The sequence below is a fragment of the Rhyacophila brunnea genome, unplaced genomic scaffold (genome assembly GCF_057557595.1).
Source record: "Rhyacophila brunnea isolate RB1 unplaced genomic scaffold, BYU_Rbru_1.0 scaffold_2, whole genome shotgun sequence".
NCBI classification, from domain to species: Eukaryota; Metazoa; Arthropoda; class Insecta; order Trichoptera; family Rhyacophilidae; genus Rhyacophila; species Rhyacophila brunnea.
Window position 1 is genome coordinate 15,733,149 of NW_028232859.1, and position 566,753 is coordinate 16,299,901.

The 566,753-nt window shown below is 33.0% G+C and overlaps 2 protein-coding genes across 9 annotated transcripts; both read left to right on the top strand.

The window, feature by feature from the left end:
- The first annotated feature begins 122,044 nt into the window (after positions 1–122,044).
- Positions 122,045–409,857, top strand: raskol (Ras GTPase-activating protein raskol). Of its 8 annotated transcripts, none has more exons than XM_085947501.1 (18): positions 122,045–123,137; positions 141,637–141,731; positions 168,438–168,627; positions 386,317–386,524; positions 387,209–387,397; positions 387,836–387,982; positions 390,304–390,449; positions 391,111–391,353; positions 397,467–397,675; positions 399,719–399,942; positions 400,113–400,225; positions 400,351–400,517; positions 401,299–401,445; positions 401,575–401,693; positions 401,870–404,303; positions 404,613–404,714; positions 408,078–408,214; positions 408,431–409,851. In XM_085947501.1, the coding sequence occupies exons 1-18, from the start codon at positions 122,249–122,251 to the stop codon at positions 409,593–409,595; spliced, it is 6,924 nt and encodes a 2,307-aa protein (XP_085803627.1). In that variant the 5' UTR covers positions 122,045–122,248; the 3' UTR covers positions 409,596–409,851. The 8 variants fall into 8 exon arrangements, with proteins under 8 accessions (XP_085803627.1, XP_085803629.1, XP_085803631.1 ...); XM_085947505.1 differs by lacking the exons at positions 122,045–123,137; positions 141,637–141,731; positions 168,438–168,627 and adding exons at positions 203,455–203,504; positions 225,950–226,193; positions 314,678–314,791; XM_085947504.1 differs by lacking the exons at positions 122,045–123,137; positions 141,637–141,731; positions 168,438–168,627 and adding exons at positions 203,512–203,644; positions 225,950–226,193; positions 314,678–314,791.
- On the top strand, positions 355,767–358,772 carry LOC147071947 (uncharacterized). The gene is made up of 2 exons (XM_085946334.1): positions 355,767–357,120; positions 357,237–358,772. Exons 1-2 carry the CDS (start codon positions 356,368–356,370, stop codon positions 358,770–358,772), a joined length of 2,289 nt encoding a protein of 762 aa, XP_085802460.1. The 5' UTR covers positions 355,767–356,367.
- Positions 409,858–566,753: the final 156,896 nt, after the last annotated feature.

The following is a 566,753-nucleotide window of genomic DNA, read 5'->3' on the forward strand; positions in this document are numbered from 1 at the left end:
ATGAAGCTCCGAAAAAGAAGAAAGAAATACCGAAGAAGACGAAGAAAAACACAGGAAGAAAGAAGAATAATCGCCGATGAGCAACCACCTACGGAAGAGAAGATTGGAAGATCCATGTCGCGAAACATGGAAGCTGTGTCAGTCGGCGGACGCTGCCGAATGAAGAGTGCTCCAAGCTCACTCTTATATGAATTAATTTTTGAAATTGCAAAAATTTTAAAAAATTGATATACAACACTTGGACTTGAAGACAGCAGCCTCGCCCGGTCCTCATCAAGAACCGGGAAACTCACATCGCCACCCGAATGGATTGTACGGAGGAACAACACTTGACCTTGGAGGCTGCTGCATCCCCCGGCCCTCATCAAGGACCGGAGACTAACATCACCACGTCGAATCACGCGAATCCTTGCCAGCGACCTAATAATAGAGATGAAGGGGATGAGGCTAACTGCCGGAGTGCCCCATAAAACACCAAAGGAAGATCAAAAGTCAAGTCAAAGCTCATCATTCATGACTTAGGTTTATTAAGACTTACGTGTCTTTTTGTCCATACATTTTTACAATTATTAGAGATACGTCATCATATCGCCAATTAGTCTTTAATGTATTTTCTATCCTACTTACTTCTAGTGGTGTATGCTGACATTCTCACATTTCACGCGAATCACTAGTTAAAATATGCTACAGATTATGATCTGGTCGTGTGATATTTTAATTCGTGGCAAGCAATTAGACGACATAATATTTATTTGCCAAAACTACCGGATCAATATATTCACAAAAAAACATAAATATTCATACCGATTGTAATTTCTGTCGATCATATCTTTACCGAAACAGGAATTTATCCAACGAATTTAATTGATAGTTAATATTTATTACCTTATCTGTAACGCATGAGTGAAAATATATGAATAATTACAAGATAAAAAGAACTTTTTATGTACAACGTTTTTAAATTTTCTGTTGAATTATTATGCTCAATATGCTCAAACTTGTACTTGATATGAAGTAAATAAAAAACAAACAAATATAGAATACTGAAATGTCATTTTGACATTTCATTTTGATTTCCATAGTAACGCACGTATATATTAATAATTTAGTTGCTAGGACCACCCCCTTAGATAATAGTCTTTTACTATTTACGGATTTTTCTGGAATAACTTTCCATACAAAACAGAATTAACTGAAAATGAATTCAATTCTGCTTAAAGATGGCTAAAAGTATTAAAATAATGCATTGGCATCGTGTTATGATATACTCTAAGTTTCAAATGTCTAGCTAGTCGGGAAGTTAGTTAAAAATCGATTGCAAGATTTGTACTGGACAAAAAACCACCGGACAAATAAGAATACGAGCTAATAAAAACGATGTAAAATGTGTAAAAGAGAGACCTGTATATTATAAAATATTCGCGTATATACGAAAATTCTAAATTTGAAAAATAGGAGGAATCGTTTATTTTAAGAGGTCTTGAGAGAAAACAAATGATACTCGATATTTAGTTTGACAGATGATGTACACAGTGCAGTAATAGCGATAGGTAGCGATAGTAATGATAATTAGAGTATCGATAAATTTATGTGTTATCCAAGAGGTGTAAGGGTAGGTAGTTATACTCGGAGTAGGGTGCTGTTACCTTCTGTAACCTTAGGTAACATACACAATCAATCAAAAATATAAACATTATGGATGAGGAAAAACCACCAGCTAAGCGTCACCACTTGACAAAAGAACGTCTTTAGTGACGACGTGCTCGGCAAAGTCAGGAGACTACAAAGACTCCGCCAGGCCGATGCAGCAGTTCATAGACAAATAATTGAGCTGAACACCAGTAGAAAGACAATAACACTGAACATACACGTAAACGTATGAAATAAAGGGAGACAGGGAAAAGAATGTCGATAGGTGGTACTGCCACATGGTAATATGTGCTAGTTTGAAAATAATAATGTTGATTAAATGAGAGAATTTTATTGGGAGACGTGTTTTCATACAAATACCATGTAACCATAGATATTAATTGACGAGCGCATGATTTATTTTGGAAATGATCGGTAAAATATTAAAGAAATACGGCATTACTTTCTATATATTTCTCCAATCTTATAACAGGTTATTACTGAATCTATTATAGAAAACTGTCGTATTTTAAACTTTTAAAGTGAATTTGCTATGCTGTTCAATGTTGATGATTTGATGTGCCGGATTTTTTTCGATCAAATACATGGCGGGTTTAAACGGCCATATTATTTAAGTTGAAAACTGCGAACCGTTTAAAAGTAAAATAAAATGATTTTGTACTGCCAGTTAGAGTTATAATTGTATGGCAGCTTAGTTTCGTAGCTAGCTTTGTATTATATTTTATTTATGATGGAGAGTCATGACGTTTAAATTGCATACTAAAAAAAAATCGTCAGCTGGGTCACTAAATTAGTAGGTGTGTTCTAGTAATTGAGATGGAATTCACTTAATTGAATTCCATTGCAATCAGTTAAATCTAAAAGATAACTTAATTTACGATAGCTATCGTAATTTTAATTATCCTGTAGAATTAAATACAACTTATTTTATTCTATCAATTAATTATTAGAGACATTCACTAAATAATAACCATGAACATATTATTACATTCGCCGGCTTTATATATTAATGTGGTCATTGATCAGTTTCTTGTCCGGTTGCTTTAGAGAACATTATTATGTGAGTTTTTTTTTACAATATGTAGTGAAAAAATCAATACAATTTATTATCCTCTGCCGTTAGAGCTGATTTCGTTGATTTTTACAATTTATTATTACTATCTAACGTCCTTTCTTATGTTTTCAAGAGTCTCACCAAATTTTAGTCTAGAATAATTAAGAAAATTATTGGAATACCTATTACAAAATTCTTACCAGTTTGATTATTGCGTAACGCTATAGCCTTTATCCAGGGGCTCCGGATTTGATCACGGTGAGGTCACAATGTATTTATGTGATTTTCTCAAAGCTTGGATGTTTGCGATTGTTTCACTTATATTACTGAATATTGATTACACTACTGTTTCACTATACTACTGTCATTGGGCCTCATGGCCTGTTGTATGTAATAATAATTATTGAAACGTTTATTTATTTTTACCAACTTTACATAAAAATTGATTTGAGAACTGGGCTTATCTGTGTATTAAATGAGAACTGAATTTTAAATGTCAAACAAAAATTTTGCCTATTTAGTCGCTATATAAACGTTAATTTTTTTTCTGATAATATGTAAATTATGTATAATAGTAAATATTTATCTCGTGGAATTACTTTTCATAACAGTGAAGGTGTATACAAATTTTGTTTTTAATCGAAAGCTATACTTTACTATCGACCTAGTCTTGATAATGGTACGACAACCGAAAAATAAAATGATAGTATGAATAAACAAAAATGCAGGTATATAAATAAGTGGTGTAAAGTTCTACTCAGCTATTCGACATGTTGTAAACACTTTGTTGTTATCAATGATTTAATTTAATTTAATTTATCATATTCAAAATTATTATATTTCTATCCAATATATATTTTGTGATTTTATATGAACAAATATTGATTTTATTTTATTTTTCTTTATTAATAAATTATGTGCAATTTTTCGAAACCACTGGTATCACATTTTCATGAAAGTAAGGCTTAGTTCAGTTGAGTTTTACGATCCAAATAATATACAGCTCCTAACATTATTAATTATTGTTATTAGTTGACAATAGATTCTTTAATGACAATTAAAAACAATATTAAAAACATATTGTTCATACAATAAACTTTTCATAGTTTCAACTTTCATAAATGCACGATTTTAGTTACTTAAACCGTTATTTATATACATATTAGAAAATGACTTAATGATAATAATATTTTAAGGAGATCAATCTTCGTGTTATTAAATATAAAAGTCGGTCTGATTAATGTATTGAGTCCAATACACTGATCGTTTCAATAAATAAGCCGGATTCCATGATTGAAAAGCGATTTATTGATAAAATGTAATGTATACCTATCTACGTCTAGCTAGATTATTATATTAATATAACTTAACATCTATCGTTGAATGATCTCATATGACATAATATAAAGCTATAACGTCTATAATTATGATTCCTAGAATATTTAACCATTTCGGTGGTTATTATTCTATTACATACGAGTATATTCAACGGGTTCACTAATGAGTTGGCCGTTATTTTTGTACCTTACGTAATATGCGAATATATCAGTAACATGAAGACAACAAAGATAATAAGATTCCCACACTTCGTAATAAATTTACGCTAGAATATTTTGTTATTACTAATAATATAATTAATAACTTGCCGCCATTAATAATTTTATTACAAACTTGAAGTTCAAAGACTTTTTTTCACAAATCACGAATTTTCGATGGCCACTAGGCTTGTCGATGTTTATTAGCATAACAGCCTTGTGAAGAGCTTTGTAAGTTGAAATTGATTATTAAATCATTCGTAGAATTGAATTTGCCATAAATATTATTAGTAATAGGAAAACAATATGGCTCATCTTTATTTAATCTGAAATCATTTTTGAATACTTTAATTTATTGTTATTATCAAAACCCTGGAGTTAATCTTTTTACATTAGTTTCAGAGTTGACTCAATGATATAAATATATAATTAAAATTCCTGAAATATGTAATTTTAACCATAAGTTATGTCAAAAGAAAGGGTAAATAATTATGGCAGCTCTGCGTATTAAAAGTTGTGCAAATTTGATCTTCGATACCTATATTTAAATTAATTTGATTGATAATTCATTACCTACCTACCTACTGAATTGATGAAATTATGCATATTTTGGATTGTCTCATAATTTAGAATAAGTTAAAAATATTTAAATGACTCAAGAGAAATCGACAAAATAATTAATTTCCATAGATATATTCGTAAAAATGAAATATGTAAAGCGAAAATTTCGCACGATCGGTGTTGCCAAAAATTAAAAAGAAAAGGACGTTCCTAAAATGAAACATATTTTCACGTTTGGTTTTGCATAATAAATGATTAATTTTAATCCACATTTGGAAAAATGGACTTCAAACGTGATTGCAATAACAAATTACACTTTTCTGTTGCATAATACTACGGTGTTTCTGCATACGTACACCGTGTTCAATGGTACAGAGAATAGCGTTTTTTCAATCACATAATATTAAAAAAAAACACATGAATACATGCCGGAGATACATAATATAGCGATCAATCAGCCTTATAAACATACTTATAAGTTGGCAAAATAGTCGACAATATGTTATTATAAAACATGTTTTACTTAATGTGTTGCCAAGTTGTAATGATTGCCCGCTAATTAGATCGATTTTTGTAACTTTCACACCTTCTGTCGTTATTTGATTTTGAAAATATCTAGACTCAATGTGTTCATAATAAATGTTCATCTCAAACAGGAAGTAATTTTCCTTAACCGGTGTGGGAACAACTTCTATGGTGTTACCAGATTGTAAACATATTCTTATGTTCGATTGAATGCCAGATTCACAATAAATAATATAAATATGTATATTGGAGTTTTCATATTGTTATTTTATTTGTGATACATACACACATACACATTACAGGGACAGAACAGATCTAGCAAATAAATTTCAGAGTAAGAATACAACAGTGTTATGTTTGCTACAAATTAATCTAGAATGCGAAATTAAATTCAGTTTCAAAAATCATTAGCTTTAATAAGGTTTTTCATATTATTTTACCACGTTTTTCTTAGCTCGTATTCTTGTTTGTCCGGTGGTTGTTTATCCAGTACAAACCTTGCAATCAATTTTTAACTAACTTCCCGACTAGCTAGACATTTGAAACTTTTAGAATATATCAGAACACGATGCCAATGCATTCTTTTAATACTTTTAGCCATCTTTAAGCAAAATTGAATTCATTTTTAGTTAATTCTGTTTTGTCTGAAAAGTTATTTCGGGAGAAATCCGTAATCCAATCCACTATTATTAGGTGCTAAGGGGGTGGTCCTAGCAACTAAATTATTAATATATACGTGCGTTACTATGAAAATCAAAATGACATTTCAGTATTCTATATTTGTTTGTTTGTTGCAAAATAGCAAAACAATGATTTGTTGTCAATTGCCTTATTTGTCCTAAATTATTAATACATAGAATTGGCAGGTTTATATGATTCAACAGAAAATTTAAAAACGTGGTAGGTATATAAAAAGTTCTTTCTATCTTGTAATTATTTTTTATATAAGTACAGTAATTATTTTCTTAATAATTATTTTTGTATCTTTGCATGACATTTCGATAAAGGGATTCAATTTAATAAAATTTTGTACAAATTATAATTGCCAACAACGAATTAATAAAAAGTGTAACATATATTTTTTTTAAATAAAGCCGAAATGGAGGTGGATGTGAAATGGGGGAATTTCATAAATCTGCCGATAAACGTATTATCTATTCAATTATCATAGGCAAAATGTTTGTGTTTTGAGACCTGGCACCATTCACCTGATCAATAAGTGTGTCGCGTGATGCTGGTTCATTCATTTGAAACCAGTTTGCCGGCTTCATGTTTCTAACACTCTGCAGACCGTTCCCATACTAGTACAACAACCTGTTGTTCGCTGGATACCTTATGGCTGTAATATGCTTTATCTACAGCCTTCTCATGATAATTACACGGTGTAAAATTTGTATCGTAGTAAATTTTCCGTGGTCAGTTATTTCCTACACGATATAGTGAAAGGTGGAGTTCGGCGCTCGTAATTGGGTACTTTCTGGGCGTTTGTGTTGTGGTACACACCCCGATTCCTGACATTTAGATACTCTGTATTTTTATTTTCACCATTTTGAAATTCACAACGTCATGCTTTTATATTATACTGAAGCTTCCTTATAAGTAATTAGTACCTACTGTGATCAACATAATAGTGCATCGATGAAATATGTGAACTGACGTGTTATTATAATTTGATATTAATTTGACTAAACATAACTCATTAGATTTTTAAACTTCATTATTCGTTTATTCAGTTATCGTTAGCACAAACACAGTCCACTCTAAACCAACCGCCTCGCACTACTCTCGGTCTTAATCGAGTGTATCACGTGCCCCTACGTTTGGATGTGAAGTATTAGCAGTTTTTTTACGCCTGTAAAGAAGTAGATAGACAGTACTGAGGTCGCAACCCTTCAAGTGTCCTTTGTCTGAGTTTATAGTTACTTATTCTAATAAAAAGTATTCACGCTAGGGAGAAGCACAGCGAACTAAGAAAAAATCGGTGTATGTACTTATGTACGCGCGTTAGAAGTTATACTTCTTTGGCGTAACAAAACAAAAATAAAACTTGTGATAAACTAGATTCTTTGACTAGCTCTTAATTATCTTGTTAAATTACACACTCGAGAAAAAGGACGGCTTATTGGAACGCCGTTGGTTTATTTCTATACACTTTAACTTATATAACTAAATTATATAATGAGTTCTCGTTGTTGTTACCAACTGTCTGACGTTTAATCGTTTGTTTACGTAAGGAATTGCAAATGGCTGACAATAATAAATTCGCTGCCTAGGCAACGGAACAATTCGAAACTACAATATTATACTGTATAATCGTCACGATTTCAGTATCATACTGTGGCGTAAATGTAGCACGCACCGAACAATCGGTGGTTCGAATCCAATCGAGTGCGTTTTTTTTTCGTGTGAAAAAAATAAATTATGTGTTACATATCACACGCCAAAAATACACTCTGATCTGATTTCCCAAACGCGCCAAAAGAAGCATAACTTCAATAAATGATTTTAATTGATAAAAATATATATATTATACAAAAAACAAAGCTGAAGGAATACTACTGAACAAGACTATGTGAAGAGATCTTCACGTCCGCAGTAAACAGAGTTTAAACTTTTGAAGTTGGCCTTTCTGGCGACGAAGTCGGACAGCCCGATCAATCGAACAGCTGGTTGCACCGACTTGAGAATGTCTTCCGTTTCCGTGATCATTTCCAAACTTTTCCAGACGATATGGTTTACATCCTGCAATTCTTCACCGCATGGACATGTTTATCCGTGACAGAATCCACGACCTACGCTTTCAAAAGTATACATTTATACCACTCGTCTATTGCAGGTATCATAAAATGTTAAGATCGCTTCATATTAACTACGTACGGGATTGAGGCAGAAGAGATGTTAATTAACTAACACTTACAATGAACACATATTCTTATTTTCTTCATCGTGACTGAATATTATGACTTGGATGATTAGGTCGTTGGATAGTCTTGGGCAAGGTTTGGCCACATCACTTCGAATTCAGCGGCTCACTGAGTCTGTCACGGTATAAAACCCATGACACTATTAACCAGGAGAAACACAGAACAGATTAATAAATATAAATGTAAAAGCCATCGCCATGCACCAAAGCTCTGAAGCAGGGTAATTTATGGCCTGACCGCCATAAAATCCAAGTAAAGATAACCGCGTCGACTGTTGCCAAAGATTGAAAGGACGTTACACTAACGTTACAAATTAAATTGCATATTATTAACTATTCTTTATCACGTGTTTGAAATTATTTCATATTTTTCCACACTCGGGATATTTAGCCTGTTATACCACACCCAATAGGGTAAGTCAGTTCGCATTAATGTTGTGTTGTCTGAGGAGAAAGCTGTCCCCCGACCCCACCAAACTTGACCCTAACCAAATTCCATGATTTTTTCAGGCTATCTTCCTGCGGGCAATACGACTAAAGAATTAGAGAGTTCAAACCGTAGAGTTGAGTTTGCTGGTGATGGACTCGTTTGTATGGGTAATGTAAATTGTACGCATTACATTTTGCCGTAGCAGAGTTCACCGTGAGCTGTCTTACCGTAAAGAGATGAAAAAATTACGCGTTGTTCGTGAAAATTTATTAAATTTAATAGGAGCATTAATTTGATTTTGATTGATAACAAATATCTAATAATATAACGCTGTCATTATTACCAGATATATGATAGGTGCGCGACTTGATACTTACGAGCGCCTAACAGAATATTATATATGTATGTACATTATACGAAATAATTTTAATTCTTTTTAAATAACCTTTTTCCTATCTTTCCCTTGTATTCTGATGGATTTTATTACGTACGTATGTATTTAGATATAAAATTGATTTCTACTCAGCCATCCATTTCCGATACAACATCTCATGGTGAAATATGATACGGCAAACTACATACGTATAATTTTCAGGATACGCGCTTGCATATCCACAAGCTTCCGGTTCGAACACCACATTTGAATTTACCGCCTAAGTCGTGGAGGCATGCCTGTATACAAATCTAAATTGAAAATATTACGGTGATACTGACAAATTCTCGTAGCTTATATTACATTAATTCAATAAAGCCGTAAGTGATACTTAATAATATGTAATTTCAGCATTTCTTGTAAAGTAATCAATGTTGAAATTAGTTGAAAATAATATAATCACATACATGATTAATAGTTAAATGTTGTTACACTTACAGCGCTTTGGTTTGGTAATTAATCTTATTCTAATCGCATTGTATAAAAACATGTAATATGTAGTTAACACATAATACTAATGACGTTACAGAACCAAAATTAAATTTTACCTATAAACTATAGATAATTGCATATTTTAAATTATCTTACTGAGCATTCATGAAAATACCACATCAGGTTTACCAAACGCTCGTGAGTGCTGTTGACTGGTAATTATGTAAAACACAACATCTACCAATCATATTCTCCAGGTTAATTTGAATTACCGTAGACAAGCAAGACATTTTAATACATATCGCTTATCTTTTTATGTGGCTGGTGAATTGTCTTTTTTTTAAACTTCTTATTATTTTTATCATTACAACAGGCTAAGAGGCCCAATTGCAGTAGTGTAGTGAAACAGTATTGTAGTTAGTAATATAACTATATAAGTAAAACAATCACAAACTCCCAGACATTGGAGAACATCACATGAATATATTGTGACCTCACGGGAATCGAACCCAGCAGACTAGGAGGGTCATCTGATGTATGATTGTACGATGCTATAGTTCAGTGTTTTCCAAACTGAAAAAGATTGTAGGAGCCGATTGAATTTTAAAAATTGGAAAAGTAATGTCAAAAAAAAATTGTATTGCGAATACTTAACTAAAAGTCGTTAACATAAATAACATATCGAAAAAAATCTTTACATCTGAATCTTGTCAAATAATAATAATCCAGTTCAGTTTATACGCGTGGTTGGCTCGTTTGTTCATGAACTCGAGTGTTTGTGAGGCGGTCATACTTCTGTATCCCAAAGATTCGGCTGGGTCATCGATTCTCGATACTCTTGATATATTATGGCTAGATGCCACATCTCACGCCACTCTCTCTTCAAAATATTAGAACTATTTATCTTTGAATTTCTGTTTCTCCAAACAATACACATATTATTTTACTATCATATATTTTTGTTACACAATAATATTCTGTGCGAAAAAAAACAGAAAAGGCATTCAAATTGAAACATAATGAATATTACGACACAGAATTTCGCTAAAAGGTTACATCTACAAAAAAAATGGCTCCAATAATTTTAATTAACTCCAATCAATTTCCCTGTCAAGAAGGCATTGACATTAAACATATATTTTTGTTTCATTGAATAATACATATTCGCAAGTAATTCTGATTTATTTTTGGAATGTGATTTGTAACGCTTGCATTGAATTTTTTAACCGCAAGAATGCAAAAGTGACAATAATTGCACAAATACTCAAAGACAAAATGAAGCTAACGAATAGTGATAACGAATAGTAGTAGAATATGATGTAATGTAAAAAGGTATAAGATAAACAATCACCATTTCACTAGCACCATGTATTCAGCATGTACGATTCTCTGAATTAGCTTAAATTATTTACACGGAAAACTATTTCGCAGTATTTCTGTATAAAAACACCCATTTGATTTATTTATTTTAATCTTTAATCTGAGTTTACCGACGACACTATACCAGCCGAACTTCTAAAAAAAATATTTTTCGACCATGTCTGATCCTAATAAGATCATATATGGGCCGCCACATAGAGGAGGTTTGTATTAACAAATTTTGTTTTTACGAAAAGTGGATGTCAACCACTTGCTCAACCTATTAGGTCCATACTCTGATTCAAACACAAATTGAAAAACAATATGTGTATTTGTCAGACCCAGGATTCGAACCTGGGACCCACGACACTATAGGGCAAAGATGGCGAGCCTTTTTACGTACGCGTGCCAAAATTTTCCAAATAATATTTTTCTACTATCTGACGTGCCAAGCAGTTTTTTTATGGCGAAACTATTTTTTAGTCTTCTAAAAAATAGTTTTTAAGAGTTCTATTAAAAAGGTTTAAAAATTACAATTGAGTTATCGATATTCTGTCTTTCACCGTATTTCTAGCCGAAGGCATATCTTTTATTCTTTAAATATTTTTTCCCTTGTTTTCTAATCACTCAAAGAGATCGTCGAAGCATTAAACAACTCTTCTTTCATATTATATTCTCCAACACTGAGCGGGTTTAAATTTTTAGAGATTATGTTTGAGGTAAAATAACGAGCAGTTATTATATTATTTGAGTGACTGCCGATAATTAATTTCATAAGGTTTGTTGATTGTATATTTTTATTTTTAATTCCCCGATCCTAAGGACCGACCTATGTAATCGTATATTTATATTAAACGTAAGTAAGTACTTACTGAAGTATATATTTATTTGTAAAACTTTTTTATAAAATAAAAATATTTTTTAAATATACCTATATATGAAATAGTAATATTTCTTTTCTCTTCAAAATGAAACATTCGCGTGCCATAGGTTCGCCATCCCTGCTATAGGGCATAGGCCAACGCTTAAGCCGCCCGGCCATCGTGGGAAATTACTTGGAATCAAATTCTATTGAAGTGATTGTATATTATATTTATATTATCATTGTATATACGATAGGTTTAGAGACGTCAAATGAAATTTGTCTTCCACTGTCCCACGAAGATTCAATTCTTTCGTTGGACCTGTCAGCGTACCCGTAACAACCGATGCATCTTTCTGTATTTACGGGAAGACCGTAAAGTTATTTCCGTCAGCCACTGCACACGGAACACTGACGATCTGGTACTGAGCCAATATACTCAATCTAAATGACTAACTACTTGTTACTGTACCTACTGACATTATTACATCAATTTATTAGTTGTATCGCCTACATACTTGCGTATTCTCGGATTTGTGAATATTACTTTTCGAATGAAATGTCGCTGAGCATTCGCATGAATGAAACAATGACTTGTCGGCTTGAATAAATTAAGTTAATTTACTTTCCGCAACAGATCATAGCTATTTAAAATCTATTAGCGGCTACATAATATTATTATAATGATGTGGTATAGTGAGCTCATATAGGTAGACTATAAGAAGGAAAGATAACTAAACCCAGTGGTAAATAATTGCATTGGAATCAAAGGGATTCGACTAGATTCTACAACCAATAATAATGTATTGTTTTAGACTTTCACGGTTGTTTGTTATCGTATTACGTTTTTGGGTTATCACTGTGTGTTTCTATTTCCGTCTTGTAATATGTTGAAGTATTACTGTCAGCCTAGGTTTATGAATGGCCGTTGCGATGAGTCTGAAACTACGAAACGTCGAGAAAAGAAGGAGGAAAAACACACAGCGACAACTCAAAAACCTAATACCATACAACCAGCTGAACAAACATGCTATGGTTGAGATTTTAAAGCGCGAAAGCGCGGGTAGTTGTATAACTATGTACATTAACTATGTCATCTCCTATCAGTGTTGCCATATTTTGAAAGTGGAATTATAGTACAGTGACTTCAAAATTATAGTATTTCGGCAAAAAATATAGTACGCGTTGAATGACTAATAATTTTCTGCATACGTGGGGTAATTGACGTCTTGTTTTTTTTAGACAAAATTCAAATGTTAAGTCAGTGGTTTCCAAACTTTAGGTTACTACTACTACCTTTTAAAAAATCTAATCTAGACGCCTCCCCCCCTTATTTCATGTAATAATACAGACACCTTTTTAAATAGTCAATAATGTACCTACTTAAGAATACAAAAATGAAAAAAAAATAAACAAGGTTTTACTACTTATATTACATTATTTTTTGACGAATATGCTCGATTATTAGCAATTTCAATAGTAATCAATCCAAATTCATCTTCGTTCATTGACAAATGGATTCTATCATGGACCCCACATCCTGAAGCGGACCCCCCGGGTCAGGATTTTTCAACCACATATTCAAAATATTTAATAGCTCTGAAATAAAGAAGCGCCGCAGGCGACTTTTTTTGCTATTAATAAAATAATGTGAAAAGTGCATTAGCAAACTAACCAAGAAAGTGCATTAGCAAACTAACCAAGAAAAGAAAGAAAGATAGATTTTTATTTGCTTTAATATATCTGGCGTAGAAATCATTTAAAAGTGGACACATGCCGAACTTTTTTTTTTGTCATTTTGATTTCGCATCGATTATGCATTTGCAAACTGCAAACCTGTGGCTAACGTCACTTTCTTTTAGACATGGGGATTATTTTTTTTGCTTCTCACGGATTATTTTGACGTTGTTTTTCTTCTATTGGCAACCTTTTTTCCGATTTCTCAAAATTATAGTATTTTGGGCGTACTATACCTGTTTTATATCGTACATAGTACGCAGACGAAAATTATAGTACAAATACTATAATTATAGTACGGTTGGCAACACTGTCTCCTATCGAAGGTCGGTAACCATCAGGGCGATCTTCGCTGCATCGTTGTTTCCCGGAACAGTTTCGTGAACCTAAGTTCTAACAATTAAAAACAATAGTTGATACTGAATTTGCAACTGTACTCTCATTTTAACAATTTAGTGCTCGAGAATATAATTTTGCGAACTGGAGCGGTCGATAATTTTGTAAATGATGTGTACCTACTCGATGTTTTTGTTACGTATATATCTACCTTAGACGGAAAAACTCTACTGACGATTTGGTGAGGAAAAACTTGTCTCATGTATATGAATAATATACTGTAGTCAAATTTTCCATGAGATGGAGCGCTAGTCTCGAGAATTTTATGAACCGGAGCTGCTGCGCCGTCCGCTCCGTTCCAATACGAGCCTTGATTTACCTTTAAATCGATTACTAATTGTGGTACTAATATAATTTTTTTTATAAATATAAGTACGTGCCAAGTTAGTTTGTAGGAACTTACTGTTATCAAACAATTTTGGATATTAAGTTACCTAATCGTATCAGTCGGAATACAGGTATTGTATTATATATTTACATTATTGAATTAGAATCACCGGCCATTTTATTGAGAATTAACTTGTTTTCTGGCAAATATATAAAAGTCGATAAGGTAGATTATTAATATTACTCAATCGCTGTTTCAACGGCGTGTAGTACACGCATACATTAATAAATTGTAAACTACTGACTTCTAGTAATAATTTGGAAAAAATAGTCAATTAAAATTGCAATAACTACAATTAAAATGTATATTTTTTTAGTTGCGTTTTTTTTATCGTCAACTCACGAATATACCATTAAATCCGATCATAGTTGTTATTAAAATAAATGCATACAATTTCTCTGTTTGCTTTGAAAAGCAAGATAATTTAGTTTTTTTTTTCGATTCGACTTTCTCTCTAGCGGTTTATTAATAATTGAAGATTTGTAGGGTTCTTTGTTAGCTATCTATTAATATTTCACCAATAACAAATCCATTGTTAATAATATAATTTTAAAGATTATGTAATATAATATATTATAATCAATCCTTTTTGAAGTTATACTTATTTTGGGGTGTTTGGTAGAGCGCGCGCACACCGTTACGAGAGTGCGCGACAGTATGAAGTTAGCTGCGTATCAGTCAGCTGTATACAAGCGCAAGTTTGATAGTAGAATTGTTCCGTTGCCTAGGCAACGAATTTATTATTGTCGGCCATTTGCCATTCCTTACGTAAATAAACGATTAAACGTCATAGTCACAGTTGTTACTTTAAAAATAAAAACAACGAGAAATAATTTTACAATTTAGTAATATAAGTTAAAGTGTACAGCAATAAACCAACGGCGCTCCAATAAGCGGCCTTTTTTCTTAGATATGTAATTTAACAAGATAATTAAGAGCTAGTCGAGGAATCTAGGTTATCACAAGTTTTGTTTTTGTTTTTTTACGCCAAAGAAGTATAACTTCTAACGCGCGTACATAACGCACCGTGAGTGTAAAACAAAGGCATCTGCAAAAGACATATTTTGGATATATTAGGGTTTGAAGAGAAAGAGAAGAGTTAAGAGAAATAGAGTTTCTAAAAAAAACCATAATATTTGGTTTATATCTACATTATATTGCATGTTCTTTCAGTTACTTCACTTTTACACTATCAAGTTCACGACTTTTGCAGTTGTTTTGCATTTAATCTCGAAATTGAAAAATTTGCAGATGCCTTGGTTTTACACTCACGGTGCGATAAGTACACACACCGATTTACCATTATCAATCACACACCGCATAACCGTTATCAATTGTTTACGATTTTTTCCGCATCTTTATAATATTTCTATTTCGAAAAAAAATAATATTAATTATTATTCGTCGAGAGGTTTTCATATTCTGTCCCTTTCTATTGTCTTTGGCGCGTGAAAATTTTTGTCTATCATTCACGACCTACACAGACGCGTATTCGTTAGCCGTTACCTAATCCTTTTTATTTACGTATTCATTTCGATAAAATGTTTTTTATTATAATAATTATTGTATGTTGTTTTTTCACAATTGAATACGTACGAAGTTGTATTCAACTGTAAATTCAATTTACGTAGATATAAGCATAATTATCAGCATCACCTAACAAAGCAATATTAAATAATTTCATATAAGTATGTATTTGTTTTTATTTTCCATTAACTATTTTTATATTAGGTATTTCATAGTACCTCACGTATAATATGTTCGTTTAATTTGAAAATCTTAATAAGTACTTAATTAATTTTAATTTCGACATGGTTTTATGGCTACTGTATCTACATCTACATTTGTGTGCAATAATAATTATGTTTTGTAATCTGTGGTTTTAGAGATTCATTATAATATTATTATTATTAATTAATGACTTGGTCACGAATATTGTGCAATAATCAATAATTTCCGCAAGCATAATTGAAAATTAAGTAGGCTCGTTTTTAATAAATTTAGTTTGCGCAATGATAGGTAACTACGAAAGATTATTATATTTGTTTTTATCATCTTTCGTAATTCATATTATTTCGAAAATATTTTCTGCTTCTGATATGTTATATTGTAATTTTTTTTAAAACAATCTTTGGCATATTTTTAATTAGACAATCCTTCATTATAATTTATTATTTTTGCGGCCTTGATATTCACGTGATTTGAATAACGTGAAAAGGAAAGTAAATCTAAGCAAACACGCACTGGCTTGGCGGAATTTGACGTTTGAGAATTATTTAATCCGGCTCTGATGAAGAGGAATTCCTGAACCATTCATTCGAAACTCCTACATAACAATTTCATTTCAAAACGAATTATTTGTGATTTATTTATTTATTTTTAGGTTAGGCTGTGCGGTTTGGTTCACGTCCATTCGACACTTTCACGGCTTTTTACAAAATAATCTTAAATTTTAAACTGGAAATATTACCTACCCATCGAGTAAACGATTGATTTGACTATTATAAATAAATTATTAATTGATCTCTGACCGTTTATTTTAAGCCATACAAAAGAGTTTTCTAAACATTTTATTTTATAATTTTTTCACATGACCATAATTAATTACTTTATAGTAAGTATAATATAGCTACTAGTTACCAAGATATTTAAATACTACCTACTGGTTATTTTCAATTTTATTACTGAATATTTATTTCAAATCTAATTTCAGTAGGTATTGTCATAATATTGATATAAATACACAGGATTCGTGTAAATACACATTTTTATTGATTATAAAAATCGATGATTTTTAAAATAAATATTAAAAAATTAAAACTATGAATTAGTTAACAATCAACAGTCCAAGCACCAGACAAAACTTAATAAACTAAATTTTACAATAATAATAATTATGTAATTATAAGATGGGATCATTGAATAACGAATTCACATTATTTTTTTAAATTGTAAGTTTATCTTTGACTTTAAATAAATAATATCTTTATTTTTTATGTTTTTAGATAACTACGTAGATTTTAATTAAAACACCTTAATGTAAATTATCAAAAAAAATGTCTCAAATTGCAAGCTTCGTTTTTTTTCCCAATTTAAAATTTTTTGAATAAATTAACAGTTTTTTTAATTTCTAGTTATGGAAAGTTTGCCGAAGTAATATGATCGGTATTTTGGGTTTAATATAATAAATATTATTATCCCATTTAAAATTTCATCAGGGAAAGCTAGCCACATATCTTTAGAATATTGAATGACATTTTACCTACTTGCGACAAAAGTGTAGGTAGGTACTAACACTCGCCTCAGTTCACACGGTCCGTGAAGTAACAACGTAGCAACGCCTCGTGTAAACGCACTTTTAAATCTCAAGGCCCTTCTCAAAAAGGTCAAAGGTGAATAATATGCATTAGACATTATCGTTATTTAGCTGATGTCAAAATTAATGGCCTCTTTGTTTCCGTCTTACAGAAACAGTTCTCTGAAAAATAGAAAAAATACCCAAGTTGTAATGTTATTATTTTGATGTCACAATAAACTGTATATCAACACGAATATTTGAAATACCGTGTTTGGATAAAATACACACGTACTGTCACCGTCTAAATCTCTCTGGCTCCGGAACAATTTTTTTTTTTTTTTTAATTTCGGTAAGTATATACGTAGAACCAGATAAACTAAATAAATAAGGTAATCATTATTTCAATGACATATGGGAAATCTATTAATTCTTAGTAAAATTGTATCGTAATTACTTAATTAATAACTGACATCACAAATTCTCATAAAGAGAATTACTTAAAGAGAACCTACACATATTTACCAATTTTTGTTATTATATGCTACACAGAATTTCAAAACATGCATTATCGGTTTTCCTTAAGATGCGTTCGCTTCAACAGAAACATCAAAATACATAAACAGATACGTAGGTAAGTTTTCATATTAAAGTTTTTTTTTTTAATATTATGTTTAACAGTTTATAATGACTTATTGGACATAATTACTAAATTTCGCAAGAATACCTCAAAAAATATAAATAATAAGACATGAAACAGATATGTTGATCTGAAAGTTAATTGAATGAAATAAAACTGTTTACAAAATTTATATATTTTTGACTAAAATATGCCAGGTGTTTATCACTAGACTCAAAGTGCGGAGTGTCTAGGTATACGGACTGTAGTCCGTAGTTTAAGCGACGTGTGGGCGGGGTAAATGCGGAAAACAGTGGCATATTATGCTAGATTTTGTTAACTGCGACCCTTCCCGCGGTTAAAAATAAAAAAATAATTATTATGAATATTTATTTAGAAATGTCCCTACCATACTATTTTTCCGTGTGCGCGCCTGCTAAAAGTTGATTGGTATAAGTAGTTTCTTTTGAATCAATATATTATTGTATCATTGTATCAATCCTCCAATCCATTCAAGTAGTTTCCCCTCGATGGTCTCCTGCCTTACCACTCTTGTGAATAGTGACTATCTTCAAATAGTGTTTGTTGTGTGTATTTGGTAATGAAATTAATGATTGCTTGTTGGAAATTGGAAATTGCTTACATCCGTATTATTAATGTATGTCAGAATCTTGAGCCTTGATTGCTTTTAGTGTATGTCATATAACATTATGGACATTTTAACCAATCAATATGTTCAATAAAATAATTATTATGGAAGTATGTAGCACAAAAAAGTGTTCCACGACACTTCTAAATTGTGAAGGTCGCAAACAATTCGGTCACACATATCTGGTTTGATTTTTTCGTCATTCAGATCACTATTTTAACATTCATAATAATTTATTGACAAAGCTCGTTTGGCATTTTCGATTTTAAAGTACACAAAGATACAGCTATATCAAAAGTTATTATTTCGATTTACTACTTTGGAAATATATTCTGTCAAAGATGTACGAGATGTACGTAAAAATATCTAAATTATTGATAATTATGACGTGCCTCTGTAAAATAAAATAAAAAGATTTTCCCTTGTCCTCTTATAAAGTTGGTACCTAATCCCATCATTATTTTGTTATCACTGCTAAAGAAAGTTTCGTAAAAGTATTATTTCCACAATTAATAACTAATAATTTGTAAAATGTTCTCCATTATTTTAAGGAACCACCACAATATTATACATATTAAACTTAATATTTGTTTTGGTCATCTGTGATCGACCGTAAAATAATGTTTTTAAAATTGGAATTACGTAGAACATCCATAGGTAACTCAGATTTATTTTTTGGAAGAAGAAAGAGACATGCAAACACAATGAAATTGTATGTCTAATATCCTTTCATTTAGCAATCGATTGAATTAATTGACCACGTCCGATCCTAAGAAGATCATATTATAGGCCTCCACACGGTGGAGGTTTGTATTAACACATTTTTTGTTTTTACAAGATATGGATGTTAGCCACTTGCTCAATCTATAAGGTCTAATAAATACTCTGAATCCAAACAGACATTGAAAAACAATATGTGTATTTGCCAGACCCAAGATTCGAACCTGGGACCCACGACATTATAAACCGACGCGTTAGGAGCTCGGCCATCGTGGGCGTCATTTACCAATCAAGGATAAATCAATAAATTCAATTAATAGTAAAACAAACACCACTAACATGGGTAGGTACCTAACCAATTATTTAATAAACTATTTCTTTTATTCAACGAATAAGACACAAAATTTGAGAAATTAATGTAACATTCTATATAGGTATTGAACATCCTACATTAGGTAGAATTTGATAAGCATTTCATGTAACAACTACTAGTTAAAATTGTCATAATTATGCGGGTGTTCATTAATTTATGTACTTTCTCATAATCAACAAATCATTCAAATCTATGGAATGGTATCCTTCGTAAACCGTTTGTACTCTCTTCTCTAAAACATGGCTTACAACACATCCTCGAAAAACACTGTTAAATATGCTTATTAAAGAGTCTTATAGCCTGTAATATTTTAAATATGCTGATAAACTCGACGAGTTTTCAATTTTTCCACTATATACCTATGTCCCTAGACGTACTAATACTGCTATGGAATTCATACGGTTATCAACAGGGAACTCAGAAATAATGGGAACTGAAATACCTGACGGGTGTGAAGAAGCAGGCGAGCGATTTCGAGTGTGGAATAATACGGGATAAACTTAAACACGTGTCAAGAATACGTCATACGTCGAATACTGACAACTGCTCTCGGTTTCTGCACTGATACTCATTTAATATTGGTGTATTGAAGGTTTCAACTATTGCACGTCTATAATGCGTGGTTAATTTTTGTAGGGCACTCGCACATTCAAAACCCTGCTTCAAAATGTACTGTATTTGGATATATCCCATCGGAATTCTATTTATTAATCTGTTCTGTGGTTATCAAAGAGACAATGGCCATTTTTTCCTAAGAATAGTCTATGTAAAAAGAATGATAAAAATATTTCTACTCTGAGGTTAAATTGGAATTTTTGAAAACAACATTTAAAGTAATGGTTTAAGACGAATAATAGATAAGATAACATTATAATCATCATAATGAGGAAGCATTTTAGAGCTCAGCGATGCATCATGAATTCCATTCTCTTGCATAACATCTCCCACATTTTTCGTACAATAACTATACTACTCGTATCTCTGACTGGTTTCTCTGGGAAAGCACTTTCGTGTGACTTTCGATCCAGCTGATCTTCCGAGTCGCAGAGCTTGCAGCAGTTTCTATCGTCACATTCCCCGGTATTAATTACCGCTTGGTGTTATTTCTGTGTCTCGATTTCTCACCACTATCAGTTTACAAATACGAGTATCTCATTCATCGACACGCTGGTATGACTTCCATTCAAAAGATTTTAATACAACTATTATAAAAGATGCAATGCGTTGTCTCGTCTAAATTTTAGATAGTTGCATTCGTCACAGTGGGATGTAAATAACACAGTAATGTAATATGCAGGTATACGATTACCCAAACTATTATATTCAAGTATGTATCTATTCATATTAGTTGCAACATTCCCTTTTAATTATGAACGGAAAATTCATAATGCTTAATGTTAAATGACAATGTACGAGTAGTTACATGGCAAAAGAACGTACCTACACACAAAAAGAGCCGTAGTTATATAGTAAGCAACTTAAGCAAATATCTAGTGCAGTGGTTTCCAAACTTTGTGTTACTACGCCTCCGTATCTATAGTCTAAGACGCCTCCCTTTAAAAAAAATCTTATCTTGGCGCCCCCCCCCCCTTTATTTCATTAAATAATACAGGCACATTTTTACATAGTCGAAAATGTATCTACTAATACGAAAAATGAAAGAAAAACTTAATTAAAAAAAATAAACAAGGTTTTACTATATATTATATTCATTTTTAAATTATTTTGTTTTTCATGCGATGGATGTACTTGTTTAGTAGCACAAAGTGCTCTTTTTCTACTAAATGTGCTCGATATTTGGATATCATTGCGCTTAATGCAGAAAATCCCGTTTCGCGTAAAAATACGATGTAACGAATGGTAGCAGTACCTACTTGCATTGGTTTTCTTGACAAAGTATTATAATTATTCTTCACTTCGATTCAACCAAAATTGAACTATGGTTTAAATGCATCAATGAATTATCGCATCAAGTTTCATCATTTCGTTCATTGACAAATGGATTCTATATCCACGCGAACTTTGTAAAATCGAGATCTTGTTCATAAATAATGTGAAAAGTGCATTAGCAAAGTATCCAAGTGTTCGGTAAATAGATTTTTGTTTGTTTAAATATCATTTAAAAGTGGAAACATGACGACTTGAAACTTATTTTTTTTTATAATTTTGTTTTCTATAGCTCCTTTTTTTATGAATGCTTTCACTTTGTCTTTTTAAATCAGTGAATGCATTACTGGTCCTGCATTCATTTATTCACTCAATTTTTAAAAAAATTTAACCAAATAGACAAGACTTGTGACAATCAACTTAACTTAAACAAATGTTCCTCTTCAATAATATGATTTGACCCTTTTCCACGGGATAGCTAGCGCACTTCACAATAGTATAGTAATAGTAGTGAGGTACTTATAATAAAATTAGTCTCCATATTTTCAGACAGGTTTGCAAACAACCTAACTTTTTTAGGACTGTATTTTATGTAGCTTATAGCTAGCGGCCGTTTTATGAACTATGCACTTGCAAACTGCAGACCTGTGGCTAAATTTGTGTTTAACTTTTCGCGCCTCCCTTAGCAACAGTTCGCGCCTCCCAGTTTGGAAATCGCTGATCTAGTGCGATATTTGCGCAAATATTTTTTCGAAAACTATAAGTGCAAATAATGTGTCTTATTTCAAGCAAAACTTTTTAAGTTAACTATGTCAGTATGTCGCGAAATCCTAATTGGTTTTTAAGTGTGTCGCTAATATTCAGTAATAATTAGTTATAAACTTAATGCAGCGTCTGTAATAATTGATTAATGATTATTGATTACATAAAAAAAGCTATATACTGTAAACTGGCATTAAATATAATATACCTTTCAGTCTATTTATCATCTTTATCAACAATATGACTAATGATATGTCACATCTGTTTATTTGTCGTCATGTTGTACAGTGATACTATGTTGTATAGTTCAGCAATGATATGTAAATTCCTCAGTAAATGTAGATTGATGACTTACTTAATGTCGAATGGTGTTGAGAGGCAATTTAAATAGACCATATTATATTTTTTTATTTGTTGCACAATTGTTTCGGAACGGAGATGCGTTATAAAGTGAAATATACCTCCATCACACCTTGGCCTACCGCAATAATTATTTTAGTGGAAGAGTCTACAATTAATAATATGTGTATCCTTTTTTAGTTTTGGTATTAATAGTTTTTTCCAACAATCAAGATAGGTAAACAGTTAGTTCATTTTCTCAAACTATTAGTCTATATCAGTGAATCTCAACCAGGGTTCAACCAGCCATGTCAGAGGTTTCGCTAGAACTGTCAATAAATTTCGAAAAAATACAACTTTAAACCTTTCTGGTATGTAATAGACTTCAAAAAGTTTAAAGTGAGCTATTTTTAAATAATACAGAATTTTGAATTTCGTATCCGTTTATCTAACGGTTAATATCCGAATTTTAGTAGCAGTAAGGAATTAATGATTGAGAATAATAATTGAGGTATATAATTGTTAGTATTGAACGTCATCGAAATTAGAATATCATTTATTTTCTTTCGCTGCATCGCCACGAGAAAATAATAACATTTGGCAATGAAAAAAATATAGTTATACAATTTGAATGGGACTTATTGAGTGTGCTTGGGTATGCCGAAGTATGTCTCTGCCTACGACTTCAAACGCCTAGTATTCCTAGTATATATTGAGTCTTAATACCTATCGACCAAGTACTCCTGAGATTTTACAAAATATATCAAAGGTTCAGCCGAGCAAAATATTTTGGGCATCACTGGTACAGGATTGGCGAACCCTTTTACGTAGGCGGCGTGCCAAAATTTCCAAAATATTATTTTTTGACTGTCTGACGTGCCGAGCAGTTTTTTTATAGGAAAAAAATTAAAAATATAGTTTCTTTTAAAAAACGTTCAACAATTACTTAGTTTGGTTCTTTAACGCACAAATTGACGCCAGAATTGCTCCGATCAGATGAGGCATTCACTCACTACAGTGGTCTCAAGCATTATAAAACGATTGTTAATCGATCAAAATCAGAGGTTCATGGCGTGGCTTCCCCCGCCGCCTGAAGAGGTCAGTGCGGTAATATTATATGTGTAGCATAAAACTCACAGTCCTACTTATGCAATTTAAATAAAACGTAATAGGTACTCATTCTTGAAGAGTAAGTATCTGCCTGCTATTTTTTATACAATGCAATCTGTTATTTATGCATGAATTTCGTCGTTTCCGTTTGCGCATCGATTGGTAAATATTATTAAAAACCGAAGAAAATACGCTTAGCCATGTCGTCATTATTTTTTAATATTATACGAGTATAATATAATATATTTATTTGTAAAACTTAGTTGTAAAAAAGAATATTTTTTATTTTATTTTTTTCCTCTTCAAATTTCAAACATTCGCGTTCAAAAATGTTTGACAAAAAAGCAATCTAGAATGGTAAAGCGTCGTGTTAGTCATTGAACTGGTAATCAGTTGTTTGATCCACAATTTCCTGAATAACCGTGTAGTTTTAGAAACTTTTCTGGACTTACCACCACTTTTCTTACTTATTTTTTTTTATTATTTTATTTATTAAGGAAACAAACAGTTACATATTGATTACAAAAATTTTAAATATAATAATGAAAAGTTATTGCAACCTGCAAAGTTTCCATGTATAAATTATAATATAGTTAAGCATAACAAGATAGAGAGTAATAATAACATAAATATAAAGAAATTGCATGAGAAAAATGAGGAAGAATAATGAATAATTTAATTATACACAAAAAGTAACATTTAAAAAAAATATATATATACTTATATATATATATATATATAAGTAAGTATATATATCTATTTATACCAAATTTTGGAGATAGCGCGTTTAAATGAAACAGGTGAATTATTAAATGGATCAACGGTGGAGAAATATGTATTGTAATTTGAACAAGAGCGCCGAATAAAAGAGTTTTGTGCATAATTAGAATCGCTACGACTGACATGGTATTAAGATATTTTTAGCGCTCCTCCACTTATAGATAAACTCCATCTCAATCTCAACTATTCATAAAATTGTAACTGTAATTTTTGAATTTCACCAAAATATCTAGTCGCGTGAAACCGTAGCTGAAATCGTATAACCTATTCATTAAAATAAAATAACAAAATATGAAATTGCGCATAAACACAAGCGACTGCATAATATCACTATTGTGTAATCAAATCAGAAAAATTAAAAATGGTAACTAATGAAAATATTGCTTTAATTTGATCAGCGATTATCTTCTTCGAGACGTATATCCTACCCATTCCCATTTGTGGTTCCACCCCAAATTCATCATGTATCCTAATAATAGTATTATATACGAAACTCCTCGAGTGATAATGTCGTACAGCTGTAGGACACAGTGCCATCCCATGACGTTTGACTTTGACATCACGTTTTAGTAGGCCAACCTGCCACACCTGTAATATGTATTCTGCTCAAAACTGACTCACCTATGCAAATATATACTTCGTCGTCGCGTTAACTGAATAACAATGAAAAACGATTGCGTAGGCTGTAGAGATTTTAAGCTACGAAGGTAATCCTAATCACTAATCAGTAACTAATCGCTTCCTTAAAAATTATCGTAACATTTGTAATAATATTGTGTGACTAGGTACGTAAAGATAATCCAATTATTGAGATACTCTCAAGGACGAAACCTGTCTTCTTATAAATATAATTCTGTAAATAAATACAAGAAATAAAAAAAGATACGTAATGTGGCATTATTTTATTACACAATGTATTTCTATCGAGTAATAAAAGTGACAAAATTAATAATAAGATTACGTAAAGGTAAACCATAATTTCCAACCCAAATGAAGCATATCCATCTGCTCGATGGCTGTGTATTTTGACAGATTGTTACGATGATTAGTTGTTGCTTATTCATTCAACTTGACTAGGGTTATCAAATAGGTAAAAAAAACGAAAAAGGAGAACAATATAAGCACTTATTGTGAATTTGTACTTAATTGAAATATATAATATTTATGTATATTTTGACGTGTAACATTTTTTGTCACGCCGGATATTACAATTTTCAAATAGGTATCTCGATGACATTTTTTCAAAACAAATGAATGTAGTGTTACTGGCAATAGTTCCTAATTAAATTGTACGTGCATATAGTTGACGGTGCTTTATTAAACTGAATGCTTCACCTACCAGAGATACCTAGCGGATAAATAAAGAAATTGCAATTTGAGTAAAATTTTTGACAATTCACATTTTAAAGTGTTTTAATTAATCAAAACGTATCTAAAAACATTAAAAATATATTTTTTTAATTTAAACTAAAGATAAACTTATAATTATGATTACCTATGTAGTATTTACTATGGGTATTATTAACATTCAACTTATTATATCTCAACACAGTGAAAATATTAATTTTGATAAATGGATAGTTTTAATGTTAGTTTTAAAAAAAATCATCGGTTTTATAAAAAAGTATGTAACTTGAAATCATTTTTATATCAAATCAAGTTTCAATACCATACCAAATTTTTACATATACAGAATTTCAAGTTATAAACATTTTTATTTTCTAGAAACATAAAAAATAAAGTCATCCAAATAGCCAGAATATTTTCTAAATCTTTTTCATGCTTTGCAAAATGTTCTCAACTATTTTAAGTATACCACCGCAAAATATAATATTCCCGTATAATTTAATTAATAACTGTTTTTTTCAGCGCGCTTTCAACGCTATTTTGATTTGTTTTGTTCATCGGTCATGTCTAATTTAACTTCAATTGAAACTGCGCTGAAGACCCGTGCGCATTTCAGTATTCAACATTTGATAAATGTATAATTATGTATTAGATATTTGTTTCACACAAATTTGCAAACAAATTGTTTGTATTATTTTGTTAAGTACATCATTCGATATCGTCAATCAACGCCAATAGCGCTACGACTCAATTCGCTCAAATTAGAGTGTGTCCGATTTAACAGTACTTGTTTTCCAACCGTTCTACTGATTTTCCGCTTCTCTGGTGACCCTTATTCGCTTATTTAGGTTAAGAAAAAAGTATGATTCAGTGACTGAAGAAAATCTTTTCTAGTATATGAAAGCGAAACGGGAAAAATGACTAGTGAAAATAATGATTACATTAGTTGCAAATCATTCACATTACATATTATTAATATGTAGCAAACTTTACGGCATTACTTGCGCAAAAACTCTAATATTTAAAAACAGTTTTATATTCATTCAAACGGTGAGATCCATAATTTATAAAATGTGATTGGTCAGAACCATTTGGAATACGAAATATAGCTGACCTGTACCAAAACAATAGGTAGCCAATTACACCGAATATTCATTATTTATAACAGGCGTGTCCAACCCTCGGCCCCAGCCCAAAAAACCTAGTTTATTTATCTTATAAATCGTACTTTTGATTAAACTGTCGACGACATTCTGGACGGATATTTTAATGTCCAGCGGAGAAGCCGTACTGATTTTTTTTTTAAATAAGAGGTAAAGAAAGCTTAGGCTTGGATTTTAGATGGACTTTTTTAGAAGCCACACAAGATTTTTTTTTATTTAATGTGACCCGGCGAATTTAAAAGGATGGACACTGATACTCTATCTATAATATCATGGATCTCAAAGCTTTTGACTTCACCGAGGCACATTAATTGAAGAGAGATTCTCTTATAAATAGATAACTACGTTTACAAACAATGGTGTCATTTCTCAAAACACCTACTTACAGAATATTAATTTTACAATTGGTAGGTAGGTACCAATTTAAACACACTATTGTGGAATCAGCATCTGATATTGCCATCATCATCATCATCATCAGCCTGAATCTATCCACTGCTGGATGAAGGCCTCTTCAAGCTGCTTCCACTTCTCTCGGTCCTGTGCATTACGTTGCCACGTACTTCCGCAGAACTTTATCATTTCATCGATCCAGCAGCCTCTAGGTCTACCTTGCGGACGTTTTGTACTTCTTGGATACCACTGGATGAGTAGATTAAATTTGTCCAACGATTGTCTCTTTTTCGAGTTATGTGTCCAGCCCATCTCCATTTAAGGCTTTTAATAAACTCTATTACATCGCAAACCCTTGTCTGCTTCCTTATCCACTCATGAGTGGATCTGATATTGTAAAACCTAGGAACTAAATTCTCATAGCTAGACTTCCGATAATAATTATAGTCCAAACTTCTTCATTGAATTATTTCGTATTAACTCATCGTCATTGAGTTAATACAAAATTAAATAATGAAACTTACTTCAACCCGTCACGTTTTAGCCTCGTAGCATAGAGCAGTCACGAAGACATGTCATTTCCATGGGTCAACCTTGCAGCGCGCGAATCGCACTTGTGACGTCCGTTAATTCTTGCGGACCAAAAGAGGACCCGTGTTTATATTCGCATATGGATGACAATTGCTAGCAAACCTTCAAATTAAATAGTAACTCTGATAATATAAACTAGTATAAAATTACATCAATGTTCCCTTGTGGCAAGTCCGAAATCAGCGCCTTTCTATGTACTGTAGGATGTAATATGGGAAAAAGTAATGCCGATGTGTAAGAAAGAAGAAAGAATGATTATGCCAATGACATTAATATGGACGAATCATCTGGAAAAGAAAATGACACTCACTTTATTGTCGGGTCTGCCGAATGGCATAATCTGTTCTAACGCCATCACAATAAAGGTGATATTGCTATAAATTCCTGTTAGGTCTGCCGAATGGTTCGGTTCGAACGGGTTCGCTCAAATGAACATTGACATTAGAAACACTGCTCTAACGCCATTACAATAAAGGTCATATTGCGTGATATCGCATAATGGAAATTGCGTAACGTCTACCTATACATGCGAATGCGCGAGTTTACTTGCTAGCTACTGTATTGAGTGCGTCGTCCATTAATAATGTCATTGGATTATACGGTTAAAGCAAGGATTAATTATAACTCTCTATATATCGGGACTCGACGTATCGGGGCGTGAGATGGATATAAGTACAATATAAAAGATGTTAAATAAGCAAGCCTCTGTGTGTATATTAGTAATTAGGGCGCCAAATGTGATCTAAATATGTACATGATTAAATACTGTGGATTTAAAGAAAACACTGTAATTTAGAGAGTTAACAATTGTTTATTAAAAGCTAAAATACATATTAATTTTGTTAAAATAAATGGAAAAGTAGAGACATGGTATTTACTAATCAATGGAGATTCATGGTCAATGTTCGCAAAGACGGAAAAATTATATATATGTGTATATATTATATACTTATATGGATACTCAGCTTTACGTTCTTTGATATTTACTGATTTTATAAAGATTCCAAATGAAGCTTCTGCATGTCATGCTGAATTTAAAATTGGATGCCGTCCGAGAGGCAACCTTTAAGGTGAACTGTTTATCAAATAGATTCGTCCATCTGTGCAGTGACCGAGTCAAAGGAATCTAAAGCCATTCTCTTCTGCCGCAGCGTTCCAATTGGTGTAAAAGATGAAATCAATCTTGTATCCTATTCTAGTTGCTCATCCTTATACCTAATTTTGATCAGGTATATTTTCGAAAGATCGCCTGCGCCACATTTTTTCTTGGCGTTCGTTAATTTTTTAAAAAGAAATATACGTGCTTGATTATACATTTTTAGTTTTCAATTAGTGTTTATCGGTTATTTAGCCATTTTTGTTTGATTAATTATCTTTTATGTTTCACTGTTTTTATGGAATATTATTCTATTAACTTTATTTGGCAACACTGACTATCCTGTGAGTGTATGCTGCGTATTATGTTGATTGAAACTTCTTAAAAGTGGTTAATCCTTCCATTTTACATAACATAGAAATATGTCGCCAAAGATTACTATTTATTATAACAAGAGTGCTTTTATAATTATATAAGTCATCTTCAGTTTGGCCAACATGCATAGTACCTATTTATTTTTCTATAGCTACCAATAAAACCACACTAGCAACTTATATTTGACATCTGATAGCAGCTGATATCGCCATTAAATAGTATGTAAAAAAAAAACATTTTTATATATCTAGTTGTTCAAACACTTTGATCTGGTTATTTTTTCAAGCTAAAAGCGAACTCTGAATATTTTTTAAAAAATGCCGTGACGCAAAAAGGATTGGGAATCACTGCTTTAAACATTTTAAAAAACCCAAAATCTTTATCTCACATTCCAATATCCGTGATGCACAATAATAGACAAAGAGAAGTTATATTGATTTGGTGTTATAAAAATAATTGTGTATAACGCCACTGGCTACGCGAATAAAATTATGAATACAAAATAACGTCACCAAATGACATTATCAAGTCATTCCTCTAAAACATCGTTTCCACAGAAAATGTTGTTCTCAGAATATCTATACATGTATTAGTTCGCATTATTTTTAATAAATATAGATACTGTATAAAACAAATACTTCGGGTTTAAACTTTTTGACATTAAAAATGCTGGATAAACTATAATAAAATAAAAATCCTCATTGTCGAGATCCTTTGATCAGGTATTCGAATCCCACTATTTTTGGGTAAGATTCGTATATTAACATGTGTTGTTTTATGCTCCCAAGCAAAATTTATATTTGGACTCATAGAATAAGCCCAAGGGTTCAGAGAATTGCGAAAACTCCATCAAATTCATTCAAAGCATGAATAATATTGTACATTTTTATACTATTAATAAATTGAAGAACGATTTACTATATTGTGTAACTTATATTTTGTGGTATTGATATGTGCCATTTTAAGATAATAAGCTACATAATACATACATAATATACCTGCTTAATAACTTAATGTATATATATATATATATATATATATATATATAACTTGGAAAACTCTCAGAAATATAACAAAAAAAATCTTAAAACAAGCGGAACACTCGTATTTCCCTTGTATCGAATATAAATGTATTTGTTTTAGAATTGACTCATATTTATCTTATAGATAGTTTTACATTGAGTAGGTACCTATTTACGTTCCAACAATATTGTTTAATACTGCATTATTTAACGTTTAACATATCATTATAGTACGTAATGATATTATATAAGTATCATTTTCGTATGAATCGTGCCAATCATCCTTTTATTTTTGAGAGTACACGAAACGTAGATCGGATTATCTGGAACTGAAAATGTCATGGTGATAGATATAAAAATAAACGATCTAAATAATATGTTGTAAAAACTTCACATCAAATCACATTATCGTGATAAACATGATAAAATTATCGCGATATGGCCTCAAATTTTGAAATGTAAATGTCGAATTCTGTAACGATTTTTGTCGGGAAATATTTGCGTTATTTTTGTGTTGTCAAATAAGATAGATGGTGTATCGAAAAATCGGCCCACGCATCGTCGATTTCAATAATAATTAGCGATGCAAATAAATGTTTAAGATAATTATTATAAATTTGATTTTAATTGTTGTTTGCCTTGCGATTTATTCTGCCGTTAGAATTAGCGTGTTTGTATTTTATGAGAAATGTTTCAAATTATTTATCTGCTGACAAGGCACGCCAAAAAAGTCCTATGTTCCTAATAGATAATTTTATAATTATATACGTATTATAATGACGTATATATTTAATATTATCATATCACCATGGATTCACGGAAGTTGTCACCTTGAACGATTGTCACCAACTCCAACTTGATATAGATACTTTTTATTCGATTGAACATGCGTAACAAGTGTAACAACCTGGACTTCAATAAAAAAATGTAATATTTTATCGTTTACTAGAGCCTCACGAGTATCGTTTTTCCAATATTCTCTCGCGAATTTCATCTGTAAGAGATCTTACTCTTGGCATTACGTTTGACAGTAAACTGGCGTTTAGTGGCGATATAGTTACCATTAGTTGTTAAAAAACGCTACAAATTTTGGGCTTCGTATTGCGTAGTGCTCGAGTCTTTTAGGATGTTACTGTGTTAAAAGCCATTTATATTTTCTTAGTTCAGCGCCGGTTTGAGAGTGAGTTTATTATTTGGCCCCCGCATCAGTTGAAGTACGGCCTTATGGTGGAGACGGTTAAAAAAAATACTTGCGGTTGTATGGATACTATCCATGACTTTATCTTAGGTACTCTAAAATACTGTAGTCTAAACCCAAACGCCAGGAGGTATCTACATCTGTCCAAGAATTATACGTCGTGTATATGTATATCATTCTTAGTAGTATTGACCTGTATGTTTCTGATAACTATTTTATAAATCGGAATCACCAGTTGTTCTCCCAAGGTGCATAACTTACTTACCATTGGTAATGCCAATTGGTAGGGCAATAACTTTGCTCAACCAAATTTCTTCGAATATCGATATATTCCAGTTGCATGAGGACGAGTTTAGGTGGACGTCGTTTTATAGTCTAAGGGTCATTCGGTGTACATTCATATTGTTTTTCACTCTTCTTATAACCATGTCTACTGTTTAAATATTGTGTGTTGCGAACTCCTTATATTAGTAATTTCTCATGTATCCCATGATATCTAAAATAAATTTGAAATTGAATTTGAAATCCCTATCCCGGATTTCAATGTAGGTATGTATGTGTGTTCAAGTGTACGGTACAAATTTGTTCTATGATTTTTTTCTAATAGCAATGATTGATTAGTATTAGCGGTATTTTCACGATATTGGTGCAAACTTACGAAGCCAATAATTAAGTCTGTATCCAACTGTTAATTACTAAAACAATGCCGGTGGTCAGTGATCATTGATCATATACAAACCGAGTGGTTTCAAAGATACCGCTTTGAACTTTCAACTTCGACTCCACAATAATTAGGTAGGTACATGACGCCCCCGTATGCGAGTATAATTTGTATTAATCCAACAATGTGATTGTCCTTCGTGGGTTACATTAACCCATTAATGCATAAATTAAACGGTACATTAATGTGGAATTATTACTTTTTAAAAGGCCTGTTGCGCGGCGGCACTGGGCCGGCAGAGACGGCACGCCGGGGTAGGTAACGATGGATAAAAATATATAATAATATTATTTAGATCATTTCTATTCATTGGGTATCTGCATTTGTGGAAATTGGAGAATTCGGTGAGATTAAAAAAGATGTTAGACACAACCTTCTTTTGTGAAGATATATGAAAATAAAGCTGAAACATGCATTTCCACAAAAGAAAAATAATCCATAAATAATTGTACTTAAGTAAATAACCAAATAAAAACCTTAAGATTAACCATCATTATTTTGTCATTTATAAGAAATGCTGCCAACGGAGAGAAAATTAATTTTCTATTCATATTAATTCAAGTGCCATTCAAAATCATTCTGAAATGATTGGAAGCAAAGTTCATAAGATTCTCTCTTGCCAGTATTTCCTGATCTTCAAAAACTGTAAAAGTAAAATTCATGCCATATTAATATGGCAACGGTATTTTAAAAAAAAACTGTGAATCGTCTAACATGTTTTATGTATAGAGAAGTTCTTAGCTTACAAGTCAATCACTGAATTAATTGCATTTCAGTTTCGGACCGTTCCCACTCCTTCGTGGTGCGTGCGAAATAAGAGGAATAAGAAGAAGAGCTTTAGAAAGTATTTGATTTTTTTTCGACCATGTCCGATCCTAATAGGATCATATGGGCCTCCACAAAATGGAGGTTTGTATTGACAGATATTGTTTTTACGAGAAATGGATGTCAGCCACTTGCTCAACCTATTAGTACCATACTCTGACTCATACACAAATTGAAAAACAATAGTGTACTTGTCAGACCCAAGACCTGAGACCCACGACACAATAGGGCATCGCTTAAGCCGCGCGGCCATCGTGGGTGATTAGATATTATAAATACTATACTATTCAATTATTATTAAGCGATAGTTGAATATACTATTAAGATCATTAATGGCACCGCGGTAGCATTCGCTTTTAGGTACTATGTAGTTTTCGAACATACCTACTTATCACTACGATTTTTTTGATAGAAAAAAACAAATTAATATGACCACATAAGTATTATGCGCACGCAACTGCTATCATGCTACTTAATATTGCTATCATCACTCTTCATGAAACCTTCAAATAATGAAGTTGAATTAAAGCCCAGTCCAACGTATACTACAGTTGACAGCTGCTGTTCACTGTTTACCGCATTTATGGGTACGGTGAGCAGACGATGGTGTCATGAAAACCATGACGTCATTTAAAAATGACGTATTCCTTAATGCACAAAGGTTTTTATTCACTGCAGATGAAGATGACACAAACAATATGTTTATTTTTGGTTCAGATTTGTTTTCGAACCAAGCATGCAAAACCAATTAAATTGGATAAGTATATAAAAATAATACTTAAATCAATGGAGCTCAGTTTTAATATTATACAGGTTAGATACCATTAGATTCATCAACGGTATGCAAAAATCGTTCTCAATATCTTCTAACAATGGCTATTAAAAAGAAAAGAGTTAATAAATATTAATTGCCAGAGATTTTTTTGATCGATGGCTAATTTTGACGCCATTATTAAGGCTAACAAATCCTGATAACTAATTACCTATGTGCCAACCGAAATACATATCGATTGAAAATCCAATCTGTATTGTCTCGTTGTTAAATAGAATAATTCTAACTGATTTAATTATGTAAACATTTACGTCCATCGAGTGCTTTTTTATATTGCAATTAAACAGCGAAAAATAAATCGTTGGCATGTGAATTTAAAAAAAAACACTTTCCTAAACAGGTATAAAAAATATTAAATTGTTCAACAACGATGAAATTATTCTCAACACGTTTTGATTATGCTCAGCTAATCATATTCTCAGTGAATAAGAATGTGATAATGTTGTTTTTTTTTTAAACTTACTAAGTGAAAGTTTCTATATTATATAAGCAGAAATTCTTTAATTATTATATTATATTCTGTAATAAATTAGTCCTTGTAATAATTTATGTTCTATATTTGGATATGAATGAATTGTGGGTGTAATACTTTGTGTGTTTCTCTGTTCTTATCAATAAATACAAACATGTATAATGTATTTTCATTTCAGTGTTGTAAACAGTAGAGTTTATATTATTTTTGTCAATTGTATAAGTATAGTTTTTCTATATTAACTAACTAACTCCGATGAGGTAAATTATCACGATATCATGAAAGTGTGAAAGTTTTTGATTGTTTTGAATTTAAAATCAATTATGTCCCGTTTCCACCCTCGGTCGATGGTATTAATGTGTTTTTTTACGTAACAGTATTTTAAAGCTTTGACGATTGCCTTTGCTTCTTCGCTTTCAACTCAAACCGATTCCCGAGAACTTTGGGCAATCCGAGTTAATAATAAATTATATACTCAAGCTTTTAATTAATCTAAACAAAACTTTTCGAAATATTAAGTGCCTATAAATCAATGAAAATGAAAAAAATGCAAACCTATTATTGTTTGACTTTCTCAATACATTTTTGTATAAATTATATAGAAAGTATTATATTTTTTATTTTTTTTACCCTGATAAACATTTGCGTTTCTTTGTTATTTAATTAATGAGTGTTCGATTCAGTAGATGTGTATTTATGATGATTTTCTCTAATTTCTCCTATAGCTTCTGTCTTTCTTCACCCATAATAGAGTTTTTATCAGTCTGTTAATACATAAATACGTCGTAGAATTCAATATCCTTAATTTAGAAGCAATGTTTTACACTATTAACGCATGTGTAATGAAAAATACAATTAATTAATTGAACTTACGTGGTAGTGACTAAAGTGATATAACTTCATGAAAACGGGTTTGAAACAGAGTTGTTTTTTTTAATTCTAGGTACTTTAATTGAGTAATTTTCGTTAAAAGTTGTTTCGGGCTATAAACCCATCCTCGAAACGGTCGACCATAACTTGAATTGAAGTTAAAGCCGAGGATGTTCGTAGTTTATAACTGTTGTCAAATTAATGTAAATGTAACTGACTCAATTAAAGTAGAATTCTGTAGCTTCGGGGTAAAAGTGCCTGAGTCAGTTTGGTTGCAGTTGAGATACATAATCGATTTTGAAATAAATGACAGTTTTCAAATACTCTTGTTAGAAGTTAAATTGGTGTTTAATTTATTTTACATTATTGATGTATCATTTTGATGTTGTGTTATATTTAATGTTTTGAATTACTGAATTTACTAACAATAATGATTTTCTGCTAATTAAAATATCTATTTAGTTTGCTTACATGTGACAAAATCTATGATACACAACTACTTAAGAACTTTTACCCTGCAACCACAGAATTAATACAAATAACCTTATTTCAAAACAATTATAAAGATACCATTGCCGGGTGCTATGCAGAATCGATGTTAATTATCGATACATTTTTGTGTGATCTCAATTAAAAAGGGGACAAATCGAAAACATGAAATAACGATGTAGTTCTGTATGATATTAAAAAAAAGAGAAATAATTCAGCACATTATGGTTTTTCTCCAGATATTCATATATTATGGAAGGAGAAAATTAATATTAATTTTGACCCATGTGTTTGCTTTATTTTAATAAATATTAAAAAGTAGCGCTTAGTATGTATTATCATGTCAATTCAGTGACGTCCCATGGGGGTAGGCAGATTGAGCGTTGCTTGGGGGCGGCAGTTACTCGAAGGGCGGCAAATCGAGGAGAATTATTTGGTATATATAGACATACCTAAAATTATTTTGTTTACATGCCTACAATAATAGCATTGTAAAAATGGTGTGGAAATAATAAATCTGTGTTTTGCTAAATTTAATGGAACAAACCTAATGTGTGTAAAATATAAACCACATTGAATAATCTCAGACTCTGATGGTTTGGGTATATTTATTCGCTTTTTATGTCTAAATTTAATTTTGTATGTTTTATTTTGTACCTATATATTATTATGTAGTTAGTGTTGTATCCATACAATAGATTTATTAGATATTAGAGTGATGAAAGGACGATAAAAAATACTGTATAAAAATGGGACGGCATTTTGGCCCTGCCTAGGGGCGGCATTTTATCTAGGGACGTCACTGTGTCAATTTCACGTTTTTTGACTCTCTCTCTAATCTAGCAAACCACCACGATATCAATAATAGTTATAATATTGTATGTATCTCATCATGTTATTGATTCGTGATTCCAAAATCATGTACTGTAGTTGAAACATTTAAAGCTAGAAACGGATTCATGGCGGATTTTACAATAACACCTAGCGATCACACCAAACTTTTGTACATTGGTTGTTGGTTGTTTTATTTTTATCAACGGAGAGAACAATGCGAGACATGCAATGCCACTGGGTTAGTTAATAAGATAAATATGTAACTGTTGAAATTATCCAGTATTTTGTACAATGAGTGAAAATTATGGTCATTTACTTGATTAAATGAAACGTATACTCATTTTCCATATATCTATTACTTAGTCGTATTATATAATCATCATTACATTTTGTAAATATGTATAATATAATTCCAGACGAAGGTCTCGTAATGTATGCTTTTTCACGAGCTGATTAAATATTTCAGCCATGACATGTAACATGCAACCAAAGATTTTTTTAATCATGTCTCTTTGTTCTGAATTTTAATAAAGGAAGTTTCCATTGAAAAATAGTATCTAATGATAATAAATAAAATACATTTTTGTTCCCGGACGCCAGAGATGATTTTCGTAATGAATGACTCATCTTAGTCAAGGATCAAATCAAATTTATTTATTTTACATAATATAATGAACATAACAAATTTTAAATTCAAAGCGTTCACGATATGACATAAAATAAGTGTTAATAATTTAAAAAAATAAAAATACAGAGAAGTGTGAGTTAATAATACAATAAGTAATAAAATAAGAAATAAAATAACAAAAATAACAAAATAAAAGGAAATAACAGGATTACCAGAAATCTTATTTTGAATAATAAGATGAAGAAGTTCTTGAATTTCTGAGAATATCGCATTATACCTATGGCCCAAGTATCCTAGGTTCCTTTTTAAAAATCTTTGATTATTTTGTTGAGCTTTTCTCCCGTATAAATATAGAGCTTTTATCATCCCCTACATGTTTCTTCGAATAGTACCGCGGCGCCCCTGGGAGTTGCTTGTGGCGTAAAGTTTGAATACCACTGAAATAAACAATATTCATAAACATAATGTACAACATAGCATCCAGTGTCCATTGCGATAATAATTATTTCAAAGTAGAATGTCCATTATGTTTAATTATTTGTCGCGGAAGGTTAATTGGCGAGGCGTGGCCGTATTTAGAGAGTTAATAAAGTTGTGGACAATCTTTTCACTGTATTATTTTACATTTGCCATTGCTTTGAGTCTGTTGGCAAACGTAGACTACAATAATTATTGTACGAATGCATGTTCACCTACTGCTCTATATGCATCAAGTTGGAATAATATCAATGCGCCTGTATCTGGACCCGTACGTGCGCGTTTGTCCCATATATCTGACAAAAATCATGTATATATATTTTTATTATTTTTGTGTCGATACAAACCAGAACCTAATGAGTTGGGCGAATATCCAACAAACCGTTTCTCGTAAAAAAAAAAGTCTGTGAATATTATATATTGTAACTTTCATTTGCTTATTTCAAAAAAAAAAACTCACAAAAAACTATTACAGTAAAGCAATTAATTAAGTTATTATTATTAAGTCAATTTGTGGTAAATATTGTTTAAAAGGGTTTTGGATCCCGACATCAACTATTATACTATTATTTTTGCTGGTTTACACTTCACAATAACATTAATAATAATTTTAAACCAGCGATATTTATTTATAAATATAGGTTCTTAACACAATCAACACAAAAAAAAAACGTTAATTATATCCAATGACCAAGTACTCCAAACGCGCCAGTCGCGGTGTTAGCACTAAATTAGTTAAAATCTATATAGAGTACCTATGTATATTTTAAATTACGTCTTTTTGCGTGTTTTAGTGTCTCACTTTAATAATAATTAATTAATTGTACTGACGTTTACGTGGTAGAGCTAGAGCTCCATTAGAAAGGTTTTGAAAAAAAGTTTGTTTTGTTACAAAAAAAACATTGTTTCAAACCCGTTATAAGAATTGTTCATGTGTTTTTCCTTGAAAGATTGGGCGGTAGTTTTTTGGGAAGTTGTACGGGGGCGGCTGAATCCCTCGGGGCGTGCCTGCTCCTGGATATAAATAACAATGTATATACACGAACAATAGGATCTTGGTATATTCTATGTAATGTATCCTTAGTCTCTAGGTTATATTATTCTGTTGGAAGGATTGATGATAAGAATGTAATTAACTAAATCCATTATTTTCCTGTGCTCTTGGACGATTAGGGTTGGCAGTATTCAGAGGGAGAAATCTCAAAGGAGCTTAGATTACAAACAATAATATTAATTTAATATTTCAATCCAACCAGTCGGTGAAATAAGTTTAATTTAAAAGATATCTTAATTCGGATCTCGACTATGCGACCCGAACAGACGAGTTAATCCAGAAATGACAGTGCTATATACTTAAATGATCCGTAATTTTCTGCTGACGCAAAATATGATAGAATCTAACAAATCATTATAATATTATCTCAAATAATCATTTTTGGTGTATTACGTGTAAACAAATCGCACCTTATCGTTATTGTCGCGGTGGGACAACTATTAATTATTGTTCTAATGTTTGTTTGTTAAGGCAATGAAACAATACAATTACGGCTTATCAATATTTCGACGCAAACTTTTGATATTTCGTTTGACATTGATTATAAAAAACTTCTATATATTTGATAACTTAAGGTGATTCATTAGTGAAACGGCAAATAATTTTCAACCATAGGCGCGACGAAATTTTGCACTCGCTCCCATTCGGAGAGAGAATGTAGAGCTGGAAACACGTCATTTTGCTTCGTGATGGCGACGGCCGTAATAATTCTTAAATCGTGTAAAGATGACTTAAAACGTTACCCATTTACTTTAAAAAGAAAACATGTCAATGAATATATTATTATTGTTACTGATAAAACAATAAACAGAACATTAAATGGACACATGTTGGATTTATAAGATAAATTATATTTGGTTTGACATGCATCATTTGCACCCGCGACCCGCAATCCGCGCATCGCCTAGCGACGATCTTTTTAGACCGTGTCTCAACTGAGGTATGGCCTTACATATTTAATTACTATTCACAGAAATACAGGTACCTACCTATACGCGAAAAAGTGTATCGAAACGTCTAAAGTTCGAGGCGATTGCTTACTCCAGCAATTAGTCCGAATCCGCAGCGAACTGAGAATGAATCCTTGTCTGAACTGTTTAGCAGTTCATCAGTGGATTAAAACTAAAATACTTACGTGTATATAGATATATATATAATAGTTAGATATTGAAATTCAATTGATTAGACGTTTTGACATACCGCCTTTTATTCTTGGATGGTTGACACTAAATATTGCTATATATTTGCAAATAAAAATAAGTTATTATTATGATACAATAGTAGCTATGCCTTATGTATTGAATTTTAGTTGAGTTTCTGAAACATAGCCTTGGTAATTCACAGAAATTTTAAATATATAAAAAACAATTCTTATTGTATTGTGTGTCAATAGTGTATAATATAAATAATAATGTTTACTAATTGACGAGATAATAAAAATTGTAACTACTTTTTAATTACTTGGACTATTTGCTATTAACAAATGGTTGCCTATCACTTGATCATACCGGTGAAACTTTACCTTACTTTACCGAGACCTGTCATTAGAATTTAAATAAACGTCCAGTCAACTTTCAACATCAGTTTTTTTATTACTAAAAAAATGTGTTTACTTAGTAGGTATTACAGCATTATATAAGTATACCTATTTATATTTCTATTTGTTCAAATATCTAAACTGTACTTTCTCTATATTAGTTTTAACTAATGAATACTACATCTTTAAGGTAAACGACCCAGGTGATACACATCTGGATCATGCATTTACCTTTACGTACAGTATTCTGCTAACCGTAAGTATAGGCTACATATAAATACACAGCTTATTGCCTTATTGTATGTACCTAGTTGAAAAATAAGCCTGCACAATGGGTATTCCCTTTCATGTATTTTACTTATTCTGCTATCGTATCTATTTAAAATTTAATATTATATCATATTATAAGGTAACGTCCATTAGTAAGCCAATAACTTAAAACCACGATGTCATGGTTGATGTATATTGTTCAAAATTTGAAAAAGGTCATTTCTACCTCCCGGTAATTATAACGATATTGCATTTTTTATGGTAACATTATATGATACGACTCCATGGAAGTGAATTTAAACTCCCTACAATAGAATATAATTCGTCCCTTTGTCCTTTTATTGTTCACACTCCGTACAAAACGTCATACAGTTAGGGTAGTCTTCCAGAATATAAATCAATACGCCTTTAAACAAGGTGGGTGCAAAATATTTGCACAATCTGATGGAATTTATCGAAGTTATACTTCTTTAAGCGCGTTTGGAAAATCAATTTTTGGCGTGTGACATGTAACACATAATTTATTTTTTCACACGAAAAAAACACACTCGATTGGATTTTAACCACCGATTGTTCGGTTATCAGCCGAACGCACTACCTTTACGCCACAGTATGATACTGCAATCGTGACGATTATACAGTATAATATTATAGTTTAGAATTGTTCCGTTCCCTAGGCAGCGAATTTATTATTGTCGGCCATTTGCAATTCCTTACGTAAACAAACTATCAAACGTCATAGTGGCAGTTGTTACTTTAAAAATAAAAACAACGATAAATAATTATATAATTTAGCAATATAAGTTAAAGTGTATAGAAATAAACCAACGGCGTTCCAATAAGCGGTTCTTTTTGTTGGGTGTGTAATTTAACAAGATAATTAAGAGCTAGTCGAAGAATCTAGTTTATCACAAGTTTTGTTTTTGTTTTGTTACGCCAAAGAAGTATCACTTCTAACGCGCGTATATAAGTACACACACACCGATTTTTTTTATTATATCAATGACTATTATGTAATTACTTTCATCCGTTTTCTTTATTATTTCGCTATCTTATCGGCATTTTAAAAATGGAATGATTTTATGAACGCATTGAAGAAAAATATGTGTCTTATATCTTAAACTTAAAACATTGTTCTGTAAAACAAGTTCTGGCATCAACAAAAGATTTTTTTATTGCTTTTTTCCGATATTTAATGAGCGAATCTAGTCGTTTTAATGATGTTACCAACTCCAGTGTGTACACGACTTAATATTAAAATTATAAAATTGAAAGTACCTATAACGCATAAACATCGGAACCGTAGAGACACCAAGTATTTGGTGATCTGAATTATAGTTTACAATAATTATTTACAATAATTAATTATTACAAATTAAAACTCAATGGCGACGACTTACCGGAAAGGCTAACATGCGCAAAGGGGCTTTCTAACATGTCATAAAATATGAATAAATAATTACTTATGAATTCAGATAAATACATACATTGAACCAATCGTCCGTCTTGGCAAATTAATTGAATGCAATTTGACTTGACTAGGTTAATTTCTATCGTAGGGGGTTTTGAAGCCTGCAGCCTCTTTATCGCCACTGAGAGGTCCAAAATCTGTATAGTAATTAGTACCTATAACTTGAATAACGATTATAGGTCACTTTATATGTATATAAATTAATTAGTTGATCAAACCTCTCGCGGTGACAACAGTAACGTCCCTAGATAAAATGCCGCCCCTAGGCACCGTCAAAATGCCGCCCCATTTTTTATACAGTATTTTTCATCATCCTTTACTACTCCAGTATCTAAGAAATGTGTTTTATGGATACATTACTAACAAAATAAACACCACTAAATCTAATTTAAATGCCATCTCTACTTCAATAGACAATATTGCGAGTCCACGGTTTCAGATACATTTAAAAATACACGTGACAACTTTCAAAACTCGCAAGTGCCTGGCAAACATATTTGGATAAATTGTCGTTGCTGGTAATCAAGAATGTGATGTCCAAGGACAACAGAAGTAAACTAGACATCGCGAGCCCGACAAAAAAGTTCAGTCATGTTAATTAATACATTTTGTTTCCAACAAGTGAGCTGAATTTTTTAATGGAAAGATATTTTTTTATTACTAAGTTTGGGTAGGTACCCCTTTTATATAGGTATACCAAATGATTCCCCCCGATTTGCCGCCCTTCGAGTAACTGCCGCCCCCAAGCGACGCTCAATTTGCCTACCCCCACGGGACGTCACTGGGTGACAATAATATATTATTACTATGTCACTCTTGACAAATGTTTTATTAGCGAACGTTAAACGAGCATTTAAACTGCACCCAAATACAGAGCATAGATTGATTGAAAACGAGATAACTTTTAGTATGTATGCTGTTAGCATTAACTGGGAGAGTTGTATTACGAATTGTACACTATGAAAAAATAACACGTGTTCCACATATACTGTTTTCGAAATTGGCAACTATACCGTAGAAATTTTGCATAAAAATACTACATCTCTTTATTTAACTTAATCAGAGGCCTCATCGTTCATTTTCGACGCCCAATTCATCATTTGAGCTTCGGAATCACGTGAGGAGAGTTTACGAACACCGTGCTTATTTTTATCCCCATCATAATCTGACATGATGGCTACTGGCGCCATATTCGCTCTCTTCCCGCCATTCTTGGAAATTCCCCGCCAATTCTGGACCCGGTGTTGCCAGAAGAGGAGATATTATGTTAATACAATGCTTTTATTAGGTAATTTGTATAAATGTCTAAAAGGTGAACGAATTTGGTTACCTAGGCTCGATAGTAAAAATCGAAAATAAAGTGCTCAATGGATTCAAATATAGGGTAATCATAAAAAAAGATGCTTCCATGGTCAACTCAAACAAAATATCCAACGTATTGCTGATGCGTAAGGCACTGGCTTTTCATCGGTGGGCTCTGGGCTCGATTTCCGGTGAGGTCACAATACATTTATGTAATTTTCTCAAAGCCTGGGTGTTTACGAGATTGTTTCTTTTCTACTATTGCAATACTGTGTTACAATAGTACTGTCATTGGGCCGCATGGGCGAATTGTACATACTGTGTGTATTGAGCTGGATATCATGAAGTTTATAAAAAAAACCCCAAAAGACTCCGCTCGGCAAGATACATAACAAGAATAATCGATGTCGAAAGTCAGAAGGACGACGACGCGCTGGTGACTGGTGACTAGCGGGTGATTAAACACTATAGAAAGGCCATCAGTGGGTCTATTCTATGCTTATCGACCGCTAAAGTGATAAAGTGAAAAATATTATCAAACTTAGGGTAGGTTTGTATCAAAATATTAGCACTTATTGTAACAATTACACGAAGCCGGTTTTTATTGTTGCAATAAGTGCTATATTTTAACAGCACCTATCTTGCTGCTGTTAAAATATCGCACTTATTGCAACAATAAAAACCGGCTTCGTGTAATTGTTACAATAAGTGCTAATATTTTGATACAAACCTACCCTTAGTTTTATACTATTTATCAATTTAGTGTTCGATAAGTATAGAATAGACCCACAGATACTATTAGCATGTTAATTAAATGTGGTAATTAAATAGTAATTAACTGGTCCGCAGTGAATGGACTCTTATTGGAGACGGCGATGGACTATTGTGGAACCATGGAGCTGTAGTGGTAAAAATAATATGTAGCAAACTTAACTACTAAATTTATAATATTAAACACTGTTTAATCACTTTGATTTAATTTTATATGTTTAGTACTACCTAGGTAGTATATATACCTATATATATTATACTTTTAACTACCTATGCGTTACATTATTTGGATTGTGGAGTTAATGATCCCTATTTATTTAGTTTCTGTGATTATTACTTATTAATTTCTTTTTGGTTAAAAAACGTGTTCTACAATAAAAATTATAAAAAATAAAAATAGTGATTTATTAGTTAAGGTGAGATACTTATATAATATTTAGGTTCACAGAGTTTATTGTAGGTGAATAAAATGAACCCATTGTTTTGTTATTAAAATGTACCTATATGCAATAATGATTGAGAGTTGAAAAGAATTCGCAGATGTTAAACCAATCTATAAGTAGGAATCAATTTATACAACAGAATAGGTGTTCAAAATAGTGGCGGAAATATTAGACCGTTCCGGCTCATTGATAACGCCACGCCATAAGAGTGTATTAAAATATCTAAATAATAAATCGGCACATTTCCCTTCCTGGCAACACACAGCCAATAGCCGCCGGAGGGAAAACAATCTGGCAACCCTCTCCAGTTACCATAGCAACCCCTTTCCTCCGCGACTACAGAGGGAGACAGCAACAACTTTCATTCGAATCTTCTCGCTCTGCTTTCACAAAGCGATTCAAATTTCGACGATTCGTACGGCAGGGGTGTACCAACTAAATCCTTTTATGTGCGCCTCTTCTAATACGGTATTGATTTTTTATTTGCATACAAAGGTCATTGTGTATGCATTTAGCAATGAGTTGATGCAACAACATTATTATATTTTTTAACAGAATGAAGAACCATCTTTTTTGATGAGTCATTTTCTGCGTTGTTGACAATAATACACGATACCTGTGAGGATTACTAAACATCGTGTGTCTACAATTAATAGACGTTTAGGAAGGTCTTCTATAGTGACGAAATCTAAATATAGAGAAGTGAATGATTAAATTAATTGCAATCAAATTCATTTCGAATTGCAGATTTTTTTACCGAAAGCTTCACATTACATTTGACAGGCCTTCAATCAACTAAAAAAGGCGTTTGCCTTGCATTCTTATTACAATCGTAAAACAAGTTGTTTTTCGGTACAAATTAACCATTATTGTTTAGAATATTTATATGAATAATCACAAAATATTATAAATATCAGTTATCATCATGTGTACAGTAGGTACATAAATAACAAAACACTCAAAAAGGACGCCATCTTGTTTATACCGATATGTTTCAATGCTGCCTAGGCATAAAACATTTTTTTTTCTATTATTTTCTATATTCCTTTTTATTCAACCACACTATAAAAATGGTAAAAAAGTAGTAAAAAGAAAGTAGTTACCGTACCATAAATTGAATAAAATAAAGATAGTGCTCATACTAATAGTTTACAGAACCAGCAACGATCCCTGACCTATGTTGGCCTAATTTAAACCTTCATTTACATTATGTAGTATGTACCTACTGGGTATCATTTTTTATTAAGGGGGGACATGCTCGTCGAAGGTCAAAATTGAGTTTTTATTGTATTTTCAAACCACGATCCTGGACACTCCTTAAACGTTGTAGATAATCTATTTATATAATTTTGAAGCCTTATTATCCTTTATAGTTATTTTAAACATTTGATGACTGCATAAAGTATTTTTGTTACATAAAATAGTATTCTTTTAAACCTCTCGCTCTAATGTTTTGGAATATAGTCATATTTCGGTACATAACTGTGCAGTGGTGTTACGATTTTTTACATTTATTAATTTTTAGACGCATTTATAAAACCATTAGTATAATTTATTACGAGATATTTTTTGTAAAATATTCACGATAAAAAATTATATTGATAATCTATGTGATCCCAAATTTGACAAGAATTAGGCATTTTATTATTCAAAAAATCGGCAAGATTAACACATTTGAAGATGATTCTAAAGATACTTATTATAAGCTATGTCTTTGACCATTCAAGTGTGATAAACATCATACGAATTATGATTGCTTTATAATAATTATTGACCTAAGAATAAGGTAGTGTTTTTTTGAAATACGCCATTTCTTTTGGCATTCCCCAGTGTTTATGCTACAACATACGGCCGTAGCCATAAATTGACAAACTATAATTGAAGTAGGGAGTAAAATGATATTGACGCACGTGTTTGAACATGTACCGTTTAAAAAAAAAATAAAAAAAAAATCGGTTAGGTACATGTTCAAATACGCGCGTTAACATAATTTTACTCTCTAGTTTAATTATAGTTTGTCAATTTATGGCTACGGCCGTATGTTGTAGCTTAACCACTGGGGAATGCCAAAAGAAATGGCGTATTTCAAAAAAACACTACCTTATTCTTAGGTCAATAATTATTATAAAGCAATCATTATTCATAAGATGTTTATCACACTTGAATGGTCGAAGACATTGCTTATAATAAGTATCTTTAGAATCATCTTCAAATGTGTTGATCTTGCCGATTTTTTGAATAATAAAATGCCTAATTCTTGTCAAATTTGGGATCACAGAGATTATCAATATAATTATTTATCGTGAATATTTTACAAAAATTATCTCGTAATAAATTATACCAATGGTTTTATAAATGCGTCTAAAAATTAATAAATGTAAAAAATCTTAACACCACTGTACAGTTATGTACCGAAATATGACTATATTCCAAAACATTAGAGCGAGAGGTTAAAAAGAATACTATTTTATGTAACAAAAATACTTTATGCAGTCATCAAATGTTTAAAATAACTATAAAGGATAATAAGGCTTCAATATTATATAAATAGATTATCTACAACGTTTAAGGAGTGTCCAGGATCATGGTTTGAAAATACAATAAAAACTCAATTTTGACCTTCGACGAGCATGTCCCCCCTTAACTGTTAAGCCGTTATGCAATCAGTATTATGCAGTCTATTACCACAGACAATCTGAATTTTCAGTACGCTGATTGTAAAGTTGGCCAACCTGATTAATGTTATGTTTGTTTTTAATTTTTTTTAAGGTGAAGTAATTTATTTGTTTGTTAGGTTATCATTTCCCCGATCGCGTGGGAGAAAACCCAACAAATAAATAATAGAATTAAAATAAACGCTTGCAATTGTGCAAAATTTTTCAGCTAACTTGATAATGATGTGCCTTTATCGTTTACAGATTGGGCCACGGCGTCTGATCATTTCGATAGATTGATGCATACACGCACCGTGCATAGGTCCTAGAAGAATAAAATTCATATTATTAACTATTTATATCACAACACGTCTTGGCGACTCAAGAAAGTTTTTTAATCGGGTTAAATTAGTGGCAATAAAAAATATTTTAATACAGTATACAACCGGCTTGTTTTGACGTATTGTTATATCTTAATCCTACTGAAACAAAATGATGTACGTACTCCGACTTTTACGATTGTTCGTCTAAATATACATTATTATTATTTGTCTTGATTTGTCTATCTGTCTGTCTGTAACGCATGAGATAAAACATTTTTAATATTTAAGAGAGAGCGAGACAGTGAAAAGACATATTAAAAGGAATAAGGTGTGAGAAAACACATAATTCTAAATTTGAAAAACAAACTGACACAAAGAAAGGAATCTTCAATATAATTTCGAATGGCAAACTAAGCCACGTCTAAGAATGTTGACAGGTGGCACAGCTACCTGGGATTTTTTTCTAGTTCTAAATAATGATAGTTCGTTATAGAAATAAACAAGGTATTTTTTATTTCGGTTCGGTTTCGGCAACTGAAAGTAACACTACTCTTTAAATTCTCTTATAAAAAACATTTTTTTTAAATATTTTTTGTTCATTAACAACAAAGCGATGTTTCAGGATTTATATTAATAATATTTGCACATTTAATAATTTATGAAATTAACCCATAGTTATAATTGTTTTGGTAATACTGACATGCTTGCGGCTTTTGACAATTGCGGCAATAAACGAAAGTTCTCTTCAAATGTATCTGTAAGTGCTCGGCCGTAGTGAATTGGCGGGCGCGACGCGGCGGCGTCTTGCGAAACTCAAACGTATAACCGTGCGTATTATGCCCCAAAAAAGACACTGTCTTCGAACATTTTACACACGGTTATACGTTTGAGTTTCGCAAGACGCCGCCGCGCCGCCCCCGCGCGACCACTACGTTCTTGCACTCAAACGAAATGACTCGCAGCTAATTAACATAAGTCTTGTTAATTAACATAAACCCTGTTTCAGTTTCACTTGTATATCAATCACTATTTGGGCACTGTTTACATAGAAAATATTTTCTCAATATCTTTGGGCAAAACCTACATTCAAAATATTTGGTAAATTTTCGAGTTTCACTTAAGCATTATAAGATATCATAGCAATTTTGCTGTAGATATTTTAATATTAAATAATAGTTTACTAACGGAAATTTCCCCAAGAAATTACAGTTATCAATTAATTTTACCGTAAGATCAAAATCAAACGATTTTCGTTTTTGACAGAATTAATATAAAATTATGTAATAATAAGTAATTAATGACGATGGAGATGACCTCCAACGTCGAAAATACCTACAACTTTTTAACCTTATCTAAAAGCTCCTAGGGTATCATAGTTTTATGGCAACACTCTATTCTACACTATCAATCTTAGCTATCAATCCATTTAGTGGTCCGTTATGGCCGTTGCACTGAAAGCAAAAGTGTTGTTTTGACTTTACGGCCGGCCATAAAGATAAAATTGGTCTGGAGGGCGTTTTTATGCTACTAAATTGTCTAATATTGAACTATCAAAAAGTAATCTGGACTAAAGCGGCACATTTTACAGTAATTTAATATAATACACACATTTCGTGATTCCGTTACTGTACCCGTGGACGGACAGATTCCGAAAATTTAAAAGAAAAAATCGCTTACTGACTGCAACGTCGAAGAAAATACAAAACAATAATTATTATAATATTATATCGATTCATCTCAAAATAATAACGATTAAGAATACGGATTATTTGAGTGCCTCTTTTAAAAAATATATACTTTGAGTTTACAGTTAATTGAATGAGATGCACTGGTTTTCTTTTTATCTATTCCCAAATACATAATGCAACAACCATAATTTAAAAAGAATAATGGTTAAAAAAACTTATACTCACTTAAAATTTAACAATTATTATTCATTTATGATTACTTGCTACATTAACACTGTGGGTGATGTATTTCCGTCAACGTATTTATAATGAAATATAACTGAAACATAATTATTATTGTATTGGTTCTTATCAAATTTTCAAAAACCGAAAGAGGTAAAATAATGACCATAAACTAAATATCATCTTATTTATCTCATACATTTTTAGCTATAGCCATAACTATTCAAGCAGGTACGTAAAAACTATTCCACCCGAAATGTTAAATATTAATAAAATGTGTCTTACCACCGCCATCTTTAGATTAATATTTACTAATTAATCTTTGAGTAAAGTATACTTTTAAATATTTCATAACAAGATTTTGTTTGGATTGCCTATAACCCAGAGGGATTAATATGACCTGTTCGTATTACAATAATAATTATATTTGATGAAAATAACAGAACATTTTTATTGTGGTTGAATTTCTACACATAAAAAAATTAATATCATACATTAGGAACATAAAAAGATGGTGGCTTGTTTTGACGTTTTGTTATATTGTGCAAGTGACATACTAATATTTGAGTTTTTGTTTGTAAATAATGATGAATCATTGTAAAAAAAAATCTTAAAACCAGGCGTTTTTATATCGGGAAAATATATCTCAACGCATAAAAGTGTGTATTTTAGAAATCTACACTAACATTGTAAAACTAATTTAATTTTAGTAACATAATTTTAGACATAAAAGGTGGTTTTCTTCAATTATAACAATATGACTGTTTTTAATCTTACTGTGGGAAAAAAGATTCCACCTAGCCTGTTTCTTTTTCTTGAAGAAAATATTCCGGCGTTATGAAAGGTCGCTAAATATCAGTGGCGAAGGGTGGAGGTAGTCTGTTAAGATCGGACATAAATAGTGCACATTAAACTTTGTCAGTTATACGTAAGTATTTGTTTTTATTGAACTAAGACTACAATTTACATATCGACTGCCTCATGTAATAACACACCAATTCGAAATAGTGTGTTTTATGTTTTTTGAGCTATTGTTGCATAGAAAAAAATACCACACCAGCCAATTTTTTTTTGGATTTTTTTCTCGAAAAACACCCAAAATACTGTTTAAAATAATACTCGTAAGTAGAGTTATGATTATATAACATTTTTTGTAAAATCTTAAATTACATGTAATAATAATCCACTTGTAGTTGGTGTGTTATTACTCGGAAAAAATATACATGCTCCCTACACAAATCATTTTAGTGTATCATTTAACTATGATTTCACCGTGGAATATGACACTAATTCAACTTTCACCTTCAAATCTCGCCTTTATCAACATATAACAACACTGTATTGAAAAATCATTATCCTTTGTAATGAATCGCACCTACTTTCATTATCACAAATTGCTTTTGTGACAGTAAAATTGTATTATTTTTGTTATTGTGTACAAATGACTAATTTTAATATTATTATTAATACTATCGGCCTATGGTAGGTACTATTGGAATTTGAATTTAAATTCTAATGGATTTAAATTATGAACTATTCCATTTAATTAATATGTCGCCAACTAGATCTCGGCGAATATTACAATAAGCTCAAGAGACTAATAAAATAAAGGATGGAAACAATAAAAAAATAAATCTCCTATTTCAGACAACACATTTTTAGGTTATAATTATAAATGATTCAACCTTAAATATTCTGTCTGTACTATTGGCTCCTACAGGATTTTCAATGTTTATAATATTCTGTGTTTCGTAATATAAACTATAACGTCTTCCTATTATTAGTAAGCATCGTATAAATGCATATTTGCACCATTAGTTTCCAATTTACAACCTACAATAATTATTCTTCTTGTATTGATTCCATGACGACTTGTGATAAGTAAATAAGGTAATACTTGCCTATTTTTGCACACTTTTATGATAAATATGGTAGTAAAAAAAGTCTAAAAGGTTTATTGCATGTTTGGGTGAAAATTGGATAGTCCAGGTTGATTTTATCCCCATCTGAAGACTCCGAATAGTCCTAGTGATCCTGGATTGTCGGGTTTTAGTTGTTCTTCCAGTGTGCTATTATGACGCAAAAATTTGGAGGAGATTTGGGAATGATTGATGATTTGATCGAAGAAATTACAAAATCTCCAGCAGATCTTACACAGAATGAAATATATCGCTCTATTTTAGAGCATAATAAATAACAGTATACTTCTGTCAGTACTTTGCCACCTTGAAACATAAATGCACTTGTAGACATCACGTCATCAGACATGACGTTGTACCAGTGGCGAAGGGTGGAGGTAGGCTGTTAAGATCCGCCATAAATAGTGCACATTAAACTTTTTCAGACATACATATTTGTTATCATTGAAATAAGACTACAATTAACAGATAGTGTAGGTTAGATTTTAAAATTCAATTAAACCCTGAGAAACCAAGCCATAATAGATAATAGTCAAAAAATACATGTCTATCTATAAAATATCTAAAATTATGCAATTAAATCATACATAACTTTGAGTATTTTATAGATAGAATAATATTTTTTATTTATTATAGTTTGGTTTACGCAGGGCTTAATGAATCAAAAAAATGAAGCAAAAATATGTGTAATATGTAGTTTTAATCCAACGAAAACAAATAACTATGAATGAAAAATTGTACACAATTTTGTCGCATTGCCCAAATTAGACCAAATCTATTATGGTTTCGTTTAGGCAGGGTTTAATTGATTTTTAAAAACTAACTAATACCATCTGTAAATTGTAGTCTTAGTTCAATAAAAACAAATACATATGACTAACAAAGTTTAGTGTGCACTATTTATAGCGAATCTTAACAGCTTACCTCCACCCTTCGCCACTGCGTTGTACCTACTTAGTGCATCTGTACAAAGTATTTTCACTATAAATTGACACACTTGAATCGAGAAAAAGAAGAGAGCTGTAATTTAAGACTTGTGTAAAAGGAAGAAAGCCAAAAAAGCATTCAATTCAGGTGAAGAATATGTGAATGAATATAAGAATATTTGAATACCATGGAAGCACTATGTAAAAATTCTTGCCAATTCAAATATGTGCCCAAAAATGAGTGAATCCGAACGTCAAGTTAGTTTTGATTCATTTTGTATTATTGGCAATCATGAGAAACAATGGGATTACATCTTACGATATGACAAGTCAGTGCGAAAGAAAACCCAAAAACTACCAGCTTCTTTAAGACGTTTAAAAGCACTTATTTATGGTTTGTCATGCAATAACGAAATAATAAAAGTATGTAAAACTATGTTTTTACAAACACTTTGAATTTCAAATATGTGGGTGGTGAGTGCTTTTAAAAAAAGGAAGAGTCAGAATTGCTATTGTATAGTCAAAGCAGGTACAACAACCGTTCTCATGCATTCAAGGAAGCAAAAAAAAATAGTATAATTGAACATGTTAATAATATATTTCATAAGAAAAGAATCCCACTATGTTAGAAAAAATAGCCAAAAAGAATATTAAGACGAAAATTTGAATATGGTGAAAATGTTTCCCCAATATAGCATATGATTTGGATCAAAATAATATCAATTTCCAATTGCCACTGAACGCCAATATAAAGGCATATTTTTCTCGTATTTCTTCGTCTGAACAGGAATGGAAACAATAATTGAGTAAATTAAATATTTAATAAAAAATAAAGTGATTATCAGCAACATTTATTATTTACAGAACGTTCGAGAGAGATGAAATAGGGTGATATAAATCGTGCAAAAGAAAATCACATTACAACTGTTACAGCATGTTTTCATTTACAAAAGTTTTAACTGTGTCACAAAGTGAAGTATGAGTCTTTCATTATAAGAGAAAATAATATGCCATCTATAATCTCACTGTTCATGATAGGATGGCTATTAATTGTTACCTTTGGCATCTACAAACAGCTAAGTGAGGTGCGATAGAAATAAGTAGCTGCATAGAAGTATAGAAGTCTTATAAGTACTATTTTTACATATTTTAAATCTAATTTTAAGAATACAATTGTATATTATATGATAGTTTTCCTATACTTAATTTAAAAAAAGTTTAATTTACATAACGTTTATAATGCTGCAACGTAATTTACGTAAAATATATAGGTAACCAACTATCCTATCATTTCCTAATTTATACTACCAATCATTATTATGTTGAGTGGAATATTCATTAAGTAACTTTGCAATTATTTTACTATAATATTATGTTCTGTAAAACAATTTCCTCAAACTGACTGAATGGTTAAAATACAGTTTATTGCAATAAAATATTGTTTAATTAAAAAATCTCTTCATATTCCATCAGAATATCTAAACATATTTTTGGTTTAATCAAATATCATCGAGAGAGAAAACACTAAGAGCACATAGTATGTCATTCCCCGTAAAAGTCAAAACAAAAATCTCTCTAAGTCGAGATATTTAAGATTATCTTTCAGAATCAGCATGAAAAAAAACACCATCTCAAGTTACGTGGTACTTTTTTTATGAAAAAAAAAATTATTACGTGGAAAAACACACCAAGTATAGATATATACACCCTCTAAAAATATATAAACGGGAAAAATCACACCAAATCTAGATGTAATATTTTAGTTGTCAAACTTAACGTGGAAAAACACATTTAGGGTATTATTTCCCAAATTATTGTCTTGCAAAAGTTGATTGTATGCTTAAATGATACTCTATTTAAAGATATAAATTATAATTTAAATAATATTTGCACATAATAAACGGCTTTTGCTACACATTTTTTTGAATGGTTTTTTTGCTCTCCTGAAAAGTTGATAATTTAGAGTTAGTGTGTTATTCCATGAGGTAGTCGATATTATGGTGTTGCTTAGTTTTTAAAAATCAATTAAACCCTCCCTAAACCAAACCATAATAGTTTTGGTATATTTTGGACGATATGAGAAAATTGTACACACTTTTTTATTCATACTTACTGGTTTTCGTTGGAGTAAGACTAGGTACATATTACACATATTGTTAGTTTACCTTACAACGTTTTTCTTAGCTCGTATTCTTATTTGTCCGGTGGTTCTTTGTCCGATACAAATCTTGCAATCGATTTTTAACTAATTTCCCGACTAGCTAGACATTTAAAACTTTTAGAATATATCAGAACACGATGCCAATGCATTTTTTAATACTTTAAGCCATCTTTAAGCAGAATTGATTTCATTTTCAGTTAATTCTGTTTTCTATGGAAAGTTATTTCAGAAAAATCCGTAAAAAGTAAAAGACTATTATTGGTTGTTAAGGGGGTGGTCCTAGCAACTAAATTATTAATATATACGAGCGTTACTATGGAAATCAATATGACATGTCAAAATGACATTTCAGTATTATTTCTATCAAGTACAAATTTTTTGATCGTTTAAGCTAGTCAAGTCAAGTTTATATGATTCAATAGAAAATTGAAAAACGTTGTAAGTATATAAAAAGCTCTTTTTATTTTGTAATTATTTTAAAATTCATTTAGTCCTGCCTAAATCAAACTATAATAGATAAAAAATATTATTCTGTCTATAAAATATTCAAAGTTATGTATGATTCAATTGCATAATTTTAGATATTTTATAGATAGGCGAATATTTTTTGACTTTTATCTAGTATGGCTTGGTTTCGCAGTGTTTAATTGTATTTTAAAAACAAACCAACACCATAATGTAAATTGTAGTCTAATTACAATGAAAACAAATATGTATGACTGATAGAGTTTAATGTGCACTATTTATGGCGGATCTTAACAGCCTACCTCCACCCTTCGCCGCTGCTAAATATAATAATATACCATCTACACCAGACACCGGTGGTCCCCAACCTTTTGGATCTCGCGGACCACTAAACTCAAAATCTTGAATCCCACGGACCACTATTAAATAAAAATTCGATATGTCAATATAATGATAAAAGAATTGTAATAAATAAACTTTTCTTAATAATAAATTTAATAAATTTTTTTTTCGCCCTAAATGGATCTATTATCCACGTATTTCAGTGTCTGGGATCCTATTCCTTTGGATAATAACCACAGAAAGAGTCAGTGAGCGACTGTAAGTGCTGCCGAACAAGAGTTATTACCTGTCGGTTGACATCTTCCGGTTTCACATAATCATCAAAATTAGGGAACATTTGCAGATCTTCTTCAGCTAACCGCGTTTGTCACAGCAATATCTTCCTTTTTTGCCTCAAAAATATTATAAGAATATACCTACTGAAACTTTTTAATAAATACGAAAATTGCAAATATATTCAAATTACTCTGCGGACCACCAAAATTCTCTCACGGACCACCGGTTGGGGACCGCTGATCTACACCACATGAATCAGGATATATTCAGTGAATCTATTGATTCTAACATTATCAGCTGCTGTTAAAAAGCCAGAAGATTAAGTAGTTACAGAGAATCATTTCATAGGTATGAATCGAATATAACCGAAGTGAAAAGATGTGCCTATACATATTTCATATTAAATTGACTTATTTTATTAATGCAGAATAAAAAGAACTGTTCTAATACTATTCTATATTTTTGATAATAGTTGAACACACAAGATCCTTGCTATCACAGTCGTACAATTTGACGAATACAGAAATCCGTATGCGTGAACAGGATAAGTTACGCGTTATTCTAATTAAATATACCTACTTATGTAGGTGGCAGTATGCCTACAAAAGGTCAATTGGCCAACTTTGGGCAAGCAATTTTTATTGGTGTTCTGCTCTACTTCTTGGATCCAGGGCGCATAATCTTAATGAAATTCTTCAGGTCATTACACTTTCGAGATACGACTGATTGTGGGTCGTCAATCGATCTAAAATCATCATTAGTCAAAATTATCCACATGCAAAAGAGAAAGAATTCAATTTTTTTTTAGATATTAAATATGGATTTTTTTAAAACTAGATAGGTATATTACAGTGTGTTAGATATCTTAGTAGACGTAATATATTGGAGATCGTTTGTTATAAATTCTCTCAATTTATATCAAGGGGTATAACAGTTTGTCGATACACATAATATTATTATGTAGGTAAGTACTTGATTTCAAGAAGTTTCAAAATATAATATGACAAACAGTCTAAATTATCAATGAAATAATATACTTCTATATTTTTAGTAATAAATCTAGCTTACACGGATCGCGCCACGACACGTGGTTTTCGATTAAATTGAAAGAAATACCATACCTACAACATAATATATAATTTTTTTTGATCATTATCATCATCATTCGCTTTACTTATAATCCGTTATAGATCTTAGTCGCCTTCCAAAAAAGGTTTAGTTATTTTCAAAACCGACTTCTTTAATTTATAACAAAAGGTTTTTAAAAGCAATTGCTAAATTTTATTGATACTATTAGTACTAACACATTCATAATATAATATGTTCTACAAATTCATGATAAATACAATCACAACAAATAATTAACTAACAAAATTAAGTATTTGTTATTTCTTTAATGTCTATCAGTCTTTCTGATAAACTATTTTTTTTATTCAACGAATAATTCACAATATTTAGGAATGTAACATTCTTTTAGTGAAAAAATTAGAAAGCGTTTCAGAGAGTATGATAAAGAAAAACTATTAGTTAAATTTGTCGCAATTAGATAAGATACCTATAGCATAGCGGTTAGTGGACATGGGCGCGTATCCCGAGGGACGTAGGTTCGAATCCTGCTGGGATTATGATTGTTTCTAGTAATATATTTCTCAGAAGTGTTTTCAGTACGAACGGTAACTCTGTTTGCTGAAAGCCAGGCGGGATCAGCGGCAATTTTCATAGCCGATTTCGGCAAAATTCATGAATTATTGAAGAAAGATAACTTAACCTAATAAATAATCCAGTATATCGGCTATTTTCAAAATTTGTTTGCCGCTGGCTTCCACTAAACAGATACGAACCGTGTTTTCAAATTATGTCTTTCCACTAAGAAATAACAATGGATACAATAATAATATGGATTGCATTTATGTACAAAATAAATTAATAAGTAAACAATAAGTCTTAACATTGAGGGACCGAGGGAGGGAGGGAAGTTAACCACGGACGAGTGGGCGAATATAAGTTCCAAAAGATGTGGGTAATAGGTCCGAATCCAATATTTACATGTTGTTTTGTCAATTTGTATTTCAATCCCGAGCATAGACCGAATAGGAAGACAATTTTTTAAACTCGTCAATTATTCCTTATCTAGCCGAACCTAATAAGAAGTATTAGGGTTTATGGCTTTAATTTAGGACACACATAATTGTCTTGAGTACGTGGATAATATTGTATCGTTAATAGATTATCATTATCACACATCAAATTTTGTAATTAAACTAATATTATGTCACACATTCGTGCTAGTTATTAGAGACCTTGGTATTTAGAAAACTTGTGGGTATGAAAAATTGCCAGAAATAAATGATCGCGGTGGGAAATGGGATTTAATCCAACTGGCAGCATATTATTAAATTTGCAAAGTTGCATTTTTTAATACCGTTATCCGTATAATAATGTTGCCAGGCAGTCTGCGAGAAACGGCTGTGGTCTTGTCTGTTTCTTAAACATTGAGTCCCTAACTATACTAATTTTTCTATAATCTAAGCTATACTCACTAGACCGCGATGGCCGAGCGGTGACGATTATGCTTATAAAGTCGTTAGACTCGGGTTGGAATCCCGGGTCTGGAAAATGGTTTTTTTTTCAATAACCACTTTTGTTTGTTAATAATTCCACTGTTTGAGTATTGTTTTAATGCAAGACTAACATCCCGAGTATTTAATTTAATATTATTGTGCTATTAATAGCCACATGGTTGTTTTATATCATTTACTACTTCATTGCTCGTCAGCTTATGGTATCATGTATCCCTAATTCAAATCCTGGGTCTGGAAAATATACCTATTATTTTTTAATTTGTGTTTGGAGTCAAAGTATGGACCTAATAGGTTGAGCAAGTGACTAACATTAATTTCTCGTAAAAACAAAAATCTGTTAATAAAAACCTCCACTCTGTGAAGGCCATAACAATATGATCCTAGTAGGATAGGACATGGTTAAAAGAATGGAAAGAAGAAGAAATATCTACGGTACTAAATAACATAGGTACTAAATATATGTTATTCTTTCAATTACATACCAAGATAGAATTATGTTTTAAATAATATAATTAAAAATTGTATAAATGGTTTTTTTTTAACTATTTTTTTCTTCTGTTTCAGGTAAGCGATCGATATTTTGATACAAACGTCAATACTGACATAATAATTATACAGTAAGGTAAGTATTTCGGAATCAAAATATTACAAATAATGTATTGATAGCATTGATAAATGATACTTTTTCTAGGTACTGCAATAAAATAAAAGTGTTTCTGTCAATAACATTGTAACGACAGGCACCATTTTATGTTTCAATAAGATATTTTTTCGTAAAAAAAATACTGTTCTAACTAAGAACACTCATTTGACATTTTAGTTTTCATTTTATTAAATCATTTTATATACTTACCTGACAATCTGTAATTGTAAATTCCTTAAGGGGGGACATGCTCGTCGAAGGTCAAAATTGAGTTTTTATTGTATATTCAAACCATGATCCTGGACACTCCTTAAACGTTGTAGATGATCTATTTATATAATTTTGAAGCCTTATTATCCTTTATAGTTATTTTAAACATTTGATGACTGCATGAAGTATTTTTGTTACATAAAATAGTATTCTTTTAAACCTCTCGCTCTAATGTTTTAGAATATAGTCATATTTCGGTACAAAACTGTGCAGTGGTGTTAAGATTTTTTACATTTATTAATTTTTAAACGCATTTATAAAACCATTAGCATAATTTATTACGAGATAATTTTTGTAAAATATTCACGATAAAAAATTATATTGATAATCTCTGTGATCCCAAATTTGACAAGAATTAGGCATTTTATTATTCAAAAAATCGGCAAGATTAACACATTTCAAGATGATTCTAAAGATATTTATTATAAGCTATGTCTTTGACCATTCAAGTGTGATAAACATCTTATGAATAATGATTGCTTTATAATAATTATTGACCTAAGAATAAGGTAGTGTTTTTTTGAAATACGCCATTTCTTTTGTCATTCCCTAGTGGTTAAGCTACAACATACGGCCGTAGCCATAAATTGACAAACTATAATTGAAGTAGGGAGTAAAATGATATTGACGCGCGTGTTTGAACATGTACCGTTTAAAAAAAAATAAAAAAAAATTCGGTTAGGTACATGTTCAAACACGCGCGTTAACATAATTTTACTCCTTACTTTAATTATAGTTTGTCGTTTTATGGCTACGGCCGTATGTTGTAGCTTAATTACTAGGGAATGACAAAAGAAATGGCGTATTTCAAAAAAACACTACCTTATTCTTAGGTCAATAATTCTTATAAAGCAATCATTATTCATAAGATTTTTATCACACTTGAATAGTCAAAGACATAGCTTATAATAAATATCTTTAGAATCATCTTCAAATGTGTTAATCTTGCCGATTTTTTGAATAATAAAATGCCTAATTCTTGTCAAATTTGGGATCACAGAGATTATCAAAATAATTTTTTATCGTGAATATTTTACAAAAATTATCTCGTAATAAATTATACTAATGGTTTTATAAATGCGTTTAAAAATTAATAAATGTAAAAAATCTTAACACCACTGCACAGTTTTGTACCGAAATATGACTATATTCTAAAACATTAGAGCGAGAGGTTTAAAAGAATACTATTTTATGTAACAAAAATATTTCATGCAGTCATCAAATGTTTAAAATAACTATAAAGGATAATAAGGCTTCAAAATTATATAAATAGATTATCTACAACGTTTAAGGAGTGTCCAGGATCATGGTTTGAAAATACAATAAAAACTCAATTTTGACCTTCGACGAGCATGTCCCCCCTTAACTACTGTTATTTTTATAAATATCAAAATATACAGGTACAATTAACGAATAAATAAACAAATTATTTTCATAAACTTGCTTTATCAATGAAGGAAATGCCTTTGAATATTATTTACAATTCGGTTTGAAAAACTCATTCAATTGTTTCTACATTCAATAGATTTTTATCTTTAATCTATGCATTTATAAACCGTTTACCAATACAATGAAATATTTTTATGATGTTTTCGATTTGAACATTTTTACTGAGCTCCATTTGACCTAATAAATTTCCTTATCTTTCGTTTAGTTAGTAGGTATAACAATTTTTTTATTCTCGTAAACTGTTTGCTCTTATGGGTACTTGCTTATTTGATTATACAGTTTAAAAATATTTGCTTGCTCTGTCTAGTAGAAGTAGACAGTAAAGTAACTACAACTGATAGTGCGCACTATGTATTTTAAATGCACGAATCTTAACCGTCTCAAATTTTCATGTAAGTATAGATCATTATGAATAGTGTTTAAATTATTGTATGTAAGTATGTCAATATTTAAATTACGCCTTTTTCTTCTCTAACCGTCTTATAATCACTGTTGGGTGTATGCCTTTATACCTTCCCTCCTGATTTTTTAAGGTATTTACCACATACTTTAGAACAGTGATTTCCAAACTTTATGTTACTACGCCTCCCTTTTAAAAAAATCTAATCTTGGCTCCACCCATCCCTTTATTTCATTAAATAATACAGACACCCTTTTAAATAGTTAAACATGTAAGTACTAATACAAAAAATGAAAAAAAACTTAATTACTTATAAAAATAAACAAGGTTTTACTATATTATATTAATTTTTAAATTAATTTGTTTTTCATGTGGTTGATGTGCTTGTTTATTAGCAAAAAGTGCTCTTTTTCTACTAAACGGGAATATGATGTTACGAATGGTAGCAGCACTTTCTTTACAACTTGCATTGCTTTTCTTGACAAAGTGTTATAAATTATTCTTCACTTCCATTCAACCACAATTAAACGGGTTTTTGTTTCAATAAATTATCGCGTGATAATTCTATCAATTTTTCCTTTTCAATAGTAGTCAATCCAAATTTATCATCGTTCATTGACAAATGGATTCTATATCCACGCGAACTTGTAAAATCTAGATGTCATAAATAAATATTGTGAAAAGTGCATTAGTAAACTATCGAAGTGCTCAGTAAATAGATTTTTGTTTGCTTCAATATATCTGGCACACAAATCATTTAAAACTGGAAACATGACGAACTTATTTTTTTGTAATTTTGATTTCCAAAGCTCCAATTTTCTATAAGAATGCATTAGTGGTCCTTGCATTGATTTATCCACTCATTATTTTTTAATTTTCAATCAAATAAACAAGTTTAACAACAAATTTATCATTCACTCAAATTTCAATATTATGATCTGTCTCTTTTATATCATTTTTTCACGAGATAACCAGCGCGATTCACAATAGTAAGAGAGGTATAATAAAATTAGTCTCCATATCTTCAGACAGGTTTGCAAACAACCTTTTATAGGACTGTCTTTTTAAGTAATTTATAACTAGCGGCCGTTTTATAAACTATACACTTGCAAACTGCAAACCTGTGGCTACTCGTACATTTATGTTAAACTTTTCGCGCCTCCCTTTGCCACACTCCGCGCCTCCCAGTTTGGAAATCGCTGCTTTAGAAGGTTATTTTCTAACATGCCCAAGTTCAAATTTACTTTATAATAGAAAGTAAAAAGTTGAAAAATACGACGCTTTAACGCCTCATTATATTTTCTGCCCCCGTGGGTTTCGAAACATTTGGACAATGCAGAATATCCTCACTGAAAACAATAGCGGAGGTTGGGCGTCATTCAGAGGTGGAACTAGTGAGTGTCGTTCGAGTGAGTATTTGAGGTACTGGATTGACATATAAGTCCAAAGAGGTAAAGCAACCGCAGTCTTGGGTACATTAGAGCCGCAGTGGGGAGGTGTTCTACCTGTGAAGCGGTCCCCCAGCGTCTTATCTATCACTTATTTAATATATTGTTATATATATATATATATCATATCTGTGGAATTTATGCATTAAAATATCAATAAAATGTATTTGCAAGTGTTGCCAGTTGAAATATATAGTAGAGATAATGTAGAACTGATACAGTAATAATTAATTATGAATAATTGAAAAATGGGAAATGCTCGTCAACGTGTAGGCAACCCTGACCGCACACTTTTCCCGGCGTCGTCGGCGTCTCCCGCCAAAAATAGTCGACGCCTCTCTGTCTTCCCCTCTCCGTGCGTCGCCCGGAGGTTAAAGTATCCAGAGTATCCCCGCATCCATTCTCTTCTCTCCGCCGCCGGGCCAGAGGCGATTTTTTTCTTATTTCCGTGCGCTGCACTTTTGATGTGTTTACTTTCGCCGTAATGTACTGGCCGGATGGATGACTCCTCGCTCACTTGCTTCACTTGCATGGTAAAAAATATTTTGTTTTTATTTTATTTTTATTTGGCTACCCATGTACGTACACCTACCTACTTGCCGTTTTGGTGTTACGCAAAAGAAAAAGCTCGCATGAGCGCTTAACGGTTGCTTTTTTATTTTCTGTATTTTTAAATTTAAAAAAAACATTGTATATACGTTCTTTTTCCCGTAATTCTCTCTAATGTAATTCTTCGTATACCTCAAAGGTATAATGCCATATTAAAAATGCATTTTATACCAGTCTATTTGTAAAAAGATATTTGGTAGTTATTAAGGCAGACTCATCTCATAAATGTAATGTATTATAAATTATATCTAACAAGTAGAAGCTTTTTTGTTTCTAATTTTTATTATTAATTTTAATACTTACATAGTACCACGTTTATTTTCCGATCTACGCGTAGTTCTGTTCAAGGGCTCACGTCCGTGTAAAGGTAGAGAATGAAGAATTTTGGTTACCTATTATATATATTTATTTTATATTAATTGAGAATTAAACCTGAATAATCTGTAGACGTTGTACGCAATATTTTATTTATATGTCATTAACACTCATTATGATACCCTGTCGTTTCTCATCCTAGACAATATAATTTCATGTTAACATAAATAATAATTGTAAAAGAATATTTTTCTAAACGTTGTCATTTTAAATTGAGAATAAAGCAATATTTCGGTGCTTATAATAGATTTTAATATTATTCTTTTATCAAGATGTGGATTATACTTACTGTTAAACACAATTATAAATAAATATTTATAGTAAAATAAATTCAGTATTTAGAATTAACCCGTATTTTTTAATAATAGTGTGTAACATTATTTTGCATTCTGTGTATGATGGATATCTCAAATGGTTTGGTTGTCATCAAAGGCAACAAAGTCCCATACTGGAGTATCTCATACTGGAATATCTCAAATGGTTTGGTTGTCATCAAAGGCAACAAAGTCCCATACTGGAGTATCTCATACTGGAGTATCTCAAATGGTTTGGTTGTCATCAAAGGCAACAAAGTCCCTACTGGAGTATGTTGCCTTCGCTTATCGTAATGTGCGTACATCTGATGAATCTTTAAAAAACGGTCTCTTTATATTATAATATTTATGTAAGTTGGGTACCTATTTCGCAGTGATTTAAAGTTGCCATAATTAAGTAAGCAACTAACTCACTATTCATTATTCTTAGTAAATGGTTAATATTATCAATAGTTATATAATCGCAACATATTAAAATAAATATGTTGGATATAAGGCATGAACAAAGACGAACAATAAGTGCGAGTGAGGAAACATTTGGCACGCTTATATCTCCACAGCATGCGTTAGAATAAGATAGGATTTCTACGGCCGAATTAAATATTTGTTATATTTGTTATATGTGTCGCCTGTAAATATTGATTTGAATGACTACATTCATTTAAAAACTGCGAACACGTGTTTAACTAGGTATGTCGTGTTTAAATTTGGTAGCCGTACTGAGAAGTAACATGATGGTATAATGTTTCATAGTTACGTTAATAACAACATTGAGGTTCTAACTGTGCGTTATAACCAGAAACACGGCTTCATTTTGCCGAACAATACCCACTCTCTTTATATTATTACTCTGAGGTTGGATACATGTAGCAGTGCCTATTGTAAATCAATCATTACTGACCCCAACCGGTCATTTACGAAAGCTCTCCCCTTCTGTTCCAATTTCAAAAAAATACCACCTTCTTTCCCAATTCCGCATTTCTAATAAACTATTAATAGTGCTTACTGACATAAGATCACATTCAACTCCCGTGATTTCTTTTAAATTGTAATAGTCTTTGATCTCCCCCCATGAATCTTGCATCACATTCCGTTTCCCTGCGCTTCATTACAATATATTTTAAGCGCTATTAATTATTTATTTCAACAGACTGTCACTGGCTGTAGACAAGCTTAAAACCATGTCAAAGATTTTTTTATAATTATTCTCCAGTCGTATATGTCAATATGTGGGTATGCAATTTTCGTCACTATTGACTAATATAATTAATTCTTTATGCCAATAGACAACGTACGAATTGATTACAATAGAGTCATGAATAAATCTATTTATGCACGCTAATGCGAATATAAAAAAACAACACAGCGCACAAATATTTTTACTAAGAAAACTGACGCATCATCAGATCAGCTGTCGATGCGAATAATATTTACAATTATGCAAAAAACTATTGTAATAGAATTTTATGTAAATACAATATTGTTTTTTTATAACTTTTCTTGTGTCAATGGATTACGCTGATTGACGTTTATTCATTCAAGAATGCTAAACATGGATTCCTCGTTTCTGTGTCCCTCACTTTTGATAATAGTTACACTTTTTAAATGCTTTAGTTATATCTACCGTCCACGTAATTGAAGGTATTGAGAGGACCGCAGCGTCCTACACTTGGTTGTAGACCATCGTGTAGCCGACCTCCAATATTTCCGCTGACGATGATCCTTTGCAAATTATCGTTTTACCTTCTAGCTATTTTATAGGGGGGGGGCTGACAGGGCTCTAGCCTAGGGGCCCGGGCTCAGGAAAGGCCCGGCGTGATGAGTCGACCAGATGAGTGAGATAAACACAGACCACAAATTTGCTCTAATAGTAAAAAAAAGTCGCCTGCGGCGCTATTTTACTTCACTGATTATTAATAATTAAAATATTTGATTGTACGATGCAATTGTTAACTGTGTGCCGATACTCGACAACTACATAATTCAAACGGATGTAGGTACATATTAATAATACAAAAAATCGCTAAAAAAATACACCTTAATTTTACCGCGTACACCATGGAAAACGCTAATGTAGTGCGTCACACTGCCTTTACCCTTAGTGATAGGTAGGGGGGCCCGCTTCAGGATGTGGGGGGCATGATAAAAGTAGTATCAAACACTCTGGAGACATATTTCAAAGATATTTCACGTCCTTCGTTTTTATTTCTTCGTGAACGAAAATATTCATCTGCATGGAATTCTTAGTAGTCACATCTCAATGACATCAATCGTACGTATTATTTCTTTCTTTCTTTCGACCATGCCCGATCCTAATAGGATCATATGGGTCTCTACAGAGTGAAGGTTTGTTTTTAACAGATTTTATTTTTACGAGAAATGGATGTCAGCTACTCGATCAACCTATTAGGTCCTAACTTGACTCATACACACATTGAAAAACAATATGTATACATGGCAGACCCAGGATTCGAACCTGGGACCCTCGACACTATAGAATGGCGCTTAAGACACGCGGCCATCGTATTATAGTATTTGGATAACTACTGTAGAAAAAAACAACACTGGTATTATTGTTTTGATTTCATCGGTATTGGTGGTATAAATCTATCAAAACGGCTGTGTCGATTGTAATTTTTTATTTTTAATAGATGAGACGAAAATGCAAATAAAATATGACAAAAAACGGATATTCTCCGAAAACGTTATTTATGTTTCGAAGCAAAAAGCAACCTTTGTACTAACATACCAGTTACATACATTATTCTTTTTAAAGATAAGTGTCTTCCGTTATTTGTATTGCAATGATAAGAACTAATACTGTCAATTATTTTTTTAAGTATAAATAATTATTGGCTGATTTTCAAATTTAACGACTAACGTAGGTACCTATAAAATCATCAACATTTCAAAACCATGTTAGTATTTTTCCCTTCTTTCAAATCATACATTGTATAGTATATAGTACTACAAGCCAAAATGTATTAGCAACCCGCCATTTAAATTCAAATTAATTTATTTTTCATATAATGAAAATTACAAATTATAAATTCAAAGCGTTCACGACATGACATAAAGTAAGTGTAAGAACTTTCAATTAAACATACGGAGTAATGTGAGTAAATCATACAATAATAAAATAAGAACTAGATTGACAGACCATATCTTAAAAAATTATAAAACAACGTTCACCTAAATTCACACTCACGTAAGTGGAATATATCAATATCCGAAGCGATTTTATTAAACATAGTTATTGCCCTCCCAATTGGCATTACTAATGGTTGGTTAGTTCTGGACATTGGGAGAACAATCAAAAGTTGCCCCCGATTCCTAAGATAATTAATTATCAGAGACACACAAGCCAATACCACTATAATAAGTTGGCAGAGTTTTCATTTACGCATATTTGTATGTCATCTTCAATTTTACGAACGTTTTTATCTGAGATGCCTAAGCGCCATTCATAATGGTTTGAAAAATAACAATAGACTATAATCCATTGCATTTTAATCGCAGGGCGCTTTTAACCTTTTATCTGGAATTGATATTTCCATATAATGAACTCTTATGCTATAATACTGTTTTCTTAATAAATGTTAAAAACTATATACCAATTTCTTTTACCATTTTATTATTACTTAATGTGATAATAAAGTGGTCAAAGCATGTTAAATATATAAGACATTGTGTCTCATGCATGTCCATAATAATGATGGAACGATACAGTACTCCACTGAACACGCTATTTTTTGATACATGTACCTCAGTGTTGCCAACCGTACTATAATTATAGTACAATACTATAATTTTGAATTCGCGAAAAATGGAAAATACTATAATTTTACGCAAATATGCCAAAAATACTATAATTTTAAAGGATTCAAGAAAAAAAATGTTCCTGTACCTACTATAGTTTTTTTTAATACTATAATTTTTCCCCTTTTGTACTATAATCAAAATAGAAAAAGATGACAACACTGATGTGTACCTACTGTATAGTGCGAATGTAGCTATACTCATGTTAGTGAATAATCCAGTCGCCAGAGGGCAAGAGTGTCACCCTCCTGTCGTCACCAAGTGGAGCCGAGTGAAGTGAAGTTTGCAACTCTCCTAACAACCCCGATAATCACCAAAGGGGACGCCCTGATTACGAGGGATGACAATATCTCGCCCCTTGCAAATGAGCCATTTGAAAAATGTCCCTTGATAACTGGATGCTAGTCTGCAACTCTACAGTATTCGTACAAATTGTATCTAGTAGAATTGATGCTTGAATAAAAAAATTAATCAAATTAAAAAATAAAACAAACTAGAGTAACCACACCAAAAAATACGTAATTACTATGCTAAGTATAATATATTTTCTTGATTATGTATAAATTAATAAAGGGAGCAACTTGGATTTTGTAAATTGACTGCCTACTCGATGAGTGTATTTCTCGACTCATCTGTCTTATAAAATGAGTAATGGTATAATACACTAAGAGCCAAATGCAGAGATTTCACCGTTAAATTAACTTAACCAATATGATTGGCGCCGCCATCATATAGTGGCAGACTTAACAAACGCTTTTTTTCTGTCAAACTAGTCTGACATATCGTACACAGAAATCAAGCAAATATAACAATGATCTCGTTTATCCGTGCGCAAGATAAAATGAACAAGAATTTCAACTGAAACTCCATCTAAATACACACATTATACGCATTACACCACAATCTAGGACTAGTGCTTGGTTGCATTGATGGTATCATCCAGTGACGTCCCGTGGGGGTAGGCAGATTGAGTGTCGCTTGGGGGCGGCAGTTACCCAAAGGGCGGCAAATCAAGGAGAATCATTAGATATATATAGAAATAGCTACCTAAACTTTGTAATAACGGAAATATCTTTCCATTAAAAAAATCAACTCACTGGTTGGAAACGTTTTAACAGGACTTTTTTTTGTCGGGTTCGTGATGCCTAGTTTACTTCCGTTGTCATTGGATGTCACGTTCTTTGTGAACAGCAATGACACGTGCATACCTAATTTAAAATGTATCCAAATAGGTACCTATGTCATTCGCGAGTTTTGGAAGTTGTCAGGTGTATTTTTAAATGTACCTACCTATCTGAAACCGTAGACTCCGCAATATTGTCTATTAAAGCAGAGATGCTATTTAAATTAGATTTAGTGGTATATTTCTTGTTAGTAATGTATCCATATAACACATTTCTTAGATATTGGAGTCATGAAAGGATGATAAAAAGTACTGTACATATTTAAAAAAAAAATGGCGGCATTTTGGCGCTGCCTGGGGGCGGCATTTTGTCTAGGGACGTCACTGGTATCATCACTAACTAAACAGCCGACTCCGGCCGCCTAACGTTTAATAGTAGTTCAGTTTGGCTATAAATATGACCCTCGAAGGGATAAAAATATTACCTTAGTAATATAATATATTATATTTAACAGAAAAGAAAAGTGAATCTCACATGATATGACTATAGTTATTGTATTGCTTTCCTGTACGCCAATAATTGATAATACATAGTTAGTGACATGTAATAGGTATGTATGTTATCAAATTCACAGTAAAAACATTTATTTAAATTTAGTTACAAATCAATAAAATTTCACAGAAAATAGATACTAGATACATATAGCAATTTTGTGTTAGTAATACGTTAGATAATACTGTTAATAATGGCCTCAACCACCGCCATCTTTAGATTAATGAAGCCTGAGCATAACTTTTTGCACAGGCAACGAGTGGTCCACTTTCCAGCTGTCAAAATCAGATCCCAGATTGCTTGACATATTGATTCGCCCTTTCTCGTTTCAAATTGAATTATAAAAAATTCTCAAATCAAATATATTATGAACTATCAGTGTTATTTATAAATAATATACATTCCTGTTATTCATCAGCTGTCAAAGTCAGACTAGTCCGTCACAAAAAAACCGGTGGTAATATCGATTTCCAAAAAATATGTCGTATATATGCATTTCATTTGTAGAAGGTGTGTTAATGCTAGTGTATTATTTATCATGTATCTCATCTATCCAAATCAAACCATTCCCTGTGTGAACACGACAGACGCGTCAGTATGAGCACTCTATAGAGCAATGACAGGTCATCCATAGACAACAACGGGAGGGGCGGAAAAAATAGGACCAGTCGTTGTGAATGTATCGGCTTTCTACTTGAGTCGGCAATTCCTCGACGTATTCCTAGAGAGTGACAAAAATACCTTCAACATGCATAATACACTATTATTTTTGTTATAAATACCCTCCAGGAATTCGAGGAATTTGTGTGTTTATTTCTTTTGTATTTCTCGTGTGTTATAATGTAAATGGCCGGAAACTATTTACGCCATAGATTCTGAAAATTGTTCCTAAAATATTGCCACCAATATATTATTATTAATCCAGGGGTACTAAACACAAAATTGTGTAATACACCATAATAAATGAGCGCGTTATACGTAGAATAGAAATTAAGATGATCCTTGTAATATATGCAGTTGTCAATCCAGTGACGTCCCTAGACAAAATGCCGCCCCTAAGCAGCGCCAATATGCCGCCCCATTTTTATACAGTATTTTTTACCATCATTTCATGACTAATTTAAATGCCATATCTACTTCAGTAGATAATATTGCGGGTCCACAGTTTCAGATAAGTTTAAAAATACAACATTCAAAACTCGCGAATGACTGGCAAAAATATTTGGATAAATTTATTAGGTTATTATGTACCTACCTATAATTAAAATATAATTCGCAAATCTGCACGTGTCATTGCTGGTCATCAAGGACGTGACGTCCAAAAACAACGGAAGTAAACTAGAAATCGCAAACTCGACAAAAAAATTACATTCCTATTAAACCTTTCATGTTAATTAATACATTTTGCTTCCTACCAGTGAGCTCATTTTTTTAATGAAAAGATATTCCCGTTATTACTAAGTTTAGGTACCTATTTCTATATTATATACCTAATGATTCTCCTCGATTTGCCGCCCTTCGAGCAACTGCCGCCCCCAAGCGAAGCTCAATCTGCCTACCCCCACGGGACGTCACTGTGTCAATCTAATAAGTGACAAATCAAACGAAATTATGTAACAACTCCTATATTGTTTTAATGCTTATAAAGTTAATATGACATGATAAATTTAAGTGATAATATGACACAATATTTTAAATTATACTTTGTTTACAAAGTACCAGTCCAAGACGTCCACAGCATGACATGAAACATATTAAGAAAAATAACCAAGACAATGAAAACAGTTGAGATAATTGGTAAGTACCTACATAATATAAATATGTAAAAATGTACAAAACGTATGAGGTATTCACCTAATCTAACCGTCGCGCAAGTAGAATATATCGATTTCTGAAGCAAGGTTGAAGACAGTTATCGCCCTTCCAATCTTTTTCGCCAATGGCAGGTTAGTTCTGCACCTTGAAGCTGTTCCCGTTTTCTCATGTAGTTCTCGGGCACACACAATGATATGTCATTGGGCACACACAGTTTAACCCTTTATAGGGCAAAGCATTTTTTTCTTCATTTCAAACCGACCTCTATCATTTTGCATCAGATATTTAATATCTTAAAACAATTTTAATATAAAAATAAAAAATATCTATCAGAAATTTGGAAAAACTATAATATATGGTGGTTTTTTTATCAACCAGTGCCCATTCAGGTGTTTTTTTTTTTTTGATTTTTTGATATATTTTTTTCAAATAAAACAAATAAATAATGGTTCTACATATTATTTATTTAATCATAAGAAAAGTTACAATTCATTTTTTATTTTTTTACACCCATTTACCTAATACTTTTCAAAACATAGTATGCAAAACGGTACGTTAAAAAATAATATATGCGTTTTGGCTCTCTAACCGTACTACAATAAGCACATCGACAGCTCTTTTTCTTAAATTTACTCATGAACTGAAAAAAAAATAAAACATATTATCCTAACAGTACCTACCGACCTACAACATTACCATATTACGAAATGACCGAGAAAAATGGAGTATGCTGGGGGAGGCCTACATCCAGCAGTGGATAGACCCCAGCTGATGATGATGTTACTTCTACAGTCAAATATAATACAATACAAGCCCATGAAAGTTGCGATATTGATACTAATTTAGTACTTTAGCATTCAATTGATGTCACAACTAACAAAAAAACACCTTTTCTTCGAGGATATTTTGAAAACTTTTCCGATCCCAAATATTTTGAGTAAAACTAAAATACATTTATGATAGTATACTATATTCACAATAAAATATAACTATACACAGCTGCCTAAGCCGTTTTTTTATTTTTAAAATAATTCTAGAGGTCAGCCATGCGAATTGCAAATTTGAGGTTATGTACTTCCCGCTTGGCAATAGAATGACGAAACAAGTACTCTGTCAAAATATATTTGTAAAAAATATAATGTAAATCGATAAATAAATGCATATTTAATACTTATGTACATACTTTTTTTCACAAAATATAATATAAATGGGAACAAAATGACTTGCAAAGTCAAGTGTCACTCGCGAATTCGTCGAGTCGCGACCGCAAACGCGCAATGGCTGATACATCGACCAATCGATGAAATAGTGTTTTGCGAGCGATTGACGTACACTTCATATTAGATGGTTTATTTCATAACCAGAGAACGTTCTCGACAACGTCTTGACGCACTAAGGTTGATATTTCCATATTTAGTGTATGACTTATAGCTCATAAATGAGGTGGTTGATAAATAAACCGTTTTCGACCTTTGCCCTATAAAGGGTTAACACTCGGTGGCGATTTTAGGTACACTAATAATCTAGATACTGACAGGTTTGAGAACCCTTTACAAAAAATGTATCTAAGTAACAAACCGTCATTAAACATGATATATCGATAGTTATGCTGCCAGGATTTAAAAAAAATCTTCGATCGCTTTTTTAGGCTCCTATTGTGAAAAATACGGGTAGGTATTTATAAGATGTAGTGTACTTTATACGAAGCAACCGTCAACACTACCGATAATTACCACTTACTCCTGTTTCACACACAGCGAGTTTTATCGCCACCCAATAAAAATCCGGGCATATATTTTCCGCCAAGCGGGGTTGCAGTGAAGCGTGGAACTGTAGGTATAGCCGCTTTCAGATTACACTTACTTCTAACAAGACGCGGAAAAAATCCCCTTTGGTGTAATGTGAAAGCTGTCATACATTTCCACGCCCGACTATAACCGCTTGGCGGAAAATAATCGCAGCGTGTGAAATTGGAGTTACACTGACGTGATTCAAGAGGTCAGTCACTCTTATTAAATTTATTAAATTACTCCTGTGTGCTCTCAAAATATGTTGTCCATATCTGTCTAAAAGCGCACATTTTTCCCCCCGCGTATAAATCTGTACTTCTAAAATACATCTCTATTTGCAAAGGGCCGGCTTTGTGTGCGCACTTGCACACTAAATATCTTTTGGTACACATACAACTTACCAACAAAGTAGGATACATTGAACACTTTGCAGAGAGTGCTTTTTGGGGTGGGATATGTTTGCTTGCTATTCCACGTAGATATTAATGGCAATCTATCAGTGGCGTACTGAACATCGCAGATAGGCTAACATCCTTTCTCATTTTAGTAAGCTTCGTTCAGACACATGCTATGTGACAGGATTGGCAAAAATACTATGAAAAAAATATTATTATCTAGATTTTTTTTTTTAATATATTCTCAACTCGATATCAAGTTTAATAACATCAAACAAAGTATTTTAAATATTTATCAATGCGAAATAATTTGAATTCTCTCGTCTCGGGAATTCTCCAGAAATAATGGGAAAAATTGATTCTCGTCTCATGATTTTTTTTTATCTAGATGTTTTGAGATTCTCATTTCTAAAAAAAAATATCAATGAGATTTTTTTAACTACAAATAGGTATATTTCAGTTTCAAAAGTTTCAGTCGCGGCCGAAATATACTATTGATTCTCCGGTTATAATATACATTCTTGTAATAAGCATTTGGATTCTTGTTTTTTGCCGAAATACCTATAAAATTCTCTCGACTTTGATTCTTGACGGAATTAGTGTTAAATTCGCGGGGGGGTTGCGTTTTGCTGAAAGAGCTAAATAAAGCTCTTGACTTTCATTCTGGACTCAAAAGATATTCACAAAAACATACTTGCGTAATACATGAAATAAAAAATTTAAAAAAATACTGCAAATTAATATGGCTGTTCGCCCATGATAACCACATGTCGCAGTAACTCCCCCCCCCCCCCCCGTAGACCGCGCAACACACACTCCACCGTATGCCCTCTACGCCTACAATCGCTGCGGTGGAAAGGTGAACAGGCGTGCAGGGGGTCGAACGCAACGATTCTGATGAGGATCCTATACGCCTGTCCATCTTTCCGCCAAAGTGGAAATTGAAGTCAATAGGCCCATCAAACCACAAGAGACCTTACATTTGAATGTGAAGCTACAGTTATTTATGACTGGGAATGTCTCAGGACTAGTTACCGGACTCAGGTCATAACGGACACGGACTCAAGTTTTCTCTGACTGAGATTAAAAATACTTGGAGAAAAGTATGCCCATGTGTTTAGAGGAGCATAAAGAATAGACAAAAATTAAATACACAATAAAAAATAAAACAAACGTGAAATGATCTTCACATAATATTATGTAATACCTATATCACCGCAAATTTTTTAAATGACCACGTAGGACGGCTTGATGGGTCCAACAGCGGACTGTGCAGATTTTAATAGCTCTTTCTTTTCTTCCAGATAAAAAGACTAAATCGAGGGTTCCACGTGTTTCCATTTACATAGGTCCTGTGTGCCGAGAAGGGGTGAAGCCGAACCATCTTGAAGACTGAATGATGCTACACAGAAGATGATGATCAATTAATACTTCATTCCGATGTCTGAATCGAGATCTTTAAAATAAGATAGCTCAATCGTATCATAATTATTAGTAATGCGCTGTAAAAACGGAGCTATATATTTTGTACTATAGCACTGCGATTTTGTAAATAGTACCAATATCACAATGTAATAGTAACATTACGTAAATAGTAGTCAATAAAAAGATGTGTAGATTGTATCATATTTATGATGGCCATTTAATATAAGCCCTAAATCCAAACTGATCCCAGATTTCTAACAGAATAATATTATTTGTTTGCATTATGCCGAATAGGGAATAATATTAGTCAATGGGGAAGAAGATAGACCTTTTTGATATTACCAATACGCGAATCCGGTAAATATACCTTTGTTTACTTAGGTTCTGGTGTGCGTGCCTATAGATTCAAATAAATCTGATAAAGATCTTGATAAGAAATAAATTACAGGTGCTATTGTTCCACAACTCCCAAAGGGCAAATGAGTTTCTTCCTTATCTTTCGTCGTAGGAGTAGTGATGATTATTTTTAACGATAAGAAAAGTTTAAAGTTCAGACGTCCACATAATTCAATTAACTTGAAAAGATTTCAGATTCGAAATGATTCCATAATTTTACATTAATGTTAGGTATCTACTATTATATTATATTTATTTTGTTAGAACTATTTATTCTCATTGAATCAGTCATTTAAATAGAATAGTATTTTATTACCACGTTTTTATTAGCTCGTATTCTTGTTTGTCAGGTACAGATTTTTCTTGTGTGTCCAGTATTTTTTTTTTCTTGTCTGTCCAAGATTTGTATTGGATGATTGAAGATTTTTAACTAACTTCCCGACTAGCTAGACATTTGAAACTGTTAGAATATATCATAACACGACGACAATAATACTTTAAGCCATTTTTAAGCAGAATTCAATTCATTTTCATTTATTTCTGTTTTGTATGGAAAGTTATTATTGTTGGTTGCTAAGGGGGTCTTAGCAACTAAATTATTAATATATACCAAATATACCTACGTGCGTTACCATGAAAATCAATATGAAATGTCAAAATGACATTTCAGTATTCTATATTTATTCAGTATTTCTATCAAGTACAATAAAAAGTTTTTATTAATACATAGAATTGTCAAGTTTATATGATTCAACAGAAAATTTAAAAACGTGGTGTATAAAAAGTTCTTTTTATCTTCTAATTATTTAGATATATGCTAATGTAAGCAGATATCTACTATATCGATACCAAATGGTTATTTAATGGAGTACACACATAAGTTTAGTGATTACCAATGTTGTTATACTTTTGCTACCATTGGCAAATGAGCCCACTACTAGGTACCTATAACTTATATTCTGAGATATAAATATTATTAAAATACCTTTTTTTGTCTAACGCTAATGACGTGTTTTCTTGTATTATATTTTCTGTACTTAAAACTTATAAACCTGTGTGAAATTAAAAGGTACCATCCCATAGTGTCTAAATTAATCAACACCATACGGTTTGTAAGTCAAAGATAGAAAGTAAATACATCCAAAAACTGCGCTACGTATAGGGTGGGTTAATGGGTACAGTGATACATTTATATACTGGCCGACACGTCACGAGCTGGGTGTAGGTACCTAGGTATATATTATGTGAAAGAACGGGGTTATTTTTAGTTCACCAAGTGGCTGTTGTGACGTGTCGGTCAGAATATAAATGTCGCACTATATATAGTTAGCAATTATCAGATTCATGATATTCAATAAACTGAATTAACACGTCGATAAACTATTTATTGTGTGGCGTTACTATAATGATGTGAAACAATCTTCTTTATTCGGTAGATCTATAGTATTGAGTAAATGACTTTGACAACTATTTAGGGCTATACTGAGATGTAAGTTTTGACATGCAATAAATTTAATATTCCGCGAGGGGTGCGAATCCGTAGCAAGTACCGCGTGTGCGATTTTTGCAATTTTATCCAATTATTTCCAACACCCTTGCAGATTAAAACCTGCCTCACATAATTATTTTCGGGGGTCTATTCGCGTTATTATGATATTGTGTGGCCTCCAGCCGGCAAGGGCGGCGGTTTGACTTTATTCCGTGCTGAGGCATCCCTGTGGGGTGCGCCTGACCCGCTGGGAATCCCCCGGCATACAACTGGGGCATAACTCGCGGGGCACCAATTTATTATTCTGGAGAGAGATTTAAATCAACGCGAAATTTTCGCTCCCCCAATTTACTAAAAAAGGTTTTCCTTAGTTTTATCAGCACAGAGCTTTTTAGATTATTTATAGAGAAGTAATCATGAGATCTCATTAATGCTCTATATACAAACATGCATGCCATGGACGAGTTGAATGTTTGTGATCTTTTTGGGGGATGTTTGGAATGTGAGTAAGGGAAGGGCAGTTTTCATTATTTCCCAATGATTCTTTTTAACATGTAGGCGTATTCCATACCATTTATACGATGTATCGTTAACTGTTCTAGCCGAAGTTGACGGTGAACGAACGTGCGGCCAATGTATAATTTATAACAATATCAAAATTTTATATATTTCACGTAAAAAAACTCTACTGTGGACGATTTTTTACGAAAACTGGAAAGGTCCTTTCTTCATTTTTGCATAGGGGCCAATATTTTTAGCTACGCCACTGTACAAGATATTGTCTATTATGAGAGTTGTGTAGTTAGTTGATAATACCTAATATTTTTTTCATATATCCTTACAACACATTAATCCCAGGAAATGTAAGTAAATTCTGTTGGCTTTAATAACGTAATATATCAATAAACTATAACAATATTAACTGTCATAGTGTATTTACAACTAATGTGATTATTTATATTTGACGTTAACTTTAGATAAACTGGGCACCTTTAACGAATGCCAAAAGCTTTTATCGTTTGTTGATACTACATTTTCAGATATTGATATAAGAAGTTGTGTAAATTTTGACTGTTTTATTTGTAATGCATAGGTAGTATAATATATTTTCCGTGATTTAAAAGGGAAATAATTTAGAAGCAATTAGTTCTCAGAATCCACATCACAAATCGACCGTCAGCTTCCATTGGATGAAACCAGTTTTTACTGGATGTGAATAATATGTAGTGTAATAGAATGATAATGATTGGTTATGTAAGAATTTTCATTTGCATACATCTTTATTATACATAAATACCTAGATACTTACAGCAATCAAATAATAATTTGACTTACTTCAGTAACGACTGTAAGTTGGTGAATGAGAAAAAACTACATCTCGAAAATATGACCTCTAACGGTGGCCAGCGCAAACAGCCACTGGGCAACCTATTAAGTCATTCAGGCCAAAATGTATTATTAAAGTATTTCTAAATTTTAATAATACACTACAAGTGAGTAAGCGTGTACTTACTAACAATGAAATGTAATAAACGTAAAGGCATTCACACGAATTCGTTTAAATTTTTGGGTTTGAACAAATTGTGTTAAATAGTGATGCATGAGTTTGTTCGGGAATTGAACTCCATGCTCCATTAACGTATGTTATAAAAAAAAACAGATTCTCGTCTTTGGGTACGTGTATGTTTTTTTCCATAGATACGTTATGTACATTTTCATTCTAATATAATGTCTTGGCTCCAGTGGAATGCATTGTTATCAAGAACAGAGAGATACCTGTAAAATATTGTTTTTTAACGCAGCTACAGTAAGTACCTAGCTTTCAATAATAATCAGTGTCTTCTGACGATTTTTTTCAGAAAGGATATAATATTGTAAATTTAATAACGTAGGTACTAAAATAACATTGGCACTTAATACTCGTTCAAAATATATTGAAAATGGAATTTCCTTTTGGTGCATGTACCTACAAATGCTACCTGTAATAAGTGCACATCAAACTTTTTCAGTCAAACGTATTTGTTTACGTTGCATTAAAACTACAATGTGTAGATAGTATTTGTTAGTTTTTAAAATTCAATTAAGCCCCGCCTAATACAAGCCATAGTAGATAATAATCAAAAAATATTCGTTTATCTATAAAATATCTAAAATTATGCCATTAAACCATATATTATTTTATATATTGTGTAGATAGAAGAATATTTTTTTATTGATTATGATTTGGGTGGGCAGGGCTTGAGCCCCACGTAGGTCAAAATGGAGATTTTATAGTATTTTCAGAGCATAATCCTGGACATTTCTTAAACGTTGTTGATAATCTGTTTATATAATTTTGAAGCCTTATTATCCTTAAATTAATTATTTTAAACATTTGATGACTGCATAAAGTATTTTATTATATAAAATAGTATTCTTTTGAACCTCTCGATCTAATGTTTTAGAATATAGTCATATTTCAGTACATCCATGTGCAGTGGTGTTAAGATTTTTTAAATTTATTAATTTTTAAACGCATTTATAAGACCATTAGTAAAATTTATGTTGACATTTTTATAGTTAAATATTTACGATAAAATTTATATTTATAATCTCTGTGATCCCAAATTTGACAAGAATTAGGCATTTTATTATTCAAAAAATGGGCAAGATTACCACATTTGAAGATAATTAATTCTACAGATACTGATTATAAGCTATGTCTTTGACCATTCAAATGTGATAAAACATCCTACGAATAATGATTGTTTTATAATAATTATTGACCTAAGAATAAGGTACCTAGTATTTTTTTTGAAAGACGCCATTTATATTGACATTTCCCAGTGGTTAGGCTACAACATACGGCCGTAGCCATAAATTGACAAACTATAACTGAGGTAGGGAGTAAGATCATGTTAACGCGCGTGTTTGAATATGTACCGAATCAAAAAAAAATCGTTTTTTTCGGTTAGGTACATGTTCAAACACGCGTTGCAGGGTCACATCTTATTATTACATTATATTTTATGGTCATATTTATTATTAAAATTCAGTTTATTAAGTTTTCAATTTTTTAACGTTTCTATTTTTGACTAATCCATAGTTTTAATATTTTTTATATTTATTTTAAAAAACATCGATTTTTATAAAAAAAAATATAAATGTGTATAACTTGAGATCACGTATTTCCTAATTCCTGATGATTGTGGTTTTCGTGAGCAGTTCCTATTCTGCATACGATTCTCATGCAGTTGTCCCTGAACTCAGCTGAGCGTATTGCAAGATGAACACGTATTGAGGATCCACTCAGATTCTTTTGATCGATTCAGCGTGCGGGTGTTCTTCCTCTTTCTCTTTTGCCGTTCAAGCTGCCATTCATAACCATTATCTTCAAGCAATCACCGGACCAGGAGTCACACCCAGTTACCACACAACTGAAGAGTTCGTCACAGACACTAGTCAATACAAAAACTAGTCATACGACTGAAATAAAACACTAAACGACTCGATCAAAGCGGCATTATACTATCTACCTAATAGGGGCACTGTTTTGAATCAATAATGAAAAGAGGCCCTGCCTAGTTAACTATTTATTTACACAACAATAGGTAATTTATTGATTTGGATTTCCTCAATTTTCAACAATTCCCACGCTATGCTAATGACCACACTGGGAATACATTCTAAACAAACAACTTTATCACTGCTGTCATATTGATTTATTTCTCTTCGATGTGGTATAATCTAGTAATTATTTATAATAGGTACTTTTATGAGAGTGTTATTTTTTTGTTACAGTTATTATATTATCCAAAGAGAATGATATGTTTTCCGTTTTGTCTGTTTATAACTGTTACCGGAGACATCTTGCACCAGAACACGAAGCGTGCCATGTACCTATATACAAATAAATATTGTTTACTTCAATGATAAACTTACAATAATAAAAAACTCTCCGTTTGTTGAAGGCTTTATCGTCTGTCTTCTTTATTGTAAATGAAATATACCTACATCGCCAATAGAAATATAAAATTATGACATAGGTACACAATTTTTATTCTGTTATTACGAATACAATTATTATAATAACATTATTGTGAATATCAGAATTCTCTACATTATAACGAATCATTTTAATCAAATTCACTCTCTTTCTTAGCTTTTAGCGTAAATTTTGATCAAACATTTTAAATGTTTAAAACTATAATAGGTACTTATACTAAAGATATTAAATACCTATATTGATAAATTTACAGACACAAATAAAATTATTTGAGCCCCATTTGATGACCTGGTTATTCTATAACAACTTGTTTTAATTTCAATCAGCTTCGTACTGGTGTATATAATTAATATTGACAATGTTACCTATGGTATGGCTATGACATTCAAATTTAAAATATTTAGAATCAAATATCGTAGGTACTGTAGGTACATAATATAACTATAGTTTATTGTAATATTGTTAGCACAACTACTTTGATAACTTACTGTCTTACTCTTAAACATATTTTTTGGTATTAACTATTTCTATAAATAAAATTCTAAAAATTGTTTTAGGTAACGTATAACTTGCTATCGTGTAGTAAATAAACAAAGTAACTCGATGTTTTCTGAAATAAGTAACATACGAACATTGCCATCTAGTTATATACTGATAGAGATATTTTCATACGATATCCAATCATAGATGGCAGTGTGCTCAACTTGAAGAACATAATAATATTACGATAAAAATTACAACAGAAAATAGAATATAAATTATTATATCGAAGTATTATTTCATTTTCACAGAACGCTACTAATAATTATTTATTTGTAATGCTTATAATATTATACCCAGTAGGAGTAGAACAAAAAAAATCTCCGTTACAAATGTATAGTAGGGACATCTATTAATTAGTAGTTATATTATTATATAGTACACTTCTCGATTAAATGTTATTCTATTCAACCCGAGATGGCAGTGCGTAAAACACTTTATTTTATTTTATAAATACTTTCTAACTACTAAAAAGTTCGTTTATGTTTATACGAAATACTATTTATTATCTATTTCTGAGAATTTACATTTTAAAATAATATTTAAATTAATCAGTTAATCATTAAAATATAAAAATGTATATTTAGTCAAATACAAATCTTAGTAACTATTGCATATTATTTTTTTATGGTCATATTTATAATTAAAATTTAGCTTATTAATTTCTCTCTTTAGTAAAGTATCAAAAAGACTTTCACTGTGTTTCATGTTTAATTAATACATTCACTACTGACCAGTTAATTACTTTTTAATTACCACATTTAAATATCATGATAATTATATCTAATGGCCAACTACAGCAAACGCGCCAGTCGCGGTGTTAGCACTAAATGAGTTAACTCATTTAGTTTTATTTATTAATTTTTTAAAAACATCGATTTTACCAATGTATTAATCAAAGTTTTCAAATTCCCGCGCGCAAAATTTGAAAAATTAACAATTATCTCCACGGCCATAAATGAGCAGTATAATAATTTTCCGCCACCTACTCTTTCTTCTAAACGCTTCATCATTTTGCACGTCTGGCAGTTAGTAGTGGGTTACAAACAAGTTACGACGTTTATGCCAATCTTTTTTTCACCCTGCGATCTTTCTAACCTATTAATGTCACACAGTTCACACGCAACGCGGGGCTTTGCTCTTTTAACCCGCCATCTTTCGATTACAGATATTATACTAGACAAAGCTAGGAAAATATTTCTCAGTTAACTGTGAAAAGTGTTGTTATACTTAATTATATTATTCATAATATAGTAATAATAATACAGTAGCAGTAGCCTCGAACTAAAATTCAATCATTATTAGTCTTAGTTCATGTTCGCTCCTCAGTTGGAGCATATGGACACAGTGACGTTCCATGGAGGCAGGCAGGTCATGAGTTGCATAGGGGTGTCACATTAAAAAGGCGGCGAATGAAGGAACGAATACAAATATTACAATTTTTGAGAGCAGTGGCGGATTTCCATGACCTAGACGTCGCTGTCGCTTCATAAGTCTCGACATCTTAGTTTAAAAAATTATGAAAACCTAACTATTATATTGTAATACAATTTACTGTAATGGCGGTTGACCGCATACGTAACATTTTACTTAGGTTCATAAAACGAACACTGTTTGTGAGTAGGTTTCGTGGAAATGCTGTAATGGTATGGATGTTAATTTAAAGATTTTTTGGTGCATTAGTCTGTTTAAGATAACCTAACCTAACGATTTTGAAGACAATTTGGAACAAAAAATGAAAAGGGCCGGTATACTAAGTCTGTTGAAGGACGTCACTTTGCCTAGGGAGTCACAATATGAACATCACGCGGCGCCTCCAAGAAACTAGGAAACCCTGTCGTTTACCAGTTTTCTCGCGCCTTCCCAGGACATACCAGTAGGTATATCGTTACTCTGACGTTTATTATACTCGGTGGGTGGTATTCTGCGACCTTCCAGAACGCGGGAATCCACTTGTCTTAAAGCACTAAACTTGTAGGCCAGGTTAACACTCTCTCTCGAGGTTCCCGTAGCATATGACCGAGCCGAGTGAACATCTTTTCTTCACTTTCAATGTGACGAGAGGCTGCATGGTCCACTTTCTCATACTTCAGTATCCACAGCCAGTATCGGTTCTCGAAGCTAAGTATAAGTTGCTCTGCGCCTTCATAATGTGCCATTACTCGTTGACATAAAGTAGCACCGTAACGATGGAATCGTTGTACAGGTGACAATTGGCTTTATTCGAGTATAGCCGTGTGTCTCAGACAATCCGCATCGAGTTGAATGTTAGTCCAATCATTCCTATTAATCTCCCATGATGTGCACCGTCATATTATACTTCAGCTGTTGACACTCGCGATGTTTTCCCATCGTCAATTCGGGGGAAATAAATTCGGATCGAGGCAGGTGCTATTGCAGAAATCGCTCACCAGGCACCAATAGCGAGGGCTGTGCGGATGGTCAATGCACTCCCTAGAGATGTAGACATTTTTATCGATGCATTATGTATTTTTTTTAAATTTCTTTTATTGTTTAATTTGTATTTTTCTTAAATTACTTATTGTTTTTTTTATATGTTATTTCTTTTGCTATGAAATTATTTTTTACTTTGTTTTTTTCTTTACTAAGTCGATTTACCTGTAATTTTTATTCTAAATGTCATGTCTTGAATTAATAATTTTTTGTGTTCAATGTGTCTTTTTTAAATAAATAAAAAAGGAGGTATAGACTTTGAACCGGAATGCGATTTTGTTAATTCACTTGTGATTTTTTTGCAACTAAAAAAGATCTCAAACGGACTTGGCCGGTAATATTTCTCTACACTGTCAAGAAATCAGTAAACCAATTTCTAATTTTCGTAAAAATATATTCTTGAATACGATAATTCATTAATCTCGAGAATCGAAGAAAGTCAAGAAATCATAAGCTTTACGTGTGATAGTTTTGATCAATGCCTTATGACTTATGGCCTGTTTCCTTATGGTGGTAAATTGATTTCACATTTTTACAATAGAATCAGTTCCATTTGTTAAATTAAAACTATCTTAAATTGAAATACTTAACAAAAGTATAAAAATAGTAAAAATCACTACTATCATCTAAATTTATTTTTAGTATTGATTAAAAATTTGTATTCATTGGCTGTATTATCGTTTGAAATTAAATTATTCTTCTTAGAGGTGAGCGAACAATTATTATTAGTTATCAGTAGGCCAGCAGAACAAGTTTTAGAACAGCTGCTTCATGGAAGTTGAAATAGAAAAATGCGGCCAATGCAATAAGAAGAGGACACTATTCTTCAAAACAACACAATAAACGATATTAAATTAACCAGGGGACTCTCAAAGTGTGTAATTTTATTAATCACTAACAATTTTCTGACACAGGAAAGGTGTATGGAAAGGTATGGTCCCGATATTTAAGCTCGATGTGATATAAATAAAAAGGATTTCAAGTTATATACACATTTATATTTTTATAAAAATCGATGTTGTTTGAAATAAATATAAAAAAATATTAAAACTATGAATTAGTCAAAAATCTGTACGAGGAAAATTTTTAAAATCAATAAATATGACCATACTTTATAATGAATTGATAACATAACTGTGTACATAAATGTGTAACAGATTCACATTTTTTTTACAATTTTAAGTTACATATTTATTAATATACTCGTACTATATAATAATATAGTTGAAATTGTAAATTATCAAAAAAATGTCTCAAATTGTAAGCTTCGTATTTTCCGCTTGGTGCCTGGTAGGTAAAAGCCTCCCCTAATCTTTAATATTATTAAAATTTAACAGTGGCACCTGTGAATAAAAATTATAACTACTTTGTCAGCACACTTTCTCCACTGTAGAGAACTGCAAGTTTTTCAATAAAACTTCATTCAAACAAAAACATAATATACAGATTAATACAGTTTGCTACTGAAAGGTAACAACATGCGATTGGGTTAACCATTTGTAACCTGCTTGTATCATTTGTTTTTAGTTAATTTCTACTAATGCAAAGCCCGACAAATAAATTATTAATACATAATTAAATAGTTGGAAGGCTGCGTGGATAGTGCATCAATTAAATGCACATGAGTTTGTAATCTTGACATTAATTATTGTTGTTAAATTAAACAAAGTATCTGATGCATTTTTTCGAACTTCCGCGAGTAATTTTACTCATTGTCTTTATGTCTGGAAAGATCAAAGCTCCACTTTCTGGCTTCGCTTGGGAGCAATAATTCTTTTGTTTTTGTGCGTGTCTGCGCTCAGTCAACTAACTTCTCGAGTTACTACTAATTTAAGACAGTATACTACAGCTTCTACGATTAATACAGTAGTAATTATTTACTTACGCGCTTTTTTTATCTTCGTATGGCATTTAAAGGAATCCATCACTGATAATATTGTAGTTTTTGTGTTACTAACAGGTCTGCATCTTGCTAAAATGGTACAGTTTAAGGCCCGTTTCAGACGGGACTCCGGTGTCGCGCTCGTATTAATATAGGAGGCCTTTGTATTCGAATAAAGGGGTCTTTGTATTATGCTTATATTAATTTTTATTATCAACCGGACACGCGTTGACTCATTAGCTCTGGAGCGTTCCCAGAGCTAATGAGTCAACGCGTGTCCGGTACACTTTTCCGTCGGCCGCTACATTCTCAAGCCGCCGATACACTTGTTTTTATTACCACAGCCAGTTTTATGTTCTAATTTAACACCCGAAATTATGCGTCGACTCTTTAGCTCTGGGGCATTCATTAACATAATACAAAGGCCCCTTTATTCGAATACAAAGGCCTCCTATATTATATCGAGCGCGACACCGGTGTCCCGTCTGAAACGGGCCTAAGAGAAGATCAAAGGGTCAGACGATCTCTTCTACAAGTATGTTTTAAATCCAGACAAAATCATAAAGTCTATAACATAATTTACTTAATTCATTTGAGACAGTGTAACTAGATTAAGTAGGTAATATAATTGATCTTTGTCCAAGGTATTGTGGGCAAAATTTAAATTTTTCGTCAAAATATTAATTCAAATTGCTATAAAGTATATGTGGCGGGTCGATCAGATAAGTGAGATAAACACACATGGCAACTTTGGTCAAAAGGTAAAAAAAGTCGGTGGTCTAAACTCTAAAGGGGCTATTTTACTTAATTTTAAACTATTTGGCTGTGTAATGGAATGTTATATGATAGGTATGATGATTAATATAATTAAATGATAATTCACGTATAGAATTTTATGATATAATTATTTTTATTGTATTCTCTGACTAATAAATATGGCGAAGGGTCGCATGTTACTTGGCTACCACAAAAAGGGGTCGCTATCAGTGTTGCTAATATTATGCCGTGTACCAATGACTCAATAATTCGAGTGAATTTATTTAAAAATTTAAAGAATCGATAAAGATACACGGAACTCCCTTAATTTTACCTTTTGGAACCCTGGGGTTCCGTTTAATAATATTTAGGGAACACTACCATAGAACGTCACACTGCCATTAACCTTAGCGATGTGCCCGCAAGGTATCCTGGCCTGGGGGCCCGCTTCAAGATGTGGGGTCCATGGTACACTTATTTGATGCGAGTTAAAACACGAATACTGTATCGATAGATGGCAAACATACGTGTCTGTCGCCGTCTTCACAATGGTGAGCACTACTTGACCACTAAAATTCGCCTGATAGGCCATTATTGTGAAGGAGCCAGCATATGATGACATATTATAACATTTATTTATTTCACTTACGTTTGAAATACATATGTTTCGATTAAAATAAATTATCCAGATTGAATATTACGATCACTGCACAGAAGTTTCTTCGAGCACGACAGATCACTAAAGAAGTCACTCTATTTTATGCTAATTAAAAAGTGCTGATTGCGTACGTAATCTAAAGTGGGTCATTGGGTAAATGCAACGTATATAAAATAATATGTCTTATTTCTTTTTCATAAAACGATGTTCAAACATTATTTCATTAGACAATATTTGTAAAATTGTGTAACATAAGTGGCAAGAAGTAATTGTTATAAAAATATTATTATTATGTAACCATGTCACAACTTATGAACCTCTGTTACAATACCACCTATACCGTTTTTAATTATTTCCATTTCTTTATTATGACTGATGCACTTGTAATGCACCATATCATTCATTCCATACAATTAAAATACAACACGCTACCTACCCTTTTTCAATCTGTTCTTTTTTTTAAATTTCGAATGCTCTTGCGGTCATAATATAAATAGCCCATCCCAAATAGATAATTAAAAAACGAGCCCATCATAAAAACATATTTTGTCTATGCTCTGTTCGTAGATGGAATACAATAATCCGAAAGTAATAAATACATCACATACCGCATTTAATCCCGTGTAATTAGGTACTTATATTGTACAACTTTACACACTAATGTAGGTAGTTTTGCTCTTTAGGTCAGTGAATGTTTGCTCTTGTGAGATAAGTACCATAAATACCCACAGCAAAGCCAGATGAGCGACCATAACTGACCTCTTCATTGATTTAGTGTACCTACCTACATAAGTTTTTATTATTATTACATTTCATTTTACAGGAAATTTACTTAATTACTTTGTTAATAATAAATTATATATCTTCAATATATTATTAAAAAGTGGAAAATTAAATTCTCCCATTTCGACGCAAAAAAATCTTGCCCTACTCCACCCCTGTCTAAAGTAATTAACATTAAGTTTCCAGAAAAGATTTGTTTTATGTAAAAAATCTTATGAATCTATAATTATTATGTAAATCCGAAACTATTTAAATAAATATATATATCCTCGGAACGATTTAGATTTAGATGTAAGAAATCGGCAGTTTAAAAGATTATAAATTGTAGCTAGACTATAAGCACATTTTTTTAATATACTTAGGTATATATGTACCCACATACTAATAAAATTTGCTCCAGCGACTCTTCCTGTGACCATGAGTTTTTATCAGAATTTAGAGGATTTGAGAGGCAAATAATGGAATCTTAAGAAGGTTAAGAATGAAGGAATCGTGTGTCGTTACATTAATTTCACAATTAAATAGTAAGTGAATTTAATTAATATTTAATAATTCACGAATTGGGACACAATATTTAATTTTTCACGAAACGTACCGATGATTTCGGCGATGTGGCGAACCGGGACTGCGTTCCGGAGCGCTCCGGTTCATTTCGAGCGCTGTCTCTACACCCTTTCGAGCACTGTCGAACTATGGAACGCAAAACGCCGTTCAGCGCATCTATTCTATACACAAGACTACTTTCAGCCGCTACGGCAGCTATCTAGGGTAGGTTTGTATCAAAATATTAGCACTTATTATAACAATTACAAAACTGTCTATCTCGCTCTAAAATGTACCACAGCAAAAAATGTGCTGTTAAAACATAACACTTATTATAACAATTAAAACTAACTTATTGTAATTAATTGTTACAATAAGTACTAATACTTCGATACAAATCTACCCTCGATAGCTGCGGTAGCGGCCGAACGCAGTCTTGTGTATATAATAGATGCGCAGAGAGTGTCTAGGAATAACTTCGGAATACCCTAGTTTTACACTATAAATACAATTCAATTAGGTATTGAAAAAGTGCTTTTTTTAAACTGGTAAATTTAACTTTGAACTATAATGCATCTAGTCAATTAAATCCAGTCTTTTTTTATTTTTTACTGACTATTTTGCCCCTATTATTAAATCACTTTCAAAGCTTTCGTTGTACAACCAGTTAAACGTATCATAATGGCCATTATATTTTTATACGCTATGTGTCTACAAAAAAATAGGCTCGCTCCATTCTGGAATCCGGAGCAATATGCCCGGGGCCAGAATTATGGCCATGAGGTGAAATTGGTCCAAACGCGAACTCGTTCTTCGTACTTGGTAAATTATTATAATACTCTGACTGCCGGACCGAATAAGGTAGTGTAGTAATAGTTTTCGAGAGAGAGGAGACGATCGGAGAATAATTTGAAATGTATTCACAAGTCACAAGCTTTTTTGTTACTGTCAGATTCAAACTGAAAGAAAAATTATTAGAGGCCTACATACGATGTTAAAATAAGATTTAAATCGGCACACTTAAAATTCGCTGGTTGAAAGGTTAAAACGCACTACTTATTTTTTTGAGTTAATTGATTGTTTAATTAGAATCTTTATAACCATCGACCACCTCTGATTAAAAGTGTAGTTTTGATTCGCTACATTGAACATTGTTAAACACTGCTACATTGATCAACTCTTTCTAGTAGTTATCTTATACTCCCTCATATTTAGCAAATTAATTAATGTTGCCAATAGTGGAGTTAACCAGACTGACTGGCAATACTTCATATTTTTAAGGCTATACTTCAGTTGAGGCATGGTCTAAAAAGATCGTGGCTAGGCGATGCGCGGATTGTGCAAATGACGCGTGCCGAACGAAATATAATCTTTCATAAAAATCCAACATGCGTCCATTTAATGCTATGTTTATTGTTATATTACTAATAATAATAGTATATTCATTGACGTGTTTTCTTTTTTAAGTACATAAGTTTTTTAGTCATCTTTACACGATTTAAGAATATTTTCATCCGACGCCATGACAAAACAAATCGACGTGCGGACACCTCGACTGTCGGTCTCCGATTGGCGACTACTGTTGAAAATTGTTTGTCGTTTCACTGAAGTACGCTCTTAACCGGCCACGGTGGACGGTGGATACGACGTCAAGCTTTGTCAACTTAACGTAATAGCATCGACAGTGAGACCCTCTGGGAGCGCCATCACTGGCCCCATATGAATATTGAAAGGAAAATTTTACTCAAGTTTACCCAACCTTCGGTTGAATTAATTCCACTAAGGAGAAATTATTTAACCGTCATACGATGAGCGAGAATAAAACCTCTTCTAATCTATACTTTACCGACGTTATGGTATAAATCAAAATTTGAATCCTGCAAACTCCAGTGCACATGATTCACAACCAGGACCATGGGAAATTCTTCCTTGGACTCTTCCTATACAACTACGAAGAGCGTTTCTAAGTAGCCTTAAATTCTGTAGAGTGTAGGTAGACAATAGTAATATTCTGCTCTGGACCACCTTTCTCCGTATTGATATGTATTCTACCAGTGGTTACTGATACAAATAGTTATCCTATTACTTTTTTCACATGTTCGATTCACTCAATTGGTACGGTTTATACATACTTACTCTATTTTTTTACCTAGCATACTACTCAGAACTACCAGTTAAGTTTAAATTGTAGATAGTAATAAAATAATTTATATCGATATTGTGATTATGAGCAGTGGCGGCTCGACGACTTTCTAGGTGGCGGGGTTTAGCCATTAATTATTAAATATACATATCTACCTACTTTCTCATATTATACATTATGTACCAAGCTACTTGTTAAATAATATGATTAGATTAGACTCAGATGAGTCGTTATTTAATCACATCTAAAAATCGGGCTTAAAAATAATAATTTAATTAATAATAATTATTATTATTTATAGACATATCATTATCAGTTTTGAACAACGACATACAGCGAGCGTTTTTACTCACCTAGGGGTTATTTGATTCGCTCCGCATTATGCGTATACTAACGCAAATGCATTGCTAATGCACTGAGTGACCCCCCTCCCCGGTCAGCAAAAAATAAACGCCATAACTTTCTTAATTTGTACATAGGTGTCACCGTGAAATAGGGCGAATTTAATTTAATTAATTATTTTAATAAGTGTTATTACATAATTTACAATCATTGCTTTATTTATTTGCATAATAATTATAAATATCTCTATACAATTGGGAGGGATTAGATGGATAAAATAAATTAAATAGTTCATTTAATAAGTAGGTATATTATGACACTGATAAAACTATTGGACGTGTATTTTTGACATTATAACGATGTGGGGATGGTCCCTACCAACCCTTAAGGTAGAGCCGCCGTGATTATGAGTTATGACAGTAGTATACCAATATTATCTAAACCAAAGAAAATTATCAACGTGAACGTCAGTTGTTTTTTTATCGAGATAGAAGGACAGAACTGATACATAATATTTAGTTGACTTCATCGATTTTTGGACCCGGCCCATACGGACTGCAAGTGACCACAAGAACGCTGCATGCGGTGGTTGGGTGTGGCTGGGATGCAACGCAACTGCATACATAACACTTGACCGCAGATGGCCTTGTTTTGTGAATGCTTACGGGTCCGTATGTGGCGATTATCATGTGTCTACCATGTTAATGTAGTGTGTTTGGTTTGCTTTTTCATATTCTTCTTCTTCTTCGTAGTCGTTATACCTCAATGTTAAGAGTCGCGACTTCCACTGATGTAAATAATTCCAACAACTTCTTGTTCTCCACAGTTCTGACGACCATTTGGTTGAGAGATCCACGTTGCGTTCTTTACATGGTTACTTCAACGAGTCAGAATCCTTCTACACCCTCTTCGCCTTTCAACTTTGCCGTAGACTATCAGCCTCTCCAGATTATTAATATAGCCGAAGAAACCGTGTACTTATAGTATTCTTAATGTGCATCTCATTCGGTATAGAAGCGTTCGTGCACTTCGCCGTTCATAGATTTCGTAGCATCTTATACCAGCACCACATTTCAAAGGCGTCCAGTCATTTTCAATCTTTCTTACGTTCAATGATTATATTTTCACACCGTAATGGAATGTCATATATTATAATATACAATGCGGAATTCTGATTGGATATTTATAAATTGAATATATAAACGACATACGTCGGACGATACGCCAATTCCTCGCTCCATTGATGCAACATTTTAATGACAAATAGCACTACCAATCCAAAACTATGTATTTTAATCAAAAAGCTCAATAAAAAGACCAAAATTCCTCCGGTTTGCGGCGATCCGTTTCATTGGCGTAGTAACGGTTCGTATGAACGGCTTGTCCGTGTCCGCGACCAGCTGGCCGTCAGAACCCCGCTCTCCCCTCTGAACAAAACACTGCCGCTTCTGCCATCGCTGTGTCTCTTCGCGACATCGCTTACTTTTGAAAGGTTTCAGTGCGTGTCTATGATTTTAATTGTGGGTCAATTTCAAAGTGCACAATTTATTATATTACTATTAATAATATAATTGTATACACAATTTTTCAAAAGACTATGTAACGATTGTTCATAAAAAATATTGAGTAAACAATTTTAATAACACCTAGTACAAAAGTAATAGTAAAACAATGCTCTGTGATATAGTGACTAACAAAGCAGTAGGATGTGTTGCCTCGGATATAGATATAGTAGGAACTCCACTTGCGTGAGAGTGAATTTATGTGGACATCATTTATAAATTCATAAGATATTGTTGAAATCACTCATTGAACTTTCTTTTTTGTACTTTTATATTTGTCATTTTTAGCTATTTTTCGTCATACTTTTACTAATACATAAGTATAGTATCCTCCACGCCATTGTACACACTACACAGTGACAATATTTGTGTGTATACGCACTGCATATTAGTGTATTAGTAAATGCCCACCGCCTGATTGGATGATTTCATCAAATAGTTCAAAATAATTTAAAAAAAATCTATTCCAAATTGCAAGATTACGTGGAGGGTGGTCCACATGGTACGTACTTATTATCTCAATGTTACTTCTTTTTCTTATTATTTTTCATGTCAAGAGTTCGTCTCGAATCTCGTAATTTATAATGATATATCAAGTAGGTATGTACTTCAATGATTGATTTTGAAACTTAAGATAATCATTTTTTATTAACTCGATGTCTTATTTCCAACCAACCATACGTGTTAGTGCAGTAACCGTTATATTATATACCTACGTACATACATACCCATTAACTACTCCACACGAGTGTTTTTATACGGACCGCATTTTCACAATTAAACTATAAGATTGTTTTCGTAAACATTCACATGTAATGTTATTTTATCGAGAATACAATATCGTTCACGCACGCAGTTTTATACTAATACTTTATAACCTTTTCAAACAATATTTAAATATTATCTTCTCAACGCACATCGTCCCATTGTAGCAAGTACCCCCCATTTCTCGCAGCCGTCCATACTGTTTTCGTATTGCCGAGAACACGAAATAATTTTTCCCGCATCCAGTTTTGCTTTAGCCGGCTGCATGGGATGTAGACAGTAGATAAAACAGTGTGTTGCTAGTCGCGAGTGCGTTTGACCCTGAATGATTTCGATTCGAATTCAAATTTCAAAATAAGAATGTTCGTTTTGACAGTTAGTAAAACTGGAATTTGTTTGTTTTTTTTTCTGTTATTTGTGGCTATATGATGTGGATTTATTTCGGATAAGGGTGGAAAATGAGTTTTAAAACTCATTCATAATATACAATATTATTATTTTTAATTCCCTACCGTCCTATTAATTATCCGAATGTGTAGTTTATGTTCTTGTTATATCATTTGTGAAAGTGTGAATAGGTTTTGTGAAAACAAAAATAGAATTTAAACCACCATAGAGGCTTCTCTTATAGTAGTTTCCACAGGTTTGTCATTTCCACAGGGGTGTAAATACCTATTGAAATGTGTAATTTATCAGTAGCTATTTTATTTTCTGTCACATTATCGACAAAATAATATGGCTTATATTTACTATCTACATAGATTTTATTTAAAACTTATTTTACTTTACATGCGTTTTAAAACTATGAAGATTTATCTTGTTCAATACAAATCTCAATATTATTGCAATACAATAAAAATGCATATATTCCTTATCCTAGTAGGTAATAACATTATTATTGAGTATAAAAATATAATCAGTATATAATATTTATATTATGATTCGTCATCTTCACTTCGTCACTTCATTTAAATTCAATCTACGTTTTTAATACAATATTCATTTATTATTAATTTTATTTGGTAGATAAGTACCTACTTACTTAAAAGGTTTTGAGTTATTTATAATGAATCTTAATATTATTATCTTGGATACCTATTACAATAATATTTTTTAGAATTAGAATTAGAATTAGAATACATACAAATTAGATATTAGAATTCGTACCGCTCTATCTATATTATTTTATTATAATATTATGTAGGTATAATATTTCAAACATGAATAATAATTTATGGTTTCTATCATTCTCGTATAACGTAACAGACTAATCAATCAACATTGGCAATGTAAATGTGTTGTAATGATTTATAATAATACTGTGTGAGATTTTTTTTACAAATGTATATTCGTGCATACAAAAAATATGTATATTTTCCAGCTTGATTTGCTTTTCAAAGACATTCTATTTTCAAATGACAAATCACTATCGGCGAATCAATGATGTACGTCGATACCAAGTATCATTAAATTTTGATATCTGTACGGACTTTTTTTTTCTTACTTGCTGCATGGCAATAATCGTGTATCAACCAGTGGGGGTCCAGCCGGATGAAAGTCACCAACTAACGTTATCCGAAACTTCGTACAATTTTGCTCTTATTTATGTTAATAGTGTAACACAAGATAAGATGAAATATCAAATACCTACATATCATTATCGGGATAAAAAAATCTGACATATTATGTTCAGGGGTCGGATTGCAGTGTCTCAGTCAGGTCGTGAATTTATTCATATCGAACTCTGGTGACTTAATATTCAATATTTACTTCTTTCTTATAGTATGTATAGAATATAGATAAACCAGGGTAACCATAGGCGATTCGCGGGAATATTGAAATTGCAGCAATACCTGTTTCTGTGCCAGTAAACAATACTACTACAACTTACTGCAAGGCTCATTAACCATGCCCATGGTGCCACTATATACTGATTTACCTATAACTTTGTTATATCCATGGTCACATGATTTGCACATCAATTGCCTTCATTTACTGTTGACATAGAGGACATCTGTATAGGTACTAGTATGTACTACTCCGAACGATTGATTGCTTGAATTGATTGAACGAGTTGATGTAGGCCACCATAAAACTATTAAACATAAATATACGTCATATTGATATATATAAAACCTTTTCATAACCACACAATATTTATAAGATCGATACGTAGGTATACTTACTATAATTATTATAAGTAATATTTGTATTATGCCCACGGTGGCCGCGCGGCTTAAGCGTTGGACTATTACGCCGTGGGTCCCAGGTTCGAATCCTGGGTCTGGCAAGTACACACATTGTTTTTCAATTTGTGTGTGAGTCAGAGTATGGACCTAATAGGTTGAGCAAATGGCTGACATCCATTTCTCGTAAAAAACACAATCTGTTAATACAAACCTCTACTCTGTGGAGGCCCATATGATCCTATTAGGATCGGACATGGTCGGAAAAATTAAAGTAGGGCACACCCAAGCAACGTTCCCTCTAATTTTTCTATTGTGTGTGCGGATAATCAACGCATCTGAGCAGTGGCGTAACTAGGGTTGGTATCACCCCTTAGTGAAACATCGACGTAAAATTTCACTTGCGTGCTCGCGTTAGTCGCACTTGACCTTCGTTTTCCGAGAAATGAGTCGAAGAATTGTGCATGTGATGGTTTCGTGCATTCGAGCAAAACTTCAATCTGGCAAAGGGAACTTTCTTTTACAATATTTTATGTGAGTACTGTGCGGGGGGTGAAAACATGTGTGCGGACACATTTTTGTAGGTGTGCGCCCGCACACGCGCACACCTTACAGGGAACATTGCACCCAAGGTGTCGTCGGAAGAGTTATGGTTATTGTGAATCAGTCAATATCAGAGGCAAAGACTCCATAGTAGGTGATTATTTAAAGCCTATATTCACGTAAATAAATGTCAGGTTATTTCTCAAGGAATTGTGATATTTTTTCGTATGGACTTTACGTCAAGTAACCTCAGTCAGTCTATCGAATTGTATGAAATATGGTAGACTCCTATCGCAGAGTCTAAAACCTTCGCGCATAATAGTGTTGTCATAACTGCACTTTGTCCAAAATAATTAATAATTAGATAATTTAAAAAAAACTCCAATGCCGTTTAATCACATATTAATAAATAAAAAGAAATTGTAGGTACGAGGGTGGGTCAATAAGTCCTTAGAAAAGCCGACAAGTGGCGCGACTAGTACTGTAAGCGGTTTGTTTTCATGCAGCGGCACTACCGATTCAGTATGCTGCGAAGTTTCAATCAGATTGGTCGGGTTGTTGTGTGTTTTTCGTACATTTAAAAAAAAAATTGCTTGTGGAAAATGGAAAAATGGAAAATGGAGAAAATTGAGTTTAGAGCTGTTATTAAACATTTTAATATAAATAATATTTAAATAAAAAATGAGTTGGATTTAGTTCACGGCATATCTGCTCCTTCACTTGCAACTATTTATAACTGGTTAAATGAATTTAAACGTGGTCGTACATCAACAAAGGATGAACCACGCTCAGGACGTCCTGTAGAGGTGACTACACCAGAAATGATCAATAAAATCCACGATATGGTGTTAAGTGACCGAAGATTAAAGTTGAGTGAGATAATTGAGGTTACAGGGATCTCAAAAGGTAGCGTCATTTCTATTTTACATGACCAATTGGGCATGAAAAAAATTTCTGCAAGATGGGTGCCGCGTTTGCTCACAGTCGACAATAAACGCAATAGGGTGGTGGCCTCTAAAGCCCTGTTGTCGCTCATGCAACGCAATCCGGATGAATTTTTTCGTCGCTTTGTGACTGTAGATGAAACATGGATACACCACTATACTCCCGAGACGAAAGAACAGTCAAAGCAGTGGATTGCGAAGACAAAATATGTCCAAAGAAGGCGAAAACCGTAAAATCAGCTGGTAAGGTTATGGCTACTGTATTTTGGGATGCACGTGAAATTATTTTCGTTGTCTATTTGGAAAAAGGAAAAACAATAACAGGGGATTATTATGCATCTTTATTGGACCAGCTAAAAAACGAAATTGAAGAAAAATGGCCTCATTTAAACAGGAAAAAAATCCTCTTTCATCAGGACAATGCCCGTGTTCACACATGTTTACGATCAATGGCTAAAATTGAAGAATTGAAGTTCGAATTGGTCGACCACCCACCGTATTCGCCAGACTAAGCCCCCAGTGACTTTTTCCTTTTCCCAAACTTAAAAAAATGGCTAAGTGGACAACGTTTTTTTTCAAATGAAGAAGTCATCGATCGGACAAATGCTTATTTTGAGGACCTTCCGAAAACTTATTTTTCTGACGGTTTAAAAAAAATTGAGAAACGTCTAACCAAGTGTATTGAGCTCCAAGGAGATTATGTTGAGAAATAAAAAAAAAATACAAAAATAAAAACTGTTTTAATGCTTTTTTCTAAGGAATTATTAACCCACCCTCGTATCTAATTATTTTTGAAGTGTATAAATGTTTTGAAAATACGTAATTTAAACTCATCGCTCAATTTTATGTCGTTAGTGAGTTTTTGAAGTTTCATTGAATTGGTGTGTACCTATTCATTAGTAGTAATATCGAATTATCTTTATATTTCTCGTAAGTATACTTGACAAGTGTACTCTTTTTCTCAGATCTCCACAGCCTACCTCTTTCCAAAAGTCACCCTTCGCAACTGGCCAATATATAATATAATTATGATAATAAGGGTGATTGATCACTATTATCTATCTATATCGAAGTAGTTTTTAAACTTATCCTGTCTTGCCAGCGACTCACCGAATAGACTTCGATAACGTCCTGATATTTTTAATATAGCAGCAATCAAGTCACAGGGCAATCATACAAAAAATATTGTAGAATTACTGCCTACTCTATTGCAAACGCATAGTAATAATAAATTATTGTGTATGATGAGATTACTGTTCAATCCCAACATTAAACCGCAAATCTGACATGAAATTCGAATCAGTAACGTGCACAAATTGTGTATAAAATTATTTTAAGTAAGATTTATTATTATGTTATTCTTGAAACTAACTTAAGACGGTACTTCAGTGAAACGGAAAATAATTTTCAACTATAGGTGCGAGCTGTAAACACGTCTATTTGTTTCGTGATGGCGACGGGGGTATTAATTCCTAAATCGTGTAAAGATGACTAAAAAACGTTACCCATTTAAGTACTTGAAAAAGAAAACATGTCAATGAATATATTATTATTGTTACTAATAGAACAATAAACAGAACATTACATGGACGTATGTTGGATTTATATGACAAATTATATTTCGTTAGGCACGCGTCATTTGCACAATCGGCGCATCGCCTAGCCACGATCTTTTTAGACCATGCCTCAATATTATTAGCCTTAATATTATTAGGTACTTACACGTTTTATTATGTTGTGTAAAAAACCTTTTTTAGGTACTTTAGGTCAATTACTGTTATAAATATTACATCTTGGTTTACACATCCTGTTTGAATATAGGTATACTGATGGGGTGTTATAATCAATATTATTATATGCCTTTATTTTCAAAATAACAACTAAGTTTTGCAATATAAGATGTCAATGATCTTACATAGATTTGATTGTTTGGATTTATGCTATAAACTGACATTAAATACCTACGAATTGTATGCATAATAAAGTAACTTCCTACTTATCTATTTACCCCCTAAAAGCGTGTCAAATCACGGCTTTCGTTTCAGTTATCTTACAAAAATCCTTAACAATGTATCATATTATTATATATAATATAATTATGTGATATTTTGATAGCGTGATATATTTTTCTCTAGCAAGCATGTATGTTGATATAATTTGCATGTACTTTCATCTAAATCTCTATTCAGATTATATTTATAATCGTACGTAGAAGCTGTAGATAACTACTTTTATTATGATTTTAAATGAAAACAAATCGCACCCGGGGAATAATAGTGGCACAAGTCCAAATTGTCATTTTTTAGTTAAGTATGCAGAAATGTTCCAAGATATCATTTCTATCCACACAAATAGCGGCATAATTCTTAAAAATATAATGGTGGCCTTAAAAGCACTTTCGTCATTATCATATTATAACATTTTACTTGAATTCAAGCAGAAATAGTGGCACGATGATCATTGTGCCATTGTTATTGCGGATAACATTCAAAATGAGATGACTCAGTGTGCCAACTTAACGCTATTATAAAGTAAATTTAAAAAAAACTGATTTAACACACCAAAATAAAATATTCAAACAGCTCTCCTGCAAAAACATGTTTTTCGAGTTGTGCCACTATTATTCCCCAGGTGCGAAATATATTAATTTGAGTAGGTACATCAAACTTCACTTAAAATGTATGAATCTAATAAGATTCCAATACGACGATTATTTTGTTGCTTGTACTCCGGGGCTCTATGATGAAAATCCAAAAAAAAAAATTTTACATATATTATCTATTTATTTATTCCTACATTTTATTAATACAAGTGAATATCATTTGATCTTATTTTATGTGAGGTAATCAGACAAAGAGGCGTATCAGTGTAGTAAAAAGTGCAAAAAGGTTATAAATATAGGTTACCTACATAATTTAGAAGTCAAATATTTTTGACTAAGCTTGACTTAACAATTAATAGTAAGTCGGTACTAGATTCTTATACCAAATAGTTTAGTTTTTAACGATAACTATTTCGGTTTTAATACCTATTAGTACATATTATACATTTCAATTGGCATTGGAAGTACCTAGACGCGTTAATCCATTTTAGCAGAATTGCCGTTTTAAAGTTGATTCCAAACTTTAAAAGCAAGTTCCTATCTAATTGACCTATTCTACAATAAATAAAATAATAGTTAGGTAATGTGGGCTTTTCTTGTTTTCAGCACCTCACTGAATAAATTCAAATTTGAAATTTGGAATGCACGTTCGAAATACCGTTTGACAGCTCGGTTACACACAACACAACACAGGGTTGCCCGTTGCGTCGTCTTGTTTCGCTCGCTGTCAGCGACTGCCAAAACGTGTTTCAAATTCCGAAAGCACTAAGCGATTTTGAAACGCTGTTTGTCATTTTTTAATAGCCATAGACTACCTTTTGAATAAATAAATTACAATTTATTATACATATGCATTATCCTACAAATCTGTCTGTTAGTAGTTTGTCTCTACTGTAACACTTTCCCTTATAGAAATTAATGTATCGTTCTTTTCTTTCTTGCAGCAATGTTGAAAGGACAGTTTTTTCAACAGTAATGTAATGCAATAGTTATTGCTTGTCATTTTTTATGTATTTTTTACATTTTTACTACATATAGAAAATAATCTCTTCGTATTTCACTAATAATTATTTTTGTATTCTACAACCAACCGTAGTAAACTGGTGCGTTGTTATAGGTACGGGAGTCCAGAATTTTAATTTACTGATTGGGTATCCTTACTTTCTGGACCCACATTATGGGTTATTATTTTTAATGTTGTGCTTCCTTTCCCCCCTCCCTTAACCCCACTCACTAGATAGTGTTGAGCAATTCATTGGTGTTTAGACATCCTCACAAAAATTGTTTTATATACCTCTTGAAGAACTAATAATGGTTAGTAACTAAAGAACGATCGAGTCGTTCTATATTGACATTGACAAACGCTTTCATTGTTGTAACACTTGTAACGCATTACATAAATACGTTAGATTAGATTGAGTTACTTCCAAAGTTACGAATACGTTGCATATTGAGCGGTACTTTTCCGGTATTTGTAATATCAATAGTGTGATCTCGTGGTTGAAAGTAAATCAAAACAAACCGCACGATTGAAAACGGTTGTTTTTTTTTAAATTTATAAACATGCATATTAATTATTAAAACAATAATTTATTAAAGTATTATTTATAATGGATGTTATTTAGATGCGGATTTAAAATCTAAAAGCTTCTTACATTCAAATTATGTAATATAATGAATAAAGAAGTACACAGTACGTTGTACCTATATAGTATATACCTTTGGGAAATATATAAGTTTAAAAAAAATAAAGTCACCATTTCCACTCAGCACAGTTTGGAAGAAGGTTTCTTAACATTTTTTTTTTTTTGAGATCTTATTGTCAGTTATCCGTTCCATTATAATGAGTAATGTAATGACACAGACGTCAATTAAAAATATGACATATGATTTTACCCACCCGATTCGAACCCGTTTCTCACCTATCAAATAAGTCCAGAGTGTTAATACCGCTACACGGTGGGCAAGAACATATTATTATCTACCGACTCTATAATATCGTGATAGTGAGAAAGCGTTTAAATGAAATTGGCCTAAACGCAAATTCTGACCTAAGACAACACTACATTCTAATAAAACATTATTATACTAGGATGATAATAAATAGTGACCAATATTTTGACGTAAGAAAACTCTACATTAATCACAAGATATACCTACCTAAGTCATTCACGAATGGAAATCGAATAGCACCAGTAAATTTAAGCTCGAAAGCAAAAGCTTTCTTGACTCCCTCATAATTCAGCATTAATTTCTGCCCCATTGTTCCCAGTTCAATAACTAATAAGTATTCTTCTGCGACAAAAAGCAAGGTATCTGTTGCCAGCCGCAAATATGAGTCTGTCATTAATGAAATAATTTGTTTGTTTGCCTTTACAATAATTATTCCCTGTTGTGGCATATGTTTTTTCACGCATAAGAATGTCCGGATGTGATGTCGCCTGCCGATTGTGGCGCTTTGTGTGTGCAATATTGAAATTCTGCACATCGCGGAGACAGCTTCACGTACCTTCGCCTACCTGCCTCGGCATATTATATTATGATGTTCGCGTATTCTTTCATACGTGGAAACTTGCTTTCGAAACGAACGCGCTGCATTATGAATTAAAAGTTAGTTGTGCTTAGTGTCCGAATAATTATTTTATTATATTACACAACACGTCAAGTTTCATATAGGTTTTTATTGTCTATAATGTCATGTAGTGCTAAATAAATGCCGGGTCGCTGATTTTTAAAATTCTAACCATCCCTGACCTCTTTTTCAAAATTACTTCAACGGTTAGGTACCGAAATTTTCGTAAGAGAATAGCAGCGGTTATCAATAAAATAAAAAAAAAAATGACACGATCCAAAAGAGCGTAGGTATTTCATATTATTAAGAAATACATTTTACCATAATCACTTCTATTATTTAAAGCCTAAATTAATTTTAATTGCCTATTAACATATTAAAATAATAACTTCATTATTTAATATTCTACAAAATAATATAATTTCCCATTGAAATCTGTCTTTAGCTGTATTGTAAATTGATTGCACCCTTGCCTAACCAACCAACATGACACAAATTATAATACGTAACCAGCTATGGCACTAATAGACCAATACAATCAACCAAAATCTCCAAGTAATTTCGAACATGTCACGCATACAACACGTACATACTATGATTACACACGTATTGTAAAAAAAAATACTATCACGTGATTCGAGGCTGTAGGTGTTTAAGCCTAACGGGCACTCTGGTGTCAGAGATGTCATTTTTATAACATTTATTTAAGCCCGCTGGACCCGATGCTAAATTGAAATAGTTTTATTTAATATCTATTATAGTACCTGTTGTAATCAGTCAGTAATTCAGGTAAATATTGCTATCCTTGGACTTTTTTCGGTTATGTATCACTGCCTACCTACCTTCAACAGGCACCCAGGGCACCCTTCACCACTGCCGTATATATCAACCTTCTGTTAATATAAGCATCCCTGTACATATCTATAGATATTAATGTTAAATATTTTTTACATCAGCTGTGGAAGAGTGGACTTACGACCATGTAACTAAGACTAAACGAATCTGCATAATTATTATCAACCATATTGCATTTTGACATGTCTTGCGTTGTTCAAATACAGACATATTTTCCTCACTCGTCGTAAATTTGATTTGCATAAAACGATTTTGCTTTTCAACAAAAAAAAACCTGCAGTCTCCCATCTGACAGTAAACTTACTATGTGTTGTACTGATATTTTTTATTATTATTTACCTTTCAAAACTGTTTTGTGTTTTTCTTTTTGACAACGGTTTCACGGCGGACATCCGACGCTTTCCATTTTTGAAATGTGCGTTTTTCATTACTGAAGTGGTAATTTCCTCTTTTCACTTTTATTGTCGCCAGTTTTATGATGTCCTTTCTATAATCTAATATATAAAAATTAATATTTGTGTGTTTGTTTGTTCGTATTTAATGCGCAGCTATACCGTTCATCCGATTGCGATAAAACTTTGTAAACTTATTGCTTGCACTTGCGGGAAGAGTATAGGCTATACTAATATATATAAAAATAAATATCTGTCTGTATGTCTGTCTGTCTGTGTGTCTGTCCCGTATGCGTTCCTATACCATTCATCCGAATGCAATGAAATTTTGGTAAGTGGTTGTATGCACACCCATGAAGGTTTCTGAATTAGAAAAATCCTAATCTTCTTCTTCTTCTTCATTCTATTTTTTTTTATTCGTATGGTTCCTATACCATTCATTCGATTGCAATGAAATTTTGGTAAGTGGTTGTATGCACATCCATAAAGGTTTTTGAATTAGAAAAATTATCATCTTCTTCTTCTTCTTCATTCTATCTTCTTTTATTCGTATGGTTCCTATACCATTCATCCGATTGCGATGAAACCTTCGTCAGTTGTTGTGTTAACACCCGCAAAAGTTTCTGAAATAGTACAACTATCTTCTTCTTCTTCTTCTTCTTCATTTTATCTTCTTTTATTCGTATGGTCCCTATACCATTCATCCGATTGCAATAAAACCTTCGTCAATTGTTGTGTTAACACCCGCAAAGGTTTCTGAAATAGTACAACCATCTTCTTCTTCTTCTTCTTCTTCTTCATTTTATCTTCTTTTATTCGTATGGTCCCTATACCATTCATCCGATTGCAATAAAACTTTCGTCAGTTGTTGTGGTAACACCCGCAATGGCTTTTGAATTAGTACAGCCATCTTCTTCTTCTTCTTTTTCTTCTATTCTATATTCTTCTATTCGTAAGCGTTCCTATTCCATTCATCCGATTGCAAAATATATAAAAATTAATATTTGTGTGTTTGTTTGTTCGTATTTAATGCGCAGCCATACCGTTCATCCGATTGCGATAAAACTTTGTAAACTTATTGCTTGCACTAGCGGGAAGAGTATAGGCTATACTAATATATATAAAAATAAATATCTGTCTGTATGTCTGTCTGTCTGTGTGTCTGTCCCGTATGCGTTCCTATACCATTCATCCGAATGCAATGAAATTTTGGTAAGTGGTTGTATGCACACCCATGAAGGTTTCTGAATTAGAAAAATTCTAATCTTCTTCTTCTTCTTCATTCTATTTTTTTTTATTCGTATGGTTCCTATACCATTCATCCGATTGCAATGAAATTTTGGTAAGTGGTTGTATGCACATCCATAAAGGTTTTTGAATTAGAAAAATTATCATCTTCTTCTTCTTCTTCATTCTATCTTCTTTTATTCGTATGGTTCCTATACCATTCATCCGATTGCGATGAAACCTTCGTCAGTTGTTGTGTTAACACCCGCAAAGGTTTCTGAAATAGTACAACTATCTTCTTCTTCTTCTTCATTTTATCTTCTTTTATTCGTATGGTCCCTATACCATTCATCCGATTGCAATAAAACCTCCTTCAATTGTTGTGTTAACACCCGCAAAGGTTTCTGAAATAGTACAACCATCTTCTTCTTCTTCATTCTATCTTCTTTTATTCGTATGGTCCCTATACCATTTATCCAATTGCGATGAAACCTTCGTCAGTTATTGTGGTAACACCCGCAATGGTTTTTGAATTAGTACAACTATCTTCTTCTTCTTCCTTGGTTCCTATACCATTCATCCGATTGCAATGAAATTTTGGTAAGTGGTTGTATGCACATCCATGAGGTTTCTGAATTAGAAAAATCATCATCTTCTTCCTCTTCTTCATTCTATCTTCTTCTATTCGTATGCGTTCTTATACCATTCATCCAATTGCGATGAAAATTTGACCAGTTATTGTGCGCAAGCCCGCGAAGGTTTCTGAATTAGTACAACTATCTTATTCTATTCGTATGCATTCCTATACCATTCATCCGATTGCAATGAAACTTTGGTGAGTTGTCGTGCGCACGCCTGCGAAGGTTTCTAAATTAGTAAAACCATCATCTTCTTCTTCTATTCGAATGCGTACCTACACCATTCATCAGATTGCAATGAAACTTTGGTGAGTTGTCGTGCGCATGCCCACAAAGATTTCTGAATTAGAAAATCATCTTCTACTTCTATTCTTATGCGTTCCTATACCATTCATCCGATTGCAATGACATTTTGATCAAGTGTTGTGCCCTTGCCCACAAAGGTTTCTGAATTAGTACAATCATCTTTATCTTCTTCTATTTGTATGCGTTCTTATGCCATTCATCCGATTGTGATGAAATTTTGACCAGTTGTTGTGCGCACGCCCGCAAAGGTGTTTGAATTAGTACAACCATCTTCTTCTTCTTCTATTCGTATGTGTTCCTATACCATTAATCCGATTGCAATGAAACTTTGGTGAGTTGTCATGCGCATGCCCACGAAGATTTCTGATTTAGAAAATCATCTTCTTCTAATATTCGTATGCGTTCCTATACCATTCATCCGATTGCGATGAAACTTTTGTCAGTTGTTGTGCGCACACTTGCAAAGGTTTCTAAATTATTATTATATAAAATACAAAGCTTGTTGTTTATTTGTTCCATCCAATTTTGATTTTTTTTTACTACATATTAATAACATTAAAAACGTTTTCATATTTTGGATTCGATTTTAATTTAGTGTTCTTATGTTTGATCTTTACTCCTATTAGAATTATTTTCATATTGCCATATTGTATTACACAGATATTTTAATATTAAAAAAATAATTAACTCTTATTATTTTTCAAATATCTAAGAAAAATATAACCGCGACGTGACCCTGTGCGAAGCCGGGTACTTCAGCTAGTAATATATATTTTTTAAATGTTTTCATTACTCTTGGGAGATGACATAAAACATATATAATTATATAGATACATATTATGCACCTATGTAGAAAATATTTCTTCAATAATTAAAATATAACTACAATGTTGTTTTATGCACAATTAATAAAGTTGCGACATTTGAATGTGAAAGCATATATCCAATAATTGAGATTAGGAATATGTACCCACTATATGTTTTTTAAGACATGCACAAGATTGTAGCATTATTTTATTAAAATATCCTTTTTTATTTATGTCGAATCATGCAAATTGGTTAGGTCACTATATCAAAGCTCAAATCTATATAAATGAAAACTATTTGAAGTTATTCACATTTGTATTTTCTGTACATTTACAATTTAAACAAAATAAATATGAATATTTAAAAATCTCCCATCAGCGTTCAAAATAACTGTATTAATATACATACGTCGCAATGAAAAAAATATCCATAAAGGTATTTGTGATAATGAGATGAGTTTATTCATTCCAGCGAACGCACATTTATCAATTAATTAAAACAAAAATCTTTCTAATATTTATTTAAATACGTACAATGAAAATGGTTAGTAAAATGTATTAGATTGCAGTTTCATATTCTGGGTCAATATTTCAATAGAGTACCTATAGATCTCCTGAGGGGGGGGGCTAACCTAAATTTCTCGTAAAAACAAAAATCTGTTAATAATACAATCTCCAGAGAGCCATATCATGATCCTCGTAGGACGTTGATGTAAATGTAATGTAAAATTTCATATTCTGTCATTAGATTCATTAGGACCAACCCTTATCGTAACAATTTATTTTGTCCTATTAGTAACAATTGCCCTAATGATTTGTAATTTGCTATTTTCTAGTCAGGAAATGAAACGATCGACCCAGGATTTCCTGTTGCACAATACTTAAGTACCTAATTGCGTGTATTTATTTATCTTTGCATTCTTTACTTTACAGGATATTCCTAACAACGGTAACTTCTCTTCCATTGCTATTAAATAAACAGAGTCGTTTGTTTATTGAAATAGATTTTAAATAAACAAGGTTTATCCCTTTCACGTTATCTTCTTCGCCCCGCTTTTTTGGCTAGCTTCCTTAAATAACTATTGTAGGGTAAAATTCATTCAAAATAATATGTTGAGCAAAAAAATCCTAACACTAGTCAGGAACTGGTTGTTTGACAAGATATTTACATGCTATTTGACAGGTTTGCAAGATTAACGGGCATATTGTTACAGCTCTTTGTTCAACATTAGAAATAAAGCTAACATTGTAATATAATATATTTTATTTCTTACTTCAATTTCTGTAAAAAAAAAAACGCAATATGTGTGATGCATCTGTACGTAAGCCAGGTCGCACATCTAAACTCATCTCGACTTCAACATGTCGAATATGTCGATGTGATTTTGTTTGTACTTATTCCCAAAATACACTTTTTCAGACGATTTTCAATGTGCGACTTGGCATACTCTTTCATAACTTAGCATATTATATACCTACTAAGCAATATGTGACAAATTGGACAAAAGTCTGCATTCCTATGTTTTGATCTTCTAAGCATTTATCATTCTATCCCCAGGACGACAATATACAATATTAAAGCATTGTAGGTATTATAAATAATATTACAATACTATAATAACATATTGTAGGCATGAATAATGCAACTAATTAAATATATTGCGTACAATTATTTTGATTGTGATGAGTAGTGATCACAGAACATTATTTTTCTGATTTCTTTGGCTGTGATCATTGAAAGAGTGAGAATAGAGAGAAAAAGTCGTTTAGTTAGGTCGTTAGCAGCTCTGTTTGTATAAAATTAATTTTAAATTTGTCAACTCTATCTGTCTGAACAACATAATATTTTGTCTTCTATGGCTGACTTTCGTGTTGCTAGCAATAACACGAAACACATGTTGTCCATTATTATCATTATTATTTTATTAATATCATAATACCTACTATCTAAGCTCAATGGCACCACTAAAAGGGTTAATTTTAACAGGTGAGCAATGTCTAAATTATTTACCAATGACAATGCATTTTTAAAAGATACTCGTGAATATTACATCAATGATAATACGCTGTGTTTTTTTTAGAGAATGAATACCAAAGATTATTTAAATTCACGTATTATTATCCTTTAGAATTTTTAATTGGATCGGATTTTCGCCGCCAATCTATCATCATTGGCGAGTTTTAATCTTCTCCAGATACTTTCTCCCTCCCAAACGATCGAGCGATTTACAATTCCTTTGATCAAGCATCATCAAAATGTTCTTGGCGCAGTCCAGAAATCTCGCAATGATCGCCTAGGTCTCTTTTACTATCAAGTAATGCGTATATTATAGTCCGCCTTGTCGATAGCTCCTTTGCCAACTTCTACTTGAACATAATGAATGAAGATCTTATAAGTAGGTTTCCTTGATTATGACATGCGTTGAAAATAGATGGGGTACATTTTATCATAATATAATACTATACCTACACAGGCTATACCTACCATGATTGATAATGTTTTTGCGCCCCCCATGAACACACTAAAATTGTTATAACGTTCCGTTCAAATCCCTTTTGTATTTTCAATTATAATGTATATTTGGACCCTGCGGGTGGATTGAACGAATACCTAATATTAACGACCTACTATCGTAAAGTATCTCATATCTTTTAAATAAATCTTATATTGCAACATCTCAATGTATTATAATATTATCGTAATATTTTATTAATAAGATCATTTCGTTGTTCACCTCTCGTATAATTTGATTCATCGTATCTATATTGCATGTAAGTATACCTTCTAAATATAACATAAGTATCTGCATAAAATTGTAATTATTTTTTCACTGCACAATATGTTACATCTCTGTAACATACAGCTACACAGATGCTATTTTGATGGCAATCATCAAAACAAATATGGCGACAATCACAACATGAAAAAGCAAAATAATATATTGTACATACTTACACAATATATCTAATCAACATGCATCGTCTCCGCACCAATATAATCAAATGAATATAATATTATATCAGTGGCGAATGGTGCAGGTAGGCTTCGACGTAAATAGTGCACTCTAACTTTTTCCGTTTATCTTTTTTTTTCATTGAACTAAGAATACAAATTTCATATTTTATTCAAAATTCTATTATACCCTGCCCAACCAAACCATAGTAGATAAAAATATTTTTCTATAATATATATAAAATATCTAAAATTATTTTATAGATTGCATATTAAAATATGTATTATTTATATAATATCTATTGTGTTTTACTTTAGGCAGGGCTTAATGAAATTTTAAAAGCTATATAATACCATCTAAAATTTGTATTCTTATTTCAATGAAATCAAATACCTACGTATGACTGACAAAGCTTAGTGTAAGTACCTACTCTATTTATGTCGGCTCTAAACAGCCACCCTTCGCCGCTGATATATATAAGTATACCTATGTGTAGGTAATATGCTGATTTTATGCTACGTGAACAGCTGATTGCTGCATAATTCATAGTTTTTCGTCTAATTTAACTAATGTTCATTAATAAAAAAAACTTTTTCGACCTTCTTTCAAAACTTGGTGATCGCTTTCTGAAAAAATACCGAATATGCTGATAACTCCGATGCTCCAACACCATCGTCCATTTATTTTAACTATGAAGCTTATCATTTTATATTGTGTGCGATATTTCGTTATATCGGACGCTTACAAAATGTGCCTATTCATATAGGTATTAATCATCATTTTGTATTGTATAATCAATATCCCAATCACTTACACAAAAGCTGTCAATGATTAAAATTCAATAAAATTATCAAAATATATTATAATATTGTATATTAATTAACCTATGCACTGACTTTTAAGTATCTACTGAAAAAAATATCAACTTGTATTTTGCGTATTCGGCTAATATCACGTCAAAAAAATTAGCTTCATAAGAGAGCTTCTTAAAAATGAGTAGCTTTTAATTAATCTTTAGATGCATTTTTGGAAAAATAAAACTAAATTGAATACATCCATATTCTATAAAACGCTAATACTAACTAACTGTTTTTTTTATTATTTATTAAAACTGAATACTTAAGTAAAACAACTCCCTAAGCCAAATTAACGTCTTAAGTTGAAATCAGGTAGGTATATGTTACGTATATTTTTAATAGATTACAATTTAATGATAACTTACGTCGTTTTACCGAAAATTTGCGCGAACAACATAATTTTCGACCTGTCAACACCTCTGATTTATTTTTCCACGAGACATTTTCGTGTTTTGAAGACAGAAAAGTTAAACTTTATAATATAATTGTCTGCCTCGTTAATTAATCGTGTATTAAATTTATATAACAACTAATTCTCGTCGTAATCGTTAATTGATGGAACTAAAAACTTGTACAGTTTTAATATCTGGCTCTTGCATCGATACATTTGGGAGTCACCGCTTCAGATGGATCACTAATAAATAAATTACTGACCATCTAAAATGGATTCAACATGAGCAATCGTTTAAGCATCAAAGCAACCGGTATTAAACAGTTACGCTGCTTCGTACTTAACTCACCTAATCGAACGGTATTTTCTGATAAATAATTAATACCAAATTTGGAAGCCGTGAAATATTTTTGATTGGTTATTGTGTAATTGTAAAGTAAACTGTTTCAGAAATATTTTCATTCCGTGTGAAATAAATAATATAATACTTAATTATATTGATACGTATAACTAACATATTACAGTTTGATATTCTTTATCTAAACCCATAAATTAATTTAACCCATACTTACCATGAATAAAACGTAAATTAGTTAAATATTAAGTAAATATGTATAAAAAGTATATTTTATCTTCTTCTAAGAGTCTTCAACTATGATTAAACTGTTCCTACGTCTTTATAACTAATATAGCAGGACCTTAGTCCAGAGTACTCCAGGGCAGTTAGTTCCATATTATAATATTATAATGATTATAACGATGTTGCCTAATTATAGAAAGTGATAAATATTATTTTTCTTTTGACTTTGTTCGGTTAGGTACTCTCGTTAGTCGGTTGATGTAAATATTTATATATGAATAAGTACAGAAAAATCATAATATGTAGTATGATTAGTATGTATAAATATATTTCTTATACAATATATATCATAATATAATTATTATCCGTGGTTCCTAGTTTCAACACAAGAGAAGAAAGTTATAATATATTATAAATAAATGAAAAATATATAATGCTCTTACTAGAGTTCAAAGAAAATGCGTTTATTTTGATTGCTTACCCTTTGTTTAAAATATATATTTTTACGGTTCACTTCAACGCTTTTGTTTTCGAGCATAATGCATGCGTACAGAGGCGTATAACCAATGGCACGCGTGTCATTGTGTAAATGTAAAATAACACAATAATTATTTACGGCCATTCTACGATCGGTAAGAAGATCGTCTCGTGAAGTCTAGTCCAGACCAAGAATCGCATAACAAAACAAAAATACAATGTCATTTGTACCACAACATATTAAATCTATCTAAATATTCGGAAACAATATTTTAATATTTGATACTGCTTTCGAACAGTTTGTATACAATGTTCACTTGTTCACCAAACCGAATTGACAAGCTTCGTCGAAAATATGTTTTTTTTTTATAAATGTTTGCCTGCAATATAATATGTTGTCATTTTTAGGGAATTGTTTTCATTGACGAGTTTACTATATTTGTCGTGAAAGGTTCGGTATCACACCCATTGGTACATTTTGCTAATATACGTATTTTTATGTCAGAGTATTGTCGCTGCTCAGTTGGTGCTAAACGAATGTTGAAGGCGCGCCGCGGCGCAGAGGTTTGCGATGAAATTGTGTATGCGGCGAACCCGTTTCGAATCCCAGCTGGAGTTCGTTTTGTAAACAGTCAGAGGCGAACTAATAAAAATTAAAAACTGTCAAACGGGTATCGCTGAAAATCTTGCTTGAAAAGGGAGGCGTGTACCATCATTCTTAGATATATTGAATGTCACGAATTATGGTGACCTTCTTCTTATTTTGTGCTTTATCATCATCGGAGATGATTTTGGTAATATTTTCTATTCTCAAATCAGTATCTGAAATTTGAGCTAAGGCGTTCTTCTCTTACCATGGCCTCGCTTACCGAAAAGTTTCCCTTGATTAATAAGATGCAGAACCGAAATGTCACGTCATATGCCCAAAGTATGGTGCGTGGACCAACCTCTTTTATGGTCGATAAACGCCAAACGGCTATATTTAATTACAAATAAAAGCAATTGCTGAAATACGAAAAGACTGTCTCGAGGTACTTCGCAATGTACATATTCACATATCTACACCTTTCCTCTTGACTAAATTTCTTTGGATCATTATAAATCAGTGACGGTCTGTGGTTCCGTGTTGCTGTCATATATGTAAAATATTTCTCATTGTTTTGCCAGTTTACAGTTCAGGGAACTGCACTAAAAATAATTATGGAGCTTATTAAGCTACGAAATGTGACTTTTTCGTCTACTACGTATACAGTAGTTAATGTTTAATTGATTATCTGGGGAATACTGTATTCACATGTACATAACTGTCCAGCTTTACTGTCGGCGGACGTCACCTTGTAATTATAGAAATCGATGAGCAATAGAATGAATTTATGAGAATAAAGCAATGAAACCAGACAGATTATGGCATGTTTATTTTTACAATAGCCGATTGTTTACCTGTGCAATAATTACATTGCATTTTGTATCCCTCAACTGCACTTTTATGCTAAATTTAAATAGTTATATATTCAAAGGTCGAATTAATGAATTAATTGTTGAATCACTATCATTAAATAACATCCAACTGCATTGATATAAAAGTATGATTCCTTGTATATATTTTAAATTGTCACGGCCGTTTCACTGAATAATATTTTCAACGAATTATTGAACTTGAAATAGTTAAATCATGCTGAAAGTCAAACGTAAACACAGCCACCTGCAAATCGACAAATCGCAACCGAACAAAATTAATTGTTTTCTGTTGAATCCAATCAAATCGACAGATCTATTTTTTCGCTCGATATGAATATAAATCCATTTAATTTGATGCCAAGGCTATATAAATAATACTTTCGATTGAAAGGTTCTAAGGTTTTTTGTTTTTGTTTGCGTAAGATAAGCAAGCTGTATTATATTCAATGCATTGTTGTAATATATACTTCCATTTTGTGATTAATGATACAAAAAGGAATGTATTAATTTATTATTGTTATAAAGAGATATTATTGTTACTGAATTTAAATGATTATTTTTGTATTATTGAGGTAGTGTGTAAACAGGTAGATATATGAATTCAAATTATTTGGAGTATTAATAATTTAAAACTGTGATTGTTGTTATGACATTCAGTTCAGATACATAGTAAACTGTGTATTATTCTAATGATATTAACCGTGGTTATAATATACGTGATACATTGCTATTGATGAATATAATATGTAACATCATTCATATAATATTAAATGAAAACTATGTGACATAAAAATGAAAACACTTTTTTAATAAAGTAATAACAAAATAAACGCCATAAGTACATAAAATAAAGATAATATATAAATAACATTAATTTTGTTCCGCGTTGCAAAAACGTTGCGCTACGTCGCTACGACGTATCGGTATAGTACGTTTGTTTCACTCGCACTCGTAATACTCATTATGACAACATCCTGACACGTGGCACATGTCAAAACGAGGGTTACCTGTATTATTGTCCCTCTAGCAACACTATCTCCGTTTACATGTGAATACTGCGGCGTTTGAAACTCACTAAGGAATTTGTGAATATTTTTTTATTTTACCACCAGACGTCGCCAGTTGCTTTAATTTAAATCCGTGATTACAGTCAAAAATCCACAGGACCTGTTTAAATTTTATCGATGTTTGCTCGCGTACAATTGAAATATTTTAATTCCCAATTTTGCTCAATTTAAATATAAAAAAATAATTCATCAACGTTGATGATTTAAATGACCGTAATTAAATTACATCTTTACAAATAATCATTTACTTTCGAGTCTTCGCCACTAACATACAATGATATTAATAACGTGAAAACAATCTGGGCCAAAGTTGAAATGATTGATAAAGTTTTACGAATTCAAACCTATTGATTGTTTTAATATTCAATTTCATTTTAATCACGCATGATCAAGCATATGGTGTACCTATATAGATATAGAACCAATTTTCTGTTGTATTCCATTTCTTTAGGCTATCTTAGCGGACATTAATGTTAATTATTATCGTATTATAAATCTAAACAAATTAAATGATGATCAATAATAATTAATCTCCGTGATTCAGCACTGCGCTAGTATATTGCACGACAGTAGTACCGAACGAATATTGAAGCCTGCGTTGCATACACTTTTTATGACTTTTTTTGTCGGTTTCACACACAAATCCAACTCCACCATCCACGTATGCTTTTAGTATGTTCCCCCATACTCGAACATAAAATATTCAATTCGCCCGTGAGTCGATTACAGAATGTTTGATGCGTTTTAAATTGATAATTTCATTATTTTGAAGTAAGCCGAAATTTAAAGTTTAGTTGTTATCTAAGCTTTATTACAGTAAGTTAAGTTAACTATGTTAATTCACTATACAACTTACATGATTTTGCTCTAGATCACGTGGAAAATTATTCTACATAGTAGGTATATAAAAAAGATGTTGAAGAAACCAATATTCTACTTTTCAAGAAGTTTTATTCAACATCTTTGTTGGATACTTACTCATATTTGAATTTAAAGAATAACACAAAGTCATCACTAGCCACATGTATAATGTTTGAGGCTTTCACGGTTGTTTTTTATCGTAGTATATTCTTGGGTTTTCACCGTTACGATAAAAAACGCCCGAAACGTCGAGTAAAGAAGGAAGAAGGAGACACGGTGAAAACCCAAGAATATACTACGACTAGCCACATGCTTTCCCACTATCATCCGCCACGTTACCACATCATTTCAGGCGTATGTCGTGGCGCAAAGAACAATAGGCGCCCTTCAAAGTTGTACTGGGAGCGTCCCAGGAAGAACTTTTCAATGTATTATGATTGACATTCACTGCACTCAGCCGGGGTGTACCCATTACTGCACAGAGGTCTCTCAGACTTTGTGTTTTGTTACGTATTTCCAATGAATTTAATCATGACTGATGATCGCGACCCGAATCGCTTAATCTTCCACATGACTCAGCCTAATTTCCCTCTGCACTCTTAATATGATCTGACCGTCTGGGAATCGCTCTTTACCGTCTTCTTCAATCCACAATCTGGCCATATATCACAAGCTTTTCTAAGTTATCGTCTTTACCGCGGGATACATGGCCAAAATAAATTGAAGACTGCGGAACAGGTAGCTGGTACACCAATTAAAGCTTGTCAGCATTACGTGTACCCACCTATAACGTATAACATCTAGATTTCATCCAATTCGTTACTTACGTTAGGTACATTAAATATATGTACATGATTCGAAGACAATCAATATTGTTAACATTTAATATTAAGAGGACTCCTTCATACATTATATTATGGATTATGAATTACTAAAATATTATTTATTTTTATTTTTAAATAACAAAATTTAAAAAAAAATTCACGTGGGTTAATAAAAGTCAATGTATTTTTGACGTAAAAACCAAGTGTATAGAATTCGAATAAAATGTTTGTTCGAAAAGAACTGTTATTCCACATTCAAATCATAGATGTTGTTTAGTACACATTTTAAGTACATCATTGTATTTGCCTACAAAAGTTTAAACTTAAATTGGTATGCACATAAAAATAACATTGCGTTGATTCGAATAATTGAAATATATTTCATGCTCTGATGAGTACTGAATACCTACACAACGTATTCGCTTACCTGGTTGAAGCAATGGTTTGATTACCCTTGGAGACAACAAGTATTAAAATCGATGTTAGTATAATTGACAACGAATAGTGGAAGGAACTAAAAATTACAAAAAATTGACTACTATAAGGCCGGTTTCAGACGAGACACCGGTGTCGCGCTCGTATATAATAAGGAGGCTTTTGTATTCGAATAAAAGGGCCTATGTATTATGTTTATGAACGCCCCGAGCTAATGAGCGTGTCCGGTACACTTTTCCGTCGGTCGCTACATTCTCAAGCCGCCGATGCACATGTTTTTATGACCGCAGCCAGTTTTCTGTTCTAATTTATATCGCGAAATTATGCTTTGACTCATTAGCTCTGGGCGTTCATAAACATAATACAAAGGCCCCTTTATTCGAATACAAAGGCTTTTTATTATATATGAGCGCGACACCGGTGTCCCGTCTGAAACGGGGGTAATAGTAATAAAATTTTAAATCTATACTACGAGTATTATGTATATTTTTTTAAATGATGAATAATTTGCTTTGAAAATTGTACCCAAGGGAGAATTTTTATGAGGTAGGTTTTTATATACTTAGTTCGTTTATCCTCATCCCATGGCATATGTGCAATAAGTAATGACGTTTAAGATTACCGATTTCCAGGGGTATTATGAATCATTCATTTTAACTTAATTTATACAGTCTATAAGTATATTCGACTTTGGAAAGGAAAAAGGTCGTAATCCACACAAATCAAATTTTACGAGAGGCACAAAAACGTTTTTGTTATTGTTTTCGGTCAAAGTTAAAATACAAACTAGACATTCAAGTACTTACATGATAATTAATAGTTTGGTTTTTATATCCATAATCTTACATTAATTATTGATTTTATTTAAAAAAAAAACTATTTACATGTTAAAATTTATTTTGAGAATCGTCCCATCAACGACATTTGTATCAGGTTATGATCTTTAGATGGACAAATTGGTGTATAAAACCAGTTTTTTTTTAATAATACGCTGCAGGCATTTATAGTTATAGCTAAAATAAAGGTAAATTAACGTGGTTTGAAATTCACTTCCGTCGCGATGTAACAAGATGGGTCAAAAAACTCATCAGACATCGGCTCAGAATAAAATCTCAACTGACACAAATTCGAGATTAATAAAAAAAGAGTATATTTTTACGATTGAAAAACTCGTAGTATTACCGTTTTCAATTATTTGTATGCATTTAAACTGTCTTGGAGTGATGATTTGTTTAGCAATTAGCAGGCAAAGCAGTATAACAACAGTTATTACGATATTCCACTGACTGACTGCCTTAGTTGTAAGATTTAATTTTTAATTGCCGACATTGATGTAAGACCTTGAGATGGGTCGATTAGTGACATTGGATACGTAATTTTGGAAATCTCTTCAACATTTCACAGATAATAATATGTAAGTATATTATAAAATGACTAAAGTATACCTAATAATGTGACAGCTTTCGATGTCAATACAAAATTCCAATTATATTGGACGATCAAATATAAACAATCTCTAAAATTTGAAATTAGAATCAGAAATCAAAAGCACGTTTTTTAGTATATGTACGTAATAAACAATTTTAGTACGTACGATCATAGAAGTTTTTGTTTACACTAAATTTATTTGGAATTGTCATACTATATAAATGCGGAATTTCTCGACTAATCAGTGTAGGTACTTTGCAAATATTTTCTCACTCTATAATTATTGTTGAAGGGATGGCGAATAATTCTGTGACTTGTGCATGAATATTTCCCAAATAGTACACCAGTTGAGGAAACAGTTAACAATAATTATGTACCTACTTATTCACTTGTGCACTAATTGTAGAACTAGGTCCATCAGTGCGCAACTATTGGTACATTTACAAGTATGTACCTACACCCGTCATAGGATCGTATCTACTATTTGTAATCAGTAATCACAATCAGTAATCACAATCCATAGAATGTCGTTTTATCATCAAAACTTAAACTTAATAATTACAAGATAAAAAGAACTTTTTATATACCTACCACGTTTTTAAATTTTCTGTTGAATCATATAAACTTGACAATTCTATGTATTAATAAAAACTTTTTATTGTACTTGATAGAAATACTGAATAAATATCGAATATTGAAATATCATTTTGACATTTCATATTGATTTCCATAGTAACGCACGTATATATTAATAATTTAGTTGCTAGGACCCCCTTAGCAACCAACAATAATAACTTTCCATACAAAACAGAATTAACTGAAAATGAATTAATTCTGCTTAAAAATGGCTAAAAGTATTAAAATAATGCATTGTCGTCGTGTTCTGATATACTCTAAAAGTTTCAAATGTCTAGCTAGTCGGGAAGTTATTTAAACATCTTCAATTGTCCAATGCAAATCTTGGACAAACAAGAAAAAAAATATATTGGACACACAAGAAAAAATCTGTATCGGACAAACAAGAATACGAGCTAATAAAAACGTGGTAATAAAATAAGCCTGAAGGAATATAATACAGGCACTTTCCTTGTATTTCTGTTTTTATTTCATGTTTTTTTTTTAAATTTATTAATAATTGCTGACTTAGAAATAATATTTATGATTCTTTGTAATTATTCCACTATTGCCCATATGCGTGTTAGTGCATTCGATTGATTATTTGGTTGAACTCAAGATACAATGCATTTTTTTTTGCATATTAGATTCAGTAGGTACCTTCTTAGCTATTTTTTTTTATTAGACTTTTAAATGATACATAAGTGTACAAAATCTTTCTTTTTTCTAATTACTTACATTTATTTAAACTCATCTATTAAAATTATTTATAAATTCTTCTAATAGCTATAAACAAATACAATATAATAATATGCCCTTATTCTGAACAACACCCAATTGTACTTTGACCCTTTTATAACAATCATTGAATGTATTTATTGAAATCAATTAAATAAAGGCTGTAAATCAATAATAAATCCGTCTTAATGTACGTACGTCACGGCATTTATTACATTATTTATAAAATTCAATGACAACCATATAGGGGCAAAATAAAATAAAATATAATGCCAACATGACTTATACTAATTTTAATATATGTAATTGAGTATCTACGTTTCTGGGATACCTACCTAATTATTATAATATTATACGTATGTGCAAAATATACTTATCTACATCAAGTTAATTAAACAGCTTCTAGATTGTATGTTAAAATCTATTAAATACCCGTATCATAAACACCACAACCGAGTGTGGGTCTTGATCGCCACCAGGAAACTCCTCGCTATCACTGCCGCAAGCTCCCTCCACCGCATTAGCTTCAAGGATGCTGTATTTCTTTACCTTCCTTGCCACGTGTAAACTTCCTCCCATACGTCTGCGAAAGCCCTTTCCGGTATCTAACCTAAAAGATTTATTCAGTTTTTGAAGTTATACTTCTTTAGGCGCATTTGGAAAATCAGATCAGATTGTATTTTGGGCGTGTGACATGTAACACATAATTTATTTTTTCACACAAAAATAAATGCACTCGATTGGATTCGAACCACCGATTGTTCGGTTATCAGCCGAACGCACTACCATTACGCCACAGTATTATATTCTAATCATGACGATTATACAGTGTAATATTATAGTTTAGAATTGTTCCGTTGCCTAGGCAGCGAATTTATTATTGTCGACCATTTGTAATTGCTTACGTAAACAAACTATTAAACGTCATAAGTGGCAGTTGTTACTTAAAAAATAAAAACAACTATAAATAATTATATAATTTAGTAATATAAGTTAAAGTGTATAGAAATAAACCAACGGCGTTCCAATAAGCGGTCCTTTTTCTTGAGTGTGTAATTTAATAAGATAACTAAGAGCCAGTCGAAGAATCTAGCCTATCATAAGTTTTGTTTTTGTTTTGTTACGCCAAAGAAGTATAACTTCTAACGCGCGTACATAAGTACACACACCGATTTTTTTTTGGCTGGCTTTCATTCCGACCCTTTGGTCAATATAGCAATTATGTATTTTATAACTTTGTTTTAGTTTTTTTTGGGAAGAGTCTTGATTTGAAGTGTCTTTGTAAACCGAAGTAGAGCTCTAATTTCCTTCTTTTTTTGACAATGTCCGATCCTTAAGATATATGGGATATGGGCCTCCACAGAGTGGAGTCTAATTTAATTTGGTACCTACCTACCTATTTTCTTCTGTATTTCCCTTATATTCGGGTGGTTTTTATTATGTATTTTATTAAGTGTTGTATTTAAACATGAATTTAATCTCAATACTAAACGGCCATATACTTCTTATACAACACATCACGGTGAACTGAATTGTGATACGACCTACTGCATATGTACCAATTTCCGGAAACGTGCCCGTGAGTGGTAAGAGGCTTGATGGAGCCTCACTTGTGCAGTTGTGCTTTCTTCACCAGTAATCGTTTCTTTGGCAGCCTTTTCCAGTGCGATAAATACGTCTTTCAAGGGTGTTTTCGATCTTGCCACTAATATTGTTTTTGTAACGAATTCAGAATATATCAACTTAATAATACACATTATACTTAATTGGAAGTAACTTGCAAGCCAAAAAATACCTGGGCAAAAAGCATTTATATTTTAATTTTGATACTTATCTAGGTTATTTGTTTGATTATAGTTGTGTAAAAAAGTTTACTTATAAGGTAGGTAGATACTAAACATAATACCTATACTTATAAAACTTATAACTGTCTAAGCCGAACAAGTTGCTGCATTCGATCATTCTTTTCGAGTCTAATGTTTGTCGTAATATTATCAACATTGCGATTTCCGTTCTACTTTAACTCTCTACAAATTATTTATTTACAAATACATTACTTGTTCAGATATTGCACATTTTGTATGTGGATTTATCGCGATTTTACATCTCTCACATTGGGTGATACAATTAATACAGTTGCTAATAGCATGTTTTTATATTCCCCGCAAACAAATTACATTTATTTTGTTTATTAAGTTTATGAAATTGTCATTTAAAAAAATAATTTCAACAATTAATATGATGCACCTAGATAGATACTCATAATTAATTGTTGGATTATCGCGTGGTAGATTTTTTTTTGTTGAAATGGTTTCAGTAGTTTTACTGCAAAATATTTAAGACGAAAAAAAGGAAATGCACAGTTATTCTATAAGTAGATATCTACGTAGGTTTTTTCCCAATAATTATGTATAATATATATTAAAGAAGATGTATACAATAATCACAGCATTGCTTTTTAAAGATAATGAATGAATGCATGCTCGGAAGTCCGAATTAGGAAATGAATGAATTCTTTTTCGTAAAATAAAAACGTAAAACGAAAATTGACATATAGTACCTTCATATTAAGTAACTTTTCAATGACAATTGAATAAGAATTTTTTAAACTTAGTCACCGATTGAAAAGAATAAGATAGGAGAATGTACGTATTTGTTGTTATGTATTATGAAATCACATCGAATTTAGTCCATTTTTCAATTATCAACAGATGCCTGTTACAAGTTCGTGTCGCAGTCGATTTAATGATTGTATTTTAATCTCAAATTAATTGTACAGATTATAGTTGATAATCATAATATAGTAACTTTGCATAGCCCACCTGGCGGAGAAAGCATTTAATATGCCCGTACTTATATCCAAATAAATCCACATCACGTGTTACAAAATACTTAATTCATGTTAAACAGGAAACCGAGTGTGTGTCAGTATATTTTTAAAACCAGTTGGATAGGTACTATAACTGTACTGAACAAAAAAATATAAAGTGATCACAGCTCAAGTCAAATTGTGTGTAATGCGAATTAATTGAAGCGTCCATTCGTGTGTGTTGTGATTTTATTTATTTGATGAGTTCTTCAAATCGAAACGAATATGCCAGCTGACTGTGGGAAAAATAAATACTGTGCCCTATCTTGTGAAATTAAAATAATCAACGAAAAAGTGAATACCTAAATAAAAATAACAGTGTTCAACAATGCTTGCACGATGCCGAATTGGCGGCAAAATCTTCTCTCAGCCGGAGAGAGCTTGTCTTTGACAGACGAAGGAAACAAACAAAAGCTTGTACAGCACAGTAATAGTCTATCTAGATTAACGAGCACAATCATATCTACAAATAGTTCAGAATCAAAATCTAATACAGGCTCAAGAAAATCACGCAACTTGACGATATCAAGCGAAATCAAATTGCATTATGCAAGTGGTGATAAAAAATTTGGTTCCTACGACAGTAAGTCTGCATATTTTTGCAGAGAGGCAGACTTGTCTGCGGATTTCTCTTCATTCTTAACTGATTCGTCAAGTTTTGCTGATTACGAAGACCGCAGAGGTTCCGTATCAAATCTGCGAGATCCTATCGATGATGTAATCAATAACGAAGAAGAGCTGCATATTGATAGAGTGCCATTCACGCAAAGCGTATTTTATGTGACCACTAAGTCAGAATATGACGCAATTAATTCTGCACCGTTGCAGGAAGTTTATTTCGTCGACACGGCGACTGTCGATGGATCCGATTGCGTTTCAACGTCCAGCTGCGACAGTTTTGAACGGTGTGAATTCGACTGTCGAGACTTCGAACCGTTTTCTGACACGTGCTGCTGCGATCCAAACTCTGAAGGTGGTTGCACGAGGAGTCCGAAACTTTTAGACAGTCCAGATTATTGCACTTCTCCGATTCGCGTGGGGAACGAAGATGACAGGGCATCCAACAGAAGTGATATGGATGGGCTGGACCTCGCGCTGTTTGAACCTGCGCAGGTCGAACGGGAAGATGAGACGAATGGAGAAGTGGAAGAAAGTGAAGCGGAAAATAATAGTGCCAACGTTGTCTATGGAATGCTGCACATCTGTATGGCTGAATCAGTAAACAATGGTAAATACATCTTCATTTACAATTCTTTTTTTTTCAGATTTGATTAGAATTTCTAAAACTTGTAAATTAATATTGTATCACTCTAGGTACATATTACGTTCTTTATATCTCACTGTTTTATTTATTAGCTACTTATCTAAATGTATAAAAGAAATTTCCGCTGTTAGAATTTCTTATTCTAAATGGTAGCATTGACAGTACTAATAGATACCTACATCATTTGACCATAAATCTGAATATAATATGCATTTAACATTTAAATAATATTGTCGCATTCCTACCCTAATTTAGAATCCCGATAAACGGACGTCTACTTTAGACAGATATCTTTACGTTTAAAGTACTGTTTAATTAATAGCGAAGTCAACATTCAATTTGGCATAATATTCAAAGCTGGAGTACCTAACATTACATTGTATATTTGCATACAATCTAAGAACTCCATCACAATAGGTGCTTTGTAAAATGAAAATCTGAAGGTAGTTTTAATTTGCGAACTTGTGGTAAATAATATTAATACGTAGTTGTAGTTACATATTAGTACCTACATAGGTAATATGTGCGTTATTATTTGCAGGGCTGACATTGACACCACGTACATGTTTAAAAAAATGCATTATGTTTAAGTATCTACCGTCAACTGCTGCAACTTTGCCCTCGTACCTATATCAATTATTATTCCCAAGTGAACCTTTTTTATTTTCAAAACACTGGTGTGGAATGTTGGAACTATTTTCATATCCAAGCCAAGTACCTAACCTTAAATGCTGTTGATAACTGAAGTTATAAAATTACGAGTGTCGCACAAACTTACATGTAAATCAACAACTTTACTACTGTACAGATTTTTTTTAAAGTTAGAATAGCCGCCTTTCTGTTTTATGTGTATAATCACTTTTAGAACTACTTAATATTTACTTATTTACAAAGGCAAAGCCGGGCAGTGTTCTGCTACGTGGCTTAGTTGCATAGCTTTTTACAATTCATTGATTTTCAATCTTCTTGATTGGTGGAACCCTTGGAACATTTTGTAAAATGTGGATGACACTAATTAATTAAAATCTCTAGAAGGGTAAATTACACAACAGATGTTGCAGTGCTATACCTAAGCAACGTGCAACTCATAAACAGAGTAAAATTACAGCCCCTTACTATCTGTAGCTTCAAATTTTATGTAATTCTATTATCTTTTACATTTTATTATTTTTGTCAACTCCACGGAATTTATTCTCACTAATGTACATGTTAAATATTTCTTCATTCTATTATTTACCATTCTCGTGGAACCCTTGGCACCACTCGCGGAACCTCAGACTTCCACCGAACCCCGTCTGGGAATTACTGGTCTACGCAAACTTTGTTAAAATTAATTTATAAAGTAAAACTAGAAGGAATATTTTCAAATATGTGTATTAGCGGAAACGTCAATTTACCCAAATTTCCGTAGTGAACATATAAAATATGTGTAGGTACATTGATATAATGTAAAACCACAGACCCAATACTAAACTTCATAAAAGCTCATTGTCAATATTGCCATTTCGAACGTCCTTGATTTTATCGCAGTGAATTAGCTCCCCCGTGCATCAACTCTTCCATGTAATTAAGGCCGATTAAAAGTTGAAAACAACTTGAATAAATTTAATAATAATGATAACAATATTATTATTATTTTATTATGCATCGGCCCTGTTTATATGCTTTTTTACAATCACGTAATCGTTGCGTCCACGCTCCACCGGCTTCTCTGATGCTCCATTATAATTTGCATTGTGGCGGGAAAATGATGGGACGGTAGCCATGTTGGAATGCCAGCAACAACAACTGCCTGTATTGTCTATGATCCGTGTACATACTTTTTGCATGCAGCCTGTACTATTATTACGGCTACCAAGATTGTATTTACAAGCCAGTGATGTAACAACACGTACGAGAATGTTTTGCGGATAATCCATCTCAGATAAGTATTAATGTACCCAGCGGAGTTATTTATTTCGTATTATACACGATTTGTAAGAGTATCAGTACACTTCCTAGATGCAACATAATGCTATTATTTAAATAATCGGTCCGCATTAGTTTCTCGCGTGGTCGCCTGTTTAGTGTATTTTATAATGATTAGAATTACACCAATTTAATATTGGCAAAGGAGTGAAGACAGAAATAATTGTCGATAACAACAACCAACAACCCACATTGAATTTTGCGATATGAACAGTATTCGCATAGAAACATGATAATATTTTGAAGTATTATTATATTCGTGCGTTCATCATGACTAGGGGGCGGTCCTAACAAGTTGTACCGTCGAAGATATTTTGTAAGAACTTTTATTAACCTACCTACCTAATAACTAATAGATAAAGTCACGATCTTTGAGCCTTGGCTATTTGGCTCTTTGCAAATCATGAAGTACTTATATTTCTCAAACCCAACGTAACTCGGTGAAAACACTTGTCTACACCACATGTTTTATTGTAAGAAAAGTCAATTGATGTAACTTTTTGCAATCCATATTTTCTACATTAATCCTAAGGAACAAATGTATTAAGAATCTATTTTGAACGAAACTTTGACAAATATTTGATAATATAAAATATTCCAAATAAGTAGGTACGAATATTACATTAAATTTGCATCACAGAGGTAGTATCGGATGTATGATTTTGCAGAAAATTAGTTGTTTAACAGATTTTGTATGTAATCTATAATATCTGTCAGAATCAATTGACAGCTTGAGCATATTCATTATTGAAATCTGAACTGAAATTCCTAAAGTCAAAACCACGAAAGTCCATGGACAACAACCGATGGAAAAATGTTAAGTTCGGTGTTTTTGAAAGTACTGTCCAACAAGAAGATCAAGGCAATAACCGGAAGTCGCTAGTGCGATTAAAAGTAGGAGGAGCTTGTTAGTTCAGAGTTTTAACACGTGGACAACTCGTCGCTAACCGGAAGGCGCTTCAATCGAAGTGCGGTTAAAAATGGGAGAAGCTTGTTAGTTTACAGTTTTAACACGTAGCCAAGAAGATCTTGTTGGATAGTAAGTACCTACATATTCTTTTTGGACATACTTCCTTCATACACTGGCTTGTGTAGTAGGTATGTACTAAAACGAACACGAATCCAATAATAGTAAGCTATATTCTGCTGTACAGTAAAAATTAAATTAGAATTCATGGAAATATTTAATTTATCTCGTTTCGTGTGATATCATCGCAAATGTAAGATAGTTCATTTTAAATTTAGAAATTATGATTGTCTGATTCATAAAACGGTTAACGTAGCTCAAACATTCGAAATTCGAAGTTTGAATCATGCAGCGCATTAGTCAGTTGTGTTGTTGAATTATTGCAATCGTTCAGAAGTACATAGTCATACGTCATATAATATTGCTAAGGAAAATGTCCACTATAAAATAATGTGATCTCTTACAATGCAGACATTGTATTGTATGCTGCAAAACATAGGGGCTGTTCTCCTGATCATTGGGTTGTAGGTTGTTTCAAAATTAAAACGTCACAATTATAAATACTTATCACAATATTTATATTATACGATACACCGGAATTTCAATTGACACGCACTACTTCGGAGGGATACTTCCGCATATATATATGCAAATGAAAAAACCTAATTCTAGTTAACCGCACTAATTTGCTAAGGCCGCTGCTCGCAAGCCACATGACATGTAGCCGTTTGGAACACGCGTGTGGTTCTTAAAAAACATTGAATCTGAAAATTCAACTACGATATTTTTAAATTGTCAAAATACCACTGACAAAACAATGAGCATTAACTTTTATTATTCCATTACAACTATTTTAAGTCTAGTTTTTGTTACGAATACTCTCAATGCCAATGTCAGCCAGTTGGTCTCAATTTGATAATGATACGAACATTATTGAAATGCAATTACTGTACATAACGAGGAATGAGTTATAAAGTCTCAAATTTGTATGTTATACCTATGTAAATCTAAAGAAAATACAATATAATTTTACAGTGTATGTGGACTGCTATAATGTATCTACAGAAAGCAGACATAGCAATACAATTATTATCAACGTACAGGTGTTTTTCCTCTTCTTCATTTATCGATTACAATGCTAATCATGTAAATAATATATAGATAAATGAGCTATATGGCTCGGGGGGTTTTTTTTATTTTTAAAATCGTTGTTTTTTTCATATTTGGCTATTCTGTGCTAAAAGTTTGTCGTTACCTGGGTAAGGCGAATGACTAAGTAATTAAAAACTAAATTACCAATTTAACCCCTAAACTAAGCATATGTAGGTACTATTATAATATCAACAGGCTTGTCACGGGCAATAAATTGTGGTTGACCATTCACCCAACTCATACGGTCTATGGGTGTAATACCTACTTTTCTATAATTTATTGTATATAGGTACTTATTCACAAATATTTTCATTTTGGATTGTGTTTAGTATATTTAATTTAATAATACGCCAGCTCTTTATTTACTACATCTATTGCCGGCACATATTTACCGTGAATTTTTTAGTAAACACTATATATCGCCGCCTTGTATCGAAATAATGTCTTCTTTTTTTAGTACACACCACTATAATAATCATGCCGAATAGCTTATTATTTTTAATCATTGAAATATTCAAAATATCGATCTCATTTATTGGTCCCGCTCAATACCTATACACCGCAGCCAATCAGAGCGTGGAATTGTCGTCATGGAATTAAGAACATTATGGCGCTCGACAACATCCGAACATCAATGGCGGATATAGAGTTGTTTTTCATTTTTTTTTTAAATATATTAAATCATTGTTGACAGTTATTTGACCGTCTTGTGATTGTTGATCAATTTCAATAATACATTAAGTAAGAACTCACAGGTTGCTGATCAAATAAAATTAAGTTGATAATAATATCTATCTCATATTGATTTTGTTTTCCAGTCTACGTTTGTTTTGCTAATAATTGTTTTTATTTTGTGAAGGTCACATGAAATTGTATCCGCTTAAAATGGAAACTGTACGATCTAACTGCAGCAATCAAATATATATAGTTTAATGCACCAATATATTTTTTAATTCAAGCAAAGCGTTAATAGCTCCAATAGCAACAGATTCGCTTAACATATAAATTCTTCTTCTTCTCGGACTCTTACGCGGACGAGACGGCTGCCGTGTCCCCATTAAGCGGCCTTTAGATGCAATTAGCATGTTATTTAAATGTGATGATCAAAAATTAATTAAAATGTAGGTACGCAGTGATTGTGTAAGTAAATGTCTTATTTCAGTGAAGAATACTTGACCAAATATACAAATATTATAATTATTAAAACTCTCACCTCACTTATTAATTTTCATTTGTGATTTCGCTTTACATCGAGATCAGTTTTCACTTGTTAATACTATGTATATCTGTATTTTTTTAAGATTTTTTAAGAAAATAGCAATTAAATAAAACGATTCGAATGAGGTTTGAAGTTGCACACATGAAGATGTCCGTGCAAAAATGATTCTGTGCCCACATTTATGTTTGACTCACCTACACCATAGCGATATAAAAGCTCATGGGTTGAAAACCACTCTATTCCAATGCGCTGACAAAATGACATTAATATGGACGAAGTATCTGGAAAAATAATGACACTCACTTTTTTGTCGGGTCTGCCGAATGGCATAATCTATTCTAACGCCATTACAATAAAGGTGATATTGCTATAAATTCCCGATGCTTTTTTTCGGGTCTGCCGAATGGCATAATTCATATTTTAATATCAATATCGTTCGCTCAAATGAACATTGATACTAGAAATACTGTTCTAACGCCATTACAATAAATGTGATATTGCTATAAATTCCCGATGCGTGATATCGCATAATGGAAATTGCGAAATTTTGTCACGTAACGTTTGCCTATACATGTGCGAATATCGCTATGCGCGAATTTACTTGCTAGCTACTGTACTGAGTGCGTTGTCCATTAATAATGTCATTGCGCTGACACCTCATTGGATGTATACCTAATACCAGAATAGACCGACCAATGGACAGCCCAGATTACCTTACAAAATGTCAAAAACTATCTACACATAATATTCCCTTTTTGCTACAAGACTATCCTATAGGTATGGTTAACCATTGATGCATAGAGTTCGAGATCAACTTCATATCCTCCTTCCGTCGATCTAACTATTCAATCGCCCTGTAAATTAATTACATGTGCTTTTCTTTGTCAAAAGTTAGATAGGTACCTACCGGATTATTGTAAATTATTTTACTGCAATTTTATGCGTGTATACCGTCTTTACAATGTATTAACATTAACAATCAAAAGCTGGTTTCAAGATTGCATCAAATATAATATATATTTTTTAGAATCATTGGTTAATCTATATGAAATTTATCAACCCTTGTGCAGGGTCTGATTGTGACTTCACAATCTGCCCAAACACGATTTTATGATTGATAATTATGAACTTAGCTATATTTATCAATAGTGTGAGCAGTGACGTCCCGTGGGGGTAGGCAGATTGAGCGTCGCTTGGGGTGGCAGTTACTCGAATGGCGGCAAATTGAGGAAAATCATTTGGAATGTATAGAAATAGCTATCTAAACTTAGTAATAACGAAAATATCTTTCCATTAAAAAACCAGCTCACTGGTTTTGTCGGGTTCGCGATGTCTGGTTTACTTCCGTTGCTCTTCGGCGTCCTTGTTGACGTGCACGACACGTGCAGATTTGCGAATAATTAATCTGACATTTTGTTAGTAATGTATCCATACAACACATTTCTAAGATATTGGACTCATGAAAGGATGATAAAAATAATGATAAAAAAGAGGCGGCATTTTGGCGTTGCCCAGGGGCGACATTTTATCTAGGGACGTCACGAGTGTGAGTGATTACATATTATTTTAGCTTCATTTCACATTGCGTAAAAATATAAATTCCGTCCAAATATTCGCAGTATTAACAAATTATTTGTTGCGTAAAGATATAATGATTATCATTGCATAACCATTGTTTTCTTCTCGATAAAAAACTATAACTTTTTATAAACCATTATTTTGACGAGCGACGTCGGTCGGTATGGTCATTTCCGTGATATTTTATTTTGGCCGAAATTCAACTTCCGCCATTTTTTCCCATTCATTCACCTGGCAATGTCACGATTATTGAGTTATAATAAAGCTCAATCATTATTTTATTGCCATCAAAAAGTCATTATATAATAAAAAGAATAATATTATCAAAAGTCAAAACATTTTACTATAATATCTATAAATTTTCACGGGCCTTGTATCCAATGTGTAAGGCAATGGCTTCTGATACTGAGGGTCCCGCGTTCGATCTCGGCGAGGTCATAACGCATTTATGTGATTTTCTCACACCTGTGTGTTAGTGTGACATGTTTCACTACTGTAATTGTCTGGTATTTGTATTGTAGTGAAAAACAGGTTTTCATATTGAAGATCGAGACTAAAACACCATTTGAAAAAAGAACCATATACAAAAGGCAAAAAACGTTACGTATCAAAAAAATTTTAAGCTCTATAGGTATTATTGGGGATACTCGATTATTTTTTATGTGCGTAATGAATGTTGAATTCTAAATTCGAATATTGACCGAGAAAGGACAAAATGGCACTTTAGGCTTTATTGTTTATAATATGATGTAACTTTTCAGCAACTTAACATAATAATATAATACCCACATCTTATAAAAGTCACAAAGTTTTTTTTTATGTAGGTATCCCTATTTCATGATTTGTTTATGAATGTGTATTGTGTTGCCACGTGAAAGTGAATCAATTAAACCTTGACGTGAGATAAAAATGTTGATAGAACTATAAAATGGGCGAATAACAATTAACTTCAAAAATATATCTCATAAAAACCTTATAAAAAGTTTTTTTAAATCCGGGATAAAATATTATTTCAGAAAAAACGTCGACATAGATATGTAGATAATATATTATTATGTACGCTTAATCTTATGGTACGTTTACATCTGACACTTATACCGTTATACTTATTTTATGTGTCGGACATAAAATTTCATTTACTGTTTACACCTGCATGGATCTGACATAAAATTCTGGTATACTTCTCGTTGAAATAAAGTCTCGACACTTTATTCAATGGCAACATTGGAATAAATATATGCGGTGTTTACATATGATATTGTAATTTATTCGGACACTTATTTTGTATACTTCTCAAAAACGTTATGTCAGTTGTCAATATGGGAATGTTAAAAAAGAAAGCAGCGAGTGTTATTATTTTAAGTCTTTTGGCAACAAAAAGGAGGGAAAAATGGTTTAGATGGGTGCGGGAATGGATTCAGCGACGAGAAGAACTAGGTGCCTTCCGTTTAATGTCAGAGTTTAAAATCGAAGATCCAACTCAATTTGTGAACTTTAGTTAGCAAGATTGGACCTTTTGCCAAAAAACAAGACACACAATTCAGAAATGCGTAGAAGAACGATTAACAGTAACATTGCGATATCTAGCACTTGATCGTCATTGCATATTCAATATAATATTATCGTACCTAATACGAGTGCAGGTGTGGGCCAAAATGAATTAGGTAATATCATTTGAAGCGCATTTTTTCTTCACAGAGTGCATCAGAATTAATCGTATGTGCCGAGAACAAGCGATATTTTATTTTCGAACAAAATCCATAGAACACGGCACATCCGATTTATTTCTCATTGTCTATGATTTTTGACAGATCGCTACAGTACATTTATTAACGTAAACGTTGGGCATACATTCATGGTGTACCTATGATTATTGATTGTCCGTTGTTTTAGAAATATACATATGCAATTCACTAGGTACCTGTCAAACTACCTACGAATATTGTGTCAGGTACTTGACATAAAAGTAGACGGTGGTCCAACTTCGGTGATATATCGCTCCAAGTTCGAACTTGTCGAATACCCGGTGTTTACATTTGCGTATTGTAGATTGAATAAGTGGTATGTGAGAGTCGACACACGCAAAATAAGTGGCATATACAAATATACTTACTGTTTACACTTAAGGGCCCGCTGAAGAGCCCGCCGTTCAAATATAATTTAGTATAAAAAGGACCTCGGCGTCGTAACTACGTCAATTTAAATCGATCTTTTCGCAAAAATCACTAATCATCGGAGATTTTATTTCAAGAAATATTATTATTATTACTGATAATTTCTGCCGCGCGGAGAATTATTATTATTTTATGAACACCTGCTAGATGAAGCCGATCAGAAAACAGGGCTGTCAAAATAATATTAAGCATTCATATTTTTTAAATGTTAATTTCATCATGGTTTTTAATCAAACCTGTGCAAGTACGTACTGATAACTTGGGTGGATTTTGTAGCAAACATACTATTGATATATATACGGGTATATTATTATTATAACCCAATTCAAATTGAACATAGGTTGATACTCAAATACTATTATAGTATGTTTATGATTTCGAGAAAATAATACGATGGTATAATTAATCCATATCAATTATTTGAAAACATTACATTCGCACTTTGCACAAAATTACAAACACAATCGAAGTTTGCCGCACACGTACAGACCACGTGATATTTGTTTACGCAAAATCGTCGCTTTTCAAAATGGCGAATTTGATTACCAGATTTTACTGCGATGAATCAGTATGTTCCTTTTTGTCTTTTTTTATTCGTAGGTTTGTTTACTATGTACACCGAGAAATTTCCATTTATAAACTCGGAAACGATTTTTACAGAAGAGTTTTGGAATATAATGCAACCAAAACTGGAAAAAATTCTATCATGGGTGTTGACTTCCTGAATTAGCTAACCCCAGGTCCATGCCACTACGTGAACCACACTGGATATTAAGCCATTTCCACACTGGCAACAAGTTGCTGGCAACCTCATTAAATTTTACGATACTTACCATAATTGCTTAAGAAATTTTACAATAATTATCGTAAAATCTAACGAGGTTGCCAGCAAATTAACTTGTTGCCAGTGTGGACCCGGCATTAGATGCACAAAACTTAAATAATATATATTATAAATAAAAATTTAAAATTATAAATATATATTATGATTTATGTCTTCGACAGCCCTGATGAAATGAATGTGAAATATGAGTCGGATCAGTCACAGAGCAAATTTATTAACACAAACAACTTTGACACGACCTTTTTATATTAACTAGTAGACCAGATATTATGGACCACATGTTAAAAAATCATATTTTCAATTCTCAAGGCCAATTCTGTAGAACGTCCTCTTAAGTGAATATGGTGTCATACATAAATATGACGATATTAGTGTCAAATGTAAACGTACCATTAGTGGGTAAAGAACCTCCAGTTATGCAGAAAGCAACGGTTCATTGCAAGACGCAGAAACTACATGTTGAAGTACGACAGTTGGCAGTAGAATGTACCACTACTGGCCTACCGGCGATGCGTTTTTATCATTATGTCACATACCGTTGAACTGTTGCAAAAAAACTCTTGACGGATAACGATAATTTATTCTTAGATCCCAGGCTTTTCATCGTGGCTATCTACGGTACTGTGTAATGTCGGCAGGTATTTTTTATCATGCACTTTACTGATGTAGTAATTTAGTTTATTGCGTAATGTGTCTGACCCTCTGTCACCGTGATGTCGTCAAAATAGGATGATAAAACTGATAAGACAGTAAATATCCAAATACCCTAAATAATAATAATATTGCGAACTTACTGACAACTTTAGAAGGCAGCAATCAACTAGTCTCACTAAACTTCTCAATTCATATGACTGCTGTACGTTGAGAATAGGGAATCCAATCCCGAGCCAAAATTCTGATCCCGGGATTTCGGGATTACAATTTAACAATCCCGGGATTGGCATTTTTTTCCATTGTTATTATAAAATTTTTACATTTACAAATAACATTGATAAAATCGGTCAAAAATAAATCTAGTATAATTTATACTATTTAAGACATTTATTGTTAATATTGTATACGTTCAATCTTGGAAATACACAAGTTTAATGGAGTAAATAATATTGTAATATAAATAATATTGTAATATAAATAATAATGTGAATTTAATATGAGATTGCTGTTTCTGATAGTAAAGACATAATGAATGGATTAGCGAGATTTAAAATAGTAAAGCAAATAATCATGGCGTACTTATGGCCTTTCCGCTTCATAAATCTAATTAGTCAGCCAAATATGAAACTGCCGTAAAACGTATGATAGCATGGTGGAATTACTTTTTTAAAAGTGCGAAGTATTGTTTTTTTCCAATCTTTCTCATTTTTAATAATTTATGTGAAAAAATAAAATGAATCGGCAACCTACACATGGGTATAAATCAAACTTCATTCAAACTCAGTTTATTTCTAATGTATTTAATTTTTATTAAAAGTATTTTTTCTGTTATATTTTCGCCTTTATTTTATTTTCCATAAAAATTGATAAAAAAATCAATCCCGAAATCTCGAGATTATGTTTATCAATCCCGGGATTCATAGGTATCGAAAATAGCTCGGGATCCCGGGATCCCGGGATTGGAATCCCTAGTTGAGAAAAATCATTGGAGAGTGTAGAACGTTTTAGGGTGATTATTTTGTAAATAGAATATTGATTTTGACTATCCTTTATCCAAGTAAGTTGATTAATTATAATTATGATATGCCATTGCTGTCTGTATCTCTTATTCAAAATCAATAGTGAATATTTTAAAAAATATTCCTCTTCGTTCTAAATACTTCACGTGAGTCTTGATATCCATCCAGGCTCTGATTCTATCGAGGTCTCCCCACTTTTTTCTAATTTTATTGTGGACTTCCAGAACAAAAAAATATAGTATGCGATCGTCCGGCTTTCCCTTTCTCGTCTGGTTTCATTCGTGAACATAAGTTTTTTTTGTCATTCCACTGTAGAATGGCCAAAAATGGAACTACGAACTACCATAGGACGCCATTTTGAAAATTTCTTTCGAATGTCAGATTTTGTCCAGTTACGAGTCTTGATTGGGTAGTTTTCGATAGTGGCTCCCCCATCCCATTATTCAGATAAGTTTGTAGGTCTGTACTCATATATTATGAACTAGTCACTAGTCATTTGACGATTTGTTCGGGGCGAAGCCCTTTGTTCAGTGTCTGATTAGTGATTACTGATTAGCATCAGTTACAAAACATACATCATATTTCGCAAATTGGTTAAGTATATATTATATTGATTTACCATAATATAGTATAGGTTTTACAAGTATACAATTTCTGACATTTCATTGCCAATGGTCGGTCGACTGGTATTCGTCGCTATGTGGTGTCGGCTGATTAATATGGGGTGGTTTTCAGCCAGTTTTTATATCGATATGTTTCAGTTAAACCCAAACTCAATGTGGAATCTAATAGATTTTTATCTGTAAGGGTACATATGAAATGAAAATACAATAGAAAAAATCACTGCCACGAAGAACAGTTATTCTCATATAGATTCGTAATAATTAATATTTGAATTTAAATGTATTAATGATCTCGATTGATAAAGTTAACTTGTATACGCACTTAAAAGAAAATAAAATAATGATCAATAAAATGACATAAAACGTTACGAGCTGCATGTGGGACCGGTTATTTTTATAGAGAAAGTGGCGTTATGATACCCACTCGGCCGTATTGTGGGGCCATCGTTTCATGATAATATTCAGAATAATTCTTAAAAAAACTTTTACTTGTCAAAATTTCATTGGATAATTAAAACAAATACTGAACTTTCAAAGTGAAAATTGTAAAGTACAATCGGTAGTAACCCGAGAAGATAATATTATCTATAATGCTGTCGTATACCTAGAGTGGCTGTATTAAATTTAGTCCTGGCGTCCGGGAGTTTTTGAACATGAGTATTCAGCAATCTTCGGCGTCATACATCTCCGCCCAATAATGTTTTTGATAAAATAGACAGTTGGTGGACGAAAGCTCTTATGTTTCCAAAATCGCCTGAATGCCACGACTAATCGTCAGTACATAAATGAATTTAAATTTGAAAATCCTTGTTGAAGTCTTAAATCTATTCTACTAACTTAACAAATTAAATATTGGGATTTCATAATATGTAAGTTAGTGTCCATCAAGATAATCTGTTTTCTCAGTAAAATATTTTAATCCAATAATTTCACATACATAATATAGAAAGTGAATTACGCATTTGAGTACATATGGAGCATCATTATTCGTGGCGCAATAGCCCTGACCTCCTCAAGTCATCTTCCCCAGTCCAGTATATCCCTCTCCAATCCGGGACTCTAATCGCTCGTAAATCCTGGACACCTCCACCCAGGACCCCAATTTCTGAATAAACCACTATGAAGCACAAGTGACCAGTTGCGCAAACATTATGCAAACCTACTTCACTGTAGCATACTAAAAGTCAACCGCCACCGTCGACTGCGGGTGATATTGAGCGGTTCACATTAAAAACTTTTCCGATTAGTCGGCCCAGGTTCATTCGTTAAACAAGATTAGCCCATTTTCGTCGAGAAATTTTGATTGTTTGAATTACACTGGGTTCCCCAAATTCCTCCCATACTTCCTCCAATTTACTCCAAAAATCGCTTTCGGGATCGTTCGTCCGAAAATTAGAAGACCATTTTGAGAGTTGTTGTTGATGACCCAACATTTTTATCAATGTGTGAAGACTGACCCTAGCAGTTTTGTTCTGGATTTTTGTGTTCCGAGATAGCACTTTGGATTTCAGATGTCATAAATCAATATTATTTTGTTAATGAATGTGAATACTTCAGTGACCTAAGATTCCATTTGTCATATAAGTATAGAAATAAATGCATTATAAATGATGCCTAATTTCACATTTTCTCTGCATTCATAAAACAGTTTATAGTAATTGTATTGAAATTGAAGATAATATCCAGTCAGATAAAAACATTATTTTCTAACACATTAAAATAAAATAACTAAATAAATAATATCGCTTTCGAGAAACTGTGCAGTGCGCATAATAAATGGAATAAGCAGGTGACAAGTAACTTCTTGACTCGGTCAGTCGAGTTATTATGGCTGTAATAATATTTACTGGACTGTAAACCGGAGAGTGCGTTGAACGATGAAAAGAAGAAGTAACTCACTTGCTCGCAGCCGACTGCTAATGCCACTTTCCCTACGGCATGAGACCGTTGCTTTATTTACCTCTAAATATAAATAAAATTTCGCATCATATCGAGAAAACGAAACCAGAGTCAATAATATGACTTCAAATGAAAGTAGTGAAATCTGAAGACGCAATTTTATAAGCATGTTTGTGATTAAAAATATTATGTAATCTTTATTTTCGTTTTTTGGAAAGAGAAGTTGTATGTAATCAAATTATTTTTTATTCATGTCTATTTTTGGAACTATAACGCTTGGCGGGTTTTGGCCTCCTTTAAAAATGTCCTCCATCCTGAGCCATCCAGCGCCTAACTTGGTTGCCAACAACCAAAGATGTTGAAGAAAATCGTCTTCTATAAAGATGTAACCTACACATAACATGTACCTAAGTGAAGCAAAAAACGAACCCTGGTTTTATAATTTTATATAAACTGTGAAGAAATAGAGGCGCAGTTCGTTGAGGTTGCATAGATGATACCTACTTATGACAAACTTCAGCGATTTTGAACATAATATATCTGAAAACATCAATTTCTATACTAAGAAATTTAAATGACTATTTATGTTACATTAAAAAATGTTTAAATGTGGCATTGCCACTTTGTATTTTTTCTAGTGTTTAGTTTTCCACGACGGCCGAGCGGTTATCGCGTCGGTTTATGTCATGGGCTCTGGGTTCGAATCGTGGGTCTAACAAATTCACATGTTATTTTTCAATGTGTTTTCGGACTAGGTGATGACTGATGACTATGGACCTAATAAGTTGCCCAAGTGGCTTACAGTAATTTCTCGTACAAACAAAAATGTGTCGATACAACCTTTACTCTGTCGAGGCCCATATTCTTATACCGTGTCCACACTGGCAACAAGTTACTGGCAACCTCGTTAGATTTTACGATAAATATGATGATTGTCGTAAAATTTCTCAAGCAATTATAATAATTACCGTAAATTTAATGAGGTTGCCAGCAACTTGTTGCCAGTGTGGACACAGCATTACGATCAGACATGTTAAAAAAATATCATTATATCAAGCGTCCTAAGATACCGCTAATTACCATCACATCAGTAGGTACATAAGCATTTTACCACGTTTTTATCAGCTCGTATTCTTGTTTGTCCGATGGTTGTTTGTCCAGTACAAATCTCGCAATCGATTTTTAACTAACTTCCCGACTAGCTAGACATTTGAAACTTTTAGAATATATCAGAACATGATGCCAATGCATTCTTTTAATACTTTTAGCCATCTTTAAGCATAATTGAATTAATTTTAGGGTTAATTCTGTTTTGTATGGAAAGTTATTTCAGAAAAATCCGTAAAAAGTAAAAGATTATTATTGGTTGCTAAGGGGGTGGTCCTAGCAACTAAATTATTAATATATATTTACGTGCGTTACTATGGAAATCAATATCACAATAAGTTTGAGCATATTGAGCATAATAATTCAACAGAAAATTTAAAAACTTTGTATATAAAAAGTTCTTTTTATCTTGTAATTATTTACATGTAATTTTAAATCAGCATTTGTGGTAGGTACTGTGTCAATGTTAGTCAAAATCAAGTCAACATCGAGTTAATAATGCAGTTTAGTTTATTTAGGGCATTTAGGCCATGTAGGCCATGTTCTATGGCGTGTCAAATATTGTAGATATGTACATGGAAAATAATATTAACTAGATAATAATATAATGGTCGACGATTTGCTTTATCGCATAATATAGAAATGTTGATCAGTTGATCACAAAATGTCTGAATCAAGACATTTTAATTGATAGTTACTGTTGAATGACGATGACATAACTTTAATTAATAAGCTACTGTAGTATGTAAATATAAAACACTCTTCGCTTCCCACAATTAATTCATAAAAATGTCCTCGTCATGAGTTCACTGATGATGCAATAAAATAAAATATGTACCTATTAACAGTGGATACTACTTAAAATGTAATTTTGGTTCGTTTGTATGACGCAAACCTACTTTAGGGCCAGTCACTTCAATTAAAAGTCTGCTTCCTCTTAATTAATGTGCAATTGAAAGTGATTAAACTTTGTGACCCTTTGTCATCTGACGAGTCGTCCCTAAATATGCGATCTTGTTTATGTGTTCTAAAGCTGTCAAATTTAACAATGTTGTCGGTGAAGAAAATGAGGAAAATAGCCGAAGCTACTTATTGGTTATTTCACAGTTTCATTGACAATATAATTACTTCCATCGTAGTTTTACATACCAAAATTCATATAAAACGAAGTTATTCAAGTATACTAATTACGAAAATGATATTCAAATTAAGTTTTTATGCTTTTCTATAATGTTTGGTTTTAGAAATAAATATTAATAATATTCGATTCGATCATATGTATATTGTAAGACGTTTTATAAAGTAGAAAATTATTTTAGAGATAGACAGTTTTATACGCAATGTTATTTCAATGTTCTAACTAATTTCAGCACCACGTATGCTGTATAGTCTAAACTCAAATCGTCAGTAAAATCTTACTTCTAGTTTCGTTCAATAGGTATATTAAATATTTTGTTGTAAATATTTCGTGTAAACTGTAAACCAATGAAAAAAATTATAATAATAAATATTAATCTAAAGTTTTCTTGTCTGTTTTTGATGTATTTTATTGTTTTTCTGTTGGTATTCGATTGTTCACTGTTTTATCGTTGACATGCGATTTTAAAAAAAAGTCAATTAAGAAGGTAACCTATCTACCAAGTTTGTTTTGCATGTCACATGTAAAATAATTCAACACACGAAGGGGGTGACGTTTCTCCATGATTGGACGTCTGAATCTTCAATTAGCACCAATTAAAAAACAGACGACAGTTCTGCTGGTTGTCATTGTAGAGATAAAATTTAATTAGCCAACAACCGCCAGCATTATTGGGAAAAAACAAGTAGACAGCTGTACACCCCATTACTATCTTGAAGTTGTATGTCTGAGCAATCTAAACATGTTTTTCTTTCAGGTGTTGTTTGATCTAGAAGTTTATTAGAAAACTGTTACATAAATATTTACAATATTCGTATGACATGTACAATGCACAGTGGCTTAAGCGATGGTGCCCATAGAACGCGTCGAGCGGGCGAAGTCGGCGTATTAAGTGTTTATTCATAACCATAATCACACGTCTCTCGCCACGCATTACCCTTCACCTATGTAATAAGCGGCCCAAGCAGCACAAAATAATTATTTTCACAGTGTCTCTCATAACAAAGCAATAAAAATATTATATTATTTCGGGCATAAAGCCCATTGACGCAGCGAGTGCGGCGCTCGCGCAAAATTTCTACAAGTGGCGCGTAAATCATCAAAAATACAACGTAATCAAATACGCCAGCGCCCACTAGACTTGACGATGCCTTGCGCCCCGCTTGCCGCGTGAGTCACCGTTTTTCGCTTCTCGGCGATACGATTTAATGAAAATACAAAGAAGTCCATTCATTGAACACGGCTACCAAAATTACGCTGCTCGAGGCGTCGTCGATCGACGGGCGAAAAGCAATTATTTAATAACAGGGAACTCTTTGTTCCGTGTCCTATATTTCGCTGGTTGAATAATGTCGTCGTAAATATTTATTACAAGCCCCGAAATAATATAATATTTTTATTGCTTTGTTATGTGAGACGCTGTAAAAATAATTATTTTGTGCTGCTTGGGCCGCTTATCACATAGGTGAAGGGTAATGCGCGGCGAGAGACGTGTGATTATGGTTATGAATAAACACTTAATACGCCGACTTCGCCCGCTCGACGCGTTCTATGGGCACCATCGCTTATGCCTAACACTAAACAATTATGACACAAACGAAAATAATCGCAATTATTAAGTATAACATTTGCCAATGACTACCGGAACAAAGATTGATAATGATAACGCAAGATAGATGTATCAACAAAAATTCTGTAAGAGATAATTTACAACAAAAATCTATTTATAGTTTTCTTTTCATTATTAACCTCTTCACAATAATAATATGACAAACGCTTGCCTTATTCGTTGTTCTGTAGTGCAAAATGGGTTATCCTTATCAATAACTGTTGGTCAGTTAAGAAAATTAAAGTCGAATGTTACAATAAGTGTCTCTTAACAATGATGAAGATGATATACATTTGACCCTTGGCCTAGGATAACTTGGTGACGTCAAGCTGGACGATTTCCATCTAGGCACCGGTACAGATGAATAGAATTCGTGAAAAATACATTAAATAATTAGATAAAGTCATCAAGAATATGCATTCGATGCCAATTGCCTAGTGGTTGCAGCAACCATCCAACTGTTTTATCTTCAATGCTACCAAAATATTTACCCATCTTTTTTATTTCAACAGATGAATTGGGCCCTGCAGCAGACTGGCAACCGCACTTTTGTGTGCTGCTTCAGGACAGGGGGACCCTGGCAGCATACCGTAGCGAGGACATGGCCGTGAGTAACTGATCCATTTATTATCCATTATTTTGACTCATCAATAATAAAATTGTCAACCTTTTGTGTATCAATATTCTTAGGTTATTTTATCTATTCACAAAATATCTTCGTTCAATATATTCGTTCGTATACAATATTAAACGATTATTTTGTTCATAATGTATTTAACTAATGTAATAAAAAACGCGGCTGATTTTGTTTTAACGTCACTCCAATGTATTCGTATTTTTTATTCAAATAGCTTTTTTAATTCCTAACCAACCTTTGAAGTAGATAATAATACACAATTTGATACCGATATATCTACAATGTATAAAACAATTTTTGTTCTATCCAATTGTATTCACTGTAAAATACAGATAGTGTCTTCAGAAGATTTTCTTTCTTTATTTATTTGTTAACCTTATGTTGAGCGTATGCAATACGAACTCCACTCGGCACCTCCAATGATCCCTGTTGCTCGCCAGCCTTTTTCCATCAAGTATGTCATTGTAGCATCCAGTAACAAAATGAAGATCAAGTTATAGCTATATTCACGTTGCACCTGGCCGAATCAAGCTCAGTGTCACATCGTCACCTTCGTGTTTTAAAAAGTTACACCAGAATCCGCCGCAAGTGTATTATATTGTGTCTAGGTGGTGACTGGCTAATGTCAAGTGGGAATGGACGCCAGGACAATTTGACGCCGCACCGTTGTAGACATGTAAACAGAACGTAGACGATTTTAATCAGTTTCTATCTACTACTTAGTAGTTTTAATTCATTTTACTCTTAACATAATGTTTTTTTTATTGCGGATTGAGAATAACCATGGCTTTATATAAAAATTAAAAACTCTTTTTTCGTTGGAACTTAAACATATGCACGATTAAATCATTATTTACGTGTGCATATTTAAATTCTCATCAACTATTAAATCATAATATAATAATTTAAATATTAAATTAAAAGACCTATAAGTACCTAACGTCTATTTATTTTAGAATTGAGTGGCGTCCAGTTGTCCCGGCGCCAAATCATCTTATACCCTGTCAAGTACCACCTGTCAAGTACCACCCGTCAAATTGCTACCATTGAACCGGTGTTATTTTGGCTCTGACAGCACAACTACTGGAAGTTCCATTCGATCCATAATATTGAGTCAAATATTAGCTCCACAAATTCCCATGCGGTTAGCAAGTAATCTTTGCGAAGTTTCATCCCTCGTAATGTACGAATTATCTATTTACAGTACCTTATATCTCGCTAAGAGCTTGCTGGAGAACGTCATTGTATTTCTAAATAAATATATTGATGTTCTATTTTGTAATACTACACATTCCAAATGATCTTAAAACCCCTTCATTTAGTGTTGTATGTATGTACGTTGGTTGTATGTATGTCATCCTTCATTTAGTGTTGTATGTAACCAATATTGCCACTCTTTATGAATATTTAATTATTGTCTCTGCCACAGGGGTATATACATGAGGTCAACGAGAGCCACATTCTAGATTTTCATATATATAAAGAGCCACACCATACTCACGTCCTCACGTAGTATTAAATACAGAAATTCTAATTTATTGCATTTCCACACAATTCTTAATTGCTATATAAAGTATAAAAATACATACATAGAAAATAAAAAATGAGAAAGAAAACACAAAATAATCTTGGTTCAAAATTTATTTAATAAAAATTAACTATAATAAAAAGTTTATTTATCATTTTTAACTAAATCTCTAAAATTTGGTAAGTATAAAAATTGTTACAGCTGTTTGCAGCTCGTTTGTTGTTGTGAGCTGTGAACGATGTTTTGATTATACACACTTCATAGAGGAGTATAACAGATTCAGAACTACATGTTGTACCGAAAATGGTAAATAATCGGCAAGCAGCTTTCTTTATATTAGGATATTTGAGTTCTGGTACAAGTTTCCAAAATTCATTATGGTACTTGACTTGTGCTGCATTAGTAATGCCTGATCTTCTGTCAATTCTAGTGACTCAAATTCCGCAGCTCCTCATTCAGCAAGTATTAATAATTCAGAAATCGGAAAGCCATTTTAAAAAATATCAAAAATAAATAGGTTTACAAAATTTGAAAATGTAGGTTTCAAACATTTAAAATCTTCAAACCTATGTTTGAAGTCTATTTTAATTATTTTAATTTTATATACCTATATTTTTATCAAGAGATATTGGGAACCGCACTTTACCCAACGAAGAGCCGCATTTGCCCACGTCTGGTCTATGCTATAAATATCTATGTTTTTTCAGTACATACCTACTTTAAAATCACTTATTATATCAGTTATCTAAACATTTATTTTTACATACTTAAGTAAGTACATTTTTTCGCTGGAACTGTATGCTATGAATAATCATAGCAGAAAAGGCCTTTCGAGAGTGTGCCTTCGCGGGAGGTTGAACCATGTCCACTAGATTCGGTAGCTGTGCATTTTGGCATATCGTTGATGAAAATAATAATTTATTATTATTATTATCGTACAGAAGCAGATGCTCACTTTCATTTTACAGCTGTTTTCGATTTAATCTTCGGCCACGAGTTTCTTTCATTGCCTAAAAATTGTAAATATTAAATGCTCTAATTATTATTATAACAATTTTCCTATGAAATAGTACATTTCAACAAGCATGAGAATGCCGGCGAATAATATTTTGTTATACTTCTATCACGAACACATGATATATTATGTGCACAATGCCATGTAGGTATTCTTCAATATATTTATTCCATTAATTCAATACGTACCCAAGATCACACGAAGTGTAAGTTTAAATAAGTTATAGGTATTTATATTACATAGTTAATAAAGCGACAAGTCTACCGAATGAGTTGAACAGACCATATTGTATAAAATTGTAAAATAACTTCTAAATTAATCCTCACGTAAGTGGAATGTATCCAGAGGAATTAAGTACCGATTATTGGCGCTTCGCATAGAAGAAAATAATCAAAATTTATTCCCCTTCTAAAGTGGCAACCTATTTAATAATTATTATTTATTTATTAAATGTACATACGTGAGAGTGTCAGTAAATTCTCTTCTGAATATATCGATAGTTTTCTGTAACAACTTATCCATTCAACCTTTGTGTTAATATTTTTAACCATGAATATAATATCAGAGTCTACTCTTGCTGATGTATTTATAATAATATACTAATATTAGAACACAAAGTTTTATAAATATGTATTATACAAATAAAAAATAACATCGATGAGGATCAACATTACACATTGGATCTTAAAATAATGATCGATGAAAAATGGCCTAATATTCTATATCACAACAAAGTACAAACTGGTTGAGCTTACCGCAAGGATAATATTCGTGGGCTCGAATCATGTTTTATTTTTTTGCCAATCGGTGTGATTATGTGTCTATTTGGTTCCGAGATTCAATAGATTGAGCGAAATACTAATTATCATTCTTCTCTCTTCGGATCGTGATCCATATGATTTGGCCGTCAGACAGCTTTCTCTACGGCTTTGCTCCATCCCTCTCGGTATTCAGTCAATCTAAAAATTGCGGCATTCTTGATTTTGTATGACTATCTGGAAGGACCACTTCCTTATCCTCTACGAACTTCGACTTGACGCAATATTACGACTTTCTGCAGATCGCTATCCTCCTTGCAAGTTTACCTAGGAGGAGAGTCTGTCCCGAATAATATGGAGTTTGCTAAATCGTTGGTTCGTTTGACCACCGACAACCTCTCATCATCCACCTCCAACACCACATTTTAAAAGCATCTAGCCTCTGCCTTTCTCATGCATTTACCGTCAAATTCTCGAAGGCATACCTATAATATACAAATTGAGAAGACAAAAGATCTTACTATACGCAATTTTGTCTTCCAAATTGGTTTCAGTTTCTACATAGCATGTTTGCCATTGCTATTTTGCTCTTTTTGATATCAGTCTCGCATTCACCTTTGGGCATGGACCCGAGATAACAATATATTCCCTGATCATATCTACTTGCACACTGTGTTGCATCTTGATAGATGGATGGCTCCGAAATGGCGATATTCAATACAGAATTATTAATAGTCTGTTCAAAACCGTGTTTGAAATTGCGTTTGAATCCATCCGCGATCGTTTGCTTAGCGCACTATATTTCCCGAATTTGATGAATGGTCGATTGCTGTTTTCTAATTTAAACATAACATGGATATGGAAATTATTGTACACAAAATTTACGATCTTAATGTCAGAATACTTAAAACTTAATTAATATGCATATCTAATTCAATGCACTTGTATTATATTCCTTTCATAGTAAATGCTGTATTATAATTAAGTGAATAATGTCGAAAATAGAAGATAAACCATACACCTGTGAAATAATATTTTGTATTCCTACCTTTTTACTTTTACATTGCAATAAAAACAGCATTGTCAAATTTCGCATATTAAATTTCGCTCAATATTGAAATATAATACGAGTGTGTGATTAACAAACATATTAAATTGTGTCAGTAGCGGTACTTCAAATTCTGCCTTCCCTCCCAAAAAATATAAAAAAACTTTTCTGAACAAATTCATTTTATGTAATATTTTTCGTGTGATTAAACATATAGGTACACTAATAAGATGAAATTGCGAGTTGTTTATACTGTACGGAACAAATTTATAAGAATACTGTTATAAATTTTATTGTAACATAGGTCTTGGAGTTCCATCTGAATCATTGAACCTTCGTACGTGGCAGAGTGTTGTCCCCGATATAGTAGCAATTGTTGGAACATAATCATAAAATAATCACAATTATATTATTAGAAAAATTTTCTGCAAATTGTTCAAGACGAGTAAATATTTTTTTGAACACTATACTATATTATTATGTAGATGTTAATTATTACGTTTCATGTGTTTGGTGGTAATTTGTAATCTTTTTTCGTTTTATTGCAATATCACTCAGAATTTCAATAAAGGGTATCGATGGACATTTCCACGGCTATTGACCCCCACCCTTCGCGCAACGTGGTTCCACCACTGTATTCTAGATTGCTCGGTAGATAGTATCAGTATGAATAGTATTTTATTAAACAATATTGTTACAAATGTCATGCAATTACTTGATTCTACTACGTAATTCATATATTTAAACTTGTGTTGTGTTCTTTCATGCTGCTTATAAAGGAGCTTCCATGGCTGTTTGGATGGCAAAGGGTAAGTCATTTTGATGCTTTCCAAAGTTTTATGTGTTTTATTTTCATAAAGTAATCAACTAGCCATGCTGCTATAATTAGTTAAAAATTAGTAATTAACGATTTTATCTTATTAAATACTTAAGTTGATTCATTTATTAAACGATTAATCAGGTACATACAACATACATAACTTTTATCAGTATGGCTTCTGAAACAACAGTCTCTCCTATATTGGCTATATGCACAATATATACCTAGTTTCGATACTGGATATAGATTTATTGTACTTGCGAATATGTTCACATGGACAAGAATCGGAGGAGAGTCCCCTAATTAGCTAATGTTACACAAAAACATTCTACTCTATCGATTTAATGATGTCAACGATTACAACCCTCTACAATATTATGGGAATATAGCTAGTTCTTAAAATTATACAGTACATCTCATCCATATCCCTTGTTCATTTATTTCAAAACATCCCTTGCTATAATATTTTACAATATAACATAATAATGTGGGAATTTGGCTAGTCATAAATTTACTTATTGATTCATGTCTTATATCCAATGACATATTAATTATATGACAAATATGTCATTGCTTATATCTAAGAATATTTTATAACAGTACTAACTGACAGGACTAACTAGACCTAGAGCGTCAAAGTTGTTCGACATGTAGGTGTCATGTTAAGTAGACATGAAATATCTACTAATAGGTATAAAATAATAATGGATACTAAATAATAGACCTAAAACAAAGTTGTCGACTTTCATTTTAAAAGAATTTTTTGGGGAAAGAGCTTATTCTAAGCTACTAAGTACTGTTCCTAATTTAAAAAAATCCCTTACACGCCATCAATAATTATTATCACATTTTTGTTGGTTTTTTATGGCTAGTCACTTATGCGTAAATTAGTATAGTGTACAGCCTATCTAATATTATGTATATGCAAAATCCTGTCTCCTTGAATTGTCATTGAAAAGTAGGTAGTATGAGAATATGGGTGGGGTATCAAATTACCCAGTTGTGAAACGTATACCCATATTAGATGGGTTGCATGTACAAGTGGCAGACTTACCAACTAGGTATATTGTTACAAAAATTTGCCCTACAGAGACTTTAAAGGTTGCTTACTATCTTCCTTATTAAATTTATGATAATCGTGAGGAGGGGTTTTTATAAATCTTCTGATGACATCACGCGGCTGAAACAGCGACGAGACGGGAGCGCCGCGGGCTATGACCTCATGATGGAATGGAAACTGCAGTACGTGTGCCGTCTGGAATCCGAGCCCTGCCATGTTATGTTTTATAACAAATTTGCATCATTTCCAAGGAATAAACATACCTACCAGCAAGATTATTATTTATACTGCACAGAGTACGTGGTAACTATGGTTGCCAGCATTTTTTTTTAGAAAATTCCGTGACATTTTTCCTAAATTTCGGTTATAATGAAAATCGATGAAGTTCTTCCAGTAAAAAAAATCCGCGATATATAACGGATTGTATCCAGATTAAAAATCAAGAGCTTTCTTTAAGTTCTTTCAAACAAAAATAACTAGGATATTTAAGGGATTGGATCTAGGGTCCAGAGCTTTTTTTGTTCAGCTTTTCCGGCCGACCTTTTACGAGAGGGTTTATTTTTTTCTCGTGATAAGAATTTCAGTTTATTAGTTGGTTATATATTTATTTTGTATCTATGTTCCTGGACCAGGGTTTCAATTCCGAGATGATTCCAGCCAAACCGGGACAGTTGGCATCCTTAGCGGGAGCATAATAATTATACAAACATTCATAATGCAATTATTGCATTATGAATGTTTTGGATCAGAATGTATGAAATACATACAATATTTTTCAATAAATATCTAGCTAGTTCGAGATGTGATCCCTTGAGTCCGATGCATAAATTGTCACGAATCGTTATTAGCTATTTAACCGTGTAAGACTGTTCATCGAAAGGCGAAAATATGTCAATAAAACATTTTCACGTTAGGCTAGTGACGTTTGCAATTTGCATCCCGCCTGGTAATCTGAACAAGCTGAAGCCTCACTTTTAACTATAAATTAAATAATAAGTTTTCAATGTCGTTTACTTGTTTCCGACAAAAGAGAATTATATCGAGTATCGATTCAATACTCAAATACGTAACAATAGAAATAATAAAAATACATTTTATTATTTTATTTTGAATTATCATTATGACATCTATAACATAAACAAATGAACCATTTTTAAATGTACATTGAAAATTGTATTGCCATATTAATAAAAAAATATACCTAGATGTAAAAACTAAATTTTACTAGGTATACTGGATAATGCATTAATTGACTATAATTTTGTTTAAATTTTATTTTGATTTGTAATTATTTAATTTATATTATGCCATTTGCATATTTTTACCATTGTAGAAAATTTAAAAACATTTCATTTCAAACAATCAAAATTTATTTTCCACGCGATTTGACGTCACGAATTAAGAATTTAGTAACTGTAACTATATTTTGTTCTATACATTTTATATTGACGTTAATTTCATTTAATCTTTAATGTCACATTCTGTGCATTGATATCGCCTTTTTATGACGGCACCTCTCTGGATTCATTACCAGACAGTTCTCATTCCTAAAGTCAATTCGCCACGCATTTCGGATTTACGATACACCACATGCACAAAATTCACTGCCCCCATTTGAACATTGTTTTCCATATTCAATATCTACCTTACTGACATGAGGATAAAACGTGCTGCTCTCAACTCAATACTCTTCTCCTGTATACGCGTTATACATAAGAGAAAAATACTATTTAGACGTGTTCTAAATACTCAAAAACTCTTTCCCGCACTCGCATTATGCAAATGAAATATTATAAACCATTGTAATTTCTATTGTGTTATTTAATCAGTTTTGCCAAAAAATGTTCTTCCTGTAGCAACATCACCAAAAACATTCCACCCTTTCTCTCCCGTGATTCTACACTTATTCATCCGGAGCCAAAAGGGCGATTCGTTAGTATGTAGGATACAATTAATAATGAATAATGATACTACGATCAGCTGTTATAATATATAACTTTTAGTATGTCATAAAATAACAATAAGGCAATAACAGTTCACACCGGCTTGAGCGAAGGGCTTGTTAAAACATTTGCTCAAATTTCGAACCGGTTGCTACTGGTTTCCAACATTTTTCGTGATACAACCTTCTTTTATAGTTGGCATGCAACCTATGACCTGTGGTATTTTTAATAAATTTAAAAAAATAATCATTAAATAAAACTTTACACGTCGTTTTATCTTTGCATGTGAATTAGCAATCATCACAATATTTTCTTTAATGTTAAAATGTTATTGTGTTAATGTGGCTTATCAATGGTGGGGATACAAAGTTTTTGATAATTCTACAATATTTAAGCGTTTTGGGCTATGCACACATCCTCAGATTAAAAAGAAGATAATTTGAAGGAAAAGATACTCATATTATTTGAAATTGTCCATCAACGATAAAATAGGGTAAAAAAAAACCCACTGCTTAACGGCCCACGTTCTCGTCGTAGGTCAAAATTGAGTTTTTATTGTATTTTCAAACCATGATCGTGGACACTCCTTAAACGTTGTAGATAATCTATTTATATAATTTTGAAGCCTTATTATCCTTTATAGTTATTTTAAACATTTGATGACTGCATAAAGTATTTTTGTTACATAAAATAGTATTCCTTTAAACCTCTCGCTCTAATGTTTTAGAATATAGTCATATTTCGGTACATAACTGTGCAGTGGTGTTAAGATTTTTTACATTTATTAATTTTTAAACGCATTTATAAAACCATCAGTATAATTTATTACGAGATAATTTTTGTAAAATATTCACGATAAAAAATTATATTGATAATCTCTGTGATCCCAAATTTGACAAGAATTAGGCATTTTATTATTCAAAAAATTGGCAAGATTAACACATTTGAAGATGGTTCTAAAGATATTTATTATAAGCTATGTCTTTGACCATTCAAGTGTGATAAACATCTTATGAATAATGATTGCTTTATAATAATTATTGACCTAAGAATAAGGTAGTGTTTTTTTGAAATACGCCATTTCTTTTGGCATTCCCCAGTGATTAAGCTACAACATACGGCCGTAGCCATAAATTGACAAACTATAATTGAAGTAGGGAGTAAAATGATATTGACGCGCGTGTTTGAACATAGAGTTCCACACAGAGACCTAAATAATGTTCCGTTTAGAGTTTAGACCAAACATTACGTTCGTTATCGTGACCTATCGGCTGGAAACCCGTCTCTTACGCACTAGGCAGGCACTGGTGAATAAGTGAGTCTTACTAAATAATTAGGTTGTACTAATATTTTTATTCAGTATCTATTGGACTCGTATATGTATGTACAATCAACAATATACGACATTGTGAACACGTAATGATTGATAGTATGGAATTAGGCATGCAAAATTATTCGACTTCTTTAATAACCGGATAGTTCGGTGTTTCGAGATATATTACCCCTTCAATCGGTTTACAATATTATTTATTTGTTTTTTCAGCACAATATACTGGCATAACCGTAATTGAGCAATGTATTAACAACAAATCGTGTATTACCTGGCAAGATACTTACAAACAATACAAGTAAACAGATGAAAAAGAAAATGCTTAAGCAGTTGATTGCGATAATGGTTTTTTTTTACCTAATATTTTTTACCACATTTTCATAAAATAATCCGTTTTTTATTAAGTAGCTAAGTATATCAATATTATAATTTAGTAACTTAATTTTTGTCCTAAACGACCAGCAAAATATGCCAGGTAATCGATTGACAGAAAAATAAAACCGATGCGCTGCTTAACTGGTTACCCGATAATCGGATTGCCATATCTACACGGTATAACCGAGAGCAATTGGAGCCCAGTGCATTGTTTTATCTTCAATCATTGTGATGATATTGATTCAGCTGCTCGAAGACTAATATAAGAATTTGACCTCATGATCTTTGATAAACCTATTCCATCTCCTTATTAAACCAATTGAATATGTTCGAACCAATTGAATGTGACAAACTATTATATTTTGTTATGGAATTATTTCCTCTTGGTCAAAATTACGCTCAGTTGCAAGATTCTAGATATATTACGTGTAGATATTGTTAATAATTAAAATAGTTATTTTACCTTCATAACTCATATGAAATAGATTTTTTTAATCTATTAGGTTAGTACTTGCAGAAAAACTTTGTGTACATGTGTGTGTTATAATCAGAGCTATCGGTGTAACTTCAACCAAACCCGTCGTTCCAAATTTTTGGATACCTACCCAAACCGGAAACGGAACCCCTTAAAAATTACGGTTCCATTTCACTATTATTTGTTGTCATATTCACTCATGTAGGAGTCAGTTATTCAAGAAAACACTAATTAATAATATGCTATATTATATTCCAACGTATTTTTACTAATGTGGCTGAAAACGTACAAATTATAGTGTCCATATCAGTGGCAAAGGGTAGAGGTAGGCTTTTAAGATTCAACTTAAATAGTGCACGTTAAACTTCGTCAGTCATACTAATTTGTTTTCAACTAATAATACAATTTGCAGTGGTGCTGGTAAGTTTTTATAATTCAATTAAACCCTGCCTAACCAATCTATGCTAGTTTAGGTATGCTATGGGCAATCCGATAAAAATAATGCACACTTTTTTAGTCTTACTTAGTTGTTTTCGTTGAATTAAGAATACATAATATTACAGATGGTATTAGTTAGTTTTTTTTTTAAATTCAAGCCCTGGCTAAACCAAACCACACCTAATCAATAAAAAAATATTCTACAGATTGTAGTCTTAGTTCAATGAAAACAAATACGTTTGAAGACAAAGTTTATTGTTCACTATTTATGTCGAATCTTATCAGCTTACCTCCACCCTTCGCCACTGGTCCATATGCTCCACCGTGTACATAGGCACATACTTATTGAGTTTTTATTTGAAATAAAATAACCACAAATAACTATATTATTGTAATATATTATATAGGTTTTTAAAGAACCGCAACCAAAGCCTGGAAACGGGGTTTCGGTTTTTGATTTGATGTAACCAAACCTCACTAGATTTTTCCGGAACCGAATCTTTGGGGATTCCAACAGCTCTGGTTCTAATCCGATAGCTGAATTAAATTGATATGGATTAACGCATATTCTAGGAACGGACTTGAAAGTAGGTTATTGTCACCGACAGGTTTTTCCGCCCCTGTGGGGGGCGCTCCCATAAGGAGTAGTGCCACCCAGCCGCTCGGTCTGACCCTGGTAGTCAATGCGCCACCGATGAAATGATGAGGACCCTTGGCAAAGCTGAACAAAATATGTCACATGTTAAGTCCCGCAGTTTGCTCTGACAGGCCCCACGGCTTCTCAGAGTGAACTGTGGATGGTTAAGTCGGTCGCCACTGACCATGTAAATATAGGTAATAGGTAATATAGTATAAGGTTGAATTTTGTTTGTCGAATATAATAGGGTAAAGGGTAATTAAATTAAATATGATTTGTTTGTAATGTTAATGTATAGTGTAAATTGTAATATAATATTCATATATAATGTAAGGGATTAAAAGGTAATAAAGGGGGACTTATGGATGGGCGTTGAGGGTATGTAATATAATATAGTTAAGATGTACGTAGTGATAAGGGCATATAGATCGATGTCGCTACGCGCCGCACGTACACGGCACGGTAATTGTTAACATATGCTCATAGGCCTGTTGCGAAGGCTCCCATTTGCACGTATGTGCAATCACAAAGCATAGCAACACCTAGGCAATCATCGATCCGATTATAATCACGATCCCGCGTAATTAATTTACATATCAATTCCGTTCATTAATATCCGCGGTCATTCCGCGCGCGGCGTTTCCGAATCGGTATTCTGGCAGCTTTCCTGCTCTCACATACGACGGCGTCTCTGTCGTATGTGTAGAAACCGATTTCGCGATACAAATTTGCTCGCTTTGCAGTGACAGAGCCCCTCTCGCTCGCGTGTATGACGGCATCACGCTCACGCGCGACGGGAGAATCGGATCAATGATTTTGGTCGATCAAGGAGACCACGTACTGGAATAAAGTGCGGGAAATCTTTGATCGGCTAGGTATGAGTATGTACTAAGCAATTATTACTGCCTATATGTTTGGTTGACGGAATGACATCCGTCAACTAGTCGTAAGTATGTGCCCGTGGCGACACCGAGCTATATTAGTTGTTAACGTGAGAAAGATTGCGCGACCAATACGTTTATATATTAGGATCGAGTAACTTCCCCGCGTGATATTGTTTCATATTAAGCTTTTATTTTTTAGTTAAATTACCAATCTACCGAGTTCATATTCTTAGACCAACGTCAAGTAGGTATTCAGGCCGTCGGGGCGCCTCAAAGTTGAGCCCCCCAACGGTAGTTGGCCGAAGGACTGGTATGCGCTGTCGAAGGCCTGGTGCCGCAAATATGCCAAGTTAACCACTGGCATATGACGCCTTATCATCCAGGCTAACTTTGTAGTACTCTTGTTTTTGGGTGAGAGGTACCTTCGCGCCGCTAGGGCCCGTAAAGCCGGCCGCCGCGGGAACGCCCCTCCCTCAGCCATGAAGAGCGCCACCACGCGGGGGGTGTGCTGTATCGATAGGTAATTCAACCACGAATCCGTCGATGCCTCGCACGCCTTCGTAGGTGCGTTTTTCGTGGGGCTGGCCCAGAAACACTGCGGTACTGCTTCATCAATTACACGATCTCAGTACTCCTAGGTACTCGAAGGACGTACGTGACGAGTGAGCGACGCCGCCCGCCGACGAGCGTCGACTCGCGCCCATAATTTTTCTTAGTCGGCCCTTACGTAGATGTCGCGGGTAATTAGTCATTGTACAATTTCCGCCACTCTCGTAAGGAAACCGTTAATTAATTTTGTCACCCGAAAAACGTTGAGCTAAGGGATGAAATCGGCCAGATTTGCTTATAAACCCCCTATTTTTAATTTCATCAGTCAGTCTTCGCTCACATTCACGACCCTGAACCTGCGAAGGTCAGCGGCGGAATTTTGTTCACACTTTTCATATACAAGTCGCCAGGACTTGTGAGGAGGTACTCGCCTAGGTCCGATACCTACTGGCAGATACCTACCTCCATACCTACTGTCACTTTGACAGATAGTGGTGAAGTGTCAACCAGCGACTTAGTCGTTTTATTCGCGAGTTTATCGTTCATTACCGGAACCGGTCCCCAACCTTTTGTCGCGGTGCCCCGTGTTCGCGCAATCTCGATTACAGATAAAGATAAATTAATTCTTAAATAATTGAGTAATAAATGTGCTAGTTTGTACAATTAATATTATATAATAAATAAGACTTTTCTTTTCTTTTAATAATTTTTGTGGTTTCGGACTTATATAATTTGAACTTTGAACCTTTGGTGATCGTGAGACCTAATAAAATTGTTTAATATAGTGTAAAGTTCTTTTACTGGACTAGACATAGTGCCTACCTGTTCTTCCTACAATTTGAATGTACCTCCACTCCAGGCCCGGAGCTAGCCGAGGATTCGGAGGCCTACATTATGTATACACAGATGAGGTCGTTAGTAAGTATATATTTATTTTATTTCAAATAAGATAAGATCAAGTTTGGGATTTATTTTTCTGATGATGAGTAAACTGTCAATGTCTACATCCGAAATCTCTATGTTTAGTTAGTTTTTCACCATCATGAATCTATTTTATTTTATGTCAATGATTGCTGATATTGCGAGTTGAAGAAGAAGCATCAAATATACATCAGCTTTTTACTTCATTATGTGTTACATCAGTCGAAAACGGAAGTCGGTTTCACAGTTAACACCTAAGTGCATAATATATTCAAATTTGTCAGTACATACTACGTGGATACTCTTGAGTAACTAATAATAATAATATATCCTGCGTATAGACGTGGAATCGAACCTGTGATCCAGTTGATAAGGAAGTGTCGACTTAACATCTCGCCCACGCGTTACAAGTCTATTCAAATAATAACATTATTCCACGACTTCCAACAGTGGCTGGTCGAAGCGTTTTATAATGAGAGGGTTGCCAACGTTTTAATTTTTGTTTTGAATGTAATGATAGTAAGTATGTTAATTTAAAATTTTACACTGAACATTGTGTGTATTATTATATTGTGTGTGTTTTTTTAATTACTGTTTATCACACTTTCCCATTCTCTTATAATTTAAGGAAGCTACGTGAAGTCGAGCCATCAATTTGATTGTGTCCAGTTAAAACGTAAAGTACTAATCTAAATATAATAAAATCTATAACACTTGATATTTAAATGAATATACAAGTTACAAAATTGGGTCCTTTCTTTATCGATCACCCGTCTTTCTTTTAATTGTGGAAATTACATAAGAATACTGTTCTTGTCTGTGGGGGATACTATGTCATAAAACTCTATGCGGTGGTATAGCACTGAAAATGTCTTTTATTAGTTAGTAGTCTGACATTTTTTACATCACAAGTAAGTATCCTATTCTACTAACGTGTCTGCAGTTGTCCGCCAAAATGTTAATATAACAATACAATAAATATGTGGTATGTCGTTAAAAATGAAGTATAGTTACATAGATTATAATAATGGTGATTATTGCAGAATTATTTCGGCAGATCTTTTTATTTACATATTCTACAAAACGTGTATAGTTTATTATTGAGATGTTGAATGCCAGTGTGTACCTATCATGTATATAAGTGTTTCGAACAAACTGAAATTTTATTTGCCTACTTTTAGTACAGCTAACATAATTAATATAAAGATATTCAAGTTAAATTTGTGACGTTACCGGCTCAGGGAGTCCATGGTGCATCTTAGCACTGTCAACACGCATACTTACAAGTGATACAAAGTTGTCATGCATTGTAACTCATACTTTGATAAATAAACACCTTATATAAGTAATATAATCAACCCAAATAAAAAAATCTCAAATAACAATGCCACATGTTTATCCGAAGAGCGAATCGAGAACCGAAGCTGGGTCATGTAAGTCAAAGAGTCTCCAAATGAGCCATTTTAAATTTCGAAGTGATAAAAAATCCATTTCGTAATATTTTCCACGTTTTTCAATGTACGTCACTGGAAAACAGTAGAGTTTTTACTAGCCTAGGTACATTATATTGTAATGTGTACATATCTACATGCATTAGTGATTGTCACACGTGTGGACCAGAATAAATTAGAGGGTGTGCATAATAAATATTTACATAACAGTCTATTTCATATCGTAGAGTCGCTCAATAACTCTATTATTAATTTAATATGTTTAAAATCAAAAGTAAACATAGCACATAATAATGTATGGCTTCTCTGATCTGAAAAATACAGTCTGTTTTACAAAATATTATATATTAATATATTATTAATTATATTAATAATAAAAAATGATTAAAAAAACATTATTCCCAACTTTATAAATGAATGACTAATTTAGGGACTGTAAAGTATTGTAGTATAAGTCACGTATATGTAAAAAAAATAATATAGGAGCAGTTTTCACATTACTTCATAGAAAATTATTCCGGAAAAACGATTCAACCGTGTAATACCTTTGTAAGTGTTTAATGGTGTAATATTTTCATCCAGAACACAACACAAGTACATATACGTAAATCATTTTTTTTGCATATGAATAAATGCATCATATTCTGTTGAAAACAGTTATATAGATGTTATCATCACATATTTAATACTGAAGCCGGTTTCCTCTCGTGTACTTGGATCCATTTAATTCTCAGCCCCTTGATATTATTTTAAATGAAACTAACTAACTTGTACCTACCTTGTGATTATTAAATATTAGATATTTTCAAAATGGTTGAAACATTTCATAAAAAATCAGTAATTTATCACCTGGGTGATAAACATCTCACCTACACGAATATCGTTTATCCGTAAGTCATGACATTCCTAGCTGTATTTTGAAATTTGAATGGATACTTGGTTTGAAAGGCACACTTTTAAATTGAGTGTTGCGGCAACCGAAAATAATTTTCCCTTCCCAACGAAAATTTAAACAATGTTTATTTGTTTCACCACACAAACAGTCGTCATGGTAACAGCAACGACAACAAACAGCAGGATCCGGATTTGACTACCGCCACAGACAATATACATTAATTCGTTCATTGCATACTTGACAAATAACTATTGTTCTCTTTTTAAATTCCATAATTAAAACTAATAAATTTCCAATAAACACAATAGGTTTCTTATATTTCTCAATAGATGACAATAATTTCTAAAACTTCGCTTGTTTTTTACAATGACCGGGGAAATGGTTCTAAAACTGCGCTTAGAATGCTTAGGTGTATTGTATGTATGTATTTTAAAATATATGAAAACGTATAATATATATTGGGATAAATTAATGTAGTTTATGTATATTTACTAGTATACTTAGCAGGTGCTGAAAATCCTTACAGGATATTAGGGTCCCAAATGATTTTTTTTGACAACATATCTACACAATTTAAAAACATATATGATTTTATTATATATATACTACTGTCGTTTTATTCAACAAATCACACATTATTTAATGAACTTTTTAAATATCTACTAGACTCTATTGACATTGTTGAGCAATGGTATTGCGTATATGGATTTAATTCATGGCAATATAGAAAGACTATTCCCCAGATCAATTATTTAACATCTCAGGTTCCGAAACCTTTGTGAAATGGGAGGACTAAACAAAGAATACAATTTCTTCTCTTTCGAGACTCAATATCCTTGACTTGGCAGTGAAAGAAGTATTCAATCATCCATGCGACCGAAGATTTCTCAGACGTCAGGAAGGACAAAATAGTTATTTCTATCACTATAATTGAATTAGCTTTTATGTTTTTGGTAATATGATAATATTGTGATATTATTGATGAGCTTTTTAAAAACTATTTTAGTGACAGACAGTTTGAGTAACTCTGGTAAAACTATTGCTTTTTTTCCACCATTGTGATGTTACTGTAATATATCCATTATTATGGTTCATTTCTCATTTACTTCTAGTCTCTCATTTTCCTTCTTTTGTATCGAACTGAAAGCGATGTCAGCTTTCGCATTTCTGACAGGCATCATCAGTTCAGTTCAGCTCACTTGGGGCATAATGATGTCAAATTATTGCATAACTTGGTGTGGGCTAAAATTTACAAGTTAGTGTTTTTAGTTTGAACTAATGTGGGTGTTGCGCTGATGCTCCGACGGTGATATTAGAATATTAGTCAGTATAATACTTACTGGGTGGTTATAAAAAATATTCATCTAACCGAGTTACGCGCGCGCTTTTAGTGGAGGTTTTGTCCCATATTATGTTGATATTTGCGATATATTATATAGTTCGGCGCCTGCTTAATTATACTAAACTAGACAATCAATCACTACAACAAAATTAAAGGCATTTTTACCGTGTTCGATCCTAAAAAGATTATAATAAGGGTTTCCACTAAGTGGAGGTTGTATTGGCAGATTTTTGTTTCTTCGAGAACAGAATGTTAGCCACTTGCTCAACCTATTCGATCGATTCTGTGGGTTCAAATCATGGCCCCATATGGGGGGGGGGGCTGACTGAGCTCTAATCTAGGGGCCCAGGTTCAGGGGGGCGGCATGGCAGTTCGACCAAATAAATAAGATAAGCACACTAAATTTGTTATAATATGTTAATAAAGACATTAAGATTTTAAAACATGTAATTACGTGATACAATTTTTTATATTGTGTGTCGATACTCGATAACTATTCATAATTCAAATAAGTAGATGTATTCAGCATCACAAAAAATCACTAAAAATACACTTAACTTTACCTCGAACACTATTTGGAAAACACTAATCTAGGGCATCACATTGCCGTTAACCTTAGTGATAGGTAGAGAAGCCCGCTAAAGATCCTAACCTGGGGTCCCGATTCAGTATGTGGGAGCCATGGTCCAAATACACATTAAAAAACAACAAAAAATGTTATTTTTGTCATATGCAGAAACCACGATAATAATTGCTAATTTATATCAGTGCGTACTTGCTATAAATTTATTTTTCAACGAAAACCTTCTTAACTCCTGTGACCATCCGTCCGATGACCGTCCATTATTTTATAGGACAGTCCTTATTTGAACGCGATGTCATTTAAATTTTATTTATTTTGACAAACACACCTATAGTGGGTAAACTACTAATCTAAAATCGGAGGGATTTTTTTAATAAAGGCTAAAAATCGCAGAGGAAAAAAATCGTATCGTATCCACAATTAACATCAACAATATATGGTCAGATTCATTTGTAGTCTTCAAATACATGCTTTAATAGTTATTTACCACAGCCATTCTGTGAATATTTAGATGAACAATCACAGTTTACAATTCAATTTTTTATTTACAATACAATGCTGCCAATTCAGAAATTATTTTTTTATAGTTACCAATTTAATTCAATTTAAAATCATTTTTAAAATCGTTATCAACTATTTTCCAGAACACATAAAACAAGTCCATGTTTGGTTCTCGCACGCAAAAACGTTTCAGCGCATGGGTAAATCACTCTACGTATGGCAAAATCGACTTACAGTTGGATTGGTATAATTGATATAACGATTGCTAGCCTTGGAACATGCATTGTAAACAAAACATACATACTAATAAACACGCGAATCGCTCATGGTTCCATTGTAGAATGATTTACCTATATATTATTGTATTGTTATTAATTGGTCTGATATAAAAGCTATTTGTTAAAAAAAAAACTAATCGGTGAAAATGGATTGTCGATTCTATTGTCATACAAATATACTTTATTATGTTATTTTTTCAGTAGATTACGTATTTTGTGATCACACTGTACATGTACACAGTGTAGCAATATTGTCTGCCGCCATAATTTGAATGAGAGGCATCATCAGGCAGCATGATGGATGACTTTTTACCATGCCGTGCCCACAAGTTGATACATTTTTTGTCCACCTTCTTCCGAAAACGAAGAGAAATGAATGATTTTAGGCTTGACCGGTTCAACGACCGCCTGAAAGCTTATCTGGTAATTATAATTAGAAATTAATTGCGCACACGATTTCTTTGTTACAAAAGAATTTTCACATTTTAATGCGTTATCTGAGGCTAATGGTAATGGATAACGAATGACTTTGGGCGTAACTACCTCTTATATTATATTTTTCAAATTACCTCATTGGCACCTGCTACAATTAACTACATTACTAGATACTAGTAAAGGTATTTATTAGATTAGATTAAAACTTATTAATAATAATACATACTATTTTTGTATAGTCCTACAAGCTAATATTTAGCAATAATTCTCCGCAAATAAAATTTAATAAATCTACTAACCTGGTAAGTTGTTATTATCTCTCGTTTGTGCAATCTATTCACGTGCCGCATTAAACGTCGAAAATTTTTAAAAAATGGGGTAGGTATCTTTCAAAGCTAAGCATGCACGATATGTTGATTCTATGGGAAAGTTGTAAACATACAATATCATTATGATGTTCTGTCTTTTCTCATCATACAACACATTTCATGATAAGATAAAATATATTAATACCATAAAGACATCGTTTTTTTTAAGTTATACTTCTTTAGGCGCGTTTGGGAAATCAGATCAGAGTGTATTTTTGACGTGTGACACAGAATTAATTTTATCACATGAAAAAAACGCACTCAATTGGATTCGAACCACCGATTGTTAGGTTATCACCCGAACGCACTACCTTTACGCCACAGGATGATGCTGCAATCGTTACGATTATACAGTATAATATTATAGTTTAGAATTGTTCCGTTGCCTAGGCAGCGAATTTATTATTGTCGGCCATTTGCAATTCCTTACGTAAACAAAAAACGTCAGAGGGATATTTGGTACTTTGAAAATAAAAACAACGAGAAACCATTATATAATTTAGTAATATAAAGTTTAAGTGTATATAAATAAACCAACGGCGTTCCAATAAGCGGTCCTTTTTCTTGAGTGTGTAATTTAACAAGATAATTAAGAGCTAGTCGAAGAATCTAGGTTGTCACAAGTTTTGTTTTTGTTTTGTTACGCCAAAGAAGTATAACTTCTAACGCGCGTACTTAAGTACACACACCGATTTTTTTAATAGGAAATAAAACATTATTTTTGTGTATGAGACGTCCGTAATTATTTACCATTTTTTTAAATTAGCCAACATGTCCATTATCAATTAAACGAAATGTAAATAAGTATATTTAAAAAAAACCCTGTTCGTTGCTAAGCTTACCATATTTTTATACAAGAAAATTGCCCCAGGTTTTCACCCAGATGTTAAAGAAAGCCTTCTTATATTTAGTAGTTCAATGTCTTTGTAATCTTCCTAGTTCCATCCTTTTTGTAGGTATCATTTTTACATATAAGAAAACGTATAATAGTCGTTCTACAATTTTCTTGAGAGCATACATTTTTAATCTCGTATATTTTATTGCGTTTCATTGTTAAGTACACACATTATAGCTTATAATAATATTGTTGATTAATATATAATATGATCAACAAAGTGGGAGGACGAGTTTTGATGATACCTATATAATAAGAGTTTTTTTATTATTTTTATATAAGAATCGAATAACATGTAATATAAGTGAGAATATTTTAAATCATCATTGTTTTCATAATATTTTATTTCATTGCTCTGCACAGAGCTGGCCGACGTTACGATACGTCTAATTTTAACTGTATTTGAATTTGAATAAATTTAGATGTCCCGGTGGTGTTCTCTTCAGGCGATAACAAAATGTAAAACGCTCTTCCTTTATCACTATATAGTGACCATTCGTCCTTTATTTTAGGGTTTCGTTATGTCCTTCAAACGCATTTTAATTTTTAAAAAAATCATAGATACCTACTTGTTATCATTTTTATCGTAATTTTTAAAAACGGAAACGTTGTACCCAAATAAATACCTCGCATTGATGGAAAAAGAGAAAAATCCTATTACGTTTAATTGTTGACTTTTTGATTTATTCGATTGGCACGTCTGACAAACGGAAAAAGTTCTAGAATCGGATTATGAAGGGTAAAATTTCGAATACTGGTCAGATTACTGATATTCTTTTGTAGCGCCGAGAAAGAATATCTATATATTCTCGAAGCTCTTAGAATCTACTCGATATTCTTTTACGGCGCCGTAAAATGTAAGTTGTACGTATGCAGTTCATCGCGGGACACTTATTCGTGCGCCGCAGTACGTGAAACATGAGTTCGTATAACATTTTATCAAATGATGAGTTCTTCGTTGAACATTTCACCGTGGATACAATTTTACGTATTCTACAACATGTGGCGCTAGTTTGCTGTTCCAATTAGATTCAATACGAATTTTATGAGATGTCTTTATTGGTTTTAAATAATTTAATGTTGAAACTACATAAATAATATACCTATACGATGTAACTAGGTTGACATAAAAAAATAGCTGTGATATTAAAAATAAATTCAATATCTAAAATGTCAATAAAACAATTGACTAAGAAAGTCATATAAGTTTGCTCATTAATTCGATAGATATTGATATTTTATAAATGTGGAAAAACGGACGTACTTACTACTTACTATAAATAAAAGAAAAATAAAAACAAATTTAATAATATTCAGTTGTAATTGTGTTATTATTTCTTTCAATTTGAATGGTTACCGATAAAAGAGGAATTATCCACGATATTCCAGCCTTCATATAGGAATAAGAAAGGTAATGTTAACATAACGAATTGACGGAGTCATAATTTATTTCAATAAGTACATTGTTTACATAAAATATATAAAAGAACGTACTCACTATATAGCGCTACCTACTAAATATTTTCCTTATTGTGGTCAACGCCCCCTGATAACGCGCGCGTTGCCCACTCCTCAGCTCCGGCACTGCGCGAGTATGTAGATGACAATGAAATTGCTTACAAATTGATTGTAATAAATTTTATTCGCGGTCGCGATACTGTGTTATGCAAAAGAATCTGCACGACGCAAGTTCATGGTTACTTCGAGACAATGACTTGTCAATTCACCTCACTCTACTTACTTACCTACTTACTTGTCGACTCAGATTTTTATATAAATAAATCAACATAATATGTAACACATTTTATTATCTCTATTAATTGACTTGACGTTATTAACACGTAGGTAGTTGTTCACAGAGTAGAAACATATGAGATCGTTTATATTAAAAACATTTCCATTTTTAGTTCAAGTGACATAGTAGGTATCATACGAAAGTAGTTATGAATGTCAACTGCTAGTAATATCAATATCATTCAATTGATAAAAATATCAACAGCCAAAATTTTTAATGATCTTTTATAGATCTTTGAACACTATATTGCATCGCTTGCATACATAGTATGATGAAGAAAAGACAAAGCAAGTATGTACTTATTTCAGTTTCCCGTAAATGTAACTTCTCTCTTCATTATTGAGGGTTGTGATTTCCACCGACTGGAACGGCTCCGATTCCCTCCAAGTATTCCTCCATTATTTTCTGCTCTTCACTGACCACTTGTCACTTGGACAGGAAAGATTACGTGTGTCCCATTCGTCACTCCATGTTAATTATATTAGTTGATTAGTTGTTAGATTGTTAGTGGTTTTTTAATCATATAGGTATATTATGTATTAAAAGTATTTTTTATTTGATTGCCTATATAAGTATTTGCTCAAATGAAGACTGCCTAATATAGGCCCATCCATAGCCCCCCACAAGGGTGGGTTGACAGAGCTCTTACCAGAGGGTCCAGCGTGGCGGGTCGACGAGCTAAGTGCGAAAAACACACATCGTGAATTTTCTCCGATAGTAAAAAAAAAAGTCGCCTGCGTGCTATTTTACTTCAGGTATGATGTTTTAAAATATGTGGTTGATGTGATGATAATGATAACTCACGCGTAGAATTTTATTTTATAATTATTTTTAGTGTGTTTTCTGGTTGATAACATCACAAACACGCCCTACAAACCAAACCCGCCACGCACCACACTCGGTCTTAATCGAGCGTATCACGAGGCGTTTGATGTGAAGCAAGTGTTCAATTTTTTACGCCTGGTAATGTCCTAGGAGCAGTTACCCGACACTGAGGTCGCCACGCTCTAAAGTAAGCTTTGACTGAGTTTACTGATTTTACTGTAGTGCGAAGTGCCAGGGAGAGAAAAGGCATAAGGCGATGGGGGGTCGCATATTAATCGGCTACCTCAAAAGGGGATCGCAATCAGTGTTTTATATTATGATACTGAGTGCCGACTACTCAATAATTTAAGTGGATTTCTTTAAGAATACAAAAAAAACGCTAAAAATACACGGAATACACTTAGTTATACCTCATAGAATCTTTGCGACATACCATTTGGAAAAAAATGCCCTTAAATTTAGCAATAATTAAGGTGGCCTGCCAAAGATCCCAGCCTGGAGGTCCGCTTCTGGATATGGGACCATGGGTCCATCGTTCATGAAGCAGTTATCTTTTGTATGAATAAATTTGATTATTATCAATTTAATCCATAGGTACTCATTTCAAAACCTTTACGAATCGAAGACGAATCATATAGCTAGGCAAAACAGTGATGTTATAGCAGTCGAATTCTTTGACTGCTAATCCACGAAGGCGTGTCTAGAATTAGATTCCAATGATTGAAGTCGTGAGAAACACCTTTCATATCACAACAATGATAGATAGATTCGATTGAATACAAGTTTTCGGTGGTATGTAGTAGGTAGGGACTTCTATATACCTACTTCAAATTCTGTCAAATGCCAGTGCCTCTCGCCGTGTACACGGGTATTTCGTTAGATATTTGAAGAAGAGAATGTATAGAAAAGTATGTTGAACTCTCGTGGAATGGAAACCTTGAACCACTCCTAGTAAAATCAGACTATCATACAGTATAGAGTTATAAATAAAATATAGGGTTGTATGAGGTCTGATTTGCTCATTGCTAAATAAAATAATTTATTCTGGACTAATAAAAATACCCGCAATTAATAATTCTTACATGGCTCACTTGAAATTATAAATTATTTATAACAGTTGATTTTAATTTTTTTGTTGTGTAACGGGACAAATTTGTTAATGTATATTTTCATTGCTATTAATTGTATGGCCTACTTTCATTAATGTGTTGATACTTACTTAATTCAAATTTAAATAGAGCCAGTATACATACAATTTTCTAGCCGCTGTCGTAAAAGAGCTCATTTTTTAACGTCCATTGGTCCCAGATCTAAACTTTTCTTACAACCAAAACCTAGTATATTATTTTAAATAAGGACGGTATAAAACATGATATATATCCACGTATCTGTCATTTTAACCAGTCTAGAAAACAAGTCTTCCTATCCTCCATACTACACTGAAAAGACTGTTGGTGATTATGTGATATTTAATCGAAAACATTTCAGTTTGAAAATACTTTGACTCTACTTCAAAGCCATGCTTATTGGACCTCAAGGCATGAATTTTCTTCGTGCCATTTGAACCTGCATCGTTCATATACCATCAGCACGCATCAAGAGAACTTCACAAAGACATGGTGAATAAATGAGTGGTGATAGATACATATCTTATAACTTATATCTAATATAGTAATAGATCTTGGAGGGCATGTTTACATCATCTCGTTGCACGGTTGGCTTGGCCCATACAATCGACTATTACAAATTTAATATTCCGAGATAAATTTGATTGAATTAAGCATATGGAAAATACATAGTATTGACTGCTGGCAATGCTAGCATTGTATTTTCACCACACTGATCTAAATATTCAAATAGTGTGGCACTATATTAAATAATATGGATTTTTCTGAGAAGTGCTAATAGGGACATTTAGCGACAGAACATGAAATAATTTACATTTTAAATGTTTTCACTAATTAATACGTACCTACTGTCGCACTAGGGCTGTAACTTTACGGTGAATGGCAGAATACTCGATTTCGATTAGAAGGTACGTAATTAATAATGGGTACTTCATGTACGGTCGAATCCGATCAAACGCACTTATTTCGGTAGAGGAAGAGGTGGTATCGTGGCCCCCCAGTTTGTTTTTTCTTCATAAAATACGAGTTTTTATTCTAACTGCTCTAAACTTTTGCTTGAAGTGAAGATAAACTATTAAGTTTGTATCTGCTAAAACATGGAACCAAAAAGAAAACAATTGAATTATATTAAACATGTATTTCTAAAAAACCAAATTTTCCTATTTTTGAAAAATGTGAGGGTAATATGGCCCCCATCGAAATCTACAAGATATTTTTGTCGATGACAGTATGGACTAGTAACTAAGCATTAAATATTACAGATTCAATCAAACAATTTGTAATCTTCTCATTTTTAATTAGGTATTTAAACAAAAATCACACATATTCATTTTTTTCGCGCGATGTGCATTCGCTGTGTGGCCTATAAGTGACAACTAAGACATTGAATCCAAATTTAACCATGTCGGTCCGTGGAATAAGTTTCCCTGCAAAACATGCATATCGCATCTGCATTTTCAAGAGGCTCACCAGGAGTTTCTATCTCGGATATATCCGAGGCAGAGCTCGGAGGCCTCTCGACTGATAGATACATATTCTTAATAATCCATTTCTTTTATTCAATGAATAATTAACAAGATTTTGAAAATGTAACATTCCATATATTGAACATACATAATTTGAAAACACCTCAGATATAATTATACCCACTAGAAAAATTCATATTTGAAAAAAAATACGAAACTCGACGGGTTTGAACCCGTATAACCATTGGTGTCGCGCCAATCTGTGCATTACCCAATTATGCTACGAACCTCCTATCCATCATACATGAAATGTTTATCAAATTGCGTTATTATTGACTATCGGTTTTGTGTATTAAATCAAGGAATATTAATTACCTTAATTACTAACTGACGTCCGGCTCTCTACAAATATTCGACAAAGCATAATTATTTCTATTATAATTATGCACGGTTATGGAATCGATTTCTAACTCATTGCAAAGGGCTCGAGATTACAACACATACTCTCACCACGAAAAAAAACAAGCCTTATGAAGTTATATTCGTAATAGAACGCTTATTCGTGTTAGTATGGTCGAAATACAAAATACAACCGCCTCCTTCTCAGTTATACGAATAAAAGGAGCGATTTTTCAACAAAAAACAAACCGGGTCTTTAATCAATCAATCACGATTACAATAATACGACGGTTCACGCGTATTATCGATATATTATTAATTATTACGATGGTAACGGTACTTAAAAGCATTAAAAAGGTAAACTCATCGTAAATATCTCATCGTTATAGATATAGATAAGGGTATTTTCTTTCCCCGTTCCTTCCTTTCAAATGATATTTCACTTATGTACCTATTGAATAAAAGTGACGTATCCTTCCGTAATTACCATTGTAGAGGCTTGCAATTAAATATTATATTTCCATGCTTTTCACAGATGGGCTCAACTCTTCCGAGGGTCCGCGTGGACTCTGGTGGCGCCCAAAACGGTGGTCCACGCACCGGAAGGGGTGCTGGAGGTCCCCGAGGCGCCCTCAGATGCTGGGCAGCACCTTCAATTGCTGAGGAGACGCTAACAGAGACTCAGCAGGATGACACCACGTCGCTTCAGGACCTTAGCGTTATGGGTGAGTCATTAAACTAGTATAAATACTCACATCATTTTACCAATTACATTCTTTTCAGAAACTTCGAAGTATGAAGGAACTTCCTAGTAAAAGATTCCTGTTTTTCTCAACTTATCGAACATTTACCATTATAATGAGATGGATACTAATAATGATTATTAATTTAACGTGATAATAGTAATTAGCCTATTACAGACATGGTGAACCTATGGCACGCGTATGTTTTATTTTGAAGTGGAAAAGAATACTTTTTTTTTTACAAAAATGTTTTATTATTCACAAAGTTTGTTGGTCATTCACTGTTACGCTTTCATTACATAACACTTCAAAGGACGGTCTTAAATCTTTTGAAGACGTGATGAAACTAAGCAACTAAGATTGTAACTTTATTGCTGCGCATGCTTAAACAAAAGTGATGGGAAATAATATGATATGAAAGAAGCGTGGTTAAAATGCTCCCACAATCTCTTTGAAAATTAGAAAACATTGAAAAAAATATTCAAAGAATAAATGATATACGAGGGTGGGTCAATAATTCCTTAGAAAAAAGCATTAAAACAGTTTTTATTTTTGTATTTTTTTTTTATTTCTCAACATAATCTCCTTGGAGCTCAATACACTTGGTTAGACGTTTCTCAATTTTTTTTAAACCGTCAGAAAAATAAGTTTTCGGAAGGTCCTCAAAATAAGCATTTGTCCGATCGATGACTTCTTCATTTGAAAAAAAACGTTGTCCACTTAGCCATTTTTTTAAGTTTGGGAAAAGGAAAAAGTCACTGGGGGCTAAATCTGGCGAATACGGTGGATGGTCGACCAATTCGAACTTCAATTCTTCAATTTTAGCCATTGATCGTAAACATGTGTGAACACGGGCATTGTCCTGATGAAAGAGGATTTTTTTCCTGTTTAAATGAGGCCGTTTTTCTTCAATTTTGTTTTTTAGCTGGTCCAATAAAGATGCATAATAATCCCCTGTTATTGTTTTTCCTTTTTCCAAATTGTCAACGAAAATAATTTCACGTGCATCCCAAAATACAGTAGCCATAACCTTACCAGCTGATTTTACGGTTTTCGCCTTCTTTGGACATGGTTTGCCTTCGCAATCCACTGCTTTGACTGTTCTTTCGTCTCGGGAGTATAGTGGTGTATCCATGTTTCATCTACAGTCACAAAGCGATGAAAAAATTCATCCGGATTGCGTTGCATGAGCGACAACAGGGCTTTAGAGGCCACCACCCTATTGCGTTTATTGTCGACTGTGAGCAAACGCGGCACCCATCTTGCAGAAATATTTTTCATGCCCAATTTGTCATGTAAAATAGAAATGACGCTACCTTTTGAGATCCCTGTAACCTCAATTATCTCACTCAACTTTAATCTTCGGTCACTTAACACCATATCGTGGATTTTATTGATCATTTCTGGTGTAGTCACCTCTACAGGGCGTCCTGAGCGTGGTTCATCCTTTGTTGATGTACGACCACGTTTAAATTCATTTAACCAGTTATAAATAGTTGCAAGTGAAGGAGCAGATATGCCGTGAACTAAATCCAACTCATTTTTTATTTCCTTTGCTGTTAACCCTTTTATATTAAAATGTTTAATAACAGATCTAAACTCAATTTTCTCCATTTTCCATTTTTCCATTTTCCACAAGCAAATTTTTTTTTTAAATGTACGAGAAACACACAACAACCCGACCAATCTGATTGAAACTTCGCAGCATACTGAATCGGTAGTGCCGCTGCATGAAAACAAACCGCTTACAGTACTAGTCGCGCCACCTGTCGGCTTTTCTAAGGACTTATTGACCCACCCTCGTACCTTCGGTTAGAAACCCGATGTAAGATAGAATCTCAAGAGTTTATTTGTAATTTTTAAAGTATTTAATGGAATTCTTAAAAGCTATTTTTTTTCATTTTTCCCCCATGATAAACTGCTCGGCACGTCACAGACAGTCGAAAAATAGTATTTGGGAATTTTTGGCGCATGTACGTAAAAAGGTTCGCCAATCCTGGCCTAGGAGAACTATTGAATGCAGACGAAAAACTATGATACAGGTAATAATAAATCCACGATTGGTTCTACAATTTATTTGTTTATTTATGGTTGCGTTATTCAAGGTTGGATAAAACGAAAAATTCATTGTCGTAGGTACCTAACTCTGTCAGTCGATTGGCTGTAAACTGTTCCAAATTCTTAAGGTGACACTCCAAACCATATTATCTAATAAATAAATAAATTTATGGTGAAAAAAAAAATACACAATTACTGTTGTGTAGTGTAATTTATTGTGACTATATGCGCGGATAATCGAGTAGGTTAAAAGCAAAAGGATTTCATTCAATTTTTAACACCTCTATGACATGTTCAAATTAGACTAAATAACAATATTATTTTTAACTTAATCCATCGTCATGGTACCTCAGACTCTATTAATACAATATAACTTATAGTTTAATGAACCTACCTAGAAATCTCTCAGAACTATGTAATTATTTGTATGCGCATATTATCTAAATCTCAATGTGTAAGTGATGGAGAGAAGGTCCTTTCCTTTTAACCTACTCAATTATTAGGTACATACCTACGTAATATATAAACACCGTCAAACGCACCAATAGAAATTCTCGTCAGCTGATTACAGAACTAACTCACATTTAAAATATTTCAGAAGGGAGTTCTTTGAAACAACTTACTTCAATTATTTATTACATATGTAGGTAGATAAATGTATGCAGTATATTTTATATTAGATACATCATATTTTAGTAGGAATATTGATGAAAGTAATTATACATAAATGTGTCTATATAAATAATAAATAACTTAAATATTATGATGTTTCAAAAAACACTTCTGTAAAATATTTCAAATGTGAGTTAGAATAGCTCTGCATTCAGCTGACGTTCTGTAAAACTGTTTTGCCCTGCTCGTAGTAACATCAGCCATTAGGTTCAGTTTACAGTATACATATTATTTAAATTTATTTAATTCATGCATAGACATGCATTCAATAAATTTTAAACGGAACTTGTCCACTTTTATATGCAAATTAATGATATTATAATCATATAATCCGACATTAGATTGCAGTGAGCCTTCTCTATGGACCATACATTCTGAGTGGAAGAATGTGGATGAATGGAAGAATGAATGCACCATTTCCGTTATGCGATGATTTTGTACATATTCTTTCTGACAGTCGCTGCTCTAAGCAGAGATGGAGTTCTGAGCTCAAATCAGTCGCTGAAATTCTTGAACCAGAAAGTTCTTCTACCAAGGACTCGGTTATCAGAATCATTCTTTCGAATGGTGCAGTTGATATTTCTCGGGCTACCACATCATGTGGCCAAAGTATGCCAACTTCATAGATTTTTGCTTATCTGATAAATCAAGATATGACCAGTAATATTCTACTTAGTAGCCTAATAGTAGATTAAACGTTGGCAAAATATTCTGAATATAGGTATCTACTTAAGTAGGTACATCTAGGATATTGTTTTATGAATAAATTCATTCAGGACTAAATAGTTGTCGTTCCCTTTAGTTTACCTATACTTTATTCGTTTATCGAAATAACGAAAATAATAATATATTTATGTTCCCTACTCATAAACTACATTTTTTAAACATAATTTCATGATATTTAAATTTTCAAATATACTTATATATTATATCTGTGTATATTTGCAGATTTTCATTGCGTCACGGAAAATACTGTGTATAGGTACTATATATTCTTTAGTTACCAAAATGGTATGAAATACCTACTAGAACTAGGGATACCATTTTCAGAACTTTTTGTGCAGCTATTAATATGCGTGTAAACACACACTTAACTTACCAATCTTTGAATAATATTATGAAAAGCTAACCTACGTGGTTATAGGTCGACCCGTGGGATTAAAATTCAACCTACAGTTATTTACGATAAAATGTCTTTAGAAGTCAATATACAGTTTCAATACCAATATAACATATTATTATTATTTAAGTATTTATTTATTATCTGAGTCTTTAATGCCTTCGACCAACTTGCGTGCTTTTATCGCAGGCCAACTGTTCGTTATTCAGATGAGACACGAGACAAAAACTATGATTTACGTCATTTACGATTTGTCACACTTCCATACAAGAATAAATTAATAAATGTTTTTCATACTGGATAGCGCCTAGTCACAATATGTATTTATTTATTATTGCTGGTACCTATTGCAATGATTGCTGTAACAGAAATCTGTTGTATCTCTTTGTAACCACACTAATAACTACGAATACTTAATAACAGGTGGCAGTGTAGTTAATCGTATCGCTTTCATATAATCATTTTTTTATTAAAAGTATTTAGATAATGTATTTATAAGACAATGTTTTTATGCCTATAATAATTAACATTTTAAATCACTAAGCAATATTTTATTTTTAATTTAACAAACTTAAATGCTACAACGTCAACGACAACTTTGTGTGTAGTATATCTACTCGATAATAGATGACAGTGTACGCCATTAGTAGAATAAGTAAATTTCATTTTTCAATTAAAAAAAAAAAAGTAAAGTTTGGTAAATTTATAAAATATCTAAATGAGGTAATACATACTATGTACATAAAGTTGGTTTAGAAGTTTCTTTTATCTTTTACAGCACTTAGTATTTTGCAATTATTGTTGTAGAATTTCAAGTTATACACATTTATATTTTTATAAAAATCGATGTTATTTGAAATAAATATTAAAACTATGAATTAGTCAAAAATCTCTTCATTGCATTATAGAAAACTTAATAAACTAAATTTTGACCATAAAATATGATAAATAATAATAAATATGATAGATAATAAAACATTTTTTTTTAATTGTAACTAAGTTTATCATTGACTTAAAATAAAAAAATATTTTTCTTTTTAATGTTTTCAGATACATATTTATTAATTATTACATTTGAAATTGTAAATTATCAAAAATGTCTCAAATTGCAAGCTTCGTATTTTTCCGCTAGGTGCCTCTGGTAGGTAAAGACATCGCCAGGGTTTCAAAACTTGCACACAATGCATGCCCATTTTTACTCACTTTTCATATTATTCGCAGAACAACATTGCCTACCTATATGGAACAATAAAGTAATAATAATCTATTCGTATATTTACGGATTTATCAGCTGTTTGTTATGTCGGTGACTTCGTCCGTCACGCTAGGCTACCCAAGATGGCCGCTTCAATAAACACAGACAGGATCGCACTCATGAATAATAATATAACAATAATTTGTTCACAATTCGCACATTCAAATTATTTGCCTCTAAATTCGTGACCACGCATTTCAATAATTATAACTATGGTGAATATATTGTGAATATAGCTGATATCAGCCAACAGTGACGTAATAAGGCAAATTGCCGCCCTTAAGCAGACAAAATGCCATTCTCTTTTATTTTTAGTTCCAAATTGTCAGCATTTTTTTTTACTTAAAAACTTTAAAAATCTGAAATTTACATACATACATGCACACAACGTACTAAGAATTTCCACGAAACCTACTCCCAAACAGCGTGGTTTCAGGTACGTGGAGGTCTGTGGCATTGACAAGTTTGGCTTACAATACAACAATAGTTAATATGTTGTCAGAATTTTTAATGCTTATTTTTTTTAACTATGGTGTCGATACTTTCTAATTAAGCGACCGCATAGCCCGCTTCATGGAAAACAGCCACTGCTCTCAAAAGTTGTGTAATATTTGTATTCGTTCCTCTATTCGCCGGCCCTATGCAACGCATGACATGCCTATCCCCACGGGACGCTATTGTCAGTCAACTTGAAACTAGCTTTGTTGAAAATGTAAATTTACATGATGTCATTGATTATTTTATATTGCTGTCTAACCCAATATTTACTGTTTACATTAGTTGTTTTTGCGGTAGGTACTCTTAAGGAATTTACGATATTGTTTAAAAAATCTAAGATAGTATTATAATAATTATCCATTCTTCATGTGGGTCTATTCTATACTTATCGACCGCTTAAGTGATAAAGTGATAGATATTGTCAAGCTTAGGGTAGGTTTGTATCAAAGTATTAGCACTTATTGTAACAATTACAATAAAAATTACAATAAGTTGGTTCTAATTGTTGCAATAAGTGCTATATTTTAACAGCACCTCTCTTGCTGCTGTTAAAATACACTTTGATACAAACCTACACTAAGTTTGATAATATCTATCACTTTATTTATCACTTTAGCGGTCGATAAGTATAGAATAGACCCGCGAAACTGGAATAAGCAAAATGCGCCACATGTAGTGCGAAGATTTAACTGGATGTACGTGGTAGAACTCCATTATAATGGTTTTAAAAACTAAGTTGTTTGCTGATCATACGATATTTAATTTATTTATGTTGACAGCTATAATAAAACACATCATCAATTATTTCTTCTTCGAATTTCTTATTCTTTTTGTAAAAAAAACGTTTAAAAGTCGAAGAAAAATCACTTTTATGTGAAAACTATCCAAAAAAGTTATCAATATGTCGGAACCATCTATTTGAGTACCTATGAAGAATAGCATTTTCAGTTTTAGTCTAGTCTAAAACTGATATTATTCATAAGAAGAGTTTGAACATTATTCTTATCACAACTAAAGCAAGAAAAGAAACTACCTCCAATAGCAAATATTGTAACCTTCAAATACGATCACTATTTCGATAGTTTGGGTTGGACTGACCAAAGGTGAAACGTCATGATAATTAGTAACACTTTATACCTATATCAATATTACTAATTTTGCAATTGAAAATTGCCTTATGACTACGAATACTTCTTCATTTTATCGGGTCATTCTGTATTTATAATAATCTTCTCAATACCACATTTTCTTTGTGAATGACCAACTTTTGTTAGTTCTTTTTCTTGCCGCAGTACATCAATTGCCACTTAAGAAATGACAATGACTTTTTGCCATAAAATTAGACGCAAATTTCGTCAACAATGTAATACTTACCTGATTTGTTATTTTAAGTCCGCCACTGATCATGTCACAGCACCGCGATTTCCTAACTCTCGTCTCGTGTGGCACCAGACGAGATGACGTAATTGTGACGTCACGCTCGAGGCATGCCGACCGCGCACAGAATAACCATAGAAAATTTTATTATGATACACCTATATGTGTATGGTGACAATGAATAGCGCCGCTGTCTGACCACTCGCTATTTTCTCGAATGCTATTATCACTCCGGTAGTACGTCATAATGATGTCATATGACGTCATCTCGACCGGGAAGCTTGCACTCGCAAGTTCTAACATAGAGCCCCGAAGCGTATTCATTAGTAGTCTGCAACAACAATGGCGTCAAATTTGGTCATTTCTATACGCCATGTCATGCTTACATATATGGTGGAAAACAATCTAAGTAATAGCCAACTAAATACGCGCACGATTTACACGAAAATAAACACATTTGCATAATTTTAAATTGTAACCGATTTTCTACCAGTTCAGACGTGTGAACAGACATCGTCCTACTCCAAGGCTGCGTTTTAATGCTCGTAACAGAGAATGATTTTAATGGAATTAATGATCAACAAATAAAGTTTATCAAAAAAGGAAAAATGCCTGCTTATTAAGTGTGGCCAGTCATAAGCGAAACGTCGAAGTTATGGTAATGCATAGTATAGAGTGCATTCTGATTTTTGAATAAACCAATTATTCTTCACAAACTTCCTAAACCAAGATAAATTCTTTTTTGTTTTACAAAGCTCTCTCTATAATATATTAAAGATATAATAATACGAGGACAGTGTGCTCAAGATTACGTGTATCTACTCAGTCGCTCTTCTTACATTATAACTCCACCCAATATCTTAATCACATATTATGAATATGCCACTATTATGAAACGGGGGGATCAACTTCATAATATAAACACCATTTATATTATTTATCTAAACTGACTTTATTAGAAGGTAATTAATATAATATAAATATAGCAGAGTCTGTTCTAAAATTTAGACAATAACTTGTTAATTGTGTTTAATACAGTGATTGAATGCAGTCGACGCATCCTTCTTTAAGATTGAATTTAAACTAAATTGAGAAGCTATTTTGATTCTATTAAAGCAAATAGTATTAATATTACGCATGGCATTCCTAGACATTGATAAGAAAAGTGGATACATATACAATAATATACGTTAGAATGAAGATGGAAACAATGAGCGTTAAAGATGCATTGTATTCCAGTCGATTAGATTGATAAGAACAATGGTGCGATAAAACAAAATATTTATCAAATGCATGCTCAGCTATTCATTACCCATGCTTATTAATACGTCTTGATAAGCATAGGCACAAAGTTGCGGGGCGAAAACACCGAGTCTAGGAAGATTTAGCGCCGAGACAACTGGACGCCATGCAATTCGAAAATAAATAAACGTTAGGTAAGTACTTATAGGTACTTTTAAAAAATATATTTAATATTATTATTTATATTTAAATTATTATATTATGATTTAATAGTTGGTGAAAATTTAGATATGCACACGTAAATAATGATTTAATCGTGCATATGTTTAAGTTCCAGCGAAAAAAGAGTTTTTTTATTTTTATGTAAAACCTTAGGCATGGTAATTCTCAATCCGCAATAAAAAACATTATGTTTAGAGTAAAATGAATTAAAACTACTAAGTAGTAGATAGATTCGTCGGCGTCCAATTGTCCTGGCGTCCAGTTGTCCCATTCCCTAAAACACCACCTCCCATAACACATGAATGTATACAAGTATTACAAAGGGTTGTGACAAAATACCTTCGACTGACTCGTTGATAATAATGACGTTTGCAAACGAATGGGAAAAAACTGAGAAGTTCTAATTGTAAATCTGCAGAACCAGGGTCACACTATAAGAGGACAAATGTAAGTACAGTGTTTCTCAGGTCATAGATTATCTAATTGAAGTCAACGGAAGACATGCCAGAGGAAGACGCCGAATTTTGTGAATACGACTGCAGTTCCACCGAACTGTGCCGAGAAGCAGATTCGAAGCTCCAATAGAATATGACACAAGAGAAGATTACATAAAATTTTACTTCTTCAAACTCTCTTCAAACGATCTCACAGTGCAATGTTTTTTAGTATGATGATTTGATTCGTTCATTCCCATAGGTTTATGTTTATATCATGCATACAAACAGACAATACGATATATGCAACATGGTAATCTTACTCATGCATGGTAAGCGAAATTCGAGCCCCGCCTGCCGTGAAGCAGAAATGTGTATTTTGCACTTTGAATAAAATAAAGGTCATTACATAAATTTTATGCTAAAAATAATGCCTCCATTGGGTCTATTCTATACTTATCGAACACTAAATTGATAAATAGTATCAAACTTGGGTAGGTTTGTATCAAAATATTAGCACTTATTGTAACAATTACACGAAGCCGGTTTTTATTGTTGCAATAAGTGCGATATTTTAACAGCAGCAAGATAGGTGCTGTTAAAATATAGCACTTATTGCAACAATAAAAACCGGCTTCGTGTAATTGTTACAATAAGTGCTAATATTTTGATACAAACCTACCCTAAGTTTGATAATATTTTTCACTTTATCACTTTAGCGGTCGATAAGCATAGAATAGACCCACAGGTCCATATTTTCTGAAGTGTTGAAGTTTTAGATTTGAAACGCGTTATCCAACCGGGCACTTAGATCGTAGGCAGAGTATTCCAACAATAACACCGATGCTTTCAAGAAGTTCATCTCAGCTTTCGGGCAGGTGGTCTATTTCCTTTTCAACTATTTTTAGAACACGATAGGATTCATCTCCTCGACATTTGACCACTAATAGCTACGGAGCGCTGTGAAGTTTGACATAATATTTCCTGTACACGAGTATTGTCTGTTCGTGTTGCGCCACTAAATTCTAAAGGAATTTATAATTAAACGAAATGTCTTAACTGTAACTATAAGTAACTGTAAGCGAATCAAGCTTGACTTATAAGTAGGTGCGTACTTATTGACAAACCGAATATTAAAAAATATCATATAGGTATGTAGTTTAAACATTAACTAAGTAATATTACTGGCTGCACACACGACATAAGAATTTTCAAATTATTCTTCTTAATATGACATATCCGCTAAGTGAAGAAAATGGACACCACGTGACGCCTCCAGTAATCTCCGACGCATGCTTATATCTTATGTATGGTATTAAGCATTCTTTTGGATGCCGGAATCCGGTCGACTTGAAAAAGGGCAAGTCAAGTTAGCAGGTTGAGGTTATCTTGAAGATGGGCCGGATCCAACTTTATTATCTCTTCTCATTCTTTCCTAATGTGCTAAGATTCACTACCGTAAAGCAGGATCGTCAGAATGAAAACGTTGTACATGTGGCAATTGGTTATTCCATCTACCTATGATTTACGATGAATAATCACATACATACTTGTGCACACTGTATTATTCTTCTTCATTCCATCCGGTTATGTGTCTTCCACATTCAACCCAGTCTAGCGGCTCTTCTAATGTCATCCACCCATCTTATTCTTCTTCAAATACTTACATATTCCGTTCGAGGCCTCCTCCATTCTAGAAACTTTCTTCCCCATTTCGTCTACTGGCGTGTAAATGGACGAAATGGATGGTCTTCATTTCTGATCACGCTGTGCTACTCTTAATTTGTGTGGGGACTATGCTGACTATCTAGTTATATTTCTACGTTTCGTATGTCTTCACTGAAGGGACATATTGGTCGAACACTCTAGCTCTGAGGCATCGGGATGGATTAGAATATTCATCATTTCACTACAACCCTTGGTGGGTATTGACCCTCCTTCAAAAACTTCCTCCATCCTGGACAATCCAGCGCCGACACTCTCCAGTCACTTTGGCCGAACATTTGTGGCACAGTCCAGCCATCTCAATTTCGGCCGTCCAGTTTTTCTCTTGCCATCGGGGGTTGCATACACAGCATAGGACCAGATTATTATCGAGATTAAAAGAACAGGATTTATTTCCTTATCTTCCAAAAAATAGATTTTTTTATAGTGTTAAATTATCAAAATTAAATTAGCTCACTCTCTTGTCTCTACCACGTTAACAAATTCTGGATAAATTAACATTTGTAAATTATAATTCGTGTGCATCCTCTTTCACTTCTGAATTAACGACTCTTGTAATTCTGTGCGTAAGCGATTGACCTCTCATCTGGGGTCTGATTCCTGGTAAGTTTACAATACTTTTATGCAATTTTCTCATAGCTTCTGTGTTTATGTGATTGCTTCACAACTACTACTCCAATACTATTTCACTATTTTACTGTCATCGGTCATCGTGGCCTGTTGTAGTGTAAAACAAGTTAAAAATAATAAAGAAGAAAGAATAAAAAGGATGTATCAGAGGCAATTAATATAATATTACACACAAAACAATCGTTCATTAATATGTAGGTATGGGTATTTGTTTTACACAAGGATTTAAAACTTTTCAAATAGTTCGAGTGAATGCTTTTTTTACTCCATTGTCTGCATAACTGAGGGTTAAAGCAAATTGTAAATACTTACCTCCAGATAAACGGTGGAGTCGATCGCTAATGGCCTCGTCTTTGATGGACACGCTTGACCTACCAAAAACAATTGACTTGTACTAAACTCGAAGTCTTGTACCAGTCGACGAGACATGATGATATTATAATACCTACGCGTACGTGGTCTTGAAACGTTACGTTAGTTATGTACATATGTATGTCCGCTGAGTAATGCAGTTGCCCTTTATTTTATGCGACAGTGTAGTTGAGAATAAAATAGCCTTCGTGTATTTGTACGTTACGTATGCTCCAGTGGGGACTGCTCCTTACCAAACAATTATAATATATAGTTCACATAAAAAATGAACACCAACGAGCATCATACTTTCCATATAAGTACCATAATAGTGCAAATTAATTAATTATTATTTTAAATTATCACGTTAACGTGAAATATATACATAATATAAATTTATTAAGCTATTGACAGTCCAATGTTTCTGTATAAAATTATTTTATGAATATGTAATATTGTAAAATAATATATTTTACTTATATTGAAAGTGGACAGTTCCATCTATCGAACAATTATTAAATCAGTAACCGATTATTTCACAATTTTGTAAGGGAAACTGAATAATTTTATGAGGCATTTAAAATAAATACGACTTACGACGTATCTATGAACTGATGACACTATTTTAATTAGCTCTACACCATGTTGTAGGTAAGCCTGGACAATAATGAGGAATATTGGAAATGAGGCTTAGAACCCCTTCCCGTAAAAACAAAAGTGTTAAGAAATCAAAAGAAAGCGCATTGAAACTCAGAATACTCAATAGAGTATAGACCAATGCAACGAAAAAGAGATTAATGGACGATTTAGACGCATTGTCCCATCGTACAATGTTACGTCCGTGAAAGTGGGACGATTCCATAGGTAAAGCCATGTCTCAAGAACGGAATACACCCACCTACATGCTCCTCTTCAACAGACCAGAAGGGAAAAGAGGGTCGGAAGATCTAGAGTGTAGGAATTGGATTATGTAGAGAGACGCAGACATGACGGTGGGTGGTGAAAGTTTGCGACAAACGGTAGGAAGTTTCAAGCCAAGACCCACCTTTGGTTGTAATGCCGATGACGATGATAATAATATATTATATAATGGTCAAGTACGAAGCTTAGATCGATTGAAAACTAGGTAACTTTTAGTATAACGTTTGCATTGCTTATTATGAAAAAACAAAACTAAGTAAGTTGTCTTCTGCGTTTACGATTCTTGGAATTGGTAAAGTATTCCGTAGCATTTTTATATAGTTATCACTAGATCTTTTTATTTAATTTAACCTGAGGTATCTTAGCTTTTCTTTCCCTAAGTATTATATGTATTATGTTGTTTCCTATTCAGAAAAAAATAATACATTTGAATCGCGAAATTCCAAAATGATCTATTCCTAATTGCCTCACAAAAGTTTTATTTCACAAAAAACTTCCTCCATCGATACCCGTCAGACGTAAGCTCCTAAAGCGAGGGCTTAGGTACGATGTAAATCCCTCACCATCGCCAACGTCGCTATCCGGACAATGAAGAGTGACAGTTCTTGAAGAGGGATGCGATCAATCACGTGCCAGCAATCGCCGGGCACATCCAGGTCTTGGGATGGGATGGGACTCTCAATCCATCGATTTCACTTCTCGCCCTTAAGCGTTATTAAAGTGAGCGCTTCCGCTGTTGACAATAGGTACATCTTCGATATGTGTTTCAAATAATATTCTTTAGTAAGATATAATGACGCCGTAAATATCAATTGCTCTGACGATTTTGTTGTTTCTAGGGTCAGAATGTTGATAATTTTATTTAGTCGTCTAAAATGATAATATTTAACTACGGCGGTGCTCTAATACCAATAGGGTTGAAGATTAAGAATTTCATACTTTATATATTTTACATTATAAAATATATTACAACGTTGTTCTTAGGTCGTATTCTTATTTGTCCGGTGGCTGTTTGTCCAGTACAAATCTTGCTATCGATTTTAACTAACGTTCCGACTAGCTAGACATTTGAAACTTTTAGAATATATCAGAACACGATGCCAATGCATTTTTTAATACTTTTAGCCATCTTTAAATATAATTGAATTCATTTTCAGTTTATTCTGTTTTGTATGAAAAGTTATTTCGATACCATTATTGGTTGCTAGGGAGTACTAGCAACTAAATTATTTAATAATATATACGTGCGTTACTATGGAAATCAATATGTAATGACATTTCATTATTCAGTTTTTCTATCAAGTACAATTTATTTTGATCGTTTAAGCTAGTCAAGTCAAGTTTATATGATTCCACAGAAAATTTAAAAACGTTGTAGGTATTTAATCTTGTAATTATTTTTTTATAATTCCATGTGATTTTCCATGTGTATGTACTTTGAAATTAGTATTTTCAAACACGCGTAGAAAAATACGTGGTAGGTAGGTACATATGCATTATTATAAACTTTCACTTCACATTACAAAATTGATAATTTAGTACCTAATTATTTAAGTATTTCGATGTCTGATTAGGTTGTTATATATCACATTTTTAAGGAAATTAACTTTTTAATGACATTTTGTTTTATTTACTGAACTCTGTTTAACCTATTAGTCAGAATATAAAAATTATGAACGGATTTGTCGATAATGTCGACATTAAGTTATTTTATTATATGCAGAATACAGTTTTTAATATATATAATATATATTGGTTGTGCTATTATTTCAATGTGAACTTTCAAATTGCTTTCCTGAGAATTTTACATAATATATGACAACCTGGAAATCAGGCAGCGATTTATATACTATTAAAGAATGCACATTGAGATTATAATATATACAGTCATCATAAAACATGGATAGCATAAAAAATACAAATTGTGAGTCAATTACGAACTTCAATGTAAAATTTTACCAAAAGAACAATATTAGGTAAGTATTAATTAAATTGACTGTATTGTGTGCGTGTAAACAAAAAGAATCACACGAAAAATTACAATATCCAAGAATATTTTACGGATCGAAATATGGATTTATTCTATATTTTGATGTTTAAAATAATAATAATTTACGCGATCATTATGTGTATTTATCATACAATTAAAAAATCATACGACAGAAATATCTTTCATACAAAGTTTATGAATTTCTCAGGTTCAAGTCCTAACATACCCCACCCCAGATTCTTCATTTTCGACCCATGAGAACAACCATAAATCCCAGAACCGACCTTATCAAAGTTTCATAGTAGTCGAATTTTCGTTTTGCGTTATGGACGGGTTTATAACTTTATGCCATAAATTATAGGTATGACCAACAGGTCGGCCGTAAAGTCATTTTTGACGTCGCGCTTATGAATACTTACTCAAAAATTTAAAACTTAACGGATGACTTCGATACAAATTCATAAATAAATCGAAGAATTTGTGCAGTACATAATAATTATGCTTTCCATGTAATCAAATATCAATTAGAAATAGATTACGGGTAAAATTTCGTATTTTTTCCAATGAGTATATATATATATTATATATAATTTATATTGCTAGTATATATTATATACTAGACATATAAATTATAATGCTACGATTTGATTTAATCTTGAAAGTTCGAAAAAGATTTTGGAAATATGTTAGTACGGAAAAATGTAACAAATAAAATGTTGTGAATATATTATCATCCATCACATTTATACGTATTAGCCTTTTCATTTTTTAAATTAGCGAATATGTATTATCGTTCCCTGCTTACTGATTGCCATACAAAATATTCCATGTAGGACCTACTCCCTATCTATCATCTATCTATCAGATCCCTCCATGAACCTAAATGATAGAACTTTATAACAACACAGACTTCTCATCAATAAACTTTTGGTTATAAAATATCATTTTTCTATGTATGTTGATTCCAAATATATTTACTTTTTTAGCATTTGTGTCTAAGTAGGTATATAATTATTAAAGATTTTTGCAAATTACACGAATTCCGCATTTTTTTTTGTAAAATTCCTATCGCAACAGCAAACAAGTTGATCACCCCTACCGTAAGTAAATACTGACCGGTCATTAATAATTAATTATTCATGATATTGAAGTTGAAAACAACCTTTACTTTATATATCAACCTTACAAATTTAACGTAACTCGATTAACAGAATGTTGTGAATGAATGAAGTTTTTGTTATGTACATAAGTTAGCGGGACCCAACATAGTTAGTTAGCAATGAAACTAACAAAAACTTTCCGGTATTAATTATCGAATAAACTAAACTTGCTGTCCGAAACCACATCAAAGTTTCCACATTGTAAACTATAAAGGAAAGCCCTTTATATTCTCGAAACAATACGCTGTAGGTGCCTACCGATAAGTTTGTTAACGGCTTTGATAAAAAAACGAATTTGACGGACGCATTATCTTAAGCAGACGATCTGTTGAACTGAGTTTCTTAACTCATGTGTCGTGAAATAGCACACAAATATATAAACATCGTCAAATATTTACAAATCTCCAGCTATAAAAGTATTTCCCTAGTAATCTATAAAAAATCCATGTAATTTCGCGGAGTATGAGGAAAATCATAGATATATTATATTTAATGAAATCCAGACCATAAACACCACCGGTACGTGAACAGTGCTTTCCATTTACGTCAGAATGCAAAATAACATGGACGTTTATAATTTCAGAACATTTTAAAAAACCGCACATAATTTTGTATGCAATTTTCATTAGCTCATTTGCATAGTACTATGGTAAAGTTTAAGATTTAATCAAGACAACAACAATGCTTTGTTCATTACATCAAAATAATATAAAACAAATTGGACATATTATAATATCATCATCACCCGGGGTCGATCCACTAGCTTCTACCACTTTTCTCTGTTCTTTGCAGCCATGTACATCCACCGAACGTTATGAGTTCGTTCATCCAGCTGGTTTTATGAAGTTCCTGAGGACGATTAGTGTCCCTTGGATAATCACTATGATGGCATTTGTCCAGCGGTCATTCACTCGACATATTCAGCCCATTTCCATTTGCTTAGCGGCTTTTATCACATCGCGTACTCTTGTCTGCCTCGTTACCTATCGTTATTGTGTGGTCTTTTAGCGTTTTACCCAACATGCACCTTTCCATGTCTCGTTACGCTGCTCGAATTTTTTTGATTTATCTTAAATACTTTCTTCACATAATTTCAATGTATTCATTATAGGCATTCAACATTAAGTTTGTAGTCATTATAAAGTAGGTATTATGACATTTTTTTATATTACTTATTATTTGTTTCTTTATTAAACACCACAGCATACCGCACAGTGGCAAAACTTCCAGGCTTGAAGATTTCACATACCTTTTAGGTAAACTATCTAAATATATTATGACCTCATCGGGAATCGAACACGGAGCTCCCGGTTAACCAACAGTGATGTTTAATCTTAAACATCATAAACGATTGTAACTTTTCATTTTGGCCTTTTGACCTTGTTCTTTCATTTAATATTTTACAATTAATTCCACAATCTTACAATGTTACTTATAATGTATGGAGTTTACTTATTTTCTTCAAATTTAAATCTGACATTTGTCAATTAAATTCAGTTATGACGCGGTGCCCAAATGTGAAACGATTGAGAGTATTATTCTTACTGAAAGGGACGTACTATCTCACTTCTTCCTGAATTATTTCTGGCTTCTTAAGTCTCGATTCCAGGAACTGTTTCGAGGAAACACAACTCGGTGGCAAATATTCCAGACAACTCAACGAAAGTCTCCAGCAGGACTTAAACACCTATTAATAACAGTGTCATAATATCAACTTACCCACCACCAAACACGATGATGCGATGTTAGATCTATATCTAAATGGATACAAGGGGACAGACGGCAATTGCAGTTAACATGCTCTGTCTGCTCATTGCAGTCTGTCATACTACCCGTATTTTATTAAGGGGTGTATAATATTTTCCAAATTTTTACGTATGCAGTTTACCGTAACACAGTTCATCGTGAGATTCTATCAGAAATAGATGACCGTATAAAATATTGAAATCAATACCTCGCCTAAATAAACCACTTAAAAATACGTTATAAAACCCACTGGAGTACAAGGAAAGACAAAACAAATAGGTAGGTCTTAAGTAAATTAGAAATGCAATCATATCGTATAATTTATATAAAATTCTGGTAGGTTCTCGTATCAAGTCGTACCTATCAAATATCTGATTATAATGACAGCGCTATTATCAAACATTGGATGCCAATCACTATCAAATTAATATTTTTTTCTGAATCTAATAAAACTGGAGCACATCTGCAATGCTCCACGAACAACGGATTTTTTTAAAATCTCAATGGTATACGGGAATTTCTTTCCGGTAAGACAGCTCACGTCTTATTAATCTTGTCTATGATTATATAGAACATAATATTATATATCTACTACATAATGAGGATGTATTGTGAATTGTGACGATTGGTTAGATGTTTCTTCATATTTAGGCGGGAAGAGGAAGAACACAATAGATTTGAAGCGGTATACGGTTGACTTGCGTCTTCGTAAAAATAACGTGATTGCGCAGTTTTACCGATAATGTACAATTATTGTAAGTATGGACATACTATTTATTGCACGCCACGATGGCCGTGTGGCTTATAGCACCGTGGGTCTCAGGTTTGAATCCCTTGGGTCTGGCAAGTACACATTGTTTTTCAATGTGTATATGAGTCAGAATATGGACATAATAGGTTGAACAAGTGGCTGACATCAATTTCTCGTAAAAACAAAATCTGCTAATACAAAACCTCCATTCTGTGTTGGCCCATATGATCTTATTAGGATCGAACATGGTCGAAAAAAAATCTAAAACAAACTGTAACAATATGCGACCCTGAAAGGAAAATTTGTAAATGGCAGCTCAGAAAAGCTATAAAAAGGTCTCGAATCTTATCCTGGAGGTAAATTAATATTGAATGACTATGTATTATGCACTAAAAATACATGTCTCAAAAAGGGTTCTAGCATCCCATAAGTTTTGGAAACACTGATTTACCCAATTATCCCTATCTAAATATTAATATTTCCAACTCCATTTAAAATTTAAGGACGTATAGTATTCTGATCAAGTTTTAATGTTGGTAATAAAAATGGAAAGAAACCCGAACTTGTTTTGCATACTGTATATTCGTAGTTCATTGTTACAGCATTAATAATTCTAGAAATTCCCAGTCAAATATTAATGATTATTATTTACTTTTCCACTAGAAAATCAAATTAAAATATTCGTAATGGTTACACTGAACATGAGACAGCTTAAAAAGTCAATATTGTTTCATTTTGATTGTTTCGAAACAAAGCAATAATGTTTAACAATCAACCGTTTACAAATACAGGTGTATAGAATCAAACATTTTGTACTCTACGCTTTACAGCGAAGAGAAAATAACATACCTTTCATTTTTTTTAAGAAATTGCCCCACGCAACACAGCCTACATAAGATTTTTTAAAGCTAGAATTTTTTTAAGCTAGAATTTTTTTAAATGATAACGATAAATGTGCAACACTATTTAATCGGTTTGTACATACCTATAAGATAATATTATGACTTGTACATATTGTCACTTTGGTTTACAATGTTTACACTTACACGAACCGTTTCAATGATTCGGTGATAGTCGTGAACATAACATGGTTACATTTAATTTGTACGTATTAAATTTCGTCGTTCACCATGAGCGTCCTACCGGAAAGAAGTGGCCGTTGAGCATTGAGATAAAAAAAATGACGCGTTGGTCGTGACGCATTGATTAGATTCAATAAGAACATTGATATGCTATTGATTGGTGTTAAATATTTAATAGCACCGCTGTCGTTATTATTATCAGAAATTTGATAGCTACGAGCGCCTATTAGGTTAGCAATAACCTACTTTTGAATCAATTTTATATAAAACTAATATCATTGTATTTCTAATTTACTTACCTACATATTTTCTTCTGTCTTTCCCTTGTATTCCGGTGGTTTTTATTACTTATGTTTGAGTGTTTTATTTAGACATGATTTCAATACTATTTGGCCATTTATTTCCTATACAACATCTCACGGTGAACTATGATACGGCCAACTGCATACGTCTAAATTAAAAAAAAAAACACTATAACACGACTGTTATATACAAGATAAGTACCAATTTGGTCGTCTCAACAATTATTGTTGGGACGACCAAATTAATACTTGTATGTTGCTTGAGTTAAAAATTACTTTAAAAATTAATTTAAAAAATACCTCGGTGTGGTTACATACTATTAATTAATGTATGATAATAATTGATAATAAAATATACGCCCGCGATAAACGAGTGGTAGCATGTCCGCTTAAATCATGAGTAAAGGCCGGATCTTTCAAGTTTTTAACCGTCAACCCATAAAAAAACACATTAAAATGGTGGACGAATCCAATATCCTAAGGAGACTTTTGCCCAAATGATTCTTAGTATGGATTTCTACAATTTGTCAGTTGTTTTTTCTGGCAGCTCAGGTGCGATGGTAATTATTGTAATTAAGATAATCGTCTTGCCAATATTATAACGCGACTTGCGGCTACGACAAACGAATTCAAATTCGCAAAATGCAATTAAAAAGATCGCATTACAAAATTGATGGTTTGTTTTATTGCAGGTAAGTAATGGTAAACCATTTTTATAAAATGCGTGTAGAATATGTTTTTTCATAATTAAATATCGAATAGCTTTTGCGTACCTACCACTAATATAAATACAAATATTGGAAGATTTTGTCCGCTGACCCGTTTTATGTTCTAAATGTATCATATTGATACCTATTAGTATTACCAAGCAACAATACCGTACCTACATATCGATAAAAAAGTCACATACTTACTTGTTTATTTCTTTAGATATTTAAGTATTTTGAGGATGCTCTGCCCAAACTGGTCTATTTGATTATAAACTATTGACATTGAAGAATTTCATCAAATCGATCGTAAGAAATTTCATCTTCAAAATACCAGTGGCGTACATCTGAAGATGCGAGACATCCCTGAAAATATTCGTTTGAACCTACTATTATAATATTATGTATTGCGTAAGCCGTAATTGCATTCTTCTAAAGGTTTTGCAATATAATATTGCTTCAGATTTTCACTTAGTCATTGTATTACGTTAATATTTATTGTTGTTTAATTTAATAAAACGCATTTTTTTGTAGTACTTATTCCACTTTTAATCAATAAATTAGGACCGGTTTCGTTCGCATCAGAGGGACATTTTCAACTGAACAAGGGAAGATTCAGTTGAAAATGTCCCTCTGAGGCGGACGAAACCGGTCCTAATTTATAGATTAAAAGTGGAATAAGTACTACAAAAAAAATGGAGCCATTGTCGAAAACTACCCAATCAAGACTCGTAACTGGACAAAATCTGACATTCGAATGAAATTTTCAAAATGGCGTCCTATGGTAGTTCGTAGTTCCATTTTTGGCCATTCTACAGGTAAGTTTGTAGGTGTGTAACGTTAAAAAAAGTCCCGCCGTCCCATGTAATACTTCAGATTTTCACTTAGTGATTGTATTACGTTGATATTTATTGTTGCTTAATTAAATAAACGCATTTTTTTGTAGTAATTATTCCACTTTTAATCAATAAATTAGGACCGGTTTCGTTCGCATCAGAGGGACATTTTCAACCGAACAAGGGAAGATTCAGTTGAAAATGTCCCTCTGAGGCGGATGAAACCGGTCCTAATTTATTGATTAAAAGTGGAATAAGTACTACAAAAAAAATGGAGCCATTGTCGAAAACTACCCAATCAAGACTAGTAACTGGACAAAATCTGACATTCGAATGAAATTTTCAAAATGGCGTCCTATGGTAATTCGTAGTTCCATTTTTGGCCATTCTACAGGTAAGTTTGTAGGTGTGTAACATTAAAAAAAGTCCCGCCGTCCCATTTAATACATTGTACGCTAAAGGCGCGCCGATTAGGTGGCCATTCGACATAATTAGCATTATATTTAAATGTTGTTATTAAAAAGAAATTATCTGATATATGATTATATTATGTATTTGATTTAAATACTTACATATTATAAAGTGTAAAGAACTATTCATCACATAAAACGACTGGTACCTAGATACATATTTCATTAAAACACTTTATAATATGTACTTTCGTACTTTTTCCACATTTATTCCATAATGTTGATATTCAACCGATTTTATCCTAATGGACATTTTCAATTGAATAACAGTACAAAATATAGGTAGGTACATATTATTGCATAAAAAGTCAATTAAGTATAGAGGACGTGGGAGTCGATTGTTTACTTGAACTAACTTGTTGGTGATATTTGTCCTTATTTATTAAATGACTGGTTTATATACATTAAGAAATAGCGTAACTTCAAAACTGTGAAAAATTTGCTGTGTTTAAAATTCACCTGCCGTAGGTGTATGTATCAAAAAAGGTTCCCGACCAATGACAAAAACTTGAAGACGATTTTATTGCTTTTGTCGCATGATACGTACAAGAAACCCACAACTTAAAAATGAATTATTTTCCATACGATAGTATGTATCATCATCAGCTGTAGTATATACCAATATTGCATATAAATTTATGTTTACATTTTAGATATAATAGTGCAACCATCTATAATACCGTGGATTTACAAGAATAAAATTACAAAGCGGCAGGTTTACATAGGTCGTAAGTGCATTTGCTAGTCACGCCGCCTTCGCTATCGAGGCTTGATAATTATATAATATATACTTACACAATATTATATATGTGACATATTATAATATTTAGGAATATTATATTTCATCCATTGTTGTTATTTTTAAGTTGATAAGTCAAAAGAATAATATCAACTAAGATTTAATAACAATAAACAAAAATGCAAAATGTACAAAGTGTTTAAAAGTACCTTATACACCTTCTAGAGGAAAGTGGTATAATGGTCCCTATATCTAACGGGTACGAGTGGCAAAAATATTAATCAATAAATTCTAATTGATTTATGTTTTGTACTAGGTATTCTATTAGTCATTATTTACGACCCGGCTTATGCCTTCTGGCTTATGGCCTTCTGGCTTCTTCGTGCACTATGCGCACTCACCGATCGTAAATGCACATTGACATAATAAAAGATTGTTAAAACCTTCTTACCTATTAGTAAAGGATCAAGTAAAAAACAAATTTTGATTATCTGAAGTGTTTGTGAAAAACCCGTAATGAATATATTACATACTATTAATACATTCAATAGGTAAGCCCGTTAAATCGTCATTTCCCGTGTAAACAATGGAACCAGCTAATGTGAAATATCACGAAATATACCTACTCACTAAATAAAAACAAATAAACAATTTTAAGCTATAATCCATTATCGTCAAAACTGAAGTGATCTCGGATTTTAAGAAAATACGTAGATCAGTTAACAAACGCGCAGGTTAAGTTTTTTTTGTTTTTTCTACCATATTACTATAACATCAAATTATAGTTTCATGTGTGAACTCCCAGATTGGATAAATCAATGAACTATTAGAACCAAGGTCAACTTGTTAAGGCAAATGGTAGGCACTGCAACTGTGTTATACCTATTTATATCTAATATTTTCTTGATAAAATAATTTATTATCAATGGTATTAGGTACTATATATACACAATGTATCAATGTCGACTAATTATGATTGTATCATTTTGATAACTTCCGAAATAAATAATTATATCGGGTTTATATATTTCATTGAAATAATACTATGATATATAATTTATAGTATTAGGGAGTAGCAATTAACAGAAAACGCATGTACTTACATATTTTGCATGATGAATATAAAGTTTTTGAAAATGGCCTATAAAATGTCAAAAAAAACATTACAACATCAGTACCTATATATTAAAATTGAATATCTCAATATGTCCAACCACTTGCTTGAAACACAAAAGTACGATTTGAAGTATCTTTCGTACGAAACTTTTTCTAAAGGGTTTCATTAACCACATAGGTCCGATATTCCCCATTTTACCCATCCATCAATCCATATAATATAATAATATGTTTTCATATTATATATTTTCGTAGTATCAACATAATATACGAAATCATTCAGATTTGGTACGATTTTAATAATACACTAGCTGTCAGGTCCTTCTCATTATGGGAGCAAGTGTGATTTGTTATTTGATAGTGAAAATAAAAGTAGTTTAGTAGAAATTTTAAACTTTGATTACAATAATAGGTATGTATATAAAAAGTGGAATATTATTAAATATTATAGATATTACTATTAACAACTAATTTTTCCACTCTATACGTAAGCGCTTCATTAATTTCTCTAAATAGTATAGTATATCTACCTACTAATAGCAGCGTTTCTATATAATTAAGTATCGATAAAGTCTCTTGCACATATTATCAATATCATTTATTTCATATTTCATTGTACCTACTACATCGTACAACTTATTTTTCTGAAAAACATAGGTTCCATAAATTATTAACGCATTTTTTAATTAAAAAATGTTGTAATATTCGAGTCCGTCCCAAAAAAAAAGGACTCCAGATGTCCGGTGTCTAATCATGAGTCTCGTTTCGAACCCCGAGTTCAATAAATTGACATGTTTTTTTTTTTCAACAGATTAACTCAATTAGTGTTGACACCGCGACCGGCGCGTTTGCATTAGTTGGCCATTGTTGACCATTAACATGATATTTAAATATTACACCCACGGTGGCCGCACGGCTTAAGCGTTCGACTATCACGACGTGGGTCCCAGGTTCGAATCCTGGGTCTGACAAAGTACACATTGTTTTTTTAATTTGTGTGTGAGTCAGGGTATGGACCTAATAGGTTGAGCAAGTGGCTGACATCCATTTCTCGTAAAAAAATATATTAATTAACAGGTCAGCAGTGATTGTGATAATTAAGCAATTGGCTAACATCCATTTCTCGTTGAAAAAAATATGTTCGCAACCGAAGCGGCCAAGAATAAAATTGTAGGCACAATAGAATAAATAGATAAATTCGTATTTTTTCAAAATTGTTTTTTTTTAATATATTGGATTTGGCAATATCTCAGGTGTCGCGCTCATTGTGTGTGTGGCCAAAACACGCAAATAAAACAAAGGAATGAGAGAAGTAATAATATAATTAAGCGTTTCATAACAACATTACCGTGGGACTATTTTACTCACTTAGTATGTAGGTATTTATCGGAGAATTCAATTATTCATAATCTTGACTGCGAATTCAGCTGTCTCTAACCGTGCAGGTTGATTATGGTACGAGCATGAATAAATCAATCACAAAACATGACTTAACTGTTCTGCCCATTGTCATTAACTAATAAGTCAATGATTCTGTGCCAATAAGCTTGCGAGTCCCTCTAAGTTTAATACTACCATTTTTATTAAAATAAAAATAAAAATTTTGACCATGTCCGATCCTAATAAGATCATATGGGCCTCCACACAGTGGAGGTTTGTATTAACGGGTTTTGTTTTTACGAGAAATGGATGTCAGCCACTTGCTCAACCTATTAGGTCCATACTCTGACTCATACACAAATTGAAAAACAATATGTGTAGGTACTTGCTAGACCCAGGATTCGAACCTGGGACCCACGGCGTTATAAGCCGACGTGGATCCCATAATCTTATCAACGGTCTGGTGTGGGTCTAAGAAGGTACAATTCTCGAGTGTGGAGAAAGATAGGATAAATTTAAACACGTGTATTATAGTTACATCTCTATCGTAATATGCATTAAAGTTTGTCACAAAACGAAACGCGTATTCATTATCGGTAGTCTTTGAGGACATTCAAATGGTTTTGTATGCCCGCATTTCATAGCCTGGCCGTCATTAAGTCATAAATCAAAAGTGGTTTTAAAGTCTCAGTCTATGGTGACTGGCTTTCGCGTGTTTATCTTATTAATTTGTTTTTGGAAATCGATGATTTAGAAGATATACCAACATTTCCGGAGCATTTCACATATTCTAGGATGTACCTATCGCATGATGCCACCGGATAATATCTGAATGTCGTTTGAATGGTGTATTCCTATTGAATGTGCTTCGTATTTCATGCGTTTTATAACCTCACTATTCCATAAAACAAATCTTTGTTCAAATTCTTTGTCTATATTGATGAGCTGCCTCAGTTCTATCTTATTTATGTGGTTTTAACCGAGAGCAGCAACAGGTGAGTAGTATCGCCTGTCGCTGTCACGTGTCTCGATCGTGGGATTCGAATGGCTGTCTAAGCTACTTTTGTATTTATTCATAAAACATAATATATCACTGTAATTACGTAAAACCTATACATATACTCACACTATGTAGGTATGTAATTTAATTATGTATTTATCACTGACAAAACGGAGTCGAAATTTTGTTATCTTATAACCTAAACATAATAAATATTTTTTTTGAAGATGTCTGATCCTATCAACATCATAATATCTAACCCTAAATACAAGAAATCGGCAAATCTGGATAAGAATTTAAAAAAAAACTTGATCCGTTAATCTAAAATTAACTGAATATCTTGGGATTGGTTAAATAAAATGTTGGTGCCTATTAGGAACCGGTTACCTACATAGTAATAGTTTGAAATGAAGTACAAAACACACGGATACCATAATATTATGGTGCCGGTTACGCCCCAAGGTGAAGACACTCGTGCATAAAATTATTGGGGACAACTCGTTGTTTTTAAGAAGTTTTGGAGAAACTCGGAACGACTTATTGATTTGGAAATAACTAACTATTTATCCAAAATGATACGCGAAAATTTCTATGCAGTGACCCCAAAACTGTGGACTTTTCAGTCTGCAGACCAGATTCGTTGGATTTCAAACTTGTTTGATATTTAATTCGCCGAATTGCCAAAATTCGTCCGTCAACCACTATATTTAGTTCGAACCATTCGGACTGAAAAACACCTGTAATTTTATTGTACTATTGAATTTATAAAATTTGTATTGTTTTCACTCCCATTTTATGTATATATCTACATGTAAATAACACATAAAATCGAGGATTATCGAAAGACATTGCGATATGTTTAACTATCGCAACTGTCAAATCTAGACTTTTTTACTCGTTCGTGGAGCGTCCATTGGTCAGTAGCAGAGCATAGACCAGGGATGGCAAACCTATGGCACGCGAATGTTTCATTTTGAAAAGAAAAAAACTACTCTTTTATATATCATACCTATTAAAACGTGTTTTTTTATAAAAAAAAAGTTTTACAAATACATCAATAGGTATATACTTACTTAAGTAGACCTACTTATATAATATTAAAAAATAATGACGACATATCCATGCGTATTTTCTTCGGTTTTTCATATTATAGTATTTACCAACCGATGCACAAACGGAAACCACGAAAATCATGCATAAATAATGACAAATCGCATTGTATAAAAAATAGCAGGCAAATCCTTTTCAAGATAATCATTACAAATATACAATTATTATTGCATATATCGGTCCTTAGGATCGGGCAATTTAAAAATATTCAATCAACAAACCTTACGAAATTAATTATCGGCAGTCATTCAAATATAATAACTGCTTGTTATTTTGACTCAAACATAATCTCTAAAAATGGAAAACCGTTCAGTGATGGAGAATATAATATGAAATAAGAGTGGTTCAAATGCTTCCATGACCTCTGAGAATTTTGAAAACAAGATAAAAATATTCAAATAATAAAAGATATGCCTTCGGCTATAAATACGCTGAAAGATACAATATCAAGAACTCAATTGTAATTTTATACCTTTTTAATGGAATTCATAAAAACTATTTTTTAGAAAACTTTTTTTTTCGCCATGAAAAACTGCTTGGCACGTCAGACAGTCGAAAAATATTATTTGGGAAATTTTGGCACGCGTTCTTAAAAAGGTTCGCCATCCCTGGCATAGACAAATCGGAAGGCATATTAATTATTCTCGACTTTTGGCTCGCCTGCATTAAATTAGATGACAGTCAATTCAAAGTTTTCGCTTGAGCTTAAAAATTCTCAGCGGGCGCAAATTTAAGCAAAAAATCTGCAGCTACGTATTTCAACCAAACGACGTTTGGTTGAACGCACTTCAGTAACAAATTATTCGTGAGTAAGTACCCCAATCTTTAATTGATGAATCAACATACAATAACCAAGTGTTGAAAGGTTAATGAATGATCTTAAATTAACCCTAGCTAATGTTCATAATTCCGTTCATTCGAGCAAAGACACAAATTGAGAATGACAAATGAATTTTGAATTACGAATTACAACTTCTGTATTCGACAATATTCTGATATTTAGTCTTAATTACGATATGTAGGTACTCATACCTATTATGAATACGTTTTGGCAACCTATACCTACTACTTCTATAATAATCAGCAGTGGCGGATTAAGGTAATAATTGGTAGGTAAAAAGTGGTACTTGCACATGAATTGTTATTCTCTTACGCACTACCGGAAAAAATATTTAGGTACTTACTTACCTACTTAACTTTACGTTTGAATGATTTGCTGACATTTTTTTTCTCCGTTGATTTATAGTAAATATTATTTCATATTATAAAAGACGGATGATTTAAAATTCTTAACACAACTGGCCATTTAAATTTAAATAAAGTCGCATGTCGGAATGCCTTCTTAACACATTCAATAATTATTTGTCGACTGACAATGACCACGAGTCTTCCAATCTCAAAACCATTAAACTCAACCAGTCACATCAATGTTCTTAAGCTTTTATAATATTAAGTATAGTCAGCGTCGGGTTCTTTAAATCTTTTAATCGGTGCAAGTAATCATTTCAGATACCTATTATTAAAAAAATTGTGGATCAAAATTTAGTTATTTTCATTATAATTTTCTTTCACCTCTTCCCATGTCAGCCAGGCAGCACTTAGACTGTAGGACGAGAGAGGACCTTCCGTGATGACGGAATCCGAGGATCGCACTGTCGGACGGCATCCGAGGCACGTATCTCCTATAATTTTCGGGCTAATATCCGTTAGAAAAGACTGACGCCTACCGCAACCGAGTTATTTTTTAGATTTTATTATGTTTTTAACTAATGTAATACCGTCTCTGAGCAGAAATGAGCCCAAGATGATATCGAGACTAAAATCAGGCCACAAATTGGGCAAAAGATTTGAAGTCCTAGCAATTCGCAGCTCTGTGATGAATGTGACGTTCAGGAGGACATTTCACTATGGTGCAAACCACAAGTTTTTAACGACACAGAGTAGAGCCGCTACTTGCATATGCCCGTGAGACCATCGAGAAGCTCAAACCTGCCCTGGCATTGGGGAAGTCATAAGAGCTCGATATGATTGTAATTTTCATAATTTGAGAGAGGGCCTGAACAAATGATCCATACTCGAATGAGGTGAGGCAATATGGCAGCGGGTCGCAGTCAAAGCCTCGGTGAAACTATTGAAAAACGGTTGTTAATTTAATTTAACTAGGTACTTATACCCTCTTTTTATGACGGCACCATTCTGGATACTTATCCTGCCTGCGCTCGTAAAAATCAATAGAACAAATTTTATACCTACATATTTATAATAATTCATTGTGTCTCGATAAATCAATTCACTTTCAACGGTATTGCTCCTGAAACAACCCCCAAACAAAAACGTTCCACATCTCTTTCCTGCGAATTCCCCGTATTCGTCCTGAGCCAAAGGGCGGTTTGTTAGTACTTACACAATATATGTGCAGACCTGATAAAATTTTTCTGTTTTAGGTATCTATATTTACTTTTGTGTATAAAAATAATATAATCAATTACATTTTTCCAGTAGAAACATAAATAATAGGAATGGGACAACTGGACGCCAGGACAATTGGACGCCGTACTGTCGTAGACACGTATACAGAACGTAGACGAGGAATTTTAATCAGTTTCTATCTACTAATTAGTAGTTTTAATTCATTTTACTCATAATAATCTAAACATAAATAATAATATTAAATATATTTTTTAAAAGTACCTATACGTACATAACGTCTATTTATTTTCGAATTGCGTGGCGTCCAGTTGTCCCGGTGCCAAATCGTCCTAGACCCTAAATAATTTACTCACTATTTTCGTATTCAATAAGCTGTTTCAAAATTAAACTCCCCATTGGTATCTTCAAATGGAGGTTAGTTCCACTTAATTAAAGTCATTTTATTATAATGTCGACTTCTCAACAGCATTTTGACACTAAATAGAAAGAGATGAGATAGAAACCTACGGAATACGTTTTTCATTTTACGAGGCAATTTATTGTATTTTTTATATGATATTAATTGGACAGAGAAAGTTTTTTTAAGTAATTTAAATGAAGCGACTCGTATTTTTTGCCATCTACTTACTGATCATGACGAGAAGTAAGTACCTAACATTGATTGCTATTAAACAGCTGTAAATAAGCACTTTACGATTTACAATTCTGTAGAATTTAGATTATTATAATGGTTATAACGTTGCTACGGTAAAAGGTAATACGATGGACAAATTACTTTCCAACGGCTCTACAGTTGCAACTTGCAATCAATTTCAAAACGAACCTTTACCTATTCATCATCCATATTAATTATTCGTCAATTATTATAAGTAATAAAAAATCACTGCGCATCATAGTATAGATACTCTCCATATGGAACGCAATTCCACAGGTGTCTTGTTATTTAACAGTGGCGAAGGGTGACTTTTGAGAAGAGGTAAGCTGTGGAGATCAGAAAAAATAGCACACTTGTCAGGTATACTTACGGGAAATAAGAATAAATACGATATTACTACTGATGAATTGGTACACATTAATGACAACGACACAGTACATCGATGAAATTTCAATAGCTTGCTCACCATCATCATCAGGGGCGCGACAACCCGGTGTGGGTCTTAACCTCCTCCAACAGCATCTTCCACCTGTCCCTATCCTGTGTGGCCGCTTTCCAATTCGGTATCCTCAGCATACGGCAGTCACTGGCAGCTCCATCCAACCAGCGAATCTTTGGCCTGCCTCTTCTTCTACGCCCTATTGGATTGCTGACGATATAAAATTGAGCTATGGGTTTAAATTTTAAATTATGTATTTTTATAAACATTTAGTTATACCCATCAAAAATCATTTATTTTATTTTTAAAAACAATCTATATTTATATATGATTAAATTATCTTATTATTAATTATTTCCGACAATAATATTATGCCCAGAGGTTTTAGGCTTCGCCTCTCTAGCCCACTGTGCTGCATACATTACTGTAGACGGGGCTGAGGTCCGTGAAGTAAAGTCCATGCAAAAAAATCTGACATTCATCGCACAATAATACAATGCATACATAGTTGAAGAGAGATGGTGCTGTTGAATTTTTTTAACATTTGACAGACTTGGTTCTGTATACATATATATTTACAATATTACATTACTACATATACGACAGAATTGTCTGATTTCGTTGGCAAATAAAGTTATTTTTGTAGAATATAAAATAATCATTTTTTTATTTAAATACCTGTGTTAATATACAATTAAAAATATTTTTTCTTAATAAGAAGGTAAGCTTTAAATAATAACCTAGTATGGTGTCTTCACCACTGCTATCTAATGGTGGTATTTTTCGAGGAAGCAGTGTGCAGTAGGTACATACATCATGTAAAATCAAACACAGACTAAAATCTCTAATAGATTATCAAATTGTATAACTAAATTACAAACATTACTAATTAATTCGTGTCTACAATCTTTGTGGAATGAATGGATTACGTGTGCAATGAAATTGTCTGTTTTGGTTAAGTTAGCGAATAATTATTTATTATTAGCAACACTGATTAGTTTTTGTTTTTTTTATTTGTTTTACTATAATACATCCTGGTGACACGGAGAATAATATGTATGTAAAAAGATATAAGGAAAAGTAAAATATAAATTTGGGCGAATTGACAGTTGTGATTGTGAAAATGGTCAATATGATAACAATGATAAAATAAATATGTAACTAAAACGACGATAATAGTTGAGGTATGCACCAATAATTTATTCAGTATTCAATAATCTCTTGATATCGAATTCCTGATTGCCTCAGTAACTATCAATTACTTAAGGGCCCGCTGAAGAGCCCGCCGTTCAAATATAATTTAGTATAAAAAGGACCTCGGCGTCGTAACTACGTCAATTTAAATCGATCTTTTCGCAAAAATCACTAATCATCGGAGATTTTATTTCAAGAAATATTATTATTATTACTGATAATTTCTGCCGCGCGGAGAATTATTATTATTTTATGAACACCTGCGACATGAAGCCGATCAGAAAACAGGGCTGTCAAAATAATATTAAGCATTCATATTTTTTAAATGTTAATTTCATCATGGTTTTTAATCAAACCTGTGCAAGTACGTACTGATAACTTGGGTGGATTTTGTAGCAAACATACTATTGATATATATACGGGTATATTATTATTATAACCCAATTCAAATTGAACATAGGTTGATACTCAAATACTATTATAGTATGTTTATGATTTCGAGAAAATAATACGATGGTATAATTAATCCATATCAATTATTTGAAAACATTACATTCGCACTTTGCACAAAATTACAAACACATTCGAAGTTTGCCGCACACGTACAGACCACGTGATATTTGTTTACGCAAAATCGTCGCTTTTCAAAATGGCGAATTTGATTACCAGATTTTACTGCGATGAATCAGTATGTTCCTTTTTGTCTTTTTTTATTCGTAGGTTTGTTTACTATGTACACCGAGAAATTTCCATTTATAAACTCGGAAACGATTTTTACAGAAGAGTTTTGGAATATAATGCAACCAAAACTGGAAAAAATTCTATCATGGGTGTTGACTTCCTGAATAAGCTAACCCCAGGTCCATGCCACTACGTGAACCACAGTGGATATTAAGCCATTTCCACACTGGCAACAAGTTGCTGGCAACCTCATTAAATTTTACGAACTTACCATAATTGCTTAAGAAATTTTACAATAATTATCGTAAAATCTAACGAGGTTGCCAGCAAATTAACTTGTTGCCAGTGTGGACCCGGCATTAGATGCACAAAACTTAAATAATATATATTATAAATAAAAATTCAAAATTATAAATATATATTATGATTTATGTCTTCGACAGCCCTGATGAAATAAATGTGAAATATGAGTCGGATCAGTCACAGAGCAAATTTATTAACACAAACAACTTTGACACGACCTTTTTATATTAACTAGTAGACCAGATATTATGGACCACATGTTAAAAAATCATATTTTCAATTCTCAAGGCCATTTCTGTAGAACGTCCTCTTAATGCGATAACAACTCGCGAGTCATGCGTGTGGTTAGACTGTACATACAGGTTCTCAAACTTGACGATATTGCTATGGTTTATTTATACAGCGGTAATTGCTGGAGCAGGCTGCGAAATGCGAATTAATTGAATCTCGCTTTATTTAGTTGGCGAGCTTTTCTTGACTGTATCTTCTCAAATATTCCCACAACTTTCAATAAATATCACTTAAGTACTTAGTATATTTATTTATAGTTCAGCACTTAATTTCGCATTATTCACAACGTTGCCTGTAAAAGCCCTCTTACTCATGTGGATAATCATTAATTAAACAAGTCATTTTAATTGTATGTCATTTGTATCAAATTATATGTGGTATTTTTTTTACTGAATAATAAATGAAAATCTGTGACAAATAAATGAAACCAAATAATTCCGAATTTACAAATATGACGTAGTCGCTTATAATGCTAAAGCAGTGTTTATAATATGTGAGGGGTCTGGGTACAAAAACGGCAGTTTATATTTTCTAAAAAATGTTGGCAAGTCTATAAAAAGGTCTTATTTCTCTCGTATATGTATAATTTCTGAAAAAGTATTCTAAAATATTATTTGTTCTTAGTATACAAACAATATTTAAGAATAGGTACTTTTTCGATAAAAAATTATACATATAAGAAAGATATCCTACATTATTTGTATTTGATGTTTATGTATGGTGTAATATTTTTTTTACTTATCTACATTCTACATCATAACTCTTGTAAGATGACTGTTCAAATGTTTAAGTACTGCAGTTTTCATATAAATTAACTTCCTTCCAACAGATAGTATTTTACATTTGTAATATTATAGTATGTGGAAGAATGAAGAAGATTTTAATGTTTCTGAATTAAATAGTTTCAATGATTATTCAACTATTATATAATCCTCTCCAATAATTTTTCGGTATTTAATTTCTTTGGTTTATCTTCTTTGACTACGCATGAATAAATTAATTAATTGAATACTTTCTAAATAATTTTCTTTTCCTTATTTTCAGGTAAGCAATATTCTTCATATTACATAAACCAGTGTTGACTGCTGATATACATACCCTCAACTTATTCGCACGATGTCACAAGATAAATCAAAATTTCAACCGGTAAGTAAATTTAATTCACTATAGTGTTTTATCAATATCACCCTTCCTAAAATATATATTTTATATGACTGAAATGTCTTTCAACGAAGAGTCCGAGATTACGTCTTATTGTATTATGTGACTTATGATTAATTATATGATTTCGAAACATCCTAAGAAATGGAATAAAATTGGTGTAAGATAAAATGATATTTTTTGTTGAAGTACGATAACTGTGTACTTATTCTCTATATTCTATTTTTATGTTACTCCTCATTATTGAGGAACCAGACTCCATTCGTAAGGATCACATATTTACATGTTTCCAACAATCCAATAAACTAATGAATAATTTTTTTATTAAAAGTATGTTTCACAAAGTAGTTTTTGGTGCATGGCTTTTGGGACCATTATCAAGGTTTAACGACGCAAAAACCGAAATAGTATGGTAAACTGGTATTTATTTCTGGAAAATAATTGATATTTTGTTTTGTATTCTCTGTGAGATTTTTTCATCAATTTTACTTTGATGGCAATTTATAAAATATGTATTACAGACACATATTAATAAACCTACAGAACTTGCAAATTCTTATTTTAAAACTCACACTGAGAAAGGGTTCAAGAGTAGGTTATATGTTTTTATTATTTTGCGGTTTTTTCTGTAGTGATTTCATAAATCAATAAACACAAATTCAATCATAAGGAATGTTTGAGAAGTGCTCGATATGTATTTTAAAGATGGACAACGACAACATTGCCCCGCCCCCCACCGCCCCGGCGTTTAGTTTGTCTGTCGTATTTGTAGTGTCAGGACGCCTCGTCGCGACGCCGCTGGTGCTGTTCTGTAATAAATCGCATTAATTATTCAACAAAATAATAATAAATAATTCAATGTTTTTTAATTTACTTTTCTCGTGTAAAGTAATGTAAATATACATACATCAACAGTGCACCATTAATGAAAACTGTGAAAATAAATAATTTGTGAGTTGGTATTAAATTTAATGAAAAAAAATATAATACGTGTTGAAAAGTTTTATGAATGGTCTCAGTTTCTAAGCTGTGTTTAAATCCAATTATTATTACATTATCTTAGTGTTTATTGTAAATACTGTTTGTTTGTTATATCAGTACATTTTATCAACATTCTACATAATCTACATATTATTGGAGTTCTCCGAAACTTTTGGTATCATTATATTGTTATGAATTGTATGACGTTTGCGCCAGTGTTATTCATTGTTAAGTCGAGATTACGTGGTTCAATAACCGTATTGAAATTTGAAACTACCGCACTTCTGTGAATATGTAACTTCCCTTATATAACTAAATTCAGTTGTCTGTACATTTTAAAAGTTGTTTACACTTGAAAACTACTTGCACCATATTTTTCTAATGGTACAGTGACGTCGATGACAATTCTTCCTTTCTTTTAGAGGGCACTCTTTGTTTGTCGTGGTGTACGTAAATAGTTTTCTTTTAAAACCCCTATTTTATCCTTTATTTCGAAATTTGTACGTTTTTTTTATCGGATATAAGTACCTAAGTACTGTAAATTTGACACTTTGGAAAATGCTGAAATAAACTTTTCATTTACTATGTTTACCATTAACATGACGTGTTCACCGAATCAATTGGACCTTTATAGGCTCAGAAAGTAATATAAAGGTAATGTTTTTTTAATTAACTCCAGCGATAATTTTTGCCCATATTATTTTTTTACAACAGAAAAAAGCGTCAGTAGTATCATACAAAGTTTAATAAATATACCACTATACTATATCATATTTTTATCATGCTTATCTGTGCTAAGCCTTGTCTCAAAATTATGTGTTAAATGGAAATAGACTATTTATGTATTAGTATGTATGCCTTATTCATTGAATATTAGTTTTCGGGTAGGTACCTACTATGAAACATTGGTTGGTTTTACTATAGATAAATATTTAACCGTGATATGAGCATACGTACAACAGGTGGGCGGGGTTAATCGGTTGTATATTATGTATCTACCTACATTATTATACTGAGTAGGTACTATATTGTAAATGTAAATAATATAAATCGACCACTTTACCATTTCTTTCTGAAATCTGCCACGTTACACACACTTCGTTAATCATCCATTGATACATTGACTTTGATTATTCAAAGGTCAAAAAGTGAAGGAAGCTATGGATGTTGACTTAATTGAGATGTCGTACCTGTTTAATAAAATCTGTCTTCTGCAGGATCTTTAGTTGTAAAACTTTACTGATAACTACGGTGATTATCTGCCTTTACTTGACTTGAGCGCAGTATCCCCATGATTAATTTTATTTTTAAAATCAATGTTTCTCATTTAGTATAAAAATTTCACTTTCGGTAGGCAAAAACCCAGAATCTGGAGGGGAAAATTATTTGGGGAAAAGTCACTTGTGCGGAAAAAAATAAAAGAAAAATTGTGTATGTGGATGGGAAAAAATGGGAGTAAAAGATAAATAAGCTTTATTCTGGACAACTTTCGATTTTTTCAAGCAACCTTTAAATCAACATACGTGGCAAACATTACAATAATATGCTCTCGATTTACATTTACACCAATAAGTCACTTAACCTACCAGATAACTGACTACTGAACCATCACAAGTTTCAGCCTGTTATCAGCCTGAATATATTCATTGCTGGATGAGTGCCTCTCCAAGCTGATGCTACTTATCTCTGTCGTCCTGTACATTGTGTTGGCACGTGCTTCTCCAAAACTTAACTCTTTCGTTGATCCTGCAGCCTCTAGGACTAGGTATACCTTTCCGAGATTTTCTACCTCTCGGGTACCCACTGGACGTGTCTAGCTCATTGCCATTTAAGATTTTCCGGTCGGCCATAAAACGTACGATTTATTAATAATCATTCTAAATCACTGCAGTGCTATGGTCTTGAGTCAGTGAAATGACTTTTCAAGTGTGCATTTTGTGGTTACTGTTTTGATAACATTTTCAAGTGCCGAACCCAACTGGGATATTTTCTATTCATAAACGCAGTGATTTAATTTAACGACTTGGAATGATCGTTATATCATTTGAACTTATATTCTTGATAAATATTACTTATAATATGTCAGACATTACCAAGATTTTCAGTACCGCCTATTAAAACAGTATTTTAAAAACAAAGAAATAGAAGCAATATTGTAAAAGAGTAAATACAAAAAATATAAAATATATACATGGAAATACGCTGAATGAGACCCTATTTTAATAATTTATAAAACGTCCATATTGCCCGCCCAATTGGCATTACCAATGGCAGGTTAGTTCTGCACCTTAGGTACCCGCCTAACTGATTTTCTCGATTACTGAAATAGTTATCAGGGACACTACTAATAATAGTAGAGTTCGCATTTACACCGCGTATTAGTCGGAAAAGTACCTAGCGAAATATAGATATCTTGAGACTTTTAGACTACAGTATGTCAGTATACCTAAGAGAAATTCAGTTGGATAAAGCCACGGATAGTATTCATACAACTTCAAGTAAAGGAGGCTCAAGAATTTCTTCTAAACCCTCCACCATAAGATCGTACGTCAACTGATACGGTGCCCAGACAATATACCCGTTCGCAAGCGTGATTCGAACAAAGGAATTATAAAGAATTTTCAATACCGTAACGTAGAGTATAAGTTTTATAACTTTGCACTATTTTTGCACTTTTTACTACACTGAATACGCCTCTTTGCCTGATTACCTCGCGTAAAATTAGATCAAATAATGATATTCACTTGCATTAATATATGTACTTTTTATATATATTTTTTTTTAAATATATTACATCGTTTTCATTCTAGAGCCGGAGTGCAAAGGTATGAAACGTATACTCTAACATCCGAAAAGATCCGGGAAGTACGTAAGACGAAATCCAACATTTTTAGCGATTTTTTACAAATGGTAAATATAATATAGCCTGTGGCGTGGGGCTTTAGAAGATTTTCCGTCTACGACTTCACTATACTATCTTCAGATATGTATTTTCTTTAATATTGTGTGTTGATGGGATGATTGTTTTATTTAATTTAAGGTAATTCATCAGTCATCATCTCTGTCGCCTACATACTACACAGGTGATGTCCGATGAATCATCAGTCAGCGTTCACATTTTGCATAAATTTATTTTGTTATTGTGCCGACCCATTGTTTGTTTCAAATCAGGCTCACTTAGGGAGTGTGTAGGTATACTTTTGGTAAATTGCCAGCGACAGGAAATAAGGAACGTTTTGTATTTGAAATACCGTTATCGACAGAAAATGGCGTCGGTTAAATTGAATGCAGGATTGTAGAGTTTTCATATTTTAACCATTAAAATCGTCGAGTAATAATATTTGTCTGCATTTAATGTCAAATGTGTCTAATCAATCAGTAGGTTAGTTTGCGGGATAGATTTCGGTTGTGAACATGTAAAAAGCGTGTAATTTTAAAATGGAGAGCATGAATCATTCCGATTTTTAATTCCTTAGACCGCGTTAACACGGTCCAAGTAAGCTCCAAGTTGACTTGGACCGAGCGCACTCGTATGAGACATCTTCATACTAATTATTCATATCCAAGCTAGCTTGGATGAGTAGGACGCGGACCAAGTAGCTTGGATAGGAGTAATTTATATGAAGATTTCCCGTACTATTGCGCTTGGATGGCGCTCGGTCCAAGTATACTTGGATCGTACTTGGACCGTGTCAACGCGGCTTTAACCAGCTTACATGAAAGTCGTTTTGAATTAACTATGAGGAAGCTCGAGTGAGCTTTGTCGTATCACTTGATTCATATTACATCACTCACGGCCTGATGCAGGAGTAATAGAAAGAGAGTATGTGAATCCCCGTAGCATGCCACCAACATCCTGAAGCGGGTCCCTAGATCAGGAACTTTGTCGCTCCCCCTACCTATTGCTAGGGTTAAAAACAGACGCTCTACAGAAACGTTTCCTAAGTGGTATTCCAGGTAAAATTAAGGGTATTCAGTGTATCTTTAACTATTTTTTCTATTTTTCAATGAATTCATTTGAGTTATGAAGTTTTCGAATATTGACACGCAATAATTATTCAAAATTTGCATCACATATTTTAAAATGGTAATATTCTTAAAGTAAAATAGCGCCGCAGGCGTTTCTTTTACCATTATAGCAAATTTGTGATGTGTGTTTATCTCACTTATAATGTAGACGCGCCACGCGGGGCTCCCCAGAGCCCCGGGTCCCCAGGCTAGAGCCCTGTCACCCCCCCTTGTCGGGCCATGCCCCGTAGTTTCCCTTTCTCGTCGCGCAATAGGCTTTTTGTACAATAGGAGAATATTTTGACGATGAGTGCGGTGCAATGAGTCTTCAAATTAAATTGTGTAGGTACTTCTCAGTGTTGATGACAAAGTCAAGTTTTGTTGTTTAATTTGTAACGTTGTTTTAGATAAAGAACGGCAGTGTAGAGTGTGATAGATCACTGTCAGTTTTGATACTAGATAGTAGTAGAAGTCCTACTTGAAGTTGAACATGTCTAATCAATACCATTTTTAAAACAATAACGTAATTTAACAAACGAAGTGACTTCCTCGTAAGGATGATAATATTAGAATGTTCAAAATGGCCCAATTTTAAAATGAGAAAAATTTAATATCTACCAAAATCGACATTGTAAGACATTTTTTCTTATGAATAGAATTTTAAAATTTGATATTTTCCGGAAGTACTATTGAAAACAGGTATACGGTAATTTTGAAGTTTAAATCACAGTTAATTATGTTTTAACTTTATAGTAAGTGTTCACTTGCTTCCTAATCCCTGGATTGAACAGACAATAGAACTAAACCAGATTTACATTATTTCCAAGAAATAATATTTTCGGGATGAAATACTAATAAATCAATCTATAAATAGGGGAAATGTGCATATTTATTAGTATTTGTGTTCCAATGTTTTTTCTTGGATAAGAAGTTTTTGGATCATGCCATTTAGTTGATCAATATCCACATTCTAAAAATATTGCGTAAATATCTACACAAAGTATTCACCAATTTACCTGATATCGAATCACAATTTTTTTGCTATATGTTTATATCTTGATAATAATTTATAATAATAACCTGAAGCCAAAAATGTAATAATTTCCCATTAAATAAACATTAGATATATCCAAATACAGTCACCAGACAACCGCAAATTCAACGAATATTTTCGATTCAGACCAACCAACTGTTGCGCATGGGCCAGATATTTTTAAGTGAGGGCCCGCACGTCAGAATTTAATATCAGTCGTTTTCATTACTATGTACATTTAGATGACATTATATCGATACCTAATATTATTCTGTCAAAAAAGTTAATTGTATATAGGATATAATCGCTGTAGGAATACGAGTTACAATAATAAATTACTAAAATACAAACTAATGCAGTTAGAAAATTTACCCTTATTACAAGGCATGTAGGGTTAGTTTTTCAACCACTTCCATCTTCCATCCTTCTATATTTATCTGTTTTTGAAAGAATAAATCTGTGAAAATGGACTTGGATATACTCATAAATGTATGGGTCATGGTCATGGCCCCCACATCCTGAAGCGGGCCTCTACCTATCGCTAGGGTTAAAGGCAGTTTGACGCTCTACAGTGGCGCTTTCCAAATGGTGTTCAAGGTCAAATGCAATTCAGTGTATTTTAGCGATTTTTTAACACATCGAATTGTGGAGTTGCCGAGTATCAACATACAAAAACCAAGCATTGCATCGCACAACTATTTATTTTAAAATGGTAATAACCCCTAAGTAAAATAGACTTTTTTTACTATTATAGCAAATTTACTATGTGTGTTTATCTCATTTAACTGGTCGGCTCGCCACGCCGCCCCTCCCCCCCTAGGCTAGAGCCCTGTTTAGACTTGAAGGCCGCGGTACTGGCTGATTATTACACACCACAATAAAAAATAAAATAAATCATTAATTCCAACCACCAACGCTCGTAAAAATACCAATGTATACCTATCTTCCATATCCCGTTATTATTATTTAATAATATTGGTGGTTCTTTAAGTGGTTATGTTATAAACCATTTCGATGTCAGTTTCAGGGATTTATTTTATGCTTTGAGCAATATATTATGTTCACTTAGTGAGAAATACGAACGCATATGTTTAAGATTTTTATATAATTTAATACTTGTATAACTGGTTTTAACTGTTTCGAGGCCCTCTCTTACATATTTTGACGATTCGATGCGTCATTTGCGTCAAAGAAAATCGCCACTTGTGGGCGTTGCCTATATAAACTTTGAGGCAGAAAATAATCATTTCTTAACCTTACTTAGCACATAAAGACTAAAATCACCATATTTATAGCATCGTTATTCGCTATCAATCATTTTAACCGTACATTCATATATTATATACCTGATAAATGATAACATCATTCTGTTTATTTTATTATCGCGTGAACGATTCAATGTAATTATGTTGTTCCTACGAATCCTAGAAGTGTTCATAAATGTACAACATAATATATTAGGTATCTTTTAAGTGCCATCTAGGTACGTATTATTATTTATTTGATTACATTATCAATTATAATGATTTCTCCATTAAAAAGATGCTTACGAATGTGTCATATTAATGTGGTCAGTGATCGCCCCCCACGGAGAAACGCTTGTAGAGCACTGCTCATGCTACTTGTTTTTTATAGACGTACCAATTAATTATTTTAATTCTGTGACTAAAATGTGTCGCCATATTATTGTTTCGGCTTCGTACATTTCGATTCAACGTTTAAAAAAGCATTTTGTTTTTGGCGTGTGAACGAATCACTGTTTTTAATCAAATTATTCGCCATTACTGTAATTTACTAATGACAATAATTATTGTCTTTTGTTGTCAAAGTCGACAAATGTTTTTATTGTTTTTTTTATTTTACAGCTATAACTCTACGAGGATTAATGTATCTGCGTCAGCCTGTAAAACGCTTATAACAATAGAACATATAGATTGATCTACCTGCATCATAAATAGTCAGGTATTCGAATTTAGAACTAAGCTCATCTCACCATAGTATAAAAAGTATTAAAATGGTATGTCGAATGACTCGAATGTTATGATGTGGCGCCTCAGCGGACAACTTATAGTGGTGGATCTGTAGTAGTAAATAACACGTGAAAAATAAATACATGGATAAATAAAGCTACGGGATTTTCCCTGGGGTCATTATAAGATAGAGCACAAGAAGCTGTGCTCTAGATATCACAATCGAGAATCTAGGTCTTTAAACAATGCAGGCTTCCTAAAGATAAACAATCAAGAAGTTTAAAAACATCTTATTATTACAATAATATGTCACCTAATACGAAATCATACCATACTAATCGTAATCAGAATAGATCAAACCAGTCCTATTTCCCCGTCCTTTTTTCAGAATTTTAATTTATTTGTCCATTTCAGACATTTTCTAAATTTTTGATAACACTGGATGACTAGATGCGTCCAACGATTGTTTCGAACTATGTGTCCATTTAAGGTTCACGGCAGTGTTGCCATATTTTTCTATGCTGATTATAGTACAAAGGCGTAAAAATTATAGTATTTCTGAAAAATATATAGTACAGGAACATTGGAAGTATTTTGGTATATTTGGCGTAAAATTATAGTATTTTACATTTTTCGCGAAATCAAAATTGTAGTATTGTACTATAATTATAGTACGGTTGGCATCACTGGTTCACGGCAACCTTTTAACAGTCATACTCAGTCATATCTACTTTCATTTTTAGTCTCAAATGGTATGCAAATTTTTTGGCTACCATCGACCGAGGAAAAGAGCTATTTCACGAAAGATAATTTCAAACAGCGGTATTTTTATTTAAAAAAAAATCTGCTATAAGCCGTCATTGGGTATTACAATATAAAAGTATAGGATAGGTTACCAGAATTTATAACGCTTTTAAACTAAGACGTCGGGACTCGGCACTCATTAACGAATCTACCGCATTGTCGGTTTCATGGAAAACCGCCATTGCTTTCAAACGTTATGATATTCATACTCTTTCCTTCATTTTCCGCCCCTTATAATGTGCCACCTCTAAGCAAATCATGGCCTGTCCACCCTCATGGGACGTCACTGCCTACACTTGCATCTTCCCTTGTACAATCAAATTTATACCCAAGCATTAAGCCCTGCTTGCGGCTTTCATATTGTTATGTAGTACAGGTATCATGGACATGGATGTCGTTTATGTAAGATTTGGACAAATATAAATACCTCACATCTTTCAGCACCAATTTTCAAAAAAACAAAATACACTGCCTTACAATACACTACAATACAATCAAATGACAGATTACATCTTTTATGATCTGAAATTCTTGAGCGTACAAAGTTTTTATGACAGTTTATTGGACCAGAAATTCAAGCTTTTAACCGTGTTGCTTAACGTTTTATAAAGAAAATGTCTTGAAAAAATCGTAAACTGTTGTGCGTGCATTATCTTACATCTCAGTCCATAACATAACCGAAATATTTATCCTTTGAAAAGCACCGCGGTTCTGTATTATTTATTATAGGTAGGTATAAACAATAATAGTTTAAAAGAAAATAATTATGCTTTGCCACACAGATTTTGACATATTTTGACAAACTAATGGCGTAGCTCAAGGGGATATATGCTGTTGGTTTTTTCAGCTTCTTAACTCTTGCTATCGAATCTGTTTGAAACAATTATTTACTTCATGCTACAAAAAGTACAGATACTAATAATTGGCCGACAAAGATTTTAAGAGTAAGCTATAGTGAAGCGCAAAAAATCGTAACATTTCGAGATCACTTTTTGTGTGACACAAATCTAATGAATAAAACAAAATATGATTATTTTTAAAAGTAGGTAATAAATAATATATGTCCATGAATAGTAACCAAACATTTTTTCGAATTTATCAAATTAGGTAGTAGATAGTTATCAAATATTCAGATGTTTTTGTTAAAATATAACATCATATGTCAAACGAATTTGCGTCGAAACATCGAAGAAGTAGTAGCGAGAATCGTGTGTTTTTTGTATACTAAAATAATTTTAATTTTTTTTTTAAATCGTCTTCTGCGCGGTTCCAATTTTAAAAACATTATTTTGAAGTCGTTGACAATCGAAAATCACAATACCTACTGTCATTCGCATTAAGCACTGAAAAAATAGTTATTGACTAAATAATTATAGGCGTATATTGTTTATTATATTTATATTATATTGTATTCGTTCTTTAAAATAATGGGGAACATTTTGCAAACCATGAACATAAGTTATTGAAAGGATTTAGAAGACATTGTTGCATAATGCTTATTGTAGAAATAATGGGATTCGGGGCATTCGTTTTATATTGTATTATATGAGGCACGTTTCTAAATACTATAGATGCCAGCATAAAGTTCCTAATAATTAACAAGAATTTAGGTATCTTTTCTTCCACCTATTATTGTTACAATACTGAACTAGGTATATATGAAAAATAAATCATTTTTTGGTTAGGAATAAGTTCCCATAAATCTATTGCGATTTTCCAGAGCCATTTACCACGATGTTGTTATGATAATAATTAGTATCGTCGTGGATTTCTTCAGGTGGACTACACTGCGTCCAGCTTAGCGGCAGGACACTGACTCCTTGTCGCATTTATTCATTATTTTTACTGTAATTACAATAGTAAAATTATATCATATATAAATATGTTTGTACTCGAAGTAGGTATAATTTTAATGCGTATTGTCCTAGCACGAAACTTGCGATAAGAAACTACGATTAGTTACATTTAGTACTGGAAAATCTTATTAAAATACACCAAAATGATTTCGTACATGATTAGCTTGTGTGCTGTTTGAAACATACATACGCATGATAAAGACCTTACCAGATTATTGAATTGATATACCTACTGTGCATGTCGGTTACTAGTATGTATACGAATACAAAGTATTGCTTTACAAAAAAAAAACAGAATCTGTACTCTGCACCTTGATTGGTTTATAATTGTATTATTCGGCGAATCAACAAGAAGCACGACATCTTAGTGTTGATTTATTGCGGAACCCATTTTAAACTTTTTGATTGCTTTGTTCTCAATAGTTTGATTTCTTGTGGAATTTGGCAAACGCGTGCAAAAAATAATTGCAGTATTGTAGTCGGAGTCGTTTCACATAATTCACTTTATTTGACTTCGGTGTGATCGAACCGTGAGACAAACACAAAATGCATTCATTATGTTTGTAAGGACATCGTTGTTATAAATTTACTCTCTTCTAGGCATTTTTAATAACTATTTGCCAATGAAATAATTGATACCATTATTAAAAAATCTGTCTATCAATGTTTTCGTTGATACCGCCATTTTGCCATCTACCAAGCTGTCTGTCTGTTTGTGAAAATGCACTGGCATGGGTTGAGGTTCTACCGTGCCTCTCTAGTTATAACTTATAAATATTTATTGGTGCCATGCTGCGTCTGTTATTGTACTTCTAATAATATTAATAGTGAGTAATAAACGAATATATTTTGAAATCTGGGTGGTTATAATCTTGTGGAAATAATAAATGCCATATTAATGACATACATTTAATAAATTTATTATTTTATGGCAATACATGATGCATTTTTAAAAGAATTAACCATTCGACCGTTGAAGAAACAATTTATTTACAATGTCAGCTACCTACGTGCATATAATTAAATAAATATGAAAACCATAAAACGACTGACCAAAATGGAGTTACGATCGGTAATTTGTGTATTTTCTATAATTTTACCAGATTGCTTACCAAAAATATAAAACATTTTAATTTTACATTTTCGAAAAATTCCGAAAACCGGACTTTAGTATTGTTTAATGTGAATTTAAAAAGCAGTATAATATAATGTACCTATATTATTTTGATTAATTAAAACTTTGATTCCCTGTAACGTACCTACTGTATCACTTATATTTATTTGAGTAGCCTAGAGTCGTAACTCACATTCTCCAAAAACTAAATTTGGAATTAATCGCAAAAACACGAGATTACCATTTTTCGTAATCGCTAAATAGTAATAAAATATCTTGTGTAATTAATGAGTAACTTTGTCCAAGCATATATGGAAATGGATCACATTATGTCTTCTTCTTGATATAAAATTCTTCATGACAGTGTGAGAAAAAATACACATTCCTGGTTGGTTAGAAAGACCTTAGGACCAGAATATTATTTACCAAAGAATGATTTTTGCAATAATGGTTTTTATAGTCAATATTGCCAATGCATTTTTAATACTTTTAGCCATCTTTAACTAGAATTAAATTCATTTTCAGTTAATTCTATTTTGTATGAAAAGTTATTTCGGAAGAAATCCGTAATCCAATCCACTATTATTGGTTCCTAGGAAATTATTAAGGTGACGCATCAGTGAAACGCCAAATAATTTTCAACTGTACGCGCGACGAAATTTTGGACTCGCTGCCATTCAGTGAGAGAATGTTGACCCAGAACCACGTCACTTTGCTGCGTGATGGCGACGGGTCAATTCATTCTAAAATCGTGTAAAGATGACTAAAAACGTTACCCATTTACTTTAAAAAGAAAACATGTCAATGAATATATTATTATTGTTACTAATAGAACAATAAACAGAACATAAAATGGACGTATGTTGGATTTATATGACAAATAATATTACGTTTGACAGGCGTCATTTTCACCCGCCACCCGCAATCCGCGCATCGCCTAGCAACGATCTTTTTAGACCGTGCCTCAACTAATGCATGGCCTTAATATATACGTGCGTTACTATGGAAATCAATATGAGTGTCAAAATGACATTTCAGTATTATTTCTAACAAATACAATTTTTTTTTTCGTTTAATCTAGTCAAGTTTATATGATTCAACCGAAAAATTAAAAACGTTGTATATAAAAAGTTCCTTTTATCTTGTAATTATTAAAAGAATAAGTTGCATTCATCTATCAATCACTCACCAAATATCGATTTAAAGTTTTTAAGAATGCAGTATAGGTTTAACATTTTAGATTGTGCCCTGAATGTAAACTGTTGTGTGTATTTGTAAATTATATTATTCTTTCTTATGATCATGGTCAGCAATAAGGAAAGCATCAGATCGTTATTATGTACTGAAACTAGGTATTAAAGTATTAAAATGTTTTGAATTTAAGTCTTAATTTGGCATTGATTTTTACACAAATTTATTCGGTTGTTTTCTCATCAAAATGCCATTCTGATTCTTTCGATATTGTGATTAGCTTTAAAAAATTACGTAGACCTGAAATACAAATCGAAATGTTAGATACCGTTTTTATCAAAAATTCTTCACAATCATTTTAGGCCAACAAGTAAAAACATTGCATTTTTACACATTGTTTGCTTTGTCCAATTGATAAAAAAACATGGTTTATAAATAAAATCTCGATGGAAAATAATTTTCGTATAGCGCAGCCACAAAAAACGTATACAGGTAGATTGTATAAATAAATTCGCCTGTTAGAGGAATATCATTAATATGACATCTGTTAGAGGAATATCATTAATATGACATCATCATCAGCTGTATTTAGCAGTGTATGTAACTTCTGAGAAGACTAATTTGTTTTTATTATGATTATTCGTACAGAAAACACACACATGTGTTGTGTATAATCTAGATTCTAGATGTAAATAGAACACGTAGGTTCCGTTTTGACCTTCAGTGATAGCTTCAACAGTGATGTTACCACACCGAGTTGCACAATACATTATTAAATATCATGTCATTCGTAAAAATATGTTTTACAGTAGGTATGTAGCATCTCTATGTACTTATACTAAATACTGAATTAATTACGCACGTGATTATTTATGATGTCTAGGTAATTTTCTCTGCGAATCTATTCTATACACAAGGCTGATATCAGCGGCTAGCGACGGTAGTTTATCATATTTATGTATTGAAGTATTGTTATTGTTACAATAAGTTAGTCGTCTAAACTGTCTTCCAAGAGAGGTGCTGTTAAAACATAGCACTTTTTGACAGTTCAGACAGTTAACTTATTGTAACAATTATAATACCTCAATACATGATAATTACAAGATAAGAAGAACTTTTTATATACAACGTTTTTAATTTTCTGTTGAATCATATAAACTTGACTTGACTATCTTAAACGATCAAAAAAAATGTATTTGATAGAAATAATACTGAAATGTCATTTTACATTGCATATTGATTTCCACAGTAACTCACGTATATATTAATAATTAAGTTGCTAGGACCCCAGAAGCAACCAATAATATTGGATTGGATTACGGATTTCTTCCGAAATAACTTTTCATACAAAACAGAATTAACTGAAAATGAATTCAATTCCACTTAAAGATGGCTTTTGTATTACAAAATGCATTGGCATCGTGTTCTGATATATTCTAAAAGTTTCAAATGTCTAGCTAGTCGGGAAATTAGTTAAAAATCGATTGCAAGATTTGTACCGGATAAACAACCACCGGACAAATAAGAATACGAGCTAATAAGAACGTTGTAAAAATATGATAAACTATCGTCGATAGCCGCCGATAGCAGCCTTGCGTATAGAATAGATGCGCTGGTGATAACACATCTGTAGGAAATATAACTCATTTACATGGATCATAGGTGTCAATACATCTCTTTATTCTTCGTAGTCGTTATACGCAATGCTGAGAGTCGTGATTTTCGCGATAATTCACTGCCATTCCCAGTGACGTCCTGTGGGAGTAGGCTAGTAGGCAGGTCGTGCGTTGCATATGGGCGTCACATTAGGTACCTAATCAAAACAACATTTAAGTGTTGCGTTGAATTGTATTATGATTATAATACTCAGTTTATAAACTCCTTAAATTATGATGTTATTACTTATTACAATAAGTCATTACTACGCTTTCCACCCACGATGTTATTGAAATATTCTTCATAGACGAATTCAATTAATAATCAGTGTTGTGATTCTGATTTACTTTGTAGTTCTAGCTTCTTGCCTATGCACTTTTATTGAATCTTTATGTTATGAATGTTGGAATGCATTCTTTGTCAGATGCATTCTTTTGTTGTGGTGTGTCACGTTGCATCTTGAATATTTAATCGATTTTGATGTCATACTATTATTGCCGTCAGCATCATGCGTGCCACAAGTATATAAGTACAGCAATTAGTACCTACAATTCCATATTAAATAACAGAAAATTACAATGCAAAGTACCTGCCTACTTACATATTACAGTACATATAATAATATCTTATTTTACTCACTAAAGAATATACACTTTTTGTCTAAAATCTTCATTGATCACTCATTGACACTAACTAGTGAACACAAGCATAAGAGGAGTGGTTTGCCTTGTAAGTAAGGCTGTAAAAAGGTTTAATTCTCGAGTATAGAAAAATCACGTGTTAAAGTAGGTACATATTATTATTTTCCATAGTTACGTCCGTAATCTGTATTATAAAATGCATTAACGTTTGTCACGTAAACGAAACACGTATTAATTGAAGACAGATTTTGAAGACACTGAGCTCGTTTAGTATTTCCTGCGTTTTATGGCATGGCTGTCGTAAAATAATAAACTGGCGACTGGCTCTCATATTTATATATTATTAATCTATTCTGTGGCACTGACACTAGTAATATTATTAGGGTTAAAATAAGTATTAGGATATATTTACAGTTACAGCTGTACTATAATATTTTTTTTCCGATATGGATAGTAAAGTTTTGAAATTCGGAAAAGAAATAATGGAAAAATTTAATGTCTGCCGTCGAATCGGAATTGATTCTCGGCGGTAACTTTAGAAATGGTAGAGGAAAAAATTATTGAATCTGGTTACGTAGGAAAAAAAATGATTTGGTCAAAATTTAATTAAAATTATGAATTTCGTACCTTAGACAATAATCTTAGAAATCGAAACCAAAACTTTAAAGTTAAAGCATAGTAAAATAATCGAATCTACCAACAAAAAAAAACTATATTCCACATTCCACCACTGTTTACAAGTGCAGTGTGAAATGTGTATTATTTTCGTTAAAATGGTTAAATGAAATAAAAATATTGTCCATTGCATTCCGATAACGAATAGGTATCAATAATTATTATTACCTCAGCAGAGAGTATGTGCTTATTGCTTATATTTCATGTTGTAATGTTTTAATAAGTGTTTTTTGTATGCAGGTCCCGCATTTTTCAGAAACTGTTGATTTACCGGCGTTATGCGCCGATTCTCAAACTTTATCTTTATTCTGCATATTTATTCAATGTATATTATACAACGACGTCTCATGAAGGTATAAAAGTTATTCATTCATAACGGACTGTATGTTTTAAGGGGCGGAAAATTAATAAAAGAAAGTATGTTCCTTACGACTTTTCAAAGCATGTTGATTAAACGTTTTATTTTATCATATTAAATTGTCGCTTAGTTATATTGAAAATTGTTTACATTGTAAACGAGGCAGATTATAATATAATATAAATAATATTTACACTTTGGCCTATTTGATTCCGTTATTTGTAATAATAGTCTGATTACCAACTCTCGTCGACAAAAATATGCCAGACGATGCAAGAAAACAGTTAATTGACAGGAAAAAACGCTAGATTTTTATAAATAAAAAAAACACTGCAGCTCTCGTGTTTTGCACCAAAAAAATTCCTCCAAAGAAATATTTTACGTTTTTTACAAACCAAAAGTTGACAATAGAATTAAATTATTTTCTATGTAGGGTTTCCACAAACATTTATAATATCAGAGCCGTGGGTCGGAGTTCTTTTTAACAGCATTAACGCAATCCTCCTAATTTTAAAATTTATTTGAAAACACGTGGTCGGTGAATTTGATTATGAAAAAATCTAGAGTTTTTAATTTTTAAGAACACTTTAAAACTAGTTGCGATATGAAAAAAAACTCCACATTTAACGACACATGCCAAATCTAAATGATAATAAAAAAAATCTACATGACTATTGAAAAATTATAGATCTGGAAATAAAAACACCAAGTTGGCAACGCTAAAATTATGTACAAGACGCAAGTTGATATTCGCTGATAATCGTGTGACAGCGCTTTCAACTTTTCATTCAAATAATTATTGCCAGTATTGTGACCAAATTTAATTGTTGCTGAAACAATGGAGTTTGAGCGAGACGTAGACTAACAAGTAATATTAATTATTACCGATATCTCGGATTGATTATTCACCGGAAAGACATTTTTTACTACAGAGGCGGGGTCATATGAATAATATTATGGTCTTATGTGCACGACAATTTTATATGTTTGGTAATAAATAATATTTTAGATCAAGTATTAGCTAGCTACCTTATTTGATTTGTAGATTTTTTCTTTCCGTTTTTTCTGTGTGCCATATCAGGTTTTCCTGCCGTTTACGTCTCCTCAACGAGGATGTTCACTTTTCTACCAACACAAACATTTATACTCACCAAACCTGCCGCCTCGCACCGCACTCCGTATTTGCCCAACGTTTGACGTGAAACATCATCTGTGTTTTACGCCTGGGAATGTTTCATGGGCAGTTACCCAATACTAAATTAGCCACATACTCAAGTGTGCTGTCCAAGGGAGAGAGAAGCACGGAGAACTAACAAACATAAAAGATATAAATAATAAGATTAAGAAAAAAAACTAATTTAAAACTGACGAATATTTTATGTGAAGAGAACTTCACGAGCGTATTAGGACACAGGGTTTTTTTTTTTTTAAAATAAATGTAATATTGGAATTTGTGGCGACCATGTCAGATAGCCTAATGGGCCCAACAGTCATCTGGTCCTATAGAGAGAAGTCCCCTGCATTGCAATTTTCTCCAACATATGTTGAATGCATCGAATGATACCGTATTTGTCCCGTTCTCAAATCTTTTCTAATCACTATTCGTCTTTATCTTAACGATATCTAAATCCATCTCTGATGATGCGTCATGGTATTGCCACTAGCGCACGTCTTTCCTTTATTTCATTTTGTGCCCCGATCGGGAACCGACCGCGATTATCCTTCTTCCTTATTTGGCTCTCTTGCCTGTTTTCAAATCAGCATATCGTTGCTGTCTGCTAATGAAGGATGTGCGGCTTAAAACAATATTCAAAATGCAATTTCTCACTATAAAATGAATCACACATTACGTAGAAACGATTCGTCAAAAAATCTCTATCATTTAATATGCGCGATTGTGGAAACACAACTTTTAGACTAGACGAGTTAGTTAATTGGGTATTTTTATTTTTGTAAGAAAAACCTCCAGCTTATCGTTTTATAAATAATAATTAATTATTTTCCTTATTATAAAAAAAAACATTTTTATTGTGTTGTTCTTTTGAGGCATAGGCATTATCATTAGGAACACGGCACTCCAGAGTGATTCTTGTCTTTCTGAAAGAATTGTCTCTATCTGCCCCTATCTAAAATGGTCGCTTTCAAACTGTGCACCCCAAACACGCAGCGGTTATCGGTGACTGAATCTAGCCAGCTACTATTTCGCCTTCCCTTTCTTCTGTTCCCCATTGTATAGGTCGACATTACTCTCTTTGCGGGTCTAATGTCGCTATATTGCCTATCCAGCGCAATTATCCAATCATGATTGAATGATCGGCGCTGCAATCTTCATAGAGACCGTGTATTTTATCACCAATAGATCATATAGCATAGGTATTTAAATACATAATTTTTGACAATTCGTAAAACATTCGGGACCATTCATTGGTCGGCGTATTGATATCAAACGGAATGCAGTCAATGACGTGTCGACTGATTGTTATGAAGAGGTTTTCAGGCACATTAGTATGCAAGTTTGCTCAGAGTGAGGGTGGGCAATGAACGATTTTCGATTGTAAGAGCGTCTCCATGTGCGAAGGGAAGAAATTAAAACTCATTGATTTATCAGCATTGTATCGTATTCTTCAATTATTGTCGTCATTCTATTTCACCCGTAGATACGGCGGAGGCATTTTCTTTCAAAAGTGTTTAAGGCTATACTTCAGCTGGGGAACGGTCTAAAACGATCGTGACTACGCGACGCGAAGATTGTGCAAACGACGCGTGAAGAACAAAACATAATTTGTCATAAAAATTCAAGCGTCCATTTAATGTTATGTTTATTGTTCCATTACTAATAATAATAATATATTCATTGACATGTTTTCTTTTTCAAGTAATTGGGTAACGTTTTTTAGTCATCTTTACACGATTTAAGAATTAATTCCCCCTACGCCATCACAAAACAAATTGACGTGTTCACAGCTCGACTTTCGCTCTCCGATTGGCAGCGACTCCGAAATTTCGTTGCACCCATAGTTGAAAATTATTTGCCGTTTCACTGAAGCATGCTCTTAAAGCTCGTTCATTCACAGTGTAATGTCTATAAACGATTCCAATGCGGGTGTGAGTACACACGCTTTACAAGTATCTTGTAAATGTAAATTGTAAAGCGTGCTTTTAGTTAAGTGAGATACGTTGAAGACAAATTTATTTCTGATCAATTTATTATTAGATATATAAAGGTTAGTCAGATCTTTATCCATGATAATCGATATTAAATAATGTACAATTAAATACTTAAATGTCCTTGCAACATTATTATTTAGAAGATGTTTTTATTACGGATTTAATAAACAATATTTTGCTATGCCGCTCCGATGGGCGGACATTCAGTGGGTGGCCATTCATTGGCCATGACATAGAGATCCAATATTCACGCAAATGGATATTAAAATTAATAGTTTCAATGTCATGTCACATCAGTAATAATATTATTGTGCTACACATTACTGACATACTAACCAAAAAACAAATTTACATACTTATGTACTTAATCAAAAAAACTGCATTATATTTTATGTTGTAGGTATACATTTTGAAATAAAATGATGTACGTTACATAAATGTTACAAGTTTCGATTTAAATTTAAAGCTGCATATCTTGTACATAGACTAAAACAGTTGTTTGTAAACATAGAGCCTAATGCAGAAACATTTGTCTTAACTAAGATTTCCTCAGGACAAAACACTATGCACAAACATCGTCCTTAGAGCGGAATGCAGAAACATTTGTCATAACTAAAATTTCCTTAGCAGAAAACACTATGCAGAAACACTGTCCTTAGTTAAGATCATTTTTATTGAAAATAATACCATATTTAAAAATTCTCGTTAGGTAAATTAGGTAAATTATTTTATAATTGTTAAACGATGACAAAAATATGACAACTGCATTTTATAAATGCAATAACTATAAATACATAATAATATTTAATTATTTATGTTTCCGTTATAAGTCATTATACGTGATTCCACAGGCACCACAAGATTTTTTTTAAACATGGTAACACTAGCATCAAGTGTCATTCTTCATCTGGTATTTTGTATTTCTGCGGGCTGGCGTATAAAAATAAAATAATACTCTGCAAGTACGTGCCAAACGAATTAACACTATCAATATCCATATTGAGATACATTGTTAAATGAATTTCAGTGTATGGACTGTGTTATAGACATGCGAATTTATTTTGACAGCAGCTGTCAGTGGTAAATGGTAATACAGAAGGGGGCGTGTTCATAACAAAAGTAGTCTATGGTTAAGGATTCCTTAACTCTATACTCAGGATTGTCTATAGTTAAGTCATGCTTTTCGGCGACTTATCCTTAGGAACGAAATCTTAGATTGTGCATTCCGCTCATACATTGTTATAAAATTAAATATTTTTTGGACAGAACACATCGTAAAAAGTTGCGCCCTTTTCCAAACAATACTCTACAGTCTACGTGACTACACGTCGCGCTAATTCCTGTGAAAAAGAAACATTTCCCTGCAAACGTGTACACCCACACTTGCTTGTGTGTAATTTAATAATTATTATAATTAAAATGTTTTTATAGATCTGTTTGCAGTTTAGGTCTATAAATGTACTAGTATTAAATTGATATCTCAGTTATCGCTGCTATCAGTCTTGTGCACATCTTTTTTTGCAATTATGAAGTTAAATATTAGCAAATCGACAAGCCCATGATTTCAACTGAAAATTTTCATTCATATCGCCTAAATACATATTCCCATATCAATGTTTCGATTCGTTTAATATATATTTTATACTTTACATGCTTTTTGCTAGTTTCAGAATTATTTGTGACTGTAAAATAATCCTAATCTGATCAGAGTGTTTTTAATTTGATACCTATTCACCACATATTAACTATTATTATTATTTTATTTATATGACATCCATCAGATTTGTCGTATGTTAAGCAGACCCAACGCATACCATGCGCCAATTTTCTTCACAGACGAGTTCAGGTGCGCCATACAACTCAAGCACCTTTTCTACCTTCTTACGTTCACGGTTAGGGTTGGAAAATAGGGATCGGTTCTGCTTCGCTTAGGGGAGGAAAAGGAATAACTCAATCACGCAATTAAATTAATTAATTTATGCCAGTTCAAAAAACACACGTTTATTGGAGCACCAATCTACAATATTCAGAAATGATCTCGATTACGAGAGCAGCCGCATCGGAAATACTGACAGTATTAAGGCGATACATCAGTGAAACGGCAAATAATTTTCAACTATAGGCGCGACGAAATATTGGACTTGCTGCCATTCGGAGAGAGAATGTCGAGCTGGAAACACGTCAATTTGTTTCGTGATGGCGACGGGGGTATTAATTCTTAAATCGTGTAAAGATGACTAAAAACGATACCCATTACTTTAAAAAGAAAACATTAGAATGAATAAGTATATTATTATTGTTACTAATAGAACAATAAATGGACGCATTTTGGATTTATATGACAAATTATATTTCGTTTGGCATGCGTCATTTGCACCCGCGACCCGCAATCCGCGCATCGCCTAGCCACGATATTTTTAGACCGTGCCTCAACTGAGTGAGGTATAGCCTTAAGGTGACGCATCAGTGAAACGCCAAATAATTTCCAACTGTAGGCGCGACGAAATTTTGGACTCGCTGCCATTCACTGAGAGAATCTCGAGCCAGAAGCGAACAATAAACAGAACATAAAATGAACTTATGTTGGATTTATATGAAAAATAATATTTCGTTTGACAGGTGTCATTTGCACCCGCGACCCGCAGTCCGCGCATCGCCTAGCAACGATATTTTTAGACCGTGCCTCAACTAATGCATGGCCTTAATGAAAATGGTATCCACATTTTACTGACCGTACAAGACCAGTATTACTAATACTGTCTATTTATATTTTTAAAATATTACGTTTAACGTGTTTTTACTAAAGTTAAAATATGAGCTTATAACGATCGTACATGTTTAAAAGACAACGTATCCAATTTTTATCAAGTTTTATTTAATTTAATTTTGATGGCCGGCCTATTCAGTCGTAGTTTATTCAAATTAAAATCGAGTTAACTATTGATATATGAGCTAATTAATAAAGAAACGATGTTGAGGATACAAGCAAATCTAATGCCGGGTCCACACCGAAAACAAGTCGCGCGACAACTCGTTAAATTTTACGATAAGCATGATAATTATCGTAAAATTTCTTAAGCAATTATGATAATTATCGTAAAATTTAACGAGTTGTCGCGCGACTTGTTGCCGGTGTGAACCAGGCATAATGCCGTGTCCACACTGGCAACCTTGTTAGATTTTACGATAATTATGATAATTATCGTAAAATTTAATGAGGTTGCCAGAAACTTGTTGCCAGTGTGGACACAGCATGTTAATCATTCGTCTCTTTCATAATAATTGTCTCGACTACAAAATGAAATGATTTTACTATGAATTAATTACTACTTGTTTACCAACATTGATAACGCTGTTTGAACTTGTTTTACTCAATAAATTTGATAGATTATCAAACATGAACATTTTTTCAAGAACGGATGTTGTGGTCTTCGCGAGAAAACAATATTATTGTAATAATGTTTATTCACTTCCTTGCTTGACAGTATTTTATCTGTTATACTTTATTACTATTATTTATTGTGCCCTTGATATATAATGTCCATTCAACAATGAAAGACAGCCTGGCGTGCCAGTCATGGATGATTATTTTTCCTCCGGGCATGCCATCTGATTTTTAATAATAAATACATAACAGTATAAAATGTACAAAAAGTGCACTTTTCAATTTATATTGTCTATATCTTAATATATCGTAATTATATAAACATGTGCGTGATAATACAATATTTTGTGTACTATAAAAATAATTTAATTTATATTTATTTACTAAAATTATTATAAATTATTACGTGTACAAAGTTTACAGCGACATCTTTCGGGCAGTAGTGTGATAAAAGCTTTGAAAAATGGCCGCAAGGAATAGTGTGGTGTTATTGCAAAAAAAATAAAATGGCGTATAGAAAAGTGTTATACATTTTCGCGAGAAAGCGAAAAAGTAGTTGTGACACAACATTGGAGGAACTTCCTGCTTTGCTGCCAGGCGAAGTCGGAGGTGCAGGATGCAGAGCAACGCTTCCTCTGTCGAGCGATGCCAAGAGGCTTTGTAAGTAAAGATATTGAGTACCTACTATATAGTATATGTGATTGTTTTAATTTATTGCCATCTTCATTTTAGCAATGTTATCATTATCATAATATATAATAAAATATAAGATGATATATTATGCTTTAGTAATTAATGTATAGTAGCGAGAAAAAAAGTACATACCAATGTATAATTTTAAAACTACTCTATTGACGAATGGCAAAAGCTTGTGATGTTTGTTAGCTGATATCTTTACCATTATGCTTTTTCTAACGCCCGACAGAGTGTGCTACTCATAAACCATATAAGTTTCATTGAATTGAAGGTCGCATTTTCAATCAAACTGAACCATTTTCAAATTTTCAACCTAAAATTTTTGGATGCATTAGCGCGCTTCACTGTGGTTTATTATTCTCCGTTATTTTGCGATACCTTCACACTCTATTTTCCATTAACGTTTTTGCATTCATTTCGCAATTTGAGGAACCACCTGCTGAATATACCTAGGTATCGGTAACTGCTTACTCAACAAAGGAACTCGTGCCAAGAAAAATAAATCATATAACTCACTTCCTACAAAATAAAATATTGTTATACCACAACAAACTTAATCGTGCCAGAGTTACTTGCCCGTAAGAGAAAAATCAATTACTGGGCCTAGTAAGTATTATTGAATAGATTGATAGACCATGAATAAATCTGTATTGATAATACAAAAATATAATAATATACAATTGATTGCTGTTAAATTTTATATTATAATAAATACTGTGTAGAATGCATCACTTTTCGTAAATAAAAATAATAATTATGCTTTAACAAACGTTGTCGATTATTTAAAAAAAGAAACATTCACAATATTCATTAAACCCCCTTTCTCTTCATACGACATCCGTATAACTTACCAACAATAAGTGACGCTGTTTTTTTAATTTTATTAGTTGGTTATTGTCTCCAACGGCCATCAGTGAGTCGCTTGAAGTAGTAGACGTCCACCTATTCTGATAGTAATAATGACGTACATTAATGACGTATTACATTGTCAAGTTATCAATCATCATCATTCCTTGTACGTCGGTAGCAGAGTCACTGTCACTGCAATCTTGCCAAACTACTAATCGGCCTCGTAGAATGACTCGTATCGTTTGAAAAAAAATGAACGTTTTTTTCTGAAATATATAAACCATTTCATTTTCATTGATGTATTTTTTAAAGTCGGACCAGCGAAGTTGCGCAATCGGCAACTAAAAATATCTCCACGAGAAATTAATTATTCGAATGTAAATATAAATATCACTCAGTGAGTAGGCATAACGCAATCACCCATCACCCGTGTGAAAATCATCTGAAAAATAGATGTGTTTATTTTATCGCAGACCTGATAGATATAGAAACAATGATGATTTCGCTTTTCCAACGTTGTTTCGAAATCTAGATTGCTAGAAAAAAATGATGTTAGGTAGAACTCCCGAGAATGTCTTCTTCCCGATTTGTGGCTGGCCTAGCTTCAAAATTTATTTCATTAGAAAAATATCACAATTTTAAATCTAGATATGTAGTTTCGGTTAGGTAGGACCAAAGATGATACATCTTCTTACAGATGGATCCTTCCTAAAATCGCTAAAGCAGGTTCCAGTTTGAAATATTAATATAAGAAGTAAGTCAGGTAGTATGTTATCACGGTTTGTATCAAAATTAGTAGTCCCAGTGATCCTGTTTTGACACTGGGGCAACTGGACGCCAGGACAAGTGGGCGCCGCACTGTCGAGTGAAATAATAGACATTCGTTACGATTTGATATAGAAAGTAGATGATGAAGTTTATTAAGTTTATATCTACTACTTGGTTGTTTTAATCGATTTTGCTCTTAACTTAATGTTTTTTATTGCGGATTAAGAATTATTATTCCATTATATAAAAATAAAAGAACCTCCTTCTCGTTGGAACTTAAATATATGCAGAAATAAATAATTATTTACGCGTGCATATTTAAATTCTTACCAAGTATTGAATACTACAATAATAGAATAGTATTTAATAAATGTATATTTTAAAAGAACCTACCTATAATTCACGAACGTTAATTTATTTTCGAATTTCATTTCATTAGATTGCGTAGCGCCCAGTTTCCCCGGCGCCGAATTGTCCTAGACCCCTTTTTCCTATATCACTTAATTTACGTAATTTTACGCCTAATCACTCTATAAGAAGGGTTTCTTCAACACCTTTCGGTAGGATATATTTATTTTAATATGTTTCTTCATTAGTATGCTACTTTGCAACTTTTTTGTCTTGTACCACCAACGTCCAGGGTGATCTTCATTCTAATGATTGCTGCCCGGAACGATTCGACGGAGCTTCGCTGGTACCTGTTTCGAATACGGCGTCTTACTCTGCTATGTAGAAAATACCGTTGATATTGCCTTCGATAATGAACTGAAAATGCTATTACTTACTCTTTCCTCTCACAATATGGCCGAAATACGTACTGTAGTCTGCTACGGCTGTTTAATTGTAGTATAACCTCTTAAAATAATAATCTAAATAGTACATACGTTAATTTTGTTACGTTCAGTTTAAATTACCATTTTAGAAACATTTAAACATTAAATGAAATAAAAATATCGATATTAAGTATCCCTTCATTTGGTGTATAGCTGCAGAATATAAGAATAAATTTGAAATCGTTGGATAATCGGTGGCTATGCTTCTGTTAAGTAGTAAGTCTACAAATTATATAAGTAGGAATAAATTCCGTAACATTTTCAGCGAATCATAACAATAAAATTGATAATCGTTCAAAAGGTTCACACACTTATTTTTTCTCATAGCTTGCTTATCATAAGAATCCTTGTCGTTTCTGATTGTCGCCATTCATTTTTATGATTATACTCGTGGGAACCAACAATTAAACCCTCATATAGCTCCATTATTTTATATTTCATCACATTTTTTTTCATGATAATTACGTAAGACGTTGGATCTACTGTACGAAAACATTTTCTTGGCTACGCGTTATAACTGTGAACTAACAAGCTCCGCCCATTTTTAACCGCAATTCCATTATAAGCTCTTCCCATTTAGTAAACAACAGCGCCTGGAAACGTAGCCAAGAATATGTTTTAGTACAGTAATTAGTATATTCAAGTTATGCCCAACCGGTAGCTCGCACGCACTGGTGGTCTGCGAGCAACCTGAAGGCACCCGTGAAGAAAATCCGTGGATAAACGTACCGTAACATTATGATGACAAAGTTTCGTAGGAGTAATATTTACGTTCGCCTTTTTCACAGACTTTTACATCAAAATTATAGTCTGTGGGCGTATTTTTTTTAATAATTATTAAACAAAAATATGCAATGACATTAATGTGGACGAAGCATCTGGAAAAAAATGACACTCACTTTTTTGTCGGGTCTGCTGAATGTCATAATCTGTTCTAACGCCATTACAATAAAGGTGATATTGCTACAAATTCCCGATGCTTTTTGTCGGGTCTGCCGAATGGTTCGGTTCGAACGGGTTCGCTCAAATGAACATTGACAATAGAAACACTGTTTTAACGCCATTACAATAAAGGTGATATTGCTATAAATTCCCGATGCGTGATATCGCATAATGGAAATTACCTGACGTCTACCTATACATGTGCGAATGTCGCTGTTCGCGAATTTACATGCTAGCTACTGTATTGAGTCATTGATATTATGTATCTCGCACAATGATTCATATTTACGTTTCCGACTATACTGATTTTTAGCCCGATAAATGGTTTTTGTTTTAAATGATCAAATTTTCTGAGTTCCAAAAATGATTAATATCACCGGTGTTACATTATGTACACTATTTTAGCTATAATTCTTAATCAATGGCGCGGAGCGGAAAAAATGAAAAACTTTTTAGGCACCTACCTAATACTATTAATTACGTCTTGGGAAAGCTTGTTGAAAATCGAACACTTCTAAGATTCCGTACGACTAGAAGATTGAAATGACGAAATATATCGAGAAAATCCCAGACAACAGTACATCAAATAGCATAACCAATTCACTGACTTATTGTAAGTTAGTTACAGTCTGTATTGGAAGTGGAATAACTGCTTATATTCCTGCATTCGGGTAGGAAGATATAGGTGACACTACTGTAGCCTAGTACAGCGCTCGAAATGGACAGGAACGCACCGGAGCGCCGTTGTGGTTCGTGGAATTCCAAAATATACCGTTCCGGCTCGTGGATTCATTTAAAATTGCGTTGCGGTTCGTTAGATTGAGGTATTTATGTGTGAATGTATCTTTTAAAGTTTTTCTCAAAATTAAAAATTAACGAAGTTATGTCATGCCGGGCGTGCAAGGGTTAAAAATAAAATTTATGACATCCCTAAATTTCTTTCAATTTTCTTTTTTGTGTCGATACATCCGTGTCTAAATGCATTGTCTAAACACTCCAAATAATTGCATACTTACATAAAAAAAGTAACTACAGCTGCAAGCTACAAAAGAATTGTGCCTTTGCTGACATTGTTTGAAAACCTTTTGTACTTAAATAACTTAAATTCAATAAAAAATAAAGATGGCACCTACATATTTGTATAATAATTTCTAAAGTATGAAATATCTCAGTACAGTCTCGCTTTTACCTTTGACTGGTATGCATTGCGAATTTACTTACCTACTAATTTATTACTTATATTTTATTGTGAGTGATAAAACTTATTTATTTTCATCGCCATCTAATCGCCGTGTTAATTTTATACCCACGTCTATTTTTGCGGGCAAAATTTTCGGTGGTAAAATTAATATGATAAAGTTTGGTAATTTAAATCGTACAATTCCGCTAAAATCTACTTATTAGTGATAATCGCTTGTTTTTAAAACATTTTGTATTATTTAAATTTGTTCTCTTGAAATTTGGTTAAACATCTCAGCAGGCGATACCTTTCTATATATTACATATAAGTATATTTTTTGTCGTTGGTATCCAAACTGATTTAACATATAATGCTGTTGACCAGTGGCCACAAGCAGAATTTTTTCGTTTTGAAAATGATAAATATGAGTGGATATTTATAAATTTTATGAAGGTTTAATTAAGTAGTAGGTACTTCGTGTAAATCTGCTAAAAAAATAAGAATTCACTCCGATAAGCATTTAAGATCGACAATACAGTTGAAACAGGGTTTTCTGATTCAATGTCATTTCGACAATTGACTCGACGTGTTAAAAATATTTATGACGTGTCGTAAACCCTTATTTTTACAATGAGTAATAAATAAATGCACCATTATGCCATTTTCCTACAAAAGTGTTTTTGGTATGAAACTATTGAATAGCCTACCGTAATTAGTTTATTTTTAAGGGACGTTTCTATTGTGTTATAATTACATACGTTGTAACTTGCTACTAGAAATAATAGATACCTACTATGTAGAGAACTTTTAGTTAATTTTTGTTTGTAAATTTGTTTTAAAAAAAAAGATCCTCCAATAAAATTTTATTACTATCATAATAATAAATTATTGTTCTGTATTATCATTATTCATCACCGTGGCAATAATAATGACTATACTGAGACTAGGTAAGGACAAACATCACAAATTGAATCGTTTAGTATAAAATACACTCACAAATTAGGTAGGTACGTGTTCAGTGCGGACAACAAATAATTTTAGATGGTAGTCATAGATTAAATAAATACGGTGGTAAGTTCTTTAATCTGAGATGGTAAGTGTACGTATATTACAATAATGGTAACCAAAGCATCATCATTGTAACATATATGTCATGGTCTCCACAACTAGGGGCTGAAAGGGCTCTAGCCTGGGAGCCCGTGCTCAGGAGGAGCCCGGCGAGGCGAATCGACCAGATAAGTGAGATAAACACACATCACAAATTTGCTTTAATAGTAAAAAAAAAGAATTTTCTTACAATACTATTATTTATAGTTATGTGGTTATACGAAACAATTCTTAATTGTTTATCAATACTCGACATCTCCATAATTCGTATGGATGTTTTAAAATATACAATAAAACACTAAATATACAGATTATTGTTACCCCGTACATACTGCCTTTATTCTTAGCGATAAGAAGGGGGCCCCACCAAAGATCCTAGCCTGGGGGCCAGCTTCACGATGTGGGGCCTATGGTATAGGTATATACATACACTACAATATTAGTCCTTATAATGTTGAATATAGGTAGGTACCTACTGATTAATGACAATTTTATATTATTCTATAGGAATCGTGTTTAGCAACTCGAGTTGCACCTTCCGTCATGTTTTATCTTATATAATTAATGATACTTCTTCTTCTACCCTGTCATGTCTTAATATTGGGGCATAGGGCAAGCATTGGCGCCACTTCCCTCGGTCCATCGCCATGAGCCTCCCGCCACGTCAGACCTGCAGCAAATAGGTCGCTTTTGTAGCAACGTTGCAGGGTGAGGGAGAGGCGGCCACGGCGATGGAATCCTTGAGGCTGTGCCACAAGGGTACGAAGTGCCGCACTCTTTGGCGGCATCCGGAATACGTGTCCCAGCCACGTAAATCGTCTCTTCGTGATAACTTCAATCACCGAAGGCTGCTGTGCTCACGAACTCGGGTATTTGTAACGCGGTCGTACCAATGTACCCCTAAGATTCGGCGGAGACATCGATTCTCAAAGCTCAAAAGCCGATAATTAATGATACACCATTGGTAATTTAAAATGCTATAATTACGTAGTTTGGTGATGATGGCTTGAAGCTTTTCTTAGAAGTAGGTATGGCCTAAAGGCCCTTATGGTGGAGAAGGTCCAAAAGAAATCTTTGAGGATCCTTTGTTTGAAGCTGTGTGGATGCCATCCATGGCTTTATCCGATTGATTTATCTTAAGAACGCTTACACACTGTGTTCAACCAAATCGCTTCGGATATTGGTATATTCCTCCTGCGTGAGAACGAGTTTATGTGAACGATTTATAAATTCTTAGTTTGATAACTTCTTAAATAATTAAATGGCGTAGTTAGCTCTATCGGTATAAAGATATGTACTGTATAAATTTTGTATTTACTCGTCTCTGTATAGGTATTTACTATTTTTTCTAATAGTTGCTGCATCTATTTCTTTATTTTTTAACACTATTTTAATACTATTTCTTTAATTTTTTTAAAAATATTCTGTGCTCGTCTTGAATCTATAATCTGTAAAATTTGTTATATGTAAATTAATTTTTAATTTGAATCTTTATGGTAGGTATGTGGATATGTTGTTTTTTAAGTTTAATTAATTAACAAACTGAACTATCCCAAATGAGACAGTAATATAAGTTATAAGCAGGTACGAGTGGTGGTAGAAGTAACATGCCTGCTGATTATGGGTGGTAGATAAAGTAAGAGTAAAGAATAATACAATTCTTGACGGTATACTTTGTTGAGACGAGGTTCTTTCGCCTGCGGCGCTGACAATCCTTGCCCACTTGCTCAATATACATCCGCGTAAGAAGTTCAAAGTTTATTGTTGCATTTATACATCCAACGTACGTACGTATGTAAAAAAAAAAATTAAGCATACCGTTTTTTCGGAAAATTATAGAGCGTTCCTGTTCGTGAAATTTTCCATTTCGAGCACTGGCCTAGTACCTGGTGGAAAACATCAAATGAAGAGATGTAGTTTGTAGCCCTTATAGGAAAAACGTTGTCTTGGCCAATGTTGAAAATAGATTTACAGATGAAATACATATTTATTATTATATATTTGTTTATCGTTTAACAATTTTAGCAGAGAATTTGGAAAGGCTAGTCGTAAGACAACGTATGTGCTCATCTAGTAGAGGACTCTGAAAAAACAACATACAGACAAACATCATCGTTTCTTTATATAATACATAATTTATATAATTACATAAGTGTCACATGACTTACTTGGCATATCAAATATCGATTAAAACTGAAGAAAACTATATACAGTTTTGTAACATACTACCATCATAACATAACTTACTTTGAACGTAGGGTTTCACAAATCAATGTTCGCGATTTAATTCGCGAAGAAATTAAATTGTACCTACAGCTTAACCTTCCGTTCCGTTTTATATCGGAAATTTTCCTAATCTCCTCATACCGTTTACCCCGCGACGCGAACCGCTGTCATTGAAATACGCGACGCCGTCGGAGAGAATGTTCTGACAAAATCGACGCCCCTTCAAATCACGCTAAAAACGAGTGGCGGCTCGTCCATATGCACTGCGGAACTGCAGCACATTGAGAAAAATATAATATACTCACTTAAATTTATGTATGTTATATGAAAATATCAATATTATTTAAGCGTGTAATAAGCTAGCCCGCGCACCGATACATCCAATGACCAATAATATTATCATACACCGCTGTAGGTACTTGATTTTGCACAGTACCTACTTCAATCGAATGTGATCTAGTCGGCGAAGGAGGGGCGCGGGGAGCGGTGCTCGCAGCTGGAAGCCTAATCGGTACTGCCGGTCCGACAGTCCTATTTCAGTATTTTCGCCGTTTCTGCGTCACTGCGAAATATAGTTATAATGATTTATTAACATTGATAAAATTTATTTCTGCAAGAAATTTATGCAAACTTCTTTATTCTAATTATTAATATAATTAATAATTAATTATTTATATTTAATTTTGATGTTAATAGTAAAATATAATCCAAATAAACATTTATTTTTATTTTTAATCAACCGCAGCACCCCCGAATATCTTATCCACGAGCCGCCACTGCTAAAAACTAAAAATCCGCGATCCATTCAGAATATGAGTAATTTTCGAAAAGTGGATAATTGGCCGTGACTCATAATAAAAATATAGAACACATTTTAATAGCGGTACTCTTGCAACAAAGACGTGATGTCACCTTCTCGCATCGTCGAGTTCTGACAGAAACAATGTACCAACCACCTGAACAGTGGTTAGATCGGTAGATGTTGGGAAAGATGACCTTCTTGTGACTATAAGGACACCTACGATTCCGAATTAGATTCAGTAAATTAAATTACGTTTTATGTTTTTGTGATATTGTTCTAAAAACCATTTATTGTTTCTTTGTATCCATTTTCATTGCTTACAATTCGGTTGATTTGAAAAACTTATTACCCTTACTATACATATTATAATATAAATGTAAGTTAGGTACATGTGACCCCAGACGCGAACTAACTGATTTCGACGCCTTATTTCATCTAATCTAAGCTATATTTCTTCATTGTGTTATAGAATCATCGTGTATTACACAGAAAAGATATTTTTATAATATTAATTTCTGAGTTCCCTGGTGTATTGACTGCGATTTTGTAGCTCTGTATGTTTTTTTAAGGATTTAATAACCAGAAAATGCTGGGAGTACCGTAACTCCGTAGGTAGATCATCTCAATCTTGATTAGGGAATCCAATCCCGAGCCAAAATTCTGATCCCGGGATTTCGGGATTACAATTTGACAATCCCGGGATCCCGGATCCCGGTCCCGGGATTGACATTTTTTTTCCATTGTTAATATAAAATTTTTATATTTACAAATAACATTGTTAAAATCTGTCAAAAATGAATCTAGTATAATTTATACTATTTAAGACATTTATTGGTAATATTGTATACGTTCAATCTTGGAAATATATAAGTTTAATGGAGTAAATAATATTGTAATATAAATAATAATGGAATTTAATATGAGATTGCTGTTTCTGATAGTAAAGACTTAATGGATGGGTTAGCGAGATTTAAAATAGTAAAGAAAATCATGGTGTACTTATGGCCTTTCCACTTCATAAATCTAATTAGTCAGCAAAATATGAAACTGCCGTAAAACGTATGAGATCATAGTGGAATTACTTTGTTAATAGTGCTAAGAATTGTTTTTGTCCAATCTTTCTCATTTTTATTAACTTATGTGAAAAAATAAAATGAATCGGCAACTTACACATGGGTATAAATCAAAGTTCATTCAAACTCAGTTTATTTCTAATGTACTTATATTTGTTATTAAAAGTATTTTTTCTCTTATTATTTTCGTTTTTATTTTATTTTCCATAAAAATTGATAAAAAAAATCAATCCCGAATATGTTTATCAATCCCGGGATTCATATGTATCGAAAATAGCTCGGGATCCCGGGATTGGAATCCCTAATCATGATAATATAATGGTATTTATTACAAGGACTTTTTACACTCCAAAGCTTCGGATTGTGCAAACTAAGTATCCGTTTAAGGTATTTGAATTTTGAATTTTGAATTTTCTGACGACGCGAGCCTGAGTTTCGAGGAAAATCGTTACTACATAGGTACCAAAGATCTTGAATCTTCTTCCTGGGTAGTGCGCTATGTGGTTTCTCTACAGAAATCGCTGAAGCAAGTTGCAATTTGACGTAGTTTTTCCCATTTTTGTATTGAAGAGCACAATCTTGATCATGCCCCCCAGACAGGGCTCTAGCCTGGGGGGCCGGGCTTAGGAGGGGCCCTGCGAGGTAAATACACATCACAAATTTGCTTTAATAGTAAAAGAAAATCGCCTGCGGCGCTATTTTACTTCATTATTATTTAAAATTATGTGGTTGTACGATATAATTTTTAATTGTGTAAGTATCAATACTCGACATCTCCATAATTCAAATGGATGTACAATACAACACTAACTATACACATTAATTTTACCGCGTAGGTACACCATTTGGAAAACACTACTGTAGAGCGTCACACTGCCTTTACCCTTAGCGATAGGTAGGGGGGTCCGCCAAAGATCTTAGCCTGGGGGCCCGCTTCACGATGTGGGGCCCATGATCTTGATAGATTGTATTAAAAATTATTGTAATATTCCTAGAGTTCCTTTTTTGCCTCAGTCATATATTTAGGCCCTTCATAAACAAGAATGGTTTCATTAACATCTTTAGCAACTACCTAATACAATTTAGAATTTAGTAAAGAAAAAACATACTATATTATTGAAGTGAGTAAATATTAAAATGTGACCCCATTTCCGTTTCAATAGAATAATCTTTCATTTTAATAAATTAAAGGGGAAAGTAAAAAATCTGGTTTTACATTATCAATAAATAATGTTGGGTTATGCTGAGACCGCTGACGATATAAAAAAAACATTTCGGTATAAATATATGTTAATTTCCCAAGTATAAACATCAAAAGGTGTTAAGATGACTGATGATACTTATTATACAGTATCTATTGTGTGAAATGATATGTTATGATAATATTATTAGATTAGCTGTATTCAACCCCTTGTAGCATTTTTATTTTGCAAGTATAACCCATGATATTTCTATCAACATCATTGTCATTTAAAATGTATGTTTTATTTTATATTATTATAGCTAGGCTATAACGGGAGCTGAGATCTCGAATGTAGTGATCATTTATGTTAAATTTAAAACGGACTCTTTTAACATTTGGTTTCTAAAAAAAGAACGTCAAGATTATAGAAGCGTCAACCGCCAAATTAAATTTATACAATCGTCACAATGTGAATTCATTCCCGTTTAATAAAATTTTGGTATAGTAACATTTTTGAGACTTTGTGATAAAATATAATACTTACTTGAAACAATGACACGACCATTCACTAGTTCAGCGGTCCCCAACCTTTTGGATGACGCGGACCACTAAACTCAAAATCTTGAATCCCACGGACCACTACCACGTATTTTTCCACACTTGTTAAAAATTCGATATGTCAATATAATGATAAAATAATTATAATAAATGTGTCGCTACATTTCAAAATCAGCCAAGTCCACCTTTAGGTATTTTTGACTTTTTTGTGAATTGCTGAAGAACTACTGCTTTCTAACATTTTTGCATTATCAAAATGTGGAATTTATTAATTTTAAATATTGTATACTCGAAATAATATAAACTTTCACCCTTGTGACTGTGTATTTGAGAAAACAAAAAGCTGTTTTTCTCCTATTCATCTATTATGGACTTGGCTGATTTTGAAATCTAGCGACACAAATAAACTTATTAACACATATTATATTCATTACTACAAATGCAAAAAAAACATTTAAAATTTCATTTTATTAAAAAAGAATCAGTACAATTATTATATTAATATGAATTCTACGTAGACATAGAGATGCATAAAAGATTAATAATTACAGGTAACAGAAAGATAATTAGTGTGACATTTGTTGCTGCTTGTTTGGGTCGGGTTAGTACTTTACCTTTCGACAGCCATCTCACCTCGGCATGAAATGCTGAAGGCCCATTTCTTCACAAAGTGCTTCAATGATTCGAGAATTGAGCGCTTTGTGGCGAATTTCGATTATAATATTAATTACATCAGAGAGTACTCAGTGCAGTTCTGGAGATAATTTTTTCGCAGCAAGTTGCTCACGATGTATAATGCAATGAGTAAACAAGATATTATCTGGGTGTCCAACGTCTTTAATTTTTGCAACAACTCCTGAACAATGCCCAGTCATGCTTGTGGCACCACCTGTGCATACCCCACATATTTCTTCCATTTTATACTGTGTTCCAGGAAATAACCATTAATTTCAAATTGAAACAAAAAGCTCCCTATATTTTTGCCGCCAATAAAGACAACGAAAATTCCAAATATATTCAAATTTCGGAACACCAAAATTCTCTCACGGACTACCGGTTAGGCAGGGGGGTGTATCAGGCATACACCTAAGAGGTATTAAATGATTTGTATGCAGTCCAGACTGTAGAAATCTGTTGGATCGACTGCTTAACAAAATGGCGGTATGTCATGTGACTGGATATTGTAGAAATCTACTAGAACTACTGTTACAAAATGGCGGTGAAAAATGTGACCAGCTATCATAGATGTTATCCAGCTATATTGTACATTTATATTTGCCATGTGTAATAAATATTTTTTTTTATTCAACGAATAATTACAAGATTTAGAAATGTCATACTTACGTAATTTTAAAACACTTCTGAAAAATATATAACTACTAGAAAAAATCTTTTTGAAACAAATACGACACCCAGCAGGATCGTGAAGGATAAAATAATTATAATTTATGTTTATTATCTCTTCATTCTTTATTAATGTTTCTTTATAAAATAAATATATTCTTTGAACCTTGTGTTTATCAAGTGGAGAAATCTTATTTCAATTATTTCCAGTTATTTAATTATCCTCTAGATAATTTATTAATAATATTTCATATTACAGAGTTTTTATTGTGCAGCATGTTTATTAGGTATATTGTTATAATTTATAATAAATTGTGACATATTATTTAATTTGTGATATATGGATGTTAGTATTATTGTTGCAAAAAAATACAATACCTACTATTAGTGATATTATATTTATATACATATTCATATCGTTAGCATCATCATCATCAACTAGGATCAATCCACTGCTGGATGAAGGGTTCCGCAACCTCATTCTACTACTAGCGGTTAAACGAATTTGTGATAGTATACCTATTTCTATCATCCTTATCGACATCGACCTGAACCAATCCACTGTTGGATAAAGGCCTTCCTACCCTGATTCTACTCCTTTCTGTCATTTGAATTGATTCGGTTGTATAATTGATATATCGGTTGAGTGGATTTTGCGTTAAAATCAGACAAACGGATAGACAGATAGAGATTACAAGTTTATATCATGGGCCAAACATAAATATACGTCAGTAAATTTGTACCTTAATCTCGATTCAATTTACTCTGTGACCATATCGTGCTTATTGATTTAATAAGTGTTTGTCGTACTGTATATTTTTATCTTTTAACATTTTTGATGCGCCATTTTTTTTGATCTAGCCTTTCTATTTTAAATAATAATGTATAAATTATCATTTTCGTTGTGTCATCTTAACTGACTTACAAATAAATAATTATTCATCATTCGCTTAACTCCAGATCATATCCAAAATGAAAACACTCATGAATCCATGAGGTAGGTATTGCAAAAAAAAAAAAACAATGCGACTTTCAACAGATGGCACACCGATCAGGAATCAAACGTACTAACCATAAGTACTCTGCTCTGAGACATTCGCAGCAGAGAGGTTAAAATGGAATATAATACATCATAATATTTATCCTATGAAAATAAGTTTATTAGGTCGAGAGTTCTTATTTTGAATATTTATATTTTGTTTACTGGATTTTTCAAATGTCAAATGAATATGAAACAAAACACAAGCGGATTGGTGAAAAACACATTGAAATCTACTAAAACGTGTGTGAAATAAAATATTTTTCGTAATAATTGACTAGTGATAATTAATATTAGATAAAATTTATTAAATAATGTCAAAGAATAGGTGTGCAGTAAAAGGGTGTGATAATTTACCAACCACGAGTAAGAAGAGTAAATAAAACATGAAACGGTGGTGAAATTCTGTCGATCCAAAAGACTAAGGTGGGCTGGACACGTTGAGAGAATGCCTGAGCACAGGACGCTAAAAATCATGACCAAGTGGATCCCACAGCGGAAACGGTCTAGGGGCAGACCAAAGAAGAGGTGGGCTGACTGTATCGAAGAGGACTGGAGAAAGATGGGGAGGGCTGGAGACTGGAGAGGAGCAGCCAGGGAAAGGAGCGTGTGGAGGACAATTGTAGAGGAGGCCAAATCCCGCCCCGGGATGTAGTGCCGAGAAAGAAGAAGAAGGTACCTACCTATTTATACATAAGGATAAAAATTCTCATGATTTTTGATAAATTTGATATTTTAAGGGGTACTTTAAATAAACTAATGTGTTTCTCAAAAAATCGATTCTCTAGCGAGAATCATAATATAATACTCTTTAAGAGTAAATGACATTTTATCATTTTGAACCTTGAATATATAAAATAAAACTACATGAATTAATTTGTGTAAGTATTTAAATTAACATGGCATTAATCGTCTATAATGAAAATGAACCTATTTATTTTTGCAATGTTTTCCGCTCATTTATCAGTGTACATAGTTTCAATATTGCATTACAAATGGAATTATTCCAATTAAATGCTATCTCATTTAATATAAATTATATAAGCCTTCAGTAAAATTTCTTGTGATTAATTGAAAAATGTTAAACGTTACTTTGATTTAAGATTTTATTGAATTTGTCATATTACATTCTGTTTTCGATAATCTGATGATATTTTGTTGTAATATTATGTATTTATATTTTTATTGTATATGCTGTTCTGTGTATTTCAAAAAATAAAATGTCAAACATATAATATTTTTTTGTTTTTAATTCCCGCCTAAGTCCCAGTCCAAGATTCAAGCCACTTTTTAAAACAAAGACCTCCAGTTCAAGATTCGAGCCATTTTTTAAAACGATGACCTCCAGTCCAAATTAGAGAGAGATATATAGTGAATGATTTTGAACCACTTCTACACATTGATGTGGCTTATCTATAGTATATAGTATATTAGTCTATGCGGTTAGGGACCGCTACACTAGTTCACTGAAATTTTCACTTTCATAGCTATGTTATCAGTTTATCACTGTTATCATTGTGACAATGTGACCGTGGTTGTTAACCCAGTCGATGTGTCAAACATGTACATAGGATGCAGGCATATAATATTATGCTTCCGCAATAATATTATCGATGTCGAAGATCACATCTCACATCTAATTGTTATGATAGTTAAATATAAATTTTACTCTTTTTTTCATAAATTATCTGGCAATGTCAAAGTCGCTGTCAAATTGACAGTGGGTAGTTAATTTAATAGTGCTTAGTAAAATGAATAATATTCTTCCATTCTTGACCTGTATTAACCCACAAGCTAAATCTTAGTGGTAAGCTTGCTTATTATTCTGTCGTTATGTCACATGCGCTCCATTGTTACTTTATTGTATCACGTAATGTCATGTTCTGTCGATTATGTATGTCATTCTAGTTCACTGTTTCTTTGAATCTTCGTTCGTTGCGTTGAACTTTAGACCGCATTTACTGCTAGGAGAGGCTTCATCTAATACCTAACAGAGATTAGACTTAAATTGAATAAGTTGGTGCTTACCTATTTATTATAATAGAAACGTACATAATGTAATTGTAATCACTGTCATAGACTAATATACTGATCACTGTAAACAAATCAATTTAAACGATGCTTACAAATTCAAAACAGACGACATTCTTTTTTTTTAATTTTATGGCTGAAAGAAATCATTCAAACGATATTTTTGACATTTTGACAATTAAGAGATAATTCCATAGATAATCAAGTTATAATAACCATGGTATATGTTGGTATACCTCTAGAATGATGATTTGTTTTACAGTGTCCATAAAAGACGTAAAATATGCTGATGAATGCTTTATATTTCAAGTTGTATGTAGAAATTTACACTATTTTCCGGCAACAATTAATTATATTATATTATAATGTTTTTTATCTATGAAAGCCAATTAAATCGATCATATGTTCTATACTTTATATTATTCAGGGCAATGATAGTAATACTACATCAATGATTCAGGGTGTTTTCAATTATTAGAGTCTTTCTTTCAACGCCATTTTTGTCGAGAATTACGCTTTAAAAGGCTGAAAACCAGTTTATAAACGATGTTGATAGAACTACAAGGTCCCTCTGTGCATAATATGACATAGAATTGGGTATATAATCCATATAATATAATACAACAGCGTAAATTCTATCAATTTAATAGCCTCTAATAATGAGTAAAATATTCACGCGACACGGCAATTTCGTAGGCGTTGGTTGGATATTTAATCATTATTTCTGACCGTATAAATCATTTGCAAATAACACTTTAAATAAATAAATTGTTTATTTATAAAACTACTTTCAGATATCGCGACTAATCGTGGGAAGGTACTGTGTAGGAAGGACTTCATTTTAATCCTTAGTAGTTTATTACAAGTAGTTTGGTATTTGGTCAAAATCAACACCATATTATTTCGAATCGTGAATTTGTTTTGGTAGGTACCTTCCTAAATATTGGAAGTTTGATTCTTTTTTACAACCTAATTAGTTTATTCGATATTTACTTTACTGTCAATTGGTGTAATATTAATATTTTTACAAATAACCATGATGGTCAAAAACATTTTTCAATGATAATAATATTAATAATATAAAAATAGTAAAGCGTAAAAAATGTGCTCTTCAATAATAACTTCAACAACAGATCTACAAACTTTTAAGAATGGATGGGGGGGGGGGAGCCACAGTCGAAAACTACCCAATCAAGACTCGCAACTGGACAGAATCTGACATTCGAATGTTTCCAATATGGTAGTTCGTAGTTCCATTTTTGACCGTTCTTTAGATAAGTTTGTATGACTGTATACACATTTGAACTACTTATATAAAAAGTTCTTTTTATCTTGTATTTATTTATATATATTTATAATTACATACAATTTCTGGTGTGTGAATAATATTACATTATTATAAATATTTAATATTAATTAAAGCTAGTTTTGTCAATGTATAGTCATATATAGTCAATGAATAAAAAAAACAATGAATGCCTCTGAATCTCTCAAAAACAATATTATTCATTCTACGTTTATACTACGTTTATAATACGTTTCAGAATAATTTCAAATCATCGGTTTGATTATTCATTTTTTTAGATTCAACCTTGGCTCATCTTGATATTATTCATCATCATTATTTTTGCTCAATACTGTAGCTATAATAAAATAATTATAATATTATACACACTGCGATAATCTGTTTAATTTTGATCGTAAAAATTACACCTGCGTTGGTGTTGGTATATTGTGTTCACATTGAAATTCCATTTTCAAACAGCAGACTGAATTAACTTCTTCCTTTTAATAGCTTCTCGAGTATCTGGTTGTTCAACATACATACAACAATTCAACATAAAGTGAGATTGAGGATTTAAAAAATCCAAGTGGACAGGTAACCATACTTCAAAGTTAAATTTGCGCTCATCAATTCTATATACTTACCTACAATTTATGGTTTCCAACAATATATTATAATGAAATACGGTTCTCAATTAAAATTGATCCTTTAAAAAAATTTGACATTTTTCAAACTTGCTTACAATTAATGTCAATTCAGGCAGAAAGTTGCCATGAAAATAAAAACATTCTATACACAGGGGTCCATGGAGTGAAATTCAATAAAAGGAATATCGCTAAGTATAATAAAAAACATTTGATTCAAAAATACATTGAAACACAAAACCATATGTGTAAAATCACAAAAACTAAAGTATAAGTATAAATAAATAAATAATATAAATAAAAATAAAAGTACTTAATATTATAGGGAGAAAGTAGGAATTTTACCATTCCCTGAATCTTCATTCAGTGTGAATAGATATTTCTACAATATACCAGTGGCGAAGGGCGACTTTTGGAAAGAGGTAGGCTGTGGACATCTGATAGAAAGAGCACACTTGTCAGGTATACTATAATAAGACTATAGAGAAATAAGAAGACAATACGATATTTACTACTAATGAATACTTTAATAAATAACGACACACTAATTCAATGAAACTTCAAAAACTCACTGACGACATAAAAATGAGCAATGTGCTTAGATTACGTATTTTTCAACACATTTATACCCATCAAAAATCATTAGATACAATGTCTTTTTATTTTTAGAAACAATCTATACGTATTTATTAATATTCGATTAAACGCCGTAGAAATTATTTTTTTTAAATTATCCAATTATTAATGATTTTGGACAAAGTGCGCAGTCATGACAACAATATTATGCGCGAATGTTTTAGGCTCTGCGAGAGGAGCTTACCTTATTTCATACAATTCGACAGACTTGCGAAGGTTACGAGACGTAAAGTCCATACGAAAAGAATTCAGAATTATTTCACACATAATCGGACCTTTATTTACGTCAAGATATATGGCGCGCTGTGGTATATTTTTTTATACCTTTGCAGATTGTTCTGTAACTGTGTAATACTGTAATACATTCCTACATATACAACATCTCTCCTTGGCAAAATAAATTATTTTTATAGAACATAAAATAATGAAGTGATTAAGTATACAAATACCATGTATATGTCAATATGCAATTAAAAAATATTTTTCTTAAGAAGGTAGGCTTTAAATAATCGCCTAGTATGGAGTCTTCGCCACTGCAATATACCTATATAATAATATCTTTTATCAACATCTGCCCTTGTATGGTTGCGTTAGGTTTCAAAATGCAGGTACTTACCTGTGTCAAGTCATGTGAATAGACACAAGTACCCACCTTCTAATCAGGTGTATCGAAGAGCGTTCAATGAACTTCGGTTATGTTAGGTATGTTATTTCGGTGATTTGTTTATTTTTCCAACTCTAAAGTACGTAAGCTGCACCATGATATGCTATGCCATACCATATCCGGCCCCGAGTTGACTTTAGGGGTGTGATATCGAAAAAAAATCAATACTTTTGTGTCGGTGTCATTGAAGGAAAGTATTGATAATAACTAGTGTTCCTTCCAAAACCCACCTCGAGAACTTTTTTCAGAGTCACTACATCAGGCATGTCCTACTCCAAGTAGGCTGTGATGAAAACTGGCAGTGATCTACCATACTATACCATTGTTATTAATTATTCAACATGAACTAATGAATTATAATTGGTTGAGGACACAGGTGCTTCAAATTAAACAACACTGCCTTCTACCATCACAAAAAAATACTTAATTTCTCATTTGTCGTGGAAATGATAAGTTTTGGTTTTCTTTCGGGCACTCAATGCACTCGTAGTGAAACTATTTTGATAATGATCCAAGAGAAAACTGCGTGACGGTAAGGGGAAAAGTTAAAGTACATGGATTCCCTTCTTCTCTTTATCTTACTTCTGCGGCGGCATGTCGTGATTGTACGAATACGAATCGAGTGATATGAATATACGATACGATTAGATCACACGGGCTACTTCATGGTTAATTTGAAAATAATTTTAGCGTGATTCTCCCTCGAAATCTCAATAAAAGCATGTTGCAACTGAATTTATATTTTATGAATCAATTCCTATGGGCCTGCGGTGCGTGCGATCGACCCAAATCGTTCCCGCGATCGATTGTTTTGAACATGCCTGCACTACATGAAAGTACCGATACTTGGTATCCGATTCGTATCGTATCGAAGCTAAAGTATCGAAGTATCTATATATTGTTCAATAAGTATTGTTACTTTTTTGACATCCCTAGATGGCTTACGTCTTACATTCTTCTCACTAATGCTACATCCCGTACGCTTCTATCAATTGCTAAAAATAATTCTGACCGGTGAAACTAACTACCAGACAGCTGACAGGCCAAATATAAACACTATAAAAAGATAATCGGTATCTTCGTGCTATTCATATTATAAAATTCAAAACTTATGGAATCCGGAAAATTACATTCCTTAATTTAAAGTAGGTAGGTAATACGAAAATGTGTGTTGGGAGGTATACATACTATATTGAATAGTAATAATAATATACTTAATTATCATCAAATAATTAAATTAAAGACATGGTCAAATGCAGAGATATCGACGTTAAGTGAGCCCAACTACTGAGATATTCTAATAAGAAATACATGGTAGCTTGTTTATCTCACTTCCACTATGTCCCTAATTTCGGCGGCGTGACTATGCATCTGGCCACCGCCATGTATTTATTGATAACGGTACTTGCAAGCAGAGTTTGGTATTCTATAATGACTGAAGAGTATAAATAAGTTATCTATTAGTTATTGTTGTTTAGAATCGACTGTCAAATTGACAAACGTCCTAGTGTATTATGATATTATTATACACAGAAGAAGTTTTCTTACTTTGATCGTCACTTCCAATTATTAATAACACATAACCACTAAATCAGACGAACTCCAAGGTCTCCAAGATACGTTAAAATAATCTGAAAGAAATCTGAAACTAAAAATACTCCCGACAAGTGAACACGACAAACGCGTCAGTATGAGCACTCTATAAGTATAGACAATGACAGATCATCCATAGACAACGGGAGAGGCGAAAAGTAAGACCAGTCGTGTAATGTATCGGTTTCCTTCTTCAGTGGGCAATGATCTGGCCCTTCGGACAACCTTCTGTTTGTTAGTGTTGCCAAACCCCCCCCCCCCCAAATTTTCCCCAAATTACAGCCTATGATTTCTATTAACTTTGTTGATCAGTATACTTTATTTATGCTACAGTTTCTATAGAATATGACTGAAATAAGGAGACAACAAAATTGCTTTGATTTTTTAAACTTATGGACGAGGGCGGCATTAGGTAGCATAATGATAAATTGTTTGCAAATAAATCAAATGTCTTGTAAACTATGGTTTCGAATTTCATTCTAAAACTCCAAAAACGAAGTATAATTCTGTAGTAGTATTAGACAGAAGCTATCGAGATGTTAATAATCATTTTAACTGATTACGGTGACATAATATTTTTGTAAACAATGCAAATCACATGTTTTGTTCATCGTTACTGTTGGTAGCAATGTGGCGTAACATTGTTAATGTTTTTTTTAATTTAATAATAATCATATATTTTGATTCATAAAACGTAATAATATTTATTACGATTATTGCAGGACGTAATGATTCATCTCGAGAATAGCGTGTGCTGCGTTTTGAAACCATTTTTATCACAAGGCTACCGCAACCAGTAACAAATTACAATTGAGCAAATTTTAAATTCCTCGTATTTTTATTAAATTGGTTAATTCGTGTTTATTAGGAGTATGATGCCATTAGCATTGATGACAAATAATGCTGCGTTCTTTATTCGAATTTTTAAATTATGAAACCAATCCATGACTCGATTCATTGTCCCTAGATGGACACGGCAGATAACGCTCTCTTTTGTATTTTTTCCTTCTCGAATTGGTTTTCTTATGTTTTCTAGAAAACCCACGTGGAATTCAAATGTATTTTTATTCGCATTGCTGCAAAAATGTACTGACTTTTGATATACGAACTATGAAATTAATCTCGATATTATAAGAATAGAATAAAAATATAAGAATGCGTAGCAAAAACGTCGCTTCATTGTTTTGTGCTAATGGGAAAGAAAAACAATGGGACAACAGTGGGAGATCGTTGCGAAATTCCCACTCATTGAAAACCAAAAAAATGTGTTATTAGTGTTATTACAAAACACCTTTTGTGGAGGTTAATAGAGCAGTGTTATAATAATAATATCATTATAATATCTTGTAATTTGTACTTAACGTATTTACGTAAAAGTTATTTACATCACATCCATCATAAAATATTACGTCTATTTATTTTAGCCCACAACATATTTGATAATTGAAATGTTGAGGATTAAGAGCGGAATGCACAATCTAAGATTTCGTTCCTAAGGATAAGTCGCCGAAAAGCATGACTTAACTATAGACAATCCTGAGTATAGAGTTAAGGAATCCTTAACCATAGACTACTTTTGTTATGAACACGCCCCCTTCTGTATTACCATTTACCACTGACAGCTACTGTCAAAATAAATTCGCATGTCTATAACACAGTCCATACACTGAAATTCATTTAACAATGTATCTCAATATGGATATTGATAGTGTTAATTCGTTTGGCACGTACTTGCAGAGTATTATTTTATTTTTATACGCCAGCCCGCAGAAATACAAAATACCAGATGAAGAATGACACTTGATGCTAGTGTTACCATGTTTAAAAAAAATCTTGTGGTGCCTGTGGAATCACGTATAATGACTTATAACGGAAACATAAGAGTATTATAATTAAATATTATTATGTATTTATAGTTATTGCATTTATAAAATGCAGTTGTCATATTTTTGTCATCGTTTAACAATTATAAAATAATTTACCTAATTTACCTAACGAGAATTTTTAAATATGGTATTATTTTCAATAAAAATGATCTTAACTAAGGACAGTGTTTCTGCATAGTGTTTTCTGCTAAGGAAATTTTAGTTATGACAAATGTTTCTGCATTCCGCTCTAAGGGCCGTATGTATGAGATTCCCAAATTCTTTATAAGCTATTTAACCGATTTTCCATCGAATAGCTAATAACACTCTTTGTGACGTAAGCAATCTGACGTCACGCGCCATTAAAAATGGCTGCCTCAGCTAGCTGTCACTTTCAAATGTCATTTTAATTTTGCATTCATTGCAAAAAACATTTGGTTGAGGCCCTTATTCGTTTTGTAGATTCTGTAAAACATTTGCGAACTTTAAAAACAGTTCCTAGTCGTGCTGTTTACAAAATACGTATAATTTTGATCCCTAGTCTATAATCTAGATAGTAGGTAACTGATAAAATGCCTCGCTTATTTCGCCTATTTCGCTTGCAATATTTCTCATGGAGACATAAGATGGACTTACGTAAGATTACGATAAAATATCTCCGCTAAACCACCGCAAAAATATGTATCTACTGCTGTATCTGGCATTAAAATATACAATTGTAAGCATTCTGCGTTCTTCAAAATATTACGGTACCGCCTACCTACCTAGTTAATTATTGTAAGATAACTGTAATAAACGAGGCACAACTCTCAAATACACTGGAAACATCAATAGTATCATACGGTGATTGGTATAAATGATAATATTATACAGAGATCGTTACATATTATTGTCTTAAATCATTTGCATTTTCTGTCTTTTATTCTTATTCTCTTTTGAGATCTCAATAATTGAAGTGAAGTTAGTCATAATAATATTCAGTATTGCCACCAAATGTATTCAGTGCTGCCACCAAATGGAAAAGTTTACTGGCAATACAACCTTTCGTACAGTAGAATAATTATAAAATACATGTGATAAAATAGCTGATAAATTATTTAAATTTCATAATAATTATTCATGTATAATTATCAAATTTATATGGTACCGTTCGCACACTTTCAGACACATTTACAATTTCAAAATTTTGAATTATTTATCGGGGAATGAAATTTTATAATACGAACACCATGACACATGATATGTCACATTCGTGACGTCACTTAACAGCTAATTACGTTTTTACTCATGCATACAAACGTGCAGTATATAGCCTATAAGGTTTTTGGGAATCTCATGCATACGACAGTATGCCTGCACACCGATTACGACGGCCAGCCGGTGTAACTCATCCCTACGACCGGTGGGAGAGCAGTCTAGGTATGAAGAGAAAGCAGAGAATAAAGCGGGAGTACCGCTGCTGTGGGTCTATTCTATACTTATCGACCGCTAAAGTGATAAAGTGATAAATATTATCAAACTTAGGGTAGGTTTGTGTCAAAGTATTAGCACTTATTCTAACAATTACAATAAGTTGGTCGTAATTGTTACAATAAATGTTAATACTTTGATACAACCCTACCTACTCTATGTTTGATAATATTTATTACTTTATCACTTTAGCGGTCGATAACTATAGAATAGACCCACTAGAAGTAATAAGGCGAGGTAGGTATCTTGTATTCATTTGTTTAATCCTCAAACCTTCAATTATTCTTTGTTTAATAACAATATATAAATATAATATTATATTATAGCATTCATCATATTATTTAGATATAAATTTAGTATTTGTCTATTAATCCATAATCTCATTGATCTATTAATTAATTTTCTTTCATTATTTCATCTTCTATAAACAGGTGGAAATGTGACAAATAACATACATACCTCTTTATAATATTATCTCCTTATCATTCGGTGGTCATATAAAGTGAATATTACAAGAAATTTTGTAGGCCCAACCTCATAGGTAAAACAATCATTGCCTAAATAAAAGAATGGTTGAATGTAATAAACTAATAATGATGTATGCATTTAAAATATCTTTTCTCAATTTGATACTACTCACAATATTCAATAATAATATCTCTCCTGATAGAAAATCGATAGTAGGTACTAGCTAAATTGTAGTCGTTCGTCACGCATGCACTTGGATTTCATTTGTTATTGAAAACTTTTTAACAGAGCCATTAGTAAAACATCTACACTGCAGGCAGGCACTCAATGTAATTATTAGTAACTATATTTTATCCAAGTTTCACTAATTTCCATTATGCCCTTCCTTAATGGTATTGATGAAAATTGATCTAAAATAAAACTTTCTTCAAAACAAAGCCATAAACAATAAAATTGGTCTCACGTACCATTGAACGTAATGCCGGGTCCACACTGGCAACATGTCGCGGGCAACCTCGTTAAATTTTACGATAAGTATGATAATTATCGTAAAATTTAACGAGGTTGCCAGCGACATGTTGCCAATGTGGACCCGGTATAATACGTATTTATTCTACTACTATTCTACTGTTTGTTAATAATATGCAGTGGCGGCTCTAGCATATTTTAGTAAGTGGGGTCAAGTGGTGTGAAATATCTAATACATATATACCTAATCAATACCAATCAAAACGTATACGTATTATAATTTTATTAAATTTTGAATTATAACATTACTTGTATGTAAGTCATTTATGTTGTATAGTCGCTTTAGGGATTCTATACATAATTCAAAGAAAACATACCTTTTGTAGCTATTACTTCATTTTCATATGCCTCCTGTGTCCGTTATAGTCTTATAGGTAGTTACTTAAATAATTATACTCTTCTGTTTTCATTCATTCTGCACTAATTTAATTTCTGGTGTCAGGGCACTAGCCGATTTATATCGGCTATTTTAACCCAGTATATCGGCTATTTTAAAAATGTGTTTGCCGCTGTATTCCTCATAACCGAACTGTACCTACCGATGAGGTCCTAATTGTTTCACTTGTAGTTTATCTTCAAATATCAATTATACTGAACTTATATTTCAATAAATAATCCACCCATTCATCATAGTAGGTACCTACTTAATATTTTTTATCAAAATTATTTTACTAACGTGAGATGAAAATTATCTACAAATAGTACTTTACAATATTAATAAAGAGTAGGTACCTATGTATTAACAAATATAAGTTAAAACTTATTTTAGATAGATGACCGTTGATCACGACGTCTGACTGGCAAACTAAAACGACGTGTGAAAGGATATGCTCCGACCGACAAATATAATAATAATACGTCAACTCTTACTTAGGTACTCACATTTATGCAGGACAGGGTATTTTGAATCGCATCCCCGAGCTAGCACTAATACATGTACGGCTAAACCTGCATATGACGCGGTTAATGTTTCACACAGTTACGTCATAACTGACAATCGCATATAGCATCTCATAATAAAATATGTAAACATTGCTTTCATTCGAACGGGTCCATCTCCCAAGACCCTGCCTCAAAGAACTCATAAATCTGTTCTTAGAAGATCTGTGCCCCGCCAGCATCGTGGAACGTACCTGCTATGTAGGTAGACTGAGTGTGATGACAGGGTTGCGCCAAGAAACAAGAATCAAGGATGGGCAAACAAACGGTACAAATAAAATATATAATTAATTTATACTAAACAAAATCAATGTATTGTGGCAGGCACGTGTAATATGAATATGTAATTGAATATTGATTATAGAATCATGGGGGGGGACCGTCCCCTCGGTCCCGTAAGGTAGAGCCGCCCCTGATAATATGTATTTCAATCCATCCAGTCATTGTGCAGATAGATAACAATTCATACAGTAAATAGTACCTACTCTGGTTTCGAGTTAGATAAGTAGGTTTATATTTAAAAGGTAAATTGCGGCATTGTCCATTTTGTTCACGCTTATTGAACGAAGCCTTAGCAATGACATTTTTCTCATACCGGTCGTAATCTTTTTGATTTGTCTAAACCATTTTTTTATTGTGCTGAACTTTCACAAATCACAATCCGACCGATTCATAAGAATGAATTGTTATTTTAGGAAAATCCAGTAAAAAAAAATCGCAGGGATTTTGACGATATTTTTCACAACAATTAATATATTCTTATGAATTAAACAAAATGTTATGATTCTTTTAAAACATAAATATATTTCAGTAAATAATAACGTTTTTTAAATATTCTTTTCTATCTAGGGAGATTTTTATAAGCCATCACAAACAAATCGAAAACCTTGTAATTTTTTATACTGTTACCTATCCATAAACTTAGCTACCTATCTGTTGTTTCACTTTGTAACCAGATCATATTATTGCAATATTCGAAATATTAGCAATTCGTAACGCGTTTTTTATTTAAAAAATATAATCAAAAACTCTGTGCTTGCACTCAAAAAATTAATCACTCCAATGAATATTTATCCCAATAATAAAATAATGATAAAAACAAAGATTAATTTAAATTTAGTATGTACAAAAAATATATTATTTTAGAGAACTTATTTTACCATAAATTTTGCGGAGGTACCTACTATGGGTCGACAGTGAAAAAAATACGGATCGTCTCGTATTTAAAACTTCTGCACTCACTCGCGCCAACACTATAAAACAAAATCATTAAAATGACAAAGGACTGATGTTCTAGAAACAATAGATAGTTAAAAATTAAACAAGCAATAAATACTAAATTATTGTTTATTTCCGCCACCGGTGAACGTGTTTCTTATTGTTCTTCAAGGCGCTACAACACTGTCGGATCAGCATCCGCCTGCATCCAGCCAGATCTATCCAAAAACCTTCAGTTTCAGATGCCCATGGGTCTTTGAAAAACTTACTCTACACTTTTCCTACATATTGTAGGTACGAGGCCGACCAAATATTCGTTTGCCTTCCGTTTCCCGAATAATAGTTTTTTTGTACCTGTGTAACTAAAGCCTAAAACAACACCATCCATTCGTAACAAATTCAACACTCAGGGATTTCCTTAACAATATCTGTACATTTAATAATTCATGAACTTGACTGATTGAGTGTATTCAAAATTATTGTGTTAAGTTCCTGACGGATCCGCTCAATGACATTGTGATGTTTGCTATAAACGAATCTGCAATGCGACATTACTTCAGCTTAACTTTGATAATATATTATTTATGACCCGTAATACATACAGAAGATTTTTTTCAACTTGTTTGATAAATAGATTGGTACCTAGATATTTCACTTAACTATAGAAAAAATTCATATAATATATAATCTTATTTTGATTCATAAGTTTATGTCCTTGAATACTTGCGATTCATTATGTCGTCATAATTTATAATAATTTATTAGTAAAAATTAATATTAAACAATTCTAATCTATTAATTATTATTATAATATTATATTTAAATCATAAATACGTATTTAAGTAGAGAAGTCTTTTGTGTTGAAATATTATTTAAATATAAATTTAATACTAAAACAACACTAGCCATATCTTCATTGATAAGCTAATGGACTAGCTAGATATAAATAATAATTATTAATTGCCATAGTCAATAAATATTTATAAATGTGTAGGTAGGTATATATTATTAAATTATATTAATGAACATCACTAAACGGTCAATTACTTATTACAAAATATTATATTAGGTAGGTGCTTCAAACGATAATGATTTTTGTTATTCAATTCTGAATATAGGTAAACAAGATTTAAGAATGTTAAATTCTTCATTTTAGATAATATATTAATTTGACAAACCTCAGAAACATACATACGCATTAAAATAAATCCTGAAAAACGGTCGCACCGAGTGGGATTTGAACTCATATCTTGCACTGTTTGCTCTTACCCTTTGAGCTATCGATCCATATATGTTGCATGCGAATTATTACTTATATTATAACTACGCTTACATGGAGGAGCGTGGTGAGTTTGCCAAGCTTTGTCACGAAGTCATATAGCATTATTTTTCGGTCTAATTATGCGGTATCAATGTTGCCATCTTTGTCAATGCATGCTGATAACAGTACAAACGTGCAATATATTAATATAATATTTATTAAAAACTGTCGTTGGCAAAATTTTTTCATTTTGAACCTTTAGGTTACAGGTTCCTCATTGTTGCTTAAGTGTTGACCCTTGAGTAGGTACTTACCTATATCATGTATGCCATTTTTTACATTGTATGTGTATAATATACTTATACCTTCAGTTCACAGACCAGTTTTTGCAATATAAGTAGTTGAAAAAACATCATTTATCTAAATCTCAAATCCAAATCAACCAAATTCCGGAGTTTATCAATAAACTCAGGTTCACACGGGGTCTTTAGTGGTTAAAGCTTCAATAATGATATGCTGTTATTCATACTCACATTCCTATGTGCCCAGCCTTATGAATTGCATTGGGAAGCTAACAATGCGACATGTGCAGAGTGCTATAAAATAATATATTTGAACAAATTGTAAGTTGCACTCTTACTCTAATATTATTATTCACAAGGCATTTAATTAAAATTCACTTCACAATTCACAAGATTTAAGAATGTAACATTCTTTTTTGATCATATCTACTAGAAAAAATGGTTCTTGTCTGTTTTGTGGAAGCCAGCAGCATTTTTTTTTGAAAATAGCCGTTACACTGGACTAATGAATTTTGACATAACATTTAACATAAAAAAACAAATTATGTTAGGTTATCATTTTTGAATAATTCATGAATTTTGCCGAAATCGTCTATGAAAATTGCCGCTGTTCCCGCCTGGTTTCCAGTAAACAGACGAAAAGATCTTTTGGGAAAAAATGCGACTCCTAGCGGGGTTCGAAGTCGCACCCCTGGGATTCGCGCCCATGTGCCCTGACCGCTAAGCTATGTGTGTCCTATCTAATTGTGGCGAAATTAACTCTCACTGAAGCGCTTCCAAAATTACGTTTTGGCAATCGGTTTTTGTATTTGAAATGAAAGTATTAACAATTTACCTTAATTTTACTAACCGGTGTCAGGATCTCTCCAAATTTTTGTTATAAGTTATGTTATAACTTACTGTACAGTGATCGTCTGCCAATAATACGAGTATAATACGTATATACATACGTGTATTGTACAGGTGTACAGGTGTACACCCCTATAGCTGAATCGCGCATTGCTTTGAAATCAAAAAATATATTTCCAATATGGCAAGCCATTTTGAAAACAATGGCTCGCTGAATAAATAATCATCAGCCAATCGCGAATTGTTTACTTTAGAAAATTACGTGACAAGAATTTGCAATTGACAAATCAATCTCTCTCATTGTCTGGCAAGAAATATTTTATGTTTCATTTATTGTACCTCCTAACAGTCCCAACCAACAGGATACTTGGCCACTCATCGCTGAAATAAAATGTATGCTATCGTGATCATTGATCATGATCAATCTAATTTTATTGATTTAAGATTTGTAGTATTCCATTTTAGTGACTTTGTCAGTCAAAATTTACATGTGTTTGGACTCTCCTATAAATTAAAGAAAAATGAGACCGTTTATTCTCATTGATACCTATAACAAATTAATAACTACAATAAAATAACGTGAAAACATAATATAAGTAATTGCGTTTTCACGACTGTTTTCCGTAACTTGTCATATTTTATCAGACTAATATTTATAAATTTGGAATCAGGAAACATAACATCCAAAAGATGATATTGTTTGTATCAGTGACGTGCGGTCCTCAGATGCTGTAGATGCGCTGCATCCCCAGACATATTTGAAATTATTATAATAGGTATAGTAATATATTGTATTTATTGTCCAATGTAACTTACTATAGTGTTTCATCTAAATGTTTTATATTATTGCTTGAGAGTTTTACGGTTGGTAATGGTATGGCTGTCAGCACGAGTTCATATACTAACATTGTAAATCCAATGTTTTAAGATAGATAAAATAAGTAGTAGCTATCTAAACTCACCAATGTCATGCGTTTGCTATTTTGAAATTAAATATGTAAATATGTGTGTGTGCACAGTTTATCGGAATTGATAATGCCGTAAATTGCACATGTTGACAAAACCTATCAGCCAAAGATGTTGAAAAAACCACAGGGCTGATTAATAAGATACAAATGCGAAAGCCAGTCGCCATAGACTAAATTTTTGACGGCAGTTTTGGTTAATGGTGGGCTAGCCATTAAACGGAAGAAACAGAGACGACCGATGTCCTCAAAGATTAACAATGTTGAATGTACGTTGTGTTTCCCTATAAATATTGAAAATAAAATATTCTTTAGCACTTGTTTTAAGTTTATCCTATATTTCGCCACACTCCAGAATCATACATTCTTGCAACCGCATCCTGAAAGTAAACGCACGTTCCATTATTTTTATGTTCCCTGAAAAACTTCACTGCAGATTTGAAAATAATTTATTTAAACCACGAAGCGTTCCACTCAAGAATTTACTTTTATTACGGATTACCTTTGTGTTCATTTCGATCAATAGTCAGTGAACACACTATACACGTTTTATGATTATTTTAAACTTTAAAACCCTTCGCGGAACTGGCTAACCATTTTGTCGAAAGCGCGTCCGTTCGACTGTGCGGTCGTTAAAACGCTATGACCTTTTCGGAAATCACCCTATTTTCCAGAAAATTAATATTCAACCATAGTATATTTACCTGCTTATTTTCACGTCGAGCTTATTGTTATCCTACTCTAAAAACTTGCAATATTAATTGAATTGTTTATTATTGTTATAAAATGGGCTTATAGGCCATCCATGGACTGAAACCGTATGCGGTTTCGAACTGTATGCTATACTAAGCTTATCTTTTCTGGTCATGGAAATATATTTCCACAAAGTATATTATAAGCATCTGATCGTATCGGTTTATACCATACACTTACACTTACAAATTTAGTGAAAATATATTTTCATGAACAAAAATCATAAGTCTAGTATGGCACACGGATCTAAACCGCATACGGTTTCTGTCCATGGATGGCCTCTTAGTCCCCTACGTTTGTCATCATCATCAACATTGGTGCCTATTTTTATGTTTTTGTAAACGAATTACCTACATACTAGTTTGTAAATATAATCAGCATGAACCTTTCTGATTCCACCATATAATTTTTATTCTTCGTCGGGATCTCATGACTGAGTATCATGAGTCATGACCAGAATGATTTGGTCGTTTAACAGCTTAGATTCATCCTTCTCGGCATTCAGAGACTCGCAGTTATGTCCGTAGACAACACACGGCATAGGTACTTGATTTGGTCCGTTCATCTGAAGGAAGCACTTTTTCATCATCTTCGACTTTCCACCTGAGCAAATAACATGAGTTTTTTCATATTACCAACAATACTAACCTCCCTGCGAACTATATTACCAAATGAATAGAATATCCGGCGAAGGCGAACTAATGGGAGTATGTCACAAATTTAATATGGTGTTCACTGATTAAAGAATCGTTGGTTCGTTTGGTCATCCACGAAACACAGCATCCGCCTTCAGCACTGCAATATGTATGAAAAGCGTCTACCCTCATAATAATAATACAGATTCACCATTATCACTATCCACTCCTCCTTATCAATATTAGTATATAGGTGCCTCTAGGACACTGTGGAGATCTATATTATATTATATTGAGTGGTGGAAATAGTGATCTGTTCACTTGTCATTCTCTTAGACTTAGAAGGCGATTTTTTTTAAATAGCAGCAAATATAATAATATGTATAGTTTCATAACTTATAGTTTTTTCTGTGCACACAGTTTAAAATTTCAAAATATTGCCCTGTCTTTATTTCGTTCAAATGCATTTAGGTATTTTCATTGAACTTAGACCACAAATTGCATACAGTGTTGGTTCGTTTTTAAAATTCAACTAAACTCTGCGAAAACCAAGCCATAATAGATAATAGTCAAAAAAATCGTCTATCTATAAAATAACAAAAATTATGCCAATAAATGATTAAATCATACATAATTTTGGATATTTTATAGATATAAAAACATTATTCATCTATTATGGTTTGGCTTACGCTGGGAAAACTAACCAACACCATCTGTATGACCCAACGAAAACAAATAAGTATGACTGAAAAAATGTGTACTATTTTTGTCAGATCGCCCATAGCATACCAAAACTATTATGGTTTGGTTTAGGCAGAGTTTAATTGATTTAAAAAAAAACTAACCAAGACTATCTGTAAAGTGAAGTCATAGTTAAATGAAAATAAATACGTATTACTGAAAATGTTTAGAGTGCACTATTTATGTCAGATCTTAACACTTCTTAGATCTTCACAATGTATATTTTTTTATGAACGTTTTTTCTAATGGTGTTTTGTTTTCTTCTTTACAGGTAAGTTACTGATTCCATGTCCTGTATAATCGATCGCGAAGTACGAACATCACTTACATTGCTTCTGTCTAATTTTATTGATAGTCAGGTGAGTAAACATTTTTTATTGTTATTTATCGACCGACTTAAACTTTATCTGGTGATATCAGTTATAAATGCTACTATACATTTTGAATAATAATAACAACTAAGAAAATATACGCCTTTAGTAGCATAAAATATAATCCAGGAAGTTTATACTGTCAGATATAAAAAAAAATATCCTAAAAAATGCTACCTGAGTGTCCCTAGAACGAATGTCCCAGATTTGAACCATCATAATATTCTCAATTTATTTACAACTTACCTGTGATTTACACAAACAAACTGATAAGGAGAGAGGCTTGTATTGAAATGCATCACATTCCTCTACGTGGCATGTGAATGGGATTTAAAGCAGGTAGGGCCATTTGTATTAGGTGCGTGTATTGTGTAATACGTATAATATAAATTATACACTTTTATATCATAAAAAGGTAGCTCGTTTGTCTACCTTTCGGTGCAATTTTAGTCTTATTCTTTATTTTATTTAAGGCGGCGGATGGGCTTTTAAGAAGACGCAACAGATTTGATAGGTACTTACATAATATTGTAATATGTAGTTATACTTTATAAATAAAAGTAATTAAATATATATATAGTATACTTGTCATATTCATCTGGATGTATGTTGAATTGAACCATATTATGTACATACTTCTGTACCGGTCTTTACCTATATTTTTCTTTGTAGTCGTTATTCTCACTACTGAGGGTCACGACCTCCACCAACCAAAGCAGCTCCGACTCCGTCTATTATCCGCCATTCATTTTTATACTCCACAGCTCTGAGGACCATTCGTAGAGAAAGGACAGTGGAAAAGGGATCCTTCCACGTTCTCTTTCCACATTTCGCAGCTCAAGGATAATTGGAAAATTGGCGTCCTTCACCTAGTCGCTCCAGCGAGCAGCGGCGATTTTAATTGACGCAACTGATTCGTTGGGAAATTTAAAGGGGGACTTCAAACAGTCGTAGAATAATATCTATATAGATTTTACATAAACGCTCAACCGTCATCCAATAATTATTGTAAAATTAGTAACGTCCCATGAGAGTAGGTAGGCATCTAATGCGTTGCTAAGAGACATCAAATTACTGCATACATTGCAAATATTATATTCCTAAGTACATCTTTTATAGTAGATTTTATTGACGCGAAATTGTTATTTTTTATCGTGGGGGGCTCAAAATCAGTCGGTGTATCAGGGCTCTAAACGCGCCACTGCCAGGGAGCCGTAAAGCTTACACGTCCTTCAACTTTCCTGGAAACTACCAATCACTCCAAATTGTCGATGCTTCTGCGAGAAATTTGGTAAAATACACAGAGTATGCCCCTTTTATGCCCCTGCGCATATAGCGTAAACTATTCTAGATAGAGTCTGATAGAGGCATTCGCGCGCTTGACTGTCCATGGAATTGGGAGAATTTCTCGTGTGTAAAAGTAAGTTGTAATACATCTACTTGTAAAAGGTAATTCAATTTAAATATTGTACTTACCTTGATAATCAAAATAAAATTTATGTAAGATGTTGATATTTGAGTTGTAATAATCTAATAATAATATAATTACTATTTAATATTATCGTGCATTAAAAATGACGCATTAAATTGAGAAATGAACAAATATGGCATAAGAATGAAATAACATCAAAATAATGAGAGAAACTGTGGGAATTTTGTAGCAAATAAAGCATTTTTTATTACACCATATGGAGTTACATTGTTGAATTATGCAGATATGCCCATTGTATGCAGACTATTGTGACTTCGTGTGGCATTTCTCTTCACACGTGTAATTATTTTGTCTGATGATAGCTATCAAATCAAATGGTCATTATAATCATGTATTACGTATTTTTTAAAATTCATCAGTGGAATACTTTCCTGAAAATTGATTTAATTTTTTACTACCAAGCAATACTTGTATCATTATAAATACTCCTGTCATTGTAAATGATAACTCTATTTTTCTATAATCTAAATAACTCATAATATTTATAATAGGTATAATATGTACTTACATAGTTTTCATAAAATTGATTGAACCCTATAAAACTAAATAATTATTTGCACAAAATAACTCAAGAATTAAATGAATTTATTTTTATGGATGTTAGATCAGAATTTTTGCACCGACTACTTACCTATTGTTTAGTCAACGGTAAGTAGTAACATACTTATAATATTTATTAAATTATTACTTGTACAATATTTAAATTAATCATGCGTTTTCATCTGTGACTAAGCTTAGGTATTGAATATCGATAAGTTATTAGTGTTGTTCAATTAAGCTAACATAACATAATTATGTATTACTATCAAAATGCAACTCTGATGGTTTCGTATAATCAAACATATCATATTCCATGAAAGTATTTTAATATGCCAGCTGCAGAATGAAAATAAACTTTAAATCCAACATCAATATCGTTATCAATTTATTAGGATCATTTTTCTTTTTTCACTCTTATTTATAAACAAATCACAAATCAAACAAAACAAGAATAATGTTAATGTTGAACATTTATGTTTTCTCGATAGTTACTTACAGTTTAGAGCCGTCATATCGAAAGAAAAAGTACCGATATCTGATATCGATATCGTCATTTTACGTGTTTGTCTCTGTGTCTACCTGATAATGAAAATCGAGTGGGGACCGTTGGTGAAAAAAGTCCTCACCATAATAATAAATTCGTGTTCATCCCTTACCGGAGCATTATTATGTTGGTACCACTATATACCAATGGCGAAGAGTTGAGGTAGGGTGTTAAGATCCGACATAAATAGTGCACACTAAACTTTGTCAGTAAAGCGTAATTGTTTTCATTTAACAATGTGTAGACTGTAGATAGTGTTTGTTAGTTTTTAAAATTCAATTAAGACATGCCTAATCTAAGCCATAGTAGATAATAGGCAAGTAATATTGTTTATCTATCATCTAAACTGAACTAAAATTATGCCGTTAAATTAAACCATACCATAGAAATATCTAAAAGTATGTCATACTTTTAGATATTTCATAGATAGAAGAATATTTTTATTGTTTATGTTTAGGTTTTGGCGGGGCATAATGAATTTAAAAACAACTAACCGACACCATATATAATTATGTATTCTTAATTAAACTAAACAAATAAATATCACTGAAAAGTGTACACTATTTTTGTCGGATCGCCTATAGAACACCTACCTAAACTATTATGGGTTGATTTAGGCAGGGTTTAATTGAATTTTAAAAACTAACCGGCACCATCTGCAAATTGTATTCTTAGTTCAATGAAAACAAGTAAGTAGGCTGACAAAGTTTATTGTGTACTAGTTATGCCGGCCTACCTCCATTCCTCGCCATTGTTATAATATTATACCCATGAATACGCTTTGTAATATATTTAGGTCACAAAAATCATATGTTTCTGATTCAGATACAAGCTATTTTACAATAAAACGCGCGATGTTGTACGAATCGTAGTTTCCATTTTGGAAAGTGGCACTCGCGAGCATCTCTCGTGTTGCCGCCGTGTTTTTCTTTGCGTTTTTCATTTCACTGCTTTTAAAACTACCATATATGACGATTTCCCTTTTCAATTATAATACTATTTCCATTTACCTGCCGAACAGGCATATATGCTCGCACTCTTCAGTAAAAATAATTACATACATGTTATATTTTGCTCGCATCGATTTGAAATGAATTAGAATAACAATCGAGCGATGCGTTGTTATGTGGGCATTAATTAATACTAAGCGGGTCGAAAGTGTTTAATATGCAAAACAAAATAGCAGTGGATAGTATTTATATAGGAATAACTTGGTCGGAAAAAATAATTGTTAGTACATCGCATCATTGTAGGAAACGTGGTTGAATAATAATTATTGCTAATAGGTACATAGAATACTGAATACCTACTAGCGAGGAGGTTCGATAGCAGGTGCAGATAAATGCATATTATTATAGTAGCGCTTGTCCACGTGCATGGATTTACCGGCAGCAATAGTGTGTATTTTAAACTATGTATTTTAAAAATGTGGCAATAACTGTTTAGGTACAGACCTACAAACTTATCTAAAGAATGGATGGGGGAGCCACCGTCGAAAACTACCCAATCAAGACTCACAACTGGACAGAATCTGACATTCGAATGACGTTTTTAAAATGGCGTCCATATGATAGTTCGTAGTTTCATTTTTGACCGTTCTTTAGATAAGTTTGTACTCTTCTGCAACATCTTCTTGGCTACGCTTCTAGCCGCTGTTGTCGACTTAATGGGAGGAGCTTGTTAGTTTATAATGGAAAAATGGGAGGAGCATGTTAGTTCACAGTTTTAACACATATCCAAGAAGATGTTGCTGATGAGTAGGACTGTACACGTAAAAGTGTCTCTCCAATCCCATTCTTCAAGAGTAAGCGAGACATGAAAATTCAGAAACTTCCGAACTTTTTTGATTTATGCATGCAATCTTGCAACTGCAGGATAATACAGTACATTTTCTTGTTATGTCCGCGATAATACGTACTGTCAGCAGTAAATCCATGCACGTGTTAACGGGGTATAATGCACTTGGCTATTATACTACGCACTACGCAGGTTTCTGGGCACTCTTCGAATTAAATATCAATTCATTTTTCTATATATAATAATCACATCTCAATAAACATGAGATGACACAATCGACCGGTTCGAAGAAAAAAAGATGCCTCTCAACAGTTCAAATAAGTCTCACAATTACAAAATTATACCAAAATCTTAAATATTTGTTTAATATGATCAGTCAGTGCGTCAGGCGTCTACGTCACTAAACGCGCCATTGCTTACTACATAGACATCCTATAAGCAGGTGATGACCGGCAATAATAACATGTCATATTATTATGTAAGATGGGTCGTATTGAAATGCTGGTACCTTCTGAAATCACGGCAGCTTCATATAGGTAGGAGACAAATGAACCATTATCCAATTGCTATAATAAAAATGATAGATTGAAGACCGGACGCCAGTCCCTTCTCCCTACCATATCCTTAAACAAAATCTTATTCAGTAAGTACCTACCTACCGATGGACTATAAATTTATTTAAATTACAACTACTGTCAAATAATTTGGACTATAAATTAATAGATGGAGTCTTAATGGGTAGGTACTTTATTTCTGTTTTGTCATTTAAAATTATTTAGCAAACACATGTTGTATGGTTATATTAGTTATATTGGTTATATTGGTTATATATGGTTAATTTAGTAAACTCCACAAATAAGTATTATTATTTTTTTTTTAATTTAATAAAACGCAGTATCTTATCGTGCTTATTCCACTTTATTTAATATCTGGACCGGTTTCCTCCCCCTCAGAGGGACATTTTCATCTCAGAGTTTAAATCTCGGTCCAGATATTAAATAAAAGTGGAATAAGCACGACAAGAAATTGCGTTTTATTAAATCAAAAAATTAATAATACAATGCATTTCCACCATGGATTGACAGTTAACACAATTAAAGAGGGCGGCTCTCGTGGTGCAGTGCGTAATGCGCTGGCCTTCCACCCGAGAGCTCTGGGTTCGACCCGGTGAGTACACAATATTTATGTGTTTTTCTCAAAACCCGGGTGTTTGTGATTTTTCAAAATTACTAACAATCACCATGGTTATTAATAATCTGAAAAAAAAACACAATAAAAGAAATCCACAAATATTAACATCACTCCGTTTCCATTCCGATTTTCCGATTTCTACAATTGAATGCACAGCTGATGTATTTAAAATCGTGATTATTGTGATACAATATTATATATTTCACCATCTCTTCCATGTACCATCCTACACATCATTCGTCATCTATTTGTAATGTCATATCTCTTAAAATTCATTCGTATGTGTTTTTCCTTATTAAGGAGACACTGTAGAGTTGATATTTTAATATATTATGCACACATTTTAAAGGGGAACTTCCAACATTGTTTTCTGCAAAGTTTCCACATGGACTCCATTGGCCCTAGTTTATCATTAGCGCACTTTCCACGGTGATTACGTCGACCGCGTGTCGGAATAGGTTTCGTGCTCTAATTATTATCACTTTTAGCAGATATTTTTGAGCCAAAAAACAATTATGTATTCGTCTCTTCCTGGTCGACTCCCACTAGATTTTTATATTGTGACTATTTTAGAATACATATTATTATTATGTGTTGCGTATTTCATAACTAACGATTTGAAATGAATGCCTTATAATAACAGATAAAAGTGAGATAAGTCAAACATACATTCTGATAAACAACTTGTCTCGATACAAGTTAATTCGGTACTGTTCGGTTATACCGGAGGCAGCGGAAAACGCATTTTGAAAATAGCCGATAAACTGGATTATTTGTTAGGTTAACCTAACCAAACCTAACCTAACCTAACCTAACCTAACCCAACCTAACCGAACCTAAACTAACCCAAACTAACAAATAATCCAGTTTATCGGCTATTTTCAAAATGCGTTTTCCGCTGCCTCCGGTATAACCGAACAGTACCGTTAATTCATTATAATACCTTGTTGTGCGATTTTGAGAAAAATGTCATGCAAGGGCTTAAGTTAAATAATATATTATAATTGTCAATGGAAAAAACATAAATTATATGGGTAGCTACTTTCATGATTTTCACTGTCGAATATATCTTTTCTTGCATTTATTATCAGTTTGTTCATTTAAATTTCACGCTGGGTCAGCTATGTAATAATAACGTATTATTGTTTGTGATACTAATAATATAAACTTCTCACTGTACTTACATACCAAGTCATAGCGCATAACAATACTTTTCTCCTTGTATAACTCTATGAAAGTTGTTAAGTAGGAATCGTTCGTATTAAAATCTAAAATTGTATTATACAATATTTTCGTATTGTGGGGTAAAAATCTTCATAACCGGCTTTCCAAGTCATACATAAAATTTACTAATACTTTGCATCGTTAAAATACCACCATTCGTATCGTCCTTATTTCAATCAAACCCTCTTGTACCCTAATTCATAGTCATGACAGGGAATTACGTGTAGTGTATTGATGTACCTGTCATTTTTTCCTTACTATGAATTAATAAACGTTGAGCTGTCACTCCACAGTCCACAGTCCTGTCATAGGTATTGAACAATACCTATAAATTTTTGGCGGCATTTCAGTTTTGAAAAATCAATAATAGTGAGTCAATATTATAATATAACCAGTGAAGAAATTATAAATTAGATATTGATGATTGTGATCTGGAAAATCAACAGCACGCTGTCATACATACTGTGTTAACTTAACTATGTATATTTATGTCTCTCGATGTTCTCAGTCAAAAATAGCCAAGTGACTGTTCGCAACTTGTTGACAAATCCTTATACATTAAGCCGCTATTTGTCCCTGGTTAACATGTTTTCTGTGAGCTTTCCGTGTTATTTTATATGTTATTCCTGTCCGCCATTGATTCAGCGATACCGACGAAATATGTTTTCTATTTTCGGATCAAGTGTTGAGGAATTTTATGGTCGTCGGTCGTCACCAATCATTTTCGTTTTTTTTCATCCGTGTAATTTGTTACTCTAGCAAAGAACACGTTCAGATGAGAATACCAATAGAAATCCCAGCATTATCAGTTTACCTATATTGATTGTATTATGGAATGCGCAAGAGATCTTAGGTAAAAATCAAAAGCAAAGAGCTCGGATCGTAAATAACTAGAAGACTTATATTATGATTTTCGTATTTTACCACTCGATGCCAATTACATAGCATTAATAATAAAATTTTGTATGTTGTCAGTGACGCAGCAAGGGGTGGGCGAGAGGTTTTGGGCGGAAAGGTGGAGTTTCGTTAAACGTACAAACTTAAAAATTGTAAATTTTCGTATGTAGGTACTTCTCGACATTATAATTTTTAATGCATAATCATTTATTAAATACATGTAAACGGTATTTTTAGAAGAATATTTAATAAATAAGTTGTGAAAATTTTATCTATCGAAAATATTAAAGAAAATGAACAAAAAAATTGGGGATCCTTGAATTTTTTGTTCACGTTGAGAATGCCGTACATTTAAAAAAATATTAATACTATTTAATTGTGTCATTTAAAAACTAATACATATGAACTTAATATTTATATGTAATACCCATAATACCTATGTGTGTATAGGTACAAGTTTTGTATTACGTAAAGGGCGCATTTTTGTTACTGCCCCGGAGCAAAAATGCCCGGTATGTAGGTACTTAGTTGATTCGATAGCCATATAAATATTAGTATTCTGTGAGTAAGTTCCAAAAATAGTTTATAATATTATAACTAATTATGTATATCCAATCCCCACTCGTTAAAAGCGTGCTTCAGTGAAACGGCAAATAATTTTCAACAGTAGGTGGGATGAAATTTCTCACTAGTCGCCAATCGGAGACCGATAGTCGATTTGTTTTGTCATGGCCTCCGATGAACATATTCTTAAATCGTGTAAAGATGACTAAATGATGACTATTATTATTAGTAATATAACAATAAACATAACAATAAATGGACGCATGTTGGATTTTTATGACAATTATATGTCGTTCGGCACGCGTCATTTGCACAATCCGCGCATCGCCTAGCCACGATCTTTTTAGACCAAGCCTCAACTGAAATATAATAGCCTTAAACAAGATGCGGTAGCCGTAAATAGTAAATTTATTATCATTATGCTATCTTTCTGGTATCACTCTGCTTGTTAGTCACCGACCTACACAACTCGGCCAAGTTCAAACAAACTGTACAATATTGTGTTTCTGCCTGCCTACATCATAAAGATAGCCCCAACATTAGCAATTTATAATTACTGAATTCATATATTTTTTCTTCAATAACGGACCATCTCCAAGCATCCGAATCGCGAACATTGTAATAATAATATGAACAAAATTGTAACAGTGAATCTTTCGCTGATTGCGAAATATTGTTTACATTGTAGAAATTAACAATATTTAAGTATACGTATATTAATATTTTTTTGATAAGTTCTAAAAGGGTGACTAGCTAGTGCAGAACCCTTATTTACTACTATCATATAATTAGATAGTAATCTTAATAAATTAATGAAACGTCAATGGCTCAGATGGCAGTTGTAGGAGAAGAAGGGTTTTATTCAATCAACATACCTAGTGGGTAGTCATATTATTTAATATATTGTGGCATTTTGTATTTCCTTTTATGGCATGTAAATCGTCACCTGGTATTCATATCAAAATTTATCAAAAGAAGCTTGCATGATCAAGAAATTCCGTTAGTATGTTAGTGGATAATAATAATATTCAACCTCACGTTTACTTTTTTCTGAATTTACGAACACATTCATGTTTTTGATGCGATGAAGGAAAATGAGTAGAAGAACTACGCAGGTTTCCAGCTGACCGTGACAAGATGGCGTCATGCTTCGCAATTTCGTTGTTATCTCAATTTTAAATTAAATAGAGAGTGTGAATTACCAGCACGCGAGCATCGTTTTACTATTATTAACGATAATTAATTATTACTATGACTATCAGAATGATATTAATTCAATGACATACAGCTATTTTTAAGTGTTGTGAATCAAATAAACACAATATTATGATGGAATGATGAATAAAATTGATAACATCCGATCTTTGAAAGTTAAAAATTAATAAACATTATGTAATTTTAAATCATAAGTAGGTACCTACCTATGTGTGTATATTACAATACTTGAATACACCAGCCTGTTGATGAAACCTCGTATCGTATCGTATTATTTAGAATATATTACGTATAAAAATACATATATACATAGTGACTTAAAACCTGTTTTTATTATAAATATTTAATATTCAATAATATGTTGATCGACGCCATATTCCTCTTTCTCCGTGTCGGCAGTGCACCAACCAAAGATGTTGAACATTTTAAGGCACGATTGGCACGGCTTTCTTTTCATTATTATCTCTAGGTATGTCCTACAGAACAGATTAATAAATATAATTCCGATTGGCTATAACAATACACGAGTGAGTGTCCTACGAAAATGAACCACACAATATAGACGTGCAATAATAGTGTGTGTTGCAATTTCCAATGTACACTATTATTGATTGAGCGTCAGTGCATAAAACGAGATCAGTTGTCAGCACAAAATACAAACGTATTCTTAACACGTGTTTAAGTTTATCCCATATTGCTCCACACTCAAGATCGGTTCTCTGGTCTGTTCTCTTACGTCTACCAACCACGTACACGTTTTTATATAGCAATGGCGCTGGTACAATCGGGAAAATTGTCGTCTTAGAGCCTGGGTGCTTGGAATCTCAAGAACAAACACTATTTCGACACGACTTCGTTTTTATACAAATACGCCACTCTGCACACTAGGCCAATGTGGTTACTAGTAAGTTTTATTTTTATATGTAAAAATTAGTTTCAATACCTAATCCAGACCGGTGGCGGAAACACAAGGCGCAGAACCTCATAGATTGTCCATGAGGGCCGGCGGTTATTGCGTCGGCTCACAAGTCGACGGCAAAATTCACTTGTTGTTTTCCACTGTGTGCTTGGACCTACTAGATTGAGCAAGTCATCTATCATCCGTTTCTCGTAAAAAAAACTTTCCACTCTCTGGAGGTCCTTATAATATTCATAGGATCGAACACGTTTAAGGGAAATTGTGTGCACCTTCTATCGCAGCGTATCGCTTATTAGAACATTCGGAACCTGCATTGAAGTAACTCAAACGCAGATTACATTGTTTGCAACAAAATGGATGTTCCTTTCTTAATTATTGTTAAATGTCATAAAATATGCATTCCTCCTTTGATACAAAGCACGTTCCGAGATTCAAGGAATAAGAGAGGTTATTTCAGTAAAATATTTCGTTATATTTTGAAACCTTTTCTTTGTAGCTATAATTATTAAAGATTGCTGCGCATTGATATTTTTTGTCTCATTTATATTTAAAGACTGGCCTCTATGCACTTCGAGGCCTTACGGCTACGCGCTGTTATATTAAATATATGTACGCGCTACTGTTTTACAGTAAAACGTTGGTTTGTTTAAAAAAATATAAGTAGTGACAAAATATCAAAAGCACAATATTATTATGTCCCACCACCATTTAAATTTAGCACCAAGTTATTCTACTCACATATTATATAAATTTTGTAACATGAACGTCAGCGAACTTCAAAATTAAAAAAAAACAATCAAATTAATAATAAGGTACCTACGTAGCTCTGGGGCCTATAAAAAAATAATAGGCAGAAGAAAAATTATATGCACTTTTCGATGCGCGCGCACCCCTTTCGTCGCTATTTGTTTATATCAGCTATGATCACAGTATTATGTTTCAAAACAAAACTACAATGTACAATACAGGTTTTTATGTTTCTATTTTATATTGTCAAACATTAAACACAATATTATTATTTGCATTATTATAATACTATACCACAGTGTAATAGAATAACTAATAATACCTAATCATTTATAAAAAAATGAGTTTGAGTATTCTGCGCAATATGAAAAAAATGTTTTACGATTGATACATTTATCATGATAAACACGTATTATAAAACAACTTTAAAATACCTATCTAGTGATTAACGCATCTTACAAATTATCATGAATTAGGTATCACTAAGTAAACGCAGAATCTTTTAAAAAGAGTACCTAAGTTATCATTAATTTATAAGATATCCCGCGAAAAGTTTCTTTGCCGCCTTGTTTACCCAAATTTTAATACTTCAATATAAAGTTAAATTTATTATACGAAATGATTTATTTCGCGGTGGAATCCTACAGACGTGTAACACAAAAAACCATGAAAAATTAACGACTCCTGACGGAAAGTCCCGATAACTCACGACTCTGGAATACTGACAAAAACACAGCTTATGGCCCCGTGTATGACACCGCATACGCTATTTACACAACATTTAACCATGAGAAACAATGTTTTGTGTTAATTATTAAGTTCCGCCGACATAATTATGGCGAAATCAACAGCCATATTACATCGAATGAAAGAGATCGCCAAAGAAAACTTCCAAGAGACAGTAGGATATTTATTATTTAAGTATTTTTAAGTAGTATACCTAGGTACTTATTGTTTTGAGATAATATAATATTTTTATTAAAAATTTATGTCATAACAATAATAATAAATCAAAAGTGTGACCGGAGACCACCGTAATGATGTGGTGATAGTGCTGAGTACTCGCTCGTTCGTTTACCATTTTGTAGGTTATGTTGGTCATGCTTCTTTGCTTTTTTGTTTTGCTAAGTTTTCTCAGTGCTTATTTGTCACCGCGGAGTTAGGTTGTGCGCTGGTTTACGTGAATTTTATAAAGTTATCATTTTTGTTACGATGTGTTGAATCATTGTGTACGTCGTTGGTTTGTAAAATGAATGAACTACCTATTTATTGTCAGCTCTGTGTTTTTAGTATAGAAACACGATGGCCAGTGAGATAGAATTATTGAATATTGCGTTTGTTGTGAATGAATCATAGTGCGCGGGAGTTTCTTTTTGTTTACAAGTGGGCAGCCATATTTTATGTTGGTTCGTTTTTAGTTCCGTCAAATTTGACAGCTTTTTGTCACAAACATTGTATAAACATATTAGCATTTTAGTGCGTGAGCGTGCTGTGATACAATTTAAATTGCTCTATATAATAATTTAAGCTACTTATATGTAGTGATATGATGTGCTGCTTTTTAAAAATCAAATTATTGTTGAGTTTGTAGGCAGATAATCAAATCGTTGGATGGGATGTGATCACATTGGATGGGATACAGAAATTAATACCGATTACCGCCCCATACTCTGTAGGTACCTACTGAGCATCTACTGAAAATATTTTCCCTTTTGTATAACTTGTTGATAATAATTATTAGTGATAATATCAATAATAATATTATTATGGTGGTAATTCAATAGAATTTGAAATCAGTCATCTGTAGAGAATGCAGCGCACGCACTATTCCATATTTTGAGAAAATCTTTTTATATATTTCAGGATATTATTCAATCATCCAACTTAATACTTATTATTCGCTAGGTAAGTTAGTACAAATTGTTATTGTACATGAATTCATGCGTTTCTGTGGCGAACCACGAAAAAATACACAGATCTGTAAAACTTATTCGATGTACCCACCTACGTATGGCCCATCCTAGGTCTATGTGCGGTTGATTTTTCGATTGTAATTCGATTTTTATTTTGGCACTTTTCAATAAGAAACAAAATATTGTCATTTTTTACCAGGTAGGTATGCACGCACCCACTCTAGCTATAAAGAGTAAAGACTACCTACTGGTTAATAAGAAAGGATGCAAGATGCAAGCATTGTTAACAGTCAGGATTTCTGAGAAGTTAGTACCTACTCATTTTCGCACAAATCTAAGAATAAATAATGATAAACATGTTTTGGCGTGTTGCTTTTTAAAATAAACAAAAAAAAAATATTAATGTTGGTTAGTATAATTGTAATCATTACAATGTACAATGTTTTAAATTTATTTTTAACATCATAATATATTTTGTTAAAAAATTCTAATCTCTACTTGTAGTTTGATAACAACTACGAGATTTATAAAATTATTAATCCTCATAGTCCAGTCAATGAGTGCTCAAAAGATGGGCGTAGAGTGCATGGAATATGCGAGAATTTTTGACTTCAGGACTTTTTAAGGAGTACCTAGTTAGTAAGTAATCATACTAAAAGTCCCCGCCCCTGGGAGGGGGGTCGAAAGGTCCCATTTTTTGGTTTTTCGATTAGGTATATCTCGGAAATGGTGCAAGTACCTATAGTAGAACGATTTAATCGTGAATATGCGCAAATGCAATTTCATTTCTTCTAGTGCACTGTTATTGCGCAAGGCGTATGTGATTATTGCTACGGTCGCTATTGTCAACTTTAGATACTTATATGTGGCTCACTTAGGTATATGCGCTATTAACCTACGTCCTACAATATTACATCGCTTTCTCGTTTCCATCCCCTTTAACCTATGTCTTATTTCGCGCCAAAAAATATCGAACCTCCCGTCGTGGTTTTTTTTAAACATGTCCGATCCTAATAAATGGGCCTCCACTGAGTTGAGGTTTGTATTAACGCAATTCTTTTGTTTTTACTAGAAATGGATGTTAGCCACTTGCTCAACCCGTTAGATCCATACTCTGACTCGAACACAAATTTAAATACAATATGTGTATTTGCCTGACCCAGGATTCGAACCTGAGACCCACGACGTTATATATATATATAGGCCGACGCTTAAGCCGCTCGGCCATCGTGGGTGTTTATATACTTATACCTATATTATCTTCAACCCTGTCATGTATTTGTACAATAATATAAGAGTAGTACCCAATAATTATACATATATTCATTTAACATGTTTTTTTATACCTCTACATTTATAATAAAGGGCAGATGGTCACGTAACTTTGCTGCAACATTAAGTAAATTTCTTGCTATATATTGTCTCGTGGGGACACTTCTTTATTCATAAGTACTTACCGTCTATTTTATCATTTAATTATTTACTCATGAGTGCGGATGCAATCTCGAAATATTTTTATTGTGACAAGACGACACGCAAGTTGGCAAACCTGAATCTGAACGCCATGTTTGTTTTATTCACGCTCCAGTGATGAAAAACGTAAATAAGCTGCCATGTCCTTTTATCAGTTTCCGCTGCCTGTAATTAAATCCACTTGTTTAAACATGACACAGCTGATAATATGCAATCGATTGCTTGCATGATTGATGCAATGTTGGCGTTTGAACACAATTTAAAGAAATAATGGTGATTTAAGTCAAAAGAATGTAGAGTTTTCAAAGAGGATTCCTTTCATGTCATTTTTTGATCCAGCAAAAAATCTATCTGTCAATGAGAAACTAGCGGATTTACGGACATAGAGGCCTGCCGCATTGACTGATTGTGAGTTTCGACTCCCATTTCGACCCAAAAAATGGTAAATCACTTCCTTTAACCAAAATAAATTATTATAAAGAACGACAGCGGTGACACATAATATTATTAAGTACCTAGGTACTCGTTGTTTTAATTTAATACAATGCAATTTTTTGTAATACTTATTCCACTTTTAATCAATAAATTAGGACCGGTTTCGTCCGCCTCAGAGGGACATTTTCAACGGACATTTTCTTTCAGTTGAAAATGTCCCTCTGAGGCGGACGAAACCGGTCCTAATTTATTGATTAGAAGTGGACTAAGTACTACAAAAAAATGCGTTTTATTAAATTAAAACAACAATACAATGCAGTTCCACCATGAATTGACAGTTAACAAAATAAAAGAAACCTAGGTACTCAGTTGTTTTGTGTGTACACATCTGTTTGAGAGGTTATGGGGCACGTTTGAAGCTAGTTGCAGTGATTTTCTAATGCTTGGGGTAATACCCCTGTTACACGTCCATAGATTTACTGTGCACAGTAAGAAAATGTATGGGGAAACATGTATTATCCTGCAGTTGGCAAGATTGCGTGCATAAATCAAACAAGTTTGGAAGAATCCAAATTTCAACGCGCAAGTAAGATTATTTTCGATCTGCGCTTGCGCAGTAGAGCGATAGGGGCGAACATACCGGTAAAAAAACGAACTACTCATTATGAGCTTAACCGATTTTCAATACCACCTGTCAGACAACATCGCGCCTCGCTTACTCTTGAAGAATGAGATTGGAGAGACAGTCAAGACTTTTACGTGTACAACAGTTATTGTCATGGCAGTTTAAAATAAGCACAATTGCGACAGTAATTCCATGCACGTGTTCAGGCGCTTTAATATATTTAATATTTGTGAGACATGCACATTTTTTTCTAAAATGTTGTATGCTTAATTTAATAATTGTATCAATTGCGTTAACTGCGTCAAAGAAACCCGCATCTGATTAGAAAGATATAAAATTTACAGATTGCCTGGTTACCGAATTATTTTATGGAGGGAATATATAACGTTACACGTTTTTATTTGGCTATTTTTTTGTATATTTATGTATCATAGAAGGTGCTTAGTAATATTATTTCAGTGATTTCCTACATACGTGTTTGTATAATTTAAGTACCTATGTATGTTAGATACAACAATTAATTTTATTTCTCCTCGTAGTTGTAGTCAACAAGACAGTAGATGTTATTTAGTTAAATTTGGAGACACTGTGAAGTTGGTCGCACTGCCGATAGATTCAATAATGTGTCACAGAATCTTCTTTGGACCCTCGGTTTCCGCCAACTCTGTGTAGTATGGCAAAATCGCTTCGCTTACATACATGAATGTATTATTAACCCGGTCTGGCTGCTAAAAATATCCGAAAGGTAAATAAATGCTACAGTCAGTCTCTCCCATCACGTCGCTGCTCTCCTCGACAGATCAGGAGAAAAGTGCTGCATCTTATTCATCTGGCTGGCTTAAAAATGATGAATAATTGCCGTTTCGATGCTCTAAATATGAACCTCACTTTAAAATAGCCAAAGGTGAGCACTCTTACTTAGGGATCCCGAGCTATTTTCGATACCTATGAATCTCGGGATTGATAAACATAATCCCGGGATTTCGGGATTCATTTTTTTATCAATTCGTATGGAAAATAAAATAAAAGTGAAAATATAACAGAAAAAGTATTTTTAATAAAAAATAGCTACATTAGAAATAAACTGGGTTTGAATGAAGTTTGATGTATACCCATGTGTAGGTTGCCGATTCATTTTATCTTTTCACATAAATTATTAAAAATAGAAAGATTGGAAAAAAACAATGCTTCGCACTATTAACAAAGTAATTCCACCATGCTATCATACGTTTTACGGCAGTTTCGCATTTGGCTGACTTATTAGATTTATGAAGCGGAAAGGCCATAAATACGCCATGATTATTTGCTTTACTATTTTAAATCTCGCTAATCCATTCATTAAGTCTTTACTATCAGAAACAGCAATCTCCTATTAAAGTCACATTATTATTTATATTACAATATTATTTACTTCATTAAACTTGTGTATTTCCAAGATTGAACGTATACAATATTAACAATAAATGTCTTAAATAGTATAAATTATACTAGATTTATTTTTGACCGATTTTATCAATGTTATTTGTAAATATAAAAATTTTATATTAAGGCTGAGCTGAACAGGAACAAGGTCATTCATAGTTCATTCAGAGACTAATCTCAGCGTTGAAAGGACGTCATTTTAATTCAGTCTAACCTCAAAAACCTCTAACCATCGGGGATTTATTTTAAGGAACGCAATAATTATTATTTACAATTCTCGGTCGAATGAATATACATTATTACTTTTATTATTATTACCTCCAAACATAACATATGCGACGTAGCCTGGTGCCGGCCGACGGAATACAGGGCTGTCAAAAAATTTAAAGTTAAAAATAGCTTACTGTACAGATGGAATAATTACATACTTCCAAGCGTCAAACGGCATACAACATTCATCTAAAATAATTATGAAAAGACTAGCTGATTATGTTATGTTATTTTTGTATTGTTCTTATTTTTTTGCTTATCAAAATATTTCACATATTATCTGATGATGTGTATTTTGGATATATCGTAATATGTATCTGGTCTCATTAAAATTGCTATTAAGTTGATATAACATAGGAAAATCTGTAAATCATTAAAATGTTAATTTCGTTATAGTTTTTAATTAAACCGGTGCAATTACATATTAGATTTAAACACTGTTGTACTGTGTGACTTTTATAATATCAGATAAAACTGTAGGATGTCAGCAGAAGAGTAAACAAAACCCAGCTCATGGGATAACCGAATGGTAAGCAACTGTATATATTATATTATCCCGCCAAATTGCACACAATTAAAAACAATTTATCATAAAAACAAGTAAGACGTCTTCGACAGCCCTGGGTGATTGATTCGATAAAGTCGGCAGTTTTTTTTGTCTTGTTCTCTGCGATCGCTAGCTTTGAATAAAAAAAATCTATGGGTGACCACATTAATAATCATTTTTTATGAGTATAAATTATTTCTTGCATTGGCTTTTATTAATTAATAATTATTGTACCTACCAACTAAAAGTAAAGTTGCGTTACTTGTTTGTAAAAGTGTCAGACTAAATTAATTAAACTAATCGGGTAAGTAATAAAAAGTCATTAATTGAGTTAGCATTTACTTGGTAGAATTCCATTTTAAAAGAAATGAAAATATAATTAATTATATTTTCATTTCTTTTAATAAAAAGTCACTTTCTTTTATAATAAACAGACATCACTATATTAATTTTTTTTTAAATATGCATTAGAATTAAACAATATATACCTATTTTTTTTAATAGTTATGTAATAGGTCTTACATATTCAAAATAAATACTATTCATTAATAATGTTTTTTGGATAGCACATGAAATAAAAGTAGGTAGATATGTATTTCAACATCCTTCGTATGTTTAGCTCTCGGACAATTTCAGGTTAAAACGTTATTAATATATTATTATTAAGTTTATATCGTGGCTATCCATCATATTGGTTGCAATGTTTTCCACCAAACACCTGATTAACAAATTGAATTTAGTAACATTTACGTATATTAGAAGATATCATTTTTTGGTCACCCCATATTTTATACACATTGACAGTGTTATGATTTAAATTAAATAAGAGATCATTATTATTACTTTAGACCAAAGCATTGTCGGCGACCTTTGCATATTACCAGTAGAGCAACAATTCCGGACCACATGTAAAAAAATCATATTTTCAATTCTCAAGGGCAATTCTGTAGAGCGTCCCCTTAACAATGGAAAAAAATGCCAATCCCGGGACCAGTCCCGGGATCCCGGGATTGTCAAATTGTAATCCCGAAATCCCGGGATCAGAATTTTGGCTCGGGATTGGATTCCCTACTCTTACTTCAGTCGAGGTAAATAAATAATAATATTCATCAATTAAACATTTCAGTTCTTATTCGTATACCTTGGACTGTAACTGCTGTTCTTTGGCATATTCTTCTTCTTCGTTCCATTCCTGTCTCCATGAAAAGGATCACGACGCCTATCGCTATATTCAGCAACATAATCTCTGAATATTATTCTCTTATGAGTGGAAACGTTTTCGATGTTTTTTTTTAATTTCAAAAATCGTTTCGTCACCTTCCAAAGAACATAATATCTAACTACATTTTTATATTAATAAAATTAAATATACTAATAAAAACTGACTTATTTCTAAATTATTACCTAAGTTTTAAAATCTTTTAAAGGTTTTCAAATGTAGAATTAACAAAATTTCGTTTTCCAAGCATTATGAATATTGACAGCACGTTCCCTCGAAAATAAAATTCGTAATCATTGGCCACATATCACATATTATGTATACCATTATGAAACATCAATCTGTTAAAAATTAAGGCATTAGAATGTATTACTCTCCAAAAGTCTTCGGACAAAACTGATTATCTTGGAACTGTGATTTTAATCAAGTGGCCAGGCAGGTACATAATAATATAATGATATAAAGTAATTACATTGATAACTGTTTGAAGTTATTAGTAAAGTTCTCGTTACAATGAACGGTTATTTATTAGACGTTAACCAACACGCAACAGGTGCTAACTGCGTACAACACAAACAAGCTTCCGCCGCGGTTATTATTGCTAGAACCTTATTTATTTGACTACAGCAAACTGCAAATATGTATGAAAAAATATAAAGTGTATAATTACATGGAAAAACCTTGCGAATTATTGCCTTATATCACGCGAGAAATTCTCTCAGAAACACCCACGATCTATATTCTATATAATAATTGAATGCGTGAATAATTAATTACCACCCCATGATAGTTTCAGTTGGTAATTACTAATTACCACTTGACCGAAAGTAAGGCCCGTTTCAGACGGGACACCAGTGTCGCGCTCGTTATACTATAGGAGGCCTTTGCATTCGAATAAAGGGGCTTTTGTATTATGTTTATGAACGCCGCAGAGCTAATGAGTCAACGCGTGTCCGGTACACTTTTCCGTCGGCCGCCACATTCTCAAGCCGCCGATACACTTGTTTTTATTACCGCAGCCAGTTTTATGTTCTAATTATAACGCGAAATTATGCGTTGACTCATTAACTCTGGGGCGTCCATAAACATAATACATAGCCCCCTTTATTCGAATACAAAGGCCTCCTATATTATATCGAGCGCGACACTGGTGTCCCGTCTGAAACGGGCCTAATATTCAGTTCGAGGTGGCTTTGCGAATCCCCATAAATAATCGATCAAGTACGTACCTACTGTGTAATGATATTCTGCATGCATTGTAAAATTGTTTGGTAAATTTTACTTATCTACACTTCTATAGGTTCTATATTATAAATATTACATATTATATTTTTTTAGAATGTCTCACATCTGCCATTGAGTAATACTGGGTTAATATTTATTTTCTCAATATCATCTCCGAAACCAAGAGTCACCGCACGCCACCCATGTACATACGTCCTTTCGTGCCCACTCCAATTGAAATTTTCATCCATTGCCGTTTGTATTGTATGATGTGGAGCATTCCTCACACTTAATGGATATCACCGGATTAATAGGACGAGGAAATGGCCGGACATTTTGAAACTTGCCGGCCCACTCACATACGCCAAATAATTGATTGCTGAATTACCAAGAAAAAGTAAAAAAGAACAATTAATTAAATCGCTAATTAACACAAGTGAAGAATTGTTTTTTTTTTTTGCTAGATTAATTAATTATTTTCATTGTTTACAATTTCTTTTCGGATTAAATTCATAGCACTTGTATACAGACAAATGCATGACATCTGTATATCAAATAAACCCACTATTAATTTGACATTTTCATTAACATAATAATATCTAAACATGTTGACTGAATATTTATGAAAAAACGCAGTGCATTAATCACCGCCGTCATTCATAATTAATTTAGCGTCATATTTATAAACTTTATTATAGAATATATTTTTAGTTTCCTTAAGTAATACTAATTATTTTATCATGTACTTATTCACCTTTTCGTGTGTATTCATCACATTTTGTACACAAGCAATACAACACTATCATTGATGACACTGATCGATAAGAAATTATTCATCGTTCATAATTTTCTTGTAGTATTGACATATTGTATCAGATACGGAATTCGTAACAGGTGGATTATTTTTTCAGTCTATTGCCTAGGTACGCCAGTTAAACAAAAAATAGGTACATACTTACTGTCATATCGTATGTTTTCAATAATTTTAAGCTTTACTCACCCACCAGGGATTTCTATATTCAAATTAGTAATTTACTATTTACATAAATATGATTGGTTTTTGTTTCGGAAATGCATTAATTTTGCCAACGCTCAATGCAAACGCAGTCCGCCCACACGTCCTATACGAGGCCATTCTATGTCCACTTGTCTCCATTCTGATGTGGACGCGATTATTTACGCGTTATCGCAAAAAATGATTAATCGATAAATATAATATGTACATGTGTTAGTACAGGTAGCGAGCTACTTAATTATGTCAATCCGAAATATTTCCATGTCGGGACTATGTGATTTGGGTAAGAATCAAGCTATTAAAATACTAGACAGCATTCACGATTATTTGTGTATCGAGAGTAGGTACCTTTCTCTGTGTACGTAAGTACACACGTCAAACAAGTCCTAGTTTCAATATACCTGTATGAATTTTAATATTGTTTAGCCATCTACTTGTAATTCGTATTCCCAAGATGATTCCGTTGCCCACATTCGAATGGTTCCACGCAAATAACTAATAAAATTATCAATTCAATTTCTCTATGCATATTGTTTTTTTTATAACGAAAGTAACGGTAGAATTTTTGCTTATTGCCGAAAGGTTGCCAATCCAACTGGTTTTAGCGACAAATTAAGACCTAGCTGTTTTTCTGTGTATGAATAATTAAAAATTCTCGCTTTCATTTCTACATCCGATAAATTATAGCAAATGTGGATCTGAAAAAAAGTATCCTTTCTTTATATTATGCAAGCGTCGATACGATACCATCCTATGTATTGATTTGATGCATATAGGTACCAAGTATCGATAGGTACTTGCACGATATGGTATCCCCAGATGCGCCTATCTCAGAAATTATTCTATTCAATTATCTGCTGTAGTGATGTATCAATGGTTATTATCAAATTATTCGCACACATCGAAAACATTCACTCTCATTTTGTTATTTTCCGATTATCAATACCGCATAATTTGTCGATGCAAATTGTAGAGGAAATTATTATAAGCAGATGCGTACATTAAATGCATCGATTGCGCAGCATGTTAAATTCTACCCGCTAATATTTACTGTAAACTGTAATAGTCAACCTACATACTAATAAGTGGTTATGCCAATATATAACTACATAATATAGGATATTTCGATACTATGGAATGCTATAATAATTCTATTCAATGGCAAACGCTGTTATGCAATGCAGTATCATATCTGTTTTCTGCAATCTTGTAATAATAATTATCTGCGAATTAGTGTGGGCAGGTGTATAATAAATGGCGACAAATATTTTGCAATTTCTCTGCAAAATTGTCTAACCGTATGCGTCGAAGTCATCGGTAATGCTTTAGGTATTGATAATTTTACTTGCGGTTTTATATTTATGATTATTCTGAGCGTGAAAACATGAATAAATTGCGTTATGATGTTGTGTATCGTTCCTGATAATTATTGCGTCGTATCGGCGTGGGGAGTGGTTCATTTTATCTTAGATAAGTTAAGGCCTATGGGTTCATTCGTAAGAATCAAATTTGACGTAAGCGCCTCAACAATTAGCCATAAGCTTCAGCGCATATCAAAGTAAAAAAACAAAAATCGCTTCGCTCGGCGTCTCCGGGAGTAGATACGAAATCAGAGGTTTTAAAAGTGTTGAATTAATAATATTTTTTTTTCTAACATATTTTATAAACATTTTTGTGGTAGGTAGAATAAATTATAATAATAAAAATAGTAGACCTCCAAATAAAAACCTCATATTATTGATATGCTGAATTTGTGAAGTGACACCTTTTCTTGAACCTATCATATTGTAGGTTCAAATTCAGTCCAAATATTTTTCAAAAAAAAATCTAATACTTATGTATGTTTCTGAGGTGTTTCAAATTGGTATATTATTTATATATATCGGTGTGTATGAATACAAAAGTTAATCATTTTTTCATGAGCTAACATTACAAATTATAAGTTTAAAACATTCACAAGATGGCATAAAAGATGTCTGTTATTATTGCGTTTTTATTGAATTATAAAAACATGACTCATAAAAGAAAGCAATTCAATGAATATTTGTCGAGGCACAATTTTTTTTAAATTTAGTACGCAACAATCAAGATTTAAGAAACCATTATTATAATAACGTGTATTTGACGGCAGTACGTTTTGGTCGCCGCGGAGGATTTCGGAACATTAGTGTATAGAAAATTAATAATTGGTTCTTTAATTAGTGTACAGGCTTAACGGTATGTAATGTATTAGAATAACTATTATAAATTATTATTTTTTAAATTTTTTTTCTTCTCTATTGATAGCATCTAATATAATTATTATATTGAGGGTTTCTTATATCCATCAACCGTGTTAGTCTAGGATCAACGAGTTCAGGCAATATACAATTCATATAAATCTTGTCAGTTGTGATGTAAAGAGTAATATTGTTTTTATTATTCAATGAACTAGGTTCTTACCTCATTATATTTTTTACTTGTGTTAAATAATTACTAATAAATGCCTAAGGTGATTCCATTCAATTCAACTCGGCATTAAATATATTAAATTCTAATGGATTTAAGTTTTGTACTATTTCATTTGAGTCGTTTTATGCTATCCTGGTTTCGCCTTTCGACATCGTCAGGCACTATGCGCACTCATCAAATACACACTGACAACGAAAGCAGCTAATTCTCACTTAACAATAAATTAATACAATAAAGTAAGGTAAAAACTTTATCACCTACCTATTAAGTCAAAGATCACTATGAAAAATTTAACAAACAATTAATTATGAATAGTTGAATTGTGGCAGTATGAAAAAAAAGATTTTACCACAAACCATCTGAGAAATACATATATCATAAAACATATACGTGATTTTGTGCCCCAAAAGACTTTTTTTATTATTATTTTAACGATTAATAAAATTGTGACACATGTTTCAGTGGCCATTACGATGACAGCATTCGAAAACGTATTTTACTTTAAATTTTCGGTACTGTTCGGTTAAAGCGGATACAGCGGAAAACGCATTTTGATAATGCCAATAAACATACTCCTGGATACGTACGTCCCTTTGAAAATAACAAAACATGGCCACCCAGGTACATAAAAACTTTATTAAGTACATGCAAAGTTTTTCAAATCGCTTAAAGCCTAACCAAGTAGGTACATATTTATCAAAACAATTAAAGTCCACCTATATTTTATCTAAACTGCTCAAGACCAAAATATTTTTTTTTTTATAAATGGGTCACCGAACGAATACCTTCAGTACTTCCTTGTAGCCATCGTGGTTGTTAGATTCAATTATCTTACAATATCTCACATGCTGCAACCATTTCAATTACAAGATAATAAATAATATAATAAATATAATAAAACTACATTTTTTTCAGTTTGACATTCAGTGGTACTATATGATGTTTGATATTTTAGTCAACACAAATTATAGCACCTGGCATGCGTCCTGTGTTCGGAATAGAACGATACAAATAATTGCGACTTGCCAATTTGATTGTTACTGCAAAGAGAGTAGAGGTCATTTTTCCATGAGTCAAATAATATTGCTTCGGACTAAATTTTGGGAAAAAAAAGACGTCCTTACCCGTTGAAATTCCAGATCGTACTAACCATGTACTAACGTTAGAAATAAGAAATTAGAAAAACTGTATGGATTAATCGATCAAATGGTCTCTTTTTGTTAATTTTGCAAAATAATTATATTTCTAAATTGTCTGAAAACAGGATAAATACATGAAAATGTGCGACGTGTTTTGGTAATATAGCGTCACTAATTGTACCGAATTTATGGGGTTTTATTTATTTTTTTATTATAAATTATTATTTATAGTATTACGGAAATGTTATATTATAATAAAAAAATATTTTTATTGTGCAGTATATATTATTTTGTGAGAAAAAATCATTCAAAATTGGCTGATGTATACTCAAACTAAAATGGCTTTAAAATCTTTATTTTTCTGAAATTAAAAAAAGTACGTGGGTTAATCAATGAAATGTATTGTTTTACCCATTTCTCTCATACAATATATACCTGCAAAACTATTATTAAGTTCAACATTCATTGTGGCGTGACAGTCGTTTTGACCAATTTCGAAAACAGGACTTACTATTTGTCATTTATTTTAAAAAGTAAAGCGATTCGAAAAATTTTAATGACACAGAACGTTTTAGTTGAATACTATTTATTAGATTTTAAATAAATAAAGAGTTTATTGTGTATCAATTCGTTTTAAACATGCTTATCATTTCCGCGATTCCGAGAAGACAGGAAAAAACGGGTCCAATGGCCTTAATCAAGTACTATATACCAGTGGCGAAGGGTGGAGGTAGGCTGTTAAGATTCGCTATAAATAGTGCACACTAAACTTTGTTAGTCATATGTATTTGTTTTTATTGAACTAAGACTACAATTTACAGATGGTGTTAGTTAGTTTTTGAAAATCAATTAAACCCTGCCCAAACGAAACCATAATAGTTTTGGCCTAATTTGGGCGATACGACAAAATTGTGCACACTTTTTCATTCATAGTTATTTGTTTTCGTTGGATTAAAAATACATATTACACTTATTGTTGGTTCATTTTTTTTATTTCATTAAGCCCTGCCTAAACCAAACTATAATAAATAAAAAATATTATTCTATCTATAAAATATTCAAAGTTATGTATGATTTAATTGCATAATTTTAGATATTTTATAGATAGACATGTATTTTTTGACTATTATCTAATATCGCTTGGTTTCTCAGGGTTTAATTTAATTTTAAAAACTAACCAACACTTTCTGTGAATTGTAGTCTTATTTCAATGAAAAAAAATATGTATGTCTGAAAAAGTTTAATGTGCACTATTTATGGCGGATCTTAACAGCCTACCTCCACCCTTCGCCACTGCTATATACAAACAGTATAAGGTAATTCAGTCGATCGAATCAATCATATCTCTTAAGGTGACGCATCAGTGAAACGCCAAATAATTTTCAACTGTACGCGCGACGAAATTTTGGACTCGCTGCCATTCACTGAGAGAATGTTGACCCGGGAACACGTCACTTTGCTGCGTGATGGCGACGGGTCAATTAATTCTAAAATCGTGTAAAGATGACTAAAAACGTTACCCATTTACTTTAAAAAGAAAACATGTCAATGGATATATTATTATTGTTACTAACAGAACAATAAACAGAACATAAAATGGACGTATGTTGGATTTATATGACAATTAATATTTCGTTTGACAGGCGTCATTTTCACCCGCCACCCGCAATCCGCGCATCGCCTAGCGACGATCTTTTTAGACCGTGCCTCAACTAATGCATGGCCTTAACAGTTACTAGTCTTAACGTAGGCACCTATGAGAAGACTTCGAATCAGACAAACATTTTATTACTTCCAGATAATTAACACCTATCAATATTATTATCTTTTATGAGATTTACGTAACGAGGTGTTGCCAAATCACGATGTTGTTGATTGTTGATATATAAATTGAACTATAAATATGACCACCGTAGTCAGTTTTTCATTCATGCTTGACTAAATCGACAGAAGAATTTCTGTTATTAATTCTTGATAATATTTCTGTCAATGTAACGCAATCTGTGAATGATAGATTTACCCGTGCCCTTTCTGTGGAAAATCTATTACTCCTTTCGCGCCATCACAATATATCAGCCTCGCTTTGTTCGCTTCCCACACTGTATTACATTATAACCATTAAAAATCGCTAATAGCTTTGAGATATCGAATATCATGCAAATCTCAAGTTACAGCCTCTTCTCTAAGCCGAATTTAACTCAATCATTAACGGAATCATAAGGCGAGATTGTAACTGTGTGGTTGGTGATAAAGTGTGATTTAAATTCTCTTATGATCGCGTTATGGAGTGCCATGGTTCACTCCCACACGCATATAGTGAAGCGAACAAGGGACCACAAAGCAGAAATCGCATATTATGATTAATTAAAAAAATGATACCACAATATTGTGTAGTTTATAAGATACGAAAAATATTGTTATTTGGAAGATTTTTTGATCTTTTCTTTATCAATCAAACAGAATTCGATCCATATGTTGGGTCTATTATCAGATAGGTGTTATCGATTATTAATACAGCTAAACATATTATTCGTTTTCACTGTGATAGTATTGGAAATCTACGTGTAAAGCTAGTATAATCACCGGATTGAATGATTGATCGTGGCTGCAGTCGAAGTACATGGACAAGAATCGTCTAGTTAAAATTTAATAGGAGGAACCGACATGCCTTGGCAGCAATGTTGAATGCCTTTATCCATTTCAAATGATTGTAGTACATATTGCATTTATTAGTATTATTTTGTGATATTTATTAGTAGGTATTAGCCGAAATCGTTTTAGACAATCTAGTAAAGGTTTAGATGTATAGAATTTTAAAATGAAATAAAACACATACAAATCGTGGTAATGGCCATGGTATTGGCTTTTTTTGAAAAAATAATTTTATGCCATTAGTGTTTAAATTTGATTTCGGGCACATGGGCAAAGCTGGCTCGAAGAAAGCGCAATCTGGAAGTCTAATTTTCGACCACCTTTTGGAGCAGCTGGGGTCGTATATCATCAATAGCGTGGCGAATGTTGGGTTCCAAGTCTTCTATCGTCTCTGGTTTATCGGCGTAGACTAGCAATTTCACAAATCCCCACAGAAAATAATCCATCTTGGAGGCCAATTCACAGGTCCATAACGCGAAAGTATGCGCTCATCGAATGTTTCCTTCAATAAATTGATTATGGCGCGCGGTGTGTGGCATGTAGCGCTGTCTTGTTGAAACCACAGCTCTTCCGTGAAAAAGTGCGGAATCGTGGATATATAGCGCTCTCCATTAACTGTAACGTTCTAGCCGGCATCATTTTTGAAAAAATGTGGACCAATGATTACCAGCCCATAAAGCATACCGAATAGTGAGTTTTTAAGGATGTAACAGCGTCTCAATAACGGCTTGTGGATTTTCTTAACTCCAAATGCGGCAAATTTGCTTATTGACGAGCCATCCAACCAAAAATGATGCAAAAATCTGCAACAGGTGTTTTCAAAGTCTTTTATAAGTTTCATGATATGCTTGAAATTAAACCAATCTATTTTCATGGGCCTGGATTTGGTGTCTTCTGATGTGTGTACCTACGCCAGGCATGACGAGTGCATTGTAACGCCACTAACTGGGTTAGGCTTCATACACACACTGGCATTATTACATTATGATTGAAATTTAAACCGTTCGTTCATAGTTTGGTTAACGGTGTTGGAAACAGGTAGACGTAGTTTCTTTTCGTATTATTACTACGCGTGTCATACCAGCATGTTAATGTGATTCTGTTCACAAAAAAGATATTTTGATACTCAACCATGTCGCCGTGTTTGTAAAATAAAAATCATAATATTCATCCATCAGTATCACAAAGCATTTATGTGTACATACAAGAAATCCTGTTTGAGGTTTGGGTGGATAGGTTCAAATCGCATTTACATTGGACTGCATCGTCTTAAAAATTTTGTGTCTGGGTTCTATTCTAACTCTCATTAAAAATATTTTACCGAAGTGTTTTTTGAATCATCATATTATTTAAGTTATTTATTATTTATATAGACACACTTATGTATCATTATATTCTTACTAAAAGTATGATGTATACATTCATCTATACAAGTAGTACATAATTGAAGTAGGTTGTTTCAAAGAACTCCCTTCTAAAATATTTTCAAATGTGTCTTATGCCGGGTCCACATTGGCAACATGTCGCGCGACAACCTCGTTAAATTTTACGATAAGTATGATAATTATCGTAAAATTTCTTAAGCAATCATGATAATTATCGTAAAATTTAACGAGGTTGTCGCGCGACATGTTGCCAGTGTGGAGCTGGCATTAGAATGGTTCTGCATTCAGTGCACAATGAATTTAAATAATACGCAATCAATTTATTTGGTCGGACATTCTTCTGAACGGTCATATTCGATTAGAATGTGTCTTTTTATAACAGGAAAATACATAGTATTATCACTGCTATAAATAAATCCCCTGTAGGTTCTCCTTTCGGCAAGGCTGAATCTTCGCCATTCAAGTTATTATATCTGAGAGATTGGGCTCTAAAAGTGTACAGTATTATGTTAGAAGTGTACTAAACATCTTAAATATATTTATTTCTCTAATAAAATGAGGCTGAATAATTACATATTACCTATACTTACATAATTTGGTAAACTTTAGTATAATTACCTATTTATATACGATTTATTCAATTTGTTCAATTCAAACATCGAACATAAACATTCAATGCTGTGACCCTGTTCTAAACTTTTTTATTGCTTGTAAATAATTTCAGATTTTATTACATTGATAAAACGTTTCGGGTTTATGTTCTGCCTACATTATCTGACACGGGAATTTATTCACCACACGGTACTAATATTAGCTGTGATTTACAGACATCACAAATAAAATATCGAATATATGAATGTTGCCAAAACCTAACTTACATACTGTAAATAGTATGTACATAAGTAATAAGTTGACTATGTTTTAATTGAATTTTAATTTATTATTTAACATTTTTTTATTACAACTTGCCACCCAATAATCTGTATTCCGTGTACCTATTCATTAATAAACCGCAACGAAATTATTTACTCCTAGTAGTGAGTCTAGTTATTATAAAACCATACAAGTCAATCAAATATGTCTACGTGTTGAATTTGGATACTAACCAAGTACCTATCAGCTTTGATAACATTATTGATTATAATATTTTCTTAGCATTTAGGTAGCTGTTTACATTTTGTTATCGACGTTATCATGTTATGTTTTTTTTAGTAGGATAACCTGTTGCAACAAGGATGGTCATACCATACCTTCGGATGTGTATACGTACGTCAACAACTTTCCTCGCCTTCCAATGGCTTTCGATAATAATTCATATCATTACGTAATTATTATATAATTCGATTATTTACACCTTTGGATTTTTTGTTTTGAAATAACTTAAGTAGGCAATAATATGTGCCATCATTAAACTGTGTTATTTGATGATGAATTCAACTTACGGAGTTTATTTCTAATGGTTGTAATCTTCTGCTTTTATCAGTTTGTCAGTAATGCTGGGTCCACACAGGCAACATATTGTCGCGCTACAACCTCGTTAAATTTTACGGTAATTATCATACTTATCGTAAAATTTAACGAGGTTGTCGCGCGACATGTTGCCAGTGTGGACCCGGCATTAGATACCATAGATGCCTACACTAATAATGAAAGAAGGCCAAGAATGTTTTGGTTCGATAAACAACACTTGCAGCTACTGAACAGCACGGCACGCCTATTATAATAAATACAATATCAGTCTATGGCTAATTATTCAACGTTGGTTTCTTCTTGCTTTTTCACAATCTTTACATAATGTTTTTACGTGCTTATCAATACGTGGTCACGCAGGGTTTAATTAAATTTTAAAAACTAACCAAGAGCATCTGTAAATTCGAGGGCTTAGTGTCAAACAACACTATCTACAAAAGTGCAACTTTACAGGAGAGCCAAAAATCGTTATTTTAGATTCTTGTAACTCAACAAGGGAAATGTTTATTTAAAACCTAATGTTAATATTTTATAATTTATTGTGTATTGTACATTTATCTTGCTTATGATGATGTTAAAATTTATATGGATAGTTTTAAAAAAATATGAAAACAAGGGTTACTTATGTAGTTAGCGTTAAACTTTACTGACGATTTAATAAGAAATTGGAAAAGATTGACAAAACGTTGTTTGACTATCATGTAGCCATAAATGTAAAATAACGTTATCTCAAAAAAAAAAAAAACACTTCTTTGTAGATAACGTTGTCTGACTTTAAGCACTCGAATTGTAGTCTTCGTTCAATGAAAACAAATACGTAGGTATGACCGACAAAGTTTAATCTGCACTATCTATGGCGGATCTTAACAGCCTACCTCCATCCTTCGCCACTGGTGTATAGCATTGATATATAATATAATTCAGTGCCTTCAGCATCTATAGTTCATCCAAAATAGGCATTACTGTTTTGATTGTTTGATGACAAAATTTATCTTCTTTCTTTTGTTTTGACAATGTCCGATCCCAATAGGATCATATGGGCCTCCACAGAGTGGAGGTTTGTATTAACAGATTTTATTTTTACGAGAAATGGATGTCAGCCACTTGCTCAACCTATTAGGTCTTTTATTTATTTAATTTATCTAGTGCAGTACTTAATGCAGTATGCAGATACATACTGATACCTTCTAGCCACCCTGAGTAGAACAGATGCATACACGTGTTGCATGGCATTTATTTCATAAACACAGAGTTGTTAATAATTAATATGGTACACTCAGCAGGATGAAAGGTGGTTCTATCGGTGTCTGTGAATTATGGTGAAAAAAATCCACGCGCTCTAGTGAATTCGGATCAGTGCTAAGAGTTAGTTACCAATAACAAATCAACCGAAGTGCAAAAGTTCAGTCACAAATGCAATCGTTTGCAGTCGTAAGTGAAATATCAGTGACTGTCGGACTCGCCTGGTGTTCAGTCAATCTGGTGAGCTGTCGCTCTCGAGGAGCCTCGTCATGAGCGTGGAGAGACGTCTCTCCCGCAGCCTCCACGCCTGCCTCAAGGGCGAGGAGGTCGACGGCGATGCGACCGAAGATGAGGCCTTCGACGGCTCCGGCAACTTCTACCTCGAGGACCTGACTGGGTTACGATGGGAAGACCTGCTGATGGAAGCGGAGGCGGAGTGCAACGGAGAAAACGGTTTGAATTATTTAAAATTTATCTAATTTGTCATATTTGGCAAAGTATTCCACTCGCCCTTTAAAGGTTTGGTAGGTAACTAGTTAGAGCTAACTACCTAATTCATTTTTTTGCTGTATGTATTAGGTGGAGTTCTTTATGTATTTCTGTATCAAGCGGTATCTATATGCAAAGAAATATTTGTGCATGCCACCTGCTAATAAAACTTAGTCTTAATTAAGAAAAGTCGATTAGGCAAAAGCATTGATCGAAGACACTTCAGAAAGAATTGACTGAGCTATCCAAATCTCATTGCGTGACTACATTATATTGTGAGGAGTGACAAAACCTTAAAACCAATTACATCGAGAGATTCATCATCTACTTGGTGATAATTCATGATACTGATAAGTTTATCAGAGAACACAATCTTCTGGGTTTGGCTGTAAGAAGGTACAACTGTCGACTGTGGAGAAATACAGGATAGACTGAAACCAGTGCCAAAGAATATTATGTATATTATTTTCAATAACTACGTCTGTACCATACTATTATGCATTACAGTTTGTCACGTAAACTAAACGCGCATTCAATACTGGTAGTATTTGAGGATATTCAGGGGGCTTTTAATGACCAGACCGCTATTAAGTCTTTATACAAAATGGGCTTTAAAGTCTGTGTATGGCGATTGGCTTTTGCATTTCTATCTTATTAATATGTTTTGTAAAACTTACATATCACTTAGTTTCGTTACATGTTCGCTCATATGATGGGTAAATTTGTATGAAGTTTGATTATTTTACTTAAATTTAAAATGTTGATACATTAGTATTTTAGTATAAATACTTGATAAAGTCTTCCTATGTGTACGATGCGATGCACGTTGTAAAATTAATTAGATGGTGAGGTGACTGTTGGTGATTTATAAAATGATATAAATTCACAAAGATGTTGAATTGTAATGAATCGGTAGAGGAAGGGCAGATTCTTCTTACATTGCAGCCACGACGAAATCATTTTGGAACGGTGTTAGTATCATTTGAAAGTAACGATACCAACACCTAAATGATTAACCTACACTGCCACATCTCCATTCTACAATAAATATCTGAACCCTCTAAAAATGTTGCTCTGTTAAAATATAGCTAATTTCTGTCATTATGGATTACTTGTCACCGTAATCAACCCTTCCAAATATTTACAAAAATCCATGGTATCGATGAATTGGTTCGTGTCATGTAGTGATTTAGTACCGGCTTACGGTTTACCTACCTACATTATGTTTAATTGCATAAAATCCACACATATAAAAATATGAAATAGGTACCTTCTTTCGATGTATTTTCATTGTCATCATCACCTCAAAGGTAGTAAGCTCATCATTAATTATTATGCAAACCTGTAGAGGCCACTGTTTATTTATATTTCATTGTACTTTTTACTATGTGGGCTCTAGCCGGTGGATAGTAAATATGCAAATAAAAAATAACCATGCTCGCGATGAGTCACTCACCATTTAGTAGTCACCAGAGAAGCCGCATAAAAACTAGTCGAGCAAAAAAAATATCATAAATAATAATAAATTTTATTTATCTTCTCTATGACTCGGTTGGTCAAGGCCGACATCTTCATTCCGCGGAACACCGGTTCGATGAAAATATTGTGGTTTTGACAGTACATACCACTGCGCGTTCACCTGCTACGAGGTATGCGTAAGTGTAGAGATGTAAAAAGGTATCGATAAGTAAATATTTATTATTGACTGATGTACTACGCGTTCACATGCTGTGAGGTGTGTGAACATCAGAGAAGTATCGATACTGGTTGCGATACGATGCGTATAGGTACCAAGCAGCTTTTTATGTCTTGGATTTTTGAAATAATTTTTTTGAGTGCAACGATTTGATACCAGTATCAATACTTTCTTTCGATAAGATATCGACACTAACTATCTATCTCTTCTTCGTCTGATATGACATCCTTGCGTGTGCACTCTTCGCCATTTTTTTTATGGTCACGATGACCGCAGACTTTTTGCTACTGGCCATCGCATCGCAGTGTTTCTAAGACGTATATAATAAAGTAATAGTATAATAACATCACACTTATTTGAAGAATTAGCGTAATATTATGACATGACTGTATTTACAATAATTATCATTATTGTATTGAAATATTGACAGAGGATGATTTTCTACGGTAAGTCAGTTAAAAAATAAGACCACTATAAAAAGTTACTTACCACTATAAAAGGTGGTGGGAGAAGTATTAAGTATTATTTATTATAAATGAAATTATAATAATATAATTGATTATTTTATCGAGTACATCGATGTCCCAGTATTAGACAGTAACAACTCAAAAAACGTAGTTTTGAGATAATCATGTTTTAATATTTATATGTATTACAATACACAAGATTTGACAAGTTTTAAAAGGATACAATATGTCTGAATTTATCTATTCTAAATTGAAACGTATGGTCAATCGCCAGTTTTAAATGGAAAAAAATCGAAATGGATCTGTACAAAACTGGTTTTGTTTTAAAGTTTGTGAAAATTTCATATGGGTTTTTTGGCTCTCAAGGTACCTATGTAAATTTTTTTTTTCGAATTGTTTCTGTACAAAATCGACAAGAGGTCATTTTTACGAGTATTGTGGTACCAATATCGTGAAATGTCGAATTTTTGACTTGTTACAGTTCAATACTGGGTCATCGACATATTCTATCTGTCATTATTGTTGTTATTGCGAGTAAATGAGTATACGGACTTTTTAAATGTTGTATCTAACCACAAACATAAATGAATTGTTTTAATTTTGAAGACTCATTTTTCCTCAGATCGTATTGCATACATTTATTAGATACCTATACCTACATAATTAGCACCAAATATATACATTATTATAATGTATTATGTCTTGCTTATTCAGTTTTTTTTACTGTAGTACGGATTAGTTTGTAGTTACAGACTTGAGAATTATATAATAGAATAAATATCTCTTTTTAGATTATAAAGATATACAGATATCAATTCACGTGTTTGTTTTTACATTAAAATAGTTTCCTACATTTCAATAAACTAATCGCGGATAGCTATCTCGTCAATGAAATGTTTACAACAGCTGCATTGTCATTATGAGGCGGAGTGGACATCCAGGTGCCCCAATGTATCCACAAACCAGACCGCAAATATTTGGTGTATCCATTACGGTCATTATTATACACTACATATACAGAATCAATCACCGCTGTGGGAATTATAAAAACATGTTTCATGTTACCAATGTAATTATTATTTACTGATATTCCTGTGTGATGAGATGATTGATGAACTCAAAAGTACCACGCGAATCTGTGGATTTACTTTTATTAAAATTAAATGAAACTACTGTATATCCAGGCCTCAATTATCCGGATTTCACAATCATCATCAGTTTCGTATGATCACTAGAAAAAGACATTGATGAATGGTGAAATTTTCTAAGAACGACGTGAAAAAAAAATATTCCGGAAATAATAAAGATTTATCATTATGAGGTGAGTGGTGACTACCTTCATCTTCAGTTGGTCCGAATTATGGAGTTTCTACTGTAATAAGTAAAAATAAAAAGTTTGAAACAACTCTATATAAGTGGAGATATCAATTAGGGCCAGGTGTAATTGGTATTGTTTGCTACAGTGCCTGTATGTATGTATTGTTTGCATTAACCGATTAAATTTGTTGTAGGTAGTTTTCTCCCCGAACATGTATGTATTTTGAAACAGATTTGAAAATAGGTTCCAAAAATTGGGAACTCCCCCTTTGTCTGCATGATTTTAATAATAATTGAAAAAATATTTTAACTGCGTGCAATATTGCGATAAATAGTAGATATGTTTAGGTATTGTTCTCCCCTATTTTTTATCAATTACATTAGGAGTATCTCGTGTTTGAATTTATGAATGTTTTATCTAAATTATCACGCAGATAGCGATCGCATTAGGTTTCCATAGTTAATTGAGTGCAATAGTAATGTTCTTACTTCTCTTTACCTGTCCGTATTATCACCGTTTTGTATGCATACCTACATCTTTATAAGTCAATGATCCATACTCACTTGCATAGTGGGCGTGTAGATAATGTAGGTTGGTACTCGTACATACACATGCTGGCAGTTTTTATTTGTTTAGACTTTAGAGAACTCATGGATATCTTAAAGGTTTATTACCCATCCTGTCATACTTTCAGTCATACTGAGATAAACATTATCATTTGCCTCAGTACTGAATTTGATATAAGTAAGTACCTACTTACTTACATACTAGCATTTTATTGGTTTAATATAAGTACATTATTTAAAGAAAATGTATTTTCTTTACAATGATCGAGGACGTTTTTAAAAACAGATATTTTACTTGTTAGTGCTTGTTAGTGCTGAGTACTGTCTGTACTCTGTATTGTACCTATACGTAGGTAGTGAGTAGTCGGTAATGTTGGCTAGGTAGTATGCATGCAATATTTTATATGCAATGTGCCTTCCCTGCTATGTTGGCAACCAACCGGTGAGTCAGAGCGACTTACTCATGCGTGTAACAGTTTATTTTGTGCTGTCCTTACGATGTGAAATATTGCTTGGAATATTGTCTAGCTAGGACCTAGGTGCATAAAATATCACACACACTGCCTAGACCATTGATGGCGAACCTATGGCACGCAAATATTTTACAAATAAATATACATTAGGTATATAATATTAAAAAATAATAGCTGCGTATTTTCTTCGGTTTTTTAATAGTTTTACCAATCGATGCGCAAACGGAAACGATGAAATTCATGATTAAATGACGTATCACACTGTGTAAAAAATACCAGGCAGATAAATTGCATAGATCGTTTAGGTTTTATGCGTCAGACATAATATTATCGGACTGACCTTATCAGGCGGCGGGGAAGCCGTGCCGCGAAACTGTGATGTTGATCGATTTACAATCATTTCACAATGCTTGAGACCACACAGAGAGTGCCATATCTGATCGGAGCAATTCTGGCGTCAATTTGTGCTTAAAGACCCAAACCAAGTAATAGCATTGACAATTATTATTAGTTCAAAAAGATTCGATTCATTCGGACAGTCACATTGAATTGGGCTTCCAATAGGTAGGTATTAGAAGTTTCATAAAATTATATCCACCCCCAAAGGATTCAAAAATATTCTATACCACGGCTAGCTCACTGTGTGGTATGGGTGTTCATTATTTGGCGCCCCACACTCAAGACCTTAATTATAATTTTTAAGTTTTTCCTTACGAAAAACTGATTGGCACGTCGGACAGTCAAAAAATAATATTTGGGATATTGTGGGCGCACGTACTTAAAAATGTTCGCGAACCCTGGCCTAGACGCTAGGCCCTAGCGGCCTAGCATATCTACCTATTTGGGATTTTTTTAAATGTATATTTAAATAATTATTAATAATTAGTACTTAATAATTAATAATTCGTAGTTAAGATACTTATCTTATTTAGCTACTTGAAAATGATTGTCATAATTAAATTAATTCAATTTCCAAAATACGATAATCTTGAAAGGTATTGCATCGTCAGAATCATTACAATATGTATTATAAATAATTTTATTATCTCCGATGTTTATTAGATTCTTATATGTGTGGAATCAGTGGAACAAGCAAATATCACAAATTCTCTCATCGATGCATAGTATATCTATATTTTGGCAGTTTATACATCATTTTTTTATGTTTCTCGACTAGGTATTGATGTATCCAGCAATGTTTTGAATTTAATCCACACCTTACTACAGTATCGCTTACCTGTCAGTGTACACTGCACAGCGGTCTTGAAAGTATGTATCCAAAAGCTCTGTGCAATATTGTCACGTGGACGACAAGTTGTAACTATCTGCTATGCCTATAATAATAAGAGTAATAATAATAATTTGAAAGGACAACGCCCGTAGCGTTATAATGGGACGACACGGCGGCCATCGCCCATCATACTTACTCCATAAACTTCACCATGATGTGCACTGAATATTACCGCCTCTATTGCCTACTTACCGTACTCCTTGCCGCGAGAGGTAAACTATCGTCACCGTAGATTTTTCTCAAATTAAATGAAGCATACGGTTTTCGCGTTGTGTAATAATTTATAAAAAAAATCACAAATAACTATCGCTAGAACGAGAGACAATATAAAGAAATGTCGTATGGTAAAACAAAAAAGGTTCACAATCTCATCAAATATTTATTACTCATACAAATTCATTTAAAAAAGATTATCGCGTTAATTCTAATATCTTTATGTTTGTCGCTGTATTCCTAGATTTAATGGGCTAGTCGAGCCTAGTTACCGTTTTTATGATGTTGTCCATTTCAACGTGTTCATGGCTAAATCTCGCACATTGAGTAGAAGACCTTTTCAAAAATATTGTTTTCTAGTTATTACTGCAATGAAGTTGTGTTTTATTTTTGCTTTACTATTATTTTATTGTACAGAAAAAAGAGCAAGTCTTTCATGTTTATAATGTGCTACTTTAACATGAAGAAGGTACAGAAGTAATCTTCCAATTAAATGAACTTAATCAATATTATATTATGTATAATGAATGATATTAATGCACAACTTTTATAGAGTCTTTGATTTTTATCTCAATACATAATATTTGAAACAGTGATAGTCTTGTACATGTTGCACGTTGAAATTAACGGTCCCACCAAACCACACTCGACCCGCACTACTCCCGGTCTTAATCGGGCGTAACACAGGCCCCTACGTTTGGGTGGTAAACATTTTTTTAACTGCGAATGTCTCAGCAGTGACCCAAGACTGAGGTCGCCATGAACTCAAATGTGCTTTAACTGAATGTATATGATTTTAACATTTAACATTGTAGTAAATCACTAATGCTAAATTCAAAACTGTCGAACAATCTAAGTAGTGAAGTCTTCACGTTGGCAGTATCATGCCGCAGATTTTTTAAATGCAATATAATTGGCATTTGTGTGCGAAAAATAACGAAAGGAGACATAACTTTTTTGCCGCCATTCGATTTGTAGGTTTTGGAGTTTTCTATATGGTTTCATTTGACATCACTACCAGTATTCAGTATATATGTACAATTTATTATATTATAGAACTATTGTCAGATATGCGATTTCATTGCTATGTACACGTATTTTGGACCATTTAATGTTTATGGTCAACTAAAAAAAACATTACGTATTTAATTTGGCAACACGTTTGTGTGCATTGCCGCAATGGTATAGCAAACTTCCAGCATTCCTTCAATTAACGATACAACGCGAAATGGAGGTTAATTGGCCATTTAAGAATTCTTAGAACTATGTAGTGTCTTTAAATTCACCACTCAACAACATAGTAGCCATAGCTAAATTCTCAAGTATGTATGTACATATTATGTACTAATTTATCTATCTCGGGCATTGTTTTCGTGGTGGTTATTTGGAAACTTCCAATAATATAATAAGTAAAGTTCAATGTTGATAATCCTATTATTAATCAAAGACAAAATGTGTTGATTAACCAATTACATAACAGCAATATTACTCTCCTCTTGCGATGATGACTCCATATTGTTATAAATACCTACCCGTCTACAAAGTATGTTATCGGCTTGTTAACGTGTTGCCCCCACCCTATTGTACACATCCGAGCCACTACTGGCGACGGGGACGCTCTACAGAATTGCCCTTGAGAATTGAAAATATGATTTTTTTACATGTGGTCCGGAATTGTTGCTCTACTGGTAATATGCAAAGGTCGCCGACAATGCTTTGGTCTAAAGTAATAATAATGATCTCTTATTTAATTTAAATCATAACACTGTCAAAGTGTATAAAATATGGGGTGACCAAAAAATGATATCTTCTAATATACGTAAATGTTACTAAATTCAATTTGTTAATCAGGTGTTTGGTGGAAAACATTGCAACCAATATGATGGATAGCCACGATATAAACTTAATAATAATATATTAATAACGTTTTAACCTGAAATTGTCCGAGAGGATGTTGAAATACATATCTACCTACATCTTTATTTCATGTGCTATCCAAAAAACATTATTAATGAATAGTATTTATTTTGAATATGTAAGACCTATTACATAACTATTTAAAAAAAAATGGGTACATATTGTTTAATTCTAATGCATATTTTAAAAAAAAATTAATATAGTGATGTCTGTTTATTATAAAAGAAAGTGACTTTTTATTAAAAGAAATGAAAATATAATTAATTATATTTTCATTTCTTTTAAAATGGAATTCTACCAAGTAAATGCTAACTCAATTAATGACTTTTTATTACTTACCCGATTAGTTTAATTAATTTAGTCTGACACTTTTACAAACAAGTAACGCAACTTTACTTTTAGTTGGTAGGTACAATAATAATTAATTAATAAAAGCCAATGCAAGAAATAATTTATACTCATAAAAAATGGTCACCCATAGATTTTTTTTATTCAAAGCTAGCGATCGCAGAGAACAAGACAAAAAAAACTGCCGACTTTATCGAATCAATCACCCAGGGCTGTCGAAGACGTCTTACTTGTTTTTATGATAAATTGTTTTTAATTGTGTGCAATTTGGCGGGAAAATATAATATATACAGTTGCTTACCATTCGGTTATCCCATGAGCTGGGTTTTGTTTACTCTTTTGCTGACATCCTACAGTTTTATCTGACATTATAAAAGTCACACAGTACAACAGTGTTTAAATCTAATATGTAATTGCACCGGTTTAATTAAAAACTATAACGAAATTAACATTTTAATGATTTACAGATTTTCCTATGTTATATCAACTTAATAGCAATTTTAATGAGACCAGATACATATTACGATATATCCAAAATACACATCATCAGATAATGTGTGAAATATTTTGATAAGCAAAAAAATAAGAACAATACAAAAATAACATAACATAATCAGCTAGTCTTTTCATAATTATTTTAGATGAATGTTGTATGCCGTTTGACGCTTGGAAGTATGTAATTATTCCATCTGTACAGTAAGCTATTTTTAACTTTAAATTTTTTGACAGCCCTGTATTCGTTCGGCGGGCTTCAGGTTACGTCGCATACATGTTATGTTTGAAGGGAATAATAATAATGATATTCGTTCGACCGAGAATTGTAATTAATAATTATTGCGTTTCTTAAAATAAATCCCCGATGGTTAGAGGTTTTTGAGGTTAGACTGAATTAAAATGACGTCCTTTCAACGCTGAGGTTTATTTCTGACTAAACTATGAATGACCTTGTTCCTGTTCAGCTGAGTCTTAAATTTACGTGCTTTTATTTATACATACATATTTGGATTTGATGCAGTTTATTGAAGAAATGGGTTCAAATAATATATACCTACCTGTATGTTGATAGATTTTTAATACAGATCATTTCTAGAAGAGACATTATTTTTTTGTCATTGGAAGTCCATTATACGGAAAATGTTACTGATAAAAAACCTACCTACCTACCAAGAATCTAATTACTATGGTAGTTAAATTAAACATACCTATATATTTAATTCAATTAATTTATATACAAGTGATTGATATATGTACATAATATGAATATAAATAAATAATTTATGTTCAAATTAATTAAATAAAAAAATCCACACGCAATATACAAACTTAAAACGATAAAATACATTTAAGTGGGTAAGTATCTCGATTTCTCAAAAACGTCACTTCGTTAAGGGGACGCTCTACAGAATTGCCCTTGAGAATTGAAAATATGATTTTTTTACATGTGGTCCGGAATTGTTGCTCTACTGGTAATATGCAAAGGTCGCCGACAATGCTTTGGTCTAAAGTAATAATAATGATCTCTTATTTAATTTAAATCATAACACTGTCAAAGTGTATAAAATATGGGGTGACCAAAAAATGATATCTTCTAATATACGTAAATGTTACTAAATTCAATTTGTTAATCAGGTGTTTGGTGGAAAACATTGCAACCAATATGATGGATAGCCACGATATAAACTTAATAATAATATATTAATAACGTTTTAACCTGAAATTGTCCGAGAGGATGTTGAAATACATATCTACCTACATCTTTATTTCATGTGCTATCCAAAAAACATTATTAATGAATAGTATTTATTTTGAATATGTAAGACCTATTACATAACTATTTAAAAAAAAAATGGGTACATATTGTTTAATTCTAATGCATATTTAAAAAAAAAATTAATATAGTGATGTCTGTTTATTATAAAAGAAAGTGACTTTTTATTAAAAGAAATGAAAATATAATTAATTATATTTTCATTTCTTTTAAAATGGAATTCTACCAAGTAAATGCTAACTCAATTAATGACTTTTTATTACTTACCCGATTAGTTTAATTAATTTAGTCTGACACTTTTACAAACAAGTAACGCAACTTTACTTTTAGTTGGTAGGTACAATAATTATTAATTAATAAAAGCCAATGCAAGAAATAATTTATACTCATAAAAAATGGTCACCCATAGATTTTTTTTATTCAAAGCTAGCGATCGCAGAGAACAAGACAAAAAAAACTGCCGACTTTATCGAATCAATCACCCAGGGCTGTCGAAGACGTCTTACTTGTTTTTATGATAAATTGTTTTTAATTGTGTGCAATTTGGCGGGAAAATATAATATATACAGTTGCTTACCATTCGGTTATCCCATGAGCTGGGTTTTGTTTACTCTTTTGCTGACATCCTACAGTTTTATCTGATATTATAAAAGTCACACAGTACAACAGTGTTTAAATCTAATATGTAATTGCACCGGTTTAATTAAAAACTATAACGAAATTAACATTTTAATGATTTACAGATTTTCCTATGTTATATCAACTTAATAGCAATTTTAATGAGACCAGATACATATTACGATATATCCAAAATACACATCATCAGATAATGTGTGAAATATTTTGATAAGCAAAAAAATAAGAACAATACAAAAATAACATAACATAATCAGCTAGTCTTTTCATAATTATTTTAGATGAATGTTGTATGCCGTTTGACGCTTGGAAGTATGTAATTATTCCATCTGTACAGTAAGCTATTTTTAACTTAAAATTTTTTGACAGCCCTGTATTCGTTCGGCGGGCTTCAGGTTACGTCGCATACATGTTATGTTTGAAGGGAATAATAATAATGATATTCGTTCGACCGAGAATTGTAATTAATAATTATTGCGTTTCTTAAAATAAATCCCCGATGGTTAGAGGTTTTTGAGGTTAGACTGAATTAAAATGACGTCCTTTCAACGCTGAGGTTTATTTCTGACTAAACTATGAATGACCTTGTTCCTGTTCAGCTGAGTCTTAAATTTACGTGCTTTTATTTATACATACATATTTGGATTTGATGCAGTTTATTGAAGAAATGGGTTCAAATAATATATACCTACCTGTATGTTGATAGATTTTTAATACAGATCATTTCTAGAAGAGACATTATTTTTTTGTCATTGGAAGTCCATTATACGGAAAATGTTACTGATAAAAAACCTACCTACCTACCAAGAATCTAATTACTATGGTAGTTAAATTAAACATACCTATATATTTAATTCAATTAATTTATATACAAGTGATTGATATATGTACATAATATGAATATAAATAAATAATTTATGTTCAAATTAATTAAATAAAAAAATCCACACGCAATATACAAACTTAAAACGATAAAATACATTTAAGTGGGTAAGTATCTCGATTTCTCAAAAACGTCACTTCGTTAAGGGGACGCTCTACAGAATTGCCCTTGAGAATTGAAAATATGATTTTTTTACATGTGGTCCGGAATTGTTGCTCTACTGGTAATATGCAAAGGTCGCCGACAATGCTTTGGTCTAAAGTAATAATAATGATCTCTTATTTAATTTAAATCATAACACTGTCAAAGTGTATAAAATATGGGGTGACCAAAAAATGATATCTTCTAATATACGTAAATGTTACTAAATTCAATTTGTTAATCAGGTGTTTGGTGGAAAACATTGCAACCAATATGATGGATAGCCACGATATAAACTTAATAATAATATATTAATAACGTTTTAACCTGAAATTGTCCGAGAGGATGTTGAAATACATATCTACCTACATCTTTATTTCATGTGCTATCCAAAAAACATTATTAATGAATAGTATTTATTTTGAATATGTAAGACCTATTACATAACTATTTAAAAAAAAAATGGGTACATATTGTTTAATTCTAATGCATATTTAAAAAAAAAATTAATATAGTGATGTCTGTTTATTATAAAAGAAAGTGACTTTTTATTAAAAGAAATGAAAATATAATTAATTATATTTTCATTTCTTTTAAAATGGAATTCTACCAAGTAAATGCTAACTCAATTAATGACTTTTTATTACTTACCCGATTAGTTTAATTAATTTAGTCTGACACTTTTACAAACAAGTAACGCAACTTTACTTTTAGTTGGTAGGTACAATAATTATTAATTAATAAAAGCCAATGCAAGAAATAATTTATACTCATAAAAAATGGTCACCCATAGATTTTTTTTATTCAAAGCTAGCGATCGCAGAGAACAAGACAAAAAAAACTGCCGACTTTATCGAATCAATCACCCAGGGCTGTCGAAGACGTCTTACTTGTTTTTATGATAAATTGTTTTTAATTGTGTGCAATTTGGCGGGAAAATATAATATATACAGTTGCTTACCATTCGGTTATCCCATGAGCTGGGTTTTGTTTACTCTTTTGCTGACATCCTACAGTTTTATCTGATATTATAAAAGTCACACAGTACAACAGTGTTTAAATCTAATATGTAATTGCACCGGTTTAATTAAAAACTATAACGAAATTAACATTTTAATGATTTACAGATTTTCCTATGTTATATCAACTTAATAGCAATTTTAATGAGACCAGATACATATTACGATATATCCAAAATACACATCATCAGATAATGTGTGAAATATTTTGATAAGCAAAAAAATAAGAACAATACAAAAATAACATAACATAATCAGCTAGTCTTTTCATAATTATTTTAGATGAATGTTGTATGCCGTTTGACGCTTGGAAGTATGTAATTATTCCATCTGTACAGTAAGCTATTTTTAACTTAAAATTTTTTGACAGCCCTGTATTCGTTCGGCGGGCTTCAGGTTACGTCGCATACATGTTATGTTTGAAGGGAATAATAATAATGATATTCGTTCGACCGAGAATTGTAATTAATAATTATTGCGTTTCTTAAAATAAATCCCCGATGGTTAGAGGTTTTTGAGGTTAGACTGAATTAAAATGACGTCCTTTCAACGCTGAGGTTTATTTCTGACTAAACTATGAATGACCTTGTTCCTGTTCAGCTGAGTCTTAACAAATTCATAACGCGTTCCATTTTTCTTAACTATAAATCTAACCATAAAATGAATTTAAATAAATTTTACAGACACGTAGCCTAACTACTGTTCTTCGATAATTTACTAAATTACTATGATCGTGCACATTTTAGAGGAAACACTGTCGGGTTCAAAATAAATACTTAAATCTCATAAGCTTTAACAATATAAATACATACTATGTTATTTCTTACTTTCAAAACAAACAGTAGTAGGTACACTGTAGGTAGGATCAACCTGCAGAATATATTTTTTTTAAATGGCGACATTTTAGTAGACTATAATAATATAATAGTCATGCATTTACGAGAAAGTGACAATAACAAAATGTCAATATGTACGAGTAGAAAATATCGGGTAAAACGAAATACCTTTTAAAATGTCATAAAGGGGAATAATTAAGCAGTTTAACGTAAAACAGATGGGGGTGTTGGCTGCTATGGCGTTTTTAAAAAGGTCCAATTTTGTACTTACTTACTGCTCGGTAGGATAGAATAAACGATAAATTATTAATACTTAGGGAAAGATTACCATTTGGATAAGGCTTCTAAACCACTTCTATCGGCTTGTTCTCGTCTGTAGAGTATCATCGACACCCTTATATTCTGGCTTAGAGTAGGTACCCAGCATTGTAGACACGGTGATTTTTCAGTGATAAGCGGCTACACAGAACGTCTTTGGATAACATCTCTCAACCGTTTTGCTTAGAATATAACACTCGTTTTATTTTGTAAAATGTTTGACAGTTTTTCATATCATCAAAAAATAGAATTGAAACTACATGTTTGCAAACACATTATTTTTTTGGCGAACCGACAATTTTGTGTAGGAATGAGTGAGATTCAACCATCCCGATTTGGGCGAGATCGTCTCGGAACGGAAGGCCCTCTGGAATCCTGGTTGAATCACATTTCGCGACACAAAATGTTTGTTAATTATAGAAATACTACTGATCAATATCACCCCAGTCATTAAAATAATTCATTCTTTCGCATACAACTCTCACCATTTTTGCATCCGTTCTACCTACTCATAAGTTTTATGATTTTGTCGATATTGACCTCGAAGACAATATGTTATTGTTTCAGGTGACAAAATGGTAATTTCTTCTACTATTAAACTGAATGCATATAATTAACCTTGAATCTGCAAGTTTTTCGGCCTATAAATGACGTTCTGATTCTGAAGAAGCTATTTTAATTTTTTTTTTTTTACATACCGTGAACATTACAAATTACAAATTTAAAACGTTCACAACATGACATTTAAAAACAAAGAAACAGTGAGTAAAAGGTACAAAATTATAAATAAAATATTAATTATAAAGCATGGAAGCAATTTTGCCGGTATGTTACCAATTTTTCCTCGGATAGGCAGTAGTGGTGAGGCAGAAATATTGGACTCCCATGTAAAAATCATTCAGTGTAGGTACATAAAAAATCAATCCAAAATCAAATTCGAGAGGTAATTTTTTCAGCACGTCCTTCCCAAAACATTTTTTTCTGTTCGAAATCGAGAGTTTTCCTCCAATCCAATCGTCTTTTCCGCCGAGAACTTTCTTTAACTTTACTTTCAAATTTTATGTCAGATATCCGTGCAATTTATTTTTAATATACATATATACTGATATATAATATATTATATTCATTTTTGTGAACGGTATCCAAGTATAATATTATAGTGAATATACATAATTTGAAAATACCTCATATAAGTACCTACTAGAAAAAAATCTTCTTTTTTTAACACGACGCCAATTTCCTTCACGAATTACGGACATCCTATCTAATTACGACTAAATTAACTAGTAGTCATTAAATCAAACGCTTATCAAATTGAGTTATGTTTGTCTATCAGTTTTTGTGATTTTTAATCAAGGTAGGTATCAATTAAATGCCCTTCTAGTCTAGTGGGTGACTTTTCGAATTATGTGTTCAATATTATAAAGAAAGTTACATTCTCAAATGTTGAGAATTATTCGTTGAATAAAAGAAATAGTTTATTAATTATATTATTATAAAACATTAAATTTCTTTACAACTACCGGGCTGAGATTTAGGCCCCCTTGTCGGGCAGAACTCTTACGAATCTTGCGATGAAGTAGTTTTGCCACTGACTGACATATTATTAATAGGATGCGATGGTCGGTTAATTTTGAGTGAAGAAGTAAGTTTTATTACATTACATAAAATATTTCGATTCCTGCTTCGGGCTATATGTCCCGTAATTGTCTTAAAGATAGTTGACAACACTATGTAGGAAATTGATACACTTTTGCTTTCATCTTACGGATATACCTACCTAACCATTATTTTGAGCTATCTGTATTTTTGTCGAACAATTAAACTTTCTGCTACCGACAATTTAAAATGTTTATTTTAATATTCGTCACTTTAGTTAATTCAGTACAAACGACGTTTGGATCAGATTTAAAAGCTGTGTCGCACGCAATGAAATGTATGGCGCGTGTTTGTCGCGAACCGGAAGGAAGCTAGCGTCGCGATTGGTGGAGCGGGAGCTGACTCGCTTCGCGCTTTTGAGCACACTCTTCCACATCCGCCGGATGCTGTCGGCTCCGTAATAACACACATCAACTCTTCCAATGGCGAATGGAATGCTGCCAGTCATCAACATCATCAGCGCCACTTGTCAAGGGTAATATATCCAGCAGATGATACGGCACTATCACTTCAGAAGGTGATATCGTTGTCAATACAAAGCAGACCGCAGAAATTAGACAAAAAAAAATTTACCCACTGATTCACTCCACGCGTCTAATCCACAATTTTAACGTAGTCCACGGCATGGCTATTTGTAATCGTTTATAGGTCATCATATCAAATAGGCAAGTATATTTATGTAAAATATTAATTTTATCAGTTGCAGATAGTATGCTTATCGAGGCTCGGTTGCCAGGACGTTCATTAAGGGTTCTCTTTGATAATTATCCGCTAGGTGGAGCCAAGAATTTTCATACACAGCTTAAATACAAATACTACACGATAAATTCTAATGGATTTAAGTTTTGTACTATTCCATTTGAGTTAACAAAATTTAAATCCATTAGAATTTAAATTCAAATTCCATCAAGTACGTTCGGTCGATAGTATCAATACTACACGATAAGTTAAAACAATCGACAGAAACAATGAGTAGTAATCAATCCGCGTTCTTTATGACACAATGGTAATTTATTCGGGCCAATAGATATTATGTTAAATGATCCTTATTTATATTGGTTTTTCAAGATAACAGTTAAATAATCGTTTAGTAACAAGTCTTCGCCATTGTTTTCTCTACAAATTGTAAGGTGATCAATGCCTATTTTGTCTGACTAAATTGCAACCAGCAAAGTTTCCATGTATACATTATAATATAGTTAAGCCTAACAAGATAGAGCTTAAGAATAACATAAATATAAAGAAATTACATAAGAAAATTACATGAGAAAAATGAGGAAGAATAATGAATAATTAAATTATACACAAAAAAGTAACAAAAAATATATATGAATAAGTATATATATATCTATTTATACAAAATTTTGGAGATAGCGCGTTTAAATGAAACAGGTGAATTATTAAAAGGATCAACGATGGAGAAATGAAATACATATTATAATTTAAACAAGCGCGCCGAATAAATATATTTATTTAAACAAATTTATTATTTTCTATTCATTAAAATGTATTCGACACTCATTTTTGAAGATATCATAATTAAGTGTATCAATAGAGAACGTGAAATAAACTTGTTTATCGTTTGGTGATATGTATGTTGGTACCTACGACCTTTTATTCCTCGGCGTTACATCCCAGGGTGAGAGCACAAGCGCCCTCCACTGAGTCCTATCCGTTGCTAGTCCTCTCTAGTTTCCAGACATTCTAATCCTGATTCAGTCCTTATCCACACAGTCATACAAATTCTCTCATTCTTGTCCTCTCTCTAGTAAGGTTGCTTCTGGAGGACCTGGTCAGGATCGTTTGTACCACATACATTGCAGCCTAAAAAAAGATTTGGCGTTCTATTATGATGTCTAGTTAATGGTTAAGTTTTCTTATATATGCCCCATTTTCTAAAGTTGGACAAAATATTCTGCGTGTACATAGTCATATCAATTTTACCCAAAGCAATTTTAAATCTAACCGACAACGTCGAATTTTTCCGACAAATTTGTTTTTAATCTTTGCGCACGTAGGTAATATAAGCGAATAGGTTTTTGATTTTTAAAACGATTTACTATGGCTTACTTATTGTGTGTTATCCCTACAATCGCTAAATTCAGTATGGAGTTTCCACGTGACATTATCGTCAATCACGAAGCGACAAACTGTGGTGACGGTAAAAATACCGCCATTGTCATACATTTTTTGTCAATAGCGTTTATCGTAATGATACGGTCGGCTGTTGCATGGAAAGACGAATGTGTTACCTTTCATTAGGTCAGTGAAAGATAACCTGCGGTAAATGGACGACCTATTAGAAATTAGAACACAACATGTGAATATCCCACGTGGATTATACATATTTATAACGTTTTTTAGTACGTGTTTAAGAAAGAAAAGTCATTTTACCGACTCAAATGTATAAATTATCTGTTAACCGATTTAATCATGTTCTTCTACTTCGTGTCGGGTGTCTTATAATGGCTACAGGGCATCGCTCAGAAGTTAGCGGATGCAACACCATTTCCTACCAACTCCTGAAGACACATAAACCTCCCTTTATACTTACACAATATATGCTAACAGGTCATAGCGCAACGAGATCTTACCTGATGAGGTTCAACCTGGCAGAAGGCGATAGATATTCATATTATAGCACAAACTACAATACAACATTCTATATCACAGAAGCAATGTGGTGGACCTCCAGCAATAAATATGGCGAATTAAACACCTACATCACCCGACCGTAGTTCTTAATGACAATATACGATCCTATGAACATCATACTGGCCTACACGGAGAATTTTGTTTTTACGAGAAATGGGTGTTAGCCACTTGTTCAACCTATTAAGTTCCTTCTCTGACACTAAAACACATTGAAAAATAATATGTGTATTTACCAAACCCATGATTCAAACTTGGGACCCATGCCATTATACACCGACGCATCAGCTACTAATAGGTACATAACAAAATAGTCGATCACACTTCATTACATTTTTAATACAAGTAATCACCAATTATGACATGTAAATGGTTGCATGTAAATAATTGTAAGTATACATTATAGCCGTTAACAGTAAAGATTCGAATAACAGATGCCAGAGTAGCATTGAGACCTGCATTCACCGAATAGTAATTTACATGTAACCGATTCGCAGTCGTTGAGGTTTTTCATGTTCGGCACCCGAGACTGGCCACAGAAAGAGGAGCCTTACCCATTATTCGATCCTACCCACAAAGGCAAAGTTCGCTTCCTATGCAGGGACACAATAATTATTCTTCTGGATTTTTACCTGTATGAAATGGAGTTTCGCAATTTCTTCTCTCTGAAGAGCTGCAGTTGGCATTGACAAATCGAAGCGTAGTTCCAGAAAGTAGATACTCTTTGGTGACTATGCTCAGTCACCCAACCACGATTTAAGCAAAAGTATTCTAAATTCTTAAAAAATATTTTCACATCAAATTGTAGTGGAAGAAATATTTGTGTCTTTGTATTATTTATTTTTTGCCATGGAAATTTATAAAACCAATTTACATAATTAAATCGAAATTCTGCTGACAGTGTACATTTTGTACAACTGTAATCCGTAATTTAAAAAACTTTAAACAAGTTCGCAACGTTATAGGTAATACGTTGTATAATATGTGTACACTTAAGCACTCGAATGGAAATTAGTTATGGAATTTAGGGAAAAATATTAGGTCACTCCATAACTTATGTGGTACAAGTTTAATCCAAAATATGTTTTCAATTATTGTTTAAAATTTATTACCATTTTTAAAATTCATTGACGATAGATAGGTATCTCTCGATTTTGAGCTGAAAAATACATCGAGTCCCCTTGTATGTTGACTGCGGAAAAGATGGTGATCCGATGGCACCAGGTCAGGAGACCTGTTTTCTACCTCGTTATTTATATCTCGAAAAGGTTTCGATCCACTAAATTACAGAATACGCTTTACCTTTACAATAATAACTTGTGTATACAATGAATATTGTGATAGTCTGGAAAAAATGGGACGGAAGTGCTGTTTTTTTAATTTGTTTGTATAATTGAAATTGTATGCTTATATACCAATCCGAATGACTCACGGTTTTAGTTTTACTTCACCAAATTTGATTATTATCTATGGAATTAAAGGTGAGGATAAACACGTACACAAATACGTGAATGGTTAATACGTAAAAACCACTAAGTAGGTATAGTGAATCATTTTGTAATTAACATTAAATTTAAGTAATTATTTATAATGTACAGTGGCATGCCCAGATGCTAACCTAACCGATACGATCATAATATATTTTTCTATGAACTAAATTATAACATGGGTATATTATAATCGTAACTGCACTTGTAAAATACGACTCTTAACAAAAACTAAATGTGATAAATATCAAATATTCACATATTAGGTACCAAGTTAAACTTGAAGCTTGGATTTGTTATGGGTGAAGGTAAACTGTTATATTATTATTTAGACGAAAAATCAAGTAACGTCGCAAAATCAGTACAATAAGTAAACAATGCAAAAGCCGCAACATGCGACATATTTGCCATGGTTGCACTGAAATAAAAATGCTCTGTGCCAGTGTTACTTTCACGCGTATTACAAACTTTTATAGGCACAATGAATAATTATTATATAGAATATTTTGATGAAAAACAAAAATTACTTACAGGAGATACTTAGGTACCTATGTCATTATAAAAAACAACGTCAAAACAGGTCACCAATGTGTCAACATACAGGATATTAATTTATCCCATGGCTACCGATTCAACCGCACTAAACCTTATCGAATCGCCATCAAGTCTTGTCATACATTAACCTCATAAGACTCATTCTCATTATTTATTTTGTTATGACCTCTACAATCCGATGTGGATCTTGGCCGCCTCCTGATAAGGTTTCGTAACATATTCTTTTTTTAACGTGAAATGGTCGGCCCATTGTCTGGCTCCAAACACACGTTGAAAAACAAGATGTGATTTTGCCAGATGATTCGAACCCAATGACTTTACAGGTCGATACGTTACCGATCGGTCCTTCGAAGTTTTTTTTTTGTATGAGTTATGAGCGATTGTGTGTTAATGATCACTAATTAGCCGATCGATCTCGGTCCATCATACATAAGTCAGAAATGTAACCTATATAATGGACATAATTAATAGTCACTCTTTATTTCGACTAACACGATTTTCATGTTTTCATCGGTGTAACTGGTGTAAGCAAAATATTGATAACTTTACTGTTTCAAATTTTCAATGGCAAATTTGGCGTTCTGCCAACAACGATTGGAAGAATGAAAATATCAAATCTTTATAACTCTCTCGTTCGTTGGCTTTTCAAAACGACGAAGGAATTAGCTAATTTATATTTGCCAATATGAATTTGTTAAGTCTAACATATTTATACAGAAACATATAATTAGGTAGGTAGATAAATTACAGTAGTAGTGCGTTTATGCAGTGTGTATGGTCATTTTGAAATTATTATGATTTGAATTGACCCAATTGTGTAATGACGACCAATTACAAAAAAGAAAATCACACACTTTTTAGCATCTTCTATTCGATCTCAATGCCATGCCGTGTTATATTGTGTAATTATTTTTTGTTGAGTTTCTCGTGGAAATGCACAGGATTATTTGATTTGATTTGTCAAATTATGTACATACATCGCCTGCAAGTATGTTTATAACAAAATACGTTGTTTTCTTTTTCTTCTTGGAACTACAACCCAGTGAGACTCATGGCTCATCTATCATGTGCCATATTAGCATTATCAATAAGAAGTAGGTACTCACCTAATAATAATTGATGTTCATGTAAGAAGAGTGTTAAAATACACAGGTACCTACTTAATATGTGTTATTTCATTCACGAGTAGGACGTATTTAGGTATTTTTTTGTTAGATGTATGCATAGAATCACAAAGGATTTTCTTATGCAAATGGCGATCACGAAGCGTTTCTTGCCATAAATAGGTACGTATGGGTTGCATGCCGTTTGTTCTGTCATCTCTAAACGCTAAACGTATTAATTATAATTTTATTATTACAATTCTCCCATCGGAAATCAAAATATTATTAATAGCGACCGACATGTTTCTGCCTACATAAATTAAACGAACATTTCGAGTAGTATATAAGATTACTTATAAATAATTGAAGGTTAGTTAGTCATATGTACTATGTATTTCATAACATAATAATAGCAAACATAGGAAACAATATAATATTAAAGCTTGTGATTTCTAGACTATTTATTATTTCTTGAGATTCGAGAATTCTCGAAATCAAAAATGTTAAATTGTTCTCGAGAATTCGAAATTAGTATTTTGATATCTCGGAAATTCTCAAGATTCTCAATAATTTGACATTATTACAAAATTCAATCAATTAAAAAAGATTACCGACCGATGTATCTATAGTCTAAGTTAATGTATATATAGTCTTAAAAAAATCCGTTCCGATTGAAAGTCGAGACTTTTAACCGTGATATTTAAGAAATTCCGTTTTGTATGAAAGTCAAGAGATTTAATTCCGGTTACAATCGGCAGCTTACATAGATAGCCTATTGACAATTTCAATTTCTCGACAATCTCATTGATGATTTCTCGAAAATTCTCATAATTTCGAAAATGATTTTCACACCTCTACTGAATCTACACTATACACTATAATTATTATATACTTAACATAAACAATATGGTATAAAATAATATTACTTAAGTACCAACATAATAAATATTATTATCAAATATTTTTAACATGTATCGGAATAATCGCAAGATTACTTTTATAGTATAAAAGTCAAAAAGCAATAACGAATAAAACAGAAATTTTTAAGTCAATTGAAACTGTGTTCATTTTTTTTGTTACTCACTTTCTGACACACTTCTGACTGAATTTATCTAAGTGGTTTGTATACTTATGAAGGCAGTGTGAATTATGTGCCTTGCTGAAATTAGACATAATTATCCAACAGTTATTTTACGATGATTCAAAGTGGAGATAGTTGAAATGCTACTTTACCTGTAAGTGAAGGATAATTACGTCAATCTTTACGTAACATGATGAATACTCGTTCTTCCACCTTTATAATCCTTCATAAATGATGTGTAAAATACCTTACCGAGCCCTTACATTATACATTATTATTTTATATAATGTATAACTCTTAAGGGGGAGAGGCATGCCAACAGAGAAAAGTTATACACATTTATATTTTTATAAAAATCGATGTTTTTTTTTAAATAAATATAAAAAATATTAAAACGATGAATTAGTCAAAAATCTAAACGATGAAAAATTGAAAACTTAATAAACTAAATTTTAAAAATAAATATGACCATAAAATATAATGTAATAATAAGATGTGACCCTGCAACGAATTCAAATTCTATTACATTTTTTTACAATTGTAAGTTTATCTTTAAATTTAAAAATAAATAAAAAATCTTTTTAATGTTTTCAGGTACATATTAATTAATGAATACAGTTGAAATTGTGAATTATCGAAAAAAGAATTCGATTGCAAGCTTCAAATTTTTCCGCTAGGTTCTCTGTTGGCGTACCTCTCCCCCTTAACTCTACCACAACATGACTCACACAATTCGATGTTTGTTTGAAACTCTCCCAACATTTCACTAATTCAATGTTTTTTTTCTTTTGTTTACAGGTGAGTTAAAATGCCTCTCATTGCCTCAAGGCACTCGTCCCCCACGTTCTGGGGGATCTTGGGACTACCAGGGTCCTCTTACGCCTCCTTTACATTCACCTGGAAGTGATACAGGTAAGCACAGTTCAAAACTGTACAGAGTTCCAAACACTGCCATCTGTGTATAAATAGAACCTTAGTTTATTTAACATTTCATCCGTGTTTCAAACCACTAACTTGAATATACGACAGTTATTTTTATTAATCCATCCAACAGATGGCAGTGGTTCGTAGTGCATTGCACGTATTGTTTTACTTCAATTTATTATCATAATAATAAAACTATTGAGTGCTGGTATTTCTGTACTTTCGCTGGCCTTCAATATGTATAATATTATATCAATACACGTTACTATTGCTATGTTCTTCATGTACCTCTCATTTAATGAATGGCTATACAAATTATTTCATCATTCTTCATTAATTTTATGATTGCGCAGTATAATGTTTGATTAGTTTCTGCGCACTGATAAGCAAGCATGTATTTAGATTTTAGATAAGTACTGTTATTTGAAAAAAAATCATGTACAGTACTAAATAAAATAATAATAAAGCTAAACTAAACACTACCTACCTAATTGTATTTTTAAGCTAAGTGGAATTAAGTTTAATAATAATAATCCCTCCTGATTTTTCTCTTACTCGTTAGAAACCATTATACTTAATTTAACTAGTTAGGTATATTGATTTATTGTCATATTTTGTCAATCGTAACAAAAATATATACCTATTATATCTTTTTGTTCATTTCCAACCAAATCATGTAGACCAGGGGTCAGCAACATTGTTGCCACGAAGAGCGGAATACAAATTTTGAACATAGCCGGGGGCGCATAAGATATACATATTATATACTTTTCTTCAATGCATGATAACTATTGAAAATCCCAATAGAACTTAAAATCTTGATATAACCCCGAAAATCACAGATGCATTAATAATAATATGGAGTTCTATAAATTAAACACCATATTAATCAATCAATTAATATGTATTTAAGAGAAGATACACTGACACATATCGACATAAATGAACATAAAAAATAATATAAGTATAACTAATATTTCAAGCTTTAAAATAAAAAAAATACAAATACTAAAAAAGTTAAACAATAAACCAAGATTCAAATTTTCAACATTATTAATATGTATTTTAAAATGGGTGTTCGTATAATTAAATGTACATACATATATTTATATAAATGCTATCCAAAAAAATTCAATGCGACACAATATGGCACTGTAAATCTTCAGCTAACTTATATAGTCAGGTACATAATTAGAATTACCTGTCCTTAAGCAATTATTCAAGTGAGGGTCTGTGAGTCTTAAGGCTATACCTCAGTTCTAAAAATATCGTGGCTAGGCGATGCGCGGATTGCGGGTCGCGGGTGCAAATGACGCAAGCCGAACGAAATATAATTTGTCATATAAATTCAACATGCGTCCATTTAATGTTCTGTTTATTGTTCTATTAGTAACAATAATAATATATTCATTGACATGTTTTCTTTTTAAAGTACCTAAATGGGTACTAACGTTTTTAGTCATCTTTACACGATTTAAGAATTAATACCCCCGTCGCCATCACGAAACAAATTGACGTATTCACACCTCGACGTTCGGTCTCCGAGTGCCAGTGAGTCCAAAATTTCGTCGCGCCTATAGTTGAAAATTATTTGCCGTTTCACTGAAGTATCGCCTTAATTGATATTTTGATTTTAAGTATTTCATATTAGAAAACAGACTCGCAAGAATAAGTCGTATCACAGTATGAAGATACTTTTTAAGGCACATTGTCCAAAATTCTCTTATTATACTAATTCTATATACATATTATATTCTATAATATATTAACTATTCTCTTTGACAAAATTCCAAAACATTTTTTCAAATTTTAAATTTTAAATTTCAAAACTACTTCTTTTAGCTGTTCCCAATTATTATGGAGAATTTTATTTTCTATAATACACATTATCATTAATCGTTAAATTGTTGTATCTGTATTTATCTATACTCTATGTCTATATATATAGTATATATTATTATAAGTAATATTAGGTGTCTAAGTATAAAAATATAATTACGGTTTTATAACAATATATCGATCCTCTCCTTACGCGTGCATAAGTTATTAATAATTCGAATCCCTCCCGACGTTATTGTTTTATTATGGTATCGTCGGACTCCGCCCTGTGTGACCTGCCCTCCGCCATCTGGTGTCGGTGGCAGGTGGCGGCACCCCGATTAATGCTGTTATGACCCTTTCAGGGAGCAAGTTTTAATAGTCGTTTGACGTTGAAGTTCGCGGGTATCTATTGATTTGGATAGGTTCTAAAATATGTCATACTCTAAATCAGTGTTTTCCAAAGTTATCCTGGAGCGATCCAAGGGGGTCGTAGTAACTCGAAAGCTATTGACAGCACAAGAATTATTGTTCGTACACTTTACATGTTGGTAGCTAAATTCGTAGTGATTACTATATTTTTCAACAATTAAGTAAACATTGTGCAAAAGTTTTAAATTACATTTCATATTTAGTAAAACGTGGGTTTAACGCAATGACATTATTATGTGTCAACTATTAATAATTAATTAATTAAACTATAAATAATTAATCGCGATGATTTAAGAATGCTGCTGACAAAAACAGAGCTAGACATCATAAAGTGGTTAGTCTTAATTTTTATTGTGTATGGTTCTTTTTAAGAGCGTACTTCAGTGAAACGGCAAATAATTTTCAACAGTAGGTAAGACGAAATTTCTCACTAGTCGCCAATCGGAGACCGACGTCGAGGTGTCCGCACGTTGATTTATTTTGTCATGGCATCGGATGAAAATATTCTTAAATCGTGTAAAGATGACTAAAAACTTTACGAATGTACTTTAAAAAAGAAAACATGTCAATGAATATACATACTATTATTATTAGTAATATAACAATAAACATAACATTAAATGTACGCATGTTGGATTTTTATGACAAATTATATTTCGTTCGGCACGCGTCATTTGCACAATCCGCGCATCGCCTAGCCACGACCTTTTTAGACCATGCCTCAACTGAAGTATAGCCTTAAATTGGTTGATTTTAATTAACAATTATTAAACGTCTGACCGTCCCGAGTTTCGACTAGACCCCATTATACTAAATGTAGAAGTAAGGCGGCGAGGTATGCTAAGTAAGTTTGGGAATCTCCCATGTAAATAATAAAATTGTCCTTAGCTGTCTGAGATGTGATGTAGTAGTATTGTCAACTCGTTCAACAAAGTCACATTTGTCATACATAATAGGCTTATTACAATAAATGTAACATTTAAGTAATGGCCCCACCAAACAACACCTGACCCGCACCCGGTCTTAATCAGGTGTATCACAGGACCCTAGAAATAGTTACCCAAGACTGTATGACAGGTCTCATTCGCTAAAGTGTGCTGTAACTAAATTTACATGACTATGTTAAGAGTGTCCATCGGAGAGAACAGCACATATACTAAAAAATAAAAATATTACTAAATAACAAAAGCTAATACAAAACTGCCGAACAATCTAAGTAAAAAGGTCTTCTTGTTGACTATGTTGCTATCAAGTCCAATTATTAGTGGAAGTAATTCGCAACGAAAGACTGGGGATGGAGAGGAGACAATAAGGAGAAACCTTTATCCAGTTCCTAGTGCTTATTTTATACAATGCACCCAATTTAATAAAGACCAGACCGGTGTAGTACGTTCTCAATTGAGATCAGTCTATCAACTTTCCACCAAGAATTGACAGTTAACACCATTGACCTTATATTATAACCAATAGGTTCATTCAGCTTAGATTACGTAGCATTAGGATGGTGGACTGTTAAGTTGTGAAGAAGTCATCTATTTTATATTTTGTTTCGTTTCCACTTCATAAAATATTAAATGGTCGAAAAAAATTATGGATAGGTAAGGGTCCTCAGAAATGATTAATATTCTTCCTAACGTGATTTCACTCTTCTGATGCGTTATAGACACGCATTCCTTCCACGCATTAAATATATCTTTTGTTACCTGTTCAATACGATATTATTTTTTTATTCTTTCCTTTTATTTTGTCTCTTTTCTTCCACGCACCCTGCTTCCTAATCTCGTGTCATTTCAAAACGACAGACATTAATGTAGTGATGCACAACCATTGATTATTATGTATTGGAAATCTCGGTTTGCCCAAATCATAACTTGACAGGATTAGGCACTTCATTATTGCATCATTTTTTATATATTTTTTGTTTGGGTAACCTCCATCCAATATATCGTCACCGTTTTAGCAAAACCATCTATGTGTCACTTTTATCAAAAATGACTTTTAAATACCACGTCATTCCTTATTTTTTTCTCTATAGGCCAGTAAAATGATCTATGTGTTGGGTAAACTCGCTCCGAAGTTATTTCAAAAAATAAAAAACAGCTATGTGTAAGGTTCAAAAACCACGGTTCACAAAAACAACTATGTGTATATTATAGTAACATATAAGTAAGATGGTATTTTGATATCGAGAGTGTAATGTTTTTTTACAGTTTGGCTACACATTGTTTGTTTCTATGTTATATGCTATGCATTATGGTCTTGCACGACGGTTTGAAAGATGCTTTCTCAAAAAGAGAGACAGGAAATATTCAATAATTTCTGGAAGATGCCTACATGGTCAATAGGGTATAGGCGAGAATTAATTTAAAAGTTGGATAAACAACTACAAACGCCTCGATGACAGTGGCCAATTGAAAGCAACAATGACAAGTAATAAGAATCTGACTGAAGATAAATAATTGGTAGTGCAACCAAAAATCAAAACGGAGAGATTTGTGGAAAAATGTTACATTATGGTTGGATCTAATTCCAAAGTTCCCACCCATTATTGCAGAGAAAATACCTCCAGGGTGTATGTGGAATCGTGTTTCCGATCCAAAATACAAATGCATGATGAATATAAAAAATGGTCTCTGGAAAATGGTCATAAAGCAGCTGAATATACTCCAGTATATTTACCACCAAAAAATCAGTATCCACCAACCACGTAAAGATCAGTGTGCCATCACTGCCATCTGCTGTAGTTATAAAATGAAGAATGTTTCAGAAATGGAATACAATAGCCACATTATTAAAAAAAAAAAAGATGCTAGAAGACCAAAAATGAAATGAAGGAGAGTACCAGAAGTATTACTGGACGGTTAGTAATCACAATGGATCTCCAAAGTGTGCTGCTATGTCCAAAACACAGGCACAAATGTATTATAAACAAAAGCTGCAACTACACAATTTCACCATATACATTCTTCATAATGTATCTTCTAATGAATTTGTCTCATCTCATCGAAAGCAGGACAATACAATGAAATAATTCTAATATCGGATGGGTGTGGATATCAAAACCGAAATAAATTATTCGCTACTGCTCTAAGTTATATCTTTAGAGAGAAAAAACATCGAGATTCAACAGCTTTTATAATATATATAATGAATCATTGCCAATATCACAGTCGAAATACATACATCTTCAGGAATTAAAAAGTGTAATAGAGAAAGATCACCACTATTTCTACGATAACCTAACATTTAAACCTGCTAATAGAAAGTAAACGAACTTATAAATATAATATCATCTCACTATTGCATTAATAATTAATAAAATGATATTGCAATTTATCACTAACGCACTATGTATATTTCAACTATTATTTATGTAACAGTTTTTCATGAATTTATTATTATTCACATTTTGATGAATAAATTAAACTATGTGTATTTACAAAACGGTCAAAACAACTTATGTGACATCACAAACTGTATTTTTATTATTTTTGTATTAAAAATAAAAGATTTTTGTAAACAAAATAATAATCTTAGACCATTTTCTGATTATAATAAAGCATTCTTCATAATTTTAATGTTTAAATGTAACATTATTTTTTTATTCAGTTTTATCCTTCTCCTGCACAATTTGAGAAAGTGCACATAGATGGTTTTGCTAAAACGGTGACGATAGTTGAATCTAAATAATTGTAACCATGACAATATCTCAATAATTACATGTTTTCTAACTGTTTTATTAGAATCCAATCGAGAAGACTGATTTTTGCTATACAATTGAATGAATCAGCTGCTGTTTTCAGATTTTATGATTTAATATAATTAAACAATTCGTCTCCGCGTTTCTAAATTGTTGAACCGGGAAAATTAGTCTTTTGAATTATTGTCATCAGCTATACTTAAGGCTCTTCAGATGAGGCACGGTCTAAAAAAATCGTGACAAGGCGATGCGCGGATTGAGCAAATGACGCGAGCCGAACGAAATATAATTTGTCATCAAAATTCAACATGCGTCCTTTTAATGTTATGTTTATTATTATATTCGTAATAATAATAGTATATTCATTGACATGTTTTCTTTTTCAAGTACATGCGTAACGTTTTTTAGTCATCTTTACACGATTTAAGAATATATTCCTCCGACGCTATCACAAAACAAATTATCGTACTCACACCTCGACTGTCAGTCTCCGATTGGCGACGACTGCGAAATTTCGTTCCACATACTGTTGAAAATTATTTGCCGTTTCACTTATGTACGCTCTTAACATTATGTAGATTTGATTTATGTTGTAGGCCACATTTTATTTATCGACCACATTTACCACATCGTATACCTATATTTGGAATAACTCAAAATAATAAACAATACTTACAACTGCGGTGAATTTTTTAAAAACCCTAAGTTAGTCGTTCGAATAAATAAATCTAACTTATTTGGATTTACATAGTACCTATGTTATAATTTCACGATAATGCTTTTATTTAGAGCCAAAAAGCTTGCTTTTAAGCGTAAAAGTTCTAAGCTTTTTATCTCTTACTTACCTCAAAGTCTCTTGCTTACCTTTCGAAAGTCTTTCGAACGCTTTTACAGTTGAAAATAAGATTGTTAAAAAATAGCATTTGTTCAATACAGTGGTGATTTATCAATCCACATGGACTAGTGGTTCTCATTTTATTACTACGGCGATATCAATTTGTAGGATGTTCTATTGCTCACCATACAATTTCTTCCCAACACTCTGTTCAATCGCTACGCCATGGTGTACGCCTGAGAGGTTATGGAGACGTGACAAAAATCGTGTAGCTACGCTCATTTCTTACATATATAGGAACGGAAATTAAGTCATAAATCTGATGTAGACTCCGTACATAATATCTGCGATAAAGGAATAGAAGTAGAGCGCGTTGATTTTTTCTTATCGCATATAGAAAAGTCTCGAAGCAAGGAAACCTATCATTATGACCGTGAATCTGCGTATTGAATTAAGATTCTTTGGAATCGTTTAAATATTAAAATTAGTCCATTTTTAAAACCTCTGACACAAACTATTTAACACCACATTTTTATTCTCACTAGTGTTCAAATTTAAAAAATCATCCGTATACACTTGTTCATCATGACTGAATCAAAAAAGGGGGGCTGAATGTCCACATTTTCTCGGATCACGAGCCGCGAGACCACTTTAAGCCATTGAATAAATAAATCAGGGTATTTATTCCCTGCCCAATCGGAATTTGTATTGTATAATAGGTCTACCTACGTCCTCTCTTAACCGATGACGAGATGAAGTATGTTAAAGTCCTTTGATATTCCGGAATTATTGCGGTTACCTTCCTTTCACCAGTCAGTCAAAACTTAAAAGTGACAGAATCGACAACCAGTTTGTATTAAGATAGGTAAAAATAACCTCACAGATTATCCATATTTTTTTACAATGTTAGAGATCACATGCGTAGATAGCAGTACTATTATAATTACCTACTGTAGAAAGAGTGTCACCTCGCAGTTAAAATTAATTAAATAAAACATGCTTATTTGTGTATTATTCATGTATCTATATTTTATTATATATATTATGAATGTTATTATATAGTTATATTATGAAAAACAGAAAGCTGAGGTAAATACCATATTTTAGATAAGCTCTGTCGAAAAACCTCCGATAGGTATGTACCCACTATTCAAGTCACTAGTACCTATGTATGTGCATATATTGGCGCTTTTTACTACATTTTATGAGGATTCTTCAAAAATGCCGGATTTATTTAATAAGTACATCCATTCAAATGATTCTTAAAAATGTTTATTTTAACAATATTTCACACGTGCATAAGGAAAGGATAAAATCTTTATTGGTTATCTTTTTCTCTTTGTTGATTAGGTGGGTATATAAAATATCCAATCAATGATCTTGATAATCACCGGGATCAATAACTTCTTCACCAGCATAGGCTAAGTGCCTGCAATACACGGATTTAAACAGTTATGCCTCCGTTAAATCGTGATCTGGTGCCAGACTGGTCCTGAATGTTTTCCTTCGATATCGATTCCTCGAGATCTCTCGCCGCTGCCCTTTCTTGTTGCTTCTGGGAACATATAAAAAAGAATTGAAGAGAGAAACTAGGTATGTTCTCACCAACTTTCGGCTCCTGAAGTTTGACTCGTTTCCCGCGGCTGAATTAATCGACGAATTGTTATTCACGCTGCGTGTTTTTGTTGTCTTTTAACGTGCATGCTAAGTATATAATAAGCTTCGCCGGATCCATTCAGTAGGGGGTTTTTACGCAAAGTTTAACAATATTAATCCCACCCTGTCTTACCAAGGAGCAACGTGTCAATTATTTCGTTTATGAAGTAGCTTGATTTTGTGTGTGTATCATGTAAAAGTGTAAATGTGAATAAATGTGACAACATAAAAAAACGGCAACTCGGCTAGACTCGTCCATTAAATCTCGTAACAAGTGTTGTAACTGAAACTGTAAGCAATAATTTAAATGTATTTTGTGATATAATACCTAAATAGTTTGTCATTTTTTGTGTATACACGGCTTCAATATGATCTAAAATCAAATTCTGCTTATCATGAAAGTCTTCAGATATTGTCCTCGTTGATTGAAAATGTATGAATTAAATTACTTTAACTGCGGACTCGGTTAACATACATATGAGAATAATTTTGACTGAGTTGGAATCTAAACACACCTCTTTCAAGCTTTATTCATTTTTCGGTTGAGGCCTCTAACCTCTAAGCGTCTAAGCTACCGAGAAAGATACTCATCATCCAGATATCACATATAACTACGGTATTTGAGATGTTTTTCAAATTCGTGTAAATGTATTATATTGGTATGGCTTGGGACCGTGTATAATTCTCGTTAATTTCATTTCCGTGTAAAAGCTCTTTGTTCATGTTTGAGTTTGGTCAAGTTTACCTCGGGCATTTGGGTCATGGGTCGCGTGATCCTAGAATCATCTACAATCTACATTGTGGTATTCAGTTTAATCTCACCCCTCAGATATTTTAACTTAATCTGAGGTCATACCCTGAAAACGCTTACGGCTCTCTTGCTAATACACTTTACAATGCTTTGGAAAAGGTATTAGTTGGGTCTGTATACACATTCACTTAATAATGTGTTCCTCAGTTATCCGTCGTCATATTATATAACCACGCTGATAAAATATTAAATTATTATTAATCGCACTGTACCCATGTCGATGTTGGTTTTCGATTCGCCCAGTGCTTTGCCACCTGTTCCTTACTTCTTGGTCCTCCATCCTGTCGTCTTGTTATTTTTTTTTATTACGACTTCTCCCGAAGTCAGCTTCGGATTTCGTCGCCACCTGCCTCTCAGCAAACACCTGCCCGCTTTGTAGTAACTTACCTGTGTTATCATCCTTCCTGTTGACGTCCATATTTTTACCAAATGGCGGCGTAATGCCATGCAACTATAGCCATATCTAGTTAGACTACTTCCTATTATGAAAATAGCTCCACAACATACAATTGAAATAAGTCACTTTATAAATCGAAACTTACTTAATATTATTAATATTTTGACTGCGTTTGCCGTAATGTTGACATTATCGCATTTTAGCAAACCACAATAAGAAATGTAATCGTTTTTATAATTGATCGATAAACTTCATCGGCAGTTTATAGATTTAGGGTTTTCAACGGCATTCTGCTTAACTGACATCAACCTTTCAATAATTATCGGTATTAGGTACTTACTAGTGAGACTGAAAAAAATAACCTAATTTTTACTTGCCAATTTGGTTGTTCTCTTCAAAATGTATCATGTCTTTAACATTGATTTTAAGTGTACCTATTTAGTTAAAACAAAATCTACAAAGGAAGTACAACATAATATTATAATACTTACCCAAATAAGTCAATCAAAAAGAGTTTTCCATGTGGCCTGTAAATATTTTCTTTGTGGATTCACAGATTTTCCCCAATATTCAGTCGACATACTACTGACAGGCTGACATACAGCTGATTAACATTGACCAACGAAATGCCGCAAGATGTCTGTAACAATATTCATGATACGAAAAAAAAACAGTAAGTTATAGTTAGACAAATTCAAATTAATTATTACCAACGTTATAATGTTAGCAACATTTGCATTAGTTATGTTAACCGCAACATGCGTGTAAATGAGTTTTTCAACATGTTAACAATAAGGCCAACACACCTATTCAAATTATTTATTTGATTTATAATTTTGTTGTTAACTTTTGGTCGGTTTAATAAACACGCACCTTTAAAATCTGACATGCAGGTAATTTATTACTATAGTAATTATGTATTACTGCGCAGTAGCTAAGTTACAGTTATTCAACAACTAACCTATTAATCTCTCAATGTCGTGTGATACCCAAGGAAGTTATTATTACTAGACGGAATACTGAAACGATAAGGAAAGCAAGTCGCCATTGATGCTCTCTTCAACCCTTCAATTTCGACTATCGTCACTGGATTTCTAAGCCAATTTCCAACTTTACAGGAGAACAATTTGAAAAAAGGTTTTTATTAGTTTCGACACATTATTATTCACTCATCTACTCTTCCACCTACGCTGGTCTAGCTGGTAGAGCAGCCGCTTTGTATAAAATACAAAGTCTATCGATTGGGGTTCGAAACCGTGACTGGTCAATAAATTGCATGGTTTGATCCAGTGTAAGGACTAGAGAGTATGGGTAACAACTATTCCTCGTAAAAAGTCTGTTAATAATCATTCACTCTGTAAATATCAATGTGCTCCGATTAAGATCGTACGTAATGCTAGTGAACATTTTTATACTCTTCAAAAAATAGTTCTCACTTCGTCATCGACTAACTCTTGCTTATACACCTGACGCTGAAGATGACATACGAAATAATCTAACCTTCTTAACATCCTCTTCTTATCACCCTCGATATTATGTTCAAATTCGCGGATTTTAAAATAAACCAGAAAGCTCATCCCCAAGTGAATATTCTTTGTAGCACGACTATTCAAATTGACATAAATCGATTGTGGAACTAGAGTCCTTTTAACTGACAATGAAGCATTGCAACCATCTACGAATCGCCACACCCATACCACAAAGGCTGCAATTTCCGCGAAACTTATTAAAAAATCTAACTCAATATTTTTTAGTCACATTTTCCTTCGCTACTTTCCTTCAACGTCAGTATTATCGTAATGAGATCGCATTTCCGCAGCAAACGACTGATTCCCGCGGAAATATTTCTGATAAAAGAATATTTATTAACTATTAACGGGGCAGGCTTTGCAGTTTACATAAATTATTGTTTTTACACGGTCTGCTAATCGATTGGTGTGCTAATTTATCTATTGAAAAATTTAATTTCAAACACTAATGGCATGTGAGGATGTTATCAAACCGATTGAAGATTGAACCTACGCATAAAATTGAGCAAACATTGAGCATTAATAGATTATTAATCGTCGTTTTTGTATGCATAACTGAAATGTTTTAGTTTCAACGTGTTGTCTTTTCTTCATTATAATAAATGTAGGTCAAATTAAAAAAAATATCATATAGGAACATCGAATTTAAAAATGTCGTTAAATTTTTCATAATAGTCATATTTAGAGGTTTCAAAAAATAAATAATTGATACTGTTTGAAGTCTTGATACGTTTCTTTCTATACTAGGAACTTTCGATATTATATTACCAAGACTTACCAAGTATCAAAGCTTTGTCTTTCGATTTACATCACTATTCATAAGTATCTCGTCTTTCTGGAGGCGTTAATGCATAACGCGGATCAAATAATTCAGTATTGTATTTTTATGAAGCGTCCTTCGCCTGGTTTAGTTTAGTTTAGTTAGACCATTGAGTGAGATGAGGACCTCTCTATTTCTCGTCGCCATCGATGTTTCAACTGACGATGTGCCTCTCCAAATTTTAGGAGGCAAGCTTATTATGTTCATACGATAGTATTGACAAGAATCAAACTACTTGTATAAATATCACTGAGATAAATGCGTTTGCGCCAGGTGGATGAGATTTGTAATAATAGAAACTCTTCACAGTTTTATTGTTGATAATATTATATATTCAGTAAATGTACTAAAATACGCATGTATGCTTTATAAATTGTAGTAAAGTTTTGTACTTATATGATAAGGTGATACAGATAAATAATAATAGATAACGATTTAATAAATTTGATAACGAAACACACCATTTTATGTAAATGCAGCTAGTCGGTATTTTTAAGGAAAACATTGATATACCTAATCAAATATACCAAAACCTCTATCGTTTGTAAACAAACTGACCGATTAGTGGTTTTATATTAAAAACACTTACCACAATGCACTCGGTATATTAGAAATCGTTAATATTATGTGGTAGGATATCTGTAAATAGTACCTACTACCTACATACTTTACCTTCCGTGACATTTATGAATCCCAATTTTGTTTAGGTACCTAAATACCTAATAAAAGATTGCGATCCCTTCAATCACTCACTGATTTCGTGATTTTACTTAACTAAACTGCATCTATGCTGACTTGGTGTTTAAATTGTGATAAATTAATAAAATCTATGGCAATACTGAAGCTCGTTTGACGTAAATATAAATGATTAAACGCATTTTTATTTCGTAAATAAAAAATAAATCAGAACTACGGATTATTCGATAATTTTAACTGCATGTTCAATAGAACTTAAATAGAAAGATGCGATGTAATATAAGATAGTTTACACTTTCATTTCAATACGTAGATTTAATTAATACCATTGAAAATAAAAATATTACACTAAAAAAAATAAGCGTTCGTTGCACGCGTTCACCTTATTTATTACATATGCATGAAATTTAGACTAAAAAGTATTCTTAGAAGATGTTGAGATTTTTTAATACTTTCGTAGTTTTATAATAATAGTATTGTTTATTTAATTTTAAGAAAAAGTGATCTTTCGAGAAAAACCAAAGTTTTTTTAGCTTCTTCCAGGTGGATCCTTCTTTGGTGTCCTTATAAAAATCACTGAAGGAAATTTCATTTCTAATTTAGTGCCATTTTTGTATGGAGGAAGGAAAACAGCACAGTGATTCTTAAAGTTCAGAAAATCAAGTAGGTATGTAGTTGTCCCAGTGGTCCTTTTTACCATCACTTTCATTCGTTTAGGCTCCATCTCCATAAAAGACGGATTTCTTTGAGAATAATTAATGAAGTACCTATACAGTGATTTTTGGAAACCCATAGTCAATATCAATTTAATAATGCTCAATATTGTTGACGGTGATATCTCAGTAGTAAAAAGATAATATTATAAGCATTATATTATTACTAGCTAGAGGTATTCGAACCCGCGACCCTTTACGCCTCGCTAACGACCCTGACTCATCTCGATAAATTTTCTCGTCAAACAGCTACGAGGTGCCTATCGCTATCCCTTTACACATTCAATGCCGGATATTATGATGAATTATTAGTTGCCAACATACTAAAACTAAAATGTGTGCGAGATGGCTGGCTATAATACCAACCCTCCCGGTTTGTCTCTGACACAAAAAAAGTTTATATCGAAGAAGAAGAGGTTGGAATCTTGAAAGCCACTGTTCATCATATTCAGAAAGTAATAAATAAGGAATAACAGAGAAAAGCAGTACAATAAGAAGACTAGGCTCGGCGTGGCCACATGTACCGCGTGGTCAATGCTATATGAAACATGAGGCGAATTTTTAACATAATTTTATTATTATTACGTATAGGCCAGTTTGTTTTCAAACAGTTCTGCATTTGGAATGAACTATATCCCAGTACTGTATAGTTGGTTACCTTATTTCATGTACATCTTCACAAAAATCAAAGCGGAAGAAAGTCACATAAATATTTGAAAAACATCTGGGAAATAATTGGACGGTGTAGGATTTGAACTCAAATTTTTCACTGTGTGTGTGATTATACTTTCTTAAGATATCTGATAGTTTCCAAAATTCGCTAATGGTATTCGAAATGATGTATTTCAATAATAAAAATCAAACATTCTTAAATCTTCTGTTTTGAATAAAAAAAAAATGTAAGGTTCGAACGTTTATTTATCAATAATTATTATGTACATATCTTGTTGTATCTAATCGATATAATATGTACCTACGTTTTTCTCTTTTTCAGTAATGAATTTGTAACTTATAAAGTTCGCTATTATATTATGTATAAATAAATAATTTTTAATATTATGAACAATTATGTTAAAGTTGCTCCACGACTCTTCTTTGACGATGTATGTAACCTGCGAGTTAAGTTGAACTCGTCAAGACTTGGCCATTTAGCAATAATGATAGTGGGGTAATTTTATTCGAACATTTAACCAAGTTGAATATTTTCATTGTTTTTAATTAAAGCATTATTACTTATCGATACGGCCCGTAAAAGATGAGTTAACTAAAAACAAGAAGAACAAAAAATGAGCAGGCGAGAGCATTTACACTTGGGAATGATTAGTTACAGCCACTTCACCTGAAGCGTTTACGTCAATATTTTTTCCCCTTTTATATCGGGTATCGTTAGAGATAGGTCGGTACCTTCCTTATACAACCTTTTCATTGGTCGTAGTAGACTCAATTAGAAGTTTTTACGTACATACGTAACTAATTATTGTATTTGATGCTTTTATGAATCTTTTTTTTAATAATATTGTATATTATTTTCATCGATATCTCTGAATAAATAAATAAGTACTTACATGGTTTATGATGATAATCAGTAATCACTGAAGAAATTTTCAAAATAACACGTCAACGAACACGTATTACTTCGGTTTATTGAGGAGTACTATCTCGGCGTACTAAAAGCGTACTTATCTAGCGAAATGAATTAGCTACCTATATATTTTCTGATAGAAAACACACCATTATGTCTAAATGTATGCCAATCAGGCGCGGCAGCAATAATCAAAGGAGACAATACAATGGTGAGCTCCACGGTATGTACCCAACATACCTACAACGGTCTGCTATCACAAGATTAGGCAATGAGAGTAATGCCGAGCAAATAAATAGATAGAAGAAGAAGAGGTAGGCCATCATGTCGCTGCCCGCGACTGCTGTCTATTTGGAGCACCAATTATTAGAAAGCGAACATGGGGTATGGGTAGACAGTGTTGTAACTCAGGACCCACCTCTGGTTATTGCACTCCTGATGATAATGCTTCATGATCGAAACCGTATATTATATTCATTAGTAGTAAACCTTTTATAAATCTCCTGAATCTCTGCATCAGTAAGGTAAGGCGATCCATTGCATTTGTTTTGTCGGTTTTAATTCTCTGAAATTGTTTAAACGTCAGAGATACGTGTTCTAGAACTTCGTATATTATAATTTATTTTTATTGATAGATAAGGTAGATACTCTAAAATATATACTGACTCATGTTCATATATAAGTGCCTAGATTAAGAGTACAAGTAACAGTCGTAACAAGATCGTGTGGATTGTATAACTTTGGGTAACATAATATTTATATAATAATAATCTTTCCTATACAATACGAAAATAAACCGTATGACAACACTATTGATGTTAAAAATTGAAGCAGTTAGAATAGTTAGATAATACGATGAATCCATCAATTTCCATTTATTTTGAGATTGGATAAATTGCATCAAAATGTATGATGCTGTCTTTACACACGTGTGATTTAATATACATAGAAGCCTGTGCTGAATTCATATTCAAGAGTTTTCAAATTATCTATACAAGGTTATAATATAGGTACCTACTATTATTCGCTGTTTTGCGTGAAACTATCGGGAATGGCCGTGGCCAATATTGCCAAAATTTAGATTTTTATTTAGTACTAGTAGTAGTAGTTTAGTTTTGTTGAAAAATTTAATGTGTATAGTAAAACTATGTAATGTTTATATATTTACAATAGATGAATTCCTGTATCCTTACGTATTTCGTGGAACGGTATTGGTAGGTACCGCACCGCAGTCTGTTATTCTTTGACGTAATGGCCATAATAGTATGCCACAGTGGTCAACCAAAGTGTAAATTGGAAGATTATAATACTACCAAAGGTAAGGTAAAAAACCGTGGATCTCGTCTTCTAATTAACAATATTATTAAGTACAATTTTGTATGAAGAACTCGATAAACGTCTTGGTAACTTCTTAATAAATTTTTGTAGCAAAGTTAAAGGAGTTGTATACAAACATCACCTCCTCTACAGCCAAATCAGGCACAATCTCGTTGCCGTCTCTCTTCTAAGCGCTGTATTTCAGATCAACTCTCTCGTTTTGCAGCATACCTACCATGTTTTCGTGTAGCTTTGGCTCTGTTTTAGGAAACAAGTAGGACCACCACACTACACTCAAGCAGTTATGCATATTTTTTTTAAATTAATTACATCCTAGTGTCATTAATATTTTGTATTATAATAGGTTGATTGTTGATTTCTTTACAATCAATTTATGGTGGAAAACCAATACATTATTACTTATAATTAAATTTAAAATACCTACGTTGTCAAAATAATTTAATAATAAACGATCCAGACTCATGTTGATTTGTAGTTTGTACTAAAAAAATAGTTGAGATTTATGTTTAGATAAGAAGAAACCTGTGAAAGATTTTTTATTAAAATATGCTGTCTTAATTTCTGTGTAATAAATGTAAAGTTATCGATATTATTTGCACTATATTCGTGTTGGAACGAATATTCATTAGATTGTTTTTTATTAGTACAATCATAGATTTATAATAAATATTACCATTGCAATAATACGCGAGAAGAAATTTCCTGCAGATTGACAAACGGTTATTTATTACGGAATAAAAAAACAGCCGATTATCGCTTTTATATCTTCGATATTTCGACGCAAACTTTCGATTGTTTGTTTGCGATGGGCTATATAAAATAACCTATGAAGATTGTATAAATCAACAAATTTAAATAATTAATACTTATAAGTATATAAATATTCACATAAACATATCAATTAAAATAAACATGTTTTGCTTTATTCTAAAATGTTTGTTATGCAAGCAAGCGAAATCTTGCGTTTTTTGCATTTGTAATTTGATTATTTTTTTTTCATTCTAATTCTACGTTTAATTTCATTTAGTCATTCAGTCAATACCTATGTATTTTCGAACATTCCCATATTATTATGTATGTATGTATATTACTATACATACTATGAGTAATTAAAAATAATATTTGATATTATAATAATTATAATTTCGCAATCTTAATATATAAAATTTTACAATGGGAATTGGCCCTGAATTAAAAAAATAAAAATAAATCTAAATCCTCAACGAGGGTAATAATTATGTATTTTATAAAAATGCAATAGTAATAAAATCTAATATCGTCGATCGGCAATTGAAAATATTTTTCATATAGAAACACATGGTGGCCCTACATTACGACCGCTCCGAAGTCAGCGATATTAAAATAATTTCCTTCAACTTTGCCTGTTCGCCGGCCAGTCACGATTGCAACTCGACAGGCTTTGCACATGTTACGATGCGATTTGTGAGTTTTCGAACACGCGTGTGTATTATTCCAAATTTGAAAAGTTTTCTGGGGGGAAAGTTTAGTTTTGTTTGTGGTGTGTCAAGTGAATAAATTGATGATATCGATTGTTTAGGCATCGATCAAACAGTGAGAATTAGTTACCTGTGTTTGTGTATAACTTTATAATATTATTTCTTACTTTTTTTGTGACGTGCATTCTGCAGTCAAGTCAGCGTGCAATAAAATAACAGCGGAGGGGCTGATGCTTTTTTGTTTGTTTTACGTTTTGTACATGTGCAGCAAACGTTCCATTGTTTCAGTTGGTTATTGGAATTCTAATTCGAATTTGATTATTGGAAGTGGGTTGATACTAGAAATTGGGATTAAATAGCAAACTTTGTTAAGAAACGTTATGGTTTGTTTAAGTTTAAATAAATAAAGTTTTTCTAGCATGGATAAAAGATGAAATCCAATGCGATTCGCAGTGCTTTTGCATTTTTTGTTGCATTTATTTTATTGTTTGTACATTTAAATCAGTCGCAGATTAGTTTCGTAAAAAAGGCAAATGTTTAATTTCTTTAGGTACCTCTTTGTTTCTGGGTTTCCTCGGTAGGTAGTTTGTGTTAGGATACTAGGAAGATTGTTTATGGAAAAATCCACCTACTACTGCCACCGGTCATTATTGCCCTTGCTTCTCTCACCGTGTTTAGTTTTCATGAACAACCATTGTGTGGTAATTTTTAAATTATAATTAGAAAATATTAATTACGCGACGTTTTCCCTAGTATTTTAAATACAAGCCTAGTTCTTATTTCCAAAACACTTACTCCAAAAATAATATTAATTGCATTCCTACCGTTATTACCATCCACATGCAGAGTGCATGACCTGCCTACCCCCACGGGGTGGTACTACAGTATCCACAGCATAGCTTGTAAATTCGCGAACACAAATAGGTACATACCTACTATAGAAATTGATTCATTGAATTAATGTAAGTGAATAATTCCACCGAATGGACACTGCATAATATTTTATGTATAATATGGTAGATTTCGTATCCTTTTTTCAGTGAAACCTAATACAACCTATTTGTTTCCAGGTTACGACGGCCAGTTGTGTTGGCTTGTGGTTAGATTTTAGGTCTCAAGTGACCATGACTATATAAATAAACGATAGGCATTTAAATTGTATCGGTATTTACCATTACCAAAGTAGGTAGGTAGGTATCTAATTATCCTAATAATACAAAATGTATAACAACACCCCTTTGAATTTGTTTAGGTTTAGAAGCTTTATATTAGAAGAAAACGAGTATTATGTTGTAGTTTTGTTTGTGGACTTTTCCCACAGAACAGATTAATAAATATAATTCCAATAGGCAATAACACAAAAATTTCGAATCACTAATGTCGGGTTTTTTTAGAAACTCAATCTCTAATGGAAATGTCAAAACATTCTCGGTGTCCACCCGAATTCCGGAGTGGTGTACACCAGTGGCGAACCCAGAGGGGGGGGGCAAGGGGCCCTGGCAATAGACAAAAGACCGATAAACGAGAAATTAAGCTGTGAAGAAGAAAATGAGTCTATGGGACTAATTTACATTCTCCTCCTTGCCCCCCCCCAATATTAAATCCTGGGTGCGCCACTGTCTCCAATACACTACATTTTGACGCAGGGCTTTGAATGTGTGAGTGTCCTACGAAAATTAACCACACCGACGTGCAATAGTGTGTTGCAACCTTCAATTACACCAATATTCAATGCGGGCCAGTGCATAAACCGAGAGCAGTTGTCAGAACGAACGACAAGCGTATTCTTTGCACGTGTTTAAGTTAATCCCATATTCTTCCACACTCGAGAACTGTTGCCTACTACTGTACCACACCCGTTAGATATTACTGAGTTTCCTGACTTTTCCTAATCATAATAGGTACTCAGGGAATACACTGCTCTTCATTTACTTTCCATCTAAAATGCCATAACAATTGTGGTTGGTTATAGATAAAGGCTATTCCATGTGTGTGTTGTGACCATAGAACAAATTAAAATTAAAAAAAAAACTCGCCATGACTTCTTGACATATTTTCTGGATCATAGATTTATTTCTATTAACAAACATTTCGTGGTTATCCAAAATTGCATATCTTGCCAATATAATGAAATGAAGTAGATTTGTTTATCATCCCAAGGAAAACGTGTAATTCTTATGCGAAAGATAAAATATTTTTATCACATGTTGCAATTTTGAATCTCAGATTTGGTGAAAAATAAGACGCTTTTTCAACATTTACAAATTTTCTTGACGAATCCGAACACGAATGTATTAAATATAGATTAATGCCAAAAGGAAGTGTTAAAGCTTGCGGCGCGTTTGTTATGTGTGCTACGTTTGAATTTTTAAAGGGTTCCGTTATGTTACAGTACATAATATAAAAGAGGTTCCGTGCTAGAAATGAATTGGGAAACGCTGACTTAGGTACCTACATCATTATTGACCAAATAATATTTATTCAAAATCGGCAGATCTTGCGCAAATATTATTAAAATGCTAGATACTTCATATTTAGATATTATGTATTACAATATTATATTGACCATACAATACAAATAAATACCTACCGATTCAAATGTTAATTTTAAAATATTATTTTAGGAAAACGTCCTCTAATATTTAATTATTTAATATTTTGTTTATTGATTAACGGATTTTAATATTTTAAATATTATTTTCTAACATAACAAAAACATAATATTTTGTAGATGTTATCGTGCATATATTTTGCAAATCAAAACCTGTTCGCGACTAAGAGCGGAATGCACAATCTAAGATTTCGTTCCTAAGGATAAGTCGCCGAAAAGCATGACTTAACTATAGACAATCCTGAGTATAGAGTTAAGGAATCCTTAACCATAGACTACTTTTGTTATGAACACGCCCCCTTCTGTATTACCATTTACCACTGACAGCTGCTGTCAAAATAAATTCGCATGTCTATAACACAGTCCATACACTCAAATTCATTTAACAATGTATCTCAATATGGATATTGATAGTGTTAATTCGTTTGGCATGTACTTGCAGAATATTATTTTATTTTTATACGCCAGCCCGCAGAAATACAAAATACCAGATGAAGAATGACACTTGATGCTAGTGTTACCATGTTAAAAAAAATCTTGTGGTGCCTGTGGAATCACGTATAATGACTTATAACGGAAACATAAGAGTATTATAATTAAATATTAATATGTATTTATAGTTATTGCATTTATAAAATGCAGTTGTCATATTTTTGTCATCGTTTAACGATTATAAAATAATTTACCTAATTTACCTAACGAGAATTTTTAAATATGGTATTATTTTCAATAAAAATGATCTTAACTAAGGACAGTGTTTCTGCATAGTGTTTTCTGCTAAGGAAATTTTAGTTATGACAAATGTTTCTGCATTCCGCTCTAAGTAACTAATTATACATGTAAGTTTACAGAAAATAATATAAAATTCACTCACCTTCATAAAACAATCGTAATTTTTTTGTTTTGTTTGTATTAAAAACACCGTGCTGGAATGGAGATGCGTCTGGCATTCTGTTTATTTTCAGCTGGTAATTCTTAATAAGCAAGTAATCTAATAAATAAGCAAGTGCTTATCGCTTTAGCCGATGCTGGCAGGTTTTTATTTTATTTTGCAAAATACAGGAGATTCCTTGCAGCCTTGAATGTAACGATTTTCCGCGATATGATATTTTATTACAATGTTCAGCATAAAGCCACTTACTTATGCGTAGATGCGCATTATGCCGGAGCGAGAGATAAGAAAGCCATTACACTTATTCGCATAATGTATTTTAGAAAACGTGAAATTATTGTTTTTCACGTTGGGATGAATTACCGCCACAACCCTTTAGCATTGCCTACAGCCCTAGGTACAATATAAGTGGAAGGAATACGGTTTTATTTATCTCTTACATGCTTTCAGTCTGTCATTATTACATACTACTCTTGTATCGGATTCTAATTAGGCACCACTGCGTGGTTTTTCTGTATGTCTTACCCATGGAAATGTAAAAGCCATCGCCATGGACCAAAGTAATGAAGCAGGGTAGTTTATGACTGACGGCCATATTCCCAAAGATTGAAAAACTAAAATGCCATATTACGATACAGACATTAACTATTGAAAATAGCATATTCTTTAAACACGTGTTTAAGTTTATCCCATATTTTAGAGATCTATAGCCTATTATACCACACCCAGCAGGGTAAGCCAGTTCCCATTAATTTTGCGTTCCCTGATCTTATCCGACGTTTCAGATTCGTTCAAGAATCTTATTCATTCTCTAGATAGGTACATAATATTCTGTTTTACCTTCTTCTGTCATGTTTCTGCGAAAGATCCATCTATAATACTTTCTCGGTGCACGCCCTCTGACCACTGTTACAATATATGGCCTTCAATAGGTAAATTGTGATAATCACCTCGATTACACGATTTCCTCATCGCCATATTCGCGGCTTGTGGAATCATGGAGAGTATTCCCTTTAGTCATTATTATTTATTATCATCGGCTCTGATTAGTCCGGTCCGTTTGACGTCGTCGTCGTCCAAACTATGAAGTCCTGCCAACACACCAGTGGTATGGTATCGTCTTATATAATTGAGAAGGCTGTGCACAGTCGGATCTCTCGCCAAACCTATTCACTCTGACAGCTGGCTAGGAACCAAAGAAGGAAGCCTATCCCTATAGTTGTCGTCCCGTGACTTTATTCGCAAAGTCGAGTTTTAATCTTTATAATAAGGCTATACCTACTATTTTATTTCCAAATAAAATATTTGAAATTATGTTAACCCTTCACCTAAGTCTAGAAGGTGTAGTAATCATGGAATTATGTTTCTTCATAATCTGAGTAAGTAACAGATACTTATTCATGTAGTACCAACCTACCACCTGTTTACGTAGTAAGTTCCTACTTATTTACTGCAAAGCTATGAATATTAGCGTCGTGTAGGCTCATGTACGGTTAATATATTTCTACCAATATTAAACACGAAAATATTGCCAAATTGGCATATCGTATTGTTCAGTACATTACTCACATTCATTATTAACATGGAAGGACACACTTCCAGATCAGACATGCCCGCGGGGCATATCGAAATCTATTATTAAGATTAGATAAACTTGTTTATTGCAACGCAATTTTCGTTTTTTTTTTTTTTGCTCAAACGGCAGGCTTGGTGGGGGACCAAACGCTATAGTACAGAGTGCTGCGACAGCGCAACCATGGGAAGTAATAATTGAGACTGTTCACGATTGATGTTGTTTACATTTTAAGGATTGGCAAAATTTGGAGATGGTTATGTACTTACATCTATTTTATTCAATCTACACCATTGTCACCATTGTTGTGATGTTCTGACACTGTGCCTAATTCAAACCTTGGTTTTTAAGACAATATAAGACACCACAATCATCTCAGCTAGGTACTCTATTCACCGGTGGATAAAACCCATTCCTTGCTGTCTATACTCTACCCGGTCTTTAGTCACTTATCTCACTATTTCAGCGGGTTCCTTGTCGCCTTTTAGATATTTTATACCACTTGGTTCCCCCTGGAATCTGGATAATGTGCTTTACCCAATGATGATCTGTTCTTTCAGCTAGGTGGCTTACCAATCTCCATATAGAGATCTTTAGTATAATCAAATGCTTGGTATCTAGAAGGATCCTTATTTTAGATAATGCAACTTTATCGATTTATGGTGAAAAATAAACGTATTTATTATTTTTACTGTTTTGATTTGGTGATATTATATTTATATGTAGTAGAGTACAGACAACATTTTTTTACTATAACGCCACAATCAGAACTGCTAGTTCAAGTGCGTAAGGCGCTGGCCTTACATCCTATTATTAAGCATTTAAGTAGGTAGAAGTCTGTCTTCTATAAGCTGGCGTGTGGTTCCCCCCCCCCCCCCCCCGCTTCAGCATCCATCTCGTTCCCTCCCATTGAAAATTTGCAACAGTTGAACGCGATGACACAATGCTTTCCGTGTGACGTGTACGCCTGCTTAAAGAATACAGACTATGTGATTTTCTCAAAGCCGGGTGCTCGTGATTATTTCTCTTCTATTACTAAAATATATACACCAATGTTTCACTACACTACTGACTACTGTCATTGGGTCTAATGGCGTATTGTAGTGTTGAAGAGAGAGAGAAAAAAACAAAATAAATCTCATTATCTGTACACCAACATACTTTGTAGGTACATTCGAGAAGCTTATTCGGCGTTTTAACCAAAGGACTTACTTTTGTATTGTGGTGGTGACGACTAATAATGAAATATCGATAGTAATATTATTGCAGAGTATGAATAGATACTTGGCAATAATATTGGCCAATCAGCGGGTAGATCCCTCAATATGAATCGAGTCACGAAGTGGTCCTCGGTGGCTGCGGTCGTGATGCCAGCTAAACACAAAATGTTAATTCTATAAAGCGGTTGCCACAACACTACACACTTTTGCTTTTTTATCACGTTTAGAATGGCCACTACTACACTCACTTGACCGACCGAATCAGCCAATTACCCGTTACTCAATAGTAAATAATTACTATTTTTGGTACTGTTCGGTTATACCGGAGCCAGCGGAAAACGCATTTTGAAAATAGCCGACAAACTGGATTATTTGTTAGTTTGGGTTAGTTTAGGTTCGGTTAGGTTGGGTTAGGTTAGGTTAGGTTAGGTTAGGTTTGGTTAGGTTAACCTAACAAATAATACAGTTTATCGGCTATTTTCAAAATGCGTTTTCCGCTGGCTCCGGTATAACCGAACAGTACCCTATTTTTATTTCACTTACCGCTTACTTGCTTCATAGTTTTTAGTCTATTCACTTTCGCGAACTCCTGAAAAAATATAACTAAATACTAAATCGAATCTCATCGATATGTAAAAAAGAAAATTAGGTTCAAGTCTGTTTAATGGAAGCCAGGCGCTAATAGCGGCAATTTTCATAGCCGATTTCGGTAAAATCAATTGTAATAGATGAGAATATGCAGAGAGAATTTGTGATCTTATTGTATAAAACATATCCACTTGTACTTACTTATCAAAGGTGAAATCAGAAATTTTCAGTTGACAATAATTTTCCTATTATGGTTTGTGAATCTTTCTTACGTACCTATTACACAGTATGCCACTTTGAGTTTGTTTTGGGTTCATAATGGCCAAGTAAAATTATAATTTCCACGAAATGAAAATACGAATTTTTAATATCTCAATTTCATTAAAATGCGGAATGTTCTAGCTCACGTTTCTCAATATTTTTCTTCTCGTGCGTAATAGTAGGTATATTATGCGACCGCCGCCCAGTATTTGCATAAAAATGCATTGAGTGGAAAATCACCAAATAATATTTTACATGTGAATTATTAATCATAACATTTATATGCAGTTCAATTGTCGTTGTTTGTTTACCGTCAAACATTACAAGTTTTCCACCGGTAACTGACTGCTTGTCGTGGACATACTTCCAGGCTGAAATTCCTACCGAAAAAAATAAGATAACATGAAATTGATAAATGAATCATAAGAAGTAATCGATATTTTTTACTTTCACCTTTATTCTGTTGTTGACCCCCTAGGTTATTGGGATAGATTGAGAACATGTGCTCTAACTGAATACTAGCCGCATATTTACTGGTGTAAATATGTTTTTAATTAAGTGATTATCAATGAATACAATTGTATATGAACATCTGCTTTCGAATTATTTTCAGTTAAAACTAGAGTGCGTACCTTCTAACTTTGTTATATTGGTATCTTAGCAACTAGGTGCATACAATGCGTATTCTCATGTCGCTTGTAAAATATTTAGTAGGTATGTTTTTATTTCACGCGTGTTTGACAAGAGTGCAGTGAAAATGAAATAATTATTTACAACCATGAACGTTTTATCTATGAGAAAATTCAACATAATGGCTGTAATAATGCAACTTTGATTGTATTATTAATATTATACAATAATAAAAAAGAGAAGGGTATATTTGTATAGGATAACACACTGTTGTATTATTTTGGTGAAGGGAAACAATTTTATTTAAAATGAATGGTGACCGTGGAAGCTAACTATCGATTGTTTGAAAGAAGAAATGGAAAGTGTTTCCATTGAACCGTTGTTCACTTACCACTTTGTACAGCTTCACTCTATCCCATCGTATGTGTTCAAAATAATTACAGTTCATCTTCATACGTACGGAGTAGGTATTGGAAAGATTGTCGATGCAATAACACGCGAGGTGATCAAACCTCGGGTCGTCGAGTTAATATTATCATAATATACACTAACGACTACTTATGTATGTATATCGCATTAGATTTATCAAGAAAGTAGTAAATTTTAATAAATTTCACCAGATAGCTAGGCAATAAGTATATACGTACATACTTACCTTCAAATTAAATTGACGCGAAAATTCAAATTATCTAGACAGCTAATTTCTCTTTAAAAATAATATTTTACGAGGAAAACCATGTATACTGAATTAATTTTTCGTTTAGGTTTTTTTTTCACATTTGAAACAAGCTACATTATATTTTTATTTGTACGTTTTATGGGTAATAACTTTATTATTAATTGCACCTAAATTACTTTTTTTTGTATTCTTGTGCAAGACTTTGTAACGCTGACGGCAGCTAATGTCATTTCTATTTTCCTTTTTTTAGAATGTCAATCGCTGATTTCATACAATATATTTATATGGTCTAATTTTATTCAGTGATAGTGAAACCAAACGAATGTGTTACGACCGGTTTGAAGCTTAGTAAAACTCATTCTATAAACAGTGTCACTTGTATTAAAATATCATCAAAGCATCATACACAGAATACTGACATTTATATGGTTATAATAATATATTATAAATAATATATAATGAATTATATTAAATCTTCTGAATATACTTTTGGTGACTCACTGGCGAAATATAACTCAATGGCGATGCGTTTAATAAACGGTGAACCCATTTTGGGGTTGGATTAAAAAGACGATGCTCGATTCTTCGACTTGCGACGACGGCTGCGGCGGCCCTTCCGCTGCTGATGAAAATTGCGGAAGGCGAAGATCCACCTTCTACATACCACTGTCCGAAAGCCTCGAGAATTATTTGCCTCCTTCACCACCACCACATACGCCTGCACCTCATAGACTACTACTAAGAGCCAGGAAGACGGTGTCTCGATCCTCGACAAGTCCTAATAGATCAGAAGCATTTGATACATTCCCTACAAAAGCTGCTCCAAAAAACCTCAACTTATCAAAGTGTGATATTGATTATGATGAATCAAAGACTGGCCCAAGTGATTTGAACGTCAGTAAATTAAAAGTTCCAAACGAAAGCGCTTATACAAACTGTAGAGCTTCTTCTGTCAGTTCTCTTAGATCTGACCCTGTGATAAATTCTAAAACATCCATTGGTAGCCGTTCGCAAACTGATCTCCCGTCGTCGGCCATGCTCGTCAAGGTACGAGCTAAAGAGATAGAAATTTGCAAAACTCCTCTAAAGAGTGCACTAAGCTGCGGCTCGCCAACGGGAATCATCCCATTGAACGTTGCTGGAGACCGATCTATTCGCAAGAAAGAGCGCAGTTTTATCGGACTGTCTGTGTCGAAGTCAGCATCCAGAATCGACTTGATGCTCAGTACGACGAAGCTATTGAAATCATCATCGAAAAACGACGTATCATTACCTGCAACGGTTAACGTTGGCACGCCAGCGGAGAGCAAAGTTGAAAAAACAAAAGCAATGCAGGCTAATAATTCAAAAACACCGGATTACTTATCGCCCACTAAGATTATGAAAGATACAAATGCTCCAAAAAGTCCTCGATTCAGCCTTATAGGAAGATCTCACAGTGCTAAACTCTCCAGGAGTAATTCACTCCTGAAGCCATTCGTCCGCCGTGATGTGTATGATCACGGGGAACCGGTGCCGATGGTTGTAGACTTGAGTGCATCAGCAGACGCTGATAGGTTCGCCAGACTCCTAAAGGATTTCAGTGAAGGAAAGTGTGTTACTAAAGAAGGAGAGAACAATGAGCTGATTGACGCCTTGCTCAAGGGAAGTCCTGTTCCGGCAAGAAAAAGCGCTATCAGGAGCTGTCTCTCTGCAGACGACGAAGCAGTTCATTCTGGTAAATATCAGCTTATTTCACACTTTAAAATTAAATTTACTGTTCAAATTGAACCAAATATAATATAATTGAGTCTGTAAACTAAACTATGTCAATTTCACTCTGTTGAAAATGCGAAAGCTAAAACTCCAATACATATTTAACCATTTTATAAGTAGGCCAATATTCAACATTAAACTCTCTGTATGCATTGTACTTTTGTTAGTATTACAAACACAGAGTATTATCGATGCCAAGCAAAACTTTGTCTGGTGTCGCTCTTCGTCGAATCACAATATTTAAATCAATTTAGAAAAGAGTCACTAAACTTATAGCAGTCGGATGTGCTGCACTGTCGAGGAAAGCGATATGATCTAAATATTCTGCATCGTGCCTTGCTTAGTTAGTACCTACCGATACTTAGAACTTGTACAATATTCTGCCTGCAATTTCTACCTTACCACCTCCTTGATTATGTAGATGCATAAACATAAGTAGGCGTACTTAGCCTTCTCTGTGATTTCTCAGTGTACCAATGTACTCTTGAATGTATTCAATGTACCTCTAATACATAACTACGCTTTCGCAGATCTTCATTTTCGTGCGTTTATGTTTCTACTCGTATACTACGTTCGTAGATGTAATATTATTACGTTTGAATTAAGGTGTTGCTAAAACTCATCAAACCGATTCAGCTTTGCGTGATTTAGGTATTATTATATTATGTAGTACCACGTTTCTCTTGAATGATATCTAATTATATATGTAGTAACTTGGCAATTAATAAACCATACGAGATGTGACGATATCAAGATGGATTACTAAGAACTTACAATTAGCAATACATAGTGTATTTTACTTATTAGTGATGGCGGAGAGATTAGTTTACTGCAGCCGTATTTTTAAATCATAGGAATCTCTTTACCTAGTACTGTATCTTAATGAGTATAATACATACATATTATACCTATAACAATACTGCCAAGAGAATGGTATCTTATGTTGTCAATATTCTTAACAGTTCTGGATACTTACATAACATAACTAACTATCTGCGATGAACTATGTACAGTGAACTAAATAATAACTACAGTGGCGTATATCAATTTAAAAACAGTTATTCCAATTCATTTTGTAGTGCGAATCTGGCAGTGTCTTCTGACATTGGTCGCACAAAATATACCATAATATTCATGTCGTTTTTTGTCGCACGCATATCTTCGCTCCGAGCTTTGAAAATCATTCCGTCTGTTGAAATTTAATGAGGAGGTTTTTGGGAACAGCGTGTTTTGTTGCACGGGTGTATCGTTTGCTATGCCTTTGTGGCGACTATCAAATTGTCATGCACGAAGGTATCACAATATACCTATGCGCGTGTCGGATTTTTATATTCTGTCCGGAGGCGGTCTATGTCTTACCATTCTTTCGACCCACGATAGGAGTGCCTACCCATAAGTTGCTTATATTAGCTGATGTATCATCGAATAGGCCGATTAGATTTAATCAACAAAATATATTATCAACATAATACTCTTTAATATTACTTACTTATATGTACACGTGTTCGCTACATTTATATAACTATTACAATATCATCCTGAATGCTTGACAAATTTCATAGTTACGTAGGTACACAGTATCTAATCATAATTTCGTCTACACCATTTTTTAGCATTGTCAAACTTACGTAGATCATCTTTATGCCACATTTCGCGATTTTTGCTATTTCGACTTATCTTCTTTATCTCTAGTTTAGTTTACCTTACCTTTCTTACCATCCCGTTTGACAAGTCATTTCATTTGTTAACAACAATTCAGATAACGCTACTTAGATGAACTACTTATCTAGTAATTACATTTCAACTCTACGAATGGATGTATTTGTAACAATTTATGTATCTTTGGGTTTATTCACCGACAATAAATTTTACCATCACGCCATCGTATGTACTCTGATCAGTAATCACACTAATCACCATACATAAGGTCACTGTCATTTTCTCATTTGTATTTCGTTTCTTCTAGAATTGTTTGTAATGCCTGGTCCACACCGGCAACAAGTCGCGCGACAACTAGCTAAATTTTACGATTATTATCATAATTGCTTAAGAAATTTTACGATAATTATCATGCTTATCGTAAAATTTAACGAGTTGTCGCGCGACTTGTTTTCGGTGTGGCCGCACTTTTATGTTTACATTGTTTTATGAATACCATGTGTGGACTAGGAAACATTCTAAAAATATGATTCATTTGGCTCGTTACAATGGTAATTTAAGAATTGGTGTAGGAGGCATCTCCAAAATATTTCCAGCGAAACCCGCTGGTATGTATAGATAGAAAAATAAAATATAATATTCTGTTTATAACACGACCCATTCACAAGTCATCGTCCTCCCAAATACGAGACTAAACATGCACCCATAGCCAGACTGCAAAACACTTGACCAAGAAAAGTACTTCCTGTTTTGCGTACAGCTACTGCTACAGCTATACAATACGTCGTGTTGAATTCTCAATCTGAAAACATCTAATTTCCTTTATCACGTCACCACGTAATCCTTATAAATCCCGCAATGACTTATAAACAAAACGTCTCAAACACAGAATGAGACAACTTGAATAATATAACCGTGGAAGATCTTTTACATAAAATATTTTTGTCATTACGAGGCCTCTCATTACTTCTTGAGATTGATTCTGTATCATCTGTATCACACAATGTAGATATCGCATGTCATTGTCTTCGATGGACATCTGTCACACGTTTCCTCTTGACATTATAGTCGTTACCTTAATTAATTATTATTTCATAATTAAAATGACAATGTGGGTGTGTGTGGAAGTGATTAGCTCCATGCGAGAACGATAATTCGTAGCACATAAAAACAAATGTATAATTAATTAACTGGAATGCCCATGATATTTACACATTGACGATATAATTTTAATTATATAACAATAACATAGTAATAGGTAAATATTCGGCTCGACAGGTGTGAGTATCTACTAATGAGCACCAATTTGTATTCTACAAAATACACTTCCTTGTTTATTCTCTCAATGAATCGTACAACTGAAGAATCCTTTCCAAATAAGTCGTAATGAATTCCAATTGAATTTGTTTGCGCTTAGAATACATAAATTTACTAGCCAATATGAATCTATCTGTCATTTATAACACAGGCACCAATCAAAGAAGTTCACCTAGAGCGGAATGCAGAATCCAATATTTCGATCTTAAGGATAAGTTGCCGAAAAGGATGAGTTAACTATAGACTATACTGACTATAGAGTTAAGGAATTCTTAACCATAGACTACTTTTGTTATGAACACGCCCCATTCTGTATTACCATTTACCACTGACAGCTGCTGTCAAAATAAATTCGCGTGTCTATAAAACAGTCCATACACTCAAATTCATTTAACAATTTATCTCAATATGGATATTGATAGTGTTAATTTGTTTGGCATGTACATGCAGAATATTATTTTACTTTTTATACGTCAGTCCGCAGAAATATAGGATGCCAGAAAGAATGACACTTGACGCTAGTGCTACCATGTTAAAAAAAATATCTTGCGGTGCCTGTGAAATCACGTATAATGACTGATAACGGAAACAAGAGTATTATAATTAAATATTAATTATATATTTATAGTTATTCCATTAATAAAGTGCAGTTGTCATATATTTTTTAAATAATTTACTTAAACTGTAGGAAAGAGAATTTTTAAATATTGTATTATTTTCAATAGTAAAAACGAACGAAGCTTTTAAGACGAGGTGAACCATAGACAACATGATCTTAACTAAGGACATGTTTCTGCATAGTGTTTTGTGCTAATGAAATTTTATTTATGTTATGACAAATGTTTCTGCATTCCGCTCCTAGGCTTATTTGTGAAATATTTTAGTCAATATAACATATAGGTACGTACCTATACCGTATACCTGATTAATACGGTCAAAATATATTTATTAACGTCCCGTCCCCGTTTGTGTTTCACTGGATCCCGAGCCTCATCCGAAAATATCTCCGTCCGGTCAGATTCCTGCACCGCTGATAAATTTGTTTTTTTTAACTGACCGTGAATTATTTGCAGTACGTTGCAGTGCGATCTGCGACAACATTCTCCACACCGCCCATATTGTGGAATATGTAATAAACAAAACAAGAGCGAACTAATAGCGCCTATTGTTTTGGACTCACATTACTGCTTTCTAATTACCTTCTAAAATTTTCTTTATAAATTGTTAACATTATAAGATATCTAATTTCATATCTGTGTACATACGAAAAACTACACAAAAAATACTTTACATAATTTTCCTTCTGTTTTTTAGCTGTGGGCATGCATACATGTGAGTATTAATCGGATGAGCAGGAAGAGTAAAAGCTAATAATGATCAGATATATCTGTCGGGTACGAATTTGATTGTTATATTATTTATTCAATGTGTGTCCATAGACAATAATACAATTAGGTATATGGTATATGGCTGTAAATTAAATACTTATTTAGCTCCGCTATACAGATTGATATTGTTAATAACAATACTTGTAATTACATAATAGTATTATATTATTCTAACATAGGAATGGGCAGACATGTTTCATAGACATATAGGTAGTCAATAGTAGAGGGATTTTCCAACATGCTGTCTTCAAATAAAAGAATTTGTTTGAAAAAAAATGTCACTCGGGTGGTACCACACAAAAAGTATGAGACAACCATTTTTTAATTATTTTTCTATTGGAGGTTTAATTTCTTTATTCATTTTAGAGTGATATCACCATTTTTAGGTAGGTGTGTACCTATAATTAGTTGGATTGCAATAAGTTGCAATGTTATCTTTTATCTCCGAAAGATACAGAAATTAAAACTCGAACACATAACTCTCAATACTAATTATTATTAGGCATGCATATATATAATACGGTTAGTGACATACTTACTTAAATTATAAGTCAATTTCCATGTACAGAATAAATTTGCTACCTTTATAATACATTAGTACTAGGTATTCAACTTCAGTAATAATATTGTAAGTAGGTATTATCTTATCACATCAGAGATCACTACCTATTTAGTTATCAGTTATTACCGCATATTTTTCCGTCTTTTGAATTTGACTTTTCCGACTTTTCGTTTTACTCTATGCAAGTTATCTGTTTGCATTTATTCAATCTAAATTCATGCACCACATCTTTTGACAATCTTCCCATTGCTCTTGAATTTTTAAACAATTTTATTTCTAACGATTTTATTTATTAATTTGTAACTCGTATATTTCTACACTTCGCGCATTCAGCAACTAATTTGCATAAGTCGCCATTTAATTTGCAGTCGGCAGGTATTTATTCCAACATGACGCGCCTCCTTCGAATCCGGTTCTATGATGCGGTCGTATCAGTTCGCGGTATGGCGGGTAATTCAGCTCATTCACTATACTGTTTGTTTTGTATCACCGCTGATTACACCGCTGTATTTTGCAGTTTGCACTCATTCTTCGATCAAAAACACATTTTCGCTCCATTATTCTCCACTAGAAATGTTTTTATCACAATTGAAACCAAGGCTGATTGATATACATTATTATAATATAACTATAGGGAGGTACTCTTCCTATGCAATCCTACAATCAGCAATTATTGCATAATACGCGATTCTTCGAAGTTGTCCTTCGATTACCAAAGGTCCTCTAAATGTCACATTCCAGCCTCAGTCACACACAGCACTTTCAATCAGCGAACCAAACGGCTGACTACTATGACTTAATCATATTAATTTAACTCAATGTCAACAATTTCCTGTTGCATTTCATATTATCTACGAGTATATCCATTATTCACCTTGGAAATTTCATTCAACTATCGAACCATTGTCATCTTACGTGACGAAATATTACACGTTTGATTTATATTTCTCACTAAATTACTCATACTTGTAATGTAACCAGTGCGCACGCAGTAAACGAGTAACAAAAGGTCCGCTTCTAAATTCACGAGTCGCGGGTTCGAATGCTGAGTCTGGGCTCAGGAGTATTTATATTCTGTTTTTCCAGTGTCTGTTTGAATCTAGAGCTTAATATGTTGTTAAGCGACGGGTAAGGCAAATATTTATCTGTATACAAGTTATTAATAAATCTTTTCGCAGACTGCTAAGATCCAATCAGATTATAAAGAACCAATAATAAAATATAATGTAGTAATCACTGTAGTAATATCAGTAAGAATAGGTATAGCCATAAACATATGCTTTTTGAGGAATTTATGATGGATAAAACAGCAGACCAACGAAGTAATGGGGAGGTATCGCAGGAGTATAGAGTGTAGATAATCCGAAGTCGGTAGCGATAAAGGCCGAGGATCGAGAACAATAAAACTACGAAGATGGCGTGCCAATCGTGTCCATCCAGATCGATGTCACCTAGTTTCAACAACGATATCCAAGAAACAGGAAGATCCACCGACAATAATTAGTCTAAACCAATATCTTTTATGCTGATAAATAACTTTGATATAAGTTTGATTGATAAGTTTTTTTTATTATTATTTATATTATGTATTATTTAAAGCAGGCATGAATAATGATTACGTAGTGTATTATTTTTGTAGTTTGTCTTTGTTAAGGTTTGTCCATAATTATATAATATGACATCACATAGATTTGATTTTATACACATTTTCTGACAATTCGTAAAGAATTAATTAAGAGCCACTCATTAACCAGCGACCAGCGTATTGGTATTGAACGGTATGCTGCTTTATGCTATATTATGCAGATTAGTATGGAGTGGTTTTCAGCCAATGAGATTTTATATCAAGTTTGCCCAAATTCAAGGTGGGCAATGTACGATTTTCGTTTGTAAGAAGGTTTCCATGACCGCAGCCAAAAATCAAACCGTATTGTATTGGTAAGAACATTATTTTGAAATCGATAATTTTCAACGAATTTTAATATTTTAAGGCGGGTTAAAGATTTTGTGACGATGGAGAGAGGGATATCAAAAATACCGAAAAAACGTGTGACGTCACGTCGTATAAGTAGTGGTTGTAATGACAAAATAATTAACCACTGCATAGTATAGTTTTATTTCCTAGCTAATATTATCTTTGGAACGTTTGAGCCACCTTCAGGTGCTGCTTGTGCCGGAAATGGCTGGGGAAAACGTCCATAGTGTGTTTTGGAATGTATCCAGGTAACTCACCATTATTGTCCCTTCACCTGATCAATATTCACCTCGCGATGTGTTTACATTCACACCGCACCGCAAGTTGATTCTGTTTAACCCCTACTGGCTAGTTTAGTGTACACCTTTCGGGTTTCAATGTAATTTACTTAGGTACCACTGAAAGAAAAACTACTGCTTCTTTTGAGCGTAATGAAATTACAAACGAACTCATCTCGTCTTTGTACACACTTACTCATTTATTCTCACATCGCCTACTTCATAATTCAATCATATTACTTACCTACGTTGAAACGTCGTACTATCCTCGTAGGTTGTAGCTTGGTTCATCTTTTTCGTATTTTGAACCACAATCTAATAAAAACAAACCTTGAATTAAAACATGTACTTATTTTAATTTTTATTATCAGTGTTGGATCCATTAATACAGGGTATAATACCAACTATGAATAGGTACACACTTGTAGTATAATCAGATATTTCAAATTTCTAGCTTCTATAACTGTATAAAATATGCATGATTTTACTGTAGGTACTTAAAAAAATCTAGGTAGGTACTATGTAGGTATTGATAAAATAATTGCATTATAATTTAATCTTTCGTTTCTAAACAGAATCAGCTGTTCACCGTAGTTTACAAAAAGGATAGGATGGCAATTATTATTAATTTGTGAAGCTAGTTGATAGTACCTACTGAGTGCGGTGGTTATGGGTTTGTCTATACGTAGCTTAATTTACTAATTATAATAATAATAACTTTCTACTTAACATCGTTAAAACAACTGCATCTAAACGTCACAAGACATTGAAGACTCATGGCATACACCTGTTGACTGATATTATTGTTACTTAATTAGGTTTATCAATAGTTTTATTACTTACTATACTAGGCAATACTGATGTTAATTTCAAATCCCAAAAAATCAATTAAGAGGATTTGCCGAAGGTGGTAAGTAAGTATTGGTAAGAAGTGGAAGTACACATCAACTCTAAACACTCGGTGGGCTATCAAAAGCATATACCTACCTACATACATTGTATCTGTAACACCATCATTGTCTCACAAAATAAATACACGTGTAACCATTTTCTCTAGTGTTGTATTTATTATAGCACTATTAACTAATTATTCATATAGACAAAATATTGATCGTCGGTATACGTTCTGGTATATGACTTATTGCATACGGTAGGTTAGGAACACTGACTTACTAAATTTATATTAATTCGATGGGTAGGGACGGGATTAGACGCAGTTTTAATAATATTACATTTCCACAAGATCACGACACAAATAAAGAAAATATGACGACGTTACTTTGGCGCAACTCCTCCAACACCTTATGGGGATTATAAAAAACAGCGTGTGTTTCGAATTTCAGATTCCCTCATAAAATATTCACTGCCTCAATTGCTTGGCGAAAGGTCGAAAATATAAACATTTTCATATATATTACAAACGTGCCTATTACTTTTCAAAGTATATTATGAAAACGTTACTTTTTTATATTCGTTACCATCATGCACAAAGAGAAAAAAATAATATCATCGATGGGACTATTCACTATCTGAAGGTACTATTTTTATCCGCCTATCAAACTTCTTCGCCCATTCATCTATAATGAAACTACTTTCACATTCCTAATTAGGTATAAGTACATCATAATTAATTATTATTATATTGTATCAACGTGTTTAAATGTAATCTCTTAAATCAACTACATACATACCCAAACAGTAGCCAACTACCATTCACAAAAATATTCCAGATGGCCAAAAAATATATTCGATGGTACCTAGAAAAAATGCTAGATTTTCTCCAAATTAAAAAATGTCTGGAAACTTCTTTCTTCTTTCGACCATGTCCGATCCTAATATGATCATATGGGCCTCCACAGAGTAGAGGTTTGTATTATCAGATTTTGTTTTTTACGAGAAATGGATGTCAGCCACTTGCTCAACCTATTTGGTCCATACCCTGACAGACACAAATTGAAAAACAATATGTGTACTTGCCAGACCCAGGATTCGAACCTGGGACCCACGGCGTTATAGTCTAACGCTTAAGCCGCGCAGCCACCGTGGGTGTAACTAACTAGCATTATAAACAGTTTAAAGTATTAACATTGTTTTTACCTGAATAAAGATTGGAGAAGAATTTATTTATTCACAACTTACTAATAAATAGGTCATATAAAAATTAGTGCAGTTGCGAAATATGATCGTTGGTCAAATATACTGTACAAAAGGTCGGCATGTTGATTTTCAAACAAATTTGGTGTAGGTACTATTGTAGCTTTTAATGATAAATTTTAAGCTGTGTGGGGTGTAAACTCTTAACGCCATTATGCCAGACGCAAATTTTGCCTTTTCAAAAATGCTAGATCTGGCAAGGAAAATGCTATGTTGGCAATGCTGTACCTACATAGGTATAAACTAACTTAAACTATTATGCGATATTCTTAGATTTTATGTTATTTTTTGCATATTGTCTACTTAGATACCTGCCTACATTATGTGCAGCTGCAATGTTAAATTTGTATTACAGATTACATTTGAATGATTTATGGATATTTTTATCTCTATTTTAAATTAATTTATATTTGTTTCTTTTGTTACAGGTAAGAATTGGTGTATTAACCCTCCAAATGTTGGTTCCATCTACCAAAATGAATAAAATTCATTTACTGTCATGCCATATTGAATCGGTAAGTTTTTTTAGTTTATCTACTCCGGGTGCATTGCCATCATTATGTAAATCCGGAGATATTTTTATAACACCTACGATCCACGAGTTCCTAATATGTATTTCACTCAGGTAAATGCATCATCTAAAAGTATTACAGCCAATGATGTGTATATAATGTTAAGTTATTGCTGCTAGTGTGAGTATATTCCAAACTCTCATATTATAGTCCATATAATATACTACAACCGCCTACATTCGCATTAATTCTTTGTATCAACATGCATTAAGAGTATGTAAATGCATTGTAGTCGCAATAATATGCGGACAAACAAAACGAAATACAGCATAAAAAGTGGCCACCACATTGTCCACATCCGCTGGCCGGAAACCCGTCTACGTCCGCCTGCCCAAACAAGGTTACGCAACTATTTGCGCAACACAGTACTGCACACATTGTACGATACACATACAATCGGCGCCACATTGCATTGTTGTTTTTAGTGTAAGGAACTCCGAAAAATTGATTAGGTATGCGATTTGAAAAATCCGGTAGCAATTATTATTAATGAATATTTTAAATTTCGGTTCCGTGTTTTTTTGTTTTGTTAAAAAACTTGACTGTGTTTTTGTAGACCTTTTGTGATTTCTGATAATATGCTGGCGTTGTTGATAATCAAACTCACTAGTTATAAAATTCACACGGCTATTGTGATCTGGGAAGACTTTTGCAGGGCAATGGCTAACTTATAATTATTTTCTCCATCACTTACTTATATTTCATATTATAATAATGTAATATTAATTTTTAAAAAGCTGCGAAATATATTATAATATTTATGTGTGTAGTGTAGATTAATCAAACTAGTGGTCATGTCTTCGGCTAGTATTCAACCTGATGAATGTTTGATCGACGTACCTACGCATCATTGAGCACTTCAAACAAAGGCACGCGTGTCGTCTACGCATTCATCGCCTAGCTTGTCCAAGTCCATACAAACGTAGCGTGCATGACCACCGGCGAATAATACGAGGGTGGGTCAATAAGTCCTTAGAAAAGCCGACAGGTGGCGCGACTAGTACTGTAAGCGGTTTGTTTTCATGCAGCGGCACTACCGATTCAGTATGCTGCGAAGTTTCAATCAGATTGGTCGGGTTGTTGTGTGTTTCTCGTACATTTAAAAAATAAATTTGCTTGTGGAAAATGGAAAAATGGAAAATGGAGAAAATTGAGTTTAGAGCTGTTATTAAACATTTTAATATAAAAGGGTTAACAGCAAAGGAAATAAAAAATGAGTTGGATTTAGTTCACGGCATATCTGCTCCTTCACTTGCAACTATTTATAACTGGTTAAATGAATTTAAACGTGGTCGTACATCAACAAAGGATGAACCACGCTCAGGACGTCCTGTAGAGGTGACTACACCAGAAATGATCAATAAAATCCACGATATGGTGTTAAGTGACCGAAGATTAAAGTTGAGTGAGATAATTGAGGTTACAGAGATCTCAAAAGGTAGCGTCATTTCTATTTTACATGACAAATTGGGCATGAAAAAAATGTCTTCAAGATGGGTGCCGCGTTTGCTCACAGTCGACAATAAACGCAATAGGGTGGTGGCCTCTAAAGCCCTGTTGTCGCTCATGCAACGCAATCCGGATGAATTTTTTCGTCGCTTTGTGACTGTAGATGAAACATGGATACACCACTATACTCCCGAGACGAAAGAACAGTCAAAGCAGTGGATTGCGAAGGCAAACCATGTCCAAAGAAGGCGAAAACCGTAAAATCAGCTGGTAAGGTTATGGCTACTGTATTTTGGGATGCACGTGAAATTATTTTCGTTGACTATTTTGAAAAAGGAAAAACAATAACAGGGGATTATTATGCATCTTTATTGGACCAGCTAAAAAACAAAATTGAAGAAAAACGGCCTCATTTAAACAGGAAAAAAATCCTCTTTCATCAGGACAATGCCCATGTTCACACATGTTTACGATCAATGGCTAAAATTGAAGAATTGAAGTTCGAATTGGTCGACCACCCACCGTATTCGCCAGATTTAGCCCCCAGTGACTTTTTCCTTTTCCCAAACTTAAAAAAATGGCTAAGTGGACAACGTTTTTTTTCAAATGAAGAAGTCATCGATCGGACAAATGCTTATTTTGAGGACCTTCCGAAAACTTATTTTTCTGACGGTTTAAAAAAAATTGAGAAACGTCTAACCAAGTGTATTGAGCTCCAAGGAGATTATGTTGAGAAATAAAAAAAAAATACAAAAATAAAAACTGTTTTAATGCTTTTTTCTAAGGAATTATTGACCCACCCTCGTATAATACATACAGTAAAATAAATGTCGAGGAACAAAGGAAATATTAAGGTTCGGTGGAAGAGTAGATCGAGCTTTCGTAGGTCTCAATCTAAAAGTGTATTGAAACATACTGATGATGGCAGAATGAATCAAACAGGATCGTTTACAATGTTTACATAGTTTTACCAATGCATGTCGATAACATGAGAAAACAGCTAGATGCTAACATTTATTTCTCAAATTGTGGTAAAACCGTTTAATTTACCAAAAATATGTAAGATTTTTTGTGTAGAATATAACGTTCTTTATTTCATCTTAGAATATTATTTGTTTTGTATGGATCACGGTTGCTAAAAAACTGTGTTTTGCTATTTTACTAAAATGCCGTCGCTTGTCCAAGGGTGCCGGAGTGGCACCCGGCATATTCGTATCAGCAGAAGAAAATTAAACAGAATCAGTCAACAAAGCTTCCTCACTCTGGCGAGTAGTCTCCTCGACTGTGAAGAGCCATTTCTCGACTGTGCGAAAAGTGTATTTTATTCTATGAACTCGTTACAATTATTTTCTCTTAATTCAATCGGTCACTCCAAAGGACTGCAATCGACGTCTTGCCAAGGCTACCATAAACTGTCACATGTGCTCAGCCAGCTTCGCAGTAATACGTAGATTGGTATATTATTAAAAACCACAGTCAAAATTGCATCTTATTCGTATACCCAAATTGATACGAAAAAAACATGATGTAGGTATATAATTAAATAAAAACATAGGTACTTACATTTGACTGGTGGTTAAGAGTCCGCTGAACAGCGGCAAGGTCATTTATACTTCAGTCGGAGCGTAACTCCAGCGTTGAAACCACGTCAGTTTAATTCAGTCTAACCTCAAAAACCTCTAGCCACCGGGGATTTATTTTAAGACGCGGAATAATTATTAATTATAATTCTCGATCGAATCAATAAGTATTATTATTACCTTCAAACACAAAATATACGCGGCGATGTAACGCTGTCGCCGGCCGAAGGAATACAGGGCAGGGCTGACAAAATAATATCAACCTAATGGTTACGTTTTAAAGTTAATAATAGCTTACTGTATAGATCGAATAATAACATATTTCCAAGCGTCAAACGGCATACAACATTCATCTAAAATAATTATGAGAAGACTAGCTGCTAATTATGTTGTTATTTTTGTATTGTTCTTATTTTTTTGCTTATCAAAATATTTCACATATTATCTGATGATGTGTATTTTGAGTATATCGTAATATGTATCTTGTGTCATTAAAATTGCTAGTTAATATAACATGAAAATCTCTAAATCAAAATTAATTTCGTTATAGTTTTTAATTAAACCTGTGCAATTACATATTAGATTTAAACACTGTTGGACTGTGTGACTTTTATAATATCAGATAGCCTTACGCGAGATGGGCAAGATAAAAAATAAAACTGTAGGATTTCGGCAGAAGATTAAACAAAACTCAGAACCCTTCGCCGCTTGGCGGGCAGCAAGTACGTGTACAGCAGCGGCTGCATCGGGAAATCATTCAGCCGATCATGAAAATCAAATGGACAACCAAAGTAATATCAACTTAGATGGTAATTCTTGCTATGATGTTAGCAACGGCAACAATTTAATAGAAAAACATATAAAACTGGACGGGCGGAGAATTGTGGACATCGATTTTTTCTTATCACAAATAAGAAACTTAGATGATCACAGCAAATTCGGGTGTAAATTTTCGGATATGAAGCAGCTTTCCGAAAAGAGAGAAGGATTGAGATCGTGCATTGTACTTAAATGTAAAATGTGCAATCTAACTTCTACGTTATGGACTGATCACGATCAAAAAATACACGGAAAGATTGATATAAATTTAGCAGCTGTGTCTGGTATTCTGACCACCGGTGGTGGATATTCTCAATTAGAAGAATTGTGTGCCAGCCAGAATATACCCTGTATGTCGAGCGCAACATACATAAAGCACGAAGTACATCTAGGTGAGGTACTTCTGAAATCGGCACTTGAAGAGATGAACGTGGCAGCCATGGAAGAAGCTCGATTAGCAAGAGAACTCGGTGAAGTTGATTTTGACGGTGTTCCTCTCATTACTGTCGCTGCTGATGGAAGTTGGGCAAAAAGATCATATCGCACAAAATACGATTCATTATCTGGAATAGTAAGTATAATTACTATGTATACCTATACTGTTTATATTCACTAAAAGACGCAAACATAGTGATAATGATATTACATTATTAAGCCAATAATCATTGTTGTAAATTTTAATTTTAGGCAGCAATTATCGGTTACCGAACTAGGAAAGTTTTATTCATAGGCGTTAAAAATAAGTTTTGTACAATATGCGAGAGAGCCAAAAATAATAATACCCCGCCAAAAATTCATACATGCTTCAAAAACTGGAGAAGAGAAGATTCGTCGTCAAGCATGGAAGCTGCTGTTATTTTAGAAGGTTTTCAAAGAAGTGAAGAGTTGTATGGTCTTCGATATAATAAACTAGTCGCTGATGGAGATAGTAGCGTGTACGCAAAAATTGTTAATACAAGACCCTACAAAAATACTCCGGTTGAAAAAATTGAATGCCGAAATCATTTATTCAGAAATTTTTGCAACAAACTACGAGATATCGCAAAAGACCCAAGAAACGGACCCGCCCATCTTAGGAAACAAATATCTTCGAATGTATTAAGAATGAGAGTAGGAATCGTTAAGGCTATCAAGCATCGCCAAGAAAATATTATTGATATGAATACAAAAATAAACAATTTGAGTTCGGATATATTGAATACTGTAAATCACATCTTCGGTGACCATACGCGTTGTGCCGAGTATTTTTGTAATGGTTCGAAATCCGAATCTATTATCGAAGAATTGCGGCGGACTGGTCTATATGATAAAGTATCACGCATAACAGGGATGTTGGCGAGACATAGCCGAAGCCTCATTCAAAACTTGCACAGTAATTCTGCGGAGAATTTTAACGCTATTGTGGCAAAACTTATAGGCGGGAAAAGGGTGAACTATTGCCAGAAAGGATCTTACCAAGCACGAACAATGGGAGCAGTGATATCTTACAATACAGCTGCAATACATTCAAAAATCCACAAAAACATGTTCTTGAAAAGTCCCGGGATATTTACAAAAATGCTTGAAGCAAAAAAGAAAAGCAAAAATATTAGAGCACGTATTGTAAATAGATCATGCAAAAAAAAAATACTGCAACAACACCACACGGCAGATGGTGATTACGGACCAAACGCCAATAAACCTGACCTGTCTGCTGACGACTACGATAGAGAGTCTCATTTATTTTTATTGAATCTATCATTAGAAAATCCAGAAGACATAGAAAAGGAAACCATACCTCAACAGATGTGTGAAAAGTGGAAGGAAGAACGGAGGAAGAGACTGACAGCTTCCAACTTTGGAAAGGTATGCCGAATGCGAGCAACTACGAAGTCAGCAAATTTAGTCAGAGCTATTCTGTACTCCGATATAAGAACAGTTGCTATAGAATATGGAAATGAAAATGAAAAAAAAGCACTGTCAATACTCGAAGAACAAAGCTCGATACGAATAACCCCGTGTGGTTTTTTTATTGATAAACAACATGCATTTCTTGGAGCATCACTTGATGGCTTAATAGGATCTGATGGGATTGTTGAAATAAAATGTCCATATGCATCAAGAAACTATACTCCGGAAGAAGCCATAGCTTTAAGGAAAGTCAAGTTTTTTAACAAAGACGGAAGCGTCAACAAAAACCACCCTTACTACTACCAGGCAAGTATCTCACGCAACCATGTATAATATTGAATTGTGAATTTATGTATTCACCAAAACTAACCCAGAGTAGAAAATTGTCAATTTCTACAATCCGGAACGCAATATAAACTTATTTACCAGGATAGCTGCTAACTATCAATTTAACCATTTTGACAAATTCCTTGATAACTTGGGTGGATATCGTAGCAAAAATACTATTGACATATCTACGGGTATATATTATAACCAAATTTAAATTGAACATGGGTTGATACTCAATTAATATTATAGTATCTTTATGATTTCGACAAAATAATACGACGGTCTATAATCCAAATCAATTACTTGAACACATTACATTTGCATGCATTTATAATGAAAAGGTCAGAGAACGTTTACTTTGTAAGATAACATCAAAATTTGTATATATCTAGATGAGGAATGACATTCATGAGTGAGTACGACGGAAAGCTTGGAAAATGTGTTTTTTTGTATTTAAAAATTTTATAATTGTGTATTATTTTATTACAGATTCAAGGTCAACTTCATATTACTAATAGAAAATACTGTTTGTTTACTATGTACACCGAGAAATTTCCATTTATAAAATCGGAAACGATTTTTACGGATGATGAGTTTTGGAATATGATGCAACCAAAACTGGAAAAATTCTATTATGGGTCTTTACTTCCTGAATTAGTTGTCCCCAGAAAAAACAGGTCCATGCCACTACGTGAACCACAGTGGATATTAGATGCACAAAACTTAAATAAGCGTAAAAAAACTCCAGCCCAGCCAAAACGTCAAGATAACTTTTTGAATGGTCAACGTGCAGTGTGAGCATGTGAATATATTCTCATATGAAGTTTTATATTCACATCAGTGTCATTAGCAGCTGAATGCGATTAGTGCAGTTAAAAGTGAAAACGAAGAAACAAATCGAATAAGTTTAGTGATAATTTAAAGTAGATAAATTTAATACAATAGATTATATTTAAGGAAAATTCACGTGAAATCGAAAAATTACGATAAATAACAAATAGTATACAGCTCATTGGATGGTGAAGAATGGTAAGCAACAGTCTATATTACATTTTTCCGCCAAATTGCACACAATTAAAAACAACATAATAATAAATAAATTGCGACAGCCCTGGGCGTATGTATAAATAAAGATGTGATTGTCGGTGTTCTTTGCGATGACCGCCTAGCTTTGAATAAAAAAAATCCTTTGTGGTGACTGCACGTTATAATCATATTTGATATAAATTATTTCTTGCATTGGTTTTAATTGTTGTACTTACCTACCTATTTTTCACTAGGATAAAAGTAATTTGTTTGTAAAAATGTCAGACTAAATTTAAACCAATCGGGTAAGTAATAAAAAGTCACTTTCTTTTTATAATAAACATACATCACTATATTCTACATTTTTTAAAATATGCATTAGAATTAAACAATATGTACCTATTTTTTATTATGTAAGAGGTCATACACATTAAAAATAAATACTATTCATTAATAATGTTTTTTCGATAGCACATGAAATAAAAATGTTGGTAGATATGTATTTCAACATCCTTCATATGTTTAGTTCTCGGACAATTTCAGGTTAAAAAGTTATTAATATATTATTAAGTTTATATCGTGGCTACCACATAATTGAAATTGACATATTGGTTGCAATAATTTTCCACCAAACTGCTGATAACAAATTGAATTTAGTAACATTTACGTATATTAGAAGATATAATTTTTTTGGTCACCCCATTCTTTCTCGACTTCGAACGTGTTTATGATTTAAATTTAATTTAGAGACCATTTACTTTTGACACAAGCATTGTCGGTAACCTTTGTATATTATTAGTAGACCAATAATTCCGGACCACATATAAAATAATCATATTTTCAATTCTCAAGGGCAATTCTGTAGAGCGTCCCCTTAAGGGTCTCGTTATTAGTTAACAATAATAGTGGGATGACTAATGACAAGTGATGTTGACGGAACATCAACTTCACATACTGAAGTCTAATGGTACCTATATTGTCTTTTTTGTTTAATAAGTCACGCCGATCAAAGCCAATTTTTTGTCACTCCGGTAGGTACGTTAACCTTTGGAAACCTCGAAAGGTGTACGAATGAGTCAGAATGTTGCTAAATTACTCTCGCCGACCCGAGATCAAATCCCAACGGCGATGACTATATCGTATTGTCTTGTCTCGTCTGACGATCGTGCTTCGGTTTGCACTACTGGGAATCGAATCTCGTTAGTCAGCCGGCACGCAATTCTATTTAATCTCTCCTGATTTCCTCGTATAGACTTCGCAATCGATCGGTGAATTTTATCTACTAATATGCCCAATTCATGATTCATGTATCACACACTGTCGAGCTGTGCTTCCACTTCGGCACAGTTTAGATCAGAGGGGGGCAAACTGCGGCCCGCGGGCCGCATGTGGCCTGCCGGGTATTTTTTTGCGGCCCGATATTATTAATTGTACTTCTGATAACGAATAACTTTTTTATATATTTTTTTAAAAAATATTGACAATAGATTAAAAATTGTTTAGCAATAGTACATACGCGATCCATTTTCAATAGATATTGATAGTGTACCGACAGAGATACAACTTGAGATTATTGATCTGCAGTGTGACACTGATTTAAGAGAATTGCATCGTCGTGAAGAAATCTCCAAATTTTACAATGCCCTCAATTCAGACAAATTCACTCATTATTTATAGCCAAAAAGTTTGCCCTCCCCTGGTTTAGATAATAGCTACAGTCAGCAATACTCCGAATGATACTAAATTTTTATAAACACCAACCGGTTTTAAGTATGTTCTCGATAAGTAACGCCGTTATTTTTGCACACATTATTGTTCCGTCATCTGACAAATTGAAATATTCTGAACGTATTCATTTCGTCCTTGGGCTTTAATTCTCTCTACATATAATTTGGTAAAAGGTATTTTAAGATTTTAGTTTATCAATTTTTGCATTGTATGAACATTTTTAATGATATGATTAGTGAACAAAATGTAAGTAACATACCAAGCTCTTTACTACAATTTTACGTAACCTTCCAATTTGTAAACCAATCATATTTTTTCGTCTTCACAATATTTTTCACCCGAGGTTCTGCGACAATAGCCACAATTACTGTATCATTATAATGACATCTACATTACCAACTCGTTAATAAGATTTGTTGTCCTTTTTGGTACCGTATTTTTAACTAAAATTTTGCTAAGCGAGTCTCGGCCTAGGTCGTGAGAGTCATCCGGAAAAATTCTTCTACATGCTATAAAACTATAACCCACTTGTAAATTGTCAAATAATTTGCAATCACGAAATTATTTCCTTCATAAGCTCATACAGGGCTATTCTAACAAATCACTCCAAAATCAATTGAAAAGTGATAAATATGATAATGTCGTATTTATTTAATCTATGTATGTTGTATTCAGGCAGTAAATTATCCCGGGAAGTTAACAGTCAGGCGTGACGTTAACACGGCCCGCTCATAATTGTGTTAACCGCGAGCTGTCTAATATAGTTGAGTGTCACAGTTAACACGTCTTACTTGATTCCAAAGGCATCCGATTAGAACCTCAAATTGTGTTACCGTGTCAACTGTTTAGAATAACTGCTGTAATATTTATGTAACTTATTACTTATTAGATTATACTCTCTCCTTTCTTACCTTAGCTTAGTTGTTCCCCCGAGTCAATAATATTATTAAATTTATACTATTCAGGTGTCCATAATGTCAGTCTATCTGTAAAACGTCCAAATGGATTCGATCCTACCACCACGAAAATGATTAATTCCTCAGATTTGATAACAATAACCTTTACTCGTCTGAAAAGATGTGCCAACTTGAAATAATGCAATCTTTACTGTAATCATTTCAATTATTTAACATTCAAACGATTTTGAAAGGTGTCATTGGATCGGGTATTTTGGCAAGGTATTGGGAAATCACTTTTTTGAACAATAATAATCTATTTGAATTGGGTGGCGTCATTAGAGCAATACAAAACGTAGACTTTTTTGGTGTAAACACCGTGAGATCATCGCTCAGTATTGTGAGAACAAAATTGAACAGTTGATCACATTTACCTATTTTTGACAATCCTATAGGTACCTGTCTACTCTGGAATTTTTAATTTGATTATCCTTATTACGCACTTACAGGAATACATCACTCGCAGTTCCTAAAATATGATATACCGACTCAAGTGGTAGAACATCACTTTCTTCCATTGTTTCATCTAATGACTGTACCTTCTATATATCAAAATCCGATTTTAACTAGGAAACAACTCAACATTTCAAGGTTTTGGGTTAATGCCATTCGATGTAGAAAGGTCTTTTATAAAGAGAGTTTTATAGATAGAGAGAGAAAGAGAGAAAAGATAGTCAATTTCTTCTATGTGTCATAAAATCGAATAACCCTTTCTGAGATTAATCATTAATTCAATTACATATATACTGAAATGTCTGGGTTAATTTCTTATTAAACCGTAAAATTTCATTGTGCATTATTGAATTCCACTAAACTAGATTTAAAAAAAAACTTACATTTTCCTCAAAACCAAGGCATTGAAATTAAAATGAGAATTTCTCAAAAAAAATCAAGCGCCATTATCTTGGAACAAGGTTTATTGGGTTATTTCATTTCCCTATTGAAATACGGTATCGATATGCAAAAGCTAGCTGGTCTCGTCTTTAAAATAAAATTACTCCATCTATATTCTATATCGCAAGTCGTACGAGTAGCTACCACCTCAAGCACGGAGCCTAGTTCAAGGCCAGTTTTAGTATTCCAATTGCATTCACTGGTGCTATAATCAATGACATTATTAATGGACAACGCACTCAATACAGTAGCTAGCAATTAAATTCACGCACAGCGACATTCGCACATGTATAGGTAGACGTCATTATGCGATATCAGATATCACGCATCGGGAATTTATAGCAATATCACCTTTATTGTAATGGCGTTAGAATAGTGTTTCTAGTGTCAATGTTCATTTGGGCGAACCCGTTCGAACCGAATCGTTCGGCAGACCCGACAAAAAGCGTCGGGAAATTATAGCAATATCACCTTTATTGTAATGGCGTTAGAACAGATTATCGTCGATGCACATCAAATATGGTCTATGTGACTCTGAGTACATTCTAAGAAAATCGATAAAAACTGTTTAAAAAAAAAACGGAATGGAAAATAACACTTCTATTAATGGACAAATTAGGGAAAAAATATTTATTCAATGTGAGAATACATTTTATTGCAAATATTTACTATTTTGAACAAGAAAATGGCATTTTACTGCGTTTTTTGCACATGGTTCATATTCTATGCACAGTTTTCGTCACATGAACCATTTTTAATACTAGCTATCAAAATATATCATTCAAAATTATTCAAATTTGATAACTAGGCACTAGTCTAGTGTCTAGTTAACAGAATTAAAATATGAGATTCTATTATCACAAAATTTATGTGAATGTTATGGATATACTATGCAATGGAATTGTGTAGTGATATGCAGAGGATATGAATTTTTTATTACAAAATAATTAATTAATTTTCTGTTTTGGCAAACATTTATTTGACTTCGGCTGATAATGTTTTTTCCATCTTCCCATGAAGTTTAACACTTATTATTGGGTCATCACAACACCCAGACTTACAGCACCAGCACCCATATTTACACAGTAAAAACATCCATGTAAAACATGTTGGCGGTGTAGCGGGAATCAAACCCGTAACCTTCAACTCAAAGTCGAGGCCTTCATTTAAATTTTCCCTCTTTCTTTAAGAATAAATTGTTATTCTTTAACAATATTCAAAGCATGAATATTAATCATTCTTTATTGAAAAAATAAACACAACTTCATTTTAATGTTATTTTTATTTCAAATCGTACATACTACATCAAACAAAATAATAACTATAAATAAGACCAACAAAACGAAGTGTTTTTATACAACATTGACATTATTAATTTGAACATAATTCACAACACACAAAAACTAAATTAACGTTTTTGCTCCAATTCCTACATGGACATTAGGGAATCATAAAAAGGGTGATGAACTTTGTCTATCACAAGTTTTAATTCTTGCAAATGCCTAAATCTGGAGTCAGGCAAGGCAAGGGGTCTGTTATACAGTGGCAATGGGAGAACATAGCCAGTCTTGCGGCGTTGAAGCAACTCTTGCCATATTCCAGAGCCCTCAAATCTGTGACAACAGGATCCCCTACTTTCTTTCCTGGTCTTAAAGAAGTTAAATTCGTATTTAAAGTTTCGTAAATTAAAAAGTAATTAAAATGAACATTTTTAATATTATACAGCTGTTTGGGTCGAGCCATTTGCATGCGTGATAAATAATCACTTGGATAATATATTGGGGGCTTGAAGTAATGCTCCAGCACAGAATGGACATTATCGGCTTCCATCATAGTATGGTCAAAAATATCTGTTCTACAGTGACTTATGTCATTTTTGAGTAGTCACTTAAAGCTCTTGCCAGTATTCGATTCCGATTTTGGTAATTACAACCATTAGAAATTAGGATGATCTTATTATAGTTACGTGGCTTGGTCCCTAAATAGTTGATAATATAACTTGTGAACTCGTTAGAGGTCACACCTCCACCTGTTTCGTGCCACACGTAGGGAGTCACGTCCGCATTATTTAGGACATATAAGATGAAATTATGTAGTTGTAGTTTCTGTTTGTAGTAAACAGCAGATACCAGCAATTTAGTGCATAACATCACACTCCGCAAGTCCATTGTTAAAACTAATGTAGTCTCGCTGGTAGATTCTTTGGCAGTGTTCTTGGCCTTTTAAGCTTGCTCTTTTCGTGTTATGAACATCACACTCCGCAAGTCCATTATTAAAACTAATGTAGTCTCGCTGGTAGATTCTTTGGCAGTGTTCTTGGCCTTTTTAGCTTGCTCCTTTCGTGTTATGAACATCACACTCCGCAAGTCCATTATTAAAACTAATGTAGTCTCGCTGGTAGATTTTTTGGCAGTATTCTTGGCCTTTTTAGCTTGCTCCTTTCGTGTTATGAACATCACACTCCGCCAGTCCATTGTTAAAACTAATGTAGTCTCGCTGGTAGATTCTTTAGCAGTGTCCTTGGCATTTTTAGCTTGCTCCTTTCGTGTTATGTGTTGGTCGTAAATTTCTTTCCCAAGAGTTTCACATTTAAATCCTACACAAATATCACATTGACCTTTGCGTGGATGGTGAATAGAAACTTTTTTAGCCTTTAAAACGTTGCTGGAAAAGTTTTTGTTCACAGTTAGCACATTGTTCTCTGTGCACCACATATTGAAGACTGATAGCATGTTTTGGGTTGATAAAAAAGACGATTCGACATATAGTCGTTTTGTTTGAGAACGAGAATAATGACTTGGAACAACTGGCAGAAGATTTAGCCACTTTTTTACATTCTCCACAGTTTCAGTTTGCTTGGCCACTCATTTAATTGTATTGTTGGGGGGAACATTTTCGCCGTCATTAATAATAATGTGTTGCTGATAACTCCATCTTATGTTGGTGCTTTGTGTGATGCTCAAAGTATTTATGAACATTTTGCGGCACACTTTATGTTTATCCCCGTCCTTGGTAAAAAGATATATACCGTGCTCTTGATTCTTCTTCGTGATAGCTGTACTTTCACTGCAACGCTTTCTTACAGCACGTGTTGCTACAAAGCCCAGGAAATATGCTTTTTTCTCTGACCAAGTTTTCAACATCCAAAAATTGTGAAATATGTGCAGGCGATCCTCTTCTGTTATTTTCTGACAACTTAAAGAATTTTTATATGCCACCTTGGGTAATTTGTGTGAACATCTTATTCCCATAGACTTTGCTTGCTTTGATTGGCTTTGTTGATATTTTCCGCAATGTTTTTTATAGCCGACATACCATTTCCCCAAGACTCTCCTTTTTTTAATTTTCTGAACTAGTGAAATATCAGAATCCATTGGTAAAGAAATATCCATATCACTTTGTGGGATCCACTCTCCAGTTGATTCGCACAGCATATTTACATGAAAATACATCAAATTTATTTAATAAAATGTAATAACTTACCGCTAATTTATAAACCAAATGATCACAGGTACTAAAACAGTGATATTAGGTGTGGTTTATATAGTTTTACACTCCAAAAACAACTAGGACACGTACAAGTGAAATCATGATGTAAAATACGGACCATGTGACCATAAACCCGGTACTAGCCACGTAATCAATATGACGCATGTGCAGTAAGGTCACATGGTTCATATTTAAATGCAAAGTTTTGAATGTTGGCACATAGTTTGTTTTCTATCTCCCTTAATTTTTGTTATTATCACATGGTTCAAATTTTACAAGGTAAAGAAAAAAAAAAGAAAAAAAACTGTATATTTAGCTCATTTTCGTAAAATCGTCACATAGACCATATTTGATGTGCATCGACGTTATGCCATTCGGCAGACCCGACAAAAAAGTGAGTGTCATTTTTATTCCCAGATGATTCGTCCATATTAATGTCAGTGGCTATAATAGTGTAACCGTAACGAATTGACCGTTATGAAAAAATAGCACTGTGACGTGTTCCCACGTTTTCAGCGGACTCTGTTTAGTTTACATGTTTTCATGGCCAATAATTTCGTAGCATTTCTATATATAAACACTCCATCTGTTTATTTACTGTATCTATGTATCACATACCTATTTTTTTTAATGGAAAACGGATAGGAACTTTCCTTCGTCATTTTTTCTGTTCTCCGTTGTGTTTATGCCGACACTTGGTGGCATCCGTCAGGAGCAGTACTAATTCGACTGATGATGGATCGACCTCCGCAATTCTTATCTACAATCCAGACAGATGTAATGCGCCCACCAAACACTGCGAAACCCTCACAGTTCTGTCCCAGTGGTTTAGCGGTCGTTCGTTTCTTTGGTTTACATTACAACTCAATGACAGGCCATAGCATATTCATCAATACGAGTGTTTATGGCGTTTATGCCATATTTCTTCTGAATCGAGAATTAAACCTACCCAGGAGGCAACCCACTTATCGACTTGACTTTGTTGTGCTAATCTTCCCATTCGTTTGTGACATGCACAATAATAATTAATAAATGTTAATTCAATTTTAATAACTGTCAACTTTACAAACTTCATTATACCGATTATCTATTTGGTTTATCAGTTGTTACGCTATGCTATAAGAAGTAAAAACAGCAATAAGTATAGGTACCTACTACGACAACTTTCGGCAATTTAAATTGATTGACCACGAACGAACACGATTATCTGAGTCATCGCCGGCTTCATCCTTGTTGCAATCATTACGTCGGCTTGTTTGTTGGTGTTGATTATGTTTATCGGCGATATGTGATGTATGCTTATTTCCTTCTCAAGAAGACCCCGATGGTGATGATGAGATAATGAATGCTCTTCAGCAGTAAATTTAACGCGTCCTGGGTGCTAAGGTCAAGGTCAATAAAATCCTACCCGTGCCGTGCGCCACTCTTGGCATTTTACTGCTTGCCAAACATAATAATATAGTAACTCTTTGCTATTTTATTTATTACGAGGAAATAACATAGTTCATTTCACTTTCTAAATGGCATCCGCGCCAAAGGATTTGGACTCTAGATAACATCTTATACGCATTCTGTATTAGGAATTTTGAAGGCAGTTTGATTTTCGAATCGAACGATTGTGCGTGTGGTTCAGTGGGTTGTATTGGTAATAAGTACATCGTTTTTTCTTCTATTGGGCAGTCCCAAAAACAACATGGTGGCTCGCATTCTGATTTGAAGTATGTTCCTTTGTTTACATATTATCATATGTTAGCATTTCTGTTAAAGTAACGGTCAACGTATTGTTTATGGCTTCGTACATAAAATTGACAACGGAATATCTTTCCACAGATATTTATAGTAAGATATTAAATATCTAAATTTTATTCTGCTTTTATACGCCAATATTTTATTTTGTAAGATGCCTGAAATATCAAATGAAAGTGGAATCGAATTTAATTATACACTATCCTATCTAGAATTCAAATATGTAAGGCTTATTTTGCCAATATCTGCTCATATACACATGTAATTTATATAACTGAATCTGAAATGATGGTGGAATGTCATAGCAGTGGTGTGAAGTTCTCTTAAACTTAAAAGAGTCTTGCGAAGTCACTTGTAGTTAACTTAATCAGTAGACCAGAAGTCTTTTTGTTTCAATTTCGTACATAAAATAGACACCATCTCTATAGAAAAATGTTTTTTTAACTTCTTTGATCTGCGCCATGTGACATCACCGACATAGCTCTGCACATATGGTGTACCTACTGATAACGTCGCCAATTAAAATACCTGTCTAAGCCGAGGTAATAATATAATCTTTCACAATTCAATATTCATGAAAAATGTTAGAGGCCTACAGCAAATGCGTATCATGAATCTCAATTCCCAAATTATTGCAAATTAATGTTGTTTTATGACTTAGTACAAGGCATGATAGGGATACGCAATGATGCAATTTGGTCGGTGGTTTTTTTAGATGATATGACCGCCGCGGACGATGGAGACCATTATTATTCAAAATTGTCCCGTGGCAACTGGTGACGCCCTTATTCCTATCATAATAGTTTTTTATAAAAATATTTTTGCAGAATTAATTTTTAATATGATTGCGTGCAACGAGCAGGGTTTGCCTCAATGTGTCAGCTCTTATCGGCGGGTATGATTGTACCTTGGTGGGTACGGTAGGTACTATGGAAATACTTCCACAGTGAATATAAATATTATAAATTACTTTTTTTTATTATTTGCGGCAGTTATTCCAACAGCGGTCTGAGACAAGTTTAACTATGTTGCTAAATTCACTTACGAAAAAAATCATGACATCACTTTATAGATATAAATTTCAAGTTAATAATCGGTAAGCCCATGACCTGTGGATATCGGACAAGAGAGAATATTTTTGTAAGGTATATATGCATATAAAACAATTGCTTTGTTAGATTATAACATAGGTACGTGCAGTACATGTGCAAATAGCCCTTCTCCGGACGAGAAAGACTATGATCAATTTTGGCTCATTTTTTTGTAGCACAATACCTACTATTTATTTATTGTGCAGATATGTTGTACGTCTATCTATGGCTAACTCTACTCTACTCTACTCTACTGTCAATAATGTTGCACCACTACTACCGGTAACGAGTAACTAAGGCCAATGAAAAATAAACATTAATTAATTGTGATATACCAATAATATTATTGTCAGTGTATAAACGACACACGCCTCGTCTTATCTCCTTTCCGACCCTGTAACATCGCCCTACTTTTCACTGTCGCTTATTGTGTACATATTGTACTTACAGACAAACATTAATTTCTTTATAATACATAATATTATAGTATAAGAGGTGGCGCTTAGTCAATTTGCTAAAATTTATGATCGAGAGAACGCTGTACCTACGTTAATCTCGGTTGCGTTTCCCAATCTGCTCTCGTCAGCCGCGTAACTAACTATTCTATCAACCGATTGTCTGTGCTCGAAGCCCGGGGGGGCTGTCATTATTTAAGATTTTTTTATTGTGGTCAAATCAGCGTTTAGCAATAATATGACTACGTGAATATTACGGTTTACCGTTGAACAGTATCAATCACTTTACGGACAGTTAACATTTTGTACTTGGAGATAATTGCGTTTATAACTATGTCCATGAGAAGGAAACTATATCTACCTAGCGAGCCATTTATTTATTCACAAACCATCAATTTAATTGGGTGGTCATTTATTTATTAGATTTTTGCGATTTCGATCAGAGTATCTGTGGTCAGTTGCCGCCCATCTAAAGATGTACTCCCCGCAATACAATTTCGATGTTTAATAACAATATAATAATATTACATTATATTGTAACGATGCTATGGACGACATGACATCCTCCTAGAATGTGCGTTGTAGTATTTTTTTTATTATTACAATAAATACGCAATCAAGTAGAGCCGAATCAACAGATAGCGATTTCCGGACCTAACAACTTAAACCTTTCACAACTTTACAGCTCCGAAATAAAATCATCTGTGTTGAAATGGTTCAACAACCGAAGTAGTAGGTACTTAGTTTAGTATCACCGATTACGAATTCTATAAATTACATCGACCCAAAAAACATTTGTGATCACATGAACCAGCTATAATGTAATATTGTAAAAAATCAACCTACTAAGATAACGAGACGAGACCACATCTTTAATTGGATTTTTGACCCGGCCATGGGAGGAAAATATATCGAGGATTTATTTTAAATTGTTAGTTGAAACTACTTAAACTATTTTGGTTTCGTTAGATATTACAGCCTGCGTATTATGTTACTGTATGTATAATATTTAACATGCTATTGATCGAAAACGATTCGCCGCGATAGTTTGTGATTGCGACGGTGTTAGCAGTAAAGTATTGTATTGTGAGCACCTTTATCCCATTGGCTATGTGTCGAGTGTCGACTCCCTTGAATTCCAGAAAAACCTGTTCCAGCTTACACAGGTGACTTCTCCCGCCAGAATACACGTTGCAAAGCTAATAAATACCTACCTACCTATTCATTCGTCGAGTCACAATCTCCTGACTTGTACCAGTTGTAGGTAGGTACCTATCTTTCTATTGACATCTGACTATTTTTCAAAACCAATCGTAGGCGTGTAAAAAGTACGCACTATCATGTCATTAACGCGTTGGTACTGTGTATCATAATACGGAACCCATAATCGGACACTTGTTTTAAAAAATATGAATCTTGGAACAACTAACTATGGTTGTAAATATTTAGATTATTTCCTCTGCATGGGAATTTGAAAATTTCAATCCCATATATTTTATGGATAGTTTCCATTAAACATACTCAATAAGTATCTAATTATATTGAAAAAAAATCTTATAATAAACATACAATTTAGAGAAAAAAACTAAATAAAATATACGTTTTTTGGAAAACAAATATTTATTCAGTACTTAGTACTTCGTATTTTATGAATATGTCATTAAAATGTAGTTTGGTAAGTTCTTTAGGAGATAAAACGATTTTTTTTAATTCATAGTTTTAAGATACCTATCTGGTTTCTAATTTAAAAAAAAACATCGATTTTTCTAGAAAATATGAATGGAATGTAGGTACCTAAATTGGAACGATTTTTATGTACAGTATACTCTCAGTAATCTGCCGCTCGATTATCCAACAACTACTACAATTCGCCGTTATTTTTACTAGTTGAAAGCACAAAATCAGGCTCTATAATTCGATTGTCAAATTCAGTAGTCCGCCGCGTACAAATTTACAAGGCAGATGGGACGGGTTTATTTTGGAAACTTCTCCTTCGTAAAACGTACGTTCATCGCGAAGAAAGTAATGTACCAGGGAGGAAAGTGCCAAAAGACCGCATCACAATAAAATTATGCAATGCAACCAGGACACACAATGTGAAGCTTTTGGTCATAGGGAAAGCCAGGAATCCTAAGTCGTTCAAGAATATCTGCCTCACTGAACAACTGGTTGTGTCTGTTTAATATTTAGTTTATAAATATGTATAATTTAGTAAATACTTGATTTTGATTATAAATAAAACCGTAATTTGCCAGTACAAATTTCCCAAAAAAACTATTTTTACGAAATACCTGTTTTAATTTTTACCATATTTTGTATGTATCCGCCGCTTTTACTAATTGGACACTTGTCTGGTTTTTGGGGTGGCGGATTACTGAGAAAGTACTGTATGTCGATATTTTAAATTTGTTAGTTTATTTTTTTACTAAAAAAAACTATTTTAATGTTCTTAGATGTGTAGGTACCTATTGGTTATTTAAAATGTTTTAATTATTGTAGGTTTTGCCAATGACGTTATTCAGAATATTATGTTAATATAATTTACCATTTAATCTAAGTAAATAATGAAACAACATTATCATCAGCTAGGAAAATAATATAATATTGTTTCGGTGCTTAGATAAGTATGTACTAATACAATCGTATTTATAGAATCGATTTTTGTGTGTACCATAGTAATAAAAATACGCTACCTGTCTACGGTGTGAAATGCATTCCTAGTTTGTAATTTATTAGACCACTTAGTAAATTTCCGATATGGAACATAAAAATATATATCATACATTCCTTTAGTCATTAGCTTCACTCAAGTAGCTCGGTAACTTTTAACGACACCGTAAAATTCGTTCATTACAATATTCTGTTGAATTTATAACGTTTACCTAGAATGCTGACTTCTATTTTTATTTATTTATTGAAGCTGTTGCTTCGCATTACGATTACAACAAAGTGCTTACGTATCGAAAACAAGACATGCAATATAAATACAATATGCCCTATGTACCCTGGCTACTGACTGGCATTCAAAAAATATAATATATAATCAGCCTATAACCATACTTACATGATGATTTTTTTATGGTCCTTCTTAGACGTTTTGTTGAGAAAATTTTCTTTACTTTTGGACTGGAGTCGACGTCTTGGTGTGTGGTATTTCTAGCGTAGTTGGAAACGCACTGAAATCGAAGAACTTCCGTTATAAATAAATCTTATTAAATACTAGCTTAAGTACCCGGCTTTCGCACAAGGTCGCTTCATTGATCCATTTACATTTATCTTACCACTTATACAAGATAATAACTATTACATTCTTCGATATAAAAATATTTATATCTAAGCAGATAACATGTCAAAATGAAAATAATTCTGACAGCCAAGTCGAACAAAAGAACTTAAGATCGAAATCAAGATGTGCAAACTTTATCTGCCGTGAAAATTGAAAATTGGAACTGTCAGAAAGGTAATATTAACAAAAAAACTTTTTATTTTGATGTCAGTTGATACCACGTAGGAAAAGGAAATCAAATAAACATATTTTGACTTTTATATATATTATTAAATACATGTGTTATTGTTTTAATTAATCTATAATGTACGTGTACATACATACCTTTAATCGAAAAAAACAGACGGACATTTCAGTCGTGATCTGGGGTTTTTTTAAACGACTACGCCTATCTGTGCTCCGTTGTTGGTGATGATTGTGGCCATATTTTCCTTGTCTATCACTGCTCTGAACTGTGATAGGGCCCTGAACCCAAACCATTCTAAGATTAAGATATTATCTACGTGAACCTGGACGTTTACGACTCAAGTTATTTGATTATGATTAGTTTACGCACAGTAATAATTGGGACGACAGCTGTTTTATATACCCACCTATGAGCCTGATTGCATTTTAAAGTCGAATCTACTTGTACGTAATACATTAATATTTAAATTTCCTGAATAACATCATATATAAACAAATTAAATGCTAGATGCCTATTGTATCATCCCCCATCAGTCATCACTATTCACTATTGTCTGAATGCGAATTCGTGTAACATCTGATTTCGGCTTATTATAGATCAGTGGTTCCTACAGAACCCCAGGGGTCCTTGTGACTGCTGAAGAGGTTTGTGGCAAATTAAAAATAATTTGGGGGTGCGTGGACAACGCCGGGGGGTCCGCGAAAGGTTTAATATAAAAAAATATTTATGACATATTTTCATTATTATGAAAGTTAAAATAAATAGCAGTTCGTTGGTTGATTTTATGCACTCTTTTATTCAGTGTTGGAATTCCTGGAAAGTAAATACAATGATAATGATATGCGGCTCAATTTAATTAATTCAAAAAATTACATAGCTTATACTGATTTATTTGCCAAATTTAACGAAATCAATTTGAAGCTACGAGGTGATCAATTAAATATAATCAAAAGTAAAAGAATAATATATATTTGTTGCAAAAAAATAATCTATACAAACAAAGTTTGAGTTTCAGTTTCCAAATCTTTCAAAATTGGAAACACGAGATGATGATTTGCTAGCTTATTGTTAACACTTAACGGCTCTTCTTCGTCTCAGCCAAAGATTTGAAGACATTCTTCACTTGATTATCCCAGATTGGGTGTTCCCAGCTGACCCACAAACTCATGAATCCATACTAATACAGGAGCAATTTATTGAATTATCCCCAAATGAGGAGCCGAAACCAATGTTTGAACCACAAATTCTGATTACAAAAACCCGATAACAATTTTATATCCTGCATTACGGGTCACACTCTACGGAGACTGTTAATTGCTTTCCCGTCTTCCTATTTAGTAGAACATGGATTTAGTGCAGTTATGAACGTCATCACGAAAAAAGAAGCCGATTGGAAATTAGTGCTCGTGAAAACTTACGAATGTTACTCACAAACATAGAGCCGAACATAAACAATCTCATATCACCCCATCAGGTTCACCCATTTCATTGAAAAAATGTGTTTTGTGTTTTAAAACAAGAGTTATAATTTCAATAAATACTACTTTAAATATCAAAATGTTTTATTTATATTTTATGTTTACATGATCATTTACCATTCAAGATATTAAATTTATAACTTTTCTATTATGCAGTTATGTAGAGTCATTTCACTTGGGGGTTCATGGTCAGGTTTTTGCTTCAAGAAGGGGTCCATAGGCATGATACGTTTGGAAACTGAAGATTGTTTTCTTATTCACGACTTTACTTTGGTCTGCCAACATGGGGCATGGTTAATGATACACTTTTTTATAATTCTTTTTAAATTATGTATCTACATGCGCATCTTTCATTCGATAAGTATTAACGTACTATAACTATATCGTATGTATTTTAAGTATATCTTGGTTTCCCTACAATGGCTTCACTATGAATGTTGTCGTTGCACCGTTATATCATATTATTGATTTTATGAGTGCATACAATTGATTGTAATCTCATTTACGGGGCGATTAACCTAACACACGGATGTCAAACCTTTTTGAACCTTTTAAAAATGTTCTTACGTTTCTTTACAAACATGATGATGGCACGTGATAATATTATATGATCACGATAATTAATTGTGTTTGGATCGGAATTGTGTTTTTTTTTTAAATTGAAATCAGCTCCATAACATTACATAATATGAACATATTTTTTCACATCAATAACGTGTTTGAGACGAGTGGACAATTGATGTGCATTAAAAAAAATCAATGTGAAAAGGACTTATCTCGTAATCTCAGTTTTCGTTCGACATTCCAACAAAGTAAATATGTATAATCAATGATTTTTCCTAAGGCCGACTATATTGGCCCTGAATATCTTAGAATGCAATATGACAACAAGTTCGCAATAAATAAAGATTGTCGATTGAATATTTCATTCAAAGTATTATCATTTATTTCAATATACAACACTCATATAGCAAAGATCGCCCTTATGGTGGCCGACTTCCCTTAAGGGATGGGACGATGTTTTTTTTAAACAGCTTACCACATTGCATTCTAAGTATGAGCAATAACTATCTCTACCATCTAAGTTTGCAGCTTCATGTTACGCCTGACTATAGTGGACCTTGGATTTTTCCATAACCTTTAATACAACAAAATTAATATGTTTTTTTATAATATGACGTGATTGATTCTGAGTCTGTCAACTCGTGTATTCGCAATTGACTGTAAATGTCTCCGCTTTTGACTGGTTGGAGACTCGCGAGTTCGTAACCGATAACCGATAGTAAGCTATTACTATTATAAAAATAAGTTATTATCGTTATAACTTTCCGCCAAGTCTGCATTTACGATAGGGCTGAACGAGGCTATAGCATAGCCCATGATCACCGAATTGACAAGGACCTGGAAGTAAATTAGTTTATAAGACCAGTCAAATTAGCACGATTAAAAAAAAAGCTTTATTACTATACTTCCACTTCAAAATACATTCAAATACAAAGCCCACTGAATATCCTCAAATATTAGCAAAAATGATTGCGCGTTCCGTTGACGTGGCAATTTTTAATGCATATTATGATACATGCATAAATATTGAAAATAACATAATATTCTTTAACACGTGTTTTAAGTATATCCCATATTATTCTCCACATTTGAGAATCATACCTTCACACTTTTTTTCTTTCTTTCCTTTAATGTAAATATAATCTGAAATGTGATAGATTTCGATTATAAATGATTTTAGAACAAAATAATCAAGAAGACTGTTTAAAAAATATTTTTTTTAATTATGCACGTTTAGGGTCCCGATAAGTTGGACCCCTTTATGGATAAAATTCGGCCATACTTTACACTTTACATAATAAACTAACAGTACCTATGTAAACTATAAAGTTTACTGTCATAAATCAAGTTAAACTTTCCATACCAAAACGTGCGCATAACATGTGCAGCCAGTATATGGCATATTTTATCGCACGGCAATAATAATTTTGTTTTTATATAGAAAGCCAGTTTTATGACAAAAGAATCTTCTTTGTTACAGGTTTCTATAATATTTTCTATTTTTTTTTATTTACCCGGCAGTAAAAGTATACCTTCTGGAATCGTACTTACTTACGAAAGAGTCTCTCAGGTACTTGCCAGTAGTGAGTACATACATGCAATGTATTATTTCAGATCGAGTTTATATTTTTTTTATTAAGTAACTTACATCTTGGTTTGTATAATTATAGTAAACGATCGTATATAAAGTGTCTCAGTTTCCTATGTAACTAATATTCATTTTAATACTTATACCTAGTTTGAGAATAATAAGCGCGCGATAACATGCTTAACAACTAGTCAGCCATTTTTAAATTTGCACGAGAATAATGATCAATTTATTCTAAAAATACACACACTCATTCCCAAATAGGAACCGGTTATTAAAAAAAAAACAACAACATCCCATCAGAATTTTCAACAGATCCAATAACAACGACTTGTATAATAATTACAAATTAAGTAAATTTTTCGGTTGAACCTACGTGGAAACTCCTCTTACAACCGACATTGTGATGATATCATCCATAACACGCTGTTATTGATGATGTCTCTCGTGCGACACCTTAGTCAAGTGGTATTTCGGAGATTCCTCCGCGTGGGCGGGATTGGATGGCCACGCTGCAAATTACCATTCATAATAATAAATTATAGGCTTGTAGGGCGTATTGAGACATTGGAGATATGTATATGTAGGTTAATTGACGTTTAGTGCAGTGCCTAAAGGTCTAGCATTTTTCAAGAATACATTTCGTGATTCATTTTTTTAGTGGCATGTTTTAGATATTAAAATACTTTTAGTTTCCTGTAACCATGTGAATGTATGTGACTATCTATACACACCTCCATATCTATATATACCTCCATTCTCCGCTATGTTTGCATTATTTTACCTTATAAACATCATCTCGCCCACTCTCAATTATTCACTGCTGGAGGAAGGTCTCTCTACTCTTCCCAATCCTTAGCCTTTCGTTGCCACGCTCTTCCGCTAAACTTGATCTCCTCATTGATCTAGCGCACTCTTGGTCACTCTTTAGATCTCATAAAATCGTTTGGGTACCACTGGATGATAAGATTCGTCCAGCGATTATCTGTTCTTTAAACGATGTGGCCTGCTCTTCTCGAAACACCTCTGTTGGCTCCCTTACTTTTTTAAATTTTATATGTAGGAATTCACCATAATATTAAATATAAAGTTCTCTATCAATCAATTATGTTCCTTTTGTGGTTGTAAAATCCTCTAATTCTGACTGAAAAACTGATATTCATTAGAATCATTAGTACCTCATTTCGGCATGCTTTGAAGTTAAACAAATCGAAGGTGTCGCAAAGAAACTCTCTTTATTGATTCCAATTCTCTTATTTCCATTAAGCTTTCTTGTCGATGTTTTTGTCTGCTATTTTGCTGATATTGTTTTGTCGATCAAACCTCTGTTGTAAAATATTTTACATAGTATTTATAGTAAAATACTGGCATTTTGAACATTTGCGATGGCGAAAGTTTTTTTTTTACAGTGTCATGAGTTGTTTTGTGTTTGTTTACTTTTGACAAGTTATTTCTCACCCTTTTTGTTTGCGTAATAATTTATTAGCTACTGGCAGTCTGATAATATTTAGTTATTTAAGTTATCATTGTTCTGAATTTCACGAACCACATACCTAATGCAATCCAAATCGTAAATATTTATTATTTTATTATGACGACGAATTTAAATATTCTCAGATCATGAAAATGTACTAACAAAATGATTTATATCATTCTCACGATTTCAACACATTTTCATAGGCATTCATTATTTTATACAAAATAAGTGTGTATACTTTTGTTCAAGTAATATAATATAATGTCTTTTATTATTTTTATATTAGGCCAATGTCACAAAAGGAACGTGATATATTGTATGATTCTGATGTAGTGACGTATGAATTTCTGTATCTATAAACAAATTAAATGTCTCCTTGAATACCTACAGTGCCTTTTTATTTTTTTTTTCTTTCTATGGAATTATAGAAATATTATAGTTATATAGGTATGTACTGATGATAGTGAAGGCTTGCGGATATTCTGTACCTAAGCAGATATATTAATTGAAGACAGTATGTAACTTAAAGCACTGTTTTATGGTGTAAAATACAATTAGTCACATTCTTTTCAAAATTTAACTATGTTTGAATCGCAGCATCATGCATGATTGACATCTCAAATAATGTATTCAATAGGTATATTGTTTGAAGAAAGTCACGATTATTATCAGTTATTCTGATATTATTTTGCTTATAGTTTTTACAAGGGGTTTCACCGGATGTCATGTGTATAACTTATTACTCGCAGTTAAGTTTGCTTTCTTCCGGTCCAAAGAAAGGAACATAAACCTAATGCAATACATATTATTAGCCTCCGACCATAATGCATTGCATGACCTCTTTCTGTCAACATTTATATTTTATACCTACAATCTACACTGCATAATGAATGATACGGTGCGTATTGTTATGGGCTATTGTGACGAACTCAGAGCAATGTCGTGACATTGTTATTATATTATAGTAAATTAATACATGCAAAATAAGAATATAATAATAAAATTAATGTTTTGGTCATGCCCTCAAGCACCGCCATCTTTAGATTAATAAAGCCTGCGCATAACTTTTTGCACTGGTCCACCGCCATACTATTTATTGATAACGTACTAGCAAGCAGAGTTTGGTATTCTATAATGACTGAAGAATATAAATAAGATATTAGTTATTGTCACATTAACAAACGTCCTAGTGTATCATGATATTATTATACACAGAAGAAGTTTACTTACTTTGATCGTCACTTCCAATTATTGATAACACATAACCACTAAATCAGATGAACTCCTAGGTCTCCAAGATACGTTAAAATAATCTGAAAGAAATCTGAAACTAAGAATACACCGACAAGTGAACACGACAGACGCGTCAGTATGAGCACTGACAGGCAATGACAGGTCATCCATAGACAACTGGAGGGGCGAAAAGTAGGACCAGTCGTGTAATGTATCGGCTTCCTTCTTCAGTGGGCAATGCCTCAAGACAACTATCGCTACTAAGAAACGGATATTAGTTTTACATAAACTATTCTCATTCTACTTATATTTTTAACTCTGGTGTTATCGTATATGGACCGACAAATTTAAACCTACCATACCCATGCATTATTGAGCGGATGTTTATTCCAAAAGAACTTCACGCGGCTTAGGAATGGTCGTAATTTGTCGCACCAATCAAAGTGAAATTGCATGAAAATTATTTTTATCACGCTGGCAGAAATCTCGTCTGATTCTGCAAAACGCGGAAAAATTTTCTCTGCGATATTTCAGTTATTGTATAGATATCACAAATTATTATAATGTATGTCAATGTCGCTTATGGAAAGTGATTAAAATTGTTATTTTTCATGAGGTTTGTGATCAAGTCGGATATTAACTATCCTAGAGGCAATTATACTTCCGGGCCTGCGTTTCTTATGATCAATCGGTTAAGAGAACTTACTCTTAGCATTTGCGTGTACATACAACATACAACCACATCTTGACTGCCTCCAATTATGCATACATTGCTGGATAAATACGTTGCAGGTAATGTACCTACCTATTGTCATTTTTACAGTTGAATTGTTGCTCAATTAAAATATTATTTTTAGTCAATCAAACGGTACGTGAATTGCACCACACAAGGTAGTACCTAAGTTGATATTGAATAGGTACGCGTAGTTAATTTAATTACGACATTCAGGAGGCCTAGATTTATTTCAACTTTACATCCGGATACAGAGGCAGACGGCAACTAACTTATACTTGAAACTACATTTTAACATTAACTACAGTCGATCTTTGACGGCACCTACCAGCGAGTGTACCCGGATTACCGGCATTGTCAGTAGTATCTTATCAGTTATCACTAAGCTGTTTTCATTAAAGCGTATGTGTTATTAACATTGGCAATGCGTCCTGCACGTGGTTTCTACATAGTACATACCTATATTCAATTAAACAAATTTAATACTTTATTGGTATGGTACCAAAGATGGGCGTAACTAAGCTATTTAGGGAAGATTGACTGTGTGGTGGATAGATGGCGCCTCAAGACATTCTAAATGTGTACTAAATAAAGAGAAGAATAATTATAATACAACTTAAAGCGTATGTATCAGGATCCGACGACATTAGACGGATGCAATAATGAATAGATAGCTGCATATTGTATTAAACGCTGATATCAGTTTTGAGCGCGAAATACTGCATGGTGTCTTCGGACTATGGTGATACATTGTGGAAACGGAGATACATAAAAGCTGTTTTGCTTTATACGGGGCCCACATATCGGGGAAATCATAAACTTTGACCACTCCAATAGGGTGAACGCAGGGAACTCAGAAATCTGTTCTGTGGGTGAACGGAACGCGCGCATTTCAAAAAGATAATAAATCGGGAATGCAACGTGGTAAACGAAAAATCGATCGACCTCGTAGGTATATGGATAGTAGTTAATGTAAAAATATAGGTACGTACTTACAGATTCTCCATGTTCAAAATTATTGTTTTTGGAAAGCCCTAGATGTATAACGCCTAGAAGACGATGCTGAGAATGCAGGTACTATGTAGGAGTTCAGTGCCCTTTATGAATCCATCCTTTATAATTATTATTGAATAACTATTAACTATTCGACGCTTGCATTCTGACGGTGCTGCTTTACGGTAGCGAATCATGGCACCTTACGAAGGCTCAGAGCAACCGTATACTGAGCTTCGTAAACAGATGTTTGCGACGAATACTGGATGTGGTACTTTAGGAGCAACGGGGAGATAAGAGAACGCACCAAGCACCCTCTCATCACGCTGAAAGTGAAGAGGCGACGTTGGACCTGGCTCGGCCACGTGCTGCTGATGCCAGAAGAGAACCTCAACCTGGCTTGCCTGTTCTTCAAGCCGAGCGGATTCCGGCGTCCTGGAAGGCCGCTAAATACTATCTACAGAGTGTATACTGTATACGGTGGAGCTACGGGATGTTGGTTTGACCTGGAACGAAGCAAGAAGACTGGCGAGCGACAGGGATTCTTGGAGGCGCCGTGTGGTGTCCATATTGCCCCAATTAAGGGGCGGATATGGCCAAAGAAGAAGAAGATTAATTATTTTTCTATTATAATAACATTACAAATACTTGAGTATCATAATATTATTAATTATAAGGGTAGATATTATTATGACGTAGCCACTCATCCTTGGTGAAGTGTTACGAAGGGATTTCTAGCGTATTAAACGATGTTTGTGATGCTGTGTATTCGAATTATTGAATACCTATAAATAAATATATGTACATATATATATATGTTTTCATTAATTAGAACCGAACACAGAGGTCCGCGATGTGTATCGGATTGCAATAAAATTACTGTACATATTATTAGCATTTAAATTAAAAATCTCTTCATACACGCTTGAAGGTTGTTCACGGATCTACGATACGGTATTGTTAGTTCGCTATGCTATGAGATGTTTTAGCAATCAACGCTCTTATTTTTATTCTGTCTATCAATAAATGGCTGTGTATGTGTGTGTGTATGCATAATGTGAAGGTCTCCGTATAAAATTTCTTAATTGCCGCATTTTTTTATTAATACGGGCGTGTTTTACTAGTTTTAATTAATACACACAAGAAAAATCAACACAGTGGCCAATGCCTTTTATTCGAATGTCTCTTTACGTCTTCGTCTTTTTCAAACGCTGCTGTAGCGAACCGTATGATGGTAGAATTGACCGATATTAAACTTCGTATGTCGGGTATGCAATTACTATAAGATGGCAGTCAGAAGTTGGTAAAGGCTACCCGCTTCACCATTCTCCTTGGGTTGCATGATCTCGTTGAATTTGTATTTTAGTGGGTATTACTGAAAACGCGTATTTTGCCACGCATGCAGGTTTGGTCATCATCATGAACACAAACTTAAAGGGAACTGGCTTACCCGACCGCGTTATAACAGATTTCGCTTCTCGAGTTTAGATATATATGGCATAAACTTGTTAAAAAATAATTTATTTTCAATAGTTACGTCTATTTATCATAATATTAATTCACTTAAACAACGCACGGATTAAATATTTAAAGACTGTCGGTTCGCTTTGTGTTCTTTGGGTTGAGTAATAAAATAATAAAAAATAGCACGACTTCAAAACCTTGGTCCAGGGCAACTGGCTTTCACACGTCTATCTTATTAATCCGTTCTGTGGTCATAATACATCCCCCATTTCATTATATCGCCTCACCTTACCATCTTCATAGTATGTTATGAACGGTTTCATACAGAGGATTTACTTATCCGATACAAAGTTTAAATTGAAACAAATTGTTCATTGTTCACACGGAGGTAGGTATTCGAGTTTAGTATTCGTGCTTAATAAGTACTAGTACTCAGTATCATCATACCTGTGTCAGATAATACCCGGCTTTCCATATTTGGTACCTACTAGAGACATGGTTTTCCATGCTGGCAATCGGTCCTCTTCGGGTGAGACGGTCATAGAAGTGATCATTGGCGTAAAACTTCTGGATTTAATGTCATGTTTTGTACGTTCTGTTCCTACACATGGCATGTTGCGGATTTTTATCTTGGTTAATCATCTCAAGAATTGATCATGATAGTCATCTAATTTTTACCCGTTAAATCTCTTATGTAAATAACCCTATTATATTATTATGCTACTTCTAACGGCATTTGTTACAAAACTGGGGATGTTTTAATAATTTAATTTGTTTGACCGATTGGTCGCGAGGCATTCGCGCGTGCCGCATTAATTAAACAGCCGGGCCGTTTCCTTCCTGCCTTCGCATCTGGAATTACGAGACGTCGGGGTCGGATTAAGAGATTTTACGCCACGCTTCACCGAATTATGTGCGGCTGGTGAATTTCAACTCCACTGGGGCGGGATTTATTTACGCCCCTATTTATGCGTATGAGGAAGTAGGTAAACATATTTGAAAAGTCTATTCCTTACATAGTGACATATTGTTGAGCACATAATAAAAAATAATGTTATTAATTTAAATGCTGTCAATAATCACTTGCCAATATGCAGTTCTCATATATATGGTATTGTCTGCTTGCTCATCAGTGCGAAGAATCTATCTTCCGCAACAGTAATTCTCTCGACAAGCCGTGATACATCAAGATCATTTTGTCTTATTGACTTATTAGCGACTCATCGGAATAATAAAAGCGACTTTGTCAACGACTGATCATATACAATATGAGGTCTCTCAGCAATGCAAATATCATTCTTTAGTAAACGGGCCCATATTAAAAATCCGTGTTCGTGTATTTGACCTGTTCTGCAAACGTCTTTACGTTAACATTGAGATTTCATATCGAAGGCTTAGTTAAAGGGCCCAATGCATATTATAGTCATCACCCACGAGATGGGTTGAATTCAAGGGGAGCAAGGAGCAAGGAGGAGGTTGCAATGCGTAATATGGCCCCTAGTGTATTGAAACTTTCAGAAATTGTGTACTTATTAAATCTATATTCATTTAGCTAAATGCCTATCATATGTGGTAAATCAATGACTGGAACTGATAAGTATCATTTATGGTATTATGATAATTAGAGAGCAATTTAATTAATACCCACGAGATATGTTTTATTTTTAAAGATAAAACTATTTTTGATTAAGTACAATTAACATTAAAATTCCTAAAAATAATAGAAAGGTGTGCAAAGGCAAAGCTCTCCTTATCGTATCTTATTAATATTAAAAAATACGGATAGAAAATATAGGATAATATTATGCTTTGTGTCTACTATGTACATGTGTGCATTGTTTTAATGGTTTATTTTTACACCTCTGTTTGCTTGCACTGTTTGTAAACATCCTACCTTTTCCCTAGTCGCTAGTTTAACGAGCTAACGACCATCCCCGACGAGCAATAATGCTAAAAGGTCGCAGCCGCAGCAAACTGTCAACTTTACTGTATGTCAGGTCAACCGATTGACAGCTTCAATTTCCGGTTTGATCGATCAAGGAGGAAGAATACTGATTGCCACCCTTTCTTTAGTCGACACTCATTATCTTACCAAATTACAAAATTACTTAACTTTCAATGGCGACGTAAAATTTTGGGCTGCGACAGGTTGTCCTAGTTTATGAACATTGATTATTATTCTAGCGGAAACCCCTTATGCGATAACTGTACATATTTATACAACATAAATGCGTGCGTGCTACGTGTTACTGTTATAAATAAATAAGAAATATTTGACTTACCAACAATAATGATTATCACAATAATGCTAGATTCATTCAAATCAATTCCTAGCCGAAAAAGACTTCTCTAATAGGTCCCGCTTGATTTCTTGGTCCAATAATCCCTGGGTTATATATTATTATAATCCTGACGGACATGTTTGTGTCTACTGAAAAGTGTATTTTAGAGATATCATATTTTATTGTTTAAATAAGAAAAAATTGAAATCACTTACCAAGAAATTAACAGAATTAGGCGATCGGAAATAATATGCGAATTTGTAATAAAATCTCATCTAACTAAATCAAAAACTAAAACACAAATCAAGAGATTGTTACTAATTAATTTAAGATGTATATTACATTTTTTTGCAAAATTTCACTCGGGGGATTGCAAACCCGAATTCATGCATTCCACAGTTTTTCTGAATTAAATTTATGCATTCCAATAGGTACCGTATTAGTAATTGTTTTACTACAATAAGTATTAACATGATAAATGTATCTAAGCATCAGTATAATTGTTTTATACCTACATACCATTCTATGCTAACCTTTTAGCTAAATAATAAGTCATTTTTATTACGTTCATATTTGACCTTTCATTCAGACACCTATTGACAGATTTCAATGAGCTACAAGAATAATAATATTTCATACTTTCTATTGAGTACTGGCAGTTTCTAAATCAGTGCTTCCCAATCTAAAACATGCAGTAGTATGTAATCATATTGTATCGTATTATAAATATGAATGGAAAGTCAACGACGACTTTGGTGCGAGAATAACCAGTTAGTATTTGAGCAAACCAGTTGATTAACTTTATGATTTATTAACGGTTTCACATTATTTTTTTTTTTTACAAAATCTTAATATTTCATATTTTTTCTCTTTTCAGATACATCATACGAAAAAGCATGCCGGCGCGGTTCTGGGGGACACGGCGCCATCGCGCCTGGCGTCACCCCAACCCCGGTTCCCTCTGGCAGTCCCTCCCGGCTCGCCGCCTTCTTCTTCAGTTCGAAGAGGTCGCTGCGGGCGAGCCCTCTCAAGAGAGCGAGGAGTGCCGCAAAATTAGCTCCAAGGGCACCTCTAAGATCTTCAAGGTAAATAAATCCTTACATAAACCACTATTGACACAGATAATTACCTATATACTAATGCGACTGTACATCTTCAATTAAAGTCTAGTTGAAACCAAGAACATCTGTATGTTATTACAATGATTCCCATCCCTGCTGAGAAAATAAAAAATCATGAACAATAATAATACTTTTAACATATTATGTTAAATTTAATGTTCGAAAATCTAAGTAAATGTTGGTAACAGCTTGGATACAACTTTCGAACAGTTTGTATACAATGTTCACTGAACTGATATATGTTTGAAAAAATGTAATCCTTAATCAGTCATCACAAAGTATTATAAATCAAATTAAAATTGTTTTTCACACCTCAGTATTTTAGATTTTTAGATGGTACTGCAAATTGAAGCTCACTTTGCACACAGACTCGTTTTTATTGTCGAGCTATCTATTATGCTAAACAGCAGAAGACATCTGAGTATCTATGATAGATTCGTAGAATCAATTAACTCCAGCAGTTTTGGACTGTGTCGTTACGGAGAAGTACCTATTTTGAATAGTTATTATGAAATAATCATTCAATTGATTTCTCACTTCTTCCATTGTGTGCCACAACATAATCGTTATCTGGTTCTTTGTATGAATATGATTATGACCCCCCTCTATATATTCCCCGCTCTATATTGATTTATTGTAATATTTCAGATCCCATGAAAGCCTCCTCTCCCAGCCTGCGGCTTGCGCTGCTGGTGTGCGAGGTGGATCAGTCCGAGCCCTTCACGCCTCATTAGCCGGCAGACCGCATTGCTTTCTTCTACATTTACCAGGACCCCCACCGCACACAAGATATTTTGCCTGTGGATCCAGGCTGGAAAGAGACACGTGGATCAATAGGTAATTCATCACAAGTACTTGGTCTTGGACACTCACATTTTGTGTATTCTAAGACATTTTTCATACTAACGTAGCAGCGTCTCTCATCTACTTGCTAATTATCATGTAAATTAACGGCCTATCTGAATAGTCTTAATAATGGTGTTACAACCAAAATAGCTATCGACAAAACCTTTTTTAAAAAACCTGTATAATTTAATATTATTCATATTTTCATTTCTTACAAAAAACATTGATAATATTCTCATGAATCCGCTTCTTTTGTGAATTCAAACAGTCTTCAGTCATTTAATTCTATATCCTATTATCCAAGCTACTCTAGATAACAAGGAAAACACACATTTTTTATATACATAGATTGATTGTCACAGTGTCATAAAATCATTTACAATTTTACCATGTCAGGTTTTTGGTTCTGTAATCATGATTTATTTTCAGTCTGAAGGCATCCCTACAGGCGGAAGGAGCCAACAGTGTCAGAAGAACAGAAAGATCTCTCCGTCTGTACCTGCTTGAAGCGAAAGGACTCGCACCAAAGAAAAGATATTATTGTGAACTGATGCTGGATGCCACACTTTACGCCAGGTAACAACAGTTACTGTTACAGCATTGACAACTCAATCAGAACGACATCTCTCAAATGTCATCAATTTGTGTTTTATAAACCACCCACCTCTTTCTGGCCAACCTTTAGAAATTTTCACACTCCATTGCACAAGAATTCTAAATGTCTCCTGCAATAAGTCTATTAAATAATATTCATAACATGCGAAAATGAGTCCATTCAAAATAAGCTATGGTCATATAAGCTTACACTTGCCCATTCTGTTCGCCCACACCACCAGATGTATAATTTAAATTAATTTATTGCAATATTGGGTATCTCAGAATTGCCCACAGAATTACCAAGTTGATTGTTTATGATTTCAAGATATTGAATAATATTAGACATATAAAGCGAGAGGAAGCTGTGTTCTTGTAAAATGTAGCTTCTATCATTATTATTGCATAAACAAAATTATGCTGACAGATGAGTGAATATTTTTTTAACTTGAAAGCTTTTCATTTGTAATTTGTTATTTTTTGTTATGTTGGCCTTTGAAATTAAAGCCAGTTTTCAGACACATTTGTTTCTGTAAAATAATTATTGATTGTATAATATAGGGATCTGGTAAGTAGTACGGTAAGTAGTACATAGATGCATGAACGAAAATTTAGCAAATTTATATTTAGTGATATTTAGGCATACATTTGATAGAATCATAATAAGTATCATTTAAAGATCAAGCTATGTTCTCAGTTAATAATCGTTTTTATCGCTGTTTTTTATTGACATAAGGATTATTGGAACCGAAGAAAAATATCTGAGAGCGAAACTAAAAATATTTAAACTAATCACTAAATAATTACAAGATAAAAAGAACTTTTTATATACCACGTTTTGAAATTTTCTGTTGAATCATATAAACTTGACAATTCTATGTATTAATAAATACTTTTTGTTGTACTTGATAGAAATACTGAATAAATATAGAATACTGAAATGTCATTTTGACATTTCATATTGATTTCTATAGTAACGCATGTATATATTAATAATTTAGTTGCTAGGACCCCCTTAGCAACCAATAATAGTGTTTTACTTTTTACGATTTTTTTCCGAAATAACTTTCCATACAAGGAATTAACTGAAAATGAATTCAATTCTGCTTAAAGATGGCTAAAAATGTTAAAAGAATGCATTGTCGTCGTGTTCTGAGATATTCTAAAAGTTTCAAATGTCTTGCTAGTCGGAAAGTTAGTTAAAAATCTTCAATCGTCCAATACAAATCTTGGACAAACAAAAAATAATTTGTACCGGACAAACAAAAATACGAGCTAATAAAAACGTGGTAAATTAGCTCATATCATTCATTAGTACCAAACTCCTTACCTGTCAAAAAAACTGCAAGCGTTTCACAATTTTGGGTTCACTCAAATAAGTCAATTCTATTAAATCTACATTATTGCCTGGAAGACATACTGAAACTTGAAATTGTCATGAATGGATGGTGATGTTTTATTATTACCTACATACATTGTCCATTTCAACCAAAAAACATGCTCGACTGTCTCCGAATGGACATTTAAAACTTTGCTACTCATTATGTCCAAACTTGAGTTTGAAATACAATATATTGCTATTTCTGTGTGTGATTGATTACACAAATCTAAGTAATTTGGGCCAATTGCCACTCTAAAAAACAATACAGGGCTATTTTGAATTCCATTATTTAGAAGTAATGTCACGCCACTAAAACAAAGTAGATAGGCACAAACTGCCCACACTATCCTGCATCAGTTATATGGTAGTGTTAATTTTCGTTGCTGAAAATAACAATCGTTTGTAACTTGACCTATTTTGTCACTTTAGAATGAAGTGTTTTATGACTGTAAATTAAGAGGTATTCTACAAATTCATCATTGAAAATTAAACAAATAAATTTTACGCAACTGTTTAAAAACAGTTTAAATATTTTTGTACTACATGTTTTTTTACCACTTTCACACTTAATCATAGTATATAATATGGGCCTTCACGGAGTGGGGGTTATATTAAGACTTTTTACAAGGAATGGTTGTGAACCATTCATCTAAACTATTGACTTGTTTCGGATCAAACACATGTTGAAAAAACAACATGTAATTTATGCTACATATAGGATTCGAACTCACCCATTTTACCTACTACACTGTGGGGTACACCTACTTAACAGGACTCAGCTATTCCAGCTATATGTTTTATAAAATACGAAAATCGATTTTTTTTTTGTATAATTAAGTTTGAATAAGATGAGGTGTCATGCCATACAATATTGTGTTTTCTTATGGGAGCAATTCAAGATGAGGGTTTATTTATTTTGCAGAACGTCTAGCAAGCTGAAAACTGAATTGTGCTTCTGGGGCGAAGTATTTGAATTTTCCGGTCTACCACATGTCAACGTTATCACAATCGATGTATACAGAGAACCCGACAGAAAACCGAGAAAGAGAGATAAAAGATGTCTAGTTGGTGAGTAAATTTTATTTGATCAAATTAAGTATAGTCGAACTTGTTTATTACAAGGAAGATGGGACCGACTGAATTTGCCGAAACAAGCATGCCATGGCATTCATAAACTATAAAATAAGTTGTTTATTGTAATGAATGCTGGTAGGTACCTACTGACTTCACAAACCTTGGATTTTTTACTTATTTCAACCATATGCATGCTTTTTCAATATTGTCAGAGAAAACACCAATTAGGTAGCTACTTAGACACTTAACTGGTGTCATAAATGTAATGCGATCCGGGCGGCATCCTGTCCGGTCGGATTTTATTGCTTAGGGTCGAAATGTTTTCAAACGATCACCACATTGACAGTTTTAAGAAAATTTTTGACGATATTTTAGCTCGGTATATCCAATAAGTTGCTCGTTAAACAGTGAATAAATATATGGAGAAAATCATAAACTAAAATTTCAACGAATGTTTCCTCATTACATCCGAGATCTCGCTATGTCCGAGATCGTAATAACCGAGTTCTGCTGTAGTTGTTATTCGTTTCCATCGTCTGAAAATATGCTTCATCTACCACTTTCCTCATAAACCATGAAAACCAGTTTATTTTGGTAAATAGTAAGGTATTTTTTTTACTACATTAAAATTAATATTTTGTCACTTGTCTACTAGGTTCTGTAAAAATCCCCGTCCATGAGTTAACCGGTCGTCACCAAAGTGAGCGATGGCATCAGATCCTTACATCGTCAGGCGAAATACTACCACCCCCCGAAGCAGGAGGGACCATGCCAAGCCTCCGAGTTAAATGTCGTTACCAGCAACTTGAAGTTCTACCCGAACACAGCTATGATCCCCTCTTGAGCTATTTAAGAGATAACTACGGCAAGCTTCTGGAATATTTGGAACCTGTTATAGGTAAGATGTTTTTTTATAAACTTGTTTAAGGCTATATATACTTCAGCTGGGACATGGTCTAAAACGATCGTGACTATGCGACGCGAAGAATGTGCAAACAACGCGTGCAGAACAAAACATAATATGTCATAAAAATTCAACATGCATCCATTTAATGTTATTTTATTGTTCTATTAGTAATAATAATAATATATTCATTGACATATTTTCTTTTTCAAGTAAATGGATAACGTTTTTTAGTCATCTTACACAATTTAAGAATTAATTCCCCCGACGCCATCACAAAACAAATTGACGTGTTCACAGCTCGACTTTCACTCTCCGATTGGCAGCGAGTCTGAAATTTCGGCACACCTATAATTGCAAATCATTTGCCGTTTCACTGAAGTATGCTCTTAAGATACGGTTTACACATCAAGAGTTTTACATAGGTTATCAAATAATAATAAACCAGCAAAATGGCCAACTTACATACCAACACTATTTTCGAGAGTAACACAAACAAACAGGAGTGAAAATTATAGCAGCCTGATATAATATTGTTTGAAGTCTTTCTTCACTCTTCCTCTTTATATAATTTTTTTGATTATTCACATAACAATCCCGGAGTCAATCCTCGTCTGTCTTCAGTAACATGAATTGGTGGCTATTAAATGATGGCAAATTTGGCAGTCTATTAAGGGCCCACATGCTCAGCGTATTTCAAAATGGAGCTTTCATGGTATTTTCAGAGCATAACCCTGGACATTCCTTAAACGTTGTAGATAATATATTAATATCATTTTGAAGCCTTATTATCCTTTATATTTATTTTTAACATTTGATGACTGCATAAAGTATTTTTATTACATAAAATAGTATTCTTTTAAACCTCTCGCTCTAATGTTTTAGAATATAGTCATATTTCAGTACATCCATGTGCAGTGGTGTTAAGTTTTTTTTTAAGGCGTTTAAAAATTTAAAAACCTAAAAAATCTTAACACCACTTCACATGGACGTGCTGAAATATGACTATATTCTAAAACATTAGAGCTAGAGGTTTAAAAGAATACTATTTTATGTAATAAAAATACTTTATGCAGTCATCAAATATTTAAAATAAATATAAAGGATAATAAGGCTTCAAAATTATATAAATAGATTATCTACAACGTTTAAGGGATGTCCAGGGTTATGCTCTGAAAATTCCATAAAAGCTCCATTTTGATCTACGCTGAGCATGTCTAGACATATGAAATAGAAATGTTGTAAAAGAGATTAGGTCTATACAGTAAAACCCCGTGGGGGTACGAATTTCATGGGACCGAAAATCGATAAAAATTTGAATTACAAAATGTATGGGGAAAAATATTAAAATTTTGAAAAAAAAATTGGATTTTCATTAATTTCGTTTCCAATCATAGATGTGCCTACCAAATTTCCGATACAATTCTTTCAAATTATGATCTGTGCAAATGCCATCCATAATAAATCCATAAATTATTGAATTATAATATATGTATGGGAACAGTTTAATTTTAGCATTATTTTTAGAAAGTGAGTATAAAGAATATAATAAACACCAGCCGCATTTGCAATCCACTGGAATTTCATTTCAACAAATTGTTTTGATGTGCGTATTATTTCATGGAAAACACTCAACATAAGAAAATGCATAAACTATAATCAATTAAGATCTAATATATTTCACATAAAAAATTAAAAATGAACATTTACTGACATAACACTCTGTATAGACAAAAATATTACACAAAAAATACTAATTAAATATCAAAAAATATATATTTAGCAGTTACACTGTACATGCCAAATAGTACAAAATTTACTTACTTTATATGGCGCTCCTGTTCTTTTTTCCACAAATCTTTGTTTTGTATTCGCTTTCTAGACACTTCATTAGAGGTCTTATTTATATTTTGGAGTAAGTCACTCATATTTATAGTGATAAAACAAGATAAACACAACGAATAACTGTCACTTGAGCATAAAACTTGAGATTTAGTTCTGACGCCATTTTTAATATTTACCGCTCGCTGATTGGTCGACAAAATGCGCGCGGAATTAACCAGATTTAAAATATTCCGATGTATGATTATATCGCTTTTTGTACCAAATTAAGAATTTAAATATTTTTTTTGTGGGTTTATATCGTCGCTTAAGAAACAACACCACCGCGGTAGTCAATTAAGGTGATGTCTCTAGGTAAAGTTGTTATCGAAAAATAGCTAGAAAAGTTTATTAATCGGTAAATATATATTCAAAAATAATGAGAAAAATAAAATAAAAAATTAAGAAGTATCGTGGAGTTCTATATACCAAAAATACGTGTCAAATTCGGTACATTTCTATCGGGTGGTAAGAATGAATGACGTAAGATTTATTATCAAAATTACGATAAAAATGTACGTAAATCTATTACCTAGGGAAACGCTAAACGAAAATTGGAATTTATTATACCCTTATATCTTTTTTTTCAAATTTAAAAAACATCGATTTATAGGTTAGAAAGCATGTTTTTAAAATCGAAATATCTTGGTTTAGACTCAATTAACGACGAAAAACGCTTAGCGTTTCTATTAAAAATACTATTTATTAATTTTTACGGGAGTTATTTAAATTTAATCTTGTATTTTTGTATATTAACGAATCGATAGAAATCGAAATCATAATAATTGTCCAAATTCAACCGATGTTTAGCTGTCCGGTGGTGCTGCCACCGTGGAGCTATTTCGAAACAATACATATATACAAAATACACACACATGCAACAACATGACGTTGAAAATGAAACTCACACATAGACAAGACAACATAACATTTTTCTGCTTCATTTTGGCTAGAATCAGTTTGTGGTAAAACTTCGAGGCGAAATTGCCATATGAATAAAAATAACTTAATAATTAAAATATATTTTACTTAATATACGTAGGAACCTGCCTATATTCAAAATTTGTAACTGCAAATTATTTGCAATTAGTATTTGCTTAAATTACAACTGTTTTTTACCATTATTTATGATAAAAATAATCAAAAAATATACAAATCTCGCATTTTTACATATGGTAGCATTCGTGCTGTCGATCGAAAATCGGGTTTATAACAATTAATTATCATCTTCTTTACATATTTGGCTATTATTATATTGTTTGAAAACAGGAATGAATCGATCATCAGTAACATTTTTGTCAAGTAAGTAAACTTTTCAGTGTATAATAATATTATCATACATCAATGACAAACTACCTATGTCACGCAGTTTTGATTGTCAAACAAACATTCAAAAATTATTTAAAAGAGTTAAATATACTGTATTTTCAATCACCATCATAAGCATTTATCATCAATATATATTATTTTAGGCGAAGACTCATCGTTTTCGTAAAATTATAAATACTTTACGTCAGTTTGAGGTTATGTTTATGACAAAGCAATTCGTTATGTTGAATGTTCAGTAGGTACCTAGGTATGTAATATAATTTATTTTTAAAATGAGAGCATAATATTATTGACCGAAACTACTGACTATAAACTGCTTTGTTTTTTGATAATCAAAAGTAAGTGTGACAGAAGAGGTAGGTAGGTACCTACCTATCTTATCTCCATACCAGTAGTAATGCAATTATAGGTACAACAAGTAAACATTGATCTAATTTTTTATTTAATATTTTCAGATGCCTCTGCGATGTTCTGCTACGTGATGAAAATCTAACTATGTATGATAGTTTTTATAAAAAAAATCCGGTGCTATCTACATTTCGTTTTCCCATGGACGGTGACATGAAAAGTGGCGTCAAGCAGCAGTTCCTTCAATATTCGATAACCTGCCATCGTACAGCAGTATAATATACTATTTATTATGTAGGTAGGTAGTGGTTATTCTGTTAGATAGTGAAATACCTACCTACTCAGTGCAAACTACAAGTGTTAAAAAATCCAAGTCCTGCGTCAATGACATTGAACTACTTTACAAGGTGTTTGTTGACAAATTTAAAAGCGGGTGATTCAGCTACTGCGATTGTGATGATGACACACAAAACTTTCCATTCGCTGAGAAGCCACAAGCCAGCGACTATTTTGACAGAACGTAGTTGCAGATCATAGACAATAGATAATATACGCAAAAAAGTATAGATAATATATACAAGCTAGCGAGTTGAAATCATAATATTGTATTGTTGTTTACTTTTATCGGGCTTTAACGCTATGAAATGGAATGTAAATGAAAGTAAAATGCTTGCCGAATAATGTTTCCATTTTAAAACGTCAAAACGGTAAATGTCAAAATGAGTTGTTCGTTTTTTTACCGGGACGTCGCTACCATCGCTCTACTGCGCTCTGCCGGCTGTCAACTTTTCTCGGTAGATTGTTTATAATCTGCTTGTTAGCTTGTTCGATGATGACACTGGGCGAGTATACGAGCAGATTGTAAATTCGCTATAAAATAACTAGTGGAACTTTTTTATATTATAATAAGTGAAGTAATTCCATAAACAACGTTTTTTGTGTAATTGAATTTGATCAAATTATATACCTACAATATTATATTATATACCTACTATAATGTAGTGGTTATTTTGGTTTCTTTGGCAATTCTTCTAAAATATATTCCTACAATTGCCAGACTTGTGATAATAAAAAGTATTTGTAATCTACGTATGTGTTTCAATATTATTTCCTTTGGCCCTATATTGGCCTTTTGTATTCTAAATTTCTATTCAAAATGAAAAAAGAAGTTGGCAAGTATAAATTGATTTCATATTCATAGTCGTATTCAACATCATAATGTTGGAAATGGAGACAGTGAATGTACTGAATCGAAGTTTATTAATAATAATTTGTGGAACTTCTTTAAGGGCGACCTATTGCATATTATGTATTACGAATTTCAGAATATTGATTGGGAAATTTTATATTCGATTAGTGGCGTCAATGCTGCAGTGAAGGTATTTTACCAATATAATGTATTTGACAAGTCATTCTTTATAAAAAAATCATCGGGCTCTTCGCGTCGCTACCCAAAATGGTTAAATTTTGAAAAAAATGGAAGAAAGCGAAGTGTCTTAGCGATTATATTTTATTTTCTTATATCATATCACGTGTATTATATCAAATCTTGTGACATTGTCAATGTTATCAATGGAATCCAGTTTTTACTCTTGGCAGACGATTTAAAATTATATGTGTCAATTCACAGTGAATTAGATTGTCACATATTACAAAATAACTAGTGGAACTTTTTTATATTATAATAAGTGAAGGTAATTCCATAAACAACGTTTTTTGTGTAATTGAATTTGATCAAATTATATACCTACAATATATTGTAATATACTATTATACTATCATAAAAATGTCAATACGATATAATAAAATATTGTACTTATTTAAAAAAATTAATAATTATTTGAATAAGTATATATATAATAATATTATAGTAAGTAGAATATATTATATTCTTATAATATGTAAATGAATTTTTGTCTAGCGATTTTTTTCATCTGGCAATTTTATTTAATCATACTTGCAACTTATTATAGTAACTTACTGCCATCTAGTTGGAATTGACCAAAGTTTTTAGTAACAGATTTTTAGAAATTCATGGTAGATGCCTTTAAATATAAATAGATGGCGTAAAAGTCACATTATATGTGTTATTTAGGCTAAAGACATCGCCTTAATAAAAATTATCAGGAGAAACAAAAAACGTCTCAACAAATTGAAAATTGATACCTTTTTAACTTAATTTTTTTTTTGTGTTTAGTTAAAAGAAACATTTTTTTAACTAAACACAAAAAAAAATAAGTTAAAAGGTATCAATTTTCAATTTTTTGAGACGTTTTTTGTTTCCCCTGAAAATTTTAATTAATTGACTTCCGCGGTGTTGTTTCTTAAGCGACGATATAGGGTTGTGAAACATAAAATTTTCACACATGGTGTAAAATTACACGTACATTACGAACATATTTTTTTCTCGATTTCGACAAAATATGGTTTTATCGCTTTTTGTAACTAGACGCTTCAATAAGATTTCACAGCAGTATTGGGATGGGACCATATTATTGATGGCGAAATATAGTTGAATGGTTGAACTTACTGACTTATTGTGTTTTCAGGTGTAAAAAGCAAAGAAGAAGTGGCAGGTGCCCTGGTGGGTGCGGTCCGAGGGGCGGGAGGTGCGGGCGCGGCTGCTCGTTTATTAGCGTCAGCCGCCGCGCTGGAAGTTCGTCGAGCCCCACACGCGGCATTGGCCTTTAGGGCCAACTCTTTGGCCACTAAGGCCACCGAAGCCTACATGAAGATGCTCGGGGAAACTTATCTGCAGGTAATGAATGTTTTATTACTTTTTAAACTTGTCTACCATTGTTTAAATGAAGTTAACCCAATCAATACAAAATGAGATTTTTCATATTTAAGGCTATACTTCAGCTGAGGCACAGTCTAAAACGATCGTGACTATGCAATACGCAGATTGTGCAAACGACACGTGACGAACAAAACATAATTTGTCATAAAAATTCAATATGCGTCCATTTAATGTTATGTTTATTGTTATTTAAGTAATAATAATAATATATTCGTTGACATGTTTTGTTTTTCGAGTAAATACGTAACATTTTTTCGTCATCTTTACACAATTTAAGAATTAATTCCTCCGACGCCATCACAAAACAAATTGATGTGGTCACAGGTCGACTATCGCTCTCCGACTGTCAACGCATGCAAAATTTCGTCCTACCTATTGCTGAAAATTATTTGCCGTTTCACTGAAGTATGCTCTTAAGGTTTTGTAATAGGTACTGTGAATAAGTAGTATTCCTTTGTTATTGAAAATACATCATTTTGAAAAACCCCAGAGATGTACCTATGTAATGATAAAGTGTTACTTTATTTTTTTTGATAAAATTAGACACGGAGAAGGCAATTTTAGATTCGAAATGTAACAGTTAATGATATTATATCCAGTGTTGCAAATAATAAAACGGCATGAAACATTATGTGTTGCAAATGAAAATTATTTCATTCAATTTAATCTTAACCCTTAACACTCGAGTGCCGCCATATCGGCGGCATTAGAAGTTTGCCGTATTACTCGAGTGCCGCCGTAGCGGCGGCACCGCCTCTAAAGTCATTTTTTGTAATATTTTCATAAATTTTTATAATGCGATTTCAATCAAGTTAGAATGAATAATAATAGGTTATTACATTTAACTGAGAAAGAAGTCGGCAAAAGAATACTGCGTGCCTAATTTCAACATAGTATTTTTATCAGAATCTTCTCTTTTTTTATTCGTAGGTCGTCGCTTGCAAGCAATGTTTTTTTGTCACATAAATTTTATTTATTGAACGTTCCCAGACTAGAGTGAAGTGTTTACAGTTTTATATTTGAATACTGTTTTTGATGACAATACTTACTAGTATATTATGCTGATTCGGAACCTATATAATGTGAAATACTCTAATGAGTCAAATGAAAATTATTACGTATCGATTTATTATTTTTTGAGAAATCTTTTGATAATGTGTACCGCACTGGGAATGAGTTGTTATGAGCCCGAAACTAATTTAGGAAATTTACGAGACAGCCGCTTATATTACAAGTGTATTTGAAGGCAATTCATTTGTATCATATTTACAGTCATAATGGACGATTTACACTTTATAGCCAGTTCTCTACATACCGCTATTTCATTACGATTCTGTGATAAGCCAGGATTACATATTGGAGATTGCTTTGTGAAATACCACACAATGAAGAATTATAAATAAACTAAAAATAAGTACAGTAGATATATTCATTATAAATTTATTTTACAGAATAAAAAAAAAAACAATTTTTTTACATTTTTTTCACCAATTAAATGTTTTATATTGAAATTATGCTTTGTGCGGGAAAAAGTCTCGAGTGGGTGGTATGTACCTATAAAAAAAATTTCGAGTGGAAAAGGTTAAGTTTTATGGTATATTTGTAATAATATTTCTTGGAATGTTATGATACATCTGCAGTCCCATATATTTTGCATGTCAGTGTTTGAATATTAATTTAGCGGTTCCGGGATTAAAGTTCTTAAATCCATTTTGCAGCAGTTGGAATGGAATCACTTAAATAATAATTAATATACTATCAAAATTTTGTAACTTAAAATTTCATTAATATTCTTTATTTATTTCTTTTTGATTTGATAAGTAGACTAAATTGTTGATATTGTGTATTATTAAATGTTTTAATAAATACTAATATTTAAATTGAACCAAGATAAATTAAATTACCCCCACAGTTTTTACGACATAAGAACTTTTGTCAAAATATGACATATTATAACTTTTACATCCGGCACCGCAGACTTCATTATTATCCTTATTACAGGAAACACTGTGTGAATCAGTAAACGGAGCAATGGGCAGTGGCAGTGGAACAAATGTAGGTGCGTGGGAAGTGGACCCGGCAAGAGGTGCGGGGGCCGGAGGCGGGTTGAAGAGGCAAAGAAGTCGTCTGCGGGGTGCCGTCACTCGGGCATGGCGCGCAGTCAAAGAGAGCGCTCCCAACTTCCCGCATGACCTCAAGATATGCTTTGCGGCCTTCAGAGAAAAGTTAGTATAATATTTTACTATCATAATGTAATGAATATTTAAATTATTAAAATGCAAAGACACCATTGTCATTGGTTGCATCACTATCCGAATATTAAATACATATACCCATATTTAAAGAATTATGTGTTATTCAAATAAATTATCATTTGCTAATTGAAAATTTTCAGATTACAATCAATGGACCGTGAAGAATTAACCGATCACCTTGTTAGTGCTTCAGTATTTCTACGATTTCTTTGTCCGGCTATTCTCTCTCCAAGCTTGTTCGGCATTACGCATGGTAAGTGTAAACAAAAAACAGTGTAACACTATAATCAATTTTGATTGTTCATTTAAATACGTCATCATCTCGACCTTCATTTATACGACAATCTCGTGAAGAATCATATTACAATTTACTTACAGAATATCCTGACGAGAGAGCTGGCCGCAACCTGACTCTGATGGCGAAAGCTCTTCAGACCCTGGCCAACTTCACTCGCTTCCAGGGCAAAGAGGCTTTCATGGAATTCCTCAATGACTTCCTAGAAGAAGAAGCAGCCAATATGAGGATATTCCTGAATCAGATATCGGTTAGTGCTTATATTTTTTATATAGTTTTTCGATAACTATGATATATTGGATTCACACAGCATTTTTAATTAGATTCCAAAAACAAAAAAATTGTCTAGTTACTCTTTATGATTTCTTTGTGACGCTCCAGGGCATTTATAGAAAAGGTTTTAATTAAACAAAATGTATTGAAAAATAGTTCAGTAGCGGAAAAAAAATAATTCAGAAAGTTTTATATCAATGAGTTAAATTTCTAAATAAATCAATCAATATGTTTCTGTTATTAATATAAAGTTATCTTTCCAATACATACCCTACTACATGTAGGATGGTCTGATTTGGGAATGTGAATAAGGGACATTTTCAGTAGGAACTATTTTTTCTTACCGTATATGTAATTTAATATTTTAATTTAGGAAATGAAATATGTTGTAAATTTAAATTACAGCTGAGATTTTTCGTCTTACCATAAGATTGTTATTTTTAAATTATCAATAGATTTAAAAATCCCCACAACAGTAGAAATTATCGATTACAGTTACAACAATAGACTTTAATTTATAAAAGAGACACTATAATAACTATTATGAATGCAAATTATTACCAATAATTATCACATAAATACGGGATGTTTTAAGTGTCCCATCACCTTTACTGAAACAGTGGAACAAAATATTAAAAGATACGAGACTTCTGGCCACCCTAACTATATTTGCATTGTAGTAATTTATTTTTTTTGTTCTCAAAGTAAACTCCTAACATCATAAGCCAGTTAGTTAATCATAATTTTGGATCTTTCAGACCGTGCCAGCCGGCAGCGAAGGCTGTCTCCACGAGGAGTGGGGAACCGGGACAGGAGCTGGATATTTGGATCTCGGTCGACAGCTTGCCGCCTTGCATTTGTTGCTTGCCGATAGTGTGCCGCGACTGCCACCATCCGCTTTGAAGGTGAATATCATAATACAAACTACTGTTTACTATACTCAATACATAATATTATGTGGATACAAATATGCCAATACATACCTACTAAATTTGAATAGTGATAGGTAATTATAAAATGATGACATGTTTCAGGAATTGGATCCACTACCGAGTATACTGCAAAGACTGACGGAACAGCTCGAACAAGTTACCGGGTCTCAGCTTGATCTTGACATTCATTCTTCACCAGCTATGCATGATAACATCTTCAGGTGGGAAATAGCTCTCTAAATATTATAATATAATAGCTACAGCTTAATTGTGCAATAATAATGAATTATTGGTAAACTCTTACATCACTTTTTATGCAGCGCCTACTTTGGGTCATTTCTTCACAAATGAAAGATTTATGGTTCATATTATAAAACTATGATGTTTTACTTTCCAGGTTCAATGACCCAACATACAGTCCCGGTTCAAATGAATCTGCCGTGGCGCACGGCTCTCCCCTACTTCACCGAAGCACCGCTCTCCAGATCAACTCGATAACATCCACGTCAACCAATCACAGCAATCCCGCCTCCATCAACCCTTCGGCAGCAATTTTGAGCCATCACAATGCCGGCGTCAAAAGGTCCCCAAGCCTTGGTATCAGGGCGGCCACATTGCCTCGAAACAACAACAATACCTATAACACCTTGTTGGCTAATAATGCGCATCCGCAACAGAACAGTGATAGATACAGCTCGCAATATAACAACCGAGAACATTTCGTTAATATGAAGGTGGTACAAATCGGATTGGATGGTAAGAATGCTTCGACTCCGAGTCTGGCTGCAAAGAATATTGGTTCTAACGGTAGTTTATCGCAGAGGTCGAACAGAATGACGAGCGATGTGTACAATCAACCGTCGCGAGCGGTGTTTATTGAAAACGGAGATCGCAGTAATGGAAATTATAACACTGATCAACTTTACAGCAGGACTCCGTTGACTGAGCCGTTCAACAATAATAACATGCCAACGAATTTAGATGAACTCTCCGACCTGCTCCGATATGCCGATGATCAGGATGCTGAGAACAATTGCGAGGAAAATAACATTATCAACCAGAGAATTATTCACGGTAACAATAACGCCAGAGAAATTGTTCCCCAGTCCGGCGGAGTTATCAATATTGTCAACGGCGGTCATTTAGCGGGACATGGACATCATAATAACGGAGGTTCCAACGTCTCAATTAGCGCTCTGTCTAATGTTGCCAGCTCAGGATATCAAAGCATCGCCACTTACAGCCAAAGTTCAAGCCCCGTCGAGCTGTACGGCGGACAGCCCAATAACAATGTCAACAATTTCTGTGACGGCAGCCCGGCACATAATGCGAGACGCCCAGGGCAAACAAACCTGGAAAATAATCGAAGAAATAACTATGGAAAGAGTTCACAACAGCGTTTCGAATATGAACGTCAGAAGTTTGGCATTCAGAATTTCACCAGAGATACGGGGGCCAATTCTCCCAGACCTACGACAGCTGCTCCTTTGACATTTACAAACCCTGTGTACCACGTCGACGAACGGATCCCACTGGCTGCGCGCGATGACGATGGAAGTCACATCATTAGACAACTCCCGAAGAGAAGCGTCTCGACTACTTCCAGTTCGTCTGTCGAAGAGGACGACGATACCACGGATAATGTAGAAACTAATTCGGAGGGCAACTTCAAAAACTATCGCGATCGTAATGCAAAACATCCGCGAAGAAATGTGCGCGATGGCAAACAAACGAAAACCACCGGAGGCGCTTCATATCTCACTCAAGAACAGCGTGAAGCTCTGCGACACTCTAAATCCAACATGGAACCTCAGCCCCAACGCCGATTACTGAGCAAATCTCGCAGCAACGGATCAGAATGCTCAGGAATGGGAAATACTCTCTCTATAGCTAATAATGTAGAAGTCATCATTAAAAATAAGCCTGCCGATGTTATGATCGAGCCTGTCGCTCCGTTACGGCGAGGCGCTAATTCCAGATTACCTCGAACAAACCCTTTGCTGTCATACAATCAAAACATGTCGAATCAGAATAATCTAACACATTTTGGACTCAATTCGACCGAATCGCAGCCTTACCAGACTACCAACAATAATCATGCTGTTGCTAATGAGGCTTCAAGAATTGATGTCCGATTTATAAACAACAGACCAGATTCAAACGTCGAAGAGACAAACAAGGAAATGTATCGCCTACAAATGTCGCGAAGCCAAAAAGCGATATTCGATAGAAATAACCTTGATAACTACAGCAATTCAAATCTGCCTCGCATGCTCGAGAAGTATGATGCAAACAACAAGAATAACTTAGATACAGGCTATGGAACTAGAGGAAACAGTGATTCTCCAATTGAAAAAACTTTCGTCAAGTCGAGCAATAATAATTTGAACGAAGGTTTTGGAGTATTACGGGTAACAGAGAATGGATATCCGATTGAAAGAAACTATTCCAAAACAAACATAAACAGCATTCGATCAAACGAAGAATTGAGTCAGAACGGATATCCTCTCGGCCGCAGCTGTTCAAAGAGTAACGTTTCCAGCTCAAGATTGAATGAAGATCTCAATGGATATCCGTCAGAACGATCAGGCGGACTGTATGTGAAGCGAACAGATGACGATGTGAACCAAATCTTGGGCACTGGACTTGAACAAACACAGCGTCACGTGATTTTCCCCAAGCGAGATGAAGACGTTGAAGGTATTGAAAGGGCAGTGAGGAGACTGAGCCTCGAAGGAGTCCAGGCTGACAGTTCCAGTGAGCAAGAGGACGGTTCTTATCATACGGCCGGGCGAAGAAGACTACCCAAGAATCACCGTACTATTCATCAGGTTGTTTGTTTTGCATAGATAACTTTAAACCAATGTTAATAACAAGTAACAAATTTTTATAATTTATGTGTTAACTAACCTAACTTAGCTAATTGCAAAATACATATTATAATATGCAACTATAAATAGTTCTAGTTTACTAAAATACTTTTTGTTTGAGGCGAAATAAAATATTAAATGACAGTGTTGAAATATGGTACATATACCTACATAGGTATGTCATGCGTCGGCATACACAATTATTAGAATATTCAATGTTCAGCCATTTCTTTGAGAAATTATTACTAACATTCTTATCTTTCCTTTAAGTATCTACATCCGTATAATAGACGAGATCTCCGGTGGCTTCAAGAGAAAAACAATGTCTTAAGTGATGGGGAAATTGTGACATTTATGGTCGGATCATGGATGGTATAAGAAAATATTGAATTATTTGTGTCCATCCGAATCCATGGTTCGGAATTTTGTGTTGTCTGATTTGGTGTTGATCTGGGAGCTTGCTTTTATTCATGTTGCAAAATCATTTATGCATAAAAAAATAAACTCGGGTCTATTCTATACTTACTTATTACTTAGTTATTCTATACGACCGCTAAAGTGATAAAGTGATAAATATTATCAAACTTAGGGTAGGTTTGTATTATTAGCACTTATTGTAACAATTACAATACGTTGGTTTTGTTAAATAAATTGAATAGAATAGACCCACAGGGGTAAATTACCCCAAATGAGCACAAAAAAAAAATATAAGAAAGCGTATTACGAGGGTGGATCAATAATTCCTTAGAAAAAAGCATTAAAACAGTTTTAATTTTTGTATTTTTTTTTTATTTCTCAACATAATCTCCTTGGAGCTCAATACACTTGGTTAGACGTTTCTCAATTTTTTTTAAACCGTCAGAAAAATAAGTTTTCGGAAGGTCCTCAAAATAAGCATTTGTCCGATCGATGACTTCTTCATTTGAAAAAAAACGTTGTCCACTTAGCCATTTTTTTAAGTTTGGGAAAAGGAAAAAGTCACTGGGCTAAATCTGGCGAATACGGTGGGTGGTCGACCAATTCGAACTTCAATTCTTCAATTTTAGCCATTGATCGTAAACATGTGTGAACACGGGCATTGTCCTGATGGAAGAGGATTTTTTTCCTGTTTAAATGAGGCCGTTTTTCTTCAATTTTGTTTTTTAGCTGGTCCAATAAAGATGCATAATAATCCCCTGTTATTGTTTTTCCTTTTTCCAAATAGTCAACGAAAACAATTCCACGTGCATCCCAAAATACAGTAGCCATAACCTTACCAGCTGATTTTACGGTTTTCGCCTTCTTTGGACATGGTTCGCCTTTCGCAATCCACTGCTTTGACTGTTCTTTCGTCTCAGGAGTATAGTGGTGTATCCATGTTTCATCTACAGTCACAAAGCGACGAAAAAATTCATCCGGATTGCGTTGCATGAGCGACAACAGGGCTTTAGAGGCCACCACCCTATTGCGTTTATTGTCGACTGTGAGCAAACGCGGCGCCCATCTTGCAGAAATTTTTTTCATGCCCAATTTGTCATGTAAAATAGAAATGACGCTACCTTTTGAGATCCCTGTAACCTCAATTATCTCACTCAACTTTAATCTTCGGTCACTTAACACCATATCGTGGATTTTATTGATCATTTCTGGTGTTGTCACCTCTACAGGACGTCCTGAGCGTGGTTCATCCTTTGTTGATGTACGACCACGTTTAAATTCATTTAACCAGTTATAAATAGTTGCAAGTGAAGGAGCAGATATGCCGTGAACTAAATCCAACTCATTTTTTATTTAAATATTATTTATATTAAAATGTTTAATAACAGCTCTAAACTCAATTTTCTCCATTTTCCATTTTTCCATTTTCCACAAGCAAATTTATTTTTTAAATGTACGAGAAACACACAACAACCCGACCAATCTGATTGAAACTTCGCAGCATACTGAATCGGTAGTGCCGCTGCATGAAAACAAACCGCTTACAGTACTAGTCGCGCCACCTGTCTGCTTTTCTAAGGACTTATTGACCCACCCTCGTATAATTATTGTATTAAAAATAAAATATAATCATAAGGTTTTTAATATTTCCGCATGTGGAAGTGAAAAAGACGGTGCTGCTTTTTGCAACAACCTACCTGTGAACTTGAAAACAAAATATATCACTTGGAACCCCGAAGAGAGTATCCAGTTGCCCTAATTTAAATAAGCCCCGAGATGTATCGATTTTGCTTTATCAAAAATTAAATACAGTATAACCTCGTTTTTACGTGCCCGGAATTCACGTTTTCCCGGCAATTGCGTGTAATTTTTTCAGTCCCGATGTTTTTCAGTACATTTAATACCCGCATTTACGTTTTTCTTTCCCGCGATTTACGTCGGAAATATTCAAAATATGCGAGTTACGCGCGCTTGACAATGATTGGGTCGTGACATTCGAACGGCGTAAGGTGTTTGGAGGGAAAACTCCGTGTCTTTAGAACGGCGCACGGTGATTGGTCGGCGAACGACGCTGTGATTGGCCTGAGTTCGGCGCAAAAATTTATATTGAATGTTGGTTTTTTAATAAAACGTTATTTTTTAAGAAACATACAACTTAAATTTTCTTTTTTTCAACCCCCCTTTTACATTTTCCCTCGAATTAGGTTTATTTTTTTCAGTCCCTTAAAAAACGTAAAATAGGGGGTTATACTGTATAATTTTTCAAAACCAGTGTAGATATTTTGAATGAAATTCTTTTCTTCAATCCTTTTTATTAATTTTGTATGCGCTTTACTCATTTTGTCTTTTACTAATTTTTCACTTCAAGAAGTCTTTCTTTATTCTGTGAATAATTAATTGCTAGTTTGTTGTTCTTTACTTTGAGGTCTAGGGGTGGGGAGTAATAATATATATACGTGATTTTGGGTAATACCTAATACCCAATAAATTTTCCGACCTCGAAACTATGTTCTGAAATCAGCCTTATTAACTTTTTAAACCACGAAAAACGATTTAGACTGCTTTTTTCACTGAAACCATTATCTAAAGACATAAAACAATGTAGCACTTATGTAAAAAACATTCACCTTAACTCTAAATACTTCAGGTAATATGTAACTGAATAATAAATGAAACGGTGGATTACAAAAAGAAACAAATAATGTTAAAACCAACCACTCCATGCATGAAACACAAAAACTAAATGAAATATTGAATAATAACCTCAGAGTAATAATATAAAGAGAGTGGCTATTGTTCGGCAAAATGAAGCTGTGTTTCTTGCATATAATGCACAGTGGAATCTTAATTTTATTATTGTTAACTGAACTATGAAACGTTATACCTTCATGTTGATTCTCAGAATGGCTACCAAATTTAAACACAACATAGTTAACCATATTTTATACTAAATTAACTAAAAATAATAACCACTAACTTTATATTTAACACAAAAACAATAACTTTCAGCAACACATGCTCGCAGTTTTTAAATGAATGTAATCATTCAAATCAATATTTACCGGTGACGTTTACAAAAAATATTTAATTCAGCCATAGAAATTCTATCTCTTACTCTTAATGCATATTGCGGAGATATAAGCATGCCGAATGTTTTCTCTCTCGCACTTATGGTTCGTTTTTGTTCAGGCCTTTGTAATAACTTGGTTTTTGAAAATAGACTCCTCAATTAATTAGTGTAGGACATTCATTCATATTTTGACCTAGGGGTTTTGATTATACATCCAATAAATACTTACGCATCAAAATTGTTTACAGTACGAACGTGAGATTGAACGTCTGAAATGTTCAGTGGACGAACTGCGTCAGAAATTGGAGTCTGCTGATATGGCAGAAGAACCTTCTGCCAGAGGAACTGATATCGCTGATTCCAAAATGAAGGGGATCATCTCCAGGTGAGATAAAATCTTCATGTTTTGTTGTTTTTATGTAGTCAACATCCTTTGAAAAGTGGCCATGTTTACTTAAATATTTAACATCTATACATTTATAATATCTTAAAAAACAATATTTCAATGAAAAGTTAAACCATGATAAGTATTAATAATTGGCTTTGTAAGAAATCGAATGTAAACAATTGTAAAGTTTTCAACTGCATATTTAATTACCAGATTGCTGGGAGTGGAAGACGAGCTCCGTCGCGAACAGCGCGCAATGGCAGTTGCTCTCAATCGAAAACAACGAGTCATCGAACGCCAAGGACAACGTCTCGCCGCATTAGGAGCGGCAAACGCCAGACTCCTATCTGCCCTGCATCATCTACAACCCTCTCTGCCGTCTAATTCTACCCCATCTTCACAATCATCTTCCTCCTCATCGTATCATCATAATTCAACCGCTAACAATAATGCTAATCTGATCAGTACAAGTGAGCAACTCTTGAACAACCTACAATCCGACTTACAGCCCATCCTTTATCAGAATGATAAGGAATACCTTAATAGTCAAGACAGTTTCTTGGATTCAGCCAACAGTAACGGCAGAACTGAATCAAGGTACCAAGTCACTCATAATGATTCGAGTACTAAAAATTCTACTGATAAATTAACTTCAGTCAACGGGCAGAACCTTCAAGTATTTAATGTTACCGACAGAACGTATGGTTCAGTCAATAATCGTGTGGATTCCCGGTACCAAAGCGGATTGCCGTCACCGAACACGGAAAAGACTTCTGATAAACTGATGACAAACAATAACAATGCTCAGTTATTGCAAGTTTTCAACTCGGATAAAACAAATGATTCGCGGGGAAATTCTAATCCCGGTCATCAGCTATATGTTCGAGATAAATCTCCCGTCAATCATCATCCATTTTACCACGAAAAGAGCGATCATCATCATCATCATCTATTACGAACGGGTGCGAGTGGAATCGAAAGATCTTCATCGAATCAACATCTGGAACAGAACAAATCCCCACTGCGGCAATTGGCTACAGACACGCGACACCAGTTGTTTCAGCATGACAAAAATATACTGAGCCTGCATAATAACGATCAGGACAACTACCAACAACACTACACTCGACAAAATGACAATGGGCAAGAGTTAACGCAAAGAAATAGTGATCCGATAACTTCGAGACACTATTCAAGCCGAGACAGCAGTGCGGTAAACCCAAATTCAATGCTGTCTCATCGCAGTCTCACGAGACAAGGTGTTCAGGATAACTCTTCGGCATCTCAATTCGTGCCGATGGAAAGACCATTGCTACCTGCTGAAGGACATCAGGCTTTAGTTTCCACTCAGCCAGCTATCTACTACGGCAACTCCTAGCATTGTCAGAAAACCGAGAGTCTCGCCGGTGAAGACTCCTCGGTTAATGATGGATCGGAGTTGTTGATTTAAAGTGGGACTGACTCAGTGTGGTTAATGTGAACTATTGCTGTGTATTTTTCAAGGCTATTACGTAGTGTGAAAAGTGTTGTATTTGTTGTGAGATTACAATTGGCGCAATTTTTTAGTATGATGATACTAGAGTTTAGCCAAAAAAAATATTTCTGCTTGTGTCGTATAATCTTCTTCTTGCCATAGAATCAAATCAGGAAAATTAACAATAAACAATGTACCAATAATATTACATTGTCAATTTGAAAAGGTTTGTAAATGTTTAACAGTTGTCATTTTGCTGTGTTATACAAGGTTTATACCTAAATTGGTACCTAATAATATGCAAAATAGTTTGCTAGGATCGATGTAATAAATATTGAAGGATTACAGCAAAATGTCGCCAGTGATGATTATTAATCTCGGTACTATGCGTTTATTATGTACTTGCAACAATGTTATTTGTACATTGTTAATACAGTGATGTCTAAATTACTTCTTGAAATTCAGGCAATAATTATTAAACGAATAAATAATAATATATATTATTATGTATAATGAATTTTTTTAAATAGAAAATATAGTACCTACAGTTTGCCTTTACAACAAAATATCCTTTTTCCTACCGATAAGTGAGTGTCTTGTAGATTTGCCAAATCTTGATTAAGAAATATTTCTTATAAACATAATGATTTCAAACTTCCAAATATTATCAAACTCACATTATTCAAGGGAATAAAAATAAAAATTGATGATTTTTTCATGATGTGACAATTTTAAGTATCCTTTCATAGGTGTTTTTATAATTTCATCATCACATCAAATTATAACATCTTTATACATATATTATAAGAAACATTGTAACTTTATTTATTATTCAAATTTAAATAAATACATAAGTCTCTTTATTACAAAAGTTTCAGGCTGTATATTTCACAAGTATTTTAATTTGTGTATAAGAAAATGAATTTATCACAATTATTATCTTTCCCTATCATGACAACTTAATTTGATAATATTGTTACATCCCTTGTTATTTTTTTTTACTTTTCATAAGTTAAATTAATTACATATTATAATATATTATATCAAAATAAATAAATTTCTGCCAACAAGCATTTAGATATTTGAAGTCTACCCATAATATCGTAATGACAGAGAACTTAAATAATTTTTAAAGCATTTTGTTTTGAAAATATAACATGTGAATGTATGTTTTTATTATTTTATTGATTATGTTTAATTTTATGTTTCAAGTTTATGGATACTTCCAAGTAATGTTTAATATTATAATCTCTATACCAAAGAGTAAAAAACAAATATTTTCAAACCATATAATTATTACTATATTATTGTATATTGAATTGGTTATATTTTTAGGCATAAGATTTAATTATAATTTATTTAAAATTTATTGTATTCGATACATTTGCACATATTTTTCTGTTTTTCTTTTTGTTCACTATTTGAAAACACAAAATAATGACAATGCCTCTATACTTGGGCAGTAAAGTTCAGTCAATTCAATTTATTTCGCAAATAGGTTTAAGGAATTTATTTTCTTTTGTTTTTATATTGAAAAAAATATATATTATTTGACTTTTTCAAGATTATTTTTTCAGTATTCTAAAACACATTTGTCAAATGATACTGGTGATCAACGTTGTTTGAATTATGATAAATAAATTTATTTTTATTTTTACCCTCCAGTATTCCTGTTTGGTTTCATTTATTCTTTTACCATGCGATATTGCCAACATTTCTTTATGTTTTTCCCAATACATAAAATTGTTATTTTACAATATGACAACATTATGTAAATTATTTTTTATATTTAAATGAATCCTTGATTCAAAATTATGCCACTGTTTAAATAAGCGAAACCAAATTTTTACCCAGGTATTATTTGTTTTTTATTTCTTTAAGTTATGTTTATTTTTCATTTTTTTCACTGCAAATGAAAGAATGATTGTCCAGTGTACATTTTTTATTTAAATTTGTATTGTTCATAATAACTATAATACCTATTTGTAGGAAGTTTTTATTGTATTTAGAAGAAAATTTTAATAAAAAAACATACTTAAAAATAAAATGTCCTTTATTTCCATTACCCATCCATTACAATTAAAAATTAGGGTTTATAACTAAAGTCAGGAGCCCTCCTACTCCAGTGCATAAGGCATTAGCTTCTCATCCAGAGTGTCTCGGTTCGATTAACAATGGGGTTCAGTGTTGCCAACTGTCATTCACAAAAATATACCAGATGAATGACAGGAAAAATGATCAAAATTAAAAAATATTTAGAAACTAGCATTTCAAAAAAATATGTCATTATTTTTATGAGAACAAAGACTTGATATTTATTGTTTCACAACTAAAAAATAATCCGTTGCTATAGAAACAACTAAAAATGAATGCACGAAAGTATTATTTATCTTATCACTAAATATTCTAATTATGTACCTAATATTTTTTTATTGTTAAGAAAATATAAAGTACAAAAGGCCAGCATGTTGACTTTCAAGCAAAATGTGATCAGTTCACTTCTACTAGGTACCTACTACACTGTTGTCATTGAGCTTCCATGGCCAGTTGTAGATAGTGCTAAAAAAGAATATATTATGCACATAATATATATTTTTAGAAAAATGTTAAAAAAAAAAATACCATCAAAACATAAATAGTGCACACTTTGTTAGTCACATTTATGTTTTGTTTTCATTAAACTTAGAATACAAATTGCAGATTTTGTTGGTTAGTTTTTAAAATTCAATTAAACCCTGCATAATTATTAACCCATATCGTGCCAATGTACATTACCAATTCAGGGTTTAATTGAATTTGAAAAACTAACCAACACCATCTGCAATTTGTATTCTAAGTTCAATGACAACAATAAGTATGACTAACAAAGTGTGCACTCTTTGCCACTAAAGTAGGTATAGATAGATATATCTATGAGATTTGTATCTTTGACTACATTAAATCTTTAAAATCATTTATATTTCCTTCTTACTGGACATCTTAGTCTGTTATGATGGATTCGTACTTATTCATACTCGTACTATAATCCTTCCAATTGATGGGTGCAATGGGTTTAGGTTCATTAAAAAATTAACACATTCGCGGACACATGTTCGTGAAATGACACATTAAAATTTTTATTTTTTAAATTCTCGTTTTAAATATATAGAAATGAGTGAAGTCTTAAGATACGATACTATCTAATGAATATTTGTTCGCACCGTGACACAAGTAGCAGGGAACATTTATTATGTTAATCCAAAATAAGACTTCTATAAACGTCGTGTTGTATTCCGTTCCACAATCTATTGACGTAATGGACGTCCTGTTATATCACATCTCACAAAATACGACGTTTATAGATGTCCACGAATGTATTAAACACACTGTTTTTAAAGGGGTGTATTGACTTTATCAAAGGTCAACTTTCTTATATAACCTTACAATCGAGACAGATATCTTTCCGGAAACGTAGAAGATGTCATAGAATATAGATAGAAGATGAATTTAGGAAGGCCAATCAACGATAACTAACTTGATCGTATTTGTTGATTATGTGTTGTCACCACTAGATACAAGCCATCAGGTTGATTGTTCCTACAATGACTGCACAAAAGCATTTGGCAGAGTCGATCATGACATCATGATAGACAAACTGATTTGATTATCAGATCGTTTTCTGAAGTTATTCTAGAGTTTAGGAATTGTTAACAATATGTATTGTATGGCCTCTATCAGTCATAGACATTTAAAACATTTTAAGGCGATTGTCGTCAGCTTCAACTTGATATAGAATATAGATAATGTATTAAATTTAGGCAGGCTTAACAAACTGAGCTTCAATATTAATAAATCCAATCTTTTGTCGTTTACTAGAAATATTGTTTTCCCATTATTCGATGCATGGAAGAGTTATCTCGCGTGTAAATTGATGTTTAGTAGCTATAATGATACCATTTGTAATTCAGTAATTTGAAGCAGGCTTGAAAGTGAGTCAATTCATTAGGCCCCACATTGAAGTACGGCCTTATGGTGGAAAGGGTTCAAAAGATTTTTTCTCCCAGCAGTGGCGTAGGATACAGCTGATCGAGCCAAACACTTGGAGCTACTAGCAACATTGAGAAGAGTTGTTTCAAACAAATTCAACTGTATTACAGCAGCATAATATGTGAGTTCATCGGAATACGCGGATCTACCTGCAAGCACAATATAAAATGGTATTAAAGATATTCAGAAAAACGTGGGTCCATTAGAATTTTTAAAAGAAGAAATGTATTTTCTCGGACTACTTTGATAAATTTTCATTCTGTTTTTTACCATGCATTGATCTAAGAATTGCTCATCTCACAAAATTGCATGATTGTAGAATCACTTATTTACAAATATTTTTTCATAAATAGGTATATTTGGACTATAAGTAGAAGGAGCTTTATACATTATTTCTGTAATAGTTGGTAAGCTTCACAAATATGAACATCGGTCAGTTGCCATTCTGATTTTATAAATCACTGTAATGGTGCACTTTTTTTAAACTTTCACTGTGATTACTTACTAAATGCAGAGCATTGGAGTGAAGTTCGGAGCAGGAGCACGGACCAGTGGAGCAATAGAGTTTTACCTGGAGTAGGAGCAGAGCCGGAGCACCGAAAATTTGTAGCGGTCCACTGATCTGGATGTTTTTTTTTTATTATTAAATTTTCGTCCTAAAATCCAGTGAAGATATTATATAGTATTTTAACACCTTGCAATAAGTACTGGAATTATTTGAAATACGGCAACATTGCCGAGTGATAAATAATCTCACTTTTTTGACAGCAAAGGCAGATAAGGAAAGACGATTTGTTGTCGTTTATTAAATAGAATAATTAAAAATGAAAAGGACGAATAATAAACCTTATTTTTTAAATTTGTAACATTTGTATACATATAATACCTTTTATCCGGAGCGGAGCTGGAGCAAGTGTTAAGTCCCTGAGCGGAGCAACTCAATAAACGGTACGCTGCAACCTCTGCAAATGAACTTGCAATGCGAAATCATTTGTAGCTAAATTAATCAGTGGACAAGCGGTTCTGTTTTTGCTTCAATTTCATACTTTAAGTTCCATCTTTATAGGTACCTAAGTATAAACTTTTTTAAACATATTTGGTAAGTATAGGTATGGTATAAATATAATTTTTTTTTTCACTAAACAAAATTTAAATACAATTCCACTAGTGACTATGCTTATATTTTTATTTTTCACAACCAAATAGCCAAATATTCTACAACCCACAACATTTGCTCCCATGAGGGGTAGTACCAGGCAGCTACCTAGTGCTATTTTATAATGTTGCAATATTTTTGGCAGCAAAGTAGAATAAAATATCGAATCAAATAAAAAGAAGAATCTGAAAAAGAAATAATATTATAACATTTCGCGTAAATCCTCACTCAAATCATCAGTGACAAGACAGTTTTGCCATAATCATAAATTATTCAACTATTTTTTTTGTTATTCAACTGAATTTAAAAATACTTCCGATCGCTTTCTTTTCACTCATACACTCTTACATCATAGCGCACACAAGCATATTGCACTAACACCGCCCTGGCAAACTTGATGCGCGTGTGTTTGTAAAACATAATCACAATATTCCTGCCGCGGTCATTGAACCTGTACAGCGTTGCCAGATTTACATAGTATACAGTCTCGCTTCTCGGCGAGTTGAGAAAATATGAAACGGAGATACTTCGCGATTTTTGTCTCTTTCTCGCGATTTTAACGTAAGGTAGGATATCTCGAATTTGAAAGAGGAAGGAAGTATTTTGTCATCCACTATAATAAGTTACTTTGAAATGGTTCCAACATAGTGTCAAATTAATAAATTAGCTCTATTTTAATGTAAGGAAACTGCCAATAATAATTATAATAATATACCTATTACGAATCATATCAAGAGATCCCAGACATGTTTGCCAATAAACTTATGGTGATTTAGCTGATTTTTCTTTCCGCCACCAGCCATATCACCACACTCGCTATGTGGGCGTACATCGTGGTGTAACGAACGTTACGTGCCATTTAAAGTTGGATGAGAGTATCCCAGCTGCCTATGTACATACCTACAATAAAATTCCTAATATTTCAAGTGCCTTTTTCAGCAAACTGTAGATTTTTTCTCTGTTATAATAAGTAAGTAAGTACCATTGTTTCCCTACTTTTTTGTGTTGCGACTACATTTTGTAATAGACAAATAAGGGGGGGGGGGGGGGCATATTAAAACTAATCATTGCGTACAATTTTACAGGTGCAAAACATCGAGAGCGTTGACAGCTTCAAATACCTAGAGGTGGGTACACATCACGGGAGATGGTATTTTGGAAAAAGAGCTCGCTATCAGAATGGAAATGGCTGGAGCAACATTCAACTCGATGCGGAGTGTCTGGGACTTACAATAATTGTACTCGGTCAAAACCAAATTACGCCTATTCGACGCTTGCATCATGACGGTGCTGCTTTACGGTGGCGAATTATGGCATCTTACGAAGGCTCAGAGCAACCGTACGCTGAGCTTCGAGAACAGATCTTTGCGACGGATACTGGGTGATGTATGACTTTAGGAGTAACGAGGAGATGAGAGAACAAACCAAGCAGCCTGTCATCGTGCTAAGTGTAAAGTCATATTATTGTCCTCACCATAGCTTAGTGCGCGGCGCGTATAACGATTAAGAGCATACATAAGTGAAACGGCAAATAATTTTCAACAGTAGGTGGAACGAAATTTCGCAATCGGAGACTGACGGTCGAGGTGTGAGCTCGTCAATTTGTTTTGCGATGGCGTCGGAGGAATATATTCTTAAATCGTGTAAAGATGACTAAAAAACGTTCCGCATATACCTACCTACTTGAAAAAGAAAACATGTCAATGAATATACTATTATTATTACGAATATAATAATAAACATAACATTAAAAGGACGCATGTTGAATTTTTATGACAAATTATATTTCGTTCGGCTCGCGTCATTTGCACAATACGCGCATCGCCAGTCATGATCTTTTTAGACCTTGCCTCAGCTGAAGTATAGCCTAAATAATAAAAAAATATTTTTCACTTCCTTTCCGCTGCGAGATTAGGAAGAGAGTATATTATATTATTATCATCTACGACGCTTATATCGCGTGCAGCCTTCATAAATTAATTTAAAAAAAAAATAATACATTGGCCATACTGATAGAAAGGTTGTCTACCGATCCAACACCTGACTGTTCATTTTCAACAAGTACCTATGTATTATCATCATAATATATACTTTTATAGGTCGAAATAAATCCGTCAAACCTGCTTATGACAAATCATTAAATTTATATAAGTAGGTAGGTAACTAGTGTAATTTATAAAATTTCACAATATTTTGATTGCGCCTACACCAGCAAAAATTGACACGTGGCTTCTAATCTATTTTTATTTAAACGTGTAGCTACCCACCGCTCCGTATTACGCAAGAAAAACCGCCAAAATTGTGCACTGCAACCCACCTCCCTCCAAACTCTCCGTACTTCAACAGTTCAACCCCCCCCCCCCCCCCCACACTGAGCATTTTTACACACCCGCCTTCCATTTCAGCTCTGCGAGCCAGTGACGTGCTAACTGCTCATGGTATTCATTCGAAGGTAGAGTATCCTCCACGTAACCTTGCCATTGTACACAGTGACACGGATTTGTGTGTATACGCAACCGTATAATTGTATTAGTAAAAGCCAGGCACTTGATTGGTTTACTCACGTACGCCGTATAATTGTATTAGTAGATTCCAAGCACTTTTACTTTTACGGTTTACTCACGTTTTAATTCAAAAAAATCTATTCCAAATGACAAGGTTAGGTGGAGGATACTATAGTTAGATGTTTTGGTGCACATTTAACACCCAACTACGAGTCCAGGTGCATACAATGACGTAACGAAGATTAGGCGCTCATTTTTTGTTTTTGTTTCTTTATTAAACACCACAACAGGCCGTGAAGCCCAATAATAGTGGTAAAACTCCCAGGCTTGAGGAATTTACATATTATGTATTAGATTATGTAAATATATTTTGACCTCACCGGTAATCGAATCCAGAACTCCGGGATGGAAGGCCAGCGCCTTACGCACTGCACCACGTGAGCCATTTATGACAAATTGCAGGAGAAACTTATCCATTCTAACTAGTTGTTAACACGGTTCCGTTATTTTTATTGCTCTAAAATGATACAGATACCACTTAGAGCAATTCCATAAACAATACGGTTATCTACAATAATTGTTACCATAGCTAACAGTGTTAACACGTTTTACTTGATTCCAAATGCATCCCATTGGAATCTCCATTTAAAAAAAGGTTAATCTGAGGTTCTGATTTGATACATTTGTAATCAAGAAAGACAATATGTTAACTGTGTAACCCTCTGACATTTGACAGGTCGCGGTTAACGCGGCCATGGACAGCCGTGTTAAAAATATCACGCTTGACAGCTAATTTCCCGGGACCTTTATCATGAATAACCTACACATTCTGGTCATATGCTGCACGCATACTCCGCTTTTTTTTAATATTACGGGCAGGAGAATCATGGAAAAGTTAGTAGTCACCAGAAAAGAAAGGACGAAGATGGACGTGGAAGGATTCTGACTCACTGGAGTGATCGGGTGAAGGCTGCCGCGGGCTTCTCTCTACTAATGACCCCCAAAGTTTCGGGTATAATAGTGAATGGCGGAGAATCGTCGAGAGTAACGGAGCTGTTCCGATTAGTATAGGCCGCGACCTTCACCAGTGCGTAGCATAATAATAATTATATATAATATAGATTATAGAACGTGAATTTGAAATAAATAAATATACATTCTTATTGCAATTTACCTCTAATTTATTTTGCAATCACATATTATGTAACATTAACGTACAGTGTAGGTACTTAAAAGCGTATGTATATATGGTATGCGTAGCAATATGTAACTGAACAAGTTTGCAGAATTGGTCAACAATATTGTTAATACATGAATGTGAGTATGCAATACGCACCCGTATCTCAAGGGTGTTACGAAATAATAATGACATTTGTATGAGGATGGTTTCAAGCTAGTTGTCTGTGAGCAGGGTCACATACGAGTGCACTGTTATTTTTCAGATGCTGTGTCTAAGTCTAAGTAATAAGTCAATTAACTTTGTCTATCCTAAAACAACTAACAGTAACACAAACTTATTGGTAACAGACTTACCCTACTTGTTGTGATATAACAAGGTATAGTTGATCTAGTTCTAGAGTGTTGAAAAATATGGGATAAACTTAAACACGTGTTAGGTAATATTCATTCCTTAAGTTAGTTAATATTGTCACGTAAACATAACACGCATTCAATGTTTGGGGACAATCGACACGCCTTGAGTCTTTTGGTTTTACCAAAGCTACAGGGTAAGCCAGTTCTCATTAATTTTGTGTTTCCTGATATCTACGCTACATTTAATTGTCTTTTATAAAGTGCATACATTTAGAATATTATTTTAAATTCCATCAAATACCATTATTTATATTACCATTACCACGTTTTTATTAGCTCGTATTCTTGTTTGTCCAGTACAAATTTTTTCTTGTTTATCCAATACAAATATTGTTATTTAACTAACTTCCCGACTAGCTAGACATTTGAAACTTTTAGAATATATCATAACACGATGACAATGCATTCTTTTAATACTTTTAACCATCTTTAAGCAGAATTGGATTTATGTTGAGTTAATTAATTAAAAATCCGTAAAAAGTAAAACACTATTATTGGTTGCTAAGGGGGTCCTAGCAACTAAATTATTAATATATACATGCGTTACTATGGTAAACAATATGAAATGTCAAAATGACATTTCAGTATTCTATATTTATCAAGTACAAAAAAAGTATTTATTAATACATAGAATTGTCAACTTTATATGATTCAACAGAAAATTTAAAAACGTGGTATATAAAAAGTTCTTTTTATCTTGTAATTATAGTTAATTTAATGTCACTATTACATTTGGAGTATTTTTGGAGACAGCCACTGCCGCATATACACCCTTTAGACTCCCACACCCCCTCGAGGTCGACAGCCCCTGGCATTGACCCCGGACGGGAAGCAGCGGAGCCTCCGAGGCCATGCCAAATCGATAGGGCAACGTACGTGGATCGCACCTACCTATTGCCAAATAACTCATACTTAGGTAAGTAGGTAGTAGGTATAGTAGATAGTAATGTAATAAATAGTTGCACACGTACTTACATCAATCAGTATATTATATTTACTGGATTTTTCACTTCTATATTTTAATCATATTTAGTAGTCGATATAATAAGAATATGTTATGCATAGTTGTCGTTGCTGACGTAGTACTAGTAGAGGCATAGTGACAGTCTTTGCAACCGTACGTTCGAATACCGTGACTGGAAAAAATCACACGTTATTTTTTTAGTTAACCTGAACAAGGATCCAATGAGTCGGCGGATGACTAACAACTATTTCTCCAAATATAATGCAGGGTCCACACTGGCAACATGTCGCGCGACAACCTCGTTAAATTTTACGATAAGTGTAATAATTATCGTAAAATTTCTTAAGCAATTATGATAATTATCGTAAAAATTAACGAGGTTTCCGACGACATGTTGCCAGTGTGGACCCGGCATAACGTTCACTCTGGGTCTGTCAGTCTATAATATATGATAATTCGCTTCGACTTCTTGCGCATGAAAATAAATTTAGTAATTTAGGTACTTAGAGCCAAATGCAAAGATATTATCTCTGTTAAGTTAGCCTAAGTTCGCCAATAAATCGACGATTTCGGCGACACTAGGTTAAGCGTTGTTTAACGCCACTTTGCCTACATAGGTATGTAATAATAATAAAAATATATGATTAAGTAGTCTAAGCCACTAAACTACTAACCAAAGGTACTCACTTCTGTCTTGTGTAGCCTAGAGCAGAGCTTCCCAAATCGGTGAGTCGAAAAATTCAAGTGTCTACTCAATGTCACGCGATTCATTGCAATTTTACGCGATAACGTCAAAAAATATTTTTAGTGTTGATACTGATGGCGAGTTTAAAATTTATTGACCAGGGATGACGGGCATCTCTTCCAAGCATCGAGTAACATACAAAATCAAGTAAGTATATCTTTGAAATAATTGATAACCTATCTTACCTTTTTAATTATTCTTAATGGCGGCCTAATAATATATTTTTTCAACTTAAATTTGGCTTTTTCAATAATTTAAAAATATACCTACTTACTATTTGCTATTGAGTAGGTACTATCACAGCGTTGATTGTTATCGAGCATGCCTATCGACATGCAGTTATTTTCAAACGTTTTTGTTATTCTTATAGATATATTATAATTATTATTATGCTGTATTATAACAAAAACAGTGGCGCATTTAGGGTGGTGACTGACTGATTTTGAGGCCCCCACGATAAAAAATAAAATAAATCTATAAATTCCAGCTTTTTTTTATTTGTATAAAATGTAGTCTTATTTACATTGCTTTTTCATAAATAGGATACGTTTTTACAAATTTAAAATAGTATCTTTTAAAATACCAACACGATCATTGCAAAACTACATAACTACATAGGTAGGTACCTACCTAATCTTTTTATAAATAAATATTAAAAAATATTCTCTTCCAACCTTCACGTTTGTATGTGCAGAATAAATAAATAAAAAAAACACTCTTTACATAGTTATACAATGTCTAAACATTGTTACACAAAATCTACTACATAATTATCTAGTTGATATATTTTTATTTGACTAAATAAGGTAGATACATACTTACATTTAAAATTGTAGTATGTATACAAATTAATAATTTATTCCTATGACGAATTTGCGTTATATAAAACCCGTCACTGAATAAAAACCTACTGATATTATAATAAATTGTATGTCGTTATTTTTTTCAGATGACATAGGTACGTAAATATACTAATATTATAAAACTAATAGTTTGAATAGTGTGATTGACGTAAAAGGTATCAAGGGATTGAGGAGCACTGGTTTAAATGAATCGACGATTGGTTGTAATTGTAAAGAATTCATATAACTTATTCTATTGGGTCTATAGGTACTTGAAAGAAGCCAATAATATTTGATTTTATCATCACCTTTTATATTAATAATATCTACGATATATCTGTAATAGAAACAAAAAGAGTAATAAATAAATTACAAATTAGAGAGGCGCCTAATTACAAGTTCTATTTAGAAAAAATAAGAGGTGACAAAAGGGGAAGAAAAAAGGGGTGAAAGAACTAAGAAGAATAAAAATACGAATTCACTTTAGGATATTACTCCCTGTAAATGGTGCTACGTGGAGCAATTCATTACATTTTCTTTTTGTTTTAAATTAATGTCTTTTCTGTAAAAATGTGGAACATTTTTCATACAGTAGGTGCTTAGCTATGTTCCGAGTATTAAAGAGTTGATTCATATTTGTTGGAAGAGGATTTTATACATATATTCATATATTTCCCGAATTACGAATTGATATACCTACACACCATAATAATATAAATAGTACAAATTAGACATATTTTACAACACAATGTACTGTCAAATAATAATTGACGTAAGATTAATATTGAAAAAATAACACTTTTCTTACTTCTGTCTTTCTCAAATCCCCTATATATCAACTGCTTTCATCATCCACGTGTGACGTGATTGTGTAAATGTGTGGATAAGCCTTTTATTGAAAAAAAAATGAAAAAAAGGAATGACAAATTCGTTGGCGCAAAGAAGGGCAAGGTGCTGGTGCAATACAGGGCCGGATGAAATTTTAATTAGTTACAGTTATTTTTATTGAGCTTCTTTTCTTCTACGTCATCTGCCCCCAATTTCCAGTCACTATCTTTGAGCAAGACTCTTGCATCATTATCACACTACCTTCCTAAGGCTACCCGTTTCCACCCTACATTTGGCATTCATCCCTTATCACTATCCACCCTTTCACTTAATCTTACAAGTAGTTTTGTCCTAGAATGTTTCTTTTTCCGATTCGTCATTTCTTATTACCTACTTCCACATTGTGCAGATATAGGTATTAACTGATTTTATGATGGTTTATTGTAATCCATTCATTCAACCCTTCTAATCTGGGTATATCCTGAATTAAAGCATGCATATATGAGCCAGCCGCGGGAATCGAACCCTTGACGGAACGTGCTTTCTTCTTTCTTTAATATTTTATATTATATTTAGTTATCTATAATTATAATTAGAATTTCTTTAGCCCATCTTTCTATTAAACAAAATACACAATATAATAATATGTGGTTACGTCATGTTTCATTATCTACCTAATTGTTAGAGTTATAATATAGAATTTAGGTGTTCCTCATGTCTTCCTACTGCTGAAGTATTGATGCATGATGAGAAAGCCCGTGATGTGGAGGAAGGAGTAAGGTCAATCAAAATTAGCTTATCCTGTGTAAACGCAATATATTTTAGAAATAATAAAATATCAGACATATTTTAGTGTTATAATCTTTCTGGGAATGTCCCAACATCAACTTGTGTGGGGGTGTCTCTTCTTCGTTACATCACGATTCACGGTGTACACCTGAGAAAGTGGAGGAGTGGAGGTAAACATGCACGTTTCCTAATAAATTTCCTCTAAAACTCTTAGCAATGGATAGGTATGTGTGACATTGATAATCGTAGTCATAGAGATAGAATCAAATAGATATATAAATCATAATGATATGGTCTTAGAACAAAATGATATTCACTATTTTTAAATATTGACTAATTCCATCAGTATCAAAATAACTTCGATATTCACTAGATATACCTACCTATTTAAAAATAGGTGCCCAACCGATTGCTAATGCGTTGGAATATAATTGTGTATTTAATTGCTATAAAATGATATCATAAGTAATTAATCCCTGAGTGCGACCCTTCTCTGCATCCGAAAATAATCGCACACGCCTTAATCCGCCCCTGAATGCAGGCTGCTCGAGTTCAACGACCCCTTGCTCGGGATTCATTGTCAGTGGGGCAGCATGGGGAAGGAATGGGGCGAAGGAGGGAAGACGGGGTTCTGGGGGTGGTGACTAATGATACATCAATTTTTATACGTGAACTATAACTTTTCTGAATTTTGAATCAGTCAGACCTGTATATTTATGTTTTGTATATTATTTTATAAATACAATTTTTATTCGTACCTAGTTGTTATATTTTTACTATATTCGATCTTAAGAAGATCATATTATGGGCATCCACAGCAGACTGCAGGTTATATTAACATAGTATTGATTTGAGACATGGATGTTTGTCACTTGCTCAATTTATTAAATCCAATGAAGTTAATAGCCCAACCAAATCCCACCAAACTACCCAATCTTAATCGAGCGTATCACGGGACCCAGCGTTTATTGTGAAGCATCATTTTTTTATGACTGGGAACGTCTCAGGACTGAAAATAACTGAAGTCACCATCCATTCAAATGTGCTTTAACTGAATTTACATTACGTTAAGTTAAGAGTACCCATGGGAGAGACGAGCGCGTAGAGGCAAAATTAAAAATTGTATTAGGTTAGAAAACCCAATACAACATTGACAAACAATCGAAATGAAGAGATCTTCACGTTGGCAGTATGGCGTAGAAAATTTTCTAAATGCAACAAAATTAGCTTTTTTAGCGACCAGGTTGGACGGTCCGATGAACCCAACAATTAGTTGAACCGACTTAACAACTCTTTCCTTTCCGTACAGACTTCAGGACATTCCCAGCGGATGTGATTTGCGTACTGTATTTCTCCGCCACATGAACATGTTGAATGGATAACAAGAACAAGCTCGTAAAGCCAGCCAGCGAAGTCACCATGTCAAGTCTATTAGGTCCAAACTCTTGATCCAAAGACACCCTGAAAAACAGCATGTAAATTTTCCAGACCAGGGATTCGTACCCGTGACCTACGACATTATAAGCCTGACGCGTAACCACTTTGCCATCGAAGTCGTAGCTGTTATAGTTAGCACAATAAGTTAAGATCAATGAAAATAATATGTGCATCGATCATACATAATATTACTGTCGCTGGGTTTGAATGGAATATATCTCATTCAATTAAATTGCACATCGATTGGGAATATCGCGTAGGCACTACCCACAAACATCTTTAGATTAATAAAGCCTGAGCATAACTTTTTTCACAAGCAACGAGTGGTCCACTTGTCAGCTGTCAAAATCAGATCCCAGATTGCTAGACATATTGATTCGCCCTTTCTCGTTTCAAATTGAATTATAAAAAATTCTCAAATCAAATATATGAACTATCAGTGTTATTAATAAATAATATTCATTCCTGTTATTCATCAGCTGTTAAAGTCAGAATAGTCCTTCACACAAAAACCGGTAATTGGTAATATCGATTTCCAAAAAATATTTAGCATTGATCTATGCATTACATTTGTAGAAGGTGTGTTAATGCTAGTGTATTATTTATCATGTAACTGATCTATTAAAATCAAACCATTCTCTTTGTGAACACGACAGACGCGTCAGTATGAGCACTATAATATATAACAATGACAGGCAATGACAGTTCATACATAGACAACAACGGGAGGGGCGGAAAAAGTAGGTCCCGTCGTTGTGAATGTATCGGCTTTCTACTTGAGTCGGCAATGCATTACCTCATTTCAATCCCCGTTGACTATTGTGAGTTTTTTTATCAAGTAAATGAAGTAATTTATATTGTATTAAAACTCAACGACGGTGTATCGCATCCAAATAATACATTAACTCTTCGGGTCTTCACGTATCTAAAACTGTCACTACGCTGGACCACAAATACAGAGTTTAATCTGAAGTAAGTACAGTAAGTTGAACTACATACTTTAATTCCGTTGATTATCTTGAACCTTTTCCATAATTGGCAAAAAATCATTGTTTTCATCGTTCAACCTTTCAAAAGCCATCTGCAATTATTCGGGGGTTCCACGCATACTATTACACGACAATATTGTTATACGACGTGTATTTTGGTGGTTCCGTGTGTTTGTAGGGGTGAGTGCATCGCTGATACTATTAGTGTATGAATGTATGCGTACGAGGAAGCAAAATTTTGACACTATAAAAATGTTTGATGTGAATTTTCCTATTGTGAAAGATCACTTACGTAATAATTTCAAATTTCTTCTATTTCTTGGGTGGGGTTGTTGAAAGACTTTTGTATTTCAATATTAAAATTCCTTGATCAAATATTTTATTCGGAACTGATTTTGATATCTACGGACATTTTGCATGACCTAAGCCAGACATGTCCAACTTCAAATAGGCTGCGAACTACTATCCAGTATTAAAACTGGCAGTTATCCTACACACAATCCTATTGTAATTTTTCAACTTAGACAAATATATTATATTTGGCTGAGAATACTGAAACTTTACAAAGAAGACAACAAACAATACTTGTCTTTCAAGATCACAAAAAATACTTAATTTCCAATATGTCGTACTTTATTCCATTACCATATTCTCATATTATGTAAATAGCCTAGTGTGCGATGGTAAGGGTAACTGCGCCTCGATTTAAAGCGCGGGGATTCACATATTCTCGTTCTTTCACTCCTGCGGCAGACCGTCAGTGATGAATAATATGAAATAAGTGATACGACAAGGTAACGGGCACTTCCCCAGTTAGTAATTTTCAAGCGCACTGGTTAAGGAAATAATAATAGGAATGGATAATACTTTTCTTTCAAAATTTCGCAACTCAATTATTATGGACCTATGGTGCAATCGACTCGTTGGACATGCCTCACCTAAGCGACCGATACCCTATGAGACATAGTACTATATATTTTAATATACTTAAGCATTAAGTAAAAAATACTAGTTTTGAGATAATCGAGTTTGAAAGTTTGTGTCGTCTGAACTTTTTTTGACAATATCCGATCCTAATAAGATCATATGGGCCTCCGCAGAGTGGAAGTTTGTATTAACAGATTTTGTTTTTACGAGAAATGGATGTCAGCCACTTGCTCAACCTATTAGGTCCATCTTTTTTAATTAGGTCCATACTCTGACTCAATCCACAAATTGAAAAATAGATATACAAGTTGGTTTGGGAACCGCGTCAATTTTTATAGCCGATTTTGGCAAAATTCATGAATTCAAGAATGAAAATTTAACCTAACCGAACCTAACAAATAATTCAGTAAGATATCGGTTATTTTCAAAATTTGTTTGCCGCTGGCTTCCCTTAATAAACCGACAAGAACCGAAATAATATGTGTACTTGCCAGACACAGGATTCAATCCTGGGACCCACGACGCTATAATAGACAGACGCTTAAGCCGCGCGGCCATCGTGGGCTATATTATATTCTTAATAAAAAATCATATATTCAAAATACTGTTGCGATCCTGTAATCGTGTAATCACTATAGTTCATATAATATTAATTAGACATTAGACATACGCTCCGTAATAAAAACCAGTAGGCAATGGTAACTATTGGTTGTGAAGAATGGTGCCTAACCTAAAACGAAGAGAAATTAGCAGTCTTTGAGAGAAAAATATGAACTGGACAACATAGTCGAATAGCAAATCATTGGTAGGTTCTGTACGTCCACGTTGCACATAATGCGATGGACGTTTCATATTGAAAAAATACCGGACAACTGGACACCAAAGATCTTATCCCAGCGGAAGCGACCTAGAATCAGACAGCGATAGAGTTGGATTGACAGTGTGGGGGGCGATTGAAGCAGGATAGAACTCCCAGGAGACTGGAGAAACCAGTGGATGACACTTGTGGAGGAAGTTAAATCCCGCCCTAGGATGTATCATGAGAAAGATGAGGTAATAAATGCAAGAATTACATTATTTAAACAAACATAATAGTATTATATAGATACTGTCACTAGTGTCACTGCAGCTATTATAATATCTATGAGTGTATTTACTTATTTAAGTAGTAAGAATATTGTGGCATTGTTGGGTTTTTGAATCTTGCCCAAATGCCCTCCATAGTCTGGCGGCATAGTTCGAAAAATCCAACGAATTGTGCATTCTTAAAATAATGTCTTAAAGGTGACAAACTTTTTTACACGCATATTTCAGAAATTTGATTTTTAGCCGCCATCTTGGTATTTCATGGACTTCCAATTAAAAATTAAAGTTTAACATTGATTAATAATTAGGCACCATACAATAAGTCATGTCTACACCGAAAATCAATAAAATTAGATGGTAATTTTATTATTGATATTTTGGTATTTTGGATTGGTATTTTATAGGCTTTCAACATTGCAAAATGTGGATTTTAATTTCATTGTAGGTATTATTATTCAACATTATAAAATACGTCATGTCCAAACTGAAAATAAAATAAATCACACGGTAATTATAATATAAAAATGAAAATTTCTCCGCCATTTTGGAATTTAAGGGATCCCAGATAAATTTTATTATAAAATGGCTCGATACTTAAAAAAAATACCCTCAGTATCCGATGCCTATTAATTCGTCATGCAAAAGTTCATGATTTTATAACATAAAGGTGCAGAATTGTTTGACTATTTATTTATACAATACTATGATACCGTCCATAGAAAACCTGCAATTAACGAAAATAAAAAAATAAACAATTCTTGTGTCTTGTAATATATAAAATTAAATTGATTCAGATAAGTATTTACCTATATCGGAAAAAAAATAATAATTAGGAAAAGCATAACCCATTTTTTAGCTTCGTCCGTGCGGTTTTCTTTAAAAAAAATCCGCAGTGACTCAAAGTTGAGAGCCTTTCTTAGCTTTTCGTTTTTATGTGCAAACGGTTTTACCCCCAAAAGAAAATTTCCGTCCTGAACCGTTTTTATTTAAGAGTTACTTTCGAAAATATCAGTGTTTTCACCAAAAATAAATATGCTTCCAGAAATCGAATTGATTTCCCACCTTTTCCAGGTGCTACGTTTCGTCGGTGCGTCGTCCCAGATGAGGTTCTATTATTATGCCGGCAGAATTTACGTGGGCGCCAAACGTGGCACGGTTGCCATAGATTCGCCACTGCTGATTTAGTGAGACATACTAATTATAGATTTTAGACCGCAGAAAGAGGTGTTTATTTGAACTTTTTGTACTACAAAATTTAAGGGCTATTTTAATAAATTTTAATTATAAAAGTTACTGCTTATTTTCCTTGCTGGCATCTCTTTGCTAAAAAATGACAGGCCGTTGTTGATGTTTTGCTTTGATTACTTAATTTTGTATTAGTATATGCGATTACACATGATTGTACAATTATTATTGAATGGTTCGTTTATTTTTTCGTCATGTAATACTAATTCTACACGTTTTTACTTCTCAGTGCATACTTGGCAACTCGCTAAATAAATCCCAGAACTGGATTATAATGTTGGCTATAAATTAATCTGCAGTGTGAAATGACGTGCAGCTAACTTAATCATGATTAATCTAAATAACGTTTTTAGATTCTATTTCATATACCTATTTGTTGTCCATTGGTAGTATAAGGTTTTTTTCAATATCTCCAGACATAATTATGGTAGGTATTCAAAATTAAATAATTTATAAATAAAAATAGTGCCGTCAAACAGGTTAACCGCTTAATAGGCAGCATTCAGCACCACATCGGTCTTGCGATAGATTTTTTTAGGTCCAAAGAATTATGCGTGATATTTAATTAGTAGAAACGAGAAAATTAGTTGCACGTTTTCAGTTTTGAATGAATGTACGAGCGTAATATTATTATTGATCTATCTAACTAGTATCTACTTAGTTAGTTATATACATATAGTTTAATGAATGAAAATATGAAAAAGTAAGTACCTAAGTACTTGAGGCGTGATGTGATTTTTTTTTTTAAATTTAATATCAAGACTGGTTTTCAGGGTATGTTTTGTTACTTATTTTTAGGAACCTTTGATATTCCATGTTTCCAATAACTCAGAACTCTCATGGTGGTATAGTGGCAAAATGTCCGCCTCTGAAGCTGTGGGGGGTGTTTCGAGCTCAGCGTCTCGCAAATTTTTCATGTTGTTTTTCTAGACCAAGAACCCAATGGATTGGGCTTGGGAAAATGGCTAGTAACCATTTCTCATACAAAAGTTAATATTACCTTTACTCTGTGGATGTCCGTCTATCCCATATTATGCTTCGAATAAGAATAGAGATAATAATTTAAGTTACATCAATTTTTTATGGATTTTTATAAAATAATCCCATCAATTTACCAAAGTACCTACCTCCTACATCGCTTAGAAAATATGTTTATGAATTGATGACAGTATTGATCAAGGGTGGATTGGAGTGAAATTTTTTTTGTAGGGTATAGGTGCCTACTGATAAATCGGACTGCATCTCATTTTGCATTGCAGATTAATGCATCTGATATTCAGTTTGCTGAGATTAATTTTCTAAGACAACACATAAATAAAAAGCCTTTACTTTGTAATAGTGCTACATGCCTATCACTGTTTTTTATACGATTCACCACTATTATTTAGATAAATTATAACATAACACTGTAAATAGCGATATGTGAGTAAATAACCAATGCAAATCGTCAAAATTTTATCGTATTTTTCTTGTTTATTTATTATAAATAGGAAATGCTGCCAACAAAGATAACGTAATATGTTTCTATAGTTACCAATTATTATTGAACCATACTAAAATCGTTATGGAATTGTTGATAAATGTCGTAAACTATAATTTCATATTTCAAACAAATGTGATGATGTCAAAAGGAGAGACCAGTCATAAGGTAAGGATATAAATAATAGAAAAAAATACTAAAAATAAAAATATTTAACTATCATTCCTACCTACGTAATTAAAATATATTTCTTATTTTGTTTTAACCATAGTGTATTTATAGCCAGCGAAAAATAACAGTACCTACCTGAATAAAATTAACGATATATTCCAGAGATGACAAACATAATATGACACTAAAATTATAAGATTTAAAGATTTTTAAAAATACTTTTCATCTGGCAACATAGGCTTGGCTAGGCTTGTTTTATCGTCTATCGAACAGATTACGCGACAATTTGAATAATATTTTTTCTCGATACCCGTAGCAATATTTCTACAAATTAAAAAATGTTATTACTGTCGAAAATAGTTTTAAAAGAACGGAATTTATTATTCGACACTTAACGATTGTGTAATATTATTAAAATTGCTACAAGATTTTTGCATACAATTTATCACACGTAGAAAAAGAATCGTCATCTTTGGTCCGCAATCCTAATTCTTTGGTAGGGATAACTAATTATTTAAAACAATATAAAGCCAAAAAAATCTCTAGGGTTCAGGGGTGTGTATTTTTGGTAAGGTTGTTTATAGTATCAGTACCATTTTCTGTGATGGCTGTAATCAGTCTTATAATATTATCAATTATTGCATATTATCTGCTACCCCTTCGCTGAGATCCGTGGATGCCGGTGGTTATCTTCGCCGAGGGTTGCTAGTCCACAACGCGACGCTTCATTCATTTCCGCACGATCAGTCTATCGCGGACCGCCGTCCGATCAGCGTCTGTTGTGACACACGGCCGACCGAAAAAATACATCGCGACGAGTGGAAAACGCGCGATCTCCAAAAAATATACATCGACTCGCGCCATTATACTTAACTACGTACAGTGCAAATGAAATAATATGTTGTGTGAAACCATCTTTATTGGAAAATAAATTATATTTCTAAGAAGTTGTAGTTTTATAATTATTGTGTGCACTGGAGAACGATTTCTGCAAAAAATCTAGATATACCTATACGACATACTATAGTGGAAAACTCATCACATTTTCGTATTCATATTGCTAAAAATCTCCATATTTTTTCTCTCCTTCAACTTCACCAGATTTATTTTCGTTTCATAATTAATTAGTGCATACATTTATACGTATATAACATGTAAGAATCTCTTAGATTTCTAAATACTACTTTCAATTTTAGTGTATTTTTATACTTTTAGTATTAATTAGGACTAGTTACTTGTTGTTAATTAAGTAAATTAATATACTATTGAATAGATAGTGAATTCACCTACGGACATTGGAACTGTTTTAAATGATCAGTTATTCAATGAACCATACGGATAGCAAATTAGGAAATTCTATGGGAAATACTAAATACAATATACACACTACTACATACAAAAATAATTAGTATTTCCTTTTATATTACAGTATGTACCAACGTATGATTTTCTTTGAGAGAAAAATCTCTTGACGGCAGAAATTGAGCGTAATAAATATTATTGGCCATTGTCATTGAATTCAAGGATTATTTTTAGTGGAATTTCTCAGTCCGTGATTTTTTTTAAATAAATCGTTTGCATTTATTTAAATACCTGTTCTTAAATAATGAGAGATGAGATCTTTCAAAATAATTTATTATCTATGAAAACTTAAGTGCCAAAGCATTCAACATTTTTTGCTGGTAATATAGTACTTTTAAATGCACATTATAGATACCTACATAATAATTATGCATGTAAATTAAATATTATTACTTACCTACACAATAAGATTTTTGTGGATTTATTTTCCACTAATTATTTAAAAATGTGCTTACATTGTTAACAACTAGTCTTTTCCACTGTATCGTCACAGCCGTCTTGATAGTCACGAACTATTTTATATGATAATAAACTAATAGTGAAATAAAATATATTTAAATTAAATTTAAACCGACAAGCATGACCTGCCTCAACGTTCACGATCAATACAACGGCGCAATACTTTGAGAACCAGTACATGCTTAATATAATATAATATTAGATAGGTACCTACCTAGCTAATCCAAAAAAATTATTGACAAAATTATTGTTTAATAAAATCAAGCAAAACATTTTGAAAATGTAAAGGAGTGACCTGACACGAGTTGACAACATCATAATATCGGCAATACGATTCGACTCACTCATTAAATCTCGGAATATGCAATATAATATTAATAAACATGTCGCCATTTATTTACGTTGTGTGGGCGAAGTTTGCAACAGAAAAAAGTACCCAACTTAACAAGACTTTGAAATCATTTACGGTACTTACCTATAACTATTTTATTAGGTCAACATTGTACTTTGTTCGTATCTACATAACCCAAGATTTTAATTTAATGCTATTTATTTTAACATTTTTATTAACGACATAAAAATGAATACTATTCAATTATTGTATTCACATAAAGATGTTGATCAAAGCTAGTGATTCGATGATGGAAATATTGATATTTAGGTATAGCTACATAATTTATAAATTAAATATATTCAATTATTTCGTTCTCCAGCGATTTTCCGGCAAACTTTTATCGGTTACAAACGGAAAGAATTCAAATAATTTGATAAGATATACAAGGAACTACTTATATATACATATATATATATTATATTGTGATTTGTGATAGCGACTCGGGAAATTAAGTAGGTCACTGAAGTTGATTTAAAAAATCACCACCGTATAAAATGCGTATTTTTATAATAATATATCATTGTATTATAATATGTACTTAATATACATACCACATGATATCTACTATCACTAGGTACTTACATTTTTTTTATATTAAAAGCGTGTTTTTATAAATCACAATATATAAGTTAATAATATTATTTTAGAGGACGGTTATTAAGAAATATACCTTTGTTCTTTATTTTGAAATCCGTTATTTATTTCTTATGCCACAAATTATTGATTCGAAAAGGAAAATTTACGATACTGTAATTTTGAAGCATTCAAGACGAAAAATGTTCCTGTACTATAGTTTATAAAGACATAATATATTTTTATACTTATGTACTATATTCAGCACAGAAAAATAGGTATGGATTTCTAATATTCTAAATAAAGATCAAGTATACTTACTATATCATTCAGTAGATGGGTTTATTTAGCATTAAATATAGCCGGTAAGCGGAATTACTGTATTGAAAATTCAAATGAAATATTTCTTCCTATGGTTTTTCTTGTCGGACTTACAAACATTCATATAATTATTTAGATTATGTAGGTACACAGGTATAGTTCAATAGTTTTTATCCAATAATGATGAAAATTGAGGTTTTTCTTTTGTACACGTCATAATACATATTATAAAATATTAAGGTAGATTATATATTGTAGTTTAGTGTTTAGTGTATACAGAAAAATCATTTCTAATACTTCTTTATATTATTACTTCTTTGGTACCAGCTGCTACAATAATTCCCAATGTGGAGATCACAGAACAGATAATAAATAGAATATCGATAGGCTATATTCAATACGCCACATGTTGATGAAGTATTTTGAATGTACGAGTGTCCTACGAAAAATTAAGCACGCATTATGCACGCGCAATAGTGTGTGTAATACACCAACATTAAATGATCGTAAATGCATAAACGGAGAGCAGTTTTCAGTATTCGAGGTAAAACGTATTCTTGACACGTGTGTAAGTTTATCCCGGATTCTTCCTTACTCGGAGTCGGTTACCTGCTTCGCCTTACCCGTTATGTATTTCAGTTCCCATTATTTCTGAGTTCCCTGGTGGAGATATACCTATCTCTTCGCAACACATACTAGAAAATATTAGTAAGTTGCGTTTTGTGACCTGAACACGATTATTGCAAAAAATAGTACATAACATTAATTCACCTAATCTATTTTATTCATTTTTTAAATGCATAGTGAATAAATTGGTTATAATACCTAATTGCCTATTTTTATCTGGAGACTTTCTAATATTTAATATTTGCGTCAATAATAGTGGGTAATCATCATTGATGAATTTTTAAATTTTATAGGTATAATATTCATAAATACCCTTTGGTTTGTTTTTTCTTAATAGGTAGGTATATTATTTTGCTACGTAGTCATGCTTATATTATGCTGTCGGAAGCCCGCCGTGATCGAGTGGTAGATTGGCTTTTAAAGCCGAAATTTATATGTTGAGATTTCAATGTGTATTTGTATCCATACACCCAATACGTTCTAACAAACCATTTCTTATGAAAAATGCGTTATATATGAGGCGACCATGGTACACACCGGACTGTAGAGACAATTAAAGAAAATATATGTTACGTTGTTTCCTAACGTTTTTCAATTCTAGAAGAATAGCGTTTTTTGCAAATTTTACTTATTTTTTTATAGTTTATGGATATCAAGTTAATTGGCATAATTAATACACTAAATATAATATTATACCTTTATTTATCATCAGATCATTTTATTGGTTACCTTATTTCGAAATATTGTTTTTAATCGACACAGGTAGTTCATGCACCAAATACAGTCATGCTTATTTATTACTTTATTGGTTTAAGTTCATCTCTCTGGCTGTGTACATTTCATCGCTTTATATTATAAACATAAGTTAGTACTTAGGTAATTAATTTAGCAATTTTCCTCTATAATAGTTCTCGTACAGTGTCTTGTTCTATAAACGAAAACCTCGCACACAAAAAAACGCTTTTTTGTTTTATTTATTTGCTATTAATAATTATTGAATCTGTTAGATTCTTTTAGCTCTAGTAGATCACATAATACCTAATGTAAAATTTAATTTAGTTTTCGAGCTACGCAATTGTTAAAAGTAAAACAAAAGAATTCGTAGAATATTCACCCTGGCATAGGGGTTTTTAAAAAAATAGCGTATCGATATATTTTGTTTAAAATTTCGAATTATTCTTTCTGTCAAAAATCATACATGAAGTAACTCTATTTGGCAAGAGTTGAACCTTAAATTGCTTTTATATTTTGTTCTGGCTTTTAAGTGGTTGGTGTGCTGGGTTAGGACGTTGTTGGGGGGCATCATTTGCTCTCTGTCTCTCTGTGGGTTTTGCAGTGATCCGTGATACCACGTAATAAAACATACCACGCGGGGACATCTCTAAACCACGTGGACTTGCCATTCAAGTATTATGTGATTGTGTGAAACGGATTCATTTAAGGATAATATTCCATTTTGAATTTTGACACTCGTGAGGATTTAGCCTGCTTTTGTTTAAGGTTTGTATTTTTAAATTAAAAAATATATTTTATTTGAATATCCACCGGATTATTATATAATTACCTATATTATAAACATTACATATTTAGTATTCTCCTCTTTCTTTACTCTCTATTTACTTATTAATATCTTACTTAAATCTCTAATTACCTCGTCAAACAATCATTTATCCAACTTTCATTTTGATTTTCCCCTAAAATGCTTAAGCCTCAATTACATTGAGCTTCTTTACGAACTGTTTATTGGCGCCCAGTGTAATCATCGAATAAGCTAATAAGCAGGTTGTAAACACTCTACCGAGAAAAGTTGAAAGCCGGTCAACTTTACACGCTACACGCCAGCGTGTGGACCTACTGCGTCTGCGCAGTAGAGCGCAGTACCAACCTCCCGGTAAAAAAACGAACTACGTTCCATCAAAATAGTCGCTGGCTTGTGGCTTCTCAGCGAAGAAAGTTTTGTGTGTAATCATCAAATCGCAGTAGCTGAATCGCCCGCTTTTAAATTCGCCAATAAACAGCTCGTAAAGAAGCTCAATGTAATTGAGGAATGACTCACATGCTTATGATTTTCCTCAATATTTTCTGATGTCCTGTAGGTAAAGCCTCAATTACATTGAGCTTCTTTACGAGCTGTTTATTGGCGAATTTAAAAGCGGGCGATTCAGCTACTGCGATTTGATGATTACACACAAAACTTTCCATTCGCTGAGAAGCCACAAGCCAGCGACTATTTTGATGGAACGTAGTTCGTTTTTTTACCGGGAGGTTGGTACTGCGCTCTACTGCGCAGACGCAGTAGGCCCACACGCTGGCGTGTAGCGTGTAAAGTTGGCCGGCTTTCAACTTTTCTCGGTAGAGTGTTTACAACCTGCTTATTAGCTTATTCGATGATTACACAGGGCGACTTTACAGGCAGATTGTAAATTTGCCAATAAACAGTTCGTAAAGAAGCTCAATCTAATTGAGGCTTTAATCAAGGTTTCTTCGATTATCAACGACTTACCGTTCGTCATTTGTTTCATGATAATCGTTTATTTTATAGCAGGCATGTCCAACGCGTTAGCGATGGTGCCCACAGAACGCGCCGAGCGGGCGAAGTCGGCGTATTCATAACCATAATCACACGTCTCTCGCCGCGCATTACCCTTCACATATGTAATAAGCGGCTCAAGCAGCACAAAACAATTATTTTTACAGCGTCTCTCATAACAAAGCAATAAAAATATTATATTATTTCGGGGCTTGTAATAAATATTTACGACGACATTATTCAACCAGCGAAATATAATGACACGGAATAAAATAAAACAATGGGTTCTCTGTTATTAAATAATTGCTTTTGGCCCGTCGATCGACGACGCCTCAAGCAGCGTAATTTTGGTAGCCGTGTTCAATGAATGGACTTCTTTGTATTTTCATTAAATCGTATCGCCGAGAAGCGAAAAACGGTGACTCATGCGGCAGGCGGCGCGCAAGGCATCGTTAAGTCCAGTGGGCGCTGGCGTATTTGATTACGTTGTATTTTTGATGATTTACGCGCCACTTGTAGAAATTTTGCGCGAGCGCCGCACTCGCTGCGTCAATGGGCTTTATGCCTTAGATCGCGGGTTAGATTTTGGACAATCGCACCAGTAGACCCATAAGAATTGAGTCGTAAACAACGTAAAAAGTGTACATGTGTCGCTACATTTCAAACTCAGCCAAGTCCACCTTTAGGTATTTTTGACTTTTTTGTGAATTGCTGAAGAACTACTGCTTTCTAACATTTCTGCATTATCAAAATGTGGAATTTATTAATTTGAAATATTCTATACTCGAAATAATATGTCATTTAGTCATAATACGATTTAATTTAGATTGTGAAGGGTTTTAAAAAAACCATGAGAAAGTCTGTGTATCCTCATCGTATCACTTCGCATTGCACCACTTACAGCCTGCAGTTGGAGTGAAAGAAAGAAAATAATATGTGAATTCCCACATTTTAAACTGACGCGTAGTTTCCTCACAGTATGATTATATACGAGTACAATGAATGCAATGAGTGCCAAAATATGGCAGACTCATAATTTTAGCAATTAGAATGACAATGGTAGATCGATGTCAGTTTTGATACTGGGTAATAACATACTTGAAGTTGGACATGCCTGGTTTATAGAAACTGCTATGATTTCGCGGCGAATATGCTAGAAATGTTTCTTCATTTTTAATGATTATGAAGGTGAAAATCAGAATAATTTAATTAAATACGCTGGTACAAAGAGCACACAGTTATTTTTGTGTGTTAAATTCAAAATATTTGCCCATATAGGTTGTGGAAAATTGGAAGAAAAACACTTTTGTTTGATATAGCCAGAAAAGTAAAAAACCCACTGTTCAAGCACCGAGTTCAGTGTGCTTGACCCTTTTACATGTTGGCCTCTCGGTTTATCGTCTGGTCGTGAATTCGTAGCTCTTGCAACATTCTTAGCAAGGCCGCAGCCAAGTTTGTTAATATATTTTTCATTTTAAAATGTCAAATTAATCCTTATTAACGCTAATTTATTCGCGTGTGATATTCTATTAACATAAATAAACTATGAAATAATATTGTTTACACAGAAAAATAAGTCTCGAAAAAATACCATGTTGTCACCTCGGCATTTGAATTTTAATGCCTGACACTGATTTGTTTTATTTCCATTTCTAGGTCAGGCATCGTCACGCCGAAGACGTGATTATGCTGATTGGCTGGGTACGAGAAACATCTATCCAGTTAGTTTGACACTTTCTCTGTGGGCTGCAGTGCGCACGGAGTATTCGCTCGAGATAGCGGCAACCGGTTGTCGGTAAAATCGAGAAAACTCAGCAACTAACGTGTGTACATCGTCACCGAATGACAGTTATCTAGTAAACACGTGGGTCAATGTACTTGAGAGGTCAAAGATCTAATAAATGTATAGTGCAAAATGAAAGTAGAGTGTGTATTTCGGTAATAAATTATTTGCATTACTTGAATTTTAAACCGTTCGATTCTTTTTTTTTTTCGAACGTCAAAAGATAAAATTTTCAATGCGTTGCATACAAGTCATTCATTTCTTGTTCACAAAAAAAATCATAAAATATTTCAATGAGGAAGTTGCTTACACATAATATTAAATTTATTCTGAAATGCAACGATCGGTGATTCAAAATTTGTTGCGTTTTGCTATAATTTATTAATTGTATTATTATTAGTTGATGCTGTAAAATTCTTCGACAGAATTGATTACAAGCAATTTTCTCAATATCAAATGATAAGGAAGTGGCGTAATTAATTTATTACTTGTTTTTGTTTATATCAGCATACCGATGAAAGTGAAATCTTCATCATCAAAATTAAATACATCAGCAATAAATAAAGGAACTTCTTAATTTGTTTTTAGAACCGTTAAAACAAGAGTGAGTTATTATAACATTGTGTGAATTCAAAACAAATTGATTCGGTTCGATTTGAAACAAAATAATACAAGTTATAAGTGAATTATTAGAAACCAGTGTTTTGTGGTTTTCTGAATAATGTGAGCCTATCGATGGATTAAAAAGGATAGTGTTCAGTTGGAAGGTGTTTTAAGGAGTAAATGACAGTGATTTGTGAACATATTTTTTGTTTTTCTGGCAGTGTTGCTGTGTAAAGAAAACCTTCGGGTTTTTTGTGTGGGCGAAAGAAGTTGTTTCGTCTATTCGTGCACAATTTTTACCGGTACATGTGTTGAAAAGTGGCCACTCTGGAGCAGTAAAATGCCTGGTCCACCGCCTCCTCCATAGGCCCTTGCCTGGGCCCCAACAATGTAAGTATTTCAATTTTTCTCCAATTAAATTTTAAAAAAATCATTGATTTTCTTCATCACATTTTGACACATGCAGCTAATTTATTGATATTTTATTCCGTCATTAAATCAAATTAAGTAAAAGTCATCATAAGAGGGATGGCGCGATTGTGTGGCATTCATTTTCTTAGTTTACAATATAATTAGGTACACATAGTCAGTGATTCTACTCACGGCGACACCAAGGGGGGGGGGAGGGTGCGTTAGGATAAAAGGGGTGGCAATATACATATACAACAGATTTTAATACATAATCCTAATTTTTTAAATATCTATTAAATTCAATTACATAATATAAGAGTGCAAGTAAACTTTCGTCAAAACAGTTGAAATGCATATTTAGAACTATAATCTACCATGTTTATGCCCAACAACACTAAAGCGTCAATTACATTGAGCTTCTTTACGAGCTGTTTATTGGCGAATTTACAATCTGCCTGTAAAGTTGCCTGGGCAATTAATTTTGTTGCTTAAATTTGTTATTTCGTCAAAAAGGTAGGTAAGTAATGTATTGGTAGATACGATAGAATAATATTTTTGCATAACTAAAAAACATGCCGTATTAGCAAAAGCAATCGACCCTGTCTGTTCAGGAGCGCCTTGAAAATTAACCTTGTATCTAAAATACTGTATACGATAACAGCACAAGCAGATTCATTCTAACACACAAAATGCTTCGTTATCAAAAAATATTAAAAGTAGGTACGAGGTACGATATCCATACAACATTTAAATTAAATAAATAAATACGCGATTCCCGTCCACAATTTTATAAATAATAATATCATCATGTGACGGTGACCATAGGGTAGTCGCAGTAATAATTATGTATAGGTACATAATATTATTATCTTTAAAGGATGCGTGTTTTTCACACCCTGTAAAGAGTGTAAAGAATCAATCAAAATATTAAACATTCAAAGTGTAAAAGAATCCTGGAAACATTTGTTGTATTCATATTATGTATGTATGGCATTCAAAAGCAAATCTTCGGCATAGACAAAATTAAAGTTGTGATAAAATTGAGATGCATGTCACGTCACTGTCACGCTATCTATGCGACAAATTTAGTCTATGGTTTCGTCATTTTGCAGAATATTTTGAACGATCACCACCTCTCTAAATTCAAGTATAGAGAGTGCCAACTTAATATTAATTATTCATGCTAATTTCAATTAATTTTAACAGTTTCTACGCGTGTGTACGTGAAAATTACTTGCGATATTATATCCGTAGATAATATTTTGAACAGAACCCAACCTGCAGACCATAGATAATAGACAATATTCTTATAGAAAATACATAGTGCCAACCACTAAAAACAAAACATGTGATTTTGACAAGATTCGAAAATGTGTTGACATGTGGAATATGATAAAAACGTTCAATACGTCATGCAGTGCGGTTCAACGTAAGGTGACCTCATTGTTGTTTTGGTGATTTCGGCAGATTTTCAAAACTGACAATGTTCGATTAAAGGTTCAAAATATGCTATGGGATGGGAGCATCAGTCTGATAACATTTTAAACACCAAGAAAAACGACATTACACACTTTCCCCCTGTAGCGGCAGCTTAATGTGACGTCACGTGACAGTCCGCGACATGTACCATAATATATTTCGCGCTTAAGCCACGAATCCTGCCAGTGCATAAATTAGTCTTCTTCGTTCCTAAAACCACCATTGATACCATTGTCGCAAATATTTGTTTGAAACTCAGCACATGTCCATAGCTGCAGACATCGCTAATATTACAAAAAACTAAATGCAGTTTGGGCAAGTGGAATTAACCCGATTTGGACGGTCCACATCGTATAAATTAGGGTGCTTTAATAAAAACAAAAAACAACACTCCACGAAACCACTCGTCGCTAAGTCCGATAAAAGTAAATATTTTCCGGAAACAATGTATAAAATATTTTTAATGTTTTTGAGAAAAATCTTGCGTGATATAGTGTTTTTTATCTTACGAAGGCACCAACTCTGTGCACATACCATTTTCGCCATCCTGCGACCTGAAGTGAAGAACGGACGGAGGAAAGCCTTTGTGAGATAAATACTCTATATTATACAATAGTTGGTCATTCATGGTACATGAGTGTGTTGAAGCTGTATGTATCACATCTCTGGCCTTATCATAGTACCTACGTACAGTATTTTTTTTAAACTACCCGAAACGCTATCCATTCTGTGATAATTATTTCAATAAAAACGGAATATTGAATGAGATATAAAAATATACTGTTAAATTCTCTATTGTGGTAGATACAATTTTCGTGGTCCTTATAAAGTACTAAAAAACATAAAAACGGTGGTATTGAAAAGAGTCACGTACTCAGTGAAGTTTATGTGCCTAATCTCCACGAAAAAATGGTCAATTATTTATTCATGAAGGTTGTACAAAATTAGCCTTTTTATCATTAATATTTCGCCTGCGGCGCTTACTTTCCCGTCGACCGCGAAACAAAATAATGCTTTTGCGAGTGGTGAAGATACTGCCTTACGCTTATATATTACGTATGTAAATTTTATAAATTTAGAATGGGGGTCTGCTGGGAGATTTGTAAGGGTACCTACCTACTACCTACTCATATGTACCATGCAGGGAATGGGACGATTTGACACCGCGAACTGGCCTCCGCCGATTGGCCTCCGGTAATTGGCCGCCGGTACAATCGGACGCCGGCCCAATTGGACGCCGACCCAATTCGACGCCGACCCAATTGGCCTCCGGGAGGATTGGACGCCGCATAGTTGAATTAAATGCGCAAAGGAATAGACGTACGTTACGATTTGTTGGAGTAAGTAAGCAACTCAGTTTAATATGCTTCTATCTTCTCAGTAGTTGTACCTTATACATTTCGCGCTTGACACATTTTTAATATAGATTGAGAATAATTATTATGCCTTAATATGATGTGCCTTAAACTACTGAAACATTTATACTTAGCAGATAACTTACTTAATATTTTGTTTTTAATTTCATACTATCTTAAAATACGCATGTATGCATAATAATATACATGTTTAAGCTTTATTATAATATTAAGTCGATTAAACGCTGAAATATAATGTAATTTTTATTCTAACATCTAACATTATTTTTAATATTTGTTGTAAATATAAATAATTACCCGTGTATAGACAATAAATTAAGTGATTATGCACATCTTTAAGTTTTAGCGAGGGAAGACTTATTTTCTTTAAATAAACATCATAAGGCATAATAATTATTCTCCATCTATGTTAAAAATGTGTCAAGTGCGAAATGTATAAGGTACAACTACTGAGAAGATAGAAGCATATTAAACTGACTTGCTTACTTACTCCAACAAATCGTAACATACGTCTATTCCTTTGCGCATTTAATTCAACTGTGTGGCGTCCAATCCTCCCGGAGGCCAATTGGGTCGGCGTCGAATTGGGTCGGCGTCCAATTGGGCCGGCGTCCGATTGTACCGGCGGCCAATTACCGGAGGCCAATCGGCGGAGGTCAGTTCGCGGTGCCAAATCGTCCTAGACCCTACCATGCAAGAGAAATAAACGGTTTCGTAGACTTAATAATATGCGCATCTTTTATAACTAGTTGTGGAAAACGGGTCGCTGTGAAATTAAGTTGAAGAACCTGTGGGTGTATTTAATGTTTATTTATTTATACCTATTTGAATTTTTTGGCGCGTAGTTATTAATCTCTCCTTCCGCATGGAATCATTTTCCCCTACTTTTCGAATGGTGATGTCACCTTGCATCCGGATAGGAAAATTCGTCGTAGCTATCTAAAAGAGTCTTTAAGATGGTCTACGGTTGACGCCTAATTCTTATTGGAAATATTCAATTCTGAAAAACACTGTCTTGTCGAGCTTTTATTGGATTTAGATAAACTGTATTGCATGCATAAGTAATAATATTATATGCATTTCCCAACATTATAGTTATGCATTTTACCATTATATAGAGAATACGTTGTAAAAATACTGTCGAAAATAGATATCAGCATTGTACTTTCATTATATTGGTTCTGCATGTAAGTAGGTACGGTACATAGGTTATAAATACGGTAGGACATAAATAGTGCACACTAAACTTTGTCAGTCAAACGTATATGTTTTCATGGAACTATAGTGGTGTCCACATTGGCAACAAGTTGCTGGCAACATCATTAAATTTCGATTAAAATAATTTATGGTCATATAAATTATGATAATTATCGTGAAATTTAACGAGGCAGGAGTTTGCATAATACTACAATGTGTAGATAGTGTTGGTTAGTTTTTAAAATTCAATTAAACCCTGCCTAATCCAGGCCATAGTAGATAATAGTCGAAAAATATTCGTTTATCTATCAAATATCCAAAATTATGCCATTAAAGCATTAAACTATACAAAATTGTAGATATTTTTTAGATTGAAGAATATTTTTTATTGATTATGGTTTGGTTTAGGCAGGGGTTAATTAATTTTATTTATTGATTCAAATCTAACCATCTGTAGTATGTATTCTTAATTCAATGAAAAGCAAATAGGTATGACTGAAAAAGTGTGCACTATTTTTGTCGGATCATCCATAGCATACCTAAACTATTATGGCTTGTTAAGTGTTAGGCAGGGTTTAATTGAATTTTAAAAACTAACCGGCACCATCTGCAAGTTGTATTCTTAGTTCAATGAAACCAAATAAGCATGACTGATAAAGTTTAGTGTGCAATATTTATGTTGAATCTTAACAGCCTACCTCTACCCCTCACCGCTGTTGTCAAATAATAACGTTATGTACATATCTCAATTAATAATAATTAACCGTAAAATGATTTTGGTAAATATAATAATTATTACGACTGCTTGACAGCAGCAATATAAGAAAGTACTTAGTATAGAATAATAATTAATAATAAACTTTAATTATTATAAACCATCAACTTTTAGCAGTCTTCTCACGCTACAATATCAAATAATATGTAAATAATATATAGATAAAGTATAGTAAAAAATAGGCCATTCAGATAATGTTTATCATTGCGAGACTTCTATTTTCAGATAAACAGAATGATAATTAATAGCTGTTACATGTAACATATTAATTGATTAATTATATCGAGATAAAATGAATGAAGTGATTCGCGGATTAAATCAGATTAAATTATAGATTAAAGGTTCAAATGTAATCAAATTTGTGCCAAATTCACGGTCAGGTGCAAGTATAAGCATTCTTCTTATCGTACAAAAACCTTAGCTAATTGGTGATAACTGATAATTAATTAGCGATGTCACACGGGATTTTTTTTACAAATATGTCACTGTATGTCTTTATCTTATGTAATCTAATATTTCCAAGTGAATGCCGCTTTGAGCTTTCTTATGAATCGTATATAATTTTCTATGTTACCATGGTAATATTAAGTATATAATTTTCATTAGGTGTTTGTTGTAGCTCACATGTAGTATTATAATATTTTTTGCAATACACATTGATCACCTTTTTAACATAGATAAGGTGGATATGATGATATTATATAGAGAATTACCCAATGGCGAAGGGTGGAGGTAGGCTGGTAAGATCCGCCATAAATTGTGCACACTAAACTTTATCAGTTTAGACAGGGTTTATTTGATTTTTAAAAACTAACCAACATCATCTGTAAATTGTAGTCTTAGTTCAATAAAAACAAATACGTATGACTAACGAAGTTTGACGTGCACTATTTATGGCGGATCTTAACAGTCTACCTCCACCCTTCGCTACTGGATTTACCATACACACAATAATAACATAAAATTAGTTAAACAACATAACAATGAGTGTGCAAGTTACAAAAATATTATTTATCTAACTTTAAATAGAAAATATCCTAGTTTTCCCCTAGTATATTATAAAATATCTCCTACAGTCCCTTGGATGCACAAAAAGGCGACTGAATTCATTACCTATTTGAATTTCTATGGCTATTTGCTGTGTCAGTAACTCAGTTAAACAGCACTCACATGTTTTGTGTGTGAAACCGCTACGGGAAGATGGTAACTAACGCTTTGGCCGTACCTAGACGTTGAGAGGGAAAATAATATAATGGTGACATCTGGAAGGAATGTTATCATTTGTAAATGTGGGCGAATGAAAAATAAATGTTTGAAGTCTGGAAACCACCCATTTGATTTTTATCAACGGTCATTTCTGAAATTATCAAATATTACAATTAAGTAATAATTACCTATTTGATTTTAAAACATAGGCGGTGTATATGCCTGAAAATGTTCTGAAACGAAACTGAACTGGAAAATATATTTTGGAAGTAATTTATATGAATCACCATCAATTGCTGGTTGCAATACAATGTAATAATTAATATTTAGCAGAATATAAGTGACTGATTTGTCAAAAAATTGGGTATTGAAAATATTATGTGATTCAGTATTGTCGTCAATAATTATATCTGATTCACGGGTAGATATATTATATATATACATAGTTATGAAGGTACGGTCGTTCGTATGTACTTATGTTTTACTATTTTACTATTATTTCTTGATTGCTTGGTCATATACTGGGTTTTCCGATGAATGAATTTTACGATATTAAAAAAAACAACTTTCGTTTTTGCTCAGATCAACTGCCTTGAAAATATTATATGTAGGTACCTAACTATACATTATTACCAACAGCCTACATGCATTGGTCAATAAAATAACACCTGCATAAATCTGTAAAGCCAATCTACATTATTTTAAGAAACAACTTTCCAGTCTAATTTTGAATATGCTTTTAACTGTTTTGCCACTTGCTTTTTTATTGCTAGGGTAGATTAAATATGACGGACTCTGTCTATAGGAGCGTCCCAACCACCCCTACGAGAATATATTTTTGTGACAATACGTTCAAATATAATATTTGTCGGAATGCCAAAATTATTCACACTACTCATCTGCAACATCTTCTTGGCTACTCTTCTAGGCGCTGTTGTCTACTAAATGGGAGGAGCTTGTTAGTTTATAATGGAAGTGCGGTTAAAAATGGGCGGAGTACCTATGTTAGTTCACAGTTTTAACACGTAGCCAAGAAGATGTTGCTGATGAGTACTTTAAACACGGGATGCTCGATAATTCGTGAACTTGGGAAACCTATGACAATAAGACGTATACTATTTTAGTTGCTTTAAATTATATGAAAATTCGGACCATCCTCGACCGTTACAATATTATATCTTAGTCAATTAGTGCATGTGTGTTGGGTATGCGTTCACTCAGAGCTTTATTCCAATCGTTTCGTAGATATATTTATGTCATTATCTGCAAATACATATTTGGTACTGGAAGCTTTTAATGTAAGGAATAAAAGCATAATTTTAGCTCAACGGAACTAATTAGAAACCTCACCGTTCACGACCAGGTTCTTGGGAACTTCTTTCGGGAGCACTTCCAGCATAACTTTTATGAGTACGTATAGTTTGTTACGCCACAGTATACGCCATAATAAAGCTTATATATTAGGTACCTAATTAGTGCATATGGAGAACATCTATTTTCTGAGTTATTAAATTCATCGATTGAATAAGTTGAGAAAAAATAAGTCGATATAAATAATTGTACATTGCCTTTACAAAGACAAACTTTTGTCGATTTTGAGTTTTCTAAACGATTTTATCTATGATATATCTTTTAAAAAAATCCTGAGAACCCTTTGTATCTAGTAGCTACGTATTTATTACATTGTACAAAATAAATACTGATATACAAAGTTACCAAGTAAGTAACTACATGTTATATTGTATATAATAATATGAGGTGTGTGTCGTATTTTGAGCCATGTAAATTTCATGTCATTGTCTCTCTCATTGTACTTCCCTGCTAGTCCTACGGCGGAATAAGAAGTAGGTAACCCGAAACACGTGGGTCTTTACATTGTGTGTAATATGTACTTACTCACTTTCGTTTAGTTTAGCTGATATTATGAGAGTGAGTCAAACAATGATTTTCTTGAAAATGACACGTTATCCTGGTCGTCAGATGACTCATTCCATTTCATTGCCTCTCTGTGGCCTAGACAAAGATTCATTTATAATGGTATTTACCCAGAAATAGGTATCTAAACTATCAAAATACACATTATAATAATATCTAACTAAACGAAAGCCTGTGGTAACAGGATACCATCTACATTTTGTTACCAAATAACAGGACCTGGCAATATGCGACACATTTTAATACAGACATGAATATTGAAGCTAACATATATCTCCACAATCGATAATTTTATTGCATCTTTTTATAGCCACGTCCAGAATATAACCCCCATTTCCTTATTTTTGTGTTCTATGATGTTGCTTGTGTCGACTGCACCACCGTAAAAATGATGTATTTCTTGACAAGAGACATACCTAATGATTGTTTTCTAACTGGATTCTCGTATGAAAAGAATAGTGTTTTTATCATCACATGGCACGCTTGGCTGGGTCGCTATTGCGTGCACTTACACCACTGTGAAGTAAGCAACGAGGTATATTCAGTTCTAGTAAAGTAGAATTTATTATTATTTAATGACAGTCTCTACCTTAACGGCAATAGTAACGAGAGCGTAAGTGAAAATAACGTTTTATTGACATTGAAAACTGGTGGAGGTAATTTTACTTGGCCGATTTCTCAGTTGCATCGTAGTAAATTACGGCCAAGGTGTGTCGGCATACCGGTGACTGATCAGTAGGCTTACGATTTTTAGGTGCTAATGTATAAGTAGGTATTGATGTAGATATAATTAATTGGAAAATATGTTATTAAAATTTCATAAATATGTGCTAAAAAACAAAAATAGGTGATAAAAATTTTAGTAAGTAGGTAACTAATACAATAAATCATATTATGTATTTCAACAGTTTAATTTATTATTTATTCACAAACAAAAAACGCTTTATTACAATAAAATAATGCTTCAAATTTTCGAAAGTGAATCTTTGACGATCTTAGCAAATTTTTATACACGGAAAAACTTCTTTCCACTTCTACAGATGTTATTATTGCGTATGTAAATGAAACTATTTCTGAAGTAGAAAAAATTGAAATAACTGAAGAATCTGATGGATTTCCCAAAACAGCTTTAATATTTTGCAGCGTTTGAAGTCCAGTAAGTACTTTTATTTAAAACACTATTTAATTGGTCCAGGAACATGAAATTTTGTGTTTATGTGAAAATATGTGCTTAAACCTAGAATATGTAAAAATATGTAATTATCCAAAAATATTTAAAAATAAGAGCTAACAAATAGGGCTTAAATGTTTCAAAATTGTCTGAAACAGATTTGGTTGTGGGGCCGCTCAAAAAAGATATTAAATACCTAAGAATCCTAAGCCTACTGATCAGTGATCACGATCAGTTATTTTATGCACTTAGGTGGTGTGTGGAGGGTCGAGCCACTGACATGTTTAGACTAGTTTGGAGGCCCCATTACGAAATTTAACTACTATAGTTATTTATGTTGACAAGATTTTATTATCTACACATTGGTTGATTAAAGTGGCTGGTTTTTAGACTCATATATAACTTTATGTGCGCCTCATATTATATTGGAAAAATAACAATGTTTCTCCTCCCTATACTTTTATTATTGAAGATAGCAGTGATTACGCATAATAATAATAATAATATTTGTGTATTTTTCGTATTCTAGTATATATTTACGTTTCTACCTATCTCTTTGTGTGAGTATGAGGCCCTTTTGATGTTAGTTGCAGGATCTTGTTATGGTTTGGGCAATACTTTATTAGTACATAGGTAAGGTACATAATTTGTGAGAAGTACACATTATTGTATGACTGGTTTGAACAGTTTCGAGGCCCCCTTTAAATCTCATGAGAAATCGATTGCGTCATCTGCGTCAAAGTAAATCGCTGATGGTTGATTGTTTTATTCTCTGATTTATCTGTTTACGATATTTTTTCTGACGAAGATGCTTCACAGAAAACCGTCACTTTACTCTAAAAAATGACAATATATATTTAGTAGGTACCTACTTACCTATTTTATTAGAGTACTGCCTAAATTAATAAAAAATAAATCATGGGCAACAATATAGATTATATTATAATATAATATAATTATAAAATAAATATTTATGTTAGGTACCTAGGCTTTGTAACTTGGTGGTAGAGCGTTCCGTCATAAATTATTAGATTTCAGTAAGAATTTATTAGTCCAAAACAAACTGAATTCCGATTAACAGCTTCTTGACTGTGCCACCAATTACCAACTCATGTTGAAGAAAACCTTCTACTACGCAGTATTGGCCGTAAGTAATTTCGCATTGCGGATTCATTTGCAGCAGGCTTAACACCTGTGCCCTGAGATTTATTTGCCAGGCCTGCACTGAGATTAAACTTTTTTTTTCGGTTGATCTAGGTAAGTACCTACCTAGTTATTATTATTGATATGAAAACTCACGTAGGTAACCAAAGCAAAACATCAAAACGGATTGTCATTTTCTTTTTATTGACATTGCTACCAACGCAGAGACCAATAATTCAACCATTCTACAATAATTATTATTGTAATAATTCAGAGAGTTCGCGTGGTTCTCTCTTGCTACGACCTCGGACCTCGTATACCTACTAGTAGTCAAAACTTTAACCCCATAGTATAAATAAACGCATTTTAACAATATTAGTATTTATAGGTAGACTATGTACATACATAGTAGATAATGGGTAATATAACACTGCTATTATTTGTGATCTCATTTATTAGCCATTAATACTTAAAAAATAGGGTAGTGCGTTTCATTTAAAAATCGAATGCCGTGGTTCATCATTTCTTAAAAAATCTTTGCTGGTGAGAAAAAACAAAATCCAACTCAACAGAGATTACACTGTTGCCAAACTTGTGTATGTGGAGCGAGTGAGATGCCGCCATACAAGAAGGCGAAATGGCGCAATACAAGACGAAAATACGAAGTTTGTGCGAAAATCTGCATTTTCATTTTCAGACAAATTTCGTTCAAGGAAACTGTTGATATGGCTACTTTGTAATTGCTTATAAACAGGAAAAACTATTTTACAACTAAATTCATATCTAACTAATTTGTATAAGTTGATTTTATTCCCTAAAGTCCATGAGAAATGTGACATTGTTGATATCGCGGACGATTTTCTTCGACGCAATCGATTCGCCAGAAGATTTAAAAAGGGCCTTGAAATAGTTCAAACCAGTAATACAATAATTGAATTGTATACCAAACGTGAAAAAATATGCGTATTTCTAACAAATCGGGTATGAAAACCCAAGGCATCACACATCCGTGCAACTTACATCAAAGAAGCCCGTAGGGCGTAGCATAAACAATCGGCAGGTTTCTGCATAGGTACTGCTTGTTAGTGACTACTAGTTAGGTATTTACGTTGGTACTAGTTGGAATTTATGGTTTTTATTTCTTTATTTTTATCGTGGGGGGATGGGCTCAGAATCAGTCAGTGCATCGGGCCTCCGATTCCCTAAACCAGCCAGTGCATAAATGATTGGCAGTATTTTGAATGGTTCAATATTGCTTATAATGGTTATTTAATATAATAGGTAGGTACCTACCTACTTACTACTTATTATATTTCACACATTATTAAATTTATTATACACCTACCAAGGATAAAGACATTCAAAAAGGATTGTTCAATACATTATTTATTTTTATCCGTTATGTTTTTACTATGAAAATAATATAAACTATTATCTAATAAAAGTGCTGAGCACTTAACAAACGAGACAGCGCTACCCGGCGTGAATGAAGCAGCACGTAAATTTACCATAGTTTTCTGCGAGCCGAGACAGCGTGTGATTTCCCGATTCTATATGGCGTAATGAAATTATGAAACAAAGCTATGCAGCTAGAAAGAGAGGCTACGGTGTCTCGCCTGCTTTTTGTAGGATGAGGACGGTCGTCGACCCGACTAGCAGCTCACCTACATACACATGCAAATTTCATAACACAAGTATACACCACACTTCAGAAAACTACAGCGAGCATTGACTCCTGGAAACTCGGTCTGATGTCCTCAACCTGTGTTTTCAGCTGATAATAAACTCACCACTAATATTTTTTCATATTATTCTTTAGCTTTAGATATTCTAGTGGAGGGCTGTTTTAGTTGTTGTTTATCTCTGTTTGTGTATATTTAATTCTTATTAACATTTCGCAAACAAATAGGTATCATAATCACAGAACATAAGAATGACAAAGCCAGTCGCCACGGACCGAGGCTTTGAAGTCGGAATCGTTTATTACTTTATGCTGGTCAGGCCATAAAACGCAAGAAACCCAAAGCGCGCCTGATGTCTTCGAATATTATCAATATTTAATGCGCGTTTCGTTTACGTGACACCAGTGGCGAAGGGTGACTTTTGGAAAGAGGTAAGCTGTGGAGATCAGAGAAAAAGAGCACACTTGTCAGGTAACTTACGGGAAATAAGAAGATAATACTTACGATATTACTACTGATGAATAGGTGCACACTAATGACAACGACACACTGGTCATAGGTTTCACCGCTGAATTTGTCAAATTATTTAAATCACTTATGGCAGTAGAATTCCACGCATACTTTCTTTACCAAACAATACGCATCGCCAACAAAAAAGTTTGTTTAATGTATAACTGCCTGTTAAAAACAAATATTTATCATTTATAAATTGTTGTGAAAATGTCTAATATAAGTTTTTTTGCTGTATTCAAATCTAAATGAACCCTTGGAAGGTCAAGCTTTGATAATTTTTAAATGCAATCGTTCGCATATTTTCTACCGGCACACTACACAATTTAATAAATACTTATATATTTAAAGCACTGGCGAATGATTTCGGTACAATATGAGATAATTTATCCACATTCACAGTAACACAATGAATTTTGTATTATAAAATAAACCTTTACCACCGCTTTGAAATGTCAAAATGACATAAACTGTGAATAGCATGTTATGTTTGTCTATGACTGAAGTAACCTAAATAATAATCGCGAATTAATACAATATTTATTTTTAATAACAATTTATAAATTATATGTGATCGAACACAATAGTTATTATTTTTTTTAATCATCCTTATTATTTATTATTCGCTTTTAAAGATAAGCAAAGACAATAAAAGAATCAACATTTCGAATAAGCTTGTCGCTTAACGCTTCCGAGTCTCGAACAAAAACGCAGACATGCATGAAGTTGACAACTGAATTGCGGTAGAAAATTCGGCTTGGATTATCGTTGAAATAATTCTAAAAATAGCACTCACGTTGGACGTTCCGTCATTTATTTTTGATTCGAAACATGACTAAATTAAAAGCTATACTTATAAATAACGACGATAGATGGCAATCAATATTTTTATTATAACCTACAATGTCCTACAATATAGATATTTATTTATATAAATTAAATACTTGAAAATATAAGGTAAGCTTTAAATAATCGCTTAGTATGGAGCCTTCGCCACTGCGTGACACACTGTAATGCACGTTATGATACAGGCGCAACCATTGATTAACATGTGTGTTTACATTTTTCTCATAATATTTCTCCACACTCGGAGATGTAAACCTTGTTACAGCCTCACCCAGAAGGCAACCCGCTCTTCATTATTTTTGTGTTTCCTGGCAATGATAGTTGCAGGATATTACATTAATTTTATCTAGTAACATTATCATCATCATAAACCGGGGTCGATCATTTGCTGGATGAAAACTCCCCATAGTTCCTTCACGTATTCACACTAAACTTAATTTATTTGTCAACCGAGTGTGTATTAGGTTGTCCTCTGGCAGTAGAATTATACTATCCGTTTGACTATATTTTTCTAGTAGTAATACACGAGCTATATAATCAAATCAGTTCTGTAAATTTAAATGCAATACTTTAAAACCACTGCACCGGTTCATATGTTACTCACTACCCACACACATGTACGTCCAAGTTCAACACCTCCTACGTCACACAATCGTTCCACGATTCACGCACACACATCCAACAACCAGCCAAAACACCCATGTACCTACACATCCGCGTAAAAACTGTAGCGTGCATTGACACTGAAAACCAATACACTCATATTCATAATATTATCGATATTCCGAATATGCAATAGCATGTATGTTCATCTGTCAATCGCTATTGTTTGATAATCGAGTATTATAGTAGGTACTAATTTTTAACATTTTTGTTAAATAAATAATTCCCTGTGAATTATGTTGGTTGCCAAAATATTACAATATTGTAATTTTCTAACATTTGGATTTTTAAATTGTGTTGGTGACTATTTTATATGCGTCGATAGTTTTATTACAGGAGACCACGAGTGTTTGTCGTTTCCTCTTCGATCTACGAGGTATTGCATCTTCAGTGTGAATATTTAAAATTTCGAATGAATTCATGGCAATTTTAAAATGATCTAGTCGCGACTCCGCGGCAAAAGATCGTAAGCTTACCTACTGAAGATAAATTATAATTTTATGACCTCAAGAAAGAAACGTTACTATGTTTTATTAAAAAATACATTTTTGTCATACAGTTGCAATCGTCACTTGGGTAAATAAAATGTCCACCGCACGATGAAAGCCTTTACTTGTCTTCTCCACTCCTACCGGTCTTGAGCCGAAGTCAACCAACATTTTTATAGACGTTTATCTTTTGCGTTGGCATAAAATAGAACCCGGTGTTCCACTGGTGTACTTTTTATATATAGGTATATATTTTTCCGCCTGCGGTGCTTATAATTATTCTCTTGTGCTTTTATTTACCTAATTTACGTCTAAAATATAATGTGGCGGTATTTTCAGTCTCTTTTTTTATTACTTATACCAATTAGAACCTTTGAACTCATTATAATATTAATGGCATTATATTTTTATTTTCCGTATTTATTCCGCATTGTTGATGATCGTGATTGCATCTAAATGCTCCCCATGTTAAAGTGCGGCCACACCGGCAACAAGTAGCGCGACAACTCGTTAAATTTTACGATAATTATCATAATTGCTTAAGAAATTTTACGATAATTATCATGCTTATCGTAAAATATAACGAGTTGTCGCGCGACTTGTTTTCGGTGTGGACCCGGCATTATACCTATCTCTCCTGCGACACCACCATTTCTCCGTCGCAAGAGAGGCCCGGGCATCCATTGCACCGTGTACCTACTCGCAATAGTATATATTTATACATGTAGGTATCTATCGCAAATTAAATACAAACTCCTTCTATTGTTTTATTATTGTATATAAACTACGAATTACGATCTTTTAGTGGTAATAAATACATCTTTCTATACGGAAGGCGCTCTCTGCATGATAAAAATAAGTTTATTGTGACAGGCGTTTTATTTTTCATTTGTTTTGCAATTTTTAATTTATTACTGTAAGTATATTATTGTAACTTTGCTAATAATTAACCTTGGTGGTTGATATTAAACTTAACTGTGAACTCATAAATTTATCTATACGATACATTAACCCGATGAAGGCCGTCTAACGCAATTCCTATACATTCATTGTACCTATATAAATATACATAGGTACTAACTACTATCTTTAATAGTAATTACACTAATACCTAGGTAACATTCAGTGCAACAATTAAGCTGAGTAGGTACCTACATATTTTATTAATAATTATTACAATGTGGACTCATCAATTATTAATACTTGATAAATACTTTCATATAAAATCGTTATTTAAATACGTAATAATAACAAACACTAGAATCTGGAACCAGCTGGTCGGATTCAGGCGGATGCCTTAAAATGTGGTGCTCAACGTGGCATTATTCACAGGTCTGCTTCGCTTATTCCATATCGTAGTTACGACCATGGCGTCCATGGCTCCCACATCCTGTAGCGGGCCCCTTACATCGGGCATCTTAAAGATAAAGGCGGTGTGACGCTCCACAGTAACGTTTTCCAAATGGTGTACGCGGTAAAATTAATGTGTGTCTAGTGTTTTTTTGGATATTTGAATCATAGAAGTGTCGAATTCTTCTTCTTGGTCGTGCACTCATGGCTGAGGATCGTGACCACATTTAAATTTCGCCATCCTTTGAGCGACCAAACTACCCAAAACTACCAGTCTCTCCAGGTTGTCCGGTCCGCGCCTGACAATATGTCCAATAAACTGCAGAATTCTTGTCAGCCATATCGTCGAGAGCCGTTCCTTTATCTTCAGTCTCTGGATGATTGACTGGTTCGTCCTGTGCTCCGTCCAAGAAATGCGAAGCATTCGGCGCCAACACCACATCTCAAAGGCATCAATTGCCTTCCGTTCTCTTGCCTTCAGGGTCCACGACTCGACTCCGTATAGAAATATCGAGAACACTAATGTTTGCACAAGCATCATTTTTGTGGCAATCGAAATTCCCCGATCCTTCCATATACCTAGTGGTAAGGCGTGTCATCGCATTTTTTGCAATCTGTGTGCGCCTTCTTATTTCCGCTTCGCATCCGCCCTTTCCACTGATGGTCGATCGAAGATATACAAACTCGTCGGCTGTTTCGAGGTTTTGGAGTGTACTTGGTGTTGGTAGAAGGTTGGACCGATCAACAACCAACAACCAAGTGTTGAATATCGATACACAGTTATACATTGTAACGTACAACCACATAATTTAAAATAATAACATTATTGAAGATAAATAGCGACACAATAGAATTTGTGATGTCTCTTTATGTCACTTATCTGCTCGACTCGCCTCGCCGGGCCGTTCCTGAGTCCGTGCCCCCAGGCTGGAGCCCTGTCAGCCCCCCCCCCCCGCTTTGAGGGGGCCATGGTTACGACCACACGACTATAGACTAACCAAGAGTTGTCTACGTCGCGACACTGTTGCGTCAAGTGGTTTTTTCGCGTTGATACTATTATGTCACGTGCTCTTTGCGAGTGACGTATCATAAAAGTTTTACTTCCAGTTTCTCTTCCTCAAAATATTTCTACATTTGAAATAATGCTCTTCTGCTTCCACAAAGATTTTGGCATTTTAATGTTAATAAAACTCCACGCGATATCGAACGCACACTGGATTTTGGGCGCGGGGAATGTAGTAGCGGGGAAGACGACTTGATATAGTAGTCGCACTGTACACCTACACGTAGTTTAAACGAGATTAAAAATATATATTTAGTCGAAATGTAGATATACGCACGATGGTGAGTTTCTATAAGAAAATTAGATTACACTGTGACAATTGGCCCACATTGGAAAGTGATGACCTCATTCTCAGGGACTATGGCAAGCTGGAAAAAGTCGTTGTGTTTGGTCAGGTCGAAGATTGATGGACCAATGAATGCTATGGGTTTTCCACTGACTGCCGAGAGAGATGGAGCCAAGATCGGCAACAAATCATAATTAATTACATAAGACTTATATACCTATACATCTTATAAATAGTCCACATATTACTCAGGCTTCGCTCTTAAAGATACCCTGAATTCTTTATCTTTGACCTTCATACGGCACCTTGACCTTTAAGTAGATCTCAATAAGTACATACTTACCTCAGTTTTATTTGTAATTTATTGTTTCCAATGAGATGGAAAATTGAATATTTCTCAGCTGCTGTAGATAAAAACTGCCCACACTGCAATCAGTGAAACGTCTAAAAGAAGTGCCACGTTTTTTTCCGTTCCTGATCAATCTGACTCTTTTAATAGAAAATTACGAATATTATACATATCACTAATTTAGATGCCATTGACCCTAAAACTTTATCTCTGGGTACCTGTTATAATTTTTATTTTCCACATTTATTACAATGACATAACGATAAATTTATTTATGTGTATAATCTAGTATCACTTGCTCTTTCTTTGATTCGTTTTTTTTAATAAAATGTTGATGGGAGCGCAGTGAACTTGATTCTCTTATAAATAGAGCGGCAGCCGAGCGTGGAATGCCTCCTACCATCGACTAAAGGTGAACGTTTATTTACTTATTGTAAATTATTGTCTCAACACAAAGTATAAATATTCTAAAAACATCTGTAAATCATACGTAATGTTTATATAGGTATCAATATGTTGGCAAGTACGGGTCACGTGTACGTGTTAAAACTCTATACCTACAATGCTGTGGCGAGGGGTGGAGGTAGGCTGTTAAGATTCGATATAAATAGTGCACACAAAACTTTGTTAAGCATACTTATCGGTTTTTCTAACTATTTTCAGATGATAGTTTATTGTCCTATTAGTAACAATAATAATATATTTAAGAATTAATACCCCCGTCGCCATCACGAAACAAATTGACGTATTCACACCTCGACGTTCCCTCTCCGATTGCCAGCGAGTCCAAAATTTCGTCGCACCTATAGTTGAAAATTATTTGCCGTTTCACTGAAGTATCGTCTTTTAAAAATGCAAATCGTTTGATTTCCTTAAAATATTATACTACCAATTATTTATATTCCATATAAAATAGTAATTCTAAACTCCTAGTTTTACCTCTTAACATCTGTGTAGGTCAAAAACAAAAGGGCTCTCACCATCATTTACCTACTAGATATGCGCAAAAAAAAAAAAATGACACTTTTTTGAGTGGTTTTTAGGTAGGTACCTACATTATAAGTTATGTATTAATATAGTGTACTGAACTACTTTGGCCATTGTTTAAATTAAAAATATATACGTAGTTTCGTCTAATTTGAACATTACAAAGAGAAACTTCTGTTGTGTTTTTTTTAAATGAAGAGAAGCGCGTTTGCTTCTTACCTATTCAATTAGAATAATCACTTTCCAATTAATTAGTTTAAGCTATTACACAATAGAACAATAATTTACATAATGTCATTGTCTTTAAATACGTGCAATTGATTGGATTGTTTTCAAACTAATTACTGACTTTTCCACGATTCAAATCCATCCATAAAACGGTGTATGTATTGAAAAAAATATTGACAAAATACACTTTTCATTACATTGTGCGTTTTCGTTTTCCATTTTAAATAATACAAGTGTATTTCAGTATTTTGTATGTTATGTACCTATTTCAGTAAGGTGTTTCAGTATTCACTTTCTGCTTATATTATCATCAATAGCAAATCCCCAGTATCCAGTTGTCTTCCACCGTTAAACCAATCTGTATGTCCTAGTGATCTCACTCACCTCTGGTTATCCACCACGCAATTCTCATGGTTGATGGTATAATGTCTGATCAAATTCTCTTTCACTTGGATTGGATGTACCAAGTGTCCTTACCCCGTTACATGGTTATGTAGGTAGCAGTGGCGAAGGGTGGAGGTAGGCTGCTAAGATCCGCCATAAACAGTGCACATTAAACTTTTTCAGACATACATATTTGTTTTCGTTGAAATAAGACTACAATTTACAGATAGTGTTGGTTAGTTGTTAAAATTCAATTAAACCCTGAGAAACCAAGCCATAATAGATAATAGTCCAAAAATACATGTCTATCTATAAAATATCTAAAATTATGCAATTAAATCATACATAACTTTGAATATTTTATAAATAGAATAATATTTTTTATTTACTATAGTTTGGTTAAGTCAGGGCTAAATGAATTAAAAACAATTAACCAACAATATGTGTAATATCTATTTTTAATCCAATGAAAACAAATAACTATGAATGAAAAAGTGTGCACAATTTTGTCGTATTGCCCAAATTAGACCAAAAATATTATGGTTTCGTTTAGGCATGGTTTAATTGATTTTTAAAAACCAACTAATACCATCTGTAAATTGTAGTCTTATTTCAATAAAAACAAATACATATCACTAAAAAAGTTTAGTGTGCACTATTTATAGCAAATCTTAACAGCCTACCTCCACCCTTCGCCACTGGTAGGTAGGTACGTACGTAGGTACTTATCTAATTAAGTATGCCTTTTTATCGATATTCGCTACAGTAAACAAATTATTGCATCGCAATATGAAGTCATATAATATTATATATATATATATATTACAAGTACCCAGTGGCGCACCCAGGGGGGGGGGGGCAGGGGGCCCTGGCACCCCCCAAAATAAAAATTATCAGAATGTAATTCACCAGCACATTTATAGAAAAATTTCTTAGATTTTAGTTTCTAACACAAAAATTTCGAAAATGTCGGTTTCTTAGAAACCCAATCCCTAATGGAACTGTCAAAAAATTCTCGGTGTCCACTCGAATTCCGGAGTGGTGTACACCGAGTGCAATAGACAAAAGACCGAAAAACGAGAAATTAGGCTGTGTTATGTTGAAGAGGTTTGTGTATAAGTTAAATGCAATAATACTTTTTTTTGTCCATTGTCAATTAATATTTTGGAACCTCAATATTAAAAAATCGACATTAAAAATTCGGCGAAAAGAACGACTACAACCACCACAGTCGGCGGTGCCGCAGTGTTGCCAAGTCAAAATTTAAAATTTCAGTAGATTTTGACAAAAAATTCAGTAGATTTCATAAAATATCAGTAGATTTTGGAAAATGTAGTATATTAGATATAATTTAAGACTAATAAAGATAAAAATAACTAATAATATTAGTTTATTGTAACAATGATGATATTAATTGGTAAAATGGCGCTCTTGGGTAGAGTTACAATGCTTTCTTCGTCAATTTAGAAGTGTAACACATTAAAAAAGATCGTGCGTAAATCATTTCAAGTTCATTATTAAAATAATCATCAATAAACTTACAATTATGGGGAAACACAAATATCAGTAGATTTCTTGAATTTCGAAAAAAAATCAAAAAATCAGTATATTGGCAAAAAATATCAGTAGATCTACTGTAATTTCAGTAGACATGGCAACACTGGGCGGTGGTGTAAATCAAAAGAACTAATAAATAAATAATCAAATCATTAATTTCATGATATTAAAGATTTTCAATGGGCCAAACTCTTAATAATAATCCACCTACCTACCAGTGGGTCTATTCTATACTTATCGAACACTAAAGTGATAAATAGTATCAAACTTAGGGTAGGTTTGTATCAAAATATTAGCACTTATTGTAACAATTACACGAAGTTGGTTTTTATTGTTGCAATAAGTGCGGATATTTCAACAGCAGCAAGATAGGTGCTGTTAAAATATATCACTTATTGCAACCATAAAAACCAACTTCGTGTAATTGTTACAATAAGTGCTAATATTTTGATACAAACCTACCCTAAGTATGATAATATTTATTACTTTATCACTTTAGCGGTCGATAAGTATAGAATAGACCCACTGATGTAACGTGTACATATTTCGATATTGATGGATATTTGAGTTTATTTTGTTTTACAATTTAATTGAAGATATTTTCATAATTTATGGTTGTTTTGAATAATGCGTTGTATAAAAAACATTCCCAAGTTTTCACCTCTTCTCAACCCATCTCAGAGATTAGAATTTGACTAGCGAATCAAGACACTTTTGGAGGCCGCAAATGCAATCTAATGTGGACTAGCGCTCCGATGAGGAATAATAACTTGCGTATGTAGTTGTTATTATTTTCTGTTCTTCTCTTACAATCATTTTAATATTGATAGGAAGTAAAAATTGAGAAAATTGGCAAAAGACGTTGGCGGATATGACGTGACATATATTTGATTTGCTGGGTGCGCCACTGCAAGTACCTACCTACTTATCAAATATAATATAAACTAATTATATGCCTACTTATAAGTAGTTAAAAACACTTTTAGTAGGTACTTATGTAATAATCAGTGGATAGATAACAAGTTTAATAATTGAATCTTCCATAAACAGAGTAAGTAGGTACCTACCTACTTCTTAATAATAATTGGTTAATCGAATTTAAAATGAGCTTGGTTTAAGTTTTAATTGTGCTGTTTGAGGGAGGTAAGCTAATCGTAATAGCACAATAATTATAGTACATACCTATTTACGGGACTTTCAATAATTTTGGTCATCTTCAGCATTTTACTGATTATTAGTTTTTTTTTTATCACATGTGTATATTTGCATTAAATAGTGTGTTTTTTATTTATAGGTTTCTAATTCTAAATATCTAAATAAATAAATCTAATTTTCGTTTATTATATGTAGGTACATTATATCGTAGGTACAGTTAAATAGAGTAGGTACCTATGTCATTATAAAACAACTCAGTTTCAAACCAAACGTTTCCAGCAGAAAAAACAATACCTCTGTCAGACTCCTTCCCAAATTGTTATTCCTATACCATTCTCTTTTTTTAAATTGATATCACTGCCTAATTTAAATAATTGCACAGGTAAATATATTTTATGTAATAAATATTAATTACATTTTAATCGAAATCATTTCTTTACAAGTCAGGGTAAACGTTTGCCATGCGTAAGCTTCGCAATTGGTATGTTTCAGCTTGAGGTAAGCGCTAATCCATAGAGCATTCGTCACTGTATCTATATAATTTATACTTACATACCTACACCTAACTACCTAAGTCACATTGAAACTATTTACCCTCTTGATTTTTAGTTAGAACAATGTAGCAAGTAGAGTTGGGTTTCGGGAATTTCCCGACGGGAATTTTCGAGATTTTCAATCCCGAATCTCTAGAATTGAAATTTTTAACATTTAGGGAAATCCCGGATCTCGAGAATCTTTTCTCGGGAATCGGGATTTTTTTATTATCAAATATTAATTGAAAAACGATTTTTCTGTATGAAAAAAGTAGACAAAAAACATAAAACGTTCACAGACTGATCGGGGCATTTAACACAATTAAGCTAACTTCGACTCAAAATGAGCGCAATTTTTCAACGTCAGGGAATTTTGTATCTAAAAAACGTACGCGATTGTCAGACGCAGCAATTGACAGTCTGTGATTTTTGAAATTCTTTATTTTAATAAGTAATGTTTTGAATTATTTTTGTTTTCCTACTTCTATTTGTTTGTCTTTTTAAATAAATAAATAAAAATCTTTTTTTGGAATTCGTCGCTTTTTACACTTCTTTTAGGATTTTTACGAGATTGAGATTTTCTCGAGAAATACCCAACTCTAGTAGCAGATAAAATCTACGGATAGAGATGAGTGGAAGGAGCTAAGGGAGATATATATTTAAGAGGAAAAACTAGCTATCGACATAGTAAACTATTGTGTAGGTACCTACACAAAGTAAATATCATTCACAGTGAGCACCTGGCAACAGGTTTTTTTCCCTCCAGCTTATTGCCGAATTAAATTTTATGTAACAGCGTACTGATATTATTATTGTTATTGTTATTATGGAATAAGTCAGAATATATTATGTATACAAGATGGCCGACAACAGTGTTGCCATCTTTTCCTTGTTGATTATAGTACAAAAGGGTAAAAATTATAATATTTCTGAAAAAAAACTATAGTACAGGAACATTTTTCGTCTCAATCCTTCTAAATTATAATTTTTTTGCATATTTGCGTAAAATTATAGTATTTTACATTTTTCGCGGATTCAAAATTATACTACTTATTGTACTATAATAATTATATGATATGATTTGATATCACAATACAAAATAACGATTTGTGTTGGCGGGAAAATGCGTTCGTGGACTTACTTAATTACGTATTGGTGAAATTTTCGCGGGAAAACCACGACATTTTAGTGTCGATGCATAGTATTGTCACGAGACAAGATCTAAAAAATAAAATATTCACCTCTCTACCAAATTTCCTATTGGGTTTCGGAAAACTTTACCTTCGTGTAAAGATATAAGTTAAACGTTAAACGAAAAATCTGACTAATAAAATGTGTCACTTTGAATGTCTCAAAGCTGTCTTTTTCAATACAAATCGCGATATGTATTTGAATGCGGAATAACTTACTTAATTCGTTTATTATTGAAATTTCATGTTTGAAAACAAAAGTTCTCTTTTGAAGCACTTTATTGCCCTTTTAGTGTTCGCGTCTCTTTACTGTGGCACCATGCTGATCACGGCAATGTTTTATATAAGTAGGTACCTACCTACCTATCTAATGATAATATGGCAATAGATATTGTTTTTTTTTTAAATATAAATAATCATTTTGTTACATGTTGAGAAGAATACAATTTTATTGATTTTGAAAACGAATCATCTCAAAATGTGGTACTAAATCAAAAACACATGTACCTAACTCCTCGTCTACCATCAGTAATAGTTTTTTTTTTATTTATTTATTTAATTTCTATGAGCGCTGAAATAGGTACCTTCTTACCTAATTTGCAAAGATACGACGATCCAAATGACAACAGCGATTTAATGGACGCAGTAGCTAATCGAGGATATTGACTACAAACCAAACTGCCTTTCGCTACTAATGTCAGGTGTGTACCGTCGTATCTAGGGAAAGTATTGATGACCCAATCGTACATTTTGATTACTATGTGTTGGAAAATACTTTATTACCTAAATAGGTACTATTTTTTCTTTCGGCACACCTGGAACCTCACGCGGCACACAGTTTGGCAGATACTGGCCTAGACCCTTCAATGCACAAATTATTTTCTAATATATACCTAATAATAAAAAACAACATTATTATATTATATTATTTGGCATTTTAAGCAGACAGACCCCTCCGTCCCATTTATCGTGAATCGCAGTGAACGACGTGTGGGGATAATCAGACAGTTAAGTAATGTTATTAATCCTTTATATCAATCATAAATAAGTCTTCTCAGAATCAGTCCAGCGCTAAAATTGTACCGTGAAAATGTTCCTCGCCAAAAATCGCCAAAGTCACGGACGCGGCTATTCGCGGCATTTGAATGAGTTTTTTAAAATATGGCTGTAGTACAATCTTAAAATAACTTGCGAATTTGTAACACACACACACGTGCGTTAAATAAAGTGCGTATCCTCCAATGTGTTATTTTACAAGTGTGTGTGAGCTACACCAACACCATGTTCAACAGACATTCACTAACATTTTTACATTTTGTTACACATACACTGTCTAGCCAGTGCTTATCAATATGCTATTTATTAATTATTACGAACGTGTTTATTCTGGATTCAGTTTAAAAAAATATATTCCAATGAAAGCAAAGTAAAAATAATGTAAAGTTGCCACTAGAAATCGATCGAGTTCTCAAATGACTACATTATTTTTGTAAAATCCAGTGTCAGATTTTCCGTTAATTTGTAAGTAAGATGAATATGTAAGAAGAATGTAAGATGAAGTACCTACTATAGGTGTGTTGTAAAAATCTGGCAGCCTAGGTACCTATTGAGCAGTATTGCACGAAATACATGTTTTAAGGTAAGTACCTATGTCAATTACAAATTCGTATTAACCTATGAGTAAGCAGGCGTTTACAAGCACGTGTTAAATCGAGTTGTACCTACGAATATTTTTTCAAATCCTTGCGATAATTGTTGTATATTTAGTGTCAATTAAATGTTGGGTATATCATATCATAATTCCTCGTGTTTAATAATCGCTTGTTGGTAATAATAGTTTTAAATATTTTCAAATGCTCTCAATGAAAAGGCTGAGCGAATGACCGACTATCGTCTCATATACTATGAGGTCCAATCGTGTTTGGCACTGAAATCGCTTATAAGTAAATATTAAGTGTCCAGTTTTTTTATATTATAGATGCATTCTTAACATTAAAATATACTAATTAAATACATTTGGGTAGAAATCGTGATCAGTTTTATCAGTTGATGTGTTGTTATTATTTTTAAATAATAACAGTTCAATAACGCAAAACATTCATTCATTATATAAATAATATTTATGAAAACTTGACAGCTGTTCCCGTATTCAAATTATACTTTACGGACAAGGAAAACTTAATTGGTATTATAAAGTATGAAACCTAAATTCATATTACCTACCTATATAATATATTTAGTTCTGTCTTTCTAATTTTTTGCAGCATGGGGGGGGCATTTAGCACATGATTTTTTGACCACATTTTTTATATTTCAGTGGGTCTATTTTATACTTATCGACCTGTCATCGAAGTGATAAAGTGGTAGATATTATCAAACTTAGGGTAGATTTGTATCTAAGTATTAGCACTTATTGTAACAATTACAATAAGTTGGTTCTAATTGTTGCAATACGTGCTATTTTTTAACAGCAGCAAGAGAGGTGGACCCACAGTTGTCGGATTGTTATATGATTTTGTGATGAGATTTACGAAAGCGTTGAATTTTATTTTATATTTTTTTTCACGGGTGATGTATCGGACATTTATATTTATTAATATAAATGTCCGATATTAATTTAATTTATGATTAATAAAGATTTTCAATTGCGGCCCATGGTTTGGGAGCAACCGCCTGACACTGACGCACACATGCAAGCGGTGTCTGACGGAACGCGGAACTCGGCGGGACATTGACCTCAACTTTGAACAGTCAGGAATCTACTTAAACAGGGGCGGGTTGCGGGGTGAAGGGCTTATAAGTACAGCTGTACATACTCTAATAAACAGGAATAAAAGGAAATTGTGGGAATAATAATAAGTAAGTAATGTAATATTTTTATTTGTTTGTTGTTTTATTTTCCGCTATCGGTAGGTACCTATCTACACTTTATAACTCCAGCTGAAAGTAAATTCACGAAGTAGTGAGAGTTGGATTTAGAATATAATTAGACAGTGTAGTCACGGAAATTGTGGCATTTGGATAAATGCATGCCTATCTATTTTATTACCTACCGACTTACCTATCAAAAGAATGTTATCTTATTATCACATTTGGATTATTAATTCTAATAAGTACCATGTATTTATTGTATTATAGACACTCCTGCCGACTATCAGATTATCCGACGCGCGCAAGAAACGTTCGCCTCAGACCATTAAATATTTAAAAAAAAATGCGTTATTTTCACAAATAAGGTCCTGAAAAATAGTAGGTAGGCCATACGCTATCGCCTATGTCCTTAGCTGCGGTGACCGCCCGTTTTTTTATTTAAGAGGATAGGTACCTAGTCCTTTATTCGATTATGAAATTGTTACCCAGTAACCTATGTCCTTTATTTTTAAATAGTAAGTAAGTAGGTACCTACTGTATTTTTTTCCAAACTTCGTCTTTGAAAAAAGAGGAAAATTATTCATTCTGGATTTTTTTTGTGGGAAAAGTGTATGATTTTTGAGGAAGACAGAATGGACGGAAAAAAATGGAAGTAGAACTAAATGGACACCTTTCGACCTGGATACTGGTTTTTTCGCACTTTTAATTTTGGCCGTTAAGGCTGATCGTTGAGGATAAATAATTAGAAGCAAGCTTTTGACAGATGTTTTTAAAGGATAATTTATAGCTGTTCTAAAAATACAGGAAAATATCCAAAAATCAAATTTGTCACGTCATATCCGCCAACGTTTTTTGCCAACTTTCTCAATTTTTACTTCCTATCAGTATTAAAATGATTGTAAGAGAAGAACAGAAAATAATAACAACTACATACCTACGCAAGTTATTCTTCCTCATCGGAGCGGTAGTCCACTGAGGTCATTAGATTGCATTTGCGGCCTCCAAAAGTGTCTTGATTCGCTAGTCAAATTCTAATCTCTGAGATGGGTTGAGAATAGGTGAAAACTTGGGAATGTGTTTATATACAACGCATTATTCAAAACAACCATGAATTATGGAAATATCTTCAATTAAATTGTAAAACAAAATAAACTCAAATATCCATCAATATCTAAATATGTACACGTTACATCAGGTAGGTAGGTGGATTATTATTAAGAGTTTGGCCCATTGAAAATCTTTAATATCATGAAATTAATGACTTGATTTAATAATTACTGCGGCAGGTTGAAATTGAAAGTAGGTAGAATATACCCATCGGTGGTGTCCGGTGTCTTTTGAGATTTTGCAAGACATCTATGTAATTTTTTGTCATTTCGGATAATCCGAATTTGAAATACATTATTTCTATTGATTTTTTTGATGATTTTCAAAACAAATGAATGCATTGGCCCAGTCGCTGAAGTTACACGTCAACAACGCTATAATAAAATAATGGGGAACTGTTTGCACATAATGAAAAATATAGGTATTATCAAATAACAAGTCCCACACTACAGTACATGTGCCCTCGTAGAGAGCAGTGCCAGGCATTTAGTATGCATTGAATTTATTTATTAGTTTTGTCTATTTATTCTATTATTCTATTTATTAGTACTGTCATAATATGAATATCTTGCAATAATTAAAGCATGCTTCTCATACACCGCATCTATGGACCGCACGCCTCTGATATCTACCTACTTAGAATTAAAATTTCTCCACTAGCAAACTGATGTGTTTGTTCATAATCACTTCCTTCTTGTCCCAGTTAAATTTACATTAAATTATAAATCATACAAAGTCGTTTGTATCTAAATATTCTTAAAAAGAAAAACATCCTTAATTTAACCTACAGAAAGGCACGATTAAAATTATCAATATAGGTATATCATTCAATTTCAACCTGAGACAATGGTGCTTTTCGAATCTCAATATTTCATATAATTTTTCATACATTGTAATTTCTTATTTATTCAAATTGCTCCGAAGATTGAAGACAGGTAAGAAGAATGTGGAGTCATTCATTATTTACCAATTATTATTGTACCTAGGTAGGTATATTGTCGGTAGATGATGATGCAGGTTACTGATTAAGTGGTAAGAGTGTTAAGTAGGTACCTAGTCAGTCACTGAAATGAAATCATAGGGGTCACTTTGTGTCAACAGATTAATTTTGTTAATTCTCCTTCCCACTGCTTTGAATTATTCAACAAATGAATGGTGGGCTAAAACAGTATTCTACCAGTGTAGAATTTTCTGTTATACTTTGTCAAATAAATGTTTTAATAAGGCTGACAATTCTTTCAAAGCAAAAGAAAACGTTTTACACATCTACCCACACCCATCACAGCAAAATTCCGGAAGGAATCCCTGGAAAAAAGGTAAGGTGGGTACATAATTATTTTCAATGGATAATTTTATTACAATTGCTTCATAATAATATTATTATAACATTATTATTATTATGAAGCAATTCTAATAAAATTACGTAGGTACCTACCTACCTATTTTATTATGGTTTCCTTCTGGAATTTTGCCGTGACGATTGTGGGTAGATGTGTAAAACGTTTTCTTGTCTATAATATTTTATCAGTTTTTGTTTAACTTATCTAAATCCTCGCAGGATTCCTTCTTATTCCTTACTAATCATCACACAAAATCATGTGTATGTATTGTTTACAACTTTCGGTCCCTTAGCAAAGAAACATGTTTGATGTATGCCAACGATGTTGAATCTTCTTCAGATGATGCCTTTTGTGGTTTGTGTTTCCCTATCAACTCACTGAATCAATAATTTACATGGGATTATGCGGGGTAAGTGCTATTTTTACAACGTTTTTCTTAGCTCGTATTGTTATTTGTCCGGTACAAATCTTGCAATAGATTTTTAACTAACTTCCCGACTAGCTAGACATTTGAAACTTTTAGAATATATCAGAACACGATCCCAATGCATTTTTTAAATACTTTTAGCCATCTTTAAGTAGAATTGAATTCATTTTCAGTTAATTCTGTTTTGTATGAAAAGTTATTTCGACACCATTATTGGTTGCTAGGGGGTCTGGGGTCCTAGCAACTAAATTATTAATATATACGTGCCTTACTATGGAAATCAATATGCCATTTCAGTATTATTTCTATCAAGTACAATTTTTTTGATCGTTTAAGCTAGTCAAGTTTATATGATTCAACAGAAAATTTTAAAACGTTGTATATTATAAAAAGTTCTTTTTATCTTGTAATTATTGTTACCCCTCATTGGAGAGTACGAAAATTAAGAGATTCTTTTTCCTTAATTTCCACGTGTTTAAGCTCATTAATATATAATATCTATAGAAGTAGATTATTTAAATATCTTTTTGTATTATTTAATATTCACGTGTATTCTGCTCTGTCGTTTCATATCACCACTTGTTTAAGAGCATACTTCAGTGAAACGGCAAATAATTTTCAACTATAGGTGCGACGAAATTTCGGACTGGCTGCCAATCGGAGAGCGATAGTCGAGCTGTGAACACGTCAATTTGTTTTGTGATGGCGTCGGGGGAATTAATTCTCGATCGTTTTAGACCGTGCCCCAGCTGAGCTTAATAAAACTCGTTAAATTTTGTGAAGTTGGTAAATAATTTGAAGGTAGTGTGTTGTGAATGACATAAAAATACCTTCGTCTTTGTCGTAACCCAATTAATAATGCTTCCTGTCTGTCAGATTTTAAGGAATAACCGAATTACTCACGAGAAAGCAGACGTTCGACATAAATATATGATTCGTTAATATTCGGTTCTTAAGCAGCTTCGGTAACCATCGGATCCACCTCTTTTCTCTGTTGGCAATCCTGGCGCATCGCTCCCGAACGTGACGTCACTAACGACGCTTCACAGAGGACAGTGCGATAAGGAAATTCTAAGACATTTCTCTCGATCATTTTAAGGCAATATAATTGATTGTTTAAATGACTTAAAACTTTCCTTTGTAAAAACAAATCGAAATAGACTAGGTATCAAAACCGCGTTTGGACGAGTATTATCATCGCCTGACGGTAGGCATAAATAATTATTAATATATGTATGTTTATGCACTTATCCGGAATATATACCTAAATAATCTTGAAAAGTCCTAGTTTAAAATATGCGTCAATTAGGCTTTGTGACCGCACCAAAATTCTATTCACATACCTACACATTTTTTAAAATAAAAATCGATGTTTTTTTTAATGAATTATTAAAAGACTTATCTTAGGCAGAACTTATTAATTAAACTACATTTTAGTGTTAAAAATAACAATACAATTAGGATGCTATAATGTTGAACGAACGTACATTTTATTAATTAGTGTAAATAAATAAATTGTAAGTTTCTTTTTTTATATTTTCAGGTAGGAGCCTACATATTTTATTTAACATGTAAATTATCAGTAGTTAATGATAATATGTATTTATATTGCAGCTTTCGTTTTCAGTCGCTAGACGCATTACGCTCACCATTAAGTGATAGTAGGTATACTGTAATCTTTCTTAATACATATTTATAAAGTGAATAAATAAACGGGGCTTTCTTTATTCTCAGTTCATAAGCACATTTACAGTTAATAAATGTTTCAATTTGCCAAGTACCTAATTGCTACGTTTGGATCCATCTGGCCAATCTGTGACATCACTACTCTCCAACAAGAAGATTTTGGCAAAAGCTGGAAGGCGCTGTTGTCGACTAAATGGGACGAGCTTGTAGTACACAATTTTAACACGTAGCCAAGAAGATGTTGTTCGAGTATAACTTAACTCTATCCATTTAATTTGTCGATTTAAAACAAGTTCTTCTTATCTTTCACCTATATTTAAGCAGAAATCTGAAAATTGTCTGTCTCGATAATTAATTTCTATTCCAAGTCCAATATATTAATTATTATAGATGTAGGTAGTATTGCATTCTGTTCGAGTTTAATAATTATGCTTAGCCGAGAAAAATCGTCGTATTTAATAACAATCGATTGTCTAGAGTTGGTGTCTTCACGAGCGAGGATCATAGTGCTTACTTTTGGAAATTCGCTCTCAATATATTGGCATTGAAATATTTTTAAAATAAATATTAGTACCTAATAAATTATTTAAGGAACTGTTATTATATTTGGCCGACAACGTTTTGAATGCTTGCCGAATGATTTGATTTCCTTCCGCATTCGTAGTCGGTCGTTTCTAGCGTGCGAGCGGCGCAGGGCACCCTGTGCCATCCCATCTGGATCCGGGCACTGTGACCCTGGATGGCCGCCAAAGGTCGACGACCGCCGCGGCACGGGATCGATTCGATTCGCCGATTCACTCGCTCACATCGCTTCTAGATAGTAACGAGTACTTCCCCGCCTATATTTATATTATGCCATCCAGCTATATAGTTTTCTATACTCTGGACGCAGGGTTGTTGGGCAGGGAAGATTCCGTCTAATTTCCGGGATTTTTTTTTAACACGTATTTTCTCGTCTACCTAGACCTAGACATCCCTATGTTAAAATAGTAACGATATTTTTATCTCAATACGATACCGGTATCGATACGTTTGATACGATATACGCATCTACTCTATACAAAAGGAGGCGATCGGTGGCTATAGACGATAGTTTATCATATTTATGTATTTACAGAGCTCGAAATGGACCGGATCGCACCGGAGCACCGTTCCGGTTCGTGAAATCGGTAAAATTATCGCTCCGTCTCGTGGAAAAAACTTATTTTATTTTAACACACTTATTTTTATAAAATACACATCAAGTTTGATAACTTTGTAAATATCTTCATAAAATTGTCGAGCGCTCCGGTTCGTAAACTTTTCCAATTCAATCACTGAAGTATTGATGTATTATAATTGTTACAATAAGTTTAACCGTCTAAACTGTGAAAACTGTCTATCTAGCTCTAAAAGTTAACACAGCCAAGAGAGGGGCTGTTAAAACGTAGTACTTTTTGACGGTTCAGACGGAACAATTGACCGCTCTGTACATAAATATGATAAAGTACCCTCGATAGCTGCCGATAGCCGCCTTCTGTATATAATAGATGTGGAAGTATCAATATTTTTGTCTTTTTTCTTTCGATACGGCATAACATGTATTTTTCAAATGTGATAATTTGAAGCACTTATATTTATTTTCCGAATGGATAGATTATGTCGTGCGTCGTGCTTTGAAGTATCTACAGTGACGACCGCCCCGTGGGGGTTAATCTGATCATGCGTTGCTTAGGGCCGGTGAATGATGGAACGAAACGACCATTATAAGTTTTGAAAGCACTTGCGGTTTACCATGAAGCGGATGCTACGGTCGTTTCGTTAGAAAACACCGACATCGTAGTTTTAAATATTACAACGGAGCTTCCAAACTTTTTAGTGCCTCAGGACTTCACGTACCTACCTACCAAAAACGACAGGTGTTTGGTCGCTCTGTAGTGCTCACTAAAATGGTGTGTAAGTATGTATTTTTTTTTATCAAAGTTATCATCGGCGAAATTATGCTATCATGAAGGAATGTTATAATTTTTTTTCTCAACCCTAATCGTGTCTCTGTGTGCGTGTCATACGTATACAATTTTCATATTCCAACACAGTGCAGAATGTATGTATACGTTGTGTGAGTTTGCGTGTGGACACGTGCGCTTTACACGTGGCTGGAAAAGATGACGCTGTAACTACACCCATGCGAAGAGTGTACCATGTCCAGGGGTGGAAAGAACTAAACGTGTCTCGAAGAAAGTCATCGGCAATGGTGATGTTCACGTAAAAAATTACTCCCTAACGCAATTTATTCCATGCAGGCCCTCTTTCTTTCTCATTTAACAATAATAACTGTTCTTTATAGCAAAACAGTTTTCTTTTGTAAAAATCTGTTTTATTGGCAAACTATGTATATAAAATATATTATAGGAACAATGTTATGATTTATTTCTGTCTAAGTAGGCACCTTCACTGACAAAAATGCTAATACACTTGATAATATTCATCGCTGTCACTACGACCCAATGTAGATGGACCATCCCCAGAAAACATATTTATTCTCCTTTATCTGCCGTAAGTTCCCTTCACTGTAATAATAATGTTTCACAAAATTACATAATATGTACCTAGTACATACTTATCCAACTTATAACCAAGACCGGTTTCCTGTTTCAATATGACATTGTCAACTGATACAAAATATACAATATACAAAGTTACAACTATTTACAATAGCAAATTTTAAAGACAATAAAAGTTTTATGAATTAAATTATTAATATCAAATCTATTTTTACAGTTTAATTGGAAGCCTTCCTAGAGAGTAAATTATGAATAAAGACAACATAAAAAATTACATTTTTTTAATCTGAAGAAATTAATTTAAATAAATAAAATTGTATTGATATATTATTGCGAGACAGTTCAGTTAGTTTTTTGAATCGTCAGTTTCATTAATAAATAACAATAAAGGAACTTATAACCTTTTTAACATTTAGGTCCTAAATTTTAGGATGTTTTGGAATGTAGTATAAAGTATATTATAAGTAGGTATTTATTATTAGTAGTTTTTTATTTATATTATTTTTCCGAATTCTCCTAATCAATTATAATAAATATTTATTATCGCCATTGAAAAAAAACACACACGGGAGAGTTACCAGTACGTTTCCTATGTAAGAGAAGACGGATGGTAGGACGTATGACTGTTCCACAAGGTTATAAAGCTACTGGAAATCGTCGATGCTGAATCGTCCAGGGTGAGAACATTTTTTGGAGGACGGCAAGACTCACCACTCACCAGAAGTTGTGATGATGTCCGTAGAAAATAACCACGTAGGTAAAATAAATTAATATACTTACTTCTCTTTCAATAGGTGAGGTTTCATTTTGTTTGTAAATACAACATAAATTAATTATCGTGCAATGAGTGCATTGCTTGAAAGATATATATTTATAAATTGATAAGGGTACATCGGTTAGGTTAGATTATACGGAATTAACAAACTTACATTGTAAGTTTATTAAAATTCATAATACCCCCTTTCTACAATTTCTATGGTTAGTTGAAATGTTCCTACAATCAGAACAATTATTTTATTAAGTTTTGTCGTATCTTATTATCAAATACTAGATCTCTACGTGTAAATAAATAAATTTCCGTTTTATTTTATTAAATAAATATTATGTACCTACGTAATTATTTTATTATGTAGCTGTAATATTGTTTTTCCTATCATTGGAATTATCTATTAATAGATGCATAAGTTAGTACAATATGCGTAATATTATTTCAATAAGCGGGGTAAATGCACTGATAACATCCTTATCAGAGACAGCTTGTCATGGACACTGCGGACGTGCGATATTCCATCGGAATATTTTACAAGTTCAGTGAAAATGAATATTTAATACACACCTACTCGACAAGCTATCTGCCTCCTTCTGAAAAATACGAGCGCAATTAAAAAATAACTGAATACTTTGATTTTTATAACTGACAAGACTCTGATTATGAATTAATTTTTGATGTCAATTTATCAATATATACCTACATGAATCCTCAAAAAAAATACTTATTACTTTAAATTAGTACAGTAGCGGGCAGGAAAGAAGGTATATTTTTTTTCGACCTACATTCAGTTTAATCACCTAAAACGTACAGTAATATAAGCATGAAAATAAGTGCTAATCCACATTGATAATGACATCTCTCTACATTAGAGAATAAAATATATATCCTCCTTACCTAGTAGATTAGTAGAAGATAACCGTCCGCCCGCGTAGATGCGGTCTACGTAGCAGCAAAGGTTTTATTATTTACGGCATTATTTTCTTTGACGATTCGGTGTAAACTGTAAAGCATGTGATTCCTCGTCTTTTTCGGTTCTTAATATTCAAGAATACTCAAATGATCTTTTACCTTTTCTTAAAAATTCCATTCCGATTCAAGTCGAAAGCTTTCTTTGTATTTAGCTTTTCTTGGTCTGAAGATTTTAATCGCCTAAATGGCTTTTCTTGCACAATATTTTTTTATCGGCGAATAAAATAATATTTCGTTCCGGTTAAGTCAAGTTTACTGTTTTTTCCTCGTAGAATTTAAGAGTTTTCATTTCAGATCAAAGTCAACGACTTTCTTTTTTCCGTTTCAAATTCCATTTGTTAGGAACAGGGCGAGTCGAGTTTATGAGGATTGGAACCCCGTATTCAATCATTTGAATGGCACATAAGTGCAATTTTAAAGAGTATTATAAAATCTATTCTGCATTTTTATTTCGCGATTATGTTGGTAATATTGAGAGCGACCCTTATTAGTTTTTTTTTTGTGGGCGACGGTATTGTGTAAGTAAACGATTGAGAGATATCAGTCACAATTTATTATTGTTTTGATGAACAATTATTATTTCCTTGTTGATTATTCTACCTTGTTGACGCGTATTTATTTAACTTGTAGCAGCGACGTAGATACTGTAAGTACCTACGTCAGTGGGCTCAACGACATTAAAACACAAATACTTATCTACATGCTACAAAAACCTTTAGATGACTGCGTAGCAAATATCGGGTTGACAGGTACTAGACTAGAATAAATTTGGTCTACGTCTACGGTATAAGAATTTTACTTTGACTGCTTGTCAGATTTATTTTTTTAATTTGTACGCTGTACGATATATACAAATATATTTCTCTCGTAGAAAACCTAAATTCAATTATCGACTTACGCACTTACCTGTTTAATATAATTTGCTGTATAAAATCATACAAAACATTGCGCAAAATCGTAGATATCAATTTTATATATTGTACTTGATTTAACCAGGAACCGTTTCCTAGCGACCCACAAAGCCTGTGGCAACACAATCTAGTTATCAATTAAACTTTTGCGGGTAAGTTAATAAAATAATGAAATGGCAGAGTGTATACTAGAAGGTATAATATTGTTATGTAGCTGGTTTGGTATTACGTGGGACGTCACAGAGCGGCCATAGACAATACTTGTCGGGTTGAGATAGGTCGCGCTCGCACAATTCGTACTTGCCTGCCTACAGTACCTACTACGAATACATACTTCAACATCACGTCATAATATCTTGCCTACGTGCAATGGGTAGCTCACTCACTACGGATGCATTTTACTATATATATATATATATATATACATATATATATAATATTATTCTAAATATATTTATATTAATGCAATTTTGTCACGGTATTTACAATACATGGCTACGATCTGTATGCAAACTTAGATTATTATGAATAGTATAGATAGTAATTATATGATAACTGACCTACAGTTTAATTTAATCCAAGTATGAGTCAATCCTATTTCTAAGTCCCGCAGGCCCTAATATTTTTATTTGCTATGCGGCTTTTATAGTGAAGCATATATATATATATATATGTAGACCAAGTGTCACCTACAAGAATGAATTCATGTCGTTCGCCAGCACTTTCTCTGGTTATGCCAGCATCCCGGAAGTTTGAATATGTGCATGATTAGCGATCTTCCAGGATGTCGGAATCTACCTCGAAGAAAACGTAGGCCACGTTGAGAGTCTTTTGATGCATACTACATATTAGTACTCACTACATTTTCTGTTTTAATTTGTTAATATAATGGTATAAATTCATAATTTAATCGGTTATAATCAATTTCTAGTAAAACTCTAGATATAGCTCCTGTTAACCGTTCGATCATCCATTCCATACCCACCTTTCCTTGGTTGTGTCTATGATTGATACCACATTTTCTTAGATAATTCTTTCCTTCCGATAAAACACATCTTTTCAGCTTTCAAGAGAATCTACCATAAAGTAGGTACCTACTGTTAAGATGGACTGTTATCAAATATATATTAAGATGGTAGTAGTGGTCAATGATATCGAAGAGAAACCTTATTTACATACTATGAAAAGCGGGAAGATTTATTTTTGTCATCGTAGACCAATAATAAATTGATCAGCAAGTCATTTCACATTACAAATTCATGTGTATCAAGCTTTACACTATTACGGCTGATTTAATCATTAGTCTTTTTGCATTTTCACTGTCTTATATTTAGGTTTCATTCGCACAGAATAATATTTTATTCGCCGTATTTGGTGTCAGGTCTCGATATATACTTTTTTTTTTTTTTAAGTATAATTTTGGTAACATACGTCGTGGCGATGTTGCTCTATAGGACAACTTAATGCGATATTGCAGAAAGTACAAAGTATAGCTAGGTAATCTAATAGTTACTCTTGGTTTTGTATTCCATGTTAAACATTTAACTTCTCCCCTTGTAATAAATATACTTCTTTCTAGCATCATCATCGACATGGTCCTGGCTCTCATGCAAAATAATGAACGGTCCGCGAATGTTTCGAATTCGCACTCTGCCACATGACAGGATGGATTAGTCTCAACTCTCAACTGAAAATAAGATTCTAGAACTAATAATAGTCCCGTTTATTCAACACTGACTGACGACTTCAGCTGTGCGATTTGCATTCTTGGCTATTGTGACCAACGGTAGACGTAAGCTAAACAACATCTGTATGATCATGATATGCCATGACCAGTTTGTGTTGTTGCCAGAAATATAGAGAGAGGTATTTTATCATATAATACAGAGATCGCTAACCTTATCGCTACGAAGGGCGCAACACAAATTATGAAATTCGCTAAGGGTACATAATAAACTAATGTAGCTAGCCTGCTGTCAATTATTAAATACCGTAAAAGAATATTTCGATTAAATTATTATTTCCCTGTAACACTGAATATATAGAGAAAATACATAATTTTAAATATCTCAGAAAACATACAAATTAGAAAAAAAACCGATTGCCACACATTTCGGTTTACGCTTACCTCAGATTCACATTCGTTCTCATTTGAAAATTCAATAGTGTTTTTGAATTCACGTCCCTGTCGAACTTAACTAAATATTTCTCCCGCACACGCGCTTTATAATCAAACATATTATATTATATTATAATTGTCTTGTATTTTATACTATGCCTCAATAAATCCATTTGCATACTCAGTGTTCATCCTACATTCAAGCAACCCCCTCCCTCACCAAAGACATTGCACCCCTCTCTCCTGCGATTCCTCACGGTATTCGACCTGAGCCAAAGGGTGGGTTGCTGATATCTACATACATGGAATATGTACCTACAAATTTATGAGGAGAGTGAATAGAGATTTGTATTTTTATCAGAATTAACAAGATTTATGAAGGAAAAAGGAATAAATTAAATAAGAATGAACAGTTTTTCCTATTATTTGGCCATTTGAGGATTAAAGTAACACCATCCCGGTGTTAGTAATGGATTAAAGTATTAAAGTAACCCAGGATTAAAGTAACACCAGAACGCAACAACATATGGGAGCCGCTTTACCGATATCTGATCTAATGTCATATTATTATTGTTTATGTTGTCATGTCAATTTATTCAACATAGGTATTATAATTTGTCATATTCTACTACATTTCTGTAAATTCTCAACTGCATGTCACAAATCGTTATACAATACAGAAAGATGATTGATTTGACATAATATTCATTTTAAAGAATTCGTCGATTTTTCATTTCCTAGTACTACGGCCCTAGATATATTTTATTGAACCCAATTATTGTATCCAACAGTACTTATTTTTTCTCATTATTTACTATAAAAACAAAAATAGCTTTATTTAAATTGTCATAATTATTATCAACTCCGGGGAAAATATGAAGTTATAAAATATATTATTATATTTTATATGATTTTATATAATTTTACAATAATTTGTCTTCAACTATAAATATAAATGAAAATTTCACTCAAAAATATTCATTATGTTTAATAAATTTTAATGTAAAACGAATTCACAGTATACCAAACACAGAATCAGAAAATATGAGAGTGCCTTATCAAGATTTTCCGATAAATTTTCCGGTCTCCACTGCCATCTATTTCCGATTAATATAAGCGACGCTACACGAATGAAAAGGGAAATAAAAGCTTCCATTTTCCATTGACAGATGCCGTCGTTAATGATTTCACTATAAAATAATAATATTATTATTTTATTTCCAATCGACTTTCACTTTTTACCTGGCGGCCTAGCGGTTAAAAAGACCGCTTTCTCGGTCGGCGGTCAAGGCTTCGACTTCGGAGCCAGGGGACGGGGTAATTTCGACACAATTTGAGAATTTTTATGTATTTCGTGTGGTCTGCTGACCGATATTGAATTTTTAACTGCGCAGAGAGCACAACGACTTCTTGTAAACATAATAAATAAATAAACACCACGGTCAAGACGTAATACCGTAATCTTGTAAAGTATTTTATTAGAACATACGAAAATCAGGAATGTGCTTAATATAAAACATGCCAAGTAAAACTCGATAAACATATCCTAGAGCTTCTTTACTTTCACTAAAATAGTTCTGCGGTCTGGTACTTCCATAAACTTTGGATAATCTTTCTTTCTTGTAATCTTTCTTCCCATAATTTTATGATTAGTCGAAATCATATCATCGCAATTTTATCCATACCAATTTAAGTATAATTTTACAATAATATTGGAGGTATGCATTATATAATACTGTAATGAGCAATATTTGGATCCAAAGGTAGGTATAACGGTTTTACAAATTTCCAGTCTTATTATTTTGTTTCTCCTGTGCTGAACATGATATGTTCATACCTTTGCCCTGTAATCCACTCTCTCCCAGGTTGTTTTTGTCTCGCTGGTCCAATCTTCCTGACGAACTCCGTCTGCCGCGATGGATGACTCTGTGCAGAACTCCATGATGCTAGTTTGAAACCATACCTTCCAAATCGTGCCGATGGGTTAAAGTTAAATTGATTATTTGTATCTCATATTTTTATTACATTTGTCCCACGTAAACGCTAGTTTAACCAATTAACAATACTTAATCAATGCGTAAAAGTCTCGATTAAAATAATGATGAATAAGAATATTGTAATGAATGGCAAGCGTCAAACTATAGTTTTTTATGTAGGGATAACGTCATGATAGATAACAATTAATATGTAGGACATTGCAGTCTAGGCAATAATAAATAAATTATAGACGATGCGTTGTATTGAAATGGCGGAAGCGAACATTTGCATTATTTTGTATGGGAAGAACAATATTGCATGAAAGTCGACTACTAGTTCATTTTAACTGAGGCCAGTTTACATCTGCAAGTAACACGACGATGATATCGGCCGAGCTGCTGGAGATAGTAATGTCATACAGGCTAGCAAGAAAACGCAACCAATATATCTATTTGATTCAAAATTTTTAATAGTTTCGAGAAAGGCGAAAAAACCTCCCATAAACATTACATAATTTATTGGAAAATCTTCAAATTGGGAGTTGATATAATTTGAAACAAACAGTTGGAATGTCATACATGAATGAATATACTGTGGAAATTTAGGCCACGTGACAAATAGTATCATTTCTAATCATTCAAATTTGTTAGAGTTGAATTTGTTAGATTTAACAATGTTTGAAAGAAGTGGCAGTTTTAATCATATAATATATGCAATAATAATCTGTTGCTACGTGTAGATATTTAAAGTGCGAAAACCTACCATTTTAACAACTTTTGAGACGATTCAATTTAGTTTTTCTCTTATTGTAATTCGGCGGTTATTGATTCAATTCAATTCATTTATTTTACATATTATGGACATTACAAATTATAAGTTTAAGACGTTCACAACATGACATTTAGAAACAACGAAATATTATTAAAACAATATTAGGTACATAACAAAAGAGATGGATCAGTATTAACTTATTCTACAGTATAAATGTGTAAATACAAAAAATTATATAGGTACAAGGAAGTACACCGGGTGAGTTAAGCAGACCCTATTTTAAGAATTTATAAAATAACGTCCACCTATACTCATCCTCACGTAGATGGAATATATCAACATCCGAAGCGATTTGGTTGAACAGAGTTATTGGCCTCCCAATTGGTATCACCAATGGCAGGTTAGTTCTGCTCCTCGGGAGAACAAACAACTGATGCTCCCGATTTCTAAGATAGTTATCAGGGACACAGAAGTCAATACTACCAAGAATGGCAGAGTTCTCATTCACACCACGTATAAGTCGAAAAAAATACGTGGCCAAATATTGATATCTTCTAGCACTTAAACTACAGTATGTAAGCATACCTAAGAGAAAGTCAATTGGATAAAGCCACGGATAGTATTCATATAACCTCAAATAAAGGAGTCTCAAAAATTTATTTGAACTCTTCTCCACCATAAGGTCATATTTCAACTGATGCGGGGCCCAAACAATCGACCCACTCTCGAGCCTTCCAAATTGGATACTCCATTCGAGAACTCTAGAACTCGAAATAAATACTACTAAGTACTGCGTACATTCGGTCCTAAATATTTTCAGTGTTGTGAACTAATATTTGTTCAGATATGGTGAAATTAGGTTTTTTTTAGAAAATGGTTTCGCAGTACCCAACATACAGATGGTAACATTGCTTTTTTATATTCATCGGGATACTATAAAATAAATTCATTCAGTTAAGGGGTTTTGGTTTGGGTAGTTTATTAATTAGCAAAGTATTTCGTTTGTTCACTCTTGTAGCTTGCAGCAGATGCAGCAATTAATGCTTCAAGTGTCACCATTATACTATGTATTCCTTTCTGAATTTTCTTTGAAGCGGTACTTTTAAAGTGATTATAAGTACATAATTCCATTTTTCTCGGTCCACTCGGTCGAGTGACTGGTTGAAGTGTGGCGGGCAGTGGCGGGTACACGACCTGCAAGTAGGGCAAGCGCGCGCACTCGCATAATGTCAGGCTCAGGCGCATTGATCGAACAGAGAACTTGTATTTATACGCCGCCACTGCCATTGCTATTATTTGCCATCGTGCTATGATGGCACTGTCATTCTATTATCGTAATATGCGAGTTCATTTTTATCATTGGGGGTTTTTTGATCAATTATTTATTTATGTATCAGATTGTAGTAGGTAACTAAATGAGACAGTGGCTTGAAAATCATTACAGTTTATTTATATTTAAGCTAAGAATCGACAAACATGTATTTTATTTAACATTTATTTAGTCCTCGATACTTATTTTGATGTTAAATGATGATAGAACCAGTTTTTATAACTCTTCCAATATTTTTTAAAAATATACCTATAACACTACAAAATAAATTACAACGAACCAATTGAACATGTGACCCATTGTAAATATTTAGGAACATGGGTCAATGAGAAGTGGGACCGGTCTCAGGAAATAAAAACTAGAACTGAGGTAGCAAGGAATACCTTTCTCAAAATGAGACGCCTCCTTAGTAATCGAGACGTTAACCTAGGTGTGAGACTACGTATGGTTTCGCCGTTAAGTTCTGTCAATACTTTTCTATGGTATGGAAGTATGGATGCTAAAACAGGACATATCACGGATAGATGTGGCTGTATAGACATTCCTTGAACTGACCGGGTGACAAATGTTGATGTTCTCGATCGAATGTGAAAGGAAGTTCTGCGTAGTATCAAAACGAGACAACTAGCGAGAAATCACATTGTGAGAGGGCGAAAGTACAGTATTCCCCAACATGGCATCCAAGGAAAGATTAACGGTAAATGTAGTAGGTAAATGGCGACGCCGAATTGCATGGTTAAGGAACCTCCGAACGTGGCCGAGTCGGGCCGTCCGACCTGGTCTCCACAAAAACAATTTTGTTGCGTTTAAAGAAATTGCGGCGTCTTATTAATTAAAAACATTTTTTATTAGTTTTCCGTGCACCTCTATGCCATTAGAAAGTCTCTATAAAATCAGTCAAAGCACAATGGAGTGCGTGGCGATCTCAGTCTTGGGTATCTACTCCTGAGACATTCCCAGGCATAATAAAAACTGCTGATGCTTCACTGCCAAACTCAGGGCTTCGTCGATTAAAACCAAATGTGGTGGAGGGCGGTCGGTTTGGAGGGGTCTATGTTTGTGTTGTATCCCTACTGTAATTATTGTTGATCCCTGCCGCGTCTCCTGTTGCAGTGTTATAAAATAACCTAACCAAAATAATACAATCGCGGGTAATTAATATAACATACATGCCTAAAACAGGCAATATCTTTTGGAATGTATAATCAATCACCCCGTTGCGAACAGGTTGTAGGGGAAAATGTTTTGTTTGTGTATTGCAATTTAATATAATATGTAGTTGATTTCTTTCTTTAAATTAATAATCAATGGACGTATTTCGTAAATCGCAAATATTTGGTTACAAACGCACTTGCAACAAGTCAAAATTGCGGTTACGATAATATGTTGAAAACAGTGGGAATACTACGTTTACGTGTAATCAATGGCACGATGGCGAGTGCTACGACAGCATCTACGCCTGGCGTAGAGGTCGTATTTAATTGTTAATTACGGGTCAATTGTATTAAAAATATTAAATAACCATTTATATATTAATCATGCATATATTTTTTGTAAGTTCATTAATAAAAACAGCCGACTCGGTGACGTAGTAACTTTTCCACGAACAGTTTAATTAATATTTTTGATGCAACTGTGATTAAGACATATACTTACAACATGAAAGTTAAATTGTAACTATGCATCTCAATAAGTATAGTTTTTATGCTTTTGATGTAGAAATTTCATTCCTGAATCATGCAATCTAGGTAAAAATAGTTATCAATGGTTATAAACTGTGAACATAAAGAGAGATACTTAATGGATTTAGAAGAATGCTAATGTACGACTGGAGCTGCCTTCAAGCGGAGGATCGGCAGTCGCGGAGGTGAAAACTTGAAACCAAGGCTAGATTTGTAAAAGATGCATTACTTACTACTTTTAATACGTTTAAAAATTAATTCATTTATATGCATCGTTTATATTGTTTCATAAATAAAAACATGTATACCTATTAAAAATGTTACGTGCGTATCCAATTTACTATGACACACAACGATGTCTTATTTTTTTTCCAAATTCATAAAATTCATTAGTTTTGAGATCATAGTGTATTTTTCAATGCCTGAAACTCCTGAAAGCTTCGTATTAATTCTATATTATATTATATATTGATATATTATGTAATATCTAATTGATTCAAAGTAAATTAAATATACATATTTGGTAGGTACCTTCGAAGTTCAGTATGTTTATTTTTAATATCTTTTTTTATTTAACTTACATAATATTAACACATTTTTAAAGCTGTACAAGTACCCACTGATTCATTTTTTTATAGATTTCATTGCCTAAAACTAAACAGACTTGTGATTTCGTAAGTCGGGCTTACTTACACCTTCACCAAGAGTTATTTTATTATTCGGTAAGATAATAACAACAAGAGAGCACAGCCGAAAAACAACTTCGATCACATTTCGCAACGTGCTGACGAGTCGAGTGGATGACCGTGGACGACCTTACTAATTATGTTGTTTGGAAACCATTCTTTATACTGATGGACTTCAAGCCATGGATGGATGGATATTTTAATCATTTTTTTTAAAGAAAAATATCTGGAAATTAGATACATGCTGGTTTCATGTTATATGTAAGATATGTGCTCTATGAAAAGTGGCGTAGCTGTACTTACTATAACATATCGCATCCAATAGGACTTATACTTATGCAAGAATCTCCGTCAACTATGCACGTATTACAAAGAGATGCAAGTTGTTGTATCAGTTGAGTAAATTTAATTATTTTTCCATATGGTGAGCTCTAGACTCTAGCTAGAGCATTACATTATGTAATTACTAATTACTGTGAAAACGAAGACGTATAAATCTCGGGTGCGGAGAAATTCAAACCAATGAATATGCCTTTATGGCATATGTTCGGCCTACAGTATGCTTTTCGTGTGGGACTTTCTGCCATCCACCAAGCTGATGAAAACGGGCTGGCACGGGCCGAGTCTCTGCCGATATAAAATACCGATACTGATATTTTAAAGTACTACATTAAAGTTCCCACCACCACCCGTCATATATGCACAGCCGTGGATATGCACGGCCGCTTTCCATGACGCTTTAAACGTGTCTGAAAGAAGTGATTTTAAGTGGTCATTCCGTCTCGAGACGAAGCCGCACGGGACTGATGCTGCAACCATGCACCGCAGTGCTTAAAGAAAAAAGTTAAGAAAGATTTTTTTTTTGGACTGGCTCTGCTGTCCGCTGACGTTAAGCGCCCTGTGTACCAGAACTCTTTCTGGACAATTTAATTTTGTGACTGCGGTTTCGTTTCTGTGTATAATCTTATGTTGTCATTTATACCTTGCCGCAATGTAAGTGAATAAATTAGGTAATGAAATATATCAATTCTATTATATCAGTAATTATGATATTATGAATACATTAAAATTATTTTTCTTTCGACCATGTCCGATCCTAATAGGATCACATGGGCCTCCACAGAGTGGAGGTTTGTATTGACAGAATTTTGTTTTTACAAGAAATGGATGTCAGCCACTTGCTCAACCTATTAGGTCCATACTCTAACTCATACACAAATTGAAAAAAACAATATGTGTACTTGTCAGACCCAGGATTCGAGCCTGGGACCCACGACGCAATATGCCAACGCTTAAGCCCGCGGCCATCGCGTGTGTTACATTAAAATAACTGTGCAAAATAAATTAGTAGGTATTTATATGTACTAATACTAAGTATTATATATTTAACGTTTTGATGAATTAGGAGATTACTTGTGGTTTTGAATGGTCAAGGACATTATTATTATCATTTAATACTACTAAATTTACTCAGTCGTCATTTACGTGGCATAATTTGATTTAGCGAAATAATTACATTATAATAATTATCCTCAAAATTGTTTGTTGAGTTGATAACAATTTTAGTTTTAAACCGTTATCAAGAATTCATATTTACGAAATAACCTAGTTGTAAAATTGCTATTCGGTCTTGTTATTCTACCTTTGTAAAATCTTCACGAAGAGTTAAGAGCCATGACTTTTATTTTCCAGCATTGTCTCTCGGAAAGATTCGAATGATGATATTATAATTTCACTTTCTATACTGTACTCGAAAAAATCTACCATATTGTATTTAAGTTGCCATATACAATCAGTTGAACCTCGTACATCTATCAAATAGACACGTACCGAACATACTTAAAGAGGTTTTTTTCTTCATTATTTTCACTTCCACTTCAAAACAATAATAATATTATTACATCATGAACTACCTACATAAGAAAAAAATTGAATTTTAATAATGCTTTACGATCATAGGAGTGCATGACCGTTATTCAACACAGTCGCGGGAAAGAGATAGCACTATTTATTAAACCGTTTTAGATGCAATCATTAATAGAAAGTGTGAGTGAGAAAGAATATACCAGTGGGGTTCAGGTTATGTTTTGATACAATTATACAAATTATGCTTACTAAAATTAATTAATTTATTATGTTAAAAATCTCCTTCATTCTGCCGCTACAACCCTATGTGGGTTTTGACCTCTTCCAGCATCTGCGTTCTTCCAGGTATGTCCAAAGCCGCTTCCTTCTAGTTTTGGACGCCCAAGGTCTTTAATCGGCATTGTCTCTCTATCTTGTGCGAGGTCGGACAAGTCGTTGTTTGCCTTTGTCTTCACGAATTGTTAGTTTCTTCGTCCATCCTGCGTACATGGCACAGCCATCTAAGGTGATTCAGTTTGACGGACTGTACAATTTGGGGGCTCATGCATACAGCGTACAACTCGTTTGTATATTAATGCACCCCGAATGTGTGTCATTGATGAGTTCGAAAATACCCCGCAGAATGGTATGTTCAAATGAGCCTAATACTCTTACCATATTGTTATTGGTCATCCACCAGGCGGGAAATGACTGAAAAGAGAGAACTTGGGATAAAGGTGAATGGGGGACGTTTGTGCAATCAGCCGTGTACCTGAATGGTCTGTTAGTTGCGTTAGCTTAAGGCTATACTTCAGCTGGGGCACGGTCTAAAACGATCGTGACTACGCGGCGCGAAGATTGTGCCAACGACGCGTTCAGAACAAAACATAATTTGTCATACAAATTCAACATGCGGCCATTTTATGTTATGTTTATTGTGCTTTTAGTAATAATAGTTAAAGTGATAAAGTGATAAATATTATCAAACTTAGGGTAGGTTTTTATCCAATTATTAACACTTATTTTAACAATTACAATAAGTTTGCAATAAGTGCTATATTTTAACAGCAGCAAGAGAGGTGCTGTTAAAATATAGCACTTATTGCAACAATTACAGCCAACGTATTGTAATTGTTACAATAAGTGCTAATACTTTGATACAAACCTACCCTAAGTTTGATAATATTTATCACTTTATCACTTTAGCGGTCGATAAGTATATTATTATATACTTATAGACCCACTGGTGTCGTAAATCTCAATTGCTAAGGTATTGTTTTGTTAAATAACGTGATATTATATTATTAAATGAAAATTAAGTAATTTCCTCGTACTACACTGGACACTAACAAACGCAGTGAAGTAGGCTGAGAAAAAGTGCAAGAGGCGAACGGGGGGCGGGTGGGAAACACTCAACCAGACACAGATTGTCTATACGTGAACAGATTGTGCGAGTGTATTGTTGAGTTAGTTAGTTGGTTGCATCACAGACTGGCAGCGTTAGGTAACATAAACTCTGAGCATTTTCACTTTCTAAGCATCGCGGTCGCTTCCTGGTTTGACGGATTCGAACCCGTCGCTGTGAACAAGCCAGAGAGAAGCCGTACGAAATAGGCGCTTTCATATAACGGCTATTTTTGATGAAGACGTGGCGATTTTCTTTCTGCAGGTAGTAGCGCATACTCAATCTCTAAAATCTGAATAAAGGATTAGCTGAGGATTAAAAATATCTAGGTGCATATGTCACAAAGTTGATTGAACCGACTTAAAAGTTAAATATTCAATTGTAAACCTTTTGTAAGTATTTCATAAATAATAGCCCACAAATGAGGCGATATACTTATAACATAGTCAATTATTACTATTAAACACAAGAAAAAATATTAATATTTTATTAGTGTTTGACGGGGAACATGTCAGGAAAAAACATTATAAATTAGATATGTTACTATTAAAATTAATGGCAACATTTTATACACCCGAGTTCATGGAATGTATTGTATTGTTAGGAATACAACACCTGTTAGACTTGTATTCCTTCATTCTCGGCCCTTTAATTAATACTTTTATCTTATAATTAACAATATACCTACATACGTTTATTTTTGTAACATAAATCGAGTAAGTCATTGTTATCTTAAGAATTAGTAACCAAACGTTATAATATTATGTTTATGGTTATGTACAAAAATTTCTGCAATATGTGGAAATTCTTTGATAATTATTGTAAGTTTTGTTTTTGCTATCGGTTCTCAATGTGTTCTGCTTCTCCCCCTTGCCCTCGCTGGCAGCCATGTTTTTACCTCTCTTCCCGTATAAAATCTGCATCGGCCGAGACCATAAACAAGAACGTAACTCGGTCATAAACTATCTGCCTGTTATTTGCATAGTGTCAGAAAAGATATTTGGGGTAATGCCCATCGTTCACCTTTGACTAACAATGCAGCGAATACTGGATCAAACAATAATTTTGCAAAAAAAATCTTGGTTTATTTTGCTTCTAGACTCACATCTTTCACATTCCGGGTGATGGTTCTTATCCAATTAACTACCGACCTAATCCTCGTTCTTGCGAATAATTGATTGCTAATGTGAACCTACGTTAGTTGAGGTTTAGTATAACAAGATGCTTAAATGACAAATCGTATTTTATATGACAAAAAATATTTTCAGTTTATAAAATAGATATTAGTCAAATAACAGCATATTTTCAAACATGGTTAAATAAAACAGAAGTAGATTGAAATAATAATTGTCGATCTTGGTGTAATATTATTATAAAAATGTCATGAAAAATATTATTTTCCTTTAAATTAAGATAAATTAATTACATTACACCAAGTTGTTACATATTATTGTAAAATATAGATATTTCTATAATAATTAGATAGGGTCTACATATATAAAAGTGTAGCTGTAAAATATTACTAAGTTCAATGATTAGCATTCACAATATAATATCAAAATATAGCTATGAATTTCCGTGAAAATGCAGATCGTGTCAATTATAATTCAATTTATTACGTATTATACAATCATTATTTATTAGTTTCTAAAGCTTTCAATTCAACTGCACTAAATAAGTTAATAAATCACACGTTATACAAATTTGTCAAACTTCTTTCGGTATTTTTGTTTTGAATTTTCTAAGTTGTATTATGAAAACATTACAATATTAATGAAATAGTGCATTATATTGCTTGGAGGCTTTTAAAAGCCTTCCTGGGCAAATTGATTGACTTCCACCGGAAGCAAGGTTAATAAACCTAAAGTGCAGTCGATGCCGGAAGAAAATTCAGGAAATGCTTTGCTCGATCTCATATTATCTGCGCTTACAATCGACAAAGAGAAACTGACAAGATATACTAACAATATTAATAACCATAGCATTCTAATGACAATTTTAATACGTTTGTCATAAATTATGTAATTGGTACCTACTCGTTTAAGCTATATAATATTTAATTGTTCATTTTATATTGGTTACTAGCTTTTACACGGCATTCGTAATATTACATTCTATTATTGTCTCAATCAATACACTTGACAGCGGGTTTGTATACATCACGCTGTAGCAATTGTCAATTTTGTTAGAAAAATCTGAATATAACGTGCCATGCCTCCCACAAGGGGGGCTGATAGGGTTCTAGCCTGGGGGCCGTTCTTAAAGGGGGTCCCTGCGTGATTGGTTGACCAGTTAAATGAGATAAATACACACCTTAAATTTGCTCTGGACTTTTATTTTATAATTATTTTTAGTCTGTTTTATGAATATTAAAAGATGACTATTTATCAAAAGTGGCGAAGGGTTGCATGTTACTTGGCTACCACAGTATTAGTGCTTCATAATATGATGCCGAGTGCCCACTTCAGAATGTGTTCAGGGGCCATGAAACGCACATTACCACACTATCAATAAACACAGCGTATAGATTATCATTTATCCGTCATGTACAAAACTTTTTTTTACGTCGGTTTGTTGTCAATCATTCGTTCTGCAACATGAGGGAGTGTGATAAACTCATCTGAAAAATCTGATTGTAAAAATAGAAAATGTGAATTTGGTCCTGTATACGAGATTTGATGTCGTGGCCCAAAGATTGCAAGCGCAACGGCGCTGATTACTATTTTATAGTGGGCAACCTATACTGATATTATTTAATCTTAGTTATGGGTGAATTTCCTTAAAACGTACGTGGCACTTACTTCATCAGAGAGTTCTAAAATAGTAAACACATGCATGCTTCACAGTCTGATGTTATTTATTGAGTGTAAAAATCCCTGCAGCACAACTCTATTAGTGTATTTTTACCACTCGGCTTCGGCTTGTTGGACAAGATACATATTGCAAGGGATCACCTAAAATTTTATAAATTACGAAAAAATAATATATAAGTATATATTTGTGGTATGTACGTATGGAAATCTATTTACGCAAATTAAATAAATGCAACAAAATTAGGCATCCCTCGTAAACTGTAAACAAAATATTAAATCGTATTTTTTACACAAAAATATTGGATTAATTCATTAGGTTTATACGTATTACCTACAACACGTAAGTAATTTTTATTTGATTTTCCATCAGAATTTTCCTTTATAACAAAGATGGCTACTGGCAAAAAAGCACGTACGTTTTTTGTTGAGCCATTTTTCACCTTGTAATACGCTCCTTGACCCGACTCAAGTGTTGTATAACTACCTATTTATAAGTAATATGTATCAACAGTTCATTCTGTAAACTTCAGCTTGTTATTTTATTTTCATTTAACATTATTGTAATACAGTTATACACCTAAAAATCATTTGTTTTATTGTAATATCGATAAAAACTCACAAAAACGGAGGCGAAAGATACACCTGAAAAATGAATGATAAAATATCTGTAAACAGTAGAAATATTGTAAATTAGAAAGGCTCTCATCATATTCTCTTTGTGAAATATAATATGTGAAATATATTTTCGTACAGTTTGGTACTGTTATCTAATGTTAGAACATTTTGATTGTCTTTAACGTAGGCCAGAAATAAAATGCAAGTAAAAAATGGTCGTGAAAGTTTTGAAATGTCAAAAAGCATTGACCCGATCAACGGGGCGATTGCCAAAACAGCAATGGATTTTAATTTATTGCTGTATTTTTTTTATAGTTATATGAAACAGATAATATAATATCATTCTTTCGTATATTATACGAAATATACGCATTCCCGTCGCGCGATTTCTTCTACATGCGAGTATATAGTAATATCACGGTTGGCAAAAAGGTTACCAATGGATACCAATCCACCACCATACCATAATATGATCTGAGTAAAGTATGGTTTATAATTTTACATTTTCCAAAAATGAAGCCTGGACTGCGCAATAAAAACATTGACGCCGATGAGAGATGAACAAAACAAATGATGATTGGGTTATTAATTAAATTATACGTGCATGATATACTTATATAATATTGTGGCGGTTCCTAAAAAATAATGGGGAACATTTTGGAAAGGATGAACAAGATTTATTGCAAGGTTTTAAAACACATTCTGGCCATTAAATTATGAATTATGAAAATAATACTTTTAAATAATTATGTAAGAAATTTTCCTTGCAGTGGTAAAAAAATAATGATGGGGTTAGACACAAACTTAATTTTACATGAGCCATGTTTGTAAATTAAGCAATAGTTCCTAATAATTAATTAACAGCATTTTAGTTATTTTTTGTACATTCTTGGATCAACTTTCCGCCTAGTGATAAATCAAATTAGTATTTTTGATTAGGTTACCTTGCCTACGTAATAAAACATTTTAAACCTTAACGTCGTAAAATACTATCACTATTCAAAATGACAGACATACTTTCTATATTTTGTGATAAAATACACTAAGGATGTATGATGTTGCACAAGATTTAAATTATTTGTACCTACCGATAAAAACCATAGGATTTTCCAACTCGTCATTTCTAAGCTGCCGCATTTTTATTTTTCTGTTTATTTCGGGCGTTTCAGGTCCGGACCTCCCCTGGAAAGGAAACAATACAAAATATTTAGCCCTCTTAACGCGTTGACTCCACTTCTCTCTGTAATCAACGATATGCAAGACCTGTGGCCACTGGGGAACTTGTGGCACTCATGAATTGGTCCAACCATTTAGAGCATGGGTTGCCAACCTTTTCAGCAGCCGGGCCAGATTCTAAATATGAGATTTCCTACCGGGCTGCACAACCGATTTTTTTTTATTATACAAAAAAGAAATATATATTAAATAAAATAAAACAAAAATGAGAATCAAACATATTTATTAGATTAGACATTTTTAAATTATATAAAAAAATAATACATTTTAGTGAGAAGTTTGATTTTGTGTAGCAAGTGCATCAATATCGATATCGAGTGAGGTTATTCCTACACGCAAACAGTTTTCCAAACGCACATCAGTGATTCGTGCTCTCACTCGGGATTTGATATGCTTCATCCGACTAAAAAGCTGTTCACACGTGTGTTTCCAAATAGCGTAGTCATCATTAGAGCATGTTTGAAAAATGCAGGATATTTCTCCTTATCCAAATATGTTTTGTAAAACTCTTCCAAACCAACCTGATAGAATTTCTCCTTTAACTGTTCATCGCAACATATTTCACAATGTTCCATTTGTAAATTTCCTGGTAATAAATTCACGTCTACGGAGAATGGCGTTACAAATGCAGCAAAACGCACACGGTGCTTTTTAAAATCTTGAGCCAATATCGAATCTCAATTTCCGAAATTAGCACATCTGGCGGCAGCATTTGACATTATTTTTATTTTCACACTGCTCCACGGGCCACAAGTGTACACCCAGCGGGCCGCGGGTTGGCCATCCATGATTTAGACTTAGAGCATCCATTATTTGCTTTAATATTCTGATGCAGCTGGCACAGTCCAAACAATTATGACTGTTGGGCCACGAGCATTTGATAACCACTTGTGGATGGGGCAACTCGCAATAGCTCGTAGATGTGCAACTTTAGTTTTATCTGCAGGCAGGTGTTCATCACTAGACTCAAAATATGGAGTGTCAGGGTATGGGCATGTACTGGGAAAAGTGCTTGGGTCCATAGTTGAAATGACGAGACGCTACAGGTAGCGGGCGAGGTAAATGTGGAAGTCAGTGGCACCCGCTAGATTTTCTTAACCCCGCCCCCTTCCGTTGCATTAAAAATGAATAATAAACTATTATGGATATTTTTTCGAAATTGACTTCCCCCACGCCATTTATCCGAGTGCGCGACTGGAAGAATTAACTGCAAATCACGATATAGAAATTAAGTTTTTGTCTTTTTTAAAACATCTTTTACAACTACAAGGAAAATCTTACGTCACATCCGTCATTTTGTTTTTTTTTTTACTTTTCATATATTTATGGTTATATTAGAAACTATAAAGCTTTTTACACTTTAAAGACTTAGAGTTTATATGAGAAAATTACAATTATTGATATCACACACACTACTACACAGGGAGTATTTGAAACTACTATACATTCAAATTATTTTGAAATTTACATTTGATAAAATATCATAAAGGCAAGTTGTTAATTATATTCTTTTTGCATTCAATGCAAACCATCAATATGTAAACGTAAGTACCTACCTATATTAAATGGATCAATGTTTGTAAAATTCAACATTAATCCTTTCGACACCAGCCAATTATCTTATAATTTATTCATTACCTGTGGTAAAATATGGTTTACAAAAAATTCGGACATATTGTTTAATTGCCCGTCGTAATCGATTTGTTTGCCCATGTTTTCTTACCAAGCGCAGTGTATGGGGAATAATAAAGAATATGTTTTGAAAAGGAAGTTTTTACAGTTCATTATTTACTTTATGTTTTTTCATTTATTATATATGTTTGACGGATTTTTGTATTTATAGTACCTACATGAATATAATATGAATTATGAATTTAGGTGAATATTGATTAATAAATTCATAAAATACTTCATTCGGCATAACTTACATAATATTATTCAATTTATATAGGTACTTTTTTATTTTCTTTTCTGATTATAGTTTTTTTGATTAAATTTTGCTAATACTGATACGCATTTCTCCGTTTTTTTCCATTTAATTAAACGTCTTCAATTTGTAAAGTCCATTAATTATGTAACATAAATAAATTGAAATTATTTTAAGCTGAAAAAAACATTAATTTGGGTACGAACTACAATCTAAAATGTAAGGGTGATATTGTGTACAATGATAGAGTTACTTACCCCACCTTCACTTGTTATGTTTGTGCACGGGTGCCATCCATTACACTATAAACGTATCTGAAGAGGAATAAAAAATGAAACCTGACTGGCTCCGCTGTTACATATCTTTAGTGATATTATGTGATACCCTTGTACTGAAACTCTGCCGCAGCAGGAGTCAGGAGTTGAAAGTGATGAAGGATGTTTCGGAATTAGGGGAGAGTAATTTCATAAGCTGATGTTTACCTCTGCAATAACATGTACTTTTTGTATACATACAAGTAGGTACCTATTTCATAAAAAATATTATTAAGATAGTATGTATTTCTTTGGTGGTGTCAAAAACGCCCCAGTGAAAACTGCAAAATACTGTTTACCCCAATTATTATGCAGACACCTTTCCTGCTGCAGTAAATAAAAATATAAAATTCCGAGAGCAATCAAAATCGGCAGTCAGCGTCCGTCGACCCGGCCCCCCACCGCCCCGCCGACCGGTACGTCAGCCAATCGGCGAGTGCGATTCGCGTTATGCAACTGCGCCCGAAACACATGACAGTGAATTCGGCTACGCGAGTTTGCACAACAACCGGCTGCTGCCTGCCACTGCTTTTTATAATTTCAGCAATAATTTCGTAATAAGTATCTACTCTGCTATTCAATAATTTTTATTTCATGTACGACACTTTTCCTCAATCTTTTTCAACCAATAACTTTGCTTATTTTTTTTTTTAATTTGAGCAGATTACGCGACATATCGCAGAAAAATGGTATCATTACAAACACTGACATTAAAAAAACAATCTAAAATTATCATCATCGTTATCATCAGCCGGGGTCAATCCACTGCTGGATGAAAACCTCCCCTATCTCCCTCCACTCTTATCGGCCCATAGTCCTTTGCTGTCACGTATATCCACTGAACCGTATGAGTAAAGTCTGTCTATTCAGCGGGTTTTAGGGCATGCCTGTGGGCGTTTAGTGACCCTTGGATACGACTGTATGACGAAATTTGTCCAGCGGTTGTTCACTCGCTCTAAATATAATATGGTACAATTATTCATCAACACTGGCTATATTATTATTAATGATAATTGCTATCCTTTCATGGCTAATTAAGCCAAATTCTGCGAAATTCTGCTATATCTATTAACACCGTCCAATTACCATCAAGTGATCGATGAATTCATTGAAAATTGATAAGGTATGAACTAGGGATGTCAAGATACGTTAACTATGAAGGTTTTATTTTATTTCAAAAGCTCCTAGGTCTTAAAAATCTTAATCATTATGGAAACCGGCTTTCTGAATCTGATTTTCAGAAACGTTTTAGTTTTATGACTACTAGTCGTAATTAGGTAGGACGCAGCTGGCTTAATTGGCAAAGCACATTGGCCGGAATATGATAGATGCGGATTCACGTCCCGGCCGGCGTTGTATTTTTTTCTAATTAAGTATATTCAATAGAGCTAATTATTAATATAGAGAATAATGTAAACAATGACCATAACACATCCTTTTTATGAAGGCACCCATCTGGACGCTCCCTGCCTGCGACGGTCGTGTAAACTAATACGCTACGCATTTGGTTGACGTTACCTCGGATTCACAAGGTTCATTCACCCTCAATTTAAAATCTTTTATCATTTAGTATTCACCTTTCAGCCGCCAGATCAGGACCCGTTTTTCATCATACTCCGACCATGTACACTCGCTGCATGATGAGAGAAATAATTTATGTATTTCATTGATCCGACGAGCGACGTCGCAAACTTTGGACTGGACTGGACTGAGCTGGACGCGTTCTAAATATTTACTCCTAAACGTTTCACCGCACACGCGTTGTGGAAACACAAAATTGTATACCATCTTTGTAATTTCTACTGTATCACTAAAACAGTGTTGATCCTGAAGCAAACCTCTCCCCACCAACAACATTCCACCCATCTTCTGTGATTCCACCCCGTATTCGTCCCGATTCGACTGCGGTCCTTCAAATTTACTGATAATTAAAATATATACTATACATAGGTACTACGACACACGTCATATTATTAAGGATAGATGAACAGATTTATGTCTCGTTTCATCGTAAGCTTGGGGATGGGGTGTTGCTGTCTCACCTTTCGGAAATTCCTAATACAATTGCAACATTGCGTTTACACTTTAATTGACTTACGTTTATCATTAATGAATCATAGAGGCTGTTACTTCGAGCAATGGTTTGGCTGGCAGATATTCTGAAATAATGTTTTAGTGTTATATTTATATACCTATATGTATTATATCTGCGGCTTCGCTCAAGTGCATAACTAACAGGTCAATTTCCCGACTTCTAGCTTCGTTCCACCCACTGTTTGTTATTTGTATAGCATGGATTGGCAACTTATGTTTATTCAATTGCTTTTTGTAACATTTCCCCATGTCATTATAACATAATATAAACGGTTTTAGTCTATTTTTCCCTTTTATAGGATAATTTTATTGTTATGAAGTGAGTCACAAATAAAATATTGAAAATTTAATTTTAATAAAATCAACGATTTAAAATGCTGTTTGTTCTTGTAACGAGCAAGATGAGAAACCATTTAAACTCTAGCTATATGCTTTCATATAGGTATTACGTACAAGAAAAAGCTTTGGACATTTTAAAACGTATTAGATCATTCATACTGGTGGAAAACAATTTAAATGCGGTGTGTTGTGTTCTTTCCCATGCAAATGGCCTCTTGATTTAAAATCATATACCTACTTAAAATGATTCTTACAGATTCTTTGACCTGTTTGAGAAGCACAGCGCGCCATCTCTTGGAATTCAGTTTCCCCCTTGAATTTTCGAGCGCTTACCAGGTGGGAAACTTTTCCCATTTTAGGAATCATTGATAGGTATAAACTATGCTCAATGTCAATGATATTAAGTGTTGACTTTGTTATCATTCAGCCATATGTTTCGGGTAAACCAATTGAGAAAATAGGCACCCGTTTACAAAATCAAAATTAATACAATATTAAAGTTCAAGTACATAAATAATAATTGTCGTAATATAAAGATAGACTCATTCAGGATGCAGCCAAAATCCAGTCTAAGTTCTTTCGGTGAATGAAGAAGTGTGCAATATGAGGAGGGTGACATTTTTCCTGTATCGTTGTTTCCTTACCATGTATAAAGCTACTCTGAACATGAAATTATGAAACATTTGAATTCCAGCCATGCCAAAAATAAAACAATCTCACTTAAATTAATACATTTATAATTATTAGGTATGCATAACTTTTAAAGCATTGACCATAACCATTGCTAAGTAAACGAATATAGATCAAAAGCAGTGACAGAAAATCCTTAATTTTTGTGACCGGATAATCTTAAGTTTTAACTTACGACACTTGCAATCTCTGGTTAAGAACTGTTTTTATCATATAAAGGGATTTAGTTAAACTCTTCTCGTAGACATGGTGCCAATAATTGTCTGATACAAGGATAATAAATCAGGTTGGAGACCGTCCATGCACACCGCTGGCTTCAGCCATAATATGAAAGTATCATCAACGAGCTATATTATTGTTCACTCGCTTACCCCCGCAATTATTCAGGGGTTTGCATTATGGGGAAATATTCACCCATTTCGTGAATAAAACTACTAAAATAATTATGTTTATTTTGGTAAAGTTGGGGTTTAAACTTTGATTCCCCGTATGCCAAATTGTCAGTACTTACTCTAGTGCTCAATCTCTCAGGATGTTTGTGTAATAATCCAAACGCACGTGGACTTCTCTTTTTATAATAAATACAGCTGATTTAAATGCCTCCCTCGGAAGGGAGGCATATCAAATTGAGTTCACTTATCTATTTCGAAATTTTTTACCCACGCCAATTGAATACGACAGTGTGGGCGAAGCGTAATTATATAGAAAAATGACTATATACCCTAGTTAATATTTTAAGCTGACCCATTGAATAAATACTGTTTGAATGTATTGGAATTATAACTACGAGTATATTATGCTTATATCTGAGACAACACAGTTAAACGTTCAAATTTTATTTTGATCGCCACGGTGTAAACCTGAAACCATGTAATATTCAGGCGTTTTTGTATATGATAAATGATAATAAATAATATTGTACCTATAGTTATATCAAGGCCTGGGATGTTTTTAATGCTCTCAATGATTCTTATTATATAATTATAGTATATTATTATCTGGAAAATACTTAAGTATCTGCTTAGAATACTGTTCAGAATTTGTTTGTGAAATTTTTCCAGACTGAGGAAAAGATCGTTGGATATTCATCTCTCGCCGACTTTTATCTGTTTTCCTTCTTCTGAACGCCCGTTAAGTGAACAATTGGATTATAATGAATTGATATTAATAATTTGTTGTAAATGGTGATGTAGAGATAATTTCGACGGTCTCACTTGGCCGTTTGTATGAAGTGAGATCAGCCATCTTCTTGCACAATATTATGATTCGTGGACCGTGTTTTGCAAAACCTCAACTCGGGCTGGAGATATCGTTGTTGGGCAACATTTTGCGGCTCAGGTTGTCGAACCCTGACTCTGCAGCTAACAAGGCCAAAGAGTTGCAACACAGTCGGTCGGCTAGAAGGCGAAAATAGAGATAGGCTGGCAAGAAGTAGCTGGCTACCAATGAAAATGAAATACACTATTCACGACTCCACTCCGCTCGGCTGCGACCGACGATGTTATATTTACCGGCTTTGTGTTCATTTTCGATTTCGTTGGGTTTTCAGACTTTCAGTCACCGCTTCGGGCCGCGTGGGCTAACGGGAATCCAACTTAATGAACGGTAACGATAAGTACTATGTATGTAAGCATTATCGTCACCCCGTTAATAATTTATAAAGGAAAAAATACGTTTTTGAATTGGCATTATTTATGAGAAATGTGTGTAGTTTTTGGTAAATTTTATCAATCGTTTAAAGTCTTTGCTATGTATCTAAAAGTCTACTACGTATATCGTATATCAATATCACATATATGTATCATTTGGATTCAATCTACAAACTTGGTTAACTCATAACTAGTAAATCACATCTATATATTGGATCTGGGGGGGGGGGGGGTGATTATATGTAAAATTCTTCATGATATCTGTATATAATATTGATCCTGAAAATTCTGATATCATTATAAAAGATCAATATGGGTTTTTGGGTACCTACTCACCTGTTCACTCATCGAAATAATGAAACTAAGATGGATACAGAAAATGTATTCGCGCCACACGTATACCTATATAATAAACACACATTAATAGTAGGCATTTACCCATATACAATTCCTTAAAGTACCTACCTGAAGAGATATTACAATGTGTCTTATGAAAACTTATTTTTCTCTTTATAAAAATCATTTGTCTGATGCATTAATTTATATACATAATTATATTTATTATTTTGTTAAAAATTATTGTAATTTATAGATTCTCACAATATTAAATGTGTTTTCTAAAATCTGATGTTATCTTTATCCTATCTATAATTGACGCCTCAAACATTACTGTGATGATATACAGTCATGAAGTTCTTTGAATTATAAATCCTTTGCATTGTGACATTTTCCTATAAATAAAATAAAATAAAATGATAGATTTCTCGCATATTTCTTAATGTATTGATTATGAATCTGAAGAATACAATTTTTTGTGTATATTTTTTCTGTATAATTTACTGATTAATAAAAAAAACTTAAATGTTAGAATAATCGACAACATTTGATATCATGTTGATTTTTCTCATATCATCACGTCATTTATCACTGCATTCATAAATAGCAAGGACTGGTCACGGCTATTTTAATTGATGATAATCTGTCTACTTACTAAATGTCATTTCAAGCTTCTAATCCGTCATAGAGATCGACTCTAACAAACTATCAGTGGAAAAGAAATTAAAAACTTGCGGGATATATTTTTTCTGCGATTACTTCAATTAAAGTTTTAATTTTCGAAATTTAATTAACACCACGAATGGAAAGAGCAGTGCCGGGCTTAGAGACTTGGATATCAAATAATAATAAAAAACTATGAATTCCAGTTACCAGCTACTTAGCAACATATCTAAAAAAATATTATAATTGAAGACGACACCGATAACACATAATAATATAAATTTTTTTTGTTGTATACAAGTTTTGTATTCGTATTTGCTTGACTATTTATGTTATAAGCGCTTTGGCTGTTTAATGTTTGGTTTGAATTGTTTCGAGGCCCCTTTTAAGTCTTCTAACGAATCGATTGTGACGTCTGTGTCAAAGAAAACCGCCTCTGGGAATGAGCGGGTGTTGCACGAGGAAGATCCGAATTGCGATGTGATAAAAACAGAACGCGTGTAAACACTAAACATAATATTATTTCGTATCTTTCGTATGTTGGCATTCGTTATTGTATTTCTTCCCCCACCTGCTACGTCTCAACACTCTTACATGCATATACTGTGGCGTGAATAACGAGAGGACATTTAAAGTTTTCAATGCTGGGCGTTTTAGAAAGTAGACTTCCCAAGACTTTATAGTATGTATTCTAAATACCACAGGATTCCTAATTTGAATAATCCCGATAGGTACTTCGGCCGACTTCAGAAAAAAACCCCTTTCATTCCGCTCCAAAATGATAACGTAAATCATAAACATAATAATTAACTATTTTTATACTATTACATAATGAATCAGTTTTGTCGGCTCGATTTTCAACATTAAGCATCCTTTGACTCTATATTAATCAGCCTATAGTAAATAAACTATTGACAATGGTGTAAGTTTCGTATACATGGTATTATATATAAGTAAATTTCTGCTCAGGTGTACTAACAGGTGTTGCGCGGCTTTCATATTATAAACATACACTCTCATAATATTATAATCTAAAAAATGTGCTTATTGCATAACATAGATAGAATGATGTGGTATATTTTGTGTGTGATAAGACTCGCCTAAGTTCCTAGATTTATTTAAGTATTTATATTACGAAGTGTTAGCACGGAAATCAAATACGGTCTGAATAGCCCCAATGAAGGGTCAGTGGGGTTTGTATATTTTCCTTTCCAGCTTTGAGTCCCACATTTATTGTTGTTGGAGCAAAATGCAAAAGAATCGCCATCATGATTCCCCGCTATACTATCTGACCTTTGCAACTTTGCTTGCTTCGTCCCCTCTACCCCGCTACGGCCGAGCTCTACGCTGCGCCCCCCCCCTCTCAGAGAAAGTTGGCCTACTTCGGCGGTCGGGTTAAGGACCGCGCTTCGGCCGCCGTCGGATCTGCTCGGCGGGCGTCGGCAGTAATATAATGCATGCACTGGCCGTAGAGGTGGGCAAATTACGGCGCGCGGATGACTTTTCGCGGGAAAATGCAATAATCTATTACGTCAACCTATTGGTTTATTTTTGGAACGTTTTTTAAATATCTATATTAATTTATCATAATATATCGTTTAGTTTAGACATACTAATATAGTTTATAAAACCCAAAAATTAACATTATCTTATGCGAAGTTGCATATTTGCAGTTCGGAAAGACCATAAACCTAATGGTAAGGAAGCAGATAATTAATAGTACGCGATGTGATAGTGGTTGAGAAGCCAATGAAACGCCGGACATAGTATGCAGTTATACATTATGCACTAGTAATCAAGAAGCACTTAGTGACCACATGGCTGCTCTAAACCTCGCTGGATCGACGAACTCGTTAAGCTCAGTAAAACGTGGCAGCGAATAACGAGATACCGGCATTAGTAAAAGCAGCTAGTGGGGGGGGGGGAGCTTCATCCAGCAGTGGATCGACCGCAGCTTATAATGATAGTTGATCAAAAATATTCCTTACATAGTAAGCAAATTTTAGATGATTTTAATTATCGCCACTGTCATGAGAAGCGCGAAAATCTGGGGAATGGTTTTTTCAATATTTTTTTATTATTATTATAAGTGAAGATATAATATATAAGAATATATACTTTACAACACTACGAAAGGCCAAGAGGCCCAATGACAATAATGTAGTGAAACAATCACAAATACCCAGGCTTTGAGAAAATCACATCAATATATTATTGCGTCCTCACTGGGTCGAATCCGGAACTCCCGGATGAAAGGCACCTTACGCACTGCATCACGAGAGTCGCCATCAAATCGAATATCAAAGCGAACATCAATATAGCCCTCGACGTTTTCTCTATTCCTACGTACCTCAAGCATACAGTAGTCATCGACAGTTACCCCCGTTTTAGACGGGACACCGGTGTCGCGCTCGTATATAATAAGGAAGCCTTTGTATTCGAATAAAGAGGCGTATTATGTTTATGAACGCATAATTATAATTTCGCGATATAAATTAGAACATAAAACTGACTGCGGTCATAAAAACATGTGTATCGGCGGCTTGAGAATGTAGCAGCCGACGGAAAAGTGTACCGGACACGCTTTGACTTATTAGCTCGGGGTGTTCATAAACATAATACAAAGGCCATTTTATTCGAATACAAAGGCCTCCTTATTATATACGAGAGCGACACCGGTGTCCCGTCTGAAACGGGCCTTACATTTAGATTCTAAATCTTACCATAAGCTATAAAAACATTAGCATCACGTTACATGAGTTCATGTGCTGGAACCATCAAAACATTCAGTAATAAAAACTGGCAACCGATAAAACTGCCATTTGTAGGTACTTCCACGTTACGTGGTGCTCAACATTGTGTAGGTACTGTAGAGGGCGACATACGCGTTGGCCGGTAAATGTTTGCCGTCTATTGACTATTGACATAGTGTCGGCATTTCGACATTCATTTGTCTGACTTTGGCCATTGCGTAGGGGGCCGAAAATAAAATATTTTTTTTATCACGCGTGAGGTGACTCCAGTGTGGTTACGATACATTTAAATACCACGTAAAACGACATCAATGGATTATTAGATATTCACTATTCTTCGGTGATTCCTGATCATTATTACGGTGCATATTATGGTCGAATAATTACAATCTCCCTATATTGTTTGATTGGCATCATTGTACAAGTCGTATATAACTCACCTTTACTCAATTGATTTTAGGATTTCATCATAATTTATTTAATTTTGGACAGGATTTTTGTTTAGTAACTATTAAGGATCCATTTGTGTGAGGTATATTTAGTCCCGACTGTGCACTTTATTCATTGACGTCGTTTTATTATGAATTTCTTAAGGATATCATAATTTCTGTACGCGAAGAACTAAATTGAGCAAATTAAAATAAGTATCATATTTTAGTTTTTCCTCGTTAATATTCAGTACTTTTTGTGTTGAAATGTTTATTCTGTATCTTAGTCTATCTCGAAACCATTTCGTAGACCATTGGTTGTGAACCACCGTGGAATAGCGCAGTGCTCGAAATGGAAAATTTCACGAACAGGAACGCTGTATAATTTTCCGAAACTAAGTACTTATGCTAATCCTTTCTTTACGTACGTACGTACTTTTGATATAAAAATGCAACAATAAACTTTAAACTTCTTACGTGGATCTATATTGGGCAGGTTGGTAAGGATTGTCAGCGCCGCAGGCGAAATAATCTTGTTTTAACAAAGTATACCGTCAAAAATTGTATTATTCTTTATTTTTACTTTATCTACCACTATAACCAGTGCATGATACCTCTACCACCACTCGTCACTGATTATAACTTACTGTCTCATTTGGGATAGATAAGTTTGTAATTAATTAGTCATAACAAACAACATATCCACATAAGTGCCTTATAGATTCAAATTAAAAAAATATTTACGTACTTATAGAAAATTTTACAAATTCCATTTAAATACGAGCACAGAATATCAAACATCAAGAAATAGTATTAAAATAGTGTTTAAAAAATAAAGAAATAGTATTAGAAAAAACAGTAAGTGCCTACCTATACCAAGAATTTATAAAATAGCGTTCACATAAACTCATTCTCACGCAGGTGGAATATACGATTATCCGAAGCGATTTGGTTGAACATAGTTATTTCCTGCCCAATTATCATTAGCAATTATTGCACCTTGGCAGAACAAACAACTTAAATTATCAAGAAAGTTATAAAATAATATATAATAAAATCAATACTAAGTACCAATAATGGCAGAGTTCTCATTTGTACTGGGTAGATATAAGTTGGAAAAAGTACGTAGCCTAAATACCTAGCTCTCTTTTTAACTTTCAGAATACAGTATGTAAGCATACGTCTTGAGAAATCAATCGGATAAAACCATGGATAGTATCCACTATCCACACAGCTTTAAAGGATTCTCAAAGATTTATTTTGAACCTTATCCACTATAAGGGGCATAAGGCCGTACCTACATCTAATAAAAGTTTCAAGTCATCCAAACAACGTAAACATAGCATTATTTGTAATTAAATTACCAATGGTGTGTCATTTTCATTTATATAAGATAAAACATGACGGAAGGTGAAACTCAGGTTGCTAAGCGCGATTCTTATAGAATAATATAAAATTGTCATTAATTAGTACCTACTATATTCAACATTATAAGGACTAATATTGTATTGTATGCATGTTATGTTACAATGGTGATGCTTTGGTTACAATTATTGTAATATACATCTACCACCGTATTTATTTAATAATCTATGACTAACACCACCTAAGATAATTAGATGTCCGCACTGGACACATAGGTACCTAATTTGTTAGTACCTACTTATTCTAAACGATTCAATCTATGTTGTTTGTCCTTCCCTACTCACATTATTATTGCCATGGAAATGATAATAGGTACCTACATACAATACAGATATTATGATAGTCGTACATTTTTATTAAAGGATATTCCTATATTTTTTTTAAACAAATTTACAAACAAAAATTAAGTAAAAGTTCTCTCCACACTACCTATGTATTATTTCTATTATTTTTAAAGTCACAAGCTACAATGCATGTAATAATAATTGTAATACAATAGGAACGTCCCAAATAAATAAACTCTGCAGAAGGCTATTCAATATTTTCTGCCCAAACCATCAATGGCCCAAACACATTTTTGTAGAAAAAATCATTCATTATTCATTGTGAAAATTGGGGTTTACGACTTATCATAAATATTTTTTTAACACAAGTCAAGTTGTTGAGATGATAATAATTATTGAATCACAGAACAGATGTTGCCACTGTATTGTCCACCGGAAAGAATTCCTAATGTTTTAGCAGATTTACACGAAGTACCTACTACGTAATTAAGCCTTCATTATTTTTATAAATATCCACAAAATTATCAAATTGTGCGTGTGGCCAGAATTATCTTAAATCAGTTTGGATACCAGCGACAATAGTATATGTAATAATATAATTATGTAAAAATGGCGAATTTGTATCCCACAGGAAAGTACTTATTAAAAACGATAATTGTAAGGGTGATTATCCACTTAGTGTTACGAAGAAAAAGCGAATTTAAGATAATAGACTTTTTTAAATATTATATTATAAAGCCTATTATAAGGAAAGTATTCATCCACAGGTAATTAATAAATAAATGTCAAAGGTTAAAAATTCTCCTCCTGTAATAGTATTTTGGTTAATTCGCCATTTTTACAATACACCGACGATATAAAGGTATTCGTATCGCCTGCTGAGAATTTTAACTAACTTTTAAGAGAAAAAATTGTTATTAAAAAATATGTTCAACACAAAGTTAAAATTAAAACACAAAACTTACCAGAAGCAACAAAATTCACTTACAAAAAAGTATACTCATCATGACCTATGGCAAATAAATGAATGAATGTAGTAGTTATATCACAAGATTTATTGTACTATAGTCGCAATTCAACAATAATGTAAATTACAAAACAAATGTAAACATCGTAAAAAGAGGGGTTTACGACACGTCATAATCTTTTTTTAACAAAAGTTAATTGTTGAGATGAATACCATCTGTTGCCACTTCAATGGTTATTGGAGTGAATTCCTAATGTAATGTAATGTGGTTTTAGCAGATTTACACGAATTATCTACTACTTTATTATACCTTCATTATTTTTATAAATAACCACTCAATATCATTTTTTAAATGATCAAATTGTGTAGGTATGTGGCCAGCGTTACGTTACCTGCGACAAAATATTTTTCAATAGTTTCGGTTAACACGTTTCGCCTGATGACATTTTTGACCAACTTTTAGAACAATTTTTTATTAAAAAATCAAGTTAAACACACAGTTAAAATTAAAACACAAAACTTACTAGAATGTAGCAAAAAAACACCAAACTAATAATATAAACAATTTTGTTTAGAAACGTATTTATATCTTAAATAATACAAAATATTTTAAAAGGCAACTAATAGGAATATTATAGCGGATTGCACGAGTCAAATTATCAAACTTTTTTGTACTAATTTAACCATCGAAAACACAATTCATTCACCCGAAAATAAATGGCGAAGTAATAATTTTTGTCACTCCGAATAAAATAATATAATAAATTAGTAGGTAAGTAAATTAACAATGCGTAAGTCAAAGGCAAGATTGTATTGAGATTTGAAATGTTTCATCCTTTAGAAATTATTAAACAATGTATACTTTATTTTTTAAGAGTTTTCAAATAGTGTCAGCAAGGCACATTTTTTTGGGTAATAAAGTAATTTACGCTTGCAGCTGGTTGTTTCTTGTTATTTAGACAATGCATTTAGGCATGGACATATCGACACAAAATAAGAAGGTTGAAAGAAATTTAGGGATGTCATAATTTTTATTTTTAACCCTTGCACGCCCGGCATAACATAACTTCGTTAATTTTTAATTTTGAGAAAAACTTTAAAAGATACATTCATATATAATTATCTCAATCTAACGAACCGCAACGCAATTTTAAATGAATCCACGAGCCGGAACGGTATATTTTGGAATTCCACGAACCACAACGGCGCTCCGGTGCGTTCCTGTCCATTCCGAGCGCTGGAATAGCGCACTCTGGTTGTAAATAAAAATGGGCGGTCGAAGCTATCTGCAATATTGTCATTTTCATTCGCCGACGTGACATGGACGGGTGATGCGATGACTCTTTGAGATGCGCTGTTTTTATGTATGCTATCCCTGACCGTAATTAATATTGTTTGTAATTTTAAATTATTTGTATCTCAGGATTGGTGACGTAATGGACCAAAGATTACGTAAATATTTTGATATTTTATTGATGGCAGTGACTCTCTGCCTTATTTATGTGTAGTGTGTACCTACGAATGTATATTAAGAAGCATAAAACAGGTCCACTTAATTCGTAATTGAAAACGTCATACAATGTGTAACTAATACTTCCAATTTCAAATGCTCTCTTTTAAATAAATAACTAACTAAAACAAAATGTTCGATTAATCATACAATGTGGTATGTAGGTACATAGCCGAGGTTTCATGATGCCTTTATTTGAGTCTAGTACAGTTGGAGGTTTTATAGAGTAATACACAAGTAGTTCATTTGACCATATTGCAAATAAGGTACTTAATTTGTCTAGATTAATCTGTAACGCATGATAGAAAATATATGTAAATGTGTGGGAGAGAGCGAGACAGGGAGAAGACGTATTGGTGAAAGAAAAGATACACGTAAACGCAAATTCTAAATTTGAAAAATAGACGGACACGAAAATAAAGGATCGTCTATTTTAATCGGGTCGTGAAAGAAAAGCAATGATAGGATACTCTTATAATAATTTGACAGATACTTACAGTGCAGTAATCGAGTAGGTTTTTTTCGATCCTAATTCATATGGGCTTCCACAGAGTAGAGGTTTTGTATTAACAGATCTTGTTTTTACGAGAAATGGATGTCAGCCACTTGTTCAACCTATTAGGTCCATACTCTGACTCATACACAAAACTGCGAAACAATATGTAGGTATACCTACTTGCCAGACCCAGGATTCGAACCTGGAACCCACGACGCTATAGTCCGACGAGATTAGTACTGAAAAGTAAGACAGTAATAAGTCTTAATGTGATTTTAATAAAAATAATTTATGTTGTACAACTAACCCAGATCTAATAATGTTGACAAGTGGCACCGCCACATGGAAATTTTTGAAGTTTACATATCATGTCAGTGATAATATTAGCTTTCTCTAAAAACTAATAAATTCCCTACCGCATACTAGATCAAACATTTTTGATGTTTTGTATTAAAGGAATTGTTTTCAAGGGAGGATTTTATCTAGGTAAGTATGTACTTTATAGTAATTTTATCAGTACGTTTTTCAAGGGGATGTCTAAGTAGGTAGGGCCATATGAAATAAATCCATGATTCTCACCTAGAAAAATATAAAATTTAAGAAAATTCACGATTTATGATTATTTGATACAAAATGCAGTAGGTAATTAATTACCAAACATCGTACTAAATCTTAATTAAGGGTTTCTGTTCACTGAGGTTATTTTTATACTTATGATTTATAGATATTTTTAGAGGTTTTTAAAATGTTTTATTTTTAATGAAATGTATTATTGGACAAGAAAATTTATAAAGTTAAAGCCAATTATCACATAAAAATAAATTTCACCTGCCTTACATAAGAGCGGTAATCTCCGATCAGCGCACATAAGTCGGAGGCGGTGGGGAGCTAATACGCTCGGCTAGCTTACCTAAAATAAATTTACAATAAATAATAATATTATTCCACATTCATCGAAAGCAGCATAGAGATTGTATGGAGCGGCAGAACCGCGCCAGTGCCGTGCCGTGGCGCGGTGAGGGGCGGGGCTTATCGATCGAAATTGCCGGCCACTGGGTCGACTTATCAAACAAGGGTTACCTACCAATTCTTAATATTATGTATTTAGATAACGTTGAAAATTATCTATAGCTTTTCCTCGAGGAATGGACAGAGTTATTTTAATTGAAGAAACGGTTATAACAGTATTATCAAAAAACAGATAATCGGAAAATATTACAAATTTAATATATTATACAGGTGATCCTCGTTCACCACGACCCCGGGGAGTGTAAATTCGTCATAATCGCGATTGATGTTTTTGTGAAGCATTAATAAGTTAATTATATTCTATACAACCAATGTGTGCTACTGGTAGAGTGATATTTTTTTAATCCTGACGCATGTGAAGTTACTTTAGTGGTTGAGCGATGGAAGGATAATTACTCAAAGATAGATTGGAAGAAGTGAGGCAAAATATGATTCAATGACTACGCACACCCGCTAAAATCACATCGCCTGCACTAGGACTAAATAATACTACTCTGCCACTGGTCATTTGAAACATGGATCCTTAATGTATCCAAAAACTACGAGTAGCGCAACGAGACTTGTAAAGGTGCATGTTGGACAGGATGATCGCAAAGTAAACTAATGGATAAGAGGGCAAACAAGAATACGCAATATGATAGAGGTCGCCAAGTTTGAAATGACAAAAGGCTGGACATGTTCTGGAAGTGGACAAATGCGGTTATACAGGGATACCCAAGGGGCGTTGAACGACTACAGACAGGACTGCGCTAAATTTGCTGAATTAAGGAACTCATCAAGTTCGGCGGATGTACCTACGTTTCAGGAAAGAATTAGGGACTGAGACGAGTGGAAGGAGTTAAGGGAGGCATACATGTATATCTGATGATTAACATAATATCGTGGCTTTCTATCGCTATTTTAAAGAATGGCTGCCACGTTAACAACAACCTTAATAAACCAAGATATCGCCAAAAATGGATTGTGAAAAGCAACCCTGTCGGCGACCCAGTTTCTCACGCCGACACCCCCCGGGATGTTAATGACCGCCAAACCCGGTCTAACGCATCGCTACCCGCCTCTCTCCCCCTGTCCCAGTTGCAGGAAGATTCTATGATCAATGTCCCTATGTAGCACTTGGAGAGGTCTGGGGTATTTTTATATGTGGAGGAACAGCAGAGATGTTGTTTATGCACTGTTTGCAACAGAGTAACAATTTGTATATTTTCATGTCGTTGGGTTGATTTGAAGAGTTGATCAAAACAAAACTGATTTATGTAGGTAACTAATTTAGAAATTATTGCGGTACACAATATATTGTGATGGTAAATACTACATACTTCTTGTAGAGGAACTAAATATAGTATGACGTATTGACTTAAAATCAATACTACTGCGAATTATTACTTTCGAGATGTTTGACAAATTAATTATTATTATTCGTTTATCATTAGTTTTACTAGCGGTACCTACCGATAGAATACGGAACGTGAAATATAATTTTCTGATAATTTACATTTTACGGTGTTTTAATTTTGTGGAGATGTTCGAAAATAGTATAAAGATTTTTGAATAATTTGTAATTTTAATTTAATTTATATTAATAATTTAAAAAAAAATCATAGATTTTTCTGAAAAATAGAAATGTATATAACTTAAAATACTTTTTAGTTATATCGAATTGATCTTCGGTATTATTACCATACTAAAGTTTAATTCGATATACATGAAAAAGATTTCTGTTCAGTTTTCATCGAAATTCAGTTACTATACACAAACCCCGTCGGCATAATTTTATTCCTTCATGCTTCCTCTACATAGAATTTTTTTTATAGATATATATTATAATATAACATATTATGTATTACAATGTTATAATATGTCGATTTCGCTTTGAATCTTCGAATATCAATTTTCTCAATACATACTAACTGGACATCAGCTAAGTACTAATTTATAAAATAGTTTGAAACAATCTGCGTAGTTTATATAAAAATATAAATATTGTTATTCTCTTTATTTCTTTGTTCTATTCGGCCATCCTAGACACAGGCATAAAATTAAATCTTCCCACGTTGGCGTCGCTGACAATGCTAACGCACCGCACCGTAAAAATGATGAAGTAGTAGGTATCTACCTTCATCACGAATCACGACCAAGCTCCAATAGCGCTAACGAATCCGAAGTGAAAGTCCCGCGAGCAAGTTAGCAAACTGCGCTGGCACTTTGCATCCAAGAAGATTCGTGTTGTGTTAGTCAGTTTCCAGTGCATTTCACTTTTCCTCTTGCGAGCACCGCGTTAGGCTGTGCGGTGTGCCTAGTACAATACTGCGACGCTGAAGGGTGTCCTCAATAGCAGGCCTTTCATTTTAGCGCGAAGCGTAAAATTTAGTAAAACAACACTTGATTTTGAATTTTAGTATAGTTGAATTGGTAACTATAGAAAAATAATAATTTATCTACTCAGGCACCATTGAATGCATTGTTTGCGAATATAAAAGAAAGCCGCTGCACATTTTGTTACTTACGTACCTCATCATCATTGTTAGGAGCGAAATAACCCGGGACGGGTCACGGCTTCTCCATCAACTCTTCACGTGGCACTATACAAAGTGGCCGCATTTCATTTCGGTACCCATAGCACAATCCAGCCATCGAATTTTTGGCATGCCACTTTTTGTATTGCTCGACATTATCCTCTCTAAATAGCTATCTACCATTATATACAAATCTGCGTGACTACTATTAATACATGGATCACCGTATAGTGTATACAAACTTCTTATTGACTTGTAATACTAATACAAAGCATTTTTATCTCACTGTAACCCAGAAAAATAATTTTCTGAGTTTAGTAAGTTTGCTAGAAATGAATTTGAAATACTAAATTACCTACAACTAATTTGATCACTAATCTATCTTACCAACACCTTTTAAGCTTAATTTTCATAAAAGTTCACCTCCATAGAATGATTTTTTTTCCTTCTAAATCTTTTGTTAGTAGTGATCACTTCTTTGTTGTCTCTTCACCATATGATATCAGCAAACAGAATGTTAATTTCATTACTCAGGGTGGTAGCTGTGAATATATTTACCATTCCTCAGCCTGGAGATGGGTCTTATTTCGCATATTTCAGATTTAATCAAAGTTAATTATTAAAAGTGTGCACTATAAACATATTTTAAACCCTTCACAGCATAATTATTTAAAACAATCGTTTCTTTATAAATAATTCCCGAACTATTTGTAATACAATAATAGTAATTAGCATTAACGGAAGAAACGTACCTATACATTTATTACGTGACAATTTTCTAATACGGTTGAAAATCATCGGACGTATTTAATTAATTACTAATGTTATTATGACGTCGTAAAATAGTATTTTAAATTTATACGTTAGTAAGAATCTTATGATATATATTATTATGATGTACCTATTGAATTAAAATACACAATACATATTTAACATAATTATTCTCATTATAAATAGCTTAGTATTTTTACAGGTTTACGAATTTTCTTGAAATTATTGAGGTTTCCTATAATAGGTTTATAAAATTCCAAAAAAATCACTGAAATTTGTATAGTATATAAAAAAAATTATCAATATAACGCGTGTTTCGTTCATATAGTAAACTTTATAAATTACCTGTACTATAGCTATTTACGATATCGGAATATACTGTAAAACATCTTTTTGGACATTCGTGAAAATGATTTCTCTGAGACAACACTAATTACTGGTGTATACAATTCAATTCATTATATTGCTGTTCATCTATATATGTGATAAATGTGTGAGGGTAGAATGAAAAATATTTTTTATAAAAAATATAAAAGGTTCTTTAGTTAATATAAAGAACGGCTGGTGATAGGAGTTTATTATTTTCACGTCTATATTAATTTATTTTATCGATTGGTGTTTAGTTACATTAATACGTAAGTATTATTTATTTTTATAACAACAGGTTTTCAAGCACTGCTCGTAACTTTTAACTAATATCGTTTCTGCTTTTCATGTAGGTTCATCTCCAACCTTTCGACTGCAGCTGTCTAACCTTAGAAAACTTTCCACTCTTGTATTGTCTGTTTAATGCCTATGCATTTTGTTCAAATATGTTGTTACCTTTTGGATTTTACCAATAACAACAATAATAATTATTGTTGAATATTATTGTAACCAACATCCGTTAAACATTGAAACGATCCCACATTTAAATTTTACTGCATTCGGTCCATAGACTTTCACAATTATTGTCATTATTTAAGCGTAGAGGGTATTTTGTACAGTGATATTATTACAATTGTGATTATTTAGTATAGTAGTATATTACCATATTTTATATTGTCTATAAACCGCATTTTATTTATTATTAATTTACTGTCACTGTTATTACTTGATGAGGTGCTAAGAAACACTTAATTATTTTAGTTGTTTTTAAATATTTTTTTAATCAACATTTAATAATATATACAAGATTTAAAAAGCCAATGAATATTCTTCATTAGAAATGTATGTACAATTTTAAAGTTGCGTAAAAAATATTTTTGTGTGTGTGTTTAAAGTCAGAGTATGTAGACCTACGAAGTTGAGCAAAAGTGACTAACATCCATTTCCCCAAAAAAGAAATTAGAAAGAAGAAGATTAGAAATCTCCACTGTGTGGAGCCATATGACCTTTCTAGGGTCGAACATGGTCAAAAAAAATCTTTAACTGAGTATAGAATTCGAACACATCTATCGCATGCCTGTCGAGTGCTTTATCATTAAGCCATCGACTGAAGTTGATATTTTTCTAACCGAGGCTGGTCCAAATTAGGGATTATAAATATTTTTATATGTAATGTTTTTTGTACATTAATAAATAAAGTATTAATAGATTGAACATAATTTTGAATCTCGGTTGCACTAATTGATAAAATATCTTGTTTAACATAATAGTATATTATCAAATCAAATATCGAGTGAGAGTGCGCAAGACCGGTTGGGTATGCATTCTTGATTCCGACCTAGGTCAACGAAATGTAATGCATTTGAAAAATTATGTTGTCATAATAGTAAAGTTTATTATGTAGAACGGAGAAGCCATAAAATATTTTATGCTCGTAGTTATAATTTGCCACCCATCCAAACATATATAATATGAAGTTCTCTCCCAATAATTGCTTTAGGAGTTTTCGTACAGCAGATCAGAATAATATTGTCTATGTTTTTTCATTTCGTTACCTAGCCAAAATTTAAATATATTGTCAGATCTGTTAAATATGCACATTATTTTTTTACATAATTGTCTAGGTACAATAATAATATCATTTATCATAATATAGTAGGTCCTTTTCTCGAACTGAAATTTTATAATCCGCCAGAAATAAAAATGTTAAATTCAACAAGTTATATTTTACTTTTACGCAGCGCTCGAAATGGAAAATTTTATGAACCGGAGCGCTCAATAGTTTTACGAAAATATTAACATGGTTATCTAATGTTATGTGTATTTTTCAAAAAAGTGTGTTAGATTTTTTTGTTATATGGCCTGTCTAGCTCAGGTGTTCAAATTAATTTTGTGAATTTTATGAACCGGAACGGCCCTCCGGTCAGTTGCGAGCCCTGCTTTTAGGGTAGGATTATCAATTTTATTAATTATATTCATTTAAATAAAACTACGATAAATAAGTACTAGGTGGAAAGTTCGTCCAAGGGTGACAAAAAATTAGAAACTGTATGCTGGTGTCTAAAAATTTTAAAGTGTCTCATGTAAGATTGCCTAAAGAGTGCATAAAGTTGGTACCTGATCTCATCATATTTTTTTTTACAATTCCCAAGGAAAGTATTTTTCGTATGTTAAAAGTATTATATGTACAATTAATGATTAATAGAGTCGTCCAAATGGCTTCTGCAGAATGACTTAAAAAACCTTCCAATAAATCTTTTTTATCCTTTTCAAAATATTCCCCATTATTTGAAGGAACAACTAGAATTATTATATTATAATGTACTCAGTGCGAAAGACAGCAACGCTATTTACATTTACATTTGATTTGTTTATCTGTCATCGACTTTGAATAATAATGTTTTTGAAATTGGAACTGCGCGGAAAACCCGAACGCATTTCAGGGTTCATTTTGTGAACAGTTTCACAAACTATTGAAGGAGAGTGTCAACTATTTCTTTGTTAATTGAATAATTACGATTAATTTTTAATGTTAAGTGAGCGAGTCGGTTATATAAATGGCTACGTACTGATGGTACACGTGGCAGGTAAGCCAGGTTGTAGAAGCGACAGCGTTTTCCCATTGCGATCGCATTGAGGGGGGCATGGCTTCATTACGCTTCGGCTTTTCAGTGCATCGGTGTGGTGACGTCGGAGTTGCACGCGGAAGCGGCGCCGTTGATTATTTTCCTCGAACCTCTTCCTAGGCCCGCTCGGCAAGCAGGCAGGGAAATGTGCACCTACCCATCGCGGCGGCCGTAGAGTGGGGCTCGGTGCTCCAGTTTCCGACCACGTTGCGTCCGACGACTCTCAGTTAAGCGCGGGACATTGCCGTGGAAGTTACGACTCTATTCAACCCGTACATACGTTTTGTTAAAAGCGAAAACAACATTATTAATTAACAACTACTTGTTGACAAAATGTATTATATTATATAGTGACATTGCACGATGATGATAACCGATGCATCCTAAATGCAACAAGTAAATATTTACGTTGCACATTTATCCTCCAGTTTTTACAATATTGTGTCAGTTGAATAGTTTGAACCTATCAAACTACGTATATAAATTTTCCTTCAGTTCATTTGTTTTTTAAGCCTTTACGAAGGAATTTTGGGTTTAAGAATTTTCTTTTGATAAATTCGAACGGTTAAAATGTGCTTAAAGTTCACCTTTAACTGATGGGAGTCAGGTTTGAATCCCACCTGACAGAACGATGGAATAAAGCCTCTATTATTAGGTTCCAAAATATTGCTGTATATAGTTTGTATGCAGCTTTTTCTATTGAATACTGAATGAATCGATATTTCAAATAAGCCGCCATTAATGTAACAATACCCAAAAGAGGGATCGCCTTATTAGAGCATCGATATTGTTTCCAAATAGGATATTAGAATTGTTTTTTTTCACAGAAACTTTCATACTCAAAATCAATGTCGATACCTATAGAAATTATAACGAATTGACGGTTCATATTTCGATAACTATTTTTTTTAAATATCAAAAAGGTATTTTAATATTGATATCCCATAACAATTTTATTTGTAATGGTTGTGGGTAATGTATTCATAATCGAATGCATATAATATTATGTTATCAATTTGTCAACATATCGATATAAATTTTGATTGATTGATTAAAAAGAAAGTTCATTTTGTTATTGGTTTATAACTTGTTTTAAAAGTACAAAATATAGAATAAGGCGAGCTTTTTAAAAGTTGAAAGCTCATTTTAGTACTGACTAATTCCTACAGGTATTTGATATACCGAATAGGTCGTTCGCTATTTTGTCAGTGCGTATAACCACGTGGCAACAAAACAGTAAATGATAAATTATCATTTTAATCACTTACCATCGGAGCACTTAATAAAATTATGGCAAGTCATTGCCATTCTGTGATCTTGGAAAGTTGCTTCATTAGCCATTTACGAATAAATTTTCTGTTTTCAACTAAATATTACATCACGATAATATTATATCGGTGCGTAGAATGAACGCTTTAGATGGTTAACGCAGTTTGTCAATTGCATTTGCGCCTAACCATTGGCAACAGATTTAAATATTTAGGAAAAAAATAATTACTATTATTATTTAGTATGTAGTATCAATTTGTTGGATTTTACTGCTATTCTAGTTTTCTGCCACAATGTTTATTATATCAACTATTTTATTTTGTGGTAAAAGTAAATCACATTTATTTCGATGTGAATGAGTATCACACATATTCATATGATAGATCAAGATAGTATTACAGTTATTTGTTTAGGGGTAGGAAACGATTGAAACTTGACGCATAATGCAAATACATAATGTCATAATGTACCTATATAGTATTGAATTTATTTTGGTGTCATCGTACAATTATTATATATTATAATACAATATTTTGTCAACATAATTTTTGGAATTTTTAGATAGTGAGTAAAGAATTCTAGCAGATTGTTACTTACAATTTCCTACTGCTTGCAAGAATTATAAGAGTTATCGGTGAACATTACAGATGACAGTGGATTGTCGCTAGTATAAAGTTTTGATTGCGACCAGTTTGTCGCGCCGCTTGTCGCTGGTTGTCGCTGCTTGTCGCACGTTGACTATGGGCGCGACAATGTCGGCGTGGTGAGTGTGTGACGTAGTGAGGGCACCATTGTGAAGGTGGAGGACCCAGCGAGCAGGGCGCGGGACTGCCGCGACTCCCCCGTCTTCAATAATAATACACCACGACGGGAGTTTTGCGCGCAAAAAGGTCGGTTATATTATTTTTGCAATTCTGTAACTTTTGGGCAAAACTTGACAACTGAAGTATGTATAGACCTACAAACTTATCAGGAGAATGGCCAAAAATAGAACTACGAACTACCATAGGACGCCATATTGAAAAAACGTCATTCGAATGTCAGATTTTGCTAGTTACGAGTCGTGATAGGGTAGTTTTTGACAGTGGCTCCCCCATCTCATTCTTCAGATAAGTTTGTAGGTCTGTACTTATATCTTTTATTTAACAGCATGTTGGTATTTTATTTAAAAAATATTGCGGTTTTAATTTTGTTTGCAATAATCAAACTAAACCACATCTCTATTTTATTAAAACAAAAATAAATTAATTCAAATTTCACAAAATTAACAAAAAAACTCGCAGTTATCATGTTTACCCAAAATGCTAATAGCTAATCTTATTTCAGCAAACATGTTATTATTTTTATTTTGTCACTGTTGACGACGCCTGTCATGCCGATTTTAGTAGGATGAGCATTTCTAAATATCAACGCTGCTGGCGGCTTTGATAAGAACTGTATCTTGCAGAGATTTCCATATCACATGTACTATGTTTTTCTAGAACCTGTTGACAAATATTAATCGATGTGTCCGTATTACTGTTACGTGGAAATGTATCTTATCAGCTCAAATATTCTACTTTGAAATAAAAAAGGTTGTCAATTACAGATAGTAAATTTTATTATTTATTTAACATACCTAACTAGATGGATATATAATAACATAATCGAATTCTGCGTCTGTAAAATTTTCATTTTGTCTTTTCAATGTGTGTTTTGATCCAGAGTATGGATCTAATATGTTGACCAAATCGTTAATGACCTCTTCGGAAAGTTACCAAGAACAAACCCGGATTCTATAGCTTACCACGATAATAATATTATGTTACCCACCTAATTATATATACTGGTAACATTTAATACAAGTTAAGGAATATGTAGTTAAAGGAACTTCCCTTTATACGAATGAAGAACGTCTTGCTATTCCTGCTGGGTTAATTTGGAATTATACGCGCCTTTTTTTTGCTTCTATTTTTGGTGTTGTACATAAATGCGACCCTTTTTTATTCATTTATAATTTTGACAGAATATTCTAGCAGTATTTTTTCTGTTAATAGTTAGAAGATAAGTAGATAAGTAAGATAACGGGTGGGCGAAATTATATGTACGGCGGCTGTTCACGTATGTAAAGAAAGCGAAAGTGACTTGTGCCAGTGGGATGATTACTATTATACATACAGACTCAGCGTACCAAAACAATGCTTCAATATGTAATGTATTATAATAGACATGGAAAACAATCAGCGTTTTTCACTGCTAAACTGGATTCAGTTGTCATAATCGCCGTATTAAAAAAAACACATTATTTCCACATTCGCCTCGTTGAAACTACAATGGAGTGACTTTAAACTTGGGTATTGAATACGTTTGCTTGTTAATTTGTATGTAGGCGGTGACTTGGTTTATCATTTGTTAAAATGAAAGACTTCGTTGTAAATGTATCATTATGATCAAATCTTACCGACCGGATAATGGATGGAAGCCTGCATTATTTTCGTCTATACTTTTCGATGCATTGATCTTTTATGTAGGTACATAATATGTGTGTACATAATATGCTGCCTTCTTATTTCTGGCTATCATGAATGTGGAGTCGCATAATTTGCTGCAGTTCATTGATTCCATATTGCTGACAATGTTAGAGCCCAGCAATACGGTGACCGGTGCTTTTACAACTTACAAGCTATAGAACTTGAACCGGTGTATTTAATTTGATTTTTATTCAATGATTGTATGCATATTACGCATTTTATTGATATTTTAAGCATTTAAAATTTGTAAGCTCTCATATTATGAATTAATTTATTTACGGGATGTAAATGAAATACATTTCAATGAAACAAAATTGCATAATATCTAATATTAAATACGTAAATCGGAGTAGGAACGGATATTTCAAAGGTTGTAGCCAGTATTGACGGAATTGGAAACAACCTTTGTAGTTATTAGGAAATATGTACAATAATGTTACTTGGGTCGGCAGCTTAATTGTTGTTTTAATACTCACCCGTCAAGTGAAAAACATTTCTTCGAATGCCACTCGCTCGAAAATGATTTCTTTTCCCCCCCAATTGGTATGATTCTTAGACCTTTTCTCATGTATTTACCTATTACAGGTGGATTCTCAAGTGTACGCGTTTATATTAAATTAAATTTCCGTACCTACAGAATACATTATAATATTATCATTAGTTGAGTTTATTGTGGGTTTTATCGTGATAATAATAAATAAATGTAATGTTTTATTTTATATTATATTTATGGTTTATTTGAAGACAGGCTTTCTCTGAGAATTCATTATTTCTGTTTGTTCGCTTTACGTTCATTGAACTGTTTTTTTTTAATGTTATCTGTGTCTGGCAAAATGCTATAATATGAATAGCTATAGATGACCTTGTAAGGACCCTAGTGAACACTTTTAACTACAATATTCAGTTTTTTTCAACTTTGCCAACTAAATTTGGCAAGTATCGTATCATTGCCAGATCAGTGAATAAGTAGTTTTTTTTTATCCCAGCAGAAACAATGATCTAGCTCTAGCAGGTTCTACTTACAGGTAATTCAGCATTATCACAATCCTTTAAAAAATATGTAAGTCCATTATATTGAACAACAATACCTCTAGGTACTAGGACTTTAATGAATATAATATTATTGAAACCTCAATGTTAGGCCTATCGTTAAAATTACGGAAAATTAGGTAGGAGTTATAATAAATAATCACTAACGTAACGATCCCCCATAGTAACGGCTATTTTACTGGGTGTGTTCCCATTATGTAAGTAAAAGAAATGCATTTGTTAGTTTGCTAAGGTCGTTCGTCGACCCGGCTCTGCGTAACACGAAGCCTTGGTATTATTTCCCTGCAATTGCGAAGCAATGCACCCACGCCATTGCTGGAAAATCGTGGTCCTACCGGAAAAGAGGTCAATCCTGATTGTGGCTCGGATGGAAAATATTGGCGAGTTGGATTGCTATTATTTGTTTGGTATCCATTTTATTAACCTAATAGCGCGAATTGATTATGTGATGACTCGGAAAATTAACACTAAACCAATACTAATGTAACGGAAAATTACGCATTAGGTACATAATAGAAACTTTTTCAAAAAAAGTCTCTGTTGTTTGTCATTGAAATGATTATTGTTATTGAGTTATATTTTTAACAAAGTATCTCATTTATGTGTAGGTTTATAAATAAATTAAGATAATAATTATTTGTCATCCATTTCTGTTACACTTTTTCAAATAGAATATGTTGCTAATTTAGGAATTTTTCGGCTATTTTTTGTACTTTAAATAACTCAAAATTACTTCGTACAGTATACAAGACAAACAAGACGTAAGCATATATATTGGTTCTGAGCTATTTACAGAATCTACTAAGATCGTAGCAATATGAACCCATATTATATATAGTTAGTAGTTTGTAAGTGCATACTTTTCCGTATTCGATCCATCTATTGTTTCTGCTCACTCGTAGAATGGATACCGATTTCTTTGTACTTTACCTTGTAACGTAGGTACCTCGCAAGGTAGGCAGTGCAGGCATAGATAAAATAATAGAAATATTGCGCTATCGCCTGATAAGGTTGCTTCGTTATAGGTATGCCGATATGATTAACGTGTATAGGAATAACGAGTGGCTCTGTGAAGTGCGAGGCTCGGGTTCATTAACTATTTAAACGCGGTTATGTTGGCACTCTGATGCAAGGTCCGCATACGGCAGCGGTTGCAAACAAAATTTACTATTGCAATCTGTACCTATGATTTTTCCTAACCTTATATTACTTTTCACGTTGTCTTCTTTGGCGGTACTTTTTTTTTGGTGTCTTTGTGGATACCTCGCATTTATTACCGAGGTTTCTTTAAGGATTTTGGCACGCAAACTACTCTACTTGATGCTAAATCAAAGGAAATTTGTGTTGGTTGAGATTTTTTTTATTTAAATTGAAATGCCTTATTGAAAACAATTAGTCTACCCGCATCGGCCAGGACCTATGAAACCACCTTGCAAATGGCGGTACTTCTTGACTGAGGATCATAACCTGGGTGTGTTGGCCGTCCTTCTGACTTCTTCGCGGATTTGCTTCATCCCTCTCGGTATTCAGCTGTATCAGTGAACTTAAAAATAATAAAGTGAGGTAAATAAAGTGAGGTGCCTTTTGGGTAACGCTACTAGGCATAAATTTCGGCTGTGGATAAATATGGGACAAACTTAAACACGTCTTAAGGAATATGTCATTTTTAATAGTTACGCCTGTATTGTAATTATTTTTTAATAATATCGATTTAGATATCACGGATCAAACGCTCAAAGTATTCAACAATGTTAAAATCAGTGACGTCCCCTTAGGCCAGGCTGATCATGCATTGCTAAGAGACAGCAAATTAAGACAGAAAGTGTGAATAATATATGCATATATCTTTTATAATATTTATATATTCGATTTTGTGGTTGTGTAGTTGTTAATTTCACTATTGGTGTCTTAACACCTCTCTAGCCTCTACGCGATATTTCCTTCAACGGTCCATCAAATTGATTGCATGCTTTTGAAACGTTTCTGTTGGCATAACTATAAATATGTGGTTTTTTTATATCAATTTATTATATTTATTTTTTACATCTATTCAAAGCTTCCATGTTTTAGTTTTGTGGAATATTTTATATTAGAATTTGGGAAAATTTGGTCACTTGTCTTGAGATTTAAAAAGAATACCTACCCACGTATTTAAAAAACATTGTAATCGACGACGTTTCCGACCCCTGATCATAGAGTGCATAATATTATGGGCCACGTGAAAACATACGTGCTTGTTGGTTTGCGCATGCGCGATCCGCCACTTCTATGCCAGTGTTGGTGCACATCCGCGTAGCAGTGTGCGTTAGACTCGCGTACGTGTGTGCCCCCACTCCTCGGCATGACTCCCCGTGACACAGTTTGGTGCTGTTGTCCTCGGCAGAGACGAACTGGGAACGCATTCGCCCGAGATTAGAACAGGGACGGCTTTGGGGATTGATCTTGTATATTTAAAAAAAAGTTGTACCAGTGTAGGGTTTTTTAATTAATTTTGAACCATGCTCTACCTTTTTTTTCAATGTCAATGTAGGTTGAAGTTATTCGTATTTACAAGAAATCTTTTAAAGTTATAAACTAACCTAAATGAAATGATAGCTTGACGGCCACTCTGCCTTATATTCGACTTAGTGTGCAATTAACTTTCATTATTTTCTTAATATCCATAATTTTCGTATAATTTTGTTCACATCGAAGGTTCAATTTTCCGTTTGAATGTAATGCTGAATCGATAATGCCGGAAGACGAAACCGGTGTTTGTATTTTATAAACATTGAAATGTTGCTAAAAATAAAAATATTAAATAAATATGTATCACGTCATAATTATGTTGTATTTTTGTTTTAACCACCTAGAAATAGCAGTAAAGAAAATTAATAAAAAGTTTCAATGTTTGTTTTTACAAATAATGTCTTCACTTTTTTTCTTGGCGCCTTCTAATATTAGCATTTAGGTGTTTAAAAAATGATTTTGTGAAAAATAGGAAACTACTATATAAAACTAAATACTTATGGGAAGTATTATAATATTATACATTTCTCGACCTAATATTTTTTAGTTTTAGTTTAGTTTAATGTTATTATTAATTTGGTATTTTATTGGGTATTTGATCTTAAATAATATTAAAATATTGCCTATATCAAATTATACCAAGATTTTGTATATATTTGAATATCATGAGTTACTCTCAAAGAGAGTCAAATAATCATAAAATTATCTAGTTTCTGTCGAATAACCTTGTGTGTAGCCGCAGTAATGCTTAATTATTATTATTTGTTGTTTCTTATAATAAGTTTCACAATATACCACACCACAAGACCAAGAATATTCCATTTTAAAAAACTAATTGTATTATTTCTTCAAAATTAAACGAATTCGTAAAAACCATTATTAGACAATGAAATATATTGATATATCATAACTAAACAAAATCTACAGAGTATAAAAAATATATCAACCATATTTCAGATCAAGTGCAAATGGTAGGTACTTATGATTTTCATGAACAAGCTACGATCTATATATCTAATCTTTCGATCAGTGGGTCGCTACAAACCACACTTGCTTTTATTTTGTGTTATATGTGCACAGTTTTCGCGGTAACTGACCTAAATATATAATTCTACGTGTTTTGTGTATTTCCATAAAATCGTCTATGACTTCACTTTACTGAGAATTTTCTACAACGAACGTTTGAAACATTGTCATTAAAACTGGCTAAAGTGTAAAAGGGTTCAAAGATAGTGAATGTATTGAGTAAATAATAGGTATCTTATAATTCATTATTGTCAAAAGACCTTCTTCTATGAAACTGGAAAAAATGTTAATAAAGCCAATGATCTAGTTTCATGATGCAAATTAATTTGTAGCAAGCTAGCTTCATACTTTGTGTTGTTATTTATTTGCCTGGTCACCACTGAGATAAACTTCTGACCATTAGACCACGTACCTATACTACAACAATGAAAACAATTCTTAAAGGACGATGATTTAATTGAACAATGACATAAAATCATAACTAAATCACTAGATCATATGGAAATATAACTTGAACAGCACCTTATAGTTTGTGTATTATTTTTCAAATAATCTCATTTCGACCATATTCACGGAGAACTGACGGTGAACGCCATTTTTAGTTATACCTATATTTTTTAAACGTGGCTGAAGTGGGAATTCTATGATTAAAAAAATATTATAATTTGTATTTAAAAGGTAGGCATTTTATATTATACACGTACTCAGTTTGTTTTAAATACAATTAAAATGTAGGTACATATTCCAGACAATGCATAAATTTTGAAACGCATAAAACATCCTCTTTCTTGATGCACATTATTATAGAGTCCGTTTTTATTGTAATTTATTTTTACAATTAAATTGAACCGCTAAAATAATATCGAAAAACAACTAAAACTATCACAAATAATTGAATAGAAAAATATCATGTGGTTGATGTGAATTGTGGGTTCTTGAACAAAGCGAATTGTAAAAATAATATCAACCGCGTGCCGTACAATAATATACTGTTACTAACCCAGAGAATTAAAACTTACCGCTACGATGCGAGCTTACTGGTTGCTACAACAGGAACATTCGCTACAAAAATATCATTAGGTGCATTGAAGCGAGAGACTCACTTTCTCTAGTTTGTGCTTGCATTCAATTTGATTGCATTCGATGCATTTCCGCAATGCGAAGCCGTCCCGCTCACTTCCGCCCTCACATTAATCCTATCCTCTTCCTGATCGCGGTTCCCACAGCTTCTTTTTCTTCTCGCAAAAGCTGCTTTGCTTCCTATGATTGAAAACCGATTTAACGTACATGTGACAACTTTGTCACTTGACTTGACAATGGAACATTGACGATTTATTTGCATATTTTTGTCACCTTCACAAAGCAAAAAATATGATGATATGTTTGTTCTCTACGTGTATTTCCAGATAGCCTATAACGACTGTGTTATATTTTGATCAGAACAACTACTATTATAATGTCTTCATATTTGTTGCATAATTTTATGTTTTAATTGAATTCTAGAATTGAGTACTATTTTTGGCATTACTGTAATGTACAATTCGAGAACCAGACCTCAAGTGTGCACTTGAATCCCTTTAATTCTTAGCTCATAAATTAAAGTATGATTAAATACAACCCTTCTAGCTAATAAGATCCTGATTTATCATTAAAATTTTCATTATCATTAAAAAAAAATACAAAATAACAAATTTATTGAAAAAGGAAAAAAAATATGTGTGTCCTCTGCCAAGATGATTTTAACACACCTTTTCACCGACAGTAATGGAATTGATTCTTTAATTAAAGATACACTGTCAAAACACCTGTGCAATATAATAGCCAGGTTATTGAAATAGTGAGTGAGTGAGTGGGGGATCTATCGTCAATGTTTTTGATCGAAAATTTATTAACTCGTGGCTGAGCGCGATTTTTCCAACAGGTCGACGAACTTTTTGCGCTTGCGTAAGACAGGGGCCTTGATTTTGGGATTGCGAATTACTGGATTACTGGATTGTCAGGGGTGGGTTAACTTCCGCTCGGTTAGGATAGGACGCAATATTGAGATTATTTTATATATTTCAATTAATGTTAAGAGTTCAATTACGCAAATATGTATGTAAAATTTATAATTTATTTTAATAATTATATACATTACAAAGTATTTGTTTTAAGTCTGGGAGTAATGTGAAGGAACAGATTATGCTTTGGCTGCTGAAGTGCTAGCGGGCGATTGGATAATCGATCGATGGAAAAATAACGGTACGAATAGTCGAAACTCGCTGGTTTATTATATTAACTAATATGATTATACTGTCATGTCATGGTGTAAGAATATATATTTAAATACTTATTAAATTTTTTTGTACCCTACATAACTGTTATCTGGTTGAAATCGTCCTTATGTATACTCCTCTAGCGATTCCAGCATTCCGCCGTCCGTATAATTGAAAATATTATTTAAAGCACGTTAGCGTCTTTCGCTTGCTTGGACCATCAAGAGAGCGACCTCGGTCTTCCGCGTAGGCCGTAGACCCACGATGTTTTTGTTGATGATGGATCTTTCCAAAATATTGTTTTGTCTTCTGGCTCTGTGATCAAAGAAGTGCAGTTAAAATATTGCCGATAAGTAATTAGAAATAAAATGCATACTTTTCTCGCCATTCTAACATAAGTACATATATTTTAAACCTGTATGAATAATTTAGTTAGATAATACGTAGGTACTTTAATTGATCGACTGATTTGATACGTATCTATCTATATTTTATTTCTAAATTAAATGGATGGAATTTTAACATTAATTTATTGTAATATTCTATTGCACTGTGAATTGTATTAACAGTACCCATGATTTATGATCATTGATTACGTAGTAACTTACTGCAAAGAGTAAAAGTGATTGGATTTGAAGTACCGCCCATTGTACCGCCCATTGTACCGCCCATTGTAAATAACATTCGAAAGTAAAATACTGACAAATAAAATTTTAAAAATTAACAGTTTGATTTTGGAAGACCAACCAAAAGAGGGCGTGAAGATCGAAATGTATCTTATGATACCAACATTGGTTTCTATTAAAAGGTCTTTTAAACAATGTATTTAGTTGCATAACATCAGCTGATTCATCGTAAAGAATAAACGGACAAACACGTGATGATGGAATTTGATTATTATTTCACAGTAGTGAATATTATCATAGAATTCTTGAAAATAGTGATGAAGTGGAATTTTGGTGGATTTTGACATGGTAACAAGATCGAGAGGACTAGAGATAGACAAAACGATACACCAGGTGCGATATACACATTGCCGGCGATAGCGAGCATAATAATATATAATGTCCAATTTTTGCGTACGGGAAAATGTTAAAATATGCACACCTTATTGATATCTTCTTTAAAAAAAATGTTAAGCAGTGACAGTGTAATCAGTAATCACTAATCATTTTTTTCTCCCACCAGTTTCTTTAACGGGAGCAATATTCATTTAACATATTTATTAAATATGGTTTCTCGTTATTATTAATAATATTTTAGAAAATTAACATTCATCTGACTTGTATCAAATGCCCGTTTTCGTTAAAAGCCAATAGAAATTGTATTGTAATGGTGGACGATGGTATTATATTGTATTGGTTTGTTGATATAAACTTTGTTTTGTAAATATTACATTTATTTTTTTATGGAAAATAAGAAAAAACACAAAAGAAAACGGGGAGGAATGTCAGTAGAGGGCAACATAATTTCTATCACTTACATTTTCATCCGTTTTATATTAGCTATATCATCATAAGAATTTGAATGTTAATTAGTAAAATTATTGTGATATTTCTGATTAAATAAATAGAAATATTGAATAAAGAACTGACGGCAAAAATTGTTTCGTCTATGATTCCAATTTTAAAATTTGTGTTTGAAAAGTCATGAAATTAGTTTTCTACCTTCAGCGCTTTGTTTTAAACTTTGTTGGGTTGATTGACCCTTTCACGAAGCAAAAATATGAAATAATAAATACTGGCATTCTGAAAAGTTTTTCATTATTATGTATCGAATAATATGTGCTGCTACGTTTTACGTAAGGAGATCGAAGCATTTCCCAACAATCGCTCGCTGTTGTTGTTATTATTTCGGCAAAGAGTGGATGTGTTGCGCAACGAAAGCAGTATGAATGTGTCGCGAACATGTTTAAAACGTTACAACACAGCAAAAGGTCGGGCGCGTTTGTATTATATTTTTGATGAGTTTATTTCGCTGGTCTTGATCCTGAATAATAAATAGCACTTGACTCGGTGAAAATTTAATCTTGACCACAAAAAATAGTTGCGTAATTATTCTTAGCATATGTAGGTATGTCAGCATTTCTCTTATCGATTAAAATACACGTCCAATTATCAAAATCACTGTGCTGCAACTGCATTTATTATGCATACCTGATTATAGTGGAACAATAATTTAACCTTGTATATGTGCAGATGTGATTTCTTTTAGTGCGCAGGAATTACACATGGTGAATATGATTATTATTACGGGATATATCACAGAACAGATAAGATAGAAATGCAAAGCCTACCGACATAGCTTAGATTTTGAAGCCGGATGTATACTTATGGAAACCCTCTGGAATGTCCTCCTATAATTCCCATGTTTAATATTACATGATACAATGTATTGTATACGTACGCAACTATTGAAAATAATACACGACGTGTTTAAGTTTATCACGTCATATTTCTCCACACTTGTGAATTAAATCTTGTTACTACCACACCTAGAAGGTAATGTATTTTCCATTATTTACATGGAGTCTATTGATTACAGGGCTAGATTTACATTTGAAAGCCCTGGGCTAATACTTAGTGGGGGGCTCCAAATACACTTTAAACAAAAGTTTAATTTTTTCAGATACATGTGCTTAAATCGTAATTTTATTACGCGTGTTCAGATTGTACAAAGAACAACTGAAATGTGACGTTATATTTGCTTAATTTAAAACCCATGAATTGATTCGCTCTCAAATTATATATTTTTGATCGTGTGATTGTCGGATATAGGTATAAACAGCAATTGATTTGCCAGGCACCAGTTGAATCTAATTTCAATTATTTATTTCGAATGAATTTATTTATATTGCCGTTGAGAAACTAGGTTCTCTGACATCCCTGTGTCAGGAAGTTCATTCCACTGGACACTAATGCCTAAGTGCAGACGACGGTAGTTAGTCCGCAGCTGTAAAACTGACAGAGGTTCAGTTGAGTTGAGTAGCGGTTGTGATGTACGTACTAAGCCGAGTTCGAAGCCACGCGAAAGAGAAAGTAGCTGCAAAGTCTCACGCTTCGACGGCCGCCGACTGCCTTCCGCCTCGGATAACTAATATTATAACATTATAACAAGTGATAGCGGTAAGTTGTTGCCTTGTCAATACACTATTTGATCCATTGGATCAGGCGGACGGACATGGCTAACATCTAAGACTAATGTCGTAATGTTGTTTCTCGATAATGCGTATATTTTTTATTTAAGATATTGGTTCCAACAGCCACACGCCATCGTTATAATGTTTATTTTCAAACTTCGTTAATAAAAGCAAGCATCTCTTGACGGTAATTCAACTTGCCCACTACAACAATGTTCATAATACTATCATTGTAATTGATACTGGGGTCTTTGCTGTATTACTTTTGTTTAGATGGAAATTTAGAGTAAAATAATACGTCAAAGACCCCAGATTAACTAGAATATGAACATTGTAAGTAGGTAGTAGGTAAGTTTTAATAAACTATTAATGATTAATAAAAGCCAAAAATATAAAAATGCTGACGCCATCTCTGAATCACAGTCCTTGATTTTAAATTACCTATGAGGGATGCTTGGTATTTTTGGTGGAATTTGAAAACATATCGGATATTAAGAAATATCTGAATGAATAGTCTTAATAATCTTAATAATTATTAGTAAAGCACTCACCTAGCAAATTACAATCGGTCCAAGTTTTTTAAACGATTTTTGTAATAAATTTGTATCTGAGGCTCTTCCACGTTATGCATTTTAGTAATAAATAATTAATTACAATATGTATAGTATTATAGCTTATATCTAGCACTATAATGGTTTCAAATGCATCTCTTGAGTTACACAATATCTAAGATCTGCTTTAAAGTACCTATTCTGTGGGAATAAAATTTGTTGTTTAAGTTACCAGTTACTTATTCATGGCACGGTTGGGAAGTTTTCCAATTTTAAGTATTACAGAAAACACACTTTTCACTTGTATTTTCGAATTTCAACATGGATTTATGACAATGTGTCTGTACTTAATAAGGCTTCATAAATTAATGCATTGCATGTTTATCAGTTTGAAACTCACTGAGAATTTCTTGCGCAAATGACACTTTGAGCGTCCAAAGTAATAATTTTATTGTGTTCAGTTTTGATTTAAAATGACATTTTTCAAACACCTGTATTTTCAATTTCAATTGAAAATTTCACAATTGCATAATCTCATATTCTAAGTAGAAAGGCCTTCGAGAAAAAAAAATGCAAAACACAGGCAATTTTATTCATGTACTGGCAGCATTATGGATGCGCCGGTGAACAGTGCATCTGCGATTAGATGTCGTAGTTTGTTAGTGAATGCATTTTGCCATACTAATTTCATAACACCATTCCGATTGTGTAATACCTTTTCTAGTTTTACAGAGATGCTTCGCCATTAATTATAATAATATAATTATAGAGTTCTAGGGTAGTAAACGGTGATCAAAAAAAGTTTGGATACATTATCATGTCAAAGATATCAGTAGAATAATAATACATAGTCAATATAATATTGATTGAATTATACGAAAATATGAACATTCGTTATTTACCTACCGTTGTAAGTACTTACCTGTATATTTTTTGTATTGTATTTAATATAATATTAGGTTCATTATTAATGTCGATACACCACTTTTAATTTATCTATAGCACTTGCGGGTCCTGGGTGAACGCCGACTATTATGAAATCCATCATAAGTATTGGTACTAAAATCGCTCCAGGAAGCGCCATCATTCCTCTCTGTCTACCGTTTTAATTTTATCGAACAACTTGGTAAAACTATTATTTTTAAAACGAAACCTGGCAATCACGTCGGTCGTGACGCCTCGGGGAAATTCGATGTCAAATCTTTCTCATAACATAATAAATAATTATATCAACAACATAACGGAGTGTGTTCACCATCCACAACGTGATTTTATTGAACCACACCGCGTGGAGAGATAATATACATAACTCCGATTTGTTGGACCACGCGGCAGCAGATGCCGTTTCACATAAGGATTCAGGTGGTGCACACCTTCACCTCAATATTTTTCATATTCGAATCAATTTGTGTATGACAAAATGGTTTATTAGCTTCTAAAACTTTAATGTATTTAATTTTTTTATTGAAAATATAATATAAACATTTAAGTATGGGTAGCATAGATTTAGTTTTTAATATATTGTCGGAATTACTGTGTGACGCAGTAAGACACGATCAAAAACTTTCACTGTCTATTATGATATTATTATTTTATTACTAACGTCATAGGCCAGGGCGAAAAAAACAAACGCTTGGAATATACTCTCGGCACATCCAATACTTGACTACTACCTACACTATTTTCGTGGTTAATAAAATATTGATTTAATAATTATTATTGCGTAATTAAAAACTGATCTTCAAAACATATTTTGTATACGAGTGTTTAAATATTTATTATCGATCAATTACTATTACATAATGTCGATATTATTTGAGATGTGGTCAGTAGGGGGTGTTATGAAGATAAGAGATGAACCTATTCTCTACAGTAGATAACATTTGGAAAATGATGCGACTGCCTTACCAAGTACAGGAATAACATAATTTTATTGATTGTAAAATATACGGAATATAAGTAAAGGTATTGTAAGTATCAACAATTAATAATTATTGTACTCTATTATTTGATATTGACTGTTCCATTGTTGTCAATGCTTTGGAAACACCACGTTTACTAAAAGTATTATTTAAAAAAATGTAAATTAAGGATTGTACAGGTATGTTATATTATACGGACATCATGTCGCCCATTGTACGACGTATAGCATTGATAACACGTCCAGGGTTTGATTCTTCTCAATGGCTGGATGAAATTCACTGGATTTTGGAAATGGGTGTTCGCCAATTTGTCATTTTCTTCCTTTATTTACACCCATTATATGGTGAAAACCACAAATTGTTTTCAAGTTTTCTAATCAAGGTTCCTGTCCTGTTACATTTTGGTGGTCCGTATGAGCGGTCTGGAGTGAGATGGTGAACAAATCTTTATATGTTGATAGGTACATACTTAAAAATAATTAGAATTTACATAAAATATACTTTAGCTACATTAATTTATCAAGTTTGAAGCCCCTTCTTCGGTCAGTCACTGGTTGGTGTTGCGCAACAAAAATGAATGTATATTGCGGCGTTGGCCTCTACTAGACTTCTCAAACTCGTAATTCTCAAAGCGGTATGAAAGTAGGGGAGTCTCAACACTCAACAGTGTATGTATGGTAAACGAAACCATGACCCCGGAAAAGAAATGAGCTAAGCAGAGCAGCATTTCGTTTAATACGTATTAGTTATAAATTTATTGTTTTATGTGTGTGTTTATAACACAACCGATCGATCCGCAGTATAATATAGTTGCAATGTACGCCAATGATATACATATAATTAATATTGCTATTGTTAATTCTCGGTTGAAGGGCATGCTAGTTAAAATATAATGTCGGCATATGGATAGATTCCCACCACAGCTACCTTCTTCAGGCTCGGTGACCTTGTTTTTTGAGAAACCTATGACCAGAAATGAGACTATGATCACACCACATCATGGGTAAAAGATTTGACGTTATCATGGAGAGAAGCGATTCGCAGTACAATTTCCCATATTTGAGCGACACAAAGTAGAGCTGCGTCTTTGAGATCGTCGAGGAACTGAAATGAGCCCTGACATTGGGGAGGTCGGTAGAGCTTGCTACATAATTATTCTTTAACATAAATGAGGGGAGGGTTTGAACAACGGATCCTCCCTCGGGTGAGAAGAGGTGATATGACAGCAGCTTGCAGTCAACGCTTAAAAATTATAAAAAAATGTCATAATGTTTTGAATCAATTATTAATATCATATGACCAATCCGAAATTGGCTTAATGTAAATGTGGAAATGTACTATGCAGAAAAAATATATTAATAAGTAAGTATAGTAAATGTAATATAAAAATTCTGTCATTTCTTTTAACTATAAATATTTTCTCTCTGTGGAAATGAATGTCCATTTGGTTAGCAATAGCAATGAGATATAAATTGATTATATTATTTAATTACAAACAGAAGTATAAATATAAGATTTTAAATCCTACCACAATCTCACATCAAAAATATTCATCTCAATGCTCTAATGATAAGATTTGTCTTACTACTAAAATTTTACGGTGCAATTTGATATTATTTGTAAGGTTGTATGAAACATTTAATTTTAATTATATACGTAAAGTATAAACTCTGAAACGACCCTAGAGGTGACACTTGATCGTTGATTTTATGGGTGTAATAGTGTCGTCATCATATACACTCGGTAATGAAAGAGACGAATGAACATATTATTAAAATATAAATCAAAATCTCTTGATTATCTTTATTTATTAGCAACAAGTTCGTTATAATTACACTCAGAAACTTCAAGTACATAGCCAAAAATATTGAACACATTGCCAAAGGAAGTGAAAAAAATAGTATTCACATTTATTATGAAGGTAACTGGCAAAATTTGATATTTATATACGTAATTAAGCTATAATTCAGCTAAAATTATATTGTTACAATATTACCGGTATCACACAATATTGAAAACGTGATAAGGTAGGTATCTGACATGTCACTCAAACTTGACCACCAAACTGCGAAAATGTGCGGATTCAGGTATAATAATATTTTCGCGACGAGTCAATGACACCGTTTCCAATGTAGATTATTGCCATTAATTATTTCGCCAACAGATTATTCAACACCGGTTGCCAAAAAAAATCTTTTCCGTTTCTAAATTTAATGACAAATAACTTTAGTCTTGTCTGTCAAATTGAAAAATCGATTCTTTTAGGTCCAGTCATCGGGTCGTTTCCTCGGGAATAGTGTTGACTAAATGTAATTATTTTTACCAGTGCCTACTTGCGTCTTGCTGACAAGCAGGTATTGCATTAATCGTAATAACTAGATACCCGGAGTGGGCATATTAATGCTTACTAATATTATTAGATCATTCAGTACTTTGTTAGCTGTTGGTATTATATCATAGGTTAATGACCTTAACAGTAAGTGTTCATAATGAATACTTGGTATTTTCACTTACTATCTCTGTGATATTCCTTACATTCATGTAATGTTCCCAATATTTTGAGAATAAATTATACCGTATCTAATTATGCGTTTGTTGAGTCTGAATTTCACGTATTGATTTAAATAACGTTCCAATTTTAGAACTTTATCACAATAACCTTTTCTTGTTAAATTAACTGAGTATTTGCTTATTTGGCATAATTCTATTTTAAAATGATGAAATAATTACTCTTATGTTGCAATAGTTGAGTCGATATATATTTCAACTACCAACGCCACATACTAACTACCAACACTAAACCTTACACGAAATATTATTTGTAATTGCCTAAGTAATATTGTATAGAAAGTGATCGCCTTGAAAGCCTTACCGATGTGCAGACAAACCTTCCAGTGTTGTTAATTCATATGCATGTTATATTACCTACGTATGCAGCAATACACTATTTTTATATGTGATTTAATTCGTCCCTAGTTAAATTAGTCGATTATTTAATTGCTATGGACTATTGTACGTAATATCAAAGAAAACTATCTAAATGATGGAAACAAATCTAAATAATATTCATACATATAATAATTCATATCTAGATACATACTTAGCGGTGGTTTTAGGTAAAGGCAGGTCTGAGGTGCTGATAAGTTTAGAAATCTCATTTTAAACATTTTGCCTGTGCGATAAACTGTCATGAGTAATAGTAAAATACAGCAATTAATAGCTTTGTCTATGTTGGAAGGATTGTTTTACACTTTGCTTAAAAGGTAAAAAAATACGCATACTTTAAACATGTTGGTATTTTTCAACGAAGCGACCGCCTAGCCTAATCTGCTTTATGGAATATCACTAATGGATATACTAGCTCTTCATGATACTGATTTTTTAAATGAAAATAATAAGCCATTTTTGCCATCAAGTCAACGTAACTGATCGGTTAAATCTTTTATTTCTTTGTTAGAAATATGCCCGGTCCGGTATGTATCTATATTCTATAGTCTAAGGCCCGGTCTCTAAAAAAGTTGTAGTTTATTTACGTTTTAGATAACGGTAAGCATTGTCGGTAAGGCTGAGATAACCGCAGCCTCAAACGACGTTAGGCTGGGCAGTGCCGCCCGAGAGTGAAAGTAAGTGGGGGGAAACTTACTCGGTCGTGACAGACGAAAAGTGAAAACGTCCAAATTCGCTCTTGAGTTTTACGAAATTGGCCGGTCGTCGAACCCGGCCCGCGGAAACGCCGTGGTGAAAGCAGCCGAAGCCATTGCCACCCGAATAGCGGTCGCGCCAACACTCCTTCACTCGTCGCGTTAGCAAAAGTGCACAAAAAAATTGTTCGGCAAAAGTGATTTTGGCCCCCGCCTGAGCGGTGCGCCCGTGTGCAGTGCAAAGTGCAACCGGAGGGCGATACAGCGTCTAGGGGTGGACGTGTGGACAGTATGACTTCAGCTCTAGGTATGACTGCACCCCTGGATTATATACATACGCCTAGACTAGCAATACATCCTGTGTTAAGTAATATCAAGGCTGCACCAGGAAACTCATCTGCGGGTATTCGTACAGTTTACGCCATCATCATATCATTACTCCTTTTAATAATGAAAAGGAGACTAAAAGAGTCATCATTTTAACGATTAAAGGAATAACAACACCATTATTACCACTGTAATAATATTTTATTGTACTTTTGCCACGTTATATTTTTATTAGCGTAGACCGGTGTATTAAAAATGTTTAAAATAACGAAACTAATATTTGTTAATTGTTAACAATAAAATAATACTAATGACGTGATTTTATTCATTTAACACTTATAATCTTCTACCAGAAAATAATATAATTAAAGATAATTAATTACATTATTATTGTACCTGCTCATTATAGTAATTTATTATTTGTAAGTTCCTACATTATATCTTATAATTTATTATTGATCAAAAATAATAAATTTAATGGATTTAGAATCAGTTCAATACATCAGCAGGCATTATTATAATATCATGAAATCGTAACTATATGGATATCACAACGTGTAGGTATCGAGCAATGCATTTTGAAATAATTTGGTTATCCCCTTGTTGCCCTGCATCACAATAATATATCTATTGCAAATTAGATAACTGCACCGTACAATAAAATTATTCAAAATAATACCTTACAGAAGGATTATTTGATTTTATTCCGGTGTTTGTTGAAAAACAAACTATTAAGATTAAGAGTCCACGGTCGCCTGCAATAACTTCCACGAAGCTTCGTGAGTCGATCATGCTAAAAATTATACTAGTATGATTTCATAACCTATGATACAGTGAATATGTTACAGCTGTCAAAAATCACTAACTAACGTATACATGTCGATATGTTTATTACAAAAAATAATATAATGTTTTAAATAACAAAATAATATTTGTCCATGTTTATTTTATGGGTTATTATGTATGTTTTATAACATTTAAAAAAGACAAGAATCCAGTACGAATATATGGATATTTTAACTACCAGATTCATGTAAGTGTTTTATATAAACTAACAAATAGGTATTTTGCAATTATTGTAGTATTGAATTTACTATACTTACCTTATTATTTATTTATAATCATAATTTACGATTGAATCACTAAATCATCATACTTGGTCACTTGACACAATAGTTTTTATTAGTATAATTGCACCTCTTATTTGATTGCAGTTTTACTGATTCAATTTATGGTATCATCTACTTAGGTACATGGTAAGTATTGTTTTTAAATGTGTTATCAATGTTATTATATTGCAAGACATTTAATTGCAGAATTCGGATACGTTACCTTAAAATATATATTTACGATAGATAATATTATTATTAAAACATTTTTACGTTATACTAATAAAAAGTTAGTGTGAAAAGTATATTATGAACATGTATGTGGAAAGAGTAGTGTTTTTTTAGTACACTCATAGTATTAAAATTAATTTGAATAAAACCGACTAGTCCTATACCTACATATTTCTACGTGTATAATATAACGTATGTTCTCAATATCGATAGTCATAATAAATATGATATAGGTACACTAGATTCTTACAAAGTTGAAATAGCATAGATTGTGAAGAAAATAATAGGATTGGTATGCATAACGTACCAATATATCAATAAATAACTATTAGGATTCTTACACATTGGCATTTTCAGAAGAGCCACAAATGCTGGATTTAATATAAGTACATAAATTTAGATGTGATTGACGCTTAGATTGACGAAGAATTAGTAGCGTCACTTTTCGGGACTCACGGTAATGATGGCGTTTATGCCAATATATAAGAAGACTTATATTAATATTCTTTCCAACGTTTGTAATTCTAAAAGAATGTTAATCATTAATTTAATAGACTATCCAATATTAGTTCAGTTATTTTACCATACATGTATAGGTACATAGGTGCGTTATAGAATGCCAACTTGTATTACACTTCATATTTATTTTACTATTATAATCAACGAAATGCATTATTTTGAAATGTAGTTTTATCGTTATATGCCGTAACATTATAATACAATATTATGTTATTAAATTACTTACATCATGGCAATACAAATATTACGAGCATGTACTAAAATCATAAACTAAGTATGATATTTCCGTATCAATTAAATCGATAAAATTTGATAGAACATAAATACATAGTAAAACATAATTTCTTCTCGTAAACTTCGAGTTAAGAGAGATGTCTTTAAATTTAAAATTCTTACGTAACAGCGATGTGAGTGTCTTTGGAGCGAATTGCACTTTCAATGCATTTTATTGATTTGAATTTTAGAACGAAGATCGTGTTGCGTAATCGCTTTATTGCGATCGCTCTCATGCTTTAGTCATTGCAATAGATGAGTGGAGGTATTATACGATTTTAGGGCACCTTTCATCAAAATATTTTAAGTATGTATGCAATATCGACTACACCTTCCTTACCTGTGGTAAATGTAATTATAACAACACAATATTTTTTTGATTTATTATAACATTTTTTCAGATGCTGTCGGTTATATTAAAATAGTTTTTTTTTTAAATATTAGAACAGAAAGAAATAAACCGTTAATAACGTCTAAATGTTTTTTTAATCATGTGGGTTGTACATAATACAAAAAGCGTCACATTTATTAAAAAAAATCAAATATACGTTTTCGTTAAATAATGAAACGCCGAGATTCATAAAAAGTAATTCACCAATCGGATTCGCAAATTGTTACCGTATTTATTATTGTATTGACGGCAACATATCTTGAAGTTATCGGTTATGTATGTAATTTATTGAACAAAGTAAACCACTATATTATTAATAGTGCAGAAATCTCAGAATATATTTGATAACATTACATCAACTTGAATAATTTGTTATCTTTAACATTCTACTTTGTATTTAAAATTGCAAGATGGCACTTCAATGAATGAATATAAAATTACTGATAAAGTTCAATGTAAAAATTTAAAGGAATGTCCAAGCAACACATTTTTTCATTATCGTGCTCTTTACAAACTGCTTTCCTCGTGCATTATTTATTAATGAATCATCTAGAATCTAGATTGAAGAACTTACCAATACAATTTATCGAAAAAATTATAAGTTGCCATTTTTATCCATTGTTGTGTAAATATTTTTATAGACTATAACTAAAATATACGTATACATTTTGAATCAAATGTTCATTTGAAATTAATATCAACAGCATTGTTTTTCACTTAAAACTGAAACTGATCAAATGCGACTTATTTGGTTTTTATACCAAATTACCATTGTAGTTGTTTATGTCTTTACGATCCATTGAGTGCGCATCATGGGGAGGTTTATTATCAGATTTTTTGCGCGAAGCAATTCATTCAATCAGCCTATTAGGAACATATTCTCGATATAAACATATGTTTAAAATACAATAGTCTAAATTTTCATCGAATAATTGTTGGTTATACCCAGTTATAGTTTTAAATTGTATGAATAAATATCTATATTGCGGTTTATAATCAATCTTGTTATAAATACATATCTATGAATAAACTAGTAGGTATATTGTATGTATTTATTTAGTTTTAGTTGATAATGCTGATGAACTTTTCCCGTTAACAATAATACATTTCTTAAATACTTAAATGTGAAATCATTAAGAAAGAACAACGGTTTACTTAATCACTAGCTTTAATACTATTATTTTCACCGAATGTTTGTGTAATGTTTAATTCGAGAAATTCTTTTTAAAAAGGGTGTGTAGGGGTGAAAGGGTTGAAGAGAGTGTCGCAGCTAGTACGAATGATATATAAACAAGAAATATGGAATGGAGATAAACGTCAAATGGTGCAAAATGCATACAGGTTTATACACAATAATAATATGGTGCCTAATAGATACAAATATTGAAAAATGACATATTTATGTAGTGAGTGTGATGATAAAAGAAAGTTTTTTTTATAAATATAAACCATTTTTTCTTTTTATTTGAAACGATGCACAAAGATTAAAAAAATAGTTTCAATCAAGGATAAAATAATATCGAAAGGTATGTATTATATTAAATGGACAGCTTAAAATCACAACGTGCTAAGTTTATTGGAGAGAACCGAATAAAGAAAATAAAAATATACACGCTCTCAACAAAGCATTCTTTAAAAGAAATTTTGACGCATAAGGTCCAGAGATCAAATCGTTGTGACGTTTCGAATCAAATTAAGAAGTGGGCACATTATTAATGTTGTGACGCCGCGAGAAAGTTTTTTTTCAAAATGCTTTCGCGTTCACTTTCGTCCGGGACCAGTGTAACAAAATTCTCGTCGCTCGCGTTGTATGTAATAATATGTTATTCGAACGGTTGGATTATTTAAGTTATGCATTCTCAATCGTCGATGTAAATTTTTTATATTTTACGACAGTGATATCAGACTAATAAAATCATAATTTATGTCACTGACAGTATGAGAAAGTGGAGCTTTCGCGCATGCTAAACGTCATTGTAATCGAAACAAATTTCAATTTCTGATATAGCTGTTCGATTAGAAAACTATTCAGTATCTATTTACGTGTATTGGATTGATGGCAGTCGTAATTCTTTAATATTATGGTATTCTTTGGTTATGGTTGCTATGGCCGTGATAATTTCTTCCGTCAGCTTTCTCTATCATCATGTATGTACCCGTAAAGGATTATCTTTAAGATGACTATGTTTTCGTTCACAAACTTTTCATCACAACGCTATCCCATCACAAGTATTGCTGCAGCGGTGGCGTATCATATAGGCTAATTTTGCACAGCGTCCGCCAAACCTGTCATAAATACGAACAATATTAAAATGAAACAGATACGTACGTACGTGAATATTTTACGCAAAAAAATAGATTCAATATAAAATATGTTATGAATATTACTGTATGTTTTCACTAAAAGTTGATTGGTTTGATATTTATCGTAAGGGGTTCGAAATCAGTCAGCTGCTGAAGCTTCCACGACACTTTTAGTTACCTATGACTTTTACCTTTTCCAACATAGTAACTTTAAAGATATAACTACTATGAAAATCTTTTTGTAAACCATTGGCTTAACTTTAATTTGATAACATGATGGAGGGAGGATGCAATCAGAATATTATATCAATTGAAATAAAAACATCACAATTATTATAATATATCATACCTATATCATCCAGCCAAAGGTGATTTTATCGCTGTTACCGTAAAACTAACACAACGTGTTACTTTTGTACTTCAGTGGTCGCCATTATTATGATACTGACTAAAAACTATGCAGCAAATATTTATGTATAAAAGAAACCGTTGCAACAATTTGGACGAACGCTTTTTAGCTAAACAAAAGATTTGTATGCATCTGGTCATTAATATAATATATACAATTATATAAATATTAAACTACAACGCGTCTACCTCGTGACACTGTAGTCTACGAGCGGAATGAATAATGTATGTCTACGTGTAGCGTCTACGGCCTACGCCGTTCCGCCGTAGTACGTGCGCGTAAATATTTGGGTCGGCCACCTGTTGGATCGTGACTCTGACGAGTGACTTTAACGGGAAGGTAAGACAGAAACTTCGTCCCAAACTAAACGAATTTGTTTAACGGTACATAAAGTATATTTATTATCTTAAATTATGAATTTATTGCATGTTATATATATATGTATCACTCTAGGTATTATTTTCTATTATTAATTTATAAGAAAGATAAATGCAATGAATATTAGGTATCTACTTAGATTAGAGTAAGCATGCTGGTGTGTATGCAGTGCCAAAAATGCCTATTGGACGGAGATAAACGATTAGGTATAAGAAGCAAACTGAATAATAATATACACTTAGACAGTAATAAATGTGTTTTAATATACATACAGTAACTCCGAGTAATCTTCGGCAATTTGTTCCGGCATAACCATAAAACTTAAAAATAAACTGAATACACCTACTTAATGAACCTACCTAATGTAAATATTAGTCTTGTATAGAAACCATCCTAGAGTGGGCACTAATCACATATTTTCATACACATATAAGTTACTATTACAGACCAATAATTCAATAGTACCGATTTGAAGGCGTGGCTAGTTTATGAAATTATACCTAAATCATTTCGCACTGTTCATTTTTTGTATTTTTTTAGAATTCGAGGTAAACGTTATATTTAATAATAATCTTGACTCGAATCATCGCAAATTCTGTTACTAATAACATCGAGACTTGTGGTCTATATCTGTATTTCATTCAGAATTTGTAAACAGTTGGATACGTATTCAAATCTCTACGGTTCATGCTGTTACCTAATGTTCTGTTAACCTTAAAAAGCCTCAAAGATGGCGGAAAAGATTACGCCGGATAGTAAATTGTATGATAGCATTCAACTGACATTTTTATTTTACAGTACAAAACTTTCACCCATTTCCGTCCGTGTGGATGGATGACTATAGAAAAATTCACAAACCTTGAGCGGCGGCGATGGGTTTTTAAAAAACTCAGGATCAAAATATGGCAGCTATATTTTGAGTGATCAAGACTCGTCCCCCCTCAATACTCTGCTTCTTTCAGAGAAGTGGAACTCCAGCTGACTGATATTATCCAGTTAGCCTTCACTTATTACTTCTCAAAACTACCAGCTTTCTCCAGATTCTCCGTTCCAAAATTAGCATCATGTCAGAAATTGACACATTTGCGATAGTCGTCCATTTATTTTACGTCTTTAATTTTACAATAAAGTATATCTTTAATAGTCCATGCACTTTTTTATTGATAAATAACACTTTTCCCAGTCAAATTTGTTCCACGGAACCCGCAAAGTCCATACACTTTTTTTATTGATAAAGAACACTTTTCCCAGTCAAATTTGTTCCACGGAACCCGCAAAGAATTTGCAAAAGCAACAACTTAAAACAATGAAGTAGGTACTTAAAGTTTAACGTAAAAATCGCGGATTCCAGTTATCAGTAATGAAGGTCACCGCCTACTATGCACCGGTAATTTCATTTCTATCAAAGCGTTTAATTTACATGATAACGTTATAGTTACAGCACAGAAATGATTTAATACTATAGTGTGTTAAGCGACAGTTTGCCTTGGAATATCACTGCTTACTGCTTTGATCGTGCTATGCATCATGTAATTGAAGCAAAACGTTTCAAATTATTTTAGTAAAATAAATTACCATTCTAAATAAGTACATACCTATTTCGAAACGACTGTCACTTATACCTATTTCCGTTTTGTCCGATAGCCTTTTATAGAATTTTTATGTAATACCGATTTTCTACAATCCATTCTTATTTAAAGTATCAACTTGCATAATTAGAATTATATGTAGGTATACCTATAGATATATTGTGTATTCGAGTTATTCATAGATCTACTCTTTTGGGTCTGCCTAGAGTACCGGAAATGGATACGTAACAAATAAATTCCTAGTTAACAATGGTCGATGTCTAATAAAAGAAACACTCTCGATTGTTTGCGACGAGAAAAATTATTCAAAGTGTTGGTAAATGTTCTCTGTTAATTCTTAGGTTATTATGGCGGCTTTGTAAAATATTTTAAATTCTAGTCTGAGAAGAATAATCACAATGGTCGTCAGTCAAGATTAAAGATTTTAGTTCAATAGTAAGTAAATATGATACGAATTGAGATTTTAAAGCACCTACTCTTAAGTTTTTATAACATACCTGTAATAACAGCAAAACTCATATAGAACTCGACATTAATATTGTAATAATATTATTAAAATAAAAGACAGACTGCGCGGAATTGGCCTTATATGCTAACTGACTGGTTTCCACAAACGCCATTCTTTTTTTTTATTCATTTATTCTGGCAATTCCCGGGTGGTCACAACTTGCTTTAGTTTTCTTTCATGTAGTCAGTTCATCGATTCAGTATTCTATCGCGTTCCCTGGGGTACCGATTCTTCGTAATCTTTGGTGCGCTCTGTAGGGCGCCACATGCTAACATTTTTTGACATATCATTCAATCCTTTTTTATACGGTGATGAGTTTAGTTCTAAATTTGAACACCAGTCGCCACATGCTAACATTTTTTGACATATCATTCATTCCTTTTTTATACGGTGATGAGTTTAGTTCTAAATTTGAACACCAGTCGCCACATGCTAACATTTTTTGACATATCATTCAATCCTTTTTTATACGGTGATGAGTTTAGTTCTAAATTTGAACACCAGCCGATTTATGACGGTAAATCTATACCTACCTATTTTTTTTAATTGGCTCTACAATCCAATGTGGGATCAGGACCACCTTACGGAGAGGATTATTAATTTTTTTTTATAAAAAATGGATGTTACCCACTTGCTCAACATATTATGTCCATTCTCTGGGTCTAAAAATACATCGAATAAACAGCATGTCAATTTACTAGACCTGGGATTTGACCTCGAGACCCGGGCGATTGTTTTTTCAGTGAATTAAAAAAATACCAGGTTGTCTGTTATAAAATACACAATATATTACACCTCATCTATGAAAATCACCAAAGCATTTTTTTAATACTTATTTGGTCTCTAATGCCGGGTCCACACTGGCAACATGTCGCGCGACAACCTCGTTAAATTTTACGATAATTATCATACTTATCGTAAAATTTAACGAGGTTGTCGCGCGACATGTTGCCAGTGTGGACCCGGCATAAGAACTGCGCGAAGTGTATCGTTCGCGCCTATTTAAAATTCTTATGACAATTTTATGGATTGGTAAGTATCCAATAACATTATGTAGCTGTTAGCTCAAATTTACATAATACAGTACATGTGTCATATATTTATTGAAATGTAAGAAACAATAATAATCGTTTTCTGAAATAATTTAATGTAGCATATGTATTTGTAACATATATGGATGGTGAAATTTGATCATAAGCGTGCAGAAAGCAAATCGCCGAGAGGCCTTATAGTACAGAGAAACTTATTAAGAAATTACATCCTTGCGCTAAATAAGTCCTACGTTTATTGTTATAGAATCTTATAGTTGAAAAAATATTTGTGCAAGGTATCCAATCGATAAATATAATCTGCGGGGAATTATTATATTGCATATATTATATATTATGTATACGAGTACTAACGTCTACAAATATTTAGTCACGGTGACCAGGTCTCGGGGCCTTGGCGGGACAATGTCAATAGCGGAGCGAAGGTAAAACGACCCTGTAGTCTCTACTCTAAAGCAGTATCATTCCAATACACATATTATATTTTTTGTTTTGTAATTTTTTATTGTATTTTCCTGATTGCAACATTGCCTGATTTTACACTATGACATTGTCATTAATGCGGTAGTAAACCCTTAAAAAGAGAACTTTGTCGCTCATCCCTATTATTCAATAATGCTCAATGATCCGCACTGTTATGTATTTTTATCACACTTAGTCCGTTGTGATATCATTGGTATATGCCCTATTGTTATTACTTTAGCTGAATATATTTCCCTTTAATAGCATACATAAGTGTATAATATAAATAATTTTCAACAATAGGTGGGACGAAATTTCGCACTCGTCGCCAATCGGAAAGCGGTAATCGAGTTGTGAGTACGTCAATTTGTTTTGTGATGGTGTTGGAGGAATATATTTGTATATATGTATATGTGGAATATATTACTCATGTACTCGAAAAAGAAAACATGTCAATGAATATATTATTATTATTACTAATATAACAATAAACATAACATTAAATAGACGCATGTTGAATTTTTATGACAAAGTATATTTTGTTCGGCACGCGTCATTTACACAATCCGCGCGTCGCATAGTCACAATCTTTTTAGACCATGCCTCAGCTGAAGTATAGCCTTGATTATGTTAACATCTGTGCTAAATTAATTTCATATAATAACTATTATTTATATAATATTAGTTATTATTTGTTTTACGTTTTGCTTGTTTCTAAATTGTGTTTGGAATTTTAAATAATATATAAATATAGCCAACTACTGAAGATCTAATTTCTTTGTTGTTGTAATTTTGATTAATAGAAATAGGTACCTATATCATAAATTAATAGTTTATAGTACATAAGTACTTCAATATATACGATGGCTGCGACGGGTGAGTGGTAAAGTGTTCGTTTATGGAAATCGTGAGTTTCGGGTTCGAGTCTCGGGTCTGGCAAATTCAAACGTTATTTTTCAATGTGCGTTTGAACCCATATCGTGTATCTAATACGTTGATAAAGGTGGCTAACATTCATTTCTTGTAAAGAAAAATATGAAGAAACTTCATCATGAGACGGCCAACATGCAGATTGGATTGTAGAGCGATAGATAAACGAGGAAAAAATAATATTTACCGAATTAATATATTGATAAATTTACTTACATCTTACACCTCGTAGACCTCGATTTGAGTAGTCTAATAAATCCTATTAATGTTATAGTTTTTGTTTGTATTTGATATTCGATTGTTCAATGGTCAATTATTGGTAAATAAATATACATGCTCTGTATCTGACTCGAGTACAAAGCATTAACAATACAATGTGTACCTGTCTACAGATTAAACACATTTACCTTGGCGCTAAGAATTTTACCTCTAAATGTTAAGGTTCTTGGTCGAGGTCAGGTGAGATCGACTAATTAGTATTAATATATTTAAAAGATACCTGCGTATGTATCGTTATTGTGTAATGAAAAATAAAATAATATCGGAATAATATATATTATAATACCAATTAGAATTAAAGGAATTTGATATTGTAGGATAAGTCGGGTATGTGGTTATATAATTAGATTAGACTGCTTTGACCTGAAGCGAAATAATGAAATCGTAGAATAAAATTATGCCAATAATAAAATATTTATGTTACATGTTATGATTGCGGTAACCATCCGTCCATTATTTAAGATGACACGTTATTTGGAAATGTTGTCCTTTAGATTTTTCTGAAAAACCCAGATTTTTCCTTTATTTTGAAAATGTATTTTATTTTTGCCGACACCGAGAAAAAAACTTACACCAAGAGATTGGAATCTTTGAGGGAAAATGAAAAAAAAAGAAAATTTATTTTGCACCTAAAACTTAATGGACGAAAAAAAAAGTTGAGCAAATTGACCTAAAAAGGTCTCGACTCTGATTCTAAATGGATTTTATGGGAAAATATTAACACTTCGGAAAAGTCAGGAAAACGTAAAAAAACAATATGATTTATATTTGCGCTAATTAAATGTGGTCACAGTATCACCATCATAGTTATGATTTATGATACGTAAGGTATGTAATTTTCAAATAACGTTAGCCCATCGTATCGCGTATACAAAATATATTAAATTATAAATAGTATTTATTCAATCCGACACGCGTACCATCACCCTATGCCGCATTTTAAACAATAATTACCTACCACAAAAACTCGGTCAGGTAACTGTAAAAATATTATTATCTAAACGTCAAACCAGTTTTCCGCGAACAGGAAACTGCATTACCGACCGAGTGAGTGTTCTAGCAAAATAGATACGACTTGCCTACCTACTAAATTGCTGATTTCCGGTACAATAGCGACAACGCCACGGAGAGATTATGAAACACTTTTTTTTATATGGCATCATTATAATAATGTAATTATGTAGTATTTTTAAGTCTGTAGCCACAGGCAAGGCGAAGCACGACCACTTTCTCGCTTGAAACAACTAATAATAATATTATTATTGTGTCACGGAAATGCAATTATTTATTACAGTATTTTTACTGTTTTCACGATAAAGGAAATGATTTCATTGTGTCGTCCTGCCTCAACTGAGAAATTAATGATTTGAGTACGGTACCATCATATTATGTAAATTATATAATATGTAGATACGTAGATAAAAAATAAATTATATAGTAGGCACATCATATAATATTGTTTTCTTCTTTGTTTAGTTATCAATATATTATGGTCGATCGACGATATTTAGATATATTCATATTAAATTTTATGTTTTCACGTTGCCGCATATCGTGATATTAATTGTATGTAAAATCTTTGCCGTTATCGTCAGAGCTTGAGGTCAGATTGGTGCGATATAATATAATCATATTTTATGCCATCGCTAGATCTTTTGTTCATTAACATTGCCATATCTATATTCTGTATGAAAAACAAAATTCAAAGTATGTCTGTTTGTTTATTCCAATTTTAAATTGTTACCACTTATTAAGATAAAGTTTGCAATGGCGTTCTTTAGTTAATTTGTGGATTAGTGTAATGTAATTAGAGTGGGTGCAGATGCTCATTATTTTCGCGCTGGACAAGCATCCTGCACTCATTTATATATGTTTAATCATATATGTTATTATGTAATATGAAGATGACCCGGCTGACTAAACACAATAATTGAAGTTCACATTTCTCTACCGATCACGGTGGTATCGCCAACTTCTGCCAACTTGGCCTAATACAATCTCACACATCCTACTTATGTGTGGTAAATCTCTTTTAATATAACCTAACTATGGGAATATCTACATATTCTACATATTTCGTCGGTTGAACGGCAATAGCTTCATAAATTTATCAAAACGTATCTTTCATTTAGGTTCGACTAAAGTCGAAATGATATAAGTTAAACTATGAATCCTGCACACCCTAGTGAACGTCATTCATAACCAGGGACTTAGGGGTTCATTTTGAGATGTACTCAGCATAACTTTATAAGGCGCTTGTCGTTTGTTTTCCCACCGTATATGGATGAAAATAATATGTGGCAGTTAGTGGAAGGAAAGCATAATAATCCAACGTAATAAAAGGCATACTATATACTAATGAAATTTAGTATGTAGTTTTATTACGTCATGTAAAATAGAATAATAATTAGTGTTCAAAAATAGCCAAAAATCTTGTCAGTTCGTAGATAATAAATAGTCAACGCAAGTATTATTGAGTGGGTCGACTCTCGGTTTCTATTAAAACCAGCTTGCTTGGTCTACGGTAAGCTAGTGTGTGCTCTGTGTGTGTTTGTGTGCTAAGTTGGAATTTTTTTACCGTAACGTCGCGTTCGCGTAGTGAGTATATAAACAGTATTTTCAAACATGTGAAGCGATCAGGCCCAATCCTATTTTGTTTTATTGTATACATTTTTTTTTAAATAATAACCAAATGAAACATGTTTATATTTAATATACTAACAATACATAAAATATCACTAAATGAAATTCACTGAAAAAAATGTGATGATGAATGATTCATATTTATTGTTTTAACGTTTACTATTATAATTTATAATTTAAGTAATAAGTAAGGTAGATGTAATATTTAATATTATCATTAGTATGGATAACGGATCCAAATACTATTATATATGTATGTAGGTAAAATAGTCACACAAATTAATTCATCATGGTATTTTTTGTATCGGTATTTCACGGCCGTTGTCACCACGACGTATCAACAAATTCACCGATGGAAGCGCATGACCTGTGTGCAGTACAAAATATATGGAAGGAATGCTATAAAAACTATTAAGTACATGGAAAAATGTTTTCAAAAAACGATCTCCACTTTCATTCTAGTGGGATGTTTTAGAAAAAGATAAATAAACGTCTCGGCTGAGTTCTGAAGGGATAATTTCTTTGGGAGAAAAGTTCTAAAAAGCCGTTCCTAATTTTACAAAATCCCTTGACACGTCATCCATTATTACACATATTTTTTTGCTTCTAAGCATACATAATGTTCGTCATCGACGTAGCATATTGAAATTTGTCTCGTCTGGGATATAGTCATAAATCAAAATTGGGCATAATGTTGCAACTGTCTTTGGTGCGCATAGGCAAGGCGATGCCGGGACAGTGACGTCATGTGGGAGGCCTAAACAACATGGAAATATAATACATTTCAAACAATGCACCCCTACTAGGATGTCATCTAGTAGACAAGATGAAATAGTAATATTAGGTGCGGATAAAGGAATGCGTGCCTATATCCGACTGTTGTTTATCACCCTAAACAAATGCAAAAGCCACTCATGCATATGTGCCAGTGCGACAGCTGCTTTTTTCAATCCAAAACGTCACATTCGAGTAGTGTGCGGAGGCACATTAGGTCACATGTGTTTTGTGAATACCATCGAAATCACATCTACATATTCGACGTGTTGCAGTCGAGACTTAGTTAGACGAATTTAGATGTTGGACCTGGCTAAGAGAAATGAGTTTTGAGAATATCACCAAAACCCAAGCCCTGGAAAATTTAAATTTTCCTCTGATTTTTTTTTTCAACCCCTTCTGATATATAGTCTAAATTTACCCATTGATTCAGACGTGTCACACCAAAGTAATTTACACAGTTTGAGAGTACTGTTTTCTCACTACAATTTTTATAAATTGATTATAAAATGATTTAATACGTGTATAGAAAGATACGGTCTACGTAATTTGAGTTGTATCCAGTGACGGCTCGTCCATATGCACTGCGGATCTGCAGCACCCCCAAGCAAATTGAGAAAAATGTAATATTATAATATACATAAATTTATGTATATTATATGAAGAATATTAATATTATTTAAGCATGTGATAAGCTCGCCCTCGCACCGATACATACAATGTCCAATAATATTATCATACACTGCGGTAGGTACTTGATTTTACACAGTACCATTTAACAGTACCGATAGAATTTTCTTGAGTTAACGAAGGGGGCGCGGGGAGCGAACTCGCAGCTGCAAGCTTAATCAGTACTGCGGATCAGACAGTGCGATTTCAGTATTTTGCCCATAGGTGAATATACTTTCGCCGTTTCTGCATTGCACGTGAGCACGCCCGCCACAGCGAGGAAAGAAATATAGCTTATAATGATTTATTAACATTGTTAAAAATTATTTCTGCAAGCAATTCATGCAAAGTTCTTTATTTTAATTATTAATATAATAAATAGTTTATATTTAATTTTGATGTTAATAATAAAATATAATCCAAATAAACATTTTTTTTATTTTTAATCAACCGCAGACCGCGAGCCGCCACTGGTTGTATCCGAATTATTTGCTGCTAGAGGGTTCTGAATTAAAAACAGTTTGCGCGTCAAAGAGCTGATAAAAAGCAAACCGGGCGTAAAATAAGATTCATGCACCACAACACTCCACTTCCCGTTATGTTGTCTGCCTGCCTAGTGCTGCCTAGCAAGTGAGAGTTCGCCAAGTTCGTGAGCGAACTACTTTTTACGTTTCCTTACTGTAGTTGTTGTAGTGGTCACTGGACTACGGGAAGAACAGTTATTTACTATAGCATAGCGTCTAGCCGCCTACTTCATACCGGTTTATTTTAGTTTGTTCCATTTTTGAACTGACTTCGTGTAATGACACATTGGGAAATTTATTTTTTGTTGCTTTTTATATCATCGACACGTTGTGTTTTTCGTATCCTGATTGAAATTATATTATTATTAGAGTAAATGTCATTACGATTGAACTGATGCATTCTTTTAAACCGGATTTTTATGTGTATCTACCAATGTATCTACAGACACAATGGTGTGTTATATCTTGATTGTTGTTGCGAATTAATTATTAATATTGGAAGAAATAACGTAATTTTACTCAATTTACCCGTCAATTCATTGGTACATTATTATATAATATTGCAAAATAGCGCCTATACATGAGTGGAAATTATAATATCAAGTACTTTTATTAAAATATTTTTTATCTAAATACCTATAACACTTGTTAGAAAACCAATATTCGTTACAAAGGAGAAATTATTGTATAAAATGCAATAAAATCATATATTTATGTACCTTTTACTTTACCTTACCTTGTACCTTACTTTTTCTGTCTTATACAATATGTGGATGCGAAATCTTGCCATTTTTAGTAGTGTTGACCTCTATGTCCTTGATAACTATATTAGGAGTCAGGAACATCAGTTGTTTGTTTTCCCATGGTGCAAAAATAACTTGCCATTGGCAATGCCAATTGGTCAGGCAATAACCTACTATGTTCACCCAAATCGCTTCGGATAGTTATTTTACCTACGTGAAGATGAGTTTAGGTGGGCGTTGTTTTATGAATTCTTAAAATAAGGTCTATGTCTATAGGTATAGGTATTTAGCTCATTCGATGTTATTCCATGTTCTTCATAATTTTTGTATTTACTATTTTACTAATATTGCTTCTATTTTTTCGCCCCCCCCCCTCACGTCATGTTGTGCACGTCTTGAATTAATAATTTGTAAAGTTCACTATATTATGTAAATACGTAAATTTGAATTTGAAACTAATTTTTAAGACATTGCTCAAAGATATCACACAAATAATGATATTTTTAATTATCCTGATTTCAGCGTTCAATCTGTTGTAATTTTTCAATGTAGATAGCGATATGAAAAGTTCTGTTTTTGGTTATATTTTACCCATTATTGTCTGAGACCTTTGTGAATGCAGACAAAACTAGAAGGCCAATAACCCTTACGCTAACCATCATTAGCGGTGATATTATGATTACAAGTCTCCGAATGGCGATGTCGGTTCATGACTACTTCGTTGCTGAATCGTGCGATTCTCTTTCAATATAATTACATTACGGCATACTATGGCGGATGTTTCATGTGTCATGGACCGTGGGATCGATCATCAATAACAACGTCAAAACACAGACGCCTTCAATGTTCCTTTATTTTACGTTTTATTCAAGTGAAAATTAGTGTATTTTGTATTCAAACTTATTCTTTTATCAGATTTGATGAGTTGTGTCACATAAATACCTATTAATTACCGTTAACGTGCTACGTGTTATAATTTAAATCATCGGTCATTCACTGATCTTAAATAATATACATATTACCAGAATTGCAGGAAAATTAATTACTACAAAAATTGAAATTATATAAATCGTTTACTATCGAGTATTATCAGTAAATCAGTTTACATAATGCTCCTATCAATTTTTGACAGTGATACATACAGTATAATATTATGTACATTTTTTAAACCATGTCCGACCCTAAGAAGATCATATGGGCCTGTATTAACAGATTTTTTTACTACAAATGGATGTTAGCCATTTTTGCTCAACCTATTAGGCCCATTTTCTGGGTCCAAACATACAATGGAAAACAACATGTGAATTTACCTGCCACATGATTCTAACCCGGGACCCACCACATCATAAGCCGATGCGGTAGCTACTCGACCATCAAATTACTTAAGCATAATTATCATGCATTAGGTACTACGAAGTTATAGTTAATATCAAAAAAACATTTAAGTAAGTTTAAATCTTATGCTTTGATAAACTATTTTATTTTAAATTATTATTATTAATTCTGAATTATTGGAAGATTATTTGAGTGTCTGAATAGTAACCATAGTGATGATATTATTATTAATAAAAGAGTTGTTAATTCGTTGCATTAATTTCACAAAAATACGGTCTCACGAGGATTGTAGGTTTTTGTCTGTGGTAGCGAAAAAAAACATATTACCTATTGTGACTCTTCCAACTTCCGTTGATATATGCCTCGGAATTGCTGTAATGCTGTTGCGTAATCAAAATTGCTCTGACATCGGCCAAGTAAGCAACATTGCATCGCTCGGCACGTCATAATTTTTTCACTCCGACAAAGTCTAAAGTGAAAGTTGCGCTAGGCTTGCTTAGAGTTTAGTTTATACCAAGAGAAAGAGTTCGATGTGAGAAGTAGGAAGTCGATTCGCTGAGAATATCGTGCTGTGCGTTCACATAATTGACATAATATTTCATATTATATGATTTAAGGCTGTCAAGACAAAAATAATAATTATCCGATGATTTTTTTTTTGTGTTTGAAAAAACGAAAGCGACAAGTTTCATGCAGACCTTATCCGTCTTGCATAATACTCAAAGTTATTTTAACGTGTTCTTTTGGTGAGCCTTTTATAGTTTAACACTGATTACTAATATTACAAAATAATTACACAAATCGATATGTTATGCAAGCCTTACTTTACTGCCTTACTATTGCGCTCCAGCATCAGAGCATAAGGCAAGCTCAAAGCCACTTTATTAGGTCCATCGCCACATCTATTGGAAATCGACGTGGTACCAAGTAAGGGTCGGTCACATGGATACTTGCACTCTCTGGCGGCATCAGGAACACATCTCTATGCTACGTGAACTGACTCTTCGTGGCTACGTGCCCACTTACGAATCCGAGTATTTGCAATTCTATCGCACCCGTATGCAGGTTCAGCGGACATCGATTCTCAAAGTTTAAAAGTCGTAACCTTAGGGTCCTGGTAAGACGCCATGACTCACACCCATTCAAATGGACACGTAGCACGCACGCGTTGATAAAAAGATATTAAGTCATCAGTGTCATCAGTCATCACATAACACACCGTCGACCTGCACACGACTACAAGTTAACTGACTCCTCAATGTACATGTGGATTCCAAGTTCACTGGAAATACTGCCATCGTTGGCAAGCATGGCACTTGAGTATTCAGATTATAAACCCGCAGAGGATGCAAGACTACACAGCAATATAGCTGAAGCCTTCTGTAAACCAAATGTTCTGTGTAATTAAGTAAAGAAGATACACAACAAAATGTAACTGAGGATGAAACTTTATTTAATTTGTATATTTGAGTATTGTCCAAGTGTTGCCGATGTATTGCGATCTTTTAAGTTTGCATCGTAAGTTATAGTTATCGGTCTCTATTAGGTACAATATATTAATGGAATATTCGTAAACAAGTACCTATTTCACTTCATATCCAACTCGCGTGGATGTAACATGACAGATTTTAACATACCAAAGACTCAACCGTGTAAATCGAACCCTTACCAATCAGTAGCCTATCGTGCGAAATCTTATTTTGCCCCAAGATGAGAAAAATATAATGAAATATGCAAAATAAGTATTTAATTACCGCACAATTTAATGCAGCAAGAATTTGCAACATAATGAATTGTTTATGAGTAGGAAACATAAAATTAATGAGAACTGGCTTACTCTATCAGGTGTGGTATAACAGGTAATCGATCTCGACTGTGGAAAATATAGGATAAACCTGAAACACATCGTATGGCGTAGAATATGTTATTTTCAATAATTACGTTTATCTCGAAATATGCATTAACGTTTCTCACGTAAAAATAACGTACATTCAATATTTGAGGACAGTCGGCGCGCTTTTTGCCCGTTAGTTTTATGGTCTAAAATAATGAAGCGAACCCTGATTCAAAACCACTAACACTCGATATGGTAAGCTATTCATTTTGTGTTTACTGTTTAAGAGTATTAATAAGTTAAGTGCATGCAAAAAGTCTGACATAAATATTTATCATTTTGCGATCACGGCCCTTCGTGCGGCAATGACAATGGAGAAGTTCGTTATTTTCTCCCCTTGACCATCAAACTTAATTATTAATAATTATATATTCACTGAATTACATGAGATAATACTAGGGTTTAACGATACAGTCTGTTGCTTCCAAATTATTTTAAGGATACTCTTGATATATGAAAGTTAACAGGTCGAGCAGAAAGTTTTCAGATATATAACAAAGATACTTGAAATTATGTTAATTAATTCTTATCATTCCTTTTACCATATAAGTAGTCTTATCTACCATTTATTTTATAAATATGTCTTAATATTGTATTATTTATATAAGTAAACCCTTTCCCTTCATTATAGTATACTTCATGTTAGAGACAATATTGAATTTATTAAAGAAAGTAGGTAGGATATATCGACACTTTGATGGTCTATTCTGTTATTCTTTACGATGTAATCTGATATTTTGGATTCAGTTAAGATTGCCTGTTGGACGGAGATAAGTAGTTACAGAAATTAGTATATACATAAAATAATTGCTTTAATAATTCCCCACTGATTTTTGTAAAATGTTTGTTTATTGTATTGTAACATGAGTTTGGTGAATCTACTGTAAATGGCGCCATATAACGTTTTTTCACTTAACGTAGAAGCGTAGAGGCGCCTGTTGTACATTATGTTATGGAAGTTAAGTTTTTAGCGAAAACTTTTGAAAGTTTTCCTTAAAATGTAGATTTATTGATTGAATTTATGTAAGTCATTGTATCAATAAATTATGGTTCAGAGCGATTAAAGGCACACAGACAAAGTATCCACAGACTGCACTTAATTATTATTTTTTTCCACCGTTAGCCTTTTCTACGGTCTAATGATTCTTATTAATCGAATGGTATTCACTACTATGTTGATATCCATCATCTTTCTGAATTTTTCCATCTGTCACGGATGTCATATAATATGAAATATCTTCTTCCGAATAGTCACGTCAAGAAAACGATCTAAATCAACGCCGTAGGACCATATTTATCCTTAAGGTCAATGTCACAGCCTTGACCACGTGTCCTTGAGCAGGGTTTAATCCAGTATTTCGGCTGAGAAAACACTTGCAGTTTTCAATGTGACTCTACCAAGGACACAATATTGTCCTTGATATGATTTTTGGGATTTTGGCATCGGGACAAAGGGAAATTTGAATATTATATTATTATACAATGTTTACTTAAATAACTATTCGAAATTAAATTATAATAGTAGGTACCTACATATTCTGATGGAGTATAAGTATAAATAATTATTTACTTTATCGCCAAGATGAATGTTATATACTCGTACCTACAAATTATTCTGAAAATATTATGCACCTACCAACTTACGAAAGATAGCATTATTTTTAACACGTCTTATATAATTTGTATATAATGTAGAATTATTGACATCATTATAAAGCTGCATTTCAAAATAAACTAAATAGTTATCTACATAATATCTAGGTAGGTGCGTAGTATTCATATAGCAGCAGAATCATTTGCTAGATTAAAATAATTGAAATAGATTTAATCAAGATCAAAGTAAATGATTTTGTTAATCGGTATTCATATATAATAAGTACATAAGGTATGGAATAAATGACAGCATTTAATATTTTATATTTTTAAATAATTTAATACCGGTTTCATCTTTAATAGTATTTTAACTGATCAATTGAAAACCTAAATTGTGATATTTAATTGATTTAATTATAAAGACCATCCACTCAGTGCTTATTAACAGTAGGTTTAAGAAAAATATACGTCCAAATTAATTTAACAGAGAAGAAAACGTTTATTTATACCATAGTCTTTTAATAAGATGTATAATACAAAATCATTCGTTTACGTATAATGATTGTTAGAATAATTTAAATTTACTAGAGAATTAATATAGAGTCAACTCAAATAAAACGAGATATAAACACTACCTAATACCTATTTGTTTATAATATTTTTAATTTCAAATCGGAGCAATGTAACCGTAGAAGGTTAGGCTGTGCGGCTAGACAATATCAGGTGGAAAATTACATTGATAAGTAGGTAATACTAATGCACATTAACCGTAGCTAACGATAGGCCCTCGCGTCGTAGAGTTTTGTTATCTTTTGTGTGTGCGTAGGGAAATCATTTTTTACAGTTGGATTGTTGTTGGTGAAGTCGTCAATGTTGTCATGACCCAAAAAACGTTGACATTATCCGCACTCTGTGTAAAAAGCGACGGTAAAAATCCACGAGTTATCACAAAATAATAATACGATAAACAAACAACACTCACACAAATTAAGTTCATTGCGTTTGTTACATTGATAATGATAAAACTATAATATCTATATCGCTATGTGAATACTTGTAGGTTGTTTTTGTGTAAAAGAAAATGAAAGAACTAATAATTGCATTCCGTATTTTTATTTGATGTATTGTTTGAAAACAAAATAATGTATATTCACTCAATTTTACAATGCTCGACATGGACTGGAGCGTAACGGATCATAGCGCCTGTTCATGAAATCCTCGAGACTACCGCTGTCTCACAGGTACGGTGTTACTAAATTAAGTAATTAAATGATCGTAAATAATATATTATAACACATAACTTGAAAACACCTCAGATATAATATACCCACTAGAAAATTTTTGGCACGGGACTTAGAACGTTATTTTTTCTAGTGGGTATATATTTGAGGTGTTTTCAAGTTATGTATGTTCAATATATGGAATGTTACATTCTCAAAATCTTGTGAATTATTCGTTGAATAAAATAAATGGTTTATTAATATATTATCGCCTGCGGTACTGAAAAATGTTTCCTGTCTAACGCTTTTTAGTAGAACGATGTGCATATCGGATGGTTAAAGACTATTATTGCATTTGTCCGTCTGAGGTAAGTAGGTATATAACAAAAAACGAGCATGCTTCAATATTTTTGGAAAATTATCGAGCTCTCCGGTACGTAAAATTTTCTATTTCGAGCGGTGTTCAATTAATTGCATCCTTGAGTCGGGTGACTCAAACCTTCAGTTTAGTTACAATGTCTCAAGAATGATAAGTACATTTATTAAGACACATAAACATAATGCACGCGTCTATTATACACAATAGATAACAATAATTAGTTTACAGCAAGTCTAGTCCAGTGGTGAGCAACCCACGAGACGATTTTTCTGCCCAGCACAGATGATGCATACCAGTGGCGACGACTCCATACTAGGCGATTATTTGAAGCTTATCTTCTTAAGAAAAATATTTTTTAATTGCATATTGACTTATTTATATAATCACTTGATTATAATATTCTGTAAAATAATTTATTTTGCCAACAAGAGATGCCGCATGTGTGTCTCAATCTGCAAAGGTTTTAAAAAATATACCACAGCGCGCCATCTGTCTTGACGTAAATAAAGGTCGGATTAAGTTTCAAATAATTCTCAAATTTTTTATATGGACTTTACGTCACGTAGCCTGTATCGAATTGTACTAAGGTAAGCTCCGATCGCAGCGCCTATAACCGAAAAAAAATCTATCGAATATTAATAAATATAGACTGTTTTTAAAATAAAAATAACATGATTTTTGATGTTTATGTTTTGAAAAAATACGTAATTTAAACTGATCGCTTAATTTTATGTCATCAGTGAGTTTTTGAAGTTTCATTAAATTAGTGTGTCGTAGTCATTAGTGTGTACCTATTCATTGGTAGTAATATCGTATTATCTTCTTATTTCTCATGTACCTGCTATTTCATCTTCTTAAATAATTCTTGATTGAAACATTAATGTAATGCTTATTCTTGAAATTTGTATTATTTGCACGCTATTTTTTATACAATGCGATCTGTCAATTACGCATTTCGTTATTTCCGTTTGCGCGTCGATAGGTAAATATTATTCGTAAAAATAATATTAAAAACCGAAGAAAATACGCATGGCTGTCGTCATTATTTTTTAAATTTATTTGTGAAACTCTTGTAGTTTTTAATAGGTCATTTTTTTCTCTTCAAAATAAACATTGGCGTGCCATGCAAAATCATCTCGCGTGCCATAGGTTCGCCACCCCTGGTCTATACTATACCTATATCAATGCACGTGTTGCCGGAAATAAGGAAAAAGCTACGTATTTTTAAAATTCTGGATCATTTAGTCAGACCCTAATAATTAGTAAGACATTTTATTATCTTAACTGATAATTCTAATATTATACTGCTATAAGATCTCTATTAAAATAATTTATCGTGGTAATTTCGAGTAACTGTATTTTATAACTTTTATTTCTTTTTGTTGTTTCAGGAATTATGACACTGACCCGCGGCCCCTGTGACCTGGACAACATGAGCTTGTTCCAAGACCTCAAGCTGAAGAGAAGGAAGGTCGACTCCAGGTGCAGTAGTGACGGTCAGTATAACAGATCCTCAATTCAAAATTTCGCCTCATTCACTTGCTATTCCTTACATTTTATATCCTTAGGGGGGACATGCTCAGCGTAGCAAACCGATTTTTTTAACGGTATATGTTCAAACACGCGCGTTAACATAATTTTACTCCCTACTTTAATTATAGTTTGTCAATGTATGGCTACGGCCGTATGTTGTAGCTTAACCACTGGGGAATGCCAAAAGAAATGGCGTATTGCAAAAAAACACTACCTTATTCTTAGGTCAATAATTATTATAAAGCAATCATTATTCGTAGGATGTTTATCACACTTGAATGGTCAAAGACATAGCTTATAATAACTATCTTTAGAATTATCTTCAAATGTGTTAATCTTGCCCATTTTTTGAATAATAAAATGCCTAATTCTTGTCAAATTTGGGATCACAGAGATTATCAATATATTTTTTTATCGTAAATATTTCACTATAATAATGTCGACATAAATTATACGGATGGTTTTATAAATGCGTTTAAAAATTAAAAAATCTTAACACCACTGCACATTTATGTACTGAAATATGACTATTTCTAAAACATTAGAGCGAGAGGCTTAAAAGAATACTATTTTATGTAATAAAAATACTTTATGCAGTCATCAAATGTTTAAAATAAATATAAAGGATAATAAGGCTTCAAAATTATATAAATAGATTATCTACAACATTTAAGGTATGTCCAGGATCATGCTTTGAAAACAGAAAAAAAGCTCCATTTTGACCCACGCTGAGCACGTTCGCCCTTAATATATTTTATATCGAATCGAGTATTTTCTTCAATAATTATATTTAAGACGATATGACAAAATTGGAAAATCATTGAATAATTGTAAGTTTATAAGCCCTAAAATGTGTTAGAATTAAATGGTTTTGTTTAAAAAAAAAACTTTATTTTTTACAATCTTTTCGACTGAGGTACGATCGTATCTCAGAGAATTATGTATTTTTTAAATTAACTTCGTTATGATAACATTAATACGTATGCTGATAAATCTACCAGCAAAACATAACAAAAATCACTATCAAATTTTTCAAACCAGTTTGAACATCTATGTATTATTTATTATTCGCGTCTCAAGGTGGTGTTGCTGGTAGGGCGCCCTATTTTGAAGCGGGGAGTGCGTGTGTGATGCATCTAAAGATTGTGTGTTGCTTTTTCAATGTGTGTGTTGGCATAGAACAAAGACCCAATGGGTTTGTCGAATGGCGAACAAAAGTCTGTTGATATAACTTCAATTTTATGCAGTGGTGCGTTTAGTGACAGTCGAGGCCTGACTCACCGTTTAATTTTGAGGGGCCCTACGATAAAATGATCAATACTTTTGTGCTTACCTCACGTGACGTCACTGATTTTAACATTGTTGAATGATAGTTTGTTCTGTGAAATCTAAATCGATATTATTAAAAAAATATAATCTTTATTTTCTGAGAAATATGCATAATTATACTTATATGTATGACTTGTTTCAACTGTTTTAAGGCCCATTTTTAACTTTTCTGACAAATTCGTTCCGTCATTTGCGTCAAAGAAAATCGCCGCAGACTCTATGGAAGCTCATATGCTTCGCTAAAGAGCAAAAATGGTAAAAAGTAACAAATTATAACATTTGTTACATAAGCCTGCCTTTACATTTTATACCACAGAACAGAGACATTCCGCCGTGCTTCATTCATTTATGTAACACTTCGGGTCCTTCCACTTTTGTGTATCACGAGTTCGTTACCACTTTACCTTGGCGTATCGCATTTAGGGCCGTTGTTATGATTCGAAATGCTACTCCGAAGCTAAACAATTTCTATAGCCAAGTCTAATATCAAAGCTATTAAACAAGAGCTCGCTATAATACAGTACAACGATTACATATTGTGTCATTATTTTTTACTGTGCTTTTGATTTCAGACTTAGAGGTAGAATTAGAATGGATATAATGTATTTTCAAATCTTTGACGGTATCTTAGACAAAACGCCATTTGCGACTGATTCAATCATAATAAAATATTACGATGTTTCTATTTGATTACTGAATTGGAGGACTATTCATACATTCCGCCATCACACAGATGTGGCTTTGTTGCTAATTCTGACAAAGAAATTAAATTTAATTATGTTTTCCATGCATTGTATTAGAACTAGGTAAAAAAAATGTACGTTGAAGAAAATCTTTTCTATATAGACCGAACTTAAATAGTATGTGAAAGTGAACATAAAAAAGGTTACTATATACATACAGATATCAGATAAGCGCGAAGTTCGATAGTTTTGACAGAATATATGAACTAGTTGGAGCGACATCGACCGAAAGAAAACTATGTAATAGGCTGCATGTAAGAGCAGTCGGAAATGAAAACGCTAACAATAACTAATTTTACCCTATGTAATTCGTGCGCAGTAGAAGAAATCGCAATTTGCGCAATTTCAAGGTTAAGTTGTTCCACTATAAGACTCGTTATTCCCTTCACCAGCCACCGCGTCTCCACACCAGTCATTCAAATTCAAATATTCAAATTCAGTGTCCCATGAGCAACCTCAAGGGCACCCCGACAAAACCGTCCGGATATTGCCGCCCAGACATTGCCACCCAGACATTGCCGTCGAACCAAATGCGCCCATACCAGTGCTCGTCAATACCGCCCGGACAAATCCGCCTAGACAAAACCGCCCGCAAATAATACAAAAATATATAAAACGAGTGCTTTTTTAGTTTTTCTAATTGCGCATCGATAGAAATTTACATACTTACGATAATCAGTATAATTTGAGATTTAATCCGTTGCAGCTTTTAGTAGAGTAATGACTTAAAATCATCAGCTTTTAACACTTAATTAATGCCTTTGTATGGTAGTATTTCTAATTTAAAATATTTAAGAAGGTTAGCACACAATATTGTAATTAATTTTAAAAGATTTATATATTTTTTTAAATCTTTATTCGTATGTTTTTTTTATTTGTGTATCTAAAATATAATATTATGTAAAAATAAAAATTGTATTATTTCTAATTTGTTTTGGCGGCAATGTCTGCGCGTTAATGTCCGGGCGGTTTTGGTTCGGGCGGTTTAATCGGCACCCCCCTCCGAAGACCTCGCGTTTGACGTGCATAGGTGTGTGTGATTCATATTCTGATTTGATCTACTGTGGTTAAACCTTGACGAGATAATACCTTCTCGATCGCAATAAGACCCCGCATTTTTTTTTTGAAATCTGAGACATATATTCCTCCACCGAGCGAAGAGGTCCAAGTGAGGGTCGAACCGACTTGGAAAGTTCTTCCCGTTCAACCGATATGAGGACCTGCCAAGGCGTTTGATCGGCGACTTGTAATTCGCCACGTAAGCGAGTGGGTGATTCTATTAGGCCATGTAGCAACCTTTACACCATTATCACCCGTATTTGTCAAAAATCACAAACGTTCAAACATTTCTAACTCAATTTTAAATTACTCATTCCATTAACTATTAATGTGTACTAAGGTAAATTATAAAACAATCCTAAAGCGTCAGCACAAGATTTTCAATATAAAATTTTTCAATGCTCCCGTGTTTAATTTGATGTATTATTATTATTGGCCACCCATCTAAATTTCTAAATAAACATGTTCAACAAGAGATTAGACAAATTGGTTACAATATTTCTACTTGTATCTGACGCAATATTTCATCTCCTATGGACGAATCACGGTAGGCAGAATGCACTTAACAACCCGCCTTGACACGATGAAGTATAAAGGTGAAGTTAATTGTTAAAAGTTGTCCAAGAGTAAAACTCTATTGTCTCTTTATGTTAGAAGTAGCAAGTGGCCGTTATTGGAGTTAATTGAATGATATTTTAGTATCACGATGAACGATGACACTCTATGAAAGAATTTGTTTTGTTGTGTTTTTAGAGGTATTGTTAACGTTATCGGACGTTTCGTTGAGATTTTTAAACTAATCCTTTTTATTCATTCATAATAATATTATTATTTATCTCGTTGAAACAATCCAAATAAACTATAGCTCTCGCAGGGCAAGTTATTCTTTCCAATTTAGTTATTAAACAGTTATATAATACACTAGATTATTTTACCAAATTAGGAAAAATTCACATCTCTTGGATGTCGAGTTAAAAAATAAAGTAATTGTGTGAGTATCAAAATCATAGAGGTATTCGTCATTTCGTCGGCATATGGACATTTATAATCACAAACGTCAGCCGGGGACGGTCCACTGCTGGACAACATCTTCCTCGTGGCTCATTAATCTCCTGTAGTTATTTCTGCCTGATTTGATTAACTCGTCAAAGCTAGAGGGTATAGGGCGGTCCCGTAGGCGCTTAGTGCTTGTTAGATACCTTTGCGTGATAGAATATTTATGGTGGCTATCAACCCATTGTAGTGATCAGCAATTTGGTGATATCTGTAAAATCGTGTATTCTTTTCTATGTTAGATTGTGTGTGGCCATGTCATATAAGCCTAACGCCCACCTTCCCACGCGATGTTGCGATTTTGGATCACTCTCAATGAGGGTCTATCCATATTATCTATGAATACGGGATCACTATTGAAAGTATTATCTGAGCATTAATATTATTATTGCTTTAATATTATGAAATTTACAGAATCCCTTATACATTATATTATAACATTTATAACAATGCGTAAATCGCTTATCTTAATATAATAATAATAATATTCCATGACTGTAATTAACGTAATGTACGAACCAGTCAACAACCTCAATGTAAAGCTCAATATTTTCGTTTGTTACAAATTCTACTGTGTCTATAACCGTGAAACTACTTTAGGTAGGCATCTACTTCTTAATTATTAAAAATGTCCTCAACAGTTTGCACGATTCACGACTACAATAACATAATATGTGTTTCATTAATGAAGTTTTTCTGCGCATTTTCTTGCATGCAGTATGTTGCCATATACAATATTATTTATAATATAGTCAAAAACAATATGCGCGGAAAACTTCTCGAGGTATATGTATATGTATACCTATGTGATGAATGTTTTGAAGGCAGACATTATACGTCGCATTTTCTCCCACCAGACCTCAAAATTATTGAGTTTATAGGCGGGAAAGAGCCTTGCAGTTGTTTACGTCATCTGCAGGCAACCTTTTCATCAGCATTTAAAATAAAATTGGTTCTTGGCAATGTAAGATTAATAGTATATTTTGAATTTGATTGTGTGAATTATGTACTTATCAGATAAATTCTTATGTAAGTATGTATTTTCTAACAACTGCCTACTATGTAATATAATAATTGTATTTTCATTCTCATTTAAATAACATTTATTACGTGCTATTATAATGCATATGGCTAATTAATGCTTTAGTTATTAAATACACGTTTTGAGTCGTACTGGTATTTGTTGTTAATATATTATGCATAACAAATATGCACCAATGTTAACTACCGAAGTCAATACAATCCAAGAACCATATAATTGCGGCTGACTTATTTAGATCGGGTATTCAAATACTTCAATGGGTTGTAAAATGATGTCGAATATAAGACTTCGGTAGGTATATCTATATTTCGCATCAAACTTGGCTTATTGTGCCTGCTTAAATTTGTTATCAGAGACATCGTCGCTATAATTATGTATATTCAAAAATTGATTGTTACTATGTTTAAGAGGTTGTTATAGTTGGTAGGACAGTTGTTTGTATGTAAATATTTGTAACGTTCTTGACGTTAATTGACACAAAGACAAATAATTTCTAGCTTGATGGAAGTAACACTAAATGCCATTTTCAAAGCATCAAATCGGTACCGAAATTGAGTCAATCAAATAAAAACTTCAAGCATTCACGATGTCACTTAAAAGCGACGGGTTGGTTATCAAATTTATACAGTAAATATTCTATCATTCCATCGCGCCGCGCCATGGAGCGCATCGGACTGACGTATGAATGAATCATGAATCCCCAACTTTACATGCAGGTTTTGAAATTAGAATTTCGATATTTTCAATGTTGTGTTATTGTAGGTATTATATAAATGTGAACGTCAGTTAGTTGATTCATGTGCAAATAATGACTAATGAGATGAGATAATTAATACGTCTTGTTTATTGTGTGACACGAATATTATTTTCGGTTGGGGTTCAAAATAATTTTCATGAGTCATGCGGCGTGCCAAGTATTTCCCGCGACTGCCATTCAGCAAGAGGTATAGTAATAGTACGTTGAGTTTCATGTCCGTTGTTTGTTTCGCAACAGCTAGTGTTTTTGCGTTCGCCAGTTTACATTTGCCGACCTCGGATCCTTGACATTTTATCTAACACATTGGCAACGAACGAATGTTGCACCTCTAATAAAAAAAAACATTTCGTCATTCATCATCAAGCAGCTGTTGCTTCTCACACTAAGTCGAAAATCAAGCTGAAACGTCGACTTTAACTTTTTTTTGACGCTAGATCAAATCTTTAGATATACACTATATATATGTAACGTATAAGAGAAAACATGTGTAAACGTGTAGGAGAGAGTGAGATAAGGAGAAGACGTATTAAACGGGTAAGGTGAGAGAAAATGTACACGTAAACGTTGATTCTACATTTGAAAAATAAACTGAGACGCAAGTAAATGACAGGTTACTTTTATAATAGTTTGACAGATACCTATAGTGCACTACCGACTAGCTCATCGAGTATAATATAAAGTATTAAACGACATTACAACTAATTTGTGACGGATGGGAAACACGATTTTGGCAATAATGTATATCTTAAAATATATATTTTTCTTCGAATATACTATTCAAATTGAAGTGATTCGGGGAGTGGATAAACCGAACGGAAAATGATACTTGTCATTTTATATTCGTGCCGTATCCGTTATTCGATGTCAGCGTTGGTTTTGGCCATATTTTCAGAAACTGAACAGGGACTAGTAGTTATTCTCAATTCGTATTGGCTTACCGGAAGTCTTCGCATAAATGATAAAATGCAGAAGTAAAAAAATACTCGTACCTCTCGGGATGTCGCATGATGTGGTCGAGGTATGCTAACATTCTGGGATTGACTTTTTTGTTCAAGCCTTGTTCTTCCAGAAAGCTGAGTTTTCCATATTTCTAAAGTTTCAAGTTTTGTAATCGTTGTTTCTGTGAAAGCCTCTAATCCGTAGAGGATAACCTATAATTCACAGTGGTGGGTTCAGCGACTTGGTAGTATGATGCACTGATTAATTTTGAGGACTCCACGGTAAAAAAATAAAATAAAACCATAAATTAGATTCTTAATTTAATCTGTTTGTGTGGCAACATTTATTATGGGGACCTTCGGTGTTAGTTGCAGCGATTTTGTAATATTTTATACCAAATATGTGATAAATACGCATCTTTTTAGGATTTAGGTATAATTTTATAATTTATTGTATTACTGGTTTGAACTGTTGCAAGGCCCTCTGTTAAATCCTATGATGAATTGACTGCGGCATA

Excerpts from the sequence above, each read along its gene's own strand:
- raskol (XM_085947501.1), top strand. The coding sequence starts at position 122,249 with ATGCCGAATTGGCGGCAAAATCTTCTCTCAGCCGGAGAGAGCTTGTCT. Across the intron at positions 400,518-401,298 it reads TATTCCTGAATCAGATATCG|ACCGTGCCAGCCGGCAGCGA; the intron begins GTTAGTGCTTAT and ends TGGATCTTTCAG. Across the intron at positions 404,715-408,077 it reads TTATGGTCGGATCATGGATG|TACGAACGTGAGATTGAACG; the intron begins GTATAAGAAAAT and ends AATTGTTTACAG.
- LOC147071947 (XM_085946334.1), top strand. The coding sequence starts at position 356,368 with ATGGGCAAGATAAAAAATAAAACTGTAGGATTTCGGCAGAAGATTAAA. Across the intron at positions 357,121-357,236 it reads ACGATTCATTATCTGGAATA|GCAGCAATTATCGGTTACCG; the intron begins GTAAGTATAATT and ends TTTTAATTTTAG.